This window comes from Rhineura floridana, chromosome 20 (assembly GCF_030035675.1).
Source record: "Rhineura floridana isolate rRhiFlo1 chromosome 20, rRhiFlo1.hap2, whole genome shotgun sequence".
Lineage (NCBI taxonomy): Eukaryota > Metazoa > Chordata > Lepidosauria > Squamata > Rhineuridae > Rhineura > Rhineura floridana.
Window position 1 is genome coordinate 4,152,321 of NC_084499.1, and position 557,482 is coordinate 4,709,802.

General features: G+C 46.0%; 3 protein-coding genes and 3 pseudogenes across 12 annotated transcripts in view; 2 read left to right on the forward strand and 4 right to left on the reverse strand.

The window, feature by feature from the left end:
• Positions 1-51,472: 51,472 nt before the first annotated feature.
• Positions 51,473-120,477, forward strand: CRB2 (crumbs cell polarity complex component 2). Its single transcript, XM_061603955.1, has 13 exons — positions 51,473-51,642; positions 72,097-72,789; positions 79,983-80,178; positions 82,474-82,613; positions 83,895-84,077; positions 85,463-85,576; positions 100,489-101,433; positions 101,886-102,448; positions 106,354-106,519; positions 107,597-108,464; positions 110,396-110,512; positions 111,701-111,827; positions 114,270-120,477. The coding sequence occupies exons 1-13, from the start codon at positions 51,582-51,584 to the stop codon at positions 114,495-114,497; spliced, it is 4,401 nt and encodes a 1,466-aa protein (XP_061459939.1). The 5' UTR covers positions 51,473-51,581; the 3' UTR covers positions 114,498-120,477.
• Positions 56,151-56,269, reverse strand: LOC133374063 (5S ribosomal RNA; annotated as a pseudogene).
• Positions 120,478-122,247: 1,770 nt separating the features above from the next.
• DENND1A (DENN domain containing 1A) lies at positions 122,248-465,061 on the reverse strand. 9 transcript variants are annotated; one of them, XM_061604515.1, is made up of 24 exons: positions 464,783-465,025; positions 438,816-438,880; positions 381,559-381,602; positions 356,043-356,092; positions 344,549-344,668; positions 289,131-289,200; positions 284,551-284,631; positions 279,534-279,587; positions 273,380-273,490; positions 264,843-264,943; positions 246,138-246,183; positions 232,206-232,307; positions 212,840-212,965; positions 177,673-177,774; positions 177,085-177,172; positions 175,718-175,758; positions 173,991-174,062; positions 171,818-171,874; positions 162,887-163,018; positions 145,472-145,528; positions 138,743-138,831; positions 130,466-130,594; positions 125,694-125,949; positions 122,248-125,301 (listed from the first exon to the last, which is right to left on the reverse strand). In XM_061604515.1, exons 1-24 carry the CDS (start codon positions 464,797-464,799, stop codon positions 124,012-124,014), a joined length of 3,300 nt encoding a protein of 1,099 aa, XP_061460499.1. In that variant the 5' UTR covers positions 464,800-465,025; the 3' UTR covers positions 122,248-124,011. The 9 variants fall into 9 exon arrangements, with proteins under 9 accessions (XP_061460499.1, XP_061460500.1, XP_061460501.1 ...); XM_061604516.1 differs by lacking the exon at positions 438,816-438,880 and having other exon boundaries at positions 464,783-465,061; XM_061604517.1 differs by lacking the exon at positions 145,472-145,528.
• On the reverse strand, positions 289,415-289,523 carry LOC133374032 (5S ribosomal RNA; annotated as a pseudogene).
• An 18,287-nt stretch (positions 465,062-483,348) lies between the features above and the next one.
• Positions 483,349-483,951, reverse strand: LOC133373971 (methylmalonate-semialdehyde/malonate-semialdehyde dehydrogenase [acylating], mitochondrial-like; annotated as a pseudogene).
• A 20,178-nt stretch (positions 483,952-504,129) lies between these two features.
• LHX2 (LIM homeobox 2) overlaps positions 504,130-557,482 on the forward strand; it is a 69,389-nt gene continuing 16,036 nt past the window's right edge. The window contains exons 1-4 of one of the 2 annotated variants that reach the window (XM_061603749.1): positions 504,130-504,252; positions 517,497-517,702; positions 518,800-519,176; positions 527,293-527,498. In XM_061603749.1, coding sequence (XP_061459733.1) covers positions 517,503-517,702; positions 518,800-519,176; positions 527,293-527,498 — 783 coding nt within the window. In that variant the 5' untranslated portion in view covers positions 504,130-504,252; positions 517,497-517,502. Of the gene's footprint in view, positions 504,253-514,495; positions 514,986-517,496; positions 517,703-518,799; positions 519,177-527,292; positions 527,499-557,482 lie in introns of those variants that run through there. The other variant, XM_061603750.1, reaches the window with a different exon arrangement.

Below are 557,482 nucleotides of genomic sequence, written 5' to 3' on the forward strand. Positions count from 1 at the left end.
GCACCTTGTCCACGTCCTCGAGCTGAACCAACTGAAATTCATCCAATAAAACAGGACAGGACTGTGCTCCGGACGCCTCATTAGGCTCAACTGCTACAATATTGGAGTCAAGGTCCCGGCGGATGTTTGTGATCTTATCTTGGAAGTGTCTCGCAAACTCATTACAGCGGGCTATTGATGGTATTATTGCGTTCTGAGGACCAGAGTGTAAAAGTCCCCGAACAACCTTATAAAGTTCCGCTGGGCGGTTAGAAGATGACTGAATGGAGGCAGCAAAGTACTGCTTCTTCGCTGCCCTCACCGCCTTCACATAGAGCTTGGTAGAGATCTTCACAAGTGCAAGACCACAGCCGTCGGGAGTTCGTCTCCATTTGCACTCAAGCCGTCTCCTTTCTTGCTTCATCACTCTTAGCTCCGGGGTAAACCACGGAGCCAATTGAGCTCTGCAGAGGAGAGGGCGCACCGGGGCGATTGTGTCAACTGCCCGGGTCATTTCCGTATTCCACAGATTGACTAGGGTTTCGACAGGAGCGTCAGTTTTATCAGCCGGAAAACTCCCCAGAGCCTTCTGAAAACCTTCAGGATTCATTAGTCTCCGGGGGCGGACCATCTTAATTGGTCCTCCACCCTTGCAGAGGGGAGAAAACATTGTGAGCCTACACCTCAATAGGCGATGATCTGTCCATGACAGAGGAATAGATGTAAAATCCCTCACTCCCAGATCACCATCCCCTGCTCCAGTAGCAAAAATTAAGTCTAGAGTGTGCCCCGAAATATGCGTAGGGCCAGTAACAAATTGAGACAGCCCCATGGCTGTCATGGAGGCCATGAAGTCCTGAGCCGCCCCAGACAAAGCGGTCTCGGCATGAATGTTGAGATCCCCCAATACCATAAATTTGGTAATCATTCAGGTCTGGCCTTACCAACCCTATGAAACTGTGTCATACTTATTTCTTGGTTGTTTCTCTATTGCATAAACATCAATATTTTTTTAAAAAGCAGTTTTCAAGTGGTCTGTGCGTGTGGAGTTTGGGGACCGCTATCCCAAAGTGATTAGCAGACCATTCTCCTAGGAGTCTGATCTTCTGCATGGTGGATACACCACTTAACCATGGACGTGAGGTGCCCACTACTTCTGAATGACCAGATGTGAAGTACTGTGCCCAGTTCTGGACACCACATTTTAAGAACATTATTGACAAGGGAGAGTGTGTCCAGAGGAGAGCAACCAGGATATGGAGCGATCTTAAAACCAAGCCCTGTTATAAATGGTTGAAAGAACCGGGTATATTTAGCCAGGAGAAGAGAAGATGAAGGAGAGATGTGATGCCTCCCTTCAAATATCTGAAGGCCTGTCACATAGGAAATGGAGCAGATGTGATCTCTGTTGCTCCAGAGGACAAGGCTTCTAGAAGCAAGGAGTGGAAAAAGCAAAGAAGTAGATTTGTCTAAACATTAAGGGAAACTTCCTAATGCTGTTCCTAGAGCATTTTCTAATGCTGTTCCTAATTCCTAGAGCTGTTTGCTGGTGGGACAGTCTGCCCCAGGCGATGGGTAGACTCTCCTTCACTGGAGGTATTTAAGCAGAGGCTGGACGGCCCCCTGCCAGGGACGCTAGATGCTGCAGATCCTGCATTTAGCAGAGGGTTGGACTAGATGGCCTCTAAGGTTATCTTCTACCTCTGTGACTCTACATGAGAACCCTACTGCCATATGTCTGTTATCATGCAAACACAGCCAAAAATGAAGATGGCATTGGTTCTGAATTTATTTTTGTTTTGTTTTGTTTTTAAATAGTAATTCCAAAACACCAGGCTTGTTTGCATTTCTAAGTGGCTTTCTAAGTGGCTGGTTTCTGATTAAAATGATAGTTCTCTACTTGGGCAAGGACAAGGTGGCTTCTTTGACACAATAATCTGGCCTTCCACTGTTAGAAAACAATGCCTGTTAAACAACAGGCTCTTCCTTGGAAGAGGATTTTAATGGAGGGTTTCATTGTATTTATTTGTATCCAAAGAGTATTGCAATAAACGTTTATCATTCATTAAAGCAAACTGTGGCCCTCTCCTGGAATCCTCTAGCTTTACTTTTTGCTTTAGGAACTGGAGTGAATGATTTGTTTTAACAAGCAGTGCATTCTACCCATTCTGCCAGATTGGCCTTCCTAATAACTTCATGGGAGATACCGTTAAGTGGAGTTGCAGGGGCTCCATAGCCTTTAGCTGCCTAAGAATACTCAATGGCAATGCTGTGAGGGGGAGGAGCCCTGTTTTTAGCCCATACATCTGCAGTGATAGGTGAATAGCCTTGCTCCATCAGTGAAAAGGGGAGGGCCCATTTGGATTAGGGCCAGTAGTTTGGTGACTCCGTCACATCCCCTTACGGCAAGACACCCTTTTCCACTTTCCCTTTTCTCCCTTGCTTTACACACTCCACTACAACAGACATCCGTAGCAGCCAGTCAGCATGACAGGGGAGGCTATGTGTTAGCTACTGAGAAGAGTCTTCTCAGGGGCTGACTCACCTCCTTTCATTCTGATTGGCTCTAATCAGCGCAAAAGGACAAGGACTCTTCTCAGTGGCTAACACGCTCTCTTTTCATGCTGATTGGCTCATACATAGAGACCTGGCTGGGACCCTGCTCCCCAAAAATGAAGGGGTCTATGACCTGCCGTGACTCCAGATGACTACGCTCCTGATCAGGACTAAGGATATTGGAGGATCCTGACGAAAACAGAAACAGGAGCAAAAATTGCTGATGTTTGCTTATTCATCCCATGTCTGGAACAGAAATCCATTCAGCAAATACAGTTGGTATCATTCACTGTTGCTTTCTCCTTCTTCTTGGGTTTAATGGCAAAGCGAGGCCAAAGAAAGGCATTATTGCTACCACTTACCAGCAACAGGATTATCACGCTTCACTCACAGCCTTTCATATAGCCTTGCATCTTTCACAAACTGCCATATAATCTCCAACACGGTACCCCAGATTCTTGTCCCAAGGCCCCACTGACAAGTCTGTAAGCCCCAAATCACAAAACCACATTCTGCAAAAGCAGTCCCATACAACATGATTGATTGTGTCCTCCATCCCGCAAACCTCACAACACCCAGAATCCATCCTCCCAATTCTTCAACCTTTCCTCATAGGGGAGTCGCTCCAACCCTTTGATCATGTTGGTTGCCCTTTTCTGAAACTTGTCCAGCTCTACGATAATTGTTTTTGAGGAAAGGCTCAATGATTTAACTAAGACTTGCATAGTATCCCTGGAATGGAAGTGTGGTTGCTTGCCGGTGTGGATGAGCCATTTTTACATACGCCTCTTTGTAGAAGTGGAGCTGCACACAGAGGCAAAATTCCTAGCACCTTGCGAATTATGGTTCATGTGTGTATCCCCTTTGTGACTAAAACGGCTTTCCCTTGACACATCTGCCTGTTCTTGTGGTCACCCCTTGCACATGATGGCTTTTAACCTCTGCCCCACAGACATTGCTAAAGAGACATTGCAGAGCTTCAGAGAGCAGAACACTGTCTGTTTGCCTGCGGTGGACTCTGTCCTGTGATCTTTATGCTGCTTCTACACAAATCCATTACGCTGAAAGGCAATTTGGCTTGACCAGCTACAAATCCCCAGGGTCTGTCCTGCTGCCTTTGTAGACTGAGGACCAAAGGCGGATGGGGGGGAAAGATGTTTAATGCGTGATAGCTCTGGTTCTGCTCTCCAGCTAGACTTGGCAGCCCGAGCAATTTGCTTTTAACAGATGAAAGGGTCTTGTTATGCTGCTCTTGCTGAGAAAATGCCTGGCAGGTGTGTGGTGACTTAACCTGCGGGTGAGATGGATCATGCCTGCAGAAAGCAAAACGTGTGATGTTGCCTTGAACCACAACGACAGTTACTTGATCTGATCCTGTTGATGCTACTAGATTGCAAAGTGAGTAATTGAATGAACAGGCATTTTAAGCCTGGATCTGTAACTTGCTTATAAATATGTATAGTACTTAGAAAGGAGGAAGAAGATTTCTTGAGAGTCACCTTGAGGACAGAGTAAATGTGCAGCATGTATGCATGCATCCCTTGGAAATGGAATTGCAGCAACTCACCCCTGCCCCCGCGTGGTGGTTTGCTGTCATTGCCTGTTGGCGTAGCCTCTGCTGGGTCGCTGAGCCACTGCATTAATCAGGAAACAAAATCTGTCACTCTTTCTGGGAGAGAGGGAAGGTCGCTTGCTCCCAAAGGCAGAAGAAACCTCTTTGGAAAATGAGAAATGGGCTTTCAGAGGTTTTCCTCCAACACAAAGCAATTATCTGCTGGAACAAGAGATTCAGCAGCACACAGAGTGTGAAGGCATCATATTTGGGGTCCTTATTTTTTAAAATAATGCCTTAGAATTGCTTGTGGAAGAAACAGGCATGCGGGAGAGAGGAGAAGAGTCAGGTGCCTATGCTCAGATAAAGGGTTAAGACAACTGAGTGTCAGTGTTCGGCTGGGGTCCCAGATTAACGTCCACTGAGTTGGTAACGTATCAAAACAACTGAACATCAGAAGTGGAAAAAATAATGTAAAGGGAAAAAAAAGCATGAGAGCAAAGGAAGTTGGGAAGGGTGGTGGTGGGAGGAAATAGGGCAGTGTCTTGTTTTACTGCGCTGATGTGAAAACCCTAATAAACGATACCATTTTTTTAAAAAAAAGAGTGAAGTGATGCTAGCGGTGAGACAGCTGCCTGCCTGCCCACCTCCCTCCCTGGGACCTGGCACTTCCAAGGCAGGAGAGCAAGTGTCCTTGTTCCATCCAGAGGGCTGGACTGGAGAGAAGGTTTTTCATACCCCTGTGCCCCCAGCAGCCTCCCTCAGCAATCTTGTGGCCCTGGTGTGCCACTGAGGCTGGCCCAAGGTCACCTTGGCCGCATTCACACCAGACATTTATTCCACTATTATTCTACTTTAAACAGTCATGGCTTCCCTCAAAGGATCCTGGGAAGTGTAGTTTGTGAAGGGTGCTGAAAGCTGTTAGAAGACTTCTGTTCCCCTCACAGAGCTACAACTCTCATGAATTTTCTGGAAAGAGGAAATTATTGTTAAACCACTATGGCAAATTGTAGCTCTGTGAGAAGAATAGTCTTAACAACTCTCAGCACCCTTGACAAACTACACTTACCAGGATTCTTTGGAGGAAGCCATGACTGTTTGAAGTGGAATAATAGTGGAATAAATGGCTGGTGTGAATGTGGCCATAAGAACATCAGAGGAGGCCTGCAGCGGCTGGAGCAGGCAAACAGGGGCCCATCTAGGCCAGCCTCCTGGTCTCCCAGTGGCCAAGCAGGTGCCCAAAAGGTACGCCGGCAAGCAGGACCTGAGGGCAAGAGCACTCTCCCCACCTGCTGCTTTCAGACCCTGGTATTCGGAAGCGGACTGCCTCCAAACGACTGAGGAGGCATCACCATTGGGGCAAGCAACCGCAGCCTCCTCCTCTTCCTCCATGAATTTGTCTAATCTTCTTCTACATGTCCTGTACTCGCTGCCCTGCCTGGGGAGCAAGAGGCACAAGGCCCCAGCCGTCCTGCAAGACACAGTCCCACGCTCCAACGGGTGGTGCTTCATCCACAGGACCCTGCCGCCACCCAGGCTGGCTGAACACGGTTTATAGGGGAGGCGGACTCATCAAATGGGAGGAGGGGATTTACTGCCTTTGAATACCAGCAACAGGATCCAAGGTGATCTGGTTAGGATCTGGAGAACTGGGCCAAAGCTAACAGAGATAAATGTAAAGTTCTGCATTTAGGCAGGAAAAGCCAGATGCACAAATCCCACAAGGCAAATATTTGAGTCAGCAGGGCCACGCTGTGGTGGCTGAAAATGTGGATGTAATTTAAGGTTGCATCAACCGAACGATGGCGCCACTCTACATTTTTTTAAACTATTTTTTATTCCTTTGTAGGAACCAAACAATACATCACAGGACAAAATGGGGGTGGAGGGGATGGAGAAAGTCATTCCCAATATTGTTTTACTTAAAAGGACTGGGACCAAGAGGGAGGAGTGTGATTTGAGGAGGAAAGGGACAAGGGGCCTGGTTCCCACTGCCCAAGAACCCCCAGAAACTGGAACCGGCCCTGGAAGCAAGTGTGCATTTTTGGTGCAAAAAACAGCCTGCGGAAAGGCTGAGAGTTTGTGAAGCCAGTGGTTGTATCCGCATGACCTGTGTATTGAGCATTCATCCTGGCTTGTTTGCACAAAGCTGGCAGAGAGATTATATGATGTTGGGTGTTTATTGATAATTAATTCTGAATTGTTAGCAAGGAGGTCGTGTGACGTTTCATCAATCAGTTATTCCACACTTTACAGTGCATTTCCACATCACTTTCCTTACCCCAAAAAGTGTGTGTGTGTGTGTATAGATAGATAGATAGATATAGATATAGATATATCTTGTTGCACAAGAGTGCCAAATCCACTTTACTTTGCACAACCTGAATTTGCTAGTGAGCTTTTGAATCCCACCCACAAAATAGCAAAAGTCTAGAAGTGCCCAGGATTGAGTTTAACTGTCTTTCCCTGGGACCCGAGCATTACATGGATATTGCTTCTGGAATGTTGTGGAACTGTGTACCCCTTGGAACATCCACAGCCCACCCTGAGTCAATAACACATTGTCATGCACTACTCTGGCCTCCCTCCTCTAGACTTCCCACTTGCTCCTGATCTATGTATAATTCAGGGACCATGAATGATTAAAAGCATCGTAAGGCCGCACAGGCTTTCATATATTTAAGTTATTTGGCAGGCAAGGAAGAACTTGCCCTCTAGCCTGTGCCAGCCTGTAACTTTTCCGCATGGCATGTTGTTGAAGATGTTGGGATGCCAAGTAACTTCTCCCAAGACGCTAGAAGATAGTTGATATTAGGAATATAGGAAGCTAGCTTATACAGGGTCGGGTGGGGAGATGAAAAATGGAAATGAACTGCCTTCAAGTTGATCCCTACTTATGGCGACCCATTGAATAGGGATTTCATGGTAAACGGTATTCAGAGGGGGTTGACCATTGCCTCCCTCTGAGGCTAGTCCTCCCCAGCTGGCCAGGGCCTGCTCAGCTTGCCACAGCTGCACATGCCAGCCCCTTCCTACATAAGAACATAACATAAGAACATAAGAAGAGCCTGCTGGATCAGGCCAGTGGCCCATCTAGTCCAGCATCCTGTTCTCACAGTGGCCAACCAGGTGCCTGTGGGAAGCCCGCAAGCAGGACCCGAGTGCAAGAACACTCTCCCCTCCTGAGGCTTCCAGCAACTGGTTTTCAGAAACATGCTGCCTCTGACTAGGGTGGCAGAGCACAGCCATCATGGCTAGTAGCCATTGATAGCCCTGTCCTCCATGAATTTGTCTAATCCTCTTTTAAAGCCGTCCAAGCTGGTGGCCATTACTGCATCTTGTGGGAGCAAATTCCATAGTTTAACTATGCGCTGAGTAAAGAAGTACTTCCTTTTGTCTGTCCTGAATCTTCCAACATTCAGCTTCTTTGAATGTCCATGAGTTCTAGTATTATGAGAGAGGGAGAAGAACTTTTCTCTATCCACTTTCTCAATGCCATGCATCATTTTATACACTTCTATCATGTCTCCTCTGACCCGCCTTTTCTCTAAACTAAAAAGCCCCAAATGCTGCAACCTTTCCTCATAAGGGAGTCGCTCCATCCCCTTGATCATTCTGGTTGCCCTCTTCTGAACCTTTTCCAACTCTATAATATCCTTTTTGAGATGAGGCGACCAGAACTGTACACAGTATTCCAAATGCGGCCGCACCATAGATTTATACAACGGCATTATGATATCGGCTGTTTTATTTTCAATACCTTTCCTAATTATCGCTAGCATGGAATTTGCCTTTTTCACAGCTGCCGCACACTGGGTCGACATTTTCATCGTGCTGTTTACTACAACCCCGAGGTCTCTCTCCTGGTCAGTCACCGCCAGTTCAGACCCCATGAGCGTATATGTGAAATTAAGATTTTTTGCTCCAATATGCATAATTTTACACTTGTTTATATTGAATTGCATTTGCCATTTTTCTGCCCATTCACTCAGTTTGGAGAGGTCTTTTTGAAGCTCTTTGCAATCCCTTTTTGTTTTAACAACCCTGAACAATTTAGTATCGTCAGCAAACTTGGCCACTTCACTGCTCACTCCTAATTCTAGGTCATTAATGAACAAGTTGAAAAGTACAGGTCCCAATACCGATCCTTGAGGGACTCCACTTTCTACAGCCCTCCATTGGGAGAACTGTCCGTTTATTCCTACTCTCTGCTTTCTGCTTCTTAACCAATTCCTTATCCACAAGAGGACCTCTCCTCTTATTCCATGACTGCTAAGCTTCCTCAGAAGCCTTTGGTGAGGTACCTTGTCAAACGCTTTTTGAAAGTCTAAGTACACTATGTCCACTGGATCACCTCTATCTATATGCTTGTTGACACTCTCAAAGAATTCTAATAGGTTACTGAGACAGGACTTTCCCTTGCAGAAGCCATGCTGGCTCTGCTTCAGCAAGGCTTGTTCTTCTATGTGCTTAGTTAATCTAGCTTTAATTATACTTTCTACCAGTTTTCCAGGGACAGAAGTTAAGCTAACTGGCCTGTAATTTCCGGGATCCCCTCTGGATCCCTTTTTGAAGATTGGTGTTACATTTGCCACTTTCCAGTCCTCAGGCACGGAGGAGGACCCAAGGGACAAGTTACATATTTTAGTTAGCAGATCAGCAATTTCACATTTGAGTTCTTTGAGAACTCTCGTGTGGATGCCATCCGGGCCCGGTGATTTGTCAGTTTTTATATTGTCCATTAAGCTTAGAACTTCCTCTCTCGTTACCACTATTTGTCTCAGTTCCTCAGAATCCCTTCCTGCAAATGTTAGTTCAGGTTCAGGGATCTGCCCTATCTCTTCCACTGTGAAGACAGATGCAAAGAATTCATTTAGCTTCTCTGCAATCTCCTTATCGTTCTTTAGTACACCTTTGACTCCCTTATCATCCAAGGGTCCAATTGTCTCCCTAGATGGTCTCCTGCTTTGAATGTATTTATAGAATTTTTTGTTGTTGGTTTTTATGTTCTTAGCAATGTGCTCCTCAAATTCTTTTTTAGCATCCCTTATTGTCTTCTTGCATTTCTTTTGCCAGAGTTTGTGTTCTTTTTTATTTTCTTCATTCGGACAAGACTTCCATTTTCTGAAGGAAGACTTTTTGCCTCTAAGAGCTTCCTTGACTTTGCTCGTTAACCATGCTGGCATCTTCTTGGCCCTGGCGGTACCTTTTCTGATCTGCGGTATGCACTCCAGTTGAGCTTCTAATATAGTGTTTTTAAACAACTTCCAAGCATTTTCGAGTGATGTGACCCTCTGGACTTTGTTTTTCAGCTTTCTTTTGACCAATCCCCTCATTTTTGTGAAGTTTCCTCTTTTGAAGTCGAATGTGACCGTGTTGGATTTTCTTGGCAATTGGCCAGTTACATGTATGTTTAATTTAATAGCACTGTGGTCACTGCTCCCAATCGGTTCAACAACACTTACATCTCGCACCAGGTCCCGGTCCCCACTGAGGATTAAGTCCAGGGTTGCCGTCCCTCTGGTCGGTTCCATGACCAACTGGTCTAGGGAATAGTCATTTAGAATATCTAGAAACTTTGCTTCTTTGTCATGACTGGAACACATATGCAGCCAGTCTATGTCCGGGTAGTTGTCTGCAACTCCCAGCTGAGGGCGACTGGGCTCCTTGGGACTCTGCAGCTTGCCCACGGCTGCACAGGTGGCAGGGCACGTAACCCCTGAGCCACTTGCTGTGGGGTGATCTTTAGCTGGCCCTTGACGCCCAGGAGACACGAGCAGGGATTTGAACTCACAGACTCTGGACTCCCAGCCAGGCTCTCCTCCTGACTGTGCTATACCTATACGTTAGAGGGACACAAAAGTGGCTCATTGGGTGACCTTGGCCCTGTCAGTCTAGCCTACCTGAAAGGGTTGTTGGGTGGAGGAGGAGGAGGAAGCCATGTACACCATCTACTCTCATAGAAACATAGCTGTTTATACTAAGTCAGATCATTAGTCCAGCTAAGTCAGTATTGTCTGCACTGACTGGCAGCTGCTGTCCAGGATTTCAGGCAGGAGTCTCTCCCGGCCCTGCCTGGAGATTGAATCTAGTGCTGTGCTATACCAGCTGGGTGGGGAGATATAAGGGGTTTTTTTTTAATGGCAACATGTCATTGATGCAATAACAATGCACTAGACCGTCCACACATCATTCTGCTACTTAGTTGTTCTGTGATGCTTTCCTGATGCTATGGCATTTTTTGCCGTCTGGAGGGGCACTCTTGCACAAAAGCAGGACAAAAAATAAACAGGAGAATTTGTGGTATGAAAAGTTACAGGATTTCAGCAGGAAGTTACGGGACATGCACTTCCTGGAAATAAAGCAATATGTCCACCCTGAAGCTTTCGCCAGCCGAATTGAAAGCAGGATTGTGTCTAATTGCCCCAATGCCATCATGAATGCACAATAAACAGGCTGTCTTGAAGGGCCTTGTGCCATCTTGCTCAGCATTATTGCCTGCACTGACTAGCAGTGGCTCTCCGGGCTTTGAGACATGGGTCTTTCCCAGCCCTGCCTGGAGATGTTGGGGACGGAATCTGGGATCTCCTGTATGCAAAACAGATGCTCTACCTCTGGGCCATGGCTCTTGCCCTAAGTGTGGAGTTATGGGCACTGTTTTGGTTTTTTATTTATTTATTCTGTGCCCAGAAAATCAGGGTAGCTAAGCCAGGACCAAAGAACTCTTGGGAGCATCTGAAACAGGCATAAAGCCACCAAAGGACACGTTAGCAGTACTCACAGTTCCCCAGGACCAAGAGCTTGTGTGTCTCAGATTGTGCTGAGGCCCGGCTTGTGTGCTTCCCATTGGCGCATCTCCTTGGCCACTGTGAGAACAGAACACTGGCCTGAGGTGAGCGTTTGGTCCGATGCACCAGCGCTCTACTGATGTTCTTAATGAAAGCTATCCTCAGCCTCATCTTTCTATAGCTTTGTTGGAGAGGGCTGGGCATGAACACGCTAGCAAACTTCCCTTGCAAAGACAATGATGAGTGTTTTGCTTCTTAGCCAGTTGTTGAACTGTTGTAGCAATTCATTTGTGTGCAATAATGTGGATCAGAAATGCAGGATCCCTTCATGATAGTCACGCCACACCCCCTGTTCCACTTTACCTCATCTCCCTTGCTCTCCACACTCCACAGCATCAGATGTCCCTAGGAGCCCTTCAGCGTGAAAGGGGAGGGTGCGTGTTAGCTACTGAGAAGAGTCTCTTCAGGGGCTGACTAACCTCCTTTCACTCTGATGGGCTCCAGTCAGCACAAAAAGGCAAGGACTCTTCTCAGTGGCTAACACGCTCCTTTTTCATGCTGATTGGCTCATACATATACCTCGCTGGGACCCTGCTCCCAAAAACATAATGGGTCTGTGACCCTCCATGACTAAGGACGACTACACCCCTGTTGCATCCCTTCTTGCCTGTAGACCAGCCTTCCCCAACCTGATTTGGAAGCTGCCACTCTGCGTCTCTTTGCCTGAAGTCAGTGTGCAAAGATGACTGTGCTCACACTGAAATAAGCCTTTGCAGTCTAGTTAGACTGTTGCCCAGCCTGAGCGTGACATATTTAACACTTAACTCATGAATGTGAAACTCGCTGTCTGCTTTGAGCTGTTTGCTTCTTCGCTTGTGAAGCTCATAAAACTTCAGCGTGAGTCACTCCCTCTGTGTCATGTCAGGCAAGACACTCTGAATCTCCATCATGGTGTGCATCAGTGCTCATTTTTTAAAAAAAGAATGTTCCCACACCCTGTACAAATAAGCCAGATATCCTCTTTTATTCTGCCCTGTTCTTCTGATGCATACCTCCAGGAAGAAGTTATTGCTTCCCAATTACTGTTGTAGCTTAATTGCTTCTAGCTAATCTAGCTGGATAAGCAACTTTTCCGGGCACTGCTGGGCACTGGGCGTTTCAGCTGTGACAGGCTATCCTGTGAATCTTCGCACTTCCAATGTACCTTGTGGTTTGATTATCAATATTTATGATGAAAGGTGCTAAGCCTGGACCAGGTAATGCTACTAATTAAAAAAGCCATTTGCATGATCTCTCGTTTAGAATGACACACATGGGACCAGCAACAAAATGTTACGGTGCAGAGCGCTCCTGTTCAGTGTCCCAGCCATGCCCTCTGCCAGGATACTCCATTACATTTCCCCCTGGTTTTCCATCCCCTCCCTGCAGCAGTCAGTCAGCATTCCATGGCCACTGAGCATGCTCAGTTCTCACTGGGCTGTTTTTGCTTCCCCTTTTAAGGTCCCCACTAAAACCTTTTGTTCTTCTGGAAGTTTCCCCAAGCCTGGCATTACCTCTTTCTTGTGTGTGGTTGGTGCTGTTCTGCATTGCAGAAAAGGAGAGCAAAAGAGTTGGCATTCAGTGACATTTAAAGCAATAATAAATGGCCGAGCATGAATAGAGTACATTTCCCCCAGAATTTAGTCCTCACACAGCTGCTAACACCCACAGCTGGCAAGAGGGACAATAGTTTGCAGGTCAGGCTTTGAGGCCCAGCACCAGTTTTTAAATCATCCTTCCCCAACCTTGTGTCCTCCAGATGTTGTCGACTAGAACTCGCATCGGTCCTAGGCAGCGGTACCCTAGAATTGTAGTCCAAAGCAGCTGCAGGGCATCAGGGTGGCGTAGTGGTTAGAGTGTTGGACTTGGAGCTGGAAGACCAGGGTTCAAATCACATGAAGCTCATGGGCTGACACTATCTGTCAGCCCAACCTACTTCACAGGGTTGTTGGGTGGATAAAATTGGGAAGAAGAACACCATGTTTGTACGCCCCCTTGAGCTCCTGAGAGGGAAGGAGGGATAAAAATGTAATACATACATACATACATACATACATATATACTTGTAGGGGGTATTTGCAGACCTGGCTGCCTCTCCTTCTACACTGGTGCAAAGCAAAACCCCAGAGCTGGATGCTCACTAATGTCAGCCGATGTCTGTATATTGCTTTAGAACGGGTGATGTGGGCATTGTAGGTGCCCTAAACCTCCAGGAATTTTTGGAGTCTGTGTGTGTCAGTGTCCATGTATTTTCCCCCCAAAGTACTGGAGCCTGAAGTGCTGGCGCATAAGAAGAAAACGTTTGGCAGCCATGCATGGTGGAGCAATTCCATCTTCCCTCTGACTTCCCTGAATAGACTCAGCCAGCTGTTTGCTCTTCCCCCAGAACTGCTGGGTGTTTGAACAGAATCCCTTTTGCATGGGTTCCTAGAGCAGAAACCAACCTGTGGATGGGTCCTGAGAGCTAATCTTACAAAAGGAAAATGATTTCTGCTCTCTTTCCAACCTCTGGGTAGATCCGGAATGGAAACACTCACTGGAATGATAGAGAAGACAGAACAAAGGGGCTGTTTAGTTTAGAAAAAGGGCAAGGGAAATGAGTGCCACGATAGAGCTGGACACAATCAAGGCATCGTGCGGAGAGAGGGGAGGGTTTCCCTCTAGAACCCAATGGGGTCATCTGATGAAGCTGCATGTTGGAAGATTCAGGGCAGACAAAAGAAAGGACATCTTCAGTCAGCACAGAGTTAAACTACGAAATTTGCTTCTGCAGGAGGCAGTGACTGCCACCAACTTGGATGGCGTTAAAAGAAGATCAGAGAAATTCAGGGCGGAAGAGAAGGCTTTCCGTGGCTACTAGCCATGATGGCTATGCTCTGCCTCCATTGGCGGAGGCAGGATGCCACTGAATGCCAGTTACTGGGAGCTGCAAGAGGGGAGAGTGCTCTTGTGCTCAGTTCCTGCTTGCAGAATAAAATTAATACTGGATTCTGGAGGAGCCTCCCCCCCACCTGGTGGAGAGTGGTTCTGGCTGGGGCTGATGGGAGCTGTAGTCTAAAACATCTGGAGAGCACCATGTTGGGGAAGGCTACTCTGGAGCATCTTCTCTCAGTCGTGCTTTCCATCTGATCTTCTGCTTCATTTCACTCCATCTGAGGCTATTTCTTTGTAATCGTTTCAGCCTAAAGCATCAATAAGAAATTTAAGTATTCTCCTAATTTATATGACAGGACAGTCACACCACATAGGGTGGGGTGGGGTGCCTATGCCCCCCTTATATGCAGCTATTTGATTTGCTCCAGCCAGCATGGCCAGTGGTCCAGCGTGATGGGAAGCGTAGTTTATCTGGAGGGTCAAAGGTTCCCCATCTCTAATTTTCCGTGGTGTCTGTTTGCCTGTGTACACACCATGCGCTGAAAACACATTAAAGTTGTTTGTTATTTTAAAAATTTAAAATTGAAATAGGAACTAAGTTTCGTGGTCCTATTTCTTAGCAGAGATATAAAAATGCAAGCAGCAGAGTGAGATAAAACCAGTCCACACCTTCCCTAGGCACAAATAACAACAGACACAATCTTCTTAGGTAAAAGATACAGAATATTTACTCACGACCTTTCATATGTGCAGAAACATAGGCTCTAGCTTAGATGAAAGAAAAGTAGAAGTCTTAGTTCATCTTAGTCTTTAGTAGTGATGCTCTCAGAGGAGAGCATCTGCCATGCGGCCTCCCCCAGAGGTAAAAGATCAGCAATGGAGAATATTCAAAAATCTCCAGGACAAAGGAGGAGGAAGTCAGGTAAGTAACCCCCACCCATTAGGAAGTTACATCATGGTAAACAGGTACATGGGATATTTCCCCAAATATCCTTTAAAGTGAACATGCAAGTTTGCCTATTCCAACAAAAGTCACATGATGTTGCCCCCAAGAATGTTAGAACATAAGAAGAGCCAGCTGGATCAGGCCAGTAGCCCATCTAGTCCAGCACCGGGTTCTCACAGTGGCCAACCAGTTGCCCATTATCGGAAGCCCCCAAGCAGGACCTGACTATGGTGGCAGAGCATCGCCATCGTGGCTAGTAGCCATTGATAGTTTTATCCTCCATGCATTTGTCTTATTTCCTTTTAAAGCTGTCCAAGTTGGTGGCCATCGCTGCCTCCTGTGGGAGCGAATTCCATAATTTAACTCTGCCCTGCATGAAGAAATTCTTTCTTTTGTCTGTCCTGAAACATCCAACATTCAGCTTCATTTAATGTCCATGGCTTCTAGTGTTATGAGAGAGGGAGAAAAACTTTTCTCTATCCATTTTTTCCATGTCGTGCATAATTTTGTACACTCCTATATGTTGCCTCTGCCTTGCCTTTTCTCTCACAATTCTCAGCACAACAGTTCCCAGGATTCTTGGGGAAAATGTCATGTACTTTCAATGTATATTTTGTACACAGCCAACATTTAGGAATCTCTTAAATGCCCTGGTGATGAGCTGCTGGATTTATTTCTGAGCACGAAGCTGGACCGAAGTGCTTTCTGAACCGAAATCTAAGTTTTCTGTCAGCATTTATTAATTTCCTTGTGTGTGTGTGTGTGTTTAACAGATCTCTTTTAAAAACATAATGTAATACTCCCCAGAAAACATGAATAAATTGCTTAGGATCACTTTTCTGTACACTTGCCTCTTTTCTTCAATGCTAGCTTGGTTCAACAGAGAAATATGTTGTCTGCTTCTGAGTTTTTCCCTAGAGGATGAAACATCCACCTTCATAAGCAGCCAAACAATGTGTAGTGCTGTCCAATGATTCTCAGAGCCTTTCTGCTGCAAATTATGCTGCAGTCTTTTGCCACCCTTGAAAGAAAAGATGTCTTATTAGGAGGTTACTTTCTTTATCACCAGGATCTACCTAGGCCAAGGGTGAGGAACCTGTTGCTCGAAGCTGGATGTGGCCCTTCAGATCTCTCTATTTGGCCCTTGGGACTGTCCCCCAGCCCTTCCCATTCCCAGGCCACACCCATCCCCAGTGCGACTCTGTAACCTCCACGATTGTTTCTGGCTGGCTGGGATATGCCCTTGAATTATGATAGATGGGGATATGTTTATGTGAGGGGGTGCAGAAACATCTGCATTGTGTGTGGCTGGAATGTATCCTACGGGACAAAGGTAAGAGCCCCATTCTTTGCTCTGATCACCTCTTGCTTCTAACATTGCCCACCACTGGCATCCGGCCCCCGGAACGTTGCCTATTGAGGGAATGTGGCCTTTGGGCTGGAAAAACAGCCCTTATTGGACCAAATAGGGACCTTAGATCCAAAAATCTTATCCCAGTTTTGTCCGTTGCTGCTTGGGCAGTTATTGTTAAAGAGCGGAAGGGCATTTCACTCAACAGATTGTAGATGAGCGAGCGTGGCATGTTGTTCTTCTGGAGACGGTAGCGCAAAAGCTACAACTAGCTCAAGGTCAGAGCACTTGAGACACCTTTTTTGCCATGTGGTTCGACTTTCTTGACGATGCTAAGACAAGATGTGGCCTGTCAAAGTCCCTCGTCCTTTGCAAGTCTCGCCACATTTCCATCCTGGGTATCAGAGGTGGAAAATGGAAGCATGGGGTGGCTTCGAAGGGCAGCGCTGGGAGGGAGAAGTGGATTCCATTGAATGGAGACCGCTTCCCCTTCCTTGAGCAAGGCATCCTGATGGGCAATTAGGAGCCCAGCTTGCTGCAGCAAAGGGAGCCCACTTTAAGGTCCCGACAGTTCCTTTGAAGCCCCTGTCCTAGGCCATGCTTGCTTTGGTTGTGATAGGGCAACATTTGCCATATTGAATTAAGTGCACTTATGATTTTCTTTTTCAGGGAAGTCCACTCTGAAAGATTCCTGTTCTCTTGGAGATTGCATAGTCTACAGCTTGCATTTGGTTCCCAACCCTTGCCAAAATTGAGAGATTTGGCTCCACCTTGTTTGTTTATGCGCAGTTGTAGTATTGAGTAGGGTGTGTCTGGGGTGTGTGTGCCTAATTTGTACAGCAAAAGGTTTGTGCAGCCAAGGAAAGATGGACACTCTCTTGCTTCTCCAACCCTGTGAAAGTTCGGACTGAAACCCAGAGCAAATTCACTGTCCCACTGACATTGGAGCCACCACTGTATGGGATCCAAACATATTTAAAGGGTAGATTTTAGCTAGCTAAGAGAGCCATTTTGTAGCTGATGATGAGGGTGCTTCTAGATGGGGGTTCAGTCTGCAAACGTGTCACTGAAATATCACCAGCAGGTCATTGGCAACAGTTTTTTTCATTCTTCCTAGAATTCCCTCCTGTCTGCAGTCCTGCAGAACTGCTGCCAGTGAGGGTAAACTAGGGTTAGCCAACATGGCGCCCCCCAGATGCTGTTGGACTACAACCAGTAGTGGCTCGTGGCTCCATGTCAGCTGAAGCACCTTGGACAGCTCCTTGAAATTACAGACTAAAACTCAGAGCGGATTCCAGTGCCCCACTGACATGAAACCACCAGCTGCCACTGACTTTGCATGCCATTGGCCATGCTGGCTGGGGCTGATGGGAGTTGTAGTCCAGCAACGTCTGGAAGGTGCCACTCTGGCCACCCCTGCAATAGTCAATATACCAGCTTTCTGAAGACATGAGAGATCAGAGGTTTTAGGTGCACACACATAGTTCCTCTGTATTTGTCTGAACTGTTACAAACCCCCTTTCTCCAAATTGAGCTTCCGGGGGCATTTGGTAAGCAGCTTCCCACAACAATCTCTGGGTGGATCACCTGCAGTTACCCAACTTGGCTTATGTCTTTCCTTTGTGAATGTCCTTAAGTGCCAAGATTCAGGATTTCAGTCATCATGAATTCATTTCGATAAAGGGTTTATCTGGCCGTCTTTGCTGCTGGCTCCAGTGTTAGTAACAGTACACCATGCAGGAATTTGCAAAGAGAAGATTCTGGACAGGAGAAAAGATTAACAGATGCAGAAACTGTTCTGATTTCAAGAGATAGTGTTACGAACATGAAGAAAAGCAAGGTGAAATTGTCAAGGGAAGCCGTCAGAGTTTTTGAGAGCTTATCTCTCTCTCTCTCTCTCTCTCTCTCTAGGTTGCCAATTGCGTGACCTTGTAATGGTGACATCCTTTTGGTTCTGCATCTCAGCAAGGAATGCACAACAACTACAGAGCAGCCTTATTTATACACCAGACTCCTCCCACTTACTCCACCCTTTCTTGTCTTTCCTGAACACACAGTCATACTATGATTTGGCTTGCAATGCCCCACCCTTGTAATGGTGATCCCTGTGACGCCCTTCCCTGGCTCTCCCTGTCAGGTTCCTACCTGCTCGTGGTTACTGCCTGTCTCTAGGCACCACCAGGGACTCCACCAGTCCGGACTGTCCTTTTATATGGTTTCTCTCCCTAGCACAGATCTCAACAGATCCCCCTGCTAGGCAACCACCAGTCACGTCCTAATACTAGTATTCCCAGAGACTGAATACTGGTATTGTTATTCTCTTCACCGCTGCCACCATTTGTTACAGTTTCCCTTCAGCCTTGGTCATTACCTTACCCTCCCTTCTGGTCTGTGAAACCCCAGCCAAGGATCAGGCCTTTGGTAAACCAAATTAAGTATTTATTAAAGATAACAAAGCTAACAAGATTAACAAGATTTCTTCTTAAGGCACATAAGCATATGGTTTTACTCAATACTAATCCGAACTCCACCCCCCTCCTTCTCCACTCTCTCCTGGCAAACCACTCTCTCAAACCCACCAAACAACCCACTCTTTCTCTTCTCCCCCCAGATTCCACTCTCACTCTTCCTTTTATACGTTCAGCCATTTTAAACACTCAGCCAATCATCTAGCATTCTACTGCCCATTCACTCCCCCTCCTCTTTCACTCCACTTACCATGTATCTTCTAAACAACAACACTTACCATATATACATTAATATAGGAACATCACAACCTCCCCCCGTACAGGCCCTGCCCCTGGGGAGGGGCTTAAGCCCAATATGTTGCTACACCCAATCTGATAAGGAAGCTGCTCCCCTGGGGCAGGGCCTGTACAGGGAGTGTCATCATTACAAGGGTGGGGCATTGCATGTCAAATCATTAGTATGGCTGTGTGTTCAGGAAAGATGAGATATATAGATAAGATAAGGGACATTGGTTTTTTGTAAGAATGAGAGACAAACTATTATGCTGTAAAAGCCATAGCGCGTTTATTGAAGGATTGGTTACAATTGTGGGTAAAGCGTGCGAGTAAGACTCAGTAAATGATGTGGGAGGTAATTCTGGCTTGCATGGCATCTTTGATGAAGTGTCCCTGTTTGGTGGGAGCGAAGGGCTTGTAGAGACAATCTCCCCCGGTTCAGAAGGTTTCAAGATTGAATTCATTGCGGTCCATAGGCTGGAGTTCCCATTTGATGGCATAGGTGATAATGAACTGGGCTTCCTGGTTCAAGTAAGAATCGATAGTAAAGTCGTTCTTACCCTGCTCATCTTCCATCACTTGGGTGGCTGTAGAGACAGTGGGTTCTTCTTTGATCTTGATGAAGATTTGTGGCAAAGGTCTGCTGAAGGCCATAGCTCCCATGTGAGTAATGTCACACCAGGCGTGTTCTTCCACTTTAGGTTTCATGGACCAGATAGGTCCACATAGCATGATGGGGATGTTATTCCACTGCATGCCAGGGAGAAGAGGGATAAGGCCGATCATGGGATTGCCGTGGTCTGTGTAGCCACCGTTGTCAGTGACGTGGCTGATGAAGTGGCTGTTTCCTGAGGCTTTTCCTGCTCCAATTCCCAGAGAGTTGTAAAACAGAAAGGGAGCCCCCTGATCCTCCCCTTTCACATTTTTCTTGGGGTCCATGACCACCACTTTGTTAGGCCACATCCGTGACCCCACTTTGTTGATTTCGGTATGGCCAGGGTGCACCTCGCTGTAGTCCATCTCTGTGTTCAGGTGATAGTCAGGATGGCCCGTCTCAGTGCGAGTTTGTGCCTGTCCAGTCTCATGGCTTTCATTGACAACATCGTATTCTGTGTGAAGGCGGAGGCCAGCCAGGGAAGGTCCTGCCTTGTAGGTGTGGCAGTACATTTGTTCATAGTCACGAGCAGCAATCGAGTTGTAGATGGTGCTGGTAGAGCGATGGGTACCTCTGGTGCTAGTCTTTGCTTTGTTCCAATGCAGGGTGCTCTGTCCATAGAGTAGATTGCCTTCTCGTCCTATAAAGATGGCTGGACGGGTGAGGACTCGGCCTTTGTGTGGAGGAAATACATAGCCAGCGGCGTCACTAGGGTTGGTGTCACCCAGTGCGGTAACTCATGGTGTCACCTCCATGGACCTCCTCCCGTACCAGACCATACAGAATCCTTAGTAATGTTTTTTGTACTAATGTTACTTGTAAATCATAATTCCCGTATATCACTGAATGTAATGGCAATAGTAGTGACATAAACAACTAGCAAAATTAAAATTACACCTTTAAATTACAATATCATACGCACAGCCTAAATGTATTTACATTTATACATAGTTTCATGTGGTTAAAGTGAAAATTTGGTAAGAAAACAATAGAATTCGAAGTAAAAACGTATAAGAACTACATCAAAATTATGTTCATTTTAACATTAAACTTTACCATTACATGAGATACATTAATGGATTAGGTTTGCATAATCAGTAATGGCCCAAATAATGTAGAAGTTGTAGACAAATGCATATGGAAATATACTCATAAATGAAATAATACCAAAAAAATAAACAGGAACAAATACACAAGCATTTCAGCACTTAGTGAACATCTTGACTAAATCAGAACTTTCCTTTCCTGGCCTTCAAAGCTGCAAACTTGTGAATCACTTCATTGAAATCAATGCCTTTCGCCAACTCACTTTCAATTGATAATGGGATCAGCATTCCTTTACTCCCAGAAAAGCAAGTATTGGATTAAAGCTTTCATATTGGAAAGGTTTTCAAAGCACTGCCCTCTCCAACAGCCCAGGGTCTGACTGCGTGCTACACATAAGAGAAAAAAAACTTTAACCCATATTCTTATTTACTCAAACTGAAGACCTCAAAACCACCATTTTGACGTTGTAATGAAGCCTAAGCACTGCCTGGGTCAACAAATCACAAGCCTGGCTCCCCTTATTGGCTACAATACTGAAAGGGCGGGATTAGAGGCCAGAGCTTGGAAAAGTTATTTTTTTTAACTATAACTCCCATCAGCCCAATCCAGTCGCCTTCCAAAAGTAGCTCCTTGAGGAGGGCCCCCCAAAGGGGGGTTCCTGCTCCCTGCTTTTCTACCTTTATACATATTAAGAGCATCTGCCTTGCATGCAAACGGTCCCAAATTCAGTCTACGGCATCTCCAGGATGGGCTTCAGCGCAGCGGGGCTGTTTGCCCGCATTCCCTGCCCGATCCAAGAGCGGCTCCCTGCACCAACCAGCCACACTTCAGTGAGACCAGCCAGGAAAAGGGGGGCTTTACACACAACCACAATTGCAGATCTCACCCAGAGCGGCCGCCCAGTTCTCAGGCTGGCTAAAAATAAACTTGGAATTTTGCATCTGCACAGTAATTGCAGAGCCCCCCCAACACCCCACCATTGTGATGATTGGTTCAATTTTCCTGGGCTTCCTCCTCCCCCGATATTCGCGCACATGCGCAGAAGTACAGGTATGTGATTGGCTGGAATGAGGAGAAGGGGCACAGGGAAACGCCCAAGAACCGCCCATCAGCTGTAAAGTCCGCCGTATTGCATCCTAGCTCCTGAAGGCACAGCAGATGATTCCCGATTTTAAAAGGCAAATCGCATTTTTTGCGGTATTGCCAGGAGCGGATTTAACCCGTAAAAAAGCGCAACAGTGCGCGATGTCATATGGACGACCGAAAAATAATGAAAACACAAAGCGATCGTGTATCACATTTTGCAGTCGTCTGGATGAGCCCTGTGCCCCTCTAAGGTAAAAAACTTTTGTGGAGGAGGATTTGTATCATCCACCAGCTTGCATCCTGGAGTATGCATACCTGGGAAGCGTGTTGACCACCCAGGGTCGGCTAGGGAGGTACCCCCACTGCATCTGGTCACTCACATATGGGAACTTGTAGTTGTGGTCCACTAGGAGCTGCAGATGTCCAGACATGTTGGGAGTCACAACAGTCTGGTCATTCTGAATATTGATGGTCTTCACCTGGACATCAGTGATGCGAACGGTCAGCTTTTTTGGCCAGATTCCAACAAAGTTGTTGATGAGATGTTGGAACTCACGAGGGGTGAAGTGGGAGGACCAGTTGTTAAAGTCCACATAGGACCAGGGAGTGCAATAGCCTTCAAAGTAACTGTTTTGCAGGGCAGCCCCCAATTTACTGCTTGTCTGTGAGGAAGCACCATGGGTATCATCTTGGTGCACGTACAGATAGTTCCCACCAGGTTCCCACTGTCTCACTGTATCAGCAAGCCAGTTAAGGGGGTTCTCCTCTCCCCCACCAGGGGCCATGACAGAGACTGCTGGTCCTGGAGCTGCTGGACTTGGGTCAGCCATTCCTGCCATGTCCTGGGTGGCCAGAGGTTGCTTACGGGGAGTCTCTGGAGGGGATTCTTGCCAGATCCGTTTGGAGGGGGGTCGAAGTCAAAGTCGGGATGGAATCTCTGGGCAGGGTGGCAGCTGGGCAGTCCAACTTCTTGAATTTGCCCTTGGGGACACGGTTCACAATTCCTGGTGTCTGGGTTGCGGATGGTGTTAGTGGTGCACTCCGCCCCCCCTCTGTGGTTTCGCCAAAGTCGGGAATGGGGTAGTAGTGGGTCTTTTGCCTTTTGCGATAGTTCTTCATCCACCTCGTCTCCGTCTTGAGCATAAGCGCACTCACTCAGCTGGAGCGTAGTCATTGGGAATGTAGGTTGAGGAGGCTGGCCTGGGCACCTAGTCTTCGTACGTTTAGGGCTCGGGGGTGCTGGTTCAATGTCACTTAGCGTCCCTTGGGCCCTCTCCCGGACCTGAGTCAGGGGATGACTGCTGTACGGATACTTCTTGCTCCCGTTGGTCTCCAGGTAGCTGTTCACCGTCAGGGACCTGTAGGGGAACTTCTTCAGCAACAAACACTCCAGAATCAGTTTCCCGAAGAACGACCACCTCGTCTCCAGACTCTGCCACTCCGTCCAGTGCAGGTTCCACAGGGCCGTTGTGCTCAGCTCCGCCTCCTGAAGAGCATGCAGAGGGTCTTCTCACCATATAGATCCATCAGGACTCCAGTCGAAAGGGCTCTCTAACCCAATATAAGGCCCGTGGGCGGGGTTCTGCTCTACCACATGCACCATTTTGATTGGCTGCTTCAGAGTGTCCCGGCCCCACTGTAAGAAATCACACACTTCTTGCACAGTAATCAACCCCCAGTTCACAGGCAGCCTCACATCAAACACAAATTTGAACAGGGCCTGGTGGTGGTCATACATCATGGTGTTGCCGTCAAACACCGTGGTCATGTCTGTATTGCTGGCAATCAGCACAGGAGTGCGGTTCACCTCCACAGACTGCCGATTCTTTTGGTCCACCTGGCACAGGGTTCCCCCCAGCAACACCTTAGCCGCCTCCACAAACTTGGCCTTCATCACCCCCTCTTCCCACCACACAATATGCTTACGGGCGCAGTCATTGAATGGGAAGTTGTCGTTGGTCCAGTTCATGTTGCCGTAGTTCTGGCTGGCATGAGTGATGCTCTGGCACAGGTTGGTCTTCCCAGTGGACGGAGGACTGTAAACCCAGATAGTGTTACGTTTTCCAGTCTGGTGGTCTGCCCAGGCGTAGAAGTACTGGGCGGCCAGGAGGGGGTTGTACTTCTGCAGCTTGAAGAGCTGGTAGACTTTGTTGCTCTGCATACTCACAAAGTCTGCCCTGGGCCCATCCTCAGGAACAATCAGCTTGGCTAGGGTGAAGCGGTTCAGGAGCACCTGCGAGGAGATGCCTAGGGCCCGTCTCAGCTGGGAGGTGGAGTGGGTGGACACCTGGTACTTGATGAACAGGGCCGGAAACTTTTTCTGCTCTGTCCGCTGCATTATAGCCCTTCAGATAGTTGAGGTCGCCCATCTCACCTCCTCTTAACCTTGTCTTCTGCAGGCTCTTTCATAGGACTTGGTTTCCAGACCCCTCACCATTGTAGCCACCCTCTTCTAAAACATGCTCCAGCTTGCAAAGGTCCTTCATAAAATGTGGCACCCAGAAGTGGACTCTGTTATGTGCCGTCAGAGCATTCTCTGGGTGAATGTTTGGCTAGGGCTAACACGGATATGTTGATGCAGAAGTCATTTATGTCATGTTCAGTTCAGTGGAACGTATGCCTAAGTAGGTTTATAGCCTGAAATCGCATCAATTTGAATGAGATAGCTAAGATGGCGGCGGAGTAGGAGGTTGTGGAGTTAGAGTCGTGGAGGTTGTGGAGTTGTGGAGTTAGAGCTCCTCCGCCGTTTATCAATTAACATCAATTAAAATGATTTAAAACATCCTAAACATCCTAAACATCCCTGGACTAATGTAGGAGGTGAGCTAGTAATTGTCTCTCTCCCTTTGATACCATACCGGTGTTGCGGCTGATGTTCCTTGTCATCGTTGCTGCTGTGGGTCGTCCTGATCGCGGGGTGCGTTGCTGGTTGGGACGCTGTCTACATCGCCATCGTGCTGTCGTCGCTGCCGTTATTTGCCCGCCCATGTTGGCTAGGACCTTATTGCCGTGACCCGGACCAAGTATTCTACAGACCTGTTACTGTGGCCGGCTGCGACTACCATTCTGGCCGGCTATCACAACCCGGTTTCTGTTTTAAATTGGTGTATGTATGGATGTATGGATGTATAGCTGTATGAATGTGTGAATGTGTATGAATGTGAATTGGATTGATTTGTATTGACTTAGTTAATTTAATTTAATGTAATGTAATTTAATTAGTTTAATTAATTAATTATTGGTTTAATTAATTCAATTTAAATTAGTAATACTGCTGCTACAGGGTACGGAGGCGGGTCTCCGGACTAATTTTATTAGGGTGGGTGGCCTGCTGAGAAGCAGATAGGGATAGAGGCATGTGCAAGCCGGAGGGGGAGGTGGGGGGCCAAGTCATAGGAAGTGTGGGCGGCAGGCGCTGGAAGGGTGCTGCTAGCAGACCACGCCGGAATAGGGGAACACGGGACAGATGCATTATATCTATCCCATGTTCCGGGTCTGCTCAGAACCAGACGGAAACTGGGGGACGCAAGGTTCCTACCGACCTTCGACTGCTGTTATGTAATGCCAGGTCTGTGGCTCAGAAACCCTCGCTCATCCATGATATGATCTTGGATGGGCGCGCAGACCTGGCATGTATTATGGAGACTTGGCTGGACGAAGCCTCTGCTCCAATTCTTGAGGCCATGTGTCCGCCAGGTTTCCGTTACGCACAGCAGCCGAGGGTGGGAAGGCGGGGAGGGGGTGTGGCAGTCATCTATCGAGAGTCCTTGGTTTTTGCCAGACCTCCCCTCCATAGGACTCAATTTGTTGATTGTATGTACTGGAGGTTGGGCCCGAAGGGCAGTTTAGGGATCTTGCTGGTGTACCGCCCACCCCGCTGCACGGCAGATTCCCTGGCCGAGGTGCTAGAGGTGGTCTCGGCTGTACGGGTATTGTCCCCAGAGCTGGTAGTGCTGGGTGACTTTAATGTGCATGCCGAGGCCGCTCTCATAGGAGCCCCTCGGGATTTCCTGGAAACCATGGCTACCTGGGAACTGTACCTAAGTAATACTGGGCCCACCCATGTAGCCGGTCATGCTCTCGACCTAGTATTTGTCCTGGGAGAGGAGAGAAGTGGTCTGAAGTTGGGAGTGATTCATGCCACTCCTGTGTCATGGTCAGACCACTACCTGGTAAATATGGACTTCTCGTTGCCATGCCCCCTCTGCAGGGGTGAAGGACCTATTAAAATGGTCCGCCCCATTCGCCTGATGGATCCGGATGGATTCCTGACTGCGCTTGGGGAATTGGAACCTGCTGAAGGTTGCCCGGTCGAAACCCTGGTGAAGGAGTGGAATGTGGGGATCACCAGGGCATTAGACCAGGTGGCTCCGAAACGTCCTCTCCCCCTAAATAGAACTCAGCTAGCTCCATGGTATACACCGTGGTTGCGTAGCTTGAGACAGGAGGTGAGACGACTAGAGCGCCGGTGGCGGAAATCCCGCTCCGAAGATGTCCGGACACAGGTTAGAGCAGCAGTAGCTGCCTACCAAGTGGCAATAAAGGTAGGAAAGAAGGCTTTCTTTGCTGCCTCTATTGCATCAGTGGAGTGTTGTCCCAGGAGGCTGTTCCAGGTGGTCCGAAGCCTGGTCGGTCCAGTTGCTCAGGAACCCTTGGAACAGTCAAAGGCCTCCTGTGACCTATTAGCAAAACACTTCGCTGATAAAATCGAACACTTACAGAGCTCGATCCCACGCGCCGTGGACACAGTCGATGAACCAGGGTTGGCCAGTTGCAAGCCGGTAAATTGGGATCGGTTTCGGCTTCTCCCTTCTGAGGAAGTGGACAAGGTGCTTTCATCTGTGAAGCCAACCACTTGTCTTACTGATCCTTGCCCTTCGTGGCTCCTTGTGAGCTGCAGAGAAATTGGGCGAGGGGATCAAAGCTGTGGTAAACGCATCCTTGAAAGAGGGTGTGATGCCATCAGCCTTCAAGGAGGCAATTGTAAAGCCCATCTTAAAGAAGCCCTCCTTGGATCCCCAAGTGTTCGATAACTTCCGCCCAATTTCGAATCTACCATTTCTGGGCAAGGTCATTGAGCGAGTGGTGGCCAACCAGTTGTCAGCACACTTGGATGAAACGGATTATTTGGATCCATACCAATCGGGTTTCAGGACTGGTCACGGAACTGAAACAGCCTTGGTCGCTCTGGTTGATGATTTGAGGAGGGCATTAGATAGGGGAGAATCCACCTTTCTTGTCCTCCTCGATCTCTCAGCGGCTTTTGATACTGTCGACCACAGTATCCTTCTGCTTCGCCTGGAGGGATTGGGAATTGGAGGCACTGTATTACAGTGGTTCCATTCCTTTCTCTCCGACAGGTACCAACAGGTATCGTTGGGGGAGGAGGTATCAGACCCTTGGCCTCTCAATTGTGGTGTGCCACAGGGCTCTATCCTCTCTCCCATGCTATTTAACATCTATATGAAGCCACTGGGAGCAATCATCAGGAGATTTGGGCTGCAGTGTCATCAATATGCAGATGACACTCAGCTCTATCTCTCGTTTAAATCTTCACCAGAGTTGGCTGTGGAGACCTTGTCCAACTGCCTGGAATCCGTGAGTGGATGGATGGGAAGGAACAAGCTGGAGTTGAACCCTGATAAAACCGAGGTACTACTTGTGGGGGACAAGAGAAGGTTGGGTGACATTGACCTGAAGTTCAATGGGGTGAGTTTACCCCTAAAGGACCAGGTCCGCAGCCTTGGGGTTGTGCTTGATTCCAGGCTGTCCATGGAGGCTCAGATTTCGGCAGTGAGCCGGGCAGCCTGGTACCAACTACACCTCATATGAAGGCTGCAACCCTACCTTCCTGTTCATCAGCTCCCACTGGTAGTACACGCCCTGATCACCTCTCGTTTGGACTACTGTAATGCGCTTTACGTGGGGTTACCCTTGAAAACGGTCCGGAAATTACAACTGATACAAAATGCGGCGGCTCGACTACTTACGAATAGTCGCCGCCGAGATCACATCACACCAGTGTTGTTCGACCTACACTGGCTTCCAGTTGTTTTCCGAGCCCAATTCAAGGTGTTGGTATTGACCTTTAAATCCCTACATGGTTCTGGCCCAGTTTATCTCACGGAGCGCCTTCAACGCCACCAATTATGCCGCCCGACAAGATCGGCCACACAGGGCCTTCTCTCAATCCCGCCAACAAAAACAGCCAGATTGGCGGGTACAAGAGAGAGGGCATTCTCAGTGGCGGCCCCCACTCTTTGGAACTCCCTCCCACAAGATCTCCGGCATGCCTCTTCCCTAAATGTATTTCGGAAAGCCTTAAAGACCTGGCTTTTTCAGCAGGCCTTCGGGGTATCTGGGGAGGGTTAATTGATATAATTGTAATGCCTCCTACCCAGTTTTAATATTGTTGTTGCAGATCTATTGTTTTTATTGTATTACTGTATTTTATTAATTGTATTTTTAATAATGTTGTAAGTCGCCTAGAGTGGCCATTGGCCAGATAGGCGACGAAGAAATTAAATTTATTATTATGATTATTATAACCCGCCCTTCAAAGCCACTCTCCCCATGCCATAGGGCCACCTCTTTGCCACCATTGCACTTGGCCAGGATAAGCACCCCTGCCTCCATCCCAAAATAGAAAGCTGCCTTATGCTGAGTCAGACTTTGGGTCCATCCTGCCCAGTGTTGTTGACACTGACTGGCAGTGGCTTTCTGGGGTTTCAGGCAGGAGCTTTTCCCAGCCGTACTTGGAGCCACCATGGCTTGAATCTGGGACCTTCTGCATGCAGGATAGATGCTCTGTCACTGACCTAGGGCCCTTCCCCAAAAGGCACAGATGCAAACAAGGTTTGGTGCCTCATCCAAGACAGGCTTCCTCACTCGTGTGCTGCAGCTCATATTCACAAGTGTACCGGTGTGGTAAGAAATATAGACAGATAGTAACATGTGAACTTGTACAGATGGTCATATGCTGAACAATAAAGTATAATTGTGAAGCAGGCCTTTGTGTGGCATCATAGCTGTCTTGTGCTCTTAGCTAGTTGTGCCAGGCAGGCCCGGCGCCAGTGGGTGGCCAGGTTGGGCCCTGGCTGAGGGCCCCTGCAGCCCGGAAGGGCTCCTGAGGGTCCCTCCTTAGACTGGGAGGGTGGAGCTCCCGCTCCACAATTGCACACCAGCATTGGGTTGTGGAACCCAGTGACCTGACACTGCCACAGACTGTAGAGCGGGACCTCCCAGGCAACCCCCCCCAATACAGGTGGCACTGGCCCAACCGCCCCACCTACCTCCTGCATTGCTGTGTCAGTGTGTTGGCACGCAGCACGTGTGTGCCTGGCATCACCCAAGATGCTGGCACGGGCATCCCTAAGGGGTTGATGCCCCCGCTGCCATCTTGGGTGTTGTCAGGCATGTGCAAGCAATGCACTTACTTGGGAGGTAGGTGGGTTGGGCCAGCCTATTTAAGCATGGCGCCGGCTGCATCAGTAGGGGTTGTGGGGGAATATGACACTGCAGGCCCAGGGTAGATTGGTCTTAGACCCCTTACTTTTTTGGGAGCCGGGTCCCGGCAGGGTGCCTCTGTCTCCAGTGTGCTGTGAGCCAATCAGCTTGAAAGGGGAGTGTGTTAGCCACTGAGAAGGTCTTCTAACTGGCTTCCTTGGGCTTTCCTGCTAATGGGAGCTGATTAGAGCGAAAGGAGGCAAGTCAGCCACTGAGAAGACTCTTCTCAGTAGCTAACACACTCCCCTTTCATGCCGATTAGGTCCTAGGGATATCTGTTGTTGTGGGAGAAAGCATTAACAAGGCTAGAGAAACAGAAAGCCGTATTCAATCCTGGCCAGATTATTCTATAATCTTAGAAGGTTATATAGTTTTAGAAGGGGCGTGGTTGTGACTGTCATGAAGGGACATGGCACTTCTGGATTTGCTACTGCACTAATGCCCCGGAGATTAAGAATAAGTACTTAAAATCCTATGCTGGGCTTTAGTTGGTCTTTTCCCTCACGCTGGGGTTGGAAGGTGCGCCACTGCCAGGAAACCTGGTGGCCCAGCTGGTGGTGCCTCTCTGTGGAAGCTTTGGGGACCAGAGCAACATAGTAGAGAGAGAGGGTGGAAGCTTTCCTCTGTGTTTATTGTATTTATAGTCTGCACATATATATCTAACTTTCAAACTTTGCTGGGTGCTTCTTTGCTCTCTGTGTTTAGCCAGCAGTGGAGAGATGCCATTTGTCAGTGTTGCCCGGTGTTCACTTGCCAAGGAGTTATTTATAATTTGCCACAGGAGCCGACAGCTGTGCTTCTGCTCTTTTTGCGGCATGTGAGTTTTAGCAGCTTGTCATCATCAGATGTGTGTGGCTTGGCTTGAGTCAGGTACAAAGCCAGGATCGCAGCAGATGCCAAGGGCACTGCTGGCAGTCAGGGGCTGTTAGCCGGGTCCAGTATAAGGAAAATGCAGCCAAGCTGGATAGATGGACCAAGAAGATCGAGCTGGAACAGAAGTCATAAGCGAGTCCAGAAACTCCGTGCCAGGCTGATAAATCGGAACCAGGAAAGTGTTTAACCAAAGTGATTTAGGATACTGGAGCATGTGGCAAGTGGGAGCCAAGTCCAATAAATTAGAACCAGGTTCCCTGGAGCGAGATCGGAAAGTGGAGCTAAATTGGAATCAGGCGCCTTAAAACAGGAAAGGATGAGCTGAACAGAAATGACACAGGTAACAGAGTTGGAAAGCAAATTGCCGGAGTCCAGAAAGCCAGGGCATTTACCAGTTACTGCCCCTTATAGGGGAGGCGGCAGCGAGTGTGTGATGACCAATGATCAGCTAGGTAGGGCTGCCACCATTTTATGGTGATGCGATGGTGGTTTCCAAAAGCGGGAAGGCCAGGCCCCCCATTTTGGCACACTCAGAGATCTGCCTTATCAGACCATTGGCCAATGGCGGCGGCTGGCTCTGTGCCAGTGGGGCAGTGGAATCCACTCTGAGTTTTAGTCTGAACTTTTAGGGAGCTGTCCAAGGTCCTGAAACATTCCTACAATAGGTTCAGCACCTTGGACAGCTCCTTGGGCGTTTGGACTAAAATCCAAAGCGGATTCCACTGCCCCACTGACATGAAGCCACCTGCTGCCACTGCAACACTGGCTGGCAACAGCTCTCTTCCAGGTTTCAGGCAGGGAACACTCCCAACCCTACCTGGAGATGCTAAGGATGGGGTGGGGGTTGAACCTGGGACCTTCTGTGCGCAAAGCAGATGTTCTGTTGCTGAGTTTCTATGCAAGGTAGTGCAGATAGTCCTGAGATCATTTTCTGATATAAAATATGAAATTAAAAACAAGAAGTAGAACCTGCAACAAAATGTTGCAGTGTGCAGTACTCCTGTCAGTCAGTCATGCCCTCCTCTACTATATCCCATTCCATTCCCCCCAACATTTTGTGGCCTCACAGTTCAGCCCTCATTCAACTGTTTTGGTCCCTCCCCCACAGTTAGCTTTTTAAAAAAACACTAAAGCACTTCTGCAGAGTTTTGGGACACCCCTGCCCACCCCCGGCCAGGCTGCCTCTCTCTTGTGCATGGGTGGTGCTGTTTTGGCTAAATAATAAATGGCACTCGTGGAAATATGAGGAAATATGCTGGAGGCATTCAAGAGACAGCTGGACAGCCATCTGTCGGGAATGCTTTGATTTGGATTCCTGCATTGAGCAGGGGGTTGGACTTGATGGCCTTATAGACCCCTTCCAACTCTACTATTCTACGATTCTGTGAAAGAGAAGGAATGTTTTGGAAGCAGAGAAGATTGCATGCAAGCCTGAACTGCAGGCTGATATTTATGACCAGGAAGATGGGATCATAATAATGTAATGCAATATAATGAATGTAATGTAATCTTCCAAAAGGTATTTAAGTGCACATTTTCTCTTACACGGTGTAACCGTCCAAAGTCTGAATGCCAGAGCATTAGCACTGAGCCAGTTAGGAGTTGAGTTCACTTCTTAATAAAGGGCCGGAGGGGCTGCAGTGAAGGGGTGACCAAGTTGTATTTTTGTTGTGTGTGAGTACAGGAATGTGGGCAAAATAAGAGGCAATGCTGGGACTGCAACTGAGACAGTGAGTGCGGATGCCTTTATCCTCTGTCTTAATCCTGCTGAGCTGGAGTGCTCTAGAATGAGCTTGCAGCAGGTACTTTTCTGCCTGGAGGGAAAAGGCACTTGCTGCCATCTGGTGGTGACTACTTAAGAGGCCTGAGAGCTGTAGGCGTTCTGCTAGCTTACCTGGAGAAAGGTGTGTGGGGTTCACATAGAGCACCACTTTATTTTCTGCAACAGAGCTCCAGGGATTCTGGTTCTAATTAATCGGACTTGGCTCCAGATGATCAAAACGCGATCCAGAATTCCTGGGTGCAGTGGGATTGAATGTCATGCCATGATTCATGGACAAAAGGATGAAGGAACAGCGAACAAAACAATTAGGAATTGAAGGATCAGTCCTCTCATTTCCCCAATCTTAAATCCAGCTCTCCACATTTCTGCAGGAATTTGCTTTAAAAAAAAAAATCCTCATGAAAATTTGTTAGCATTTCCACAGTCGAAGGCAGTATGCTTCTGAATAGCAGTTGCCAGAAACCGAAAGTGGAGAGTCTTCTTGCGCGCAGATCCTGCTTGCGGGCTTCCCTAGAGCATCTGGTTGGCCACTGTGAGAACAGGATGCTAGCCTAGGTAGGCCACTGGGCTGATAGCAGCTACAGGGCTCTCCTTATTTTAGCACAAATGTCTCCTAATAAACCTATTTTTGTATGCAGTTATGACTAATGTACATATTTCTGCAAGGCATTTCTCCTAATGCGGTGTATTTTTTTTACATTGCTTTCACTAATATGTTCATTTTTATGCACACTTTTACCCAATATATTCATTTTTAAAAACATTGTTTGATTGGAGAACTGCATTCCAAAATTGGGATACGTGTGAATTTTGAAGGATAGCTATGTTCTCATAATGTTTCGGAAAGTGCAGATTTGGTAGACTCAGTTTTAAATGCGAACTGAATAGAATTTCTCCCCCATCCCTGCAAACAATGGAGGAACAAGACCTGAGCTCTGAGGATCATCTGAAGACAGGACAGAGGGGGCTGGGGAATCCGCAGATGAATATAACAAGTTTCATTCCCAGCCGTACCTGGATCTTCTGGGGATTGAACTTGGGACCTTTTGCACGCACAGCAGATGCTGCACCACTGAACTATGGCCCTTCCCCTAAAAATAAAGTAAGATTCTAGTCCTCATACATCTGAATAAAGGGCTGAATTAAGGGAAGTTAGGAAGCTGCCTAATACCAAATTAGACCACTGGTCCATCTAGCTTAGTATTGTTGACACTCACTGGCAACAGCTCTCCAGGGTGTCAGGGGCTGGGAATGTCCTCGGCTGTAGCTGGAGATGACGGGGATTTAACCTGGCACTTTCTGCATGCAAAGCAGATGCTCCACCTGTGAGCTACAACACTTGGAAGACCAGCTGGTGCAAGAAATGAATGCTCAATCAGTATGAGAGCCTTTTTGGCTTAGGGCGGTATATAAATCAAATTAAATAAATAAATAAAAATGACTCTGGTTTTATCCTGCAAGGTGTCTGTTCGAACAGATAATCCAGGCTTTCTCTCTCTGCAATACATGATCAGGAACGAAGATGGGCAGATCTGCTTTGTGGAACTTTACTGTTGCCCTGATGAAGACATTACTGAAGAAGAGATCTAGCTGTCAAGTACAGAGTTTTATTTTGTTCCTCCGTCTTTAAAAGCCACCTGGGATATTCAACCATAAACCAAAGTTTTCTAAATGAAAGCTCAGACAACAAGCTCAGAACAGGCTTCAGGGAATTGTGACATTGAGATGCAAAACACTGCAGGAAAAAGGATGGATGTCTTTTTAAGACAAAGTCTTCAATTCTGAGTTTCTTTCCTGGACATTTTTTTTCTTAATAATGTTATTTGTTATTTAGTTTAATCGTTGTAAATTGTATTGCTTTCATTGATGTATTTCTATACTTGTGTTTATTTTTCTTTGTAAGCCGCCATGAGGGTCTTTGCCCAAAAGGCAGGGTATAAATAAATTTAATATAATAATAATGAGTATGACTCTGTATGCTTGTCGGTTTTGTTAATTGTGGATTATTGAAAAACGTAAGAAAAATATGATCAAACAAACAGAATAACCAATACAGAAGACAAATCTAGAAACCAGGTTCTAAAAAGAGAGAAGACAGACAGACATTCAGTAGTGGCTTTTGACCTTTCAATGAAATATTTTTTATGGGCTTATATATAGCAATGTCCTTTTGCAATCTTGTTTTAGATGTCTTCATTTGAAGAAGGGAAATAAAAAACTAACTAGAAAAACTAAGAGAACAATAAACAGCAGGAAAAGGTCAAGAGGGAGTTGAACAGAAAAAGCTGGTTTGCTTTTTATTATAAAGCACAAGAAAAAAGAGGCCACGAAAGCCCAGTTGGAAAGGATCAAAAACGAACGTTTAGAAAGATAATCAAGATGCTGAAGAAAAGTGAAAGGATCCAAACTGTATTATGCCTGGAGGAAAACTTCTTGTATGTTTTACTGTGGCCCTGTTACATCTGTTTTGTTTGGACTCACATGCCAGGAAACCTGTGAAAGTAGTGAAATGGTTGAAAATAGTACTCAATAGGATCAATTATATTTGGCTTTTCTACACAGCAGCCTTCCCCAACCTGGTGCCCCCCAGATGTTTTGGACTACAGCTCCCATCAGCCCCAGGATCATAACCTTCCACTGGCTAGGACCAATGGGAGTTGTAGTCCAAAACATCTCAAGGGCACCAGTTTGGGGAAGGCTGATTTAAAGCAAGTTAAGATGGATGGTTTTGTTAGAGCTAAGTTGGGTCTTGTCCAAAGAATCTAATTACATACAACTGTCCATATTTAGTGAGATTCAGGAGAGGAAGAAACTCTAACCCCAAAATGCTGACCCCTAGTGGTCTCAATGAGGGGTTGGAGTTTCTTCCTCTCTTGTGAATCTCACTAAATATTGATGATCCCTTTCATACTCCTTTGCCTCAGTTGTATGTAATTCCCTGTTACACCTGCAATCAGGCACCTGTGTTTGTGTATATTATATATGAGCATGCTCAGGGAATTCTTCCTTGTGGTCATTATTATCTTGAGTAGATAATAATATTCTAGAGAAGAATATTTTAGACCAGTTCATGTGAGTAAAAATTTCCCCCCACAGATATATTATGTATGTATAGTTTTATGCTGTATGAAATTCTTGTACAATAATATTGTGTGTTCCTATGATTTTGTCCACAGCCCCTGATGAAGGCCAAACTACTGAGTGGCCAAAACACGTTGGGTTTTTGTTATAATAAAAAAATATATTTTTTCAAGCATTTCGGGGTTCCCCCTTTTTTTCCTTTTGAATGCTTGCCACCTTCTCCTGTTGGCATTATAAGAACAACTAAATATTGGTGCCTGAGTTTGCTTTTTTCCTCTCCCCTCCTTGTCCATTTTTCCTTGCATGTCGTGGTTTTTAAGTTGTAAGCCTGTGGGCAGGAACTATTTTGGATTAACTGATTGTATGTAAGCCGCTCTGGGATCCTTTTCATCTGAAGATGATTTGGGTAGAAATGCTCTAAACAAACAAATAAACAAATGAGAACAGTGCAGCATGTACATAGAATCATGAGTGCCTTTAAACTACAATTGTAACATATTCACACTCCTAGTCTAAAGAAACAAGAGTATACTATAAAGGGAAACCAATAGACCATAACCAAGGGTGTAGTCATCCAGGGTCTCAGGGGGGTCTTAGACCCTTTACGTTTTTGGGAGCAGGGTCCCAGCAGGGTCCCAGCAGGGTCCCTGTGTCTCCAGCATACTGTGAGCCACTCAGCATGGAAGGGGAGGGTCTTAGCCACTGAGAAGAGTCTTCTCATGCTTCCTTGACCTTTCCTGCTGATGGGAGCCAAACTTTTCTCAGTAGCTAACACTCTCCCCTTTCATGCTGATTCGATCCTAGAGATGTCTATTGTGGGAGAAGGCATCAACAAAGATCTCATTCTCAACCCCGCAGCAAAAAAGGGGAAGGGGTGTGACTGTGACTAACGTGAAGAGACCCTGCACTTCTGAATTTGCTACTATGCTACTGACCATAACACTATGTTATGTGACTCTCAAGAAGACAGAGATGACAGAAAGGAAATAATATAGTGACAGATGTACTTTTACCCTATCCTGCCTCTGGCTACAGCAGTTCCTGCAGCTGCATGGGAACGGTGAAGCCAGGATCCGGGCTCACAATTCCTATGCCTGGAGTGATTTCAGCTCTTTAAGGTCCATTTGGGGTGCCAAGCAGTCAAGCAAGAAGACCCTTGCCAAGCTGCAGGACCCATCTCAGATGGTCCTTGAGAGCGACGTGGAGAGGTGTGCAGGTCATTGGAACTACAAAATGGCTCTCTGGGCTAGCTAAAATTAACCCTTTAAATATTTTTTTGGATCCCGTATAGTGGCGGCTGGCGGCAATGGAATCTGCTCTGGATTTGGACTAAAACCTGGAGTGGATGTCATTGCCCCACTAATATGGAGCCGCCAGCTGCCACTGGTCCCATAGGTGTGGACATGTACAAGGAGGGGTTTGGTGGTGTACAAGTTGGTGTGACATAAGGGGGGTGTATGTGGGTGTGAGGAAATGTAATCAAGAGAGATGATCCCTCAGGATGACTCTCCCGGACAGATTTCATGGATGGTCAAGAGGACATCTGGAGTGATCAGCCACTGTTTTACTCATGCAATATTGGCGTCTCAATAGTAGCTGTATCTAGTGCTTTTTTTTTTTTTTGGTAGTAACATTGAGGTAGGATACTCTTACCTTGACACAGCTGGTATAACACAATTGGGAGGAGAGCCTGGCTGGGAGCCCAGAGTCTGTGAGTTCAAATCCCCACTCGTGTCTCCTGGGTGTAAAGGGCCAACTAAAGATCACACCCACAGCGAATGGCTCAGGGGTTACGTGCCCTGCCATCTGTGCAGCCGTGGGGAAGCTGCATAGTCCCAAGGAGCCCAGTTGCCCCCCAGCTGGCAGTTGCGGACAAGGACGGGGCTGGCTTGTGCGGCTGTGGCAAGCTGAGCAGGCCCTAGCCAGCTAGGGAGGACTAGCCTCAGAGGGAGGCAATGGTCAATCCCCTCTGAATACCTCTTACCATGAAAACCCCATTCATAGGGTCGCCATAAGTTGGGATCAACTTGGAGGCAGTCCATTTTCCTTTTTTTCCCCTTTCACCCATACCTTGATCAAAGTGCCGTAGGGGCAGACTGAGACAAGGATCTCAACTTTCAAGGTGACCTTTACATTGCCAATATCTGTTACTAATGTCATCATAACAACTCAGTGGTTTTGGTGATGTGCATGAGTCGCATTTGCTAGAAAGAGGGCAAGAAAAAAGAAGCAGGCTGAGGGAGCAATTACCCAGCATCCCATGCTGGTTATGTCAACCTCTGGCTAAATTCTGAACACAAAAATGGAGACTAACCACAGCCCCTCATAACAAACCCTCTGTTTTGACCAGAAACGAACAGGGAAAGAGTCTGTTAAATCCCACACCGGTCGCCTGGGAGAAAGGACATTTTCCTCAGTTACACATCCCTCTCATATATAGTAAGGTGTTTTAATCTTTGCCTTCCAATGAATCTATGCTGTGAATAGGGTTAGAAATGACGATGTGGCTTTTGGCTAATTTTTTACGTTTTTGAGAAAAGTAAAGCTACTATTTTCTCCCAGGGAGCCTTTCTATAACTTGAAATCTTATTACACTACCTATGTATAAAATAATATTTTGGGGGGTTGTGCGTTCCAACTTCCTCCTTCCATCTTCATTGTTGCAGAGCAGACCTGGGATCCCCAACATGGTGCCCTCAGACACTCCACTTGTCATCATGCAAGGCCCCTGGACCCTCCCAATTTATGTTATTTGTAAAAAACAAATATGTTTTGTCCTTATTTGCTGCCCTGGGCTTCTTCCAGGATGAAGGGCAGGATGACAACAACAATAATAATAATGGGGGTTTTTTTTGAAGGTTGTTTGGAGGTGACTTTTGGGGGGGTTGCCTGCCTTTTTGGTTTTTTGGGGCCTGTGTTTTATTTGCTTTGGAAGGTGTGGTAGTTTCGCCTGTTGGGTGTGTACATTGAGCATCACCAGTTTTTCTTCAGTGAAATGGGTACTTTGTGGTGCCTGCTTTGACAGATTTCTACATGTGTCCCCAGGTCCCAAAATGGCTGGGGACCCCTCTTGCAGTCAATAATGTAAGCTGGCCAACACAACAGGGCTAACCCTGAAACATCTCTCTCTCTCTCTCTCTTGTCTTTTTTAGTTTCATTTCTGCAAACTTGCAACCTCCAGAAATATCTTGCACATTCCATCTCAGGCATTGTCTCACCCTCTGTGTTAAATGGTTAGAGTAATTCACTCTTGGCTTGTCTGCCCCCAAATACCACTTGCTGACGGGGGGGCTGAGGGGGGCAAGCACAGTTGCCTGTCTTGCTTGCAGGCTTCCCATAGATGAACGTCCCATAGGCCAGGGGTTCCCCAACTTTTTCACCCACGGACCACTTGAAAATTGCCGACGGTCTCGGTGGACCACTTAATGATTCTTCTGCCTGTTGGAGCAATTGTCCTGCAAAGTGCTAGATGCTGATTGATTTTTAATTGTATATTTATTGCTTCTTTCAATTCTTACAGATTGTATATTTTACCATATTATAGTTTGAACTCCAGAGACTTCAGATTGCAATACAATAATTTACTGTATAACAAATAAAGAAAGCATCTTAAATGCAATTAAAAATCAATATGAATATTTCATGTGATGGATATTCCATCTCCTGTCTTCAACCACAAATCCACAGATAGGCGGCAGATCACCTGGATGAAGCACTGGGGGTCCAAGGATGTGTCACTGGATAGGGCTTTGGCCTGTCCCAGAAGGGCTTTTCTCATATTTTCAGGACGGTAGCAACTGCAATCTGATACAATGAGTGTTTTGTGCCACAAGGTGGCATGTGATAACTGCATCTGTTTACTGCTGTAGTCTGGTAACTGGCACAGATCCTTGGAGTGTCTCCAGGGAACAGTTTCATGACAGGTGTGGTGAGTTTTACCTTCCGCCATGTGGATTAACACCATACCTGTGACAATGGAGCAGCCGGAAAGAACTCCCACCCCCACCGCCAGTGTGTGCTTTGTACTAAGAATGCAATAGCTTCATTGTCGTTGTGCACACAGTTTTATATGCCAGAGAGCTCGTGGGTGTGTGCAGCTGCTATCCACTCATGTGCAGAAGCAAAGTGTGTGTGTATATGGGTGTGTGAGGAGAGGCAGTGTGGTGTAGTGGTTAGAGTGTTGGACTAGGACCTGGGAGACCAGGGTTCGAATCCCCACACAGCCACAAAGCTCGCTGGGTGACCTTGGGCCAGGCACTGCCTCTCAGCCTCAGAGGAAGGCAATGGTCAACCACCTCTGATTACCGCTTAGCATGAAAACCCTATTCATAGGGTCACCATAGGTCAGAATTGACTTGAAGGCAATCCATTTCTCTCTCTCTCTCTCTCTCTCTCTCTCTCTGTGTGTGTGTGTGTGTGTGTGTGTGTGTGTGTGTGTGAGAGAGAGAGAGAGAGAGAGAGAGAGCCTTCAGAACCAGGAAAGTTAAAATTAATAAGGAAACGTGTGGCTTAAATCTGCCTCTGGGTGGAGCAGGCTCCTTTGTGGATCTGCCTGGGCCAATCTCAGTGGTAAAGTGACCAGCTATGAGAGGCAGGATAACAGTCTTCTTGAGAGTGGCTGATGTACTAGTTTGAAAACAGCAAGTGCCCTAAATCAGGGGCAGGGAGCCCTTTTTCATCCTGAGGGCCAAATTCCTTCATGGACCACCTTCTGGAGGCCACATGGCTGTGGTGGGTGGGTCCAGAGGCAAACGCAGGCGGAGCAATGGATGTAACTCTGTATGGCGGACCAAGCCAGCCGTTTCTCCACCCAGGCAAGCGAGAGGCAGTTTTACAGTCCAAGGACACATTCTGGCCAGGCACAGCAGTTTGGGAGGGCATGGAGCAGAGGTGGCAGTGGCAGCTGAAGCACCTTGGAAAGCTCCTGGAAAGTTTGAACTAAAACCCGGAACAGATTTCACCGCTGCACTGACATGGAGCCACCTGCTGGCGCTGAGATGTAGTCAGGCGTTTGGTCAAGGGGGAGAGACCCGAAGGCCAGATAGAGGCCTGAAGGGCCCCAGCTGGCCCCAGGATCTGAGTCTCCTCACTTCTGCTCAGTAGTGTAGTGGCAAATTCAGAGGTGCAGGGCCCATTCATGATAGTCAGAGCCACGCCCCCTCTCATGCTTTTTTTTTTGCCGCCAGGTTGAGAATGAGATCCTTGTTAACGTCTTCTCTCACAACAACAGACATCTCTAGAAGCCAATCGGGATGAAAGGGGGAGATGTTAGCTACTGAGAAGAGTCTTCTCAGTGGCTGACTCACGTCCTTTCACTCTGATTGGCACCAATCAACCGGAAAGGACAAGGAAGTCTCTTCTCAGTGGCTAACAGATTCCCCTTTTCTGCTGATTGGCTCATAGGATGCTGGAGTCATAGGGACCCTGCTGGGACCCTGCTCCCAAAAAAGTAAAGGGTCTAAGACCCTCCGAGACCCTGGATGACTACACCCCTGCTTCTGCTCTGAATCAGTGGGCAATCTTTGCATTTTTAAAAGGGGAAACGGTTCTCCCTCTGGGCACAGAAATGTATGAATTGCTGCAGAAACTGGTTTGGGATTTTAGAAGATGTTGGCATTCTTGTCATGATGCAGATTCTGCTGCGGTGCCTCAGTCAGGGCTTATTTTTGATTGTGGACGTTTATTTCAATGTTTCAGTGGAATTGCTTTATTGAATATTTTAACTGTGTGGTTTATATTTTGTAAGTTGTAGACTACTTAGAAACCACTTTGTCAATTAAGCAGTATATAAATTAAATGTTACATCTCTTAACCTCCATCCCTGTTGTCAGCATAGCCCCCAGTGATCCTTCTTGTGCCTTGGGATGAAAGCTCCGCGCCGGAAAGCACTAATCCTCCCATAACAAGGGATATGTGGCAAGCTGGCTGCATCCTCTTCCCTCTAATTTTACTCCTGTGTTAAGGAGCAGCTTAGCTTGCTGTGATGCGGAGGTGACACAAATGGTGACCGGTCCAAGGAGCTTCTAGCAAGGTTGACTCGGCTCATGGCTTATGCTGCGGAAACCTCCAAGCATGTCCAAGGGCAGCCAATTTGGGGCCTTAACATCTTGTATTAAGGTCTCTTAATTGGACTAAACCAGTTAATTCACCATATGGGGCTTGTGTGCTCTGCTGAGAGGCAGGGACACAGAGGGAGACAGAGGGAGACGACCTGCCTGGCAATGCTCTTTTCCTTCCCATTTCCATCCCAAATGCTGGAAAGTCAGCTGAGGGTTGACCAGGGGGATTAAAGAGCCTTGGCTTGTTATGGTGGAATAAAGGGAGCAGATGGCCTGACCTGCATAAGGCTAATTAGCTTCAGGCCATGAGAGGCTCAAACCAGCCAGCCATCCCAGAAGGGAAGCAGGAGGTCCAGGTGTAATTCCCCACCCCAGTGGCCCCACTTGCCTCTAGGGGGACATGGCTCCCAACCCAACTGCTCCGACTGCTGCCTCCGAGCCACACAGGGCTGTTTTGCTGGTCTCCACGGCTATGAGCAATGCGCCTCTCCTTTCTTACCTGTGCTTTGGCTGTTTTGAATTTCTAATCCTCCTTCCCTACTGAACGCCCGTCCATGTCATGAAGCAGACCGCAGCTGGCCTTGCCCCTGGGGGCTCCTGGAGTTTGCTGGTCCCAGCAAGCAGCGCATCCCTTGCTTTAATCAAGATAGCTCTTTAGTTGTGGAGTCTAGAAGGACCCTGGTGTTCAAAATGCTGTGGTTAAATGGTGTGTTTTGGCACTTGCTCTGACAGCCAATTCGTCTAGTACTGTACGCCAGAATTGCTTGCATATCTGAATGTCTTCTACAATATATGTGTATGTACTGTCCTATAGGAGAGCCAGTGTGGTATAGTGGTTAAGGTGTTGGGCTACGACCTGGGAGACCAGGGTTCGAATCCCCACACAGCCATGAAGCTCACTGGGTGACCTTGGGCCAGTCACTCCCTCTCAGCCTCAGAGGAAGGCAAAGGTAAACCCCCTCTGAAGACTGCTTTCTGGAGAAAGAGAGAGAGAGAGAATATGAATGGACAGTTGTTGTTTATTTTAAAAAGGAATCGGATAGTTCTTGGCCTTCCCCAACCTGGTCCACTCTGTATGTTTTGAACTACAGCGTCCATCAGCCCCAGTCAGGGAGCTGTTAGTCCAAAATATAAAGGTTGATTGAATGATTGTACTTACATACCGCCCCACAGCCAAAGCTCTCTGGGCGGTTTACAGTAACTAAAAACATTAAAACAAGTATACAAATTTAAAAACCCATCTTTTAAAAACAATTTAAAACACAATTTAAAATTTTTAAACAATTTAATGTTAAAATTAAGGACTAGCTGCTGCGACTGTTTCTGTCCTTGATTTTTATTTTTATGGGTGACTGTTTAGTGTATAGGTTTATTTGCTTAACTGTGTGCTGCCTTGGGAATTTATGCCAAAAGTCACAATATAAGGGTGCTTTATTGGTGGATCCCATGACATGCAAGCAGTTTTGGTTTTTGTAGCATCAACATGCCGGCCTGCATATTTTCCTCATTTCACCCAGATTGTGGAAAATCCACTGCTAATTAAACGCATTGCCTACGACCCCATTTTCCCTGCCTGGAAGCACCCTAAATCTCACAAACAAACAAATAAACAAACAAGGAATGGCAAACCTGTTCTGTGAAAGGGGACTTGCACGCCAACAGAGTGAAAGATACAAGGGGGGTGTATTTGCCTTTGTTCCCCTGGGTACAAAAGCTTCTGTTTAGCTATCAAAGGGACTGTTAACAAAGTTTATCTGCAAGACCCCCAGCTGGTTTATCTCTTCAGATTTATCTAGCTATGTAAGATCCCCCCAGACCCTTTCTTCCAATGCACCCTTGGCACCAGGTGCCAGACAGGATAATTGTATAAGAGTAAGGGGAGGGGGGAGAGTCTGGAACATCAAAATGAAGCAGATTCTTTAAATTGCCCGCCCTTAATAAGTGTGCGTTGCCCAAAGTCACATTCCACACAGAGTTCACTGACACGTTGGGTATACCTAGAGGAAGAACTGCAATTTCTCACCTGATTTAGTAATTTGGTTGCTGAGGAGCTATGATTTTGGTTGCTGAGGAGATGTGACCCTCCTCATCACACATACATAGCAAAAGCGCTTGCTGGGGAACACTGGGTTGTATTCAAACCAGGACTTATACTCACAGTAGACCCATTGAATTTAATGAACCTGTTAGTTATGTCCATTGACTTCAATGGGTCTACTCTGAGTAGGACCAGCACTGAATGCCACTCACTGTCTGGAACTTGCCCTGCAACACAGTAAGACTACTGCATGCTCCTTGTGCAAAAATGACTTCATCTGGAATGGCTCTGAACACAGTTGGCATTTGGGTATTTCAGAATCTGCCTTTGTTTGCCTTCCTAGCAATGTATGGTGGGCTAATGGCATAATACCACTGACCTACCTCACAGGGTTGTTGTAAGGATTATTGCTACGATCTGTGTCAAATGCTTGAGCGTGCTGTATAACTGCTTGTCATTTATTACTACTAAGAATTTGTTACTATCCACAGTGGAGAGCTCTGGAGAGCTGTCAGTTCAGAGCAATAAACTGGTCCCCACTTAACTGGTCTGGATGCTTTACGTGAGGATGAGCTTTGGACTGAGTAGGCTCCTGGTCTATCTAAATCTTTGTCTGGGAAATGTTTGGGAATCCTTGACTCCTAACGAGTTCTGCTATATCTCTGGGATTTTCTTTTCGCCTCCTGCATCCATCCATCTACACCCTCTCCTCTTTGCACACACCTTAAGAATCCCAGTTAGCCAAGATCTGAACACTGGAAAATATGGAATGGATTGTTGTGCCTTGTGGGGCCTGGAAGGACACACAGACACATTCTGAGATTATTGCATTTGATTCACTGATGAAGTCTTTGCATTCCTGGTTACTGCTCTGGCCGTGTACATTTCCCCGTCTGCATGGTGACTCAGCTGACCCTATCCGCTAGAAGCTTACAAACATATCTGCACCTTCTGTGAAGAGATGAGCTGCGCAAGAAACTGCACAAGAAAAGGAACTATATAGCCAGGGTTGCATTGGCAGCAGATTGCATCCAGCAACATTCTACTCAGGGTAGGCCCATTGGAATTAAGGGACCAAAGTTAGTCATGCCCACTAATTTCAGTAGGTCTACTGTGAGTATGACTGATGTTGGCTGCAACCAATTGCTTGCTGGCTTACAGAATTCTATTCCACAGTTTTGGGGATTTGAAATTTTTGCTTTTAACATTTCCCCCTCACCACCACCAATCCTTGTCCTGCTGATTTTTAACTTTTTAGCCAACAAGATGTTGGACTACGACCTTGGAGACCAGGGTTCAAATCTCCACATAGCCATGAAGCTCACTGGGTGACCTTGGGCCAGTCACTGCCTCTCAGCCTCATGAAAACCCTGTTCATAGGGTTGCCATAAGTCGGAATCAACTTCAAGGCAGTACATACTATGTCGCCACCTCCAGTACTTTTCAGTCTCTTTCCTTCATCTCAAAACCACATCCATCCAACAGCAGCTGTTGCCATGAAGAGGTTGGTGTTCAATTAAGCAAATCCTACATTTTTGTTGTTGCTTGAGATTTCTTTTATCCCCAAATGGATAGCAGTGTTGACTGCAGGCCCCAGAGGGGCAAAGCTGTTCTGATCTTCCACATATTGTGCATCTGTGTGACTACCCAGGTCGGGGCCCAGAACAGCCTTCCCCAACCTGGTGCCATCCAATTGTTTTGGTTTGCCACTGGCCCCAGCCAGCGCAGCCATATTGTCAACTCCAGCACAGCTGTGCTGGCCAGGGCTGGTGGAAACGGTAATCCAAAACAACTGGAGGTCACTAGAACATGGCCACAGAGAGGCAGGCTTACACCCCACACCACCATGGGGCGATGCTTGAGGAATCCATTTTCTGTGAATTCCGATGCAAACTGTGCTGAGCCTCATCTCTAGCACTAATTTGGAGAACCAGTGTGGTGTAGTGGTTAGGGTGCCAGGCTATGACCTGGAAATTTTGTTATGTGCCTTCAAGTCGATCACGACTTATGGCGACCCTGTGAATTGGTGACCTCCCAGAGCATCTGTCGTGAATCACCCTGTTCAGATCTTGTAAGTTCAGCTCTGTGGCTTCCTTTATGGAATCAATCCATCTTTGGCCTTCCTCTTTTTCTACTCCCTTCTGTTTTTCCCAGCATTATTGTCTTTTCTAGTGAATCACGTCTTCTCATGATGAGTCCAGAGTATGATAACCTCAGTTTCATCATTTTGGCTTCTAGTGATAGTCCTGGTTTAATTTGTTCTGACACCCAATTATTTGTCTTTTTCGCAGTCCATGGTATTTGCAAAGCTGTCCTCCATCACCACATTTTAAATGAGTTGATTTTTCTCTTTTTTCACTGTCCAGCTTTCACATCCATACATAGAGATCGGGAATACCATGGTCTGAATGATCCTGACTTTAGTGTTCAGCGATACATCTTTGCATTTGAGGACCTTTTCATAGCTGCCCTCCCCAGTCCTTGCCTCCTTCTGATTTCTTGACTATTGTCTCCATTTTGGTTAATGACTGTGCCAAGGTATTGATAATCCTTGACAAGTTTAATGTCCTTGTTGTCAACTTTAAAGTTATATAAATCTTCTGTTGTCTTTACTTTAGACCTGGAAGACCAGGGTTCAAATCCCCACTCAGCCACAAAACTCACTTGAGCAATCCCTCGGCCTAACCTACCTCACAGGCTTGTTAAGAGGATAAAATGGGGAGGGGGAAATGATGTATGCCACCTTGAGCTCCTTGGAGGAAAGGAGGAATATAAATGCAATAATAAATAAACACATATTTATTTCTAAATTTAGAAATGTGTACATTGTGATAAAATGGGTATTTGACTACAGATATTTGTGTAATTTGTTTTTTTTTTTTTTTTTTAAAAACTGATTCCAGTCCTGTTAAGTTGAACCTTCCAAAAAGGTTTTAGCCCCCTCCTTTTTCAGTCATCCCTTAAAAACTTTTTAAAAACAGGTTGGCCAGGATATGTTGCCCAACAAACAAATGCAAGATTATTTGGGTCTGCAAATTTTTTGCAGGTTGCAGAACTTAGTTTTTGTGGAACTGGCCCTGTTACAGGTGCCACATAATACTCATGTTGCACTTGTAAGAAATTGTTCTTTTAGTGTGGCAGCACCTACACTTTGGAACTCCCTGCCTATTGACATCAGGCAGGAGCCTTCACTGTATTCTTCGCAGCACCTACTTAAAACATTTCTGTTTAGGCAAGCTTATCCAGACATGTAGATGCTGATGTATTTTAATCTCTTTTTAGTTTACTGCTGATTTTAATTGTATTTTAAATGATATAACCTACTTGTTTAAAACTGTTTTTATTGATAATTTTAAATGTATCATGTAAACTGCTTACAGATTTTGCTACAATCAAGTGGTATATAAATGCTGATGAGTAAATAAGGTGGTTTGGAATAGTAACTTGTTTTTTTAAAGCTCAGATGTAGGTGTAGCCCAAGTTACTGGCTAAGAGGATGACAAATTGCTTAAATGAGGCAGGAGAAAAAAGCTCCAGCGAGCAGTTTTGGCTGAACTGCCTTCAAAGCCTCCCACCCACCCACCTGCCTCTGTCCAGATGACGGGGTGGTGGCGAGCCTTTGAGCATCAAGCCTGGTGCTCCTAATTCTTTAGCTTTATAAAGGCATCTGTGGCCATCCTGGGGCCTCAGAATGGGAATGGACAAGGTACTGTTTGTTGCACCAGTTTCCAGCTGTGCAAGTAGTGTACCCTTAAAAAAAAATCTTGTTGATTTTGGGGCCCCTAACAGCTTCTTCTTCAGTTGCTAGCTCTTTTGGATTTGAGCTGTCCAGAGCTTATAGACAATGATGACCAGATTCCTCTACATCTGGTGTGTAGGATCCCTCTCTGTGGGTAACGCAAGGCACATTGCACAAGGGATGTGCATAAATCCCATTAGAGTCAATTTAATCCCCTATTTGTTTTAAAAGGATGCTGCAATGAAGTCACCAATGGGCAGAGGTTCTCCAGTGGCTTCTGACCTCTGTCTCATGACCCAATCTCTGGGATGCAGGGAGCACCCCCTTTGCCCGTGGCAATAAGTAGCCACTCAGCTGTGAAGCCCACCTCCCCTCCCATCACTTGTGCCATGCCTATTCCCATTCTGATTAAACATTTGGACTGCTAGTGCTCAATGAGCTCCTAATAAAGTCGGTGTCTCTTTTGAGTGTTTACCGATTCCAGTGAGGAGAAGCAGGCCCAGTTGGGGGCCCTCTCCACCAGTGGCGCCACTAGGGGAGGACTTTGGGGGAGATGTCCAGGGCTCCACTTGGCAGAATGAGACAGGGGGATCAGCAAACCAAGCAGGGCTGGCTTATTACATTAAAAAATCTAAAGAGCCCCCCCCCCTCCGTAAGACCATTAAGGACCACTGGTCTCCATGGCTGTGTTTAGGGGATCAGCTGTGGTGTTAAAGTGTGCAATTCTCACAGTGTACATAGGCAGCTGGGCCATGTGGACACCTTGCTGGTTTTGGGAGTGTAGCTTGTAACAAGTAACCTGTACACCTCTGTCTGTCTGTCTGAACACAGAGTGTTTCTGTCTAAAGGCAACCTATTCTGATTACTTCTTTAGTAACTATTTGTTGACAGGTAGAGTGTTTTTCTCAGGCTTTCCTTCCTTCCTCCTAGATAGTGTTAGTGTTAATCTCATGACTCCATAATGGCCGCATGTATGTCTGTACTCAGAATAGCTTTATTTCCAGGAGTAACGAACCTCAAGTTTAGGGATATAAATTTAATAATAATCAAATAAATAAATGGATACTTTTATTATTTCAACCACCAGACTTATCAGGCTATTCGTTTCTGCACTCTGCTGCTACATATTCAAACTCCCAATAGTTGGTCCATTGAACTCATAGGGACCATCAAGGGCTGTTCAGTTTGAACCACAATGGCAGGAGTCCTGCGTAGACGGCAGGAGTCTTCTGAAGCCATGCACAAACAAAGAACGCTACCTAATGCAAGTCAGACAATTGGTTCACCTAGTTTGCCCCCTTCTGTTTTAAACTTTTAATTTCTTTTCCTGAGATACAGTAACATCCAAACGTTTAACATAAAAATAATATACTCACATAACGTACAATAGACATCAAATACAATTTAGACAACAGTAGAAGAAAGAGAAAAGAACTATTTTTCAATCAAGGTTGGGAAATTGTGAGCTACAGTCCCTTTTTAGATTTTAAAGTAAGAAATCGGGTAGATGTATAATAATAACCTGTGCTCAATGCGGGATGGAGTGTCAGTGTGGGATGGAGTGTATCAGGGACAAAGTGATTTTTAATAAGTCCTCGTTGGTAACTTTGGTGGTAGAGCTTAAGTTGTTTTGCTTGTTTTTGCAGGCATATGGACGAGAGGATTAAATGTAAATGTACTGCCTTCAAGTCGATCCCGACTTATGGCGACCCTATGAATAGGGTTTTCATGAGGCTGAGAGGCAGTGACTGGCCCAAGGTCACCCAGTGAGCTTTATGGCTATGTGGGGATTTGAACCCTGGCCTCCCAGGTCATAGTCCAACACCTTAACCACTACACTGTTCTTTGTGTGGTGACACGAGTCACAACTGGTTGTTATTCTACACCAAGATCTTGTTGGTTACCCAGATGGAGACAATAATGAACTAGGTTTATTTATCTGTGTTTACATTGATATCCAACCTTTCCTCCAAGGAGCTCAAGGTGGCATCCAAACATGGTTCTCCCCCTCCTCATTTTATCCTCACAACAACCCTGTGAGGTAGGTTAGGCTGACAGAGAGGCAGTGACTAACCCAAAGGCACCCAATGAGCTTCATGACTGAGCAGGGATTTGAACCCTGGTCTCTCAGGTCCTAGTCCAACACTACATCACCCTGGTTCTCTAGATGGACCCATAGTCTGATCCTGTATAAGGCAGCTTTTGCTGTTCCATACAAGCATTTCCAGATTCCCTGTTCACTGAGCGTTCATTCTGATTTGTTTGCAGGGAGCTTAGATGGCATTCCATCAAAGCAGTTGTCATCCCACAGTTTCTGGTGCATTTCATAACAGCAGCAAATACTGGACATTTTTTTTCTTAATAATGTTATTTGTTGTTTAGTTTAATTTTTGTGAATTGTATCGCGTTCATTGATATATTTTATACTCGTGTTTATTTTTCTTTGAAAGCTGCCTTGAGGGCCTTTGGCTAAAAGGCGGGGTATAAATAAATTTAATAATAATAATATTTCCCCCTATCTCTCCCCTTATCACAAAATGTCCAATCTGTGTGGCACGAGACCTCCCACTGAGCTCCAGCTGTGCAACCTGAATTTGCCAGCGTGTGATTAGAATCCCCCCGGAAAGAAGGATGACTGTGCCTCCGCGGTACAGCACCTGCCTTGCCATGCTCATTGCCTGGGTGTCCCTAGGTAGCACTGGGAAAGACGCCTTGCTTGAACCCTTGGAAAGCTGTTGCCAGTCATTGCAGGCAGCACCAAGAGTCTGAGGCTGTGAGCACACTGCTTGCCTACAGCAAAGCTGTACAGCTGGATGGGCAATGGGCTGATCTGCATCCTCGTCAGACATTGATTCCACTTTAAACAGAAATAGTGTCCTCTAAAGCATCCTGGGAGCGCTGAGAGTGGTTAGGAGTTCCCCTCATGGGGTTACAATTCCCAGACTTCTCTGGGAAGAGGGACAGACTGTGAAACCACTCTGAGGACTGTAACTCTCCCACTCCCTGTATATATGTGCATATGTGTGTGTGTGTGTTGTAGTTTATGTATTTTAATTGTATTTTATGTATTTTAATTTATTGTAATTTATTTTAATGTGTTTGTGATTTTATTGTTTACAATTTTATTATGTATGTGTTTGATTTTATTTTTGTAAATCGCCCTGAGTACCCTATTATAGGGTAGAAGCGCGGGATGGAAACATTTTAAATAAATAAATAAACTGTGAGGGAAAATAGGGGTCTCCGAACAACTCTCAGCACCCTTCAGAAACTACCCTTCCCAGGACTCTTTGGGGAGAGTTATGACTGTTTAAAGTGGAATTATTGTGGAATAAATGTGTGGTGTGAAGGTGGCTCAGTTTTGGATGGGGGACAAGGAATACCTTCCCAACTTCACTGCCACCCACGTCCCTCCCTGTCCTGGTGTGCTGTAGTGACTCAGCTGGACAGAGGTCAGGTGAACAGAGGAAGCTGCCTTATGCTGAGTCAGACCCATTGGGTCCATCTAGCTCAGTATTGCCTGCCCTGACTGGCAGCGGCTCTCCAGGGTTTCAGGCAGGAGTCTCTCCCAGTCCTACTTGGAGATGCCATTGGGGATTGAACCAGCGACCTTCTGCATGCCAAGCATGCAGCAAGGGCTTTTGTGTGGCTGCAGAATGGCAGAAAACCCTCATGGAGGGCAGGGGGGCTGGGAAGGAGCCAGAGCGCTCTGTAGGGCTGGGGGCCTTTCTCTGGGGCAAGAGCTTGGGGAAGGGTGCGCTCTCCCCTCCTTTCTGGCATTTTATAGTTTGGGTCTGGGTGCTCTACCAGTGAGCTATTGTCTTTCACTTGAAAGTAAAGTAAGATTCTAGTCCTCATGGTTCTGAATAAAGGGCTGAATTAAAATGGAACATAGGAAACTGTCTTATACTGAATCAGACCATTGGCCCATCTAGTTCAGCGCCGTTTATGCTGTCAGCAGTTTTCTAGGATTTCAGGCAGGGAGTCTCTTCCAGCCCTATCCAAAGGGCACTGAACCTTCGTCCTTCTGCATGCAAGGCAGACGCTCTACCACTGAGCTATGGCCCTTCAGTTCACTGCTGGAAGGAAAGTCTCTTTCCTGTGACAAGAAAGAGGAGATGATGGAGGAAATTAGAAAGTGAGATAAAAGTATAATAATAATAATAATAATAATAATAATAATCTGGCAATAGAAAGGAAGGGGATAAGAGGAAAGCTATTATGAGAGGAAGAAGTGAATGTAAAAGAATCAGGAAGGAGGGATAAAAGAAACTGGTAGTTTGGGAGGGGGATAAAGTACAAGCTGAGTGTGAAAGGAGAATGGGAGAAGAAATTATAAGAGATGAGTAACAATCCTCTCCTCTGCTTCCTCTTGGAAGTCTTCCACCCGCCCCCAGCCAGAAAAGGTCGGTGCCATGTAGTCACCCTCCGCGACAGTAGCACGCCAGGTGGGACTTTTCCTAGCAGCGAGGTGGACAGAAGTGGAAAACGTCTCCCTCTTCTTTCTTGTCCCGTAGCTATCGGGCCGCTGCTGAAAGCCCAGCGCCTCTGCCCTTGCCGCTCTCTTGCTTTCCTCGGCTGGCGGCCAGCAGCGGGGGCCTCTTTGCTGGCGCCTCTTCAGCTCAACGCGGGCGGCCGACACCTGACTCCCTCCGGCCCCTCCAGTCCGGGTGATCCAGTCCGGGTTTCCCCTCCGCTCCAGCAGGGGGGCGCGCCTGTCCAGCAGCCTGCCGAGGCCACGCGTGGAGCCGGCGAGCTTCTCCGCTGCATCCCGGCGCGTGGCCGCTTGAGCCTGGGTTGCGGGCAGAGCCAGAGTCTAAGCCAGCCTTAGCCTTGGGCCGCGCGGGTCTCTCTGCGGAGAGCCCCAGGAGCCCGCCCGCCTGCCATGGACTCCGGCGGGGCGGCGCTGCTGCTGCTGCTGCTGCCCCTCTCCCTTTGGCTTGGGGGTAAGTCGCTCTCCAACCCGCTGCTCTTCCCCGCGGAAGATGCGGGCTGCGGGGGGGGGACGGGAGAGGCCCGCGCCGCGAGTCCTGCCGGGTGCGCCACGTGCAAAGGCGAACGCTGGCCAACTCTTGGCAAGCGGCGAGGGAAGCTTCTCCCGTCTCCCTGCTCCGGCCGGGGGCCCTTCCTTCTTTTCCCGACGAGCCCGTGCCCTCCCGTGGGGGGGGTGGGGGACCCGACTCGAGAGGCAGCCCCGAAGGCGGCCACAGCCACAGGTGGCTTCCGGCGAGCGAGCCATGCGCCCGCGGTGGCCAGGCAGCTCGTGGCCGCCCTGCAGGGAGTTGCAACCCGGCGGCTCGGCCCTCGAGGCCATCTCGGGGACGGGAAAGTGGGCTTTAGTTGCCTGCCCCAGCTTTGCCAGGCCACTAGCCGGGCGCGCGGGTTCGTAGCCAGACGAAAAGTTTTGGTTTCGGGGGGGGGGGACGCCACAAACGTAGGCGTGGGGAAGAAAACAGTTTTCTGCAATAAATGTAATTATTTATTTTTTGTAAAAAAAAAACCAATTGGAGGGAGAAAAGTTTTAGGGGGTCGCCCCGCAGCCCCCCCCCGAGCCAAGAGGAGCCACTTCAGCCTGGGAAAGGTCCTGCACCGCCTCCTGCTGGTCGCCAACGTGAGGCTCGCCTGCCGGCCCGGGGGCACCCTTTTCTCGGCCCCCGAGGTGCGGAGCTGAAAGGCAAACGTTTGCCCCCCCAAAGCTCCCCCCTTTCTCCTGGACCCAGGCTTTGTCTGGCTGGAATGCCGTCGCTTCCTGGGACGCAGCGGGCTGCCTTTGTGGCCCCCTGGTCGCCATGGCGACGGAGCGCGCTGCAGCGGGGGCTTTTGTGTGGCTGCAGAACAGCAGAAAGCCCCCATGGAGGGGGGGCTGGGAAGGAGCCGGAGCGCTCCGTAGGGCTGGGGGCTGGGGGGCCTTTCTCTGGGGCGAGAGCTCGGGGGAGGGTGCGCTCTGCCCTCCTTTCTGGCGTTTTAGAGTTTGGGTCTGGGTTGGGGTGCCATTCAAAAACTGGCCTCTGGCCGAAGAAGGGCTGGCTCAGTGTACCAGTCGCTGGACCAACTGAGCCAACTTGCAGCAGGGACTCTCAGCCGCTTGTTTTACTGGGTGCAATGGTTCCCTTCTCCCTAAGGGGAAATTCCTCGCAGCCCTGTAACTACATGCGGGCATTTTACAGAGTAGGAATATTGAGGCATAGGCCAAGGGAAGGGGCTCAAAGCTGCAGTGATTCAGTAGCTGATCAGTGACCCCAAGACTGAGCTCTGAGCGATGGGCCATGTTTTCTGGAGCTGTGGACGCACCACATGGCTTCCCCCAAAGAATCCTGGGAACCGGAGTTTACCCCTTACAGTTACACTTCCCGGCACCCTTAACAAACTACAGTTCCCAGGATTCTTTGGGAGAAGCCATGTGCCTTAAATGCTCTTTAAAGGGTGCACCCAGTCTGAGTAATCAGCTGTAGGGCCACTCGAAGACTGCAGGTCTAAGATCTCTCCCCTGGTGAAAATAGCTTTTTGATTGGCTTCAGGGGCCATGTCCATAGCCTGTATGATTGGTGGCTGTCAGGTACAGGGCCTTTTCAGGAGTAGCTCTGCAACTGTGGAATTCCCACCTAGTGGGAGGGCCTTTTCTCTTCCCATCTTTAGATTTGCAATTTAAAAAAACAACAAAAACCAAACTTTTTGCCTGCCTTGTGTTGCTTCTCTTATGGGGTAAGAGCTGTGGCTCAGTGGTGGAACAGTTCCCAGGCTCAGTCCATCTCTAGGTAGTGTAGACTGTACTTAAACGGTCTGATTGTTTAAGCTTGCTGTCTTAAAGTGACTGTTTCATTATCAATTTGTTTCAAATGGTTTGCTTTTTTAATTCGTTTCCCCCCACCTTGAAGATGTGTGTGTGTGTAGAAAAGCAGTTCATAAGTGAAATGGGTAATACAACAAATGGACAGTTTGTTGCCTGCTGACGCCAGCCAGCCTTGTCCAGTTAGCATGTTCGGTCTGAAGCTGCTCTAAGCATGCCTCGGTGGGTGGGCTTGAGGAGGTGGGCAGGAATCGTGCAGGAATTGCGTGCCTGAGTCCTGTAAGCTGCAGGATGGATCCCATGTGCTGGAACTTTAGCGTCCATCTGCTGCCCTGTTGCTTGAAGGCTGTGGTTCCTAATTTTTTCCCCTTGTGGGCCACTTAAAAATTGCTGAGAGTCTCGGCGAACCACTTCATTCTTTCTTCTGTCTGTTGTAGCTTTTATCATGTGTCGCTAGACGTTGCATTTTATCTGATGCATAGAATTCAGCTGGGAAGTGTTCTTCAGGGACGCGCTGCAGATGAAGCGTGTGGACTACGGGGGGCCTGTGGATCACAGTTTGAGGAAGCTGCCAGGAAGCTTCTCAAACAGTACCAGCAGCATCACAATTGGTGTGGAAGGATGCCTTGAAGGTCTGCCCAGCAGACTTGGAGAACCATAGGGGTAGAGTTCACGTGGTGGCAGACTGAGCCGTCTAGTTGTGTTTCTGGCTGTGCGCTCAAGCACTGAACTGGGAGATATCCTTATAGCCCCTTCCAACTCGACTCTTCTGCCATTCTGTGACCATGCCTTCCTCCTCCATGTACTTGTAGTATGCACAAAAAACCCCAAAGGAGCATCCTGTTTAGTATACCTGCTGTGGGTAGGGATGGGATCCGTTGGCCGGTTCTGGTTTGAAAGCATTCCGTCGACCTAACAGGCTGGCATCGATCTGAGTTTGTTCTGTATCCACTAGTCGCTGCTTTTACTGATCAATAGGTTTGTTCCGGCTTGGGGGAAAATATTTATATCAATATATTTAAAGAAAATGTGAATATTTTGAAGGAAATATCAATATTTTAAAAGGAAACATCGATAAATTATCATTCTTACAATTGATGTTTAAGAGGTGGATTTTTTTAAAGTCCATTTTCAAAAATAGCTGCAGAAATTGCTACATTAAAATACAATCCTCAGCGACTGAGAGTAAGCAGATTAATTGAACATTCAGTACCAAATCTGAATTGGGCGGAATCCCTCCTGTAGGGAAACTGGCACAGACACCTCCACGTTCAGTCCGTCTCTCCTAAGTGGCTGATTTCCCTGCCTTAGCTGCTAATATATTTAGATTGGATTTGGAATTAAGGCTTGAGAGCCATTATGGCTCACCAGAACGCACAGGAGTGCCTTCCCTCCCTCCCATTTCCCTGTTTGATGTGTGGTAGCAGCAGGAGCAAGATCAGAAGAGGTGGGAAGCATGAAGGTCATCCTAGAGGAGTGTTGACAAAGGGGGGGGATTCAGCTGGGGGAGCTGGGCCACAATGGGAAGGGGAAGATCAAAGAGCTTCTGGGGCAGCATCAGCAAGACAACCATAAAACCAGCATGGATTTATAGGCCTTGCGTTGCCCGCTCCTCGAAACCTGATAATAGGAGCAGTTTCGTCTCCAAGGCTGTATGAGAGCGGTAGGTGGATCATTAAATGCACACCTGGCCGGCTCTCTATTCATGGAGAGTCTGCTTCATGCTGTGGTTCATGGCGCTGTGAATATTCAGTGCATATGTTTTTGGCACTGGCAGTCTCTGCAGAGACAGGAAGAGCGCCTGCAAGAGGCAGCTGTCTGCAGGTACTTCCAGGCGAGAGGATTATTTTTAGGGGGGCTGGAGTTGCCAGCTTGTCAGGTGGGCAGTTCAGGTGTACCCTTGACACCTGCAAACCACATCCGGGACAGTTCCAGTCCCCATGAGTTCCACAGATCGACAGATCGTTGCGTTCACATGTGCATTGTGTTAATTGTCTTGCAGCTCTCTTTCTTGCTTTCCCTTTTGGCCTTCTGTTTCTGGCTTATCACTGAGTCACACAACTGGAGGAGGGGGCACAGTTTTTAAAGGGAAAAACAGGCATGAAGACCAGCCACCTCCTCCACATTGCAGGGGAACATTCTGTTTGACGTGGTCTGACGCTGCTGTTTGATGTTGGTTTCACCAGTCTGATATGTGAGAGAAATTCCCAATGGATGCCTCACATCCTGGATCCGCCGTTGCTGCCTGTTTTAATATCCCTCGCACCCTCTTCCAGTGAGGTTTTCACTGCTGTTCTGTGGCTATGTGCTGTGTCTAGCTTGAAGAGCCACGGGAGCATCATGTCTCCTTGGAAGAACTGGGCGCGCTGATCTTCAAGCCCTGCCTCTCGCTCATGTAAGTATGGAGGCAGCCTGTGGTCACTCAGGAGTGACGGCCATGCTGCATTTGCCGCTTTTGTTGCAGGATTGCGCCCTGGCATTGACAATAGGGTCTTAGGATGATCCCTTGACTCAAAGGGAATCTATGATGGTGATGATGATTATGTTGTTGTTATTTGCCTTTAAGTCGATTACAACTTATGGCGACCCTATGAATCTTTTTGGATATATTCACAGGATTTCCATGGTAAGAGGTATTCAGAGGTGGTTTACCATTGCCTTCCTCTAAGCCTACGGCACCCGGTATTCCCAGGTGGTCTCCCATCCAAATACTAACCAGGCCTGATCCTGCTTAGCTTCCGAGATCAGATGAGATTGGGCGTGTTCAGGGTAGCATGGCTGTAGGTGATGATGATTATACTAATTCAGTTGCACAGGGGAGAAAGAGGAGGGGAGGGAAAACTTCCAGTTATGTATGTGTGTGTGTGTATTGTTTACCCACCTTTCACCATTAGGTTCCTAGGCAGGTTACAACAGTGCAGCACACCGTTGTAAAAACAGATGAAACGATTACAATTACAAAATAAGTGAGAGCGTTTCAAATGGAACAGAACAAAATACAGCCAAAGAGACGAGTCCCACAAAACCAATCCCCTTTACTGTCTGTCAAAGGCCAAGGGTGAAGAGGTGCATCTTCAACATATGACTGGACTCGCCTCAGTGGGGAGGGAGTTCCACGGTTTGGGGGCAAGACAAAGGTGGCAACTGCATCGCCTTCCAAAGACCATTTTGGGCAGAACTGAAGGAACGTGGGAAACACTGTCTTCCTCTCCTTCCTGACATGACTTAAGTCGTTCTCTCGCTCTGCTCTTGAGCTCTGCTCTTGAGCGAGTTCTCGAGATGACACCAGTGGAGGAAGATAGAAGGGCAAAGGGTTGCCAACTGCCTGGGGTGATCCCGAGTGAAGGAGGTCAGGAAGGCACCTTGTCCAGCGGGGGAGGAGATGAGCGCAACCCTCGCTCAGGACACAGATCCCCAATGGTGACATCTATAATCTTTTACGGAAGAGGCCATCAAACTGCTTCTTCTATTTTCCACTAAAATGCTTGCCAAGAGCTGCAGTCCTTTGCCTGAGTATATTTTTAATTAATTAATTGGTTAGCTATTAAGTTCCAAAGGCAACATAAAAATGAACAGAAATGAACAAAATGAGAGGGGTGCTTGCTTTAAGCAAGTCATTGCTTACACAGCAATGTCTAGCAATAGTCTTAAGCTCTGTATTTATTTTTCTTTCCCCCTCGCATCCCCCCTGTAAAGTTCATGCCTTCGGTGCAGATAGGCAGTTACTCTTCAAGATGGATGAGCAAGACAATGCACAAGTAAACTGTAAGCTGCACATATTATCTTCCGTTGTCATTATTACCCCTCGGTGAGACTCCCGTGCAAGAAATGAACAGCGCTGAGGTTGTTAAGCTGAAGCAATGGGCCAGTGGGCCCCCTCAGAGCCAGATATGGTGCTTGGTAGCCTCAGATGGGGGGGAGGTTCCCCTGGTCCCTTCCTTCCTGGGAGTCATCCAGAGAGAATGCCCCTCTGCTAATCCTGTCTGCTGACCAGGAGAGGAGGAGGGCAGCAGAGGTCACCCGGGATTTACTAATATAAGCACATGCCTTTCTGTTGCCATGGAAACATAACCCTTTCCACCACGCCTGCAAAGTTGCCCTCTGAGTTGTTTTGTTTCGCTCTGTGTCTTTGAGAGGCCAAGGTGTCCCCCCCACGCCTTTATGCCGTTGATGCGAAAGGGCAAGTGTTTGGCAAGTCGGCAAGGACTTGAGCCCGATTGCCTGCCAGGGGTTTGTCCTTTTGAAACTAGTGCTAAAACCAAACCAAACAACGTACAAATGTGTAATTTTGCAAGGAGTGTCATACACAGGGCCCTACCATTAGGCAGAGTGAGGCAGCTGACTTAGGCAGCAAATAGTGAGAGATATGGAGTAGCAGTGAGATGCTGAATGACAGAGTGGTGTGTGCCCTGAAGCCTGCTCTGGGCCCACTAAGCTTCCCTGCTGCCCTCAGTTTTCAGTGGAACGTAAGAAGTGCCTTGCTGGAGTGGGCCAAAGGCTCGTTTAGTCCAGCATCCTGTCCTCATAGTGGCTGACCAGGCGCCCAAGTGGGAAGCCCACAAGCAGGACCTGAGTGCAACAGCGCTGTCTCCTCCTGTGGTTTCCATCAACTGGAATTTAGAACCATACTGCCTGTGGCAGTGGAGGTAGAACGAAGCCATCACGGCTAGTGGCCACTGATAGTTTTGTTCTCCGTGAATTTGTCTAATCGTCTTTTAAAGCCATCCAAGCTGTTGGCCAACACTGCCCCTTTTGGGAGTGAATTCCATACTTTGACTATGCGCTCTGTGAAGAAGTTTATCCTTTTGTCTGTCCTGTTGCCAGCTCTGAAGTAAAATGCAAGCCTAGCCAGTCCAGCTGGCTTCTGTATGTGGAACAGAGGTGAGGGGGATGCCCTCTTGTTCTTGGATTCAGGTAGGAAAATGTCTTTGTCATGCATCCAAAAGTGTCAAATTTCGAACCCCAGATCCAGGACTTTGCTCACCCCTCCGAATGTATGAAGTAACAAGAACAATGACAGAGACTCTGAGCATGTGCAGGGTGCCTTTCCCTCTCCACCAATTAAATATAGCAAAATGTCTGGGTCTTTGGTGGAAGGCTTCTAGGTCAGTAGGAGATCCAAGACGGCACAAATGACTACCTAACAGCAAAGTTTGTTTAAGCATTTCATGACTTATTTTCACTCATATATTCATTTTTATGCACATTTGCCGTTACAATATGCATTTTTGTAAACATTGGTTGGCGAACTGCATTGCAAAATTCAAATAAGTGCAGATTTCGGAGGACGGCCATGTTTCAGTTCTCATATTGTTTCGGAAAGTGTAAATTTGATAGATTCGGCCTAAAATGTGAATTGAACCAAATTTGTCCTCCATCTCTATGTGAGTGTGTGAGAAGGAGAGACATGATACCCGAACCCCTTTCAGTGGGTTTTTTGGGGGGGGTGGCCCAGAATTGTTCACAAGGTTCAGGGGACAAAGGCAACACTGCTGAGGCCACTTAGGCTTTCTGCTCTGATCCACTTTCACGTGGCTGAACAATTTGGAGCAGAATGGGGACGGCAAAGCACATCTGAACGGGCGTCCCACTGAAAACAACGTAGCACAAATGGAGAATGTCTGGATATGCCTTGCCAAGTAGAGCTGGGTTGGGGGGAAAGCTGAAGTCACCAACACAACCTAGCAAAGCTTCAGTCCGGTTTCCTGGGCCTCTCCCCCTCCACTCCAGTTGAGTGAGGACAGTGGGCGACAGTGGGGAGAGGTAATCAATTTGGTTCAGTTCACACTTAGAAGCAAGCCTGCCTAATCCACGCTTTCTGAAGCCATATGCGACCTGAAACACAGCCATCCTTCAAAATCCGCACTTTGAATTTTGCAATGCAGTTTCAAAGCAATGGTTACAAAGTTGCATCTGCTAGGTTAGTGTGCATAAAAGGCATATATTACTGAGAACTGCAGTATGTAAGGGGAAATTGCTTTGCAAGAATGTGCATGTTGGGCAAAATTAGGCATACAAAGATGTGCGTATTAGAGGAAACTTGCACTGAAACACAGCTGAATTTTCTTTTTTGCAAACTAATGTGGAAATGTGGAGAAATGAACCTACGAGTGGAAAAACAAGAAACTGAAATTGAGAGATTTGCCCATGCCTATTTCGTAGCCGCCTCTGAATGGCTCTATGATACTGCAAGGTCATCAGGTCCACTTTTGTGGTCCTTGAGTGGCAAAAAATTCCTTTCCTTTAAAAACAGACCTGGCACTAGAGCAGTGGAGGACAGGGAAAACAATGGCTGTGAACAGGCATGAAAACATGGCAGACCCCTTCCCTGGTGAACCCTTTAGCTCCTCTGCTGTGGCTTCTTTTGCACCGAGCAGCAATCCTCCCAGAAATGAGGCGCAGAGGGAGGCAAAAGGGGTTTCTGAGTCACGCTTGGCATTCCTGAATGCTACCTAGCAACAAACACCAAAAATTGTGTCAATATATGCAAATTTCTCAAGGAAATTGCCCCCTTTCACCCCTTCTGCACCTGGGGGTAGAAGATTTTGTGCAGCCGCATGAACATTTGCAGTTTTTCATTCATTTTGCTTCTGGTTTGAGAAGTGTGTCAGAGCAGTCGTCTCTGGCTTGGTTTAGACTCTCTGGAGATGCATCTGATGAGGCTCATTTAGGAGGAACCCCCCCCCCCGGCTGCTTCATCTAACAGGGTGCACTGAAAGAAAGAGGGGGATGAGCAGGGCCAATCGAGTGGGGGGCACTAGGGCCATTTGGCCCAGGCCCTCGGGGCCTCCAGTTTAGGCACTTATTCATTTTTTGGCATTTGATAAGTTTTGCAACTTCTTTTTACGCACATTGGACCAAAATGTGACACACTCTGTCAGGTTATTTAAAACACATGAGAGATGTGATTTGGTAAAAGACACAATTACGGATAAATTTTGTCACACTGAATAGTTCCAAATGTTCATAAACCTTAATTAAAATGTATCCATGATGAGTGTGTCTTCTCAAAGCAGCTGATTCTATATATATAAAAAGCCAACTAGTGACTGGTTCTGAATTAGGTGCATGTTATATTTTAGTGTCTTTGGTGCCTTATTTAGCTTTTGTGTGTCATCATAGCTGTGAGGCTGAAGTAGCCCAGGCCTCTCTGAACCTCTGAGAGGGCCCTGGGGACCTGCTGCGAGTTGCAGAGTTAATTGCCGACCTGGGTTACCTCCTTCTCTTTGCCTGGTCTTGAAAGGGAGCACATGACACAAGACCATGAGATTACACCTTGAAAGGGCCAATGGAACGTCCGATGAAACGTGCATCTTGTCAAAGAGGAATTGCTACCTCCCTGTCTCTCCCAAGCTTGCGGAAGCATTTGCCAAGCCGGCTTTAGTGGAAGATGCAAAAACTGATAAGTGGCTTCCCCCCTGGAATTTTAAGTGGGGGTTTGGGTCAGCGAGGAGGGTGCTTATCAGTAGAGCTGTCTGGGAAAGTATGAAGAAGCAGGTATGCTGTGCATGGATAACGTTAGGGTGACATTTAAGGTGCCAATTGTATGTTGGGGGTCAGAGCCTTCTGCTCCTGGCTTGAAATGGGTAATACTATGTGGCCTTAGAGAGAGGCGCTTGGGAGAATTTAATTGGATTCTCCAAATGTTTAACTACGTGCATAGCTTGTGTTGGATTTAAAGGGTGTTTGGAGAAGAATCATATTGAAACCCAGCCAATTGTAGGTGGAGAGTGACTGAGTTATATTGTCATAAATCTCAATAGACTCTTGTCCCCATCTCCCAAATCTGTCAATTTTGGCTTTTCTCAGTTTCTCATTTTTTTAAAGTTCTCCCAAAACTGTGTCAGCATTTTAGTACGTCCTAATATACACAGTTTTGTTTGCAATCTTGCCTAATATGGACATAGTTTCCAATAGAATAGGCATTTTTATGCATATTTTTTATTTCAGGTACGATTTTATTTCAGATCTATAAATACAGCTTAATATTCAGAATTTCTGATGAGAATATAAGAAATTTCTACTTTTCAGGATTTCTAAGGATTTATTTTCTCTACTGTATACACATTTTTGTGCAAAAAGCTTTGCCTGAAGAACTGCATCTCAAAATTTGGAGACGTGCGCATTTCTAAGGATAGCCGAGTTTCAGTTTGTGTTTTGTTTTCGGACGGGCAGATTGAGCAGCTAGGCATTAAAATGCAAACTGAACTGGATTTCTCCCCCCACACTAACCTCGTCTGCCACCCCTCCCCACACAATGCGGGTTCTGCAATGCAGGATGCAGTGATAGCATCCCAGCCTCTGCTTAAATACTTCCAGCGAAGGAGAGCCCCCCTTTTCGGGGTCAGGCTGTTCCACTGTTTAACCAAAACCTCCTTCCCTGCAAAGTCTACTCTTGGGTTTTAGGTCTGCCCGCCAGAGCAACAAAGAATGACTCTGCTTCATCTCCCATGTGACAGCCCTTCAGATATTTGAAAACCACTATCATGTGCCGCAGCGAAACAGCTCTTTCATGGCAGTGGCTAGCTTTGGAGGGGGTTGCACTTCCCCTGAAGAATCAGATCCGTAGTTTGGGGGTATTCCTAGATGGGCTGCGAAAAAGACAAATAATTGGGTGTTAGAACAAATTAATCCAGAACTGTCACTGGAAGCTACAATGATGAAACTGAGATTATCATACTTTGGACACATCATGAGAAGACACGATTCACTAGAAAAGACAATGGGAAATGGAAATGGACTGCCTTCAAGTCAATTCCAACTTATGGCAACCCTATGAATAGGGTTTTCATGGTAAGCAGTATTCAGCGGGGGTTGACCATTGCCTCCCTCTGAGGCTGAGAGGCAGTGACTGGCCCAAGGTCACCCAGTGAGCTTCATGGCTGTGTGGGGATTCGAACCCTGGTCTCACAGGTCGTAGTCCAACACTCTAACCACTACACCACAGACAATAATGCTGGGAAAAACAGAAGGGAGTAGAAAAAGAGGAAGGGCAAACAAGTGATGGATTGATTCCATAAAGGAAGCCACAGACCTGAACTTAGATGATCTGAACAGGGTGGTTTATAACGGAGGTCGCTGATTCATAGGGTCGCCATAAGTCGTAATTGACTTGAAGGCATATAACAACAAAACCTTATCACTGAAAGCCTAGGTGGCCTCAGTGATGCCTCTGGCCCCAGCTGTTCTTGGATAGGGATAGGCTGGCCACAATAATTCACGCCCAAGAGACCTCCTGGTTAGACGATTGCAGTGAGCTCTACCTGGGGCCACCCTTGAAAGCTGTTCAAAGGTTACAGTTAGCGTAAACTGCAACTGCTACTGTCTTGCCGGGTTTCATATTAATATTGGTCCAGAGCCTTTGCTGTATTGCTTTCGGAACCTGCTAAAAGGGAAGATACAGGAGGCAGCTTCTTAATTTTATTAAAACATTTTCCACCCTGCTTTGCAATATCAGCCAGGCGAACTTGGCATCTGAGCCATGAGGCACACCTAGCAGACAACTTCCCTGAAGACCTCAGTGATAAAGGCTGGAATATAAGGACCGTTTCATGCCTTATCTCTGCCCAGGGACTGAGGTCTTTGGGGGAGTAGCTGTTAGTAGTCTGCCAAGGCTCAGATGCACGGCTTAGATGCACGAGGAGCTGCCGGATTAGTATAGCATTGTGAGCCCAGTGCTGATCAGCCTCTTTGCTGAACTTCGGTGCTTGGTGAAGCCTTTTTAAAAAAAAATCAGCAGGCAGTTTCAGTAAGCTTTTTTGATTTAATTGATTTTATCCTTTGTTCTCTCCTTTGTAATCAGAAACAATGGGTTTTATGGGTTTTATTTAGCTAAGTCTTCCTCAGAGAAGACCTGTTGAAATTAACGAACCTAAGTTAGTCGTGTCACCTTCAGTGGGGTCTACTCAGAGTAGGACTAGCATTGCATACCACCCTAAGGTGTTAAGCGGTATATCAATTTTTGAAATAAATAGGTAAAATATGCAAGGTGGCTTGCACGTTATCACGTAACATGCTAAAATATAGTGACAATAGAATTACTGTCACAACGCAGCACCCAGGATCCTGTTACACCGACCCCAAAAGCTGCCAGTGAACTCCCAGGGCCCAATTCAAGATGTTATTACTAGTGTACAAAGCCTAACTGGCCCTGGAACCAATTATCTGAAAGAATGCCTCCCCCGACCCGGGTTTTAAGATTGGTGGAGGAGCAACTGCTTGTGATGGCCTTGGTGACAGCGGCTGTTGGAGTTACCACATGCTTCTGTGTTGGAATTGCTTTTTAATATGTTTTTAAAACTTTTATTTTTTAAAAAAACCAATGTTTTTAACCTTTTTAAAAAAAGACTTGAAAGCTTTAAAAAAAATGTTTTTAAAGATGTTTTGTTTTTAATGTATTTTAAAGTCTATTTTTATGATGGTTAAAATGTTTTTAGTGCTTTTGTTTGCTGCCCTGGGATCCTGCTGGGAGGAAGGGCGGGATATAAATCAAATAATAAACAAATAAATAAATAAAATGAGGCATGACCTACTCAGAGGTGGCACCCCAGCTATTTTATCTACTTAATAAATGTATATCCTGCCCTTTCTCTCAAAGTTGCTCAGGGCGCAAACAACAAGTGATAAACCAATAAGATCATCTTTAAAAACATCTTAGAAACAAATTCTGGGGAAGGAAGTTGTCTACTTCAAAAGCTTGTTGGAAGCTGTATCGTTCCCTTCCTGTAGATATCTGGCTGTCCCTCACGCTGGTTTCATTCAGGCTCTAGCTGAACACTTAATTATTTTTGCAGGCTCTCACAGCAGCCGGTCAGATCACTATAGGAAGCCCACAAGGAGAACATGAACAAGCCCAGCAGCTGGCACTCAGAGACTTGCTTGGAGGTAGAATACAGCCATCAGGGCTAGTCACCATTGATAGCCTTATCCTTCGTGGATTGGCTAATCCTCTTTTAATACCATCCAAGTTGGTGGCCCTCACTGACTCTTGGGAGAGTGAATTCCATAGTTTAACTATGTACCACGTGAAAAAACTATTGCTTTTGTCTGCCCTGAATCTCCCAACATTCAGCTTCCAGTAGTGTAGTGGCAAATTTGGAAGTGCAGGGCCCCTTCGTGATAGTCATAGCCACGACCCTCCCCCCTTTTCTTGCTGCTGGGCTGAGAATGAGATCCTTGTCAATGCCTTCTCCCACAGCAACAGATGTCCCTAGGAGCCAATAAGCATGACAGAGAAGAGTATTAGCTACTGAGAAGAGTCTTCTCAGTGGCTGACTCACCTCCTTTCACTCTGATTGGCTCCAATCAGCAGGAAAGGACAAGGAAGCATGTTAGAAGATTCTTCTCAGTGGCTAACATGCTGATTGGCTCATAGGATACTGGAGACATAGGTACCGCACTGGGACCCTGCTCCCCGCAAAAATAAGAGACCCTGGGCAACAACACCACTGTCAGCTTCACTGGATGTCCCTGAGCTCTGGTGTTACGACACGGAGAAAACCTTTTCTCTATCAACTCTCTCCATGCTGTGCAGAAGTTTACAAACCTCTATCATGTATCATTGTTGGGATCATAATGGAAGCGATTTTACCTGTATATTTTATTGCTGACTCTTATATGGCATTTTAATGTGTATTTTGTAATTTTAAATTGCAGTTTTAATGTTGCTTTTGTTGTTGCATTTATGAAGGCCATTAGCCTCCCTGGGCTCTCTGTGAGGGAGGACCGTGACACAGAAAAAATTAAATTAAACGAAAAGCAGCCCAAAGTCCAGCTGCCACTGTTCAAAGCCCAGGGAAACGAAGCCATTTCCACGTGGGTCCCCTGCAGATGTCTTTTTTGCTGTGTATTCTTGATGATTTGTGGTCCTGATGGTACCAGGGCAGTTATGCGGTTGTGCTCGCTGGGGCTGATAGGAGGAGTAGTCCAAAATGTGTGGTTGGGGAGGGCTGTTCGAAAGAGACCTCTTTGTGCAGCTCAAAGGAAATTCAGTGTAGGTGCCCATGAGACAGACCTCTGCACTAATCAGGGAAAACTCTGGAACGGAGCAGCATGCCTGGAAGGAAACAGCCATGTGCTTGTCCTGAGCACAAAAGTCGATATGACACTGATTCGTAAGGTTTTTTGTTACTTAAATCTCAGCTTGGGGAAGCCTGAGCAGCCTCCGGTGATAGCTGGCGATGGCTGGGTGGTGACGGTGAGGTGAAAAATAGTACCCTCTTAAACACCCTCCCCCCTTCTCTATGGAGAAGGGCCTGCCCCTAACTGGTAGTGTAGTGACAAATTCAGAAGTGCAGGGTCCCTTGGTGATAGCCATGTCACATCTCCCCACAGCCACACACCCTCGCTCACTCACTTGCTCTCAATTGTCATCTCCACACTCCTCAGTTCTTCCCATGTGCAAATTCTCCCATAACAAGAGAAGTCAGTCCCTAGGAGCCAATCAGCATGAAAGGGGAATGTGTTAGCTACTGAGAAGAGTCTTCTCGGTAGCTGACTCGCTTCCTTTCACTCTTCCCAGTGGCCAACATGCTCCCCTTTCATGCTGATTGGCTCAGAGGATGCTGGAGATGTAGGGACCCTGCTGGGACTCTGCTCTCAAAAAAGTAAAGGGTCTAAGACCTCCTATGCTTTCCTCCTCTCCGAAGCTGCTGTTTGCATTTCAGGGGAAAGTTCTGATGCAGTTAATGTCATGCTTGGTTCTTAGTTGTGCTTCTCTGGGGCATTTGGGTCAACTGCACAGATTCTTTTTGGAATGGATTTTTGTGAGACATTCCTAACAATGAACTCCTAGGGATGCCTTGTTTTATTCAGCATCCATCCTCATTTGCTTGCATATACAGTGGTTAGACTATGGGGTCCATCCAAGCTGGTTGTTTTTGTTTGTGTCTCTGGATATATACTGCAACATGTCATAATTAGCAGTGGGTTTATGCTGGAGCATCCACACGCTATTCTGCTTTCTTACTTGTTCTGCAATGTTTCCTCATTGTTACTGTAATATTGCTGTCTGGAGGAGGCACTCTTGCACTGTAGCAAAAGAAATGCCACACACGCACCTTTCCTCCAAACATTTGTGGCATGAAAAGTTACAGGATTTCAGCAGGTAGCTATAGGACTTACACCAGTTGAAAGCAAAGCAGTATGGCTACCCTGGAACAGTACTGAACATGAGATGATGTATACAGTGGCATAGTGGCAAATTCAGAAGTGCAGGGTTCGTTCATGTTAGTCACAGCCACGCACCCTCCCCCCTTTTTTTGCTGTGGGGTTGACAATGAGATCTTTGTTAGTACCTGAGATCTGTTGCAACAACAGACATCCCTGGGAGCCAATAAGCATTAAAGGGGAGAGTATTAGTTATTGAGAAGGGTCTTCTCGGTAGCCGACTCACCTCCTTTCACTCTGATTGGCTCCAATCAGCAGGAAAGGACAAGGAAGCAGGTTAGAAGACTCTTCTCAGTGGCTAACATGCAACCCTTTCATGCTGATTGGCTCATAAGATCCTGGAGACATTGGGACTCTGCTGGGACCCTGCTCCCCAAAAAGTAAGGGGTCTTAGGCCTCCTGAGACCCTGGACGACGACACCTCTGGCTGTATAACCACCACCCCAGTACCATCATGGGCACATAGCATGACTGCACAATAAAAGGATGTCTAGAGGGGCAGTCTATCTGGTCTTTATTGAGCATTTTCTCTGATTTGTTTTACAGTCTGGTTTTATGGCAATGAGCTTGCATCCTGCATTCATCGGGATTTGTTTGCAGGATGTTTACACGTCTTCCCATTTATCAATTGTTCCCACGCTTTTCAGTGCATTTTCCCAGCACTTTCCAAACTGCAAAAGTGGATTTGTTGCGCTGGGGCAGCAGAGCGCTTTAATCCACTTTAAATGAGCAAACCTAAGATTCTGGCATGCACTTGAATCCCTTCCACAAAATACTGCAGTTCTGGAGGCCTTTGCAATTGACTGCTAGAATTCTTTTTTTCCTTTTGTGAAACGTCATATGTTGCTTTGGGGATGGACATCTCCAAATGCAATCTGGCCTACATGAACGGTAGTATTTATGACACATCTGTTCCAACGTCAGGTTGCAAGTTTGCAGTAACATTAAGGGGGGGGGGAAATGAGCACATCTTTACAGTTTTACTGAGTGTCCCACATCAGAGCAAGTTACACACCAAGTTATCTGTAAATGCAAACTCCAGACTTGTATTGGAGGTGGGAAAAGGGCGGGATGGGAGTGGGAGACAGAAGTGTCCAGCTAATGCTCTCTATCTGTAGCAGGCTTTGAAGTTGATCCTAATCTGTTCTCCATTCTGAAATGGGCCTTACCTCCTCTCTGGAAGAGGTACAGTGGTGGGACTCTACAGCATTGCGTTCACATCGAGGCACAGAGCAAGAGGTCAAGGTGTTGGTGTTTCTGTTAGTCCAATGATGGCAGCATCTGTGTGAGAATGACAGGTTTTTAACAGCTGGAAATTGTGGGATATATCCTGAAATCCGGCTTTAGCGGTTTTACAATTTTGCAGCGTTTGAATTATGGTTTTTTTAAAAAAAAAAAACGCTATGATGTTGTGGAGCCTCCCTGGGTTACTTCTGGAGGAAGGGTGGAATAAAAATCAAATAAATTATAATAGTTTAGAGAACACCGGACATTTCTGCAATGTAAATGACCCGACCCTGTGGATCCAACACATAAATATTTATTTTAAGTATTTGTTCATTGTCTTCATACAAATATATTACAGGGCATTTCACAATTGGAGACAGGATGCTGGAATAGATGGGTCACTGGCCTCATCCAGCAAGCTCTTCATATGTTCCTAAACTCATCACAAATGTTAAACCACTTCAAACAGTAGAGTGGATCATTCAAGCATTTAAAATATAGCTTTCTTTTCAATCAGCTCTAAAGAAAAAATCATTTCATTTAAAATGTAAAAGGTCAGCTCAGTGGAAAAGGTCCCAGGTTCAATCTCTGGCCTCCCCAGGCAGGACTGGGAAGGGGTCCTTCCGGAAATTCTGTAGAGCTGCCAGTCATTGTTGGCAGTACTGACGTAGATTGACCAACGGTCTGACTTGGTGCTAGGCAGCTTCCTAATGTCTTAACTTTATGCCTAAAAGTCAACGCAGGTGCCAGATGAACTTCTGGGGTGTTTGTGTGCAGATTCCATAAGCAGGGAGCCACCAATAGAAGAGGGTCTCTCTCTAGTGGCCACCCACTTAATTTCTGACGAGGGTGGCACTCTGAGGCAGTCTCAGTAGGAGAAGGAAATAACTCCTGTGCTTGTTGACGCAGGAGATGGTCACATATCACATCTTAATGCAGCAGTTTTCCTGTCTCTCAGCCCTTTAAGGAGCAAAGGCTAATTGAGGTGTTGTGCTCATTATGCATATTCATGACCTTCATCAATAAAACAACAGTTTTATTTATTCATCAATAAAACAACAGCGCCCGATGTAGATCTGATCACCGCAAAGGCTGAAAGCGGAGATTATGGGAAGGGCAAGTTCTCAGATGCAAACACGTGTAAAGGTTTGGCCACTTTCCAAGGAACAAAGCAGAGCATTGCTTTGTGTTTACGATACTCTTTGATCGTTTTTATGTTGTAGTTCTGGATTTCCCTGGTTCCTGGCAGCCCTCTGTGCTGGTTCCTATGTGTGTGTGTCAGAGAGAGAGAGATGCATGTATGTACATGAATGTGCAACCAACCTTGGATTTGCCAAGTACCGACTGGCTTCTGATGCGGAGATGAATGGCGAGGCCCATCTTACAGACCCGGAAGTGATGTCATTGCTGGTGCAGTTGTGGCTCTGCTGCTGTGCGGTTTCTGGAGGTGTCTGTCTTGTGCCACCCTGTCCCAGAAAGTACAACTTGCACCCTGTTCTGCCAAGACTAAATCCAACCCTGGGCTCAGCCTGGAACTTATTTGACAGTGCTAGAACATATAAAGGAATAGTGCAGTGTCTCTGCGCATGTGCAGAATGCAGGGTTTAATATCAACAGAGGCCTCAAACCTGTTCTCAGCACAAAAAAATCAAAATCAAAATCTGGGAAGCAGATTTTCCCCAGCCACTGAGAGAGTCATCACAACCAGGCCCCAGATAGCTGGGATTAGGGCGTTCAGCTCAGAAAATGTTAAAGGGGAGGAGCACTGAGCCAAAGCATCTTTCTGTTTTAGGAAATTAAATACAGGAGTTTTAGCTCTGAATGGTGCCAAGCAGAGATGCAGCTCGTTAACGCCACTCTCTCCTTACTGCAACATCTAGGGGTGTGTGTGTATGTGTGGAAACTTGAAAATGGAAGTGGACTGCCTCCAAGTTGATCCCAATTTACGGCAACCCTACGAATAGGGTTTTCATGGTAAGCGGTATTCAGAGAGGGTTTACCATTGTCTTCCTCTGAGGCTGAGAGGCAGTGACTGGCCCAAGGTCACCCAGTGAGCTTCATGGCTGTGTAGGGATTCAAACCCTGGTCTCCCAGGTCGTAGGAAATGCATCACCGGAAAAAGAAGCTTCAGATTTGCGTATGCTAATTTATCGGTACAGGTGCCCGTTTAGAAATACGACTGTGATTTTAAACAGAAATACAATGCATCCCACACTTGGGGGAAACTCTGGCCAGGTGAGCTGTGCCTTCCTGCTCAGTCTGCTTTCCAGGCGCTCACTGTGGATGGGCGACTGCAAGGCTCTCCCTCCTTAGTGCTTTGTACCTTTGCACTGCCCGTGGACCTTGGCCATGTGGGACGCTTGGCCACCCTCCCTCCAGAGGTCGCCCCTCTTCCCTTTGGGCTTCAGCCTTCCTCCCTCAGCAGGTGCAGCTCAGCTTCTGCCTGCCTGCAGCTGGGAGCCCTTTCCAGGCAGCACATTGTGTCCAGCTGCACTTGCAGCCACCGGCGTCTTGCGCAACGGGCTGCTTTGTGCTTCAGGCCTGCTGGAAGTGAGCTTCCCGGCTCCTCATTATGAGAGGCTTGCCGGGGATGGCAGCCTGGGCTGTCCCGCTCTTCATTGCCGCAGCGGATTCCAGGCACATTCCGTCATCCCTGTTTTTCTGCCTGAGTGGGAATCGGAGAATAAAAGGGACGAGGGCAGGATAAAGGGTGTGCTGGGGAGTGCAAAGGGCAGCACATTCCCCCGCAGCATCACATGAAAGAGGGGGTGAGGGAGGCAGGCGCAGGGATGTTGCTGAAGCCCGCAGCGCATCCTGGGCACCCTTCCCACTCCAGAGAGGTAGCTGAGGAAGGGATGTGGCATGGAGGTGGACAGGAGGAATGGAGGCCAGGGAAGGGTTCAGCATTTGGAGAGAGGCTGGCGACGGCACCTCCCAAGCGCAGCGCCTCCAGAGTGATGGACAGGGTGGCAAGGTGCTGACATGAGCAGGGCAGGAACAAGAGCCCCTGGAAGAGAAAGGGGGCAGAGAGGGGTGGCAAAGGCCCAGAGTGATAAACCCGTGAAACAATCCCCACGGCTTGCCTGAGTTTGGTCACTTTGTATTATGCTGGATTAGGGCTGTTCCTCTTGGTTTTAGTGACATTTTCAAAATACTGTTTTGAGATTTTTGAAGCATTTCTATGGGTTTAAATTGGGTCTCTTTTTGGTTTGTGGGTTGGGAGCCGCTTTTTTGGAAGAGAGGGGAATTACTGAAAAGCAGCGTATAAGTTTATTAAATAATTAAAGATGAAACTAAGCCCCTGTTTTGCGCACCGCCACCCCCAAAGCCACCCTGGGCTGTGTGACTCATCCCCATGCTGATCCTTCGTGCAGCCACTTCCCAACCTGGTGCCCTCCATCATGGAGTCTTGCAAAAGGCACCAGGCTGGGGGAGGCCAGCCTTGTCCAAGTGGAGAATCAAGAGCAGACTTACTGGGTCAGCTGCTTATTGGGTCCACCCAGCCCAAACGGGATTGACAAGGATTATTGTACAAAACACTCTGCAATTTCAAACCCTCCCCCCCTTCTGAGGCAGAGGAATGAATGTGGCCCCCAGGCCTCTTTATTTGGCCCTCAGGACTGTCCCCTGGCCCGGTCCCTCACTCTGCTTGAGGGCTTTTGCATGGCTGGAATGTGTCCTTCAGCTGTGACCATGCCCCTGGCTGGCCGGGATGGAGAGGAGAGGTATGTGTGGCAGCACGTCTGTGTGTGTTTGTGCTGCCTGCACGGCCGGAATGTCCCCCTCCTGTACAAAAGTGAAAGTCGCATCCGGTGCTCTGTCAGTGGTAAGTGTAGCGCAAGGGTCTGGCTGACTGTCCAATGCACAGATCGTCACCTGCAGGGACCTTTCTGGGATTTGCCATTTTGGTTTTAGCCCTCTTCTCTTGCCTCCTGCCACTCCTCCTCTTGGACCTCACACCCCAAACGTGCGCCCACCACCATGCCACTGCCTGCCTCAATGCCTGTCCTGTCACTGTTGTAAATTGGCAGCAGTGTTGTGATGGCGGGGGAGGGGGGAACTCTCATCCTCTCCCAGGAAAACCTCACCAGCACCAGGCATTTGCAGCTCACCCGGCACAGTGAGACCGGCTGTCCAGTTGACCCACCGGTTTGCCCTTGTGCAGCCAGCATCGGCCCCTCTAACACTGCCCTCTCCCTCTCTCTTTCTCTCTGTGCAGGGCTCGTCTCCTCCGAGGTGGTCAGCATCTGTTCCTCCTCCCCATGTAAGAACGGAGGGACCTGCCGGGACTGGGAAGGGGGCTACCGGTGCCTCTGTCCCCAGAGCCCCTTAGCCTTCGTGGGAAGAGACTGTGAGTCCCTGTATGACGCCTGTGCAGGGCACCCCTGTCCACCTGAGTGGATTTGCATCGGGAGCCTTGGAGACCCGAGTTACGCCTGCCACTGCCGGCTGGGCTCGGCTGGTCTCTCCTGCGGCCTCCGAGGCGAGGAGTGCAAAGCCCACCCTTGTCTCCAGCCGCCGTTCCAGTGCGTAGACCTGCCCGATGGATTCAGCTGCCAATGCGAGGGCATGGGCAGCTGCCTGGCAGGGCCTCCCCTGTGCTCCGGCCAGCCCTGCCACAACAACGGCACCTGCGTTGAGAGCCCCAGGGGGTACGCCTGCCACTGCCAACCCGGCCACGGTGGGGCCCGCTGCGAGGAGGATGTGGACGAATGTGCCTCCAGCCCGTGCCAGAACGGGGCCATCTGCCTCGATGGGGCCAACGAATACCGCTGCTTCTGCGTGCCAGGCTTCCAGGGCTACCGCTGCGAGATAGACATAGACGAGTGCGCCTCCCGTCCTTGCCAGCACAACAGCACCTGCCTCAACCAGATGGACCGCTACGCTTGCCAGTGCCTGGCTGGCTACACAGGTACCCTTGGTGGGCAGGGCCAGAGGCAGAAGTGGGCGGAGCACTGAGTGTACCCTTTGTACAGTGGGCGAGTTCCTGCACCCACCACTCTCTCTTCTCCATCTGGGTATGCAGGAGGCGTGCCCAGGGTTCAAGGGGGCGTTCTAGCCAAGCACAGCGCACTCCAGGAGGTTGCGAAGGAGGGCGTTGTGGGCTGTGGGCCTGGGGAAGAGTCCCAATGGCCAGGCAAAGTGGCCTGGAGGGAGGGTGCCTCGCTTTCCAGCTCCTTAACTTCCTTCAGGGTAGAGATGGGTGAGAAATTTGATTCAGTTTGGATTTAAAGCAGAATCTATCACATTTGCACTTTTTGAAACAATATGAGAACTGAAACACAGCCATCCTTCAAAATTTGCCTTCAGTGAGTCAGTGTGGTGTAGTGGTTAAGGTGTTGGACTACGACCTGGGAGACCAGGGTTCGAATCCCCACACAGCCATGAAGCTCACTGGGTGACCTTGGGCCAGTCACTGCCTCTCAGCCTCAGAGGGAGGCAATGGGAAACCCCCTCTGAATACCACTCACCATGAAAACCCTGTTCATAGGGTCGCCATAAGTCGGAATTGACTTGAAGGCAGTACATTTCCATTTTGAATTTTGCAATTCAGTTTGCCAGCCAAACTATGTTTATAGAAATGCGTATTTTGGGGGAAAGTGTGCAAAAGATTATAAAAAAATGAGTGGATATAACATGCAGAAATGCATCGTATGATGGGAAATTGCTTCCAAAAATGTGTACATTATTCAAAGCTGCCTACAAAAATGTGTTCATTAGAAGAAATTTGCCCTAAAATGCTGGAGAATTTTCTTGAGGATTTAACTTTTTAAAAATCACAAATTGCTGCAGAAATATAGAATTTAAAATCGGAAAAATGAGAAATTGAGCGGACTGAAATGGGCAGATCTTCCCATCCCTACTTCAGGGCCATGAGCTGAGGCAGACAGAAGCGTTTATTTGCTGGGCAGGGGGTGGTGACTGATGCCTTCTGGCCACCAGACACAATCTCTTATACATGGGGTGTCAGAACTGTCCAAGGAAAAGGCAGGCTGGACATAGTTTAATGTTGTCATTTTTAAACAATTAGATTAGGAAGTGCCATCATAGGTGGCATGGAGGTGTAAAACTGCCCATCTTCCCTGAAACAGCTCACAAGATGGGTTTGAGTCTGATTAGTCATCCTAGTAGAGGGCAGGACAGCATCCCCCCCCCCGGTCTTATTGGCAAATGATCCTGTCCTTGTTTGGTGGATTTGGGGTGCGTGGCTGTGGTAAATGCAGTGAATAATCTAGGTTGGTTTGGGTGTGGGGAAAGAGCCTTTGGGGGTTGGATTGCTTGGCTTAGAGCGGGTGGACCATTGACAGGCCCAAGTTCAGCACCTGGTACCATCAGGCAGATGCCGGGGTCCCTGGGGAGAGCCTGATCACTGTCTTGAGCTGCCTTTTAAATTAAATTGGTCCCAGGTTCCAGGCTATGGCCTGAAGGCACATGAGGCCAGCCCCCTGCTGAAGCTAAGCAGAGTCAGGCCTGGTCAGTGTCTGGATGGGAGACCGCCTGGGAACCATATGTAAGCCTGCTCCTGCTCGGAGGAAGGGCGGGATATAAATCAAATAATAAATAAATAAAATAAATAAAGCCCCCTTGGGTTTCTATTATGAAAAGAAAGGTGGTGTATAAATGTAATAAATAAATAATTTTGAGGAGAGGGACATGTAGCAACTTCTTGTGTATTATCTTAAAGGAGCCTGCTGGATCAGGCAAATGGCCCATTTAACTGCATACTGTTGTTATAGCAGCCAAGCAGAGAGCATGAGCGCAATAGCATTTTTTAGCTTGCGATTTCCAGCAACTGGCACCCAGAAGCATGCTGCCTACAACCGTGGAGGCACAGCATAGCCAATAGTGGCTAGTAGCCAGATAGCCTAATCCTCCATGAATTTGTCTCATCCTCTTTTAAAACTGTCCACGTTGGTGGCCATCACTGCCTCCTGTGGGGGTGAATTCCACAGCTGAACTCTGCTCTGCATGAAGAAGTCCTTCCTTTTGTCTGTCCTGAATCTTCCAACATTCAGCTTCATTGGATGTCCAGGAGTTCTAGTGGTGTTATGAGAGAGGAAGGAAACCTTTTCTCTGTCTGCTTTCTCCATGCCTAATTTTATACACTTCTGTCATGTTGTCTCTTGTCTTTTCTCTAAATTAAAAAGCCCCAAATGCTAAAAAGCTTTTTCTTGGTTTTGCCCTCCCCCGCAAAAAAAATAAGTTCAATATTCAGCCATCAGTTGAATCTTTTCAGAGCACTGTGGGGCAAAATGATGGATCCACCACAGAAAGACGCCCCCCCACCCGTGTTTTTGTGAGAGTGGCCATCTCTGGACTGACTCAGCTTCTGCAGTATTTGGAGCAAAACGAAGATGGTGGCTGAAAGTTGTTTTGTGCTGGACCACCAAAAAAACCCTCCACAACAATTTAAAGGGTAATTTAAAAAACCCTTTAGGGGGTCAGGGCAGGTGCCAGTGATGAGATCTTGCCATGCGCTCCCTCGGCCTGGTCTGTTGACCCAGTGCTTGGCTGTTGATTGGCCCCGTTGTCAAATTTGATTGGAAGGCACTTCCTGTTTCAGAGTCCCTGTGGCTTTAAAGCAAACTTATGTTGTCCATGAATGGTAGTTCTGGGGTTTTGGGACAGAGAACAGCATGGCTTGTCGGTCATTGAAGGCAGTTGTATCAGAAAGGACACTGCTGTGGGGCAGGGATAGGCAACATGGTGCCCTCCGGATGTTGTTGTTGGACTGCAACTCCAGTCCTCCCTAGCCACTGGCCATGCTGGCTGCTGGAGCTGCTGGGAGTGGCAGCCCACATCTGGAGAGCATCATGTTGGCTACCCCTAGTCTAGAGGACAAATTCCCCCCAATTTGGCACTGGTTAGACCTCATCTTGAGTACTGCATCCCGTTCTGGACACTGAATTTTAAGAAGGATGGAGACAAACTGGAACAGGTTCAGAGGAGGGCAACAAGGATGATCAGAGGACTGGAAACAAAGCCCTGTGAGGAGAGACTGAAAGAAGTGGGTATGTTGGGCCTTAAGAAGAGGAGGGGAGCTATGATTGCACTCTTCAAGTACTTGAAAGGTTGTCTCACAGAGGAGGGCCAGGATCTCTTCCTGATTATCCCAGAGTACAGGACACGGAATAATGAGCTCAAGTTGCAGGAAGCCAGATTTCGACTGGACATCAGGAAAAACTTCATAATTGTTAGAGCGGTATGACAGTGGAACCAATAACCTAGAGAGTGGTGGGCTCTCCAACCCTGGAGGCATTCAAGAGGCAGCTGGACAGCCATTTGTCAGGGATGCTATAATTTGGATTCCTGCATTTGAGCAGGGGGGTGGACTGGATGGCCTTACAGGCACCTTCCAACGCTATGATTCTAATTTTAAGCCAGCTGGTGTCTCTAGGATGGACAGTTCCGGGGCTCCCAATTTCCCTCCCCAACCTTTGCTGAGCCCAGAGATTTATCTGCATATGGCCATCTGGTTTGGCACTGATTCAGTCTCCACCTGCCAGCTCTCTGCTGAAGCAGCACCCACAAGGGTCTTTCACATGGTCCGCGTGCATGCACACACACACACACCCCGCCCTCCCTGGTATCAAGATGGAATTCAACCTCTTGTGCAGCCGCCCCCTCCTGGTACCAGCCGGCACCCAGGCGCTGGCCTTGCACTTCCCTGGGAGTGAACAACAGGCCGCACAGGAGTTACATTGCTGCAAAAGAATGTCAGGGTGACTGGCGGAAGGGGTGGGGGCGGGCGAATGAGGGGTGGGGGCTGTAACATCAGCTTGCCCCTTCGGTGGTTCTGAGTGTTGTGTGGGAGGCGAGTCTTTTCCAGGCAGCGGAATGTCTCCTCCGGAGCCCAAGCAAACGAGAGAAAGAGAGAAAATTAAAAAAATGTACTACAATTTATCTTTTTTTCACTCCCCGCTGGGAGGTTCCAGGTTTCCTTTATTCTTTCTTTCTACCCCTCCCAAATCTCAGGATGAGTCTCAGGGCCATGGCTTGAAAATGAAGGTATAGTCTGTTGGCAAACACAATGAATGCTACAAAAAAAATAGGGGAAGAAAAAACTGCCCTCTCTCAGCCAGCCACATGGGATGATCTGGAGGCAATGTGCACATGGACCTTATGCCAGTCTTTCCCAACCTGGTGCCCTGCAGATGTTTTGGGCCGCAATTCCCATCAGCTCTCAGCCAGCACAGGCGTATGATTGTGGGGCTGAAGGGATCTGTAGCCCAAAGGTTCTGGAGGGCACCCCAGGGTGGGGAAGGCTCCCTTCGACCCAAAGATGCCAAGGCTGCACTTTTTGTCAAACCTCCAAGGGCGGGGAGTATTCTACAAGAATGCTTCTCAGTGTCCTTGGACACGTAAAAGATTTTTAAACGGTTGTATCTGTCTGCTTCAAATACCTGAAGGGCTGTTATAAAGAAGGGGGCAAAGGCATGTTTTCTGGCCCCAGGAGACAGGGCTGCATCCGGGCTTATTTGCGAGGGGTTACGGTGTGTGTGTGCGTGGGCACGCAGCTCCTATTTTAGCTATTTTTAATGACTTACAATCCTGTTTTGTGGAGTTCATTGTATTTATGAATGCGATTTTTGTTCATAATGTTTGTGTTTAAGACTTTATTTTTCTGTTAATTATGCTGTGTTGAATGTGTCTTTTATATTCGACCTTTATTGGCCACATTTTCTTTTAATATTTTGTGATGTTTGGTTTGATGCTTTAATCTAGGTCGTAAACCGCTATCAGATCCCTCCCCCAGATAGAAAGCAGTATACAAATGACTTAAACAAAGAAACAAACCAAAATAGCTGCAGGAAGGCTGATTTTGCTTGAATATTAGGAGATACTTCTCATTGACAAGGCCAGTTTGGCAGGGGAACCAGTTGCCATGGGGCACGGGCCTCGCCCTCGCTGGAGGTCTCAGGCTGGAGCTGGGCAGTCGTTCACTAGGGATCTCCCAGCTCTTGATTTCTTGCATTAGACGCAGGTGCATGTATTAGATGGCCTACAAGTCACCCTTTATCTTATACGAGTCTGTGGCCAAATTTTGCACCTGTAATGAGGATGGCAAGTGTGTGTGTGTGTGAGAGAGAGAGAGAGAGCACTTGAGGGCATGTTGCCTTGGGTAGCTCTGGTGCTGCTTTTGACCATTGTGTAGTTAGGGCTGCATTGTGAGGACAAAATCTCAGATGATGCAATGTGCTGTTTGAATGGGAGGCAAATAGCATTTTGAAATAAATACATTGGAAATATCCAAGCCTGCAAGCTTAAATTTGGTTGAAATCTACCTTGATCTGGAAATGATCAGAGAATGGACCCCTTCTGAGGTTCACCTCATCCTTGGTAGCTGGAGCCTTGTGTTGCGTGTCAACTGCTGGCCCCCGCCTCCCCCTCATTCATCCAGGGTCCACATGCCACTCAGTCGTTCCTCGCCCGTCCCCACGATAAGCATGGTTGCGGTCATGGATCTGGGGTGGGCAGGGGCTGAGCATTCTTTGGCAGGATGGGATGGGATGCAAGAAAGTTTGCTGAATGCTTGACAGCTCTTGATCCACCAGATTAAAGGCCCTGCATTCCTTGTGGATTAGCACAGCCCTGACTGCCACGAAGCAGAACTCTGCCAGAAACTGGGATTAGCGGGATTGGCAGGTGCCAGTCCAGAGATGTATGCTCTGGGCTGATGCTAAAACCACAGCAGCTCAGGAGGCCAGAGAGAGAGAGAACGAGAGTGCGAAAGGCTAGCATCCAAATGGCCTTTCCCTGTCTGCAAGCAGAGCAAAGTTGCCTGTTTCTGTGCTGCCAATTCCCGTGCCAACAAGTGGTGCAGATGGTGGCCTTGGTGCTAACGTCCCCCTGCTTGAGTTGACGAGGTCTGGGGAAACATCCAGGTGGTTGCTGTCTTGCAGGGGATCACCAGAAACCCCTGTTCACCCAAGCATTTCACTGATTACCCGTATTAGTTTGGTGTACTTGTTTGGCCCACTGGGGAGATGAGAAACGGTGTTGTATTATTTTGTTGCTTTCTGGTTTTATTCTTCATTGTATAATTTCCTCTGTTGCACACCGCTTTCATATTCTTAAAGAACCAGTGGTATATAGGTGCTTTAAAGTAAACAACACATTTATTTATTTGGGTTTTATCCTGCTTTTTTCAGGAAAATGTGGCAAATTGCAAAGGGCCAAACATCAGTATATAAACTAAGTAACGCGCAGTGAGCGATATATAAAGAGTGTGAATTAAAACACCCAATAAACTTCAGATAACCAGCTCCTGAAATGAGTTGGCCTAATACCTGCGTACAACACTACTATAAGCAAAGGCATGATGCAATTCTGGAGCCCAACTAAAACTGTTCCATAAATGCAGCAAAGACTCGGTGTGTCTTCAGAGCCCCCTTTGAGATGGGGCTTGGGTCATCTCAAGTGGAATAGTCTACCCTGGGAGTTTATAGTGCGGCGCCATTCCTGCAGGCCGTACATCCCTCGTGGCACCGAAGAGAGGGGGCGAGCCGCAGATCTCTCCTCAGGCCTCCAAGATTTGTGGCCTGGGTGTGTGTCAGGCGATGTGCTGCCCTCAAAGGCCTTGGGGATGCAGCTCCCTGAATTTCACTCCTGCTACAAGCAGGGCAAGTTGCCATCTCTTAGGCTCAGCTCCCCATCTTTGAACCTGGAAATAATTATGTAATGTTGAGCTGGTTTGGTGTGGTCCAGGGAAGGGGCTGTAGGGCTCGAATCTGGGAAAAGGTCGTAGCCCAGCGGTAGAACTCAGTGGCAGATCATCTGCTTTGCATGCAGACAGATTCAGTCCCTGGCCGCATCTCAAGGAAGGGCCAGGATGGCAAAGGACTCCTGTCTGAAACCCTGGAGAGCTGGAGGGACCAGCTTCCTAGGTTTCTCAGACTTAGTGGGTGAATTTGAGTCCCACTCCTGCCATGGCCCTTGGGCATGCCCCACAATCTCAGCCTCTGTTCCCTATCTGTAAAATGGGAACAACAGTAAGCCGGACTGTTTGGAGAATGCAGGAGAGATCGGAAGCACTTTGCCATTGAAGAGTGTTGCACATAAGTACTTGCATTAGCTAATCATTCTCTCTCTCTCTTAACGAAGGAGTGAACTGTGAGGTGGAGATAGATGAATGTGAATCCGGCCCTTGCTGGAATGGCGGCACCTGCAGGGACCACGTGGGGTTCTTCGCCTGTGCCTGCATGCCAGGGTACGAGGGGATCCGGTGTGAGATAGATGTCAATGAGTGCCAGAGCCAGCCATGTCTCAATGGAGGGATGTGCCACGACCTTGTCAACAGGTGAGTGGCTCTAGGTTTACCCAACAGGATGTGAGACGACTCCCATTATTTTCCTCCCTGCCCCCGTTTATATACCATCATTTCCATGGATACATTTGTGATCGAAACGGTTCACCGCCAGTAAACAGTCTGAATTCAATGGTACAATATTGTTAACATGACGCTAACAATTCAACAATTAATTTAAAATATATGAAAAGAAAATTGAGCATAGAGCTTACCAAATGACTGGGTTCGATATAAGGCAGCTTCCTGTTTAATTCAACTCATGCAGAACCATGAGGACTGGAATCTTATTTTATTTTTCGATGGAAGACAATAGCTCAATGGTCGAGCACCTGCTTTGTGCCCAAAAGGGCCGCGGTTCAACCCCTGGCATCTCCAGGTAGGGCCGAGGAAGACTGCTGCCTCAAATCAGTATAGATCGTTCTGAGCTATGGCCCCATTCATCTGACTATGTTCCAGTTTAGCAGCACCCGCCCTTTTTTGTGTGTAGACCAAAAAGCCTCCCTCATGAAGGTTTCCACAGCTGGAGGGAGAGCCTTGTCAGGTGGAAGCCACTATCCCCTGAAGGGGAAACAATGTTTCCTTCTCCCATCCGAATTCCTGGTTTTCTTTCCAAGAGATCTCAATATTTCTGGCTTGTGCACATACTGAATTACTTGCCTTAACTACTTTTGCTGCAGAAGATGCTGGCAAGAGAGACACGCTGGGGGGCATTCTTATTTTCCACATAACAAAGCAGAAGAACTTTCTCAAGCAGAGGACCCAGATGAGGAATGCATCGATATATGCTCATTCCAATCTTTTTTGGGGAGGATGCGGGGGAGAGAGTCCCGTTGCTTTCATAATCAAAACAACACACACACAACCGAGAAGGAGGGAGGGGTCGGCAGATGCAGGGGAATCCTGAGGTTTGCAGAAGTACAGAGAATATTGGGGATATCACCTAAAGGGATGGTGATGATACTACTCTAAATAGCCCAATAGTGGCTGAGTGCATTCAGTGGTCGTGGAATATTGTGTTGTGGGGGGAGAGGGGAGAAACTGGTTAGGAGAGGACTGGAAGGGAGTGTCGGGAAAAGCAACACTCCATGCTGCAACATTTTGTTGCAAATGGGGAGGGGAGAAATTCAATTCAGCTTGCATTTAAAGGCTGATTTGCACTTCCTGACACAATATGCAAAGTGAAGAGCCATCTTTTCCAGTTTGCAGCTCTCCAGCCGGGTCGTGTGTATAGAAATGTATATACTAGAGCAAAATGTATGCATTATTATTATTATTATTATTATTATTATCCCGCTGTTCCTCCAGCAGGAGGCCAGGGCTGCAAACAAAAGCACTGAAAACACTATAAAACATCATAAAAACAGACTTTAAAAGACATTAAAACAAAACAAGATATGATAGCACTCTTCAAGTACATGAAAGGTTGCCACACAGAGGAGGATCAGGATCTCTTCTCCACCGTCCCAGAGTGCAGGACACGGAATAATGGGCTCAAGTTGCAGGAAGCCAGATTTCAACTGAACATCAGGAAAAACTTCCTGTTAGAGCCATACGACAATGGAACCAATGACCTAGAGAGGTAGTGGGCTCTCCGACACTGGAGGCATTCAAGAGGCAGCTGGACAGCCATCTGTCGGGGATGCTTTGATTTGGATTCCTGCATTGAGCAGGGGGTTGGACTGGATGGCCTTGTAGGCCCCTTCCAACTCTACTATTCTATGATCCTATGATTCTATGAAAACATTTTTAATTAAAAAAAAAAGCTTTCCAGACATCTTAAAAAAATTATAAACATTGTTTTAAAAAAGGTTTAAAAACATACTAAAAAGCAATTCTTGTACAATAGTACAATATGCATGTACTACTGAAAATAATATACAAAAATGCATTACGTAAAAATGTGCATATTAGACAAATATTGCATATAAAATGTGTAGGAGACATTTGAACTAAAATGCTGATGAATTTTCATGAAGCCTTTTTAAAAAAAACTGATGGGAAAATGTGGAGAACTGAATTTAAAATTGGAAAAAATAAAAGATGGAGACAAAAAATAAAGACAGAGAGATTTGCCCCCCTCTAGTTGCAAGTCCCACTAGCTTGGTTCTAACCACCTCTTGGACCACAAGCATTTACCCATCGTGGCTTCTTACGAAACTGAAATGTGTCATCGCAGGATGTAGATGACAATTCCTGAGGAGGGTTTCCATGGGGAAGCCGTGGGGCTGGGGGTGACGAAGGCTACCTCCCAATGAGTCATCTCTCTGTGTGGCTATTCCTCCTTAGCTACCAGTGTCACTGTCACAACACTGGCTTTGAAGGGCAGCATTGTGAGCTGGAGATCTTGGAGTGTGCCTCCCAACCTTGCCAGAACGGCGGGACCTGCCTGGAAGGCATTGGACGCTACAGCTGTGAGTGTTGGCCAGGTAGGTGACATCCTTGCAGTGCTCTCCTTTAGTCCAATAGCCACCTTTTTGCCAAAAAGGGAAGCCAGTGTAAGGTTCTGCATGGCTTTCAGCCCAGTAGCAAACTCGTATTGTGAGATTCTGATTGTCTGCCTTCAGGCTCAACTCCCTTTGCAAAAGCTTTCCCAGGCTCTGTTGCATTTATAAGTCCAGTTCATTATCCTAATCTCTTCCTAGAAGTCAGCTTGAAGCCATCACATAATAGACTTGTAGGCCTGGGCACTGAGTCCTGAATAGTGATTGCAGGGGGTGGGGTGGGCAGAATTTGGTTTTGTTTGCATTAGTGTGAACTTCTCAAAACAGAATGCTAAGCGAAACACAGCTCTCCTTTGAAAGTTGCTCTTCTCCAAAGTTAGTGATACAGTTCTCCAACCCAAAAAAATGTGTTTATTATTGTGGATAAAAATATTAGTGAAAATTAACATACAAAAATACATTGTCTTAGGATGATTGATTGCAAATATATGTATAATAGGAAAAATGCATGCTGACAAATTCTGGGAGGACTTTAACAATTTTTAAAAAAACGTTAAAAAACATTTTTAAAAAGTTGCACACTGATGCAGAAAACACTGGAAAAACGGGAAACTAACACACAGCCAGGTTCATCCATTCCGAGTGCTGCACGTGCAGCTTCTAAGCAGCAGAATTCCTTCCGCAACACAGGCAGGGCTGACCCTTCCCAGTTCATGGTGTATAATGCCACGCAGCTGCCTCCAGTGGTGTATATGTAATACAGACTTTGATCTGTTCAAGCTTTATCCAGGGATCCCTGGGCAGTGTAGTGTTGGGATGGGAAGAAACTATGGATCAGAGAGACAGAGAGGGAATTCTCGGCACACACATGAAATCACAACCCCACAACTCTTTGAGGAAAGCCGCACTGAAAGAACTGGTTATGGGGACAAATCCATAATTGGGAGATTGGAGCCAGCCGGTCGTAAGGTGAGGCTTTCCAGACATCTCTGGGTTCAGGGCCAGCTTGTGATGGAGTTTGGTTCTGCTGGTAGCCAGCCAGACCTGTCCGTCAGTCCCCCACCCCTGGCTCCAAAGCAAAAGAACCTTGAGAGGAAGAACGTGCTGGAGATGGAAGACGCCTGCCTTACCTCTCCTGAGGCATAAATGAGGCTCCTGAGAGTGGGGTGCTTGGGATAAGGGGTTCTCATCTAGCCCATTGGTTTGTGCAAAATGAGGCACATGTCCGCTCACTTAGGTCCCCTTCCTTTTGTTTTCTGCCTCCAGGATATGTGGGGGAACACTGTGCAGAAGATGTGGATGAGTGTGCCATGGCGCCCTGCCTCAATGGCGGCCAGTGCTTTGAACGGTCCAATAAGAGCTACTATGGGGAGCACATAGACTTTCCAGCGCTGTTCAGCTACCAGGAGGCTGCAGGGTTCATTTGCAGGTGCCAGCCAGGCTTTGGCGGTGAGTAATATGGTAGAGCCAAGTGGAGCACAGTCTTCTGTCTGGACCAGGGCTGTGGAGTCGGAGTCAGAAGCAATTTTGGGTGGAGTCGGAGTCGGTAGAAATGTACTGACTCCGACTCCAGCTTCAAAATAAATTTTGATTGACAAATTTTTTAAAATATAAATTCAAAATGTCAAAGAAGCTTCCCATGAGGTCAGCTGTAGTTGAGCATTTCACCATAACTCAAGATGGAAAACATTTTGTGTGTCGGTGTATGACACAGGACCCAGATGAAGACAAATGCTGTGATGCCAAGATCAGCGCATATTCAGGCAGCTATAAAAAAGCTCCTATGAGAGTTTTCAATTTAAAAAGACACTTACAGCCCTTTCCAGGGCTGCAGAGTTGGAAGCAATTTGGGGTGGAGTCGGAGTCAGAGTCAGACAGTAGAAAAATAGAGGAGTCGGAGTTGGAGTTGAAGGTTTGGCGTACCACGACTCCACAGCCCTGGTCTGTACACTCCAGAGGAGAGGCTTGATCAAAGAGAAACATGCAGGAAGGACATTGCTTATGATACAGCCTGGGGCTCTGAGTGTGCATCATTTTGCTTTGCCCTTTTAATTTAATGAAATCCAGTAATCCACAATGCTATGTCATAACTGAAACAAAAGGTTCACTAATATAGTATTTACCAAACATCCAAAAATAGACTAGTCAAAGGCCCAGTCTGCACTATACGTTTAAAGTGTTATCACACCACTCTAAACAGTCATGGCTTCCCCCAGAGAATCCTGGGAACTGTTGTTTAAGGATGCTGAGAGTTTTATTGGGTCTGTTTTCTAGGTTAATGCTTGGCTTTTATTGTAAATAAATAATGCATTGTTCTTTTTTCTCCCGATTGTATGTAGCGCTGTATGCTCTTAAAGTTTTGTAAGTCACTTGAAGACTTCCTAAGTGGCAAGCAACTCACAAATTGAATAAATTATAATAGTTAATTATAATTATTCAGTCTGCTTCTGTGTTGGAATTGCTTTTTAATACGTTTTTAACCCTTTTTAAAAAAACAATGTTTAACCCTTTTTTAAGGTATCTTCAAAGCTTTTAAAAATGTTTTTAAAGTTGTTTGTTTTAATGTATTCTAAAGTTTGTTTTTATGATGTTTTAAAGTGTTTTTAGTGCTTTTGTTTGCCACCCTGGGCTCCTCCTGGGAGGAAGGGCGGGATATAAATTAAATAATAAATGAATAAATAAATAAATAATAAAGCAAAACATATACGAGGTGACTCTAAAAATAGTTGACCAGATTCGTGATCAGTGAAGCTTAACTGAATCATCCCTAATTTGCCAAAATATCAAGAAAAGCGTGGAAGGTCTAACATGATTTATTTTTGACCCCTTTGCAGGAGAGACCTGCTCCCTTGACATTGACGAATGCGAGTCCCAACCATGCCAGAACGGAGGGAGCTGTGTGGATCTAGTGAATGGCTATCAGTGTCACTGCCTGCCGGGATACTCAGGTAAGGGTGAGAATGGAGGGCCTGTGACGATGGCAGGTAAGCAGCAGCGTAAGATCCTGAGGTACCCCATGCCTGGGATCTTTTGGGGAGGTGGGTTTGTTGTGCAAGACCTCCAAATCAGCTTTGATTGCTCATCTTGAAGTTGGCAGGATGTGACTGAATCCCGCCTCGAAACAGAGACAGTCCGGAAGCGCCCAGGGTTAGTTCCGAAGCCTGGATGCTGTTGAAACTTTGAGGTGGCCATTGTGGGATACTTTGCACAACTAAAGTTTGCATGATGTCTGTGAACTTTATCTTTGGTGGTACTAGAAGGAGGCACTGCAAAACCTTGTCTCCTCTCTGTGGTCCTCCTTTGGGACAGGAGTATGTGTGTGTGTGTGGGGGGGGCTGCTATCTCTTCCAGGCCTTTCAGTGGAATTCTTGGGGTGTCTCCAATGTGCCTAGATAAGCTACTACATAGTAAAAAAAATAAAAATAAAGCATTTTGTGTTCAAACCAGAGGGCAGCAAGTGGCATGTTTTGGCTCAAAGGCGCCAGGGGGCAGCGAAAGCTAGCTACATCCTTCCTTGCACTTTCCTCAGGCACCAAGCCTTTCTCTCCCCCCCCCCCCGGCCTCCCCTTCCATCTCTATCTACCTTTCCACACTCAACGCAGGCAAGATTTAGTTCTAAGGTGTCTCCATCCATCTCTGTCCTGGGCAAGCCATTCATCATTGGATTTCTGGATTGAGCAGGGGTTGGACTTGACACCCTTGCAGGCTCCTTCCAGTTCTACTATTCCGTGATCATCACCAACCAAAATCGCTTTCACCTAACTACTTTCATGGGATCCTCCAGCTAGTTTTGCAGCTCCTTCTGTCCTGGTGGTTTCTATAACATGTTGCGAGGCTGCCATCTTGTGGCAGGAAGAGAAATCTGAAAGTCTGAGAAGACCTGGTTGGTCGTTTTGATAAGGAAGCAGCAACTCCTTCTCTTCCAGGCACGCTTGGAGCTGAAGCCCTGCTCAGTCCTGGAATGTGCCGAGTAGCGAAAACAAAGAGAGGAGTTCTGACCACATGCAGGACACATTCCTACCCTTGACACTGAGTAATCATAGCCTCTCCTCACTCTTCAGCAAACTTGAAGTTCAGACTTACAACAGAATGTTGCAGTGTAGAGTGCTCCTACCCAGCCACCTGTGCCCTCTTCCAGGATACTCCATTCCATCCCTCTCTATCCCCCCCCCAACAACAGAGGCTCCATATTACATGCCAACTAAGCATGCTTAGTTCTCATTAGGCTGCTTTTCCCCTGGGATTCCTCCAAGTCTGCTGGAGCCCTCCCCATCCTCCCGTGCAGGGGTGGTGTTTGGCTACAGAGTGGCCGGCGCTCAGAGAATGATTTTGCTGCTTGCCTTCTCTAAAGAGTACTTTTACTGTCAGATTGGGTGCAGGTGGAGATGTGGCCGGGAGGAGAGCTTGTTTTGTGAGGTTACTCTCTGAACAGGGGAGGAAACGCTATGAAAATATGGCTCATAGTCTTGCATGTGTTTTGAAAATGTTTTTAGCAAACTCAGTCCACATCCTGTTCCACTGACGTGTGGTCACAGGAGACTAAAGGACTTGCGAGCGATGGCAGAAATAGGATTTTTCCTTCTTGCAGAGAGATGAGCGTGCGTAGACCTGGTGTGCAGAGCAGGCAATGGCCACACGTGGCCTGGAACTTATCACTGGTGGTGGTGGTGAGTGCTGTCAGTCAATATACCTCAAGTGGCAGGTTTTTTAAAGAAAGGTTTATACCATTTAGGCATTCAGTTAATTTGAACACTTTCATCCAAGAAGGGAATGGTGGATGGGCCAGGATGTGACGAATGGAGTTGGGCATAACAGTCTTTAAGAATCAGGAAGAACAAAACAGGCCATTCTTTTTAATGGCCCAAACTTTGCAAAATGGTAAGGGAGCAAAACCGTGTGCGTGTGTGTGAGTGAGTGACATACCTGTTTTTATGTGCATGCGCACACGCATATAGCAACATTGCTTCAGGTGGTGGTGGGTTCTTCACAATATATTGAGCATTGATGTAGAAAACGTACCAGCCAGCAAGGTGTTTGTGGAAAAAATGTAGCCTGGCATCAGAAATAACAGTATTGTGAAGCTGGTGGGGGGAACACTTCCGCCTCCTAGGACACTCTGTCATTGACCTGAGTGAGGTCACGTGTCCATGAACAAAGGAACTTCAAAAGGAGACTGTTAAATTACAGTACGTCGAGAGTTTCACAGCTATCACTTGTAGACTGAATCAGCACAATAGATTTTTTATTCCCACTACATGTGTCAATTGACTTCCCAATGCCAGGATGTCTGTATTATCAACAATTGTTTTTTATGAATGGTCACTAGAAAAGACAATAATGCTGGGAAAAACAGAAGGGAGTAGAAAAAGAGGAAGGCCAAACAAGAGATGGATTGATTCCATAAAGGAAGCCACAGACCTGAACTTACAAGATCTGAACAGGGTGGTGCATGACAGATGCTCTTGGTGGTCACTGATTCAGAGGGTCGCCATAAGTCATAATCGACTTGAAGGCACATAACAACAAAACACTGTTAATAAGCTGATGATCACAATCTGCATTTTATTTGCATTTCATTTCTTTCTGACCTCCCTGTTTACTTCCCTCACCCCAACCATGTATATACGCAGCTGCAGCTCAAAATGACACTTATTTATTTATTTATTTATTTATTTATTTACTTCATGCGTCTTGTGCCAGAATAACATTGTTAGTCTTTAGGGTGCCACAAGATTCTCTATAACCTTGACAAGGAGGATGGACTGATTGGTGAAGGAGACGGCTGTCAGCAGCATGATGTACTGACTCCAGGATCAGCTGTTCTGGGAAATGACAGCAGGAGAGGCCCTCAGGTTCTGCTTGTGGGCACCTGGTTGGTTACTGTGGAACACAGGATGCTGGACTATATGGGCCCCCTTTGGCTGCCTGATCCAGCTGCTGGGCTGTTCTGACGACTCGTGGGGAGCTCTGGTGCATCGTGCCTGTGACCACTGGCCACTTCCTCTCTGGCTTCTGGGATTACCCCACAACTTTGTAGTTGCAAGAGCTAGGAAGAAACAGGGAGGTGGTTTTCTAGCAGCAAGGATACTTCCAGACAGGTGTTTATTCTGGGTTCAGTGCTGCCCATGCATGCACTGGGCTTTTTTTTGGCAGCAGGTTCAGAGGAGGGCAACAAGGATGATCGGGGGACTGGAAACAAAGCCCTGTGAGGAGAGACTGAAAGAACTGAGCATGTTTAGCCCGGAGAAGAGAAGACTGAGGGGAGATGTGATAGCACTCTTCAAGTACTTGAAAGGTTGCCACAGAGAGGAGGGCCAGGATCTCTTCTCGATCGTCCCAGAGTGCAGGACACGGAATAATGGGCTCAAGACAAAGGAAGCCAGATTTCGACTGGACATCAGGAAAAAGTTTCCAACTGTTAGAGCGGTATGACAATGGGAGTATTGACCTAGGGAGGAGGTGGGCTCTCCAACACTGGAGGCCTGCAGGAGGCAGCTGGACAGCCAACTATTGGGGATGCTTTAATTTGGATTCCTGCATTGAGCAGGGGGTTGGACTTGATAGCCTTATAGACCCCTTCCAACTCTACTGTTCTATGATTCTATGAAGATCATCACCATCAAAATCCCAGCCTGTTTTTCCCCTCACCCCATATTCAATCTGGATTTGCCATTTCCATGGAAAATCCAACTAAGTTCAAACAACCTGTTGCCAATGACCGATTTGCAATATTAAGTTCCCTTCTGGAAGCACTCTGGATCAGCCTTCGCCAACTTGGTGCCCTCCAGAGGTTGTGGACTGCAGCTCCCATCATACAGCTATGCTGGCTACAGTCCAAAACCTCTAGAAGGCATTAGGGCATTAGACTGCATTCCAGCTGAATGCAAAGGTCCTCGCGGTGCCCGAGTTCCACACCTAAACGCAGCTTTTGCAATCACAAAGCAAGCCCATTCCTGGGCTGCTGGGCAAAAATACCAAATAATGGATATGGGCATTAAATAAAAAAGGTCAAAAAAAAAAAAAAGAAGAGAAGACTTGTCCAGTCTATGTTAATTGTAGGGGAAGTGAGATTGCTCCCTTGCAGTAGGTTTGCTGTCCCAGGAGTTTGCCAACTTGGACTGCTTATTCCCAGTTTATAATTTTAATCCATGGCATGATTTTGCCATTGCATGTGGGTTTTTTGGGGTGGTGGTGGTGAGGATCAGAGGCTGGTGGCTGCTCTTGTTTGAGTGATGGAGCCCGTTGCCTTGCGTGGGATGGGATAGCAGGTGTGGGTGGGGCTTGGCTGCTAGCACATTCTGGCTGCAAACACATTCTGCATCTCTGCAAGCTCAACGTGAAGCGGGAGAGTTTCTGGAGGAGCAAAGCTGACAGGGAAATAATAGCTATTAATCTCTCCTCCTTCGCCAGTTAATCCCTGTCTGGCCCTGCTGGGTAAACAGCTTATTACTTCACATTAGGATCACAGAGCAACTCTGCCAGGCTTCCTACAAGGTCCCTGTGATGCATTTCTGTGGCAGCTCTGCTCTGCCTTAAACTGTATTTCTTCTTTAAATTATTTTTTTAAAAGGAGCTCCTGTGATGACTGGCTGCTGCCAGTCTGATCTGGGCGGACCCCTTCCCTTGCGATGTCCTTGCCCTGTCCTCAGCAACTCAGGGAGGGCTGAGGTAAGGGACGGAATCAGCAGCAGCGATGGTTTGCCGGCCTGTCAACAGCTCTACCCTGCCTATATTGGGAACGGACGTCTGCCATTTGGGGGGGGGGACGCCTCTTCAGCATGAGCCTTGCCAGAATGTCAAGGGGCCAGTTCAGAGGTCTGGAAGGAGGGAGGAAGGGTGGAGACGTACCAAAACCCGCATCCTTGAGATCCCGAGTTCCTGGTTCCCTCGTTTGTCTGTTGAGAGGTCTGCACTCCTGCTGGTTCCTTGGATCCAAAATATGGCGTCTTCAGAGCATGCAGCTTGGCTCACTTGTTCGAGTCACCTGGAGCTGCTGTTCTTTTTGCCTGCGGCTTGCGGTGCTCTGGATGGCTCAGCCTGGTCTGGGAGGGACCAGATTAGTCCTCTTGTGTTAGGGCCGCAGTGGGGGTACCGTCAGCCTGTGGGGCTAATGGGGCTCACCAGGCCACTGGGACCAAGCCGTGCCTACATGTCCTATGTGCGATGTCAAATATTTATTTTATTTTATTTGTTCATTAAATTTATATCCAGTCCTTCCTCCCAGAAGGAGCCCAGGGCAGCACACAAAAATGCTAAAAACCACTCTAAAACGCCTTGAAAACAAGACTTTAAAACATATTAAAACAAAACATCTTTAAAAACACATTAAAACAAAGTATCTTTAAAAACAACTTTAAAAAAAACCCCTTTAAAAACATCTTAAAAAGCAATTCTAACCCAGGTGCAGACTGGGATAAGGTCTTTACTGAAAAGGCTTGTTGAAAGAGGGAGGTCTTCAGTAGTATATAAAGGGCAAAGGTGAAGACACAGCAGGCCTGCATGGAAAGTTGCAGGCAGCCAGGGAGGTTTAGAGCAGAGATGGATTTGGTCTTGCCTGCGGTAGAACCCCTGGCTCTGAACTGGCTGCCTTCCCCTCCAATCAGCTGATTGGCTGCAAAGCTTCCTTTACAAGCGCCAACATCCCAGTCTGCATCTGTGTTGGAATTGCTTTTAATACATTTTTAAAGCTTTTTTTTTAAAGCTTTTTAAAAAGATCTTTTTAAAGATGTTTTGTTTTATTATGTTTTTAAGGATGTTTTGTTTTAATATATTTTAAAGTCTCTTCTTCTGATGTTTTAGGGTGTTTTTAGTGCTTTTGTTTGCCACCCTGGGCTCCTACTGGGAGGAAGGGCGGGATATACATCAAATAATAAATACATAATAAATAAGCAAACATCCCGCTGTTTGGCAGGGCTTGCAAAGCCTGGGGCTCGCCCTTGCATGGCTCTGTGGTCCCTTTTCAGGCTCATGTTTCCTGACAGGGAGCTCTTAAGGTGCACCAGACTTTGCCTCAGGTATGAGGGGATGGCAACTTTGAGTGGGGGGAACTCCACAAGCATCAAGGTCCCTCCAACCCCTCTGGTTGTGCCAAGAGGCAGAAGCCACTCTGTCCCCGATCAGGGGGTGGCTGGTGTGTGCGCGTGGGGGGGCTTTTCTGACATTTGAGCCTCTTACGGATTTGGCTTTGCTGTGGCCAATATGTTGCTAGTTGACTTCTCTGTTTCTTCAAAAAAGGATCTGGTTTGAATGGGCATCTTGGCAGAAGAGGAGAACCCTTTCTTCCTCCGGGTGCTGTGAACCTTGGCACAAAACTATGGGGGGGGGGTCTTCTGCTGCTCCCTTTCTCCACTTGCTATATCTGTCTGAACAGGCTAAAGTTGGGGGGGAGAATCCCTCCCCATTATTCTCAGGTTATTGTTGTCGCTCACCCACCTGCCGCAAAGTGACTGGGCAAAAGGGAGCTAGTCAGCTCCTGAGAGGAAGGGTGCGCATCTGGGGCCAACCCACATGGCAGGCAGGCCACATGAAGCAGACTCTGTGGCAAAGCAGTTTGGGCAAGCCTCCCCCCCCCCGCCGCCAAGAATCGCTTTCCCAGTCAACCGGCTGAATTCAAGGGCATCCCAGTGTTGCCCTTGACACAAGTGAGCCCTCCCTTGCCTTTCCTGCCAAATAAGGCCTGCCTTGGTGCGGACAGGCATAGGAACTGAGTCAGACCCATGTAGCTCAGTATTGCCTACACAGACTGGCAGCAGCTTTGCAGTGTTTCAGGAAGGGGACATTCCCAGCCATTGGGGACCTTCTGCCTGCAAAGCAGATTCTCTACCACTGAACTGTGGCCCGGTCTCTGCTGCACAGCACCATCTCTCTCTCTCTCTCCTCCCCCCCCCGCCTGCCCTGCAGGGGATGTCTTCGGCAAACATTCTTGTCAGCAGTGATAGGAGCCAGCTGGGAGTTTAGAGCAGAGACGGATTAGGTCTGGCTGCAGTAGCGCCCCCAGCTCTGAGCTGGCCGGCATCCCCTCCAATCCCATTGCCTGCCTGGCACCCAGGAGAGCGCAGGCTGCCGCTCCGGCTCAGCTGAGCAGTGACTCCCCTCCTGGCTTTTCCTCCTGGGGGGACTTGTCACCCATGTCTGCAAGGGAGCGGCCATGAACCCGCCACTGCTTGGTGCCGTCATGTGTGGAATTTATCTCCTCGCAGGTAACAGACGGAGGCGACTCCTGTGAGGATGTGCAGATTCCGGGGAAGGAAAGCAGTGTGTGTGTGAGAGCTGTATGAACCCCTTGCAGACAAAAGATGGCCGGGTGCATCTTTGAAAGGGCCCAGGCTAACTGGTCTGTTGGGTGGCCTTGTTTTGGGAAAGTTTTGCAGAGAGAGACCCTGCCGTGGGGGTTTCCTGTGCTGGCCCGGCCTGGAGCCCAGTGTTGTTTAGCTTCATGATCAGATGCACTTTTGCTTTCCTTGTGTGATACTTCTCATACCAGCTCTGGGGAGTGTGTGTGTGTGTGTGTGGGGGGGAAGTGAGTGGGAACGGTTGAAAATAGTCCAGCCTTCCCCTGCTAAACCAGCAGCAAGAGTTTCATGCCAGTTAGGACCCTGCAGTTGTGGCCCCATTCTCCTGGGGCCCATCGGAAGAGGAGGGGAGGGGGTGCCCCTTGGGCGGCGGGAGGTTGCTGTTAATTCCCCGGCTTGCATCTCGCTGGTAGTTGTAAGATTTGCAATTAGCTTGAGCTGGGGGGGGGGAGGAACATGTTAATGGGAATGCAGGCAAAGCCCATCCAGAGGTTCTGTCCCCCAGCATGGGATGTTGAGGTGGATTTGAACAGAATGCAGGACCCAGGAACCTTTTCGCTCAGTGCTTGTTAGTTCAGACTCTTGTGCTCTGAATGGCTCTCAGCATGACTTGTGGCCCAGATTGCAGTTGTCGCCAATCTTTTCAGGCCCAGGAGCCAAACGTGCATTGCATTTCATTGCTTGCCACATATTTGTATGGTGGTTTTGCTGCTGCTGTCATGACCTGCCACAGGTCAGGCCACAACCCTGTAGAGCAGGTGCTGGGAACTGTTGGCCCTCCAAAGGATGCTAGACCACTACAGCTCCCATTATCTTTGACCAGGGGCCCTCCTGGTTGCTGGGAGTGGGAGTCCACTGGAGGGCTATGGATGGTCTCCACACCTGGTAAAGGAGCCTGCAGAATGTGCTGTCTTCCTTAATTAAAAGTACACCCCTGGGTAAGAGAGGGTGATTTTCCCCAAGCTGTGGCGTTGGGACCTCTCTGATAGAAAGGAGCCACCGCAAGAGGGGAGTTAAGACCTAGAATCATAGACTCATAGAGTTGGAAGGGGCCTTGTAGGCCATCGAGTCCAACCCCCTGCTCACAGCAGGAAATCCACAGCTAGAGCATCTCCCGCAGATAGCTGTCCAGCCTCTGCTTGAAGACATCCAGCGAAGGGGATCCCACCACCTCCCTAGGCAGTCGGTTCCATTGCCGAACCGCCCTTACTGTCAAGAAGTTCCTTCTAATGTCCAATCTGAATCTACGCTCCTGCAACTTAAAACCAGTAGACCTAGTCCTACCCTCTGGGGCAGCAGAGAACAAATCTGTACCCTCCTCTATGTGACAGCCCTTCAGGTACTTAAAGAGTGTAATCATGTCACCCCTCAGCCTTCTCTTCACCAGACTGAACATGCCAAGTTCCTCAAAAGACTTGTTCTCCATACCGGCTATCATCCTCGTCGCCCTCTTCTGAACCCGCTCTAACTTGTCTATATCTTTCTTAAAATGAGGCGCCCAGAACTGAACGCAGTATTCCAGATGAGGCCTGACCAATGCAGAATATAGTGGGACTATTACTTCCCTCGACCTGGAAACTATAGCTCTGTTTATGCATCCCAAAACCGCGTTTGCCTTTTTTGCCGCAGCATCACACTGCTGGGTCATGTTCAACTTGTGATCCACTACAATTCCAAGGTCCTTCTCACATGCACTACTGCTAAGCCGGGTATTTCCCATCCTGTACCCGTGCATTTTGTTTTTGTGGCCTAAATGCAGAATCCTGCATTTGTCTTTATTGAATGTCATTTTATTAATTTCAGCCCAATTTTCTAGTCTATCCAGGTCCCTTTGGATTTTATTCCTGTCTTCCATTGTGTTAGCTATCCCTCCCAGTTTCGTATCATCCGCAAACTTCATAAGGCTTCCCTCCACCCCATCATCTAAGTCATTGATAAAAATGTTGAAGAGTATCGGCCCCAGGACAGAACCCTGTGGCACTGCACTCGAGACCTCCTTCCAGCCCGAAGCAGAGCCACCGACGACCACTCGGTACCTCCCTAGGAGGAGCATGGGCTGCATGGCTAAGGGCTGACGGAGACCTTCTGCTTTACGGCACAAGGGTGGGCCTCTTTGGAATGTGTAATTCCTTGTTTAAAATATGATCATGTTGCAAGCCTGCCATGATAAATCCATAAGCCACAGCCTTTCGATCGTGCCTTCTCAATGTGGTAAGGGGCTGGCATTTCCAATGGCTCTTTCAAATTTTCCAGTGGGTCTCCCCTCCTTTTCTGGCACAGGAAGGAGGGAAGTTTGTAAGTTAATTTAGGGACCCTCCAGATGTCCTTTTCATAGTGCATTCCTGATGATATTGGGGTGGTTATGCACAATCTCACTTTCAATACTGTTTGCACCCACAAAGGTTCCAGGGCAGACATACGGCTTCCTGCTGGTTTGGCTTTTTTGTTCTTGCTTTCGTTGTGCTGTAGCGCAAGAGTGCCCCTCCAGATGGCAATAATGTGGTAATACTGGGGACGCATCGCAGAACAACTAATAAAGCGGAATGATGACTGGACAGCAGTTGGGTAGTGGCAAATTCAGAAGAGCAGCCACACACCCTTCTAAGTCAATAGAATAACCTGGCTGGACTTGAATGCTGCTTTCTGCCTCTCTGTCACTGTCACCGTTTGACTGTCTTCTAGAGATTGCTTGAATGACTGAATTCAGTGCCTACACATATATCTCCTGCTGCTATCAAACTGCTTGTTGATGATGCTCTCATCAGGATTCACTGTCCCCTTTTCTGCAGTCGGAGAATTCTCACTCTCCACAACTTGTCTTGGCTTTTTGAAGTAGGAACTAACAAAGGCTTGCTTGTAACTGACACTCACTGGGACCCTTCTCAGTGGCTAACACGCTCCCTTTTCATGGTGATTGGCTCATAGGAGGCTGGAAACATAGGGACCCTGTTGGGACCTGGCTCCCAGAAAAGTAAGGGGTCTAAGACCCCCCCTCGGACCCTGGATGACTACACCCCTGCTGGATGGTCTAGTAGAAATCCACCACTAGCACACTACAATTGCATCAGTGACACGGTGCAGAAAAATCACCTGTCTGGAAGGGTTCTTAGTTATCTGCTTCCAAAGGCACAAGGGTAGTGATAAAGTTGGGAATATGCTAATGTTTTTTGTGTGGAGCCCTTCCTCCCCACCCCATGTTTAGAGAAGTCCTAACATCTGCTTTTAAAGTTAACCCCCCCCCAAAAAAGAGGATCCCTGTTCCTTGCTTCCTTTTCTACCACAGGTGTTCCAAAGCTCTCTGCCACAGGAGGGGGTGGGGCTGTAAGGTATTTCCTGGCACATACCAGCCTCCTTCTCTCTCCCTGATTGCAATGGCCTAAAGCAAAATCTTGTCATTTCTGGAAAAGGGGTCGCCTTCCTGAGGATTTGCAGGAAATGAATATTTAAGTTCAGGCAAGTCCACAGATCTCTCCCCACCCCCAAACTGAAGTATCTAAGACATGGTGTGACCTGGGGCCTTTACAGAGAATATTTGCTCAGTGCAGTCACTAGGCAGTTGCTACTGAGGTGATGCACGGAGTCCCTCTTATCCAGTCTTTCCCTGGTCGTTTTAGCGAATCTCTGATGATTATACTACCTCAAGGTACCAACAAGTCAGTTACAGAGCAAGTGGTCGAATTTTGGAACTTGGCTATTTGTATTAGACCATTAATGATTGCTTGATAGTCTCCAAACCTGGCCTTTGTAATTTTTAAAAAAATATTATTCCACTTATTTATATATATTCTATTTACATTTTTTAAATGAGGGTGTAATAATATCTGTTTTTATTTGATGATTCAATGGACTGTTGACTGTTGATTTGATTTGGAGTCCCTGCCTCTTAGCGTTTTACCAGGACTCCAAGAGCATTATTTTATTACTGGATGCATATCAGTGCATGTACAGTTGCAGGTGGTATTGGGCGGTTTTGGGTCATGGCTGCCACTGCTCCAATTCCCTTTGTCCCAGCTGTGCTGGCTGGAGCTAATCAGAGGTATAGTCCAAAACAGCTGGAGGGCACCGGCTTCGGGAAGGCTGTTTTAAAGGCTCTCGGGTCTGAGAATGCTAATTCCTTAATCTCCTAGCAAGTTCTCCTGTGCAAACCTCATGGGAACAAAAGGCTGCCTTGCAAAAGGACTGCCCCAGTGCCTGGAGAGCCTAATCTACCGACAGGCTTGTGCATTAAAATGCAACAATGCAGGCATGGCGTCACAGGGTGTAACATGCGAGGCCTCCTGAGCATCATCTAAACGGAGAGTGAGCCGAATTTTAAAGCAGACATCAACAGCGGAAGATGTCCAAGGGAGGCCCACATTGGCAAGAAGGTGCCCTGGAGGAGGGGAGGGAGGGGACTATGACTGCACAAGGAGCTTGAACGTTGAGAAGGCAGCGAGTCAGCCTGCCCCATGGAGGTAGAACAGGGGAAGCGAACCTCTGGCTGATCTCCCCCATCTAAGCCAATTTCCCCACCCCCAACGGTGGAGGCTGCTCCATTGGGGCAAAGGGGGCCCTGCTCCACCAACCTCAGTCTGCTCTCCGCCAGCCCACACCTGCCTGCCTTCTGACTTAGCTCCAATCCGGGGTGGTGGCGGCGTTGCCGGTCAGCGTTTTCTTTCGTTGCTGCCGCCTCCCTGTTCACTTTGTAGGACTCAGCGGGGAAGAGGCTGGAGACAGAACTAGGATGAGTTGGCTCCATCTGGAACTGGCTCTGGCGCCCCCTACTGTTTGGCTCCCTGCCTCCTAGCCCGCCACTCCTGCCCCCAAGACCCCTTTGATTTTGGTGATGGCAGCAAAAAGAAAAAGGCTGGGGTGGAGTTTAAACCTTTCTGCCCGGGATGTTCCTGCCCGCTGACGAAGAGGCAAATTGCCCCTTCGCAGCAGTGGTGGCAGATACACATCAAGTAGGCAGGGAGGCCACCAGTAGGTGGCGCCAGAGCCAAATCATTCCACTTTTGTCCCTACCTCTCCTCCTCGCTACCGAGTTCTATAAGGGGCAACATTGAGTCTTAGGAGAGAGAACAGGAAGCGGGCAGATGGTGCCACCCTCTGGGCTGGATGTAGGTGCAAGGGCAGGCAGGTGGGGGGCTGGCTGAGGATGGTGGGGCAGTGCCCCCCTCACCCTCATGGAACAGCCTCCGCTGCTCCTCAGTCGTCAGAGGAAACATCTGATAAGCAACCACTCCCTTCCTCAGCTGAGGCGCACAGACGTGAGGGCATGCCTCAAATTATGGATGAGGTGCACCTGGTGCCAACACTGTTATCTTTTTGGCGCCAGGTCAAGACTTTCCTCTTCTCCCAGGCATTTTTAACAGCATTTGACTTGTTTTTAACTTGCCTGTCGGTTTTTATGGGTTTTAATTTGGTATGGTTTTAAATCTGTATACTTGTTTTTAATTGCTGTAAACCGCCCAGAGAGCTTCAGCTATGAGGCAGTATATAAATGCAATAAATAAATAAATATGCCTGCCGACGAGTGGGTGTGCATTCAAGAGCGTGTGGAGGCTACGGCACATTGTGGCCACACCTGCTGCAGCCACGTGGCCCTTACAGGGTTGGTCAAGAGTGAATGTGGCCCTCTGGTCACTAAATGATAAGCCAGTGAGTGGGGAACGGGAGGAGGTCCTGTCTTGCTCTGTTGGGTCACGGCTGACTGTACTATCCCCAATGGAAGGTGGTGTTTGTTGTTCCTGTTGCTGTGAAAAAGAAAGGAGAACCTGTTCTTCCAAAGCACCTGTCTGTGCCTCTCCCCAGAACCGTACAGGCTGCAAGGGGTGGCGGTGCACGCACTGCAAATGGCACCCAGCAGAGACCTGCCCTGATCCATGGCGGGGGCGAGGGGCTTCTCTGCTGTGCCAGACACAGAGAGCTGGAATCAAAACAACCTGCCTGCTTAATTAGCCACCGAGAGGGGGCTGCACAGACGCCAGGAGGATTAATTTACTGCGTGGTCCAATGTGCCCCCCCCCCCACGGCAACATCCAGGAAGCAAGCAGGGACAGACAGCTTGGCCTGACAAGCACATGAAGGGGGGAGGTTTTCTTATTCTCTCCCGCCCCCCTTCCTCTCCCCATCCTGGGTTGAAAGAAAATGCTCAGGTCATTCGTAGTTGTGCCTCTTCAAAGAATTGTGCATGGCTGTCTGAAGGTGCCGAAGATCAGCTGATCTTGCAGAGAGCTGTGTGTCTTTTGAAGCTCCAACAATCAGCTGAGTGAAGCCTTGATGATCAGCTGATTGTCAGAGCTTCAAAGGGCCACACATAGCTTAGAGGTTTGCAGGTGCTGCCAGTCAGCTGATTGGCAGTGCCTGCAATACCCCTTTTGGCCCAGATCTGTCCTTACCGGCCACACACCTGATCAGATGTCATATATGACATCAAGCGGAGGACAGGTGGATGTGATTTGGCCAAAACAGCCTTGGAGGCCAAACCATTGCTGCTGTAGAGAGGTTGGATGGTGTAGCGGTTAGAGTGTTGGACTAGGATCTGGAAGACCAGGGTTCAAATCCTCACTCAGCCATGAAGTTCACTGGGTGATCTTGGGCCAGTCACTGCCTATCAGCCTAACCTACCTCACAGAGTTGTTGTGAGGAAAAGATGTGAAGGGATAGAACCATGTATGGCACCGTGTGCTCCCTGGATAATAAATGCAATACTAAATACGACGAGTAGCAACTCTTGCCCTGCGCCTGGCACAGTACCCTGCGCAACTCTGGACGGCCGCAGAGTGAACTATCTCCTAAATGTTTGTTTGTTAGTGCAGAAATTTGCCAACAGCTGTTAGGTGGGAGGATGATGACTCTTTTTATAATAGCTGGGTGGTTGGCTCCAAAAGCCCGAGTGACTGAAGTTTGGATAGGTGGCAGATACGAGTGACTATGAGCTGAATGCAAAAGTTGCTCTCCTAAACATATCCCACCGTCTCTTTCCATCCCTAAGTGGGGAACACCCATTTTTGCAGGGACTGGTTGGAACAGAGCAACTGATCCCCAGCACAACTGAACCTTTGGGTGGGACTCAAATAGCATTGTGGATGTTGCCCCAAAGGGTAACCAGTGGAATTCCGCTTGTCCATCGGCTCTTCTTGGAGTGCATCCATGCCTGACCACCAGACAAAGACCGGAGCAAATTCCACATTCCTTCTGTGGTCTGGTTCCTCCCAAACCTGCAGGCCGGGCGTAATGCTGTTAAGTGGAATAATCCAGACTGTGTTTATCTCTGCAGCTGTCCTGGCGGATTAGTAGGGGGCTGTGTTAGGGGGCTGGAGGGACAATAGGCATCTTATTGGAGGGCTTGCTCTCTTTATTGGCCCCGAGCACAAGGACACCCTCTTCTCTTCAGCTGGGCTTGATTCATAGCCTCCGTACACTTCCCTGCGGGCTAGTGGAGCTCAGCCCAGCAGAGGCTTTAGCTACTTTGCAGGAAAGCATTGGGGGTTTCTATGCCTGGGGGTGGGGAGTCCCACTAAGTACAACTGAGCCATCTCTGCAAATGACTCCTGTTTCAACTTGCCTCCCTGCCGCCTTCCTAGGTGTGGACTGTGCCACTGACATTGACGAGTGCGAAGACCATCCCTGCCAAAATGGGGGTGCCTGCGAAGATGGCATCGCGGACTACATCTGCCATTGCATCCATGGTCCAGATGGCATTGCCTGGGGTGGAAAGAACTGCTCTGTGGAGTTGACTGGGTGCCAGAACCACAGCTGCCAAAACGAAGCCTTGTGCATCCCCACCTACCAGTCTGAGGCACATGGCCACCTGTGCCGTTGCCACTCTGGATTCCATGGTGCCACTTGCTCCATGCCAACCACCTTCTCCTTCACAGCCAACGTCTATCTCTTTATCAACATGACTGCAAACAGCAAGAGCACCGGGGAAGCCCCAGGGGGTCACCAAGCCAGCGTGGCCCTCCGGTTCCGGACCACCCTCCCTGACGCCATCCTCTTCTACCGAGGCCACCCAGGAGAACATCTCCTCCTGGAACTCACCGCTGGCCTCCTGCGAGTGACACTTTTAATGCAGGGTGCTCGGTCATCTTTCACCCTGGAGGCACCGCAGGTGGACGACGGCCGCTGGCACAAGGCAGAAGTCCTGTTGCAAGATTCTCTCGTGCTCAGGCTTTGGCATGAAGCATGCAATGGGGGTGTCTGTCTGCACAGCTACGCCCTTGGTGAGGCAGCCCCAGTTTCCTTCCTGCCCTCCTTTTTGCAAATATATATTGGTGGAGTCGAAGAGGACTTCATGGCTGACCCGACAAGGAGTTTCATTGGATGCTTGGAAGACTTGCAGATCGATTCTAAGGTCATCCTACCACAGGAGGTAGATGGCTTGAAAGCTGCTGGACTTGAGCTGGGCTGTGAGAGGACGGAGTGGTGTCACTCTCAGCCTTGTTCACATGGCGGCCGGTGCATCGACCTCTGGGTGGACTTTCGCTGTCACTGTCCTCGGCCCTATGAAGGTCGCACATGCTCCTATGGTGAGTCATGACCAAGAGCCCCTGCATGCCAACTCTGAGAGGGTGTTGGGTTGGGATGGAAGTGAGAACTGCCTTTTGGGGAGGCGCTTTTGACCTGTGGTGGTGCTTCACAGTTCATGCGCTAGATTGTGCGGTGCTAGAGGCAGTTCTCTTGCTTCCTCTGAGTCTCAAGCTGCCCTCTGGAGACCAGTAAAGTGTTGCTGCCATTGTTCTTGCAAGAGGTTGCATGTGCTGCAGATGATGGCCTTTAAGTTGAGATGGCCCCCAAACATTGCCAGATGCCAGGCTCCATGGTCTTTGAAGAGTCTGTCCTGCGGAATAAATGCCAGCCTTTCCCAAAGCTCCAGAGGGCTGATGGAGGGGTTGAGAGTCCAGCCTGGTGGTCCCAGAATAGCTTTGTTCTGACGATCCCTTCAGCTTGGAATTTTCATGCTTTTCTCTTTCTTCCTCAGAGTCTCCTACAGGAACTTTTGGCCAAGAGAACTCCTCAAGCTTTGCCACATTTGTAATTGGCCACAGTCCAGGGGCAAACTTCAACCTGTCCTTTTTCATCCGGACTCTGAAGCCCAGTGGCCTGGTGATACAAATCAGCAACCAGACTGGCGCTTTCCTTACCATTTACCTGAAGGATGGGCGGCTCCAAGTAGAGGCAACATCTGATGCTGCTGTTGGGCCCTCAGGTCACCTGGCGGACGGCGTCAGGCACTTTGTGGTGCTTTCCTTCCACAACGGTCTTGCTCACGCCGGCCTGTTAAACGGAGAGGAGGAGCTGGGACCCCTGGCAGTGACGCCTCTCGCCTCTGGCTCCGAGGTTCAAGTGGGGGGACTCCCAGACCAGGCTAGCGCTGGCCCTTGGGGAGGGCATTTTAAAGGCTGCCTTCAGGATATCCGACTCAATCACCACCAGATGCAGTTTTTCCCTCACCCAGTCACCAACGACAGTGCTCCGCGAGAGATGGTTGCAGGAGAAATCACCAACGTTGGTTTAGGATGCATCTCAGATGATGCCTGCAAGGTAAGGAGCCTGGCTGTACCTAGAACGATGCTGTTGTCCGGCCTTTGCCAACCCGGGGCCTTCCAGATGTTTGGGGCAACAACTCCCATCAGCACCAGCCAGCACAATTGTCATATAAAACATCTGGAGGGCCCCCGGCAAAGGCTGCTATAGTATACAGGGATGGTGCCTCTGTGAACTTGATGGATGGGAGGAGGCCAGAGGTCTACCTAGCTCAATCCGGATTTCCCCAAAGTGGCCAGCCACATTCCCTTGGGAAGCTCACAAGCAGGGCAAGATAGAAGGAGCCTTTCCCTCAGCAGCTGGTAATTGGAGATAGTCTGCCTTGGCAGCTAGTTAGGGTTACACCTCATAAGGGCCACCAAAGCACGAAACCCTGTAGGTGAATCAGCTGTTGTGTGAGTTCATGATTCCTTCGGCTAGACAGCAAAGTTACTCTGTTGGGGACTTTTTAGTTTAGAGACAAGGCAAGTAAAGGGAGATATGGTAGAGATGCATGGCTTGGAGAAAGTGGGTAGAGAAAGGTTTTCCTCTCTTTCTCCTAACCCTCAAACTTGTGGCCGTCCAACGAAGCTGAATGTTGGAAGATTTAGGACAGCCAGTGGCAAGGGCTTCTTTTCACAGTGCAGTCAGACTATGGAATTGGCTTCCACAAGTGTTAGTGATGGCTACCAGCTTGGAGGGCTTTAAAAAAAGGAAAATGAAAAAAATGAAATGGAATGCCTTCAAGTTGATCCTGACTTACAGCTACCCTATGAGTAGGGTTTTAATGGCAAGCGGTATTCAGAGGAGGTTGACCATTGCCTCCCTCTGAGGCTGGTCCCCCCAGCTGGCCAGGGCCTGCTCAGCTTGCCACAGCCGCACAAGCCAGCCCCTTCCTTGTCCGCAACTGCCAGCTGGGGGGCAACTGGGCTCCTTGGGCCTATGCAGCTTGCCCACGGCTGCACAGGTGGCAGGGCACGTAACCCCTGAGCCACTCCCTGTGGGATGATCTTTAGCTGGCCCTTGACGCCCAGGAGACACCAGCGGGGATTTGAACTCACAGACTCTGGACTCCCAGCCAGGCTCTCCTCCCCACTGTGCTATACCAGCTGTTGTTGTTACATGCCTTCAAGTCCATCCTGACTTAAGGGTGTTCATGGTAAGCGGTATTCAGAGGGGGTTGACCATTACCTCCCTCTGAGGCTAGTCCTCCCCAGCTGGCCAGGGCCTGCTCAGCTTGCCACAGCTGCACAAGCCAGCCCCTTCCTTGTCCGCAACTGCCAGCTGGGGGGCAACTGGGCTCCTTGGGACTCTGCAGCTTGCCCACGGCTGCACAGGTGGCAGGGCACGCAACCCCTGAGCCACTCCCTGTGGGATGATCTTTAGCTGGCCCTTGACACCCAGGAGGCACGAGCGGGGATTGAACTCACAGACTCTGGACTCCCAGCCAGGCTTTCCTCCCCACTGTGCTATAAGGGGGTCAGATAAATTCATGGAGGGAAAGGCTTATGGGTTCCTAGCCACGATGGCTATGTTCTACCTCCACTGTCAGAGGCAAGATGCTTCTGAGTATCAGCTGCTGGGAGACATCACAAGCAGGGAGAAGGCTGTTGTGCTCAGTTATGGGTTTCTGTGGTGGGTGGTGGTGACTGCAGTGTCTGACTGCACTGTGAAAAGAAGCCCTTGCCACTGGCTGTCCTAAACTGGGGAGCGATGGGGAGCCTGGCAGAATTTGTGGACACTTGCTCTGCCGCTGGCCTCTCCGGTAACAGAGGTAACAAAGGAAGTGGCCTTACACAGAGTCAGGCCATTGGCCCCTTTGGATCAGTATTGCCTGCACTGGCTGGCAGCAGCTCTTCAGGGTTTCAGACAGGAGCCTTCCCCAGCCATACCTGGAGATGCCATTGGGGATTGAACCTGCGGCCTTCTGCATGGAAGGCAGGTGCTCTGCCAACTGAGCTGTGTCCCTTCCCCTGTGGGAACAGAGGAAGCCACCTTCTACTGAGGCAGGCCACTGGCTCCTTTAGATCAGCGCTGCGGGCACTGGCTGGCAGCGGCTACTCTGGGTTTCTGACACGGGACGTTCCCATCGCAACCTGGAGACGCCAGCAGGGGTTGACCCTGCTGCATGGAAGGCAGGGCTCTGCCAACTGAGCTCCGGACCTTCTCCCGCCTCTTGTGGCATGGTGCGCTTGGGCGAGAGTGTGGCAGTAAGTCCCAGTCTGCCACGGCTCTTATCCAGGAGTGCCGAGTTCGGGTATCCTGGGGATGTCGAAACGCTCCACCTTTTTAATGTTCCTTCTGCCTTAGCGCTGGCTTCTGCTGTGTTAAATAGCCTTGGCCAGGCTGGGTTCCACCAGCTGTTTCGGACAGCCAGACCATCAGCCCCAGGCTGGCCTAGGAGTTGACATGTTGCTAGCATTTCCTTGCTGTCTTCTTCTTCCTCATGCTACCAACGGAGCAGGTGTCGGGCAGGCAGGACTGACGACGCTAACCCTGTGAGGTGGAGTATGGACTGTCCTCTGCCCCTATCCTCTGCCCAGCATGCGTTCATAGGCTGTCTCTTTGCTCAGCATCTGACTTCCCTGCCTTCTGCCACAGGGCCAACCCTCTGCATCCATTCCGACCTCGCTCTCTTGGCCTGGTTTGGGCCTGCAGGGGGGGGGTTAAAGGCACCTCTGGACCCAGAGAGGTCTTGAAAGAGTTTTGTGGGAGGGTGCAGGGAGGCATTTGCTGCAGCACTGAAGCCCATCACACCACCTACACCCGCATGTGCAGGGACCCCCTACACCCTGTCCCATTGGCCTTGGTTGTGGTCGGCAGCAATCCCCAAAAGGAGCAGCACCCGCTGTGAGCTCTGCATCACCAGATTTCTCGCTCGGTAGAAGACAATGATGCTGGGAAAAGCAGAAGGGAGTAGAAAAAGAGGAAGGCCAAAGAAGAGATGGATTGATTCCATCAAGGAAGCCACAGAGCTGAACGTACAAGATCTGAACAGGGTGGTTCACAACAGCTGCTCTTGGAGGTCGCTGATTCATAGGGGCACCATAAGTCACAGTCGACTTCAAAGAAAGGCGCAGAGGAGCAACGTTCCATCTTTAAGGGGGGACTTTCCCTGGCTGCTTTCTCTTTTTCTTCCCTTCTTGAAAGAAGAGAACTGGGGCATTTTTTGCAGCATCCCATTAGGCGCACAAAGAGAGCTTTCCCGAGGGTAGATCAATTTTTGCCTCCCTGCTCAGTAATCAACTGACCTCAGATCTCTCTGAAGCACCCACTCGAAAAGAGAAGTTCTACCTGTTCTACCAGGGCCCCCAGCTTTCCAGTTGCTACAGACAAGGTGTGTGTGTGTGGGAAGAGCAGAGTACCCCCCCTTCTCATGCCAGCAGAGTCTTCAGAGCCTCGCTTGCTGAAGGAAAGCACGAAGAGGGAGCCTTAGGCTGCCATCCACTACAGGTCTAACTCAGAAGTCAGCTCCGTCGGCTTTGATGGGACTTACTTCCAGGTAAGTGTGTATTGGATTGCAGCCTCAGGTAGGTGCTGGTTTGAGGACAGTGAAATGGCATAAAAAGCCAGGCAGGTGTCGCCAGAATGTAAGCGCAGGGATGTAGGGACCTGGGAGACCACTAGTCCATTGTAGCTCATTATTGCCTGCACTGACTGGCAGCGGCTGTCCAGCGTTCAGCATGCAAAGCAGAAGCTCTGTAACTGAGCTACAGGGGCAAAGAAGGTCCTCGCTTGGGTCGGGAGTTCAGTTGCCAGCTCTGCAACCCACCATTCCTCATCCAGTGGTAACTGCTCTTCCCAGGCATTCATCGTCTCGCCTTCCTCAGACACACACCCCTGCACTAATGCATGCCCCTCCGTTTCATCTCTGCAACGACAAAGTTGTTTCCTCTTCCCTGATCAGGTTTCTTGCTTTTCAGTCTCCTCCGTGCCTAAATGGTGGTCACTGTGAGGTCACCTGGAATGACTTCAACTGCAGCTGCCCGGCCAACTTCACTGGCAAGCACTGTGAAGAGAGAGTCTGGTGCACCAGTGAGCCGTGTCCTCAGTCCACAACCTGTGTGGACGTCCCATCTGGCTACGTCTGTAAGTACCACAGTAGGATCTTTGGACTGCCACCATACTGGCCTTTCACCTGCTGGGTCAAATAGACTCTGATCCTCTCTTTTTTATTCATTCATTTTGTTGTTATGTGCCTTCAAGTCGATTATGACTTATGGCGACCCTATGAATCCAGCACCTCCAAGAGCATCTGTTACAGATCTTGTAAGTTCAGGTTCCTTTATGGAATCAATCCATCTCTTGTTTGGCCTTCCTCTTTTCCTACTCCCTTCTGTTTTTCCCAGGATTATTGTCTTTTCTAGTAAATCGTGTCTTCTCATGATGTGTCCGAAGTATGATAACCTCAGTTTCATCATTTTAGCTTCCAGTGATAGTTCTGGTTTAATTTGTTTTAAGAATTTATAAGCCGCTTAAAAGGCAATACCTAGGCCGTGAACAAAAGTATGTAAAACTGCACGAGATAAAACTAATCATAAAACAAAATTAGAAAGCCGAATAACAATCTTTAATTGTAGATCTTGTCTGCTGCAAACTGAAATGAAAACTTTTTATTGCCCACCCGACATAGGCACTAATGCAGATAAAAATCCCTGTTCTGTCCACGCCCACTCGCCTTTTAAAATGCAGACTGGGAGTAGGAACCTAAACAGACCCCTGCAGCTGGATCGGGCCCAAGGATCTGGCCCATCCAGTCCAGCCTCCTGTGCTCCCAGTTGCCAACCAGTTGCCCCCATGGGAAGCCCGCAAGCAGGACCTGAGCACAAGAGCATCACCCTCCCCTCCTGTGGCTTCCAGCAACTGGTTTTCAGAAGCACGCTGCCTCTGGCCAAGTACAAACGTGGCATTTAAGTGTGCGTTGGGCGTTACTAATCTGTGTTAATGGCCTTATAGCTGGTGTCCTGCAAGTCATGGCTGTGATCAGCCCCCAGAGAGGTGGCGACAGTGTGTCTCCTCAGCATGCTTTGGGCCAGTGAGTGTTGCTCTCTCTCGGAAGACCTTTGTGGGCCTTCTGCAGTGGGGATCCTTGTTACCTTCTTTGGAGTGAGGCACGGGCATCCCCTCAGAGCTCTGACTGCTGTTTTCACATTTTCCTCCTGGCAGGTCTGGCCGCTGCCACGTTTCATGAACACAATGCAATTGAATTCACTGCCAATGTGTCCGTCACCAGAGCCCTCCACAGCCTCCGCCTGGACTTCAGAACGTGGGACGAAGATGCCATCTTGCTGCGGGCTGTAGAGGAAGTGGATTCGCTCCTGGTAGCCGTCCAGAACTCCTCTCTACTGGCAGAGATCAGGAGTGGGAATGGTATTGAGGGGGCCAACTTTCTCAGCCAGGTGCCTGTCTCTGATGGCTCCTGGCACACGCTCGCGTTGTCCATGGAAGAGCCCTTGGCCCTTTCGTCAAGATGGCACCTCTGTTTGGATGGGTCCGCCAACGCGACCCTCCAGGGCAGTGCTGGGAATCTGGACTTCCTAAAAAGCAACACGCTCATCGCCCTAGCGGAAAACTTCACCGGCTGCCTTCGACACGCAGACATAGGCGGTGTATTTCTGCCGTTGGCTGCTTCCATCACATACCCACAGCCAGAGCAGTTCCTGCAGACGAACGGCCGGGCAGCCCTTCTCGGCTGCCAAGGGGCCGACGTCTGTGCCTCCAGCCCCTGCCACCACGAGGGCTCCTGCCAGGACCTGTTCAATGCCTTCCGCTGTGCCTGTGGTCCCGGGTGGGAGGGCCTGTTGTGCGAAGCCAACGTTGATGACTGCAAATCAAGCCCCTGCGTTCACGGCGTGTGCGTGGACCAGGTGGCCGATTTCCAGTGCGAGTGCGAGAAGGGCTACATTGGGAAGCGCTGCCAGATCGACGTGGACGACTGCATTAGGCACCAGTGCCAGAACGGGGGGAGCTGCGTGGATGGGGTCTACGGCTACTCTTGCAAATGCCCCCCGCAATATACAGGCCCTCATTGCGAGTAGGTACCCCTGCCCAGAGAGGCTGTTGGAGAGAGTGGGGCTTACAGGGATGGGCTCTCTCTGGGGCTGGGAGTCTCCCTCGCAGCATCTGAGGTTGAGAGCCAGGCGACGGAGAGGAGGAGCTGTAGGGCCCTCATCTCCAAAAGGAACAAAGAAATCAGCCTTAAGCTGTTTATCTAATTTATGGCCTTTGTATGCTGCTCCGTAGCCTAAAGTTCTCCAGGCAACGCAGCAATAAATACGGTTTTAAAAAATTGAACTACGAAGTAAAGCATGAAACCATTAAAAAAGGGGGAGGGGGAGGGAATCCTACATCATTAGGAAGCTGCCTTATACGGAGTCCATCTAGCTTACTGCTGTCTACACTGGCTGGCAGTGGCTCTCTTCCAGGGTTGCCGGCAGAGGGGACTTTCCCAGCCCTGCCTGGAGACGCTGTTTGGGATTGAACCTGGAATGGACCTTCTGCATGCAAAGCAGGTGTTCTACCACTGAGCTACAGCCTTCCTCCTGCAGTAGAACTTGCCACGCCTCTGAAATGAGAAAGAGAGGCCCAGGTTGCCAGAGTTATTTAAAAGGCCTGAGCGAATGGAAAGGCCACAGAAAAGACTCACCAGATGCCGAGCCTCCCTTGGAAGGCTGTTTCACATAACCGGGGGGCCACCTCTGAACAGGCCTTGTCCCTGCTGGTTGCCTGCCTCACCCCCTTTGGCAAGGCACCCGAGCAAGGCTCTCCCAACAGGATCTTAAGGTACATATGGGAGAAGGTGGTCTTTCAGAAACCTGGATCCCAAGCCACTGAGGGCTTTAAAGCAGCGTGGGGGGGTACTCATGGAAAACCCTTTGGGGGCTGCATACGGGCATAGCCACATTTGATAAAGGACACATTTTGGGTGGATATTTGGGGATCACAAAATGCTTTTGGCATCTTAGAAGCACGGGACCTGTGGGAGTGATCAGTACTTTTGTTGTTAATAATTAAAAAAAAAAAAAAGTTGGGAGGCAGAAAAAACTTTTCACGTTGCAGGGGAGTACTTAATAGGAGCAGTCAGTAAAAATGTTAAAATTAAATTAATTAAAAAAACTTTTTAAAACTGGCAATTTTTGGCGTGGCAGTTGGGCTTGAGGAGTCACATAAAATCATTTGGCATTAAAGTATAACAGTGGAGGGCCTGTGGGAACAGTCAGTAATTTCCAAGAAGCAGCCACAGGTTTTTTACCTCCTTTGCAAGCAGAAGCCCCCAAATTCAATTCCTGACATCTACACTCAAAAAGCATCCGGTTTTAATTAATTACATTTATATCCTGCCCTTGCTTCTGAAAGAGCCCAGGGCAGAAAACGTGTTGATAATAGAAAGCTTCTAAGCAACTGTCTAAGAAGCAACATTCTAAAAACAGTTAAAGACTTATTTTTTAAAAAAAGTAAAAGCTTGCAGGCCACGGGAACGACACTTCTCTGCATGGGACTCAGGAGAGCCACTGACCATGGGAGGAAACGGCACTGAGCAAGGTGGCCAAACAGTCTGACCAGAAGCTTCTTACATTCTATTGCACCATCAGGAATTGCCACTGAACATCCTCTACGCATATCAATGACTGCTTACCTGTCCCAGCACCTACCAGCTCACCAGAGACGGAGGCAAGCGCAAGGCCTCTCCAGCAGCCTGGCTGGGGCTGGCTACCCTTTGACACCTCCCTGTCCCAGAACTGTCTTCTGCAGTGAGCACTCCACATTGTCATCACAAAAGAGCTGGCATCTGGATTTACTTAGTCACCTCTTCCCTTTTTTTATAGCAAGTCTAGCAAGACTGTAAGCCTGTGGGCCACGCCTTTGTTTTAATTGTTGTGTACAGGAGTTTAAAAATAGCTAGAAAATATTAGTTTTAAAAATAATGATTCTTATAATCTCTCTCTCTGTCTTCTTTAAAACTAGGTGGCCGTTCCCACCTGAGCAATGCGGCAAGAACTTCACCTGCCTGAACGGTGGCAATTGCACAAGTGGGCCCTGGGGAGCCAATTGCACCTGCAAGCCAGGCTACGCAGGCAGGAAGTATGACCAGAGTTCCCTCTTGCATGTTAGACCAGTGGCCCAAGGAGTCCCAGCTGGCCAATGATTCCTTCAAAAGTCTAGTTCGTGAACTGCCACAGACTTGGCTATTTTCCCAGCATGCACAGAAAACATGCTCATTTTATGAATTTTTAAGGAAACCTCTACACACCAAGAGAGCCAGTGTGGTGTAGTGGTTAGAGTGTTGGACTACGACCTGGAAGACCAGGGTTCGAATCCCCACACAGCCACGAAGCTCAGTGGGTGACCTTGGGCCAGTCACTGCCTCTCAGCCTCAGAGGAAGGCAATGGTCAACCCTCTCTGAATACCGCTTACCAAGAAATCCCTATTTGTAGGGTCGCCATAAGTCGGGATCGACTTGAAGGCAGTCCATTTCCATTTCTACACACCAAAGACCCAAATAGTATCTATATTATACGAAATACATTTACAACTACATAGCAAATGACATTGGGTACTACAAACCTCAACAACTGCGGGTCAGTGTTAAAAGACCATTTCAACGATAAGCCTCGCTCAGGTTCCTGCAGGTAAATTACAGCTTCTAATTCCTCAGGGGAAAGATCTTTGTCTGATTCTGCTTTGAATCAATGAGAAGCTCTAGCCCTCCAAAGATAGCTGTGCAGGAGGTACAATTCTTCTTTATATGGAAACATTGCTTCTGGGTACCTTCTATATGAAATCTAAGCGGTTCAAAATTCTGTCTCTTCACATGATTATGGTTGTATATCTGTATCTGTTTCACATAGATACTGTTTGGGTCTCTTTTATTTGCTGTGTGTGTGGACTATCGGTCCGAGAGTCTCGCAGTGTGTACTTTTTAAAGAATCCCCCACAACACACTGTTGAGAACTCATCCTAAGACTCATTTGAGAAGCTGGAGCGCTGCAGCCCTCAGACGGAAGCAAGGAAGCCAGCGAGCAAGGACTTGGAAATGGGCTTCACACAGGGGGACCTTTTCAACTTTTGTTGCAGTTTGCCCCCAGAGGCTGTCCTCTCCTGAATGCTCACTATCTTCCTAAGCTCACCGTTCGAAGTGGGGAAACCCCAAACTAACCCTCTTCCCCAGCCCGTGCAGGCGATCCCTACCCCCCCACACTTTTGGGTGCCTCTTGGGACACCACAGTTTCTTTAGGGCCATGGTTGATGCTTTGTCCTTTTCTTTTCAGATGCCAGATTAACATCAATGACTGCGACCCCAATCCCTGCCAGAATGGGGGGACCTGCCAGGACTCAGTAAACCGGTATCGATGCGTGTGCAGTGCCAGCTATGCAGGAGAGCGTTGTGACGTTGATGTAAGCACGCTGGTCTCCTTTCGGGGCCTAGTGGTGGGTCAGGCTTTTGACCCTAGGCTACAGGAGGGGCAGAGTTTGGCTGAGATGGAAAGGAAGTGGTTAAAAATCCCCCACGGCCTGGTTAGAGACAGGACAGGGATACTGTGTCTCCTACCCCCCCGCCCACAGCTCTTGCACAAAGGAAATTCAACTTTTGCACTCGTTATAAAGCTAAATTCTTGGCCTAAGACCAAAATTTATTTATTTATTTATAATATTTCTATCCCGTCCTTCTACCCTATAATAGGGCACTCAGGGCAGCTTACAAAAATAAAATCAAACATATACATAATAAAATTGTAAACAATAAAATCACAAAAACATTAAAATAAAATACATAAAATACTATACACACACACGGAGGGAGTGGTATTAGGGACTACAAGGATAAAATTTAACGTAGAAGGCATAAAATCAGTGTCAGGCTCTACCTTCAGTCTCCGGAAAACCATCAGGGAGGGAGCAGAGCGGACTTCTTGTGGTAGGGTGTTCCAAAGCTTGGGGGTCACAGCTGAAAAAGCTCTCTCCCACGTCAGATGCAGTCAAATGTTTTTGTTTGCTGCCCTGGGCACTTTCTTGGAGGAAGGACGGGATATAAATTCAATAAACGAACAAACAAATAACTGACCAATTTTTGGATTTTTTGGAACTCAGAAAGTTTTATGCAAGTCTTACGAGGGCAAGCGTGGCCAGGGATGATGGGAGTTATAGCCAAAGGTTTCCTACGCTGGCCTTAGGCCACACCCCCTTGAAGTTCATGCCTGTATGCATGAAGACTAGGCGCTATGCTTTTTTTTTTTAAAGGATATACAAATATAGATATAACTGGCATGTAAATGGACTCAGCTTTGCTAAGGATGCCCCAGCTGAGCATGCTACTTGCTTGCGGGTCAGGCGAAGCGCTTGTCAAGTTGCTATACTGACAAGAGAAGTTTCGTTTGGGTGGGCTTCTCTCTCCCCCCCACCCGTCTTTGCATGGAGAGTGAATGCAGGCGGGTGCCTGCCTGGAGACTGGGAATGCACTAACCTTGCCTGCAGGAACCCACCCTAACGTCAGTGCATGGCTCCGGGGGAGATGGGCTCGCTGCTGCTGCTGCAGATGCTGCTGCTGGAGGTTGCCTGCTAAACAATCCCTTTGCATGTCTGGGTCTGAGGTAGTGGCCCTCCGCCCCCAGGGTGCTTGCTGCTGGTCCCTTCCCGTGGTCTCCCTGCATGCTAGTGCTTGCTCTGCTGCCCCTTGTTTTAACTTCTCCATTTGTAGGCCACAACTAACCTGTATAGCCCCCAGGGTCTGGTTCTGACCAGTGCATCCTCCATGGGCTGGCCACAACTTCCTACTGTGAAGAATCTGCTGGGAATGTGGCAGGCAGCTCCTGTCAGAGCCTGGCGCCCTCACCCGCACGCTCCTCCCTGCTCCATGAACGAGATGGCTTTCAGCTGCAGTCTGCTTGCCCAGTGCCAGGGTGGGGCAGAGGCTTTCTTAAACTGCTCTCTAATACACACCATCTCTGATACAGCCCATTGCAAGGAGTCAGGGCTCAGAATCCACCCAATTACCTGCTTACAAACCTCTTCCTCTGCGTTTCCCTCTGGGAAGGTAGCGGTGGCTTGCTTGGCTGGTGCCTTCACTGCGGAGCCTGCACACAGCTGTTTTTAGCAAGGCTCATGCTAACCTCATGTCCCCAATACAGTTCTGTGAGTAAGCTCTGAGTTGCTTTTCCTGTACTGTACTTTTGTAAGTCGCCTTGAGTTCCATTTTGGAAAAAAGCAACTAATAAATTATTATTATTAATAATAATACTGCAGTGGAAAAGTTCTGCTGGAAAGTGCCCTGGCTCAGGGCACATGAACTCTCTCCTTGGGCGAGGACCAGCCATTCACAAAGTGCACCTATTGCGAGATTAGATTTCTTCCTGCTGGTCAGGGAGAGGCTTGTCTTGCACTGCCGTCTGTGGTTTCCTCCAATTGGGGAGTGCCCTCATACGGTGAATTGCCCTGAGGGAGCCCTCTTGCTTCTCCAGGGCAAGGAAGACACCATGCGCCTGCTCCTGGGCAGTCTGACATTTAGGGGTCTAGCCATCCACACTGGGTATAGATCGGACCAGAAGCTGCTAGCATGTTTGTATTGGCAGGGATTGCAGCTGACTAATGCCTGGCTGTGCCGTCAGCGAGGCAGGGCACAACTCGGCACTGTAGTGCTTGCTTCCTTTAGCCAGAAATCCAACCTCCCTCTCTGTATTCCTTAAATGAAGCCCCGTGGGAGATTATTGACATTTGCTCCCTTGGCTGATTTTTAACACGGACTTGGGGTCAGGATGCGCCCCTCGCCTTCTAGTACAACACAGCGGCAAGTAGCTCCCCTCCCCACAAGACTCATCCTTTCTCTGTTAATTTCTCTTGCAGAGGGGGACTCCTGGTGCGCTCTTCCCATTCCCATTAATTGAAGTAGCAGTACCAGTAGCCTGCGGGTGCTTGATGCTACTCATTATAATCCTCGTCCTTATGATTCTCACGGCCCGGAAGAGGCGCCAGTCTGAGGGGACCTACAGCCCAAGCCGACAGGAGGTGGCGGGAGCCCGCCTGGAGATGGACAGCGTGCTAAAGGTGCCGCCGGAGGAGCGTTTAATATAGGCCTTGCCCTAGAGAGGCAAAGTGGTGCCTTTGAAAGGCCTGTGCTGAGACGCTGGGCTCGCCCCAGGCCATGCGCTCCTTGCCCATCTCACCCGGCTCCTTCGGGGCCACCGAGCGCAGTGGAAACACACCCACGAGTGGCTGGGCCACAGGTGTGCCTGGGAGCGGCTGAGGCTCCCCAACCCACCTCTGCCTCAGCTGTTGGCAGCAGCTCAGCACCCCCTTCGAGCCTGCCTGCCCCATTCACCCACCTGCCCTCCCTTGTAACAGCCGGTTCTAACAGGCAGAACTGCAGGCTGCCTCTCTGCCCGATTGCACGGAGGGGTAGAGCTTGCCCAAGCCCCAGCTGCCCCCCCAACCAACCAGCAACAGCAACCCTGCCTCCTGTGTTATCGAGGTGGCTGAATGGGGGGGAGATGTTTGGAAACCACTGAAAGTATTTGCACAAACTAAATGGATTTCATAAGATAGCCCCCTCTGGGCTGGACTGTTATGACACTCCTGCTTGCTGTTTTGGATGTGAGTGTGTGTGAGTTCAGTTCTTCTAGCCCAGTGCTGTGGGAGGAAGGTCACGGGAGACAGCTTCATGGCCCCTTAAGGAGTCAGGAGTGACAGCCCGAGAGTGGTCGGAAAGCAGTAACTGGGCCTGCTTGTTGACGTGGGGTGTGCGCTCTTTCTCTCTCGCCCCATCCCACTTGAGAATGAGACCTGTTACGAGACGCTTTGCCATGCACTGCCAACCCAAGGGGTACCCACAAGACTACTCGGTTGACTTCCTGGCGGTGGATCTGCACGTGCAAACCTTGTGCAGCGATTGCAGAGTTCCCACTTGTCTGAAATGCTGCTGCGTCTTGTTCCACCGCAGCGACCAGCTTGGGCCCATGTCAGCAGCTCCACGCTGGTAGGTGCCGTGGGAGCAGCAGGGGCTGCGGCACTTGCCACTGTCTTTGGCATCTCCCTTGTGGCCGTGAAAAAGAGGAAGGCCACTCAAGGAACCTGCCGCCCAAGGCGGCAGGAGAAGGATGGGGCTCGAGTGGAGATGTGGAACGTGATCAAGCTGCCCCCACTGGAGCGGCTGATCTGAACACCAGCAACAACGGAGGGCTGTGTCCGTGAACCCAAGTGGCAAAGACTCAATTCTCTCTCTCCATGGTGCTTCCCCGATGCAGTTTCATCTGGCTGCTCCTTGCGGCGTAGCCAGCAGGCAAGAGTTGCTCCATTGGGCCTTTTCTGCTAGGATGACACACACTCAGGGACTATAGCAAGGCAGCAGCCGAGGGACACAGAGGGAACGTTTCAGGAGTCGAAGGCCTGCTGTCTGCCTGTCCAAAAGCATGTTCTGGTGCCTGCACTTTTTGTCTGTTTACAGGGGGAAACTGAGCCCAACCCGAGGCGGGGAAACTCAGCACAAACTTTGCGTTGGCCATTAGTCAGACAGTGGCTGGGAGACAAAACAGAGTTGGACAGCGGCATAAGCGTCGTTGTGCTTGATTGACTCGGACAGCCTGCATGGCTCCAAACTCCACGGATCAACAGAGCCTTCCCCTTGCAAGGATAGAACACCGCACATCCCTCCCAGTCGACCGCAACTGGTTGCCAAGGATGAACCACAATGCGGTGACCTAAAGTGCCTAGTGAAAAAGTTACCTGAGGCAGTATTAGATGAATGAGAAGCCCACTCGGGGCCCCTCACTGCCCCCTTCTAGAGACAGCTGCAATTTTGTGTGCACAAAGAGTCCCTAACCAAGAACATTCTCTCGCCTCAGGATCACAATGCGGCTACTTTGCAAAGCTCCTTCTTCAAAAGTGGTTTCAGGCTGTCTGCACCAAAATGTGACTCCTGTCGGCTTGGCTGATTTCCAGCTTATCCTAGTCATGGCCTTGTTCCTACACGCAGCATATTTCCTAGCTTGAGGTTTATTGGTTGTGTCCGAGAACAGTTACAAGCTAAAGGGTAATAAAAACAGCTATAGGTATGTGCAATAATCAGCCACAGATACTGTTAAAAATTGACTGTGTGACATCTTGCTTGCAGGATAGTAAAGCAGTTAAGGCGGGGCTGCTCTTGGACTGCAGCGCCCATCCTCTCTGACTTTTGGCTATGGGGCTAACGGGAGCTAGAAACCCGGCAACAGCGAGGGCCACAGGATCCCCATCAATGGCATCCTAAATGAGGGTGCTGTTGCTTGCATGGACAGAGGCACTGGGCAAGAGTTGGGGAGTCCTCACAGTGGAGGAGGAGGGGCAGACAGTGGCCAGGCTGAGCGGCACAACCATCTCTCCTAGGAAAGAGGCGGCTGGCCGGCCAATGTGCCATCAAGGCAGGGATCCTTCCTGGCCCTACATTGGAAGTGCCAGGGATTGGATGGGAGGCCTTCTCCAAGGAAAGCATGTGCTGTACCAGTGAGCTACAGCCTTTTCCTCTCCACCTTCTGTACCTGTGGAATGTGGGGAAGAACACAGCCTGCAGCATTAGCCATTTGCTGTATGTTTAGGGACACTCAGAGAGGGGGTAGAGCCATGCTCTAACTCGGCACCCCCTAGCAGCTGGGGGGAGACTGAATGAGGCAGCCTTCCCGGATTAGACTAACCAGTTGCCCAGAGCAGAGAAATGACTCGGTATTCGCTTCTGATGTCTGTTGGGTACAGAAGATGTAGGCGCACCGCTCCCCTTCTTGTCGTTACCACCAGTTGGCCCAAAGAACCAGTGGTTAGAGCTGGCGGTCAACGGACTCCCCCCCACCCTCTTGTTATGTGCTGGCTCCTCTTCCTGCACCATGTGCTGGAGACAACATGAACACCTGCATGAGTATGGCCAACTGTGGCCTAAAATCATTAGCGTTTTCAGTGCAATTATTACCAACAGGAGTGAGAAATATTTTAGCAAACACTATCTGCTCCCAGCACCAAAGCCCGGCTTAATAAGGGGAGGTGTGAATTCCCACAGACTGTTGCAGGGAGGGAGTCCCCAGCTGCCTCACTGCTGCTCACAAGTATATAATTTGTACTTCCCTTTTGTAAATATTTTGGAAATAACTAACTGTGCAAAAGGGAATGGATTCGACAACAAGAGGCTGGTCCTGTGCACCACCCTCTTGGTGGAGTGAGCCACGACATCCCTCCCACAACATTTTGGAAGGGCCATAGAGCATTCCCTGCAGGTGAAGGCTTATTGTGGCAGGGCTAGATCCCCAGAGAGCGAAAGGGCCAGGCCCAGGGAGAGGGAAGCCAGCCAGATTGGGATGGGATGGAGCCAGAAAAGTCATGCCTGCCAGAGGGGAGTTCCACGCCCAGCACTAGCAGGATCCCAGTGCTCCTGCTAATTAGGAGTTTGCTTCTGTTGGACTCAGACGGACGTTCCCACCCCACCCCCTCTCCTCAATGGGTCTGCTGCTACAATCACAAAGCATTACGAAGCAGAGGGAATCTAGCCCCCTCTGTGAGCCTTAGGGGAGGAGCAGCACCTCATCGTGTCAGGCCTCGTCCAATGGGCCTGGTCCAAGCAATCTCCACTGGGACTGTGGGAGTCCATCCATTAAAACAAAGGCAGGTAAGGTCAAGTGTGCCACACGCGCACGGCCCAGTGGCTGCTCCATGCAAGGAGGCTGATGGGGAATGGTCAGGCCCGACGTTTGCTGGCCCAGCTCCCCTCCCAGAGGGCCCTTCATGTACTGGCTGGCAGATAGGCAGTAGCCCGCACCGTTCGGCATCTGCCAATGCCACGATAAACGCAGGTGGAAGGGAACAGGGCCTTGCTAGAGGCTGCCTGCAAAGGAGAGCTGTGGCAAGCAAGCCAAGCTGCAATGCGGTAAGGGGATGCAGAGTATTTCCTCTCCTAAAAGATCTAGTCTTGGAGGGAAAAGTCCCAACCCTTCCCCTTGAGCATAATGCAGCATCCACACAGCCAGTGCCTCTGGAACGGCATTGTCTTGTCCATGCGACTCAAGAGTCCCCGAGGCCTCACAAGGGGAGGAAGCAAGTTGCTGGGTCAGGCGGCAGAAACTCATAGATTCTAGTGGGTCACAACCAGGGCTGTGGCGTCGGTATGTCAAACCTTCGGCTCCGACTCCTCTATTTTTCTACTATCCGACTCCTTCATAAATGGCAAATGTATATTAATTTTTCTACTGACTCTGACTCCTTCATAAATGGCAAATGTATATTAATGTATTAATATTAATAAATTAATATTAAAATATTAATTTTATTTTGATGTTGGAGTCAGTACATTTCTACCGACTCCGACTCCACCCAAAATTGCTTCCGACTCCACAGCCCTGGCACAACTGAGGAAGCAGATTAAGAATCATAACCTCCATCCTGTAGATCCCAAATTCTGGTAGCCAACAGGGAGTGTGGTGCTTTTGGCCAACAATTGAGACACTTGCTGTGAGGGGATCATGGGAGAGCCACGTGTCTCCCCTGGCTCCTGTGTCCACCTCCCAAGGGAGGCATGCCTCATAGCTGGGTGATCATGGCTTTAACGACCCCCCACCCACCCACCCGTCTTATTGCTGTCTTTGGTACAGCAACAAGCCTTGTGTTTACCAACACTTGGCAAGTCTCCAGGAGGTGGCAATGAGACACATTCCCCAAACTAATCATGCCAGAGAAGCCCAGTTTTACTGATCATACCGCATGCCAAAACGGGTTTGTGAACCAGCCTTTGAAGAAATAGCTCTTATGGATCCTTGCCTGGGGTCCCTCAGCTTTTAAAGATTACAGTTTTAAAGATTTGCATCTTACAGTTCTGAGTGCCACAAAGGCACACCCTTGCCACAGATACCAACCAGTGTTTTTAGCCTCTGCTGTTTAATTTATGGATGTTTTTGTTTCCCGCTGTGAACTTAACTTACTTTTGGTATTTAATTTTGGATATATTTTTTCACAAAAATTATTTGCTACAGATTATGACATTCCTTTTTAAAAAAAACAGGCTGGTGATTGTTGTAATTAAAATTTGCATCTATTTCTACAGCTTAAACTATTCCACAAAGAAATGTATTTACAATAAAAAAAGTAATGGAAGTATGTAGAGGCTCTTGAAACCCACCTAGGGTAAACACTGGCTCCTTCGCTACTTAGGGATGTGTTCAGTTACAACAATGCAAATGCTTCTAGGAGAAGGGGTGAGGGCAAAGGCAACCTCTGCTGCTCAGTTGAGTAGGTTACACTGTTTTCTAAGCAAAGTATTGCTGAAAGTTTCTCCTTAACCAATTGAAATGTTTATGAACATACTATGGCATCAAATCAGCTCAGCCAATGGCTGGAGGTGAACTACATCCAACTTTTATCTTGTTCTGATATACTCTGCAGACAAGATGCCGAGCAGTGAATTCAGAATTTCTATCTTAGTCAGTAATTAAGGACATAAATTCCAGATGTCTTTCCTATATACAGCATCTCTTGAGGTCACATCGCACGTGATGATGCTACATTTTACAGGTCACAAATATGGCCAGGTCACCGGAAGACTGGTGATGAAATACATATTTCTGACAGTATGGAGGGAGAAGCTACTATTTCTAATGTGACAATGATGTCAATATTCCCTCCTGAATGATTCTGAAGTATTTTTATACACCTCAATGGTTCTGTTACAGGGTTGAGGAATCTTTTTCAGTAATCGGAGAACCGCATTCACTTGTTGGTCACCTTCCAGAGCCAAAAGTGGGCAGAGCAACACATGTCACCCCTACCCTTTGTACAGTAAGCTACATTCAAACCATGCAAGAAACTGCTTCTTGCAGAGAGCTCTCCATTCTCCATCCAAGCAACCAAGAGGCATTCTCTGAGTTCAAGGACACATCTCAGCCATGCAAAAGCATTCAAGGAAGGGGTGGGGCAGGAATGGGGTGGAGCGTTGTCTGGGGAGAGTCTGAAGGACTCAACAGAGGGGCCTGAAAGGCCGCATTTGGTATGAGGGTTGGAAGTCCCCCGGTCCAGGTTCTGTCACCTACAAATATTGCTCTCTCTTACTGCTAGTGATAAGGTTTTGGCCTGATTGTATTGCTAGTGTACGTTCAGTTCAAATACTTGATTGTTGTTGGAAAGTAATATTTACAAAGAAAAGTGTATCCTGGTTTTTTTTAAAGTTTTGAGTTTGTTTTATGTAACACATTTATAAACTGCTTAATCATTCACATTTCTAATGCAAATATCATATATGGACAAAAATAGCATTTGTGGGTTACCTGCACAGTATGCAACATCCAGTGGCCAGGAGATAGCTCCATGTCATCGGGGAGAGATGGGGTCTGCTACAGGGCCCAGGCTGGGCCTCTAAAGTGCCTCATTGAATTCATTCAACTTATCAGTTTGGGGAAGGGCCACAGTTCAGTGGCAGAGCATCTGTCTTGCAAGCAGACGGTCCCAGGTTCAATCCGCAGGTGGCATCTCCAGGTAGGGCTAGGAGAGAATCCTGCCTGAAATCCTGAAGAGGTGCTGCCAGTCAGTGTAGACGATACTGAGCTAGATGGACCAATGGTCTGACTCAAAGCCGCTTCCTGCATTCCTTTATCCTTCCTCTTGTGGTCAGAGAATTTATGCCAAGTGCTGAACCCTCCCCTTCCCAAACAACACCCTGTTTGCTGCTTTACAACACTGAGGTCACTGGGAAGTTCCCTCCTTTGCTTTTGTTAGTATCTCAAAACTGGGTTTCCTCTGGTATTTCAGCCCCAGGAAAAAACCCTGACAATAGGAGGTGAATGCCTGTGGTTAAATTTCAGGTAACAGGTAAAATATCACGCATGGGATGCAAAACAGGCAAAGCAACCCCTCCCTTTCCTCTCTTGACAGGTGGGGAACAGGAATGCAGAAACTGCGGTGTGTCATAAAAGACTGAGCTGCACATGCATTGGCAGATTGGGCAATGGGTGTCTTTGGACTTCCAAAGGGGAAAATTGTACTTGCTGTTCATTCCTTAGGAAGGATGGCGGGGGAGTCAGGGTGTGACAAGGACTTTCCAAAAGGAGAACCCTCTCTTGTGTCCATACGGCATCCGGTGGACAAAGCTCCTTTTTCGGCCTCCTCTCGTGCAACAGCAGAGCATCTGCCATCTGGATTTCCTGAGCTGAAGTATTGGATTCTGTTTACAAGTCCAATGGTAAAAAAGGCAAACGGACAGAATTTGTATAACTGAGATCATATACAGCAGGTGTGGGAAAACGTTTCCAGCCCGAGGGCTGCATTCCCTCATGGCCAGTGCTGGGAGGGTCCGGAGGCAAAGGTGAGCAGGGCAACCAATGTGCATTTTGCTTTACAGCAAGGCTAGCTTCAACATACACTCACACACACCTCTCTCCCCCCCATCCAGGCAAACCAAGGAACTCTATCAGAGCTCAAGGACATTCTAGCTAGGCAAAAACACTCGATGATATGCAATAGGACTGCCGCCTGGGGAGAATCCCAAGGGCCAAATAAAGAGGCCTGGAAGGTCACATTTGGCCCCAAGGCCTGAGGATTCCCCATCTCTGATATACAGGGATAAAAGTGACTGCAAATGGGATATGCACATGATGAACAGCGGACAGTCCTATACCCTGCTCCGCACCCATAACTAGCAAAGCTAGTCTGGGATGAAGCATGGGTCCAGCTGCTGTCTGAAGAACATCAAACGCTACTTTCCAGAGGTCCAACTTGGCCAGCATCCTAACCGTGGCCAGCCAGAGGTGCCTCTGGGCATTCACAAGTAAGAACGGAAGACCAATGTCAGCCCCTGATGGTATGAAGCAGACCAACACATTCCCCATTTGGTGGACTTTAAATATTTTACTATTCAGAACTAGGCAATATCAAAAACATCTTTTTTCCCCCAGCAAAAAAAAAGAGAGAGTACAAAGAGAATGCCTTGTAAAAGCAACAGTACTTGACAGAAGTGTGGTGACACGGTGCCAAGAGATGTCCCCTGACAGTCAGCGTCTGAAGGAATCAAAGAAGTTCTCGCAGTGGTACAAGCTCAAGCGTGGAGACAGAAGCCAAAATAACACTTCAGCAGCAGGAAGAAAACTGCAAGAAACAAGAACACACTGGAAAGAAAATGAGGTGGCAAGGACTAGCCTCTCACGAGTGTGCAGGGTGGTTTCTTGCGCCTACGGATTGATGGTAAGGCCAATTACTGCCCCCAAAAGATTTTTAATTAAATTTAGCCAAACATTTTTAAAACTCCAAAACTTAAGTGACCAAATGAATCAGATTGCTATACTAACTGTCAACATCTCCAGGGAGGCCACATAATTGTTTGTGGCTTTCTTGTGATGATCCAACTGACTTCAGCGGTGCATTCTTTGTCCCAAACGGAGTCTGGCCGGGGAGGCAGGATTCAGACTAGCTTCTTCAGTCTCTTACACAGCTTCCCCAACTGGGTGCACTCCAGATGTTTTGGACTATGACTTCCATCAGCCCCAGCATTACATGGCTGTGCTGGCTGGGGCATGGTGTGCTCCAGGTTGGGGAAGGATGCCCTTTTACTTAAGAACAGTTCACATCCAGATCTAAAACATGCTCTGAAGAACCCGCACTTGTCACCCTGCGGTTTACAGTTCTGTCCTTGGGGCACGATGATGCCACTTCACCACATACAAGAACCCTTTATACCTTGGGTCTGCCTCTGTGGTAATAAAATAAAGTACTATTACATCTACTCGCAGTACTGCCACCTAGTAACACTTTTTAGTATATATGTATATATTATATATAATAATATTCACACACAGTTATATAAGAGTTTGGGGACCCATGATAGGGACATCATGTGTCTTGCTCTAAAAAAGGTCCACTGCTGGTGACTGGCCCTCTCCCCATCAAGCAGTGTGGTGCCCTCTGCAATGAATACTGAACCTGGGATGTGAACAGGGGTCCTTTGCGAGGTGTGGCCCTCTGTTGTGTGCAAAGTTTGGAGGGCGGGACTGGACAAGGAGTTCAAAGAGCCACACATTCACTAAATGAAAAATGCACCTGGAATGAGAAAGAAGCTATTAAGAAAAAGACTTGGTACAAAAGCCCAGTGGCTCAGTCAGCCCAAGTGCAGGGCCTGTGCATTGTGCGCTTACATGTGAAAGCAAAATGTGACTTGTGGTCTGTGAAAACACAAGAGAAACTCCAAGTTCAATATTGATCGGGTTGGGAAGGAAGTGAATCCTCATGATTAGGGGGTGTGCGGGGGGGAAAGAGTAGGTCTGGGTTGCAGGAATGCAAAGGCCTGGGAGAACAAACTGAGGACTCTCCAGTTCAGTAGTTACTTGAGTCAATTTGGAAGAGTAGGAAGATGCCTCACATTCCCGCAAATGGTCTTTCTGGCTAATTGGAAGGCCAAAAGCTGATGGGCAACTATAGGAAGGGAGCCAGTGACGGTTCCATGGGAATATCAACCCCCACCCCGGTCTTGTAACAGTGTTTGCTCAGGACATCCTGCCCGCAACACAGGCGCTCAGGCCGGCTCACCTTTCTCTTTGTGTTATGCCCTGGCTCAACACACAACCTAGAAAGGAATGGAGACCACCGCCCACCAGGAGAGTCACTCAAATGTTTCCCACTGCTTCCTCAGCTGTTCTACCTTACCTGGCATGGTGGAAACCTCTTGCTTGGTCTTATTTAACAAGTCTTCAAAGGGGTCTTTAGTTGCCTGAGGTTTGGAAGGGTGTAACGCTGACTCTACAACTTTGGCCTTGGGGGGAACCAGTGGGAGGTCCATGGGTCTTGCAGCCCGCCTCGCCTTGGCCTCTGCCTTCGAGGCAGAATGAGCCAGGGGCAATGTCCGGATTTTAGAAGGGCCACAAAGCGGTGCCGGCTGTGGGGCATTGCTCTGGGAAGGGAGCTGGCTTTGCCGTGGGGTCGCTGGAGCCTGGGCAAAGAGGTTGGGCATAGAGAGGGTCAGGGGGTTTGGGGGAGGCCTCTGGGGCTGGTAGAGGCTGGAATTAGAGGCGATGATGCTGGAGCTGTAAGCGTGGCCTAGGGAAGGAGGGAAAGGGCCGCCAGGAGGCCTGGCCAGGGACAGTGGCAGGGGTGCTGGCGCTGCCGGCACAAAGGGGTTCAGAGAGGCCTGCACAAACGGTGCCACGGAGGGAGGATAGCCCAGGGGCCGACCAAACGGTGCCGACATGGGTGGCATGAGGTCACGTGCCGTTGAGGGGAAGCCAGCTGCGGAGCTGGGAGATGCAGACCGTAGCAAGCTGCTGGTGCTCGACTGAAAGCCAGCCTCTCGAGAGCTCCCTGCTTTCAAAGGGTCTAGGAGGGCAAGGAGGAAGTCGCTGTCACTGCTTGCCCCCTCCAGGCTGACTTTGACTGGCTGGAGCAGTTCAGATGCGTTGCCTGTGCTGGACAAGAGCTGGTGCTGGTGAGCGGCAAAACCAGGAGGCTTCCCGAATTCTGGGTCCAGAGAGATGTTTCTGCCTGCAAAAGCATCCTGCAGGAGCTCTGAGGCCAGGTCGCTATGTCCTGCAAGGCAGGCGGCGGGTTCAGGTGGCGCCTGTTGCTTGGCAAGTCTGGGTGCAGGCGGTGGGGGAACAATGCCCAGCTCTGGCGTCTTCCTGCCCTGCGGTCGCGGGATGGTAATGCTCCCTTGAGTGACAAGGGAGCTCCCAACCTCCTTCTCAGGGAGATCCAGGATGCTGTCTCTGCTCCGGGGCCTCCAGGGGACTGCGGGCATGTTCTCAAGAGGAGTCAAGGGCCTCTCCGGGGAGCTCTGGGAATATTTGGTGGGAATAGCCATGTCGTCATGGCCCAGGCCCCATAGCTGCTTGTAGGGGTGAGGAAACTTCGTCCCTGGGGCAACCCAGCTCTTTTCAGAAAAACCAGGGTCCATCCGCTGTCAGAAAGCACACAGCAAGTCAATGCATTACCCCCCCATGAGGCCTCCAGTGCTTCCCACCCGTCCCACGGAGCCTCCTGCTGTGATGCACCTTTGCCTGGAATGGAAACCCTCTCTACCGAACAAGCTCTGTCTCCTTCCTCCTCAAGACCCACTTAGGCAAAGTTTTTCTTGGACCACCCTTCACATTACGTTCTACCTGGTGAACCACCAACCACCTCTCCCAATCTGCTGTTCATCTGACTTATACGGGAAGCTTCCCTTCGCCATTAGGTGGCCTTTGGGCCCCATTCAGTTTCTGAGTCAGTGCCCCTATTCCTCTTCTCATCTCTGCCTCTCTCAGTCCCATATATTGTCCTTTTTTGTTCCCACTGAGCCAAGCACTATACCTGGTAGTCAAAGGTACCCTGCGGGTCCTCTTCATCCTTGGAAATCCTCAAGTCTTCCAAGCTCTTGGCTTGGCTGAGCAGTTGAGGCTGCGGCTGTATCTCCAGGCCTGTGAAAATGCCCTCCAGAAGGCTGATTTCTGCAGGGCTGTCTGGCATGGAGAGGTCAACATGTCCACCATCCCGAGGCCTCCCTGGGTGGATGCCTTCCTCTCCATCTGCACTGTCGGACTCCTTCAGGGCACGGTAAGGCTGAGGCCTGGAGGTCAGAAAAATGTAATAAATTTAATGTGCTACTTCGTAGTAGGAAAAAGCCAGCAGGAATTTGTGGACGCTTTGGTGGGTCCACATGTCCTAAGCATCTCCCAGGCAGGAGTTTGTGCTCTTGCTTTCAAATACAAGAAGACCTGAAAGCACGGCTAGGTTGCCTAGGCTTGCTCCGCTCACAAGTTCCAAAACTGTGGTTGGAAAAACGAACAAAGAATAAGATTTATGCCAGCCAGCAATGGCTGAACACTGATGCCACATGAACTGACACAACTTCACTGTAATTGGTCCAGGCTTGCAGAGTAAAAAAAGACAGCGGCTATGGCAGCTTGGCTCCAGCTGACAAACTACTTTACGAACGGAGACACATACATATTGGAATCAAACCAGTGGAGACTGGAACAGGTCAAGGGCAGTGGGGAGGTGGGGGCACGGAGAGATGGAAAGAATCCAGGTGGCTGCTGCTCTGAATGTAGAGGGGGAAAGGGGGAGATGCAAATCAGTACTGGCCCCCCAAATGGGGGAGACTCAATGAACATCAGGTTTCTGAAGACACGCCTAGACAAATGGAAATCATCCTGGCACCGTTGCTTACATGGCAAATCAACCTGAAAGTGCATATTCAAAGGAAACAGTGAATTGATTGAACTAGGAACTAGGAAACAGTCTCTCTAGATGTGGAGAGGTTCCCAATGACTACTAGCCATGATGGCTCTGCTCTGCCACCTTGATGCAGTATGCTGAAAACCAGTTGCCAGAAGCAGCAGGAGGGGAGAGGGCTCTTGCGCTCAGGTCCTGCTTGCGGGTTTCCCATCAGGGCAACTGGTCGGTCACTGTGAGAACGGGACGCTGGACTGGATGGGCCACTGGCCTGATCCAGAAGGCTCTTATGTTTATTATGCTGAGCAGGGATGATCGCACGGGGACATTGGAACGAGCTACACAGCCCATGACATCAGGAACTCCGTTACTGAACCCACTTGTCTTTATACAGGAAACTGACTGCTCATCACCCATCCTGGCATGGCGCGGCCACTGACTCTGCTCTCCCTGAGACTCAGTGCATCCGCTCTCTTATTTATTTATTACATTTATATACTGCCCCATAGCTGAAGCTCTCTGGGCAGTTTACAGCAATTAAAACAATAAAAACAAATATACAAATTGTAAAACACAAAAAACTTTAAAAACAATTTTAAAACACATGCTAAAAATGCCTGGAAGAAGAGTCGCTCCAGCTGACTGAAGGCAAGCCACTCCTGGTGCCTTCCCTGAAGTCAGTATAAATGATTAAACTAGTGTCATCTTATCAAGAAGTACCACGGCCCATTATGGGGGGATGGGGGGCAGAGAGAGAATCTATTCTAGGCTTATTGAGGCACGAGCACCAAACGGCACTGCTCCCTTGGACCTTGGCAAATGGGCCTTGAACACCCTGTGATTTGCATGTCGGCTCCACATGTGAGGGAACGGCAGCACAATGCGCATCCAATTAACACCACAAACTGACATGCATTTCCACGGTGATTGGCGTTTGACTGGCAGCCAGTCTCTCCGTGCCCTTTAAAGAAGGCTTTAGATTGAGGAAAACACTGGTGAGGCACCAGGAAACAGCAGCAATGCGAGGGAGTCCTCGTCTCTCTCTCTCTGGCACCTTGATAAACTGCACCCTGCAAACTTATTAGCACAGGGTGGCTTGTTCCATCGCCCATTAGAGAAGGAAACACTGGTTGCTCAGATGCAGTGGCTCCCTCATTACCATGGGGCGCAATGGAGCTGTTTGGGGGTGGGGGACTGAAGGCTTTGGCCAGCAGCTAAAAACCTGGCCGTAAGGGTATGGCCGGCCCAAGCCTGGCTGGCTACATTGACCAGATCCCTCCTATAACAAACTGACTGGCTCACTTTCCCTCACCTTCTCCCACTACGTGTTTCTTTGTTTTGTCCCCTCAGTTCCCTTCCTCCAGCCCCCTTGATCCCCGGGCCTATCTGCTCTTGCCTCCCCTCCTCCTGCCTCATGCCATTTCCACCTAGAAGACCTCTCGCCCCAAGTGAGCTTGACACAAACACTGTCCAACCCGCTTAGTTATAGGCTCCAAAACACACTGGGTCCACAGGTCTGACTTTTGGCCTTAAAGCGGTAATAGTCCTTGCACAGCACGGTATCCAGGCTGGAGGCAGCAGAATAAGAGCACAGGTCTCTTCAGACAGGTGTGACACAATAACCTATGTTGGGAGTTATGTCCCTGTTGAGTCGCCTTGATCTCTCAGCTGGTTTCAATACCATCTGTCATGCTATCATTCTGGGGAGACTGCCCAAGTTAGGGAGCACTGTTTTTGCAGTGTTCCCATTTCTACTGGGATGGTCACCTCTAGAAGGTGGTGCTTGGAGGATAGTGGGCAGCCCCGTGGAGCCTCCAGCGTGGGATTCCACAGGCGTGATCTTTTCTCCTGTGCTGCTTAACATGTACATGAAACAACTGAGTGGGGTTCATCTGGAGTTTTGGAGAGCGACATCATGAACACGCTGGTGGCACACAACTCTGCTTCTCAAGCAGATACAGTATGGCAGTGGATGGGCTGGACTGGTGCCTGGCCTCAGTAATGGACTGGATGAGAGCCAACATGAAAAATGAAATGGGCTGCTTTCAAGTTGATTCCGACTTATGGCAACCCTCTGAATAGGATTTTCACGGTAAGCAGTATTCAGAGGTGGTTTACCAAGCCCTCCTCTGAGGCTGAGAGGCAGTGACTGGCCCAAGGTCACCCAGTGAGCTTCATGGCTGTGTGGAGATTCGAACCCTGGTCTCCCAGGTCCTAGTCCAATACTCTAACCACTATGCCACACTGGCTCTCAGAGAGCCAACATACTGAAACTCAACCCAGGTAAGACTGAGACACTGTTAGCGGGCGGTTCTTTCTGGATGAGTGGAATCCATCCTGCTTTGGATGGAATCATAGAACCACTGAATAGCAGAGTTGGAAGGAGCCTATAAGGCCATTGGGTCCAACCCCTCCTCAAGTCAGGAATCCAACTTAAAGCATAATGGGCAGGGGTATAGTTACCCAGGGTCTGGGTGTGTGTGTGTTCTCAGACCCCTTACTTTTTTGGGAGCAGGATCCCAATTTCTCCAGCATCCTGTGAGCCAATCACCATGAAAGGGGAGTGTGTCAGCCACTGAGAAGAGTCTTCTAGCATGCTTCCTTCTTACCCGCTGATTGGAGCCAATCAGAGTGAAAGGAGGTGAGTCAGCCACTGAGAAGACTCTTTTTAGCAGCTAAAACTCTCTCCGTTTATGCTAATTAGCTCCTAGGGACTTCTGCTGTTGTGGGAGAAGGCATTCACAAGGACCTCATTCTCAACCTAGCAGCAAAAAAGGGGAGAGTGGCTGTGACGATCATGAAGGGACCCTGCACTTCTGAATTTGCCACTGCACTACTGATAATGGGGTTACACGCCAATTGAAGGAGCAGGTGTGCAGCTTGGGAGGGGACTCTTGGATCCAGCACGCTCATTGGAGGAACGGGTAGCCTCAGTGGCATGGGGTACCTTCTACCAGCCTTGGCTGACAGACCAGCTGTGACCCTATCAGGACATGGATAGCCAGTTGCCTCTGCTCTGGTGGCTTCCAGGACAGACTACAGCAAGGTGTTGTACGAGGAGGTGCCTTTGAAGACAGTTTGGAAACCACCGCTGGTGCAGACAGCAGATGCCAGGTTGCTAACTGGAACAAGAAGATGTGAATTCATAACACCCGCTCTGGCGAGACTGCACTGTCTGCCAGCTAGTTTCTCAGCCCAATTCAAAGGGCTGGTTTTGACCTTTAAAGCTTCATATGCCTTGGGGCCAATATACCTGAAGGACCACTCTTCCGCCTGGGAACCTGCCTGGACCCCGAGATTGTCCGAGGCCCTTCCCTGCATGCCGTCTATGACGGAGGGCCAGGTGGGGTGATGAGAGAAGCAGTCCTCTCTGTGGCTGCTCCCCAGTTATGGAACGTGCCTCTTGGACATCATCTCACTGATAGGCAAAGACGTTTTTCTTTCCCCCCATATGTTAAAACCTGTTTTTAATAATTTTGGGGGGTAATTTTATTATCGTATTTTGTACCGTATATGGCTTCGGAATTTTCTACGCAATATACAAGTTTAATAAATCCAAACCAAGAATGCACAGCAATGAGCAGGTAGCAGCTACCTGGAAGCTCACAAGACACACCAACAAGCACAGCTTAGCACGGCGACAGGCAGGGTTGGAAAGAGGACAGCGAAGCGTGGCAGCCCCTAGCAAAGAGGCGAGAGAGCCTGTGCCCACTCCCACCCCCAAGCACTGTGGGTAAGACAGCCTGGCATGGAGATATGCAGGAGACATGCCCACGCACACGCAAACACACGCGTGACACGTGCTGCAGGAACACCCAAGCGAGGGAAAGACGAATAGGCCAGCAGGGTGTCCCAAGCCTGGAAGGGGAGCGGCTCTGGCTAGTGCAGCAAAGAGCGGAGATATAGACCATTCAAAGGGAGCAGAGAAGAGGAAGCTGTCAGAGAAGGCAGAGCCGGGGTCATCTTCCTGCGGAAACTCATCGCCGGAAGAGTCCTCCGAGAGAAAGACCGTATAGTGGCGGGTAGGCTTTACCAGGCTGAAGGAAACAAGGAGGAGAGAGAGAGAGAGAGGGAGTTACTGAGCCGAACCTGCAGAGGGAAAGGAGAATGAAACAAAAAATGCCAAACGTTTCCAGGTTTCCGAACTGGGCAGCTACATTCAAGGAAGAACACAGCTTATAATATAAGGAGAGGAGAAACTGAGCAAGGAAGATTGCCTTCTAGAACCTCTCTTGGGGAGCTAGCTCCAGGTCAAAGATGGAGGGCCATCAAGGAGCTCTAATGCATGCCGGCTTCCACGCCACCTCCAGGCCCACCCCTGAATGCTGCCCCCGGGGTCAGCTCTGCTTTGATTCCAAGAGGCAAGAGGGCCCAATAATCAACCTAAAAACACAAAGACAGACTTCCAGCAGCAGCCAAGGGAAGACCTCTTTCTCTCCAAGAGACACAGACCCCTGTGGCAGACCCCACCTCTACCAAAACGGGGAAAGGCTAGAGCCTCCGGCATGCAGGGACTGTCAGAGCGCAGGATATACCTTGGGCCCTTCTCCAGAAACATCAGCTGCCCTAGCAGAATTTCCTTGGAAGGAACTCAGTCGGGGGACCACCTACGATTCAGACAACGCCATTTAGAATGGGCAGCGCTTGAGGAGGAGGAGGCGGCTATCAAAAAGAGATGAGCAAAGCCTGCACGTGCCTCAGTTCAGAAATGTACGCTGTTTCTTTTCTTCAAGTATTCTCTATGTAAGGCTGTGAGGAAAGCTAAATGCAGAAACTGCCAGCTTCCATTTCTAACACTGTGGACCCCACCTTAACCACGGAGGTGGCTGCAGGTCACATCTGTGTACAATTTGATTCCTTATGACATTCCTCTACACCAGGAGTTCCCAAACTGCGGCCTGTGGACCACTGGCGGTCTGCAGGCTTCATTCAGGTGGTCTGCAGCATATCTGCATTAAATATCTATATTGATTTAAGTTGTATTTTGAAATAAGTTCATTTGAAAGCCATTTGAAAGAAGCAATGGAAATACAGATAAAAACCACCCAGCACCCAGCACGTGACAATTGCCACAGCAGGCAGAAAAGTCAGGAAGGGGTCCACCAAGACCGTCAGCAATTTTCAAGTGGTCCATAGCGGGAGACGTTTGGGAACCTCTGCTCTACATGATCCCATGAGGAACATCGGAACAAACCAGAGGTGGTTTGCATGTCTGAATCGGGCCCATGAAATCGGGTCGGTGTCAGTCTGTTGGAGATGGTGGCTCAAAGTTTTCTTCTGAAAGACAAGTTGGGTTGTCTTTTCAGCTGTGATGCATTGCTAAAATATTTATTATTATAAAAAATACATTTGCCTTGTCCGTGGATGCTCTGAGCTCTACTTACACACAGACAAGTTTTAGAAAACCACATGCCTGGATGTTTCTGGAGAACGGTTGGAGTGTTCTCACACACAAGAATGTGTAAAGCCCGTGCCATTTCTGAAGTCCGGGGTTGGATTCTCTAGCCACAGACAATAATCCCACTGCAGCGGATCTGAACAGGACAGACAACAGCTAAAGGTATGCTCCACAAGGCTTTTTTTTTTAAAAAGGGGGGCTGGATGTGCATACCACAAAGCTCCCATTCATTGCAATCGGACTTGTGCAAGACATGTTCCTAGGGGAACTGAAACCTCTTTTGAATTTGTTACTCCTCCGTAATGCAACTTTTTTGTTGTAAAAAGCTGTTAACAGCCAACATTTAAAAATATATATATATTTTTTTAAAAAATCCACTTATTTTAGATTCATATCCATTAAAGTTGCACCTGCCTCACCCCACAATTGAAAAAATTTGTGAAATCTGTTGGAAAAAATATATTGTGAATTTGCAACCCAGGGGTCAGGGATGGACAATATTTGTCCTGCTGAGATGAAGGGCTGTATCCACTGCTAGAGTAGCCCCATTAATGGCAGTGGGTCTACTCTGAGTAGAATTTAGTTAGCTACAACCCTAAACAGTCTGAGACTTCCCTCCATCATCAGAACAAAGTGAAGTATATAACTGTGTACGGTTTCCTCTCTTGGCTTATTATTTATATGATGGAACCCAAGAAGCTACATTAACATCAAGGCAACAGTTCTCCAGGGTTGCAGGCAGGGGTCCTTCCAGTCCTATCTGGGGATTTAACTTGGGACCTTCTGCATGCTCTGCCATCAAGCTCCAGTCAGTCCTCTGGTGCCCCCTTTGCAGGGGACTAGACTAAGCTGAGGCAAGTCACATATATCTGCCCCCCAAAAAGCACCACCACGTTGATGCCTAAAAGGCAACCCTGTACAGGTCCGTGGGCGAGTCAAATTCTGTGAAATGCCAACACATGCTAAGCAACAGACTAGTCCACATTTTTCTGAGAAAGCGTATAAACATTTATAAGTTGGGGAAGGAGCTGTACCTCAGCGGTATAGCCTTGCAGGCAGAAGGTCCCAAGCTCAACCCCTGGCATCTCCAGGTAGAGCTGGGAGAGACTCCTGCCTGAAACGCCGGGGAGCTGCTGTCGGTCAGCGTAGAGAACAGTGAGCCAGATGGACCCATGGTCTGACTTCGCTATAAAGCAGCTTCCTCTGCTGCCAGGTGGAGCAGAACTGAATGTCTGCAAACACGGCGCAAGGCTTGGGGGAGCACCTTTTCTGATGCAATGTAAGCCGGTGAGCAGCCCTTGGGAGAACTCCCCCTCTGGATTTGATGAGACTGTAGTTCAAGAAGGGTAGCTTCTCTCACTTTGTTGGGTAACCAAGGGCTGAAGGAGTAAGGCCTGGATAAGTGCTGGATTTCTGAGTGGAGAGGTGCTGGAGCACGTTGGCTGCCCTAGAAAACCTTTTTCCTTATTCAGGACTGTATAGCTAAGACATGCCTAGAGTTAATTCCTCCCTCTGAAGGAGGTATGAAGAAAGGGAATTCTCAACGGCCTCACAAGGCTACTGTTCCCAGGGTGTATTTTGGCTTGGACACACCCACAGCTGGCTATGCCCCTCTATGAAAGAGAGCCCACCTGTGATGAGGTTGAAATGATACTTGAAGACAAGGGAGGAATCAGATGGATGATTTGGAAGCCCTACAAATTAACAAAGGCATGAACGAATCCCCTAAAAGCTACTGCACCAAAACAGTTTGATTTCCCTTCAACAAAGAGCAATCCAAGCCACTGTCGCTGCTGCCGTGCAGCCACCTATCATGGCAACCTGTTTGAAATTTCAGCACCAGAATGGGATTTTGGTTAAAAGCGGAAGGGACGAGCCCTTGAAAATGCCCAAACGTAAATTTTTTATTAGCTTGAGGCAGCCGAATCCGGCGCCAGCCTCTTCCCTCATTAACCCAATTCGGCTCCTCTCTCCTGCCGGCTGCCACCCACCGCTTGCGTGCATTTCACACACAAAGAGCTCTCTGGAAAGGTGGGTCGCAGCAAGCCAGCTATGAGGCGAGCAGCGGTGGAAACCTTGTGTGGGTGTGTGGGGAGGGAAGGCGCCTGCCCATCACAGCAGCCGTCCTCAGCATCTCTACATGACTGCTTGAGCTCCCGCTTCCCTAATCTTTTCGCCGAGTTCCCATGCAGATGGCTTGCTGATCTACTTCTAATGTTTAGTTTAACATGTCTCCGGTTAGCGCCAGCGTATGACAGTGCTGACAGCCGTGGCTGTTCCTTTTTAAATATCATGTCAGAAACACGGCGCAATACAGCCCAGGGATGCGCTCCACAGCTCTGCCTACCATTACGAGAGTTGCCGCTTCGGTTTTAATGAGGACAATCTGCATTTCGGGGGCTTTCCCTCCCCCTGCCCGTGTGTCAGGATGCCTGGGACAAATCAGCAGCACATCACGCTGGCCAAAAACCAAGTGCTGACAAATGTAGATATTTCAAATTTAATTGACACCTAAATGTACTTAAGGCAGATAAAGGCAAGGAAACCAAAAGAGAGAGGAAGAAGCCGAGGGGGAAGTGGCTGAATGGTGGGCACGAGCGCGAAAGGGCAGGAATTCGGTCGTCAGGGCGAGAAAGGAGATTGGCTTTATTCTGAGCATGAGGCTCTGGCAGGTCTGGGTACCACCTCGGTAGCCCTCATTCATTCTGTTTTGAAAGTCTCTGTTTTACAGAGATTGGCACAAGCCAGGACAAAGTTACTTCTGGAAAGATTAGGCTCCTATTCTGAGGACCATGGTGCTGTGCAGGAGCAGAATACCACCCCAATGTCCCAAGGCAAGATCATCCATACCAAAGTCCTACACCAGCCTCTCCCAACATGGTGCCCTCCAGATATTGTTGGACTAACTCCCATCACCCCTGACCACTGTGGGTTGCCCCACATGAACACAATCCAGGCTAAAGTGAGAGAACAGGTCCAATGCCCACAAAGAGGTAGCTCTTGAGCATATGGCTCAAGCAAGTGAGCCAAGCCACACACTACATGGAAAGGCACTCTTTCCCCCACAAGAAGTCAGCAGGTAATTCCACCTGGGAGAAAACCTTCTGATCCCCCAAATATGCAAGTGGGAATTTGAAGTCATGCATTTCCTCACATGACTTTAAACTCCCACTTGCATATTTGGGGGATGAGGGTTCTTCCAAGGAAATGCAACAGAGTGCAGTTTTAGCTCATACAACATCATGCCCCTTGTGCAAAAAGCGCGTTGTGACTCCCATGTAAAATTCTTGTCTATCCCCAGTAGGACTAGTGTTATGGCCTCCCTTGGTAATGAGAAATTCTTCTTCTTTATTATTATTAATTGCTTGTCATGAAAAGTGTCTACGCGACTTGCAAAACTTTAAACATGTAAAGCGTAACATAAAACTGGGTGATGGGGGAGAGAGAAAATTGGGGAAACCGCTGGAAGGGCAGCCTTTGGGAGGAGATGTGGGGAGTATCCGCTGGAGATGAAAAGGTGTGCCGTGGTGCTGACGTGAGGACTACAAAGCCACCTTCAGACAGAAACCCAGACCCCCCTCTCCAGTGGGCTTCCTCCAGCCCCTGAAAGTGTGTGCATATGCGTGTTGGGGGGGGGAGTCAGTTGTTGCCTCTACGACAGCAGAGGGAGTGGCCAAGGGTGGCATCAGATCTGTAATGCTGAGCGCACCTTTGATGCGAGTTGAGGCAGCGATTCCTGAAGGTCTATGGGGCTCAAGTAACTCTGGGGCAATGTGGGACCCTCTGCTGATTATGCTGTTAGCGGTCCTATCCTGTGATGTGGGCAAGGCTGAGCTCCATCACGTTATCTGCGCCTGCCATTTGTTGGGCAGCTGGGCGCCTTCGCTGTGGTCCTCTAGACTCGTCAGTTCCCGGAGGCCACAGCGCAGCTGAGCGCCACCGTTTGGTTGAGCCTCTTCTGCTGCCTTGTGCCAGTGCCCACAACGTTCTTCCTGGGTGCTGGAAGAGGGCCTCTGAACAGGGGCGGTCTGTGCCTCTGCTCTTGGACCCCTCCGGCATGCCAGGGATTAGTCTCTAGAAACCTTACCTGGGCCAATGCCCAGTGCCCCCCCCCCCAACAGGATTTAAAGGGAAACCACGGCAGCCGGAGCAGCCAACAGCACTGACCTAGCCCCTGGGGTGCTTTGCCACTTTTGAGAAAGGGGCTGCCTCACAGCTCAGCAGAGGAGAATGGGAAGACCCCACTTTCACTAGGGCTACTTCCTCCCACCTTTCTTTTAAAAAACGGGGGCAGGAGGGGCACTGCCTTTAGAAAGGAGAGGGGAAGAGAAATGCAGGTTCGGGAGTTGCCGCTTACATACCTATCCAAGCCATTCCCTTTGTGATCTGGCCTTAACTAGGTGGCATGCCTCTAACACTAAAAACTGTTGATGCGGCTCAGAGATCTGGCAGGCGTGCAGCTTTTGAATGCTTTTCACAATTATTTTATTTCTGAGGTGCACTAAGTGTGTTTCACTAAGATGGTTTTGGGTTGTGTTTTTTTTTAATGAACTGTCCTGAGTGGTTTTTAAGAGGCAACAACTGTAAGTGAAATAGATCTTAAATGGCGAAACACGGGAGATTCCCACAGCCCGAGGGAACAGAGCGTCTTCTCAGGGCACTGTCTGCCTTCCTGGGAAGGTCTCTGTCACCCGGGAAGGGACCGTGGAGAGCACGCTTCATTTGTCATGCAACTCCCTCTGGACTCGGCTTGTTTGCTTTCAGATGAAGTGGCTGGTGGCAGCTTTCTGCCTTTCACAGGCAGAGACACGGAGGAAGGGAGAAGGTGGCAGTGAATGGGCGCCCAGCCTTTTAAGGGTGCCCTCCGCTCCTCAGACTCTGTGCTTGTCACCCATCCCAGGGCTGTTTGCTCTTTCGCTCACCTTTGCCCATTTCCTCTGCTCTGTATTCCTGGAATTGTCTCCCGGAGCACTTGCAGACAGCTCCCTCAATTCCAGTTTTTACGTCTTATTTTGCAAACCTCCTTTTTCCAAAGCTTTTGGAATTTCGGCTTAGGTTTTTTATTTTTTTTTACCTAGAATATGCGTATCTGAAGTCATCGCTTTGTCCCCTGTTTGTTTCCTTTCCCTCCCTTCCTTTGTTCTCATTTTATTTTATTTAGATTGTATGCCTTTTGGGGCAGGGGCTTTTATTGTTTTATTTTATGTACAGTGCCATGTGCATCCGATGGCATTAAATAAATAAATAAATAAATAAATAAATAAATAATGCCCAGAAAGCCCAAAGGGCACTTGTGACACCTGCCTGGCATTTATGATAAGAAAATCACCAGCATATTCAGCGTCACTCCCACAAAGTAAATGTCACTTGAACTAGATTTACAAACAGCAAATGGACAGGAGACAATTTATAATGGTGGAATTTTGGGAACTGCTCATACCATTACAGTTATAGCTTCAGTTTGGACACAACCAGTTAACATAGTTACAAACTCCCAGTGAGAACTCCTCTCCCGTTTCTTGTGACACTTTTAAAAATCTGATACTAAATGCATTTAACAGCGACAGGCAATTGGATAACATTAAAATTTTGAGTATTATATGATTACCCGGCAGGATGCTCAGTCAAGATAAATGGACCCCTTTCTAGAGACAATTTTCTGACAAGCGATGGTGAGAGGGTCAGCCCCCCAATCTTTCTTGCTCCTCTATTTATTTTGAAAAACATAACATTCCTCCATGCTTTCACATGACTCCAAAAAGGCAAAAAAGGTTAAGTAACCAAATATGACAGAAAAAAATTAGAGAAAAACAAGACATTTGGGGGATGCATAAATTTGACATGCATGTCCAGGAATATGGTGCATGTTAATTTTTTTACACTTAAAAACTGTTCATCCGTTTCCTGATCTGTTTCTACGACACAATTAGTTCTTCCATTGGCTTCTGTCTGTACATGGCGATGATGATGATGAATTGAACTTATACCCCGCCCTTCCTCCTGAAGGAGTCCAGTGAGTGATGGTAGTGAGAGGAAGCTGCAAGGATTTGTGGGTTTTACTCCATGTTTGCAAAACACACTTTTGAACAACAATTCCCAAGCAAAGCTGTTTTACCTTGATCAAGTTCAGCCATCAGAATGACCGGTTGCAGCGATGGTCTCCAACCCTCTTCCCACAAGAGGGCGATCATGTTCCACTAACAGAAGGCTCCTGTCTAGGTTCAGATGCAGGTGACTGTTTTCTGCTGAACAAGCCAAAATACCACGCGGGCGCGCGCGTGTGTGTGTATACACACACACACACGCACGCGCGCGCACGCAATCCTCAGCACACTGTGTCTGTGTTGGCATTGCTTTTAAATGTTTTTAAAGCTTTCTTTTTAAAAAAAGATGTTTTTAAAGATGCTTTGTTTTAATATGTTTTTCAGTCTTTTGTTTTTAAGATGTTTTAGAGTGTTTTTAGTGTTTTGATTGCCGCCCCAGGCTCCTTCTGGGAGGAAGGGTGGGCTATAAATTTAATAAAATAAATAATAAAAAACACAAGAGGAGGCACCTATTCACCTCATCACGGAAATCAAATATATATTTTTAGAATTCAAGCGCTTCCTTGTTCTTTCAGAGCACTATACATTGCTCTGGCACTGGGCTGACATTTTCAAAATGTTCTCAACTTTATTTCATTTAGGGGCAGAATATGAGGAATCACCCTCATGTCCCGTCCCGTCCCCGTCCCCCCCCCGGCAAGAGCACTCTTTTAAAAGAGAAATGAAGAGGCACAGATACTCACTGCTCTGGACTGGAGACAGAAGCCCTACGGCCGTCAATGGCAACGTTGCTCTTGGGCCTCCTGGCAATGTGGGGCCTGGGGGGACGGACCTATTTGACAGGAAGTGGAGATATTTTTAGTGGTTCTGTTAATAAGCTGGACAATCCATACGAACCTTGCAAAAATCAATACCTTGCCAGCTTTTGACAAAGATCCCATTTCAACATTCCACTAAATTACACACAGCCCTTTGCTAATTTCTTTATATGATTTCTTCAGCAAGATGCTCAAACCTAGAGATCAACACAGCACCAAAAGATGGTGGCACGGACAGGCAGAATAATCAAACAAAGGAGCTTTTTATTTTCCAAGTGACGCTACAAGCCAGCACATCTGTTTTTGGGAATGTTCTGGAGGAAGATATGGGTCAAGGAAGGGACGGCTGGTTTGCCATGTGCACGAGGCGGGGGGAGTAACAGCAGCAGGTGGCTTTGGTGGATTGTGAAATTTGGGGCAGTAACTCCCACAGTGAAACTGCAGGGAACTTGGGGCTGGAAAGAGGCATTTCAAATTCCTAAATGCCAGAATCAATTTGTAGAAGCCACTTTTGAAATGGTTAGGTGCTAGCCCAGTGCAAGAATAGGAGACCAGGCCAACACTCTTCACCATAGCAGTGTCCAAGGACTTCTCCAGCCTCGAGGGTATTTGTGCACTTATAATGGAGAATGCCAGGGTCTAGCACCAAACAGTCTTCATAGTGTACCTCTGTCTGTAATAAATCCACACTCCAAATCTAAGCAATAAATAAACCTGGTTTACTTACATTCAAGGAAATAGGCTTGGGACCACAGCCTCAGTTTTACCAGCAATTATTTTTGAAAGCATCAACACAACAATGACTTCTGAGGGAGGTGCCTCACAGAACAAAACACTGAATGGAATGGAGAACACAGAAAGTCTTATCAATGGACGAGGTGCCAAAAGGGCTCTTGGTGCCTTCCCTCGGTTTAATGGAGCGCGTTGCAAGGGGCATGTTTCTCTTAACGGACTGGGGGAGACTTGTGCGTATATTCCATTCACCTGAGTAAAATATTACATTTTCCAGAAGATACCACAAGAAGAGCCTGCTGGATCAGGCCAAAGGGGGGCCCATCTAGTCCTGCATCCCGTTCTCACTGTGGCCCCCCAGATGTTCATGGGAAGCTGCAAAGAGGACCTGAGAGCAAAAGCACTCTCCCTTCTTGTGATTCCCAGCAACTGGCATTCAGAAGTGGAAGCAAAACACCGTTAACATATTTCAAACTTCTTTTCCATTCAGGCTGTCAGAAATCAAAGCACCAAGCTTCAGTTAATATGTCACAAACAGGGAGGCCAAAAAAAGAAAAAGGGTTTCACACTAAGGGGTGGAATGGACGGAGGCTCATCATGTATATAACTTAATGCAGGCTACGCTCTTATGCAAGTAGGGAACAGACTGTACTCTGCATTCCAGTGGCTACAACTATGGGTCTTGCCCATCTCCAAGAGGCATCAAGAGAAGCCCCTTGTCCGCTTTACCTCACTTTAGGCAGCCAGCCCAAACGATAAACAGAGCTGAAATTGTCTGGGAGCTCCCCTGCTGGCTACGTCCTCTTCTGCGCTTTCCCCACTGTGGGGAGCCCCAGCCTAGCCTGTGATGCCCACTCCCAAGAGCTGTCTCTTGACTGCACGTCTCCCCTTCCCTGCACTGAAGTGTGTATTTTGGCAGTTCATTAAAACAAAGGCAATTCTGGTGGAAGCGTGGCCACCCTGCTCATCCACAAAATCTACTGCATGTAGCTGGGCTATCATGCTTTTGATACACTGGCTTGGGGGCCTGCAGGGATATCAAGCATGGCTAAGGCACGGGTGGGCTGATGAGATGGAAAAGCCTGGAGAAAAGTTATGGGAATTTCTCACAGTGTGGCAAGCCTTCCATATGGAAATGACCCCGTGGATGGACCTTGAGAGAAAGGACCTTCCAGGGCCAAGATTGGCTAAGCCAATAATGAGGCTTGCCGTAAAAGAAACAGCAATTTCATGCTTTCCAAGGGTCTTTGCCCCCAGAATAAACCGTGCTGTGTCTGTGTCTTGAATTTCTCCATTCCTGCCGGACAAAATGCTGATTTGTGGAAGGCAAAAAGTCGATTCTCGCCATGAATCCTGCCCTCTGGGCTGGGGCAAGGGACTCAGCGTCAGTTGCCAGAGGCCTTTGAGCAAAGGAGTCTTAGCCTTGCTCACACTTCCTGAAGCCCTGGGCCTCCACTGCCCGTGGCTTATCATGAAATCATCATTTTGCTTTTGAAATTCCCTATCAGAAGCAATGGCATGAGTACAGCAGTAACGTGTGTGTCTGTGCGTGTGTTGGGGGGGGGGAGAGAGAGGAGAGAGAGCATCCTGGGTCCCCTGAAAGACTGAATGCCACTGCCCCATGGGAAGAAGGGAGGTCAGATGCCAGAGGCCTCAGAGACCGGCCTGCACACAAGGCTGATTCTCGCTCTGCAATCAAGACGGCTTAAGGCGGCGAATTTATGGCAGCAATAGAAGGATTAAGTTTGCAGCAACTTCGAGTGAACTTGCAAGGCGGAGAAATGTGGGGGAAAAGAACAACAGAGCTAATTAGAGGAGCTGAGCTGTCAGAGCGCGGCTGCATGGCTCAGCGCCAGCAAACAAAAGGAATGGCTTGGCAATCAGCAGGATCGATGGAGGAGACCGCTTCATTAGGGATGATAAAACACAGAGAGAGGGAAAGGCAAGAGGGAGAGAGGGAAAGGCAAGAGGGAGAGAGGGAGAGAAAACTGTTTAATTAAGCCTAAAGCTGGCTTGTCACTGTGCTGGGAACACTTTCACCTTAGGGGCAGCCCTCTCGGGGCGGGGAACGTAGCCTGGTCCTGCCAGTGATGGCAACTCCACAGCACCAGGGGAGGGATGCTAAAGAGGATTGTGTCGGATCCTGAGAGGACCATTATGGGGGAGAGGGGTTGGGAAAAGGGCCAAATCACAGTGGGATTTCAAACACTGTGCAAGAAACAGGGTTAAACGCACACTGAATGCAAAAGCGCCATGTGTTTCTGCAACAATGCAGAGGGCAAATGCCAAACACATAAGGCTTGAATGGGCAGTTAGCAGGAATCTCTACCTACCTGGGAACATCAGTTGACCTTAATGATATAGGTGGAATCTGCCATCCTTCAGCAACTGGTATAAACGTGTGTGTGTGTGTGTGTTTAAAAAAAAAAAATCACAGGTGATTGTTCTTACATGTCAAGGGGAACAGTACTGGAGGTATGAAATGGATTAGGGTCCTGCAGTCAAGGTTTGGATCCTAAGACCTGTCAGGAAAAACTTGGTAGCTGCTGGGAAGAAAAGGGAGAGAAGGGCTGTTGGCCAGCTGTTAGCATCTGGAGAATGGGGCATCCTGATTCATCCCATAGCAGCCTTCCGTGCTGACTGAGGCTGATGGGAGTAATTGTCCAAAATAAAAGTTGTAGGCTGTCCCACAGGGACCTGGTGCAAATGTCACTTCCTGAATCCAGCTGCTGTTACTACTGCAAGACACAAAGAATATGAAACAAAGGTGTTGCAGGATGGGGGTAGAAGAAGCACCCAGTGCTAGATTTATCCTCTCCAAGTGGGATCTGGCCACTGTCACGTCTAGATTAGATTTCTGCAATATGCTCCAGGTTTTTGGAAATTTCAGTTGGTCCAGAATGGCCCCAGCCTGATTGGCTGCCGGTCCATTTCTGAGCCCAATTCAAAGCATTGGTATTGACTTTTAAAGCTTTAAACCAGGGAAGGGGGAACCTGTCACCCTCCAGGTGGTCCTGGACTGCAACTCCCATCAAGCTCCAGCCACCATGGCCAGTAATCTGGGATGATGGGAGCTGAGGTCCAGCAACGTCTGAAGGACCACCGCTGATATAGACACATGGGTTTTATTCAAAGACAGGGAACCCAAATGTATTTCTAACAAATGATCTTCACTGGGAAGAATTTGATTTTAAACAACACACAGATGGACAGATGACGCATCTCTGAAAACAGGTGCCGTTTTTCAAAGCAGGTGCCTGAGATGAGCTTGGGCCCGAGAACCTAAATGCTTTTTAAATGCTTTCAGTTTTTGCAGAGGAGTCATTGAAGCGTCATGACTCCTGTGGGCGATAATGTGATCAGAGAGGCTTTGACTGCGTAAGGCCACCTGTGAGGCTCCCAAGAGACACCCGGCGGTATCAGTGTCTGTCTCCCAAGTTGCTTCTGGTGTAACCAAACTCTCTCATCTTGTTTTTTGAGAAACTGGAATACTATGCGGAGACGTCCCTTGATAAAGCCATCTTTCCAGAAGCCCTTGGAAACCAGCTATGACAACACCTTCTGCTGTCCAGTCCTAACCTTTTTATCTATCACATGTTGGGCACAAGGACAGGTGACAATACATCAGGGGACAAGCCAGGCATTGCAGCTGAGAGATTAAACACACTTGGCAAAATGGCCTTTGATGCCAAGAACCAGAAAGACTTGCAGCTAGGCTGCTCAGCAGCATTTTGTCTGCAAAACTCTTGCTATGGCGGCCTGCTGGGAGGAGAACAAGGGGAATGTGACCCTAAGCTTTTGGCTATAGGGTGATAAAACACACAGAGAAAGTGTATTTCCTGGGTAATGAATCTCAACAAATCCTCAAGGGTCTCCAGCGTCAAGGGCTCCGAACAACAGAGACACAGGCAATCAGCACCACCTTTGACACATATAGGAAAGGAAATTATCAACGCATAAATCCATAACAATGACTCGCTGAGCTAAACACCCGCTGTTAAGACATGCGCTCTCAATCTAAACTCAGAAAACATGCAGTGGAAGTTAAGAGCAAACTGCTCACCCGACCCAGCTGCCAAAAACAGGAGGAGTCTGAAGCTGCAGCAAAACTCCCCTAGTTAGTTTTAGCAAGACTCTTTGGAAACTTGCCCTTGGTATCTTCCGATTTCACTTCCAGGGAAGGAGTCGGATTAAAGAAAGCAGTCTCTTCTGGTAAAATTAGGGTTTCCAAGGCCAAAACCTGAAGCCTGCAAGAAGAGCCATCAGGCCCTGACCTGACAACCTGCAGTGGTACAGGACTGGGGGAGCGGAGCTGTGGGATGTTTTTCACAGCAGAAGCGACGGCGGCAGCATCAGCTGGAGGGGTATTTGCCAAGGCTGGGGGAAAGGGAGGACAGGTCTTGCCTGGCACAGGATCCCTATTTGCCCATTAAACTTCATGGCTGATCAGGGAGGTGGACCCAGGTCTCCCCAAACTAAAGTCCAGTAGGCAAACCACTACACCACTCTTTGCCAGCTCACTATTTCTGTGACTGTTCGGTTGATCACATATAATAAAACTGGATCAAGTGCCTGCATTTTTGACTCTCTTTGGGGTGCATCATGATGAGCTCCTGCACTTTAGCCACTGGACACCAACCTCCTTCTTTGGGCAAGAAGGAAGGCGTCCCAGAGCTAATGCCACCTCTTCACCAGTACATGGCAAAAAGACAAGCAAAGAACAAAATGCTGTCAAGACGGGACCAGTGTTTGCTCAATGTAGATCCTGCACTGAATGAGAAGATGCTGCAAGGTCCTTTATCTGAAGATGTGTTTGCTTTCAGTTATATGCCGATTGTTGAAAGGAAAAATTAATCCAGTCTTCAGTTAGCAGTTTCATTGCTGCTTTCAACATCCAATATGTTCAAATTTCACATTGCACGGGTCTGGAGCTAAGCAGGTGGTATAAATGAGAAGCCTTAAATGAGCCTTATGTGGCTCCCACTTGCCATTTTTCTGGCTGCTGTTCATGTTATTGAAGCTCCACCCATATATGGGCAACCTTTGGGCCAAAGAAAAAAGAGCCAAAGGACAAAACCCTGCCAAGGACTTTTGCACTACCCAAAGGTGGCCCTGCAACGAAGCAAGGCAACCAGGCCTGGTAGCATCAGATTTTGGGTGCCAGTAACGGCAGCAGAATGGGAAACAAGTAGATCTGAGCCTTGGGGCAGGACCACCTGGAAAGTACTCTTGCAAAAGCCAGAGTGAAACAAATAGGGACACAAATAAGTGAAACAAATAGCGTCACAAACGCTAGCCAACTGATCCCTCTGTGGTAGTGCTCTTGTGCAGCTGCAGATCAATTCAAAGGGGCTTTTGCAGCAGAATTCAAAATTTGCTAGTGGATTGTGCCCTATGTTAATTTGCATGAGAGGAACAGAGGCGGCTACCTGACATGGAGTCAGATCATTGGTCCAGCTTGGGGTGCCAGGCTTCAGGATCTGATGCTTGGCTAAAACGTTTGATAAAAAATGGCCAGTTTTGGCAACAACCTAGCCAAGGCAAGAACTCTTTTATCCAGGCTGCTAGTCCTCTTGCAGAATGCATGGAGGGCACAAATCCAGACTGCTGAGGAAGTTTTCAAAGCCAGTGTCCATATTTGGAGGCTGGTGCAAGTCTTCAAGAGCTCACTAGCTAAAACTGCATGTGGAGCCTAGAGGAACTCCACCTGAAAGAGATCACCCAGAGAGTAAGGGAAAGCAGCGGTAGCGGAAGACCCTGCTTGAAGCCAAGTGGAGCAAAGGGGAGACTTCAGCTTCACCAAAGAAAAGGGCAATGGTTCCTGCTGGGCTTAGCAAGGCCCAATTGGCAGGGATTTAGTAAGACTAGGGAGCACGCAGGGTTAAAGGTAAGAGCAGAGAGGAAGAATGGCCGGCTACTCACGGGCCTGGAGGAGCGGTAGATCTTGGGAGGTGGCGGTCTGGCCGGTCGGGCGCTTGGCTGCAGCATCAAAGTGGAAACTTCAGTCATCAGCTTTATTAAACAACCTTCACCCAAATACAATGCACACTTGACATTCCATCATGGCCAACACTCAGTGCCTTAAACCCACCACGAGAGGCATTCACAAGCTTCTTGCCACAGACAGGCTTAGCGGCACTACAGGGCAGGTGGGAGGAACTGGAGGGCAGGGACTCATCCCTAACCTTCTATGAACTCCATTTCAGGAGCTCTTTGGGGGGATTAGGTGGCAGCCTATCAATGGCTATTAAGCATGGCACCTAAATGGAGCATCCTTCTTCAGAGACAGTATCCCCCTGCATACCAGCTGCTGGGTGAGGTTGGGGAGACAGCAGGGGAAGGCAGCTGCCTCCGTGCCCTGCTTGTGGGCTTCTTAGAGGAGCTGGGCTCCTTCGGGAGAAAGCACAGGATGTTCGTTCAATAAGCAAATACATAATCTGGCTGGCTACGATGGGAAACAGCAAGCTGGACCAGAGTAGATTGGTCTCATCCATCAGGAACATTTTATCATATGCGGTGGTCTTGCGTGCCAATTGTTCCCTTTTGGGCGGAAGCATTTAATGAAATCAACAAAATTACCAATCAATCCCTTCATTTAGACCCATCTCTGGCTCTGCTACTTATAGCAGATGAAGCCAAGAATAAAATCATACACAAAACCTTGACAAACTTTCTTCTTATAGCAGCACGACTGGTGATAGCTGCTTCCTGGAAAACACTTGACCCACATATGATTCATAAATGGTATCAGGAAATATGGAAATTAGCACTTATGGAAAAATTAACACATAGTTCAAAAGCAATGAGACAAGGAACAGATGCAGACAAGTTCTATGAACAATGGTGCAGCTTTATTGTTTTTGTCAGTCAAAGTGATGGGGCTTGCAAGCCTCCAGCCTTGCATGGTCAGATTTGGGGGGCCACATTGGGATACTTATCTGAAAAACAATTCAGGACAATAACCATTTAATATATGCTTATCTCCCTAGAGCATTATAGGTACCATAACGCCTATTGTCAACTGCACTATCTTCTCTCGTTGTTGTATAAGTTATACTTGTTTTGTATTCTGTTCTACCCAAAACCAATGAAAACATAATTTTAAAAAAAACCTGTTCTTAGGTGGAATGCTAACATCCATGTTCACTGCCAGCAGGCATCTGAATGCTTGCTGGAGAATAACGGTGGAAGAGGGCCATTGCCTTTCTCCCCTGTTTGTTTCCCAGTTGGACACTGCAGGAAGTGGGATGTGCTAGTCCAGACTGGCGTTGGGCCCAATTCAGTACAGCTGCTCTTATGAAATTATATATTTTAAAATTAATGATATATGCGCAGGCCAAAATGGAGGACTGCAGCCATCCTTAATGTCCTTTCAAGTGTGGTGCTTTTGCAACCCTAGGAATTGGGAGAAACCTGCTTATGTTTCTTTTTAACAACCTTCCCCAACTTGGTGCCCTCCAGCTATCTTGGGCTACACCTTCCATCAACCCCAGCTGTAGCCCAAGAGAGCTAGAGGGCACCAGGATGGAGAAGGCAGCTTTGTAAAGAAGCAGAAAACCTTCATTGGACTTCTGTGTTCTGCTCTATGCAAGGACATGCACAATCCTTAGCAAAATAAATAAATTTAAAACCTACAAATTCTGCATTGATATCCAAAAGGCTGCACGCAAGAAGAAAAAGAGACTGCATTTCCCCCACCGCCACTCTCCTCAGCTTCCTTTTGTTGTGAAGAAATGTAAAGAGCTACACATGATGACCTGGGGAAATCCTGCAGTGCCCATCTACTCCCAAGTCTTTCTGTGAAGTTTTAAGGGCTAGAAGCTTGCTTTTGGAACAAAAATAATAATTAAAAAAAGCTTCAGGATCCTCTGGGTACTGAATGCTATAGTCAGTTCCAAACTCCCATTTGTGTGGTGGGATTGTGTAACACATTCACCCTCTTGCCTACAATTAAACTGCGACCTGGGAGGCAAGGGTTCAAATCCCCACACAGCCATGAAGCACTGGGTGACCTTGGGCCAGTCACTGCCTCTCAGCCTCATGAAAACCCTATTCATAGGGTCGCCATAAGTCGGAATCGACTTGAAAGCAGTACATTTACATTTTTTAAGTGGTATATACAACTGATGAAGATGGTGATGGTTTGGGTGCAGACTGGCCACAGGGGATGCATCTGAAGATCCCCAAATCTGCACATTCTGGGCAGTCACTGCTGGGACATGGATGGGAATTTAACTCAACAACCTGTGCGACAGGCTCCTTTTTATTTGACAAGATGGGTGACGAGCGAGAGCGGAAGGCAAGAGAGTGAGGCAGACACCCACCCAACCACCACTGCGTTTCCCCCTTCTCAAGTTCCGGAGCCACTCTCTCAAGCCACACTGCAAAGGCATATTCAGAGACATGAACACTGTATTTATTAAAACCAGCATCTGATTTGCAGTTAATTTGTTGATGCAGCAAAACATATTGTTTCCAAAAGGTCAGAAGTGGAAGCTGTGGTGGAACATCAGCTTAATTACCTGTGCTACATAGATGAGGCAGTGGATGTCCAAGCTGGCGCTGCTGAAGGCAGCTAAATTACTGTCACAGGCCTGTTGTCAAAGGAACAGGCAGCAGGGCCTCAGGAGGGGAGGCGGTGGGGAAATGCTCAAACAAGTGCATTCCGACCCACAGCTCCCCGAAGGGACAACCATTCATTGCTTCCAGGCTAAGCTGCTGCAATGTCCTCTACACGGGCCTGCCCTTGGAGGGTATTTGGCTGGAGGCATCAGCTTGGACAGACAATGGTGATGGCATGAACAGGGGCATTTCACACCAAATGGGATATTGAGCCATAGAGATTGCTCCCCACCCTCTTTTCTTGTAACAGGATTGGCTAACAGGCGGTCCTTGAGAGGATGTTGGATTGCAACCCCCATCATCCCCAGACAACATGGCCAACAGGAGCTGGAGACCAACAATGTATGGAGGGCCCTAAGTTGTTCATCTCTGCCCAGAACAAAGGACAACCTCTCTCTCCCCCCTCACCTGCAACAATACAGCAAATGCAGCAAATTATCATTATCAACAACAAAGGCAGGCAGAACTAGATTTTGGGTTGCAGTGGCTCTCCCCGGTTGCAGAACTGCCCCCCCTTAGAAAGTCAAAGGCCAGACCTCACTATCTACCAGAATCATTGCAAGAAAATTGTGACCCCGATTTGGACTGGCTCCTGGAGGTCAGGGCAGCGGCAGACAGATTTTTTTTTAAAAAAATAGTGTTTTTATTCTATAACTTTGTAAAAAAAAAGGGGGCTTAAGTCTGCAGCTGGCCACATGTTTGGGTTGGAGCACAATATAAAAACACATACAGTAGTGCTCTGAGCTATTGCCTCTGGCAGCTGTTGTTTCACTCACTGCTGCAAGTGGAGGGCATCCACCACTCCGTCTATCAGAACACTGAAGACGACAGTTGGAGCTTTCCAGCGTGGAAGAAGAGTGACTAATTGAGGTCTATAAAATAATGCATATTGTGGAGGGAATGGAAAGAGCAGTTGTTTTTCCCTCTCTCAAAACACCAGAACTTGGGATCATCTAACAAAGCGGATTGGTCTATCTTAAATTTCCCATCAAGGAAAACAGTCTTCACACAATGCAAAACTAGATTCAAACAAGTATTCAAAAAAATATTTGGGTATCTGGTTCTATGAAGCTGCCAACTGGACAGCCCGGCAGAAATATGCCAAGGTTAAAGCTGGGGGGGAAATGGTATAGTCCATTTTTTCTTCACTAAGGACGGAAAATTTCTTCCAGTGGCCATCCGTGTTTTTAAAGCTAAAATGGTCTCCCAGATGCTCTATGGGACACCTATCTGGTTCTCATGTTTTAATAATTATAACTTAATCCAAACTTGTGGGGTAAAAACCTACCCCGAAAGCATTTTCATTGTGCAATTTACATATAAGTAGACACACAGGGTAGTCTTTCTATGATATTGTCATCTGTACAACATCCCCAAATTTCAGCCAGTTACCTCTTACCACTTTCCAAACAAACAAAAACCCAGGGTATAAAACATCCCAGAAATTTTGCAATTGGGGTGTATTTATACCCCAGCCGATGTCAGCGGATTGGGGTAGTAAAACACTCCAATGTTTTTCTCATACAAAAATGGTCACGGACAGGTCAATCGAGAGCACTGGAGTCAGATTTCCCCTCCCAAGCAAAGATGCTTGCAAAGGAGTAAACAAAATTGCAATCACATCTCCAAGGACCAACTGCTGCAGAAGAACACACCTTTGGCTCCTGGAAGAAAAAAACACAATGCTTCTACAAGCAAAGTAAGTTTTATTTTACAGATGGTGGGAATTATAAATGCCAGGGAAGTATTATGAAGACTCCATCCCCCTCTTTTATGGCATTCAGAGGAGGGAAACCTAGCAAACCCTGTTTTCTTGGAGAAGTTGGGAAGAGAAGTAACTAATCTGCACCCACCCAGACCCAATTCTAAACTTCCCTCATGGATTATTATTGTTGTTTATTAAATTTCTGTCCTGCCCTTGCTCCCAGAAGGAGCCCAGGGTGGCAAGCTAGAGACAAAACACTAAAAAAATCTTAAAAATAAAACATCTTAGAAACATCTTTTAAAAAAAATCTTAAAAAGCAATTCCAACACAGATGCAGACTGGGATAAGGTCTTTGCTTAAAAGGTTTGTTGAAAGCGGAAGGTCTTCAGTAGGCACCAAAAAGATAACGGAGACAGCTCCTCTCTAATATTTATGGGGAGGGAATTCCAAATGGTCGGTGCCACAATACTAAAGGCCCACTTCCTATGTTGTGCAGAACGGACCTTCTCATAAGATGGCATCTGCAGGAGGCCCTCACTGGCAGGGCATAGTGATTGACTGGGTATATAAGGTTTCAAGCTGTATAGGGCTTTATACAATCAAACTGGCACCTTGAACTTGGCCCTGCAGGGTTGGGTGGGTGTACTTTGAAATGCCCAGGGCATCCCCTTTGAAGCGTGACATCTACCCTGGCAAGGACACAGGAAACTCAGCTTACAGGTTACAATGTTGTTACCAAGCTGGTAAACCAAGGTACAACAGCAGCAGAAGTGTGGTTGGGGACAACTCTTTCGCCAGCAGTCAGCTGGCTGGACATTTGCTTTGGAAAGATCTTACTCTTCTGGAACAACTGGATGCTGCCACCTTTGCAACAGGGTACAGAATAAGAAAAGCAGCAGACACTGCAACAGCTGTGGGAGGTTCTGTTGCAGGATCCACAGCATGGTGGAAATTAAGTGTGGGGGGCATGAATAGATTGGCACAAACCATATGATGTTGCTTGGCTTGTTTCTTTAAGGACAGTTTTCTCTTAATAGGGTTAAAAAACACTCCACCAACCCATTAATGTTAGTTTTTGGTTGTAATAATGCTTTTTCTAGACAGTTTACAATATTTTCATAACATTTTTACTTTAAAAGAAGATGTTTTTGATGTTTGTAATTGAAAATAAAAACCACAGCTTATTAAAGAAACAGAAATGGTGTTGTTTACTCAATATGTAAGGGGAGGTGCAAACACTTACTGCACAATAAATTCTATAAGTATTTTTTTGCTTTGGGGGTTGGATATTGTCAAGTACAGATACACATTTTATCTGGAGTCAAGTCATCAGCCCACCATAGATTGGAAATCCCACTGGGGTAGCAAAACACCCCGAAAAACAGTTCATGTGATTTCCCCCCCCCCTCAACATTGGATGAATTTTAAGAGCTCTCTGGGAGAGTCCGATCGTTTTTTTCTAAGATCTATATTTGCGTGTGTCTACGTGTGTTGCAGAACTACTCTCAATTTGGAAGCTGGCCTGAACTCCCTGAAATTCTACCCATTTTTTGCTTCGCTGTTGTCTTTTGCTTGCTTCCACTTCTCTTGCATTCCAGGTGATAATGGATTCTCGTGTGTCAACTTGGAAGAAGGAAGTGGTGCAAAAAATTATTTCAATTGAGCTCTCACCTTCCTATGTGTTATCTTGGAACTGGGAAAGAGCCAAACTTACTGTTAAATAAAGGCTAATGGATATTGATTGTTAAAGGTCCAACTGAGCGGCACAGGGACTGTGCTCTCCTCGGTCGGTGGGTTTGCTTGGTTCATTTCTAAAAGATGGTATGCCTTACCTAAGCTGGCTATCTGTCCCCAAATACTGTCTATGAAAACATTTTCTCTGGCTTGGTTCAATGTTCTACCTTCTAAACTTCTACATGGAAGATATTGCAAAATTCCAGTTAACAGCAGGTGCTGCCCATGAGGAGGTGAAATCAATTCTGCATGTTCTTTTTAACTGTAGTTTCTACTACGGGACAGGCTAGAGAAGCTCTAATATACCCTGTCACTCCATCTTTTCCAGGCCGATACTTGAAGACTCTTCCAGCTATTCTGCTTGAGGGTTCAGAAAGGTCAATTACTGAAGAAGTTGCAAAATTTTTGAACGCGGCTATTTTGACAAGACCATCTTTGACTATCTGTTAAAACTATTTACAGTATCCTGTATGGATTTTGTTTATATTTTTATTGTACTACCTTCAAGTCGATTCCAACTTATGGTGACCCTATGACTAGGGTTTTCATGAGGCTGAGAGGCAGTGACTGGCCCAAGGTTGCCCAGTGAGCTTCATGGCTATGTGGGGATTCGAACCCTGGTCTCCCAGGTCATAGTCCAACACCTTAACCACTACACCACACTGGCTCTCTTAATATGTATATTTTTCCTATTTCTAATATATTCCATTTTTATATTTTTGTATCTGTGGTCAGCTGATTGTAACTAAACTAAACTAAACTAAACTAAACTTGTAGAACTCTCTGGTAAAAGACGTGGTGATGGCCTTTGGCTTAAATCAGACGTGGGGAACCTTTGGCCCTCCAGATTTTGCTGAACTACAAACTCCCATCATCCTTGGCCATGCTTGGTGGGGCTGATGGCAGCTGTAGTTCAGCAACATCTGGAGGGCCAGAGGTCTCCCACCTCTGGCTTAGAGGAGGAAAATGTAGGTCTACCAATGGCAATTAACCAAGATAGCTAATGTAACCTCCATGTTCAGAGGCAGTCTATCTCTGAACACCAGTTGCTGGAGGCAAAGGGCAGGGGAGGGCTGTTGCCTTCATGCCCTGCCTTGTGGGTTTTCCCAGAGGCATCTGCTTGACCACGTGGGAAACAGGATGTTGGACTAGATAGGCCAGGAGGACTCTTCTTATGTTCTTAAGGGCAAATACCGGAAGACAAGATAAAGCAATGCATATCAATGATGCTTTAAGATGTCCACAGAATTCTCATGCAGATGTTTCTCTTCCCACAAGTGGGAACATTGCTTTTGACCCAGTAGTTGGCCCAGCAGCTGGTGAACAGGAATGACCTCATGCGGCTTCTGGTCTGAAATTAAAAAGAGTTTGGTGCTAAGATTGGAAGCCACAGACCTGAACTTTACAGGATCTGTACAGGGTGGTTTATAACAGATGCTACTGGAGGTCGCTAATTCACAGGGTCACCATAAGTCGTAATCGACTTGAAGGCATATAACATCATCCTGTTTGAAGCAATGTAAATGGCACCAAAAATTGTCAGAACCCTATAGTCAAGTAATAATGAGAACACATGTGTGAATGGCCCCAAATGTACTGTTTATATTAAACAGCAAACACCTCCAAAGTAGATCTACTCAACAGAACCACAACCTTGTATCAAAAAGAGAAGCCTGGATTTGTGATATAGGTTGAATTCTGAACTATGAAAGTCAGGGGCAAACTGGCTGGATCTCATATCGTGGCCAGTTTAATGTTGATGTCATGGCCAAGGGCTCCCCAGTATGAATGCAGTGCACAGACTTACACCTCCCGCTAACACCATCGGCTCCTTGCACCAAGTCCAGCGTGGATCCTAACCTCTTTACTTACTGAGACGCAACTCGTTCCAAAGGGTCTTGCTGTTGTGGTTAGAATGGAGATGCCTTTCAGGCAGTGTTACCAAATTGCAATGACACCTCCTGAAAGGCCAGCCTTTCAGTGGTGGCATATCTGGTTGCAGATGCTCTCCCTAGACAGGCTTGCCTGGCATCTTCATTGCACTCTTTTTAGCACCTTTTCATTTCCCCAGGTATTTTAGATTCATGTACTTTTAGCAGCGTTGCAAATACAGTTTTATTTGCTGCTGCTGAAATGTTGTATCTTGCTTTTTACTGTTTTACTGATTGTTGATCTATTCCTGTGTTTTAACGCTTTATTGCTCTAAGCCACCCAGAGAACACTGTTAATGAGCAGCATGCAAATAATGAAAAACAGTAAATACTGATCAATTAATAAAAAGGATTTCTGAGCCTTCTGCTCCATAAGGCTGGGAGAAATAGAACTGGTTTCTACTCGCTTGCCTAGATCATGAGCTCAATTCATTTGGAGGGGGCAAAAAACAGAGAGTGGAAGATTGCTCAGAAAGTCTTCCAAAGTTCCCAAAGTTCCCAAAGTGTGACGGCTGAAATGTAACCGAGAACCAACAGGAGTTCACGAAAATATCTTTGTGGGCTCCCAAAAGACAAACACGTGGAGGTCAGCTTCTCAAAATGGGGAATACATTCAGCCCTGCATGGGCAGAAAACCCGTCCATCTCTGGCTTCAGCAGAGTTTAAAATCACAGCTAATAGGTTAACAACTGTTTTTCTTCTGCTTCAAATGAAGAATATCAGAAAGCCGGGGGAATATTCGGCTTTCCAATTTGTACCGACTGCTCAGTGCTCCCTGCAATGTGTGTTTGACAGGGCTGACATTTTGTACTGCTGTGAGACGGGGGGGAGTGCGTGTGACATTTTTATTCATGGTGGCGTACGCCCTTGTAATGATCAGCCCCGGTCGATGTGCTTACTGTAGCAGCCTCCAAGCCCTCGGAGAACAAACAGGAGTCGAAGGTACCGGCAGTTCGGCTGCCTTGTTAGACACCACCAGGATCCTAACGAAGAGCAACTGCTGGAAAATTTCACTGTCAAATCCTCAAGGACATTGTCAGCAGAGAACTGACTGCATATATTTCTCATTTAAAACAAGGAAAATTCACCAATCCTGTATTAAGGAAAAGACAAAAAGCCATGCCAGGTTTTTAAACTTCCTCACCTTTTTTGTCTTCTTGTTTAAAAAAAAAAAAAAAAAAACCTGGTCATTCGCACAGCTTCTCATGGGGCTGGTGGCTGGGCTAGATGCTGGAATTCACAAAATCCAAGTAGACCTGCTGATTTAAGATGAATACCAATAGACATGTACTTGGTTATCTGGGGGGAAAGAATAGTCTTTTCTGCAGCTGGAGCCATGTATTTTAAAAATCATTCTGGAAATACACCAGTATGCTGAGCTCTTGGCGGCGTTAAGCACAAGACCCTGAAGCCTGCAAGGTGATTGGATCAGGGAGAGAATGGACTGGAGGAAGGTCACTCTTGGGCAGCAGGGGTGAGCCTCTCGTGGTGTTCAGGGAGCAGAAGAAGATTCAAGCTTCAGGGAAGCAAAGCAAAAGGCATTTGAAACTTCCAAGAACACTGAGGGAGGATTCCACGTATCACCATCCTGAACCAAGGAGAAAGGGACTCATACTCTGGCTGCCCTGAGAAACCATTACATGCAGGGAAACTAAACTGACTGGCCCTGGAAAGTGATAGCTTGCCATTCAGCTACTAGGTCTCCAAAAGAGCCAGGCTCTGGAGGGAACAGAAAGAATCCTGAAGCTGAGCTGGCAACTGCTTATAGCTCCTTAGTGAGAACTGCAGCTTCAGAACCACATCGAATGACTGAGTGATCGAACACCCACGCAGGCCCAGCACGGCAGTGGCAGTAGCAGCAGCAGCTTCTCCAAGGCCTCTCAGGCAGCTTTCCAGTCCTTCTACTGAAGATCCAAGTCTCATGAGGCATGCTGGGAAATGATCTGGAGGCCTGATGTCAGCAAACTGCTGCCTTACCAGCTGAACGCATTAAGAGCCTCATCAAGGAGACGGGGGACACTTTGGGTCAAGAGTATTGAGAGATTGTGGGCTAGTGGGGAGTTGTAAAGCACAGGGTTTGCACACAGAAGATTTGTGGTTCGATACATGCACCTCCAGTTAGCAGGTGATTTGAAAGACCCCTACCAAGACTATGGAAAGTTGCTGCCTGTCAGTGTATATGGGCTAGACGGGTGGGGAACCCCTGGTCCTCCAGATGTTGCTCAACTCCAACACCCATCAGCTCCAGCCAACATGGTCAATGGTCAGGGCTGACCACCAACAGAGGTGCCCCATCCCAAGCTGGATGGGGGAAAAACCTGACCCTGTACGAGGCAACTCCCAGGGTTCAAGGGCAGGCAGGGGGTGGGAGGAGGGAAGAAAGGAAGGAATGGCACAGGTCCAGGTTGAGGGTAGAGCCCCACGCTCTCTTCAAAGGGCGGCTCACCACATTCAAGAAGCTACAGTCTGCCTTATTAGAATATGGAATCCGCTTTCCCTTTGATGCCTTCTTTGCTGTGGTGCAATTCCTGACAAGATTACCAGGGAAACTGCCATTATTCCACTGTGCCATGCATATGTCACTTGGCAAGACCAAGTGGGCCCCGCTCCACCACTAACTGGCTCTCTTTTGCTCCAAGATAATCTTACCTCTGACCTCAATGATCTAATTTTGCAGTTTGGGGATGTAGCTGGCTGTCTCCCCCCCCCCCGCTCCCTCTACCCCCTCACCGCATTTCCCCTGATCTCCTAATCTTCTTAAAAGCAGCAGACTGCCAGCTGAGAGCTGCAGGGCACCCTTCCTACAAAGAGGCCACATATGCAGTGGGGTAGAGTGGGGTGAACACACAACAAGCCTGCAGAGCTCTGCCCCTCCTCAGGTCTACTTTCCTCAAGCAAACCGTCTGCTCAGGAGAAGAGCTATAAGCATCCCTTCCTGCGCCCTCTGGGAGAGCAAGGATTCCAGTAAGAATCCTGAGAGCCCTTCCTACCGGATGCCCACCAGACAGATGCAGCTCAAGGCTATAGCAAGAGAGTGACTGATGGCAAGACTCACAAGAAGAGCTTCAGCAGACTGGCCTACTACGACAGCTTCCCCCCCCAAAATTTCTGGGGCAGAGTCTTCATGGTGCTTCATGGGCTTCCACCAAACGTGTCCTGACGACCCCCTCTTTAGCACATTGGTGTTCTACAGAAACATCTGCAGCAGGACTCCAGATTTCACTGTCAGACACATTTTTGCCATATCACTGGAGGACACCTTGTGGGGCCTACATCCTTCCCACCCACCCCACGCTGGAGGATAAAGTCTGAGCAACACGCTGTAGTATCACACTGGAGAGGGGAATTTCCTTGGGAAGAAGCTCCAAAAGCAGAAAAATCTTTCAAAATGGAAACAGGTGATTTCCCCCTTCCCATCAGTCACTTATGAACAAACTGTCTAGAGAGTCAGAACCGCAAAGCCATTTCATGCTGCATTATGTCTGGCATTCCTTTTGGGGGCAGCTCCTGCAATGGTCAAGAAACCAGGGCATGGCAAGTCAAGAACCTCTAGTTAATGGTTGCAACTCGAGCGTTAATGGAAGTTGAGAACTGGTTTAGACACAAACAGGTTTCCCAGCTCCTCAGACTCAAACAAAAAGAACGAGGCCCATAAACGGGAAAGAGAATGTTACTGTTGCGCTGTGTGTGTTTGTGAGCTTCATTTCGTTTAAAGCAACACCACAGCAGCAGAGTAACAGCAGATGTTGAAATGCGAGTGAGCCAGCGTGTGCGTGCGTTTGCCTAAGAAAGCAGGCTTTTACCCTGCATCAGCATCACTGAGACTGGAGACTTAGTAAAATAAGAAAAGCTACTTTGTTTATAGAAATACATAGTAGATAGAAAAACAAACCTAGTTCTATCTAACTAACTAAGTTGGAGGCATAATGCCCAGGTGTAGGGGTTAGCCTCATGGCTTGGAGAGAACAGAGACAAAGGGATGTCTCCTCTCTCCCGGACAGTCAGATGACAAAGGAATGGAAAGGGCGGAAGGAGGGGCAGGTGAGCTTCCCTAAAGACAAAACAGTCTAGTGACAGAAGGAAGTCAGTCAGAGCCTCACAGGTAAAGGTAAACAAGCCTGTCCATCTGGAGGACCCTCGCTCTATCTTCCCTCTGGAGCTCAAACAAAAGAACAAAACAGGAGTTGCTCTTGCCCCACTTCCAACAGTTACAAGGTTGGCTGCTTCAGATTTAACACACTGGATGGTCTCAGCACAGAGATTTTAGATATCATTCATTCCCTGTATTTCCAATTATCCTCATGGCCTCTGTTTCAGCTTCCCATAGCCGGGCCATCCATGGCTTGCATGTTCAGAAGCACAAGCAGCACCCATTGCATGACGTAACAGAGACATGTGCAAGTACATTCCCTGGTGTAATAAGCTCGACGATGTTAAGACACAGCATGAAACCCTGCAGTCCTTGGAAAGCACCACAGTACAACAACAGGAGCGACAAAGGGCCCCCAGATTACCCTCCCCCTCCGCAGCCAGGGTTCAAGCCCCAGAGCTGAGCAAAGGCAGAAAGTGAGGTCATCTCCATACTGCCCGATTACTGCAATAAAATGCTACAGTTCTCAAAACTTTTTTTTTGTGGGGAAAGGGGTGCTAGGACATTAATTTGCCAGGTTGCTTGCGAATCCCAGCAGAACAGCTGTAGGACCTGGGAATGTTCCCACAGCACAGAGAAGAAAATCTCCCACTGGATGGAGCAAGAAGCCAGCCAGGTTGCCGTAAAACTGCCTGGTCATTTAGCTGCATTCGGTCTTTTTGCCAGCAGAATGACGGTGACTACCAGCGGCGCACAAGACACATACCACCAACTGCCAACTACAGTCAGGCGAGCCCTAACGAGTTAAAATTAAACGTTGCAGTTGGCTCGCGAGCCCATCCCTTCTCCCCTTCAGCTAATCTGTCACTTAATGAAGAAAAGCGCTCGGCCGGCGCAGGACAGCAAGAGCGAGCTGCCGGCTCACTTTCAGCAAGCTGATTAAGGATGTTCAACCAACAGCAGCCAGCAGACCTCTCCAACAAAAATAAATAGATGGTATGCAAATGTGTTTGTCACTCTGACAGCACATCTCAATTAAGGCGTCTTGCTGGGGCTGGTGGGCTGCAGAGCTGCCGCAGCCACAGCAAGCCAGCCTGCATTACTGATACGGGGGCTTGACCCTCATCGGCACGCATGCAGTGTTTGAAAAAAGGAAGCCGCTTCCCTTCATGCTACGCCTTGCTAGGATGTGAGCAGACATGGAGAGCGGGTAATAGCCGAGGATTTGAGGGGGGCGGGATGGGAAGGAAAGACGCACCTCTCTTTCACATCTTCCTCTCATTCTGGGAACGTGGAAACAGTTCTTACCTCACTTGGATTTTCATTCCATTGTAATTATCTATATGAAGAAGTTAAAAGGCAACACGATGCCCCCCTTTAATCTTTATTATTAGCGATTTAAATACTGGGGTTTCTAATGTCTCCACATTTTTTAAAAAACCACCCTCTATCAGAGAGCCTTTAGCTTGAATATCTTCAAGCTAAAGACGAAGACTGTCACAAATAGGGGCAAAAGTTTGCTGGAATGTAAGATTTACACCATAAAGGAGAGATTGTCACCGCAAGTCAATCAAAAACAAAGCAATACAGACGCAAAGGAGGTGGGAGCGGAGTGTGACCATAAGAACAACATAATTTTGGAACAATCCCCTTCTGCCTTATTAACCCAGCAGCAGGACACAGATTTTCTGTACGTCATGTAAGTCTACTGTGGGGAAAGTCCCAAGCACAAAATGGTTTTGCTTGGTGTTCTTTTTTCTTCTTTTTTTTAATTCAAGGTAATTGTCTTCTGCTAATGAATGGAGAAGAGGAGCGTTACTGGTATAGCACAGTGGGGAGGAGAGCCTGGCTGGGAGGCCAGAGTCTGTGAGTTCAAATCCCTGCTCGTGTCTCCTGGGCGTCAAGGGCCAGCTAAAGATCACCCCACAGTGAGTGGCTCAGGGGTTACGTGCCCTGCCACCTGTGCAGCCGTGGGCAAGCTGCATAGGCCCAAGGAGCCCAGTTGCCCCCCAGTGGGCACTTGCGGACAAGGAAGGGGCTGGCTTGTGCAGCTGTGGCAAGCTGAGCAGGCCCTGGCCAGCTGGGGAGGACTAGCCTCAGAGGGAGGCGATGGTCAACATGAAATCCTTATTCATAGGGTCGCCATAAGTCGGGATCAACTTGAAGGCATTTCAATGATACATCACCCCTAAATCTCCCACGATATGGAAGACACGTGAGGCCATCACCTTGATGAAGCTAAGCGGGTCTGGGTCTGGTCAGTGCTTGGAAACAACCCGTAGGCTGCTTTAGGTTCCATGACAGAAGGCAGAAAGGCAGGATACAAGTGCAAGAAAACAAACAAGTTTATAATTATAAATAAAGTTGTATCAATGGCTGGACAAAGTCAGAAATTCCATTAGGAAGAAATGAACCACTGTTCTAAAAATATATGAGAGAGAGAGAGAGAGAGGGAGGGAGGGAGGGAGGGAGGAGGGAGGGAGGGAGGGAGAGATGTTTACAGAACAGCAACCATTATGAAGATACACCAGTGAGTGATTGCATCTTGTTTGCATGGAGACAGGAGTTTTCAAACCTGCATGTGCATTTGAATGAATAACATGTGGTGCCTTAACATGGCACCAAACTATTACTACTGTTAAAATTTTCTTAAAACATTTACAGATATTAAGAATAGGGCTCTTTCAGTGTTATCATGGCCTACGTCACATGGGCACTTGAAGAGTGTCAAACTAATCTCATCTCTTTTTTTGATCGGGTCACTAGCTTAGTAGATGGTGGAAATGCTGTAGATGTCATCTATCTAGATTTCAGCAAAGCGTTTGACAAAGTCCCCCACGACCTTTTGATTAGCAAACTGGTCAAATGCGGACTAGATGGAAATGCTGTCAGGTGGATTCACAACTGGTTGGAAAACCGTACTCAAAGAGTGGTCGTTGGTGGCTCTGCTTCGGACTGGAAGTAGGTCTCGAGTGGAGCGCCACAGGGTTCTGTCCTGGGGCCGATACTCTTCAACATTTTTATCAATGACTTAGATGATGGGGTGGAGGGAAGCCTTATGAAGTTTGCTGATGATACGAAACTGGGAGGGATAGCTAACACAATGGAAGACAGGAATAAAATCCAAAGGGACCTGGATAGACTAGAAAATTGGGCTGAAATTAATACAATGACATTCAATAAAGACAAATGCAGGATTCTGCATTTAGGCCACAAAAACAAAATGCACGAGTACAGGATGGGAAATACCCGGCTTAGCAGTAGTGCATGTGAGAAGGACCTTGGAATTGTAGTGGATCGCAAGTTGAACATGACCCAGCAGTGTGATGCTGCGGCAAAAAAGGCAAACGCGGTTTTGGAATGCATAAACAGAGCTATAGTTTCCAGGTCGAGGGAAGTAATAGTCCCACTATATTCTGCATTAGTCAGGCCTCATCTGGAATACTGCGTTCAGTTCTGGGCGCCCTCATTTTAAGAAAGATATAGACAAGTTAGAGCGGGTTCAGAAGAGGGCGACAAGGATGATAGCTGGTATGGAGAACAAGTCTTATGAGGAAAGGTTGAAGGAACTTGGCATGTTCAGTCTGGTGAAGAGAAGGCTGAGGGGTGACATGATTACACTCTTTAAGTACCTGAAGGGCTGTCACATAGAGGAGGGTACAGATTTGTTCTCTGCTGCGCCAGAGGGGAGGACTAGGTCTAATGGTTTTAAGTTGCAGGAGTGTAGATTCAGATTGGACATTAGAAGGAACTTCTTGACAGTAAGGGCGGTTCGGCAATGGAACCGACTGCCTAGGGAGGTGGTGGGATCCCCTTCGCTGGATGTCTTCAAGCAGAGGCTGGACAGCTATCTGCGGGAGATGCTCTAGCTGTGGATTTCCTGCTGCGAGCAGGGGGTTGGACTCGATGGCCTACAAGGCCCCTTCCAGCTCTATGATTCTATTCTATTCTATGATTCTAAGAAATCAGGGGTTAATTCACATCTGCCCTTTAATATTCAAAACTTCAGACTAACAGATAAAATTAGATTATGGTTACAACTAGGGCTGACAAAAAGCAAATCCATCACACTACACACACAAGGCTGAAACAGCAGCTGGAACGTTGATCTCAGTAGTTTAACAGGACATTTTTTTTTAATCATCAGCCCAATCCTGACCGGTTTTCACAAATGTATTGCCAGAACCATAATAAAAATAACCAGACTACAGAGAGCCAAAGTCAATACAGAAATATGGAACATGCTATTAGAGAGCCATTAATTGATTTTCCAACCTCAGTTCATTGCTTTTTCTGTTCAAAGTGTGCTGAGGTGCTTATTATAATAAGGCACTCACTGCTGACACTAATGATTGGACTAGATAACAGAAGACACCTTAAACAGAGTCACGGGGGAAGGAAAAGCTGTCGCCCCCATAATGGAACCAGCAGGGTGATTCCCCTTTTCGGGATCATATACGGCACTTGGGGAGGCGAAATGATCCTCAAAAATACCTTATGAGCAAGAGAAACGCAGGCAGACGCAAGCCTCACATGACACATAAAGGAGGCTTCAGATGTGAGCCAGATGCAGCTCCCAACTTTGGAGCAAGCAGGCAGCATGCTTCTGAATGCCTGTTGTTGGAAACCGCAGGAGGAGAGAGTACTGTTACGATTTGAGGCATTTTAATTCCTGTTAATTCTAAATTATTATATTTTGATTTTAGACTGTACAGTTTTTGTACAGTTTTGTATTGTGATATACTGTATTGTGTTATTTTTATTGTATTTTTAATGTTCACTGCCCAGAGAGCTGTTGCTAGTCGGGCGGTATATAAGCTTAATAAAATAAAATAAATAATAAATAATTCCACAGCCATCTGATTGGCCATTGTGAGAACAGGATGCTGGACTAGATGGGCTACTGGCCAGATCCAGCAAGCTCTTCTTATTTTATGTTAGGTAACTTTACAAAAAGCCATACTTGTGTGAAGCAGCAGGTGGTATGCACGACTCCAAATTCAGGTGCGCCTGCGGTGGTGCATGAAGAGTCTGAGTTTGTGCACATACAGCAACCTCTTCACGCAACACAGATTGCCCATGATCTATCCCCTTGGCACCAAAGGAATTCCAGCTTGCGCATGATCCACAACTACTTGTCTTTTCAGGGACCAACGTGAGACTGGCGTTTGCATATTCACATATACTGAAAGCAGAAAGCAGGCCAAAATCCTTAAACAATGCACTTCAAGCAATACCTTGGAGCAGCTACATACCTGTCCAAAATGCACAGTGATTGGCCGCCTGTCCTCTCGAAGTTTAGGATCTCTCTTTTCAGCCAGTGGGGAAGGAGCTGTCCGTGGTAGTGAGTCTTCTGGCACTGTGGAGCAGCCATTCTCAGCAATGTCCTGTATGGTAGGAAAAGGTGAATCACACGGCCAGGAACACTCTCGACTAAGGGTGAGGGGCAAAAAGGAGGTACTTGGGGGTAAAACTGACGGAACCGTTTTGATGTTAGGAATGGCAACAACAAGAAAGCACAGATAAAAGAAACAATAAGCATAAAAACAGCTGCCACATTTTCTTCTATCACAGATTAAATACAAAACTCAACGCAAATGCCACAGAATAACTGAAATGCTACAAAATCCCATCTTTGTCTGAAGCGGTCCATAGTAAATATGTAAGATTAATCAGACCCACAAAGCCTGTCAAGCAATGCTAACTCCACAAAAGATCAACTAGGCCAGCGCCAAAGCCATTCATTTGCCTTGTGGAATTTATTATTATTATTATTATTATTATTATTATTATTATTATTATTATTATTATTATTATTATTATTATTATTATTGTTATTATTTATACCCCACCTTAAGGCCAAAAGGCCCTCAAGGTGGTTTACAAGAAAAATACAAATACAGAAATACATCAATAAAACAATACAATTTACAAAAATTAAATAACAAATAATGTTATTCAAATGATGAGGCCAGAGCAGAGCCACTAGAGAGCCTTTGTGGTCAGGGTGCTTGACTAAGGCCAGGGAGATCCAGGCGCAAATCCCCACTTAGCCAGGAAGATCACCGGGTCGCCTTGGGCCAGTCATGTCCTCTCAGCCTAACCTAACCTACTGGGCGGTTGTGAGACCAAAACGGACCAGGAGAAGAACCACGTGTGCCACCTTGAGCTCCCTGGACATCAGGCAGGAACAACACCTCATTATTTTTAGTTTAATGGCCCATGCAGAAATGGATTGCCGCCTGGCCAGTGATGACATAGGTGTGGAAAGCAGGAGCCATCATGGAGGGCCGCTTTGAAGTATCTGCTGGCAATTGACTAGACAACTCAAGAACAGATGCGGAAGGGAGAGGGAGGCTAGTGAGGCCCCTTAAGCCTGCAAGCAACACATTACGGGAGCCTGAGAATGATCCAGTCAAGAACTTCAGGCCCTGTGGTAGAAGTATGCCCTGAGAGAGTCAGAGCTGGAAATGAATCTAACCCTACTTAATCTCCCCTGCTTGATATTTTAAATCCTCACTGGCCAGAAACAGATATCTGCTGGCTATAGAAAGGCTCCTAACAGGATGGACGCATCTACTTGGCTTCCGTCTCACAGCGGTGCACTTTGTTGATTGCATAACCTAACTTCCTCACGATAATGCAATTTGTTATAGTGAACTGCTGTAGGTCACATAGATGCTCTGGCTCCCCACCCTCAAGTTTGATTAAAAAAACCCCCCAAACTTAAAGATGACTCTTTGTTCCCAGTTGTATCCAAATCTAGTTACATCCAGTATTCTACCACACTGATGGGTGACCTGAAGAAGAGGAAGTCGCATTTCACCAAGTCTGGCTATTTGTATGCTCTTGACTGGCCGTGGCTCTCCAGGGTCTGAAGCAAGCAGTGTCTTTCCTGTCATCTGCTACCTGGTCCTTTGTTCTGGAGATGCCAAGCATCAAACCCAAGATCTTCTGCATGCAAAGCGAGTGGCCCACCACCGAACTATGGTCCCTGCTTTGTTGATTTTGGGAGTCATTTTGGACCTGATACATAACCATGACAGGAAACATCCACACCCCCAAATTTGATTCAGCATTCGGGAAGGTCATTACAACTTTTGTCACACACACCCCTTTTTCAGGATTGACACCCACACCCAACCTATTTCATTGAAGTTTTGCAATGTGCAAATATATTTAAATGCAACTGATCAATCAGTTAGCTAAAAGCCAGGTGGTTGCCAGATTTTTAAAGGGTTCTTTAACTGGTTGCTAGTAAGGAACTGTGGGACCTGACAAACTATCAGCTCTTGGCCTTTAAGAAAACTGAACTAAGCCAGTGGCTTGAGTAGATGGTTAAGTGAGTGTGTGTGTGTGCGCGCCATGTAATGAAAACGTGTTGGGATGAAGCAAGATCAGGGGGCAGACATTGCAGAGACAGGCAGGCAGGATCTCCTAGAAGATCAGAGAAGATGCAAAGACTTGGACAATCAGCTGAGGAACAAAGAGTGCAGCCTGGTGAGCCTCAACCTTAAATCTCTTTGCAACAGTGTCAAGGAAATTATGCTTGGTAAATAGAGAGAGAGCACTGCAAGCACATGTGACCCCGAAGCCAGCTGCTTTGATGGACTGACCTTTGACATGCCCTCTCAAGTTCTACTCTTGGTCAAACACTATAATGAGACATGTAAGCTGATAGCCAATTAGAAACAATTCTTTTGGACACAGGATGACCTAACACACTCAGGTCAAACGGAACAAAGGATAGATGTACCTTATGAAGAGTTTGTCTGCTCCAGAGGGAAAAACAAGAGGACTTTTCAGATTCAGCTCATGGAACCACAGCCCACCAAGACAGGCAGGGTGGCAGAGGAAATTAAAAAGTTGCTAAAGAGAAGCCCCAAGACAGAAACTTTGCATGAATGGCACAACACCATCCTGTCTCTGTAGAACACAATTGAGCAGGACATTAAGGGACAACACCTGTGGATGTAAGAGATACAACTTTGTCCAAGGGGTGGAGGCCACATCTGGCAGAAGTGGGGAAACAAGTTAGAAAAAGGGGGTCGATACCAGTGTTGAAACACCTTGGCAGGTGGAGGAAGCAGCCCTTGTAATTGTGCAGATTCTCAGGTGGGTCTCAAAAACACTCAAACACAGAACACAAAACAAAGGGCAGCACTGGCCTGTTGAGAGAAGATGAAGACTTCTGTGAGTTCCTTTTGCAAATCTCTGGGCTGTTTTTACCCAGACTGGCACTGCATGAGAAGGACCAAGGTTAAGGAGTAGCACTTCACCAACTTTCATGACCCCTCTCATTTTAACTTCAGAAATCCTAGTGGTTTCTCCTTCTTTGGGCAACACACCTGAATGTCTCCTTCAGCGATTCCATGGCTCAGATAACTTACAAGAGATGTCCTGCATCAGCAGCGGAGCTATAAGGACTAAAGCCATTGGAGATCCTAAGAACGCTTTGAAAAAGACACATCACAAGATGGTAAGATAGATGGTGGGTGTTCCCCCCTATAAAAATGGATTAAAAAGAACAAAACAACTTCCAGGATCTGGGATTGTAGCAAAGAAGCATCCAACATCCAACCGTGGGTCCTGCAGATCCTAAGGGCAAAAATCTACTGAGATGTGTGCACGACAAACACAAGAGTTTGGAGAGTTAAGCGGCTGTTCAGAAGAGGAGAAAGAAAAGGCACCGCTGAAACAAAAAAGAGGACACAGCAGCAGTTGCATTCATCTGTAGGAGCAGCAAAAAAAGACCTGTGCTGTGCAACAGTTTTTTTCAGCCAGCACCGGAGAAGCATCTGCTTGGCAATGATTCACTCTCTTAAAACACACAAAGAAAGCTGGGCTGATGGGAACGGCTCAGTTCCCTTTAGGGTGAGCCTCTTGTTCCTCAGCCTGACACCACACTGACCACAGCAAGCTACAGCTTTAAAACTGAGAACATTTGTGGAAAGACCTCACATTGGGGGGGGGGGATCCCCTGGTGAAAATATACACACACACAGACACACATTTAAAATGTAGATTTCAATTGAAGATCAAGAACCACTTCCTAACTATCAGGGCAATATAGCAATAGCACTGGCTGCCTACAAAGATTGTAGCATTGTCCTCTGTGGAAAAATATCTCTCTGGAACGCGGAAGGAGATGGATATTGATCGGCACCAACATTTGCGATTATCAGAAAACACACAAAAGCATAGATAGCCAGGCTTTGGGAACGTACAGTGATTGTTTTACTTATTTATTTAAATATTTCTATACCACCCTCTCATAAAATATCAGGGTGTTGTACTGCAATATAAAAACATTAAAAAATATATTTAAAGCAACGCAAAACTATCATTAAATGACCCTTAACACAAGTTCTAAAAATTGTTTACTTTCCGCTTTATGATTTTATTGGTTGGTTGGTAATTGTAATTGTCTATTGTATTTTACGAGGTTGTAACCTACCTTGGGACCTTTGGTTAAGACTGGGTAATAAACATGGCAAATAAATATTCCCAGCTCTCTGGGGTAGTGTGAGCACAAGAAGAGGAGGCCCAGTGGGGCCACTCCAGCGAGATTTCTATGGGTCTCTGCCAGAAGATTTTGGAGTATGGAGTCTCTCTTCCCCTGGTATACCAGGACAGTGGCAGGTTTTGAAGTAAACATTGAGATGGGACTTCTTTTTTTCCCTGGGGAATATCACACATCATTGTTGAGCCCCAACTCCCCCAGGAGCAGCACGGAGAAGAGTCGGTCGAGCCCCAGCCTCCCCAGATAGATCAGGGAGAGGAGCCAAAGATGGATGAGGTTTTCAAGGGCATTGAGGGAGGGGTGAAGTCAACAGCCTGCCAGTTCCCACAGAGAGTCCTCCTGTCAACGCAGAGCTCGCTCCACCTACAAGCACCCCAACAGAGCCACTGGGGAACGACCTTGCACGTGCGCCAACTCAACCCCCTCGCCTGGCACTTCAAATGCTTCCCCACCAGTGGGTTCTCCACCCCCTGAAGTTGAGCAGGCGGAGGCTCGGCCCCCCTTGCCCCGTGCGAGACGCCGCAAGAAGCGGGTCGGTCAGAAGATGAAACTTCGAAGGAGTCAGAGATTACGGGCGAAGACCTTTCCCATTTAAGGCGGCGCCCCCATGATTGGGGTGCTGAGTCAGTTTACTCCACACATTGCAGAGCATGCTTAGGTAGCCTAGTTAGGGTCAGTAGTGAGTCAGCATAGGGAGGTCTATGAAGCGCACTGCTTTCAATGTAACCGTTACTCTAATAAAACAAGAATTAATTCCACCCTCGTCTCAGTCTCGCCTGTCGGACCCTGGGCAGGACAATCATGCCCACAGGTCAAGAAAAGAAGCTTCTCTCTCTGAAAGAATATCCATTTTGTGACCCAAGCTTTCTCATCAACACATTGCTTTAACATCGAACAAGCCCCCCTCCCTTGTACTGTGGCATTATAGCTCCCCTTCCCAAATGGTGTGTTCTGGGCACTGCACAAGAACTGTGGCAAATCAACCAGTATCTCCATCTGCAGCCGGCCACTGGTGCCTTCCTTCCACAGCTCAACCTTTTGAAAGGCAGAAGAGAGCACACTCTCCCTCTCCTCCTTTGGCCTCTTCCCTTGTGCTACCCAATTCTATGGAGCTGGGTTTCAAAGGAGACAGAGTAAGATGACAGCTTGATATGGGCCACCTTCTTCCATTTGCAAAATGGGGCAAAAAGGCTGCCGTTTCTTTTCTTAAAAAAATGTCATCAGGCATAAAACGAAGCTGCCACATTTTTCTCTTGTTAACAACCATTTGCTCTCATTCACAAGGAGGCAGCGCAAATGATTGCAGACACTTTCAAAACGCCAGACCACAAACGAAAGTGGTAAGGGAAGGGAGCCCCATTCAATCTCTGCGACCGTATTAGAGGAGGACCTTACATACACCAGCCTGACCTCTCCGGAGGTCAACCCAGCATTACCCATTTGCAATTCAAACCCAGAGCTGGGGCAGACCAAGGGCAAAATCGGGCTCTTGATTATATTTGAGAGGTCATCATTGCTATACACAGTCAGAGAAAGCCGCTTTCTGGTCTTCAGCGCATTTTAAAAAAAATTCTCATTGTCGTACAAAAAAGCCACTCCTTATTCGGCAACCGAGACTGCAAAGGTGAGGCTTAAGGGTTTGTCTCTTCCTTGCCAAAAGCTGGGGCACTTTTCATGTTAATGTTGGAAAATATGCAGAGAGTAGCGAGGTCAGATTCAGCGCAGCCTCAAATTAAATCGGCCAGAAGATGGAGGAACACCACCTCAGTCTTGGGAGTTGGAGAAAGAGGCTCCCTTCCTCATGTACACAGGCAGCATTTCACTGACAAAAGTAAAAGCTGTCATTAGCAAATGAAACCAAAAGCATTATGGGAAAAAGCCAAATGGAGAAACGGCTCAGGCTGGGTTTATGGATCTGTCAACAAGCCCAGCTCAAAGGTGTGTCCTAGGAAATAGAGGGATGTTACTGGAGGAGTTCTTGCTATTTGTCTCACCTGAAATCTCGTGAAACCTCTTGCTCCAACATTACCTCTTCACTATATTGTGTTTGACAGGATGAGTGGGGGGGGGGACAGAAGAGAATCAAAGAGGAGCAAATATTCTGCCCCGGAGTACTTGAGAGATGTTGAGGCACTCTTCCTCCCTTTCAATAAAAAGCACCTGGGCCGAGAATTCGTTTTAACTGTTGTTGAAGAGGCTGAGAAAAATATCAGGCTAGGCGAGGGAGGGCAAGTGGGGGGGCATTTTAGATATCCTTGAATGGACCGGAATTCTCAGCAGAGGTTCAGAATATTGAAACAATGGGAATCCAATTATAAGGGAAAGGGAAAGGGAGAGAGAGAGAGACTGAAAAAGTATCTCAGATGCTGGATATTATTGGTCTGCTTACACCAATACTGTAATGGTGAGGCCAGAAAGGAAGTGGGCGACGATGTTTCAGTATCTTTGGTGTATGTGGTGTCTACACACTGAATGGGTTGGTGGGCTATCCGTCCCAGCTGTTGACCCTGAAGGAAGGGTGAACAGTTGGCAGCTGGCGATGCAAGGGATACTGAGCGATGATGGCCCTTCCGTTGGTCGGAGGCAGCAATGGCCTGGATGTGGACCAAAAAACTGAAGCTGAATCCTGAAAAGACAGAGGTGTTGTTCTCGAGTCCAGAAGGTGGGAAGGCAGCCTGTTCTGAACAGGGTTACACTCCCCTGGAAGGAGCAGGTTCATAGCTTGGGGGTGCTTCTGGATCCAACATTGTCATTTTAGGCTCAGGTAGCCTCAGTGGCTAGGATTGCCTATTTTCAGCTTAGGCTGGTTTGCCAGCTACAACCTCTTTTGGACAGAGATGACTTGGCCACAATGCTCCATGCTCTGGCAACTTCCAGACTGGATTGTCACAATGGGCTCTACGTGGGGCTGCCCTTGAAGATGACTTGGAAACTCCAACTGGTCCAAAATGCAGCAGCCAGATTACTTTGCTGGGGTTCGCTTTAAAACTCATATAACCCGTTTTAAAACCATTGCCAGTTTGTTTCCAGGCTCAATTCAAGGTGCCCACATTAGCATTTAAAGCCCTAAAACACTTAGGTCCCAAATATCTGAAGGACCACCTCCTTCCCTACAGACCCTCTCGGGTGATAAGATTGGCAGAGAGGCCCTCTTGGTAGTTCCGCCACCCGCAAAGGTTCGAGAAGTGGTGGTTAGGAGAGGGCATTTTCTGTGGTGGACCCTAGTTTGTGGAATTCCCTCCGCAGAGAGATGCACCTGGCACCTTAATCATTTGGTTTCCACCTTATGCTGAAGATGCTTTTCTTTACCTTGGCCGTTGATACCTGGGATATGTGTTTTCAGGACCCACCTTATTCCACTGACTGTTCTGATTATTTTTAATATTGGGTTTTGAATTGTAATTGGCCCTGGGACCTGCTGGTGTGTGTGTGTGTGTGTGTGTGTGTGTGTGTGGGTAATAAATAAGTAAGTAAATAAAGAGGGTCCGGTTGGGGGTGGCGAGGTTTATAAGCAATCGCCATTCTTGATTGGATATGAATAACTCTATGAGTGTTCCCCAAGCAAGTAGGGGTAGTTTCTCCCCCACCCCCAAACAGTTCACTTGGGATGCTTTTGGAGATTCAGACATGAGTTCACACCTTCAATATATACTTTTGTCTGTTTCCAGACAAACTCCCTGTTTTCTCCCTAACATCCAACGACACACACAACCTGAGTTAGCAAGAGACAGGATGGAAGTTTGTTACCTTTCACTAGAACAATACGGTGGTAATTTATGTTTCTCACTACCTCTCATGCAAAAGGCAGGTGAGCTAGCTAGAAACAGAAAAGGTAGACTTTGTAACATGGCCAGAGATGTGGAATCCAAGCCACACAGGCCTTGCTTAGAGCCTTTGGAAACTTTTCTGCCAGACATTATTCCATTGTTACGGTGTGATCAACCTCTCATTTTTTAAGTCCCATTCTCTCTCTCTCCATCACGGTAATCTGTGCAACTCCAAAACTTGCTTCCAAAATGCTGAAAACAGTGTGGGTTAATATGAGATACAATCACCCTTGCCGTGTATGACCAGCATGGCTTCTAAGGGGCTGCTTCACCCATTGCCAATTTTCTACCTGGAAACTGTTTTCACATAGAAAAAGGCATGGCAGGCTTAAATGGACCTGCAAGTTGACCATCAAATGTGTGAGTATGTTGCTGCATGGACATACGCCTAAACAGATACACGTGTAATCTTCACACCAGCCAATCCGCATGACAGCTGCATGCTTTCTTGCCACACAGAGCTGTTTTTGTGCACTAATTTGTAACAACTGAAGCGACCCCAGAGACTCTTGACTTTTCTCACAGGAAAGAAAGCAAATAACAATAATAATAATTTCTGTGACTCCCCCGTGAGCAAGAGGCAGGCCACCTCCATCGACTTGCCTTATCCCGATTTTTTTGGTACAAGGGGCACAAATCCCACATCAGACCTTAATGTATTTGGGTTTTTTGTCTGTGAATATTTATAACAGTGGGAAAAATCCAGGACCGCTGGTAATGCATTTTGAAGTGTGTTAACAACACAGCACCAAACAGCTCTCTATTGATCACATAATGCTTTTTCTGGCCAACTATTTCTTGTACTCTTTTTTAAAAAAAACACAAACTTCAAGTACCTTTTGCTTCAAGCGGTTTTTCACCTCCTTTATCCCCATTTTTGCATGATCTTTTGCCTGCATGAAAAAAGGGAGGGGGGGGAGAGAGAGAATTAGTTTAAGTCAGAAATCCCCTTCTGGCTCTAGAGGCCACTGGGCTTCATTTCAGCCCATCAAGACCCACCGTCTTTGATTCCCAAGAATAGGAAGGGGGAAAATTGGGCCATCAAGCTGAAGACATAATGGGTATAGAAACAAGATACAAGAGGTTAAAAAAACAATCTTTAATGAGGGGAAAAGAGATTTTGTTTGCTGAGAATACACTCCCTCCTCAAGCCTACGTTTCTTGTCTATTCCTCTAATTATTTTTTATCTGTGCTGTGCAGTTGTAAGGATGAGCAGCCCAGTTGTTTCACACCAGGGTAGGACCCAAAGCCAGCATCTAAGGAAGGCTCGTATGCATACTTCCTAGCTTCTCACATATCAACTCTCAGAGCTCGATTCTGGAGGGTGGGAGAATACCAGTTTTGGGATCTCTTTTAATTCATCCTGGGTTTCTACAAGGATTCTCAGTAGAATAAAGGTTAAAGATGGATGTGAAGTGTGAGTTAGTCCCACCTAGGCTCCCAACAACAATTCCTTGCCTGTGGCGCTCTGTCCCATTCAGGGCAAAACAGGAGCAGAGGGAAGGTAGGAAACACTGAAGGTAGAGCCTGACACTGATTTACCTTTATAGTCCCTTTACAGCCAGTGTGGCAAAGTGGTTAAGGTGTCGGACTATGACCAGAGAGACCAAGGTTCGAATCCCCACACAGCCATGAAGCTCACTGGGTGACCTTGGGCCAGTCACTGCCTCTCAGCCTCAGAGGAAGGCAATGGTAAACCCCCTCTGAATACCGCTTACCATGAAAACCCTCTTCATAGGGTCACCCATAAGTTGGAATCAACTTGAAGGCAGTCCATTATTTATTATTATAGTACCAATCCCTGTGTGTGTGTGTGTGTGTGTGTGTGTGTGTGTGTGTGTGTGTGTGTGTAAATATATATATATAGTATTTTATATATTTTAATTTATTTTAATGTTTTTGTGATTTTACTGCTTACAATTTTATTATGTACATGTCTGATTTTATTTTTGTAAGCCGCCCTGAGTGCCCTATTATAGGGACAGGATAGAAATATTTTAAATAAATAAATAAACCCATCTCCAGGTCAGGTCTCTGCCCTCTTTAGGACTCACCTTCTGCAAACGGACAGAAGGGGGTTGAACTCCCGTTCGGCTGGAGGCCTTTCTCCTACCTGCGCCACAGTTTCCTTCAGAACATCTTTGCTTTTGGTTGTAATTTAAAGTCTAAGTATCTGTTTGTGATTTATCCTCAAAAATGTCATTGCTAAATTTCTGTTAGAACAACATTTTATCCATGCACATTTTCCTAAATTCCTCCTTTTACTTCTTAGGCTAGAGACACACTGACTGCTCTGCCAGTTCCAGTGCATCTCCACTTCTCTTTTCTGCAAATGGGGTCACATGGTGCTAGTCAAACCCTGCCCCTTTTTATAACATGGTCAGATCAGTTCGAGTGCTGCTTTTTTTTTTTTTTAATTCAGCTTCGGACAGATTTCACAGCTGATTGGTAGATCAGCTCATTGCCCTTCCAAGTGTGGCCAGTGGAAATGCTTTGCTGTGGGTGACTCGTGGGCCCATAGCCTGATTTTACTGAAGATCTAACAGGAAGAGGTGGGGTTTGCAACATGAAGTGAGAGGGCAAAAGAACAGTCACATTCCACCAGTTTCTCCTTTTCACAGACATAATTTTTTCCCTTCCATATCTGAAGATTTCTCTCATCCAAATGCTTTTATGCTAGCATCTTGAGGACTATTTCAGTGTCTGATTGACAGAGAGCTAACAAGGACTATCACTACATTATGTAGCCTTTATGCAGTCCACTGAAAATAGGTTAAAATCCAGGGGGAAAGTCTTTTAACTGCTTTTTATTTAGTAATGAAAAAATTAAAAAAAATATGTGTGCCTCCTACCTTCCCCTGCTGTTCCATGTGCCCATGGGCTTGGTCAAGTTGCTTGTTGAACACAAAGGGCATGCTGTGTAGTGTGCTGACCATCTGAGGGCTTTAAAACATCCCCACCCCCTTCCCACATACATTGAACAGGCTATGCCACTCTGCAACACTTACAAACTTGTAGACTGTCTTCATGGCAGGGTTTGCCTTGGTCTTGACTGTATTCAAGATAGCACCACTTCCTTTCTACATAGGGACAAAGGAACAATAGAGTAAACTGTTACTGGGGCAGAAGAGCCATCATAACTCCTGTTTCAGAATGCAAAGGAGCAGATCTCAGATTTTTGTGAGAAAAAAAGCAACAACATTATGCAAACATGATTTCCACCCCACCCCCACCCCACGCACAATGCTAAGGCCAGGGGCACTAGGGACATCCTCTGAGCGATGCAAAAGGCTTCAGGCATCTTGCTTTTAATATCTGATCATAGCATCATAGAATAGTAGAGTTGGAAGGGGCCTATAAGGCCATCAAGTCCAACCCCCTTTTTATTTTTTAAGGAAGAAGCAGGGTGAACATTTTTGGATAGTGACATCCAAATTTTTCAAATAGAAAGACAGGTTTGTTCAGTTCATACCTCACTGCTACCACTGAGGTGGCTACATCTTTAGCACCAAACAAATAATGGGGTTAAGCACAGAAGAATGCCTGAGTTTTCAAAGCTGATGGTTGGGGGGCTGGGGGGGGCTGGGGAAGGGGATCAATCTCCATTTGAATTAGATTTACAAACAGAATTTTACTACATGACAAGATTTGGTATCTTGAGTGTGCCTAAGTCCCCTCCTCCCTCATCAGTCTGAAACTGCTGATGCCCACCCTCCTCTTCCTGCCAGCTCTGAGGCTAAGAGAAAAGTGAAGGCAGAACGGGGGACAGGAGACATCCATCTATTTCCGGAAGGGCTGGACTGCACATACTGGAGACACAACCAGAAAGGTGCACAAGGCTCTGATATGTCAGACAGAATAATCAAGTAGCCCAGTTAGTGTTTTATTTATTTTGCAGCTCATGCTGACTTTTGCTGCATAATGCATTATTTTGATAAACAAAATCTGGCCTGCACAGAAGATGGATTGCCCCCCCACACTCTATAAAAGACATACTCAGACACAGCTTTTCTTTTTAAACCAATAATTAACTTTGCCCTATACTAGTTGTTAATTAACTATTCGTGAGCTATACACCAACAAACCTTCTTGCAAACGGCTGTGAGCTTGAGAACTGGCTTATTATTATTTTTTATTAATTCATAGCATTTCTATTCCTGCAGCTCTTGGGACATTATTTGGCATTCTATGAGACTGTCAGAGAAGCCAGCCTGATATTTTCAGGACTTCTTTTATTTGTCTCGGAACCCTTAGTGATCAAGGATGCCTGATCATCTTTCTCTACCCTACAGAAACTCTGCTTGGAGTAAATTGGGACTCGGAACATAGTGAGTTAGCTTCTGCAAATTATTTCCATTGCCATTACTATCTTAAGCATGTGCAATATGGAGAGGGAGGGATGATTTAACCACAGCTCCTGGAATCTATTTTGGGTCTGTTATTCATAAATATTTATTGTACAGCAGTTAATCTGTATCAATTAAATTAACAGCAGTATGCCAAATACCAAAAAGGGAGCCCTCCCTTTCTGCTCCACATCTTGCAGCAACAACAACAGAGTTTGGCAACCAATCATTCATGTGTGTTGGAGCACCAGTTCCAAATGCAACAGCATCTTTAAGCAAACCTAGTTTTGGAGACAGCCTGGGGCTCAAATCTCACCACAGTTGCCAAAGGACACTGAAACTCGTGAAAGGCCAGAACAAGGCGTATCCAGGCTGCGAGGGACACTTACCCTAACCGTTGACAGCCACTGGTGATACAGCTTGTCACTACCTGACACAAAGAGACAACATACAGGTGAGAAATGGCAGCACTTGTTCTATCAGCAGACACACACCCTTCAAGGACAATGAATCTAGGCTAGCCTCCCTCCTCCTCCCCCCACCAACAGCAACAGAAAAAGAACTAGGACAATTAGTGAGGTAACAGCTCCTTCTGAACGTGTCTTTAAAGAAAAGGGCAGGAGGATGCTTTTTAGTCTTGTCTAAATATAGCAAGCAGTTGTGTTTTAAATAACAAAAGCTGCTCTGAGGGTTGTTTGTGTCCCCCCCCCCCCCGCCCCGATAAACACTAAGGCTGCATCCTCCCCAAGTCACTGGACTGGTCTAGAATTCCTGGTTTGATTCCAGATGCAAGATGATACGGAAAAAACCCACCTGGCATCCCAACTTCAAAGAGCCACCTGTCAACACACACAGCCAGCCTTGAAGAGGTACCAAACCTACCACACGAGGCAGCCCGTGAGCCACACAATGAAATCCACGAGGAGACAAAACAATAAATTCTCCAAGTACTTGGCAACACCTCGAATTATGACTTCTGCTGAATCCATAACCAGCGTGCTTTCAAAATTTGTTTCCAGCTTTGCTGGAACAAGTGGCTATTACGTTTTACTTCCCCTCTGCCTTTGGCCTCCCAGAAGGCATCAAAAACATCGAGATGGGGAAAAATATGTCTAATCCTTGGTGTGTTTTTCCCCCTAGGCCTTTAGGTAACTTAAAACCTCACCAGCATGGCCAGGCTGTCACCTAATTAATTGTCTACTCCAGGGGGTTGCAAACTGTGGTCCATCCACAAGGTTCATTCAGGTGGCATGTTTGCATTAAATATTCACTTTGCTTTTCACTGTATTTCTATTGCTGCTTTTATTTCTTTCATTGCATCACAGTTTGAATTCGACAGAATGCAAACTGAAACACAACAAAATACAGTATATAAGAAATAAAGGCATCAGAAAACTGGTCCGCCAAGTCCGTCAGCAATTTTTAAATGGCCCGTGGGGGAAAAGGTTTGGAAACCACTGTCCTGCTCCATCATGGGGTTTCAAAATTTATTTATTTATTTATTACATTTGTATACCGCCCCATAGCCAAAGCTCTCTGGGTTTACAACAATACAAAAGAATGCAGTCACAAACCATCCCTGCAGCTCATCACGTTCTTGGGCAAAAACGTCTACAGTTTCCCTTATTAACCTTACTGAAAATCTAAGAAAGTTACCCTGCGCTTTGAAGATAAACTGGTCCAAGGAGAAGTGCCACCTACTTTGCTCTGTTTTTCTAAATGAGATCCAGAAGCTCAAGCAAGGTTTTCTTCTTACCTGCATATTCGCCCATGTTGATCTCTTCCTCAAAGACATCGCTGAAGCCTTCACCGGAGTTGAGAAGATCGAGGCGGCCGTCAATGAACTTCAGGAGAGGAAAGGAAAGCACACCAGGAAGGGGGTCACCCAGGCCACCCTAGAGCACTGAAAAGCACCTCCCTGCCAAGCTGCTAACGCTCGCTTTCTTTTTCAGTTGAACGGGAGGCCCCAAAACAGCCAACACTTTATATTATTAGCAGGCTCAAGGTCCACTGCTCAAGAGCCATGCTTTCTTACTTAGTGGGGTCTCCAATATAAATCTGAGGGGACTTACAATGGGGGAGCCAGAGGGAAAGGAAGAGGATGTCAAGTTTTACTATGATAGAATAGAGAAGGGAGAAGAAAACCAACACTCCTGAAAATGGATCGTCAACTAGCCTGGGAAAAAAATTAATGTAGAGCACATCCCGTTTTGACCCATAAATTAAGCTAATTAGGAAACAAAGCGGCCAGCTGTATTCACGGCACACAGCCCAGTATAGATCATACTCCACACAGGCAAGGCGGGGGCTGGGGCTGGTTCTTTTATACAGCAACCTGCAATACCTGCTTGAAAAGCTGCAGCTGGATGGCATTCTGCAGGAACGGACGCATGGCGGCCGACCGGTGGGAGACAAACGTTTCTTCACAGAACGTGATGGGTTCCCCCTGAAACAGCAAAGTTTGGAGAGGGGAGGGGGGGAAGGAAGGTGAATGTCTAAGTTGCCAAATGCTCCCCGAAAGAGCGTGAGCACAATTGGTGAGAGGAGCTGGGCTGGATGAACCGCCATGCCAAGTGGAGTAAGGCTCGCAGAGTGAGGAGCAGGCCTCCACAAACAACTTCCCCACCTCCAGAACAGCATGCCCTTGAACAGGCCAAGAGTCAAGGAGAAGCCAACCAAGCAATTCTGAAGTTAATGCCTTGTGTTTAGTTTCTAAACAAGAGAGATGCTTTGAGCTCTTAGGCCCACCTGCACTATACATTTAAAGTAGTCCCATGCCACTTTAAAGAGTTATGGTCCCCCCCCCCTCCAAGAATCCTGGGAGCTGTAGACTGTTAAGGGTGCTGAGAGCCGTTACGAGGCTCCTATTCCCCTTCACAGAGATACAATTATTACTTAGTTTTTATGGTACGGTATATTTACTTTTGTTTTTATTAGTGTTGTAAGTCGCTTGGAGACCTTTGGGTAAGAAGCAATGAATAAATCTAGTAAATAGCAATAACAACAAAGTAATTGCGCAGGTGGAGCCTTAGCTAGAAGTCATTCCACCAACCTCAGCTGTGTGGGGACTGTGGGTGGTTGTTCAAAGGCAAAGGAACCACCCTCATCTCATTCTCAGAAGCACTCTTTGTTAATTCACGTGCTCCAGAGTTCAGGCATAACGCCCCCCCATCACAGATTTCTAAACTAAGTCATGGGTGGCACAAATGAAGCCTCGATAACATAGCATGTATTCTACAAATGTTCTTGACTTAACACAGTGCCATTTGCTTTGAATAGGCTGAAAGAAATCAGAAACCTTGTTTTGGTCTTTCCAAACAGACTGGAGTTTCATCTCTAAAATGCATCTTTGGGGAGGTGGCTGGGTGGAAGAAAGCATTTTATCTATTGTTAATGAGTTACGTTAACAGTGAAGTTGGTTATGAGAGAACTAGAAAAGGTCCTCAAATGCAAAGATGCATCACTGAACACTAAAGTCAGGATCATTTAGATCAAGGTATTCCCGATCTCTATGTATGGATGTGAAAGTTGGACAGTGAAAAAAGTGGGTAAGAGAAAAATCAACTCATGCGAAATGTGGTGTTGGAGGAGAGCTTTGAGCATACCATAGAGTGCAAAAAAGACAAATAATTGGGTGTTAGAACAAATTAAACCACAACTGTCACTAGAAGCTAAAATGATGAAACTGAGGTTATCATCCTTTGGACACATCATGGGAAGACACGATTCACTAGAAAAGACAATAATGCTGGGAAAAACAGAAGGGAGCAGAAAAAGAGGAAGGCCAAACAAGAGATGGATTGATTCCATCAAGGAAGCCACAAACCTGAACTTACAAGATCTGAACAGGGTGGTTCATGATGACAGATGCTCTTGGAGGTTGCTGATTCATAGGGTCACCGTAAGTCATAATCAACTTGAAGGCATACAACAACAACAACATTAATGCAGGGGTCTTTTCAAGCTCTAATTAAAAAATGCATCCAGTGCTTTTCATCCAAAGGTGTATGTGTGTGTGAGAGCAGACATCACGCCAGGCAAGCGGGCAAGGCATCTAGCCTGCTGCTACCACAGCTCCTCCTCACCTTGGTTCCATGAGTTGACTCTAAAGCTGTATTGTTATCCCTGCAACCCTCTGATCCCTTCTTGGCCCCCCCACTCCACCCCTCTCCTCCATATGAATGGCAGAGGAAAGCCCTACATAATTTTATTTCTTTCACAAACAAATTCTGTCCGTTCTTGATTGCTTATTCTGCCTGTTTTTCTCTGTCTCCTGGATTATACTACAGCCACTGGGATTGAGCTGAGAGTCACCTGGTCTATATCCGGGGCTGGATGAAGACATGCTGGGCCCCTAAGCCATGTCAGGATTCAGACGCCCCACACCATAAAAACCAAAGAGGAAAGAAGTGGCGTGGAAGGGGACTTCAGAACGTGTGGGTAGGCTAGCCCCCATGGCCTCCTCTTGAGGCTTGGGGTGAGGCTGGGCAACCTGTGGGCAATGCGAGTAGTCCGGCAGCCCTGGAAGGGAAGTTGTGGGACTGGGTGTGGATGAGGAAGGGGAGGTAAGGTTCCGAATTTTGGTGGTGGATTTTATATGAAAGGTTATTTAAGCCAAAGCAATTTCAATCATAATGTCTTAGATCTCTGCAACATATTAGGAGGCCCCTCACAACGTGAGGCCCTAAGCCATGGCTTACTTGGCTTGTTCCTAAATCCGTGCACCGCCTATATCACCTGGGTAGCCTCACTGATCCTCCCTTGGCCAGAGGCCACATGGTGTCCTTCTGCTAAATGCAAGTAGGAACTCTGGGAGTGGATCACCAGCAGGCACACACTGGAGGAGATTTCAACCTCTGGGGGCAGATGACGCCACGCCCAGGATGGAAAACAAGAGATATAGTGTTGGAAAACAAGAGATATGATGTCTTAGGAAGCAAGGGCTGGCCTCACAACTGTGGCTAAGCCTACAATTATTCAACTTGTACCATCTATGGGTCTAAACATAGGTTATTTAAGCCCTGGGCTGCTACTGGGAGGAAGGGCGGGATATAAATCTAATAAATAAAAATTAATAATAAACAAACAAACATGAAAGAGCCTTCATTAATTGCTCCTGAAAACAGCTGCAGGTGTACTGCTGTGGAGGCCAAAGACTAGCACCAGCATAAAATGCTCAAGCGGCTGGCCCGACAGGCTCCAGTGTCTGGTCTGGCCCTCTTTATTGATTAATTACATTTATACCCCACCTTTCTTTCACTAAGAAATGCGAGGCAGCACACCTGTGGTTCCCAGGTGGTCTCGCATCCAGGCACTGACCAGACCCAGAACTGCTTAGTGTCAGCAAGGGGATGGTCAGACCATAGCCTGGGACAGAGCTTGGAAAAGTTACTTTTTTTAAACTACAGCTCCCATCAGCCCCAGCCAGCATGGCCACTTGATTGGGCTGATGGGAGTTGTAGTTTAGAAGAAATAACTTTTCCAAGCTCTGGCCTGGGACCTAAATAAATAAAAAAAACCTGCATAGACAAAATAAAAGAGAATGTGGCACCTGCCGTCTGGGTTGAGAAGACTGACCGGCTCCAGGACTTCCGGGAAGGGTGACTTAGCCTGTGCCTGCTTTTGAGACGGGCTCCTGCCTCAAAAGAAGCTTATTCAGATATATCAGTCAGTTTTTTCTTTTTTTTTTGACTGATTAAACTTCTCCCGGGTAGGGAGAAACGAAGAGATTAACCTCAAAGCCTATTTTTGTTGGGACGACCAGATCTCATTAATTTATGGGACGAGGTCCAGCCGACGAAGGTGGGACGGATTTTCAACAGCAAGCTCTATCTGTTAAAGCGAACGTTCATCTTATCTTCTAAGAGAGAACGCACTAACAGGCAAGCACCCTTCTTTCTATATTTTTCTTTTACTTGACTTAAATTGTTGCTGTTTAAAAGAGATTTGCCAGATTGATCGGTTTTTGACATCTCACTGGGGAGCCGTAACTTCTCTCTGCTACGCACTAATTAATAGCTTATCTCTGTTTTTGTTGCAAAAAGCTGTCCTGGATTTGCATTCTAAAGATACACACAGAAGAGGGATTTCTATTCCAGATTTTTATTTTGAAAAATATTATACTGTTTTGAGACTATTCTCTTTTTGGTCTATTTTATTTTGACGAATCTGTTTCTTGACGATTGCCATTAATTGCTTCGATCCTGGGAACTGCATTTTGTTTACTTAACTATTGGAGAGATAAGGCTGTCTGCTCTGTTTATACTGTGATGTCACCAAGTTTGGAGTATTAACCCAATTGTTGCTGAAATAAGAAGTGGTTTTCCTATATTTTTCTTTTAAAATGGCAATTAAGAAAGTGGCTGAGAATCTGGAAATAACTATGTTTCAGAGAATAATGAATGAGATTGAGATAACGAAAATTGAATTGAGTAAAATGAAGCAGGAGATTAAAGATATAAGGGTCCCTGTGAGAGAGGTGACCCTGGAAGGGGTCCCTGTGAGAGAGGAGACCCCGGAGATTGGAATAGGGGTCCCTGTGACAGAGGAGACCCTGGAGACTGGAATAGGGGTCCCTGTGAGAGAGGAGATCCCGGAGATTGGAACAAACGTGGAACAGGAACAAGATTTGGAGTCTATGGACTTTAGAAATAAAATATATTGTTTGGAACTCAATGTTATCTCTGAAGAAATTAATGAAGACTCTAGAGATAAAGTTATCAATGGCATGGATTATCTTCTGGACTGGAATGATGTGATGGAGCCCAATATAGAGAAAATCTATGGAATTAACTGCAGCCATGTGACAATGGAAAAACTTTTAAGAGATGACCCAGTGTATTTTGAAAAAAAGAACAGAGATATGATTTTACAGCAGTATTTCAGCAACTTATTCAGAATGGATGGCAAGAAAATATTTGGGATAGAGGTAATTCCCATCAGACTCTTATTATATGACTATGGCTTTGACAGCAAGATTATTATGGAATACTGATAATGGAAGATTGGATATTGAAATTACTGGACTTAACAAGACTACTGAAGATGGAAGATGGAAAATGGAACTAATAGAGATAATAGAACAATGGCTACTGAAATTACTGAACCTAACAGATTCTGATGTGATGGATTAATTGAAATGTTTATTTTGACTATGGTTATGACAATAAGATTATCATAATTAGTAATGAGATGGATTAATCGATATGCTTATCTGGAAAAAAAAAATTGATAGATATATTTCTTAAAGAATTGAAACCTCTCTTTGACTTTTTGTGGAAAGAATAAAGTAATGTTTATGAGATTTGATGATTAAGTAAGATAACTACTGGAGGAAAGTGATTTTATAATATGACTTAAGAGACAGGATTGCTATATATTATAGACTTATAACTGATTTGATCTTTGACAAATGGGAAGTCAATATTTTACTCTTTATTTTTTATTTTTGTTTTTTTTTTTTTCTTTCTTCTTTTCTTTTTTTCTTTTTGTTTAACTATTTTTGATTTTGTTTTTTGTCTTTGAATGTTTTATGATTTTGTCTTGTATGTTTTATGAAAATCTGAATAAAAATTATTGAAAAAAAAAAAAAGAGAAGACTGACCGGCTCCTGAGGAGGCAGGAACTGGATGGTGGTTCCATTTAGGAATAGAATAGGATTAAACTGTTCCTCGGCTTCATCCTTCAAGTAGAATCCAAGAGAAAAAAGGGATCCCACTGTTAATGTGCACCCCCCCCCATGCAGCAGGTCTGGCCTGAACACCTGAGCAATCCCCCCAGCACCCCACAACAAGTCAGCACGGGGAGAGATCCTTTCCTCTGGACTTGACAACGACAGCACATAAATTAAGTGGTTGTTGGACTAAGAGCAAATGTAAAAGCAGCATCCGCTGACTTTGGAAAATAAACAGAAAGCTGGGAAAGAATAGATTTCACTCTGGCTGCCGGGTTCCATGTTTCCAGTTAAGCCAATAAAGGAATAGCAGAGCAAGCCACTTACTCCTTCATATCTGGTGAAAAATAACCAGATTTGCAGTGCAATTTGCATAGGCGGCCACTTTCTGTGTCACTTTTTGCGACAACACAGGAGCTGCCACCGTTTATATTCCCCCTGCCACCTATTCCGGGGCTGAGTTCTACAAACATTTCTAAATGTTCTGTGCTCATAAAGCACCTTGAGGTATACTAAAGCCACAATGGAACTTTTACGCCTGTGCAGGAAAAGTATCTGTGACAGTTAAGGACACTACAGGGTATAAACAGCAAGTATGGCCATTGCAGAGATTTATGGCTTTGTGTCTGCTTAACTCACACTGGATTATAAAATTTTGCATATAAACTCTATTAAGAGGAAGAAAATGAATCTGCAGAGGAGTTTTGACTGGAAGGATTTCTGTTACGCGAAGAGCTACGAGTACCAAAGGCTACAAGAGCAGCCCATCAAGAATAACGGTCCACACACTTAATTAGACCCAACAGACTTCACATTCCTCTATGTCTTGACTTTTTTAAAAAGTGAATATTTTATTTAATGTTTCAGATCCTAAATTATGGCTGAGTTTTGAAATCTAGGCTAAGACCCTTTTCTATTTACAACAAACAGACACACTGGAGGAGGCACCAAGGGACATCTAGACCAGCCACACTCTGCTGGGGGAATGTATCCTGTTGGGCCTACAGCAGCATCTGATTGATGAAGTGTGGCCAATTAAGATGCCCTAATAAAGGAGATTCTATGCTCTTTATTGGTACATTCTTTCACTGCTTAACAGCTCTTAGGTTTATAATTTCTTGCCCTAAAAATTTCTCAGAGTCAGCCCAATCAGCTGTTGAGGGGGAACAGAGTCCTTCTCTCACAAGAAGCTGTGTAATAACCACATCAGACTATTTGCCCATGTAGCACAGTGTTATCCTCTGACTGGCAGCGGCTGTCTATGATCTCCAGCAATGAGAGGTCTTTCTTATCACCTGCTACCTAATCTTTTCAACTGGAGATGCCAGCAATTCAACCTGGGACCTTTCGCATGCATAGCAAGCGTTCTACCACCACTGAGCTAGTTCCCCCCCCCCCCAGACACATTGATGCTCCTTCTCCACACGGAAAATGTAATACACACTGGCAGGTGGACAACTGTCCCTTCGGCCCTGGTAGCTGGGTGCAGCAACTATGTTCAGACATGAAAATTCGACCCGCTAATTGACTATGCAACAGGATCTGCAGCCACGCCAGAGTAGATGGGTTGGGGGAGATGGCAGGCTTAGAAACTGGAAAACCAGGAAGGTTAATCAAAGGTGGTGATGGAAGGCAGCCGGGAAAAGGTCAGATTTCTCTGCTGTTGCTGTGTGATGGTCTCCAAGGAAACCTAATTATCCAATGAAATGCAACATATTTACGATGGGTATCTTATCCGTAAGAGATCAGCTGAGGTCACCGGACTAGTGTCAAAAGTACAGCATGCTTCTACAGCAGGAAGTCTCACTTTGTTGCAAAAAAATCTCCCTGAGCATGGCGGTGGGGGGTGGTGCTAGAGGAAGATGAAGAGGGAGAGAATAAAAGGTTCAGCAAGCCAAACCATAGAAGCTTAAACAAAAGTAAGATCAGTGGGCAGAGAAAACAAGAAAGATCAGTGGGAAACTGTGACAGGCAGGGCTGTGGAGTCAGAGTCAGAGTCGTGGAGTCAGAAGCAAGTTTGGGTGGAGTCGGAAGAGATGTACTGACTCCAACTTCAAAATAAAATTAATATTTTAATATTAATATTAATACATTAATATACATTTGCCATTTATGAAGGAGTCGGTGTCGGAGTCGGACAGTAGAAAAATAGAGTCAGAGTCGAAGGTTTGACATACCGACTCCACAGCCCTGATGACAGGGAACAGTAATGGCCACCAGCTTGGACGGCTTTAAAAGAAGATTAGACAAATTCATGGAGGACAGGGCTATCAATGGCTACTAGCCATGATGGCTGTGCTCTGCCACCCTAGTCAAAGGCAGCATGCTTCTGAAAACCAGTTGCCGGAAGCCTCAGGAGGGGAGAGTGTTCTTGCACTCGGGTCCTGCTTGCGGGCTTCCCCCAGGCACCTGGTTGGCCACTGTGAGAACAGGATGCTGGACTAGATGGGCCACTGGCCTGATCCAGCAGGCTCTTCTTATGTTCTTATGAACCACGAGACTGACTTTTTTAAAAACCTCCACGCGTTTCCGCCACCGCCACCAAGCAAGGAAGGTCAGGAGAAGCAAAATTTCTACAAGAACAGAGCACAAAAAGAGAAAAGTGGCTCTGGTTTGTACCCCAACTCGTGCCCCTGGAGTGAATCACAGCTTCTAGCATCTTGCCAAGTTATCAAGGGATCCGCCACCCCCACCCCGCCTTTAAGCAAATGTTGCAGTACATTTATTTGAAAAGAACAATGCAGATGTTTTATCGATGGCAAACTGTCCCCCCCTTCCACAAATGAGGCACAGAGCACCAACTTAATCCCATACTCTGCTTCTTGGATGCCTCTGACCTATCTCCACCCCCATAATTTTGCGCTGTGGGCTTTTTTAGCGTTTGCAAAAGGGACTGGCACCCGCACGCAAGGGAAGGGGTGCTTTTCTGCCAGGGTGTTAATATAGAGCCTGGCCACGTGATCTCTGCCATCCCCGTTACAGCTTCCTTTCACACCTCAGCCACGGAAACAGGGCAACATCAATGAGCTTCATCATGACAGGGAGGGGGGAAGGAGGTGGGGGGAAAGCTACCATCTAATTAGATCACATGAACAGAGAAGCATCTGGCTCAGAGCATGGCAGTTTACACATCTCCTTGAGTTGTCGTGGAGACAAGCACATGACCAGCTCAGTGCTGAAACTATGGGGCATGAGTCCAAGCACACTCCTAACGCATTCTGACGGAGAGTAGATGGGCAGCTAGTCAGGAGGGCCAAAAGGCACAGAGGCGGCTCCCTCCAAACCCGGTTGTGCTGCAAAGTCAAACTTCCCAGGAATTACACACCCCTTTGGTGTCAGTACCCATGCTAAAGCTGCCATTACAAAGCAGCCACAGAACCGGTGACATTTCCAGAGTGGAAAAGAAACTAAAACCCCAAAGCACAGCTCTGCCCGGGTTCCTCTAATCTGGCTGCTTTGCATAGCTTTTGCTCATGTCTGCAAGAGCGCCTTTCCTCACCACACCATCCATGTGCCAAGTTTGTAGAAGAAATACACACAAAAAATTATCTCGTCAATAATCCACTGCAGTGGAATTCCCTTTTCCTGGAGATGTGCCAAAAAACCCAGCATCTTTCAGAAAGGAGGCTGTAAAAACATTTTTTTAAAAAATTGGCTTGGATTTCACTGAGAAAAGTGGGAATGGTTTTACAGGTATCCAGTGTTCAGACTCCGATATATGCAAAATATTGTCACCCACCTATGAGACCAGGTAAGTTAGACATTTGCACAAACAACAAATTGAAGGCACCTTGGTCATATACTCCAACAGCAGGAGGAGATTAAGCAGGAGGAGATCCTATCCAAACAGAACTTGTTCTGTCTTGGACTGTATAGCTTTCAATTATCACTTAGAATATTTTTTAAAACAGCAATTAACTGAGTTTGATCATTAGTATTTTCTTCCAACAACCCAGCAAGTCTCTGCAGGATGATTTAGCTTTCAGCTTGAGTCCTTTTTGATGGGTAAGTCACTTTGATGCATTACAGACTGAATGTTTTGTCTGAACACCATATCATCCAGGCTCATCTTTTTTTTTTTTAACAGACTGAAACCTAAAGGACATTTTAGCGTTACAAATGCCAGTCACAACTTTTCCAAAATAAATAAATCAAAGCTTGCCAGGAAATGTGTAGCAAGCAATCCAATACAGTGTGGTGACAAGTAGTCAATTAAATGCATTTTTTAAAATATTTACACGTGCTTCCAAGTAGGTCACAAACTCTCCCTCCCTCCCCACCATGTTTTTTAAAAGGAGCATAATCTCTCTGAGGGTCTGATCTTGTTTTGTGGGTTAACACCACACTTCATTTAAAAGCATTCTGAGGCATTTTAAGAGTTAACCGTCTCCCGTAACAGCCATTGTAAACAAGCACAATTCCGGTTAAAACACCCTCACTCATCCATCTCCTCATTGAGAGTCAGATGCAGACCATAATTAAGGGGTTTGGAACATCTACCTGGGAGAAGTATTTTTGCCTGCTATTCCAGGGAGAACACCCTCTCTGCGGAGAGCAGAAGAGCTCATTAATGAGGCTAATTAGGTGTAAAGGGGGAAGGGTCTGGCATCAGCTGCGGCTTAGAGCAGCTCATCATTAAGCTCTGTAATCTCTACCCCAGAACAGCAGCTGATCTGGCTCCTCTGACGGATATGTCCGAGAAGGCTTGCAAGTTAACACCTGAGTACCTGACAGTCCAACCTTCTGGGAGACTGATGAGAGGCTTAACCCTACAAATTCCTGTCACAGGAGGACCTTGACTCTTCAGTAGGATGATCACTCATGCAGGCCAGGCTCTGGAAGCTAGGCCTAGACTCATCAAGCTTCGTGATATGAAAAGGTGCAATCTTGGAAACGTAACAAACACACCTCTCTCAAACAGGTGATACATGCAGGGTTGGTGTCAAGCAGCAGCTCTCCAAAATGGAAAAAAACAACATCATGCCCAAGTCTCCAAGTTAAGGTCTGCTTCATAAGCATGCACAGGTGGCCACTTCCAACACACTGACGGTCGACAAAGCTTTAGGTGATTAAGTGATATGGTTCAATTACATTTTAACAAGGGGTTGTACTGAGTGGTTAAAATCCACCCTTGCCTCCAAATGACAGTCTTTGACTGACACTTGGACAAAACAAGGGGTTCTTGGAGAGGGGGTGGCTCTTGGTATGCCCTATGCAGTTTCAGCTTTCTGAATATTTTGATCTTACTCCTCTGAATGTACACATTTGTCCTTTACATATTGTATTTCTGTGTTCAGAATCTTTGTACTGTTACGCTGCTCATTTATTGTTTTTAGGAATTAACTGGAAGCATTTACATTATGTATTGATTTTGTAATTATTTTTGAATAATGTTTTGGTACTCAACTGTATTTGAACTGCTTATTGCTTTTGCATTATTGATCTGTTATGATGCTATTGCTATTTATATTAGGTGGATGTTCATCATTGACTGAAATGTTATACATACATATATACTAAAGTAATGACAGCAGAAGATTTATGTTACTTTAAAGTTGACAATGAGGACATTAAACTTGTCAAGGATTATCAATACCTCGCCACAGTCATTAACCAAAATGGAGACAATAGTCAAGAAATCAGAATGAGGCTAAGACTGGGCAGGGCAGCTATGAGAGACCTAGAAAAGGTCCTCAAATGCAAAGATGGATCACTGAACACTAAAGTCAGGATCATTCAGACCATGGTATTCCCGATCTCTATGTATGGATGGGAAGTTGGACAGTGAAAAAAATAGATAAGAGAAAAATCAACTCATTTGCAGTGCGATGTTGGAGCACAGCTTTGCGCATACCATGGAGTGCAAAAAAGACAAATAATTGGGTGTGAGAACAAATTAAACAGGAACTGTCAGTAGAAGCTAAAAGGATGAAACTGAGGTTATCATCCTTTGGACACTAGAAAAGACAATAATGCTGGGAAAAACAGCAGGGAGTAGAAAAAGAGGAAGGCCAAACAAGAGATGGATTTATTCCATAAAGGAAGCCACAGACCTGAACTTACAAGATCTGAACAACAAATGCTCTTGGAGGTTGCTGATTCAGAGGGTAGCCATAAGTTGTAGTCGACTTGAAGGCACATAACAACAACAACAACACATACACATATATACATAGACAGTGCCTTGCAAAAGTAATCAGATCCCTGACCAATGCTCTCACATTACTGAATTACAAATGGTACATTGTAATTTCATTCTGTATGATATTTTATTTTGAAACACTGATGCTCAAAATCAATTATTGTAAGGTGACATTTCCCAACATAAAACCAATGTTACCTTACAATAATTGATTTTGAGTTTCAATGTTTCAAAATAAAATACCATACAGAACAAAGTTACAATGTACCATTTGTATTTCAGTAATATGAGAGCACTGGTCAGGGGCCTGATTACTTTTGCAAGGCACTATATATACTTTATAAATTTTAAATTTAAAGTTGTGCCGTGTGTGGCCACCTGCAGGTGAAGACACATTTTTAGAGCAATGGGCCAATCGTGAAGCATTTCCACTGCATGTACTCTCCTACACTGAGCTCTAGGGGAGGGCAGGGTAAGGGGTAAGCCAAGCTCCCATTGCAGTCTGAAAATCAGATATGAGTTTCTGTTCATATTACATCCTCCTACCTGGAGGACTACAGGTGTGAATCATGCTTTACGAAAGGTCAAATGATTTGGCTGGGCAAACTCACTATTGTCTTGAATTTGTCAATGGCAACTTTAATTTGTCCTGACTTAATCCCCCAAGTGTCATAAAAAACATGGGTAATAACTACTATGAGATTCTGGCCTATCACACAGTCGTTTCTTTTAGATCAAGGAGGGGCATTTTTCCAGTGGCTAAAGCTGCACTAAGATCCTCCGTGGCGCAGAGTGGTAAGCGGCGGTAACGCAGCCGAAGCTCTGCTCACGGCCGGAGTTCGATTCCGACGGAAGGAGGAAGTCGAATCGCCGGTAAAAGGGGTCGAGGTCCACTCAGCCTTCCATCCATCCGTGGTCGGTAAAATGAGTACCCGGCATATGCTGGGGGGTAAAGAAAGGCCAGGGAAGGAACTGGCAATCCCACCCCATATATACGGTCTGCCTAGTAAACGTCGCAAGACGTCACCCTAAGAGTCGGAAACGACTCGCACTACAAGTGCGGGGACACCTTTACCTTTACTTTTTAAAGCTGCACTGTTTTTTTCTTTTTTGGGGGTGGGGGAGGACAATAGCAACATAATCATGGGACACAGATTTGATTTTTTTTGTGACCTCGTCAAGTCAGTCTCACCAAGCTCACTGACTAATGTTCATCATTACCATTATTCAGCTGTTTTCACGGGCCACTCCAAAAGTGACCTGTCTGTCCAGCATTCTCTCACAGTTTAACATCATGTGATCCATCAAATGTCTCACATGACCCATTTTGCACACATAACCATCAAGCTGTGTTGACTTCAACCCGTAAGAGCAGCCTCGTTTTAGGTTTTGGGAACAGAAAGCAAACTTCAACTTCCTCCCGGGGCTTCAAAAGTCCAGGGAGGAAAGAGTAATTTGCGACCACAAGGTTGGCTCCAGCGCCTCTTTTCTTCCAACACCTCTGCACAAAGCAACAGAAATAGTTACAGCGCTACAGGGAGCTGAACCTTGTTAACACTAATGCAAGAATATAGGCTATACTGTATTCATCTAATTCAGATTGAGAGAGGGAGGACATCAGCTCCATGGAGACCAGAATACTTGATGGAAAAACTCATTCTATAGCTAATCTTTGAAAAAGAACTACAAAGAGTGCTGGTGATTCGAGAAACAGATCAAGAATTAAGCTTTCAGAAAGGTCAGTCTCTTTGCAGGCATGATGTGGGCATGTGCTTGGATTTTCATCTCCATCCAGACACTCTACAAAGGCTACAGCAGTTTGACAACTGTGAAATCTGAATCCTTACTTGCACCGTCACATTAGCATCAAAAGCCTCGTGAAATGTCTAACTTTTGTTATTGTTGCCGATTCCATGAGATAACATTACTCTGATTGGATGAAACTTCTGACCCCCCAAAGTGGTTTCCCAAATCAAGCCCACATTAAAAATACTGCAGATGAGGTTCACTAAAATTGGTGACTGCATAAATAAATAAGCAGCTTCATTACATTTATTAGTGCTTCCTGAAAGCAACATTTGATAAAGCAAGCGATGTTTTCAACATTAATACTGTGCAGTGTCTAAGGAAACTTGGGAATGAGATGGGACCTGGACAGCTATGTTGACAATCAAGAACATTTGAGATTAACTTTAACTGAGCTCACTGGGGCCCACTATTAAAACAAAAATAAAACTATCCCATCTTCAAAATGTCAACTGATAGGTGTTATTCTCTTCAATGTATATTTGGTCTTGATATCATTTATGCCCTTGTCAGTGCAAAGACTGTCTATGCAGAAGCCATTAAAACAGGTTGCTGTAATGCCCTGCCTTTTGAAATATTCCCAGGAACTACAATTGGCAGCCATCAGATTGTGAAGTGAGATGAGAAGATGTGGCCCCAATTCTGAAACAACTCCGTGAGCTCCCAGTTGGCTTCCCAGGCTCGGTACAAAGTCCTCGTGCTGACCCTTAAAGTTCTAAATGGCTTCAGTCCAGGGTGTCTGAAGGACTGCTTCCTTGCATATGTTCCAAGCCTATATGTTAAATTCTTCCTCAGAGACCCTGATTTAAGTCTCCTGCTGCCTGAAGTAAGGAGAAGAATTATCTAAGAGAAACCCTGTTTTACAGTGGTGCCTGGAGCTCCTTATGTTCCTATCCTTCTGGTAAATGCAATATTGTTCCAGGTGCTGAGCATATATTACACCTATTCTGTATCAGGTACACTGCCTGTCTACTTGTTTTCAGGTCTAGTTCAAGGTACTGGTTTTGGCCTTTAAAGCCCTAAGTGGTTTGGGACCAATGTTATCTGAAGGCCTGAAAGCCTCCTCAAGAATTAAGACCAGTGTCTGAGATCTTGCTCTCTGGCACGCCAGTAAAAGCCATTAGGCTAGCAGGTACTAGGGTTACGGGCTCTCTCAGCGATGGCCCCACACCTTTGGAACTCCCTCCCCAGGGGGATACATACAAATTGAGTGCTAGCCTTTTAAAAAACTTCTGAAGGTACATTTATCCAAGTCTGCATTTGGCTGAATTGTGCTGTCCTTCAAAAAGACTGAGTCTCTGCTGGTTTTTGTATGTATTCTGTGGTTGTATTTTCATATATTTTACCACCTTATAAGAGCTGTGTCCTCAAAGGGGGGTTAATATATTTTAAACAAGTAAATGTTGGAGTTCCCACTCTTAGTGTGGAGGGGATTCTTCCCCCTTAGATGATGAGCTGACCTTCTATTCTCTCTGCTGATAATTTGATTTCTGGTTATTTTATAACTTTATTTTTCTTAATATTAATATTGTAAGATGCTTTGAACAGTCTTTAGTACAAAAGGTGAGATATAGATTATCGTTATGGTCAATCACCAGCATACACTTTCCTCTTTCAACAAGCCTTTTAAGTTGAGACCTATCCCAGTCTGCTTCTCTGTTAGAATTGCTTGGTAATATGTTTTTTTTAAAATTAATGTTTTAAACCCTTTTTTAAAAAGATGTTTCTAAAGCTCTTTTTAAAAAAAATGTTTTTAATGTTGTTTTGTTTTAATGTATTTTAAGGTCTGTTTTTATGATGTTTTTAAGTGTTTTTAGCACTTCTGTTTGCTGCCCTGGGCTCCTCCTGGGAGGAAGGGCGGGATATAAATCAAATAATACATACATACATACATACATGATGGGATATAAATATCATCATAAATAGAAACAAAGAAGGCCTAACGGAGTGGTCTTCACCCATGATCAAAAGGGGGGCGGATGAATTTGCTTCTTCTAGCACATCCCCACAATGAATTTCAAATGCAGGGGTGAAAAAAAAATCCTCCTTGACAGCAGAAAACATTTTTCCATATATTTTCTATATATCTATATATTTCAAAAATGATAAGCCTCCCAATGTGGCTTAAAACAATTTAAACAATATAAGCAACAAAGAAATGTTCATTAATTCATTTGCTTATATACCGCTTCATATTTCAACAGAAACCTCCAAGTGGTTTACAAATCCCAAGGAAAAGGAATTAATGCACGTGCGCAGCTTCAAAAACTACCCACCACCGCCACGACTACTCCTTCGTAGCCTGTTCCCTCGAGTTCAGAATAGATGCCATCGTGTTTTCAAAGCAGGGCCCGCTTACTTTTATCTTAACATGAGTTCTTAGGCGTTTCCATCAAACTTTGCCTCGCTCGCTCGTGAAGGAGTCAACAAACCACCATAAGGAACCAGTAATGGGGATGTGCTAAACAAACAATATGTTAAACAAACAATAGAGAACTGAAAGAAACAGTTAAAGCTAAACAAACCACAACAGCAGAAGAATAATTCAAACAAAAACACGTTGCGAAACACAAATTCCTCACCTCAGAAAGGATATTGTAGAAGGGAAAAGGGTCACCAAGGGAATCAGAGCCTGGAGTGCCTCCCCTTGTCCTTTTTAGTTTTCTGGGGGGAAGGCAACTAAAGAAGGCACATGACAAATTCCTAAAATTGTGCACGTTAGGGAGGAAGTGGATAAGGAGACATTTCTCCCCTCCTCTCATGATAATGGTACTCAAGGCCATCCACTGAAATTGACTAGCAGCAGATCCAGGCAGCTGGAGGGGGAAAGGGCACTTCTTCACACAGTACAGTATTTATGGAATTTGCTGCCATAAGATAGGGGGATGGACACTGACTTAGATTAGACAAATTCTTGGAGGAGGAGGAGGAGGAGAAGCCTATCCATTGCTATACACCATGATGACTATATGGAGTCTTGCTCTGCATATTAGAAGCTTGAGAGCAGCAACACAAGAAGGCTCTTGCTTTTATGTCCCAATTATGAGATTCTCAAAGGCATCTGGCCGGCCACTGTGGCAAAGCAGGATGCTAGACTAGATGGACATTTGGGTTTTTGTCCAGCTGGGCTGCTTTTATGAAAAAGGGAGATTTAAGGAAGGAATAGGTTACCGAGTCACACAGCTCAGGTTGGACTCAGAAATGCCTTTCCAGATTCCCAAACAGGTGTGCAAACAACTTGCACAGGGTATACCACACTTCAGCCAACGTACCAACAACACCACGGAGGCACTTTTCCACCTGAACTCAACAGATGCTTCCAAAGATTCTCCAGCAGGAAAACTGGCATCAGGAACATCAGTGGGAGGTAGAAGCTGCTTGTTTCTGCTCAGATGACACATGAAATGAGTTGAACCTGACTCGTAGTACCAACCCACAACATGGATTGCTCTGTTCAAATACAGGGAGCTTTAAGTAAAGGTGCACATCATACCATATGAACAGGAGATCAAGAGGTCTATTTGCTCTAGATAAGGATGAGGAAGTCTGCTTTGGCCTCCTAGGAAATAGTTTCTTGCAGAGCTGCATATAGTAACTGTTTCAGCCTCCAGGTGATTCTTTGGTTCTCAAGACAGCCATTTAGTTATATCCGAGATGCGCACCAAAAGCAAGGACTACCCACTGCTTCAAGGATTATTTAGTCTGAGCTGGACCACAACAGGAGTACAGAAATATGGAGCATCAGCGCAGCCCAAAATACTGGGGGATGAGCATACAGCTCATGCAGGTCAGATGTGCTGGAAGGTGCATGAATGCATGCAAGCACAGAAAGTACGTCAAGGAACCATGCTTTTTGGAAGAACTGACTTCTCAGAGCCAACGTTTTGAGTGTTGTCATTTGTGGCCCTCCAGCAATTTCAGCTTTGTGACAATAGTGTGACAAGGCTGTTTAGCCTGAGGGAAGGATCACGTTGTTCGCTTACATTAGGAAAAAACTAGCCACAACTTTGCTCCTGTCTGTGCTTTGCAGGGATTTCTTAAGAGAGTCAACCAGATTAATGAATCATAAGTATACGGAGAAGACAGCAATTCAGTGATACTTTTGAGTACCAAGGCCATGGATGACACAAGAGACATTGCTAAAAGTATCACAACAGCAATTTTAGATTCAATACAGAGCTGCTTCCACAGCCCTCTCAAGCACATATATCTGCCTCTTGATCTCAAAAGTATGACATTTCAAGACAAAGAAGGCTATTTGCATCTTGAAACCATGGAAGGGCATGGAGTGGATGATAATGTAGCTTGGGTTGCACAACAATAGCTACAAAAAACAAGAGCAACAGTAATTGTTGCAACATATCCTGCAAATGAAAGGGCAACGAAATAAAATTTGGAACCTGAGCACAAACAGCCATTGCAAAAGATGGCACAGGGTGAGAGGGTGACAGAAGTTGCTGAACAAAAACAATTAGAGGGATGTCTGTGTATGGAGTTGGTGGCCTGCATATGGAAAAATAGGGAAAGGACAGGACACACACACACACAAATTCTCCAGAACCCATCATGGCATCAAGAACAAAATATGACACAGTGCTTAACACGTCCCTACTACAAGCCACAGGATCCCAGATTTTGTTCAACAAGGAATGATGTAATATGGGGTGTCTGTGTGTATGTGGGGAAAATAATGAAATAAGAGCTAGCCATTAACAAAATAGAACTCCCTTAAAGGCAACAATATGATCCTCTTCTGCCAGGACAGAGAGTAAGGAAATGTTATTTTAATTGGGTTAGCTCAGAGGCTTCTGTAATTTCAGTCCCCTAGCAGCTAAACCTATGCTTGAAACATATTGCTGAAGAAGTACGCCATTTAAGCCTCTGCTTTGCTGAATCTTTTGAGTGTGGACCTCTTATAAATGTGGACTCTCTGCAACCAAATATATGGAGAAGTAGCCAGCCTGTGATTCTGCAATCCTGTCCTTCTATCCACTATTCTGCAAGGGCCTTATTGGCTCTGTACAGCCAACAGCAGAGCCAGTGGTCATGTATGGCCTAGCAGAAAGAAAAATGGACTCTGTTTGAAGAGTCCAGGGTTCAAATCATGTCCACCAGAGTGCTCTCTTTCAAACTCCCTTGCTAATCTATAAGGCAAGGAATTTATGACGACTAATGTTACAGGACTGCTGCAAGGACAAAGACCACGGCTCAGCAGTGCATGAAAGAAAGTGTTTAAGGATACATGTCTGTTGTCCACACTATACATGTTTGTTTCAGGACACACAATTGCCATGTTATGTGTCCTGAATCAGAGTGCCTCTGATTCCCCTTAGTTTTATTCCTGCCACTCCCACCCCCTCCACCCCTCCACGGCCAAAATGTCAACATGGCTGTACCAGTCAGACTAGAAAGCTTAAACACCTTGTTTGCATCTTACGTTCCTGCTGCCTTACAGAAAACAAAATCACTGCAAATTACATACATAATTTATGCATTTTTAGAGATGCCATCCTTTTACACAAGGTTTCTTTTCATATCAAATAAATAAATAAATAAATAATATCACGCTTGCATTGTTTTCTCCCAAGAATTGCTTTTCATTGGATAGTGACTCCAAAATCCTTACCCGATTCTTCTTGTGATTTTCTGAAGAAATCAGTGAAAGACTTACTCACTTCAGAATGTATATACTTTTTCTAACAATGCACATTAATTGCATCTCTTTAATAGGAAATATGTTTTAAAAAACACCACTCATCTTTATTACTAATGATGGGAGTTCAAAGCAGAGAAACAAACAAGCATCTAAACATCAAAGGGATGTCAGAGGTATACGAAGGGAGACCAGGTGAAGCTTGCATGTTGCGCTAATTGTATTCCAAAAAAATAGTATTAATGGGGGAGAAGACAGAAATGGAGCTTCCAATTATCATAAAAGTGTCTACTTTATAATGCACTTTCAGTGACTTGAGAAAGACATTTTTGCACCCATTGGAATTTGAAGGGTGTTTTCCAGCTGTTACGTGCATAAATCTCTCTTGCTGTACATACAGAACATTTAAATAGCAAGGAAAAGCTACAATTTACAAAATGCATATTTCAGTCATAGGAAAAAATAAAAAATAAAAATCTGTCGGTTCATGACAGAAAGTGCAGAAGAGAAAGCCACGCATTCAATTAGGACTTTCCCCTATCCACCTTACTAGATTAAAGCAGCTCCTTCAAGGAGCATGATTCAGCCAATCTGTCAAGAACAGAGCGCACACTCCCAGCCCGTCACTAAAACTCAGGGACATGGCAGGTCTTGAAGACTTCATCCATCATTAAGCATCCAGGAAGACCGAATTTTTTTTGTCTGGTGAGGGAATGCCCTTCTGTTATACTAGGGCTACAAGGTGCTCGCTGCTTCATCTGTTCTGTTTAGAGGAATTTACTAAAAGGCTTCATGTAAAATACAATGCAAATGTTATTATACAGTCACAGACCCAATAACATCAACAAATTTCCCTTTTTACTGGCCGTATGAATTCAACCCTTTTTTATTTCAGACAACATTGCTAATTTTCACATATTCTGTTGATTTGATTTGGCAAATTGCTACTATGAACAGCTGCAACTGACTTAACTGATGCAGAATCAAAATGATGTGGTGTCTGAGTATTTGTCAATCCTGTGGAGTTGAACCCTGCCAGCAACAAGTTCCCTGTGATCACTCTAGAGCTGGTGTAATATAGTGGCTAAAAGCGTGATCTGGAAGTCCCTAGTTTAAATTTCATGTCTCTTGTCAATTAACTAGATAAGAATATAAGAAGAGCCTGCTGGATCAGGTCAATGGCCCACCTAGTCCAGCATCCTGTGCTCACAGTGGCCGGCCAGGCGTCTACGGCAATCCCACACGCAGGACCTGAGTGCAACGGTATTCTCCCTGCTTGTGATTCCCAGAAACAAATTCAGAGGCATCACTGCCTCTGACAGTGAAGCTAAAACAGACACTGCGACTTGTAGCCTTTGATAGCCTTATCCTTTTGACAGCCTAAGGCAAAACACTGCCTCTCAGTTTCGCCTTTTCCATCTGCAGCATGGAGATAAATTACTGACTGTACTGCAGTCAGGACTGTGAGAAGCAGAACGTTTAGAGTCCATGGACTTTGCTACCCCAAGATGCGGTGATGGTCATAAACTTAAGGCTTAAAAGGAGATCAGACAAATTCATGGATGCTAAGGCTAAGAACAGCTATTCTTAGCTTTATACCACACCCAGGACCAGATGCACGCTGCCTTCCGAATACCAGTCACTGAGGCTCAGCAGAGACAGAAGGCTCTCCCCCTTGTGACTTTCTACAGGCTTCTGGTTGGGCACTGTGGGAAACAGGATGCTCGACTTGACAGGCCAGGAGTCGCCAAACTTTCTGGATCAGAGGGCCCGTTTCAAATTTTGAGAGTGTGCTGTGGGCACCTGTCACAAAATGACTGCCATGGGGGTGTGGCATAGCACAACATGGCTGCAGGAGGGGCAAGGCATAACTCAACATTAGAGAGAGTACAATCATTGTTGCTTCTCTCCCCCCCCCCGACTACCTCATGTTTACTACTGGAAGTCAGCTAGGCCCTGCTGGTCCTCATTGCGGAAATACAGCTCTTAAAGCACAAGGCCCCTGTTTTTCCCTAACTGCCAATCCTAAAAAGAAGCCAAGTGGGTGCCATCCCACTTGCCTGGAAGTAAGCCCCATTAAACACAAAGAGACTTACCTCTGAGTAGACCTGTGTACCATTGTACTATACAGTAATTCTCAATGAACGCCTGCCTTTCCGGCATGTACAGTAGGAGACATGCCTAAGCTCTTTTGCAAAGTTTTCAGTTTGCATTTGCCATTTGGGGCGGGGATTCTTTAACACCCACCCGCACTTATTATGTAGCAGTATTTGCAGAAAGTAAGTCCTAGGGAGTACCTGATCTCAGATCAACCCACCAGAGGAAAGATGCATCCTGTTTGCTGGGGGCGGGGAGGTAAAACTCCAGAAATTCCAAAGACTAATAGAAGCTAAGACAGAAAAAGAAAAAGTGCACTGAAAAGGAGGAGTACTCATTCATCAATCACAGCTCTGACTTCACTCACTGGCTATCAACACTGACAGGGGCAGCCAGGCTGGTTCATTTCACAGAGATCACTTAAGAGGGTGGCTGCACATTTGTCTTCACAACTTTATTTCTAGGAGGGATAGAGCCTTACTTTTTTGTTTTTAATTGAAAGCTCAGGATCTGGGGCTCCTACCCAGAGGCACCAGTGAAGGCCTTTGTGGGTGCCATGGTGCTGGGTTAGCGACCCTTGGCTTTTCATCTGATCCAACAGGGCTCATCTTATGTTCTTAAGGCTTGAAATTCCATATAAATGATGATGCTTATGATTAGGTTACCCCAAGCCTCCTTACCTACATCAAATGAATCCACCTTATCAAATACTACCCTGTTGTTGTGCATTTGCTCATTTCAACAAATGGTCCTCCCAAGAGAAAATCCAACTCTCCCTTTTCTTAATCAAATTAAAGGTGTGTGGATCTATTTATTTGTAGGAGTGCATCACTGCCGGCACGTCCTTTCAGGGAAAGCCCGTTCAGCTCCTTGTGTTATTATCACACGGAATGCGCGTTCTCTACTTTAGCACGTCCCTTGCGGGCTATTAGTTGAGCAAACGTCTCAAACTTCTGCTGCAAAGCAGCTTCCAGAGGGTGACCCGCTGCTTGCTGGGGGTGCACGCAGTCTCTGTTGCAAGGAAAATGCAAGAGGGTGGAGCAGAGGGAGAAAGGCAGGCTACAAGCATGTCAAAATGCAGAGAGATAAAATAAAAGCTTAAGAGACAGAGCAGCAAACAAAAGCAGAGTGTAAAATAAAAGGCAGAGACAGAAAAGTGAGGGAGTTGCATCAGAATAATTTAATCAGCCACGCACTTAAACTCCCTCTTCTCCCATGCTAAAATATTACACTGCCACTACCCACTTTCCACATCCTTCTCTAGTAACGTAGAGATTTAAAGAGGCTTTTGAATGGTTGTTACTTCACTTCCCCATCACCTTCCCAGAAGGCAAACATGATCACCCCCCAAGAGCCTGGGGATTTTTTTTTAAGTGCCCTCAAATAAAATTAAGAAGATGGCAGGAAGCTTCTTCAATGCCATTCGAAGGTCAGATGTAGGGCTGTGCTCAGCTTAATGCTGGGTCAACTGATTCAGAGTTAATATCGCAACCTACTTCTAAATTCAGAGTCGCCACCACAAAGCTCCACCCACCAAGGGAACAGCCAAAAGGAACCACCCAGTCAAGGATGGATTAATATGATCACAAACAAAACCTCACAGGGCTGAAAATGGGGGGCTGTGATTGCGTTGAGACATATGGAAAGTTCAACTTCAACTGAACATCTCAATGACAGTTGACACTCCACCATGCCCAAGTCTTTGCAGGAATCTTTCCTCAGCATTAGAAGATGCTTCTTCATAGGAAGAGGGAATGAACAGGGAGAGGTATTTTATTTCTTCTTTTCCCAGTAGTTAAAACAAGGCTGGATAATCCACTAATGAGATGCAGGAGGACTCAGCAAATTCTGTCCAATGGAATAAGTATTATTCCGATTTTGAGTTGATCCAACCTGAACGCTTGGAGAGAGTAACAATAAAGACATGTTCTACCTTTAAAAATAACGATGCCATTTAGTCAAGCAGCTACATATACAGTACTAAAATTCCTCCCTCTTTCGACCTAATTCCAGAACCCGAAAGGCTGCCCTCAAATGGGTAACTCATTTCTAAAAGATGCTCCAAGTCCGGCCTATGTCTCACATAGCAATTACTTCCATCATTGTGGGGCACTTGTTAAAACGGCTTCTAAACACAAAAAAATGCCTTCAACCAAGTCAGGTCACTGGCTCACCTTGCCTAGTACTGTCTACTTTGTCCGACAGAGTACAATTCAGGCAGAGATCTCTTTCAGTTCTGCCATCCATAATTATTTTACAGGAGATGCCAGGAATTGTACCAATACAAGTAGAACACGTGCCTACCACTGAGCTGTCTGCTGGTTGTTAAGAGGGAACTCCTGGGATCGAAAGGGTTGAGATAGGACAACACAGTCAAAGGCCCACAGTCACTGACATCACTACAGACCACAGTAAACAATACCTCAGTGCCCCTTGAAGCTAATTCCAGGTATGATTTATTGAAACAAATCCATGCCCTAACTTTGCTAAGGCAGCTAACAAAATCACAATGGTAAAAATGCTTAAAATGCGAAAACAAAAACAAGCCATTGTAAAAATAAAATTGCTGTTGTTGTTATGTGCCTCCAAGTCGATTACGACTTAGGGCGACCCTATGAATCAGCGGCCTCCAAGAGCATCTGTCGGGAACCACCCTGTTCAGATCTTGTAAGTTCAGGTCTGTGGCTTCCTTTGTGGAATCAATCCATCTCATGTTTGGCCTTCCTCTTTTTCTACTCCCCTCTGTTTTTCCAACCATTATTGTCTTTTCTAATGAATCATGTCTTCCCATTATGTGTCCAAAGTATGATAACCTCAGTTTCATCATTTTAGCTTCTAATAATAGTTCTGGTTTAACTTGTTCTAACACCCAATTATTTGTCTTTTTCGCAGTCCATTGTATCCGCAAAGCTCTCCTCCAACACCACATTTCAAATGAGTTGATTTTTCTCTTATCCACTTTTTTCACTGTCCAACTTTCACATCCACACATTTATTTTTATACATTAAAATAAAATAAAGACTCATAAAAAGCCCCCCCCCAAAAAAAACCAGGAAACATGAACAATAAAACAAGTTGCTGAACAAAAGTGAGAAAAAACCCCACAGCAGAATCAGTCACAGAATAAAACCTAACAGATGATCAAAACCCAGAGACTTTCCCAAAAGGGAACTTTTTCAATTCAGGGACAAAGCACAACTCTCTTGGGAGGGAGTTCCATAGCTTAGAGGTGGTGACACAGAAGGCCCTTTCCCCGGTCTAAGACACACAGACAGTAAAAGTAGATGGGACACATCAGAGGCTCCCTGCTGATGACCTTAGTTTGACCTGATTTCTTCACAACCAGCCATATTCTACCTTTATGAGACCACATTTTTAAAAAGCATAGCCTATGACAGGTGTGGGGAACCTTTGGCTCTCCAGTCATTGCCAAACTACAACTCCCATCATTATCCTGGGCCACTGGCCATGCTTGGCTAGGGCTGATGGGAGTTCTAGTTCAGCAACACTTGGAGCCCTGCTGACTTTGGTCTCCACTGGCATCTCTCCTGGTCAACCAGGGATTGTGGGTGCTATGAGCTGTCTAGCAGAGCGTTAAGAATGCTAGGAGTGAATAGTTCCTGCTTCTATTTGCAGAAAGGAGAAGCTGGAAGGCTGGAGTCAATATATTCAATGTGAGCAGTACACTTCAGATGTGTGTGTTTCTGAAGCAAAGCCATCAATATGATGCCTGCAAGTAGGCAAGCATTGGCTGCAGGAGCAATTAGGAGGAATATGAAGTGACTCTGCTGCTCTATTCAACCGCTTCAAGAAATTTCACCACAGCAACCCCAACGGGACAGTGACCAGCGGATGAAGACAAGAGACCACAACAAAATAAAAAAACTCCTCTTCAGAAAGCATTTGGCAGTGACACAGCTTGCACACCCAGCTCTCTCCAACATTCACCCACGTTCAGCCCGCTTTCATGCATCTTAGTCTTTCCAATCCACTGTTTGTGGCTTTTTGAAATCTGCTTGGACTTGACTGACAGCAAAGAAAACAAGAGACCACACCGGCGGTAAAGACCGGTGATGGGCTCAGCAACAGGTTCACCTCTCTGACTAGCCATTCCCCTTCCCAACACTACTCTACATCCCCTCACCTGCCACCAATGGCCCCCTGACACCTCAGGCTTTGATGTCCCATTTGTTTATGCAACACAGCAAGAAGTTTAAAAGGGGTGCGTGTTTATTTTGTGGTAGCAACAGGAATCAAATATTTCAGGCCATCAACGGAAGCAGCCTTGATAGTATCCATAGTTAATGTTCAGGTACCTGGAGAGGTGAGTGGGGGTGGGAAAGACGACTTATTGGGAAGATCCTACCTCTCCCATGGTTCCTGAAACAGAAGAATGCATAATGGCACTGAATGTTTTCTACAATTAAAGTCAAGAAATGTTCAGAAAAGGCAGAGGATTTGAGAATGGCTCTGGCTCTGGGGTTGAGGCTACTGCATAGGACTAATCGTATCTCAGTGGCTTAGATCTCTAGAGGACTTAAAACCACAAAGAGCCGTTGTAGAGAAATGGACATCCAGAAAATCCAGACGGATGTTTCTAGGCACAAATTGTTTTTCCACACCCATTTCTTTCTCCTTGCTCCTCAAGAACCAAACACAGTACAGAGCAACTGACTGAAGTAGCCTGAAAAGGACCATCTAGACGGTCACCTGGAAGTAGTTGTGTTGAATTGTGCATCTATTTGTGCATTACTGTGCGTCTAACCTTTAACTGAGCAAATTTTGAAGTAGTTGGGAGATGCAACCAACATTTTCATTGCACCTGGAGAATAATATTGGTGCGATATCTTGAAGCAATGTTGTAGGATGACTAAAAATAAGCATGCAATCCTGTTCTTGGGCCTTAGCAAATCATGACAATGGGGTGACATCCACCAACCCCTCCAGACCACCCCTTCCTCCATCTGGAGCAAAAACCAAGTTGAGGGTGTGCCCTGCCCTATGTGTTGGGCCAGTGACAACTTGAGACAGCCCCATGGCCATCACGGAGGCCATGAAGTCCCGTGCTGGAACACTAAAGGCAGCCTCAGCTTGGACATTGAAATCACCCAGCACGATTGTTCTGGTTCCCCCAATACCACAGCTGAGATGGCCTCCACCAGCTCCATCAGAGAAGCTGCTGGGCAGCAGGGTGGACGGTACACCAGCAGCAACCCTAGTTTATTGTCTCCTTGGCCCGACACCAGGTGCAGGCCCTCACAGCCAGCTCCAAGACAGAGTGGTTTCCTGATGACAGAGATGGAAGTTCTGTTGACCACAACTCTTCCCCCCATCCCTGTAGCCTGTGCTGGTGTAGTATCTAGGTGGGCAAAGCTGGGTCAGATCAACTCCTCCCAGCAAACCCACTCAGGTTTCAGTAATGCACACCAAATTGGCACCTTCATCCACGATTAAATCACGAATGAATGTGGTCTTATTGTGTATCAATCTAGCATTAAACAACAACACATACAGGCCAGTGGACATAGCAGATTAGCAACGAGGAACCCATCCATGAGAAGAGTGGGATCGAGGAACAAGATGTAGACAGCTTGCCCCCATCTTCTATGGTAGTTCACTACCTTCCCATAGCTATACCTCCCTCTACCCATGGTCACTGAAATTGGGGTGGCATCAACCATGTTCTTCCTTACTAAGACTCCTCCTAAACACCTGATATGGACCCAACAAAAGCCCACCAACAAAGCCTACCTGAACTAGTTATCCCAGTAGGTCTGTGAGGGAATTGGGAACAGTCAGGCCCACTCAATATCTTTCAAACGGGGCACATCTACTCCCCCCTCATCTCACACCCAGGGAGGCCAGCCTTCTGCCAGTTACAGACTCTCACTCTGAAGGCATCTGGTGATTTTCTTCTATCATTCAGTTCACTGCACAGGCTCTCACCCTGTGCAGGAACTACACATATGCCATATGCCCTCCCCACTACCAATCTCTTCTGGATTGGTTAAAAAAAATAGCAGGGGGTAGGCCCGCGCCCTCGGGACTCCCTAAGGTCCCCCCCAAGGGACAACCCCCTTTGGTGTTGCCCCTTCAGTTTTTGTGATTTTATTATTGCCATATATGTATTTTACCCTATGCTGTTTACCGCCCTGAGAGCTATTTGCTAAGGGCGGTATATAAATGCAACCAAATAAATAAATAAACCCCACTAGCGGCAGACCCGTCGCCCAAGGGCAGCTGGGCTTTTATGCCCCCTGAGCCAGCCAGGAGCGATGCAAGAGGCCGCAGGATTCACTGCGGCCTCTCTCTGGAGTCAGGGTCAGGCAGGGGGTCCCAGTCTGGCAGGGGGTTGCAGTCCTTGCAGCACTTACCAGGGACTTCAGCTGTCTCAAGAGACAGCAACCCAGAGGAGCGGGCAGCAAGCACCGGATGCTCAGATACTCACTCCCAGGGCAGGTCTTCTCCAGTCCCCCTAGTGCTGCAGCTGTTCCCCCAGATTTGTTTATACTTTCATTCATCCCAACATTTCTTTGTCTAAACTGTCAAAACCATTTTTTTAAATGTTTTAAAGAATATTAAAGCACCCAGTAGTGTAGTGGCAAATTCAGAAGTGCAGGGGCCCTTCATATTAGTCACAGCCACACACTCCCCTGCCCTTTTGTTTGCTGCTAGGTTAAGAATGAGATCCTTGTTAATGCCTTCTCCCACTACAACAAACATCCCTAGGAGCCAATAAGTGTGAGAGAGTGTTTGCTACTGAGAAGAGTCTTCTCAGTGGCTGACTCACCTCCTTTCACTCTGATTGGCTCCAATCAGCAGGAAATGCAAAGCTGTATAGTAGTTAAGATGCTGGACTACGAACTGGGAGACCAGGGTTCAATTCCCCACACAGCCATGAAGCTCACTGGGTGACCTTGGGCCAGTCACTGCCTCTCAGCCTCAGAGGAAGGCAATGGTAAACCCCCTCTGAATACTGCTTACCATGAAAACCCTATTCATAGGGTCGCCATAAGTCGGAATCGACTTGAAGGCAGTACATTTACATTTTTACACCTAGGAAAAAGAAACCAAATACACAGTTATAAGATGGGGGATACTTGGTTCAGCAATACGACATGTGAGAAGGATCTTGGAATTGTCGTTGATCACAAGCTGAATATGAGCTAACAGGGTGATGTGGCTGCAAAAAAGGCTAATGCTATATTACGTTGCATTAACAGAAGTATAGTTTCCAAATTGCGTGAAGTATTATTTCCCCTCTATTCAGCACTGGTTAGGCCTCATCTTGAGTACTGCGTTCAGTTTTGATCTCCACATTTCAAGAAGGATGCAGACAAACTGGAACAGGTTCAGAGGAGGGCAACAAGGATGATCAGAGGACTGGAAACAACGCCCTATGAGGAGAGACTGGAAGAACTGGGCATGTTTAGCCTGGAGAAGAGAAGACTAAGGGGGAGAGATAATAGCACTCTTCAAGTACTTGAAAGGTTGTCACACACAGGAGGGCCAGGATCTCTTCTCGATCGTCCCAGAGTGCAGGACACTGAATAATGGGCTCAAGTTGCAGGAAGCCAGATTTCGACTGGACATCAGGAAAAATTTCCTAACTGTTAGAGCCATATGACAATGGAACCAATGACCTAGAGAGGTAGTGGGTTCTCCGACATTGGAGGCATTCAAGAGGCAGCTGGACAGCCATCTGTTGGGAATACTTTGATTTGGATTCCTGCATTGAGCAGGGGGTTGGACTTGATGGCCTTATAGGCCCCTTCCAGCTCTACTATTCTATGATTCTATGGAAGGACAAGGAAGCATGTTAGAAGACTCTTCCTTTCATGCTGACTGGCTTGCAGGAAACTGGAGACATAGGGATCCTGCTCCCAAAAAAGTAAAGGGGCTAATACACCCTGAGACCCTGGATGACTACACCCCTAATGGCACCAGTTAGAAGGATGAGTCAGTATTTCTTGTTGCATGAGCTCCTTTGGCACCACTGCAACACTTCTTCAGAAATGGGGTTTAAACAGATTATGTAAACCAAAAAGAAAATATGGGAATTAAGGACCCTTCCTTCTCACCACCCCTACCTTGAAACCCCCCTACTTTATTGATAAAATCTAGCTGCTGCCTGCCTGTGAAGTCACAAAACTTTTCCAAAAGTGCCATTTCCTCTTAGGGAAAAAAATATTAACAAGCAGAGAAAATCCTAGGAGCAGAATGAAAGGCCCATTTGGCTAGTTATTAAAATATTTAATGTACTGCTTTTCTGGTGTTCAAAGCAGTTAAAACCAACAACTAAAAATAAAGACAAAACTAAAGCACCAACAGCATCAAGCAGTCAGAACTAAGATAGCCACAGAAAAACTTCTACCAAAAGTTTGTTTTTTGAAAGAAAGAAAGAAAGAAAGAAAGAAAGAAAGAAAGAAAGAAAAAGAAAGAAAGAAAGAAAGAAAGAAAGAAAGAAAGAAAGAAAGAAAGAAAGCAAGAACGAAAGAAAGAAAGAAGGAAAGAAAGAAAGAAAGAAAGAAAGAAGGAAAGAAAGAAAGAAAGCAAGAACGAAAGAAAGAAAGAAAGAACAAAAGAAAGAAAGAAAGAAAGAAAGAAAGAAAGAAAGAAAGAAAGAAAGAAAGAAAGAAAGAAAGAAAGCAAGAAGGAAAGAAAGAAGGAAAGAAAGAAAGAAAGCAAGAACGAACGAAAGAAAGAAAGAAAGAAAGAAAGAAGGAAAGAAAGAAAGAAAGCAAGAACGAAAGCAAGAACGAAAGAAAGAAAGAAAGAAAGAAAGAAAGAAAGAAAGAAAGAAAGAAAGAAAGAAAGAAAGAAAGAAAGAAAGAAAGAAAGAACGAAAGAAAGAAGGAAAGAAAGAAGGAAAGAAAGAAAGAAAGCAAGAACGAAAGAAAGAAGGAAAGAAAGAAAGAAAGAACGAACGAAAGCAAGAACGAAAGCAAGAAGGAAAGAAAGAAGGAAAGAAAGAAAGAAAGAAAGAACGAAAGAAAGAACGAAAGAAAGAAAGAAAGAACGAAAGAAAGAAAGAAAGAAAGAAAGAAAGAAAGAAAGAAAGAAAGAAAGAAAGAAAGAAAGAAAGAAAGAAAGAAAGAAGGAAAGAAAGAAGGAAAGAAAGAAAGAAAGCAAGAACGAACGAACGAACGAAAGAAAGAAAGAAAGAACGAAAGAAAGAAGGAAAGAAAGAAAGAAAGAAAGAAAGAACGAAAGAAAGAAGGAAAGAAAGAAAGAAAGCAAGAACGAAAGAAAGGTCTTGCAGCCTTTATGAAAGGAAAGTCAAGAGGTAGCAGCGCTAGCTTCTGTTGGTGGGAGGTTCTCTGGCTTTGGAGCAACGACAGCAAAATACCTTCTCTGAAATGTCAGTGTCCACAGTTCAAGTCTAATGTAAAGACAGCACCAATGCAGACAATTAAGCTTGCCGATAGGCAAGTGGGCTTCTATGGGGACAGACAGTCTTTGAGGTATGAGGATGGCTTGCAGAGTAAAAACCTGAGCCTTAAATTGGGCCCACAAGCAAATTGGTAACTGGCCGGGAACGGCCTGAAAACACAGTGGCATTTGACCCCAGTTGAAGCTTCTGGGTCATCTTCAAGGGCATCCCAACATCAAACACCAAAATTATGGAGCCAGGGATCAGGGTGGCAAGTTTTGACCTGTCCATAAAATGGGGAGGCCTCCCAGTGAGCCAAACGCCAACACTGTTTCTCAGCAGTGGGACCAACTCCAAATGACTTCTCTAAAGCAACACCAGATCCAGAAAGGCCCTTATGCTTTCAACTGATCAGAGAACCCCCGTCAGTCCTAGTCAGGCAAATTCCCTCTAAACTATGCCCATCCCCCACCAGTATCACCTGCTTCTTGTCTGCGTCCAATTTTAACCTCTTTACCACCTGACTAAGGAAAGCCTCATGTGGGGCTTACGGACAGGAAAGGCTGTGTGGAAGGCAGGCAGGCTGACTGGCTGAAGAAGGAACATAGGAAGTGGCCTTCCTATGAGTAAACGAGACCATTAATTCATCTAGCTTGCGATTGTCTACACTGACTGGAATAAATGATCCAGGGTTTCAGAGGAGGGTCTTTCCAAGTCCTACCAAGAGATATGTGCAATTGGACCTAGTGGATTCCAGACTGTCCACATTTTGCAGGAGGGACTCAGGTGCTTTCCAGAAGTTTAGGTTTGCACAATTAAATTGGATTAAAGCACTCTGTTACCCAAACGAATCCACTTAAACACACACACACATATTTTACCAGTAGGAAAGCGATGTGGAGGTGCAATGAAAAGTGTGGGATGAATGAATGGTTAATATAAAGATGCATAAACACCACACAATCAAATCAGGATGAATGCTCATGTAATCTTCCTGCAAACAAATCAGAACAAATGTCAATAACTTGACACAGTTTGAACTCCACATAAGCTTTGTGCAAACAAATCTGGATGAATGCTCATATAATCTTCCTGCAAACAAATGACTTGACATAGCCTAAACTCCACATAAGCTTTGTGCAAGCAAATCAGGATGAATGCTCAATATACAGGTCATCTCGAGGTGCCCCCAGATCCATGGGGGGAGGGACCTAATAAAGGTTGAGGCAGTGATTTGAGGGTCAAGAAGAAAGTGAGGCGGGGGGAAATCTTCACACAGAGTGTAGGAATATTTGTAAGCCGCCCTGAGTTCCAGTTTGGAAAAAGGGAGCGGTAAAAATAAAGTCTCATTCATTCATTCATTCAATATATATAGCTGGCAGGAAGGAAATGGGTGGGCAGACTGGCATGGCAGCTTGTAGAATACTTGGGCAGGCTGGGATCCCAAAACCTCAAATGGGGTCCAAATTTAACTTGCTTGCATTAGTTAGCTAAACTTCTAGCTGCAGCTCTCCAGCTGTATTTACTTAATGACATTCTCCCAAATCACACAGACTGGCTCGTTTTTACAAAGGTTATGCTTGGCTTAGAACACCCACAGGAGTCACTTCCCTTGGAGACAGACCGGGACGCAGTGCTGCTGCCTCTGGCCACTAGGTGTCACTCTAGGAGAGAGCATCACACACACTTTCGGCAAGGGAGAACTTTCAAGCTGGCCAACGTCTTGCTCTACTGCCAGCACGCAATACGGCTATAAATATTTTAAACGCCACAATATTAAGCAATTAAAACAACTATTTACTAGGAAGAATGCTTGAGAGAACTTTTTAACCTTTAGCATTTCACAGTTTAAAAAGCAAAATGCGCAAAGTTGTATTTACAGAGTGGCATTCGTTTAACATGCCTGCAACAGCAAGGCATAAGGAACAATTTCCGCTTTATTTTAGGAGAGCACAATTCAGATTTCCGGCTCTGATGATCGAGAGAGGCACTCTACTTCCTCCAAATCCCACTGAAAGGGACACAAGTTACCATGCAAACTAAGGGCATGGTTCACCAGGTAGTTTTCTTGTGCCTTTGTGCACAACCCACCTATCTCACAGAGGTCACATTGATTGATTGATTGATTGATTGATTTATATCCCACCCTTCCTCCCAGCAGGAGCCCAGGGGAGCAAACAAAAGCGCTAAAAACACATCAAAATCATAAAAACAAGCCTTAAAATACATTAAAACAAAACAACTTTAAAAACATTTTTTAAAAAGCTTTAAAAACATCTTTTAAAAAGGGTTAAAAACACATTGTTTTTTAAAAAAAATATTAAAAGCAATTCCAACACAGACTGGGATAGGTCTCAGCTTAAAAGGCTTGTTGAAAGAGGAAAGTCTTCAAAAGGCGTCGAAAAGATAACAGAGATGGCGCCTGCCTAATATTCAAGGGGAGAGAATTCCACAGGGCAGGTGCCGCCACACATCTTGCCATGACCATTCCAGCACACCCAAAACAGATCCCTTGAGCAAGACAAGAGTGCCCTCCCTTCATCACGTGAGATGTCACAGATTCAGGGATAAGGATTTGAAACAGAGGTTCTGCCATCTCCTCTGCCGCAAACTGAACACTGGCAAAGAGAAAACTCACAGAAGGTGAAGGATCACAGGTAGTCTGTTCCAATCCAGCCTATAGGACATTCTTCTGGGGAGAGTGTTCTTGCACTTGGGTCCTGCTTGCGGGCTTCCCCCAGGCACCTGGTTGGCCATTGTGAGAACAGGATGCTGGACTAGATGGGCCACTGGCCTGATCCAGCAGGCTCTACTTATGTTCTTATGCCTGCTCTGAATCCTGCCCAACGAGGAGTCCTCCACAATGCTGTTATCTTTATTTAACATAAATTGCTCTGGCTGGCTAATCCCTACTTACCCCCAAACAATATGGGCACCCACACACCCCAAATTGCCAGGCAACCAGCAGGAGAGCTCAAAACGGCCCCCAGAAAGGAAACAGGGGCTGGTTGCTGTCTGCCATGGATGAGGGAGGCTTAAGAGTTGGGCAGCCTCGGTGAGCCTTCAGCTCTTATTTACATGGCTGGGAATTAAGCTACAGCTGGGACTTCAGAAGCAGAATGCTTACACCTGACATTTTAATGAGCCGTATAGAAACACACGTGCACACGCGCGCACAAATACATCTGCTCTTATATTCAGTGTCAGAGGTACACTCCACACTATTCAGGAAGAAAATAAACCCAGAACGTCCTGCTGATTCAACAGCATTTTATTCAAGCAATTAAGAGAGACGGCGAGAGCGACATGTGCTCCCAGGAAGAGTTAAGGCAAACCATTTCCTCCTCTTTGGTTTCAGAAGCACAAATCATTTGTTATGTGCCGACGGAGAATCACAGGTGGACCCCAGTTCTTTCTCTATTCCCTTAAATACAAGATGGGTGACAGAGACTAAGAGATCCATGTGGGCTGGCTTGCCTTGAATGCACACCACACGGGTCTTTAGATTGACTGCACTGAAGCCCATGGGGTTGAAAATACTTCCTACTATCACCCTTGCAAGAGTGCACTCCCTCTCGCCCCCTCCCTCTCATGGAAGGTTCTTCTCTCAGTGGTTCCTCCATCCTGGTGTCCCCCCGGGCTTGCTTGTTTGTGTACACTAAGTGCAGTCTGGGGATGTTTGTCCTCCCTTCCCCTAGCAGCTATTTTGGAGATTTATGTTTGCTTACTGGATTTCTCTCTCTCCTTCCTTCTCTCTGAAGAGGTCTGATACTTGCACCCTGTACTGCTCGGATGCGCCCTCAAGAAAATACTGAAGCTTCACCACAGGGGCACCAAGTGACCAACACAAACGTTACAGCATAACATAATCAGAAATTAGGCATGCACGAACTATATGATCTTCCTGGGGTGAATTAAAAGCTTATTTTAATGATGATGATTTTATGGGTGCATGCTTGCTTTTGAATGGTTTATGGATTTCGGCCATGTCTCAGCTATAATTTTATCTGTGCACTGCTTGAAATTCTTTTCATCAAGCAGTTTATACATTTTCTAAACAATAAATAAATATTTGTTCACCCAGGCATTCCCTATCAATACTGATTTAGCACATATTGCCACCATCAGTGGATTTGCTGTTGTTGTTATGTGCCTCCAAGTCGACTATGACTTATGAATGAATGAATGAATGAGTCTTCCGCCCTTTTTCCAAAACTGGAACTCAGGGCGGCTTACAAATAAAAACTACACATAGGTAAAAAACATACAAAAAGATACAATTAAAATAGAATTAATCTATTCGTAACATTAAAATCATGAAACATTCACTTAAGATACTAAAACAATTTAAAACATTAAGAATAGGACCACAGAACAATACAACAGACCTTATGAGGCCCTATCTTATGGCGACCCTATGAATCAGTGACCTCCAAGAGCATCTGTCATGAACCACCCTGTTCAGGTCTTGTAAGTTCAGGTCTGTGGCTTCCTTTATGGAATCAATCCATCTCTTGTTTGGCCTTCCTCTTTTTCTACTCCCTTCTGTTTTTCCCTGCATTATTGTCTTTTTATTGTACTCAGTTTCGGTCCTTTGGCTATATATTGTTTGATTATGCATTTTCCTATTTTTGTACACCACCCTGGGTAAGATTACGCAATATAAAGTGGCATGTATGTGTGTTTTAAATAAAAACAGATAAATAAACCAAACACATGCAACCTGTGAAGAACAGAGCTGTGCTGAAACAGCAGCAGACTACTCACAGGCTCAATCTTCAGTGCGCTTCTGTAGCTCCCAAAGAAAGCAGCTTGGGCCTTCAGGAATGCTCGTGCCACTCCATCTCCTGTAGTCATGGAGACTTTCTTCAACCTGCTTTTCAGTGCAGACACCTGGAAGAACGTGACAACAAGGAGAGTCTATCTTCAAGAAGCACAAGCCGGGAGATTTCATACAGTAGAAAGGTGGTTAAAGGGATGCTAGCAAGAGGAATTGAGATAGTCAAAGAGTGTGGGAGGAGGGCAGGAGTACACACCCTGCTCGAAGGGAACTTTACTCCTAGAACTACTTCACATGGGCTTTGCTCTGACTTTTGAAGGAAAGATAATGGCTTGTGTCAGATGACATTAATGACAGCAGCAGCAATCATTATTTATAAATAGTAACAGGTATTTAGAATTGCCTTACAAGTCTGACTGTGGCTCAGGGCTGGAAAGATGCCTCTACTGTTTCACTGGACACTTGGTTTTGATAGACACTTTTTCTCTCTCGCTGTTTTTGAAAAACTGCCCCACTGTCTCAAGGAGATGAAGGGCGTGGCAGACCCATTGGACTATGTCGCCACCTGGTGGCCCTTTGTGACTTAAGTGTCCAGGCAGACACATGGGCGGACAGTTCTGGCAAAATATGCTTTTATTTGGTTTTCTTGATGGTTGGTTTTACACCCGCTCCCTCTGAATATGTCCCATTTTCTTTCCTTCCCTTTCCCAACCATGTTTTGTGTCTTTTGTCCATGACCCCCTTTGCCCCTTAGTCATGTTACCTGTTTAGATATTTCCTCACTCCCTGTCCTATTATGATCCATGTTATTTTATGTCTTGCATTTGGTTCATCTGGTCTGCATTGTGTGATTTTCTTAATAAAGCTTAAAGACTAAGCCTGCTCCTCTGTTCCTTTAATTTTAGGAGATCAGGGCTGGAGAAGAATCAGGGCTGGCAGCGCAGCACAGCTGAGGCAAGATTGGGATCCGTCTGCAGACACAAGCCCCCCTCACCTATTGAGATCACCACCAAGGGCTCTGCTTCACAACCCTTTGCCAGGTAAGGTATGGCCAGCTAGAAGCAGGTCCTCTACTGCGGTAGCCCAAATCCTGTGGAATGATATCCCAGAAAAGGAGCCACTGTGTCCATCTCTTTTGGTCTTTAAGGAAGGGATGAGTGCAGTGTGTCTCTATTTGGGACGGCATTTGGCTGCAATCCTAAATGCACTATGCAGTAAGTCCTACTGAATTCAGGGCGATTTACCTCAAAGTAAACATGCTTAGGATTGCATTATTAGCCAGTCAGTAAAAGCCTTTGACCTTTTAGGAATCCATATTATTATTTTTTTAATCTCATCATTGCTAATTTTATCCTGTGGGTGTTTAGGGCTTTGTTTTTCAATAGCTGTAAACCACATCAAGAAGTGGGACAACACAATTTTAAATGAATAAATGAACACATTTAAGAAATAAATAAGAAGCAATCCATTTCAGCACAGGAAGTGCTTTACAATTCCTATGTTACTGATCTTCACAACAACCCTGCCAAGTAGGTGAAGCAGAGGCAAGAGCAATTTGTCTAACACAAACAGTGCAGGGGAGGAAAAAAATAACTTGCCACGACAAATTAATTCTAAAGAAAAATGTTTCATTAAAAGGGAGGATCTCTTCCACGAGAGAAAAAGCATTGTGCCCACTGACAATGACAACATCTTCATCTTTGGAACCTGCTCTTCCTTCTCTTGCTTCTCAGAGGCTCTCAGAGGCTCTCACCACCTGTGCATCAGATTATTCCTCACTTAACCTTCACTGCCCTTTCTCTTTCATCCTGTAGGTGTTTAATTGCCTCCGATTCACTGAGCTGCACTTCAGGTGAACACAGACCTCACGGTCTCATTACCATTTACACAAAGAAGTTCTCCATGATGGTAACTAAGCAAATTTCAACTTGCACACCTTCATACGCCGACAAATTCTCAAAACTAACACAAGTGTTCAAGGTTACCTGAACCATGCGCCTTTGGTCTTCCAGGCACATACCAGGGGCTCCTGTTCACTCATTACCATGTTCCCTGCTCTAGATAAAATAGTCTGCCTGGCTGATTTTTACACCTTTTTTTGGTATCTTCACCAGAAATGTACGCAGCATAGCTGAGAAAGAGCATTTATCTCTTTTCTAACGTTATCAAGGAGAGCCTTTTGTACATTAATGGACACCTTTGCAATGGCCTCATTGGGGCTCGGCCTCTTCACTCATTCCCCCACCTGACCCCCATGCACTCCATTCGCTACAGCTCTGTCTGTGCCTTTTTTCACTAAGCACTCTTTTAAAAAAAAAAAAAACCACATAAAACGCACAGTGCCTGCCCAATACTATACTTTAAGGAACCCAGGGTGGCTGGGATTGCAACACCGGCAGGTCCCAATAAAAAACAGAGGCAAAGCACAAGTGATTCCCCCTAGGAAGAGCTGCTGCTTTAAAACCAAAGGCCACTACAGAAGGCAACGAACACTGAGCCCCAAGTCTACACACACACGCGCACTTTTGAATGTCTGCAATGTTACCACATTTTGGGTCTTACATCTTAACGCAGGAAGTGTTTCCCCCAATGGAAAATGTCGCTCTTCTTCCTGTTGCCCGGGTGCAACTGAGTTCCGCTGCTCAGGCACAAGCAGCAGGTGAAAGGAAGGATGGACTAGGAGACGCAGTACAGAGACAAAAAGCTCTGAAGACTTTGCTGAAAGAATTTCCGCATCTTAGCATTCGAGTTTATCAAAATATGCAAGACTGCAGAAAGGATCAGATACACTGCCCGTTTACAAATAAGAAAAGGCAAGGAAGCCAAGGATCTTCAGAGTGCTGGGATCAATGGTACAGGCTGTGTCCCCTTCTTTGGCTACACAGTGAGTGGCTAAGAAGATAAGAAGAGCCTTCTGGATCAGGCCAACTGTTCTCACAGTGGCCAACCAGTTGCCCATTATGGAAACCCCAAAAGCAGGACCTGAGTGGAAACAGCACTGTCCTCTCCTGCAGTTTCCAGCAAATGCTATTCAGAAGCACCTGGCCTGCAACTATGGAGGTAGAACATAGCCATGACAGCTTGTAGCCACTGATAGCCTTACCCTCCATGAACGTCTAATCCTCTTTTAAAGTCGTCCAAGTTGGTGGCCATCACTGCATCTTACGGTAGGAATTTCCACAGTTTAACTATGCACTATTTGAAGAAGTCCTTCCTTTTGTCTGTCCTGAATCTTCCAACATTCATCTTAAATGGATGTCCACGAGTTCTAGTGTTATGAGAGATGGAAAAAAGCTTTTTTGGTCCACTTTCTCCATGCCATGCATAATTTAGTACACTTCTATCATGTCGCCTCTTACTTGCCTTTTCTCTAAACTAAAAAGTCCCAAATGCTGCAACTTTTCCTCAGAGGGGCATCACTCCACCCCCTTGATCATTCTGGTTGCCCTTTTCTGAACCTTTTCCAGCTCTACAATATCCTTTTTGAGCAGAGGCGACTAGAACTGTACACAGTATTCCAAATGCAGCCGCACCACAGATTTGTATCACAGCATTATATCTGCAGTTTTATTTTCAATCCCTTTCCTAATGCTCCCTAGCATGGAATTTGCCTATTTCGCATTTGCTGCACACTGGGTCGACATCTTCATTGAGCTATCCACTATGATCCCAAGGTCTCATTCCTAGTCATTCACTGCCAGTTCAGACCCCATGAGCATATAGGTGAAATTAAGAGGTTTTGCTCCAATATACATAACTTTACATTTGTTGGGGGTGTGTGGAACTGCAGCTGGCCTCAGGAGTTTACCAGAAGAGCCAGTGTGGTGTAGTGGTTAGAGCAGCCTTTCCCAACCAGTGTGCCTGCAGATGTTGTTGGACCACAAATCCCATCAGCCTCAGCCATTGGCAATGCTGGCTGAGGCTGATGGGAGTTGTGGTCCAACAACATCTGCAGGCACACTGGATGGGAAAGGCTGGGTTAGAGTGTTGGACTACGACCTGGGAGACCAGGGTTCAAATCCCCACACAGCCATGAAGCTCACTGGGTGACCTTGGGCCAGTCACTGCCTCTCAGCCTCAGAGGGAGGCAATGGCAAAGCCCCTCTGACTAACGCTTACCATGAAAACCATATTTATTTATTTATTTTATTTTATTTACTGAATTTATCAGTCGCCCATCTGGCTGGCTGTCCAGCCATTCTGGGCGACGTACAAAACAGGCATACAATACCTAGACATTAAAAATCTAAAAACAACGAAGATAAAATCTAGCCAACCCCAAAAGCCTGCCTGAAGAGCCAGGTCTTTAAGGCCTGGCAGAAACTCATTCATAGGGTCGCCATAAGTCGGGATCGACTTGAAGGCAGTCCATTTCCATTCTTCATCATGCAGAAGCTGGCATTTCCTATTACTCTTCCTTTTCTTAAAGAACAGCAAGTCTCTCTCTCTCTCTCCCTCTCAAAAGGTGCTAAGTTGCAGTTACAATGAATGCCAACCACTGGACATCTTAACTGGCAGGATCTTCTCCCGGTCCAGCTGGAGCAGAGGACTCTCACAATAGCGTTGAAGGGTGGTAGCTGTAGCTGGCACTTTACATTGCCAGGTGGGAGGATAAGCCCAATCCTGTGGCTTCAAATCAACTCACAAAGGTGTCTTTGAGGTACAAGGCAACATCTCTAAGAGAAGCAGTGACCTGTCTTGATTAGCCACAAGGCTTATTAGGGACAGGTGCAATAAAGCTTTGTACCCTTTAAGTTGGTACAAAGGAATTGGAGGGAAGGAACACAACGATGTTGCAAAGGCCTCTTTCTCTTACATACAAACCTGAGTGCCAGGCTGTGATCTAAGTGACTGGCCAGTAGCTGGTGGTGCTGTGAGATTAGCCTGGTTGACTTGCTCAAACTGAGGGAGTTTGGCAGATCTTTATAGCAGGTGGTGGCACAAAGCAGGTCCACTGATGTCATGTTACCCAAATGGACAGTAGTCTGGCTTGAACTGTCTGCACCTTCCTCTTCTGACCAGCAAGCCCAGTGGCAAAGGAAGTAGGGAAAACAATGCTGATCAACATAACTCCTGGTTAGCAGTTCTGTGGCATCCAACATACTGTCATAAATCCTGTGGAGAACTCTTCGCAGGACTGGACCAAGGAGGAAGAGGTCTGGGAACCAGAAAAGGGGCCCAGGGGAGTGATGAATGAGAATGCTGGGGACAGGGAGGGGACACCCCAGGTGGTCTGCCTTCTGACAGTCCCTCACTCAGGTGTTGGCCCATGCAGATGAAGGGGTTGACCTGTCAGTCTCCAGCGGCCGTTCCACCTTCGGGCCAGCCTCCTGTTGTTGACCAGGAGAGGACGCTGGAGCTGGGGGGTGATCTGGCCGAATCGTCCCCACCTCTCTTGCCATGGACACACCATCAGCTGGGGAGGCACGAACAGATTGAGCCAGTTAAGCAGCCTACCCGCAGGAGCGTCTTGCTTGCTTCCCCAATCCCAAGAGACAAATCCCACGCAGAGTCATGCCTGCCCTGTCTTTTACGAGGGAGACTCAGGGGTTGCAACAGGGGTTGTGTCAATAGTTGCGACAACATCTTGTGTAGCCGTGCCGAGCTGCGCCTTGCAGTGATCTTAACCCTGTGTGAACTGTAATCCGAACCATGTTCCAGTTGGGGGCTAGACAGTGGAATAAAGCCACTGGCCACAAACAAGCCGAGAGTCCAGAGTCTGAATCTGTTGGCGGGAGCAGGACACGTGTGTTCAGATGAACTGTCTATATACCTTGCAGAGAGATGATACCAAGGAGCAGAGGGCAACCCCCAAGGCAGCTTTGCCCCACTGGAGAGATTGCTCCAAGAGATACCCCATGGATATGTTTCAAAGTGTTTAAAGTGTTTTTAGTGCTTTTGTTTGCCACCCTGGGCTCCTGCTGGGAGGAAGGGCGGGACATAAATCAAATAATAAATAAATAAATAAAAACATGCCAGGGCAGGTGCTGGAGCTATCTCCAGCCCTTTGCACTTTTTAAAGACAGTAGCTAAAGATAGAGAGCCAATAATTTGTTTCTTGCAAACACATTTTTTGAACAACCGAAAAGACAACTATACACGTGGACATCACCAAACAATCAATATAGGAATCAAATTGATTATATAATTGGTAGCAGAAGGTGGAGAAGTTCCATACTTTCTGCAAAAACAAGACCAGGAGCAGACTGCGGTACAGATCATGAACTGGTCATATTGAAAATCAGAGTAAAGCTAAAGAAGACCAACAAAGCAATCATAACACCAAAATACAATTTAAATAACATCCCAGAAGCAGATAAAGATCAAATATGGAACAGGTTTGAGGCTTTAAACTTAGTTGACAGAGAACCAGAAGAACTATGGAATGAAGTCAGAGACGTTATCAGAGAAGATTGCAAAAAGACAATACCTCTAGTTAAAAAGAGAGAAAGACCCCAATGGATGACTGAAGAAACTCTTAGAATTGTTAAAGAGAGAAGGAAAGCAAAACCGAAAGGAGATAGAAACACAGTCAGAACCCTAAATGCAACAGTACAACAACTAGTATGTAGGGACAAAGAGAACTATTACAATAGTTACTGTATAGAAATAGAAGAGGACAACAAAAAGGGTAGAACAAAAGCCCTGTTCCAAAAGATTAGAGAAATGAAAGGGAAATTTAAACCAAGAGTAGGGATGTTAAGAGTGGTAAGCGGCGGTAATGCAGCCGAAGCTCTGCTCATGGCCGGAGTTCGATTCCAACGGAAGAAGGAAGTCGAATCTCCAGTAAAAGGGGTTGAGATCCACTCAGCCTTCCATCCATCCGTGGTCGGTAAAATGAGTACCCAGCATATGCTGGGGGGTAAAGAAAGGCTGGGGAAGGAACTGGCAATCCCACCCCATATATACGGTCTGCCTAGTAAATGTCGCAAGATGTCACCCTAAGAGTCGGAAACGACTCGCACTATAAGTGCGGGGAGATGAAATAAAAGGAAGATGGAAGGAATACACTGAAGAACTCTATAAAAGAGATGCAAGGATGACAGATTCATTCACGGAGGAACCATATGATGAAGAACCAGAAAGTTTAGAATGTGAGGTGGAAGCTGCTCTTAAAATACTTGGAAGAAACAAATCACCAGGAATAGATGGCATACCAATAGAGTTGCTACAAGCTACTGATACTGAATCTGTCCAAATTTTGACTAAAATCTGTCAAGAAATATGGAAAACTAAACAATGGCCCACAGACTGGAAGCGTTCCATATACATCCCAATTCCAAAGAAAGGGGATCCCAGAGAATGCAGTAATTATCGAACTATTGCCTTAACATCCTGTTGTAAAAATCCAATCACACCGCAATCCAATCACACCACAATCCAATCACGTAGCAGGAAATTGAGGTTGAAACAAAAGAAACAAAAATTAACCTCAAATGACTGGTATGCAAAAGGAATGTGGCGGTTTAGCCAGTGGGCGGTTCACGGCTAGTGGCATTTTTTTTATATACTCTTGTCGTTTTGCATTTTAAACTGTATAAAAAGCCTTTGTTCTTTCTCCCCGGGGCCCCGACTGAACTCAGCCCTTTGTTGCTGATGTATCTGATCGTGCCGCTATTGCTATAGCTTAGATAAATAAAATCTTTTGAACTTGTTACTGTATCAGGTCATTCTTTCTTGCATTCATTCCCGCCTGGAAAGAACCCCCTTGGTTCGAAGTATTTTTGCAACAATCCCACCATGCAAGTAAAGTAATGCTCAAGATTCTACAACAAAGGCCATATATGGAGCGAGAAATGCCAGACGTCCAAACTGGATTTAGAAAGGGAAGAGGTACCAGAGATCATATCGCAAACATACGTTGGATAATGGAACGGACCAAGGAATTTCAGAAGAAAATCACCCTGTACTTTATAGGTTACAGCAAAGCCTTTGACTGTGTAGATTATGAAAAACTATGGAATGCTTTAAAAGAAATGGGGGTGCCACAGCATCTGATTGTCCTGATGCGCAACCTATACTCTGCACAAGAGGCTACTGTAAGGACAGAATATGGAGAAACTGACTGGTTCCCCATCGGAAAGGGCGTGAGACTGGGGTGCATTTTATCACCCTATTTATTTAATCTATACGCAGAACATATCATACGGAACGCAGAATTGGACCAAGAAGAAGGAGGTGTGAAAATTGGAGGTAGAAATATCAATAATTTAAGATATGCAGACGATACCATACTACTAGCAGAAACCAGTAATGATTTGAAACGAATGCTGAAGAAAGTTAAAGAGGAAAGCACAAAAGCAGGACTACAGCTGAACGTCTAGAAGACTAAAGTAATGACAACAGAAGATTTATGTAACTTTACAGCTGACAATGAGGACATTGAACTTGTCAAGGGTTATCAATATCTCGGCACAGTCATTAACCAAAATGGAGACAATAGTGAAGAAATCAGCAGAAGGCTAGGACTGGGGAGGGCAGCTGTGAGAGAACTAGAAAAGGTCCTCAAATGTAAAGATGTATCACTAAACACCAAAGTCAGGATCATTGAGACCATGGTATTCCCGATCTCTATGTATGGATGTGAAAGTTGCACAGTGAAAAAGGCAGATAAGGGAAAAATAAACTCATTTGAAATGTGGTGTTGGAGAAGATCTTTGCGGATACCATGGACTGCAAAAAAGACAAATAATTGGGTGTTAGAACAAATTAAACCAGAACTATCCCTAGAAGCTAAAATGATGAAACTAAGGTGATCATACTTTGGACACATAATGAGAAGACATGATTCATTAGAAAAGATAATAATCAGAGCTTGGAAAAGTTACTTTTTTGAACTACAGCTCCCATCAGCCTAATCCAGTGGCCATGTTGCCTAGGGCTGATGGGAGTTGTAGTTCAAAAAAGTAACTTTTCCAAGCTCTGATAATAATGCTTGGAAAAACAGAAGGAAGTAGAAAAAGAGGAAGGCCAAAGAAGAGATGGATTGATTCCATCAAGGAAGCCACAGACCTGAACGTACAAGACCTGAACAGGGTGGTTCATGACAGATGCTCTTGGAGGTCGCTGATTCATAGGGTCGCCATAAGTCGTAGTCGACTTGGAGGCACATAAAGAGAACTTGAATATACTGATCATCTTCTTATGTAGACCAGGGATTTCCATCTGAATAGAAAGCAACCTCGGTGAATGTCATGTCTGATGCAACTTTTGCTTGTGTTAGGACAACTGCACTGGACATGTGGGGGGATGCACCAAGATTACTCCAGATGTGTAAAGTAAAATAGAAGCTCCTTTCCCGATATTTGCTCAGCAAAAAGGCAGTTCGGCACCCGCGGAGGAAGACAATAATAAAGTTGCATCTTCCGCTTTGTAAATGAAAAACGAGGCGGTAAAATGCACTTTCCATGTCATGTTAAAAGGAAGATAAGCAGCAGCCTTGGGCTGAGTACAAGCCCAACATTGTCCCTCCTGCAAGAACCTTAAAAGTTGATGCCTTGCACTCTGTACCCTGAAATATACATTTCCCCCCTCAGCACGACACAGGTCTGAACAGCCTCAATTAACACTGCCAGCTATTGTCCACATATGCAAATGGCACGACTTGGAAGCAGCTCGGAGGAAAGGCTGTTTTCAGCCCCAAGCACCAAAATCTCACCTCGCAGGCTACACCACCTCTAGGCCAAAACGGGAGCGCCAACTTTCTTTGCAAGGCCTTGTGTCTTTAGATTTGTTCCAGTCTGGGCTCAGGCTCTGCCACGGGTCTGAGTCGGCCACGGCCACAGTAATGGGTGACCTTTACAGAGAACGGGAAAAGGGGAGGGCAATCTTGCTCCTGCTTTTTTTATCTCTCTGACGCTTTCCGTGATCAGTAGCCTCCTGCAGCGGCTTCGTGGAATGGGAATTGGGGGCACTGTGTTGCAGTGGTTCTGGTCAGAGAGCAGCACTGGCAGACTGCTTTTCGGGGCGCTGGCTGCTATGCCATGGGATGCTGCAGGGCATTGTTTTATTGCCAATGCTATTCAATATCTACATGAAGGCACCAGGAGCAGTCGTTAAGGAGTTTTGGGGTGGCAAGGTGTCGCCACTACGCTGATGACGCTCAACTCTACTTCTGCAAAACATCTGAATCAGGAGAGTCTGTGCAGGCCCTGGACCTGTGCCTGGATGCCATGCTGGGACGGATGAGGGAAAATAAGCAGAGCACGAATCCTGTGCCTGTAAATATCAGATACTGGGGTACCCCTGCAGAAGATGTGACCCGCCAAGCCGAACAGAGCCCCAAAGGCACACATGCTTTCTGCAGCCCCCAGACGGGCAGCAGAGATGGAAGGGGTCTACCAAGCCTCTTGTGAACCGTCACACATAGCTGACACCAGCACATAGCTGAATGACTACATTCTGCCCAGTACGTTCCGAGTTTTGTAACCCTATCCTGGGGACTGCTAAAAGTATATGAAGGTGTCACCTTGCTGAAGCCAAGCAGGTGTGGATCTAGTCAGTGCTTGGATGGTGACTACCTGGAAACCACATGTAAACTAAGAAGCAGAGGGTGGTAAGACAGGCACTGTGGGTAAGTGGTTCCGTGTCTGAGAAACTGGCCAATTGCCTGCCCTGGATGGGGTTGCACTCCCCCTGAAGGAGCAGGTACGCAGTCTGGGGGTGCTTCTGGATCCAGATTTGTCACTGGAGGCCAAGGGAGCCTCATTGGCTACAGCATTCTACCGAAGTTAGAGATAATGTAATACAAATGCATAGATTAGGAAAAGGGTACAAAATAACATCAAAGTGTTTGGATATCCCAAGGAGCACAGTTGGATCAATAATCAGGAAGTGGAAGCTGCATCACACCACCCAGGCACTGCCAAGAAAAGACCTTCCCTCAAACTCAGTGCTTGAACAAGGAGGAGACTTGTGAGAGAAGCCACAGAGAGGCCAACAATCACTCTGAAGGAGCTACAGAGTTCAGTGGCTGGGAGTGGAGCAATGGTGCACCAGTCAACCATATCAAGAGCTCTGCATAACACTGGCCTGTATGGGAGGGTGGTAAGAAAGAAGCCGTTACTCAAAAAGTACCATCTGAAAGCATGTCTGGAGTTTGCCAGGAAGCATGAGAGTGCCCTAGCAGCAACGTGGGAAAAGGTTTTGTGGTCAGATGAGAGCAAGAAAGAGCTTTTTGGCCAAAACTCAAAGCGCTGTGTGGTACAAACCTAACACTGCCCATGCCTCAAGACACACCATCCCTACAGGGAAGTATGGTGGTGGCAGCATCATGCTGTGGGGATGCTTCTCATCAGCAGGGACTGGGCATCTTGTTAAAATTGAAGGAAGAATGGATGGAGCAAAATACAGGGAAATACTGCAAGAGAACCTGCTTCAGTCCACTAAAAAACTGAAGCTTGGGAGGAAATTCCATTTTCAGCAGGACAATGATCCCAAGCATAAGGCAAAAGCAACATTAGAATGGTGAATGTCCTACAGTGGCCCAGTCAAAGTCCTGATCTCAATCCCATTAAGAAAATTGCGGTTCATAAATGACGTCCAACTAACCTGGACAACCTGGAGCGAATCCCAAGAAGAATGGCCTCAAATCCCTCCAACACTTTGTGCAAAGCTGGTACATACCTACCCCAAAAGACTTAAAGGTGTTATTGCAGCGAAAGGTGACTCTACCAAATATTAATGTGGGGGGGGTTGAATACTTAGGCAAGCAACATGTTTCAGTTTTATGTTTTTTACAAACATTTCCCAACATAAAACCAATGTCACCTTACAGTAATTGATTCTGAGTTTCAGTGTTTCAAAATCAAATATCATACAGAAAGAAATTACAATGCTTGTAACTCAGTAATATGAGAACATTGGTCAGGGGTCTGATTACTTTTGCAAGGCACTGTGTGTGTGTGTGTGTGTAATAGGCAGTCTTTTAGGGTGCTTACAGAATATTTTTTTTAAAAAAAGTTTATTCAAAACAATAAAGGGTTCTGCAGTTCATTCATCTCTAGGGAGAAATTAAGCCTCCTTGCTTGGAAGCGAGAGTGTCCCAGTCAGCGAACAGGGCAGCAGCCAAAAGTAACCCCCCCCCCAACATGCAAACATTCAGGAGGCAAGCTACAGATGAGCTGAGAGAGGCACACACTGCTCAGCTGCTCTGCTTAAGAGGGCAGCGTATTTTTCCAACTCGGACAGTAGCCACTCCGCACAGAGACTGTTTCTTAGCAAGGCAGGCACAGAAACGCACAGCCAATCCTGGAAGTGTTTTTAGAGAAGATTTTCATACTCTTGGCAGCTCAGGATTAAAGGTCAGATTTAAGCTATCACCATGTTTCGAAATGCAATCTGTGCAGTGCAGCATAATGAAATGGTTCAGCAGAGGTGCGAGTGGAAATTCTTTTAATTAGATCCAAGGCTTTCTAGTTGTCAACATGAATAAAGCAAGAAAAACACATTTTCTTGCAAAACACAGTATCAGAAAGGGGAAAAAATGTAAGTTACCTTGGAAAAAACCAAGAAAACACAAGCTTTGCGCTCATGTAACCCACTCAGCAAGTTTAAATGCCCACGACGTGCAAAAGCAAATATTAATGTGTATATGATTTCCTCCTCCTAAGGACATGCTAACAAATGAGAAGAGAGAGGATACCTCACTGACAGAATAAAATAATCACAAGCCAATTAGCCTGTTCACAAGGTATGATCTCTGAACAACAGTTTGATGTGCTGAAACAATGCTGATTAAAGGGTCTGGTGCTTTGTGGTGCGTTTCTTCTGAGAAATCTCCAACTTTGTTCAGCTCCCATCTAAAATTCACTTTCCGGAAAAAAAGAGCATCTCTGGCATACCCAATATGGCCACTTCTAACTGCAACCTGGGAGGTGTGCCCAAGTAAGAAGCCTGAATTCCTCTTAGCCGCTGATGCAAACTTTTATAAAATGCACAAAGAACGCCAGCGAGCATTAATATTTCCAACAGAGGCCCTCCCTCAGAAGTTTGCTGGGTACCAAATGGGGATACGGCCTTTCCAGTGGCGGCACCCCAACTGTACGATTAGGGACACTCGCCTGTTTCCTATTTTATTTACTTTTAGATACTATGTTAAGACTATTCTATTCTCCTGAGTTTTTAATGGGAAACATTTTAATAACGCTGTTGCTGTTCACCGCTGAATTTATTGTTGAGGTTTTTCCCCCCCAAGGATGCTTTTTACTGATGTATGTGGTTTAATTTTGTATTAATGTATATGGATGTAAATTTCATAAAAAATAATAACTGCTGGTTTTAATTTTTGTGAACTGTCTTTGAAATTGGTTACCGTAAGGTGGGATATAAATTAATAATAATAATAATAATAATAAAAATAAAATAATAAATGTTTTAATTACATATGTTTCATAAGCCACCCTTCACTCCCGAGTTGGTGGCTTAAGGAAACATTAATGGTACCCCAAACTGCTCTTCACCTAACAAAACTAAACTAGAAAAAAGGAGAAATGGCAGCAGTTAGTGCCCCTCCTGGGAGCAGCAGGCAGCTTGTACGCTTAGCCACAAGTAGCAATAGTACTTACTAACTGATGGTAGTGTCACCCCACTGGCTAAGCACATACACCAAATGTCTGAACCTGTAGTTCCTCTCATACTGAACAGGATTACTATTTTATTCATTATTAATAATAATTAATAATTAGTTATTACAAAAACAGATTTCTTTTTGAGCTTTACATTTCCATATCTTACAATCTTTCAACAATATTAACGCATTTTGTTTTTTAGATGTTTTAAAGTGCTTTTGAGAGCCAGCGTGGTGTAGTGGTTTAGACAGCCGGTGTAGTGGTTAAAAGTGCTGCACTACAAACTGGAAGACTAGGGTTCGAATCCCCACACAGCCATGAAGCTCCCAGGGTGACCTTGGGCCAGTCACTGTCTCTCAGCCTCAGAGGGAGGCAATGGTAAACCCCCTCTGAACACTGCTTACCATGAAAACCCTATTCATAGGGTCACCGTAAGTCGGAATTGACTTGAAGGCAGTACATTTAAGTTTTTAAAGTGCTTTTAGTGTTTTTATTTGCTACCCTGGGCTCCTTCTGGGAGGTAGGGCAGAATATCAATCAATCAATCAATCAATCGTATTTTGCAATCTTCATTCTCTCCTTTGAATCAACTAAGTTAATTTATTCATCTCAGCCAATTCAAGACACTTTACGAACCATTCCTAATCAGAAGGGGCTTGGGAACATTCCCATTTTCTCGTCCACGCTATCTTAGCTGCTACCAACAACACCCATTCCAATGGTTTCAAATTCACAGCCATGCCATCTTCAAGCACACTGAACAGGATCAACACTGGGGTAAGTCTTAATATAACCTCAATCAAGTCTGAAATGAGCCGTCTCCAGTAACGAGTTGCAACTGCACATTCCCACCGCATGTGTATTTTTTTAAGTACAAAAATCTTTTGAACACTGGGCATGGAGAGAACCAGCCTGACTTTGCAGGGAACAGTACTGAGTTTTGGTTGGAGCACAGCATGGCTCCTTGGGCAACAAAGAGGGCATATGATCCTGCCAATGGGTTACTGCAAGGTATCAATTCAGAGATGCAGAGCAACGCAGGAAAAGCCAAGCAGGTCTTGGCCCAAAGGTTACAGAAGCAGCACAAGGAAAAGGGTGGTGGAAGAGAAGAGCCAACTGAGAGGAAGAAACATACCCCATTCCAGCAAAACATGAGAATGTGAGGTGATGAAGCAGGCTTAAAGGACACCACGCATGGTGCAGAGTCCAACAACAGGTGGCAGATGAGCTGCCCTGGGCTCTTTCTTGGAGGAAGGGCAGGATATAAATTTAACTACTACTACTACTACTATAAAGATCCTCCGTGGCGCAGAGTGGTAAGCAGCGGTAACGCAGTTGAAACTCTGCTCACGGCCGGAGTTCGATTCCAACGGAAGGAGGAAGTCGAATCTCCGCTAAAAGGGGTCGAGGTCCGCTCAGCCTTCCATCCATCCGTGGTCAGTAAAATGAGTACCCGGCATACGCTGGAGGGTAAAGAAAGGCCGAGGATGGAACTGGCAATCCCACCCCATATATACGGTCTGCCTTGTAAACGTCGCAAGACATCACCCTAAGAGTCGGAAACGACTCGCACTATAAGTGCGGGGACACCTTTACCTTTTACTACTACTACTACTACTACTACTACTACTACTACTACTACTACTACTACGGGGCTCAATAGGCTGGGAAGGCAAGACCTGGGACAGCTCCCAGTGTAAACCCTAGGAGGGATGGAAGTTGCTTTTATAAAGCCCCAACTGAACACCAACAATGGAGCAACCCTTCTGAGTGACAAAGCCCACCCATAAGTGAAAGTTCAGTAGGAAATTAAACACTGCTGGGTGGGTGCCAACTCCATCCTTTGGCAGGAGCCAGGGACCCTGGGCAACTGGAGAGATGATGGAAGTGGATTCTTGTTCCTCACTTGAATGAGCTTTGCTCCCCAGAGGCTGGGGGTGGGTGCATGGAGTGCAGATATTATCCAAAGCCCCTAGACTCTGGGACATGATATGCCACTATATCACAAGATGCCACCAGGTTCCCTTCTCACTCTCTCACCCCACAGCAAACAACAGCTCACCACTGCTGAAAACAGCATGGTTGGGAATTTTACAAAATATGCAGTATTTCTGTAAGCTGATGGCATGTTTAGTCTTAAAGAAGATTTGCACCTATAGAATTGCTGCATGGATGGGAAATTCCTTTCATGTGCTTCAATACATCCAACATCAACTTCGCTGGACCAGCCATGTTGTTCAAATGCCTGATCACCGTCTTCCAAAGCAGCTACTTTACTCCCAACTTAAGGATGGAAAACGAAATATCGGTGGACAGCAAAAGAGATTTAAAGATGTTCTCTAAAAAAATGTAACATGAGCATCGAGAACTGGGAAGCCTTGGCCCATGAGCATCCCAATTGGACGTCGGCCATTATCAAAGGTGCTATGGACTATGAAGAAGCATGAGTACAGGGCAAAAGAGACAAACGAGCTAAGCGGAAGGAACGTCAAGCAAATCCTCATCGCGACCCATCTTCCATCTGGAAACCTATGTCCTCACTGTGGGAGCCTGTGTGGATCCAGAATTTGCCTCCACAGTCACTTACAGACCCACCGTTAAAGACCTTACCCTGGAGGACAATCTTACTTGGCCACGAGTGATCGTCAATGATGAATGAATGAGTGGTTTTCATGAGGGATGAGCCTAGATGGTGCAGGTTGACACCTTGCTCCCCAAGGAAAAAAGTAGTGCGCGAAAGATCAGATTTAAACATATCCTAGCAGCCAGGACCCATGTGATCCATGCTGAGTTCCCAACACACGAAGCATGGAAAGACTTGACAGAAATCCCATTACAAGCAGAAGCTCTTCAGTGGTCAAGGCCATCATGGAGAACAGTCTTAAAACAGGGGAGAAAGTTTTCCTATCCGGGTACCTAATATAAGAGTGGCTTTGTCGGAAGACACTAATTACTCAAAGTAAACTAGTAAATGCTTTGTTACAGGTGCTATTAAATCCAACTGTATTTATGTAACACCTTGGTGGGAAGAGGAATGCCCCAGGCTGTATATTTTTCTTGCAAGCTGGTTAATGGAAATGGCTAGCAGCGCTTTCTCTGTGATGCTCCAAACGACCGTCCAAAACAACCATAAAAATAGCAATACTAGATGATGATGATGATGATGATAACGCATTGCCTTTAAACAGACCCACAGAAAACTGAATCAGGACGTAGCAAAATTCAGTTCTCTTGTGTTACAAATGAATGAAGGAAGTCTCTTAAAATTTATGACATCCCACAGCTTTTCAGTTTTGGGTTCATTTGGCAACGTCCCTTCTGATGTTCCACGGCACTCTCACAATGGCTTCTTTCATGAGGGCCTGTATCACAGAATACTACCCTTGCCTGTTGACAAATCCCTGTGTGTGAGGGCTGAGACTCCCCGGATCCAGCCTCTCCTCTCATAATTCCATGAATTTTTCAAGGCTGCCAAGAACGGGAGGGGTGAGATAGAAGAAGGGGGGGACATCAGAAGGAGGCTGGAAAAACAGTTTATTGTGCTTAGAAGACGGAGAGTCATGACCTCTCGGCCACTGGCTGCAGCTTCCTCCGCTGGCTGCATTGCTAACACACACAGTGTGGTGCAGCAGCTAGAACTCTGGGCTTAGGTGAGGGAGATGCAGGTTCAAACACGAGCTCAGTCAGGGAGCTCACTGGGTGGCCCTTGTGGCATGATAACTTCTCTCATCCTAACTTATTCCACAGTGCTGCTAAACACAATAAAAGGGGCAAATATCGCACAGGGATAAAACAGGATAAGCGGCAACTAGAACCGGGGGGGGGCAGCATAGCATGAGCTAGAAGCCCCTAGTTTAAAACCTCAATTCAGATGGAAGCTGACCCACCTTAGGAAAGCCTCAGGTACTCCCCAAATGGGAATGCATCATAACGGCCTACGTTACAAGGATTATGCTTAGTTCATTCACACTAGGGAAAAAGGCTGTGTTGATTGTCAGCTGCACCAAAACCCACAGTCAGATTTCTATTCTGGGAGCCTGCTTAGAAGTGGGTAACTCCCTATTCTATATACTAAACGGCCTAAACGGCATCGGACCGCAATACCTGGTGGAACGCCTCTCTCGCTATGTACCTACCCGTTCACTACGCTCGACGTCGAAGGCCCTTCTCCGGGTCCCAACTCATAAAGAGGCCCGGAGATCAACAACTAGATCTAGGGCCTTCTCGGTGGTGGCCCCCGAACTATGGAATGCCCTCCCAGACGAGATACGCCTGGCGCCTTCTTTGTTATCTTTTCGGCGCCAGGTAAAAACCTACCTTTTCGCCCAGGCTTTTTAAACATTTTAAATTTAATTTTAAACCTAATATGGATTTTAATTTATAAACTCAATGGCAATTCTATTTTGGATTTTTATCATGTTTAATGTTTTTATAATTGTATTATATTTTTCACACTTGCTCATATTTTAATTGTGATTTTATTTGTTGTACACCGCCCTGAGAGCTTTCTGCTATAGGGCGGTCTAGAAATGTAATTAAATAAATAAAAATAAATAAATAAATAAATATACTCTATAGGATGACTGGGTAACCTGTGGACACTCAGATGCTGCTGGACTACAACTGCCATCATCCCTATTCACTGGATATGCAGGTTCAGGCTGATGGGAGATGGAGTCAAATAACATTTAGAGGGCCATGGGTTCCCCCATGAAGGGAAGTACAGGTGCATTCTTATAAACAGTAGTGTAGTGGCAAATTCAGAAGTGCAGGGTCCCTTCGTAACAGTCGCAGCCACACCCCCACACAGCCACACACCCTTCTAAGATTACAGAATGATCTGGCCAGGCTTGAATACTGCTTTCTGCTTTTCTATTACTATCATCATTTGACAGCCCTTTCTCGCTATCAAGAGATATTGCTTGAGTGGCTGAAAGCAGCATCTACACATTTCTCTCCTGCAGCTACCCAAGCGCTTGATGATGTAGATGGGATGCTATCATCAGGATTCACTGTCTCTTTTTCTGCAATTACAGAATTCTCACTCTCCGCAGCTTCACTTTTTGAAGTAGGAACTAAGAGGAACTCCTTTCACTCTGATTGGCTTAGGGAAGTTAGAAGACTCTTCTCAGTGGCTGACACTCTCCCCTTTCACGCTGATCAGCTCATAGGAGACATAGGGACCCTGCTGGGACCCTGTTCTCCAAAAAGTAAGGGTCTAAGACCCCATGAGACACTGGACAATTACACCCCTACTTATAAATGCACACCATCCAGTTTTGAGAAATGAGAAAGTGCAGATTTACAGGTAAGAAATGAAGGGCAGTTGGCTTAGTTTAGAGCCCTTTCCATGTTCTTTGGCCAAGCCTTGATCCAGCTACGGCCAAGTCTGAACAATTTCTAGGCTCCTGCATCACATTTTAGGGCTAAGTATCAAACCATGGGGTATCTGCTCTGCATGGGATTAAACAATTATTTTAATTCCCTCAACACCCAAGATTGTTCCAGATATAGCTAAGGCAAGACCCTCCTGGCCTCAGAGCTATAAAACCAGCCTTCCCCAACCTGATGCCCTCCAGAGGTTTTGGACTACAACTCCCACCCAGCCGCAGCTAGTTTGTTCAAGGGCTATGGGAACTGTAGTCCAGCAACAATCTGCAGGGCACCAGGTTGTATTAAACTATTACAAGAATCTTGGAGGACAAGAGGAAAGAGAGATGGTTCAGTGAGAAGACATACAAGCTTTTGGGCACAGCCAGCAAGACACCATGACAATGACACTCACCACATCATTTGGAAGGCTCTGAAGATCATCAAAAGGAGTTTCCAGTGTGTTAGTGTCAACGTTGAGGATAACTACATCTTCCAGGGCCATATTTCTGACTTTCTGAAAATGATGAAGTTAAAAGAAGAGGAAAATATCATCACTTAAGCCTAACATCTATTGGCACCTACATAGCATCTAGTCAGTTATTTCCAACAGTTACGACAAAACCTCCTCTCCTTCCATAGCCTTAAACTTTCACATCACGCCTTCTGACCCCCAAATACACAAAGGATGCTGTCAGCCTCCTTACATTAGCAATGTCTTGGCTTAATGTTCATCTAGTTATCTCTAGACAGTGTGGTGTAGTGGTTAAGGTGTTGGACTATGACCTGGGAGACCAGGGTTTGAATCCCCACAGAGCCATGAAGCTCACTGGGTGACCTTGGGCCAGTCACTGCCTCTCAGCCTCAGAGGAAGGCAATGGTCAACCACCTCTGAATACTGCTTATTCATAGGGTCGCCATAAGTCGGGATTGACTTGAAGGTAGTCCATTTCCAGTTAACTCTATTCCCTAGACCAGTTGGTCATGGAACCGACCAGAGGAACGGCAACCCTGGACTTAATCCTCAGTGGGGACCGGGACCTGGTGCAAGATGTAAGTGTTGTTGAACCGATTGGGAGCAGTGACCACAGTGCTATTAAATTAAACATACATGTAACTGGCCAATTGCCAAGAAAATCCAACACGGTCACATTTGACTTCAAAAGAGGAAACTTCACAAAAATGAGGGGATTGGTCAAAAGAAAGCTGAAAAACAAAGTCCAGAGGGTCACATCACTCGAAAATGCTTGGAAGTTGTTTAAAAACACTATAATAGAAGCTCAACTGGAGTGCATACCGCAGTTCAGAAAAGGTACCGCCAGGGCCAAGAAGATGCCAGCATGGTTAACGAGCAAAGTCAAGGAAGCTCTTAGAGGCAAAAAGTCTTCCTTCAGAAAATGGAAGTCTTGTCCGAATGAAGAAAATAAAAAAGAACACAAACTCTGGCAAAAGAAATGCAAGAAGACAATAAGGGATGCTAAAAAAGAATTTGAGGAGCACATTGCTAAGAACATAAAAACCAACAACAAAAAATTCTATAAATACATTCAAAGCAGGAGACCATCTAGGGAGACAATTGGACCCTTGGATGATAAGGGAGTCAAAGGTGTACTAAAGAACCATAAGGAGATTGCAGAGAAGCTAAATGAATTCTTTGCATCTGTCTTCACAGTGGAAGATATAGGGCAGATCCCTGAACCTGAACTAACATTTGCAGGAAGGGATTCTGAGGAACTGAGACAAATAGTGGTAACGAGAGAGGAAGTTCTAAGCTTAATGGACAATATAAAAACTGACAAATCACCGGGCCCGGATGGCATCCACCCGAGAGTTCTCAAAGAACTCAAAGGTGAAATTGCTGATCTGCTAACTAAAATATGTAACTTGTCCCTTGGGTCCTCCTCCGTGCCTGAGGACTGGAAAGTGGCAAATGTAACGCCAATCTTCAAAAAGGGATCCAGAGGGGATCCCGGAAATTACAGGCCAGTTAGCTTAACTTCTGTCCCTGGAAAACTGGTAGAAAGTATGATTAAAGCTCGATTAACTAAGCACATAGAAGAACAAGCCTTGCTGAAGCAGAGCCAGCATGGCTTCTGCAAGGGAAAGTCCTGTCTCAGTAACCTATTAGAATTCTTTGAGAGTGTCAACAAGCATATAGATAGAGGTGATCCAGTGGACATAGTGTACTTAGACTTTCAAAAAGCGTTTGACAAGGTACCTCACCAAAGGCTTCTGAGGAAGCTTAGCAGTCATGGAATAAGAGGAGAGGTCCTCTTGTGGATAAGGAATTGGTTAAGAAGCAGAAAGCAGAGAGTAGGAATAAACGGACAGTTCTCCCAATGGAGGGCTGTAGAAAGTGGAGTCCCTCAAGGATCGGTATTGGGACCTGTACTTTTCAACTTGTTCATTAATGACCTAGAATTAGGAGTGAGCAGTGAAGTGGCCAAGTTTGCTGATGACACTAAATTGTTCAGGGTTGTTAAAACAAAAAGGGATTGCGAAGAGCTCCAAAAAGACCTCTCCAAACTGAGTGAATGGGCAGAAAAATGGCAAATGCAATTCAATATAAACAAGTGTAAAATTATGCATATTGGAGCAAAAAATCTTAATTTCACATATACGCTCATGGGGTCTGAACTGGCGGTGACCGACCAGGAGAGAGACCTCGGGGTTGTAGTGGACAGCACGATGAAAATGTCGACCCAGTGTGCGGCAGCTGTGAAAAAGGCAAATTCCATGCTAGCGATAATTAGGAAAGGTATTGAAAATAAAACAGCCGATATCATAATGCCATTGTATAAATCTATGGTGCGGCCACATTTGGAATACTGTGTACAGTTCTGGTCGCCTCATCTCAAAAAGGATATTATAGAGTTGGAAAAGGTTCAGAAGAGGGCAACCAGAATGATCAAGGGGATGGAGCGACTCCCTTACGAGGAAAGGTTGCAGCATTTGGGGCTTTTTAGTTTAGAGAAAAGGCGGGTCAGAGGAGACATGATAGAAGTGTATAAAATTATGCATGGCATTGAGAAAGTGGATAGAGAAAAGTTCTTCTCCCTCTCTCATAATACTAGAACTCGTAGACATTCAAAGAAGCTGAACGTTGGAAGATTCAGGACAGACAAAAGGAAGTACTTCTTTACTCAGCGCATAGTTAAACTATGGAATTTGCTCCCACAAGATGCAATAGTGGCCACCAGCTTGGATGGCTTTAAAAGAAGATTAGACAAATTCATGGAGGACAGGGCTATGAATGGCTACTAGCCATGATGGCTGTGCTCTGCCACCCTAGTCAGAGGCAGCATGCTTCTGAAAACCAGTTGCCGGAAGCCTCAGGAGGGGAGAGTGTCCTTGCACTCGGGTCCTGCTTGCGGGCTTCCCCCAGGCACCTGGTTGGCCACTGTGAGAACAGGATGCTGGACTAGATGGGCCACTGGCCTGATCCAGCAGGCTCTTCTTATGTTCTTATGTTCTTATGAACGAGGGACCAGCCCAGACTCCTCCTCTCTCTCTGACCTAATGGTCTTCAGATGCAGAGCTGGCAACCCAAGGCCATGCATCCCTTCCCTTTCTCTTAGTTATGACCAGTGAGCAGGAGAGCAGACATACAGCAACAGCTAAGGCCATGTGAGCTGGACTGGAGGCCTTGAGGCAGGCTGCACCCATCCAGAAGGCTGCGTTACCTCTCTTTGCTAGATTACAAATTGAAGGTGACACCTCAACATGCCACAAAAATGTTAACCCTCGCCATTTTCTTTAAATCTTAATAAAGATCTTCAGAAGTCAAATTTATTTATTTATTATTTATTATTTAATTTGTATCCCGCCCTTCCTACCAGCAGGAGCCCAAGGTGGCAAAGCACTAAAAACACTTTAAAACATCAAAGAAACAGATCTTAAAATACATAAAAACAAAACAGCGTTAAAAACATTAAAAAAACAACTTTAAAAAAGGGTTAAAAACATTATTAAAAAACATATTAAGCAATTCTAACACAGACATAGACTGGGACAGGTCTCAACCTAAAAGGCTTGTTGAAAGAGGAAAGTCTTCAAAAGGCACCGAAAAGATAGCAGAGATGGCGCCTGCCTAATATTCAGAGGGAGGGAATTCCACAGGGTAGGTGCTGCCACACTAAAAGTCCATTTCCTATATTGTGCAGAACGAACCTCCTGATAAGATGGTATCTGCAGGAGGCCCTCACCTGCACAGCACAGTGATCGACTGGGTATGTAAGGCCTTCCTATCTTCATTTGTGTAAAAATGTCCAGGGTTTCGTTGTCATAAACAATGAGCTCCGCTATCAAATCATCACACGAAGGGATGGAGAGAACTTGCACTTCGATAAGTTTCTCTTTTCCAAAACTAGAGAGGGAACAATACTACCTGGATCCTATACTCCAATTTTCCTCAGTTTTGCAAACCCAGCCTTTTAAATAAGATCTACAATGCCCAGGATTTAAGAGGCGGCAATTTTCAGCCAATCTTTTGCAACAGAGCCGCAACACACTTGGTCACTGTAGGTGGGGTGGCTTTACGATTTGAAAGATGATTGTTTCCTTATGAATAAAGCAATTGCCCTTTGAAAAAAATGGAAAAGGGCCTTCTGCCGCCCTTCCCTCCCTCAGCTTCCAAGAACCAAAAGGTCATTTGCTTAGCACGTATCAGATAAACCCAAAGAGAGCTCAGGAGACTAGCTTCTTTGGAGAGCCAGGAAGCAGCACAGCAATGGACTGGCTCCTTCCTGCTTTGGAAAATTAAAGAACAAAAAATAATCTCAGTTGCAAGCACAGGACTCTTGACAGGTCCAACAAAATAGAAAAAGTCTTCAGGTAAAGGCTTAACTGAAGCCAGAAGTTTCCGCCAGAACGGCTGGACAAGGGAGCCTTCTGCTGCATTCTGACAGCAGAAGCAGATCTGGCTGTCACAGAAACAGGTAAGGAGGTAGTCACAGAATTTCAGCTGCAATGTCCCAGGCTATGGTCTGAAGGCACATGAGGCCAGCACCCTGCTGAAGCTAAGCAAGGTCAGGTCTGGTCAGTGCCTGGATGGGAGACCACCTGTGAACCATATGTAAGCCGCCTTGGGTGTCTATCATGAAGAGAAAGGCAGGGTATAAATGTAATAAATAAATAAAAATAAATATTTTTAAATTGTTTTTAAAATATGTGTTTTAAATTGTATATTTGTTGTAATGTTTTTGATTGCTGTAAACCGCCCAGAGAGCTTCGGCTATGGGGCGGTATACAAGTGCAAGTGCAAGTACAATCAATCAATCAATCAATCAATCAATCAAAGCAAAGCAAAGCTAAGCAAAGCAAAGCAAAGCAATTCTGGGAATCCACAGTGGCTGAAATACCCTTCAGACTGCACACAACATGACATCCAGGTTTAGGAGCAGCCCAAGGTATTTTATAAAAAGAAAAATGGTGTGCATGCGTGCGTGGACGCATACATACATGCAACCATGCGCATGTGCTTGCACGCACCCCAATCCACATACAGAAACATCCACTGCGAAGCTCTCCTGTGCAAGCCTTATTAAAATGAATGGAAGCTACACAAGAGCACTACTGTGAGCTCTTGGGGAGCTCCTGTTTTGGCAGGACTACCGCAGGAGAACTTCCCAGTGGGGCATGGACCAGACCCATCTACCACCTGCCCTTCATGGCACCCCAAATCCCACCCCCATGGTTGCTTATGCTCAATTCCCCTTTCTCTTCTGTGGCTTATTAACGAGTTTGCCAACTTCAACGGCATCTCCTGAAGGGAGAGAAAGAAATACGAGAGGGGATTTAAAGAATTTAGAAATGGCCTTGACTCATGAAAATCTCAAACAAACAAATCCCAGTAGGGGGTCTGAAATGCTGTGCTGTGAACCATCAGGAGGTGCTCTTTGCACTTGGTTCCTGCTTGCAGGCTTCCCATAAGGGGCATCTGGTCGGCCTCAGTGATGCTGGATTAGATGGGCCCCTTTTGGCCTGATCCAGCTGTAGGGCTCTTCTTATGTTCTGTACAGGACTTGACTTCTCAAGCAAAACTTTGCGAGATTTCACCCATGTGTCACCTTTGCAAAAACTCAAAGGGATTGCTTCATGTTGCTGAGCACAAGGAACAGCGTTCTTGCCTCCTTCCTATAGCTAAGAATCCCACACACCATCGTGATCAAATGTAGCTGTGGAAATATTATTTATTTATTTATTTATCTGGGCGGTTTACAATATAGGACCGGTTACATAGAAAACACAGAGGAAGCTGCCTTATACTGAGTCAGACCATCAGACCATCTAGCTCAGTACAGCCTACACTGACTGGCAGCAGCTCTCCGGGGTTTCAGGTAGGGAATGCCTCCCAGCCCTAGCTAGAGATGCTGCTGGGGATTCAACCTGGGACCTGCTATGAAGAGAGACTGGAAGAACTGGGCATGTTTAGCCTGGAGAAGAGAAGACTGAGGGGAGATATGATAGCACTCTTCAAGTACATGAAAGGTTGTCACACACAGGAGGGCCGGGATCTCTTCTTGGTCATCCCAGAGTGCAGGACCCGGAATAAATGGCTCAAGTTGCAGGAGGCCAGATTTCGACTGGACATCAGGAAAAACTTCCTAACTGTTAGAGCCATACGACAATGGAACCGATTACCTAGAGAGGTAGTGGGCTCTCCGACACTGGAGGCCTTCAAGAGGCAGCTGGACAGCCATCTGTCGGGAATGCTTTGATTTGGATTCCTGCATTGAGCAGGGGGTTGGACTTGATAGCCTTATAGGCCCCTTCCAACTCTACTATTCTATGATTCTGCATGCAAAGGAGATGCTGTGCCACTGAGTTACGGTCCTACTTACTTTGGCCTTCACATGAAGTGTACGATTTGGGGCTTACTTAAAGTGAACTTCTGATGTCCACAAATCGCTGCAGACAATGTGATTGCCAGGGGGTGGAGCAGCGGATATCACGTTTTATTACTCCAGAGCCTAACAGAGCGCCAAAGAGGCCTTAATGAAAAATCGCCCTCAGGTTCGCAATCGGAAACAGCGACTCCACAGACCGATATGGTTAAGCTCCAAGTGCTCTTTGACCTCTGAACCCTTTGATCCATGCCCAGCAGGTGGCCTCTGACCCCCTCCTGTGCTTCTTCCACCCTCCTCCGCCAGTCAGCTAACCTTGATGTGCAGATACCCCCTCCTCATCCTGCGCAGGTGATGCCCAAAATACTTATCGCTGACAGCTACAGCTTGCTGACAGGGACAAACCCCTCTGTAGGGCTCTGAGGCAAGAGCAAAAAGGCAGCAGCCGGCAGAGGGGCTGCTGTTCGAGTCTGCTTCCGCCACTGAACTGCCGGACAATGACAAGACACGGAAACCCTCCTAAAAGGAAGCGTCTGCTCTCGTCCCCTGGCTCTTCTACATCACAAGAAGCAAGGCTGTGTTACCACTGGTGCATGGTATACATGGCACTGGTGAAGATATATGAACCTGCCTTATATAGGACCAACGCTTTGGTCCATATAGTTCAGTGCTTTCTGCTCCATTGGCAGCAGCTCTCCAAGTAAAGCTCTTCGGTAAAGAGGGGGGGAGATGCTGGGGGCTTTCTGCACCCAAAGTGTGAGCTATGGCCACTTTCTGCGACACTACTTTAGGACCCTGTAAGAATAGCTGATGCTACTCTCTAAAGACCATGGCTAGGATACATGTCACTGTCAAAGTGTTGGTTTATAACCCCAAATAGCTTGGGCCTCACGTACTTTCATTACCTTTGAAAGGAAAGAGCATGAAGAAGATCTGTGCAGCCTGCCTCTCAACGGCTGAACACCCTTCCTTGCCAAAAGTCTGAGCCTAAACACCTTCTGAAGTCCAGGCTGGCAGTGGTCACAAGCATGACAAATGATGTGTCACATGACACCCAAGCAGAGCCATTTGTGCTTAATTCTGGCCATTCTTAAAAACACCGCTGTTGGGCCAGGCTCTCAATTTGGTCCAGAGAAAGTCTGAAAGGCACCTGAAATAGTTCCATCTCTCATACTCAACAGGAGTGGTCTTGGGAGACCACATGAGAACCATATGGGTGCTGGTGCAAGCTCCTTCAAGGAATGGCAAGATAAATATTTCATTAAAAATGACTGCTGAATAAGCATCTTACTTGTGGTCAAGTAAGGATACTCTGGCCAGCTACGTTAAGCTGTTAATGTAAATAGGTTCAATTTTGGCCAACAACAATCACAGAGAGGCAATTCAGTGTGAGATGTTCTGATTCTCTTATCTACTGGCTATTTATCAATGCTAAACACTTATTCTTTCTTAATATGAATTCAATTAGTGTTCTGTTACTCGTGCAACGGGACACAACCTCGCTTACGCAGCGGCTTATAAACTTTCCTTCTCCTTTGAAGTTACTTTACGGATGGCTAAATGGCAGTCATATAGAATGACTGACTAGGTGATGATAGAAACCCTAGAAAATAAGGAGTTGTGCAAAGCTCCATTTATTCTACTCTGGGGGAAGGGGGGCTGTAAATCAGAAACAGGCCCTTGGATCAAAAACAGAGATTACTTTATCTCACTGGAGAACCTTCCAGTCACAGCAAATTAAATGTAACAACCTATGGATATGTTTGATATTTTAACCCTCAAATATACTCTTGTCTGCTTGCATTAGCAGGTGAACCACTCTCCTACAGCGGTCCCAAGTGATTCTAAACACTAAACTGAAGTCTACCTATTTCCAACAGAGATGGAAAATACAGACAGGGATTCACAGCACAGAGCCTACATAAAAACGAGCCGAGGAACTCTCTACATGGCCCATTTAAGAGGAAATGGGGGAAGACTGGAGCAAGAGTTCTCAAAATTCTGAGCAGTGCGACTGATAACACAGAAAGCAGAATTTAATCCAGTGAGCAAAACAGCTCAGTTATGGGTGAGACAGAGCACCAGGCTCCACGTTATGGGTGAGACAGAGCACCAGGCTCCACGTTATGGGTGAGACAGAGCACCAGGCTCCACGTTATGGGTGAGACAGAGCACCAGGCTCCACGTTATGGGTGAGACAGAGCACCAGGCTCCACGTTATGGGTGAGACAGAGCACCAGGCTCCACGTTATGGGTGAGACAGAGCACCAGGCTCCACGTTATGGGTGAGACAGAGCACCAGGCTCCACGTTATGGGTGAGACAGAGCACCAGGCTCCACGTTATGGGTGAGACAGAGCACCAGGCTCCACGTTATGGGTGAGACAGAGCACCAGGCTCCACGTTATGGGTGAGACAGAGCACCAGGCTCCACGTTATGGGTGAGACAGAGCACCAGGCTCCACGTTATGGGTGAGACAGAGCACCAAGCTTGAGAAACAGAGTAAGGCTGTAAGTGGTGTATAAAATTATCCGCTGTGAGGAGTGGAGAGAGACAGGAATTGTGTCACTCTGTGAAAGTATTAGGAATCTTTGGAAACAGACTGGGAGACTGGACAAAATGGAAGCACTTCACCCAACTCATCACTGACCTACACTGCCACTGGATTTGAGACGTCCACTGAGTATAGGAAACTGCCTTATGTCAGCAGGTCAAACTATTTGTTGGTCTAGCCTAGCCTAGCCCAATACTGTCAGGTCTGGCTGGCAGAAGCTCTCCAGGATCTCAAGCACTCACATGTCTTCTCTTGCTGTCACTTGCCACCTAGTCCTTTTTAACCTGGAGATGCTAGGGTCTTCTGCCCAAAGAGCATGTGTTCTACTCTGAGCTATGGCCTGTCCCTTAACAATGCCATCCCATGTTGCTTTAAAAAAGATTAGCCGAATATACAGGGAATATACATCCATGCTATGGCAACTAGACATGGAGCCGCCCCGTTCAGAAGCATTCTCCTCTCTTTGATTACTGGACAACAGGACCTTGTCTTGATATTGAGCTTCAAAGGGGAAATCTAGCTGGTTACTGTTGGTGCCAGAAGAGTGAAGTAGATGGATCTTGCTCACCCTATGTGGCAATTGTTTTAATAAAACTTCAGCGCTCATGTGAGGGTGAAATGCCACATGCTCAGAGTTTTCCTTTTCATGAAATAGCAGCCAAGAAGCAGGGCTGTCACCACTCAATGTAATTCTGTGTTTAAAGCACAACAACAGAGAGCTTGGGACATATGCTCAATTTGCATATAATGCTAAGCCAAACCACATCTTAGTGTGAATGCATGGGCTCCTAGAGAAGAGCCTGTGGCCGCTTTGCTCCTCTCTCAGTCCTGTTGCCGCTGTGCTGCTGTGAACTAAGCCATGTGTTGTTTGAACCAGAGCTCATGGTTTGTCTCACTCCTGACAAACAGTAAGCGGTAGAACAAACATTAGCTACAACTCGTGGTTTGCATGGAGCAAGAAAAAACACCAGTCTAGGTCCAGATGACATGCTAAGCAAAACCATGGCTTAGCTCACAGTGGCAGAGTAGCAACAGGACTGGAGGAGCAAAGCAGCAACAATCTTCTCTCCAGGAGCCTATGCATTCACGCTAAACCATGGTTTGGCTTATTATATGTGAACTGGGTATACAAAAGCCTCTCTGAACTCAGCAGAGGGAGGGCAAGATACAAAACAAGCAAGTCAAAATGGAGAGCCATTAGGGATAACCTACAGCGAAGCAGCAAACGGGTTACTTTGAAGTTCAACACTTGGGCAATGCAACATTTTGATGCCACTGTAAGCTAACTGAAGAGCACAGCACACATGTAGAAATCGACACACACACACTGAACATGGGAGATTGCAGCTCCCGCTCTAGATCGACTACCGCAATACCGTGTGCTCATCCCTGTACACCAGAGCTGAAAAACCACACAGCAAAGTGCTCTTATCTAAAACATGGAGGTGGGTGAGGGGGCTACATGCTATTTACAAGTATTTGTAAAGACTCACAAATATGGCTTGGGAGAGGCGATTCCCATCACTGAAAGCAGGGAAGGCAACAACCATAAATGAATACTGTGAATGGCAAGAGGAACTGGGGAGGAGGGGTGAATGCTATAGAGCAGCCTTTCCCATCCAGTGTGCCTCCATATGTTGTTGGACCACAATTCCCATCTTTCCTGACCATTGGCAATGCTGGCTGAGGCTGATGGGAGTTGTGGTCCAACAGCATATGGAGGCACACTGGTTGGGAAAGGCTGCTATAGAGCTTGCATGGCATTCCCTACTTTTAATTTGCACTGGCTACCTATATGTTTCCGGGCCAGATTCAAAGTGTTGGTTTTGACCTATAAAGCCTTACACGGCGCGGGCCCGCAATACCTGATGGAACGCCTCTCCCGATATGAAACTACCCGTACACTGCGTGCAACATCAAAGGCCCTCCTCCGGGTACCGACTCATAAAGAGGCCCGGAGGATGACGACAAGATCTAGGGCCTTCTCAGTGGTGGCCCCCGAACTGTGGAATAGTCTCCCTGACAAGGTGCACCTGGCGCCAACTTTGCTCTCTTTTCGGCGCCAGGTTAAAACATACCTCTTTTCCCAGGCATTTTAATATTTTAATATTTTTAGTATATTTATTACATCTTAGTATACAAGAACAATTATGTAATATGTTTTTAGTCTTTGGAATTTTGTTATGTGTGTGGTATTGATATGTGATTGTATTGATATGTGATTTTATTATATTGTATTTTAAATTTATGCTGTTCACCGCCCAGAGAGCCGTTGGCTGTGGGCGGCATAGAAATTGAATAATTAATAATAACAACAACAATAATAATAATAATAATAATAATAATAATTTGTCTCTGTGGAAGAGAGCAAGAGCGAGAGCATTTAAGCAACACTCTATACCAGCCCTTCCCAACTGTTGGGTCCCCAGAGGTTGCTGGACTACAACTCCCATCAGCCCCAGCCAGCATGGCCAATGCTCAGGAATGATGGGAATTGTAATCCAGCAACTTCTGGGGACCCAGATTGGGAAAGGCTACCAGTCTACATCCTTAAAGCTAGGACCAGAAAATAATTATGTTGGTTCCCCATTTTCCAAGCTCCTTGCCCTTCTATTGTTTTTGCTGCATCTCAAGTAATATCTGAAATTGTTAATGGTTTAAAGGACAGCTTTTAAGCAGGAATGAAAAGCTTTTATTTCAGCATGCATTTCTTTTGGCTTTTTAAAAATTCTTATATTTTTGCTGCTGTTCGTTATTGTATGAATATAATTTATCTTGCTTTATTTTAAGATACTCTAAGCTGTCTTGTATGGGCATTTTGCTTAGCAAGGCAGGATGCAAATTTTAATATAAGCAAATAAACAAACACAAAGGAAGCGAGTCTCAGGTGTGGTCTATGAACAGATCACGACAATGTGGAAACATGGTAGGAGAATTCTGATACGGTATAATGGAGTTTGCCACTTGTAATGCAGAAGTTTTGGAGGATCTTACACATTCCTTATTGGAGTGTGAGATGTAAAAAGGTATTTTCCCATTATTGCCAAAATTCGTAAGGAAATCTAACCATTGAATCATAGAATCATAGAGTTGGAAGGGGCCTTGTAGGCCGTCGAGTTGAACCCCCTGCTCACAGCAGGAAATCCACAGCTAGAGCATCTCCCGCACATAGCTGTCCAGCCTCTGCTTGAAGACATCCAGCGAAGGGGATCCCACCACCTCCCTAGGCAGTCGGTTCCATTGCCGAACCGCCCTTACTGTCAAGAAGTTCCTTCTAATGTCCAATCTGAATCTACGCTCCTGCAACTTAAAACCAGTAGACCTAGTCCTACCCTCAGGGGCAGCAGAGAACAAATCTGTACCCTCCTCTATGTGACAGCCCTTCAGGTACTTAAAGAGTGCAATCATGTCGCCCCTCAGCCTTCTCTTCGCCAGACTGAACATGCCAAGTTCCTCCAACCTTTCCTCATTGTGTACTTGCTGTTCAATAAGAGCAGGTATGCCATGAAAACGAACAGCAAAATTCATTGTAGCAGCTTTGGAAAAGCATCTGAAATGTAATGCATCTAGAAAAGGATGTACTTGTGCAATTTCTAGCTTTTGGCTAACTAACTTTTGTGTAAGTGTAAACCAGTTCCATCCGTTATGTTTATTTGTATTTTACCTCTTTCCATAATGCTGTACCTTTCAGTGTGTGTCTGCGCTTTTGTTTTCTTGTTTTGAATAAGGAAGTAAATGGCTAAAAGACTTTCTTTTGCTGAAATTCTGTCATGGTGGTGTTCATTAAAAATAGAATAAAATCTGCTTGCTTGCAAGTGGAGAAACATTTTTTAATGTTATCATTTATATTGTGCCACACATGCACGTGACACTTTTCAAATTATAAAATGACAGATCCCTGCCCAGAAGGGCTTACAATCTAGAACAGGGGTAGGGAACTGATTCTTGCCATTGGGAAAGATCCTTATCTCTCCCACCCGCCCCCCACAGGCAACTGTGACAGATAGGCAGAACCACCCTTCTGTCACCTGACATCATAAACACTTCAGGTGACTGATACCTGTCAAAGTTGAAAGGAGGTCGCTGTAACTACTGATCAGTGGTTATAGCAACCTCCTTTGGAAGGCACGCTTTCATCACCAAACAGCTGATTGGCACTTGAAGCATACCTTCAAAGAGACTCCTGGTAACCGCCAGTCAGCTGATTGTTGGTTACAGGGAGCCACCTTGAATTCTATGCAGAGGGAAAAATGGTCCTAAAAGTGGAGCATTTTCCCCTCTGCAAAGAAAACAGTTTATATTCAAAGCGCTTCCTTCAGCACTTTAAATACAAACTGATTCCTCTGGAAATTTTTTTTAAAATGCTGTGTTTAAAAACGGAGCATATTTTTCTTTCTACAGAATGCAGTTTTGTATACAAAATGCTGCAGGACACACTTTGAATACAAAAGACTTGCTCCAGACCCCTCAGCTGCACTAGGTATTTCCCAGAGGGGACTCTCTTCAAGTAGCAACCATCAGCTGATTCTCAGTGCCTGCAGAGACCCTTGTGCTGCTGTGCTTTGAAACTCCAACGATCAGCTGATAATCAGGTCTTCAAAATGCCTAGTAAAGGCACTTTGATCAGTGGTGCCTGCAAACCCCTTTGTGGGCCAGTTGCAACTTCACCTGCCCCACAGCTGGCATCAGATGTGTTATAAGGTGTAGGGAGGTGGCCATGGCTTGGTCAAAATGGTCTGGCAAGCCAGATGAGAAGGCCGGCAGACTTTATTGGCCCCATGGGCCAGAGGTTCTCCACCCCTGCTCTAGGAGACTTTTCAGCTGAAGAGCAAGCTAAAAGTGCTTGAAATAAAATGAACAAACCAATGAAACCAGGCCAGTCAAAACAGAAGTCCTAAGAACCCATCCCATTCTGGGCGAAAATCAAGGACACAGAGAAGGAACTTACTTCCATCAGGCTTGAATGTATTCCTATGAGGTAGGGCATCGGAGCGCTGCAAGAAAATAGAAAGAGGTGGTTTAGTCTGATGGAGAGAAAATCGGAAGCCACTTTGCGCTGTCCACATGATGTCATCATAGAAATGTGACCCTGTCTTCTTCTCTTTCTACATTTTATCTTATTTCTTCTTACCATGGAGAATCCAGTTAGTAAAAATAACTCATTATACATCTGCAGTCACTGCTGGTATGGACACTCATCAGCACATTTTGGGGGGGGGTTGGCAACAGATCATGTGTATGCTGACATTCAGTGACATTTCATGCTACTTCTGCTTTCACCTCACCTGAGCACAATCCTGGCACTTTGTTTCTGCCAGCCCAAATGATACGAGCACACTCATTATTATTATTTTATTTATTATTTAATTTAATTTATATACCGCCCTAAGCCCGAAGGCTCTCTGGGCTGTGTACATAAAATAAAAACAAGTACAATATATAAATACAATAAGTACAATGAATCAAAAACCAAAAACAGACAAACAATACAAGAACCAAACAACGTCAAAAATACAAAATAATGCTAAAATACTGTAAAATACACTTTAAAATGCCTGGGAGTATAAAAAGGTTTTCACCTGGCGCCGAAAAGATAGCAGCGTCGGCGCCAGGCGCACCTCATCAGGGAGACCATTCCATAGTTCGGGAGCCACAACTGAAAAGGCCCTATTTCTAGTCACCACCCTCCGAGCTTCTCGATGAGATGGAACTCGGAGGAGGGCCTTAGATGTTGAGCGCAGTGTACGGGTAGTTTCATATTGGGAGAGGCGCTCCACCAGGTATTGCGGTCCCATGCCGTGTAAGGCTTTATAGGTCAAAACCAGCACTTTGAATTTAGCCCGGAAACAAATAGGAAGCCAGTGCAGAAGGGCCAGAACAGGTGTTATATGAGCGGACCTTCTGGTCCGCGTCAACAATCTGGCCGCTGCATTCTGGACTAACTGTAGTTTCAGAACTATCTTCAAGGGCAGCCCAACGTAGTGCGCATTGCAGTAGTCCAATCTAGAAGTTACCAGAGCATGAACGACTGAGGTGAGGTCGTCACTGTCCAGATAGGGACGTAGCTGGGTTACCAATCGAAGATGGTAAAAAGCATTCCGTGCCACTGAGGCTACCTGAGCCTCAAGAGACAGGGAAGAGTTGAGGAGAACTCCCAAGCTACGAACCTGTTCTTTCAAGGGGAGTGTAACCCCATCCAGAACAGGGTGAACATCCACCATCTGGGCAGAGAAGGCACTCACTAACAGCGTCTCGGTCTTGTCTGGATTAAGCTTCAGTCTGTTAGCTCCCATCCAATCCATTATCACGGCCAGGCAACGGTTTAGTATGTTAACAGCCTCACCTGAGGAAGATGAAAAGGAGAAATAGAGTTGCGTGTCATCAGCGTACTGGTGACAACGCACTCCAAAACTCCTGATGACCGCACCCAGCGGCTTCATATAGATGTTGAAAAGCATGGGGGACAGTACCGATCCCTGTGGGACTCCACAATGGAGAGTCCAGGGTGTCGAGCAGTGTTCCCCAAGCACTACCTTCTGTTGACGACCCACCAAGTAGGAGCGGAGCCACTGCCAAGCAATACCCCCAACTCCCAACTCCGTGAGCCTTCCCAGAAGGATACCATGGTCGATGGTATCAAAAGCAGCTGAGAGATCAAGGAGAATCAACAGGGTCACACTCCCCCTGTCCCTCTCCCGACAAAGGTCATCATACAGGGCGACCAAGGCTGTTTCGGTACCAAACCCAGGCCTAAAACCGGATTGAAACAGATCGAGATAATCAGTGTCATCCAAGAGTCCCTGGAGCTGGCCGGCCACCACCCGTTCCAGAACCTTGCCCAGGAACGGAACATTCGCCACAGGTCTATAATTGTTCAAGTTACCTGGGTCCAAGGAGGGTTTTTTCAGGAGCGGTCTCACCACCGCCGCTTTTAGGCAGTCAGGGACCACTCCCTCTCGCAAAGAGGCATTGATTACCTCCTTGGCCCAGCCGGCGGTTCCAGTCCTGCCAGCTTTCACCAGCCAAGAGGGGCAAGGATCCAGTACAGACGTGGTCGCACGCACCAGTCCAAGAATCTTGTCAACATCCTCAAGCTGCACCAACTGAAACTCATCCAATAAAAGAGGACAAGACCGTGATCTGGATGCTTCATTGGATCCAACTGCTATAATATTGGAATCTAAGTCCCGACGAATGCAAGCGATCTTATTTTGGAAGTGTCCAGCGAACTCATCACAGCGGGCTACAGATGAGTCTATAGTATCCCGAGGGCCAAGATGTAAAAGCCCTCGTACAGTTTTGAAAAGCTCCACTGGGCGGGAGAGTGATGCCTTAATACTGACAGCAAAATATCTCTTTTTTGCTGCCCTCACCGCTGCTGTATATCGCTTAGAGCAGGCACTTACCAAGGCATAATTGCATTCGTCAGGAGTGCGCCTCCATCTGCACTCAAGCCTCCTCCTCTCTTGCTTCATCGCTCTCAGCTCCACGGTATACCATGGAGCTATATGAGCTCTACATAGGAGAGGGCGCATGGGAGCGATCGTGTCAACCGCCCGGGTCATCTCCGTATTCCACAGTTCAACCAGGGCTTCAACAGGAGCGCCAGTCTTCTCAGTCGGAAAATCCCCCAGAGCCCTTTGGAAACCCTCAGGATCCATTAGTCTCCGGGGGCGGACCAATTTAATAGGTCCCCCACCCTTGCAGAGGGAAAGGGTCGCCGTAAGCCTAAACCTCAGCAAGCGATGATCTGTCCATGACAATGGGGTAGATGAAAAACCCCCAACCTCCAGATCACCATCTCCCTGTCCAGCGGCGAAGATCAAATCAAGGGTATGTCCCGACACATGCGTCGGGCCAGTAACAAACTGAGACAGCCCCATGGTTGTCATGGACGCCATGAAGTCCTGAGCCGCCCCAGATAAAGCAGTCTCCGCATGGATGTTGAAGTCCCCCAGTACCAACAGTCTAGAGGACTGCAACAGTATCTCCGAGACTACCTCTGTCAGCTCAGTTAGGGAATTTGTTGAGCAGCAGGGCGGGCGGTACACCAACAAAATTCCCAACCTGTCTCTCTGGCCCAGCGCAAGGTGGAGACACTCCAAACCAGTCGTCACCTGTACAGGGTGCTTGGTGAGTGAGAAAGAACTCCTATAGACCACAGCAACCCCACCTCCCCGACCTTCGGCTCTACCATAATGCTGAACCGTATACCCAGGTGGGCAAAGCTGGGAAAGGGCGACTCCTCCTATATCACCCACCCAGGTCTCGGTTATGCACGCCATAACTTATTTCCACTGGTTGTCTCATGCTGAAGGCTCAATGGAATTTTGACCTCCCAGGTTGGAGGAGCTACTTTCTCAAGATCTCGACACGTGGGAAATTACCTTTCAGACTATAATTGCAGTACATACATGGGGACTTTAAAAAAAAGTATTTTTAATATACAGGTCTTGTGCAGGAGCTCTTATCAGAATTTCAGTATCGCTAAGTATCAGAAGAAGGCTAGGACTGGGGTGGGCAGCTGTGAGAGAACTAGAAAAGGTCCTCAAATGCAAAGATGTATCACTGAACACTAAAGTCAGGATCATTCAGACCATGGTATTCCCAATCTCTATGTATGGATGTGAAAGTTGGACAGTGAAAAAAGCAGGTAAGAGAAAAATCAACTCATTCGAAATGTGGTGTTGGAGGAGAGCTTTGCACATACCATGGACCGTGAAAAAGACAAATAATTGGGTGTTAGAACAAATTAAACCAGAACTATCACTAGAAGCTAAAATGAAGAAACTGAGGTTATTGTACTTTGGACATAATGAGAAGATGATTCACTAGAAAAGTCAATAATGCTGGGAAAAACAGAAGAGAGTAGAAAAAGAGGAAGGCCAAACAAGAGATGAATTGATTCCAAAAAGCAGCCTTTCCCAATCAGTGTGCCTCCAGATGTTGTTGGACCACAATTCCCATCTTTCCTGACCATTGGCAATGCAGGCTGAGGCTGATGGGAGTTGTGGTCCAACAACGTCTGGAGGCATACTGGTTGGGAAAGGCTGCCATAAAGGAAGCCACAGACCTGAACTTACAAGATCTGAACAGGTTGGTTTATGACAGATGCTATTAGAGGTTGCTGATTCATAGGGTCGCCATAAGTCAAAATCAACTTGAAGGCACATAACAACAACAAAAGTATCAGACTTGCAAAATATCTCTGTATTGTTGGGGTTTTTTTTAAGCATCAAATGAACATGGATGTTTTCTCCCAACCTCCCCAAAAGCACAAGCCTTCATTATGTCTGTCATGCAACATGATGACTAATGACGGGTAACTCTTTAAAAAAATTTGTGCGCACAGGTTTAGAAATACCTGCATGCACCACCAGAACGGTTAAAGGTAGTTGAGGGTGGCGAAACTGTTACTGAGGGGCCATCACAGAAACATTCCATCAAGAGCCACCCACTGGTGTGTGGGAACAAGAAGATACTGCCCCCATCTAGAAGCATCCTAAATAACAGAGGAATCTCTTACCAGGTGAAAAAAGCTCAGCATCATACTTATTTCTGTGCGCAAGTCACCTGATGCTCAGGCCTCAGGGGAGTCACCAGCATTTGCATACAAAACAAGACAGCCCCACAGGTCTTAAAGGTCCCAGGAACCAGAGAAGAATAGGCTTAACGGAGTTTGGGGAAGTGGTGCTGGCAAGACATCAACCAAAGCTGGTGATCCTGAGCGCTTGGTCACCTCTAAGAAATCAGATGCTTGCACCTGGGAACTCAAGATATTATTCCAAGATTATTATTATTATTTTTTACATTTATACCCCGCTTTTCTTTTCCTGAAACTCAAGGTGGCTTACATATGGTTCCCAGGCAGTCTCCTATCCAAGCACTGACCAGACTTGATCCTGCTTAGCTTCAGCAGAGAGCTGGCCTTATGTGCCTTCAGACCATAGCCTGGTTGATTAGCAACATGTAAAAGTACAAAATGGTCAAGTTACACCACTGATTCATCAAAACCAGGATGGTCTACTCCAGCCTTTCCTGACCATTTGGGTCCTCAGATGTTGCTGAACTCCCATCAGCCCTAGCCAGCATGGCCAAGTTTAGGAATGACGGGAAATGTAGTCCAGCAACAACAGGGTATCCTATGGATGGGAAAGGCTGATCAACTCTGATGGGCTGTGGCAGATCTTTCCCAGCTAAGTCCTCTTTGAAAACAGAGAGGAAACCACCACTTCACATATTAAACATTTGACTAAAACACAGGCAATAACATAATGCTAAACACTTAAGTAATAACATACGGTGCTACAAGGCAAATGGGAGGCAGATAAAATCCAGGTGCAGGATTTCATTCTATTGCTGGAAACGTTTTCTTAAAAAAAAAAAAAAACACCTTTGCAATTATTTGAGTCTTTGCACAAGTGTGGCTTCCCATTTGTGCCCCCTGCACCAAGAGTGTGCAGTAGGTGTGACTACTGCAAAGGCAGCTATGAACACAAGACCGTGACAGCAGAACCCAGGCAGGACGATCTTTGGCCCAAGTCTTGCAGCAATGGAACCCTCCTGTGCTGGCTCCCATCCGGGGCCCTGATGCAGACGTTTCCGTTACAAGTAACAGGCAGCGATCACGATCCAGCTGAACAGCCACACAAACGCGAGAATGAGATTATATTTCCGAAAGAGCAGATGCAGGAGTTGCACCTTCAGAAAGAGGCCATTTAGACAGGGTTGCCAATCTAGTGGGGCAGCTTGGCATTATGCGATGGAACCTCAGCCTGGTCATCTTTTGGCCTAGGGATTTTTAGTTTGTTAGCAAAATGTTTTGAGAAGCCCTCTCTGAAAGAAAGCTGCTGTCTCCGGAGCGTCTGTCCCCAAATTCCTCTGCAATGTCCTAAAGTGCATGCTGAGTCACTAAATGTGCAGGCTGAAGAAAATAAACATGCAGCCAACAAGCATCAAGAACTAGGTAGAATCTCTTTCACACCCTAGGATATTTTTCGGTGCCTTTTCCTAATAAGGATCAAAGGTAGATAGCGCCTTTAAAACGCAGTATGCCAGGCCATTCTCAACTCAAAGCTATAAGCCATTTTTGTAGCTGCACAAAACCTCTGGGCTTCCCCGGGCCAGTGGCTGGCTGGGCTGCCAGCCCTGCTTCAGAAGCAGACACTGAGCTGAAATGTGTTTCTAATTAAGTAGACTCGGCAACACGACAGCTTCAATGTCAAGAATACAAAATCTAAACCTCGGCAGGAAGTCTTACGACTGCAAATGTCTCATCTTGTGAACCTCGGCAAGCATAATGAAAAAGAGCAGGAAGAGTTCACAATTCCATAAAAACTGGGCCTCTGCTATGGGCATCCTGTCACAAGGAGGACCAGGGGTTCCATGGAGTGGGCAGTCAGATCTGTAAAACTTAATTAACTGCTTTGCGTTGATCTGTCAGTCTTCTTCAATTAATCAAGAAATGCAATAGGGACCATGAAATCTTTAATAGGAATGTCAAAATCAAAAGACTCATAAGATACTGTGAAACACAAAGAACCTTAGAGAGACAAGGAAAGAACTTAAGTGCAAAAGAAAGCATGACTCCATCCCAGCAACCTGAGGCTTCCAAACTTGGGACTACCTGTCCATTCACATGCATGTCCTAACCAAATACTGATGACTGCAGGTGACTTACAGAAAGGACTGAACCATCAAAGATCACGAAGCAGGCTTTTCTACCATTTCATGCACAATGGTTTCCAGTGGAGGTTATTCAAACACCCAATGAGGTGAATAATCAAATCCTGAGAATTTAAGTGGTGAAGGGGGGGGGGACAGCTCTGTATTTGGGGTGGGTTCTTGGAATAAGCAGACATTCCTTAGAATGCTCTACTAGGAGAGTGTGCAAGGCTGACATCATCATTTACAAAAACAAAAACACCCAAGACAGCTGCTGCCGTTTCTGGACCGGGATAGCCTGACCACTGTTGTCCACGCACTGGTAACCTCCAGGCTGGATTACTGTAATGCGCTCTATGTGGGGCTGCCCTTGAGGTTGGTCTGGAAGTTGCAGCTGGTGCAAAATGTGGTGGCGAGACTGCTCACTGGAGCAGAGTATCGCCAACATGTCACCCCACTGCTGAAAGAATTGCACTGGCTGCCCATTTGCTACCGGGCCAAGTTCAAGGTTCTAGTTTTGGTGTACAAAGCCCTATACAGCTTGGGACAAAGATACCTGAAAGACCGTCTTACCCCTTATATACCCAGTTGACCACTTCGCTCTGCAGGTGAGGGGCTCCTGCAGATACCATCTTATCAGGTTCGTTCTGCGCAATATAGGAAATGGACCTTTAGTGTGGCGGCACCTACCCTGTGGAATTCCCTCCCTTTGAATATTAAGCAGGCGCTATCTCTGCTAACTTTTTGGGCCCTTTTGAAGACTTTCCTCTTTCAACAAGCCTTTTAAGATGAGACCTATCCCAGTCTGCATCTGTGTTAGAATTGCTTGTTAATATGTTTTTTTATGTTTTTAACCCTTTTTAAAAAGATGTTTTTAAAGCTTTTTTGTCTTTAACGTTGTTTTGTTTTAATGTATTTTAAAGTCTGTTTTTATGATGTTTTAAAGTGTTTTTAGTGCTTCTGTTTGTCGCCCTGAGCTCCTGCTGGGAGGAAGGGCGGGATATAAATCAAATAATAAATACATAAATAAGGTCCCCCTCTGTCTGCCCTGCAGCTCCTAAGCTAGCCCGCTGACTTTGCATGCAGTGGGTGAACCGGCTCTCTTTGCCAGGGTTGAAGAAAGATTCAATTGCCAGTACAAATGATTTCTCTATGTGGAGCAGGGCGTCATCTTGTCCTTTTTCTCAGGCAACAAAATGCATTAGGCCAGTCCTGACAAAGAGTCTTGTGACAACCTTATAAGATTTTTTCCCAGTTTATTATGGCATAAGTTATCATGAAATCCAGTCCACGGAAACTTGTATGATAAAAAATTTGTTTGGTTTTTAAGGTGTGACACTTCTCTGTGGTGTTCTTGAAACAACAGAGTATCACAGCTGCTTTACAAAGGAGTGGTCTCCCAGAAGCACTTGGGACTCCCAGACTTCACTACGGTCAAAACTGCAAGTCATTTGCATTTATTGCAATTATTGGCTCTATGGTCTGCTAGAAAAAGCTGCCATACATTATCCCCATCATCCTTTTTTTAAAATTTAATGGGCCATCTTAGGCACCTTGTGACAAAAAGATAGGATATAAACCTTCTTTAATAATAGTATCTACACAAGCCTGATTGTTGTGCAACTTCTTAGGGAAAGTACAAAGTCTAGAATGGCTCATCATTTCTTGCCCCAACAGAAGGCAATGCTAATCTAGGCAGAATCAGTGAGAGGAGCATTTCAATCCTACTTTCCCTCCTCCTCATCCCTCTTGACAGGACACGAACAAGTGCTTCTCATGCACCACATCGTTAACCTATGAAATGTTTCACTGGCGCAGGATGTTTGGGTGGCTGCAGGCCTAAATGACTTTAAAGCAGGGCAATGGAAAAGTGCAGGAGGGTAGATCTATAGTCACATAGGAGCCATGAAAGGTTCGACTTCTCTTTCTTTCGAATGAGTGGATGGGGGATGACATTGCTATCACTTTCCTGGGGCACATGGCAGGTCACTGTCACAGCTTAACAACATGAGGGTTACCTTTTCTGGATCACCCAAGAACCCACCCAAGCCCATCCCTGTCCCTGGCTGCTGCCAGCAGATGCCTCTGAGAAGCTCAGTTAACGCCCTTCCCTGTTCGTCCCCAGCCACCTTGAGCTCAGAGACAGCGCACATTTTTTTCCTTTTTCTTTAAATCAAAAAGCCAGTGGTCAGCAACATAGTTCTGACACTCCATCCCTGGAGAGATCCGTTAGGCTCCCTTTTCCTGACTATATAAATAAATAAATATAGGGCAGGTAGTAAAATGCAAAAAAAAATAAATCAGACAGACATTTGATGTATAAAACTTTTCTCTTCTGTTTTTTTAAAAAGTGTTATGCCATTCACTGTTTGAGCGTAGTTTTACATAATTTTTAGTGCTTATTCTAATAATTTGGTATGTATATAATTTGGTATATCAAGCCTTTCCTTTTCTTCCAGGCATTTTAACAGCATGTGCTGAGCTTTGACCCCAAGTCTTTTACCTTGTTATCTGTACTTCATGGCTTTAAACTTTGTATGGTTTTTAAAACTGCATATTTGTTTTTAATGTTCAATGCTTTTAATTTTTGTAAACCACCCAGAGAGCTTTGGCTATGGGGAGGTATATAAATGTAATAAATAAATAAAGTATGTTGCTTTGAGTACAGTTTATGTAGAAAAAAGAGCAATATATATGAAGTGAAATAAAATGTGGCATTAAATTCAACACTTTATAGAGACGACAGAGCACTGAATGATGACAAGGGTCTGCTGCAGAAGCTAACCAGAAGAGGCCTTTTTGTGAAACAGTGAGCTCCATTCTGCTCTGGCACTGAAAGCACATTCCCAGGCCCAGAATATGCTCAGGAGCACCCTGCTCTTATGATTCTTTGTACCTGGCTCCCATTGGTAGATCTTGGGCTGAATAAAAACAAAGCAGATCCAAAAAGCCTAAAGTCTGCCCACCCCGATCTGGAAGGTCACAGGTTCCCCAACCAGCAGTTAAAGGACCAAGTAGCAGTGCTGCCCCAAACTCCAAAAAGCTGTGCTGATCAGTTTGTATTGCCACCAGATGGCCCAACAGTTTAGTGCAGGGGTGACTATCCTACGACCCTGCAGGTGATGCTGGAATGCAGCTCTCATCACTGCTGACCAATGGCCATGCTAGCTGGAGCTGATGAGAGTTATAGTCTGAAAACATCTGTTGTGCCACACATTACCTTTCCAATGGAAACGGACTGCCTTCAAGTCGATCCCGACTTACGGGTGACCCTATGAATAGGCTTTTCATGGTAAGCAGTATTCAGAGGGGGTTTGCCATTGCCTTCCTCTGAGGCTAAGAGGCAGTGACTGGCCCAAGGTCACCCAGTGAGCTTCATGGCTGTGTGGGGATTCGAACCCTGGTCTCCCAGGTCATAGTCCAACACCTTAACCACTACACCGTACTGGCTCTCACGAGTCTCATGACTCTCTCTTTTCATAGATATATGAATGAAATGGACTGCCTTCAAGTCGATCCCGACTTATGGGTGACCCTATGAATAGGCTTTTCATGGTAAGCGGTATTCAGAGGGGGTTTGCCATTGCCTTCCTCTGAGGCTAAGAGGCAGTGACTGGCCCAAGGTCACCCAGTGAGCTTCATGGCTGGGTGGGGATTCGAACCCTGGTCTCCCATGTCATAGTCCATCACCTTAACCACTACACCATACTGGCTCTCACGAGTCTCATGACTCTCTCTTTTCATAGATATATGAATGAAATGGACTGCCTTCAAGTCGATCCCGACTTACGGGTGACCCTATGAATAGGCTTTTCATGGTAAGCAGTATTCAGAGGGGGTTTGCCATTGCCTTCCTCTGAGGCTAAGAGGCAGTGACTGGCCCAAGGTCACCCAGTGAGCTTCATGGCTGGGTGGGGATTCGAACCCTGGTCTCCCAGGTCATAGTCCATCACCTTAACCACTACACCATACTGGCTCTCACGAGTCTCATGACTCTCTCTTTTCATAGATATATGAATGAAATGGACTGCCTTCAAGTCGATCCCGACTCATGGCGACCCTATGAATAGGCTTTTCATGGTAAGCAGTATTCAGAGGTGGTTTACCACTGCCTTCCTCTAATGGCATCCTCTTTGTGACACAGTGAGATGGTGGAGAGGAAACCCACTCAATGTGGCTGTTGCTGGAGCATTAAAAATTTGGGCTTGATGTGGCTTTAGAACCTCAGCCACTAGTCCCACAATGCAAGCATGTGCCATCCACTTCTACCACTCATCAGCTGTAGAGCTCCTCATAGGCGATGACTGCAAAAAATTAAATTTCAGGCTGTTTGTCAGCAGCCAAAACCCATCCAGGGCCAAGTGTAAAAACCACTATTTCTGTAATACACATAGCATGTAAGCAAAAACACAGCTTGGGCCTTTGGAATTGAAGAAACGGGCCATTAATATCCTGCATTCTGCCACTTCTCAATGAGAATGTAGTAATGGGAGAATGATGATTAAATGCTGAAGAACCCAAGGAGCCAGTAAGCATGAATATGGATATTGTGGACTTAATGGCAACATATTGCCCCATTCATTACAGCCACATTTTTACAATTAGTTTAATTCTTTTCCTCTGGCTGACTAGAGACCTCTTTAACTACTCTCCCTAGAGGTGGGCAGCCACTAATTGGAAAACTGGCAGGTGAAATTAAAGAGAGATTTTAAGCTCAAGTGCAACAAAGGAAAATACTGCTGTTCAGGACAAAAAAGTATTTTTAAAAACTGACTTAAAGGGAATCTGCAGCCACTCAGGAAAAGACAAGTGCAGATCCAGACATTAAAAAGAAACAGCATCACCAAAACCCACCAGGTGTGGATTCCACAGGGTACTTCCTCATCTCCTGAACACCCCTGCAAATTGACACGTACCTAGTGGCAACAAATCTTTATATGTATATATGATTCACCAGAGTGGGCGGTGGAGAGATGCTCTAGGGAAAATACTGAAACAGCCCCCCACCGCCCAAGATTTCCTGAGCTATACTTGGGCCATAAATTAAGAGATTGCTGTGTGTGTGATAGCTATCCCCTTACATGCCTGTGCAAACTTTCATCTGCATGCGCTGAGTCACTCCAAAGTAGTTCTGCGGATGACACTGGCTCTGGTCATGTTAGTATTGCTCATAAGCGTCCTTAATTTTCAGAAGAATGCAGGAACCTTGTACGCTCTTGAACAGTTTCCTTTACAGACAGAAATAGGGATATTGAGGTGGGTGGGTGGTTTAGACATAATGTCAAACCATAGTTTGATGTCATTTATTCAGTTATGACATTTATATACTACTTAATCATTTGCATATAAGTGGTGTATATAAAAACAAGCCATACATAAAATAAAACAATACAATCATCACAAAACCAGACACTACCTTAAAATGCCTGCTGGAAGACGAAATTTTTAGTCACGGGCCTGAAGTTCAACAAGGAGGGTTGCCTGTTGAGGATCAGTTGGGAGGGAGCTCCAACAGGCTTGGGCCCGCAACACTGAATCCGCGGCTTCTACTCGTCGTGAGCTGTGCGTCTGAGCCATGGGGGACCACCAACAGAGACTCCCCCAAAGACCTCCGTGATTGGGCTGGGGTGTAAGGCATCAGGCGGTTATGTGGGCGAGCCTGGCTGGATCCTCAGCCATGTTCCCCATTCCTTTCATGGCTTGCTTCAAACCAGGAAATGGGAACGAGAATGACGGAGAGCTTCAGCCCGAGGTCAGGGCACATAAGAGCAAGCCAATAGCTTGGCACTATCTCTTAAGCACCCTGAGGAGCTGGGGGGGGGCAGCACAAAAGAAGTAAAGCACCCAAACACACACCTCAGATGGGTAACTTGTTGGCCAAAATTCAGAGAGCTGGGAAAAGAGGGAGTGGACTGGTCCTCTTTTGGTGATCTAATGCCTCAGTTCCCAAAGCATCAAGTGACCATCAACTGATGCCATCTGTATATATAAAAGCTGATGAGGTGAAAGCGGCACAAATCTAGCTGGAAAACTCTCAGTCACTTAAATTTTATCTCCACCATCTGCTTTTGTTTTTGCTCTTTTCTTTCTCGTGTCACAGCTGCAAAGAAAACAACCAAACAGCAACTAGAGGTTAAAAATCCCAACCCAACCCAAAGACAAAGAAAGAAATAATAAAGATCCAATTTGTGGAACGCAGCCCCCTCCCTCCCTCCGAAAGCCCCAGACCGAGAGAGGAGAGCAGCGAGGATAAGGCACACGGATCGCCATTTCGTGGCCAAAAGCACCTTCTCTACATTCCCACCGCTTCAAAAAATAGATGAAGCTATTTTGGGGGGAAACGTATTTATGGCACACAAATTGATTTATTCAGACAAGTATAGTGTGCTATTATCGCTCTAATTAAAGTTCACATCAGCCTACGGTAATCAGTTGTTGTGCTTGCAAAAGTGCAATTAGACTCTTCCTGGTAATTATAGGGTTTTTCTAGCTATGTTTCTAGTTTGCTTGTTTGGCTCATTCACTTCTGTGCTCCCTCCCCCCGCCCCCACCCTCTCCGCTTCAGCCATTCAGCTCTCCTAGAAGCTTTCCTGGGACAGAGGAGACTTGCAACAGGCCAGCTCCAGCCCTTGGGCCCTGCTTGCACACACCTGCATTCTCCAAATGCTAGGCCTGTGCTTGGCCCCTTTTAGTGCGCCTTTGTTGGGAAGTCAACGGGCCCTCATCTTCTGACCCCGCATCATAGCCCTGGGGCCACACACCGCTGCTCTGACAATTCCTAGCAGCGAGCACCTGAAGGCAAAGCTGGCAGTGGCAGCCTCCCTCCGTGTGTTAATTACAGAGGCGCAGGCCATTATGCAGAGAAAGGGCACCCGCTGGCCGTGCAAATGACTGGGAACTGGCCCTTCCTGCGCAAGGAGTGGGATGGAAGGTTCATTTCTCCAGGAGATAATAGTTTTTAGATTCCTTTCCGTGTCTCTTCAACACGGGGATGTACTTAACATTTAAATCATCCACAAAGGAACAAACCTCCTTGAAATTTACACGTTTCAGGCTCCTGACACTTCACTTAGAATGCTAGTTATCCTTACACAGAAGACACCGGAGAGCTTTTCTATACACACACAGACTTGTGCACAGACACACACAAGCACTTCGCTTTTTTAAAATGCATGAACCAGATAATAAAATTACCAGCCAGACACCAATTTCATGGCATTTGTGGATAATGACAGGAGCCACAGAAGCTTATTTAAGGTGACAAAGTTAAAATCTGTTTAGATTGTGGTATCCCCTTCAAGTGTGGATTTTCTGTTTGAAACTCCATTGGGTACCCAACCAATCCCTCTAAAAGACAACAATGGGTTGAATATGAAACGGAAAAATGAAAATGGACTGCCTTCAAATCGATCCCGACTTATGGCTACCCCACGAATAGGGTTTTCATATACAACCCTGGAATTGTTCCTCCTAGTGGTTAAATATTTTTTAAAAATTAGTCTCAAAAACAAAATGAAAATATCTGACAGAGAAGCCAAATCATCACACATCATGATGCCTGCTTAGATATGTAAGCACAAGGCGCGTTAGAAAAATGGCTCACCTGATACAAACTTTAGAGCACATGAAGCAACAACAGGGGAAGGGGAACAGATGCACCCTTGTTTGTGTCCTGGAGCTACTCAGAGGGGAGCAGAGTGCAAAGAGCCCTCTCTCCTACAGTGCTGAGAGTCCGCGACAGGACAAGGTATGCAGTTTTTCAAGCGGCTTGCCTCATCTGCTGTGGGAGTTGCCACTGCAGCAGAATCTACACACACACCGTGGCTAGCCATGCAGTTCCTTTAGCATGTGTTTTTAAAATGTGTTTTTAAATTTGTATATTTGTTTTAAATTTTTTTAATTGTTGTAAACCGCTTAGAGAGCTTCGGCTATGGGGCGGTATACAAATGCAATAAATAATAACAATAATAATAAACAAATACCTGCACCTGCCATTCAAATGCAGTCAGTCCGCCCTTTCTGTTTGAATACTTGTCTGTTAACATGGAAGGGTAGAGTATAAAATGATTTTTTTCAAGTAAAAATCGCACCTTAGTGCCGTTATTACATACTGCATGTTGTTTCAAGGGAGAACTCTTTAGGAATGTCAAACCCAATCATCATAAGAATGTTCCAGAGATTCCAATTTCCACATGGTGTAGGAGCACACACACACAGATCACCATATAGGATGTGAACATTCTGATCTGTGCCATCTCTCCCCCTACCCTAGACGCTGGACAGAACTGGGCATCTGTAGTTACTTCATTAAAAACATTTATACCCTGTCTTTCCAAAGCTCAAGGCAACTTCCAACAGAATTCCACAATAAAATAAGGGCAGGTCACATTGTGTATGTGTGATGCCATCTGCCTGGCGGAGGCGACAGGGTCATGCAATTCCTCCGACATATGCAGCCTGGCACCACCAGGTAAGTATCTGGACTGGCCAATACTAGGAAGGCCTCTCATGTACTTCTCCCGGACTGTAAGGTGCCCCAGGTCACCATTCTTCTCAATTTATATAAGCTAACAAATCTCCTTCAGCAAACTCATCTAACAAGGAAACAAGGCGTCTTCCCCTTTGGCTCACCAATCCTGAGGTCTGCGCACAGCCTCAGCTGAATGCCAGCCTCCAGGTCAATCAGGTGTTCTTCAGAACCTGTATGTCTTCTCTTTGCAAAGCCTTCTATGCCTTCCCCTGTTGTTCAGTTCCTTAAGAGTGAAATTAACAAGCAACAGAACAAAGCTAACTAGAATGGAGAGAAATGGGAGCAGTATGAGCCTAGCTGGCAAATTGTAGGGATGTTGCCAATGGAACGGGAGGAGCTGAACTTCAAAAGCTATTCTTACAAATGTGGCAGGTGTTTATTGGTAAATTTTAGTTGCTGCCAAAGCAAGAAGCTTTATATGTTGAATAATGCAGGCAAGGAGAGGGGAGTGAGAAACCGTTATTCATTCTCTGCTGAGTAAATGTATGTAACTAACCAATATTTTTGCCAACAGGATACTGTAATCAAGGGCGAGAAATAGCTGGGTCCCCCACCATAATTATATTTTGCTGCAAGTCGTTTTCTCTTGGAGGCCTGAAGCAGCAAACAGCAACTTCCCCCGAGCGCTTGCAGTGGCTGTCCCCAAACACACCACAATACTAATGATCAGGGCAGCCAAGTTCAGTTAGTTTTAAGTTTATTAAATTTATTTGTCATTTCCCACAGGCAAGGAAATCTCAAAGTGACTTACAAAATAATAAAAAATATAATCTGCAACAAAGCCATTCTCTAAATGCGAATTTTCATCCACAATCATAGCTTCAATACAAGAGGTGTCCTTCTCCTCCCACGGGAACGAACACCAAAAATGCCACTAAAAAGTCAGGCTGCTATTGTTATTCAAATGTACGGGGAAAATAAATACATCATCATCTGGTGCGGAAAAGAGGACAACGGTGGCAGCAGGTGAGCTTCCCAGGGTCATAAGTACAGGGGCTGCCACAGAAATGGACCGTTCCCTTGTGGTCACTCTCCAAACATCTCTTGGAAGGGGCTCATGGAGAAAACCCTGGATGCTAATCTTAGGATAATGGTAGGTTCATATGGGGAAAGGGTCCCCTGAGGTACTGGAGTCCTAAGCTGTGTAAGGCTTTATAGGTCAAAACTAGCACTTTGAATTGGGATTGGAAACAAACTGCCAGTCAGCACACTCAGGCCGAAGCTGGCATTATATGTTCACTCTCTGCCTGGTTCCAATCAATAGACCAGCTGCTGATTTCTATAGTGGCTGCAGTTTCCAAACAGTCTTCAAAGGCAGCCCAACATACATATTGTAGGACTCTAGAGGTTTTCAGGATGTAAACCATTGAAGCTTGGCTGTCCATACCCACTCTCGGTTAGAGCTGGGCCACCAGCGAAAGCTGGTAATGGCATTCCATGCTATGAAGATCACTTGTGCTTCCAATGATAGTGATGGATCCAGGAGTAAGTCTGAGCTGTGTACCTGCTCCTTCCAAAAGAGGCTGCACCTCTCCTAACTCAGCTTGAGGAATCTCCTACTAACAGTGTCTGCCCTATCTGAACTGAGCTTCGATTTGTTGGCCCTTGTCCAGTTCATTACTGAGGCCAGGCATGTCTGCTTGACTTGAAAAAGAGTAATAGAGCTATGTGTCACAAGCATACTAACGACAACGCACTCCCAAGCTCTGGATGAACCCACTCAGCAGTTAACATGACTGACCTGCTAAAACAGAAGAGTCAAGGTCCCAACAAATGTAAGTGATTTTATCTTCAAAATGCATCGCAGACAAGTCACAGTGGGCCACGGAGGGTTCCACAACTTCCTTTCGGCTAGCATGAAAAAGGACTCAACCCACCTAGAAAGTTCCTCTGGACAGCATATAGAAGATGCAATGGAGACAGCAAAGTGTCTTTTCTTCTCTGCCTTCACTGCCACTGAATAGTTTCAAATAATGAGCCTATTCACCTGGAGCTTTTCTCCGATTGCTTTGTAGCTGTCTCCTGGCTTGCTTCATTGCCCTCACCTCCAAGGTGTACCATGGAACTTTCCAGGCTTTACCAAGCGAAAGAGGGTACTTAGGATCAATTGTGTCAACCATCTGGCTTGTTTCTCCATTTCAGAGATCAAGAAGGGCTTTGAAAGGAGTGCCAGCCCAATCAGCCAGAAAACAACCAAGACCCATTTCAAAATCAATTTGATCTACCTAACCCTAACCCTACAACTTACCCTACTCTCATGGCAGTTGGCATGATATCCGAGGTAAAGAGGGAAGGCAATATATGCAGCGAAGAAATGAGTGAGAAACTGGTTCCTAAAAGTTTACTGAAACCCAAATAAGGCAGACACAGATGTAGCATTTTTGGAACACTCAAAGTGGGTTCTTCACCTGGATGAACCCTAGTGACAGAAATTCACATCCCAGCTACACAGCAGACTAGTCAATCACTGGCTGAATCAACCCTGCCCTACCCTCTTCCTGTGCACTGGACAGGCTATTTTAAATTCTAATATTATTTTAAGAGGAAGCTGTGTTTACTGTTCACACGCACACACACACACAGCCTTCCCCTTACAATTTCTTTTTAAATGCTCCAAAGTGTGAATTCGTGATGTTACAGATGCTGGCCAATAGGCATGCACACATCACAGCCACAAAGCAATCAGACTCAGAAAAAAAATTCACTATTCCTCAGAGGTCAACCTGAAACCACACAAAAAACTTGTGTTTTGTGTGTATCAAAGGTGCTGTAAAACTCTGATTCTTAAAAAGGTATTTCTGTCTTCATACAAGGAACTCCGAGAGGTGTGAAGTGGACCAGTCTTAGTCATTAGCCCAGTCAGCAAGTGAAAAACTGGAGAAAGCTGCGAGAATCATCCAAGAGTTACAGCAGAGGTATCTAAGGGGGTGGCAGCAGCGACAGCCAACACCCAGAATTTGAGCAAATTGCCACTTTGGAGAAAGGAAACCAAGGTGCAGCAAGGAAGGAAAAAGGCTTCAACCACCCACTCTGCAAACATCCGATTTTTATTTATTACAACACTATCTTGCAAGTCAACATAATGAAAGTCGTAACCGGAACAGGTGGAAAACTGCAAAGCCAAGCATCTTCTCAGTTTGAGAGAAACTCAAAATAAAGAAAACCCCGAATTGCTGATCTCCTCTCAACTCTGTTGCAGACAGCGAGAGTTATTCTATATGATTAAATTTCTTTATGAAAATATTGCATAGGAACATATGTTAGAGCAACTTACAAGGCTTGTACTATTAAATTAGGCCATGAAAAATCTGTATCTCTGGATCAACCACTTAATATTCATACACACACACACGCTTTTGACAGAGCTTTGAACAGCTGCATTGTTAAAAAAACACCACTGAAATCTTTAAACATTCAGACTTGTAAGACAGATTTAAAGAAAAAGTCATCTAGCCTTACCAGCAGTAGTCCAAGAGGTGTGGGGGAAGAACAGGGATGTAAACATGTTGCCAAAACATTGGATAAAGCATAGCTGCAGAGCCATGGATACAGGCAGTTAACTGAAAGGCACAAAAATGACATCATCAGCATAGGCGTGCATAAGAGATGACACTATCCCCAACACCCCACCATAACCTCCGTGGAGATGGTGCATCCTCTTGCTGCGTCCTCCACCACCTACTACGAGGACCTTTTGTGGATGATGAAGGAAGTTAGGGACTTTTGAACCACTTTAAACTGCAGGATGTAAGTTAAATAAATAAACAAATAGCAAGTCAGCTTCTGAAGACGTTACGATGACACACGTGTTCAGAAACTTCATCTAGGTTAGAATATTCACCACAAAATACCCAGGTATCTTTAGCAAATAGCAGGACGACAGCTTACTGAAGTAAGTGACCCTATGGAAAATGCCCAGGCAGAAGTGTCAAAGAGGTGGCATGTCCATTTCCATGAATTGCTTCAACCCAATTTGTTTATTAATCCAATTCTGTTTGTACTTAAAGAGTCAGCGAATGCTGGCTGCGGGTGGCATCATGCTGCTGGATCGTGACCAATCTGGATAAGCTATAAGGGGTAAGCCAGAGATTCTGGGGCGCTCTCAAGAAGCAGAGCATTTCAGAACCTTGATGCAGGAAAGCAGCCATAAAAAAATGAATAAAAATAGATTTCACCATTTGCTGCTTGAAAAACAGATGGATTTTTTTAAATCCTTTTTTCTTTTCTTCCCCCACAATCAAATCCAGGGAAAGGCTATATGTGCCAAGTGTAATCCCTAAGTGAGTTTTATGACTGAGATACAAACTTCTTAATGTGAAAACCAGAACTTGATGCTGTGCTGTGGCCAAAGAAACATTATACTAAGTTAAGAGTGGCTATACTACAACACAATGCAGATTTATACGGTAGTGGTGCCATACTCCTCTACAACCCAGTTTCAACAGATAAAATCATTAAGGAACTCCTCAGTTCTCCCTTTCCTTTCCTGACCCACCCTCCAAATGAATAAAGCCTTACAAAAACAGCTAATATTATTTTTTCTATACTGATCCAACTTTTGCTCTTTCATCGTTCGCAAATGGCACCGATCAAGGGTTATTTTACAGCACTGTACACAGAAAGAAGCCTGTTAACAACAGTTCACAACAAGGGGTGTGGCCTTCACCTTCACACAAGAGACTTTGGCAATGCAAATCTCCTGCTAAGACAAACAGGGCAGGGGGTGCGGGCACAGAATAAGAAAGAGGGATCAAGCAGCTAATAGCCTGTGCACTGAATACACTCCTTAATTCACCACTTTCCCCTACACTCCCTTTGTGTCTATAAATACCGGCTTTCCTAGTATAGTGGAAAATTAATCCATTTGAATAATAAAAGCTTATTGTTGATTTATTCGTCATCTCATTCAGTGGCTTGGTAAATTCAGCAGAAGGCTATATTGGAATTTAACTCAAAACTAGCAGATGTCATAAATCCCCATTTCAGAAAATAAAAAGGACACATATTACTTCAGTTAAGACAGTGATGCTCCCACAAAACCTCTATACACAATGAGAACTGGGGAGCGGCCAAGTTACTCTCACAGAATTTGAGCTTATGAAATGGCACATTGTCAGCAGTCATTAAATTTGGAGGCACATGACGTCAATTCCTTAGGGCTGGATAGGGGATGTCATGAAAACTCCACTACCACAATCATACTCCCCAAGTTTCACCATTTTTCTATGGGAGGGCTGCAAATAGGGGCAAAGATGGTTGCAAAGCAGTGCCTTTCCCAACACTATTCCAGGTGAAAGCAGGAAGTGCTGGTCTCACTCCAAATCGTTTTGTGATTAGTTTACATTTGGCTGTATGACAACATGATGATGCCAATTCAAAGTGAGGGGAATGCTTTCAGCCCTCCTTCTGAATTGGATCAATGACATAATAATGTTTGTCGTGATTGGCCCAGGGAAGGACCACAGCCAGGGGTGTGTATGGCACAAAAATAGCAGCAGGAGAGAGGGGAAACAACTGGGACAAGAGGGATCTCTCAAATTCCTCTTCCTAAAAATGTCTGCATGCACATATTCAGGACAAGTCTAGTTTCCACCCAGTCAGTCTAAACGGAGGTGGAAATCACCCAGATATACAGTGAGTACACAGGTTTCAAGCTGAAGGCAACTTCTCAAGCTACTAAATGAAAATTCTGGTTCAAGAACAGGTGTAGAAATGAGGATGCTATGGAATAAGGGTGAATCCCTTTACTCGGTCAGTCTGCTGCATTGCATCCATTCCAGTTTCCATTTCTAGAAGAGATGGATGAGCTGTCACAGCTACTATGAAAAACCATCCTTTGATTTATCATTGTTTTCCTTTTGGCTTAGGTGAGTGAACTTCCTAGCTCACAGGTACCCAACGTGGAACCCTCCAGATGTTTTTAGCTTGCAAGTCCCATCAGCCTCAGTCAGCATGGCCAATGGTCAGGGATGATGGGAGCTGTAGTCTGGACTGTTTTAGGCAATGCTGAAAATACACACCTCTTTACCCTGGCCTTTGACACCTATTTTTAGGAACAACCCTATTTTGGGATTTTAGGTTGTTTTTAATGTCAAATTTTAAAATTGTTTAACCTACCCTGGGACCTTTGGGTGAAGGGCAGCTAACAGAATCATAGAACAGGAAAGCTGAGGGTCCTATAAAGCCATCGAGTCCAACATCCTGCTCAGTGCAGGAATCAAAGTTAAGGCATACCTACTGCTTCTTGAATAAATTATAATGATTATGATAATCAAATCAAATTTTTAAATAATCCAGAAATAAAAGAACCTGCAACGTGCAGATTTACCAGATTTGAGAAATTAATACTAGCATATTCAGAGGATTCAAAGGGCCTGACATCTAAAACATATAAAATCTTGGTTGATGACATAGGAGATACACCACAATTAAAAATGTAGTTGGAAAAGGAACTTGGATTTGAAATAGATAGGGAAGAGTGGGTAACTCAATGGAATAAGCCGCCACACCAAACAATAGTGGCTAAACAGAGAATTGTCTCTGAAAATCATATATCAGTGGTATCTGACACCTAGAAAACTGATGATCCCAGGAACATCTTCAATGTGCTGGAGAGAGTGTCAAAGAAGAGGTATACATATATGTATGTGGTGGGAGTGTCAAAGATTTGTGGTATCTGTGGTTAAGAAGATTGAACAGATAACCCAACAAAAAATCACATTGACACCACAATTAGTAATACTGAATTTATTTCTGAATGAAATTGATATTAAAAATAAGAAGTTGGTAAGTTTTTTGTTGGTAGCAGCAAGGATTACTATTGCATGATCTTGGAAAGACCTTAAAGGAGGAAATATAGATTCTTGGTATAAAACAGTTTGGGATATAGCTCTAGTTGAAAAACTAACAGATAATTTAAAGAGAGCAAGAGGACAAAGTAAAGGGACTAATTCCTTTTCAGTATGGTATGATTTTATCAATTATTTAAATCTACAAGATACAAGGATCCCCCTGCCAATGGCATACACGTGGATATGGCATTATTATTAAATGGTCCAACAAATGAAAGGATAGGAATGATATTCAACAATCCTACAGGAAAGAAAAAGGGGACAAAATTAATTATGAATTAAAATTGTGTTAATAATTTACTATGGATAAAAATGTAATTTTTACAATCTATATGATTATGGTCTACATAGTGTATTATATTGTGTTTATTTTGTTGGTTATGTTTCTATTTTGTTTATTTTGAAAATAAAATGAAAAATCAAAAAATCATCATAATCACACATGAATATCTGGAGGACACCATGCCAGTTATCCCTGCCCTAGCTGATAAAAGAATAACCAGATTTAGGCTGAAATCGAGTATGTGTCTACTCAGAAGTAAGCTCCATTGGGTTTAATGGGACTTACTCCCAGGTAAGTGTGTACTCAATTGCAGCCTTAGTTGAGGATGTCTCCTGACTGTATGCCTTGAAATGTTAAGAATAAAGATCTCTCTGTGTCTCTCTCTGTCTCCCTTGAGTTTAACATTTTCATTTAAAGCTCTGCTTTGAGGTGAACTTGCAAGAGCTACACCTAGTTGACCAAATCTTAAATGTGTCTTAAGAAATGTAAAATAAACAACCTGTTGGGAAACTTGCTGATACCGAATGGAAGCCACAGAGGGGTTACCTCCTTTCTCTCCCACAAGCACTGTGTATATTGAGAATCTGATCAAGACCAGCAGAAGAATCACCAGAGTTAACGTCAGGCCTCTGCCATGTTTTCACATCTTATTCTCTACTAACTAGCAACTTCAGAGCTGCCAAACCAGCATTCAAAATTTATGTTAGGGAAGAGTAAGAAACCAGATCACTTAGCTCAATGAATGAGCTTGGTTTCCTTCAAGCAAGAGGCAGCTACAGCTTCACATAACCCATACAGTAAAAATGCTGTTGTGGAGGATACATTAATTTTACTAACTTGACGGGTCAAAGAATTTAAGTGGCATGTACAAAAGCAAACATGTTAACAATCCCGGGCTGTTTCCAAACCGGCCCATGTCTCTTAACATGGAGCATAGGCTATCATCTCTTTGCAAAGGCCTCTGACAAAAGAGGAAAGTGGCATTTAGAGAGACCTGCTTATCGAGAATTCTTGCTTCTCCCTCCAGCCCAATGGACAATGATTTAACTGCTTCCAGTTATTTGGCAAAATGGGATTCTTAATAAAAGCAGTAACCACTATAACAAGGAATCCCCAGGGCAGAAGAGCAATGATGCCATTTATTGGGGAAAACGTAGATGCAACACTTCACTTTGGCATGCACATGAAGGGTGGTTTCCCCACCTTGCTACTCATGAGAAGAGGCCTTCTGTTCTTGCACCATAATAATGGTTACCCACCAACGGCGCAAAAAGAAAAAAAAGTACTACTCATGAAGCACATTTACAACAGTCCTTCACTGATTAGTGGCTGTTGCACAGAAAACACGCTGATAATAAGAAGATAACTTGAGAAATGACAAAATGTCAAAGCTGGAGGATTTCAGCAGGTTGAAAATGAGATTGGTTCCATGGTGCTGCCTCCTGGGGTTTCTGAGGTAGGGGTGGGGGTGAACTGCCAGCAAGCCCCTGCATTTGACAAGTTAGCTTTCACTGGTATCTATTTTTTCAGAATCACTCCAACCCTACCCTATCCCATCCCATTCTGGACATGTGCACAGGATTTTTTAAAAAAATGTTTTTAACGTTGTTTCGGTTTAATGTATTTTAAGGTCTCTTTTTATGATGATTTAAAGTGTTTTTAGCATTTCTGTTTGCCACCCTGGGCTCCTGCTGGGAGGAAGGGAGGGATATAAATCAAATAATAAATAAATAAATATTTCTGTATTTGTGTGCGCATGTGCACCTTTAAAAAAAAATCCCCAGGAAATGCACAACAGAAAACATTACCAGTCTTACCAGCTGGTGATTGCAGAAGCTTATGCTTGGTGTTTTTTTTGGGGGGGGGGGATATCCCTTTCCATTTGGTTTTTTGTAAAAAAACAACAACACAGCAGGTCTTGCACAACAATGATAAACAGGTCTTGCACAAGATTTCTGTATTCATTTTTAAAAACAAAAATCTGATATATGTGCTGATTGGAGATCTTGGAAGAATACCTCCTCCAAACCTGGCACGTAGCAATCAGTGGAAAGAGCTTTCTTTCCTTCTTTCCTTTCGTACTTGGGGCTGCTAGAAACAAAACTGGGCGAAAGAGAATTTGGCGGGTATGGTGATAGCGGCCACCCACTGAAACGTTGCCACACACATGACAAACCTATCTCACACACAAGAATGTGCTAACAAGCTTCCCCACCAGCAATGACTGTGTATGTATATGGGGTTATTTTGACTTTTCTGCTGTTAAGGGAAAATCCAGATTAAATGTAAATAAAGTATGGGCTGGCATTCTGATGATGATGATGAATGGCCGTTCATGGGGACATGAGCAGCACTGATTCTACAATAAACTCCTACCTGGAAGCACCCTGAGTTTCAGGAGTCTTTCACCAAATTCACTGGGTTATATTTGCAGGGAGCACCTGAAGTTAAAGTCTAGTTGGTGAATACTCAGCACAGCTCCTGACAGCTGGGTTCTATGTGCCTGTTTTAAGCAAACAATGCAACTCACAGACAAAATGAAGGGAAAAACCAATAGCAGCCGCCTTCTAGGGGTTTGGCTCATTAATTACTTATTAAGTGTTAATTGGTCACTGTCTGTTCTCAGCAACCCCAAACCTTGTTTAACTTTCCCACATTGACAGGGCTTTGTAAATCAGACGACTTCAGGGCAGTCCAAAGAACGCAGCTTCACATTAAATTGAGGCTTTCCCCCTCTCATTTCCTAGAAACGTTTCCCCCACCAGCAACCTCAATATAGGGCAGGTGAATATTTGTGTGAATGAAGAACCTATTGCAGGTCACAGCCAGGATCCCTGGCATATTTATCTGAGAATTCTTTGGGCTCATTGACTTTCTGGTTAAAGGATCTTGGCTTCCGCAGAGTACATAGCTGGGTGCCTATAGGGGTGACTTGTAGGAAGGTCGCAGCATGTCCAAGTCTGTCTTAGAGAGCCATCCCTCCTGTCTTTCCTGGTGCATATAAGTAGAGGAAGAACAGATTCCCTCTCTCAAAAACTGCCCCACAAACTGGAACGTTTACAAATATCTTGAAAGGAGAAATAAGAGAAGGAAAAGATATAAAAAAAAGCCAACCTATGAAAAGGCTTCGAGAGAGAAAAAAGTAAAGACAAGCCTAGAGTATCATCTACTTTTACTTACAAAAGGGCTAGACAACATCAAACAAGCCTCTGAAAATCCTTTCTCCATCCCTATTTTATAATAATGTGTTTTCAGTTCAGTCACATGTATGAAATGCTTAAAATTTTAAGTGGAAAAGCTACAGAGCATAGAACCATACCTGAAGTTTCTGCAAAGGTCAAATCCTCCAACTAATTTGCCTGTCACAAGAACATGGTGGAATTTAGGCACAGGGTGCATATTACTTGGAAATGAGTCTTGACAATTGCTTGTTCCCTCCATCTTTTATATCAACAGGGCTTGGGTTTTCTTCTTTAGTAACACAGTTTGTTTCTCTTTCACCCAACACCTGTTTTTCAGGACATCTATTGCAATATTATACAAAGACCAGACTCTGGGACTACAGAGTCACTTAACAGCAGCAGTGGCAACAAGGAAACAGGAGTTTCAGAAAACACCTTTTCACAATTTAAATCCGTAGCATTAGAGAGAAAATATTTCATTCAGCATTTATCATGGATTTAAACACACACACACACACACACAGAAAGAGAGAGAAACACCCCCAATCAATATCAATTTACACAGCAAACAGCAAGAAAAACTTTCTTATTTTTTTAAAAAAGCATAGACTTATTGACTGCTAAAACCTTGAAATACACAGATCTAAACTTTGAAATAAATCAAACTGGGGTGTTTTGTGTTGTTGTGTTTTTTTCAAGTAATGATGTGGGGCCATTTTTAGAGCGGATGGTCCTTTGAGTGCACTGCAGCTTTCATCTCTCAGGTACTTGATGGACCCTAAGTAGCATTAAGCCTGCATCCTTATCAAACGAAATTGCGAAAAATGTGGTTCTTATCATTCGCCATCAGAGTTCATCAAGAGAAGGTCACAAATAAAGCCATGTGAAAGCCAATGTTTATCAATTATCTTTTTAAAAAAATATGTTTCTATATAGATATATATACACACAGAAAGTGACAGAGTCAGACAGCACAAAACAGGCCACTGCTAACGCCACATAAATGTTGTTGTAAAGCACCTGCATCAAGAGGAAAAAGTTTGTACTTCGAAGGCGAAGAAACCTCAGTAAAGCCCCCTAAGAATTTTTGTCAACTCCTGCAGGCTGCCAAGGTTACCATTAAGATACACACCAAACTAGGCACATTTCCAAGTGGTCCCAGCAGCAAGTAGATCTGGAGCATTCAGCCCTAAGGCAGAGAAGATGCTGTGAGCAGCACAAAAGCTGGAAGGGACAACAATCCTGGCCCCACACCTCAGTTCTAAGACAAAGATAACTACTGTTTCTAAACTAAAAAGTTTTTAAAAAATGTTTCACGTTTATATTATTATTTATTTTCGTTATTATTTGATTTATCTCCCGCCCTTCTTCCCAGCAGGAGTCCAGGGCGGCACCTTCCTTTCCTTTATATCCCACCTTCCCTTCCAGGGGGTGTGCATCAGGGGTCATTCCATTTTATCCTGTAAGGATACAGTGAGACAGGCCCCTAGAGCGAGGCTGGCCCAAGGGCAGGTGAAATAAGCTTCGGCCCACAATTCATCTGCTGCACTACAAGCCTCTCCAGTAAATGGCTCTATACAGACTGGCCTATCAGACTGCTAATGGCTCCTCCAGAGTGCCCCAAGAGAGACTTCCCCTGCAGACTGAAAGGGAGGAAGCAACTCCTCCTCATGGACTTACAGTGCTCAGCTTACTGCAGCCAATGAGGATGCGGCGTTCATACACCATACTGGCGTAGAGGTGCAGCATGTTGTTCACATCCACCGCTACAAAATACTCAGTCAGATTTCTCTAGGAAGGAAGGAAAGAAGAACAAAAATTATGCTTTTTTTTTTTTTTTTTAAGAGAAAGTGTTAAATAAATGGCCCTCAGAATAGCTATTATATTTGCGGATACCGGGTGCTGCAGGCTTCGAGGAAGGCAATGGTAAACCACCTCTGAATACCACTTACCATGAAAACCCTATGAATACATCCAAAAAAGATTCCTAGGGTCACCATAAGTCGTAATCGACATGAAGGCATTAACAACAACAAAGGTGGCACCGGAACAGCTGCTGACAGCAGCACAGGCTTTGCAGCTGGAGATTAAGAGGTTACTTAGAGTTACCCAAGACAACCCCAAAACTTGGAGATGGGAATGTCTTAACCTACCCATCAGGTCTGCCCATTGCCTGCAAGCACAAAAGGGCTCAGGATTGGCCTGAAGCTGGTTCTAACGCTCCTCTAACTCTTCTCGCTGTGGACTTTCACACCCAAATGTGGAGCACAGGTATCGCTCCACTGACTCCATTGTCAGCGCATCCCAGACAAGGACTGGGTTGCTGGGTTTCAAAGCAGCAGCTTCCTAATATAGCGATCAGGAATGACAGCTGTATGGATGGCCACCAAGCCAAGATGAATGACAGGCTCAAGAACTCAGCAAGCAGAACTTTAAAATATATACACACTTAGGATTTTCCAAACGAAAAGCATACATTGCATACTTTGGATTCCACATTACATTTTTGACAAGAAGCAAGCAGATATTTTATATGTATTAATATATTGCAGTAAAGGTAAAGAGCAATCACAAGCAAGTGCATTAACAAAAGCACATTTAGCCTCATTATGAATTCAAGTGGGACCTTAACCCTTAACAAAATGGAGTAAACAAGGGAACACACACACATGAAACCCCCCAGGGGGAAAAAAAGACAACAAAGAGCAAACAGGATGTAGAATCAAGGAGAAGCTCACAGAGCCCATTAGCACTTTTGACAGATCCAAAGATAACTCTAAAATCCCCCAATACTTGGCCTGAGAAGTTTGCCAAGAAGCTTCATACTGTGCAGAAATATGTTCCACAGCTTGCTATTCAGATACAAAGGAAAAGCTACAGACAAAAAAAAATTAAGCACGGGCTTTGCAGAGATCTGTTGTGCTTTGTGCTTTTTTTTAAAAAAAATTACATGCAACAACAAACACACATTGGTTCATAAAGGCCATGGCAGTATACTGGCATCGCTCAGGCCTTATTAGACAGTTTGAGGTGGGAAGGGATCTTTCACAACCAGGTAGAGGGGGAGGGGAGGGGAGAGAGAACAGATTTTGTCAAAAACCCTGTTCAACTGGCATGTTCCCCCCCCCCCTTTCCGGTAGTTCTTGTCCCATCTGTGCTGATTAGCAAGATGTTTGTGTCTAAACAGAAGCCGTTTGGAAGCTGTAGCTGCTTTGGGGCGTGGTGATAGCAGGAAAAAAAACCCTGAGCATGTGGATGTCACTACAGACCTGCCCAAGACACTGTGGTATTGGGGGTGGAAAATCCAAGCTCGGCACCTCCCTCCAAGTAACATTTATTTATTTTACTTAATTTATATCCCACCCTTCCTCCCAGAAGATGAGACACAATCCACTGGGAAACTGTCACGCGCAAGCTACAACTGAAAGCTGAAAGGGATAGGTCAGGCATGAAAGTGCTTATTTCAATGGGGCTTGCACAAGAAGATCTCCCAGTGGACTGTGCCCCAGATCTGTCGGACCAGCCTGTGATGCCCCAGTATTTATAATACTGTAAATATGGTAAGTGCAGGTTTATTAGAGTATATATGGTAAGTAGACTGAGTGAGAGGGGGGAGTATATGGGCTGGAATGCTGGAGAATGTTGTATTATGATTGGCTGAGCGTTTAAGTGTCTGAAGGTATAAATGAGAGGATGACAGTTGGTTGAGAGTTCTGAGGGAGGCTGTTGGTTGGTGTTGTGGGTTAGATTGGATTAGGCTGGTAGTGAGGCAGGTTATTGACGACTAGAAACATAAAGAGTAACGCAACTTATGAAACCACACGCTTGTTGACTATACCTTTAAGTAATATTGTGTATATAAATAAATATTTCTTGGTTTACTTAAACACCTGATCCTTGGCTGGGTTTACACAGACCAGAAGGGTGGGCAGAGCATATACCAAGGTTGGGAAACAGTATCAATGGCGGCAGCGGTGAAGAGATAGTGTAACATCATCAGGTATCCAGAGCAACCCAGGGCTGTATTCTTTATAGGCACAAAGATACAGGGGGGTTGTGGCCTGCAAGTGAACCCAGACACAAAGTACAGTAGGGCCCCGCTTGCCGGCGCCTCGCATTCCAGCGTTCCGCTAATGCGGGGGTGGGAAATTCCCCTTTTTAAAGCCGATTTTGCGGCATTTTGTGACATTTTCGCGTCATTTTCACGCGACGGCCCCATTATAGTCTATGGGTTCCACTTTACGGCGATTTCCACTTTACGGCGGGGGCCTAGTCCCTAACCCGCCGTATAAGCGGGGCCCTACTGCAGCAATAAGCCAGGAGAAGAATAAGGCACAGTCTCAAGGCAATATTGAATTACTGGGAGTGACTGGTGGTGCTGCCTGGCAGTGGGATCTTGAGAGATCTTTGCTAGAGCCTGTGAGAGAACCATTTAAAAACCAGGACCGTGACAAGGCAGTAGCCACAGGCGGGATCCTAGCAGGTGGTGGCCTGAGGTGGGATCCTGACAGGAAGGGTCCTGACACAGCCCCCCTCCTTCTCACTCAGTATCTACAACCTGAGGTGACCACCCCACCTTGCGCTCTGTAACTACACATGGCCCCTAAAGCAAAGTAGTTCCGTATGTGATGGCAGGCTGATTTGGAGGTATGTGTCAGGCCAGGCCCCACCCATGGCAGCAGGAATTGAGGGTGCCAGCAAAAAAAAAGGATTGCTGAGCACTTTTATGTTTGCTATGCTGAACAAGCTTCACCATGCCACTTGGTCAAAAAAAGACATTGACAGAAGGAAATAAAAGGAAAAGAAGGTTGACAGTTTAATGGGGATTTGATGAGCTTTTGGGGCTTTGTAAAAATTGTCTGAGCATGACAGCAGTTCTTTGAGACACTGATATAGTAACATATAGGGGGTTTTATATATGAGTGTTTTTCCTCTAGATAAAAGGCTGCCACTCCTGAGAGACTGGGGATTAGCCAGAGAGGGAAACCAACTGACTCATGCACTGTTCTCCAAAAAGCTTCCACTGCTTATACCTTAGCAGCAGCAATGGGGTTGCACAACTGGGCACAACCCCAAGGAAGGTTGCCCAAAGTGTCTGTGCCAATTTGTGATACATAGAGGGTATCGCGTCCCTCATAAGAGAGTGACAAAGTGCAGCATGGAAGGGCCCTGAAAAAGAAGAGTGTGCCACGATGCTAGGAGGGAAGAGTACATGAAAGCAAAGGAAAGGGCCACGCTAGTTGGGCACAGAAGCGTAGAGGTTCCCGTGAAAAGGAACGCCCAGAGATGGAGGATTTCAAGAGGACAAACCGAAAGTTCAACTGCTGTGAGAGAAGGTATGCACCTTCTATTCCTAAAGCTAAACCAAGGGCATAATGCTTGGATCAGTTGCCATAGACTTTTCCTGTTACTGAGGTTTACTCAGCAGGAATTAAGTCTGATTAACTGACTTTGAACCTAGCTAAAACTGTAGATTTAGTTCCTAGTTTAGAATGAAGTTTAAAATGCACTGTAGATTTTATCTGTAACCAAGCTTGAAAGGTTAACAAGTCAGAAGTAAGTCCTTCCAGTATTACTCTACTCTTTGGCTTCATGCCTTGCCCACATTTCAAATTTGAGTGACTGCTGAGGGCACCAGTCACAAAATGGCCATGGGAGGCGTGGCATAACACAAAATTAGAGAGTTGTCATGGTGAAGCTTTTCCCATAATAGTATTTCCATATTAGAAAAGGATTGACCTGTTGAATTTCTGCCTACCATACAGCTGTTAAAAGCACAAGTAGCCTGTTTTTTCTCAGTGCCAAGCCTAAACCAAAGCCTAGACTGCTATCATGTACTCACTTACCTGGAAGCCCCATTAAACACAAAGAGACTTACATCTTAGTAGACATGTATACCGCTGTACTGTAAGTTAACTATACAGTGAATGCTTAATAAGTTTCTGGTCTTTAGCTCCTGCAAAGCAGGAGACATTCCTAACACTCTTTGTAAAGTTTTCACATTTGCTTTTAGGAGGGGAAGGGGATTCTTTAACATTCACCAACCACATATTAGTTAGTAGTATTTGCAGAAAATAATTTCTAGGCACTACCAGATCTCAGGTGAACCCAGGGCAGGAAAGATGCATCCTAGTTGCTAGAGAAAAAGGAAGAGCAAGCTATGGAGATTCCAAGGGGGGAAAAGACAGAAGCAGGAAAAGTGCCTAAAAGAGAGGGCAAAACAGGAATTCTTTAGGACCTCGGGGATTCCTATTGCCTGGTGTCCAAACAACTGGCTTTATCAATCACAGCTCTGACTTAACTCATTAGCTAATAAAAATGACAGGCAGGAGCAACAAGGTTGGCTAATTTCACATAAATTGCTTAGAAGGGTACCTGCACATTTTGTTCCATAACATTCTTTCTAGGAGGGCTAGAGACTTTTTTTTTTTAAATGAAAGCTGAGATCCTGGGTTACCAGCTGGGGGCACGACTAAAGGCCTTCAAAGGTGCAATGGTGCCTACAGGCGACAGGTTGGTGACATAATTTAGTTTTCTTGGTCTTAAAGCTGTTGGCACAGTCTTCTGGATTTATTGTGCAAGATTTACTAATGCAGGATACTACTGAATGTCTTTGTATCTCAATTGTGTGCAAGGTGCTGTACAAGCTGGAGCATGCTTAACATCAGGAGAACAAGACCAGAGAAAGCTAGGGAGCATTCAGAGTAGGAAACTGATGAACATGGAGGACGCAGCAGCACAGCAAGGACATAGCAGCCAACCTCTGCATTTGTTTTGCATTTGCTTCTCTTCGCTCCAAGACCCACATGTGCAAAGCCAAATAAAAGTTTATAGGGCTATGTTTTCATCATTGTTCTGTTGGTTTTCCGTAGCAGGGCTTCAGCATTTTTAAGGCAACTTCTTTCACACTCCTCAATGACAACATCATGGACAGCACCCTGATCTGTAGAATTCATTCTCCAACTCTCTTCCCGACCCGTCTGCCACAAATGCACACTTTAAACGAACAGATCTTCAAGTACCAAAGTTGCACCCTCCCCACAAGCTGAACATACATTTTTAAAGTCCTTTCCAAGTCTTCCTGTCCCAAAGCCAGTCAGTTTTTATAGTGTCCTTTAATTCACAAGCATTCAGAACATCTACTGCTGAAATGTAATGGGAAGTTGATGCATACACTGGAATTCCTGCCAGCAGAAAAGGGCCTATATTTGTGAAACCAACACACACATGTGTGTTTGTCTGTGTGTATGCATGTATGCACAAGCATGCAGCCCCCCAATCACCATCCTCACTGAATTATGACTGTTGCAAGAAATGTCTCTCTAGGGACATTCAGGTACAGAATCTGCTCTTCCTTATTGCATTCAACGTCCAGTCCGTACAGACCAAATGTAGGCTGGATTATGTGGCTGCCTTATAGAGTTCAGGAAAATTAATGCCCCTGAAAAAGGGAGAAGGGTAGCACTCATGACACTGATGGGTGACCCCTTCAACAAGGCACAGGAGAACTTGCCCTGCCAATGGTAGCAGAAGTGGATTGTTGACCCAACTGAATGAGACAGAAGAAAAAGAATAGTCTCTCTTAGGATCACCAAAGCAAGGAAAAGGTTTTTGTCTTTGCTGTCCAAACAGACAGCTCGAACTCTCCGTACCGAGTGTGTTTAGTGAATACAAACGTATTCACAATTTATGAGCAGCACAGAAAACATAACCAAGTTGACACTTCCATGTGTCTTTTGTTCACCTGACACCCCCACCCCCGCCATAAATGTGTGATTTCCAAAATCCCATTGGGATCTGTGTTACATGATCATCTGAGCAGAGTATTACTCACATTTTCAGGTATGCTGGGAAGTTCTCTGGTGTCAGGCACAGTAAAATAAGAGTGCTAAGAAAGGGGAGGGAGCAGGAAAAAAAAACACATTTTTAAAAAATACTGCACAAAACATTTTACATTTATTTAAAACATTTCTATCCTACCTCTTGGAACTTGCATCACTTAAAACAAAACGCTAAACCCATCCATATAAAACAAAGCAGCACCCCAAAGCCCTTCTGTTACAACAGCCAGCAGCTGTCCAAGAAACCAATTTGTTGCTAGCCAAAATCCTTGCAAGACAAGCAGGCTCGATGCTTAGTTTATTTCAAAACATTTCTTCCCAACATTTGCATCACAGGTACATCTGTGGCGGCGGCTGCAAAGTTGGTGAAGAAAAATCAAGGTGGTTTTGTCTCTAGAACAGAACTCAGCTTCAGTCTGGCGTAGCAGGTCAAGCTCTGGAGTGTCACAGTAATCCTTCTGCAGGCAGAAGGAAGCCATGCCAAGTATATGAAAAAACCAGCTGTTCTGCTCACGGTGAAAGCTAAGCAACATGCAAGAACACTTTGTGGTTCTTAAGGTGAATGTAACAGCTGGTATAGCCCAGTGGGGAGGAGAGCCTGGCTGGGAGTCCAGAGACTGAGTTCAAATCCCCGTTTGTGTCTCCTGGGTGTCAAGGGCCAGCTAAAGATCACCCCACAGCGAGTGGCTCAGGGGTTACGTGCCCTGCCACCTGTGCAGCCGTAGGCAAGCTGCAGAGTCCCAAGGAGCCCAGTTGCCCCCCAGCTGGCAATTTGGACAAGGAAGGGGCTGTGGCAAGCTGAGCAGACCCTGTCCAGCTGGGGAGGGCTAGCCTCAGATGGAGGCAATGGTAAACCCCCTCTGAATACCGCTTACCATGAAATCCCTACTCATAAGGTCGCCGTAAGTCGGAATTGACTTGAATGCAGTCCATTTCCATTTCAAGGTGAATGTGGGCAAAATTGAAACTGCACTAGCAGCATCTAGTGAATCTGCGGAACGTGGGTGTAGGAATGATTCCCACTGCCAGCGTTTCAGAGCCTTCCACTGCTTTTTAAAGTTATGCATAAGGAACAGGACAAGTGGACACCTGCACAACTGGCATTTTTATTTATTAACTCTTTTTCAAACATCTACACCATTTCCCCAGAATCGACAACAATAAGATTAGCACAATCGTGCTCTTCCTAAGTATACATTCTGTCAAATCAGGTTTCATCCTCAGTCGGATGCTGATGAAAAGAACAGCATCATGTTCATAATTATGCAAAATAATATAAAGTGATAGAACAGTTTCACAGTTGTCAGATACTAATGGTTCGTATCCTCCTTGCTTCCTTTTGGGGTATTGTGTTTTTATGAGGATTCTCAGAATCTGTCCTATATTTGTTGTTTATCTGACATTTCAGCACCTTGCAAATAGCATATGGACTGAAACACTCAGTGGCCAAGGAAGCTTTTGCTTATGAGAGGTGAAGAAACAGGTACAAATGCAGCTGTCGCTCTCCAAACCTGTCACTATATTAATTTGGTTGACAAGAGGGAGAATGCCAGGAAGAGAGAGTGAGTGTACTGGGAAAGGCATATGTATTGCTCAGAACATGGTGGGAAGCTAGATTCATAATATGGTTTGGAAACAGGGAGCCAGAGCCAGAAACAAGCCCAGCCTCTGAGCCCTGTTTTGATATCCTCTCCCTGCTCCACTGCCCGTGAAAAGTCCGTGACAAAAGGAGGTCAAGAGCATTCTGTCAGTGTGCTGGAACACAATGGCCAAAACATCCCAACCGATCACCCTGCCTGCAAGGTGGCCAGTCCTCTGCATCCAGACAGCAGCTTTCCTCGATGCCTCCTACACCAGCTTGAACAGCTCCCTACCTGTCGACTGACATTACGGAGCAAAGCAATAGGAGGAAACCCTTTGGAGCCAGCGCTTGGTGTGGAAACTGTGGGGCAGGCAGGGGGAGGGGGTTGGGAAGAGAGGAGAACAAAGGTAGCTCCAAGCTGAGCGGTGGACTTTTCCAACTCTTTCTAATTTAACCATCAGCGTGGAGAGGCCTGACATGCTCTACTCAAAAAGCTCTAGTAAAGTCACCTGACAACCCACCAAATTTGTCCTCACCAAGATGGGCTCCAGAGTGCTTCAATGCTCTGCAATTTAATGGACTATCTTGTAAAACAGCAAGGTCTCAGTACAAAACCTCTGAAAGACCCTTGAAGTAAGACCGCTGTAAGTGTTACACGTGAAATTCTATTCTGGACTGCAGGTGCAGAATTGGAGAACCCAGTCCCTAACTTTTTTGGGATGTGTGGAGGGAGAACACAACACCAGGAAGATGCTGTAGCTTATGTTCCAGCATACACTCTGGATCCCCATAGTCTTCTGGCATATTTCATATGCCTATTCTCACCTACAAACCTTCAATAAGGCCAACCAATCCTCAGAAGCCAGCTCTTCTCTATGTGCCAACTCTGATCCAGCTTGCACGTAACACTAAGCCAAACCATGGCTTAGTGTGAATGCACGGGCTTTCAGAGAGAAGATCTCTGCCACTTTGCTCCTCTTCCAGTCCTGCCACTTCTGTAAAATAAGCCACAGTTTCACTTAGTATGCCATCCAAAGCCAGAACTAAGCCACAAAACAAACCTACAGGTTACAACTTGTGGTTTGTCTGGAACGAGAGAAACTACAAGATCAGGTTCTGACAGCACACTAAGATAAACCGTGGCTTAGCTCACAGCAGGACCTCAAAAGCGGCTGCAGCCTCCTCTCCGAAATCCCATGCTCTGGCTTAGCATTACGTGCAAATCAGGTCACTATCTCAGCAGCAAGTCAAGAGTGCCCTCGCTGAGCTATGCTATCCATGTACCCCATTTTAAACAGCAGGGAAACTGGGGGGACAATTCTGGAGGAGTCTTTGAAAACCCGGGGTGGGGAACTGTTTCGGCTCCATGGGCCAGATCCTTACCAGGATCAGATGATACCATTATGACATCATATGGGTCACAGTCGGGTTGTCAAAAGCCCACAGAACAAGGGGTGTTTCCGGCCCTATGTTTGAGCGCTTTGGGATGCTCCGAACATAATGGCTGGCAAAGCACTTTTTCCCCTCTCACTGCCTCATCATCTGTGAGGTGGGGTTGGGGGAGAAAGAAGCCTGCATTGCTGTGGGAGAGAGGAGTCCTCCTCAGAGCAGACATATGCACAAAGGAGGTTTATAACTGCTTAAAACCTGCTTTTTGCAGACACTGGCTCTGAGAGTGACTTCTCCCTTGCTGATGCCAGGAAAAAAAACCTGTGTCTGCTTCCTTGGTATGGGCTGAAGTGGGGACTTTTCGTGCTCAGTCTGGCTGGGAACAGACCCAAGCAGGCCTAGGAAACAGCCTCATTTGCCCAAAATAAGTGGCTGGGGGAGGGAGAAGGCCCCCTTCCCTCGCTCAGCTGAAGCTTGCTTAGTCCTCAGCAGGGAACATGCGCCCGCAGCCAAACTGAGGATTAAAACCCACTCGTCAACTGTGGAGCAGGGATTCAATCCTGCTGGGAACAGGCACCCACAGCCAACACAGAACTGAATCCTGCCCTCTCACCCGTTAACTGACATCACAAGTGATGTCAGTTGACTGAAAGGCCAGTGTGGACTGGAGAAAATGGCCTCATGGGCCAAACTGGAGTCGCTTGGTGGGCCAAGATTGGCCCACAGGCCAGAGTTTTCCCACACCTCTGCATTAAAGGGTAAAGAAGTTTTCAAACACATTGAGACACTTGTCTCTTTTGACACGCACCTGCAGGTTGAGGTTTAAGGAAATGGAGGAGGTCTGAGAGCTTCAATGTCTATGACTATTTTTTAGACTTTCCACAAGATTTGGCTTTTATTCTGATACCATTGCTGCTTCTTGCTGCTCCTTGAAGACGGGTGGGCTATTTATTAGACCTGGGGTCCCCATGTGCATCATGCTGCTCTCAGAAAACCCCACTTGGCACCACTTGGCACCCAATTTTTATTTCTCCGTTGAGGGGGGTTGTCTTTTTGTTGTTGGGGTCTCCTTGTTTTTCAGGGAAGAGTGTCTGCTTTTTTAATATACATATTGTGTTTAACTTTTTTGGGAAGGTGAAAGTGTATTGGCCATTTTGGGGGTTCTGAGCAGTGTCAATATTTCTTCTACGAAATGGGTATTTTGTGGTGCCCCCAACAGTTTCTTAGACTTCCAAATGTTACACCAGAACAGACTCCTGTATTAGAAGGGGGGGCGGAGAAGCAGCTTTGGGTGTTCTGCCCCGTTGGACTTACAGCGCATCTGCGCAGAAGAGTCTCACAAAGTTCAATGGGGCTTGCTCTCAGGTATGTGGGTGCAGTAAGTGGCTTCACAGTTTCCCTATATTATTTGTTTAGAAAACTGATACGCTGCTGTTCAAAAAAAATATTGCCCTAGTGGTGTACGAGTCCAATTATACATAAAGGGAGGAGTGGAGGGTGGCGAGATGAGAACAGGGCCTTCTTAGTGGTAACTCCCCATTTGTGGAATGCTCTCCCCAGGGAGGCACTTCAGATGCCACCACTATCTGTTTTTAGGCACCAGATAAAAAGCCAGCAGGCTTTTGGAGCTTAATTCTCTGCAATTTTTTAGTCAGGTGAGGATGGGTTGGACTTTGCTTTTTATGCATTTTGTGAGTATTTTAGGTTGTTTTTATTCTTTTTGTAAGTTGCTTTGAGCTCATTTCTTTAAAAAAAAGCCATTATATACAACAACAACAACACATGGTTACAATCCACAAATTTAAATCATTTACAAAAAACATCATTAAAAACAAAGATATATTCAGTGAAACATTTAAAACAAATATAACTAAATCATGTGTCTGCATAGGCTTGCTGAAACAGAAAAGTTTTCAGCAGGTGTCTAAAACAGCACAGTGAAGGCACCTGCCAAATGTGAACAAGCAGGAAGTTCCAGAATTGAGGTGCTGCTGCGTTAAGGAATGATTCCTTGCAAATATATTAGGTGGGCTACTTACCACACTGAGATGAATAGATGTGGCTGGCTCAGGGATGGGTAGTTTGTAAAGTGTTTCTAGGAGTTCATACCACTGGCTGTCCTAGAACAAAAAAAAAGTTAGAAGGTAACTTCTAAAGCATGGTGGTTACAGCAGCACCACTTTGATCTGCAGGCACAGAGAGAGTGTCTGTCTATGTCATACACACCCACCCAGCCACAGAGAGAAACGGAATCCAGGGCAGACTCATGCAGAGACAGGCTTGGAGTCTAACTTGTTGAAGCCACCACTGTTGGGGGGGGGAAATCCAACGTCCACCTCAACTGCATGTCCCCCAAGCATAATTTTCCTGATTGGTGCAATGGCAACTTTTCACTCACATAGGAGAAAAATATATTATGAATTTGGAGGCACAGCGATGATAAACAGAGACTGCATGAAAAGGTTGCTGAAATGTGTCTCAACACACATCCCCCCACTCTCTGCCTGGGATTTTTGCAATATTCAACCCCCACTCCACACACTACGCCCATCATGATAGCACAAAATATACTTTACAGTATTGGTATCCAACATATAGGCACATAGTGATGTGCTGGGCAGAGAGGAGGAAGGGCTAAAGGCTTCTAGATGCAAGGAACCTACTTGAAGAATGGTTTGACACTATAATTTTTTGGGGGGGAAATCCACTTCAATTCAAAAGCAGCAGAATAAAAGAAGATAAACTTCTGAAGCATCCTGCAAAGAGAGGCTTCACAAGCTGTGAGAAGCTCTGAGGCACCGACAAGGGTTTCCTGGTATTTTAACGTGATGGGAAGCTCCTATGAGAAAATCCCCATGCCTGTATTTAAGCTGGGAAAGGTTGAGAGGATATTGGTGAACTGGATGAGCTGCTAGCCTGCACTGCTTGGGGAGCGGGAAGTGTGATTTTCTTACCACCCTGATGGTGAGCCAGAAGTCAACACAAAGCACACAATTTTTCTTCCTCTCTATGAACTGCACACTCCTGGTTTCTCAAGTCTGATTCTGGAGGACACTGTTGAAGCAGACTTTGTCCTTTATGTGTTAAGGCAGTTTCTACAGAGCTACCCAAATTACCATCTTGTCTGGTTTGGTGGGATCCATTTCAGTCACTGCGGCCTCAGGATGTGGACAAGATGCTCACAGGCGTTTGGTCAACTATCCTCTATACTCAATTCTTACCCGTCGTTGATCACATCTAACCAGAGGTAACTGATGGGGTCAGCACAAGTGATGATAGTTGCATCCAAGTGAGAAGGAGCAGCACCAGCAGCCTTGAAGAGGCAGCTGTGTGATCTCTCAAGAAATCTTGTTGAGACCCAGAATTTATTTATTTGTTTTATTTTATTAAATTTCTATACCGCCCCATAGCCGAAGATTGCAACAATCATCATCCAGTTGCTTCTCTCTATCTATCCACTTTCTCCACAACATGAATAATTTTATGGACTTCTATCATGTCACTTCTTACTGTCCCCAAATGTAGCAACCTTTCCTCACAGTCGAGTAGCTCCATCCCCTCAGCCATCTTGGTTGCCCTTTTTTGAACCTTCTCCAACTCTACAATATCGTTTTTGAGGTGAGGCAATCAGAACCACACACAGTATTCCAAATGTGGCCGCACCATAGATTTGTATAACAGCATTATATCGGCAAATTTATATTCAATACCTTTCCTAATGATCCCTAGAACAGAATTTGCCTGTTTTACAGTGGCTGCACACAGGTTCGACATCTTCATTGAGCTATCACTACAACCCCAAGGTCTCATTCCTGGTCAGCCACTGCCAGTTCAGACCCCGTGTGTGTATATGTGAAATTAAGATTTTTGTCCCCTCACGTGCATTACTTTACACTTGTTCACATTAAATTGCATTTGCCATTTTACCACCTATTCACTCAGTTTTTGTTGTTATGTGCCTCTAAGTCGACTGTGACTTATGGCGACCCTATGAATCAGCGACCTCCAAGAGCATCTGTCATGAACCACCCTGTTCAGATCTTGTAAGTTCTGTGGTCTGTGGCTTCCTTTATGGAATCAATCCATCTCTTGTTTGGCCTTCCTCTTTTTCTACTTCCTTCTGTTTTCCCCAGCATTATTGTCTTTTCTAGTGAATCATGATGCGTCTAAAGTATGATAACCTCAGTTTCATCACTTTAGCTTCTAGCGATAGTTCTGGTTTCATTTGTTCTAACACCTAATTATTTGTCTTTTTCGCAGTCCATGGTATGCGCAAAGCTCTCCTCCAACACCACATTTCAAATGAGTGGATTTTTCTCTTATCTGCTTTTTCACTCAGTTTAGAGAGGTCATTTTGGAGCTCTCCACAATCTTTTTTTGTTTTAACGACCCTGAACCATTTAGTATCATCAGCTACTTTGGCTCATCACTCACCCCGACTCCAGATTGTTTATGATCAAGTTAAAAAGCACAGGTCCCAATACTGATCCTTTGGGGACTCCACTTTCTACAGCCCTCCTTTGGGAGAACTGTCCATTTATTCCTGCATTCTGTTTCCTGCTTCTTAATTCCTGATCTACAAGAGGACCTCTCCTCTTTTTCCATGACTGCTAAGCTTACTCAGGAGGCTTCAGGGAAGTACCTTGTTGAAAACTTTTTGAAATCCAAGTACGCTACGCCAACTGGATCACCTCTATCTATATGCTTGTTGAACTTTCAAAGAACTCTAATAGGTTGGTGAGACAAGATTTTACCCTTGCAGAAGCCATGTTGGTTCTGCTTCAGCAAGGCTTGTTCTTCTATATGCTAGGTTATATTATCTTTAATAATACTTTCCATCAGTTTTCCCTGGACAGATGTTAAACTAATCGACTTGTAATTTCCAGGATCCCGTGTCACTTTTTAAAAATTGGTGTTACATTGGACACTTTCCAATCTTCAGGTATGGAGGCTGAGCTGAGGGACAAGTTGCATATTTTTGTTAGGAGATTAACAATTTCACATTTGAGTTCTTTGAGAACTCTCGGGTGGATGCATGTGGACCCAGCAATTTGTCAGTTTTCATTTTGTCTGACAGGCTCAGAACTTCACCTCTCATCACACCACTATCTGCCTTAGTTCCTCAAACTCCCTTCCTGCAAAAGTTAGTTCAGGCACAGGGATCTGCCCTATATCTTCTGCTGTGAGGACAGATGCAAAAAAATCACTCAGCTTCTCTGCAATCTCCTTATCTGTCTTCCTTTAGCACACATTCGACTCTCTTGTCGTCCAAGGGTCCAACTATCTTTCCTGACTGCGGTATACACTCCACGTGAACTTCTAATATTGTGTTTTTAAACAATTCCCAAGCATTTTGGAGTGATTTGACCTTCCTGACTTTGCTTTTCAACTTCCTTTTTACCAATCTCCTCATTTTGGGGGAATTTCCTCTTTTGAAGAAGAAAGTGACCATGTTGGATCTTCTTAGCAACTGGCCATTTACATGTATGTTTACTTTAATAGCACTATGGTGGCTGTTCCTAAGTGGTTCAACAACACTTACATTTTGCACCAGGTCCTGGGCGCCACTCAAGATTAAGTCTATGTCATCTGAGTCAAGTGAAACAGCAAAGATGCTGAAAGAGGGCCTGGATGTGGTGATGGGCTACACAAGGCCCAATAAATGGAAACCTGACAAGACGGGAGGAACTGTAGATAGATAGTTCTCAGCTCTAGGACACTGGTATTCCTCCTGTTCTGGATGGGTTGTAGGTATTTCTAGATCTAGATTTACCACTAGAGGGTCAGACGACCTCTGTAGCAGTGCACTTTTGCCAGCTTCAGCTAGTTGTCCAGCTGCAGCCATTTCTGGACAGGTATAGTCCAGCTATGGTGATCCTCCAAACTGGATTATTACAATGTGTTATATGTGGAGATGCCCTTGAACATAACTTGAAAGCTTCAATTAGTGCTGAATATGACCACCAAAAGTTTGACTGGTGCGGCCAGGGTTGTGCATATTATGCCAGTGTTAAGAGAACTTAATTTGCTACCTATTCACTTATGGGCCCAATTCAAGATGCTGGCACTTAACCTTTAAAGCTCTAAATGGCTTCGGACAAAATACTTTAAGGAGCACCTCTTCCCATATCAATCTGTCCTTGTCTTATGCTGAGACCTTCTTCCATGTGCCTCCATTATCAGAGGCTCATTATTTAACAACAAAGGAAAGCACTTTCTTGACAGTGGCATCCCAGCTATGGAATGCCCTCCCTAAAGAGGTCCGCCTGGCACCTACATTGCAAGCCTTTCAGTACCAAGCAAAAACTTTCATATTTACCTGGGCATTTTCATCTATTGAATATTAAAATTAATGGTTTTTTAAATCTGTTTTATTATTGTTTTTGTGTTGTGATATAATTGGTTGTAAATACCCCTGAAATCCTAAAGAGAATGATTTGCAGTATAGGCAAATTTTTTAAATACAATAAAATGTGGTCATACTTATGGGTTTCAAAATTTGGGCATTTCCTGTGAGCCCAAGTTCACATCACAACTGAACAGAGCCGCAGGGTTGCCCTTTGACAACAGGTTCTCTTGTTCTCTTACTCAATACACTCACACAGTTCTCGACACTTACCTGTCCCTTCGCTGTATAGTCTGCCAAGATGTTGAGCAGTTTATAAAAGACTTCAAACCATGGGAGATAACTAAAAAGAAAAGAAAAAAACAAAAATACAGGGTTAAGTTTTAAAAAGGACCTAAAGGAAAACACTGTTTCACTTTGCAGTATGGCCTCTGTAGTTGTTATATGCCTTCAAGTCGATTACGACTTATGGTGACCCTATGAATCTTTTTTGGATGTATTCATAGAGTTTCCATGGTAAGAGGTATTCAGAGGTGGTTTACCATTGCCCTCCTTGAAGCCTGCAGCACCCGGTATTCCCAGGCGGTCTCCCATCCAAGTATTAACCAGGCCTGACCCTGCTGAGCTTCCGAGATCAGGCATGTTCAGGGTAGTATGGCTGTAGGTGCAGAATGACCTCAACAAGTATAAAACTGTTGCCGTGCTCGTCAAACACAGCAGCAACTTCGTTGCTAGCTCTCTGTCCCATCACCGCTGTCTATATTCCATTGCATGTTAACTGCTAATAAAAGATCAATTGTGACAGAGAGAGATGAAAAAGAGAAAGTTATGGCCAGCAGTGATGTGTCTTCCAAGGAAAGGTCAACCCTAAAAAAAGATACTTCCACTGGTGTGTGCTGCAAGATCACGTTAATGGGATTTTGTACAGGGCTTCCATAGCATGGTTTTTGGGTCAGCTGGATTATTTTTAAAACTTTGCCAAGAATCCCATTAAAACTATAATGGTGGACAAGGAAGCTACATGGATGCCTTTCCTTCTTCCGACCAGAGAAAAGAGAGCACTGAACTGCACCCAAGTAATGCGGGTGAAAGCTCCTCCGCAGCACAGCTGCCTCTGTCAGTGGCAAGGGAGTCAGTGCTCTGACCGTCAGGCCACAGTAATGAATGAAGTGAGAAGCAGAAGACGTGACAGATAACGGGAACAGAGCACCACAGTCAAAGTCCGCCTGCAGCTTGCGAAAGCTACCGTAAAACTTAAGTACCTTATCAACCCCACACTGATAAAGAACTTAAAACTTTTCACATTCTACGACAGAATTATCAAGTCTGTTAATACATTCCAAGCAACTCCAGGAGCCATTGGCTACTGGGGGGCAGAGAGACAATTACCACTTTAGAACAGAATTTCTGAGTTTGGCATCAGAATGTAAACATTCCAGGGGGATTAGAGACGACGATAAAGTTCCGCTTCCTATTTCTAAGTCTCATAAACCTCAATGGAGTTAAGAGCCACCGTAAGAGCACCATGAGAAAGAGAGAGGCCTCTTTGGACCAGGAGCCTTGCTCAGAGATTAAGAAGAAATCTGGTAAACACACTCAAGCAAGAAAGAAAGAGGCGCTGGAGGAGTGAGGGCTTGGGTCCGACTGTTCAGCAAGAGAGATTTATTTTCTTTGCTTTAAGCGCCCCAAGGGATTACTGAATTATGCTAGAGACGGTCCTTTTCCATAGATGTTATTTCAAAAACTAGTTTGCATTTATTATTTATTTGTTTTAAACCATTATATACTGCCCTTCATCCTTTTTTTTAAAAAAAAAGGAATTCAGGGAAGCACACAAGCACTTGTATTGCCATTTAAATGCAATACAACCACAAATAAAATCCTTAAACCAATTTAAATTACAAGTTACAAGGCCTTTCAGAGGTCAAACCTTGGGTTTGCAGGCTTTGAACTACTGAAAGATTTCTGATTTCCTTACATGCTGTTTGAGGCATCTGTAGTATTTCTGACTTGATGCATGGTCATGTGCAAAGTGCATTTTCCTGCAAGGCTGCAGAGCCAGAACCAAGCTGTCCAAGCGCTGGCAACTCTTTGAAATCAAAGTATGTTCTCAAAGAGTTACAGGTGAGCTCGTTCAGAGCATTTCTCCTGTTCCTCTTCATGTAATACCCGATGAATTTCTAGCAATGGCAGAATGACAGATTTAAAGCCAAAGTCCAGTTTTATGCTACTTGTTCCTATGTTAGGGCAAAGGCCTGCAGAGTTTCCTGGACAGCTTCAATAGTCCTGTTGTTGAAGATGTGCATCCATCTGCCTGCAAAGATCGTTTAGCCATTTTAATGCTGTCGGCCAAGAGCCTAAAAAAGAGTTTACTGGGAAAAGCAACACAGAGCAAGAGAGAAATTCCCCGTTACACAGTCAAGTAGTTTCCAATATACTATTTAAACTGCTTCCAGTATTTTACAGGAGACTAGCTGGCCCAATAAAAGGTTATCATCTCACTAGGGTTGTATTTCCTGTGCACAAGTGAAATGTTTATTTTTACACACACTTAATTGCAAAAACTGCTGGCAACATTGTTCACATGATGGAAAAATAGGGGGGAATAGGCTGTTCACACTAGACCAACTTCTATCGCTAGAGGAATATGCAGTCTTTACAGTTAACACAAAACTCTTGGGCAGGCAGGAGGGAGTAGCTAATCACCAGGTTTGTGGAGAAAGACGGCTATAAACGAAATCTCCCTGCCCCATCTAGTCACTTCCAATGAATCCCTGGCATCTCAATCTCTTGTATCATGTAATCAATTAGGTGATATCAGGGAAGATAAAAAATGAGGGCCAAATAAAAAAAGTCTGCCTAAATAAACCTGGCACCGTGTTATTTCTGATTATATGTACACATCTGTTTTTTTAATGTGACTATATTCCAGAAACCTTTTATAAGCTGCTTTGAGAGTCTATAAAGTGTGATATAAGTATATGAAAAAAATTAATGAAAGGCTTCTGCAAACCATTGGGAACTATAGCCCGGATGCGTCCAAATTACTCTAGAGAGGAAGAGGTCCTGTGATGGCAACTTCATTTTTAAATCCTGTATTCATCTATCTTTAAATCAGACCTTCCTTCATGGAGCTATAGGTGACATACATGGGGTTATCCCATTTCTGACCACAACCCTGTGAGGTAGGGTTCAATTGAGACAGGGTAACTGGCCCAAAGTCATCTTCATGAGAATTTGAAGCCAGGCCTTCACAAGCCACATTCCCACACTGTCCCCATGCAAACGGGCTTCTTTTTCAACTAGGAGGGAGGGAGGATATCCCAACGGATTTGCCACATGTGGCTACATTGCCACCATGTTCTAAGATGCTTCCGTCGTGATGCAGCGCCCACCATATTGTGCATGGTTGAGGCAATGCGCTTGTGCACCTATAGCCCTATAGCTGCCACAGAAGGAGAAACGGTGGCCAGCAGGCTTTCCTACTTCAAGAGAAATGTAATTGTGAGCAGCCTGGGAACAGAGATGTGTGTTTCCTAGCACAAAGAATCCAACGAGAAAGGTTAAGGGAAAGATGATGGGAACTGCAGGTTGTGTGTTGAGCACTTATAAAGACAGAAGTAAGGAAACCATGTGCTAAACCAGTGGCGACAGAACTTGATACTTTGGGATGCTGCCCTTTCCCACAGTCCCATGGTCCAGGGAGCTTGGAGATCTCGCAGAGTCGTTGCTTCAGCAGTGAAGCAGCTCAGACTGGGAGTTTATGTAGGACCTGGAGGCTTCACCCTTCCTGGCTCTCAGCCAGGCCCCAATCAGAGCAGGTGCTTCCCTGCACTTTTCAAATAGCCTCATATGCAGCTAGATGGGTACTTCCATGGAAGCCCTGCAGCTCCTGCCACACTCATAGACTTCCTCTGCTTCTGTGGCCCTAGGGAAGATGGAGGGTGGGGGAGGAGTCTGAGAGCAAGAGGGTAGTCATCCAGGATCATGGGGGAGTCTCAGACCTGACTTTTTTGGCAGCAGGGTCCCTATGTCTCCGGCATCTTTTCCTGTCATTGGAGCCAATCAGCCATCGAGAAGACTCTTCACAGTAGCTAACACTCTCCATTTTCATGTGACTGGCTCCTAGGGGCATCTGTTGTTGTGGGAGAAAGCACATGCTGGAAAGACTGAGGAGTGGGGAAACAACAAAGAGCAAGCAAGGGAAAGTGGAAAAGGAGGTATGGGAGGGGAGAATTTGGGCTGAAGGGGAGGTTCTCTCTCCCGCTTGCATAGCTTCCAGTTTGTTTGTGTGTTTGTTAACAAGGATCTTATTCTCAACCCAGCAGCAAAAATGGGGAGGGGAAGATGTGTGGTTTTGTTCCATCCCAAAGCCGGTAGTAGGAGGTGAGGAGGAGGGAAAAAGAAAAAAATACAACTGTGAGGAGAGCATGTGTGTGTGAGAGAGAGGGGCGGGGAGGGAGCTTTTTAATGACATTCTGTATGGGTGTGCCATGCATGGTAAGGTGAACTGGTGCAGCCCACACCAGAGGTTAAGGTCAGGAATTTCCATTCTTAAGTTTCCTCCTAAAACTCAAACTCTGCTCAGATACACTGAGTCTTAGTGTGACAACCAAGGAGGAAAATTCAGCAAATGAAGTTTCTTACCTTACAGCAACTTAGTACATTTACCCATGCATCATTAACTGAAAGTACTCCAACCAACATAAGAGACTGAAAGCACATTTTATTATATAATCTTAGAAAGTGGGGGTGGCTGTGAGGGGCGTGGCATTAAGTTACCCTTCACTCCTGAATTTGCCACTACACTACTGCCTGAGAGCCAGCTGGTGTGTTGATCCTCCAGACTTGGGGAAGGGATGCCAGGATCCACTGGCTCTTCAAGATCACTAGTTTTGTGGATATCTGCTGAGAGTTCCTGCTCCCCATCCAAGGAGACCTCAGGTATCAGGACTGGGCAGGATCGAAGCCTGAGAAAAGCTAAGCAGGGACTTCCACTGGCAGTTACTTCCCCCACTCCTGAAAACCAAGTAAAGTTTTATCACAACCTTAGTAGCAGTACTACTGCAGAGATCCAAAGGCCCAAGATAGGAAAGTGAGTGTGTAGTTTTCCACAGTTTGGCCCACTGGTACATTCCTCCTGCTTCAGGTTACTAACTGTATCCACTACCTTTCAGGCTCACCACGTTCCCTGTGTCATTCCTTGTCCAACACGATAATCAAAATAACTTCGCAACTATACCAGGATTTCTGGTTGTACTGGAAAAAACTGTGTGCTTTATTCCCTGGGAAATCCATGTGCTTTATAGACTGAAAAGTGGCATCAATGCAACGCAGCCCCTTCAGGCACTTTTGCTATCCAGGGAATAGAACTGGATCTTGCACAGACAAGGGACACAAAATTTCCAGAAAAATTGGAACTTTACAATTTCAAACAGGCGGTTTATTAACAAAACAGCCAACAGAAATACTAGCAAGCGCAGAAAGACTAAAGCCAGTATATCTGATAAAAGGTTTAGATGCACAGCGTATGGTTTCCTCTAAGGCATAAGTATCAAACGTACCCGAGTGTGTCTTTGGGGAGCTGGGCTCAGTTTGCTAAGCAACCATGTACCAGCTCCCTTTCCTCTAAATAGGCTCTTGCAACCTCCGGAGAGTTCCCAGGGGGCCTGTCCTGCCCTTTCATCTGGGGAGAGAAGACAGCAGACGTTCTGCCTTGAGCAGTTATCTGGAGACAAGGGCCAATTTCAATGCATCAGGAAGCCCCACGGGGGGGGGGTAATCTTTCTGCCAGCTTCTTCGTGCCCAGCCAGAATTCAGGGTCAAAACCAACTTCCAAATTGGCTCAAATTGTGATCGGACAATATAGATGCCCCTTAATAAATGTGGCGAGGGAAATCAACCCTACAGGATGCACACAACTAGCCATCTAATTCTGGAAGAGGCAAAGAAAGGCTTGAAAGGGGCAGGAAGGAGAGACAGGAAAAGGCTTCAAAAAGCAGCAACGACATTGACAAGACACACAAACTATGTCCTCCTGCTCAGCAACTGATGCTCTATTCCATAAGCATGCTTTGGATAGTGAGCAAAGCACCTTGTCCAGCAATCTGTGAAGACTGAAGCGTGCTCTAAATATTTTTGCAGAGAAAAACACTGGTCGCCTTTGCATCCCATTCTGCCTCTCATGAGCCGTCCAATTTTATCCTGCAGTTTTGTTTAGTTTGAGAAAGTTTCATGTGCAAGCATCTGAGCCCATGCCTATCCTTGATCCTGTTCACCAGACCAGCTCCCAGAAACAATTATGAAATTATTTCTCGCTTTTGTCCAGTAATAAAGTCTCTCTCTGCTCAAGCAAAACTCTATTTGCCCCACAGAAGCATAGCCAAAGTGCAGAAAGTAGAAGGGACTGCAGAAGTCAATTCGCCATATAACTTGGATTTCTTTCTTTAAATAGGTTTCTAGCCCTTGTGGCTGCAAATATATGTTTGAGAGAATAAAGTCAATGCCTGCTGAAGTCTCAGTCAGAAGGCGTAGCAGAAGATTTCAAGCAACGTGGGGATACATGGCTATATCTTGCCTTTCCTCATAAACAGCAAAGTCCAAACTACACAGAAAAGTAAAAAATTGCTGAGTAAGTCATGCCAAGCAAAAGGTATCTTGCAAATCTGCTTCATGTGCATAGGTTTATGCAGGTCACAGAATCTAGCTCTTCTTGATGGAGAATTTGGAGAGCCTAGGAGTGGAATTCAACCATTTCTTTGCAAAGGGCTGAACAGTCGCGGGCTTAGAGCACAGAGGTCAGCTGGCTTTACAAATGGAGGCGCACAGAGAAAGTGGAGAGAGAATGTCCCCATCCTGACCATCAGGGCTGTGGAGTCGGTACGTCAAACCTTCAACTCCGACTCTGACTCCTTCATAAATGGCAAATGTATATTATTTTATTTATTTATTTATTCATTTATTATTTGATTTATATCCCGCCATTCCTCCCAACAGGAGCCCAGGGCAGCAAACGGAAACGCTAAAAACACTTTAAGACATCATAAAAAGACCTTAACATACATTAAAACAAAAAAATTATTAGTTTTATTTTGAAGCTGGAGTCAGTACATTTCTACCTACTCCGACTCCACCCAAAATAGCTTCCGTCTCCACGACTCCGACTCCACAGCCCTGCTGACCACCCGGGTACTTGACAGGGGAAGACAGGGCTGCTTTCAGAGCTGGAGCAACACCCACACACAGAGCATAACATCAGCGCTTCAGCATTTCCAGGCGTGCCACAGTACCCTTGTCTGCCAGGGCAACTAAGCCCTACAAAACACACCTACTTGCCCTCTGTTACAATGGAAGCCAAAGTGCATCATCCAACAAATACCATTAATATATACATATTTTAAATTACCATCTGGACATCTTTAATTAAATGAGCACAGTATTTTTGTTTGTTAATTCTGGTGGTTTTTTTAATCTTCAGGCTAAAAGACTTGAGGGATCTTCCGTGCAAAACTATTAAGAACCCCTACATGAGGGTACGATAAAATGCTGCTAGTCTTTCCTGTTGCAAACGGCTAGAGGCACCTTTCAGTTCAAGAGGAGTGCTGTCCCCCCTCGCCCCACTTCCACATGCTGTGCGCCACTGTCTTCTTATGGACCATGAAGCCATGGCACAAAGGTGCATGCCAGGCTGTTTTGGCTTGGTGACCTTCATTGCATCCACCATGTCAAACCACAACCACTGACTGCCAGACTTCCTTTCTTTGCTGCCTAACTTTTCAAAGTCCACTTTACTCCTGCCAGCTGACCAGAAGAGACAGAAAGAATTTATCTTGGGAAAGGCAGCCTGTCAGACTTACTTTGCATTTCCCCTTTTCAGAACACAGAGGCTGGATTTATAACCTCAACAGCCCACACCGCATGGAACTGAAGTCCCAAAAAACTCGTAGCGTGATCAGGAATTTATGGCGCATGGCTTGCTCATATTTAATTTGTAACCAAACACTTCCTCTTCCTCTTGGCTAGCTCAGAACTTTTGATTAACTCTTCTTTTCACAGGTCAGAGGTTAAACAAAGGAAGGGCAGCGCTCCATGCTGAAATTGCCCAGAGCTCTGTCACAAATATGGGGGTTGGAAGAACAATCTGATTCAAGAAACATTAAAAGAAGTGATAGGCTAGAGATTGTTCCAGACAGTTGAAGTTCAAAGACTCCAGTGGTCATAAATCAGAGAGCTACTAGAGCCCAAGCAACCTACCTACCAAGGAATGCCTCTGTTTCTCCTGCGCTGTAGTCGGTTCTTTTGGCTAAGATGGGACAAAATAGCCCAGAACTTGCAAGAAACCAACACAGCTTCAGCCGCCTCCTGTTGTTCCATCAGAAAGCTCATTTTGGGTTTGCTTCTCTCTCAGCAAGCAAACCAGGTACACAGCTGGAGCCAGTCCTGTCTGGAGGAAGCGTACTTGTTTGTCTTTAAAAGGCGCGGGCGCCAGAAGCCCCACATTTTTTTTGACCTAGTTAGGTCTGCTTTCACTCTGCCATGTGGGTGTCACACTACTTCATTCAGTAGTGCATGCATTGCTAAGGGATTTTATGACTTCCAGAGAGTAGCCATGTACCGGGCCAAGTTCAAGGTTCTAGTTTTGGTGTACAAAGCCCTATGCAGCTTGGGACCAGGATACATGAAAGACCGTCTTACCCCTTACATACCCAGTCGATCACTGCGCTCTGCAGGTGAGGGCCTCCTGCAGATACCATCTTATCAGGAGGGCCCTTCCACACAACATAAGAAAAGGACCTTTAATGTGGCGGCACCTACCCTGTAGAATTCCCTCCCCTTAAATATTAGGCAGGTGTCATCTCTGTTATCTTTTCGGCACCTTTTGAGGACTTTCCTCTTTCAACAAGCCTTTTAAGTTGAGACCTATCCCAGTCTGCGTCTGTTAAAATTGCTTAATATGTTTTTTAATAATGTTTTTAACCCCTTTTTAAAGATGTTTTAAAAGCTTTTTTTTAATGTTTTTAAAGTTGTTTTGTTCTGGTGTATTTTAGGGTCTGTTTTTACGATGTTTTGATGTGTTTTTAGCGCTTCTGTTGGCCGCCCTGGGCTCCTGCTGGGAGGAAGGGCGGGATATAAACCAAATAAATAAATAAATAAATAAATGTTTGTTGGGTTGGGTTGGTGTGTGCTTGTTGTTTTGCTACAACAGACTAAGAATCCTACGACTCCATAAAAGCAAGCAAACCTATGGAGGGCACGAGCTTTTGTGGGCAAAAAACATGCTTTATCAGATGCATGAAACAGACAGCGCATCTGGAGAAGTACAGTTTTGCCAATAAAAATTCCACCACCATGATAATTTTTCCAGTCTAAACTGCCAGAGGGCTCGTTGTTTCATCTTCTTCTAGCATGCTGTATAGAAAAACAAGGCGTTGTGGGTTAGATCATATTGCTGTTCATATGGTGGAAGCGGAGGTTAAACCTCCCTCAACGAGTTTGTTTGCTGCTGCTTCTCAGATGAAATGCAGGACTGTGCCCAAGGGAGTTTCCTACTGTTCTCCACCCCCACGCTTCACACTCCACTGGCCATGCTTACCGCATGGGAAGGAAGGATCCCCACGTCATCAAGGCCACATTTTTTCCCCAACTACCAGAAGGGAGAGGGGTAAATAAAAGGATCCAGGTAAAGAAGTTATTGAAACAGTTCAGATAAGTGTTTCGTCTCTAGCCAAGTAGAAAAGAAAAACAAAGGCGGCGAGTTGGCAACGGAGCCGGTCATCAGGAGAAACCAAAAACACGGCAAGTAGGCTCTGAGAAGTCTTTTCCACTGATCTGGAATCTTTCAGTTCACGGAGGTGAAGAGACTAAAGGCTAAAGGAGTGCATTAAAAAGGCGCCCTGCCACTCTCAACACCCATCCGCCATGCCTAAGTAAAATCACGTTCACAGATAATCTTGCTCCCAGAGGAACGAATTAGCTGGCCTCCTTCGGGAAGGGCTGTCGTTCACTGGTAGAGCACCTGTTTGGCATGCAGAAGGTCCCAGGCCCAATTCCTGCCATCTCTAGGTAGGGTTAGGAAAGCCCTGCAGAGCCACTGCCAGTCAGTGTAGGCAGCACTGAGCTAGATAGAGCAATAGCCCGGCTGGGTGTAAGGGAGCATCCCAGAACCAGAGCTTGGAAAAGTTACTTTTTGGAACTATAGCTCCCATCAGCCCAATCCAGTGGCCTTGGTGGCTGGGGCTGATGGGAGTTGTAGTTCAAAAAAGTAACTTTTCCAAGCTCTGCCTAGAACTTACCTCAAAGGCAAAAAAGAGGGCTAAAAGAGAAAAATCCACACCCATGCTTTTTCTAGTGTGTTCTTTCAGGGGCACAGGCAGTTCTCATGACAAACCTCACATCACTCTCCACATATTGCAAGCCTGTGCAAGTGACAAAGAAAGAAGCTGATGCCCCTGGGTGGGGATTGATGCCGACAGCATTGTGGTGGAGGAAAAAATCAGCCTGAGACCTTGCGGTCCTCAGCGCACCAAAGTTGGCCAAGGCAAGAAGGGCTTGACTTAACTGACCAGAAAACTTTCAAAGCTTGGGGAAATGTATGCTTTCCTACTGCAAAAGGTGTAAACTTAACAATTACCTTTAGAATTATTCCAGCCACATACAATGGCCCTAGGGGGTTAATAGAAATGTCCTTTATAATCACCCTTACTGACTTTATCAGGGCGCTTTGGGGGGATGGGACTCTATTTCAAAGAGTAAACTGAAAGCAAAAACCAAACCAAAACATGTGGATCATAAATGTGTCAGCAGCATTTAAAGCTGTTCTTCCATGAATGACTCTTTCAAGCTCAAAACGGCAAATAATTCCACATGCTTTGCTGGGGGAAGGTATGTGATCCATTGTTCTTCATTAACTAATTGGACCAGACTTAATCCACCAAGATTTAGTACACACTAATAGTAATTTAAAAAAAGATAGCCACAGTAATAAGAACCTAAAAATCTGTCATTAGGAAAACACACTGGAGCTAAGACTTTATCTGTTACAAATGTCTGAGCTTAGGTTTTATTGGAATAAAGTGCAATGGCTCCCACCAGCCACAAACGAAAAAGCTTTAAGTGCTTCTAATGCAAACAAGGAACCTTGCAAGCCCCATGGATCAGTTGCTGAACACAGCGCGCCCAGAGACAGGAGGCTACTGGGCGAGGAAGCTCCAGGGATCACCCCCTCCTTGGGTTCAACAAACTGTACAACCATCTTGAAGGAGTTAAGCCAAGAGCTACCAGACGTATTTCTCCTGGCTAAAATATGGTGTGGGGCTGACAGGGCACATAGCCAATGGGCAACCTGGCCGGTTGCATGTGCAGCCTGGAATTACTACCGGCCGACACAAGACATCGTTTGGAGGATTTTACCCTTATGACTTCTTCGGACACTCGTTTGTCTGCCAAACGCTCCAAGGCTTAATGTCATCAGGCATGAGATCTAAATGGAACTCCTTTCTCTGAATATCAGATGCTGGGCACAAGCAATAAAAGGAAGAGAAGCCCACCAGGGGCTGGAGCATGTGACAGACCACAGCTATACACCTAACTACATGGGCTTCTGGTCTGATCCAGCAACAGGTCGCTACACCCAGGCTTTAATCGGAGTCAGAGTTCATGGGAAGAATGCTTCCATATTAAATTAAACAGCTGCTTTGGGTTTGGGGGAGGGAGAGAAAGAGAAAAATGCCTCCCTTCTTCTTTCCTTCCTTTTCTCCAAAGGTAACAGAGAAATCAGCTCACATTTAAATTTGGTTTTGCATTGGAGTGAAGAGGAAGACTTCAAGGTGTTTGGCGCTTACACCATTCAACAGACTCTCTTGCTGAAAGAGCCACGTTTCTGTAAAGGACTCGGGATCACCCAAACAGCCAGGGCTGTGGAGTCAGTACGCCGAACCTCCAACTCCGACTCCTCTATTTTTCTACTGTCCGACTCAGACTCCTTCATAAATGGCAAATGTATATTAACTAGCAATAACAAATTTACTGTAGTAAAAAGGTAGCACAAGGCATTTCATCACCACCACGTGAATCATCAGGCTAAATTGATAGAGCATAAAATATATTTATCTGATTAAAAATTCTGAACAAGAAAACTTTCCTAAATTCCTATGAAAGTTTTTATTTTGAAGCCGGAGTCGGAACATTTCTACCGACTCCGACTCCACCCAAAATTGCTTCCGACTGACTCCACAGCCCTGCTAACAGCACAACACGCATCTTGCAATACATTATGCATCAAGATTGTTACAGTTATGTATTACTCTGGCATCTAAAATCTGCTCATGAAGCCAGAGTCAGCAGCAACTTTGGTATATACGTGAGCATCGATAGCATCCCAAGGGAACGTGGCAGCTGAAGCTAGAGGGAGCAGCAAAGAGGGGCCAGGCAGAGACCATCACTGTCAGGAACCTCCTGAGACCTACCTGGATAAGCTGTGGGGCTGGATACTGAAGCCTCAGAGCCCCCTTCAGCCACCAAGTCCAGAGGTGGATGTAGAGGTGTATTAAGCATCGCCCCTTGTAACTGGCAAACAATGTACAGTGGCCTCTGGATTGGCCAAGCCTAGTATACTACCAGGAGCCTGATGTCCCCATGTTCCTAACTCAGCAGGGTGGGAAAGATATTAGAGAGCCACTGTCAGTCAGAGTTGGCAATACTGGGATGAGTGGATCATGGTCTGACTCAGAAGGAGGGAGCCTTGTCCCTCATGTAGGCAGGCAACATGCATCACAAGACAAGCATTGCATGACAGCACATCCTTAGAAGGGACACAAGTATTTCAGCATGTTGGTTTTTTAATGAATACGTCACAGCAGAGCCTAAGAAATCACTGCTATACGGTTCAATGAGAAACAAAATCTAAATATTAGTTGATCTCTGCCAGTCTTTGAAGGAAGGTGGGAAACCAAAAAAGAGAGAAAACGTCTCCCCGCACACCCCAAAGCCGAAGCAGCTGTTTCTTCTCACATCGAGACATTCCTAATGAGTCAGAGGTTTGTATAATAAATATCCTTCCCTTTGAAATGTGAAGATTCCACCATTAACATCCCTTTGATTTTTTCTTTTTCTTTTTCAAGAACTCATTAGAATGGCAGAGAGGTAGGCACGGGATCTTCTAAATCACAGAGGCTATCTCCCAGTACCAAGCGCTCCCAAGGTCAGGTGTAACGAAGAGCTTGGTGCAAAATGCCTGTTTTGCGGGAGGCAGCTGTTGTCTCAAAAGGGGGGGAGAAGATTAACCATTCTGATCACCTGGGGAATCACAGGCCCAATCCTCAATACCGGGCAACTTTGTGTCCAAGGCAGAACCACATGACCCTGGAGTATCCCATTTCGTAAGAAGTAGAAAACCAAACCTGCTCGTTTATCGGAAACAGGACAGTGACTTGGAAGAATGACAGTGAGTGATCACTAAAACACTCAATGCAGTACGAGGGTGAAGCTGCCTTTCTATTCATTACAAAAGTACCAGGCATGAATGACACACCACCATAGGCAAATGCCCTCCCCCAATACACCAGATGCCTCACGCAGGACAGAAAACGACACTTTTGCAAAGGGGAAGGGAAGGAAAGGGTGAAAAGAGGCAGAGCTATTTTGATGTCATTGCTTTAGTAAGAAATTTGGAGCTTTTCAGGATAGCACAACATTCTGCGTCACATCCACAAAGTAGCCAGGAGGCCAAGTGAAATACAGTGGAGCCAAATCTACTCACCATTTTGGGGGGGAAATAGTCTGCAGTGCTGAACAATACCTTCCCCCACCACATCCCACCTACCAACCCACTCAGTGAAGAGTTTTCCTGCTCTATTTGCCAGGGTGCTTTCCCCCCCCCACACACCTGTTTATTTTCACTGTCATCTTTTGCTCCATTTCTCTCATTTTCATTCAGTGGCATAATTAGTGAAAGCTACGTTCTTGGAGAATCACTGCCAGTCAGAGTAGGCAATACTGGGTTTAATGGACAAATAGTCTGTCCAATGTGAGACAAGTTTCCATGTTCTGAATGCTGAAGGGTGTTGTAGCATCAACCTGTTCCCTGCATGGTCTCCAATTGTGCAGAGCCACCCATCCAGCCACGTCACAGGAAGGAGAAATCAGCTGTAAAAGAGGGGGGAGGGAGGGTGTCCAAGGAGCAATAGCAGCTTGAGAAAACAATGGTACCAAAGAGTATTTAAATGTATAAAAATTGAAACTTTTTTTTTTGCAAAATAGCCCCAGCCTTCTGAAATCACTGCTTTCATTCTCTTCCTTCCCCCCCCCCGCAAAAAATCAAAACTGGAGAATTTTTGGTGCATTCCTTCACCCAAACACAATCAGCCAGTTTAGAAGGGAGTAGGCAGATTTATAACTCTCTCTCCACCTGCCATTCCCACTCACTCCTCGTTTTGGCCTAGGCATGCCACCTCTGTCCTTGAATGAAGCCGGTAAGCACTTATTTGTCCTCACAAACCTAACCATACAGCTCTAAGAGGCAGTGGTGAATTCTCCAAAAATGGTGGTTCAAACGACACCTTTAACTGTTCCCACACTCTCATTTACAAATATAAACTTGGTGTTGGGGTGGGTGGGGAGAGATGATCTCTACCATCTTTCTTGGCTCTTGCATACTAATTTCCCAGTCAGTCACTTCCAATGAGCACTCCCCCATTTCCTTACCAATTCTGCTGCCTACCACAAACGTGTGCGCACACACCCCTTGCAACTCAACCCATTGTTAATCCTCTGTTCTATCCTTATAGACTCTCAGTCCATTATAGCGGCATATTCTCACACTTGCAAGCTTAAATAACACACTCACGCACACACACATCACCATAGCAACAACTGTGCATGTTGATGAGATGCCAGCTCGCCTAGTACAGAACAAGCCAACAAGGTTCCTCGAGACATAGCCATTATTGTTCCATTTCTACGATGCAGGGAATCCAGCCTCGGTCACTACAATCGGAACCAGATTCGTTAAAGGGGGGGGGCAGCCTTGTGCACAGCCCGTCTGTCATCCTTTGAAGAAAGAGGCCCCCTGAAGCCTTTGCCTCTTAGCTTTCATGGCCTCCGCCGATTCTCTTCACCAAGGTCCTTTTCAGGAATGCCCAGTTGATCTTTCCATGCAGCTGAGTTTGTTTAGTTGCGGTGCCCCCTCCCCAAGAGATTTCCCTTAAACTTCTGTAGGCAGAGCATTCAGCCCCAAAGGCTGCATCAAAGACAAAGACATGACCCCAGATTTGAAAAGAACGCAGCCTGGAACAAGTACTTTCGCACCTCATTTTAAGTGCCCCAGTTGCATTTCTTAGCACACACATCCACACATACATACTGACTGTACCTATCGAGCATTCCAGTGACCATTGTGGGCAAGCCATGACTAACGTTTGTAGCACACAAGGCAACATTAACAGAATAAAAGTTCCTCTGCAGAACAGAACCATTTAAGCAAATCTCTTTCCAGCTCGATCCAGTGGCTCTTGCAGACAAAAATCACCATTACTGGACTCAGCTGAGGTGAAAGAGCTTGATTCCTCATCTGGCCTTGAAAACCATCCCTTCACCTGTGAACCTAGTGGTCATGGAACCTCCTAATGCCCCATTTTTCAAATGCCATGCTTCCTTATGATGCTAGGTATATTAGGGACATGTCTAGTATCATTAATGCGTAACCCACTTGGATCTATGTGCTAGACTCTTCTGCTAGAGAAATGTGAGTTGTTGTTATTTTTAAGGGCTGAGTGAAAATAACCCCCTCCCCATTTCATGGCTCCATCTGTGGGAAGTGGTAATTTCCAAGAAGGCAAGACAGCAGAGAAATGCAGTAAGCTGCAAGGGGGTTGGGAAGTGGCTCTACCCCCAGATCCCTCTCCTGAAATTCAATCCATAGAAACAGAGGAGGTAGCCTTACTCCAAGTCAGACCATTGGCCCATCTAGCCCTGTACTGGTACACCAGGGGTAGGCAAAATGGCACCTTCCAGATTTTGTTGGACCACAATTTCCATCAGCTCCAGCCAGCTCAAGGAGTAGCAGTGCAACTAGGGATGGTATTCATTGGCTGGTGCCACTTTGAACATATTCTGTCGACCTAATAGTCTGTATCGATCTGCTGTTTGTCTGTTATCCATTGCTTTTACTGGTCTGATTTCCCCCCACCCCCATATCAATATTAATATAGATTTACTGAAAGGAAATATCGACACATTCAGACACATTCTCCCTCCCTTCTACTAGTCAATTTCAGTTAGCAAGCAAAGCAGGCTGATCCTTTAACTTATTTATTTATTTGTTGTATTTGTGTACCGCCCCATAGCCGAAGCTCTCTGGGCGGTATACAGTAACTAAAACATTAAAAACAAATATACAAGTTTAAAACACATCTTTTAAAAACAATTTAAAACACACTTTAAATTTTTTAAAACAATTTAAAAAAAACACATGCTAAAATGCCTGGGAGAAGAGGAAAGTGTTGACCTGGCGCTGAAAAGATAACAGTGATGGCGCCAGGCGCACCTCGTCAGGAAAGTCATTCCATAATAATCAAATAACTTATATTTGATGTGGTAAAAATACGGTGTCGGGAAAAGCAGCGGAGATTCACACGTTTCAGGACTGGGCTGCAAAGACAGCAGACCTGCGAATTATCGGGAAGTCTGATGCTCATTCCAATTTCATCAAAATCCTTGCCCCTTCCTAAATTCAACAACTTCTGAAGGATGCTATGCTGGCTACCTCCGGTGCAGGCAGTACTGAGCTAGATGGACCAGTGGTCTGATTCGGTGGTATAAAGCCGTTTTCTCTGCTCGTATGAGAACTTTTAAATTGAATTTTGGGAGAGGGAGTTGGAGGGCACCAGGAGTGAGTGACTAGCCTGAGGTTCTTTAGATCTTGCTGAATGGTAACTCCCATCATTCCTGATCACTGGGCATGCTGGTTGGGGCTGATGGGAGTTGAAATCCCACAAAATCTGGAGGGCTGCCTGGTCTACACCAATTGGTAGCCAGTCTCTCCTAGTCCTACTTGGACATATCAGAGACTGGGACTTTTTCAATGCAAAGCTACAGTCCTTCTCCAGGGCTACCATGGAGCTACCATGAAGAACATTAGGTTCAACCTTAATTATTAATCTTATAATTGAAACTGAGGGATCAACAACAACCACACACAGCAGAGAAGAGCGGAGGGAAAATCATAAGGAACAGGGAGATCAAAGGGAGAGAGATTCAGCAGACCTGACGTGGTCCACTGGCCCCTTTTGAGAAAGACAACCTGTCACAAAAGAGGTATGAGAAGAGTTCTCTCTACCACTGCAGAAATAGCACCAGAAGATTGACAATGGGGGCAGTAAGATTACTCCACTCGGTTAGACCAAAACCCCAAATAACGGCATGAAACAGCAGCAACAGGTCTGGGAGCCTTTGTTACCAGTAATCTAATTGAGGGGACCCAATATAGAAACAGCGTCTACAAAGCAACCCTGAAAAGTGGGACAATTTTGAACCCAACTGATCCCTTGGGTAAAAAAAGAGCCATGTGCAGATAACATGCAAATTCATCTGAATATGTGTAACTGGCTTTTGGGGGTGGGGGAGAAGAGAGAGAACAAAGGCGATGCATCACTGACCAAGCCCTTACATACATACAAGTATGAAAAACAGCCATCACACTGTCCTCAGATGCTGAAAGGCATCTAAATAACTTTTCCACTGCAGAAAGAGTGTGCCTTTTTCAACAGCAATACCTGTTCAGGAAGAACACTTGAAAGAGTTGCTTTTTTGGGAGGGGCATGGTTAGAGAAGGCCTCATAGTTCGGTACAGAGTGCATGCTTTGAATGCAGAAGATGCCAGGTTCAACCCCTGGCACCTCCCCCCATTAAAAAGGATCTCAGGAAGCAGACCTGGGGAAAGACTTTGCTGTGCCACCGCCGGTCAGAGTAAAGGCAGTACTGGCCAAGATGGATGGATGGCCTGGCCCCCTGTAAGGCAGCCCAGCCCAAGGCATGGGGCACATTACAATGCAGAATGCCTGAGCATTGCCCCTTCCCATTCCTTCCCCGCCCTCTTCCATTCTTCTTCATAGAGACTAATTATAATTCAGAACCAATCTAAAACATTTCTTTTCCCGGGCTTAAAAAAAACAACGGGTGTTTTTCTCCCCACTTCTTTAATTTCAAATAACAGTTCAAAGTCCTGATTTGGAATGCCCATCCGTCCTGACAGCTGGACTATCATTCGACACGCCCTCAGTGCAGTTCTGCAAGCAGATGAAGGGAGGACGGGCAGGACGAGCACAGAGATGCCCTCCTGTACTCTGGATCTTCTGCTTAAGGCCCTGCTGGAACCTCGCCATGCCGGCCCTGGTGGGGTTGGGGGGCAGGGGGGGCCAACGCAGTCTCAGGAGGGGCTTCCACAGCAGCCTGATGTTGCTTGGAAGCCTGTAGCTCCCTACACAACCAACAGATCCCACATGATTGCAAGAGACTGTTGGAGTCCAGACTGCTCCACTCCAGGCTGCGACACAGCAGGTACGAATGTTCCTTTCTGTGTACATCGGAGCAACACTTGGAGCAAAAGTAGCTCTGAACAAGTTTATCCATTACCCCGCGATGCATTTGGGTTAGCGGGGTTTCAGGGGAGGAGGAGTGCGGTTTTTACAGTTCCTCCAAGCTCTGTTAATGCCCATGAAAATAGGTGGGAGCCCCAATAAACTCCAGAGCACGGTGGCGCTGCCTCCCTACCCTCCTCCTTGGGCAAAGTTGTAAAAACTCTTTCAGTTTTCTTGCCGAAAGTAAAAAGAGGCTGTTCTAAGGCAAACACAGTGGAGAATAAAGATTTGGGGGGGGAGGGTTGTGACACCTAATAAAGGTAGAGACAGAGGACTCGAAATGAAAGTCTGTCTGCATTTACCAAGCAAACACTGACTATTAAGAGTACAAAGACATCTCTAATAAAAGCAGCAAAGGGCAGCCCTCTGGCAAGGGGGAGCACATTGGGCAAGAGGATGGAGACTGCCGACAGATGACGAGCGATTCATCAAGGGCCACTGGACTGTCTTGCACTTGGGAAGGTGACAGTGACTGTATTCTGCTGTACGCTGGCAGGAACACTTCAAATTTGTTTTACGGCCCAGTCAGGGAGCAGGGGAGAGCTAGGTGTGCATGCAGAGGCTCCTAGAAGCCCCCTGGCTCCATTCCTCAATAGGCAGCCCACCTCATGGGGCTTGCTCACCCGCCACTCCAGGCTTCTTCCCGTTGCCCCCTCCCACTCCTTCCAATTTTTCCCCTCAATTGCAGCCATCACAATTTATTATCATTCTGTACATAAATAATACACAGGAAGTGGAGCAAATCAGGGGAGGGGATGCTCGCTCTGAAATTCAAATTCACAAGCTTCCTCATGCCCTCATCAATCCAATAAAAAGATGCTGTCCAGCTTGGCACCTCCTTTACTTCCAAAGGCATCTGTGCAAAAGCAAGGAAGAGTCCTCCACGCCCATAACTGCTCAAAAGCACACGACTGGACACAACCTTGACCTGGTCATCTCCTGCCTCTAATGTACTGAAACTGCTGTTTTAGCTTCCTCTTTTTGAATAGCAAAGACTTGACAACCAGGGAGATTATAGGAGGAAAGCATGAGAAACCCAGAAGCAGTGAGAAACCCATGACATTAAAGACACATGCACACTCAAGGAGAGCCAAGACTGAACTTTAATAACTCCAGAGGTCAAGCAGTTGTGTCTTCCACAATGCCTCAAGCTGCATTGCTTTTTGTTGACGCAAACACCATGGCTAACCTCTAAGTGAAGGTCTGAGGCACGGTCGCAACCCCAGAAAGATGACTGGATATCCTCTTCCTGACCAAACTCCAGCTGATGTTTTTCTCTGAATGCACAAATAAGGCTGCAGCTATCACAGGTGCTCTTCAGTTCCCACTGCACGGCACTGTAACCAGAGTTGGGCACTTCTCAAAAGCACCGGAGTACAAAGAGTTACACCGTTCCTTCAGAAAGAACGAGACTGATCAGCCCCAAAGTCACTGGCAGGATGAAAGGTTCTAGACCTGTTTGTGCAGCTGCATGGGTGGAGCTCACGTGCCCTTCTTTGGCCTGTAATCAGTTCAACATTTCTATCACTAGGACTTCGCAGGATTAAGGTTTAAATGAGACGGAAGCAGACAAGCAAGTGGTGAGGAAATGGCCCAGGGATGGAAGGACGCCTCAACATATCAAATTGATGATTGGTTTGGGAAAGCACTATTCATAGCTATCTATGAGAAGTTGACTTACCAGTTGCAGGCGGCTAGCAGTGATGTTGATTCAGTGGCCTTCGCTGCGACCTGGTGGCCCTTTGTGTCTTATATAGCCCGTATGATTTTATTTGGCACTCTTGATGGTTTGTGAGGATGTTTACTAATATGATAAACAACGTCCCCTGTCCCTCACTCCCCTCAATGTACCCTAAGTTGGAACTGTTTTAAGTTGTGATTATATATTTTCCCAACTTCCTCTCTTGTATTGTATTCAACTGTGTAAGTTTTTTCTTCTCTTTATTATGTGTCTTGTATATGTTGTAACGTGTGGCATTCCCTAATAAAAGATATATTAAAAAAAAGAAAAGAAAAAAAGAACTGGAGATATGATTCTTAACCACAGCAAGCAGCAACACAGAGCATGCAGAAGCGGCCATTTTAAGGACAAGGCATATTTGAAGCCTGTAGTGAGACCTTCCATTCTCGGAGGCCCAAGAAGGCAGCAACTCCCAGAATTAGTGACAAGCAGTTTATACTTCCTCTGCTGAATATTTTATGCCAGTCCATCAAGCAGTTAGGAAACCTGCTTGCTGTCAGTTCCACTGTGATGGGCAGGTGTTCACAACGAGACACCATGTTGCTGCCTTCACTCTTAGGGACAACAAGCGTCACATGGTAAAACTCTTATTAATTTTAAGAGAATAGGGAGGGAGAGGAAGAGAGAGAGGCAAACACTGGTTATGGGAGATTAATTATGCATTGCTACAATTGAGACCCAATTGGTGAACTTCTTCCAGCCATGTCAGTAACAGATCACAAGATGGAGGACTGCAGGGCTGTTGTCAAAAAAAGCCAACACTTAAGCTTAGAGTTCAGGAGGTGGAAGGAATCATCACTGCAGTCACACTGAGCTCCAGAAGATTTCCACCCCACTTCTCCAGCTTCCCACTAATGAGGGCTAAGGCTGGTTGTTTGAGCATACCTACATCCCCCAGCAACAACACAAGAACTACGCTTTGCAGCTGGAGGAGGACGCAGGGGATTGTCCCTGACCCACAGATGCTCATTGCAAGGTGAGGAACTAACAACATTTCTAAGGAGTTCCCTTTTAATGGGGCTTACTCCCAGAGAAGGGAGCCTAAGGCTGCAATCCTACGCCCTCAGCAATGGGCAGCTCACACTTAGGGATGTAGGATAAATGCATTCAGTCCACATTTTAAAGCAAACTGGCCTATAATTCACCCATTCTAGGCTTATATGTGGATTAGAATGCAACTATCTCTTATTAGGCACTTCTTCAAATTTTGTGATGTAGTTTTCAAAAAGATTTGTACTTTGTATTTTTCTGTAAACAGAGCATTTTAGAGGGAAATACCTTGAAAAAGCAAACAAAAATGTGTATTTTACAGGACACATCTAGTCAAGATGTGTGTAAAATTAATACAATTTAAATGCTGGGTTTTTTTGTTTGAACCCGCAGAACACAGAATGGAACAGATCTATGATTGAGCACATACAAAACTTACAGAAAACAGATATGTGCTAATCCTTCCGTTCCTAGCCCCACTGAACACAATGGGACTTACCTCCAAGTAAATATTTTACAGTGTTCTTATTTAGAAACAACTGCCACACTCCAAATGAAACCACAGTCTTTAAGAACAAGCATGAGTACCCAGGCTTAAAAATCACAGTTGTGTTGAAGATGAAATCACATTTTCCCCCCACTATGCTTTCCCTCCTCTAATCCAAAACCTTGCAGGTCTCAAAATGTGACAGTTCATGAAATGATCACTCCCACCCACCCCCAGCCTCGAGTCACACCTGCACCTTCTCCTACCCTTCACCAGGTGCAACAAGTAGGGGATGTGACAGGATGCTTGGCAAGAACAATATACTGGCGTGGTTCCCCAAGGCATTTTTAAGTATAGTTGTGTGTCCAAATGGACACCCAGTGGACACAAATGGACATATAACATTTAATCAATGAATCAAGAACACAGATTCAGATTGGAAGCCGCTGAAACACTGACCAGAGATGTGAAATTTTAGTGAAATTGAATTGAAACAGGAGAATAATTGCACGTTACACTATAGTTCTTAGGGTGCTTACAAACCAACAGTCTTTCTGAAAAAATTCTTAACAAAATTTCTCTCCCTGTACACTGTGATGTCTGGCTCTCTGTATCTTCATTCTTTTCTTTTTTGGGGTAAGAATTCTGCTACAGCAGGGCATGAATCATAAGCAGCAGTTTTTAATAGAAGTGTATAAAATTATGCATGGCATTGAGAAAGTGGATAGAGAAAAGTTCTTCTCCCTCTCTCATAATACTAGAACTCGTGGACATTCAAAGAAGCTGAATGTTGGAAGATTCAGGACAGACAAAAGGAAGGACTTCTTTACTCAGCGCATAGTTAAACTATGGAATTTGCTCCCACAAGATGCAGTAATGGCCACCAGCTTGGATGGCTTTAAAAGAAGATTAGACAAATTCATGGAGGACAGGGCTATCAATGGCTACTAGCCATGATGGCTGTGCTCTGCCACCCTAGTCAGAGGCAGCATGCTTCTGAAGACCAGTTGCCGGAAGCTTCAGGAGGGGAGAGTGTTCTTGCACTCGGGTCCTGCTTGCGGGCTTCCCCCAGGCACCTGGTTGGCCACTGTGAGAACAGGATGCTAGACTAGATGGACCACTGGCGTGATCCAGCAGGCTCTTCTTATGTTCTTATGTTCTTAATTTTAAGCTGCTTTTTAATTCATGCATTTACTGGTGGATGGGCAGGCTAGTAAGAATTTAGCTAGGCTACTAATTTGTGTAAATGCATTTGCAAGGCTGTATTGAACTCTCTTTTTTGTTTTTAGTTTGAACCACTTTCGCCTCAATCCAAATGTCAGCGCTTGTACGTGGTAAGAGAGGTTTCCACTTAGAAGCCATTTCAATGGGAGGGGGAAGGTCACCCAGGAATAATTCCTTTAAAAATGCCGTGCAATTCCCACATCACACCAAAGTGAGATATTGCTTAGCAGGAACACCGGGACAGAGGAGCTCACAGCCACTTTGCTCCGCCCTGGTCCATTTTGCTGCCATGCCACGCCGAGCTAAGCTAAGCTTTTGACTTAGCACGTTGTCTGAGCCGGGGTTTGCAGTTAAGCTCACTCCGCACTAACCATGAGCTGGAACCAAGGCTTGTTGGTCACACAAATCCCACCTCAAACACTGCGCTAAACCAAACCAGTAGCCAAAAGGGCAGGAGGCAGAGCAGAGCAGCTGCAAGTTTCTCTCTGGAAGGCTGTGCAGTCCCACTATGCCACAGTTTGGCTCAGCATGACGAGTGAAGCAGGCCGATAAGCGACCTTCTGCAGAATCAGATCACCGGCCCATCTAGCTCAGTGCTGTCTGCTCCAAACAGCGGCTCCCCAAGGTTTCAAGCAGGGGCCAAAGCACGTGTTCCACCACTGAGCCCCAGCGCCTCCGACACTGGATTCCAGCCTCTGTAAGAATCCTGCTAGGGCGATGCGTTTTCAGGAGGTATCTCTGGAAGCAAGCCGCGAACCACAGTGGCTGCCAGTGAAGTTGGGTGCCTTGTTCATTTTAAAAGCCTCATTTTAGCCCTCACTGTGCTGCGTCTCCTCATTCATACAGATCCCACCTAGGTGTAGCGGTGCTGTGGGGTTTTTGTTTTGTTTCCTATCATGTAATTAGTGTACCAAGCGCCTTCATCTGCTTTCAACTCAAAGCAATGCTCAACACCAAGAGTGCTGCATGCTATTCAGGGGGGTTGGTTATGTGAAGGTGGAGGAGGAGGAAGCTCTTATCAAAAGGTAACACAGTGATATGAACGGGGGGGGGGGGACGACATGTGCACCCAGCTGAGTTTCAACGCTAACGCAGAAGGGATTCAGGGAAGAGAATGTGGGGGGCTCTCTTATTTTAACTGTATTATTTCTGGCATACATTGCATGCGTTTTGTTTTTTCTGTCCACCAGTCTGATACTTTATAGTGCGAGTGGCTTACATAATACAAGAAATATGACAAATGTCACCCCTAGTTTGAACCTGAGATTATAATGGACAAGTTTAGCCTCTATCTCTGTGACAGCCTCAAGAGTATCTCTTTACTGACTCCCATTTGAGTTTATAAATCTTTTGTAAAAAACCCAAATACAATTTCTAGTAAAACAGACGCTAATTAGAATTTAGGAGTCTTTGGGGGTCAGCTAGTCCAACCCCCTGCTCTAAGCATCTGGGGTGGTGTTGAGTTTGCTACGATTGTTGTTTCTACAGTGCATAAATATTTGCACTGCTTTATAGAGTTCTGTATGCAACAACCACAACAACAAAAGGTAGGTCCTTGTCCCCAAGGAGCTTCCAGTCCAAATTCTGACAGCAGGGAAGGAAGTGTTAAAGAATAAGGAAGAGAAGGGCTCGATATGAGCAAATGCAGTTACATGTCCTTGGGGTTGGTTACACTTACAACTGAGAATCCAGTGGTTAGGCTCTGCAGAGAAAGCGGGATATGAAGAGGAATCGGAAGGAACAGTGAGAAGACTGGTCTGGGGTGGAAGCTCTTTAGAGAAGCAGCAACCCAAAACTTCGGGCTTCATTTCCTTTGTTTTGTTTTATTTTGAAAGGAGCCAACCCTACAGTAGCACTGCTGTACATGAGAATGTATGCGGGGCTGTGCCACATGCTCTCCGTAGCTGCACAGGAAGATTTTGTCCTCCCACATACGGATCGGCTGAGCTGGTGTTTTTCATTTGTTTGTATAAGGATTTATAACCCCACCCTTCTAGTTTTTACCCACCACTCAGGGCAGCTAATGATAATTAAAACCAAATTATAAAGTACACTAACACTCCATAAAAAATATGGTAAAATGGAAAGAGGTTCAGCAGATGACCACGGATGGGTAAAGAGCAGGGCACAATGGTCTGCTGGAGAGGGAAGGTGAGGTGCAGAGAGCAAAGGTGTTTTCCTTGAACACGGAACAGGCGAGCTTAGAATGGCATTGCAGGAACTCGGTAAATGACATAAAAAATGAAATGGACTGCCTACAAGTTATTTCCGACTTATGGCGACCCTATGAATAGAGGTTTCATGGTAAGCAGTATTCAGAGGGGGTTTGCCATTGCCTCCCTCTGAGGCTGAGAGGCAGTGACTGGCCCAAGGTCACCCAGCGAGCTTCATGGCTGGGTGGGGATTCGAACCCTGGTCTCCCAGGTCCTAGTCCAACACTCTAACCACTATGCCACACTGGCTCTCAAAATGGAAATGGACTGCCTTCAAGTTAATTCCGACTTAAGACGACCCTACGAATAGGGTTTTCATGGTAAGCGGTATTCAGAGGGGGTTTACCATTGCCCTTCTCTGAGGCTGAGAGGCAGTGACTGGCCCAAGGTCACCCAGGTTGTAGTCCAACACCTTAACCACTACACACACATAAAGGTGTGATTAATAACAGAGTGAGGGGAGGAACAATTCTCAAAAGCTCAATAATCTATACCTAAGAAGCTGAAATAATCCTTGTGCCTGTCTAGAGCTGGTGAGTCTGCACGCTGCTGTCAGCTCTTCACTGAGACAGCAGTGTCGGTGGGGGTGCAGGCAGGGCTGGAGATTCCTTAGTAATTGCCAGGCCGTAAGTCCTCAGCCGGCAGCTTGGCTATAAATCTGACAGGCTAGCAAGGAGGAAGCAAGCTAAGGGCAGAGGCTGTTCAAAGCTTACGTGCCAAGCCAGGAATCCAGAAGAGACGTCAGTGAAGGTCCGGGTCTAGTTTGCCGAGAGATCAGTCCAAGTCAAGGTTCAGGGGATAGGAAGGCACACAGTGGTCACGCCTGACATTGTTGTCAGCAACAAGCTGAAGCCAAGGTTTGACTTTTAAGGAGCAGGTTTGTCAGCAGGTGTGAGCCATCAGCGTTTTGGCCTTAAGTGGACAGGCCTGCCCCTCTTCTGCCTGACCTTCTGCTGTCTACGTTCTGCAGGTGAGGGGGGAGTATCCTGTTCACTGCCTGCGTCTGGCTGAAGGGCTTCATCTGTGTCTGGGGTGCTCTGCAGCTGAGGGGGAGAAGGAGCTGGGTTCTCAGGAGTTTCCTCAGTTTCTCCTTCTGGGTCTGCTGCTTCTGGGTCTGCTGCTGTTACTCCCGAATCATCCTCGTCTGATGAGTCCTCTGACGGGGCCATGACATCTGCCCTCCAGAAGTTGCTGGACTGTAGCTTCCATCAAACCCACCCAGCATGGCCAAAGGCCAGGGACGACTGCAGCCCAGCAACACCGGGAGGGCCGCGGCTCTCCCAGTCCTGGTTCACAGCACTGCTTTTCACCCTACGACACTCATGCTGCCAAACATAACATGAACCGCCGGTTGAAAAATGCTTTTCTAGAGACAGTCCGAGCCAGCCCAGTCCCTGGCCCAAGGCAAGGGTCAGCGCTAAGCTCCCAATCTCATGGCTCCTGACAGGCCTGCCTGAAAGGAAGATCCCCTTTCCAAGATGCTTAAGGCGCTCCAATGCAGCAGGCTCTGATCCCCACAGCGAGAGGGGCCCTGGCTGCTTTCACATGTGGTTCTCCTCCTCTCACACCTCCTCTTCCCCCCCCCCCTAATTATCAGTGTAGCTCCCAAGGGGCTCTCACAAGCTCTTGTTTTCGGAAGGAGGAAGTTGCCTTCTAATCTCCCTGCCTGGATGTTGTGTGCATCTGTCAGCAGCCAAGAGAGGCTTTACCCCTGACAGCTGCCTTCTGGACCCGTTAAGCAAGCTCAAACCAAAGAAGTGACCAACTCCTGAAAGAAAAAAAGAAATCTTCCTGGCTGCCTCTTCAGCAGCATCTCTCTTTCCCCTCTTTGATGTTGGGGATTTGGGTTTCCCCCAAGGTGATGTGCTAATGCATTTTGCATTAGTGCTAAAAGAGGAGCTCCCAACCCACCCGGGGCCAAAGGGTTAATAAAAAGTGGCAGGATTTTAACGACTACTGTTATGGTTGCTTGGCAACTAGAGAAGGTGCCTTAGGAAGGCCTAATTAATGAATGGGAGGAGAAGGAGTTTCTGGTAAATAAAGCATGGTTCCCTGCTCACAAGTGCTTTTGTTTGCGAAGCTCCTGAAACTTTGGTTTTCTAATTCCATCCTGAGGCAAAATAAAATAAAATATTAGCTCTTGGGTAATATTGCAGGAATAGTTCCCAAGATCCTTCTTAAGTCACTTTTTGCTGATTTTTAAAGAAAAACTTCCTTTCATAGTATAAAATTCAGGAAACGCACAGTAGAATTTAGAGACTAAACGCACTGAAATTCATACCAAGGATATGGCTGGGAAGATTCACCTGGGGAAAGGCTGCCTAATTTCTAGCCAGAGGTCGTTTTGCCTGTCCTGTAGATTGAGCTAGGACAAGCTGGCAGAGCCGAAAAGGGAGTCTCAGGCAACACAGGGCAGGGGGCGTCACAGTTCTGAGAGTCTTGTATTGGGGGAGGCCTAGAATATTTTGCAATGGTCAGTTGTGAGGCATTTCTACCATTTGGACCCATTTCCTATTTATAGAGGGCTGGATTGTCCCAGCTTCACTTTTTCTTGGAAATGGAAATGGACTGCCTTCAAGTCAATTCTGACTTATGGGCGACCCTATAATAATAATAATAATAAATAATAATAATTATAATTATAATTTAATTTTTGTGTCGCCTATCTGGCCAAGGCCACTCTAGGCGACGTACACAATTAAATTCCAGTAAAATACAATTTAAAATACGATTTAAAATACACAGCAATACAATACAGTCGACAATAAAGGATTAAATTACAGCATAAAACAGTATGTAAACAACGGGCATTCAGTAATAGTGATAAAAGCTTAGCCCACCCCGGAGGTCCCGAAGGCCTGTCCAAAGAGCCAGGTTTTTAATGCTCGGCGGAATGCATCCAGGGAAGGGCCATGTCGAAGATCGAACGGGAGGGAGTTCCAGAGAGTGGGGGCCGCCACTGAAAATGCCCTCTCCCTAGTTCCCACCAACCTAGCTGTTTTCGTTGGTGGTACTGAGAGAAGGCCCTGCGTGGCTGATCTAGTCAGGCGGCTAAGTTGGTGGTACTGGAGGTGCTCCTTCAGGTAAACTGGGCCGAGACCGTATAGGGCTTTAAAGGTTAATACCAACACCTTGAATTGGGCCCGGAAAGCAACTGGAAGCCAGTGTAGATGAACTAACACCGGCGTAATGTGATCACGGCGGCGGCTATTTGTAAGTAAACGGGCCGCCGCATTTTGTACCAGCTGTAGTTTCCGGGTCGTTTTCAAGGGTAGCCCCACGTAGAGCGCATTGCAGTAGTCCAGTCGAGAGGTGACCAGTGCACGCACTACCAGTGGGAGCTGATGAGCAGGGAGGTAGGGTTGCAGCCTCCGTATCAGGTGTAACTGATACCAAGCTGCCCGGCTCACTGCCGAAATCTGAGCCTCCATGGACAGCTTGGAGTCCAGAATAACCCCGAGGCTGCGGACCTGATCCTTCAGGGGCAATCTTACCCCATTGAGTTCCAGGTCAACAATACCCAGCTTTCCCCTGTCACCCACAAGCAGTACCTCGGTTTTATCAGGATTGAGCTTCAGCCTGTTTCTTCCCATCCATCCACTCACGGATTCCAGGCACTTGGACAAGGTCTCTACAGCCAACTCCGGTGAAGATTTAAACGAGAGATAGAGCTGCGTGTCATCAGCATATTGGTGACACCGCAGCACAAATCTCCTGATGATAGCACCCAGCGGTTTTAAATAGATGTTAAATAGCATGGGAGAGAGAATAGAACCCTGTGGCACTCCACAAGTGAGAGGCCAAGGGTCTGAAATCTCATCCCCCAATGTTGATGCCTGTCAGAGAGAAAGGAACGGAACCACTGTAAAACAGTGCCTCCTATTCCCAACCCTCCCAGGCGATCTAACAGGATACCGTGGTCAACGGTATCAAAAGCCGCTGAGAGATCCAGGAGGACAAGGAAGGTGAATTCTCCCCTATCCATAGCCCTCCTTATATCATCAACCAAAGCGACCAAGGCTGTTTCAGTACCATGTCCAGTCCTGAAACCCGATTGGTATGGATCCAAATAATCCGTTTCCTCCAAGTGTGCTGACAGCTGATTTGCCACCACTCGCTCAATGATCTTGCCCAAGAATGGTAAATTCGAAATAGGGCGAAAGTTGTTCAAAACTTGGGGATCCAAGGAGGACTTTTTCAAGATAGGTCTTACAATTGCCTCCTTGAGGGCCGGTGGCATTACACCCTCCTTCAGGGATGCATTTACCACCGCCCTAATTCCTTCGCCCAATCTTTCTTTACCGTTCACAAGGAACCATGATGGGCCAGGATCAGTCAGAGAGGTGGTAGGCTTTACAGTTGAAAGTACCTTGTCCACATCCTCAGAAGGAAGAGGCCGAAACAGATCCCATGAAACCGGATTGCAGCTGGCCAACTCAGGATCATCTACCGCATCCACGGCATACGGAATCGAGTTCTTTAGATGTTCGACTTTATCCGCAAAGTGCTTTGCCAATTTGTCACAGGAAGCCTTAGAATGTTCCAGGGGTTCCTGAGCGACTGGACCGACCAGGCTTCGGACCACCTGGAACAGCTTCCTGGGACAGCACTCTGCGGATGCAATAGAGGCAGCAAAGAAATCCTTCTTTGTTGCCTTTATTGCCACCTGGTAGGCAGCTATTGCTGCTCTAACCTGTGTTCGGACATCTTCAGAATGGGATTTCCGCCACTGGCGTTCTAGTCGTCTGACCTCCTGTCCCAGACTACGCAACCGGGGTGTGTACCACGGTGCTGTCTGAGTTCTATTCAGGGGGAGAGGACGTTTCGGAGCCACCTGGTCTAATGCACTGGTGATTCCCTCATTCCATTCCGTCACCAGTGTTTCGACCAGGCGACCTTCAGCAGGTTCCCATTCCCCAAGGGCAGTCAGGAATCCATCAGGATCCATCAGGCGCCTGGGGCGGACCATTTTAATAGGTCCTTTGCCCCTGCGGAGGGTGTGTGGCATTGAGAGAACAAAGTTCACCAGATAGTGGTCTGACCATGACATGGGAGTTGAAGAAATAGCCCCCAACTTCAGACCACTTCCCTCCACTCCCAGGACAAATACAAGGTCGAGAGCATGACCGGCTACATGTGTGGGCTCAGTATTACTAAGGCACAGTTCCCAAGAAGCCATGGTTTCTAGGAAATCCTAGAAATCAAGGGGCTCCAATGAGAGTGGTCTCGGCATGCACGTTGAAGTCTCCCAATACTAACAATTCTGGGGACAGCGTTCGTACATCCGAGACCACCTCAAGCACCTCGGTCAGGGAGTCTGCCGTGCAGCGGGGCGGGCGGTACACAAGCAGGATCCCTAAACTGCCCTTCGGGCCCAACCTCCAGTACATGCAGTCAACAAACTTGGTCCTTGGGAGCAGAGGCCTGGTGAAGACCAGAGACTCCCGGTAGATGACCGCCACACCCCCTCCCCGCCTTCCGACCCTCGGTTGCTGCGCATAATGGAAACCTGGCGGACACATGGCCCCAAGAATGGGTGCTGAGGCCTCGTCCAACCAGGTTTCCGTAATACACACCAGGTCTGCACACTCATCCAGAATCATATCATGGATGATAGATGTTTTTTGCGTTACAGACCTGGCATTACACAGCAGCAGTCGAAGGTCGGTAGGAATCCTGCGTCTCCCAGTTGACTTCTGGGTTTGGGCAGACCCAAAGACCCAAAGAGGGTTTTCATGGTAAGCGGTATTCAGAGGAGATTTACCATTGCCTTCCTCTGAGGCTGAGAAGCAGTGACTGGCCCAAGGTCAGCCAGTGAGCTTCATGGCTGTGTGGGGATTCGAACCCTGGTCTCCCAGGTCGTAGTCCAACATCTTAACCACTACACCACACTGACTCTTTTTCTTAGAGGGATAAAAACACCAGTGAGGAACATTGTGGGGAGTGTAAGAAGTTGTGTTGCTTTCACCGGAGGAGAAAAGCTGGGCTGAGGATGGTCTGGAAGTGTCAGGTGACCTCATGTGTCCTCTCTCCCAGGCCTGAACAACCTCCTTTCCCTTCACAGTGAAGGTCCTCCATGTCAGCAAAGCCATTTTTCACCACTCCAAGAGCTAGTCTACACAAATGGCAGATCTCACAAGGAGATACTTTCCTTGGCTGTTCCACTGCAGGGCCACAAACAGGAGAAACTGCATGTCTGAAACATATATCCTGCATATAGCTATCTGGGCGAAAGTTTCTAGCTTAACCTCCTGCCTGATATGCTTATTTTCTATGTGCAGGATTATTTCCTCTTCCCTAGCCACCGCCACGCAGCTGCAATTTTCAGCAGGCTTATTCATACACACAACCCTCTCACTTCACCTGTAGCTGGAAGTGGTACAGTCCAAGAACGGTTTTACCAGGTGATCTGTGGTTGGCATCTACAGAACCACACTTGGCTCCTTCATTCTCACACCCCACTTCTTTCTTCTCCCATGCAGCACTGAATGCAAGCCCTCAGAGGCAGCCTCTGCATCACCTCTATGTTCTGCACAGCACTGAGGAGGACATTTGCACCCTGTGTGAGCTGAGAGTAGTACTAGCCCAGGCTTGTAAGCGGCAATTCCGAATTCCGAGCCCAACAGGGACATGCTCCGGCTCAGCGTCCCTGAGGTCAGCAGCCTGAGCTGGAGTCCAAACTACAACAAGCAGAATGTGCTCCCTCGGGGACCAGACCAAGGCAGAAAACAAGGCATCTTAAGTATTTTCTACCAGTCACTGCCTCTCAGCCTCAGAGGGAGGCAATGGTAAGCCACCTCTGAATACCACTTACCATGCAACCCCCATTCATAGGGTCGCCATAAGTTGGGATCGACTTGAAGGCAGCCCATTTCCATTTACCAAGTCAGTCCAGTTCGGTGGCTTCATTCTTCCGCCAATGAGAGGCCCACCAGTGTGGCCCACGCCGTGTTCATTTCTGACCTGAGGTTCAGAGCCCATCCCAGCAACAGCCACTCCCAAGGCTCAGCCCTTGAGTTTCCCAGCTCATGCCCCTTGAGTCCCTGACAAGCCATTTCCTAAGAAAGCAACGGCCCTTTCAGTTTTATTTGAACAAGAAAAAAAAATCTCCCTCCTCTCTCCAGTGCCTCATGGCAACTGTCCATCCCTGCAGGTTCTAGAGTGAGACTCGGAAGCATTTTTCCCATCATGGTCCTCATAATTCAAACCCTGTTTTGTGCTTGCTTTTAGAGGCCATTGCTGGCCAGATGGAAAAGATTAAGGACAACGGGTTGCAACTCAATCGATCGGCTGCAGAGTGCTGCCAAGAAGCCCCCCAGGCTAACTACAAGCAGATTTGCAGGCAGGCCTGCTCTGTTACAGTTGGAGATCTGGCACATCCTTTGCCCTGCCTAACAGCGGGAGGGCAAAGGGCCAGCTGAGAGTGGCTACTGTGCCAAACAGACTCTGCAGGTCTTGTTGCTTGAATGCTCCAGCAGAAAGCGGGAGAATCGATGGGCTCGTTCTGTAAACAACTCCCTGTCGTTTTGGCTGCAGGAGACTTGGGGGGGAAAAAGTAATCGCATAACTTAATCCCAAGGGGAAAAGTGTGACTGCCTCAAACAAGCCCCCCCTACTCTCTGTGAAGACTGAAGCATAAGATAAATGCTTGCTAGTGACCAGTTTAAAACTCCAAACCAGGAAAGAAAGAAGCAGGGAGAAGGTGCAGCCGCTCAACAAGCAAAGACCAAAATGAAGCCAACGTAACGCAGCTTGATTGCCAAAGGGGTTGGCTGGAAGCCACAGGAGAGCGGGCTACCGCTAACCCGACAGCAAGCTTACAGTTGATTGCTTTCATAAATGCAAAATCCTACCATGGGAAGCTTCCAATAAAAAGTCTCCCTGTATACACACACACACAGCACGCATCTAACTGAGGGGCTGGAGGGCGAAGTGGGGAGAGAGAGGAAAGAGGTCTGCATGTTCAGGGAGCTTCCAGCAGCACAATTAACATGGTGTCCTTTCCAAAGTTCGGCTGAGCATGTGCTGGGTTACCATGGCATCTTCCTGGTGTGCCATGTGTCTCCGTTTCCATGCCAGCTCACAGTGCATTCAAGCCCCACTGCGTAAGGAAGGGCTGATGGGGAGTCCGGGCAGCCTCCCGCGAGCGGTTGAGCAATGCTCCAGCTGAGGCTGGCAGGCCAGAGCCTCGTCGGCATGACAGGAAAGATGTTAGCTAGGAACTGCCTCCAAAAGTAACTCCGGGAGCTTTGGCAAGCAAACAGATACAGCGCTTTCCTCACCTTCCCCTGGAAGCAAGCCAGGAAAAAAGAAATGCTTCTTTCTTGCACCAAAAGTTGCCCTTTGCTGTCATCACCACCGGGCAAGTGCCTCACCCGATTCATATGCCCTGCAAAGCAGCCACAGAGGAAGGAATCTGGCCAAGGAAGAAGGCAGGCTTCATTTTTCAGCAAGAAGCACCTTCAATCCCACAGGATAGGGAAAAGAGAAACCTTTCCACATGAAACCAGAGCTTTATCTTGATCCAAGTCACCTTAAGTCTTGCTTCCTCAACAGGCTGCCCAGCCCTCTCTTTCAGAGCACTGAGCCTGCCTCAATGATCATACAATCTAAAATTTGATGCAGGAGAAACAACAAAGGTGGTATGTCATAGTGGTCAGACAAGCATTGAGGGGAGACACAGGTTCAAGTCCTCACCAAGCCACAAAGCTCCATGAGTGACCTTGGGACAGTCATAACCTCTCTACCACACAGGGTTGTTGTGCGAATTTAAAACTGGAGACGCCATATACTGCATACTGCCAGAATTTCTTGGAAGAAGGAAGAACATAAGAAGAGCCTGGCTCCTGGAACAGGCCAAAGGCACAACTAGTCCAGTATTCTGTTCCCACAGTGGCCAACTAGATGCTTCCCCCCCCCTCTCTCTCTCTCTCTCTCTCTGTGTGTGTGTGTGTGTGTGTGTGTGTGTGTGTGTGTGTGTGTGTGTGAGAGAGAGAGAGAGAGAGAGAGAGAGAGAGAGAGAGAGAGAGAGAGAGAGAGAGAGAGAGAGAAACATGCACACAAGCAAAGGTACTCTACAGCCATTATGCCTGGTGGGCATTGACAGACAAATACATGGAGGACAAAAGTGCTCTACTAGAAGGAGAAGTAACCTGTAATAAAGAGGGAAAAAACAGAGACCAGCGTGAACTGGGGCTACAAACTGTCCTCACAAAGGGCGCTCCTTCAAGAGAAGCCAAGGACAGACTCTTAGGGGCATTGTATCTGCTGCTGTATTTCAACTGTAATGTATACAATTCTGATTTTCATTAGTTATCTTTTAGCTATTGTGTTTTAGAACAAGCATGGGGAACCTGTGGCCCTCTAGATATTGCTGGACTACAATTCCCATCATCCCTGACCTTTGGACACACTGACTGAGTCTGATGGGAGTTCCAGAGAGATCTGAAGGGCCACAAGTTCCCTGTCCCTATTTTAGATTATAATTAGGTGCCCTTACTTGGGGCAAAGTTTGGGCAGGATGCAAATCCAAAACGAACAAGCAAACAAAACACACACACAAAAACCCTAGTCATAGATTGGCCTGTTAAAATATGCATCTAATGTCAGAAAGAGGTCTACAACCTGTTGAGCTCTCTCCTTTTCCAAGCTTAATCGCTTTTCTTTTGCCCATTTGCTAACCCGATAAACATTAGCAGCTCTCACTTGGCTGCTCACCCCTCATTTGATCTGCAGCAAACAACTGAGAAACCCAGGAGAGAGGGAGGGCGCGATCAGCGCACTCAACTGGACACACAATCAAACATAACCCTCCTTGGTGGACAAGGCTCATTCTGGCACAGGGGCACACCACAAAGAGATGTTTCGTGGAGTTTATGCTGAGTGTATTGCAGGACATGGAAGACGGGGGAATTTCACCGTAAAAAAAAACCCAAACAGCTGTTTTAGCAGACGCCATTCATCTTGTTCCCCGAACACAAATACTTTAATTCTCTAGCTCTTAGCTGGATCTGCATCGAAGCCTCAACACATTCGTACTTCCCAACAGGCACATCAACAATATTTGTTTTGCTTATTTCCATACATTTATACCCCCACTTTTCTATACAAATAGAAATATTGATTCCATATTGATCCCATAAAGGAAGCCACAGACCTGAACTTACAAGATCTGAACAGGGTGGTTCATGACAGATGCTCTTGGAGGTCACTGATTCATAGGGTCACCATAAGTTGTAATCGACTTGAAGGCGCATAACAACAACAATTTCTATACAAATATCCAAAGTGACTAATACATTTAAAATAAAACAAAAAAAATCAGTAATGCTTTGATGATCATATCTGACCCACTTCATAAGGTTGTTCCAATGATTATTAAACATTTGAGACTGAGAGAATAGCAAACATCTTGGTTTAAGGCCACTTGGTGGTGTTCACAGCAGAAATCAGATTTGAATGGGGGAGGGGGCTTCCCAATTTACAGCTCAGTCTTTTCTCTGCAACGTTCTCAAAATCCCACTCCGGACCCAGCAGAAAACACTACTCTGGCTAGGCATATGATAGTCTGAACACGGACAGAACAAAAGAGTTGTGGGGGGAAATGTTTAGAAAGGTAAACGGGGTAATTTGCTCTATTAACACAGGAAGTGTCGCTCTGCATTAAATGCCAGGTGGTAAACTAACCATCCTGTGTACCAGAGTAATGAAGGGTTTTTTATATGAAATGCCAAGCTCATCTTTAAACTTCTTTTTGGTTGAAAGAGGAAGTGATAATGCACTATCCAGAATTTGTCACTGATGGTTTAGGAGGCTGGATTAACAAGAATCAACTGTATTTAAGACAAAAACAATTGCTTAAGCAATTATTTTTTAAAAATAAGGCACTGCAATGCCAGCTGATATCCTCTTGTTACTTGCCAAATGCATCTGGCTGAAAACGGGATTTTATTAGCAAGGAATGCTGCTTGTTCTCAAAGTCAGCACTAGCTGGTGCGGAAGGGACGGTGAGGAGGCTGGCGAGAGCCCACTGCTGCTTCAAGGGGAGAGTGACAGACAGCAAGCATCAAGATCTTCAGCAATAGCTGTCACAAAAATATAGCTATTAAACATGAGGAAAGGAATTCTTCACAGCCTGCTCCAACGTGCGCTTTATTTCTGCTGTATGTGTGACTGAGCCGACTGCTTCCTCCACAGGACAGAACCTGGAATTGCTCTGGTGAAATCTTGCACCCAGGTCCAGGTAACATCACTGATGTTACTCCTAGGAAGCAAATGCCTTCTTAAGAGAGATACTCAGTGGACACTTATAAATACTGCAGTTGTATAAATACTTAGTACCTAAGTGTCTCACCTTGGTTCAGAAGGGGTCCCTGCTGTCACAATTTCTAGTGTGCAACATCTCTCATCAACTCTGAACAGAGTCCAGTGAAAGCCTGTAGCTTACTTTTGCTGACCGAAAGTAAGGCAAGGAGAAGGGGGAAGTAAAATAAGATGCCCAAAGTGGGAAAGCCATTGGAAACATCTTATGAAGCAGCATTCTCTCTTTAGGAGTCCAGTGGCCTGGAATATTCAATTCTACTATTTTATGATCCTATTATGCTTTAACTTGGATTCCTGTGCTGAGCAGGGGGTTGGGCTCGATGGCCTTATAGGCCCCTTCCAACTCTACCTATTCTATGGCTCTACATTTTTCCAGCCCTTTTTTAGTGCTTGTCAGCCATATTGGCAGGCTCCATCCAATGGCAGTATCTCTAAATATCAGCCCTACATCTCTACCCCAGCAGCATTATTAAAATGAATGCAACTGCGCATGTCTAACTTACAACACAAAAACTGGCAGCTTCCAGGAGTTCTAACTTCTTTTAAAAAAACTTTCTTCCGGGGGTGGGGGTGGAGAAAACAAATGAACAAGTTGGGAGGGGCACTGAGGGTGAAGGTGTGGTAGGACGCCAGCAGTCTGCAGCCCCCTCAACAATTAAAAACATCTGTGATACAATTCAAGACTGTCCTTTTGAGGAGGCTCACAAAGTTTGAACAAAGTCCCCTCTGGCCTCCCCAATCTCAGGGCAAAGAGAAATATAGCAGTACTGGTAAGTTGTGTTTCATCTGTTTGTGTGTGTGTGTGTGTGTACACACACTATGGGCCCCCAAAGCAGTTTGTTCCCCTATGCGTCGGTGCCCAGCCAGTTGGCAAACCTGAGCCAGGAAGCTGTCAATTCTGATCGTGTTTGGGCCGCAGAGTCCTATTAAAAGAGCTCTGCCAATGAAGGGCCGTCCGCTGTTTCCAAAGCATGGGAAAAAAGGGGGCTCTGCTTCCCTTGCCTTTGAGCTGGCAACTTGCACTGACTGGGAGTTTTCAAGGAGCCGTGAATGAGCTGAACAAAGGAGTTCTGTGGCTAGTTGCTGGCTGAAGTCCATGTCAACAGTTCCGAAGGTCACAGGTCATGCTAACTAACATTTATTCTCAGAAGAACCTGCCCCAACTACACGCTGTAAGAAGTACAAATTTGGATCCCCCCCCCTCGTAATCCTTAAGATATTCCTGATCCTTCCACGTTTCTGCTCAATTAAAAAAAGAACTCCCCATTGCCCACAGGACAGAGAGAGCGCACGCGCACCCCATACCTATTATTTCCCCAACATAATGGACAAAAGGCAGTGATCGAGAGGAGAAATGGAACTGCAACATATTACCGGGGGGAGGGGAGGCTTCAGATAACTCCACAAAGAACCAAGGCAGTCAGTTAAATTGTCTACTATCTGTAAGGCACTATTGCAGATCAGATCCAGGTCTTTTTAACGCCAGAATTATGAAATTCAGAGACTTTGCAGACCCATGCATTTCATTTACAACAGGTATGTGTTCTCCATTTCAGGTTCAGGGGCCAGATCACTATTTAAATTTAAAAAATGGTTCTCAAGAAGTGCCAAAGCTAGGAATGATTTCTTCATTTTTTTTCCCGTTGGCACCAGGCTCCTTAACACTTTCAGCTGCCTCCGGGAAAACCAGTGGTTCCATTTTAGACCTCCACCAGGTTTAACTGGAATCAGAACTCACCAAGTCTCAGACCTGAAGCACAGGAAGTAACAATAAAGAGTGCATCTGACCATGTACTGAGAGCACTTTTCACTAGTAACTGCAGCCTCTCCTCACACATCTAAGGTAAAGAGGTAGAGGTCCTAGGTCACAGCACAAGCTTGAACCTCGGTACTTCTCATTTTGCAATGTAAGCATGCTCCCCGTTTGACCCAAAATGTGTGTACGTGAATTCATTCTAATTAAGCAGGTTCTGTGTAAAATATGGAAGTAAAAGTCAGTTGTTGCTAAATTGAAGATCAAAATTGGGGAAAAGTAAAGAACTGCTGTCCACAAGGCTGAAGCAACACAACCCATATTTACCACGTCTAATACAGATAATCTTCAGACATTATGGAGTGCATGCAGGGATGGGCATGGAATGCTTCCAGTCCCTACAACTCTGTGTGATCCAGAATGGAACTTCTGGATCTCTCCCACAGGAGCTCTGGTTCTAACCTCTAAAGCCTACAACAGGGATGGAGAATGTATGCCCCCTCCCCAGATATTACCGGACTACAGCTCCCATAATCCTGGCTATCGGCCATGCTTGCTGGGGCTGATGAGAGTTATCGTTCAGCAACATCTAGGAGGCAAATGATTCCCCACACCTGCCCTAAAAGGTTTGGAGCCGGGTCTTCTTCCATATATAGAAAAAAGAAAAAAAGGGGGGGGAGGGAACCCCAAGATGATAGAAAAATGTGGTGGTTGTAATTATAGCAATTTTGTGCACAGAAAGATATTATACACCAGCTATTCCCCGATGAAGGCCTATATATAGTGATTGAAACACGTTGGGCTCTCGAATAAAACATTTTTCTAGCATCTTGGGGTTCCCCCCTTTTTTCCTTTTTTCTGGTTTTGGATGCTATAGTATCCACTTTCATCTGCTGCTTCCATATACACCTGTCCAGACCCCGGGAAAAGTATCTTCAGAAGCTCTCTTCCATGTACTCCTGCTAAATGAAGTGAGGTGAGTCGCCCACTAAGGAGAGAGTCATTTCAGGGGAGGTACCCTGGATGAGGTCGTCCTGTGTGGTCCTTTTTCATGCCAGGTGAAGCCCTTTGTATTTTCAGATTAAAAACATGTTTTAATGCTTTCTAGACTGTGGGAACTACCGTCTTATTGCTGGTTTTTCCTAGTTTTACTCTGATGCTCTTTTAAGCATTTTGATTTTTTATTCATGTCATACATTATTTTATGGAGATTTTTTACACACAAAAAAAAAGGAAAAAGAAAAGTATCTACCCCAATCAGAAAACTTTTTACTAATGAGAGGTACAAAAAGTCTGTTAAATAAATATAATACAAAAGTTATTTGAAAAATATAGGAAAGGCTCAGGAATAGAAAGTGTGTGACACTGGAGTTCCCTATTTGTTTTGCACCATTTAACATCCAATGCTCCTCCCAGCCTGCCCTTCACTTTCCATAAATCTTCCATCCACAGCATGCATATATATATATATATATATGTGCACGTAATTGTGATTAACAAAACAGAGGTTTTTATTGTATTAACAAAACGTTTCAGCTTCCACCTTCATCAGCTGCTAACATACAAATGCTGTTACCAAGGTGGCAGTTATAGAGCTTTCAGGATGGAATGCTCAGAGGGGCTTCATTTGCAGAAGCTAAGTAGTGGCGGTACTGTCCTCCAGGTTCAGGCCATGTGGTGCCAATAATTTATTAAATTTACACGCTGCCCTTCCTTCCAGAAAGAGCCCAGGGCAGCAAACAAGAGACAAAACATTATAAACATCTTAAAACATCTCACAAACAAAACACCTTTTAAAAAAAACTTAAAAATAAAACATCTTAAAAACATATTTAAAAAAATCTTTAAAACCATCTGAAACATATACACATGTATCTGTAACACTTAACAAATCAAAATTCAGATCTAGAAAATCACATCTTTCCAATCTTTCACAGTCATTAAGTGTTATTCCAACAGTAAACAAACTGAGCCCACTTTTCAGCTAAGGAAGTTTCAATGGATTACCCATTTCTTTGATATTTGTCTGTTTGTCCATTTCGGCTATTTTTGAATGTTGATCAGCTATTCTTTTGTTATGGATTTAGAAACAACTTTGCAGCAGCAAGCACATGCAATTCTTCCTGGAACCAATAAAGTCTGCAGTAATAAAGGAGTGGTCTGGGTGATCAATCATAACAACATACATAATAAAACATTTCTAGTTCAGGTACTCATCTTGCCTTAGTGACATGGGAGACAATCTTGGCTCCTGAGCCCTGGCACTTTTGAACACTGGGGCAACTCCACCAAACATGAACGAAATCTGCCACGTAGAGTGCACTGTCAGTGCCTTGTAAAACTATTGCTGTTTGATTTGGGTGTGGGAGACCTGCGTTCAGCTCCCCATCCCACCTGCTGGCCATGAACGCCCCAAAATTGCGCATTTGGATTGTATTTTATGGTTTTATGTTAACTGTTGGTTTTAAATACCTTAATCGTCCATTGAACGTACGTTATAAGGAGACTCAAATGAATTTAAATTAAAAAACAAAACAAAAGTGAAATAAAGGAGCTAGAGGCTAACAGCAACTGCAAAGGTTATTTGGAAGCACAAAAAAGAGACCTTGTTCCATTTGTGCAGTTCCTCACTTCAGCCCCAAACCACCTGGGGATTTTTACTTCGCCTCTTTGGTAATTGGGGTGGGTGGGTGGGAGAAATCAGTGCTGAAGACATTGTACAAAATTACATGAAGCAAGAAATACAGATGTGTTAGTTGTTTGAGAAACTTGGTTTATAATTCTATGTGCTCCACTTAGCGGGGAAGAGAGACACAAAAACCTCAAAAGGGCCTGGAATGAATAGGAAATCTAGCTTTCAAACACACACACACACACACACACACACACACACACACACACATACTCACTCTTAATGGTCTGGGGAACACCTTGTCATAAAGACGGAGAAAAGGAAGTATCAAATGCTACATCAGATGCTGTACTCTTAATCTAATCTTATACCATCTCCCCAGCCCCCAGCCAAATGTGAGTGTGTATTATTAAAGTAAGCTTTAGAGTCCTGCATTAGGAAACATTAAAGCTACACGTATTACACAGAAAATAAAGCCTTGCCACCTTCTGAGAAAGAAAGATGTAAAGATTTCTTATTTATACATAAAAGTCAAAGAAAACGTGGCTTGTTTTAAGCAAAAAAATGTAACTGGCTATAGTTTAAGATTTTTCCTCCACCCTCGCCCTAAGACAAACCAGGCCTATGGGGGCATATTCTGCCATATTTTCTAGCTAGTTATTGGAAACAAATAAGGGACTCCATTAAAAATGCTAGGTTGAATAAATGGGCTGCAGAATAATTCAGTGCACACACAGAACATTGAGAAGTCAACTTCGGAGGCGCTCACGCGGAAACAGCATGGATTAAAACCCATAAATATTCCTTTTGCATCAAGAATAGCAACGGAATTTGAATCAAACGATGGCTCAGAGTGCATTTTCTGCAAATGGTGAATGAAACTAAGAAATGTCCTCTCCCCCCCTGCAAAAAAATAAAATAAAATTCAGCTTTGCTCATTCCTCCCACTTTTTAAAAAAAGACTGCCTTTGATTTCCCTGCACAGATCAAGTAAACAAAAATCCCAGGCCATATTTATAATACCATATTTATAACCTCAAACACCTATTTTGGAAAGTTTATTTCCTTTTAAATTTACATTATACATCTTATCTTTTCAAAGTCTGCATTTACATTTAAATGTAGCACCCAGATGCCCTTTTTGGATTTCACACTTCAAACATTTCAGAGCTGCATATTTCGCAAACACATCCCTTCAAGGAGGAATAATCAAAACAAAACAGCCATAGATTGTAGATCACTTGTTAGGCTCTTCTATTTAAGAAAGGATTCTCCTTGTTGCTTTCAATGGCTGATCAGTTTCTTGCAGCAAACAATGGAAATATTTCCAAAGATAAAATCTGGCTTTTCTTCTGGCAGGAGGGGAGATCCTAGGTGCATTATACGGATGGCAAGGGGCATTTAAGAAAGTCTCAGACCAAGGAAAACATTGTTTATGTCCTTAACCCAGAGACGGCTTCTCCAGCATGAATTACAATGATCCACGCTGGCTTTGGAAATGAGGAAAAGACAAATTAATTCAACCCAAAGCGAGGGGGGGGGGAGACAACATTACGTGTGTGTGTAATGGCAAAACAAAGTTTGTTATGGTGTATGGCCAGTACAAAGCAAAGTATCCATCCATCTAGTCATACCAAGTTTCCTCTGAAGCCGACTGCAACTTCACAGTTTCCACTTGCATTTTCAGTAAGTCAGTCTCAACATCAGCATACATGAAGGGGCCAGCCCTTTTTTTTGTCTGCCAGGTGTATGCAAGTGTGTCAAAATCCAATGGTAGGGCCCCACTCAGCCCTATTTTTCAGGGCTGGAAATGCGGTCAATGGTTCCACAACCCAAAATGTCAGGCACCTGCAATCTTTTCCACCTCTTCGGCAGACCTAGGCAACTTTCCCCCTCATTCCTCATGCAGACATGCGCACCCACAGCAAGATTCCACAGCGCTCTGTCTTACCCAGCATCCCCAACTCCTATTGTGAGGGGGCAGGATTGATCCACCCTCTGCCAGAGCCAAGCTGAATGGGCATCACCTGCTGCAAACCAGCAAGGCTATAAGACACCTATTCTTATCACTGGGAAAGGAAAGCAAGGTTCCCATACAAGAGTTAGCAGGGCAAAGGTTTCATTATTATTATTAGCTTTCACAGGGTACAGGAGGGCATCCGACACTTGCCACATTTATGAGGCTTCTAGCTCACCTCACAGGTCAGAAGCACAACTATCCTGTGGGGGTATTTTATTCCCATCCTAAGCCCCTCCAGGAAGGGGGCTGCTTGTGTCTGGAATTTATTCAAAAATCTGGTGCACTACTGAAGCCATTATTAACCCCCTTTCTACCAGTCCTCAAATAATCTGCTATTAAGAACATAAGAAGAAGAGTCCTGTGGCTGGATCAGGCCAGTGGCCTATCCAGGCCAGCGTCCCATTCTCACAGTGGCCAACCAGATGCCCCAATGGGAAGCCCACAAGCACACCTGAGTGCAAAAGTGCTCTCTCCTCCTGGGCTTCCAGTATTCAGAAGCACACTGCCTCCAACAGTTATTCTCTCTGGCCCAGTTTACACATCACAATAAAACATAGTTAATGGTTTACTGTAAACATGTCTACATTAGCTATTTATTCCTCCCCCCCCCACTTGCCAGCTCACAGAGGAAACAAAATGGAACCCTAGTTTAGCATTACGTCTGAACAGGGCACTGTGGCTTATTTCACTCCAGCAAGCCACAATCAATAAGAGCAAACCTTGGATACAAGGTGAATGAAGGCTGCAGCAGATAAAAGACTTCCAATCGTCGTGGTATCCATGTCATTGGATCAAAACCTTTTCCTGTCAAGACTGCGTGTTTATCGTCGTGCACCGATCTCCCCCCATAAAACAAATTCACGCACAGGTGTCTTCCAAGCAAAGACCTTACCTCGGAAGACAATCTTACTCAGCCACGAGTGATCGCCAATGAATGAATGACAGGTTGTTGCTTTGGGGAGGGGGGGGGAACGAAACAAACCATGATGCCCCATTCAGTCATGCTACTAAGCCAGGGATTCTGGTTCCTTTCCTCCCGGTATGAGCAGGGAGGGGCAGAGAGGGTGCAATTTGCTCATCCATGGTAAGCATGAAACTGTGACATGAGAACCCAGCCTCTCCATAGATAGACAGACGGACATACACCACACGTAGTCTATTCCAGATCAGGGTACATCAAATATCAAACCAAACCATCAATATTTTTATTTTCTAATAAAAAATTAAGTAAAAATCAGTATGACTTTGGCCCCTTTCGCACCATACATCTATTCCAGTATTATTTCACTGTAAACAGTCATGGCTTCCCCCAAAGGATCCTGGGACGTGTAGATTGTGAAGGGTGCTGGGAGATGTTAGGAGACCCTTTATTCCCCTCACAGAGCTACAATTCTCAAGAGTTCCCTGTGAAGAGGAAGTGACTGCTAAACCACTTTAGAAATTGTAGCTCTGTGAGGGGAATAGGAGTCTCCTAACAACTCTCAGCACCCTTCACCAACTACGCTTCCCAGGATTCTTTGGGGGAAGCCAAGGCTTTGAAAGTGGAATGAAAGTGGAATAAATGTATAGTGTGGATGTGGCCTCTTCTCCTCATTACAAAAGTCATTGGCCTCATGCATCAAGAACCCACATCACTAAACGCCTGACTAAAGAGGTTTATTTTTAACTGGCATAGAAAATCAACCAATGTTAGCGTGTGACACAGGCATGCAAACCTCCATACAACACACTCCGTTAAATAAAATCTGGTCATCACCACAACATAAACCTTTAAACAAACTCTTGGTTCAAGGTATTTGTTTGTTTTAAAATTTATACCCCACCCTTCAACACTATAATGGCACTCCTAAGGTAGCGTATTTGGGGAAGGCAAGGGAGGATACAGGGTTTAAAAAACCGAGGTACTGTTTGTGGGAGACAAGGGAAGGTTGGGGGATGTTGACCTGGTGCTCAATGGGGTACAATTGCCCCTGAAAGACCAGGTCCGCAGCCTGGGGGTCATTCTTGACTCCCAGCTGTCCATGGAGGCTCAGGTCTCGGCTGTGAGCCAGGCGGCGCTGTATCAACTCCTGTCGGAAGGCAGAGCTGGGGTCCCAATCCCGGGGAGCTGGATCCCGGAGAGTTGGGAGAAGAGTATTCGGATGGATGGCAGAGGGAAGGGGGAGGAACTTCCCCCCTTTGGAGCGAAGACGAAACAGAGGAACTGCCAGTGATAAGGTCGCTTAGCAACGGGGAGCCTGAGCCCTCCCTGGACATTCTCACGCCTCCCCCTCTTTCAGGCTCAGAGCAAGAGGGGAAAGAGGGAGGGCTGCTCACAGCCGAAAAGCGGGGAGGCAGTTTACCATCAGCCCCTCCCCTATCCCCCATCCTGGAATCGGAAACTTCAGAAGAGGAGGGGGTGATGCTTCCCCCCTCACCGCGCACACGCAGACAGCTGAAAAGACAGGAGAGAAGGGGGGGAAGGCGGGCAGTACCTGAGGGGCAGTTAAGGAGGAGCGAAAGATTGCGCGCCCGTTTGGCCCCTTCTTAAAGAACAGGCGGGAAGAAGTCCCTTGCTCTGTCAACTTTCTCCCAATGCCGCAGGACCTGTATCCCTGTATTGCTTCATGAGAAAACGCAGTCTTTGTTTGGACATTACCCTAATAAAACACGAATTAACTACAGCCGTTGGTCTGGTTCCTGAGTCACATCCTGGGCCTGACAGCTTGACAGAGCCACCTAAATCACCCTCAACGCTCTCTTCACTTGACTGGGACAAGATGTCAAAGGGAGCAGCGGGGGGGACGAACCCCACTTCTGAGACGGAAGAAGTGGAACTCTTGAGGACTAAGGTAGCTGATTTGCAGACGGATGTTCAAGCCCTGCTAGCAGCAGTCAAGGCGCTGAAGACGGATAATCAAACCTTGAAGGCCACGATAGACCAGATGCGAACAGCCCCTCCAGCTGCCGTAGTAAAGGTTCCCATTGGATTGCCCCCAAAATACGCGGGACAAAGTGATCAGTTGGCAACCTTCGTGGCTCAATGTGAGTTGTTATATCTGGATATCAGGCACACGGAATTTCCAGACGATGGGGCTAAAGTAGCTTTCGTGATTAGCCTCCTGGAGGGAGAAGCTGCAAAATGGGTGACTCCATATCTCGTGAGAAAGGATACTGTCTTAGGAAGGTACAGAGGATTTATAAAGGAGATGACCGAGATGTTTCAAGACCCGCAAAGGGCTGAAACAGTAGCGCGGCAACTAGGCGCTCTGAAGCAAGCTAAAGGGACTGTTTCCGAGTACACTAACGCTTTTAAAATTCTGTCCCAGGAAACTGGTTACAATGACGCCGCCCTGATGTTTATGTACCGGAGTGGATTAAATGCTGAAATCCTGGATGAGTTGGCCAGGACCTCCCCCCTCGCTGACCTACCAGGGCTCATCCGGCTATGCCTACAGATAGATCACCGGATGGAAGGAAGGCGCCTGGAAAGGAAGCAGGAGGTCCCGAGATACTCAGCCTCGGCATCCCGCAACAAGACCCTTCCCACTGCAGGGATGGCAGGTAATGCAACTGAGGGACAGGGAGGGGCTAGGCCAAGACTGTCGGAAGAAGAAAAGGAAAGACGACGCCGGGAACGTTTATGCTTTTATTGTTCAAAGCCGGGCCATGTGGCCAGAGACTGTGGACTGAAAGGGGGGAAAGCCGAGCCGTTGGGAAACTAGAACACCCAGTCCACGTGCAGGCCGGTGGACTGGGGGCAGCGTTGTATAAAGGCCCCCCAACGATCCAACCTCCCTCAAAGGGGGTGTTGGTCTTGCCTATTCGGATTACAACTTCCAGAGGAGTGGTGTTTAATTCCACTGCCTTAATTGACAGTGGAGCCTCCACAAATTTTATTGATGCAAAGTTAGTCAAGCGTCATGGAATTTCCCGGTGGAAACTGGACGCTCCCCTAGCTGTGGAGACTATCGATGGGAGACCCCTGAAGTCAGGAGGGGTGACACAAGCCACGGAGGAAGTGAAACTTCAAATCCCTGGGCACGAAGAGTTCATTTCGCTATACGTGTCAGATCTCTCGAACTTTGAGGTGATTCTGGGAATGCCCTGGCTAGCAAAGCATGAACCCAAAATAAGTTGGAAGGAGGCGGTGGTGTGGTTCACCTCACAGTATTGCCAGGAGAACTGTCAACCTGAAGGAATCAAGAACACCTTAGCGGGGGCAGTGCAAGAGATCGAGCAAGTGACCCTGCCGCCAAAGTATGAAGAATTCAAAGATGTGTTTGATGAAAAAGAGGCAGAGACTTTACCCCCCCACCACCCTTACGACTGTGCGATTGACCTAGTGCCAGGAGCCAGCATCCCATCAGGGAGAATCTACTCTCTCACAGAGAATGAGAGGGAGGCCCTGAAGGAATTCCTGGATAAAAACCTGAGGCGAGGATTCATATGCCCCTCACAATCCCCTGCTGGAGCGCCACTATTGTTTGTGAAAAAGAAGGGGGGGAACTCAGACCCTGTAACGACTATCGCGCATTGAACCAGATCACCATCCCCAACAGCTACCCGCTGCCCCTGATCTCAGAGTTGCTGGACCGACTGCGCTCTGCAAAAATCTTCACGAAGTTGGATTTGAGAGGAGCGTACAATCTGATCAGAATGAAGGAGGGAGATGAATGGAAAACAGGATTCTTGACCGCTTACGGACAGTATGAATACCTGGTCATGCCGTTCGGGCTTTGTGGAAGTCCAGGAATTTTCCAAAATTCATGAACGACGTGTTTAGAGACTTGTTGGACACGTATGTAATCTGTTACTTTGATGATATCCTGGTGTTCTCAAAGAACCAGGAAGACCACGACCAGCATGTGAAGATGGTGTTGAAGAGACTGAGAGAAAATCACCTGTATGCTAAATTAGAGAAATGTGGATTTGACCTCAAGTCTCTAGACTTCCTTGGATATCGAATCTCAGCGGAAGGCGTGGAGATGGACCCAGGGAAAGTAAGCTGCATATTGGACTGGGGCCAACCTGTCACCAAAAAGGATGTACAACGGTTTTTGGGGTTTGCCAATTATTACAGAAAGTTCATTCCAGGGTTTTCCAAATTAACAGCTCCTCTGACTGACTGTTTAAGGGGGAAGAAGAAGTTTCAATGGACAGAGAACGCCACCGAGGCCTTTGAGGAGCTGAAGAGAACGTTTGCTACTGAGCCCATTCTGCGCTTTGCTGATCCGAACCGCCCTTTCGTAGTGGAAGCAGATGCTTCAGATTTTGCCATCGGGGGGGTCCTGCTACAATTAGACCAAGAAGGGAAGGAGCTGCACCCCTGTGCGTACTTCTCTCGGAAGTTAAAGCCTGCAGAGAAGAACTACACAGTTTGGGAGAAGGAGCTGCTGGCCATCAAGGACTCTTTTGAAAACTGGAGACAATACCTAGAGGGGACCTCTCATCGAATTGAAGTGCGCTCCGACCACAAGAATCTTGAGAGCCTCCAAACCGCCAGAAAGCTGAACCAGAGACAGATAAGATGGTCCCAGTTCTTCACTAGGTTTAACTTCCAGATTACTTACCATGCCCAAGCCAAAAACCAGAGAGCGGATGCCTTATCCAGACAGCCACAATACAAAGAAAGTGAATCCGAGGACCAGCCTCAGTACGTAATCCCGCCAGAGAAATTAACATTGGGAGTATGCCAGCCTTCATGGGAAGAGGAACTCAAAAAGGCACAACAAGAAGATGCAGACATGCTAAAATATCAGCAGAAGACGGGACAAGGTCAAGACTCAGAAGTAACCTTTCACTGGAGAAATGGACTGTTATGGTTCAAAACCACCAGATATGTGCCAGAAGGGGAATTAAGGCTCAGAATCCTATGCCAGTGTCATGATTCCATCACAGCGGGACACTTTGGGATTTACAAGACCATTCAGAACGTGGCCAAGGACTTCTGGTGGCCTAAAATGCGTCAGGATATTGAGAGTTATGTAAAGTCCTGCTCTGTCTGTCTGCGGACAAAAACACAAACAGGGACACCAGCAGGACTGTTACAACCATTGCCTGTCCCACACGAACCCTGGAAGGACCTCTCCATGGATTTTATAACTGATCTACCCAAGTCCCAAGGAATGATAGCCATCTTAGTAGTGGTGGATCTACTTACCAAAATGGCACACTTTCTTCCTTGTGCAGGGGCCTTAGAGGCTAAAGAAACGGCCAAGTTATTCATAAAAGAAGTCTACCGGCTGCATGGATTGCCAAACAGCGTAGTCTCAGACCGAGGAACTCAGTTCACAGCCAAATTTTGGAGAGCAATGTGGAAACAGTTGCAGACGGAATTAAAACTCTCCTCCGCCCATCACCCCCAGACAGATGGGCAGACGGAACGCTTGAACGCCGTTTTGGAAAGATATTTACGAAGTTATGTGTCCTATCAACAGACTGACTGGGTATCATATTTGCATTTTGCAGAGTTCGCCTACAACAATTCTCTGCACTCCAGCACTCAACAAACCCCGTTCTTCGCTAATTATGGATTCCATCCTAAAGTCTTTCCAAGCAGCTCAGAAGGAATGCTGGTACCGGCAGCTGAGAACTTCCTTAAGGAATTGCAAGCGGCGCAACAGACACTGAAACAGCAGTTAAACGAAGCCAAAACGGAGTACAAGCGAGTTGCTGACCTGCACAGGAAGGAGGGCCCCCCCCTTCAACCGAGAGACCAGGTATGGCTGTCCACCCGCTTCCTCCAGATGCCGGGCAAATGTAGAAAATTACAAGACAAGAGGGTGGGTCCTTTCGAAATAGAAACTCAAATCAATCCCGTGGCGTACCGACTGAAGCTGCCTGACACGTTTAAAATACATCCTGTGTTCCATCGATCCCTCTTAACGAAAGCCGCCCCTCCCAGTGAGTTATGGCCGGAGGAACCTCCCGGAGCTCCACTCCTGGTAAATGAGCAGCTTGAGTTTGAAGTTGAGGAGATCTTAGATTCCAGGATCAGACGCCACAAGCTGCAGTACTTGATTCACTGGAAAGGCTATGGGGTGGCTGACAGATCATGGGAAGATGCAGCTGATGTGCATGCTCCAGAATTGGTAAAACTTTTCCATCAACGTTTTCCCCACCGTCCCAAGCCAGACAAGGGGAGGGGGGCACAGCCTGGGAGGGGGGATGGTGTCAGAAGGCAGAGCTGGGGTCCTAATCCCGGGGAGCTGGATCCCGGAGAGTTGGGAGAAGAGTATTCGGATGGATGGCAGAGGGAAGGGGGAGTAACTTCCCCCCTTTGGAGCGAAGACGAAACAGAGGAACTGCCAGTGATAAGGTCGCTTAGCAACGGGGAGCCTGAGCCCTCCCCGGACATTCTCACGCCTCCCCCTCTTTCAGGCTCAGAGCAAGAGGGGGAAGAGGGAGGGCTGCTCACAGCCGAAAAGCGGGGAGGCAGTTTACCATCAGCCCCTCCCCTATCCCCCATCCTGGAATCGGAAACTTCAGAAGAGGAGGGGGTGATGCTTCCCCCCTCACCGCGCACACGCAGATAGCTGAAAAGACAGGAGAGAAGGGGGGGAAGGCGGGCAGTACCTGAGGGGCAGTTAAGGAGGAGCGAAAGATTGCGCGCCCGTTTGGCCCCTTCTTAAAGAACAGGCGGGAAGAAGTCCCTTGCTCTGTCAACTTTCTCCCAATGCCGCAGGACCTGTATCCCTGTATTGCTTCATGAGAAAACGCAGTCTTTGTTTGGACATTACCCTAATAAAACACGAATTAACTACAGCCGTTGGTCTGGTTCCTGAGTCACATCCTGGGCCTGACAACTCCATCTGATACGGAGGCTGCGCCCCTACCTTCCCAACCATCTGCTCCCATCTGTGGTACATGCCCTGGTCTCCTCTCGCCTAGACTACTGTAATGTGCTGTACGTGGGGTTACCCTTGAAAACGGTCCGGAAGCTGCAACTGGTACAGAATGCGGCTCCTTGCCTGATTAAAGGCAGCCGCCGGTGAGATCACATCACTCCAGTGCTGAAGGAGTTGCACTGGTTACCGGTCGTTTTCCAGGCCCAATTCAAGGTGTTGGTTCTGACCTTTAAAACCCTACACGGTTTCGGCCCAGTCTATCTGAAGGAGCACCTCCAACATCATCAGGGATGTAGCTCAACAAGATCAGCCTCAAAAGGCCTTCTCTCTTTCCCACCAGTTAAAACAGCTAGCCTGTTGAGGACTAGGGAGAGGGCTTTTTCAATTGTGGCCCCCACTTTGTGGAATTCCCTCCCAAATGATCTCCGCCATGCCCCCTCTATGATGAGCTTCCGCCGGACCTTGAAGACCTGGCTCTTCAGGCAGGCTTTTGGGGTGGGTTAGGTTTTATTATTGTTGTTGAGATTTTTAATGTTTTAATGTATTTGTATGTTTTTATTTTGTAAGTCGCCCAGAGTGGCTGGACAGCCAGTCAGATGGGCGACTAATAAATTTAATAAATAATAAATAGTAAATAAATAATAAATAAAAACAAAACATCTAAAAATGATAGCATAAAGCAGGGGTGGGGAGCTCCCCATCACCCCTGACCACTACCCATGCTGGTTGCAGCTGATGGGAGTTTTAGTCTGAAAACATCTGGAGGGCCACCCAGAGGCAGAGAGGGCAAGTCTTCAGTGGCTATTTATTTACCCATAATTGTGAAACATGGAACCTTGTAATTCAGAGGCAGCCAACTTCCAAACTGCCAGATGTTGGGGCTAGCAAAAAGTGGTGTGTATTTCCCAGTGTGTCCTCCTAAGCAAGTTACCAGAGATGCTTGCCAGGTCACTGTTGGGAGACAGAATGATGGGCAACATGCACTTTCAGTCTGAACCAGCAAAACAGGCAATAATGCCGGAGGGGAAACGTTTCCCCAAATTTTTCCAAAAGATCAGAAGGGAGCAAGCTGGCGTAAGAGGCCACAGAGATGCAAGAGGCAGGAATATAACTTCTTGTACACGTTTTTAAAAAATAGCACCAACGTTTCAGAATAAATAATGGTATTTTGGATACTTTTTACAAAACTGGCTTACAATGTAAGTGCCAAAATGAAAAATGAGGCAGAGAAGGAAGGATGGAAAAGGAGTTGCGTATCCATCCATTTTAAAAAAGGTAAACATATCTGTGTCTGTGCTGGAATTGCTTTTTAATAGGTTTTTAAACCTTTTCTTTTTTTTAAAAAAAGATGACTTTAAAGCTTTTAAAAAAATGTTTTTAAAGATGTTATGTTTTAATATATTTTAAAGTCTGTTTTTATGATGCTTTATAGTATTTTTAGTGCTTTTGTTTGCCGCCCTGGCCTCCTACTGGGAGGAAGGGCGGGATATAAATCAAATAATAAATAAACAAATAAAATATTTTCCATACAGCTGTGGTTTTTAGATGTTTTGTTTTTATTTATTTTTTAAATTCTGTATCCTCCTGCGCCTTCTCCAAATATGCTATCTTAGGAATGCCATTATAGAATTGAAAGGGAGGGTATAAATTTTAAAGGAGACAAACAATACCTTGAAGCAAAATGTGAGGAGCTTCCTTTGAAAAATATCCTGTACCAGGAAGTGAGAAAGGACAGTGGAATTTCTATTTGAACCCTCATAGAGAGCCAGTGTGTTGTAGTGGTTAAGGTGTTGGACTACAACCTGGGAGACCAGGGTTCGAATCCCCACACAGCCATGAAGCTCACTGGGTGACCTTGGGCCAGTCACTGCCTCTCAGCCTCATGAAAACCCTCTTCATAGGGTCGCCATAAGTCAGAATCGACTTGAAGGCAGTACATTTACATTATTAAGATTACTAGTTCAGTTTTTGGTGAATTTAACAGAACCAAGCTGCTTTTAAATTTAGGAGAGCATGCTTACTGAAATTTCTCTTTCTTTAAATTATCACAAAAGTTTTTTTTTAATCTGGCAGCAGGTAAATTACAGAATTTTAGGAAGAAATATTTAATAAAGCTCGAAGCTTCAAAAATCACAGAAGACAAGGCGACCATGAAGAACGTGTAACATGTTTTGTGCTCTGTTGCGCCCTCTGCTGATAGAAAAGAAGTTCAAACATCCTTCACAAACCTACAAGGAACATGTCAGTAATCCACGCACCACATTTAACACAAGTCACAGAATGACTTTCAAGACTCATTAGAAGTAACCCTTGAGAAAAAGATGAATTGTGGTTTGAGAATGAGTGCTTTGCCACAGTTGCAAATGATCTAATTTGATCTCCAGGATCAGCTGAGAGAAGCTTTCCACCAATTCCTTCTGAATGTGACAACAAATGTGAAAAACGAGCATTCCTAAAGGCACACAGGGGATCTCAGAATTTTATGGAATTCCAATCCCTTGGAATCTCAGCAGAGCCCTGCTCATTTGGAGGACAGCAAATTTTGGAAACATTCACATGTTAGCCATGCAGAAATGTGGTCCTCTCGCCAAAGACACGCCTTCTAAGCCTGCAAGCTCCTTCTGAGCAGCCAGGAGACCAATCCCACCAGATGGGAAGCTCATCAAGGAGTCCTCCCCTGCTGTAGCGATGTTGCCAGCGTAATACAGCTACGGCAGCTGAGCGCTATCGGAACAGCAGCCGAGTGCTTTCATCAACTCCCTCTTCAAAACAAACTGCAAAACTGACAAACCTGCGAAAGGCTAGGAGGGGACTAACATTCCCCTTTAAGGATCTGCTACATGCCAGTGTGGTGTAGTGGTTAGAGTGTTGGACTACGACCTGGGAGACCAGGTTTCGAATCCCCACACAGCCATGAAGCTCACTGGGTGACCTTGGGCCAGTCACTGCCTCTCAGCCTCAGAGGAAGGCAATGGTAAACCACCTCTGAATATTGCTTACCATGAAAACCCTATTCATAGGGTCGCCCATAAGTTGGAATCAACTTGAAGGCAGTCCATTTCATTTTTCACATGCACTTTATCCAAAATAATTTTAAAAACCACTCAGGGATTACACAATGGAACAAGCTGCCCCTTTGAAAAAGTAGCTCTTTTCCAGTCCAGTAGGAAGGAGCCTGGTCTTATACCCAAACTGCCAGTCCTGGAAGGATGGGGCTCAGCACCTTTTATCATGCGTCTCCTGCTGCCTCCCCAGAGTCATTACTATTTTGTAACAATGATCATGAAGGAAATATGTTTGCCGAGATGAAACTTATCAGAAAAGCACTAGACAAAGTGTGAACCTGCCACCAGGCCCCACTGGGACATGCCAGCCCTGTTCTGACTTCCCAGAGTTCCAGGTAAGGAAAGCCTAAATTGGGTTAGAAGTCTTCTGTTGGCCAGAGATATATGCTGGATGGAGAAACCGTTGTCAAAACCAGGGTTAATCCAGGGGCACAAGTAATAACAAATTAGGTGACCACACCACTGAACATGCGCACAATATGCCTTTTCAGTCACTGCAAGGGATGGGCAAGAAATTCGATTCCATTCGCATTTCAAGCCGAATCTATCAAATTTGCACTTTCCGAAACAATACGAGAACTGAAATAGTCATCCTTTGAAATTCACACTGATTTGAGTATTGCAATGCAGTTCACCAACCAAACAATGTTTACAAAAGTGCATATGTTAGGGGCAAGCGTGCATAAAAATGAATGTAGGAATTATATAAAATGCATTATATGACAAGAAATGGCTCGCCAAAAAGTGTACGTTAGTAAAAAAAAATGGAAATGGACTGCCTTCAAGTCGATCCCGATTTATGATGACCCTACGAATAGGGTTTTCATGGTAAGTGGTGTTCAGAGGAGGTTGACCATTGCCTCTCTCTGACGCTGAGAGGCAGTGACTGGCCCAGGGTCACCCATTGAGCTTCATGGCTGTGTGGGGATTCGAACCCTGGTCTCCCAGGTCGTAGTCCAACACCTTAACCATTTTAAGCATGAATTTCTCCTAATAAACACATTTTTGTAGGCAGTTTTCATACTGCTGAGATGAGTTGCACTCACTTGCTCACTTGTGGCCCGCACATGTGCATGTACACACACTCCTGGACTCCTTATTTGCATGAATGTAATGAGGACAGAGCCTGTCCCAGAGTTTCCCAGGGTACCTCGGTCCTCTCTGGGATACTCTCACATGACTTCATTAAACACGAAGCTCCTCGTGGCAAAAAAAAGATGAGCCAGGAATTGTCTTTCTGTAAAATGAAGCAAGTGCAAACGCTACAGAAGGCAGGCAAACACCCTCCTGATTAATGCCAACATGAGGGGCTAATGCAGATTGCCTTTGTTCACAGAGCAGCCGCCTTGTGACACTCTTGAGAGTGACGTGATGTGCACTGACTCCCAAGGACTAACTCTCATTCCAAACAAAACTCTTTTATGGAAAACTTACCTATACTGAGGTGGCCAATTTGTGGCAGGTTACAACAGCAGCAACTGTCATCCCTTGTGCCCAGTTCATCACAGGGACAAGGCGATGACTCTCCCATCAGCTTAAAAACCACTGAGCCAACATTTAAAAAAAACACTGATAGCAAGAGGGAAAGAACCCCAGAGCACAAGAAGATTTCTGGCACGCACAAAAAATCTCCAGAAGTGCAGTGACTTCCCGAGGAACAGATAGGAAAGCGATTCTCTCAACAGCTGGAAAGTGTTAATTAAAAGCAACAGAAGCAGCATGTCAACATTGCTTCCCAGAGCAAGGCGGCGGTGGCAGAAGGAGGGGCCGCGTTCAGACTTACCTTAAGATACAGAAGCAGGTCTTGGCCCCCGAAGATAAGCGGCAGAACCCAAACCTCTGCTTGCTGTCAATGTCTGTGAGCACAAAAGTGAAATTCTGGCCAACTTGGCCAACTGTGAGGCTGGAAGCGAGGAGAACAAAGGAATCTATTAATGGGCTGTGCACTTCAACCACGCCAAGTATCTAAACAGACTTAAGTCACTAAACCACCAGAGTTTCCTCTCTCAGCACAGCTTCTCCTAACTCTGCACATACAAGAAACAGAAGACAAAGCACTGATTCCTACACCTTGAAAAGGTCCATTTCAGCCAAGGGCTGGGCCCACCATGATAAGTACACCACCACCTAAAACCAAATTCAACCCCACATTTTTAAATGTAAGGTTCCCTTCTAAGGCAGACTTGACGACACTGAGGCAGAGCTGCCACTAACTACGGCAGAGTGTTTGTTGAATCACCTCTACCCACTGAAGGCTTCTTTCAGGCTTATAATTTTACTGCGCTTCCCTGGTGGCATGTCTATTAATATATAGTAATAACCACAACAACACCAGTAATAATACTAATTCTATAGTGTCATCAAAGTGCCCAGCACTTTCCAGCCAGGGTGGGGAACTGGTAGCCCTTGCCCTCCAGTTGCTGTCGGACTCCCATAAATCCCAGCCGGCATGGCCAATGGTCAGGGATGATGGGAGTAGGAGTCCAGCAACATCTGGAGGGCCATAGGTCTGCTTTACAGAGTACATGAGGATAGGCCCTTGCCCCAAGGGGCTTGCAGTGTAAAATTCAACACCAGGGAGAAAACAGAGGAAAGAGAAGCAATAGAGGAAGAATATGCTGTTTCTTCATTCACATGGATTTAGGCTTCGTTAAAAGATGGAACGAACCTTCCCCCTTTGTCTAATATTTCACTGGGCAATGGTTAGAGCTTCAGTAAAGGACACAAATATGCCAAAAGCTAGGTGAGAGCAATGAGTCATATCTGGCCAAATGAGTTTTGAAGATGGCAGGCTGATCTGAGCATGTGCAGAGTGTCTTTCCCTCAGCCCATCCAGAACTGCTAGAGATGGGCTTCCATGACATCTCCTCTTTACCCTTGGAAATTAACCACTGAGAAATAGCACAAGTGCTCAAGATACCTTTTAGGGAGCCAAATAGCCTTTTGATATGTTACAAGCTACCTGGAGACTTTTAAAAGATAGACAGATAAACACACACACATACTCTTACAAAAACTGTGGATGGTGGGTACAATTTTCAAAAAGGCATTTCTAAGACAATGCCTCCTTTGATAACATAAATGCACTATCAAACAATGCTTTTTGCTTTATTCAACTAAAATTCTTATGACTCACTAAGATTTCTATGAACAGGTGACAACCAAAGTTTTTAATAGATTGATCTATCACAGCCTTCCCCAATCTGTTGCCCTGCACATGTTCTGGACTACAACTCCCATCAGCCCCAGCCAGTACAGCCTGATCTAACCAATCAATCAACTAAACATTGCAGTCTTACTAAATATGATTTTATGCCTTCTACGTTAAATTTTACCCTTGTAGTCCCGTTTAGTACCACTCCCTATTTATATGTGTGTGTGTATACAGTATATTGTATTTTATGTATTTTTATTTTATTTTAATGTTTTTGTGATTTTACTGTTTACAATTTTATTATGTACGTGTTTGATTTTACTTTTGTAAGCCGCCCGGAGTGCCCTATTATAGGGTAGAAGGGAGGAATAGAAATGTTTCAAATAAATAAATAAAATATAGGTGGGTTTCTGCAAAAGAATTGTTAGATGGCATTTATCACCAAACACCTTCACTCAGACAGCAAGACCAGTGTTGCGGGTTCAAAGGGCAGTTTCTTTTCCAGGTGGCAGGTGCGCATAACAACTCATTCTTGCAAATCTCCTCTACGGAAGACCCCATTCCCGAGATTTTCTGGCCTCTCCTGGTAAGGTTTTATTGAATTGTGTTAAGGATTTCATCTCTAGAAAGATTCAGAATCAGTTTTACATTTATTAAAAGCAGCTAAAATGGTAGTAGCTAAATTAGTGGCAAAGTAGGAAAATCCCAAGTACAGCAGAAGGACTGCAGAAGCCTTAAATTATGACTGCTGGGATCAAAATCACAAGTTTGATCCAAGTACATGAAGACACTACTGAAAGAAAAAAATGGCTACCATCTAAGCAGGCCTTTCTATTAATTAACAGAATGGGAATATGTCTTACTTGAGAGAGATTTTAACTTTCCTTTTATGTAACCATGTGTTTGATATATCACCAATTACCACCAACTAAAGACAGGGAGATTTAAGTTGTGCAATATGAGTTGGTTTGTCTTAGGCCTTTCCCATGCTTTATGAAATAATGGTGTGGGTTTGGTATGGTGTTACACATGGATAGCGTAAGAAAACCACCTTTAGCTTTCAAACAATATTACACATTCAACACAGAACATTCTATCATCATCATCACCACCATCACTCTGTGGGTTATCTCAATTAACAGGGACAGAAATCCTTTTGGTTGTGGTTTTAACTAAAATATTCATTTGGGAGGGAAAGCTGCCACAAAAGGGATGCTGTGCTTTAAGATTAAGCTAATATTTTATACTTTTAATAATACTTCCATTCAAAAACATTCAGCCCCATTTCCCCGAGTTGACTACAGGTCAATTAAACTACTTTGCGTTCCAGTGACAAAGGGGGAGGAAATTCAACAGCAGCACAGAAAATGCTCCTATCAAAAAGATGCAGCTTTTCCTTTGAATTGTGCCTAAATGGAAAACTCTCCAGAATATACCTGTAAGAGGTGCTGTAGCAGCAAAACAGCTCACTGGTGCTCTCCTGTCAGTACAATTACTCCAAAGCACTCCCCCCACCCTAGAGAACAATCTTGATAACAAGGTTCATATCTGGGCCTTTTCTGAAAGTTATGATCATCTTGCACTCTGCGCTGAGGTGCTCATTTGCCTCTCCTGCAAGAGCACAAACAATACAACAATATTGTTTGGCAATGCTGGGCTCCCTCCCACCTTGCAAAGGAGCTCACCTCTATAGGAGCAACTCCTCAAATTCTGGAAAGATACAGCTTTGGTTCAGAAACGAAGCAAAGCAGGGGGAAGAAAGGCACCAGAAGCTAAAAGCAGGGTATAAAGCCTCTTTTCCCAACGCTATAATTAGTAAAGGATATTACTGCTAGCAGCTTGATACCTCTCTCATAAATAACAGCTTGCTTTATACCATGTGTGAAACCCATTACTTAAAGCATGAATTTCCAGAATGGGGTGCAGGGGGGAAAACGTGTAACGTGCATTCTAATTTCTTTATGCTTTGCCAGGTTTTTGTGAATGCCATATCACACACAGGCAAATTGTAGGCTTGAGATCCTTATTCCTACAGAACAATCAGGTATGGCTCAGAGACAAAGCAGCTGACCAGATCATTCTTTTAAAAGGCTAAAGGCTGAACATGCTTAGCGTGTATAGAGCACTTTCAGCATCCCAAGTGCTATGCGTTTGTTTTCATGTAACCCTTAGTGCAACCCCATTAACGTTAGGCCAGAAGTATTCTCCCTATCTGGGAAGCAGAGAGCTGAGAGTGGCTGGCTGGCCTAGGTGGTTTGTGGCATAGGTGAGTTTTGAAGAGGCACCTCTTCTGCACCACAGCTCACCCTCTTAGCCACTGTACTGCAGCTGCTTTTCTGAAGGAGGAGTCCATTCACACAGCTGTCTTGCTCCAATTGCTCAACCTCTTTCTGAAGGGTTGCAAGTGGGATTGTGTCAGGACTTCCATGCGTCAAAATGTAATGTGGATTAAAAAACCACGAATTAAGCTATACTGAAGGCTGAGACTGAGGAATCTGGTGCAAGACTCTCCCCCCCCCCTTCATTTAAGAACCCATAAGAGGATCCTGTGCTAGTCTCTCTGCCTGCCTTGGTACCCCATATGTAGAAACAGCAGAGGCATGGCCAACATCTGTAAGGAGATGTTGTAAGAGTGGATAAGTACTGCAAGTCCCTCTACCAGTTGTCTAGAGCAGTTCGGGTCTGTGGACATCTTTCTGCAGAGCCATCTCTGCTATCTGTTCGGCTCCCTTTGAAGACTTTCCTCTTTCAACAAGCCTTTTAGGTTGAGACCTATCCCAGTCTGCGTCTGTGTTAGAATTGCTTAATATGTTTTTTTAATAATGTTTTTAACCTTTTTTTAAAGTTTTTTTAAAAAATGTTTTTAACGCTGTTTTGTTTTAATGTATTTTAAGATCTGTTTTTATGTTTTAGTGTTTTTAGCACTTTGTTTGCCGCCCTGGGCTCCTGCTGGGAGGAAGGGCGGGATACAAATTAAACAATAAATAAATAAATAAATAAATAAAAACTTCTCTCTGCTTGCGTCTGGGCTCTGAAGGTTTATTCATAGGAGAGCGAGACTGGCTGGCAGACAGGATTGTGGGTCAGGTAACAATATTCTGAATTCAATCCCTTAATTCCTTCTCATTCTCCCAATGCAAAAATCCACTAGGAAATCTGAATTCACCATTATGAAAATGAGGGTGGACATCCCTTGCAAATCTATATGTGCGGCTGCCCTTGAAGACAACTCGGAAACTTCAGTTGGTCCAAAGTGCTGCAGCTGGCTAGGGTTCCTCTTCAAACTCATATAACCCCTGTTCTAAAACAGTTGCATTGGTTGCAGTTCGTTTCCAGGCCCAATTCAAGGTGTTCATGTTGATGTTTAAAGTCCTAACGACTCGGGCCACAAGTATCTAAGAGACTATCTCCTTCCCTACAGTTACTCTTGGGTGTTAAGGGTAGTTCCACCACCCTCAGAAGTTCAGGAGATGGTGGCCCAGGAGAGGGCATTCTCTATGGTGACCCTTAAGTTCCCTCCCTATAGAGGTGCATCTGGTACCTTTGCTATAGAGTTTTTGGCAAATGCTAAAGATGTACCTCTTTACCCTGGTTTTTGGCTCCCGAGATGGATGGTCTCAGAACCCACCCTGTTTTTGTGATTGGAATGTGTGTTAAAAACCTGCCCTGGGGCCCGCTAATGTAAGGCAGGCAATCAATTTAAATAATAATAATAATTACTGCAATCAGGAACTCACCAAAGCAGGAATAAAGCTGAATCATCAAGGCAAAAAGCCACATTTTCTCCAGATGAGGAAAGAGGAGCAAAAAGAAAAGAACTCTGAAGCAATGCTACAGCCAAAGAACTAGAAGCAAAGAAGGTCCCTGCAATGTAGACCAAGAGAGCAAACCAGCAACGCTGTCAATGGTAGGCCTCAGTCTAGGAAACTCTGAAAGACCCTCTCTAGTGGCTATTCTAGTTTTTCCACAGATACAAGGTTACTATGGTGATTCAGTGCTTAATTTTAACAAGACGAACTTTAGAGGATGCGAGACAAATACCATGCTGGTTCACAATCAACACCATAGCAATTATAAGGCACATCTTTCCTGAAAAAGAGAGGAGCCTGGCTTTTATTAAATTACTGAGGCAATAAGATAAACAGGGGCCAGAGTTAAAATTCCATGGTTTTGCAAATGGAAAATGGAAATGGACTGCCTTCAAGGCAATCCTGACTTATGGCAACCCTGTGAATGGGTTTTCCTGGTGAGTGGTATTCAGAGGGGGTTTACCATTGCCTTCCTCTGAGGCTGAGAGGCAGTGACTGGCCCAAGGTCACCCAGTGAGCTTCGTGGCTGTGTGGGGATTCGAACCTTGGTCTCCCAGGTCGTAGTCCAACACTCTAACCACTACGCCACACTGGCTCTCCATGGTTTTGCAACAGCATCGTAGAAACCAACCATGGATTGGGAGGCTCCCATTGCTGCTCTTTCACTGAGCTCACCCAGAAGTTGGAGTGGCTAGAGCTGCAGTACCAGAACTGACAGTTCCCTAAGAAGGAAAGCAGGTTTCGTACAGGCCCACGACATATTCTGCTGGCCAGGCAGTCAGGCCCCAAACACACAGACTGAGGGGAGATATGACAGCGCTCTTCAGGTACATGAAAGGTTGTCACATAGAGGAGGGACGGGATCTCTTCTCGATCGTCCTAGACTGCAGGACACGGAATAATGGGCTCAAGTTGCAGGAAAACAGATTTCGACTGGACATCAGGAAAAACTTCCTAACTGTTAGAGCGGTACGACAGTGGAACCAATGACTTAGAGAGGTAGTGGGCTCTCCGACACTGGAGGCATTCAAGAGGCAGCTGGACAGCCATCTGTTAGGAATGCTTTGATTTGGATTCCTGCATTGTGCAGGGGGTTGGATTTGATGACCTTATAGGCCCCTTCGAACTCTACTATTCTATGATTCTCATTAACTGTTTTTCGGTCTGTCAAGCTGTAGTTGACTGCTCCCCAGAAACCTCTCCCGGCTCTCCTTTCTAGGGACAGAATCTCAGACTCCAACTCACAACTTGGCTCTCCCCACCATGGCCGGCACCCCACTGAACACCCCATATTTGCACACTGACTGCGGAACCCCTTGCTCTGGGCTGCCACAGACACCATGCCAGCCATGAGAAGTTGGAGGGACACTCCAAAGCAGCAAAGCCAAGACTTCAAAAGCCTCAAGACAGCCCTCACTCCCCACTGCCTCTCTACATAAGAGATCCTGAACATGGGCGTTCTGTGGCAGCCCCCTTGTCTGGCCACCATGGTCAGAAACCGTATCTGGTGAAAAGGAAAAGACCTAGTAAACACACACACACACACACACCAAGGTCCTTGCCTGGTTAACAAAAGTAGCATCTTGCAGCATTCCGCCTTTCCGTTTTGTGAATGATGGGACAGCTGCAAGATAGCAAGGACTCCAGCTGGGCCACCCCGAAAGAGGAGGGCAGCATGAACATAGCAAAACTACCAGCCAACGGGAACTGCAGGAAGCCCTCAAAGTGAGACAAGAGAAGGCCCCTTAGGAAGGTGTGGGAGAAAGGGAAAGGGCTTCTTTTTCCTCCCCAGCACACAGACAATGCTTATGAATCCAAAACTATTTCTGGATAATGCTTGCCAGGCTCACGGCATTATCTCCGGTTAATGTTAAAAAATAAAACCTACAAGTTCAAAAATGATGAAACTGATGGGGAGGGAAGGGGAGGTGGCAGGAGGTGGGGGAAGGCCAGCAATGCTAGGCCGAGGCCAAAGACAGGACTACCCTCCACCAACACCAAATGCCTCCCAGTCTTCCCCCGTAACCCCAGGATCCACCTCAGCGTACGCCAAAAACAGAGAGCAGCTTACCTGAGGAAAGGCACCTGCTTGGAAACGATTATCTGAAACGTGGGGCTATCAGAGACTGTTTTTTCAGTGTTGCGGGCTCACGCCAGCGGAACTCCCTCCCAAATGAGATTCGACAGGCACCCTCCTTGTTGAACTTCAGGTGCATGACTAAGACTTTCTTACTCCAGCAGGCATCTCAAGGTAGTGTCTGGTTTTATGGTAAGTGTACTGTTTATTTTATGCATGGCTCATTTTTAAGGTACACCGCTTAGAAACAAAAATGATTAAGCGGTATCCAGTGTGGTATGGTGGTTAAGGTGTTGGACTACGACCTGGGAGACCAGGGTTCGAATCCCCACACAGCCACAAAGTTCACTGGGTGACCTTGGGCCGGTCACTGCCTCTCAGCCTCAAAGGAAGGCAATGGTCAACCCCCTCTGAATACCCATAAGTCGGAATCGACTTGAAGGCAGTCCATTTCCATTTTCCAAATGTTTTAAATAAATAAATAAATAATGCATATGCCACAGAAAAAAGATCTGCATAGGAAGGGACAGTGAAGGTTGATGATAAAGTCCACTCCTGCCCTCCAGTGTGTGAGGATTTTTAAGTGGCAACTGCAACAAAGTGCTGGCTAAAAGGTGCGATCAGACTTCCTACCCCTAGCACTGCCACAAGCATCTATGCAGCTTTGGCACATTCTACTTCCATTACTATTTGAAGAAGATGTAAAGATACACAGGCAATACAGCAGACGATTTGTGTATCTAAAAAGCAAGGAAGGAATCCAGTGGTTAATTTCTGAGAGAGGGGTGGGTCCTGGAACTGAAGCTTACCTGACATGAAAGTCTTGTAGGAGTGGGCTGAGGATCCCAACATAAGGGACTCTGCACACCATCAGAGGCACTCTTCTCTTCATTGTTTTACTTATTCCAACAATTGCATCCAGCATTAAAAACATAAATTAAGCCCTACAGAAGTCTAACAAATCTGATTTTTTAAAAAACATAAACACACCCACAAAGACGTAAATACAAAAACGTCTACTTGAGTTATGCAAAGCAGGGGGAGAAATAAGATTAATAGTATTAAATTACCCAACTCTTGCCAGCACAATTTCACTTTGTTTTTTAAGTTGTTGGGTTTTTAAAATATATAAAGGACATGTTGATTTATCCCTTGCATACATATTCAGTCTGGCCTGTGGGGTAAAAACGATAGGTGAACAAATGCTCAGAGGAAAATGCAGGTTATGAATTGCAAATAAACATGATTTATTCGGGGGCGGGGGGGGGGGGAGAAATCTTCCTTACTGCAGATGCCATGCAAATTCCACAGAAATGAGGAAAGCATTTTCCTGGAATGATTGTGATTAAGATCAGATTTAGCTTACAGTCAAAAATAGTTCCTGACGTTAGTTTCTGCAAGTCTTAAGGAGTTGACACAAATAGGCGCCTTGGAACAGCAGGGTATCGCTTCACACAATATGAATATTTACTATGGAGTTAGAGAGGAAATATTGCCGTGAAAAAGCCAGTGGTAAGGGGATCGGCTCCTTTTTAATGTCTCATAATTAGATATTTGTACTAGAAGGCCGGTTGTGTGGTTTAAGATCAAGCACGTGCACCCTCTTGATCATGCGGTCCATGTACCGGAGAGCACAGGAGGAAGACGTTCTTAGCAACTCGCACTGTGAGATCTGCTTCCTTACCCTGACGGCTTGGCACAGTGGAGCATCTTCTTCTTCATGTTCGTTTGGGCACTTCCAGGGTTAAGCAGTTGGGGGGAAGTATTAATTTACTTGGGCAAAAGGACATTTTTATATTGTAGTAGATATTTGCTATTTGTTTCTTTTACCGGTCTAGAGATTTGAAAGTGCTTACATGATCCAGGCCCTCAGGATGGGGTGGTTTACAAAGCAAAATAAATGGCTATACTATATTATCATCTCTGAATTCCTTGCTCCAGTAAAAGATTTCCCAAAGGTGAACCATTCCGCTAGTACTAATAGAGCTGCTCCTATCCAAAATTAGGCCTTCACCAAATATTCACTGTGAATGCATGAAGCCATCTTTTACTGACTGAGACGAGTCTGAGTCACACAGAGCATGGGCCAGGATCTCTTCTCGATCGTCCCACAGTGCAGGACATGGAATAACGGGCTCAAGTTATAGGAAGCCAGATTTCGGCTGAACAACAGGAAAAACTTCTTAACTGTTAGAGCAGAACAACAATGGTGCCAATGACCTAGGGAGGTGGTGGGCTCTAGAATCATAGAATCATAGAGTTGGAAGGGGCCTTGTAGGCCATCGAGTCCAACCCCCTGCTCACAGCAGGAAATCTACAGCTAGAGCATCTCCCGCAGATAGCTGTCCAGCCTCTGCTTGAAGACATCCAGCGAAGGGGATCCCACCACCTCCCTAGGCAGTCGGTTCCATTGCCGAACTGCCCTTACTGTCAAGAAGTTCCTTCTAATGTCCAGTCTGAATCTACGCTCCTGCAACTTAAAACCATTAGACCTAGTCCTACCCTCTGGGGCAGCAGAGAACAAATCTGTACCCTCCTCTGTGTGACAGCCCTTCAGGTACTTAAAGAGTGTAATCATGTCGCCCCTCAGCCTTCTCTTCACCAGACTGAACATGCCAAGTTCCTTCAACCTTTCCTCATAAGACTTGTTCTCCGTGAGGAAAGGTTGAAGGAACTCTCCAACACTGGAGGCCCTCAAGAGGCAGCTGGGCAGCCACCGGTCGGGGATGCTTTAGGTTGGATTCCTGCACTGAGCAGGGGGGTGGACTGGATGGCCTTATAGGCCCCTCCCAACTCTACTATTCTATGACCACCAGTCGATTTAAGCCCAGTACAGCCTCCTCTGACTGGAAGGAGCTTTCCAGGGTCTCAGGCACAGAAGAGTCTCCCCCATCACCTGCTACCTGGTCACCTGGCTGGGGACCACGCCTGGGGCCTCCTGCATGCAAAGCTATAGCCCCTTTCCCAGGTGAATCACTTCTTGACACTCACCTCCAAAATTAGCACACTGAATAAGTGACTTCAAGAAAAGAATTACTCACCTTGCGCCAAGCATCGTTTCAATGCCATTCAGAGCCTTTTTGTCCCAGCGGTGTCTGCTGCTCTCGGGGATTTTTTTCCCATCCTCCTTCATGCCCTCCCTGCCATTTGCCAGTGCTGCCAGTTAAGCCTAGGGGCTGCGGCAACCCACATTGATTTGGCTTACAGGTGCTCATGACGTCATCACATAAAAGACAGCATCACTGCACCAACTAAGTTCTATGCAGGGGTATAGCTGTCCAGGGTCTTCAGGGGATGTCTTAGACCCCTTACTTTTTTGGGAACAGAGTCCCATCAGGGTTCCTAAGTCTCCAGCATCCTTTGAGCCAATCAGCGTGAAAGGAGAGTGTGTTAGCCACTGTGAAGAGTCTTCTAACATGCTTCCTTGCCCTTTTCTGCTGATTGGAGCCAATCACAGTGAAAGGAGGTAAGTCTGCCACTGAGAAGACTCCTCTCAGTGGCCAACACTCTCCCCTTTCGTGCTGATTGGTTCCTAAGGACATCTGTTGTTGTGGGAGATGGCATTAACAAGGATCTCATTCTCAACCCCGCCAGTGTGGGGGTGTTGCTGTGACTAGCGTGACTTCTGAATTTGCCACTACACTACTGGTTATATGGTCGTGAGGATAAACAAGAAGGGAAGGGACAGCATCAGAACAATCTAATGAGGGCTAAAAACCACCAAATATGGAGGGAAGCCCAGTTCAAAATCCAGATATGTAGCTAACGGGCAGCATCACACGCACATACATTTTTACTACCCCTAATCAAAACTTTTGAAACTCTAGAAGGTGTAATTCCAATATTAAATAATCACAGCAACTCACACTTCCAGAATACCTATAAAGAACTTTGGCTGTAAATACTTGCATACTGTCAACAGTAGGAGTGTAACTATTAAATCACCAAAAGTTTAACTTTGGCATTAAAAGCTTCATTAGAAGCAAGAAGAAAACTGATTTGACTGTTGGCTGATGCATGGTAAAATTAAAACTTTTTTTTTTATGGTGCCTATAAAAATCCTTAGGAAAAAGGATACTGCCACTATAATTTACACTTGGGTGCTTTAAATCAGGTTCAGGTAGACAGAGCATTAAGCATGGTATGGCTTTTATTTTCTGTAACTGTTTTATTGACAGAGGGCTGTTTGTTTTTGTTTTTTCCCCCTTTCTTGTAAAGTTCAGAAATCTAACACTACCTGTCCACATAGAAGGGGAAGCAGAACTTGGTCAGAGTTTGTAGAATTTCCTGTGGAGAGAAAGGGAGGGGGGGGGAGAGATAGAGAGAGATAATTTATACATCTAATGGGACCAATAAATCTAACATTAACCACAGAACACAATCTTGTAACTTTGCCCTGAAGAAACAGGGACAGATGAAGAGAAATGTGCTTTATCAATTACATGGAAAGAGTACCAGGCAGTCAATCATGTGAAATAATAAACATGATCAAACTTCATTAAAAATGAAAAATTAATCAAGATTCACACATGGGCAAGCAGCAGGAGCCCTCCAGCAGACCTCCAAAGGGAAGGAGGTGGCTGGGCCAGCATGCGTTAACTCGCCTCTGGGGAGATGCCCCGACCTGACCATATGGACACCAGCGAACACCACCAAGCCGAGCCGGCTCTTTGGCCTGGTAGCGTTTCCAATCCTGGCACGGCGCTTGCTTGTATCCTAGGAACGGGGGTTGCTGGGAGTGGGGAAGGCTTCCCAACAACCATAACAGAAAATAAAGCCCAGAAGGGCTCTTGAGAGCTGCTCTAACCACATTGTCCCTCTCGCCATCACACTGCAGAAGGAGCACAAATAAGCATGATAGGTTCAAGAGAGAGTTTACTTGGGAAAAAAAGTTTACATGTGGAAGACAATTACCAGTCAAAGCAAACTAGACAGTGTGCTGAAGAATACAATGGAATAGCTTGCAGCAGGGGAGTTAAGAATACATCGATATTTATTTTACTTAACAAAACACTTTAAGACCATCTAAATAGCATCTGCTCTCCTCTGAATATCACAGAAATGTTCTTTCATATTCTCAAAAGATGATTGAGTTCTTCTTTTTTGAACATAGCGCAGTAAGTGAGGTACACAAAGATATACAACAGTTAACACATCGGAGGGAAAAAACTATCCAGAACAGTAGTAGATCTGGGGAAGTTTTATGTTTAGAAGTCAAAAACTTTCAATATTGTCCTTTTCATAGAAACGTCATTACGTTGCCCATTTTCTATATATTTACATATCCAAGAATGAGGAATAAGTCTAGTGGTTTGGTGGTTTGTGTTTTTTAAGTGGAACTACATTAAACAAACACTTGATAAAATTAATGATCGATTTAAAACAGAGCACTTTCCAGGCCAGTAATAATAAATTATCTGGACTAGCAGAACTGATGCTTCGTGCTTCATTTATTTTTAAAACCACTTCCATCATTTAACAAATAAACCACATTAATCTAATCACCCATTCAATGGAGCAGAAAACATATTGACTCTGCTGGCAAGAACATGGCCCTCCTACACAATTCAATTGAGCATGTCCCATTCCTTCATATGCTTCCAAGCTCAATTGCTCAACACTATGCCACTTCTTTAAAAGGGGGGGAGAACGGGAGGGAGGACTGCCAAATTAAAGGTTATGGGCTGCAAAGAAAAAGCCAAGAAAGAAAGGGCCAGGGGGAAAGGAAGAGGTGCATTTCCTAATGGCCACAGTCTAGGGCTGGGATGTTTTATAATTTCTCTCTAAAACGCACAGAACAATTTGTTTGGACAACAGCATGGTTAAGTATTTGGTTCACCCCAGGTCTACAGGGCTTGTGGCTACCAGCAAGCCACACACAATTCAAAATCTATACATGGAGTCCTGTCAAGTACTTCACAACCATCCTGTCTCTACAGTCCCAGGAAGGAAGGCACCAAAAAAAAAAAAAGGAGCTCTTGCTGGGTTTCTGGGTATGTGTGCTGACCTGGGTTTCACTTAGTGAGGAACAACTGTGCAGATCTGCTTTAATCCCATCTGTGCCAAGTCAGGAAATGATACTGGAAGCCATGGACAAAATTTAAGGAGACCCTCTGGCTTGAAAGCAGGAACATGTGGAAAACACGAAGAAACCACTTCAGGCAGGCAGCCTGGATATTCCCATCTACATGCTTGTGAGCAAAGATGGCAGAGATTTGGACTATATCCCAAATGGATCCCTAACTGTCCATGCAGTTCCAAGATCAATGGTTTGGATTGGCCAAACAACAATTCCAAAGAACTGTTTTATTCCATTATGATTTTAGATCAAACCAAAAGCACAAAGTGCATGTCAAGGTGGTGCAACATCAGTGGCTGCTCCACAACTCTGGAGCTCCCTGCAAGCCTTTGTTGTTAATTTGGGCTGGTGATGGTGGAGGTTATGCTGGTGAGTAACATTTATCATCTATTTTACTCATTATTAAGTATGCCTGCTTTCACTTTATGACACATTCAACAATTTTTTAAAAAAAATATGTTTTTAAAGATGTTTTAATATAGTTTAATGTCTGTTTTTATGATGTTTTAGAGTGTTTTTGTTTGCTGCCCTGGGCTCCTACTGGGAGGAAGAGTGGTATATAGATTTAATAAATAATAACAATAAATAGTAATAAAAGAAAGCTCTAGCCAGAAGAGCAAGCGACCTTCCTTCCTTCCTTCCTTGCTTGAAAGAGCCTAGGGCAGCATAAACATATTTAAACATACTATAGAATCATAGAGTTGGAAGGGGCCTATAAGGCCATCAAGTCCAACCCCTTGCTCAATGCAGGAATCCATATTAAAACAAAGCATCTTTAAAAACATCTTTTTTAAAAAAAGCTTTAAAAACATCTAAAAAGAGCAATTCCAGCAGAGATGCAGACTGGGACAGGCTCTCTACTTAAAAGGCTTGTTGAAATAGGAAGGTTTTCAGAAGGTGCCAAAAAGACAGCAGAGTTAGCACCTGTCTAATATTTAAGGGGAGGGAATTCCAAAGGGTAGGTGCCGCTACACTAAAGGTCCACTTTCTATGTTGTGCACAACGGACTTCCTGATAAGATGGTATCTGCCGGAGGCCCTCACCTGTAAAGCACACTGATCAACTGGGTATATAAGCAGTAAGACGATCTTTCAGGTATCCTGGTCCCAAGCTGTACAGGGCTTTGTACACCAAAACCAGAACCTTGAACTTGGCCTGGTAGCTAAAGGACAGCCAGTGCAATTGTTTCAGCAGGAGAATAACCTGCCCCAGTGAGCTGTTGAGCTGCCACATTTTGCACCAGCTGCAGTTTCCAGACCAACCTCAAGGACAGCCCCACATAGAGCGCATTACAGTAATCCAACTTGGAGGTTACCAGTGCATGGACTACAGTGGTCAGGCTATCCAGGTCCAGAAATGGCTACAGCTGTCTTACCAGCCAGAGCTGATAAAAGGCACATCTAGCCACTGAGGTTACCTGGGCCTATTGTGACAAAGATGGATCTAGGAGCACCCCGATTATGAACCTGTTCTTTCTGAGGGAATATGACCCCATCCAAAGCAGGCAATTCACTTGGGAACCACCAATCCACAGTGCCTCCGTCTTGCTAGGATTCAGACTCAGTTTATTGGCCTTCATCCAGCCCACCACCGAGTCCAGGCAGCAGTCCAGGGCTGACATGGCCTCTGCCGATTCAGATGTTACAGAGAAATAAAGCTGGGTATCATCAGTTTACTGCTGACACCTCACCCCAAATCTCCTGATGACCGCTCCCAAGGGCTTCATATAGATGTTAAACAGCATTGGGGACAAGATGATATCCCTGCAGCACCCCACAGCCCAACTACCAGGGGGCCGAAAAACAATCATCCAGTGCTATTCTCGGAAAACGTTCCTGGAGGTAGGATCAGAAACACTGTAAAAAAAGTGCCTCTGATACCCATCTCACCAAGTCAGCTCAGAAGGATACCATGGTCAATGGTATGAAAAGCCACCGACAGATCAAGTAAGAACAACAGGGTCGCACTCCCCCTATTCTTCTCCCAATAAAGGTCATCCATCAGGCTAAAACGCGTTGGGTTTTTACAAACAATAAATTTCTACTTTTCTTGCATCTTGGTTTCTGCCCCCCTTTTTTCCTGGTTTGGATGCTAGCCACTTTCTGTTGTCACATCCATCAGGGAGACCAGAAATGATTCAGTCCCATAACCGGGCCTGAACCCAGACTGGAATGGGTCAAGATAATCTGTTTCATCCAAGAGTACTTGCAATTGCTGCGCCACAACCTTCTCGATCCCTTTCCCTAAAAAGGGGGTATTTGTGACAGGGCGATAGTTGTCACAAACCAATGGGTCCAGGGTGGGCTTTTTCAGGGGCGGCCTATAAAGTACCACTTCTTTGCTGCAAGAGAGTAAACACAGCCACCTTTCTGTCCAGTGAGGCAGGAAGTGTTATTCGGTCACAACTCTTGTGACTGGGTGAGATACAAAGTTTAAATTGCTTAGGATGAGCCAAACCAAGCATTGTGCCAAGAGGACATGAGAAACCATCATAACTGGGAAGCGCAGTAGCCCAACACCTTCCCAGTCTGTGATGCCAAGTCTACATTCACCTTTAGCAATGGCCTCAGCCCATTCCACACAAGGCAGCTGAGCAGATTTCTATGGCCCAGCACAATGGACAGCTGCACCAGGCAAGGTGTGCTGTTAATGCCTGGCTACATGAGCCATGCCCTACCAGAGCTGGAGCCTTCCCCACATCATACCTTAATTGCCCCCCTCCAAAAAAATTGCATCCAACCCCTTCAACTCCACAGCTGTGAGCTTCATAAAACTCATGCTCTCCCCCCATACCTTGCTGTTTTGGGGCTGAGGGCCCTCTTTTGTACATACAGATACAAGCGTCTCTTTTGAAGCAGAGGCTCACACTAATACTCACACCTTTCTTACCAGTAACTGTGCTTTATTACAATAACCTGAGGGAGATGGAGAGAGGCAGTGTGGTGCAGTGGTTAAGATGTTGGACTATGACCTGGGAGACCAGGGTTCAAATCCCCACCCAGCCATGAAGCTCACTGGGTGACCTTGGGCCAGTCACTGCCTCTCAGCCTCAGAGGCAGGCAATGGTAAACCCCCTCTGAATATCGCTTACCATGAAAACCCTATTCATAGGGTCACCATAAGTCAGAAGCGACTTGAAGGCAGTACATTTACATTTTGAGGGAGACGGAAACAAGAAATCAAATTCATTTTTGCCTTGATTACCTTGCGCCTGCATGTGACAAAAAACTACATGGTTTCCCTCACCCCCCTCCTTCTCTCCAGTAACACAATAAAAGGGGGGGGGGGAGAGAAACGCACACACATGCGCACACAAAGCCTAGGAACGAAAGCAGAGGGAGGACGCAGCTGAGAAGATGCAAATCACCTCAGTAGCTGCCACCAAAGGTCCCAAAGGCAGCATGTGCCTGCTTTCTAGATCAATCCCCAAGTTTATATTTTCACAAATCTTTTTGTATGCAGTTTGATTTTTAACATTTTAATGAGCATTAAAGGAGAAGGAGAGTGAATCCATATCAGCCAGTCACCGTACTTAAAGTGCAGGGCATGAACTGCGTCCCACGAGGGCTCCAAGAGAGCCGTCTCACCGCCGGTTCTAGGACATTTGCCACCTGGCTCCGACACGCCCCCACCCGCCCACCCCCAGCTCACATTCTTCTCATAATCAAAACACTGCTGACATTATAAACCCCATGGGGGCTTTCTGAAATCCCTCCTCATCGATCCAGCAAAACATGGAACTTATTGGAGACAACACAGCACACATTGATTAAGTTTGGTTTCAGCGCTAAAATTTTCAAAATAAATGAGCCGCGAGGACAGCGAGGCAGCAGCCAAGGAAGAAAGCGGCCTTGCAGAGGGACTGCGCACCCTGGCCACCAGAGACGGAGGCTTCAACAAAGAGGTGAAGGAACATTTCGTCACGTACTCCCGTTTGTAGGCCAAGGAATTTCAGGCAGGCAATATATTTTATTTTATTTTATTCAGAGGGGAGGCTTAGAATCATCCATATCCCCAGTGGTATAGATTAGACTGAGAGAGAGCAACTTTAGCAACAGGGGCCACCCATTGTCCTTCAGAAGTGAAGAGGGAATTGAACCCAAATTTTCCACATCCTGACCAAACCCTCTACCCAAGATATGAATGAATGAATGAATCTTTATTTTTACCCCGCCCTTTTCCCAAAACTGGAACTCAGGGCGGCTTACAAATAAAAACTACACATAGGTAAAAAACATACAAAAATATACAATTAAAATAGAATTAAACTATTCGTAACATTAAAACCATAAAACATTCACTTAAGATACTAAGACAATTTAAAACATTAAGAATAGGACCATAGAACAATACAACAGACCTTATGAGGCCCTGTCTTAAACATCTTCTAATCCAAAAGCCTGTCGGAATAAAAAAGTCTTTGCCTGCCAACAGAAGGATAGCAAGGAAGGGGCCATTCGTGCTTCCCTAGGAAGAGAGTTCCAGAACCTGGGGGCAGCCACCGAGAAGGCCCTATCTCGTGTCCCCACCAATCGCGCTTACGAAGGTGTTGGGACTGAGAGAAAGGCCTCTCCTGAAGATCTCAGGGCCCGGGCAGGCTCATATGGGGAGATACGGTCTGATATCACAATGGCTCTCTTTGTATTGTGTGTAGTATGCAAGAATATACCACACAGAGACTTACTGTAGAGGAGACACAGGTGTAGATTACATTTTTGCATCAGAGGCTCAGAATTTAACATTACAATCAAGTTTTATAGTTAAAGAAACAACACAGATGATGGGTATCAGGGAAGCCTACGGCAAGCTCAAGCATAACCCTTCCACAACACATACCCTTCTTCTGTCCCTGCCCCATATCCATCCCCTTCTTTGGTTGTCTCCCTTGTGTTATTTTCTAGCGAAAGAGGGCCTGTTCCGGAGACTTTTGAAAACCATCTTGTTCTGGAGAGCTTTGCGAGAGACTGAAGGCTGAGCCTGAAACTGATTTTTAAAATGGACATGGACTGCCTTCAAGTCGATCACGACTTATGGCTACCCTCTCTGAGTAGGGTTTTCATGGTAAGCGGTATTCAGACAGAGTTTCCCATTGCCTCCCTCTGAGGCTAGTCCTCCCCAGCTGGCTAGGGCCTGCTCAGCTTGCCACAGCTGCACAAGCCAGTCTCTTCCTTGCCAGCAACCGCCGGCTGGGGGGCAACTGGGCTCCTTGGGATTATGCAGCTTGCCCACGGCTGCCCAGGTGGCAGGGCATGTAACCCCTGAGCCACTCACTGTGTGGGGGGGATGATCTTTAGTTGGCCCTTGACGCCCGGGAGACACAAGCGGAGATTTGAACTCACAGACTCTGGACTCCTAGCCAGGCTTTCCTACCCACTCTCCTGGCTCTCCCCTTTTTTTAGTTTTACCTCTGTTGTCCCCTTTTAATATCGGTCCCCTTGAATTGTTAACTACTGTTATCTATTTTTTTAAAAAATGTATTTTTATTTACTGTGCATGATGGCATTGTGAGCCACCCTGAGTACCCCACTGTCGGGTAGAAGGGCAGGGCAGAAATACTTTAAATAAATAAATAGCTTGTAAGCCTCTTGGAGCAGGGACCAGTCCTCACATTATTTGAGAAGTGCCATGTATATGGATGGCACTCTGCCCCCCCCTCCCAAAAAAACCCATTTCTGTTGCAGTTTACCATTTGCTCTCAGTTACTCACACATTCTCCTCCTGAGAGTTCCTCCTTCAAAAACTCTCTTCTACTGATCTAAAGAAATCACTTGTCCCATTTTATGGTCCCCGTAGGATGCAGCAGATGAAAGTTAAAGAGGAAAGCACAAAAGCAGGACTACAGCTAAACGTCAAGAAGACTAAAATAATGACAACAGAAGATTTATGTAACTTTACAGCTGACAATGAGGACATTGAATTTGTCAAGGATTATCAATACTTTGGCACAGTCATTAACCAAAATGGAGACAATAGTGAAGAAATCAGAAGAAGGCTAGGACTGGGGAGGGCAGCTATGAGAGAACTAGAAAAGGTCCTCAAATGCAAAGATGTATCACTGAACACCAAAGTCAGGTTCATTCAGACCATGGTATTCCTGATCTCTATGTATGGATGTGAAAGTTGCACAGTGAAAAAAGCGATAAGAGAAAAATCAACTCATTTGAAATGTGGTGTTGGAGAACTTCGCAGGTAACATGGACCACGGAAAAGGCAAATAATTGGGTGTTAGAACAAATTAAACCAGAACTATCACTAAAAGCTAAAATGATGAAACTGAGGTTATCATAGTTTGGATGCATAATGAGAAGACATGATTCACTAGCAAGGACCAATAATGCTGGGAAAAACAGAAGGGAGTAGAAAAAGAGGAAGGCCAAACAAGAGATGGATTGATTCCATAAAGGAAGCCACAGACCTGAACTTACAAGATCTGAACAGGGTGGTTCACGACAGATGCTCTTGGAGGTCGCTGATTCATAGGGTCGCCATAAGTCGTAATTGACCTGAAGGCATATAACAACAACATGCATATTTCTCCTCATTGTGTAACTAAGAAAAGCATGATACTATTTTGCAGAAAGGCTTGGACCACTTTCACACCAGACATTTATTCTACTTTTATTCCACTTTAAACAGTTCGAAAATCCTGGGAAGTGTAGTTTTTGAAGGGTGCTGAGAGGAGACCCCCTCTTGCCCTCACAGCGCTACAATTGTCACAGAGGCTTAATAGTCAAACCCTCTTCCCAGGGAATTCTGGGAACTAGAGCTTGTGGATGAAATAGAGGTCCCCTAACACCTCTCAGCACCCTTAACTAACTACATTTCCCAGGATTCTTTGGGGGAAGCCATGACCGTTTAAAGTGGAATAATAGTGGGATAAATGTATGGTGTGAATGTAGGCCTTAGTATGGGAAACTGGCCAGGCACTGTCCTCACGGTGGTTGCCATTACCACACAATAGTTGCCTGGCCTTCTCAAGCGTTTCTCACACAACTTGCTCAAAAAATACTTCTATGCAGAAATTGTCCATGGGAAGGAAGCCCCATAAACGGACCATGTGAATCTAGCTTAGGAGGAAGCTGAAAGTGCTTGAAGATGCAACAGGATTGGTAAAGACAAAGAGTGGCACTCCAAAAGAGGGTGAAGAGAGAGTTCTGCCAGAGCACCCTCTTTCGGTAGCCAATCGGCTCTGGGGTGGAACCAGACACTCTCTCAGCCTTTGCTGAAAAGTCACCAGCCAAAGGGCAAATCCCTCGATCATGAGCAAGATTGTAGAAAAGGAAGGTGTGGTTGTGTGACAAAGCAGACATACAAGAAGCAGATTAAGAAACTAGAGCGAGTTATTTGGGCAGCCCCATTATATTAACTTTTATGAAATTAATTCATTTTTATGAAATTAATTAACTTTTATGAAAGCAGGCAGGAGTTCTTCCCTACATCATATTAATAACTTTTATGAAATTAATTCATTTTTATGAAATTAATTAACTTTTATGAAAGCAGGCAGGAGTTCTTCCTGGTCACCTGTAACTGAAACAAGGCTATTTAAATTAATGTTTCAGAAACACGGCAAAACAATATTCTAACACATACTCCTAAGTTGCCAGACGGTTCCCCCCCCCAATTTTTTTTTAATCAATGAGTTTTTAACTCTGTGCAATTATTGAAGGACAGTTGGAGAACATTTGCACACACTTCTCATCTCGCTTGCAGTAGGAGTGAGAAGCTAAGAAAAGGATAGCCACCATGGGGAAAAAATCCTTTTAGTGGAAAGGGCAACTTGCTGCACATGGTGGGGGGCGGCGGGGGGAGAGTCTCAAGATCTTGGGGGGAAATTCTGTAACCAAAGCAAGAAATGCATGGATTTAAAATTTAAAATTCACAAGTAGCACACAGATGGGCAACTTTTTACTACGTGGCAAGGAGGGGGGAAAGAATCCCATTCATTATCAATTTTGATAACCCTTGAATTTTTTGAAACTTGATTGTGTCTATTTCTTCAAATCCACCCCACCCACCTACCCCGCAAGGCCACCAGTCCTTCAACTCTGGCTTGGACATTACACAAGAGGAATCTCCCAGCCTCCCTGAGGTCCCACTCTATATACAACATACGCAAAAGCAGGAGATAATGGGCCTGTGTTGAATTCACTGCTTTATGCAGCTCCTCCTGGGACACAGAGCTAGCAGATGTGATAGAAAAATTTTGTGCTGGAGAAAAGTAGCTCTGGTTTGCTCCTTAATGGCATTCACATGCAAAAAAGGGAAAAGGGAACCCCTCTGTCAGCAATGCAAAATTTAGACACAGACATAAAACATTAAGCCTATTTAACCCTAGCAACTAATTATACCTTTTTCAATTTAAAAAATCAGACCCTCTCTGAGACACTGAATAAAAATTAAGTTCTAATAAAAAATAAAGAATTCATGCTGTACTGAAAATGCATATATACATTCAATGGGAGATTAACAACTGAGATCTCTCTGACCCCAGATTATATACCAAATTAAAGGGAATGAACAGCTGAAAGCATATTTAAATAGAATTATTTCCTACCCTAATCCAAGGGTAATTTGGGTCTGCGTTTTTTTCTCATAGCACCCAAACATCTGTCTTTAACGCTTTATTATATCTCGTATCATTCATCTTATGTACATTGCTTTGTGAGGACTTGGTCCTGAAAAGCAACTTATAAATACTTTGAATATATAAACAACATATGAACTGCACACTCACAAGATATGGAAGACTGCTACATAAGCTGAGACAATTCAAGTTCATTTTCACAGGGTGATATCCAACATCCTACAGACCCACTGAAATCAATGCTTTAACTTTAATTTCCATGGGTCTACTCTGTGTGAAATAGTTGGATATCATCTTCAGTATGTGCAACAAATTGAGAGCCAGTGTGGTGTAGTGGTTAAGGTGTTGGACTAGGACCTGGGAGACCAGGGTTCGAATCCCCACACAGCCATGAAGCTCCCAGGGTGACCTTGGGCCAGTCACTGCCTCTCAGCCTCAGTGGGAGGCAATGGTAAACCCCCTCTGAATACCGCTTACCATGAAAACCCTATTCGTAGGGTCGCCATAAGTCGGGATCGACTTGAAGGCTGTCCATCATCATCAAAGATGATAACAAAGAAGTTATGAAGTAGGTAAAAAAATGCATGTACTGGGTACCTTTGCATTTCAAAACCCAAACTTCTCTCATGCTGTAGTCTTCTAACTCTGCATTGAGAGAGTTTGGGGATACAGCCTGTGGGTATTCAGATCCTCCTAGAAACTAGTGTCTTCAGAAGTCTCCAGTTAAAGCAAGTAATTTGGAATAATGTTTCCCAAACGCCACCATTTGGCCTTTCAAGGGCGGGCTTGGCAAATATCACAACCAATACACACTCATAACCAGCAATCCTATTTTCCTCAGGTGGGACTTGACCAATAAGAACAAACATTTAAAACAATGTTGTCGTCCCCCCTCCAGGAAAAAAAATGAAGGAAAAAAGTGACCTGTCAAATAAAGCCAAATTTATGCCAATCTTTTTATAAACATCTATAAACAGTTATTTAAGCTTTTGAAAAGTTGGCCTCATTTGAAAGCATGAAAATGGGAGGAGGAGGGAGAGGGGGGGAAGATGTAAAGGACAGCTTAGAGGCTGGCTCTCTGCATAAATATTCAGAAGGAAGATTATAGGATCCGTGTTCGGCTGTCTTAGGTTCCTCCGAAGTCCACATAGAATAGCAAAGAACAAAACTAACGAGAAGGAGAGCAGATGTTAGACAATGCCGCAGCCCCCCCTTTCCTCTCTTACCAAGCCCCCCCGCCTGCCTCCCTTGGCTGTGCTAAGGCGCTTTCATTCCCCCTCCCTCCCCCTTCCAATATGGTCAGGTCATTCAAGGATTCTCCTATAGACTCCACATTGTGGCTGAGAGCTATAAGCTGGACCTCTGTCAGCCTTCCAAAAGTTCCCAATAAAAAGGCATTATGCAAATTCTACCTCTCTCAGAAAAAGCAGAAAAGGCCTCCAATAGGCAGCCGTTGGAGTATTGGAAGTCCCAGCCTTCATTTCGGTATGGCTGTGTTTGCCTTAGGGCCATGCTGCTTGTTTTGACAGTGGGTCCCCCCAGATAGTTGGGATTAGTCGAGCTTGTTTAGATAAACTGGAAAATCAAGGCCTTCTCGAGGTAGACAGCTAGATGTAGATATGGAGTTTCCAGCTGCTGCCCTTCTACAGATCCACAGTAGATGTCACAGCCACGGGCTATCTCCCATACGTAAGTACAAAATTAAAGGCTGCTTTAAAAAGCCTTTGTAAGTCTCAGTGCTAAAATAAGGAATCTGTACAGTATAGTTTAGACACGTTATTCAAATGAAACACCGGCGAGGCTTTGCAAAGGACGGAGAGGAAGGCCGCCATCCTTTTTCACAGAAACAGGAGATGCAGCTTGTATGCATCAGCTCAAAAACGGATAGCCTTTTGTTGCCGCTGCTTGCAAATCTAAGAGACTAGTTTACCAAGCACTTCAAAGCATGTGCATCCCACATATCCAATGAGGTCTTATTAGGAGGGCTGTGATAGAACGTATGAAGCAGACTAGCCTAGCACTGTCTACTCTGACTGGCAGTGGCTCTCCAGAGTTTAAGGCAGAGAAAGGTCTTTTCCAATACCTGCCACGCCACCGGCAAAACCTGGGGCCCGCTGCATGAAAACATGTGCATTGCTGCAATCTGATTTGCGTTTTAAGACACTTTTTTATAGTGACTAGTTTAAAACAGGAAGATGTCAGCGTATACTACTTTCTGAATTCGCCACACACACACACACAGCCCAACCGCCACGATAAGAAGAAATGCTTAAAGTACTGAACGCTCCACTCTCCTCACAAGAACCGAGGCAACCATTCTATGTATTTATTTACTTTACCATTTTTTTTCTTTCTTCCACAATAAAAGAACCCCAAGAAAACACTCCCAAGGATGCATGTAGTACACACAAAACCCAGCCCAAAGAAGAGACTCTCGTGGGCTCCAGGAATTACTGAAATGTAAACACTAAGTAATTGCTACAGCAGGAAAGGCAGGGGCACATAGAAAAGGGGTGCCCAGCACAGGGTCAAGGGAGAGTAAATATCTTAATTCTTCCTTTGCTCAGGGTAGTTGATTCAATTAGTGAGGAGGATTGAAAGGAGGAAGAGCAGAAAAATCCACTGTGCAAACGGTGAAAGGTGGTTGGAGAGAGCCGTCCCGCTATTGAAGTCAAAGAGAAAACATCAGGCACGGAGTATGGAGCTCCAGTACCTCTACTGGATTAGTAGCCGGGCACTAGGTAAAAATCAAGATTTGGGCAGGAAAGATAAATTCTCCAGCCTAAATTCTGCAGCACTTCAGGTCTGAGAGAAGAAAGCTATTTAGCACAAGCTGAATGATCAGGGGACTCCTTATTTGGGCTCAGTTGGTACAGAGGAGTGCCGTTGGCTTTTATATGAGCTCCCCAAGTCTCATCGCCAGAAATGTGACCAACATAAGCGCGACAAATAGCCAAGCTTTACCAACATCAGAAGAAAAAGAGACTAACCACCTTGGAAGTTATTGATGGTGGTGGTGGTGTGTGTTCATCAACCTATAACAGCAGAACAATTTCTGCGTAATAGCAATATGGAATGCAACTAGCACCCTTCTGGAATTTAAGGACTGGTAGGTGAACTTTTTTTTTTAAGGGTAACACGGAACAGTGCCAACAGGTATACCTTGTAAGTACTACTTGTCAAATTGCTTCTAATGCCACCAGCCGCTTTAATGAGCTATAGTGAACATCAAGACCTCTCTTGCACAGAAATATTGTATTCTCTCATCTCTACTGGTAGCTTAGCACTTTTGCTCATATATGGAAAACCCTCTTGTGCACCACAGTTATTACAGCTTCTTCTAAACTGCAGCCTGGAGTTGGGCTGTGTAACCGTTTCACTGGATTATAGCAACTGTTGTTTAAGTATTGCGTTATTCTTTTGGATTTTGGGATTTTAAACTGCCATGGATATTTTACAGAAAGACAGAATCATTGTTCGTCATTAACCATGGTAAACCAGAAAGCCTGACTTATCATTGCCTCTGCACGTGGCATATCCCAGCCACAATTGCACAGAAGGTCACCAACGTTAATTTGCACTAAAATGCTGGTAGTGTCAAAGGCAGATGTTTCATCATGTTTGAGAAGTGATTTTTAAAAAAAAAAGTTGGGCAAGTTAACAGTGGTGACCTGTCCAGCCTGGGCTTGCCATTCTTGGCTAGCTCTGATGTGAAGTAGGCATCAAGGCACCCCTATAATTTAAGTGCATTTTGTGGGTATAGTTTATTATTTATTTATTTATGAATGAGCAACATACTGGTACACGGTGGGTTAAACCAACCAGGACGCCTTAGCTTCTTGTTGTGTCCAAATCAAGGATTAGCCAACAATGAACCATGGGATCAATCCCAGAAAGCCACATAAGAATCACATGGAGTGAATACCACACATTTATTTTTATTCATCCTCTCCTCTTGCTAAGACACACACATTTTTATTATATCAATAATGTGAATGCAGAAAAGAGGATGGCACAATTCTGTGGCTCACATTATGTTCCCATCATGGAAATGCAGGCCAATGATTAGGTACATACTGTAGTTTCTCCCATACGGAGCATATAAAAAAGTATCATAGCAGTAAATTGTTCACATAAAACATCAGTCTTAAAGCTGCTTGGAACCTAAGCACAATGCATAGCAAAGCCAAGGACAATGAAACACTGTTCTAGGATACAGCTGTTTTTGCCCAAACACCACAAATGTCTCAGCAGACAGAAACTCACACAAACACACTTTACTGATGTTTTATAAATTTTGTAATTTGACTAAAGGAGATCCAGCCAATTTAACTCAGTGCCACCCAAGCAATCCAATAACCTTCAGACATCCCAATTTAATTCTTATTTCCTTTTTTAGGGAGAATGGAATAAGCAGCCCTCCAAAAACTTGTAAGGTATTATAGGGGAAGGAACTAAGCTTGCAAGATTTCAAGGATGGTTCTCTTTGGCCGTCTCCTGTAAGGTAGTCAGAGATTACCCCAACCAGAATGTTGGGCAAAATGGACTTGCACTGTCAAGAGGAGCAATCCATGGGCAGGATCTCTCTCACACACAATCGGATGGAAGGAGTACCACGTTTGGATGTCAAGAGGTGATCGATAAGCCGAAAGCTGGGAAAGGATTTCCTACATTTAGCACAGGCTGAGAAAGTTCCTTCTTCCCCAGCCTACCCCAATATGGGGAAATTGTTATACACCACTGTTACATACCAATTAAATATTTATTTAATTAATCATTAGGCTTTTAATGGCCTAAATTTAAATACGTCTGGTGAGGAGGAGGGGCTATGCTCGAAGGATGACTGCCTCCACCCACCTTACAGGTACCCGGTGGCCTGGTTGCTGAGTCATTTCTCTGACTTGAAAGATGTTTTAAACTGCGCTGTTATGTTTTTGCTTTACTGGGATTTTATTGTTTCATAAATATATGAAATATATAAACAACAAAATGCTGATTCTAAAGAGGCAGTTTCTCTTAAGAGTGAGAACTTCCAATTTAATAAACCAAATCTGCTGGAAGAAAATGCCTTCTCTAAAAACATTTTTGTCCATCAGGAATCTATAATATTTCCTTCTTCGGTAATAAAGTCAAAATAGCTTCTAAAAAAGAACAAATTCATATCCCAACAGCATTACAGAAGATCAAGCTTAGAAGATGTAGCACTGATTTCAACCAAGCACTGGTAATTCTACTTACCTGTGTTTTCTGTAATTCTGCAATTGTATTTCTGCATGAAAAGCAAGCTACCCGCTGACTTTAGACACAGAGTGGAAAGAAGAGTTGTATAAAGTTTCTCATTTATCAAATCTGAACCAGTAAGGAGGGATCTGACATTTTGGAGCAACCTGCACAGCAACTGGCCTTTCCATTTTCACTCCACCATTATTAGACGGGAATTTTAAAAACAAAAAATCAGCAAGTAAAGCTGTAGTAGATTAATCCACTACTACAAAATAAATAAATAAATGCCACACTACTATAAACTACATGTTGTAGAAGGAAATCTGGGAAATCTCCATTTCGCCTTAAATCTCACAAGCTGTAAAAAAAAAAATTACTGGAGAATTGCCAGAAGTGGCCTTTTTTTGGCAGCCTTATGGTGATGGAATTATACAGCACTTATTCACCACCTATTTAAAATTCCTTAATTGTGCCAATTACAACTTTTAACCGGATTTTATTTCTGAATAATTCAATTAGCCTTTTGAGATGCAAAGCACCTTTTCCTATGTACATCTGAAATGCAACCGCTTGACTGTGTGTACGCATTTTAGCAGGTCCCACACAATAGCCTCGAGGCTCTTAAAATACACGCAGAGAGACACTATCCCACATGCTCCTCTTACAAGGAAATGTCTCAATGAAAGCACCGTGTAAGCTGTAGCCTCAGCCATTGCTGTCAGGGGTCACCAGTATTTGCCTGCTATATGCGGATGTGTGTGAGGGGGTCCTCATTCTAAACAGCATGGAGGGAATTGAGCAGAGAGAAGTTATCCCCTTTCCAAACAGAACTTGAATAATCAACAGAAGATGACTGGCAAGAGTTCTGGAGACATTCTAAGAAGTTGAGCTTCACACACCACTCATAATCAACGTACAGATTGTACGGAAGCAGCATGTGACAGCCAGAGGCATATGTAGCTTATTGAGAGAGAGAATTAGGAAAGTAACACGGCTGCTCACTGGATCTATTTGCAAGAGCAATAAGCCTTAAAAGGGGATCCCAGAAACTGAAGTGGCAAAGCAAATACCAACAACGTTCACAAGAGGGAACCACACTTTTGGAAGGCTAAATACACAGTCTTAAGGGAACACTCATATTTATGTAAACCTATGAAAAGAAAGGTACTTTAGAACATAAGAACATAAGAACATAAGAAGAGCCTGCTGGATCAGGCCAGTGGCCCATCTAGTCCAGCATCCTGTTCTCACAGTGGCCAACCTGGTGCCTGGGGGAAGCCCACAAGCAGGACCTGAGTGCAAGAACACTCTCCCCTTCTGAGGCTTCCGGCAACTGGTTTTCAGAAGCATGCTGCCTCTGACTAGAGTGGCAGAGCACAGCCATCATGGCTAGTAGCCATTGATAGCCCTGTTCTCCATGAATTTGTCTAATCTTCTTTTAAAGCCATCCAAGCTGGTGGCCATTACTACATCTTGTGGGAGCAAATTCCATAGTTTAACTATGTGCTGAGTAAAGAAGTACTTCCTTTTGTCTGTCTTGAATCTTCCAACATTCAGCTTCTTTGAATATCCATGAGTTCTAGTATTATGAGAGAGGGAGAAGAACTTTTCTCTATCCACTTTCTCAATGCCATGCATAATTTTGTACACTTCTATCATGTCTCCTCTGACCCGCACAGCAAGCAGCAGAATCACAATGACAGAATTAACATTTTGAAAGCAAAATATTTTTTTAATGCAAAAGCACATAATCAGACAAAAAGCAACGGGATTGTTGGTATTTTCAGAGCTTGGAAAAGTTACTTTTTTGAACTACAACTCCCATCAGCCCAATCCAGTGGCCATGTTGGCTGGGGCTGAAGGGAGTTGTAGTTTAAAAAAGTAACTTTTCCAAGCTCTGGGTATTTTCATTCTCTTGTCACCATCAATGAGCAATTGGAAGATAATTTTTAAAAACCCAATTCCTCGCCTCCTTTTTGGTGGGAATGAGGATATTGCAGTGTAGGTGATGGTCCGTTGGCAAGAAGAGAAGATGATCTGCCTCTGCCTGACATTTTAGGAGATGGTTTGGCACAGAGAGGATGAACAACAGATCAATTTGTCAACAGAGAGATGAAGGAAGGCAGACACACAATCTTGACAGATGTTCCTCCAGAAGTTAGCAAAAGTAACCAAGCAGGACTTTGGGGTCCTTTTATAATCAGACAAGCTTTAAAAAATAAATAAAAGTAAAAGCTTATGTTTTTCCTACGTTTCCCTCATGCACAGTGATGACAATAGTTAGACCTTTCAGGGCCAAGATTCAGGATTTATGCACAATTACCATCACCTGTTTTGAGCCATTGGGATAGAATGAGGGAGAGGGATAAAATGAAAAATTAGCTACATACAAGACGTTGTGCTGAGATTTAATTAGCTCTGGCTCTAAGTATTGCACTCCAGAGCATCTATTTTGGGTTGTGAACTACTTAACGAACCATACCAGCTTCACCCTTGTGGTAACTTCAATGAAATACCCACTGTATGTGCCAACAATGGCCAGCTGTTGGATAACTTGGAGCTTTCAGAGTCAACCATCTATATGCACCCAGGAGGGGAAGAGAAAAGAGGCCTTGGCCCTTCGTTGCTGTACTCTGCTTTATGTTATTCCACTAGACATCCACTGATAAACCCTCTAACACCAAAGGAGTTACCTAATTCCATCCATTCATGAAGTTGCTTTGCTCATCTCCTTCCAACGTAGGTTTTGGAGGAGCAGGTAGGATCACCATCGATAAGCCAGTTACTGGCCAACAATTCAATTCTTAGAGGTTCATGCTCCCTGCTCCCCACCCTGACTCTCACTTTTACTATAATGCTGGTGAAGAACAAGGAATTTTATGACCAAACAAGATTCCAAAATTAATTAAACACACAGCAATGGACAATTTGTTTGACTTCTTGCCTCTTACATAAACAGGCACAGATGTTCCCAGCCCAAAGATTACTGGATTATACATACTGAATGCGGCTTACCCTTGAACCAATTCAAAACACTTTCTTTAAACAAATTCTGGGTCTACCCAAGGGCACCCCGGCTGCTCTCCTGAGACCTGAACTCAATCTTCCCTCTTTAACGGCTAGGATAGACCTAGCCTTTTTTCGATTATGGAAGAAACTCTCGGATACTGATTCATCCTCACTGGCCAAACTATGCTGGCAGGAGCAGTTGGATAAGGAGGGCTGGGCAGGGAATTTCCCTGTTCTTGGTATTCAGTATTTGCTAACCCCTACCCACCTACTTAATCTTAATTCGAAGTCTCTCCGAAATCAGATCTTTGAGTTTGATGCACACCAAGATAGGGCAATGATTGCCAACTCACAATTTTCCAAATGGTATTCCCACATTAACTCCACCCGAATGTGTCCTCACTATTTGGATATCTTGACAAGGGCTCCCCTTCGGAGAGCCTACACCGAGTTGCGATTCCAGGTGATGCCATCGGTGTTCCTACAAGGTAGATACCTTGGCATCCCCTACACTAAAAGGCTATGTATAGCCGGCTGTAATGTACCAGAAGATTTGACACATTACATACTTGATTGTCCTCTGTTTTCTCTACCAAGATCTAAATTCCTACTTCCAATAATTCATGCAAATCAAGACAATAACAGGTTTCAGATTGTGATTTTTTTATTGTCCTCCATCCAACCTCACATAATAATTGCCACTGCTAATTTTGCTTTGGCAGCAAAAAAGCTTAGAGCTATATATGTCATGAATAGTGGTTGTAAATGACATTTCACAGTTCGTGTTTTTATTTTAAATATAATTGTATCTTTGTGTTTGTAATCCTGTTGTAATAGCCAATGGCTGTATACAATTATTATTAATAAAAGAAAGAAAGAAAAGAATGATTAATTGTTTTTGTGCTAAGCAGTACACACCACAGTCTATGTATAAGCAGGTAAGATACAGACACAGTTACTGGAGTAACTTTTTATGAAATCAGCAAATGCAGATTTAGAATTCCAATCAGGGCCGGCCCAAGACATTCTTGTGCTGGGAGCTAGGAGGAATCCAAATGGCCTGTCCTGCTATTTACAAAAGCATACAATCCAACCAGACTCTCTCATGGATAAGCTCCACTGAACTTAACTGTGTGCACATAGGTCCCATTCGTTCTGAAGGAGACCGTGCAGGAGAATGCCAAGTGGATTGTCCTCTCTGGGTCAGATCCATCTTCACACTTTGCTGGCTGTAATGGCACCCAACAATCTGCCAACTCACCTTCTCCCATAGTAAGGCTGTGTCCAGCCCTCTCAATTTAAAGGCAGCATTCCAGAACACATAGCTGTGCAGAAACAAATTTTACACCATAGGCATATGACCAACACAGCATAAATGCTCTCCAAATCAGTTTGTAATGTGGTGACCCTTACGGACCCACTGTTAAAGACCTTACCCTGGAAGACAATCTTACTCGGTCACGAGTGATCGCCAATTAAAATGATCAGTGGCTAACACACTCCCCTTTTGTAATGATTGGCTCATAGGATGGTGAAGACATTGGGACCCTGCTCCCAAAAAAGTAAGGGGTATAAGACCTCGAAAGACCCTGGACGACTACACCCCTGCACAAAGAAATCCTATTGCAAGGACTTTGCAAAAGAACAAGGCACACTATCAAGGCAGTCTACATATGTATGTATCTGAACATGCCAACTTCACAAGGGCAGTAGTGTAGTGGCAAATTCAGAAGTGCCGGGTCCCTTCATGATGTTCACAGCCACCAGCACCCTTTTCTGCTGCTGGGTTGAGAATGAGATCCTTGTTAATGCCTCCTCCCACAACAACAGACGTCCCTAGCAGCCTATAAGCATAAAAGAGGGGAGAGTTAGCTATATGTTAGAAGCCTTTCTCAGATAGGCGGACTAATGTTAGCGTATTAGAAGAAGCAAAGACTACCAGTGTTGAAACACTGATCCTCCATCAACTTCGCTGGACCGGCCATGTTGTTCGAATGCCTGATCACCGTCTTCCAAAACAGCTACTTTACTCCCAACTTAAGGATGGAAAACGGAATATCGGTGGACAGCAAAAGAGGTTTAAAGATGTTCTCAAAGCTAATCTAAAAAAATGTAACATGAGCATCGAGAACTGGGAAGCCTTGGCCCATGAGCGTCCCAATTGGAGGTCGGCCATTATCAAAGGTGCTATGGACTCTGAAGAAGCACAAGTACAGGGCGAAAGGGACAAACGAGCTAAGCGGAAGGCACGTCAAGCAAATCCTCATTGCGACCATCTTCCATCTCGAAACCTATGTCCTCACTGTAGGAGGCTGTGTGGGTCCAGAATTAGCCTCCACAGTCACTTACGGACCAACTGTTAAAGACCTTACCATGGAAGACAATCTTACTCGGCCACAAGGGATCGCCAATGATGCCCATAAAATGTTTACAGTTTCTATATAAAGCACAAATATGGTAGGATTCGTTACAGCCTATTTCTGTGCCTGTGGAAAAGGAGGAGGGGAATATACACAGACAGCACAAAAGTACCAATTTTGAAGGAATTCATCAGCCGTCATATAACAGTTGATCAAATTATACATAGGAAGGATGTCCTCCCAGCTACTAAGCAGATGAAGCACATAAATCAACACTCTGCAAAAGGGGAAAAAAGGATTTCCAATAAAGTAACTGCAGGAAGAAGAAATGCAAAGCAATGCTAGAGGTTATGCCAGAAACTTATCTAATACAGCAGAATACCCAGGTAATTTCAGTTCTGTTCCATATTCATTATGCCATTAACACCAGAATACTAACATACTACCTTTGCTTCCATTTACAACTTTTTTTTAAAAAAAGTAATTTTTAAAGTTGTTTTTTAAGTGGCCTTGTAAGTTTTCACATCGCTACTATCAATCACAGTGTGTCCACACTGAGTTGAAAGCACAAGGCCCAAAGATGCAGCTGACCATAAGTACTTTTAAGTGTCATTGATTTCAACAGGGAGTGGTGTAAGCACATTTGCCTGGACTGTGTCAATGGAACTGGAACAGAGAACCCAAGACTAAAGTTTTGCTGATATTTATCTTCATGAACAGATATGATCAACATGAAGTATTTAAAGCCTCCAATTAAAGTTACAGGGGGAAAACTGAGTCAAAGACTCAAGTTGGTTCTTTAAATGCAATTAACCATCCACATTTGTGGTTTAGTTGCTTTTCCTTAAAGTGGCATTTTTTCCCTAGCTATGAAGATTACTTTTAGAATTTTCCTTATGACTGGAGGGGTTGAAAATTATTTTCAACCTTTCACCTGCTTGAGATTCTGAAAGTAGCAATGCAGAATGGACTTGCAGAGTCACAAAACTGTCACTAAAACTATTTCAGCAATTTTAACTCATGTCTTCTATACAGAAGATATATTAAATGCAGATAACAGACCACACCCCTGGTAATAATTATGCATGACTTTCACAGAAACCAGTATACACATACCAGTATACACCAGAAGGTACACATACTCACCACACATCTTTCTTTAAAGGTGGAAGGGACAGAACTAGCAGAACTTGTTCCTATAGACAAGTTCTTAATTTTAGATATGCTACAAAAATGGCCAATGTTAAGGCAGAGCCCCCCAATATGATTGTTCCTATTCCAAAAAATTAGGAGAAACCATCAATACTGTCCTTAATGCCCTTCCAATATCTTGCATATGACTTTTTAAAATAAAATCCCAAAGACTAAAATATTGTGTGTGTGTGTGTGTGTGTGTGTGTGTGTGTTCTGCTATTATGGTCTGACCGATCCAAACACGGGGGGGGGGGGGAGAATGGGGACACGGGGGTGTCCACCTTGGTGAGTAATTACAATCAAGATTCCAGCAATGTGGCTAGCTGGCTCATTACTTCCTGACTTTGTATGAAACCCCTTATTTACATTTCAGATTACATTTTTCATGAAACAGCGAGATCTATCGGAGCTGAGAGGTCTGAAATAATGAGGGAGAAATATTTTAAATAAAAACGTGTTGGGGTCCTGCATTTCCGCCCGTGTCGGAAAAGAAAGGAGTTCTTTCTGTAGTGGCGGATCATTTATTCTGCCTCTAAATGAGAAGCAAAAAAGGGGGAGACAGAGACAGAGAGAGACAGAGAGAGAGAGAGAGAGAGAGAGAGAGACGAAACTGATGAACTTTTACTGCCCATTTGTCTTTAGCAGACAATTAAGACAGGAGATCAAAACGGATTATCGTGCCACGTAGACAACTGGCCCAACAGTCATACATCTCCGGGACCGCAGATTTGTAACTCTCCTTTCATCCCTCACCCCCCCTTTCTCCTTACTTCTTTTTCCTCTCTAAAGGCAATGCTAGCTTTGTGGCTCAAGGGGGCCAAAAGGGTGCCCATCATTATTCAGCCACAGATGTCATTCTAACCTCCCTTTTTTCTCAGGTTTCTAAAGCTGGGAGCCACAATAATTTGTGACAGATTCTTTTACTGTAAGGTACAAAGAACACACAGAATAAAACATCCAGCGGCAGCGAGGGCTCTGATCAGATGCGCTGCCTACATGGGAAACACACTGTATGTAAAAACAAGTGCCAAGAATTTAGACGGAGGGAGAGGGGAGGGGGGTGTATGGGGGAGGGGGGAACTTAGGGGCTTTTGTACTAATGAGTGAATTGCCTTGTGTTGACTTAACTCACAATATTCCTCATGGGTTGGGTTTGTCAGCAAGAAACATTTGCCAAGATGCCCATACTAGCCTTGTATGCAACCTCACATGCATTGTATAAAAACAAAAGGAACCCTTTTGTTTCTAAGGCATGCTGCAATTAAAAAAAATTCATTTTTTTTAGGTGATCACACCTAAAAGCTAAGAAACCAGCCTCACTCCCACCTTTGCTCCAGACCCAGCCTAAATAATAAAAAGGAACCTTGCAAGGTGCTTGCCATTCAACTTCCCACCATCTGCTAATTTGTTATACATTCTTGAGATCTTCAACAAACACGGCATTTAGGTTTGTTGCATTTGCAAACTGAATGAATCCACATTTTTGTTGTAAAATGGCCACCTTCCGCTTCCATATTGCATTCACAATGTTCAGAAATATTATGCTGATTACTGGCCATCTTTAGTTTTGCTCACACGACTGCCTGATGTCTCTTCATGTTTTAAATGCACAGCTTATATACATGCATCTGGAATTTGTGTGTGCCTTGTTTGATAAGTTTGCTTCGTTCCGCACCGATTGGATAATCCACCTTTTTGACAAAAAGTCTTTAAAAAGCGTATTTTGTGAATATACAAATCACGAAAGTTCTAGAACCACATCAGCTTTGCATCTTTGACTTCTCTAGGTTAGATTCATTCTGAGGTGGTTTACAGCGTGCTAAGATTTCTCTCTTTTTGTTGTTTTATAAAAGGGGAAATATTTTATGTATGAGACAGTCCTATAATCCATAGATCACAGGCACAAGAGACAGCAACAGCTCGGAGGGACCCTTAATCCGACTACAGTTCACATGATAGACTAGCGGCTCTTTCAGCACACATTGTGGCCCAACGCTGCCGAGTGTACTTAGGGAGCTATTTATTAACAGATTATTGGCACGAGATGGCAATGAGGACTCGTGCGTTTACAAAAGAATGCTTTGTTGCACAGCCTCAACTCTGTGGTGCAAGAACTGAAAAAAAAGGACCACTGGAAAACTGTAGCAAAATCCACTCAAGCAACACACTGTTTTAAAAAAATTATATTAATACTACACAAGCTTTGCAGGAGTGCAGGCATCAGGGCAACCATTGTCCCAGCCAGTGTATCCACCCCTACAAGACAAGGTCTGTGCACCCCAAGGGGCCCACATTGAGACATGCTCAGCAGCAGGCAGGAGACACTGCTGTGCCTTCTGCAGAACAGAAACATTTCTACCAGGGGTGGCGGGGAGGGAGAGAGGTAAAAGCATCAGAATCAAAATCTTCTGCAAGAAAACGTAATTAAAATCTGGCAAAATTGGTTAGGGGAGTTCTTCTGTCCTAACAGTACTGTACAAGGGTCCTCCAGCTAAGATTTTCAGAGATTTTCAGGGATGTATCAATTAAAAGGATTTGCTCCAGAGATCGAGTTTCAACTCAGATTTTTCTAGTTGTAACAGTTGACACAAAACCGCTTCCAAAAGCTAGAGATTCCAGAGCAAAACAGCAAGAGTATACTAAGTACCTACAGCGACAGAGCAAAAACAAAACTTCCCTCCCAACACTACTCTATAATGAGATACATTCAAAGGAGGAAGCAGCCATCACATCAGCAGCAGCTTTCGGTTATCACAATCATCCCCATGAACTATTGCGATGCAGGATGTGTTCCCTTTCCCCTCTGCTCTGAGCACTAATTGCAAAATCCCACGGCATTCTATATGCACAGTCACTCCCTTCCCTTTATTTACTCCATCATTCTGCCAGATTTGATGTGCCCCTGACATATTTTTTTTTTACAAATGTTGTGATGCCAAGTAAACTCATAAACCTTCAGACGACGAGATGAAGATTCTGTACCTAACAGCAGCCTGCAGCACCTCCAAGGCAAAATAAGTTTGTTTAAGGAGTGAAATTCATGAATTTGCTTCCTCAAAATAGATTTTTTAATTGGGGAAGTCTTACTCAGAGACAGAAACCATCTATTCTAGTTTATCCACGGAAGTTTACAATTTTGTACATACCATTCTTTTTTAAACATCTTAAGTTTCTAGTATTTTTTATTCTACTATTTTATATTTTGTTTTTGCATTAAGAAAAGGAAAAAGAACAGCAGTAATATGTTGAACAACCCTGAAATGAATTTTGTCATGTAAAAAATTAATTACGCATTCCAAACCTGGTCACTGTAGTCCTCTGGGAATTGCCTCCGCACCTCAGGATCTGTAAATAATTGACAGATAATATTAATTGGCTTTGGATTAGTGAGCAAGCAGAGAATCAGACATTAATATTTGATCAGAAGATGATAGCAACCCTGGCAGGGGATCCAAGAAGGGCAGCTGAGGCTGAGGCGCTGATAAGAGGAAGTAAGGACTCCTCAAGGCTCCCCTTTTACCCTCTTTCCAGAAAGACAAAAAAGAAATTAAAGAGACCTGATGCTACTGTTAACTTTAGGCTGTTATCTAATGCAAAAACCTAACCAGGTGCAAATTGCCAGCTACATGCGTTGCAAGGGAACAGTGTCCCAATCGTGCCTGGATTCCTTATTTTTAATCAGACACCTCACTTAGTCAACTACAGGAATGAACATTAAGGAAGAAAAGGCAATCCATCAGCAGTCCTAATCGCAGCATTTTCAAACCTGATTCAAGTTTATAAGTGGAAGTGAAAGTGGAGTACTTAAAAATGGGGGGCACACACACACCATTCGTAAAGACCTAATTAAACCAACACTGAGCTGTTTTAACATTAGAAAGCCTTAGTTTTAAGTCTTCTGTACACCAACAAAACCCACCCCCTCAAAAAAAAACCCCAACTCTTTCATCATTGTTTCTGAGGATAAACAACATCGTATTTCAACATAAGTAGTAGTTCTGAACAAGTCTAATTGTATGACACAGAACAGAAGCAGCAAAAAACAAAACCCAGACAGAAATAATTTCTATGACAAACCATCTCAAAACAACTCTGTTGTGACCATCTGCTTTTCCTAACAGTGTTTCCAGGATTGCCAGGTTCCGTAGTATCAGTGTAATTTTTAATTACAACAATAATAGATTACAAACTAGATGCCTTGAATTTTGTAAAGAAGTTGTCATTTAGTCAAGGAGCCCGTTGTCAGACCAACATTTGGGCACAATTGTGAGAACATTTTGGATTCTATGGGCTTGCTACGCAGAATGCATTGTTCAGCAGATGCTTTCCATTTTAGCAAAGAGAAATGTTTCCACAAGTTTGGATCATGATGGAGGGAGTGGGGATTTGTAAACAATCTTTACTGTGCAATTACTGCTCTCCTCTGCCAGAGTTAAGGCTTGTGGGGCAGATAATAATTTTATGATGTATACATCATATACTTATTTATTTACTATTTATTTTATTATACTTGCATACCGCCCCATAGCCGAAGCTCTCTGGGCGGTTTACAGTAACTAAAAACATTAAAACAAATACAATTTAAAATTTGATTTTTTTTTTTAAATGTCCCACCCTCGCTCCTCACAGGCAAAGTTTGTTTTGCTAATAAATTGGTTAAACTATACTTGCTTTCAACAAAGTATTTATAATGTACAGTCAGAGCACTTTTAAAAAAAAAGCTAACTGAGGGAAGTTGCTATGAAATTTTCCACATGGATGCAAGTTTGATCACAATCCTTCAACTGTGCATTTGGAGTTATCCAGAAGATGGCAGAATATTAGATTCCATAATCATCAGCTGTGAAGTTGTTTAGCCTCCAGGATATTTTTACCCAAATCTTCAACTCTACTCCTATGGCTGTTAAAGAAAAACGTGAAGAGTTACTAAAGCTCTCTGCTGTAGAGTACTCTCTGTAGAAGCCTGCGGAGAGCAACATGGACTATCAATAGTCCGGTCCTATGAGAATGAAGTATACTCTATTGAAATCAATGGGTTCAGGCACACTCAACTTTGCACGTGCATCCCTTTGTGAGTCCTGACAGTCCCTATCACTGAAATGAATCCAGAAGGCTACTTTGTACATATTCATTATGAACATAAGAAGAGCCTGCTGGATCAGGCCAAAGGGTGTCCAGCATCCTGTTCTCACAGCAGCCAATCAGATGCCCATTATGGGAAGCCAGCAAACAGGACCTGAACACATGAGCACTCTCCCCTCCTGCAGTTTCCAGCAACTGGCATTCAGAACTGGTATGGCCACATGGGAACCAGCACAGACTCCAGAACAGGGATCTCTGCAACACCTCTACTTTTATGATAATGGACTTCCTTATATTCCAAAGCCCTCTTACATCATAAAATGAATGTTACATATTGTTGTTGTTAAATTAATCATGATGATGATCATTTATATGCTGCTTATATGTCAAACTTCCAGATGAACAAATAGTATTCTTCCCACAATTCAGATAGAGGCTTCCTTTTTTAAGGCATTTAAAGCTGCCTTAAATGGACAGCCAAAAGGACATAAGAAGAGCCCTTGCATATCAGACAAAAGATTTGTCTGGTCCAGCATTCTAGTATCACAGCAGCCTTCAAGATGCCTCTGTGAAGCTGCAGCTCTGCTATCCAATATTTTTTCTGGTGGAGAAGTCATGGAATGAACCTGGACTTTGTAAATGAAAAGCAGATGTTCTATTGCTAAGCTATGGTCATTTCCTTTCCATGCCTCTCCTCATGCATCTGGAGCAACCAAGTGTACAAAAGCATCTTGTTCCTCCTCTTCTGTTAGGCACCAAATTTGCCATTAGTCCAATGCACACTGAAGAGGCAATTCTGTACCCACATTGCCCCCCCCCAAAATTGGATGTTCTCTGTCAAACACCTTGCCTGTACAGATCAAGCCGCATGGCAACCTTCACACCATGCAAGCCATGCAGGACAGGAGTTCCCAAACTGTGGTCTGTGGACCACTAGTGGTCTGTGAACTTCATTAAGCCAGTCCATAGCATGTCTGTTGATTTGTGGTTGAGTATGGGAGGTGGCACACCCATTACACTGAATATTCACACTGATTTTAAATTGTCATTTGTATTGCTTATTTTATTTCTTATACTGCATATTTTATTCTATTGCAGTTTTAATTCTATGGAATTACAATTTCTAGAACAGGCAGAGAAATCACTACATGGTCTGCCAAGAACCCAGCAGTTTTGAAGCATGTGTAGTGGTTAGAGTGTCAGACTAGGCCCTGGGAGATGGCCAGGGTTCAAATCCCCACTCAGCCATGAAGCTCACTGGGTGCCTTTGGGCCAGTCACTGTCCCTCAGCCTAACCTACCTCACAGAGTTGTTGTGAGGATAAAATCGGGAGGGGGAGAACCATGCTTGAGCTCCTTGGAGGAAAGGTGGGTTATAAATGTAATTGTTGTTATGTGCCTTCAAGTCAATTATGACTTATGGCGACCCTATGAATCAGCGACCTCCAAGAGCAACTGTCATGAACCACCCTGTTCAGATCTTGTAAGTTCAGGTCTGCGGCTTCCCTTATGGAATCAATCCATCTCTTGTTTGGCCTTTCTCTTTTTCTACTCCCTTCTGTTTTCCCCAGCATTATGGTCTTTTCTAGTGAATCATGTCTTCTCATTATGTGTCCAAAGTATGATAACCTCAGTTTCATCATTTTAGCTTCTAGTGATAGTTCTGGTTTAATGTAATAATAAAATGTAAGAGTAATAAGTGGTACATCTAAGGCCCTGTCCCAGTACTTTCAGCGAACTCAGGATCCTCATTAAAACGCTCCTGCCCAAAATGAGATGGTGAACATCACTTGCAAAACTTAGGGGGGGAAATCAATAACAAAGGTTTGTTAGGGTTTTTCTTTTGTTTTTACTACTACTAGTAGCCATCCTCTTTTGGAAAGCAATTCATTCTTTTCTTTAATGTGGTTCTGCTCCAAAGTCTACTTTTCCTGAGTTCGAAGGCCCTTTCATCAGAATTTCCACAGATGTCTATCAAGCATAACAATCTATATCATGTTTTCATATGTTCCATAGAAAAAGTGCAATTAAATATTTGAATCTGTCTTCAGTCCTACAGCATTGCAGATACTTCTTCCCCTCCCAAAAATCCTAGCTATGAAGGATAAAATAAAAGCCCTCCCCCTCCCGACTAGGAAATTGTTACATCAACCTTGCAAGTTATGCTCCCAAATACAGTCTATACATTTTTCCTGCATTTGGCACTGATGCAAGAGTGAAACAACAGACAAAAACAAAGCAAAAAACCACCTCAAAACTAAAATGATGCCCATAAAGGAACAGACCAAATGTCTTTTACATTCCTGACAGTTATCAGCACTGCATATTGCATACAAAAAAGTCAGATCACTCCCTTGCAAGTTTCTCCATTTTCAAAATCAGTCCCCAGATTTGAGAGAGTGTCTATCCTCCTCTTCACACCCCATCCACACTGTCTCTACTGGCCAAATCATGTCATCTCAGCGTGTGGAATTGGTTCCATGGCCATGAGACTGGTTAGCACTCTGCTGGGCAAAACTGGGCAGTCCAAGACGCCCAGTGGAAACTAGTCCCCTCTGTCACCTACAAATATTTCTTTGCTTTACTAGATATATAGCGGCCCTAGAGGTATTTTGGGGGGATGTGGGACAAGGGGCTGTCCACCTTGAGGATTAAACAGGGAAAAGATCAAGTATCAAACAATGTGGTGCTACTGACTAAGCATCTTGCAATCCTTTGAGCACCACAACACAGAGTAGGAGCAATGACATTCTAAGCATGTTGCAATTCTGGGATGCAGTTTGGGGCAAACACAGCCAGACATTCATTCAAATAACTGTAGCCATTTTGATTTAAGCTATTTCTGATTAAAAACCAAGTTACACTTTGCTCCAGCTCAAACACTGGCTCAGTGGCTACGATCCGATCCCACAAGTGTTACAACCTCACTGTCATCAGACATCTTAGTAAGGGGATACTTAAAGCCAATTGACATATTGTTCCCAGCACCCCCGTGGTTTATGTTAGCACACTAACAAAATTCTAGCTGACTGCACAGCCTTGTTCCACAACAAGCTGACTGCAGATCAGATCCATCCAGGCTTTTCCCAAAGGATCTGGTGGCACCAGGAAATAGAAAAAGTCTGGGGGACAGAAAATGGCCCCTTGGGAAGTGGACCAGGAGATGGACCAGCCCAATTCACAACTTCATTGTGTTATGCTGTTGTTTGTCTTTCATGTTTCCAAGTGCCCTAATCTCTATCAGCAGCATGGCATACGGACACATCCTGGCACCCTGCAGTTCACAAAATGCCTTTAAATTCTCCATCTGGCAGCAATCCACTTGCATGCTTGTACATTTTATCCACTATTCTACCAGCTGCATTGCATCAGTGCCACTGTTTCAAGCGGTCTTGGGACATTAAAAAAAATATTAAATACATCTTTATTTGGTACAAAAGTGTAGCATATTCATATAGTGAAAGAATGGGCATAATGCACTATTTATACACAACTTATTATTTATTAAAATGACTTTGATTCCATCTTTTCCACTATAAAACTGCGTCCATGTCAGTTAACATAAAAAATTCAGTAACATAAACGAAGCAATTCGCTTTTCATTCACTCTTATTCCAATTGCACTCCAGTTTCTCGGACACGAGAACCACACATCCTGAGAGGATCCAAGCTCAGCTTACTTTCGCTCATCCAGCCCACCACTGCATCCAAACACTGGTCCAGGTCTTGCATGACTGCTCCCGACTGAGATGCTATGGAGAAAGAGCTGGGTGTCATCAGCATATTGACGGCACCTTACCCCAAATCTCCCAATGCTATTCTCTGGACTCTGCCCCACAGGTAGGGCCGGAACTACTGTAAGACAGAGCTGATCCAGGCGGACACCATGGTCAAGAGTTGCAGAAAGATCAAGATGGAGGAGCAAAGTTGCACTCTCCTTTTTCCGCCCCTGCACTGCCCACAAATGTTTTAAGCCTATCTGTGCAGTGATAAGAGTCCAGAAACATGCTTTGCCTTTTCCAAAAGAGTTTTAATTTCTCAGCATGCTGAATTCTGCCCCCAACATAATTTTATTTAATTAATTTATATCCCCTCCCAAAGGAGCCCAGGGCAGCAAACATAACATAACAGTTTAACAACAACAAGAAGAAAAACATTCTATAAACAGTTTAAAAACATTCTGTTTCTAGCTACCGTTTGAAAACATAAGAGCAAGCGATGCCACCTATCAGTCATCTATTTCAATCTGAAATCTACTTATCTTTCCAGTGTTTGAGACAGGTTAACAATGAGAAACAATTTGCTTGTTTTCCTCTTCCCTTCCCATCCCCTTTTTTCCCCTTTCATGACATGCCTTTTTAGATTGTAAACCTGAGGGCAAGGACTGTGTTATTTTTATTGACTGTGAGCCACTCTGGAACTTTTCTGACCAAGATAAGGATATAAATGTTTTGAATGAACAAACAACAGACACACACCACACTAACAATGTGCTTCAAGGAAAAGGGAGCTCACTGTGTTCTCCCCCCTGCACCCCCCATTTCACTTTGATTTATTGGATTTATATCATGGTAGCAGAGATGGTTCCCTCACTCCCATTTTATCCTCACAAAAACTCTTGTGGAGTAGCTGGGCCTGAAAGAAAGCGACTGAAAGAAAGTAACGGCAACTCATGCAGTGAGCTTTGTGGTTAAGTGGGGATTTGAACCTGGGTGTCCCCAGTCCTAGTACAATTTTCTGACCATTACATTATGCTTGCTATAACTTCTTGAGCCAGCTCCAAAACCCCTCACGCTTGGGTTGTAACAGACCTCTGAAGGGAGTGGGGAAACTACAGCTGAGCTTCCAAATATGGGAAGCAAAAAAACCTTTCCCCCCCAAAAAACAGGCTGGTTTGTTGCCTCTGACCAGGCATACCTGTTTAAGCGCAGTTAATTCTCAGGTTAGCCTGCACACAGCAGCACTCAAAAACATGACCACATCAGAGGTGCAAGGCAACATGATATTGGGAACAAGCAAGCAAGCCAAAATTGGAAGAGAGTCTGCTGTAAGACTCTGAGCATTCCACAAGTGTTCCTGCATGCAAAAACTCAAGAGTTAAGTGAAAAGGGGGCTCAAATAAAGGTTTGTCTTTAAAACGGTTGCATTTATTCTGGATATTAGGTAACTTCAATGTTGCATGGCTATAAACAGAAGATAAACAGAGCCCAAAAGCCCATCTAGTCCAGTATCCTGTTCTCACAGTGGCCAACCAGACACCCAAAAGGGAAGTCTACAAGCACGACCATGAATATAAATATATTTTAAGTATACTTAATATTCAGAGGGTATTTAAAAAAAACCTACACAACGGTATGAGCTTGGATGTCAACCTCATCAAATCAATACCCAAGTTTTTAATTAGGACCCTTTTCCAAATCTGCTTCCCCTAACCTGGTGCCCTCATGACTAAATAGATTTCCCTGAACATCTGAGATATGGTCAAAATTGGAACAGACCAGTTTGTGTATGGCATTTCACCACAATCTGGGCTTTTATTCTGTCACATGGTGCATAGAGACAGGACTGCTGCAAACCACACTAAACTGTTTATATAATCCCGTTTTGGAGTAATAGATTTGGTATATGCATGACCTAGTGCTTTCTACTATTTATCATATATCCAACAGAGCTTTAATTTGTCAAGTGAAATTAATATATTTGTTAATGCAGACCATTGTTAATGCCCAGTGGCAGGGAAACATCCTTAACAAAGACCTGAAAGCAGAACTTTATACAAAAAAAAAAAATCTCATTCTGCGATTTCATGCCACTTAAGACACTACCTGCCCTTCCCTGCAAGCCTCAATGTTAATCCCATACTGGAACCTGATTTAATTTTCCAGCTGACAGGGTGGGAATCTGCTGCATGTTTATGGCTGCTCTTTTCTTTGACCATTTCCATGTCACTGGCATACCAAAACAAAGCAAATCAAAAGCCAAGTTTTGGCGTACCCATCATTCATAGAGCCATGGTTTCAGTAAGTGGTTTATATTTAAAGACCATCCAAATCAAGAAACGTACATTCTCTCTAGTATGGAATTTGGAGTCCATGTGCTGTTGCTTGCCTTTTAAGTAGGGACAACAAGCACTCCCTCCCCACATCAAGATACAACACTCTAATAAACTCACATGGAAGGCTGAATTTCAGAAGCTTTTAGAAAAACAAACCTCCATCTGAATTTGCTGAGAATTATAACAGCAGTGACCACTTGGCTGTTTATAGCTGTTCCTAGTTGGATTTTTACAACGCATATGTATTTCTTAAAACGTATTGTCACCCGCCCTGTGCCTTTGGGATAGATCTGGTTACATAAAAAGGAGGCTTGCTTCAGTATGCAACAGAACGTCATCTTCCAAGCCATTCTGGCTTCCTCCATATCTTTATAGGATAAGCCTACTCTCAGTATCACTTCCCCTTCCGAAATACAGAACTGAGCAGGGAAACTTACCAGTACAATATTATGCAAAATTCTGGAGGTGAGCTACAAATTCTAGTACTTACTGAAACAAAATGAAAGCCCGCTCTCTTCCCAACTGCTTAATACAGTTGCAAGCTCCAAGCCAAGCCAAGCCAACTTAGGGGCCAAAAGGGGATGGGGGATTCCTCATACAAGTGAGAGAAAGTAAAAGATTTCAGCTGAACTGAAGGGGTTAATTCTTGGCTTTCCTTACCTTCTAATTTGGCATTTTAAGAACTAGAACTTCAAAAACAAACCCTACAATACACATACTTCAAGCATATTTTAAGGAATCATTGTACTGTATTGTGAAAGGGAGTGCTAGCCCTGTTCCTTGCACATGTCCTTAATTGATGCAAACACAAGCCTCTGAATCAGCAAAATACAGGATAAGGAAAAGCACAACCCACCTTTAACCGGCTGGCCAAGTCTCCATTCATAGGAAAGATGACAACTATTTATGCATGAAGACTAGACACTGACCTATTGTCTTCACTTGCTGGAGCTGCTCTGAAAGTAGTTCAGTCACCCATTAAAGGAATCCACAAGTACTAAATGCATCAGCTGTTGTATAATAAGCTATTGTCATGAAAAGCTGTGGTCTGTAGTGCACTGCAATGACTGTAGACCGTTATCTGGGTGTCAACTATGGTTCAGTGCAGTCCTGAAGCTGGAGAACACGCAGGACATAACACTAGGAACGTCTGAGGAGTTGGCACAGGCAAAAATAGCTAGAGGTTGTGAAGCTAGAGACAGGAGCCAAACTTTCTTCTGCTTGCATGATCCTTCACTCAAGACCATGCATGCCAAAGCTCTCCAGAAACTTCTCCACTGTTGTAGCCTCTATCTTATCAGTTCCACAACTTGCCAAGCACACGGAAAAGATACATTACTATACACAGAGGAGAGATGGGATCTCTTCTCAATCATTGCAGAGTGCAGGACACAGAATAACGGGCTCAAGTTATAGGAAGCCAGATTTTGATACCAATGAACTAGAGACGTGGTGGGCTCTCCAACCCCGGAGGCGTTCAAGAGGCAGCTGGACAGCCACCTGTCAGGTGGTCTTTAAGTTGGATTCCTGCATTGAGCAGGGGGTTGGACTTGATGGCCTTATAGGCCCCTTCCAACTCTACTATTCTATGATTGTTGTTGTTGCTATTGTTATTATTGTTATTATTATTTAAATTTATATCCCACTGTTCCTCCCAAAAGGAGCAAATAAAGAGATAAAACAATAAACATATCTTTAAAATATCTTAAAAACAATTCTAACACAGAAGCAGACTGAAATAAAGGTATCTACTTAAAAGGCTTAAGTGCCTAATTAAATGCCACCACACTAAAGGTCTGCTTTCCTATGTTGTACAGAACAGACCTCCTGATGAGATCGTATCTGTAGGAGGCCCTCACCTGTGGAATGCAGTGATCCACTGGGTATATAAGGGGTGAGACAATTTTTCAGGTCTCATGCTCCGAAGCTATATAGGGCTTTATAACCAAAACCAGCACCTTGGAGTTAGCCTAGTAGCTAATGGACAGCCTGTGCAATTCTTTCAGCAGCGGAGTAACATGTTGGCAATATCTTGTTCCAGTGAGCAGTCAAAGCTGCCGCATTTTGCACCAGCTGACCAACCTCAAGGGCAGCCCACACATTGCAGTAATCCAGCCTGGAGGTTACCAGCACATGGATGATAGTTTGTCAAGCTATGACTACAATCAGCATTTTTAGGCCACAATTCATGACTTCCCTAATACAAAAAAAAGACTGTAACGTTGTTGTTGTTGTTGTTGTTATGGCCATTTCTATACTGCTTAATATGTATTAAAACATTTCTAAGCAGTATACAATAAAACCATAATATAAATATATGCATAACACTAATTAACAAATAAATACAAAACCTTCACACTTCCCCACGCTACGTCTCTCAGTCTCCTGCTTCTCACCCAGGGCTCCACCCATTCACCCTGGCTCTCACCAAGGGCCCAACAAACACAAATCACACCCCAAAACTGTACCTCGGGGATCAGTGGCCTTTCAGATGCTGTTGGACTTCACCAGCCACAGACAACACATCCAAGCGCCACAGATGATGACAGCTGGAGTTTAACTACCTCGGAAGGCCACAGGTTTCCCGTCCCTGCGCTGCATAATCACCAGCTTTACCAATTCCAAAAACAATGACCTAAACAAAACACTTGGATTTATGATGAGCAGTGGCAAAGCAACCCTACCTAATGTTCTACACTGTGATGTCTCCCACTTGACCGGGATATCAATAGCAAAATTGTTCTCTTTGCGGAAAGGTCAAGTGTTGTAGCTCAGTGGAAGAGCATCTCCTCTGCATGCAGAACGTCCCAGGTTCAATCTCTGGCATTTCCAGGCAAGGCTGAGAACGTTCCCTGTCGGACACCCTGGAGCCTCGCTACCAGTTAGTGTGGCCAATCCTGAGCTAGATCAGCCAATGGACTACATATAAGGCAGCTTCCTATGTGGCTGACATTAACGTTTTCTTATGACTGTCCTATCAGGTTCATCTCGTCTTCAGCTCCCAGGGAGAAATGACATTTCAAAAGTATATCAACTTTGCACAGGGTGCAAGGTCTCAATCTTCACAAAGCTCACTTTGCCAGATATGGCACCCCAGAGCTTGAGCTTCGAAGTCTAAAATGCCAAGCCTTGCAATCAAGATCCGGAAGATGCCAAGAGTTGTCATCATGAGTAAGCCAGCCTTACATTTAAACAATTCACCTAGTAGCCACAGGTGAATTCTATGCCAGTGAATGAAGGAGCTAGTGGAAGCGGGATGGCTTGCTCCATTCCTCTTCCACTGGCCAGCTTTGTTTCAAGACTGAGGGGAGATATGATAGCACTCTGCAAGTACATGAAAGGTTGTCACACAGAGGAGGGATGGGATCTCTTCTCGATCGTCCCAGAGTGCAGGACACGGAATAAAGGGCTCAAGTTGCAGGAAGCCAGATTTCAACTGGACATCAGGAAAAACTTCCTGTTAGAGCCGTACGATAATGGAACCGATTACCTAGAGAGGTAGTGGGTTCTCCGACACTGGAGGCATTCAAGAGGCAGCTGGACAGCCATCTGTCGGGAATGTTTTGATTTGGATTCCTGCATTGAGCAGGGGGTTGGACTCGATGGCCTTATAGGCCCCTTCCAACTCTACTATTCTATGATTCTATGATTCAATACTAGCCACAACATCTGCTCCTCCACAGAAACACAGCAGCCTGGAGGAGGAAGCGATCAATGCCTTCTCCTGCATTGCAGTTGGTAGAATTCTTTGTTAAAAAAAGCCTAAGAAACTAATCATTTGTGCTTCCATGCTCTACATGTTCCCAAACTGTGGTCCACAGACCGCCAGCAGTCCATGAGCTTCGTTCAGGTGGTCCCATAGCGTATCTGTGGATTTGTTGTTGAAGCTGGGCGACGGCACGTCCATCACATTAAATATCAGTATTTTTATTGCATCTTTTGCAATTCAAACTGTAATACAATAAAATGCAATACGTAAGAAATAAAAGAAGCAATAAAATACAATTAAAAATCATACAGCATGTGGCAGAGCACGTTGTAATTGCTACAACAGGCAGAGAAATCATTCAGTGGTCTACCAAGACCTTTGGCAATTTTCAAGTGGTCCATTGGGGGGAAAAGTCAACAGCCAACATGGAAATAAAAGCAACTATCCCCTTAGCAGACTAGAAATTTTGTGGGCTTGTTAGCAGGGCTGATGCAAGCAGGGTCAAACAAAGCTACCACGTGAAATTTAAGGTGAACACGTTAGAGTGATATTACAAGTGGACCTTGAGCTTGTTTGGAGGCTCTAGCAGGGGAGTACAGCTATCATATACCCTTGACCAAAGAAGAGCACACTCCTATCTGGGATGGTCATCCTCTTCCACCGAGCACACAGAGCTTCAGGAGGGATGCATGTGGAGCGGTGAGGGAGGAAGGGTTTTTTTAGTTTTAGTTTATAGTTTATTTATATACCACTTTTTGGCCAAAAGGCCCCCAAAGTGGCGAACAACATATTAAAACAAATGACCAAAAAAAATTACATAAGAAATAACCAGTAAAAAATATACAGTAAAAATACAATGCAACAAGAACAATGCAACAAGAACAAAGTAAAACAACTGCAACAAATAACTGTTTTATTTGTTTTCAAATGATGCACACACTGGGGCATTTGCTTTACTGACGATACAGCCCCAGGTTTTTTATGCGCTTAACATAAATTATTTTTGTAAACTCATAAAGGGACACATTAGCAAATCACACAGGCCTGCAGTAATGGGATGAAATCCTCTTGTTCCAAATAGTTACAGTTTGGTTTTGCTAAAAGGCAAATGGGTTTTGATGCATCATCATGGCAGGTGTGTAATATCTTTCTCCACATGGCTACAAACGAATGTACAGACACAAATCCTGTCTCCTCTCCTCCTGATGCATTGAACATGGGCGTTTTCCAGTACAGAGGGCAACAGCATATCTTTGTAATTTTCCCCATTTCATTAAGCGAGACCCTCTCATCTTCAAACTCTAAAAAGGCTGCCTCAGCCTTGATAATTGTCTCCTCAAGACTACTGCAGACATTAGGAAGTCCGCTGGGGAAGTAGAAACGTGGAATATGTTTATGGACAAAGGGGCACCAACAATTACTTTATTCACAGGCAGAAGCGTCTGTGGACTGACTGTCGAATTTGCAGGAGCAGGTTTCTTCTCTCGCTTATTTTGGACCTTTATAACCTCTGGTATCTGCTGAATAAGTGATGGGACAGGTTCTTTGGCAACTGTGCCTATGTAGCTTTGCTGGACAGCTGTGATGGAGGGAGTGGCCAAAGTTTCCTGAAGGATGTACATAACTTCCTTCTCTTTGGATAAGCTTCCTTTGCCCATTCGGAATTCTACAAGTTCCTGGGCAAAGTCTTCAATACTCTCCAGGATTCGCAATAAAAGGGTTTTGTCTTCATCCTCAATTTTATGACAGCCAGCCAGCCAGCCAGATCAGCTGAATCAACCCTGGCAATCAATGTGGTGACAAATGTCACATTCAAGTGATGTTAGTAATTTTACAAAGAGAATATCCTTCTCAACTATCACCAGAAGCCACGCAAGCCAGCTCATAACAGTTATGGTTTTTCAAAATCTGGCTGTAAGCTCCTCAGAAAACAAGACTATGAAGGACACACCCCTCCCTGTTCATTACCAGCACATGGTATTCAGAGGCATCTGCCTTGGTATGTATAGCGTGAAGAAAGTGGATAAATGTTTCCTCCCTCTCTCATGGACCCACGGACATCCAATGAAGCTGAATGATGGGAGATTTGGAACAGGCAAAAGGAGGTACACCTTCACACAGCGCATATTTAAACTATGGAATTTGCTCCCACAAGAGGCAGTGAAGGCCACCAACTTGGATGGCTTTAAAAGAGGATTATATAAATTCATGGAGGAGAAGGCTATCAATGGATGCTAGCCATGATGGCTAAGTTCTGCCTCCACTTTCAGAGGCCTATGCCTCTGAATACCAGTTGCTGGGAATCAGAAGTGGAAAGTCAGCAGTTGTGCTCAGGTTCTGCTTGCGGGTTACCGATGGGCAACTGGCTGGCCACTATGAGAACAGGATGCTGGTCTAGATGGGCCACTGCCCTGACCCAGCAGGCTCTCTTTACGTTCTTATGGCTTGAGCATATTCCATGGCCTCTCCTCCTCCTTGAATGTGAAGTCATGGAAATCAATGGCGGTTGCCACGTTGCACTGAATTCCATAAAATGTAGTTATGCATTGTGTGACAAGCGCTTTTTTATCATCTTCCAAGATAGGCCAATCAATTTCTTTTTCATCAGGTAACCCCAACTTCTACTATGCAGCATTGTTAGTCTTTCATCCTTAACGAACCTCCTGCCATCAGCTTCATTGGCTGATCCCATGTTCATAACGCTAGAGTATAATGGAAAGGAAGAAAAACTTCCCTCTACCCACTTTCTCCACACCACAAAATAATGCCTTCAGCTCACAAAAGCAAAGAGGAAGTATGAAAGGCTATGGAAATATATGAAAAAGGTGTCTTGGCACAGTCAACATCCTATGCATACTGTTGCCAACACCTAAATAAATTCTCTGCAGAAGCTAGCAGGCACAGGGTCACCTAAGCACCTCCGAAAGAGCCACAGCTCAGTGGTAGAGCACATGCTTTGCATGGAGAAAGCCCCAGGTTCAATCCTCAGCATTGCAGGCAGGGCTAGTAAGCCACCTGTCAGAGACCCACTGCCAGTCCGTGCAGACCAGGGATGAGGAACCTGTAGCCCTCCAGATGCTGCTGGATTCCAACTCTCATCAGCCCCAGCCAGCATGAGCAATGGTCAAGGACCAAGGAGTGTATTGCAACAACATGCACCATGAAGTGTAGATGGCCCCCTCTCTGGTTGTTTTTTTTGCCAGCTGGTAAAACACAATTTTTATTCTGGCAGACTTTTGACTGCTAAGGGCATTTTTACCTGAAATGTTTGCCCTTGTTGCTTTTAAAGTATGTAAGGGGGGGAGGGCAAAGGTCCCCCACCCCTGGTGCAGCCAATACTGAGCTAGATGGAACAACAGTCCGAGTCAATGTAAGGCAGCTTCCTAATTCATTTATTTCTTTATGGCCTGCCCTATGACTCTCTGGGTCGTTCATAAGATAAAAATAAATTTATAATACTATGCAATAAAACACTAAGATAAAAAAACCCACTGCATTAAAACTCCAAATAAAATCAAACACATATCAAAGACAAGGGAGAATGGTGAATGTAAAAAATACCGTATATTCCGGCGTATAAGACGACTTTTTAACCCAAAAAAATCCTCTCAAAAGTTGGGGGTCGTCTTATACGCCCAGTCGTCTTATACGCCGGAATATTCTCCTGCTCGCAGCCTGGCCCGGCGTCCCCTCCCCTGAGGGGAATCCCCATTGCTCCTCCGTCCCCACCATCTCCGTCTCCTCCACCGCGGGAAGGCGGCGCCCTGCACGGCCTCCTCTGCCTCCTCCTCCGTTGCAAAATGGTGGCCGGGGTGGGGAGCAGCAGCAGCAGCAGCCTCCCCGCGTCCTTCTCCGTGGCGGCCTTGCCTGTGCCGCCTCCCGCCGCTGCTGCTGCTCCTCTGCCCGCGGCTGCTCAGGCGAGCGACGGGGCCGCGGTGGCGGCGGCTGCTCCTCCTCGGGCGGCCAACGGCGGGCCGCTTTTGGCGCTCTCGCTGCTGCAGGCCGCGCAGGTGCCTCCGCTGATGCACAACCACCGGGCGGCGGCAGCAGCAGCAGCAGCGAGAGGCGGCAGAGGTGGGAACCTGCTGCCGACAGCTGCCCCTACGGCCTCCTCCTCGGCGCCCTCCGCCGCCGCCTCTGGCCCGCTGGCGCCGCGGGAGCCGGCCTACAACTGGCAGGCGACGAAGCCGACCGTGCAGGAGCGCTTCGCCTTCCTCTTCAACAACGAGGTGCTCAGCGACGTCCACTTCTTGGTGGGCAAAGGCCGCGCCGGGGCGCAGCACATCCCCGCCCACAGGTCGGTGCGGGCTATGGGGTGAGGGGGCGCTGGCCACGCAGGGAAGAAAGGGGAGAGGGACGCTGGCTTTTTAAATGGGGATCAGGGTCAAAAGTTGGGGGTCGTCTTATACGCCCAGTCGTCTTATATGCCGGAATATACGGTAGCTAAAACATTAAAAGCTACAACAGTATTTAAAAGGCTTGGTAAAATAAAAACATCTTTGCCTAGCACAGATAAGACAGTAAATCAGGTGTCTGGCGGCCCTCTCTGGGAAAGGCATTCTACAACCGGGATACATCACTGTTAAGGCCACCCCCAAACCTCACACTTGGCAGGGGCATTCAACAAAACCTCGGATGACGATCCCAAGGCCTGAATGGATTATTCTATCATATCATTCTATCAGGGGGTTGGACATGATGGCCTTACAGGCCCCTTCCAACACTACTATTCTATGATTCTATGAAGTGATCCTTCAAGTACTAAGGGCCCAAGCTGGGCAGGGTTTTAAAGGTCAAAACCAGCATTTTGAATTTGGGCCCAGAAACTGACTGGGAGCCTCTGAAGATGACAAAAATCCTGGCTAATATGTTTGTATCACCCAGTCAGTAACATTGCAGCCGTATTCTATACCAGCTGAAGTTTCCACAAGGCACATGCAACACATTGTAGAAATGCAAATGGAATTCCTTCTTGGTTGCCTTTTGAATTTCAAACTCTCACCATAATACGTCATCTTAGTACTATTCCTGCACAATTACAAACATGAAACGAAGCTGAAGAGGCAAGGTACATGACAAATCCAACACAGAAGCCTCCTTCCTCAAAAGCATTTAATTGTTTCCATGAATATATACATGAATAAAAAGATACTTGTATGAAAGCAAGGCAATTACTTCGAGAAAACAACTTCACCCTGCCTGACTCTGCAAGGATGGGTGATTAACGCAGCCGAGGCACCAAGTTCCTGAAAAGCATTTCAGTTGGGACTTTCTCAAGAGTTTTGGAAGCTGAAGCATATAATGGTCTCCAGGACCACCCTTGCTCATGTTGGTCCTGTTCTCTGTGCTGCAATGGTAGCTGGTACTACTGGGATTGATACTGCAGAAGGCAGGGAGGCCAACAGTAGGTGGCGCCAGAGCCAATGACAAACAAAGCCAACTGATGCTGTTCCCATCCTCCTCCCCACTGCTGAGTTCTACAACACTAAGGCTGGAGACACACTTGAGGTTGTACTGGCTTCAGCACATCTCCGCCTCTGTTTTCTGAAACAGGGGGACACGACGTTAGTCAAACTCCACCCCTTTTAATTCCAAAACCTGGGAAACTGGAGATCGAGTGTGTTTTACCTTGGAGTCAGCATCACACAAACTTCATAACTGATTGGCCATCAACACCATTGCCGCTCCAAGGGAAACGCTTTGCTGTAGGCTCAGGCAGAGACAGTAATTGGCCAAAGCTTAGCTGTGGATGGTCCTAAAAGGTCATCAGCAGTGGAGAAGGGAGATGTGTCCAGCCATGGGTAAATGCATTTCAAGCCCCAGCCAGACAAAACAGTCTCATTGCTTTTGATGCAACTCGTGTGCACATAGCCTCTGACTAAGGAGAAGGAAGTTTAACAGGCAATGCCAGCCCCTGGACTGGTTTAAATAGGAAGGAAGGAAGGAAGGAAGGAAGGAAGGAAGGAAGGAAGGAAGGAAGGAAGGAAGGAAGGAAGGAAGGAAGGAAGGAAGGAAGGAAGGGCAAACTGAGGTTGATGGGGCCACAATCATGGGAAGGCCTTGCTGATCTTCCTCTTTCCATCTGCTGGTGGATGTCACCAGGTTAAGTCATTAAGTTGCATCCAACATTAACGCTGTTTTGTTGTAATGTATTTTAAGATCTGTTTTTATGATGTTTTAAAGTGCTTTTGGCGCTCTGTTTGCCGCCCTGGGCTCCTGCTGGAAGGAAGGGCGGGATACAAATTAAATAATAAATAAAATAAATAAATAACAAGTCATTCTCAAGAGAAATTCTCTCTGAAATTAATAGGCATGACTAATTTAGGTACATTAATTTCAGTGGGTGTACTATAAGTAGAACTGAATGGGATGTAGCCCTTTTTAAATTTAAGCTAGGTTTTAATTAGCAACCGACTTATGGTGACCCTATGAATAGGGTGTTCATGGTAAGCGGTATTTAGAGGGGGTTCACCATTGCCTCCCTCTGAGGCTAGTCCTCCCTAGCTGGCTAGGGCCTGCTCAGCTTGCCACGGCTGCACTTGGTTGCAGGGCACATAACCCCTGAGCCACTCGCTGTGGGGGTGATCTTTAGCTGGCCCTTGACACCCAGGAGACACGAGCGGGGATTTTAACTCACAGACTCTGGACTCCCAGCCAGGCTCTCCTACCCACTGTGCTATACCAGCTGTGCTCCTTAAGGACTTTTGAGTATACGCTGTCCAGAACTGCTGAGTTGTTAATTTGTGATGCATCCATTAGCCCTAGAACTTCAAATCTTATCATCACCTCTTATTCACTTAGTTCTTCAGAAACCCCCCATGCCCAAGTAGCACAGACATGGCTTCTGTTCAACATCGCCTGCAGTAAAGAGATTAAAAAAAATGGTTTGTCTGCTATCTTCCTACTCTCCATTCACAATCACTTCGCTCCTTTATCATTTAGTAACTCAGCCACCGCCACCATCTCAGCTAGGTTTGAAGTCCTTTTCACTGTTGTTTTTATTGCTGAATATGCTCTTCAAATTCTATCTCACATTTTCCCAGAATTTGCTCTCCTTTTTATTCTTCTCGTTTTACACTTACACTTTTTACAGTTTCCTTGAGTCTGCTAGGTGACATTCTCTTGGACTTGTTCTCTGATATATTGTTATTTTATTTCCTGTTGTAGTAATGTCCACCTGTTTTACAAGCAAAGCTCTATTTAATAAGGCATATAGTTTATTTATTTATTATAATTGTGATTATTGACATTGTATGAAAGTCTTTTAATGTCTTCATGTTTTGTATTCATTTCTGTTCTGCAATGGTCTTTGGACTAAGCAAGAAACACATTGATTAGACTTGTTTGTACTGCTCCAAATTTATGGTACACATTTCTATTATTACTGTAGTTTTTAGAAATCTCCAAGCATCCTCAGAATATTTGACACATGTCTCAGTTCCCCCTTTCAACTTAATAGTAACTAATCCCCAATTTATTTTAGAGGTTTACTCCACCAAAATTAGATGCAAATATGTTGGACTTTCTGTGCTGCAGTTCTCTTGCCTGTACGTTGAATTTGATCGCTGTGGAGGTCATTGTTCCTAAATATTTCATCAACATTTATACCTCACAAAAAATTCCAGGTACCATCCAGGATTAAGTCCATCACTCCCTCCCTTCTAGTTGGCTCCACTGTTAGCTTTCCAATAGAAAAGTCAGTTTATTCAAATTTATTTTAAAAGGTGTGCAATTCTTGTAAAAGTTGGAGAGAACTGCAAGTCTATGTTTACACACACTATCCACTGAGTATGTTTGGTTCCCCCCCCCGGTTCCTATCACCTATAATAGCAGAAGGGTTTTCTTGGGGAGGGGGGTGGACTTAGCAGCCCATACTCAAGGGCATCACAAGCAGATTTCCAGCATATATTCCTAAACCAAATTCCTGGAACAGGGAATACATCTGAAGTGCAGCAGACAGAAAGTGCAGCCAAAGAGGAATTCCTGTTACATGTATGTTAACCACTGCATTAAAAAAACACACACAAGACTCAGAAAAATCTACAAAAAATCCCTGAACATAAAATATTCCATACCAGGGTTGTAAAAAAAAACAGGGGGTATGAGAAAATACAGTGAGACACACAAAAAAATGAATTTTATTTCCAATGTAAAACACGTTTAAGTATTAGAATTTCTAAAAAGGAATCAAAGTGGGGAAAAGACACAAAACAAATGCCACAAAGTTACTAGGTTGGCCAAAGTTGGAATTTTAACTGTTTTAAAAGCTCAAGCAGCTCCCTTTACACTTAATCCCTGATCCCAGAATACCTTTTAAAATGTCACTTCAAATAAATCTAACATTTACAACATTTGTTTTGCGTTGTGGTTTATTTTTTTAAATCCTGAAGCAAAAGAAACATTATAAACCAACATAAGGATGGCCGAGAGACTCATTACTGAAAATCATATATAAGCAGTTATTTCTTAGACATGATTATTGAGAATGATATGCCCCCAAATATTTAACTATTTTGTCAAATTCAGTTTTGTAAATTGCCAAACTAACTGATCTGTGACAAATGTGCAGATCAGACCTTAAGTTACCCGCTGGGGTTTCGCACCTCCCAAATACTCCAGTAGAGTTTTCAGCTCAAAAAAAGGAGTATCAACATTCATAAAAAATGCATTTCATTTCATTCCATTCCAAAAATGCATATTTAAAGAGAAAATAAGTTTTAAAATGCCTATTTAAATGCAAATTTTCTTACAGATTTTTTCAAATCGCAGATTAATCTAGAAATGGATTCATGGAAGAACTGACTTATGGATGAACACATGCAAACATCACACACACACACAAAATAAAAGACTGATTCATCCAGGCCTATCTTCCACATCTACCAGATCGATAAACTTGGCATAACTAAAGTTTATCTACACTCAGGAAAAATCTGAGAGCCCAGAATAATCAGTTTGGACAACGAGCCTTCCAAGTTCCAGAAGGTTATTCAACATATATTCACTGTACTTCACAAAGCAAGGATAAGAGAAGTAAATGTTCCATATGACAGAATGCAGGCCTGAAAGACACCTTTCAGTTTTTGACTACTTCACCCTCAAAAGTGTCAAAATGATTTCTTAAAAGCAACAGATACGTTTAGAAAAACATCTACCTGAAGGAGGGGAATGGAAAATTACCAGTGCAACAAAAACTGAACATCTCAAAATATCAAAAATGGCTTATTAAAACTGGTCTACAATCAGAGGCCAGGAAAAGACAGCCTGATCCAGCTCCTACACACTGTGAAACATTGTGCTAAAACAAAAAGTACCATCACCCCCACCTCAAGGTTTATCACCATGCAATTTTTACTGTACTATAATCACCATATAATTTGTAGTTTTGAACACAGTCCTTGCCAGTGACTTCAGGTTTGGAATCTAGCAGGAGAGTGAGACTCTGCATTGCGGTTGAGCTACACCAGCCTTTGGCAACCTGGTGCCCTCCGAATGTTTTTGACTGGCTGGGGCTGCTGGGAGTTGTAGTCCAAAACATCTGCAGCACCAGGTTGGCAAAGACTGAGCTACAGTCTAAGCATCCCATGTAAAGATGGTTTTCAAAGGCCCCCATTCTTACACACCAAGAGCCTAGCACTCACAGCAAATAAGTGAACTGCAGCCACACAAAGGTCATGTGCAAGAAAACTGAGCTCGAAGACCTCTGATCTCTTACATACCAAACCAGTGGCTATATTGCAACTTTTAAAGAAAGACGGGTAATACATTTGAATCTTATATCCTGCTTTTCCAATGTTCAATAAATGGTTTCTTCTCATAATACAATAATATATCATCTATTTCAGCAGCCACTGCAAAAGTTGCAAACACCAGAAAAGTGGCACCTATAAAAATGAATGGCTGTGCTGGTAAGGTGAGCAGAAATGTGAAGAATAAAAAAACTTATCAGCATTTCTGTACTTCAAAGAGCCAATTTATATAAGGGATAAAGTCAAGGTCACTAGCAGCCCAGGGTTAGCAAATCTTTGAGATGACCATACCTTCACCATACCTTTCCTCTAATTTACTGATTTATTTAAAATATATCTATCCCACCCTCCCACCCTAAAATGGGGCACTCAGAGCGGCTCACAGTAAAACCATACACAATAAAAACACAAAAAACATAAAATAGATAAAAATACATAAAATACAGTTAAGAAATCTAGGGGAGTTATATTAATAGGGTAGAAAAGAGGTAAAACTAAAAAAGGGGGAGAAATAAAATCCGTTTCAGGCTCAGGCTTCAGTCCCTCCCAAAGGTTCTCTGGAACAAGATGGTTTTCAGAAGTCTCCAGAACACCATGAGAGAGGGAGCAGAGCGGGCTTCTTGGGGTAAGGTATTCCAGAGCATGGGGGTCACAGCTGAAAAGGCTCTCTCCTGCATGCCTGCCAGTCTAACATCTTTCATTCCAGGCATGCAAAGGAGACCAGAGGCAGCTGATCTTAAATCACCAACAGGTACATATGGGCATAACTGGTCCCTCAGGCACATTGCTCCCAGGCCATGCAGGGCTTTAAAGGTCAAAACCAGCACTTTGAATTGGGCCCAGAACAAATGGGGAACCACGGGAGTCAATAAAGCACAGGGGTGATATGATCCTCATGCTGCGATCCTGTTAACATTCTGACTGCCACATTCTGAACCAACTGCAATTTCTGAACATTTTTCAAAGGCGACCCCATGTAGAGTGCACTACAGTAATCAAGCCTTGACGTCACCTTTTTTAAAAAGTGGTATTTGTTGATATTAGAAATTGGATGGGCACCTGAATCTACCTACAGGGACTTGCATCATTGTAGTAAGTCTGATCTTCAGAAGCATTAATATTTCCATTCTGTCCAGCTCTCAGTGTAGGCTTTGTGTCTGTTGGCAGTGGTGGCGGTTGCTTTATACTGTATTGGCTATCAATGTATCCCAAATAACTGATCCAGAAGAACTGGAAAAGGTACCCCTCAAAAAGGAACACACTTGGCAAGGGAAAAGAATGGAAGCTTTTGAGAATATTTGCATCCTTCCAGTATGCCAACAAGCATATGGTTAAGGGCGGTTCGTGGGCTGCTTGGATGTGCAGAAGGACCCTGGAAAAATCCTTTGGCAAAGGCTCTCAGGAAGCTAAGTAGTAGACACAGCATAAGAAAGGAGAGCCTTTTCATGCATCAGCAACTGGTGAAAAGATATGGAAACAAAGGAGAGGAATAAATGCCCAATTTTCTCAATGGAAAGAGGAAAGCAGCAGGGCGCCCCAAGGATCTGCACTGGACCCTGTGTGTCCTTTTAGAGACTCATTAACGATCTTGGAAAGGGGGTGAGCTCTGAAGTGGCCAAATTGGCAGAAACACAACAAAGTTTAAAACACAAAGCAGACTGTTGGATGTTATGGAAAGATATTCCCAAACCCGGCAGCTGGGAAAACAGATACAGAGAAATTTTATTTTATTTTTTAAAAACACCTCAACATGGGGGAGAGAGAATGTTTCCTTTGGGATCCAAGATATCAGGGTCTCCATCCAAAGCAAGTCTCAAAGTTGTTGTAACTCCACACAATAGAGCTCAGTGGGTTGCAACACTCAACCAAGCAACAGAAGCTTAATCGTAAAAACACAGAAAAATAACAGAAAGTATCCTGAAGTCTCTGTAGAAATCCATTTTGACATACAATTTGTAGACTTTGCCTTTCTCACTAAATCTCAGATGAAAAAACTACACAAAAGGCAGGGAATTGCAATTGCATGTCCAAGCTCAGCATTTATCTCTTCTCCATCCTCTTCACCATGTCTAAACCTTTCTGCTCCTCCCCACAACACCTTTCATGACTGCCTTGCCTTCTATTGCTCCCTGCTCCTAATTCTTTGAACCAGTCTCCCATGTATCAAGCTACCACTTGTTCCTGGCCAGCAAACCCAACATCTTGGCCCTTGCAATGCCGCCTGTATTGGCTCCTAATTCTCCTGCTCTGAGTCCGGTTGGTCTAGTCTGAACCTTCACAGACCCTCCCTCAGAATAGAAGTACACCATAAGGAAAAATTGACTTATCAAACTGAGACTAGCAAGGGGAAAGGAGAAGAAGAGGCATTTGAGGAGGTTTGGTGGCCATTTATACTCTGCAATGGATGAAAGAACTGATCAAGCCCCAACACTTTTCCAATCTCTATGGTTGTCTTAATGTAACCTTGGTCTTCTAAGATAAGCTACTGTTTGGCTTGTGAAAAAGTATGAGATCTGTGGTGAGGTGGAAGGGGCAGGCGGGCTGCAGGCTGAGTTGGTTGTAGAGGGGATCATTTGTTGTTGTATTATATGAGAACTTTATATATCTCTATCTATCTATCTATCTATCTATCTATCTATCTATCTATCTATCTATCTATCTATCTATCTATCTATCTATCTATCTATCTATCTATCTCTATCTCTCTATCTCTCTATATATAAAAGACAGTTTAGAAAGCAGCAAACAGAACTTCACTCAAGCTTGCTCTGGATCCCTATAAGGATTCCATTAATCACCTAATATGTATATATAAACATAATTGTGATTAACCAAACAGAAGTTTTTATTATATTAACAAAACGTTTCAGCTTCCGCCTTCATCAGCTGCCAACATACAAATGCTGTTACCAAGGTGGCAGTTATAGAGCTTTGAGGATGGAATGCTCAGAGGGGCTTCATTTGCAGAAGCTAAGTAGTGGTGGTATATATATAAATATGCCACGAGAGCCCAGATTTGTCTTCCTACATTACTGCTATACACACTGATAGCATCTGAAGGTCTGACATGAGCTCACAGAAACTGAAACCTTTTTTTTTAGGATAGCCCTGGGGTCCCCAACCTTGTTCCTGATCTCCCTGGTGCTTCTTCATATGAAGACTGATCACCTCAAATACAAGTTTGCCACTGTAGTATTCCTACCCAATTTCTCTCTCAATTCCCTCGCTACTGATCTGCTTTCTCCTTTTTCTGAGTTTGGAAGTCCTGTGCTATTAGTAGCATTGAAGTTTAAAAACAAAATCAAGACACAGGCTTGGATTCTAAGATAAGTAATGTTAAGCAAGGATCATGGAAGGACCATTTTCCCCTCCGCTGACCCCGAAAAATCCCCTGGAAGGTTAGGGGCCCCCTCCAGCACATTGTGAGGTGGGCACAGGGGGCTGCTGGGGGAGGGGGAGATCACTCAAAACTGGGCTTGGACTTCCCAACTTAAGATAAGATTCTCTAAAACAAGAATTAGGCAAATTATCACACAAATTATCTGTTTGGTATTTCTTGGCCTTTGCCGTATGTGTAATACTATCGTTGAGCAAAACCACTTAGCCAAGAAGGAGCTTCTCCGAAACAGAGCTCAACACAGACAGCATCTGTACCATTAACCCAGAAGGGCGGAAACTGGCAGCTATTAAGGCCTTGTTGTGTTTTCTTTTTTAAAAGAAAGCATCTTGATAACATTCAACTCAAGCAAGAAGTAGCTTTAGTAGCATGGACTGCCTTCAAGTAGATCCCAACTTATGGCGACCCTACAAATAGGGTTTTCATGGTAAGCAGTATTCAGAGGGGGTTTACCATTGCCTCCCTCTGAGGCTAGTCCTCCCCACCTGGCTAGGACCTGCTCAGCTTGCCACAGCTGCACAAACCAACCCCTTCCTTGTCCGCAACTGCCAGCTGGGGGGCAACTGGGCTCCTTGGGACTCTGCAGCTTGCCCACGGCTGCACAGGTGGCAGGACACGTAACCCCTGAGCCACTCCCTGTGGGGGTGATCTTTAGCTGGCCCTTGACACCCAGGAGACACGAGCGGGGATTTGAACTCACAGACTCTGGACTCCCAGCCAGGCTCTCCTCCCCACTGTGCTATACCAGCTGTATAGTAGCATAGAGGTAGCTTTTCACAGCAACAGCTAGGCCAGGGAAAGCCAACACGGTACACTCCAACAAAATCTGGATGCAATGACACTGGCTACCCCGAAGCCATACTTTACCAAACACCGGAGTGGCTGCTTTGAGATCTTGGCCATGACGTTTCTCTCCAGCGATTTTATGAGGTCCAAGGAGGCAGGATATCCAACAACCTGCTACATGCTTTAAGGAAAGTCTTCATTTTCCTTCTATCAAGGATTTATGGTGCCTAGAGGCAAACACAACAAGCCCACCCCCACACCATCTAATCAGGTTTTTCAAGTGCACAGTAATGTTTGCAGCACATGGCCTGGGTCAGGTTTGGCCTTGTCCCTGTTGCAAAGCATTCCCTTCAGACCTTGGTTCAACAGTCACACTTGTGGCAAGATCTGAAACTCATCTACAGCATTTCTGTTTATTTTATTAATTACATTCATATCCCACTTTTCACCCATCATCCACCAGCATATGTGGATATGTGGAGCCACGACAAGGATGCACGTCCGGGAGAGGCTGAGGTTGGACTTCTCCTGCCATCACCACCACCTCCTTCTCCTCCTCCTCTTGCTGGTGCTGCTGCTGCTGGACACCCAACTAGATGGTGCAGACGGAGAAGCCAGCAAGGAAGATTCGGAGGGAGCCCCCTCAGAGTCGGTCCTCCTGGCCACAGGACCAGTCACTGGAGCTATGCAGACAAGGCCGAGTGGGCCTCTGATTTTCCCTATTGTGGGGTCACATGCAGTCCCCCATCAACATCAACACAACGGCCACCCTTTTTAGCCCCCAGGTGAAGCCCGTCTTGCTCTCTGATCACAACCTGTCTCCCGGAAAGATGCTCCACCTTCAGAACAATGGACACTCAGGCCCACTGAGGCTTGAGTCCTGGATCTTCGCAGCCAGCGGGCGCTCCCACCCGCCCCCCTGGGAGGAAGGAGCGGCAAGAGAGACGGCAGCAAGCCGCACCAGAGGAGCAATAACCTTTTACCTGCTTGTCGCCCTCCTCCATGGTCAACATAATTTCAGTTTTCTGACATTTTCATAGAGTGGGAAGGGTGGCTGACGGGCTTCCCTTGGTGAATTCTGACTTTTGTATTGTGTTTATGTATATTTTTGTGGATATGGATATTGTTTATGTATTTTGCTTTGTAAATTAATTTGATCTGTTTTTTACTGTACCTTGTGTAGTCTATTGCAAACCACTTTGAGATCTTTTAGATAGTAAGCGGTCTATAAATGGAAATAAATAGACAGACAGACAGACAGACAGACAGACAACAACAACGTGTGATTCCCTAGGAGGTCTTCCATCCAAGCACTGATCAGACCAAGAGCTGTTTCACTTCAACAAGGTGGTTGCATCATTTGCCATCAAATCCAGGATGACTGGATGGTAGCTGCTGCCGCCTCCCTGTTTCTGCAACAAGTGAACTCCTGGGCCAGTCCTTATCCAAGGACAAATGGGGCTGTGATCCTCCAGTCATAGAATCCCAAAGTCTGAGACCAGTAGGGAGCCTTGCGGCAATCGTGTTCTTTTAATGGCACCTGGTGTTGGCCACATGATGCCCCTGTGTACTGTCTTCTGACTATTGTATCCTTATGCAAATACCCCTTTGTGTTACAGATACAGACACCACAGTTCTGGAATCAAGGTGAAGGCCTCAAAACACATGTAATCCCATTTTAAATGCAAACAGAAAAAGTCTATATTTAAAAACTACTAAGAGTTTTAGATTCTTGCAGGAAGAACAGCATGCATCCTACCAGCCAGCTATTTCCTCCACTTTGTAGAGCTCCTTCTCTGAAGGTAAGCTGAGCAAAAGTTACAAAGATCCCTCCAACTCCACAGGATCCACTGAACACCTGCTTGGATGCGTTCCTCCTTCGCAATCAATATTTAATGACATTGATCACATTCAAGAGATGTCACTCATCTCTGAGAAATGAACAAGTGAAAAAAAAGTTGCAGAAGCTCAAAGAAAGACAATGAAGAGGAGGCAGATCTGTTCATAACGGGCTTTTGCAATTGAATCCGACAGCTCCATTCAGGGCACATTTATACTGCTAGTTCTGTGCAGCCAACATAACCATCCAACACACGCTGGATATTTTTGCCATCTTGCACATAGCCAATAGAATTTGACAGATTTTGAGAGGGAGGAAAAAAAGAGAGGGAGCAGCTTGAACGGGGCAATTTTGAAGTAGTACCAGCCAAGAAAGATCATGAACAGAATGCAGATTAGGGAGATGATATTCAAATTTGAGTCCCACCCATAATGAATCATAGACCATTTATGCTATGTGTAAAAAAGAGACCTCATTTTGACTTCTCCTTTGTTTAATTTCAGGAAGTCCCAACGCAGACAGCACATAATTTAGGGGATGTGCATCTTGGGACCAGTGGGAACGCATCTTCAGGACTTTTTCAGAACAGGAGTGATGATATCATCTGCCCGAATTCCCAGGGTAACTGGTAGGCCCTCCTTGTTCTGGCAACTGAATGAGGTGATAATGAAGCTTTCAAGTTTGTATGGAAAAGATTAGCTTAGAGGAAGTCAAAGAGTGAGGAAGAGAAGACAAAATAAAAGCAGAAGCACAATATTTCTCTTTTGATATGGTTCTTCATGCTAACAGTTCCAATGGTAATACTTCTCAGCAAGATATAAAATGAATAAACAGAGCAGGATAAATAAATCATAAATATTTCTAATTAAAAGCTAATGAAGGTTGCATTTCAGTTGCCTGAAGGTATTTTAAGGATTAATGTGCTTTACAAGCTGCAGCTATGCAGTCAAAGGGAAGCACCCCTGAGTACATCAACAGTTTACATAAAGGAAACTCTGAATAAGCATTTACAACACTGTACACATAAAGAGGATAGTTACTATATGACTAGCCACATCCCTCATAATCATGGACTCTAATTAAGTTAAGAATCCTGTATGGAACTTTTCATCTGTAGAAAACTTAGACCCCAATGCCCTTATTAAAGACTCAGTCTATAAAACAATCCAAACTAACCCCTCACCATTTCCTTTGTTTTTTACTCAGGATACCTTTTCATCCCAAGTGTCCTTGTTTTACACAACATTCTGATTTAAGTTTACTTAACATGACGCTTGGCAAAATATTACCGAGGGGAGCCACCACAGCAAAATGGCGGAGAATGGAGAAGGTCCCAGAATCATTCTTCTCTTTGTTTATTTAAAAACAGGATAATGTAGAAGGTGATGGAAAAGATGCCTGCCAAAGACTCAGAAAGCCACTACCAGTAATTCTGCAGACAACAAATTTTACTAGCCCAAGTTTCCATACTGGCTGCAGAAGAACGAAAGCCTCGCCCTCTGTAGCCTGCATGGAATCATAGGCTTATAGTCTAACAGGCTAATTTCTTTAAAAGCCTCTGCCAAGTAAACCAGCAGAGAAGGAGCAATCCGCTCTTCCTTCCCCAACCCTCTCACTCACCTACATGGAATTCCTGGTCACCTACGGCTACCAGGCAAAGTATTAAATACAGCACTGCAATGCAGGTTAGATGTATCTGTCGTCCACCATGGTATGTGGCAGCTTCCCAAGCACTGCTAAAATGACAAGCATACCAACGTCTCAGAAACCCAAATTTTTAAAAAGGCAGCACTCCCAAATTGGCTCTGTTTCCTCTTATTTTGTGGTACCAAGTAATATTTAAAATGCAGGATCCATGATTTCAAGTTCACCACCAAAAGCCCCCGTGGTAGGTCTGGCTCCTGCTGAAGAGGGCATTAATAGGAAAACTACTTCCACATGTTTCTCCATTGATTCAGTCCCTTTAAATCTGCAACATGCAGGCTATAAAATTTAAAAACGGCATGCATGCACGCATGCACACACACACACAGAGCACTTTATGAAAGATGAAAAAATTGCATTCACATCTGTTAGCACTCATTTCACTACAACCAGCTTCCTAAGAGGCAAGGTATACCCAAGTTTGCTCAGAACACAAAGCGGGGCTCTCAAATGATAGAAGCTTAGGCAAGGAGGCTCAGGCCTACAAGTTAACCTACCAAGAATTAACTGGATTAATTAGCCATGGATTTAAGGAGCAGTGTGGAGCTAGGAAACCAAAACACTAAATTGTTTAAATATTTTGGCATGAGATCAAGGTTTCCAGGCAGCCCCGATGTTGCATTCGGCTCTTTCTGCTCAATGTTTTAACACATTTAACCTGACAGAGGTACTTTATCATGAGATCTGAATGACACTGTCAAAATACAAAAAAGATAAGGATTTTTTTTTTACGCCACAAGCTGTTAGCAATTTTGCCAATATGCATGAGCCCAGGCAACATAATTAAAAATCAATAGGACATAAATAGCTCTTTTCTCTGGTAGCTATTTCTCTATAGCAACTTCCTTGAACAATTTTTGGGGTAGGGAGAAATAGACAACACAAATGTTGTTGCTACTATGCTGAGAAAATTGACCAAAACAAAGCTTTAGAAATAAAGCAAAAAAGAGTGCAAAGCTGTGAATAGTAGAAAGGAAACCGAGGCGCATGAATGCATGGAATGTTCCTTCCATTCCCTACCATTAACCCATAACTGAGTGGAAATAGCCAGACCAGGAGCACTTGGCAAATGAGTCTCCAGGAAGTACATTCCTTATTTTCATTACTAATTGGGTGCCAAGGAAGGCAGAAAACAAAGAATTTCTCAATACGTCTTTTTCCTTTCTAGTGGACCTCACCATTACTTTCAGTAGGAATGGCTTTGCAAAGTGGAATGTAAACCACATGTCTTCTATAATAAGTTCACAATACAGAATAAAATGCATAAGATGCCCCCCCTCAAAAAAAAAAGAGAGCGGGGAGAATCACTAGCATAAGACCACAGACAGAAATGTTTTGCATGCAGGAGGTTCGGCGTTCAATCCCCAACGGCATCTCCAAGTAGGTCTGGGAGAAACTCCCCGAATGAAGCCCTGGAGAGCTGCTGCCAGCCAGTGCAGACAATACTGAGCTAGAGGGACCAACGGTCTGGCTCACAGGAACACAGGAAGCAGCTGCCCTATGCTGGGTCAGGCCATTGGTCCATCTGGCTCAGAACTGCCTGCACTGGCTGGCAGCAGCTCTCCAAGGTTTCAGTCAGAGTTTGTCCCAGCCCTACGTGGAGATGCTGTTGGGGACTGAACCTGGCTGGGAACTTCTGCATGCAAAGCAGATGTCCTGCCACTGAGCTATAGTCCTTCAGTATAAGGCAGCTTCCTATGTCAGTTGCTTTGAATTTCTTTTTGGGGGAAAGCAACAAATAAACATAAATAATAATAATATGTTCCTATGTACCTAGAGAGGTGGTGGACTCTGCCTATGCTTCTCAAGTGGGTAGAACCTAGGGAAGGAAGGTTCAATTTTTTGCCTTTCTAGTGGGATGGCAAGGCTGGTATAGCACAGTGGAGAGGAGAGCCTGGCTGGGAGTCCAGAGCCTGAGAGTTCAAATCCCTACTCGTGTCTCCTGGGTGTCAAGGGCCAGCTAAAGATCACCCCCACAACGAGTGGCCCAGGGATGACGTGCCCTGCCACCTGTGCAGCCGTGGGAAAGCTGCAGAGTCCCAAGGAGCCCAGTTGCCCCCCAGCTGGCAGTTGTGGACAAGGAAGGGGCTGGCTTGTGCAGCTGTGGCAAGCTGAGCAGGCCCTAGGCAGCTGGGGAGGACTAGCCTCAGAGGGAGGCAATGGTAAACCCCCTTTGAATACCGCTTACCATAAAAACCCTATTCATAGGGTCGCCATAAGTCAAGATCAACTTGAAGGCAGTCCATTTCCATTCAGTGGGATGGCAATGCCCCTCTCACAAATCATGACAGCTCCATCTTGCCAAGCATCCAAGTCAGGATTACAGCCTGAACCACTTCTCCACGCTGGCTGTGCCTGGAGGCGGAAGCCTGGGCCACAGCCGGACAGAAGCTAAATTTCCCTCCACCCTCCGACAGAGTCCCTGGGCAAACACAGAAGTGGGCATTTTCCTCTGCTCTCAAATCACAGGTGCGATGACACCAGGACACACTGGAATCCCATACACAACCATTCATCACCACAAGAAAACCTTTCATTTTTAACGAAGGGAAAATGGAGAGAAAGCAGAGGTGTTGCTGCTTTATTTATTTATTTAATTAATTTGTATCCCGCCCTTCCTCCCAGCAGGAGCCCAGGGCGGCAAACAAAGCCCTAAAACACTCTAAAACATCATAAAAACAGATCTGAAAATACATTAAAACAAAACAGCATTAAAACAATTAAAAACCCAACATTAAAAAAGGGTTAAAAACATTATTAAAAAACATATTAAACAATTCTGACACAGATGCAGACTGGGATAGGTCTCAACTTAAAAGCCTTGTTGAAAGAGGAAAGAGGAAAGCTTTGGGCCTCTGAGCTAAACCTACCTAATCTGGTCAGCATGTGATGAAAGCTAGGGATGGGGGAGGAATTTGTTTGGCAAGCTTTTTGTAGTGGACTGGCCCAATTTGACAATTCCAAACTTGCTTGTAGATCAGAACACAACTCCTGGTCAGATTACAGACTTCTCCGGGTCTTGCAATGCAGCTTGAGTGCACAAAAAGTGCGCACAAAAACACGTATTTTATTATTAACATGAGCAGAAAATGCTTATTTTACAGCAGGTGTGGGGAACCTTTGGCCTTCCACATATACTAAATTATAACTCCCATCATCCCTGGCCATTGGCCAGGCTTGCTGGGGCTGATGAGAGTTGTAGTTCAGTAACATCTGGAGGTCCAAAAGTTCCCCAACCCTGTTTTACAGCGAAACGCATTAAAAATATGCATCTTGGGAGAATGCGCATAGCTGAAATGCGAACCTTTCATGCATTCTTTCAAAAAATGCACACAGAACTGGAAAGTACAGACCTATGGCGGAGAACCAGTGGCAATGACACAGACTAGACTTAGGCAGACTCTACATCCCTAGTGAAGACACTTGGAATACAAGGGCACTCTCTCACTCCCTCCTGGTTTTGCAACTGGACTGAGACATGAATACTGAACTGTCCACAGGTCCTGCCCTGCCTTCATGCTCTGTGCACATCAGCGGGCCAGCACCACTATCTCCAATGCCATAGCAAAGTGCGCAAGTACACACAGCTACAGAAACCAGAGGATCACCCTCCGCACTCTGCAACAGTGCCTTAGATCGTCCTCTGAGGCCCTTCTCCAGGTCCCCCCTGGTGACAAGGGAGAGGGCCTTTTCAGTTGTGGTTCCCCATCTGCGGAATATGCTCCCCAGTGAGGTCTGCCTGGTGCCGTTATTGACATCTTTTTAATGCTAGGTAAAGAAACATCTTTTCTCCCAGGCATTTGATAGTTTGAGATGATGTTTTGTTTTTAATATGCTGCCAAACCTTCCTGTGGCTGTGTGGGGGCATTATTGCTATTGTTTTGTTGTTGTTTATTGTTATGTTTTTATAGTCTGTTTTATTTGTTTTGTTTTAATATTGTGTTAAGGAGCTTGGGGACCTTCGGGTATCAAGCGACTAATAAATCTAATTATTATCATCATCATCACACTGCATACTGTAAAAGGGAGGGAAGGGGGTGCGGTGAGCCTGATCCCCCTGCTTTCTATCAAATTACAAGAGTGAGAGGCTTCTCCTGTCTCGGATTGTTCCTGTGGTTGCAGAGTGCTTTAACTTTCCCCAGCGTGGGAGGCAGGGACAGCAGATGAGCTGGCAGATCTGTGATCAGGAGTCCCCTGAAACCACAGTGACAAGACTGGCAAACGAACCAGAATGGACACGTGTCAGCAGCCCTCCCTCTCCAAGCACTCTGTCCATGTGGCACTTGACTTTGCCCACCGTTTGCTCCAGCCTGTCCTCTCCTTTCTCTAAAGAGCAACCCAACAAACTCAAGTATGAACAATTAAGAGGTCTGTCTAAACTTGGACCTGGTGTGCAGCCTAAAAAAGCAAAAAGTAACAAAAACATCTACTTTGGCTCTGACTGCTGCACCTGCACAAGGATATGCAGTTTGAAAACTATTTTGCTTTTTTTTTTTTTACTATTTTGTCAATTCTTCTTTTCACGGTTTCTCATTCAGCAGGTCTACATAGCTCCTAATGAATTCAATTATTCTGGGTCAACCACATGTGAAGAAGAAGAAGAAAAATAAGATGTGGGGAGAACGAAGCAAATGGGATATCATGTCAATTCACTTTCAAAGCATAGGTGGAGTTATCAGAAGCCCATCGTTCCAGCAGCATATTATCTAATAGCTAAACATTCAAATTTGTTCCATTTGTGTGCCGCTTTCGGCTAAACAATGCTCAAGGCAGCTAACAGCAACAATACAAATGCAATAAAATATATCACGATACAATGGAACATCAATAAAATACAAATCAAAACACATACAAATAAGATTTTTAAAAAATCAACAAAAATCAAAACAACCAATTAAAACCAATTCGTGTACGTATGCCAGCTTGAGGGCCAAAGACATATCTAAATGAAAATATATTTGTGTGCCAACAGAAAGTCAGCCAGGTCTTCTTTGGCGATGAGTTCCAGAACCTGGGAGTAGCCACCAAGAAGGCCCCCCTCTTGTGTTCCTGACCAATGTGCTTCAGATGTTAGCAGGGGAGAGGGAAGAACCCCTCCCGAGGAATGCTCGCAGGGGGCAATGTGGCCTTTCAGGGTGGCTTCATGGGTCATAATCAGCACATTAAGGTGTTTATACATCATGGCTGCATTCAAGTAGGTTACTATATCAGGTCCTTGGCGCCACTACCACCCCAATGGTTGAGCCTCCAGCACTGACACAACACCCACCCATTCCTCTCCAGTGCACAATGGCTGTCCGCTCCTCCAATCACCATGCTGTGAGAGGAGACCTGTGGTCTTCCATATATTCTTCAACTCCATACCAGCCTCAGCCAGCTTGACCAATGGTCAGGGATGATGGGAGGTTGGAGTCCAATAATGTGTGGAAGGCCTCAGAGGTTTCCCATACTTGCCATAAAGAAAACCCACTGGCCAAAATCAAGGCATCAACACACGATCAACAAGTACGAGAAGGCCCAGCTCGCTATTTACACCTGCGGTATATTTCTAAGCTGCACAGAAAGCAAACTCAGCACAAAAAGTGATCAATACCCAGTATTTCAGCAATACTAAAATCATTTATTTATTTATTAAAATATTTGTATACTGCAATTTCATTTTTAAAAAATCAAAGCACTTTACGACAATGAAAATACAATGCAGAAATTAAAACAGATCACCAGCTGACTACTGCGGAATATGTTTTTCTTAATCTGCATAAGCCTGATGATTACAGAGAATAACATTTAAGCAGAGAGAGTTTCTTATTTAATCTTTTGTCACTTTATGTTGCAACCAATGGGGGCAGGGAGTAGAAGAGATTTCATCTGTAAACAGCCTCATAGAATATTGTTCCAGTAGCTACATCTGCAAAAAGGAAACATTAGATCCACAAACTATTACAATTGTGTTAAAATTAGGATAAAGACTAGAGAATTAAAATAAATGGCAGTAAAAATATTTCTACAAGATGCCAGCCGGGTTTTTTTTAAAAAAAAAAAATCCTAGTCTGTCACAATTTCTAATATTGGAACAAAGTCAACATTCCAATAAAGCAACGAACACTAAAAAGGTGTTCTTTAAGCCTTCCTTTAAGCCATCTACCATAACGGCATGATTTGCTCTGGACATCATTAAAATGTAAAGTTAATGAGGATTCAACTGCAAACAGAAGAAATGTAACCTATTTTCAGGCAGGAGTTCTAACACGGCAATCAGAGGGAAAAGCCTCTTTGATGTCTCTTTGTCTTTTCTCATTAATTCTCTTTTGGTTTTTAAAAAAGCAAAGTCTGTTTAAACTAAAAAAAAATGCACAGAAGTTTAAACGTGGTGATTACAGTGAAGCTGCAATGAGGTCATTAGGTTTTGTAAAAAGTTTGAAATAAACAAGAACAAGATATAGGACTGTTTTTTAAAAGACGTTCAGCTCCCCTGCTTCTCCATGGGAAGCTTGCTGCATTCTCAGCTATTAACTCCAGGTACCAAACTTTCTGCTCACTTAAACCAAAGAAATCATATCCCAATTGCAATGATATTGCAAATTTTGTTTACAATATACATGGCCACCACCAAAGCCAAGAGCAAACAAAACACAAACTGCACTAAGTTGGACCCTTCTTTCAAAATCTTATGGGTCTCCTCCCCTCAACCACCAGAGCTCCATATTTATTCCAGTGCCACATAGCTTCAGAGGAGGGCAACAGGGATGATCAGGGGACTGGAAACAAAGCCCTATCAGGAGAGACTGAAAGAACTGGGCATACTTTGCTTTGAGAAGAGAAGACTGGGGCGGGAAGTATGATAGCACTCTCCAAGTACTTGAAAGGTTGCTACGCAGAGGAGGGCCAGCATCTCTTCTCGATCATCCCAGAGTGCAGGACACGGAATAAGGGGCTCAAGTTGCAGGAAGCCAGATTTCGACTGGACATCAGGAAATACCTCTTAACTGTTAGAGCGATAAGACAATGGAACCAGTTACCTAGGTGTTGGAGAGGTGGTGGGCTCTCCAACACTGGAGGCCTTCAAGAGGCAGCTGGACAGCCATCTATCGGGTATGATTTAAGTTGAATACCTGCTCTGAGCAGGGAGTTGGACTGGATGGCTTTTCTATTCTATGCTTCTGCTCTCGGCCCAAAGCCACTCGCACTTCCCTTGGCCATATTTATTTATTTGTTTGTTTGATTTATATCCTGCCCTTCCTCCCAGCAGGAGCCCAGGGCGGCATTCAGGCTCCATTTTTTAGGAATTCTGCTAGAGCCTAGCCAAAGGAGACAGGTGCCTAGAAAGACCCCTTCTTAAGGGGAAGGCCTTGACTTGCTGGAGGCAGGACCAGCCCTAGTGCAGGCTGCACCTCAACCGCTAAGGAGGCCTTTCAGGGGCAATCAGCACACAAGATGGAGAAAGTGGCTGCAGTTAGGATTAGAATGCCACACTGGAGCGACAGAGAAGGCTGCTGGCTTCTCATGACAGTCTTACATTCTTCAGTAGGAAACATACACCCCTTAATTCTGGCGAAGATATTCACTACTTGATGCTCAGGAGTAGCTTGCACAACTGAAGTATGCGCACATGCAGTCACTTGGTACTGGAATGAAGGAATACTGGTATACAAACCAGAGGGCCACATTCCCTCAGAGAAAACCAGCTGAGGGCCAATTAGCAGTAGTGAGTTGAGGCCAAAGCACACACAAACTCCACTCATTCCACTCTCTCACAGGCTCACTTTACTTCCATGATGTGTGGTGAGAAAGGCAGCATGGAACAATTGCCCATTGGGCTGGTGAAGCAGAAACAGAACTGCCCAGTCCTGACCACTGAGGAAGTATCTTCACCACGCTTCAATGGGGTATTGAGCTCCCCTGTGTACATACAGACCAATGCACAAGTTTTTACTCCAATCCAGATTTTAAACAATGAACTAAAGCTATCCAACCACAAGCTGGAAATGCCAAAGACAACAAGGAGGTGCCTTTCACATGTGGTGGAATTGTAATAAGACAAAGCGGTATTGGGGGGAGGGGAAATAAATGTCAAAAAAGATCTTAGATTCAGCTACGTTCTGGAAAATTGTCTCTAGAGGATGGCAGCGTGCACCAGCCACTATGGACTATCGTATATCTGCTAGCCACTGGGAATCTTATTTCAGGGGCATTTTTGCCTTGAGACAAAGCAGTGTGTGTACTGCATGGGTTAACATAGGGTATGAAATTCCCCTCCACCCATTGTTCTTTTTGTTAAATTATGTGGAAGGGCCAGTACATAAAGTAACCAGAACATAAAGAAATGGTCTCTTATAAATTCGCCACCGCCAGAATACTTTTCGCAAAAATGTGGATTATGACTAGTACACCCATCTATGAAAGAATGGATAGGAAAACTTTGGGAATTTGCTGCAATGGCCAAACTGACTCACTATATTAGATTTCGGGAACAAAAAGAGGCCATAGTTTGCCATAAGATGGAACGATTTGACTGAGAACAGTGAAAGACTAGGGCATGCACCCAAAGAAGCAAACTATTGGTTCATGATGTTTTAAACATAAGTGAAGGCAAACTTTAAATTTGCTACATAATAGCGAACTTTATTGTTTAATAATCAGTATGTTCCCCACTGGGCAATGTAAAATACCTTCCATTTACCCAAGAGAGCATTACAAATGCCAACGTAACCACACTTGTGGATTGCTGCCCTGTGCTTTTGGTCCCAGAGAACACCCAAAGTTAGTTTAAAATAAAGGCAATGAAAGAACAATACAAAATCAACAAAAAGGTAATACAACAAAACATTGAAACCCAGTGAAATCACATAAAATACAGAAAAACCAAAGAAAAATACAACATAACTTTATTTTAATGCATAGTGTTATTTCTTAAAAGGAACAGGCTTTCACTGCTCACTAAAAGGTAAGCAGTGACTGCATCAATGGGGTCTCCTTTGAAAGCCATCTTCTAAAAGATGGGGTAGCAGATACTTTTAAAATTTCTTATTTATTAGAACTTTCTATCCCACCCTTCTGGTGAGAAAGCAATTAAAACCAAAGCTTAAAACATTATCTATCTGCTGCATGCAGCTTAAACCTCCTCCGATAAAACAGTCTTCAACAACCAGCAAAAACAGCAAGGGAGGGAGCTAACTGTACTTCAAGGGGCAAGACATTATTTTATCTGGTGCACCCACCAATAAGGCCCTTTTTAATCCCACTCAAAGGTGTTGCTGCCTTAGATGGGACATAAAGAAGGGCCTCTCCTCCTGATCTCAAGGAGCAGGCAGGCAGGAGGCTGTCCCTTAAATGCAGATATACTTCAAGTATTTATGAACAAGGTAAGGTAAGGAGGCTCTATGCCATTTTTGTACCTTTAGGGGAAGGGGTCATAGCTGACTAGTAGAATACATACTTAATATGTCCCTGGTTGAATTCCTGACATCTCCAGGTAGGGCTGGGACACACTCCTCTCTTAAATGCAGACTTGTGCATGTGCACTTTGCATTGTGTATTTACACGTAAGTTGATCTGCCATCACAAATGTTAATCTGTACAATGTCCTCACATTTCAGCCAGTTACCACTTACTGTTTTTCCTTCTGGACACACACAAAACCCACTGGGAGCCAAAAATACCAAGCAAGAAGTCCTAGGGGAAAATTTCTGCCTCTTATGGTATAATAATTGCTCTTGGAGGTCACCAATTCATAAGGTCACCATAAGTCGTAACCGACTTGAAGGCACATAACAACATGGTATAATTTACACATGCATAGACCTACAGGTTGTCCTCCTACGACATTGTCACAAACTGTCACCCATAGAATGTCCCCAAATGTCAGTCAGTTACCACTTACTGTTTTCCTTCTGGAAACAAAAAACCCCCCGCTGGGGTCCACAAATATCCCAGACATTGTGTGGTTTCCTCAATATGCATGGAGAAGGGCCCAACGTATACTGCTCAGAAAAATCTTATTCAGAGGAGGTTTTTTGTTCAAGATGCTCAAGCACACTTGTGGTGACCAAAAAAAAAAAGATATCTGAGCTACAAGGTGACCCCATCCTTCAACTGGAAATCCGATTGGGGTCCAAAGTCATTCAGTGCGGTTTTTTTGGCCAGGTCTGCATGAGCGTTAAATTCTGGGGAGCCAGTCACTGTAGATAAGATGGATCCTTGGTCTAACTCAGTAAAGGAAACTTCCTATGCTCCTAGGCTAGTGGTTTACCCATGAGGCATGCTCTCTTACTGCTTTGATCACAGCAGGTTTACCACATTCGTTCCTCTGCAAAACTATGTGCATAACTCTTCCCTTAAGCATACACATGCTTTTGCACATGCAAGGAGCTTTTCTCGATTCCAGTTACTATTTGGTAAGCATCCATAAGCCTTGACAAAACGGAAGAAAAAAACTAAGCTATCAACTGCAATGTGTCAAACCGCACGGTGAAATTCACAGTAGCGCATTACTGCATGCAGTGGATCTCAACAGCTCCCAGCTTTTGACAAGGTCCCTAACTCACAAGAGCCCAGCACGTGAGACCGAAACAGCTCTTTTGAATAACTAGATCAATTTCCTCCAAGCCGCTGAATTAAATTATATGCCAAAGCTTGCATTTTTAAAAGGAAAGAATGGAACACAGATGATAAAACATGAATTAATACTCTAATTTCACTTAATTCCTACCTGTAGAGTTAACGGTACGCAAATAGCCCACTCAATGCATTGACCTATGCAGTCTCTCAGTATAAATGGGTATTCACGCTGTCAGTTACAACTCTTCACGGCTGGACCTCAAACAGGTATTAATTGGTTCTACTTAAGTAATTGTGTGTGTGTTTAACAGAATCCTCTTCAGGCTTAACAGGAAGAAGTGAATATTCCAGTGCTAGCAGAATAAAAGGAACACCAAACACACACACACACACAAAGCAATATCAAATATATGTATATCTCAATGTTTCAGTTCATTATTTACCCAAAAAGCTGGAGTGTTCAAACATCTTAAAGCTTTCAGCAATGGAGCGGCAAGCCCAGGCAATGGGTAGACTACAGGATCCAGTCTACAGAACCTTTGTAAGGCAAGTGCCTAGAGCTGAGATGGGGAACCTGTGGACCTCCAAATGCTCCTGAACTATAACTCCAATCATCCCTGACCATTGGCCATGCAGGCTGGGACTGATGAGAGCTGGAGTCCAACAACAACTGGAAGGCCACGGGTTCCCCACCACCATCCTAGAGAAAGGTGAAACCATACCTGTCCAAGTTCTCCTGTCTGCAAGTCTATTTAAAGGCACAGAGTGTTGGAATATGTGGTTCAACTCCAGCTTGTGGGTTGAGGCTGCATGGGGTTAAAAAGGGTAGCTAGAGAGGAGACCTCCTGATTGCTAGGCTATACCTGTCCTTTGATCTCCTGCTGTCTCTCCCTTCCTGCTAGACTGATATGCATAGGATGTTGACCACATCTCCTTCTTCCTTCCTTCCTTCTTCTTTCTCTTGAGAGGGAGAGCAGACATATTCTCTTTGCCCTCGTGCTTGGAGGAGAGGGAGAGACAAACACTAGGCTTAGTGTTTGCATCTCCAACTTAGCTAGATGTAGAACTCTCTCCTATCAAGTATGTACTTCCAGAATAAAATAGTTATTTCTTATTTTAAAGCTTAAAGTCTCAGTCTGACTAATTTACAGGGAAGGTGTAATCTTTAGCAAAGATTCAAACACATAAAGGCTCACTCAAGTCTCTCCATTCCCAATTTCGTCACTCTGCAACACAGAGGACCTACCCTGTACTGAATCATAAACTGTGCAAAATTACACAGTTTGCTATCAGTCTTGCTCCGATTTTGCTGTTGAGGTACCATCAAGTCACCCACAATCTCCACAGTAAAGGAAACCTCATTGGACAGATTGCTTTGTGTGGTGAACCCAAAGCTACAGAACTTTCATCTAGCAAAAGTAAAGGTCAAAGGGTGCTCCTAAACCCAACAGGAAAGCCTCTGTACTCTGAGATTTTTAAAGCCCCATTTACGGTAAGTTAAGCTAAATGGCTAGAAGCCAGCCCTCTGAATTAGGCAATCAGCAAATCCTAGCTTTCAGTAACAGCATCTCTCTCCCTGTAACATTTCTCTAAACCATCCCATAAACTGCTTGGTTAATGCTTCAGTTATGAAGGGGAGATCACTTTGTGGGAGGCAGGAGAGATTTTTCCAACCTATTTTCAGATGTTATCGCAAATACCCAGTTAAAGACTACCCACAGGGCACTCCACAGAGCTCACAGCCCTCTCCATTAAGCATGAAAGAAAGATGTTTCATTTCAAACAATACTTTAGGGTAAGATTCCCTAATTGGCAGCAGCTGAATGATATAGGCTTCTAAGTTGCTGCACATGCCAAGCTGGGTTTCAGGATAGTCCTCTGGCAAGTTATCAAACCAGGGAGGGAGGCAGAAAGAGAAGAGGCATAGTACAGTTCATGGGCAAATCTTGAACTACTGACATTTTGACATTTCCAATTCTAGAAAAGATTTAACAATTGAGATGGGCACCTTAGGTTTAGCATCTGAAAAGCAAACAAGTTTAATGTCCATGCCACTTCCTCCAGTACACTCCTAGCTAGGTACTTGCATCTCTAAGAAAGAGGCAGACAGACACACACTTCTACCTCCTCCGTGACATAGCCTGTGTAATACCCATGCATCAGCCATCATTAACATGGTGCCCTCCAGATGTTTTGGAATACAACTCCCATCTGGCCCAACCAGCACAGCCAAGCTGTAGTCCAAATCATCTACAGGGTACTAGGTGAAGGAAGGCTGCTCTAGAGACTTTAGGAAGGTGATCTTAAACAATTCACTTTAAAAGTGTTCCATGTTCCCAGTTCCATCACATCATCATTGGACTTTGCCACAAACAGCCAGCGCATGTATAAAAAAGGTTTTGCAACCCTTCCAAAAAGATGGTCAAAGAAACTGGAGCTCCAGAGCTGTGGGGAACCATCAAGAACGCCTCTCACCATATGCATGTAACTTGGCACACTGTGACAACATTCCTGGAAATGATTCACTGTCCAACTCAGAGGTGAAACTAGGACACAGAAGGCACAGAAGGATAACACAGGTTACCTTGGGGGCATCAGGCTCAAACCATTTAGGGTCAAACCTATACCCCTTAACTACATCCAAAAGACAGCAGGAAACCACTGGAGGTCTTGGAGTAAAACACCCCTGCAGTGGATCCCTGCATTCCGCATTATAGCAGTCAATCATCTAGGGCTGCACCACATGGCACATGTTACAGTAGCTTAGCTTTGAAGTTAAGATAGGCTAAATAAAGCCTGAAGCAGTATGTGAACCTACCGCTACCAAGTATTACAACGGTACAAAATGTTATTTCTGTTTCCAATTAATGTTTCCATAACCAAAGGAAACTCCAATTTGTGCATTTTGCCCAAATTGTATTCACTGTTGTTTTTTAAAAACAACTTTTTATAGACCTCAGTAGTGGTATTTTTATGAAATAACTCAAGTTGGCTAGCATGTTTCCTGCAGCACCCCAGCAAATTCCACACGGACTTGGTTTGCTGAGCTCCAGAAACATCCATAATGAAATGTCCCCGAGCAGCTGCGCTCTAAGTAGCGGATGGTCATAAAGACATGAGTTGAAAATAGAATATGGTTGTACAACATTAAGTTAAACATCTTAATCATTGTCCTTATTAATCTATGGGGAGCCTGCTTTAAAGTCATTAGTTCATTGTTTCTTTTTAATCTCAATGACTCTCTAATTAAAGTTCTTCCCTCGTCACAGTATTCTCCATAGTGAGATATAACAGCTAAGTTCAGATGCATTAAGCTTAAAGCAAAAATTAACACTCATTAACAAGATTACCTGTTGTGATTAAATAAGCACAAACAAGGACAACTGTTTGCAAATTTTGTGAATGAACAGGAGACAAGAATTTAAAACCATACCTTCAAATTAAACCTTTTTTTAATCAAAGCCACACAACCCATCAACTCTATTCACAAGGAAAAAGACCTGTTTGTGTCGAGTTATTTCAATGCAACTCCTGAAAATCTTAAAGGACCCCATTCACAAGCACTTAATTACAAAAGGTGCTTCAACAGCAGATCCTTAATGTTTCAGCCTCCCCAAATGCTCAACAAGATCTGAAGTGGAATCTCTTCATTCCACTTGGTGAGGCAAACTCATGGGAAATCATGTAAAAAACTAAAAACACATCCAAAGGGAGTGAGGGAACATGAATAACTTTTTTCTTTAAAAAAAAAGATTAAAAAGTAAATTTCAACCTGCTAAGATGTTTCAAGCTTAGCAGAGACATTTTCAACTTGCCGCTAAGGAGGCACTAGCTGTCAGATTTCTCGCCAGTCTCCATCGTGAAAAGAAAAACTGACAGATCACAGGAGTTTGCCTTTGTAAACCAATTCAGGAACTTTCATGCTTCTTATTTGTTAGGTCAAAGGTTAAATTGCTGACCCCTGACCTCCTGTTTGGCCGCCTTTCCCTTTTTCTGTAAAGCTTTATTTCTGGCCTGTATTTACATGGATTAGTCTCTTTTCACGCTAAGAAGGAATCTGTTCAAAGCCAAAGCCTTCGTTCAGCTTGTACAAAAAGCAGCCACAATTATTCAGCACCAGACAATGACCATATTGTGGGTTTACCAAAAAAAAAACCCACCTCAGCCATGGCGAGGAGGCCCGTTCTTACTCCATGAAACAATGGATGGGGAAAAAAAGTCTTATCCTGCATTCAGCAGAAAGCAAACAAAGCCAGCCCACTGTGAACTTGATGAAGATGTCAAGCTCTCTTAAAAAATATAAAAATCAACAAAAGAATTTTCTCCCTTGCACTAAAAAAAAAAAAGTATTGTGCCCAAGACCAGTTCTACACAGAGGTAAGCAGTCATCATCAGTGCAGCAATCAAAGCTGCTCCGAATTCTAAACCGAAGTCGAAGAAAATCACTGCAATGTAAAATGACATCCAATAACTTGTTGCTACTGTTACAAGAGAAAATGTGCAAACAACATGCAGCTGCATATTCTCCCCAAACCTACCCTAGCTTATATTACCATGCACCTCCAATTTTTTAACAGGTATGGGGAGGGGCATCTGACAGTGTTCTACTTGTTTGTTGCACAGCCAGATGCGAAGAGCCATCACCTCTCCCAATGTGGATGGAACCACTGCATGCAAAACTTCTAAAACAGCCATCAGGCTTAATTAGAATTAAAATTAAAACACTGAGCCTTTCTAGAGACACTTTGGAGCCTCCAAAGCACTTCACATGTTCTGTCAGTAAACTCAACAACAATCTTGAAAGATAGATCAATATTATCCCTGTGTTGCAGATGAAGAGTGAGAGCAAGAAGCTTGCCACAAGGTCAACAAAATGAGTGAATTCATGGCACATACAAGATCTGAACATGAGGCTAACATAAGAACAACCCAAGAGACCCATAGTACACCTACTCTACCATGGGGTTTCCCACATTGCCAGCCAGATGCCTCTGGGAAGTCCAATGGAACCAATGTCATTGCATGAGGGTAATAGCCCTATAGCACAGATGCTCCTAGCAGCTGGTGTTCAGTGGCGCCCTGCCTCTGAACCTAGGTCATATAGAGTAGCCATTGGTCTGCTTCACATATAATGCTAAGCCATGATTTGTTTAGCCAAACCATGTCTTCTGTGGTTTGTTTGAATATCCAAAACCTGCCCAGCAGCAGACTAATCATGAAGCCATGGTTTGCTGCTGGCTTATGAACTATGACTTGCTTTAACTATGGTTTGGCATTATATCTAAATCCAACAGCTTTGCTTAATTATGGTTGGTTTGACCACCCTACCCCACATTCATGCCAAGCTACAGAGGCAAAAGACAAGAGCTGCTGGAAAACAAACCAGCATTTGGAAAAACAAGTTGCGGTGTGTGCTGTGAGACAATCCATGGCTTGTTGTTGCATTATGTGCAAAGGCAGCCATTTTTATAGATCCATGAATTTATCTAATCCCCTTTGAAAGTCACCATCTTAGCTAGAGGCCATCATCACATCTGGTGGCAGCAAGTTCCATCAAGTAATTATACCATACACTATCCTAACTCTCGATTATCTGCCCTCTGGGACCATTTGAACATCCTGTTAAAATGGCTGGGCTGTTTGTCCATCTTCAGAACTACCTTTAGTTTCAATGGCGTAAATGGCTGTCTGGCAGAAAGGAAAGCTAAGAGGAAGATCAGCCTTCTTCCACTGTAGAGTTGTTGCTGCCGGACAGGAGAACTGGCAGGATGGGCGTCTGGGGCACTGGGAGCCTTCCATGATCTCTTTCAGAGCCAAAAGCCTTAACATTTCATAATTTATGAAGTTTGCTGCCACAAGAGGTGGTGATGACCACACAGTATGATATCTTTAAAAGGAGTGGCTATTAAAAATGGAGATTAGGACAGCAGGAGAGCGGCTATAGCTCAGCAGACAAACAGCTGGTTTGCATGCAGAAAGTCTAGGATTCAATCCTGGGCATCTCAAAGTATCTTATCTCAGGTGGGAGGGCTGCAAAAAAACCACTACCCTCCACATGGGAGTTTGGAGAGTTGCTGCCACTCACAGTGGACTAGATGGACCAATGCTCCAGTGCAGGATAAAGCTTGTCTACATGTTCACAGACAACTTAACGGAGGACAGATCTACCAGCTGTTAGTGGCTGTGTTAGATAAATAGTACATTTATGTACAGAAGTAGTATACCTCTGAATCCTAGTTGCTGGGGAGTAATGGTGCCAGGAACTGCTGATTCATTTGTAAGCCACATTAATTTCAGCCTCCCATGGAAGAACCTTCCAGATCTAGCTTGGCTCCACCCAGCCACCCAGGCTGGCCAAGTGGCTCCTCTTGTGCAGGAAGCACTATAAAGGATTTTCTTTTTCAGCTGAGCCTTACTTGAGCAACAGGGTCTGCTTGAGCTCTTGTATATCCTGCATTGTTGGCCTTGCTTTTCATCCTGATTCCTGGCTTCTTCTGCTTTCAGGTTTACCCTCTGATCCTATTCATTCTATAGTCCTAGCTCCCAGTTCCCAGCTCCTCTCTCCAGACCACTGGCCACAACCTAGCCCTGACAAATGGGTGCAGAGAGGGCTATTGCCTTCATGTCCAGTTTGCAGGATTCTCGGAGCCATCTATCCATTGAATCCAACACCCTGCTCAGTGCAGGAATCCTTCTTAAAGCCTACCCGACAGGTGGCTGTCCAGCCGCCTCATGCATGCCTCCAGGGTTGGAGAGCCCACCACCTCCCTAGGTCATTGGTTGCATTGTCGTACCACTCTAACAGTTCAGTCAGAATCTGTCTTCCTGTAACTTGAACCCATTATTCCGTGTCCTGCACTCTGGGATAATCGAGAAGAGATCCTGGCCCTCCTCTGCATGATAATCTTTCAAGTACTTGAAGAGTGCTATCATATCTCCACTCCTCTTCTCAAGGTTAAACATGCCCATTTCTTTCCATCTCTTCTCATAGAGTCTTGTTTCCAGTTCCCTAATCATCCTTTTTGCCCTCCTCTGAACCTGTTCCAGTGTGTCTGCATCCTTCTTAAAGTGCAGTGTGCAGTAATCCAGTTGAGGCCTAACCAGCACTGCATAGAGTTGGACTCCTGGTATCTGATCCAGCAGAGTTCTCATAAGCTCAGAATCCAAGCAGTGTTCGTGCCCAATTTTTCAGCACCAACAAACTGCCAACTTCTCTGTTCACTGTCACCTAGGGAAGTCCTACCATAGAAGAAGTGGCAGCTGCAAAGACGTACCAGGCAATATCTCCCAGTTGAGCTTGGGACTTTGATTATTTTAAGGCCTTGCTCTTGTGATCCAGCAAGCAAAATAAAGATGCTGCTACGTGGAGGTCAGAAATCAAAGACAGAAAGCTCTTAGTTCCACCAACTACTCCGCTAGCTTCCAGCAGGCATCAGATTATGGATACGCACTGCATTCTGAGCCAGTTCAAATGCAAATGTACCCATTCTCTCAAGCAACGGTAAAACTCCCTCAGAGTTAATAATTTCCCCAGGAAGATTCATCTCCCTTTTCAACCTAGTAGTGTGTTTTGGAGAACAGAAAAGAAACACACAGAGAGACTTAGCAGCCAGGCCTTTTAAATCCCTTTGTTGTAAAAGGAAGCAACCGAGATTGCCATTTCCTTTACTAATCCTGCCGAACATTGGTCAAAAACTGTAATGTGTTCATCACTTCAGCCCTGTGCCAGGCACCATATTTAGGTTTCCAATTTAAAACCATGCAGAGTGTGTATGTGTGTGTGTGGGTATGTGTGTGTGTGTGTGTGTTTTTAAAGGGTGGAGGGAAATGAAAGGAATACTTTAGGTGTACTAAACCATTTTAAGCTTTTCCATGAACACACAGCAAGATTTTTGTGTGGCTCTCAGAAAAGATGAAAGAGAAGGTCCTTGGAGAGAAGGGGCTTTCTGGCTCACTGTGTGGCAAGGCAGAAGATCCAACACTCTTTTCTGATGTCTTCTTTGGCAAGCACACACACACACAAAAAAAACCTAGACAAAAGCCTCCTACACAAGGGGGGGGGAATGTCTTTTGCGAGCCTTTTACTTTCAAATGTTCCAGCTTTGGTGACTTATTTTGATCAGTTACTTTAGACTAGCAAATACACTTCCCCCCCCCATGCTATTAATCACAGAGCTGTATCCAAATTCTCTTCACTCCTCCTTCTAACAAGGAAGGCCCTTTGGCAGAGGTCTCAAAAGATCACGGGATTCCGATAACAGCTCATTTCTGGTGCATGACACGTGGTAGCTCCCTTTAAGAAAACAATATAGACAATTTGAAGACGGGGAAAATAAAAGGGGAAACAGACAGTCGCTCTGGTTTTTCATTCTTACTGCAGTATGCAACTTTTTATGAGCTACTTTCAGTTCATCTGTACAAGAATGATTCTATTTATTATGAGGATGTAGGTGATAACATGTTCAGCAGTATCATATCAAAGCTTCCAAGGGCAAAGCTGGCGGGTTTTAAAAAATCTTACAGGAAGTTTAAAATTAAAAGGAACAGGTTCCAGTACCTGAGAACTGATATAGACACTGGCCACCAAAGCTGCTTTCATTAATAGCCTATTTTCTCAAACTGATTGGCCAATTCCTCTGCTTTTTGCAAGGAGTTCAGCATCACTAAAAGATAGGCTTAAAAAGCTCTGCATCTATAAAGGCAGCATTCCCTGTTCAAAAACCAAACACATGTATGTCTATGTGTGCACGCACGCATTCGTGCATGTGTGCAAAATATCCAGAAAACCATAGAATAGTAGAGTTGGAAGGGACCTGTAAGGTCATCAAGTCCACCCCCCTGCTCAATGCAGGAATCCAAATCAAAACATTCCCGACAGATGGCTGTCCAGCTGCCTCTTGAATGCCTCCAGTGTCGGAGAGCCCACCACCTCCCTAGGTCATTGGTTCCATTGTCATATGGCTCTAACAGTCTCAAGTTGCCACTGCTCCGACACACAGAGCAGGGCACACCCTTGACTTGGTTTTTGCTCCAGATGGAGGAAGGCGTGGTCTGGAGATGGGTGTGTGTGGATGTCACCCCATTGTCATGGTCAGACCACTTCCTGGTGAAGTTTAGACCTACGGCTCTAATCCTCCCCTGCAGGGGTTGTGGACAGATTAAGATGGTCTTCCATGGGAGCCTAAAGGAACCCACTGGATTCCTGAATGCCCCAGGGGAGTCCCCAGTAGATAGAGCAGGTGACTCTGTTGAAGCTTCTGTCACGCTGTGGAACAATGAGATGATGTTTGTGATGGCATTGACCTTCACAGCCTGAAGAAGCCAACAGGACAACACTAGCAGGGGCAAGTTTCATATTCAAACAGGTCTGTTAATAAAAGGTAATGCACAAGAATCTGTTAATGCACCTGTCTGTAGTGGCTCATACGGAAATAGCACATTTCTGGAAATCTAAAGAGGATCAGTTCAGTGATGGGACTACAGGATATGGCAAATGGCATTAGTGGAGAAGTTGACAGGCAGTTGTAAAATGGCCTGGGGAGAGGGGGATAGAGCAAGATAAATTTCATGACATATGGCTTCTTTTGACATTTCTGTAAGTCGCAATGAAGAAGAAATGCATCCCGACTCCCCAATACACTTTTTTGAGGGATACACAAGAAAAATTCAATAATATTTTTGGTGTGGCTGTGTTAAACTGACGCAGACATTGATTGCACGTACCACATACAGATTGACTCAAATAACTTATTTCTGTTTTTAAAAAATCAATAAAATTGATGTTTTTTAAAAACAGGGCTCTTAATTCTTTCCAATGATGAATGATGGGGGCGGGAGGTGTAAGCCACACACTCCCCTTCAGGGTGGGAAAATTCTTCACACTGCTAGGAGCACTTGGAATTTTCCTATGTCATTATATGACCACAAGAGTGGCTATAGAGCTATATAGTCTAGCCAGCATGGATTTTTTGCATTCTGCAATGTTAAATTGAAAATACCCCCATGCCATTCTGCTGCTTCCCATAAGCTCATTTCAAAACAAACCTTTAAAAACTTATAGTCCTGAGCTCAGAAAGGCTTGCTTAACAACCTTCTACGTTTTCATGGTGATACACAAAACACTCAGAGAGAATCGAGAGTTCAAAGTGTAAAACAAGAGAAAAAAATCCAGCCCCCTGTTGGACTTTTTTCTGTCAGTGTTCATAATTTGTTGAAATTAATTAAAAATCAGCCATGTTCAGAGTACCTGTAATCCTATTACTAACCTTGCCCCACACTCTGACCTTCACCTTCTGCAGTTTAAAGGTTTAAAAAATGCCTGGCTGTTTTTTAATTAATTTAAGAAATTTAGCATTAAACTCAATGATAAGGCCAGGCATGCTCAGTAATAACCAACTGTCAGTGTTCTAAAGGCCAGACTCACAGCTGTTTGGCTTGGCTAATCAGGGGGCCACACCCACACCAGACATTGATTCCACTTTCAACAGTGATGGCTTCTCCCAAAGAATCCTGGGAAGTGTAGTTTGTGAAGGGTGCTGAGAGTTGTTAAGAGACACCATTCCCCCGATAGAGCTCCAGTGGCCTGAGGGGTCTGTCAGCCCCTCTTGTGGGGATTGTAGCTCCATGAGGCGAATAGGGCCTCTCCTAGCAACTCTCAGCACCCTTCACAAACTACACTTCCCAGGATTCTTTGAGGGAAGACATGACTGTCTAAAGTGAAATAAAGATCTGGTGTGGATGTGGCCAGAGACAGCTTTGGTTTAAATTTGGGTGGGAGATGGCATGTGCCTGCTGTAGAATAAAAAGGTGGGATAAACCCTGAAAAACAATGATACTGTTCACAATGTTTACCTTTTGGAAAGGAAAGGATCTTTCCGTCTGCCCAGTGCCCACCCACCCAATCTCCTCCCCTCCCCCTCCCCCTTCCCCTTCCTCCCTACCCCCACCCTTCCTTCCCTTCTCTCCTCCTTCCTCAAATTCTTCCAAGCTACACAGGAAGCAGACTGGACTGTGAAAGACCAACCCAAATTGTGTTTGCATTTTTACAAATTTGTAGGGCAGTACAATATCTCAGAGAGGAGGTCAGGTCTCCTGCTCCACTTAAAAGAAGATTAGACAAATTCATGGAGGACAGGGCTATCAGTGGCTACTAGCCATGATGACAGTGCTCTGCCACGCTAGTGAGAGGCAGCATGCTTCTGAAAACCAGTTGCTGGAAGCCTCAGGAGGGGAGAGTGTTCTTGCACTCGGGTCCTGCTTGCGGGCTTCCCCCAGGCACCTGGTTGGCCACTGTGAGAACAGGATGCTGGACTAGATGGGCCACTGGCGTGATCCAGCAGGCTCTTCTTATGTTCTTATGGTGCATTCGCTATAGCTGCCCAATTTCCCTGCTTTTTAAAGTTTGATAGAAATATCTGTTGGCTATAGGTACTTTCTTAGATCACAAGGGTTTTTTTTGCCTATTAGTGATATTTAGTAGTAGTAGTTTTTTAAAAAAATCTAAAACCTAAAATACAAATGCTATTAGTGCCGCTCTCCTCTCGTGTGGGCAGTTTTATCTTCTGCACGAGCCCAGAAAGAGAAATGTATATACACACACACATACACACTGAACTGCAGCACTACCCAACCGGCAACAGCAGCCTGGCCTTTCTTTCAGTGCTAGAGAGCAAAGGAAGAAGGCCTTCCACTTCCCTCCCTGCCCATCTGTAACCAAAGCGAGCACCAGACATCTTCATTCAGCAGTAGCCTCCCTAACTAAAGAAATTTATCCGCAGACATGGCTGCAGTTCTGATTTGCAACACGCTTCTTGCCCTCTCCACGGACTCCCTCTAAACAACGAGAAAGATGCCTGCCATGTGTACAGACTGAGGAGCTGGTAGCCTCAGCCTCTCCTGCCAACTGTCAGCACCCTCTTTTCATGTCAGTTTCAGCACAGCTTTGAAATACATCCTCTTCAGTAAGGGGTTTGTGTGGCTTCTTTCCTCCTGCAGTAACGCTCTACGTAAGCCAAGAGTGGGGAATCTCAGGCCGAAGAAGCCCAATGCAGCCCTTCAGGCCTCTCTGCCTGGTGCTCTGGACTCTCCCACCACTCACTAGCCCTGATCTACATCCTCTCAGAGTAAGTTCATCTGGCTGGAATGTGTCCTGGAGCTCCAATAATGCCTCTTGCCTAGGTGGAGAACAGAGAGGGAGGTCTGTGTGCACATACAGATATAGACAGAAACCTTTTACGTGGGTGGAATGTGGCCTCTACTGTACAAAAATTAAGCATCACATCCATTGCTCCACCCAATTTTTTCCTTGTTCTTCCCTGTCCCTTTTCCTTCATGTGTCGTGCATTTTACATCGTTAGCCTAAGAGCAGTTATTTAACTTTTGTAAATTGTATTTTGTAAATTGTATTGTTTTATTGATGTATTTTATATTGCACTTTTATATTTGTGTTTTTTGTAAGCCGCCTTGAGGGCCTTTGCCAAAAGGCGGGGTATAAATAAATAATAATAATAATTTGGTATCTGGCTCCACCATTCACTAGCAGCGAGCTGAAGATTTAAGTCTCATCATCTAGCAAAAGGGCAACAGGGTTGGTGAGTAAATTCCCAATGGACAACCTAGACGAAAGGCCCATGTGGCCCATGACCACATCAAGACCACACACCCCACCCCAAATCCACCAAACCTCTCCCTCCATTTTCCCTCTTTGTCCTGCCACCCTTCTCTGCTGCTTGCAGTGACTGCTGCTGGCCTACCACTCCTGACTGTCAACTGTGAGAATCAGGGATGCACACTGTCAGCATCCATCTTCTTCAGCCAAGCAGGAACATCCTATCTGAATTTCGGTTGACAAAGCCCACGAAGGCAGAGGTTGTCAAACTGTAGCCTGTGGACCACTGGTGGTCTGCTGGCTCCATTCAGGTGGTTCTCACAGAAAGGTGGTGGAACAGTTGAGAATATCTAATACTTGGCCAGGCACTTGAGTTTTTCCAATGATGGAGATCAACTTCACAGTTCCTGCTTTCAAAAATAGGCACATCCATAGCATTTGAAAGGCAAGATTAAGGTTATTATAGTATGAGTTACGTACACCCTTTGATTTGTAGGACTAAAAGAAGGTTGAATGGTCTACTAAGACCCTCAGAAATTTTCAACTGTCTGCAGGGGGGAAGTTTGAGAACCACTGAGTATGGAAAACCATATGAAGGGCTGTTCTCTCCACCTTTTTGAGCTTGCTCAGTCCCACTGTGAACAAATCTCAAGGCAGTATTCATTAGCATGACATAAAACCAGTTACTAAGCTTTGCTCACATTTTTCAATTTATATTTGCAGGCTAGTTAAAAATGGATTATTTCATTGGAAAACATTTTAGCATCAATCAGTAAATTAAAAAAAACAATGTGTGAAACTCCCAAAGAATCACTTTTGAGTTTATGGAACAAAATATTTACTAAATTCTCCAATTAAAAATCTGTAAAGAAGTTTCAGGCCTTCTTAACCCCTCTTCTCCCAGTGGGAAATTAATCCCTCTAGGGATCAGCAAACAAACTTCAGAATCGAAGATTACAGCCAGACACTAATACTGTACAGTAGGGCCCCGCTTTACAGCGCTACACTAATGTGGCGGTCTCGATTAGACGCAGTTAGACTAAAGCCCCACTCATACGGCACTTGTTTCGCTTTTACAGCGGTTTTCGGGCATCGCACACCATTCTATTCAATGAGTTCGCTTTTCAGCAGTTTTCGCTTTTCAGCAGGGGCTGGAACATAGCCCGCCGTATGAGTGGGGCTCTCTGTACAAGGTAACATTTAAGCTTACATTTCTTCCACTTTTTCAAGCATTGAGGGAGTGGGAGAGAGTTCAGATGAGCAGATGAAATCTGCAATTTCTTCAAATGGCTGGGAGGGGGGAACATACCTGAACAAGCACTTACTCCCAAACCAACCTGCCTGCAGTCTGAGAAGAGCCCCAGCAGGCAATCTTAAGAATACCTTTTCCTTTGGAGATGAAGCAGACATCAGCTTTTATAGCTACAGCATTCTGGTTATTTATCATCATTATTTACTGTTATTAAAAGTGTTTATTCATTGCCTTTCTGCCGACAAGGGCCCACAAGGCGATATACCATATAAAAATACACAATGTGCAAACAAAACGGATAAACCTACCAGTTAAAACAGAACAAACCCATTATCAAAACAAAGCCGGATATAAAACTGGTTTTATCTGTTTGTATTTTATCTTGTTAGCTCGCTTTGAGGCTTTTTTTGTGTAAAGCGGTCAACAAATGTAATAAATAACCACCACCAAAAGCCAGGAAAAACAAAACAGTTTTTACATCTCACCAAAGCCTAGGCAAGATAGGGCCAACCTCACCTCCCTAAAGAGGAGGATCCACAGGCAGGACATTGCTACAGAAAAGCTCCTGTCCCAGATGCCTGCCACCCTAGTTCTCTTGGTGCTAGGACATACATCAGGGCCTCCAATATGAGGATCATAAATTTCAGGCAGACTCCTATGGGAGAAGGTTGTCTTTCAGATATCCTGGCCCCAAACAGTTTAGGGTTTAATAGTCAAGAACTAGCTCAGAAACAAATTGGAAGCCAGTGCATTTGATACATAATTATAGTTTAGTTTATTTGTTTAATGCTTAGTCCAAAGCCCACTGCAAGAAGACACTGAATACAAAACATTAAAATATTTAGGACTTCCATGTAATTTCAAAAATCACAATTAAAATTAAATAAATAAAATCTATAACTAGTCTTAAGGTAAATGAAGCTTATTATAGGGTAATATATGGTCCATAGAGCCTGTGCATTTTGCACCAGCTGCAGTTTCTGAACATTCTTCAAGGGTAGTCCCACATAAAGAACATCACAGTAATCTAAAAAGGAAGTGATTACGGCATGGATCAACATTTACAAAACACCCTTCCCAGGGAGGCTTGCCTGTTCCCAGAGTTATTATCTTTTAAGGTGCAGGCAAAACTCTTCTTAATCCCCCAGACCTTAAGTATAATACATCTATAAGCTTTGTCTGCTGTTTTTAATCTGTTTTATGGTTTCATCAGGGTTGTATTTTAATTGTATATTTATTCATTCATTTCTACCCTGCCTTTTGTCCAAGGTGGCTTGCAGTAACAATCATCAAATCCATCTCCTAAATACAACTTACGAAACAACAACAACATCTAAAACTAGAGTCAAAACATAATATATCCCAACAACATAAACACCTTCACGGTATTCTGATGTCATTACTGGTCATACAAAACCTGAATAAATAAAAATGCTTTCAAACTGGCAACAAAGAGCCAAAGTGACTGAGTTCCACAATCAGGGTGTCGCAGTGGAGAAGGCCCTCCCCCTATGCTGCTGCCAAGAATGCTTCTCCTCCGGACAAGATCACCAACAGGGCCTTCCCTGCTGATTGCAAGGCTCAGACCAGTACATATTGGGAGATACATTTCATCCGGTATTTAGGTCTTGAACTGTTTAGGGCTTTTGATATGAATGGCAAAATGTTTGTCTGTTTATTTATTAACTTTATGAGAGCCAGTGTGGCACGGTGGTTAGAGTGTTGGACTACGACCTGGGAGACCAGGGTTTGAATCCCCACACAGCCATGAAGCTCACTGGGTGACCATAGGCCAATCACTGCCTCTCAGCCTCAGAGGAAGGCAATGGTAAACCCCTTCTGAATACCGCTTACCGTGAAAACCCTGTTCATAGGGTCGCCATAAGTCAAGATTGACTTGAAGGCAGTCCATTTTAACTTTATATCCCTCCCATTCTCCCAGATGTTAAATCAGGCCCGGTAGTATACAGAAAACTGTTGATTACTGTGAATAGGCATCAGTTGTTGATGAAAGGCAGTATAGAATTAAAAGTGAGATCTGCAATGAAGTCTTGCAGTGTAGAAGAGTACTGCTGTTCAGAATTACAGACAACCCAACTCCATCTCCCCGCAGGGCCAGCGCCAGAAGGCGGCCAGGTCGAGCCCCTCCTTAGGGTGGGTGGGTAGTGCACCCTTTCACAATCCACAAAGGAGAGGTAGGTGGGGCAGGCATGCATGTGTGCATGCGTGCACCAGGGCAGGCTGGTGCCCAAGGGCCCTGGCATGCCTGGTGCCGGCCTTGCCTCCCCGCCTCCCACATTTTCCATTTTTCCCCCTAATCAGCATTCCATGCTCAGAGCATGCTCGTCCCTCACTGGGGGGGATGGGACTGAAACCTCCCCCCCCCAGTATCTTTTCTCTTTAAGAATTTCATACTTACGCAGAGACTGGCATTGTCCCCAAGCCCGATGACACCTCCTTGTTATGTGTGGGAGGTTCTGCTTGAGGTACATAAGAATGGCACTGAGAGATTGCTATTATTTATTTATTTTAAAGCAGTTACATACTACTTTTTCCTGCTCTAGGTGAAAATTAAAAAGTGCAGCAACACCTTGTATTAGGCTGCTGAAGAATATGGGATTTGGGAGACGGATAAACAAACATGCAATAAGGGTCTTATTTATTTATTTATTTTATAAATATACTGGTATACCACTATTTTTTAAAAAAATAACGGTTAAAACAGAAGGTGCCTGCTGAATCTCTGTTGGCAGAGCATTCCAGAGAACTGGGCCAATGACACTGAAAGCACAATTTCGTGTTGAAGTTAAATGAGCCTCCCAACTTGTGGGTTGACCAACGCCACTCCTGCAGATGATCTCAGTGGGATATAAGGTTTCAGGCGGTCCCTAAGATACTCTGGACCTAAGTTGTTCAGGGCTTTGTAAATTAATACATGGACCTTGAACCTGGTTCAGTAGTGGATGGGCAGCCAGTGCAGATGTTTTAAGAGTGTTGCCACATGTTGTCAGCCATCAGCAGTCTGGCTGCCCCATTTTGCACCAGCTGAAGCTTCTGAACCAAGGCCAAGGGCAGCCCCACATACAGTGCATCACAATAATCCAGCCTTGAGTTTACCAACACATGGACTACAGTGGTCAGGCTATCCCAGTCCAGGAACGGCCATAGTTGACCAACTGGACAAAGCTGGTAAAAGGCACTCACAGCCACAGAGGATACTTGGTCTCTAGTGACAAAGATGAATCCAGGAGTACCCCTAGCTATGGACCTTCAGAGGCAGCACAACCTCATCCAGGACAGGTAATTTGCCTATCACCTGGACATGGGAATCACCTACCCAAAGTGGCCATCTTCTGCTGGGCAATACTACAGAGAACTGAAACTACTCAAGACCTGATCTGATATGATTGTCTAAACATTCCCAATGGCGATACAATTTTTTTAAATGCAATAAAAATATTTTAAGTCATTAACAGGACGATAAAAAAGAACACCAGACAACCAATATCAGCCACATTAAAACATATTAAGATGAGCTGTAAATAAAAAGTCAAGTCAGCTCAAGAGACCAATATTTTGAGCTGTCCATGATGATAACTGGCTGTGAGTGCAATTTACAGGCTTCAAAGGAGGGTTGCCAGTTTTGGCTGGTGGCAACACCTCGTCAAAAGCTTTCCTCTCTACCATCGCTGAATACTGGATGTCAGGCAGCTTTGGACCATTTCCCCTTCATTTGCTCCCAAACAGCATAACCCCGATGGAAACCCTCAGAAGTGCTTTAGCCAAAAGACATTAATAGAATCTGCATGCATTTACGATACCTGTGCCCGCTGCCACTGGATATGTCACTTCAACATAGACTTCAAATGTTGTTTCCGGGTTTTGCCTGGGGAAAAAAGCCAATAATAAATCTGAGCAACACTTTTCAGAATGGTTCAATGAATAAAGAAGAAGAGAGAACATAGATGAAATGAAAGACTGTAATGCTGTCTGCCATAAGATCATCCCAGCAGACCAACGCCAGTCTCAAGATTGTATTATTGTATTATTTTATTGATGTATTATGTTCTATTGATGGATTGCTATATTCGTGCTTTTTGTAAGCCACCTTCAGGGCCTTTTGGCCATAAAGCGGGGTATAAATTAAATAAATAAATAAATAAGCTAGGGCTGGCCCAAGGCACCAGAAGAAGAAACTCCAACTGACCTCTTGTAATATGAGGTTGCCCTCCTTACTCTACAAGCCCCCACTCAGGTCATGAGGCTCAGATACATGGCTTGCCCTTTCAGACAGCTCACTGATGACACAGGTCAGCACAACATTCCCCCCCACACTTGTAAGCTTAGCCCCAAGTCCAGGGCTCTGTCTCCGCCACCATCTGCACAATCCATTTAAAGCAGTATAATAAAACTTTAAACAGCTATGGCTTGCCCCAAAGAACCCTGGGAACTGTAGTTTGTTACGGGTGCTGAAAGTTGTTTCCCTGAGTGGTTTAACAGTCAATCCCTCTTCCCAGAGATTTGGGACTTGTAGCTGTGAGGAGAATAGGGGGTCTCCTGACAACTCTCAGCGCCCTCAACAAACGACAGTTCCCAGGATTCTTTGTGGGGAAGCCATGGCTGTTTAAAGTGGTATGATAGTGCTTTAAATGGATAGTGCAGATGGGGCCTCTCTCTCCTTTCCCCTCCATGGCAGGAATCTCATCTCTGCCCCACAACCCCAGTTCTATCCTAAAAGGGCCCTCTCCCTGAAAGGCTCAGCCATGATTGTCCACTACTCCTCACTTCCAGCTAGCGCCATCCTGCACCCAAGGCAACCTGCCCCTTTTATCGCCAGCGCTCCCACCCTCAGCGCTAACCCCCACGGCTCAGCCTTGCCCCTGAAGCTTCCAGACTGTCTCCTTGCTTCCAGGTCCGCCTCCAGTGGCCGTTTGGTAAACACAGGAAGCCACCTCATACTGAATCAGACCATTGGTCCATCTAGGCCAATACTGTCTATGCTCACTGCCAGCAACTCTCCAGGGTTCCAAACACGGGATATTCCTACTCCTACCCACAGATGCCAGGGACTGAACCTGGAATCTTGTGCATACAAAGGAGGGGCTCAGCCACTAAGCTGCAGCAGTTGCTGCTGTCCTTGCACACAGGGCCAGCTGAAGACATTTTTTGCCTAAGGCAGAACAGCAAAAGGTGCCCTCCCCCCCCCACCAGCCACCAAGATGAATACTGCAAGAAGCTGACCGAGTTATTTTTGGCACCAGAGGCAGGACATCCAAAAGCAGGATAAAACATTATGGTGAACAAAGTAACTATTTGCTGCCTTTTCGTGATACTCATCATTAGCTTCATGAGGTAGCCATCGCACTCTTCCTAATGGCAGGGCTGGCCCTACTTCAAGGCGCCACACAGTGTCACAGCACAGCCAGAGGGCAAGAGAGCAGCCCTCCCGCTCTTGTACTAAACATGGGGCAAATTCCATGGGGAAGCTCCCCAGCACAAGCCCCAATGAAGGGAAACATTCGTTTCAGTGGTGACTGCACACCCTGTGGATCATATCTGTTGAGCTCCCACACACATCTTTTAATTAATTTGCATTTTTATACCCTATCTCTGAATATCAGTTGCAGAGGATCACGAACAGGATAGTGCTAGTGCTCTCATATCCTGCTTCCAGGGGCATCCGGATGACCACTGTGAGAATACGATGCTGGACTAGATGGGCCTTTGATCTGATCTTGCAGAGCTCTGCTTATGTTGTTCCTTGTTGTTGTTGTTATGTGCCTTCAAGTCGATTACGAATTATGGCAACCCTATGAATCAGCGACCTCCAAGAGCATCTGTCATGAACCACCCTGTTCAGGTCTTGTAAGTTCAGGTCTGTGGCTTCCTGTATGGAATCAATCCATCTCTTGTTTGGCCTTCCTCTTTTTCTACTCTCTTCCGTTTTTCCCAGCATTATGGTCTTTTCTAGTGAATCATGTCTTCTCATTGTGTGTCCAAAGTATGATAATCTCAGTTTCATCATTTTAGCTTCTAGTGACAGTTCTGGTTAAATTACGTGTTCATTTCCCAAAAGGTCCATCATGCAGGCAGTGGCCAGAGAGACTTGATTCCCTTTGTCAAGTTTACTACTTTAAGATCATTCTCTGGGACCAGGGCAAAGTCAGTCCAAGTCTCCTGAAGCATCACCTCACCTTGCCTCACTGCAGGGCCACTCTCGCCCACAATTCAGGAAAGACATTTGAGAACACTCAGTCTGAATAGAACCCATGCTTGCCTTAACAACTGCCAGCACAATCTTCTCAAGATGTCCCCCTTGAGAATGTGCCATCACAACAGTTCAAACAGGAACGTGTCAGTAAAACTACTTGCTGATCAGACTTGCAGCAGAGTGCTTTGCTTAACAGTTAATCCAGACCTGCCAACTAGGTTATAGCAGCACATAGGGCATGCACAGGGCAGCAATCTGCTCCACTGGATGTATCATGACCAACTGGTGTCACCGGAAGCCACACTAGGAGATATAAGCTAACTTGACTTAAAAAGAAAAAAGAGTATGTCATCAAAGTGAATGCCAAATTACTTTGGGCAAAACAGAATTGAGACAGAAAGAAGGATCCACAGAGAGGGCTGTGGCTTTTATTTATATATGTTCATATAAAACAGCAGAGGCATTTGTGATTTTCTGAAAGCAAAAAGGGTCACATCAGCAACACGTCCAGCAAAAACAATTGCAGGCATCAAGAAAAACCAAAGCACTGAGACCATCAGCTGCGGCTGGCAGCGTGCTCGCCCGCTCCCCTTTCCCCATAAGCAGAGTTGATGATTAATTGTTGCAACACATTATTTAACAGTAGCTATAATTAGACCAAGGCAGCCTTTCAACACCTCCTGGAGTAGTTTTAAAAATGGGCCCACAGTTTGCTAGTCCTGTTTTCATTTTAGCTAAATGTGTGCTTTAATATTTCAAACGTGTTGCCAAAGATGGCTGGAGAACACTCTCGAATGCACAAAATAAAGCCAGGCAAGGGGGCAGCCCAGCCTTTCAAGTGACACCAGTGGCTCAGCTGGTGGCAGTCTAATTTTGGCCAGTCCTCTGCCAAAGACCCCCTCGTGTGTGTGTGTGTTCTCCATTGTCAAATAACAGTAATTCTGCAAGACAGAAGAAGCTTAAAAGATTGACTGCACAGGTAACATCAGCAGGTAGCTTCATACTTTGAATCCCTAAAGACATGGCTGGTTTGCCATTTTCCTTACGTGACAAGGAAGGCTGCTCACTTTCCAGCATCACTTGGTCCAGATTTCCAGTTTCCATGGCAGAGGACTTGATCATTGCTTTTTACGCAGAGAGAGCCACCAGGATGAGGCACGTAAGCCTTAGCAATGGAAGCAGAGCCCCATATCGGTAAGTCAGTTAGTTACCTGGTCAGGACTGGAGGCTCAAACACACATGCGCGCACTCCTTATTGGTACGCCCTTATGTCTGCTTCCTTCAACGCTCTTCTAAGGAGTTTTTTTTTTTAAAAAAAGGATAAACTCCATAGGGCTGCCTACACTACAGGCTAGGCTGAAATCAAGTCACAAACACCAAACGTGATACCAATACACAAATAACAAACGGTTCGCTACACTCAGCAAGGTTCCATTTGTTTGTTAAGTGCCAGAATAAAAAGTTTCAAAAACTAGATCATTGGTAACAAAGAACATATTATTATCCTTGATAAGCTAACACCTCAGCAGAGAATTTGTTAAGTCCTGCTCAACAGGCATCCTGAAACTTTAGCCTCAGAGTTTACTTACACAGATAGAGGGAGCGTGCTCAGTGCTTGCTCTGTCCTTGGGCATCTCCGGCTGAAGGAGCCAGGATAGCTGAGCTGGAGGGCAATATCCTACAAGCGCAGGAAGCACTAGGCTTAGAGATGTGAAGGCCCAGAAAAAAACCAGAAAAATTCGGGGGGGGGGGAACTGTTTTTTTTTTTTCATTTTTTCCAAAGCCTTTTTGGTTTTTTTCTGAAAAATTGGAAAAATTGAAAAAAAATGAAGAAAAAATTAATTATGGAATATTTTATTTTAGCATGAATAAAATGTTTCATTGAATCTTGGTCCCCCCCCTTTTTCTCAGTTCTTTTTATGAGAATGGATGCTTTATGTCTGGTTGACACTGTGGAGGCCTAGCGGAAACATAAATAATTTTTTTTGTTATTAATGTTGAAGGTTTCTTCTGTTGTTGTTTCTATTGTTTTTTTGCCTGCTCCTCATAAACTGGCAAAATGAAAGAGGCTCCTTACAGTTCAGGAGCTTGTAGCTCCATTTATTACAAAAAAAAGTAAACATTTTAAAAAATAAACTCAATTTGTAATAATTGTTTGAATAAAATGTACTTTTAATATGCCAAATGTGGTAATTTTATGCCAAACCAACATGTACATAATTATATTTTATGTTCCTGAAGTAACAAAGTGACTTTCAATTTGTAAAAAGTGCTAATATTGCATTTTTCCAATTTTTCTGAAAATTTCCATTTTTTCCCCAAAAAACCCCCCAGGAAAAAAACCAGTTTTTTCCATGGCTTCAAAATTTCCAGAAATTTTACATCTCTAACTAGGCTAGGAGGATTGTGGGTCTGAAAGATTGCCAGGCTGTTCCTTACATTTTAGTATGTATTTCAAAATCAGTTTCATTTCCACAGGGGTTGAGGAAGTATTTCAAATTCCTAGTAGCCTAAGATGCTTTTCCCAGGTCTGCTAACATGTAAGTGTTCTGGAGCATGTAAGGAAGAACAAAATACACCAGTCCAAAGCCTCATCAGATCCCCAAGGATCCTAGCTTTAATGTTTAAAGTTGGTTTCTATCTCTCATGACAGAAAAGGAGAACTGGAAAATAAGAGCACAGCTTCAAATGGCCACTGAGTTTTCCCACAAACATGTTGCTATTTCTTTGTAGAATATTTGTAGAATACAAAAGACCTGCAACAGAATATATCAGGGCCGGCTCCAAAGGGTGGCCAGGTTAGGCCCTGGCCGAGGACCCCTGCAGCCTAGAAGGGACCCTCCTTAGGGTGGGAGGGTAGCACTCCCATTCAGTGATCCACAGCAGCGTCAGCTTCCAACCCTGCTGTGAGTCACGGAGAGGGAACTCCCAGGCACCCCTCCATACAGTCAGGGAGGGATTCAATAAGCCAGCCAGCGTGTCCCACCTACCTCTTCCATCCCTGTGAATGACATGCAAGCTGCGCACACATTCCTGCCATCGACCAAGATGGTGGTGGAGGCTTCCCTAAGGGGCTGACGGCCCGCCACCATCTTGTGATGGTAGGTATGTGTGCATAGCGCACATGTCATTTATAGTGACGGAAGAGGTAGGTGAGATATCTGGTTGGGCTTATTAGCCCCGCTCCACCTGTATGAGGGGGGCTGGGCTACGGCACCATGGACCCAGGGCAGGCTGGTGCCCAAGGGCCCAGTCATGCCTGGTGTCAGCCCTGAAATATATGACTGGTGGCCTCTCCTACATCCCCTCAGCTTACTGATCCACGAAGCTACTGCCCCACTGTGCCTTTTCCCTTGTCCCTCCTGCTCTTAGGCATGTCTTGGGAGAGATTCACCTCCCTCCACTAACAAACTTTCTGCTTCTCTTGCACCAGTTGTCAACATTATGAGGTAGACCTTCCCTCTCAACAATCAGAATGTTCTGCTACATCACAGCCCTGCCAAGGCATGCAGAAGGCTGAAAGGCAACCAGTTATTCTCCTCCAAATGAATAATAAACAGACCGTGTGGTACTCCCCACATTCACGACACTGTCAGGCAAGATATATCAATCACATGGAATCCTAGCACATACAGTTCAGCTATTATCTTTTTTTTTTTTTTACATATAACATTCTGGTCTAGTTATCCACACTGATCACAATGTTCACCTAGGCTAAAGCAGACACTCAACAGGGCAAGATCCAAGACCACTTTGCATGTGGCTTTTGCAATTCAACCTCCCAGCAGAGCAAACAATCAGGTGCTGGGCATTTCTGTGAAACAAAAAAAAAACACCCCACACTGTAGGCTGAAACAAGCAAGGGTGGGGGAGTGAGATTGTTCTTTACTGCAAAGAGAGAGCTACGTTCAAGACAGCCCACACAAAGAAGGAAATAGCTAAGATCATCCTTAGGATGGTCTTTCAAAGCCAACTTTCTTTGCTAAGCAAAATCGTGCACAAATAAAAGCAGATGAAATTCTTCCCACTGAAGTTATGATATGGAATGCACACCTCTTCCTTTTGCATGAAACATTTAAAGCCCTGACTGGAAATTGCAGAAGAGCATGTTTTAAGTACAGATTTCTCTGAAAAGGGACACACTTGAAGCAGGTAATAGTTAACTGCCTCTGGCAAAATGATACCATAAAATGGAAGGTTTGCTTTGCATTACTCATAGCAGTTATTAGCTTAGGACAGGAATGGGGGATCTGTGGCCCTCCAGTTGTTGCCAGGCTACAACTCCCAACACACATCACCCCTGATTATTTACCGTGGTTGCTGGCGCTGATGGACATTGGGAATCCAACAACACATGTTGCACGCATGTGATATATTACACAAATCCCTGCCTGAGAGAGGAAATACTTCATAAGAGAGTGTATTAGTATTTTTTAAAAATCTGCCATCCTTTTAGGTAACTTTTTACCTAATTTCTTTTTACATGTAAGCTGTTTACCTAACCTTACCACTGCAGCCTTAGGCTCATGTGGCAATATCATCTGGGAAGAGTCACTGCTCAGCGTCCAAGCACATGTTTTGCCTGCACAAAGTCCCAGGTCCAATCCCTGGTTTTCTCCCGCTGCAGCTACAGAAGGACTTCTGTCTGAAACTGAGGAGCGCCACTGCCAGTCAGTATGGGCCAGGGTTGGAAACCTGCAGCTCCAAGCCTACTTTCATGCAGCCCTCTCAACTCTGCAGTCCCACTCTTGGTCTCTGGTCCACTCCTTCGGGAATCACTTCCTCTTCCATGTGCGTACGTACATGTGTGTACACATGTGCGAAAGAGCTTGGAGATATAGATGCAACACATTGAGTCATGACGAAGAGCCTTGCAGTGAGGGTGGAGAGAAACTAGAAGAGGATGGAGCCACGGAAGGACCAAAACCCTCAGCAAGCAATCAGTTCCAAGCAGTATTAATGCAAACAGAGGGCAAGTAACAACAACAAAAGATGGGGAACTGGAGAGAGAGAGAAAGCAGTGCTGTGGACTCCCTTCAAAGGAAACAAAGCCCTATGAGGAGAGACTGAAAGAACTGGGCATGTTTAGCCTGGAGAAGAGAAGACTGAGGGGAGATATGATAGCACTCTTCAAGTACATGAAAGGTTGTCACACAGAGGAGGGCCGGGATCTCTTCTCGATCGTTCCAGAGTGCAGGACACAGAATAATGGGCTCAAGTTGCAGGAAGTCAGATTTCAACCGGACATCAGGAAAAACTTCCTAACTGTTACAGCCATACGACAATGGAACCAATGACCTAGAGAGGCAGTGGGCTCTCCGACACTGGATTCCTGCATTGAGCAGGAGGTTGGACTCAATGGCCTTATAGGCCCCTTCCAACTCTACTATTCTATGATTCTATGATTCACTTTTGGATCTGCCCCACTACCACCTGCATGCAGGCCCCTCCCCAACAATTTACCACTGAGGGAATGCAGCCCTGACCAGGGATGTGTGGGTGCTCTCCATCCCTGATGAAGAAAATACTGAGCTAGATTATATGGTCTGACTCATATAAGGCACCTTCCAACATTTCTACAAGAGCACCCCAAGAACAGAATCATAGAATAGTAGAGTTGGGAGGGGTCTATAAGGCCACCAAGTCCAACCCCCGCTCAGTGCAGAAATCCAAATTAAGCCATACCCAGAAGGTGACTGTCCAGCTGCCTCTTGAAGGCCTCCAGTGTCGGAGAACCCACCACCTCCCCAGATCATTGGTTCCATTGCTTACTCCCCTAACAGTTAGAACCTTTTTCCTGATGTTCAGCAGAAATCTGGCTTCCTGTAACTTGAGCCCATTATTCCATGTCCTGCACTCTGGGACGATCGAGAAGAGATCCTGGCCCTCCTGTGTCTGGCAACATTTCAAGTACTGAACTGGAAGAATGCTATCCTATCTACCCTTAGTCTTCTCTTCACAAGGACATCCAGGCAAAGCCCTTCCGGCTCTGATGAGTAGAGAATGAGCAATAACAAGAGGCCAAGCCAACTTGCGCTCCTAATCATCCAAATTCTAAACGGTATGGAGATATAGGAAGCTGATAAGTCACTCTGAGAGGCGGCAGCATGTGGGGGCAGGAGCTCGCTATCTTTGTTAATCAGAGGTAGCATGGATTCCAGGCTAAAACCAAAAAGTGAGGCAAGGCTTGTTTTCCCTGCAAGGCATGGGGACAACTGCAGCAAAACCTTCTAATTTCAATTCAAAACCATTAGGTTGAACTGTAAGAGGATAAATATCAAATATAAAAATGAGGAAACAATCATGCTGGGATTTCTCTCCCTCTCTTTGATGGAGTTGCTAGCACAAGGCTAGCAATTTAATCAAAGGAGGTCAAGTTTTGAAATGGTGAACAAGTCCTTGAAAGACCAAATGAGAACCTTTAAGTACACACAACAAATAGCCTTTTTGCACCTTAAAGACTAACTTTATTGGGGCATAAACCTTCACAGAACACTTCATCAGACACTTCATCAATGTGCCTTACAACGTGGTCCGGTCACCCCACCACCACCACCCCAAGTTAAATGCCACTGACTATCATCTTAGAAAAATGTGGTGAGAAGGCAAATTCTGTAGCCAGGGTAATCAAATCAGAAACTTCTGGGACCATTTTAAGAGTCCTGTAAGGAGCTTACATACAAAAAAATTGTTTCATCATGAATCCTGAATAAAAAAAGGTCCAGAATATTATAATAGAGTTGATTACCTTTACCTGTGATGCTCTGACTTACTTACTTCCTTGTAAACTGATATGCTCAGGGAAGCTTATCTGCCCCTCCTTCTTCCGCCCTTTTCTCTCTTCTCTAATTCGACTGTCTGGGAGACAGGAGACACCTCTTTGTCTCTGCTCTCTCTCTCCTAGCCATGAGGGCAACTCCCACGCCTGGGCGTTTTGCCTCCAACTTAGTTAGAACTAGGTATGCCTTTCTATCTACTATGTATTTCTATAAATAAAGTAGCTTTTCTTATTTTACGAAGTCTCAAGTCTTAGGTAAACGCACACACTGGCGCACACACATTTCAGACCGCTGTTACTCTCTGCTTAACAAATATACAAATTTATACCACAACACCTTTTAGGTACCTGGAACAATCAGGCTGCTGGGATTTATGCAGGCCTAATTTGGGAGGTGGGAAGAGACATGGCTTTGATTTCAGTCTTGCTGGGCTATCTCTAGTGTTTATGCAATATTGTGAAATCTGGGCAAGAGAGGAAGCCAAATAAGGCAGATTCCCCAGCAACAGCAAACGCAGGCAAGTGTTGTTCTAGTGCTTGCATACTGCTTTTTGATGAGATGAGAAGCTATTTAGAACTCTCCTGGGTGACAGTTGGAGTGAAAAAATTAGGTCAGTATCACTCAGCTTCTACCACCATGGCCTGAAAAACAGACTACAGTTACTCAGCATGACAGAGATGGCAAATGTTTCAGGGAGGAGATGAAGAAGGGAATGCTGGGAGAGGGAACAACCTCTCCCTGCAATCCACTGGGGGAAAAGGGAAAAGCCACATTTTTATTCTATCAATATGATCCAAAGGGTGCATCAGCAGAAAACCCTTGTTCAAAATGCAAAGGGCAGGCCATCTCCAAGCAGTAGTTCAGGGCAGGACCCCTTGAGGTAGACACAGAGGAAAATGTTTTAAATTCCTAAGCACCTGGCTCCATTTTTATTATTACAGTAGGGCCCCACGCACGCATATGGCAGGTTACGTTCCAGGCCCCCGCCAAAAAGTGAAAACTGCCAGAAAGTGGGGCCCTACTGTATTCCAGTCACCACGCTCCAGCTGACAGCTGTAGCGTGCGATCAGCGGGAGTGCAGGGAGCTCCAGCTGACAGCGATCAGCTGGAGCGCACGAGCTCCCCATGCTACAGCTGATTGCACACTACAGCTGACAGCGATCAGCTATGGCAAGCGAGCTCCTCACACTCCAGCTGATTGCGCACTACAGCTGATCGCTGTCAGCTGGAGCGCGGCAGCTAGAGCTCCCCACGCTCCAGCTGATCGCCCCACTGGCACCGCCGTATTAGAGGGGTGCCAAAAAGCTGGGCCCTACTGTATTCTTCTAAAGTTCAGGACCCCTGCACATGATGCTGTGAACTCCTTACATCTGTAGGCACCCACTGCCAGGGATTTCAGTAGCTCTGCCTACTGGGAACTCAGCCTATTCCCACAAGTCAGCTTGAATTCCTTCTTGTGTGTTGACCTCAATCAGTCCAATGGCCCTGTCTGTCATCCAGACCTAGCAAAACCTGTGCCTTGCAATCCTACCTAAGTTGACTCCCGAATATGTCTGCACCATTCACTCTTCCCTGCCTCCGAAAAATAGTGAGAATGGTACTTTTGTCTTCTGACTTTCCATCACCAGACCACCACTGAAATGACATCCCATTAACCACATTGTGGGAACGTGGCTACAAAGGCTCCAGCTGTTTCCAACCTTACTGCCATACTTTTGGAAAGACAAGGCAGAGGAGCTCTTATCGCCAAGCCTTCGTCCCAACACTTCAACTTCACTAACTGTTCTGCCAGCTCAAGCGTGGAAGGAAAAGCCATGGTGCACCAAAGGAATTTGGATTCCTGCATTGAGCAGGGGGTTGGACTTGATGGCCTTATTTATTTATTTATTTTATTTATTTTCATTTCTAGACCGCCCATAGCTAATAGCTCTCTGGGCGGTGTACAAAACGAGATTAAAATACAATATAGAATAAAATCAGTAACAGAAAGGAACACATTAAACTAAAACATTAAACATAAAACATTGAACATTAAAATGCCTGGGAGTACAGCCAGGTCTTAACCTGGCGCCTAAAAGAAAGAACCGTAGGCGCCAGGCGTATTTCCTCCGGTAAGCTGTTCCATAATTCGGGGGCCACCACAGAAAAGGCCCTAGTTCTAGTAACAGTCCTCCGGGCCTCCTGGTGAGTTGGTACCCGGAGGAGGGCCTTAGATACTGAACGAAGTGAGCGGGTAGGTTCATAGCGGGAGAGGCGTTCCACAAGGTATTGCGGTCCCACACCGCGTAAGGCTTTATAGGTCAACACCAGCACCTTGAATCTAGCTCGGAAACAAATGGGTAGCCAGTGCAAGCGAGCCAGGACAGGTGTTATATGCGCAGACCGATTGGTCCTCGTCAACAGCCTGGCTGCCGCATTTTGCACTAGCTGAAGTTTCCGAACAGTCTTCAAGGGCAGCCCTACGTAGAGCGCATTACAGTAATCCAATCTAGAAGTTACCAGAGCGTGGACAACAGAGGCGAGATCATCACTGTCCAGATAGGGGCGTAGTTGGGCGACTAAGCGAAGGTTGTAAAACGCATTCCGTGCCACCAAGGCCACTTGAGCCTCGAGCGACAAGGAAGGGTCAAAAAGGACCACCAAACTACGAACCTGTTCCTTCAAGGGGAGTGTAACCCCATCTAGAACAGGATAAACATCCACCATCTGAGCAGGGAAAGAGCTCACCAACAGTGTCTCAGTCTTGTCTGGATTGAGTTTCAGTTTATTAGCTCTCATCCAGTCCATTATCGCGGTCAGGCAACGGTTCAGCACATCAACAGCCTCACCTGAAGAAGGTGAAAAGGAGAAGTAGAGCTGCGTGTCATCAGCGTACTGATGGCAACGCACTCCAAAACTCCTGATGACCGCACCCGGAGGCTGCATGTAGATGTTAAAGAGCATGGGGGACAAAACCGACCCCTGAGGGACTCCACAATGGAGAGTCCAGGGTGTTGAGCAATGTTCCCCAAGCACTACCGTCTGGCAACGATCCCCTAAGTAGGAGCAGAGCCACTGCCAAGCAGTCCCCCCAACTCCCAACTCCGCGAGCCTCCCCAGAAGGATACCATGGTCGATGGTATCAAATGCCGCTGAGAGATCAAGGAGAATCAACAGAGTCACACTCCCCCTGTCCCTCTCCCGACAAAGGTCATCATACAGGGCAACCAAGGCTGTTTCAGTGCCAAAACCGGACCTAAAACCGGATTGAAACGGATCCAGATAATTGGTTTCATCCAAGAGCGCCTGGAGCTGGCCATCAACCACCCGCTCCAAAACCTTGCCCCAAAAAGGGACATTCGCCACCGGTCTATAGTTGTTCAAAACATCTGGGTCCAAAGAAGGTTTCTTTAAAAGGGGTCTTATTACTGCCTCCTTGAGACTGCCAGGGACTATTCCCTCTCTCAAGGAGGCATTTATTACCTCCTTGGCCCAGCCGGCGGTTACAGTCCTGCCAGTCTTCACCAGCCAAGATGGGCAAGGGTCCAGAGCAGAGGTGGTCGCCCACACCATTCCAAGCACCTTGTCTACTTCCTCGAGCTGCACCAACTGAAATTCATCCAATAATAAAGGACAAGGCCGCGCTCTAGACACTTCAATGGATTCATCTGTCATAACATCAGAGTCTAAGTCCCGGCGGATGCATGCAATCTTATCCTGGAAGTGCTCCGCAAATTCGTTGCAGCAAGCTTCCGATGTTTCCTTAGTATCATGAGGGCCAGAATGTAAGAGCCCTCGTACCACCCTAAAAAGCTCCGCTGGGCGGCAAAGGGATGATCTAATGGTGGTAGCAAAATAAGACTTTTTCGCCGCCCTAACCGCTTTTATGTACAACTCAGTGGAAGCACTTACCAGGGAATGATTACATCCGTCAGGAGTTCGCCTCCACCTGCACTCTAGCCTCCTTCTCTCTTGCTTCATCACTCTCAGCTCCGGGGTATACCACGGTGCTGTATGAGTTCGGCAGCGAAGGGGGCGCGTGGGAGCGATCATGTCGATGGCCCGGGTCATCTCCGTATTCCACAGGTCAACCATGGCCTCGACAGGAGCACCAGTACTATCAGCCGGAAAAACTCCCAGAGCCCTCTGGAAAGCTACAGGATCCATAAGCCTCCAGGAGCGGACCAACTTAATAGGTCCTCCACCTCTGCAGAGGGAAAGGGCTGTCGTGAGTCTAAAACTCAGCAAGCAATGATCTGTCCATGACAATGGAGTAGATGAAAAATACCCCACCCTCAGATCACCATCTCCATGACCAGTGGTGAAGATCAGATCAAGAGTATGTCCCAATACATGTGTCGGGCCAGTAACAATTTGAGACAGCCCCATGGTTGTCATGGAGGCCATGAAGTCCTGAGCCGCCCCAAGCAAGACAGGCTCGGCATGGATGTTGAAATCCCCCAGTACCACGAGTCTGGGGGACCTCAACAATACCTCCGAGACTATCTCTGTCAGCTCAGTTAGGGAAGCTGTTGGGCAGCAAGGTGGGCGGTACACCAACAGTATTCCCAGTCTGTCTCCTTGGCCCAGCACAAGATGAAGACATTCCAAACCAGTCGCCGTCTGGACAGGGTGCTTGGTGAGAGAGAAAGAACTCCTATAGACCACAGCAACCCCACCTCCCCGGCCCTCAGATCTACCACAGTGCTGCACCGAGTACACAGGTGGGCAGAGCTGGGAGAGAGCAACTCCTCCCTGCTCTCCCACCCAGGTCTCGGTAATACACGCAAGATTGGTACCTTTCTCCACGATCAGATCGTGGATAAGGGGGGTTTTATTAGCAACCGATCTAGCATTTAAAAGCTAGGCCCCTTCCAACTCTACTATTCTATGATTCTATGAGTTGCAGGAAACAAGCACACTGCTCCTGGCGCACTGCAGGCTCCACCAAAGCAAAGGCACTTGCTAGTGTTTCCAACAAAAATGCAACCCATCAAGTGGCTCTATGGAAAATGTAATAAATGGCCATATCCCTGCAACAAGTGGACAAATAGATGGAAGCAACCTTTAGTTTGGAAACCTTACATCCACTTCAGTTTTCCTGCTGGTTTTGTGCCATCTCTGCAGTCATAAATCAGGGAAAGACTCAGTCACCATTTTGCAATGAATGAAAACCTTCAAGGTTGCCAACCTGGGCTCCTACTGGGAGGAAACGCGGGTATAACTCTAATAAATGATAAATAAGGTTTCCTTCCTGCCAACATCTGCATTACACCCCTTATCGGACAACCTCATCACAGGGCCAAACAGATTGCTGCTCCCACATCCGCTCCAGAAGCCTTAAAGGATCCACTTTCTCTCTTACACAACCGTTCTATTTATGTGGGGGCAGGGGAATCTGGGGCCCTCCAGGCATTGCTGGGACTCCAGTTCCCACCATCCTTGACCACTGGCATGGCTGGTTGGGGCTGATGGCAGCTGCAGCCCAAAAACCCCTGGAGGGCCACAGGCTGCCCATCCCTGATGTACGCAGAGGGAACAATTCAGCTGTAGCACACTGTCTGCCAAGACAGAGTTCAAGTGCTTTTTACTTTTTATATACTTTGGCGCTCTAAGGCATGCTATCAGAGATGCATGAGAGCTGCTGAATTTGCTATCTATTTTTAAGCACCAGCTCAAGCACCAGATTCTGGATTTTAACACCATCCCGTTGTTTGTTGGCTTAAGGCATAGGTGGGGAAGCCTACGGCCTCCTAATTAGGCCTGGCACTGGTTCCAATTTAGCCCATGACTCCTTTTCTCCCAAATCACATCCTTCCCCCAACCCTGATGTCATCTACTGGTGTCAGGGGTGGGGCAGGTAAGGACATGGTGACAAAGGAACATCTGGGGGCTTAAAGTGAGCTCCTGATTATCACTTTGCATGTAGCGCTCACTGACAGCACCAACTGGCCAACAACGAGCCCCACTGAGATCTACTACATTGGGAACTTCCTAGTGCAGCCAGAGCAGATCACTGTCAGCACCAATCAGCTGACAACCTCAGGCCTCTGCAGGTGTGGTTTGGATTCAAACCGCACCTGCAGCCTGACTTTAAAGGGGCGTGCTAACCTACAGCGAGCCCCTTTGAACACTGACAGGTGGGCAGCCCACAGGGGCTGGAGTAATAAGGATGCAGACTACCAGGCAGATCCAATTCCCATCCCTGGTTTGAAGTACTAATATGCTGTTTTTTAGGCCCTCCTCACAATGTAGCTTCGTTAAAATTATTATATGCATCAATAACAATTATACCAAGAAGCAAATGCAGGGGAATAATCTCTTTTTTAAAAGCCTGCTTCTGCTCCTGCTTCTCCCTTCTGCTCAGAGCAAGTCCCTGTGGCTGCAAGATGGGGAAAGAAGGGAAACATGAAACAATTTCACATTTCAATTCTGAGCATGCAGGATTGTTCAGGAATGAAGCACAAGATGCTGCTAACAGCTGACTCACATTATGAGCCATCTCAAGCAGCACCTGTTAATTTAAAGTTGCTATATAGCAACTTTACACAAGCCTGGTCGGCTCTCCTCATTGTCTTTAAAGCAGGGCTGTGGAGTGGGAGTCGTGGAGTCGGAGTCAGAAGCAATTTTGGGTGGAGTCGGAGATGGTAGAAATGTACCAACTCCGACTCTGGCTCCAAAATAAAAACTTATAATATCATAACAATATCAGGGCTGTGGAGTTGGAGTCGGAGTCGTGGAGTTGGACTCGGAAGCAATTTTGGGTGGAGTTGGAGAGTAGAAAAATAGAGGAGTCGGAGTCGAAGGTTTGGCGTACCGACTCCACAGCCCTGCTTTAAAGGCACCACTAGCCAGCCCCACAATCCCCAGCACTGAATTCAGGCTTACTAAAGAATTAATTGGCAACAGTGTTCCTAGCTCAATTCCAGCTTCTCTTTTACACAAGACCAATAGTTTAAGCTGGAAACACAGAAATAACTACAGACCTGCAGCAAAAGATGCCTTCAGGTTTTATTTTTCAAGTGAACATGTGAAACCGTAAGTTTTAGGCGAATGCTGAAGATGTACCTCTTTACCCTGGCCTGTGGCACCCGAGATGTATATTTTTAGGACCCACCCTATTTTGTGATTTTAGGTTGTTTTTAATTGTTTTTGATGCCATTTTAAAACTGCTGCAACCCACCCTAGGACCTCTGGGTGAAGGGCAGATAATAAATGTTAATTGTCATCATTGTTATAAGTCAGTTCCCTGCCGCCTTACTCAGTCTCCTCTGCCATCCCAGCCTCCCTACTCCCATTCAAAGAGGTTCCAAACCCTCAGGTCCCTAGTCTATTTATTTCTATACCATTACATCATAAAAATATCAAGACTGTGTGCAAATGAACACAAGACACCATTAAAAACCATACAAATAATCATTAAATCATTAAATGGCTGCACAGGCCTGTTGGCATTAAAAGGTCTTCAAGAGACATGCGAAATTCAAACGCGAGGATGCCTGCCGATGCTCTGCTGGAAGAGTGTTCCACAGCATGGGATCGGCAACACGAAATGCCTGAGGCCAGTCGGACATCTGTATGATGGGCACTACCCAACTCCTCTTGCCTCTTCTTCTCTCTGTCCTTCTTTCCAGAGCTGCCCGCACCTTCTCAGCACATTGTCTGCTTCCCTCAAAGCCCTTCTCGAAACACAGCTATTCCATAAAACCTTTGACACAACCCCTACACCCAAGACCGTACCATAACTATAACGGAAACAAAAACCTTTTCCCTTTGTTTGCCCCTAGGTTCATGTCTCTCCACTTCCTACCTGGCCCCTCTGTATTGAATTATAGAGTAAGTTCCTCGGGGCAGGGACTTGTCCCTTGCACTTTGCGAAGTCCATACACAAAGCAACAGCACTGTATAAATAAGTCCTCTTTACTTCAACCACCCTGCCTCCCAAAACCTGTCATTTGGCTCATCCATCTTTTTAAACTCCTATCCCTCTTTTGCCTACAGGCCCTACGGAACAGGTTCAGAGGAGGGAAACAAGGATGATCAGGGGACTGGAAACAAAGCCCTATGAGGAGAGACTGAAAGAACTGGGCATGTTTAGCCTGGAGAAGAGAAGACTGAGGGGAGATATGATAGCACTCTTCAAGTACATGAAAGGTTGTCACACAGAGGAGGGCCGGGATCTCTTCTCAATCGTCCCAGAGTGCAGGACACTGAATAATGGGCTCAAGTTGCAGGAAATCAGATTTCAACTGGACATCAGGAAAAACTTCCTGTTAGAGCCACACGACAATGGAACCAATGACCTAGAGAGGTAGTGGGCTCTCCGACACTGGAGGCATTCAAGAGGCAGCTGGAATGCTTTGATTTGGATTCCTGCATTGAGCAGGGGGTTGGACTTGATGGCCTTATAGGCTCCTTCCAACTCAACTATTCTATGATTTTATGAAATTTCTCCTTCCCCAACCACCCCACACACACACCAGTTTCCTCACACAATACTTGCACTGTGTTAATATTCATGAGGGATTCCTCCTACTGAGCAGAGTGAATACATCCTGTGACATCACAGTCACTCTGGACTCTCCATATTCATTTCTTCAGCCTAAACATCCCTCAGTTTATTGCAAGCATCGCCTATCTGAAGCAGATCAATTTTCAGGGGAGCTGGTGAGTGCACTGTCCTGCCTTTGGATCAAATTGTTTTAAACTGTCTTTTAAATTGTGTTTTAAATTGTTTTTAAAAATGTGTTTTAAATTTGTATATTTGTTTTTAATGTTTTCAGTTATTGTAAACTGCCAAGACAGCTTCGGCTATGGGGCGGTATATAAATACAATAAATAAATAAATGGCTCAGATCCCTTATGATCAGTATTCCATGAATGGCAGAAAGGGGCAGCCAAATTTATTTACGTATGCTTGAAGAAGAAAAAAGATAAGAGATGAAGTACCAGAAGCTCCTGTGCCACAGAAAGTGAAATTAAATTAAATTATTTATTTAATTTGTATCCCGCCCTTCCTCCCAGCAGGAGCCCAGGGTGGCAAACAAAGCACTAAAACACTTTAAAACATCATAAAAACAGATCTTAAAATACTACTTCATTAATGCTACTTCATTAACACTGGCAGTAAAATGAGTTGGTGCTAGAAGGCGACATTAAGATGGAGAGGGACTGGAAGTATCCGTCAACTAACTTGGTGATTGTGCAGTTTTTTATCCTGAATAAGCTCAACGAACTCCCTTTGCTAATGTCTTCTGAGGCAGTATGGGGGAAATCCAAGAGGGTGTGACTTGTGTTGATCCCTGACTTCTGTAACCCACCCCCTTCAGCAAAAATGCCTCCTTTTGGGGCTCAAGCCGAAAAGAATCTATTTGGGAATTAAATCAAAGTAGAAGTAACTCACACCGATTTTCTGAGTAAACGTGCTTTAGCTATGCTATTGTTTATGATCTAACATTCCTCTTATAGGCTTCCCATCTCTGGCAATTTATATATTTATTCAGTAGTTATATCCTGCTGTCTGACCACAGTCTTCAAAGTATTTCGTAACATTTATAAATGTACAATGGATGCATCAAGAACCACACTTAAAAACAAGAAACAAAGCAAAAACACCACCTCCGCTTGAATGATATCTTTCCCAGAGGGCAGCTGATGTCAGATGGTCCTGTGGAAGGAGGACAGAAGCTAGTGCCCGGTGCCCCTCTTAATCTCTCTCTCTCTCCTGGAATCCTTCTCACAGGACAGCTGGCATTAGATGGCCCTGTGGCAGGAAATGGGGCAGTTTCCTACTAATTTCACATCCTGAAGATACCTTCCATAACAGTTTACACAGGCATCTCCTTGATTGCTTGACCCAAGTATCCAGTTTTAATCGGATTTTTTCTTGCATTTTTGAATTATGGATGTTTACATTTTAATGTTTGCTGTAACTGATGTTGATACTTTATAATCCACCTAGAAGTCTATTTTGGCATTAAGTGGTATATAAATTAATAAATAACAAAAACAACGGTATCATATTTCCAAACTACCCTTATTTCTAGAGGTGAACAGTTCACTCTGTCAGTTGCTAAACAGTCTGTTCTCACTACCCAGGCAGTATTTTACTGCCCTGGTATGGCTTCCTCTTCCTCCCCAACACAGTTGAAAATAAATTGTGCAATATCCAGGAAAACAGATGACCCATCCCTGCGTTTTTCAGACACAAGAAAAATCATTCAGCCCTCCCTGAATGTGTCCTTGCTTAGCCACAGATCCTGCACTTCCTATTTATTTATTTTTAACATAAACCCCATTAGCACCACAAGCTTTGAGGGCATTTCTACAAATTATGAAAACAATCCCCTTATCAGTTCACTACGTCAATCCACATAAACACCTCCTATGCTGTGGTAGCAGCCCCCAATGCACACAGAGGGCCTGGGGATGAAGCCAGACTTTTGATGCCAAAGCTGCTCTAGCCACAGCAGAGGGGTGGCACGGTTCAAGAAGAGCAAGCAGGTTCACAAATAACCACAGGAGCACTGCAGACATGCAATATGAATTTGAATCTGCAAGCTTGCCACTCCACACGTCAAATTTAAGGTTCGGCTCAAGGTGACATGTGACCCATTATGCCTTCCACAAGCAGGTGCCCTCCAGATCTTTTGGACTACATTTTCCAGCAGCACCAGCCAGTGTGGCCTTGCTCCTATCAGCACTAGCATCATACAACGGTGCTAGCTGGAGCTGATGGGACTTATAGTCCAAAAGATCTGGAGGGCACCCGGTTAGGGAAGGTTGCTCTATGTTATGGTAGCTCAAAAGTGTGTATGGTGACAGCTGTGCCCAACTGTGCACACAAGAAAGGCTGAAAGGCATTGTCAATTCTGAAAGTGGCATTAACACATAGGTTCGTCTCCCATTGAACATTTGGGGTAGGGACAGCGAGCATGGTGCCCTCCAGACAGTGGCTAGTAGTCAGGATAGCTATATTGCCTCCAGTGTCAAAGGCACTACACCTCCAAATACCACTTGCTGAGGATGACAAATGGGAGAGGACTATCGTGCTCATGTCTAGCCGGCTGGCTTCCCAAAGGCATTTGGTTGGCCACTGCAAGACCAGAATGCTGGACCAAATGGGCCTTTGGTCTGATCCACAAGGGCTGATCTTGTGTTCTAATACTGTCGGGACTCCAATGCCTGTAAACCCCAGTCAGCATGGACAATGGTCAGGAATGACGGGAGCTGTAGTCCAGCAACAACTGGAGGGCACCATGTTGGGTACCCCTGGTCTGGGGACTCACATCCTTCCCTTTGTGATGCAGCATCCAGAAAAACAAGATCTTGAAATGTGGCAATTCTCTTAATTCAAATCTCTCAATTAAACCTTTTCTCAAATTTATGTTTGCCTTGGTATGACGGGTTAGCACCCCACCAAATAATCCCATCTTTGATTACCTCTTGAGATAAGAAAGCACTCTCAGGTGGCAACTCTGGGGAACTTGCTGGGACTCTGAAGTCATAGAGGATTTTTTTGTATGGCAGTTCAAGTTAAGGGGCCTCTGGAAAGCCACCTCCAGAGAGCAAGAGTGAAAGCCTATCAAACGAGCCAAATGAACTGCTTGGGGCATTTCAAAACCCTACCGGGGAGTAGCTCACTGGGCAGAGCATCTGCCTTGCAGAAGGTCCCCAGTTCAATCCCCAGCACTTCCATGTAGGGCTGGGATTCCTTGCCTGAAACCATAGAGAGCCCCTGCCAGTCTGTGTGGACAATACTGAGCTAGATGGACCAATGGTCTGATTCAATAGATGGACTGCCTTCAAGTAGATTCTGACTTATGGAGACCCTATGAATAGGGTTTTCATGGTAAGCGGTATTCAGAGGTGGTTTACCGTTGCCTCCTCTGAGGCTGAGAGGCAGTGACTGGCCCAAGGTCACCCAGTGAGCTTCATGGCTGTGTGGGGACTCGAACCCTGGTCTCCCAGGGAGTACTCCAACGCCTGAACCACTGCGCAACACAGTAGAAGGCAGCTTAATATGTGCCTAACTCTTTGATACATGGCACACACACAGATGAACACTTGCCAGTCAATTCCATTCCTGGCACTAAGTAACACAAGCTAGTCAACACACAAAATGTAGTTAAGCCATTTATAATCTCAGTATCCCGACACAGTGAAAATTAATATGGGTCTCATGTCTTATTCAGGCCCAGAGTTCTCACAGCACTTGCTTATAAAGCAGCGGGGTCTGAACACATGTGGAGGGGAATAAGTTAGTCTGTGAGCATGGGCAGATATGCAAGCTCCCAGTTGCCTTAACACTTTTTATTTTCCCTTGCTATCTAAAAAACAAGTGTACCTGGGATAATTTACAGGAAGATTTTGGGTCCCTCACAGAGCACAAGTGCCAATTCTTATCATTTGTGGATCTTTTGCATTCTACATTCATTCTCAGCAAGAGCATCTCCTTGCTTCAGGCCTCTGGACTCCTAGTATCTCATTAACTCCCCAACCAGAGGCAACCTCAGTTTTTGCCTAAAGATACCCAGTAGAAAGTGGCAGGGATGTTTTTCTCAAAAGACAGGAGAGACAAAGAAGGGTTGGGAAAGGCTGTAAATCTAGGAGAAGTGAGTTCTAAAGCATTATAATGGATTATAATCAGTCACTTCCCCACTATACCAAGAGGCATATTTTTCGATCCCTGTCATATTTGTTTAGTCTCCAAGAATGTAGGCTCCAAGAATGTTTAGTCTCCAAGAATGCACTAGCAGCTTTCCTGACTTGTTCAGTATGCGAGTGGAGAGAACTGTATGTTTGAATGAATGAATGAATCTTTATTTTTACCCCGCCCTTTTTCCAAAACTGGAACTCAGGGCGGCTTACAAATAAAAACTACTCATAGGTAAAATATACAAAAATATACAATTAAAATAGAATTAAACTATTTGTAACATTAAAATCATGAAACATAAACTTAAGATACTAAAACAATTTAAAACATTAAGAATAGGACCACAGAACAATACAACAGACCTTATGAGGCCCTATCTTAAACATCGTCTAGTCCAAAAGCCTGTCGGAATAAAAAAGTCTTTCCCTGCCGACGGAAGGATAGCAAGGAAGGGGCCATTCGTGCTTCCCTAGGAAGAGAGTTCCAGAACCTGGGGGCAGCCACCGAGAAGGCCCTATCTCGTGTCCCCACCAATCGTGCTTGCGAAGGTGTTGGGACTGAGAGAAAGGCCTCTCCTGAAGATCTCAGGGCCCAGGCAGGCTCATATGGGGAGATACGGTCTGACAAATAGCCTGGACCGTATAGAGCTTTATAGGTCAAAACCAGCACTTTGAATTGTGACCAGAAACAAACTGGCAGCCAGTGGAGCTGTCGTAACAAGGGGGTTGTATGGTCCCTGTAACCAGCTCCAGTTAGCACTCTGGCTGCAGCTCTTTGTACCAGTTTAAGTTTCCGAACAGTCTTTAAAGGCAGCCCCACGTAGAGCGCGTTACAGTAATCTAAATGGGATGTAACTAAGGCATGCATCACTGTAATCAAATCAGGCATCTCCAGGAATGGGCGCAGCTGGCGCACCAGTCTTAGCTGGGCAAAAGCACTCCTGGCCACTGCAGAGATCTGGGCCTCCAAGTTCAAAGCTGAGTCCAGGAGCACACCCAAACTGCAAACCTGTGTCTTCAGGGGGAGTGTAACCCCATCCAGCACAGGCTGAATGCCTATTCCGATTTGCCTTTCGACTAACCAGGAGCACCTCTGTCTTGTTTGGATGTCACAGAAGTGATGCAACACACACTAGCCAATGGAAGACAGTCCCAAAAGATGTTACTTTTCCCCCTTTTGTGCTTTTCATTCCATTGCTAACACAGGGAGGATACTATCTGTGCCAAGCAAATCTTGAGAGGACAAGAGACCGCTATAAAATTTTACATCTAAAATAAATGGCACAACCCTCAGAACCAGCCTTCCCCAAGCCAGTGCTCTCCAGTGGCAAGGACTAATGAATGTTGCAGTTTGAAACAGCTGGAGGGCACCTGGTTGCAGAAGGCTGCTCAAGACCACAGTAGATCAATTCAGGCTAACTCAGCAGCAACAGCTACGAACACATTTAGGCTACAATCCAACACATGTCTACTCAGAAGTAAGCTCCACTGGATTCAACAGGACTTACTCCCAGGTAAGTGTGTGTTGGATTGCAGCCTTAGTTCCTAAAATTAGTTAGGCTATTATCCTTAGTTAGGTTTCCTAACATAAACCTTGGGAACTGCTTGGCAGAAGACAAATCCAACCCTGCTCTTTGAAGGTAACATCCACAAGCCCCCCCCATTTCTGTTCCTACAAACAGCCATAGCTACTTCCAGACCAATTTAATCTCATCACTCTGAGGCTGGCTAATCCATTTTATTTGTTTGTTTATATCCTGCCCTTCCTCCCTCCCCAGGGAGGCAAAGAGCCAACTCAAGTTTGGCTGCTACAGCCAACTCAGGGCAAGCCAGAGAAGTAAAGCTGTAGGCTGTTGCTAGAATTTTCTCCCTACCCCACCCCACCCCACCCCACTTTCCCAAAAGCAATTTATCAAAGCCAGCAGGATCAAACGTCTGGGTGGTGGCCCCACACACAGCCAAGGAAAGTACTGCAAGATGCTAGGTGCCTGGACAGCAAGCATTTTCTCTCTCTACATTTTATAGAGGCTAAGAGCAAGAAGATATCCCAGAAGAGACTCTGGATAGGAACAAGAAGCCGAGGAAACAGGCCAAATTCTGCAAAAGTGGCCCCTCCCTCCACTTTTTTGCCTGCTGAGGAAGCTGATGTCACCTGAAAGCTAGCAGCAGAGCCCACTTCTGACATGCTCAAATGCCACTTGTTCTCTTCTTGCCAAACCATCCACTTGGGCAAATGCAGAGAATGTGACAAGAGCCTTGCCTCGGCCAGTAAAGCTCCTTGACCAGCTAAGTTGCCCTGCTCCTGTGCCTGCAGGGCTCGTTTGGCATGAAATAAGAAGTGGGGGAAGAGAAATACAAAAAACGTATATCCATGAGAGGATTTTGCTCGGGGAAAGTTGTGCAGCATCTCATGGACACCACACACTTCTCTTGAGCCACTTTATGCATTTTGTCAAGGGGAGGGGAAGAAAGCAGTGTACATTTTTTTAGAGTCCCCCACACACTCCAAAAAAATTAATATTAAAATAGCAGGCATAATCTCTTCACATAGCCAACAGCTTGGAACACACCCTCTCCTAATTCTGCCCCGCCTACCAAGCATGCCACAGACTGTCTCCCCAACACACAGCCTGGGCCTGCTGCTTCCAGGCACTCCACCACTTCTGCACAGACCCCACTCACCCCAAAAAACAGAGATAGTAGAATCTTCTGCTCCCTCTTCCCCAACACCTTCCAATAGCACTGGCTCTCTTACAGGAGAGCAGGTGTGGGCCCACATTAAAACTACCCTGTGGGGGGGTGTAAGAGCCTGCTTGGGGGGGGGGCGTAAGAGCCTAGAACATGAGCCTGCTGGATGAGGCCAATGGCCCATCTTCAGCAACCTGCCCACTCAGCGCCCTGCCACAGGTGCCTGTGGGACGCCCACAAGCAGGACCAGAGTGCAAGAGCACTCTTCCCTCCTGTAGTTTCCAGCAACTGGAATTCAGAATCATGCTGTCTGAACCTTCTATCTCTCTCTACCAATAAACAAAACAAACATATAGTATCATTCTCTCTCTCTCCCTCTGCACACATACATATACAAGCAGAGAGTACTCTATAAAAATGAAATACTGTTCTTTCTCACCATGTAGGCATTCACATCAGGACACTCAAAACTACGTTCACTCAGTCTTCTCTACATACACACACACACACACACACATTTACATGGAAAAGGACTACCATATGTGCCCACTCTGTTTTACATACAGTGCAATCCTACACTCTCAAGTACTATTGAATTCAATGAGACTTACTCAGAGGTAAGTGGGGTTAGAATAGCAGCTTTAGGGGGGGAAATATGGGTGGGTGGAAGACAGCAAAGAGAGACATCTACCTACATAGAGAGGATATTCTTGTGTATATAAGGAAACATGGATGTAGGATTTCACACACACATACTCAAAACACACTCTCTCCCTCTCTCTCTGTAAACAGACACTTTCTCACAGGGAAAGAGAATCATGAGTGTCTCTTCGCCCTTTCTACATACAGTATAGAGTAGACGCTTCTCTCTTTGCCTGTGCCCAAACACACACGCACACAAAAAACATTAGCGAGAATCATTCCTTGCAGGAAAGCCAGGTGACAGAGAAAACAATCTATCAGTAAACGGATATTTGTACAGTGCCTTAGAGGGTTTGTTTTGCGAGGAGTCTCACAAACACGACACCTAGATAGGACCGAAATCTTTAAAACAAAACAGGACAAACACACAAAGGGCTAGCTCTCTTGAGTTTTTCTTCAAGAGGATAGCCTGAGCCACACATCTTCCCTCTGCTGTTTTGGGGGGCAGGCAGGCACCCCTCTCCCATAAAGGACCCCTACTGGGAGGAAGGACAGGACATAAATCTAGTTAATAATAATATAATAATAATAATGATACGGCATTCCCAGGGAAGAAGGGAAACGTGAGACTCCCTCTCCCCGACGCCACCGTTATACAGTATCTATATCATGCACGTGCGCACGCGCGACCGCACGCACGCGCTGGCCCTCCCCCACAGGGGCACATTCCCGCGGGGGGGGAGGAAAAGGCAGATCCCCGTCCTGAGGGGGGGGGCTGCTGCTGCTGCTGCTCCTCCTCCTCCTCCTCCTCCTCCTCCTTCTCCTCACTCACTTAATGCGGGACCCCATGGTCTCTGAGGGGGCCGCATGGGCCCCAGGCAGGCAGGCGACGGCGAGGAGGACTTCCGGGCTCCTGGTTGGCCGGCCGGTCGGTCACTCCATCCCGTCCAGGCACCAGGCAGAGTCAGGAGCGCGACCGACGGACGGACGGACGGATAGACGAGGAGGGCTGGGAGCGCACAGCGGCGGGCCGGAAGTGATTGCGCGGAGGGAGCCGGGAAATGTAGTCCCGCCGCCTGCCCGACTGGCCGGAAGCCCCCTCTCCTCGGGGTTGTCGTCATAGCAACGCAGAGCCCCGCGGCCGCTTAGTTAGTAAACGAGGCGGGCCTCCCCCACCGAGCACGGTTCATTCCCAGTAAAGACCTTCAGAAGCCCAGCGTTTTCCTGAGCATGTGCAAAGTGTGCTTTACACCTCTTTACCCTGGGGCATGTATTTTTAGGACCCCACCCTATTTGGGGATTTTACATTGTTTTTAAATTGTTTTTAATGTTATGTTTTAAATTGTTGTAACCCGCCCTGGGACCTTTAGGTGAAGGGTGGGTAATAAATTATGATGATGCTTTATTGTTGTTGTTATTTCTGAAAAACCTTTCTACTGCTGAATAACCTACACACACACACACACACACACACGGTTTTGTTGCTCCACCCCATAATAAAGCATTTAACCCCATTATGGCCAGAGGAAAATCCTAGTCAAGGATACACCTCACAGCCCATAGGAGTAGGGTGGACAAAAATGGGTCTTTGTCCAGGGCAGGTAATACCCCTGGAAAGCTAATCTGGAAGAAGAGTCGGTGACTCAGAGCATGTGCAGATAAATATAGGAGGGAGTGGGAACGTTGCACTGAAGCATCATGGTGCCACAAGTTCTTCTCCTTTAAGCATGTGCAAAGTGCCTGTTAGAGTGAAGGAAGCAGGGCTTTCATTTTTAATTTTAGAAAGCATAAAGGTATTTTATTTTTGCTTTTAAATGGAAAAGACTAACAGTGCATAAGGCTGCAATCCCATAGTTTCCTGGGAGTAAGACCCCTTGAACAGATGTAGATACGTATAGAACTCTGCTGTAAAGTAATGTATGTATATTTGTTTGTTTATACATTCTGTTTGTTTCAATCTAGAGGAAAGGTATCTCTGGGCACATTCGGAGTGCATTTTGTTTGAAGGGTGAGATGACTTCTATCTTAAAACTGGATCTGTTGTTGTGTTCCATGCATGTGCAGAGTGCTTTTACCCTCTGACAAGAGCAGCTTTTAAAACAAATTAGTGTTAAGAGGACTTCCGCCAGACCTGTTGCAAAGTAAGGACTGCCAGTTCTTTACTCTGCCGTAACAAAATGTCCACTTCATTTTTGTGGGAACATCAACACCTCAAGCCACTGCAAGAGGTGAATACAGTGCCCTGTAGATCAGACATGGGTTCCTTGTGCTGTTGGAGCTGCAGGTAATTCTGGCTGGGAGGTTCACACCGTGGCTCATGTATTTATTTACTTAGGATCTTTCTACACTGCCCTTCCCCAAAATTAGTTCCAGAGCAGTTTCCACAGTTGAAATGGCATTTAGTACCCAGTTTTCCCTCCAACAGGGCTGGCCCAAGACTTTTTGCTGCCTGAGGTGAAGGACAAGATAGTGCCTTCCCATCATGTGTATAGAATCCAATTGGACTGGCAGCTGAATTTCACTTCAGCACTGATGATGGAACAGCATCCTCCACCACATTTGAGAGCAGTAGGCTCTCTTATGTGGCAGATCAGAGAAGCAGGTGTGGGAAACCTCTGGCCCTCCAGATGTTGCTGAACTACAACTCCCATCAGCACCAACAAGCATGGCCAATGACCAGGGATGATGGGAGTTGTAGTTCAGCAAGGTTCCCCACACCTGAACTAAAGTAAGTCGGGGAATAGTGGGGATTGCCCCCTGTCCCAGCATCTGCTGTCTGAGGTGGCTGCCTCACTCTGCTTAATGGTATGGCCAGGTCTGCTTTCCAAGTTTTAGACAGCAAAGAGGATCTGCGACAGGGATAGCCAACATGGCTTCCTCCAGATGTTGTGGACTACAGCCCCCAGCATCCCTGACCACTGACCATGCTGGCTGGGACTGATGGGAATTGTCATCTACAACATCTGTAGGGCACCATGTTGACTACCTCTTTGAGTAAAACTTAGATACAAACCTTGTGCTGTGCCTGAAACGCTCCACATGCATAAAACAGGCTAATCAAAGATATGTTTAGTCCTAGGGCCTTCTCTCAGAGGCCACATTCACACCAGACGTTTATTCCACTATTATTCCACTTTCAACAGTCATGGCTTCCCCCAAAGAATCCTGAGAAGTGTAGTTTGTGAAGGGTGCTGAGAGTTGTTAGGAGACCCCTATTCTCCTCACAGAGCTACAATTTGCCATAGTGATTTAACAATAATTTCCTCTTTCCAGAAAATTCATGAGAGTTGTAGCTCTGTGAGGGGAACAGAAGTCTTCTAACAGCTTTCAGCACCCTTCACAAACTACACTTCCCAGGATTATTTGAGGGAAGCCATGACTGTTTAAAGTGGAATAATAGTGGAATAAATGTCTGGTCACTAGAATGTCACTAGAAAAATGTCACTTTTGACAATAATGCAGGGAAAAACAGAAGGGAGTAGAAAAAGAGGAAGACCAAACGAGATGGATTGATTCCATAAAGGAAGCCACAGACCTGAACTTACAAGATCTGAACAGGGTGCTTCATGACAGATGCTATTGGAGGTCGTTGATTCATATGGTCGCCATAAGTTGTAATCAACTTGAAGGCACATAACAACAACAACAAATGTCTGGTGTGAATGTGACCTGAGACAAGGGCTGAAGAAGCCCACCCTGGACCCTGCGGTTTACAATAACTACCACCTGGTCACAAATGCCCCTTTCTTGGACAAGACGGTGGAGAGAGCAGTGGTGAAGCAATTGCAGGAGTTCCTGGAGGATGCGAACTGTCTAGATCCATTTCAGTCTGAATTCAGGTGCAGTTTGGGGACTGAACCAGCCTTGGTGACCCTGGTTTGGTGACCTGTATGGAGAGCGGGGCAGGGGGAATGCATCTCTGCTCCCGCTTCTCTGTGGCTTTTGTTACCCTTGACCACATTATCCCCCTGGACCGGCTCTGTGGGATGTGTATCGGGGGCACTCTTTGACAGCGGTTCCATTCCTACCTGCAGAGCCATATCCAAATTAATAGCTTTGGGAGGCTGTGTCTTGGCCCCATGGTCCTTGAGCTATGGTGTGCCACAGGCCACAATCTTGTTCCGTTGCTGTTTGACATCCATATGAAGCTGTTGGGAGCAGTCATTAGGCATTCTGGGGGAAAGTGTCTTCAGTATGCTGATGATACAGACCTCTAATTCTGTATAACATCTATTGAGAAAGGTTGCATATAGTCTGGCATGTTGCCTGGATGCAGTTGTGGAATGGGTGAGGGAGAATAAACTGAGCTTGAACCCTGGGAAGACAAAGGCACTGTGGGTACATGGTTGGCCATTTACCTGTACTGGATGGAGTTACTCTCCCTTTACAGGTGCGTAGTTTGAGGGTGTTCCTGAATCCATCTTTGTCATGCTAGTCTCAGCCTCGGTGTCTGGGAGTGCCTTTTACCAACTATGGCTGGTGCACCAACTACGGCCATTCTTGCGTAGGCATAGACTAGCTGCAGATTCATGCACTGATGACCTCCAGTCTTGACTATTGCAGTGCGCTCTGTATGGAGCTAATCTTGCGCCTGATCCAATAGCTCCAGCTGGTGCAAAATGTCCAAGTTTAAGGTTCTTGTATTAATGTACAAGACCCTAAACAACTTGGGTCCAGGATATTTTAAGGACTACCTCATCTCTTATATCCCGGCCCAAGATCTTTGTGGTATCTCTGTTGGCGTGGCTCAGATGCACGAGTCATAATGACTAGAAGCCATGCATTCAGCATTGTGGGCCCAAACCTGTGGAACTCCATAGTTGGGAGGCAGTGTGCTTCTGAATACCAGTTGCTGGAAACTGCAGGAAGGGAGAGTGCCCTTCCACTCACGTGCTGCTTGCAGACTTCCTAAGGGCATCTGGTCGGCCACTGTGAGAACATGATGCTGGACTAGATGGGCCACTAGCCTGATCCAGCAGGCTCTTCTTATGTTGTTAACTCCCTCCCAAGCGAGATCAGACAGACACTGTGCGCTTCAGGCACATGCCTAAGACTTTATTGTTTTATGATAAATTGCCATTGCTTATATTTTTACTTTCTGTATTGTTTATTTTTATGTATATCACTTAGAAATGCAAATGATTAGCAGCCACACGGGTGGCCAGCACATCCTGGGCAGAGGCAGTTGAGCTGGTGGAGGAAACTGGTGGCTTGGAGAGAATGGGAAGCCCTGAGAGGTCAGGAGGTGCCACAGGGCCACCTACAGCCCCAGTAACTGATTTAACAACTGTATTCCTTCAGTCTGGGCAGCATAGTAAGGCCAGCAGCTTCCCTGCCGCCAAATTGACTTGACCACTGTTGCCTAGTGGGCTTGTGTGCCAGAAGCAACTTTTAGAAAAGTCCAGTTTTGGCTATCACTATGGTGATTTGATTCCTATTATTTATTCATGCATTTTAATACTACTAATTAAAAGTCCAACAAGATGAGCAGAGAAGAGAGAAACGAAGATGAGTCAGAGGTGTGAACAGCTCCCTGAGACATGTCAGTTTACATGCAAGGAAGACAGATAGAAAAGTTGAGCACTGGTCAGCGGCAGAGCCCCGCCAGCTAAGAGGACTATCTCTCTTTTTCTCCCCACAATATCAAACCCACAAGGAGGACTGAATGGGAGTTGCTCTTGTCACAGTCCTAACACCCATCAACTGGTAATCCGAGACATACTGCCCCAGACACTGAAGATAACGCACAGTCATCAGACCTAGTAGCCATTGGTAGTCTTACCCTCCATGAATCAGTCTAACCTCCCTTCAAAGTCATCCAAACTAGTAGATATCACTACATTATAGTTGATAAAGAAGATGCTGTGTGAAGTCTTGCAACATTCAGGTTAATTGGATGTCCCAAAATTCTAGTATTATGAGAGAGAGGAAGAAAATCTCTCCTTGTCAACTTCCTCCAAACAGCAGAGCAGGCAAAATAAAATAGACATAGGTAGTTTCATGTCAGGTTAAAATCATAAACCTAAAAGAGAAGATATGAAGGCCCTGGACACATTAAAAAGTCTTCATCTGTCACCAAAAAGACAGGCAGGTTGGTGTTAGGTGTGCCTCCTAAAAGGGCCTTACAAGAAGCTCTTAACCGTGCCAGCAGGTTCATGTGGGAGAAAGCAGTCCTTAGGGTGATTGATTTAACTCTGCAATCCTATACATGTTTACTAAAAAGCCCCACTGAATGCAAGGACCTTCAAGGTCAGTCTATAGAACTGCAACAAAAAGGTTAAAAACAGCGTTTTAAATTGGTCTTTTAAAATAACATTTCTGTTGTTTTCTGAAGGCAATGAATGAATCAATAAAAATGCATGCGGCACTTAAAAATTGTAAAATAGCAGATGGCCTGCCTGGAGGATTAGGGAAAGGGAAAGACTGATAGGTGAACCCGGTGCTCAATTTGCTGATTTGTATGTCTGTCATTCAAATTACGAAACCAGGGGAAAGCCAAGCTCACACCATTGCTGAAGTCTCTGCTGCTAGTCCTTATTAAATAGTGTGTTTTTCTTCATGCTCTGTTTTTGCTACTGACACCTTGAAATAACGGTTGTATTATTCAATCTTGAACATTTTTATTTCCTGTGCTAGAAGTACCATCTGCCTCTTTGGAAGAAAGGATTGCTCCTTGAAGTATGGGAAGTACCTTGGCATCTTGTCTACTCTGAATGACAGACACTACGCAGAGTTGTATTCTAGATGGGGTTATATTTTTTTTGTTTCTTAAAACATGAAAATATTGGGTTTGACAGTTTGGTAGTAACAGCTGGTGATTTTGAGAGATCCAGTATGCACAGTCACTTTTGGGTGAGTTCACATGGAACAGAGGCAGGACTGGAATAGTTTCCACACAGAGCACTAAAGCTGTATACAGTTAGGAATTTTGAAATCTGTTTTCCATTTGTTGTTTTGTCTTTGCTTATTGCAAGCTGGATGAATAAAGTTAACTCACAGTACAGATTATTTACAACAAAGCACTGCACTGCTGGTGATGGGTAGACCAGCACCTCCTATGTCCAATTCATAATTTGTGCATGAAAAATAGATTGATTGGGAGAATGTCCATCAGATGCCTGCAGTAGTGTAGTAGCAAATTCAGAAGTGCAGGGTCCCTTCATGACAGCCTCAGCCACGCCCCTCTTTTTTTGCTGCTAGCAAAATCATTGTTAATGCCACAGCAACAGACATCCCTAGGAGCAGACATCCCTAGGAGCCAATAAGCACAAAAGAGGAGAGTGTTAGCTACTGAAAAGAGTCATCTCAGTGGCTGACTCACCTCCTTTCACTCTGATTGGCTCCAATCAGCAGGAAAGGACAAGGAAGCATGTTAGAAGAGTCTTCTCAATGGCTAACACACTTGTGTTTATTGGCTCATAGGATGCTGAAGACATAGGGACCCTGCTCCCAAAAAGGTAAAGGGTCTAAGACACCCTGAGACCCTGTACAACTACAACACTGCATGCCTGAATTAATTTTTGAGTTGTAGTTATCTCATCTCCAAAGGTCACTCTCAGATGAACCTCACATGCTCAGGAATGCCACGGACCTCTCTGCAGCCTGTGCCCCATCTATCCTGATGCCCACCTGTGCAATGTGCTGTTGTATCTAGTGCTTCTTGATATAACATATCAAACCCACATTTTACTCTCTGTGCATAAACACTGCTATACTTCCAACTTGGGTTGAGTCCAGAGAGAAGCACTAGGAGACTGCTCCTCAAGCCCAAGGCAGTTGTATTATGTGATCCACAGGGCACTATTTCATCCCCAGTGCTATTCAACATCTGTATGAAGCCATCAAGTATGGTCATTAGGAGTTTGGAAGCATGCTGATGATACTCAGCTTTATTTCTCTGTTACATCTGATTCAGGAGAGGCTGTGAAAGACCGAGACTGGTGTCTGGATGCAGTGGTGGACTGGATAAGGGCCAATAAGTTGAGTATGAACCTTGGGAAGTCAGAGGTTTTGTTGGTCAGTGGTTCTCAGATCTGGGGGACAGGCCAGTTATCTTCCCTGGATGGGGTTGCACTCCTTCTGAAGGAGCAGGTATGTCATTTGGAGATACTGCTTGGACCATCATTGCCACTTGAGAAGTGCTCTTTATCAGCTTCAGCTGGTACGTCAGCTGTGGCCATTCCTGGACAGGAATAATGTGACCACTATAGTTCATGCATTGGTAACCTCAAGACTAGATTACTGCAACATGTTCTTTGTGGGGCTGCCGTTGGGTATGTTCCAGAAGCTTCAGGTAGTGCAGAATGCTGCGGCTAGACTGGTGACAGAAACAGACTACTGCCAACACATGACAGTGATTTTGTAAGACCTGCACTAGCTTCCCATCTACTACTGGGCCAGGTTGTTGTACTAGTGTACACAGCCCTAAATAACTTAGGCCCAGGATACCCTAAGGACTGCCTTACCCTGTACATCCCAAGTCAATCACTGAAATCATCTGGGCCAATTGCACACCTCATGTCAGTGAGGAGTCATGCCTTCAGTGTTGTGGGCCCAACTGTGTGGAACTCCCTCCCGCTAGAAATCAGACAGGCATTGTTCCTGCTGAGTTTCAAGTACCTGGTTAAACCATTTTATGTTACGAGGCCTTTAAATCATGAATGCTTCACTGATGTTTTTGTTTAATTTTTTGAGATTTTAAATTTCTGAGGTTTAAAATTTTTGAGATTTTTTTAAAATTTTTGTATATTGTGTATTGTTATCATTCTAGCTGCTTTGAGACCTAGGCCACATTCACACCATACATGGGTTCTACTATTATTCCACTTTATGTTGGAAGTGGGGCAAGAGCAACTCCTGTTTTGTTCTTTTGTTTGAGCTCCAGAGGGAAGATAGAGCGAGGGTCCTCCAGATGGACAGGCTTGTTTACCTTTACCTGTGATGCTCTGACTGACTTCCTTCTGTCACTAGACTGTTACGTCTTTAGGGAAGCTTACCTGCTCCTCCTCCTTCTGCCCTTTCCACTCCTTCCTTCTCTGACTGTCCGGAAGAGAAGAGACATCCCTTTTGTCTCTGCTCTCTCCAAGCCATGAGGCTAACTCCCGCACCTGGGCGTTAAGCCTCCAACTTAGTTAGTTAGTTAGAACTAGGTTTGCTTTTCTATCTACTATGTATTTCTATAAATAAAGTAGCTTTTCTTATTTTACTAAGTCTCAAGTCTCAGTGATGCTGATGCAGGGTAAAACCCTGCTTTCTTAGGTAAATGCACACACACGCTGGCACACTCGCATTTCAACATCTGCTGTTACTCTGCTGCTGTTGTGTTGCTTTAAACAAAATTAAGCACACAAATTACACACAGCGCAACACTTTAAACAGTCATGGTTTCCCCCAAAGAATCCTGGGTAGTGTAGTTTGTGAAGCATGCTGAGAGTTCTTAGGAGACCCCTTATTCTCCTCACAGTGCTACAGTTGCCAGAATTGTTTGACAGTCAACTCTTCTTCACAGAGAACGCTGGGAACTGAAGTTCTGGGAGGAGAACTGTGGTGTCACAGCGCAGTGCAAATGCACCAGCCGAATTAATTCACTGCCCCTGCCAGCTTATTTGCACTGTGCCACCTTGTCCCTCCCCCTCTCCCTCCTGGTAAGCAACAACAACTCACCTGCCAAGAGGTCAGGTAAGCGTCTCCACCTCACCACTCCATCTGCTGGTGGTGGCTTGACTACACCTAGAGGCATGACAATCTTCATTGAGTTCCACGGAAGTGGGGTTTGGGGTTTGGGGTTTGGGCCTGAAGTGGCTGTTAATGTGGACCCTGTTAGGCCTGCAGAGCCGACAACCAGTGTCGGCTCCATGTCGGCAAAGGGGTGGAATCCACTGCAAGTTTTAGTCCGGACTTTTGTGGAGCTGTCCAAGGTGCTGAAGCAGCCACCATCTGCAGCAAACCTCAGCAAACAGTAGAGCAGCCATGTTGGGCTAAAATGGACAAGAATGGAAATGTTCAACTCTGTGCCACTTTTGTGTAAGCTGTGTGAAACGTCTTAGTGATTCTCTGTGATAGTCAGGTGAAACTTTAGCATCTTGTGGATGATCCTAAGATTAGAAACAACATCATACCATTAGCACGCATAGCATGGCATTTGTCTTTTTAAAGAGTGCTGCAAAACCTGAAAAGATCAATAGTATCATAATGGAAATGGAATTATAAACATTGTTAGAATGCTTCAAAGGAATGTAAGGGGTCCCAATTATATTCTCCCCCAGTAAGATTATGGTAATCCATAATCTGCATTTTACATGGGTTTGCCTATGTAAGTAAATGAAATCTTCCTTTTCCGGTTCCTGATCTAACATAAAAGGTGTTCAAAGAATAATTTCATCTCTTTTTCTTTCTGCGCCTGCTGTCTATTCACCTCTGCTTCATATGCTTCCACCCCCCTGAGGTCCATAGGATCCTGCCCTGCAGCCCCCAAAATGGATACTATGAACTTTATTCCAAAATGCTAAAGAAATTTGTTTATTTATTTATTACATTTATATAGTGCCACATAGCCGAAGCTCTCTGGGTGGTTTACAGCAATTAAAAACAATAAAAACAAATATACAAATTTTAAAAACACAGAAAACAATTTAAAAACACATTTTTTAAAAAATAAATAAAAACAATTTAAAAACACATGCTAAAATCTGTTTCACAATTTGATGGGCTGGAGGAAGTTAACTGGAGGACAAAATCTTCAACCAGAGTTTGAAATAATATTTGATTTGAGTGCTTTGTCAATACCACAATACTATTATTATGCCATTTTAAAATTAGATTTTGTAACAGTGCTATATTGTTATACTACATTGCTTTAAGTTGGTTTCTTTCATAATATTATCTTCCATATGAAGAAAATATGTCTCAGATGAAGTACTGTACACTTATAAACTGAGTAATTAATTTCAGTTATAATCCTGAGTGTGTGATTTTTATAGCTGATTATTTATTTATTTATTATTTGATTTATCTCCCGCCCTTCCTCCCAGCAGGAGCCCAGGGTGGCAAACAAAAGCACTAAAAACTTTAAAACATCATAAAAACAAACTTTAAAACACATTAAAACAAAACATCTTTAAAAACATTTCTTAAAAAAAGCTTTCAAAACATCATCTAAGATTTAAAACATTTTTAAAAATGGTTATGCTTTACTGCCATGTGTCCCTGGAGTGCTAATGAGCAAATTCAAACCTTGATTAGAGGACCCAATTGGTGCAGTGGTCAGGTAAGCACTAACATTGATTGGATCCCCCCACCCCAAAGAAAGCAATGGCCAGCAGTCTGAAAATGTTACCTATTCAACCTAGGCCACCTACTGCATCACCAAAAAAGAAGACAAAAGACTCATGTTTGCATAAAATTTACATTTGCTAGTAACCTGAGGGAGACGGAGAGAGCCAGTGTGGTGTAGCAGTTAAGGTGTTGGCCTACGACCTGGGAGACCAGGGTTCAAATCCCCACACAGCCATGAAGCTCACTGGGTGACCTTGGGCCAGTCACTGCCTCTCAGCCTCAAAGGAAGGCAATGGTAAACCACCTCTGATTACCACTTACCATGACAACCCTATTCATAGGGTCGCCATAAGTCGGGATTGACTTGAAGGCAGTACATTTACATTTAGTTTATATGCTTAGATACAGATTTGGAAATAATTACTTTGATTTAAACATAAATAGAATACTGCTCACTGTGGTGGGGAAGGCTTTGACCAGCTGACCTCAGGGGCATCACAACTGGGGTGCGGAGGGTGCGGACCGCACCCGGGTGACACCCTGAGGGGGGTGACACCCAGAGCTGCCCTGCCCCGTGCTGTTGGCCGGCAAAGGAGCCGAGAAGCACTCCGGGTTGGCGTAGCCAACTCCTCCTCGGAGGCGGGCGGGCAAGACCGACAGCAGGCGCCCGCTCACTGGCGGTGAAGCCAGGATGGGCCTTCCACCACCAGCCTGGAGTGAGTGGTGAGCGAGTGTGTGCGCACGTGCGCACAACACCAGCCACCCCCATCCATGCCCTGGGAGGGAGCGCGCCAGAGGTCCGCACCACCCCCCGCACTCCCGCTAGTGACGCCGCTGGCTGACCTGCATGGGGACTTCCCATAGGACTCTAGGCTGGCCACTGTGAGAATAGGATGCTGGACTTAGAGTCTGATCTAGCAGGGGTCTTCATTTGGTCTCTTACATGTGCTGCTCAGTCCAGATGTTAACCAATAATCAGCAACTAAAAGGCGTTTTCTTTCCCTCCTTACTATTTTTTATAAACCAGACATGAAATACACAGCCCTTCAGACAGAGGACAGTCGCTAGATAGTCTTTCAGACAGAGAAGTGTCCTCTGTAAAATGGGACTTGTGGCTACTACTTTTGCAGCTCAGTGATCTGCAACCCATCTTAGCAGCGGGGTGGAGGTAAGTGTAGTATTTTTCAAAGGCTGTGTCCACATCATACAATTAAAACCCACATTGTCCCCCAAAGAATCCTGGGAACTGTAGTTTGTTAAGGGTGCTGGGAACTGTAACTCTGTGAGGAGCAAAATACAGTTCCTAGGATTCTTTGAGAGAAACCATGTGCTTTAAATGTGTGGTGTGTACACAGCCAGCTGAGACTGTGGAGCCCCTTGGCATAGGGCAATGAACAGCTTTGGCCACACAATTGCCCTGTCCTCTGGGCAACTGAGCTTAAGGGCATCTAGAATAGACAGGCCGATTAGCTAGGGATCTCTCAACTGAGCTGCAAACAAAAGGAGGCACTCAGGGACCTTCCAAGCAGAAAAGAATAACGGAGGGATTAAGCATGAGCAAGGGGCCTTGGGATACCATCCAGAGAGGCCTCACTGCCAAACAGAGAGGCAAGGAGTATGGCTGACTCAGTGGCGGGTGGATTTGGGGGTCCTGGACAGGCTTCATGACTGAGCGCCCAAGGTATGATCCTTGGCACAAGAAAGAAAGTTAAAAGACATACGTGCAAATTTATCTCCACTGTGCTAGCCTCTCTGGAGCACATTTTTATCCAGAGTTGGAGGCAAGAGAATATCTGGAAGAGAGGAGACAAAGCAAATATTGACATCTTTCATGCTTGCTTTTCACGTGCCGGCTGCCTTCCTTCCACATACTGGTCAATGGAGCTGGAAAGAACCAGTAAAGGCCATATAATTCACCCTCCTGCTGGCAAAGGAGGCCCCTCCCTCAGGCAGGATTCCAGCTATTTATTTATTTATTTATTGTTTAATTTGTATCCCGCCCTTCCTCCCAGCAGGAGCTCAGGGCAGCAAACAAGGCACTAAAAACACTTTAAAACATCATAAAAACAGATCTTAAAATACATTAAAACAAAACAGCATTACAAATTTTAAAAACAATTTTAAAAAAGGGTTTAAAACATTATTAAAAAACATATTAAGCAATTCTAACACAGACCCAGACGCAGCTATGTCAGCCTAAGCTATGCAAACCCCGCTGAGTCACGTAAATGAGACAAGCTACGTCAGGGATCACCAACCTTTTTGGACCAGAGAGCACATGCCAAATTTTGAGAGAGTGCTCAGGGCATCAGTCACAAAATGGCTGCCATGGGGGTGGGGCATAACACAAAATTAGAGAGTAGTCATAATGAAGCTTTTCCCATAATTGTATTTCCATACTAGAAAAGGCTTGACCTGTTGAATTTCTGCCTGTCAGAAAGGCAGAAGAACCCTGTTTTTCCCCAATGCCAATCCTAAACAAAAGCCTATGCTGCCAGCCTCTACCCAGGTACCTAGAAGTAAGCCCCATTTAACACAGATAGACTTACTTCTGAGCAGACATGTATACCATTGTACTGTAAATTAACTATACAGTGAATACTTAATAAATTTCTGGTCCTTAACTCCTGCAAAGGAGGAGACATGCGTAAGCCTTTTGAGGGGAGGGGGATTCTTTAACATTCCCCAATACTTACTGTGTTCGCAGAAAATAATTTTATTTCAGGTGAACCCAGGACAGGAAAGATGCATCCTGATTGCTAGGGGAAAAGGAAGGGCAAACTATGGGGATTCCAAGGACTAGAAAAAAGACAGAAGCAGAAAAGTGCACTAAAAGAGAGAGTAAAACAGCAGTGCTTTGGGACCCCAGGGATTCCTATTACCCAGTGTCCAAACAACTCACTTATCAGTCACAGCTCTGACATCACTCATTAGCTAATAACACTGACATGCAGGAGCAGCCAGACTGGCTCATTTCACAGAAATTGCTTCGAAGAGGACCTGCACATTTTGCTCCACAGCTTTCTTTCTAGGAGGTCTAGAGACTTACTTTGTTTTTTTAAATGAAAACTCCGATTCTGGGCTGTCTGCTGGAGGCACCACTGATGGCCTTTGTGGGAGCCATGATGGTGACCCCTGAGCTCCATATTGAAAGGGACATCATTCAAGAAACCTCTAGGAACACAATTGGTGGGGCTTTGGGAGAGAACTGGCTGAACTGGCTGCTGTAACTCTTTCCTTAAAGAGTAAGATTTTTAAAAAAATATAGGCCAGGAGATTTTAACTAAATGTATTTAATTAGAATGTACCAATAATTATGGGCAGAACTTGAACGGTTACTTTTAAAAAGGAATAAATTACAATTACTGTTACATGGCCCCAAAAAGGAATAAATTACCATTACAATTGTTCTGAAAGGAATTAATTACTTTACCGTTACTCAAAAGTAATCACTACAATTACACTTCAGTTACTTTAAAAAACAACAGAGTGCCTACAAGGTGCTGACCTTAGTTGTTGCACACCTACTTTGCCTAAAACAACATTAAAAACAAACGTACATACATAGGGGGTAGTAGAATAATTCTTTTTATCCATAAGATAGCACTGGTGGTCTCTACGCTGGTAAGGGAGGTGGGAAGGGAGGCAGAGGCCACCGCTCAGATCTTTGCACATCAAAACAAATGCAACCACACACACTCTCTCTCTCTCAGCCAGCATCATCTCTCTCACTCAACCACCTCCCAGACCTTGTCCTGTCACCACCTAACAGACACCCACCCAAGCAAACATTTCCCCTTGAGATGCAAAAAAGTTAAAACACTGCAAATGCAGCACAGTAGCCAGGGAGGGTGGTGGAGGCCACTTTGTGTGCCAAGTGCAAACACAGTATTCACACACACATACACACTGGTTGTCATCTTTCACCTCCATAGTCCTTTATCTCCATTCTGCTGCTGCCACCTTCTCCTCCTTTATCCATGTCCTTGCCCTCTGGCTACTTTTTCCCTCCACTCCATTCTTCTCCATAACCGTCCATTTTTTTAAACAATTGTTTTCTCCACTCCACCCGTCTCACTCTCCATGTCCTCCCTCATCGCCTCGTACCCACCCACAGAGCACGAGGGAAGAGCGATGCTGCACAGAAGCCCAGTTTGAGGCACATGATTTTTATCCACAGATCAGAGGAGCAGAAGACTTCCCCTGCTCCCCCCCCAAGTAATGTCCAAAAGTAATTCTGGAAACATTACAATTACTCCTCAAATGTAATAAAATTGCTCCCCATTCTGTTACAATCAAAATGTAAAGGAATTACCCACTCATTCCTCAAAAAAGTAATGAATTACAAGTAATTCATTTTTTGTAACTAGTTACTTCCAAGCTCTGGTTATGGGATGGTAACATTTTGCTTTTTATGGGATACATATTGCAAGATCATTCTCTGCTTGATTATATGTATTTAGGTTATAGTGACATATGTATTTGCAAGCTCTTGCATTGCTTGGCTCTCCCTGGCCTTATTCCATACCTTCACTGAGCATTTTTGCCCGGCTAGAATGATCTCAGGCTCTTATTCTGCTCCTTGCTTGCCTGGTGGGGGAGAGAGAAGGAAGCATGAGCGTCTGTAAAAACTAGCCTCCTGTACAGAGGTACAGAGGCACCTGGTCGGCCACTGTGAGAACAGGATGCTGGACTAGATGGGCCACTGGCCTGATCCAACAGGCTCTTCTTATGTTCTTATGTTCTTACAAGTTACAACTGTTGCTTCGCCCACTTTTGCCTCTGGCCCTGCCCTCTCAGGACCTTGCACCAATTTATGTACCCCATCATGCTTGCCCAGCCATGAAAATTCTTGGTACTCCACTCTGAACAGTAACCATCTCTTGACCGTTGAAAAGGCTCCTATAGTTAAAATGGGCACCTTGTTTTGACCTGGTTTGCACAGCCTTCATTGACAAGCCACTCTGGCTCAGGGTTGGTCCAAATGCTGGAGAGTGGCTGCCAGTCAGTGTAGACAGTACTGAGCTAGATAGACCAGTGGTTTAGCTCAGCATAAGGCAGCTTCCCAAACAAAACACCTCTTCCTGGAGTCCCATGCAGGGCTACAGCTCCCCACTGCCACTGCTTAACTTGTCATTCTCACAAAGAGGAAATGGCCTGTTCACATGTGTCCCAAAGTGCCTCTCCTGCCCCGCCGCCCCCTCCCCCATCCTGCCTGCCAATAGGGGTAACATTATGCATGCTTTCTCCTCCCGTCGCTAACAAGACATCTGCGTTAACTGGCATAATATATTTCCCTCTAAGCATCTGAAGCACCATCCACCGGGTGACCTTTCTGTGCTCCGTTCACAAAGGAATAAGAAATAACCATTCTTATTTCTTAGGCCGGTGATTACCCCAATAGCTATAACTCAGGCCCATAAAAACCCCTTTGCCAGGCTGGAGACTCTTCCCCCGAAAGAGAAGAGCACATGATGATTGACCCGAAATGAACCCGCCTCTTTATAGTGGAAGAAGATTTAAATATGGGAGAACATATCCAAGGGTTACTGCCTCTCAACAGGCCACTTCTGCCTGTCTACAGAGCCCTTCATGATTAACAGCAGCCTGTGATTTATAAGCACATGGAGACCATGAACAGCCTCCTCTTGGCTATCTTTCCCGCGCTCTAAATGTTTACTAACTTTCCAGTGATGGAATATATATCCCTCTTTCCCCAGCTATATTTCTTTTCTTTTTGTAGCTTGCATCATCATTTGCTTAACAATATTATGGCAATGCTCAGCTTCCCTAAATCAGCTTGGGGAGGTGATCCCCAATAAATCAGCGTAGAACAGACCTCCTAGAACTGCCGTCAGATAGCTTTAACACAACCAGGCACACGCACACAGAAACTGCAAGCACAATCGCGGGTACATAAATCAGTCTTGAATTAATTAATTCTGAATTAATTCAAAATCTCTGGATTACGCCTGAAAGTAGTTCCTATAATTTCCAAGTGAACTCAGTTGGAAAAGTTATTTTTGCAATGGAACTTTGGGTGATTTTAAATTCAAATCAATTTTAATTTTAATTCACTTATGTGATATACATATATGTATTTTATATATAATATTATATAATATATTATATGGTTTTCATCACACTTTACTCTGAGTTTGATTTTGGCCATTGCATTTGTCAGTGTTTACCTATCTGAAAAGTGCTGCTGCTGTTTAAGCTTAACGATCATAATCGTTGGGAAAAATAAATAAAACAATTGTTCACATTGTACTGTGCATTTGTTTCAGTGTTTTCTTAAGTATATTTTATACTTTAGCAGAGCAGTTTGTAAACTTCTAAAGGCTGGAAGAAAAATGCCAAGGACCACATAAAAGAACTGTGAATTGAATTGGAACAGAATTAGTTCCTTTTTGGAGGAGATGAACTTGAACTGGAATAAATTCCTTTGTAAAATGAACTTGGCAAGTGCTAGAACATAGGAAGCAGCCTTATACTGAGTCAAACTTTCGGCCCATCTACCTCAGTATTGTCTACACTGGCTGGCAGAGGCTGTCCTGGGTTTCAGGCAGGAGTCTGCTGGGGATTCAACCTGGGACCTTCTGCATGCAAAGCGGATGCTCTACCACTGAGCTCTTCCCCAAGAGCTATCATCTACGGACAGCCTAGGCTCAACTGACAACACTGGGGCTTACTTGGATGTTCTGCTGCAGACACCTAGGGGACGGCCTTGCCCTGGGGCAGGCAGGTGCCCAAAGGCCCAGTTATGCCTGGCGTCGGCCCTGGCTGGGGATTGAACCTGGAACCTTCTGCTCTGCCACTGAGCTGCGGCCCTTCCCCTTCATTGCCCAGTCAATCACTTCTTGCTGGGATGTTCTGCTTTTGCCCTTCCCAGCCTTACATCTCCAGCACGCTGCCATGCCACTGTTTCCGTATCCAAAAGAGCCTCCCAGTTACAACTTCTGATAAGTTTTTTTCCCCTCTAATGGGTTTGCCCTCAAGCCCAGAATCAGCCGCTTGTCTTTGGGTCCCAGTGTTGCTTTCCCAACCTCAGCACAGGATTGCCTAGCAACCTCACGCATCCCCCCCCAACAAACCTCCTAATGAGAATGTTTCCTACCAGAGCACAATTAAGTGAGACCTTTACGCTGCAACACCCCAGCGCTGTTGCATTTCTCCACCGAAGGCATTTCCTCGTTTGATGTCTCCAAAGTTTAGAGTTGGCTATTTTCCTCCTCTCTGAGAGATGCATTTTGATTCCTATTTTCTGAGTCTTTTGCTCACAGTCAAGCAATGCCACAGGCCAGAAATTGCTTTTCTCCATCAGAATCAGTGACTGTTCCTCTCTGCATGGTGGTACCCATATTACGTTCAGATGATAATATCAATGTGTCTCCGAGACCCAAGTAGTGTCTCCTGCTTGGGATGTTGAGAAACAACCATTGGCTGCTTATGATTCTCCTGCCAAAGCAAGCATGGGGACTGGCGGGCGGAGAGTCAACCTGTCCTATTTTACAGAGGAGGGACTTCGATTTGAAGAGCTGCCCAGTGCAAGTGCAGCCTAAAGATAAAGATTATCAGAAAGGAGACTAGCCCAAGGGCTTTGGAAATGACCATTAGCATTGAGCAAACAGACCTGCAGACAGAGGAGGTGTGCTGCAGGTCACCTGGTCACAGTCTGCCCTACAGGGCTGGCCCCATTGGTAGGCAGAATGTCTCAGGCAGCAGCTGCTGAGGAGGTAGAGCATTGTTGGTGTTATTATTATTATTTGTTATTATTATTATTTCCATTTATGGACTGCTTACTGTATAAAAGATCTCAAAGCGGTTTACAACAGAATACACAAGGAACAATAAAAAACGACTCAAATTAATTTATAAAGCAAAATGCATAAACAATATCCATATACATAAACAAGAATGAAACCTTAATCCTTAAAGCCAGGACTAAAGGGAGTCACAAGAAGCTTTTTACATACTTGAAATTTTCTGTTAGAGAATTAAGAGTTGCTGAATATATATTTAAAGGTTTTGGGTTAATCGTATTTAAAATGTACTGTATGCCAATAACGATTTCAAAGTTTGCCATTTTCAAATGAAATACTAAAACATCAGAATTACAACTCAAGGCATTAAAATTTTCACTATTTTAAAAGGGTTTTCAGGATCATCAACAGCTTTCCTATGAACAGAGACATCAACAGAGATGCATAGTTTTACCGTAGTGGCCTGCGCTCTCTTGCCATTCCTGAAACCCCTTTCATAGACATATTCTCCAGCTTGATTAGATCCCACAAAGCTGATGGCTTTGATATCAGGATGGTCACAAATAAAACTCACAGCTGCATGTTGTCCGTGGATGATGTTCAATGTTCCATCAGGGGCTCCAGCACCCTGTAGCAGCTTGGCAAGGAACATAAGGGCTCCCGGCACATGCTCTGAAGGCTTCATCAAGAAAGTGTTCCCACACACCATGGCCATGGGGAACATCCAAAGAGGAATCATGGCTGGAAAATTGAAAGGTGCAATGCCTGCACACGCTCCCAAAGGCAAACGATAGGTGTAAGTGTCCATATCTTTACTGATGGAGGGAAGGGTCTCACCCAACATAAGGGATGTCACGCTACAAGCATGTTCAACAACCTGGAGCCCTTGGAACACTTTGCCCTCAGCATCAGCCAGGGTCTTCCCTTGCTCCAAGGTGATCAGTTTGGAAATTCATTTCATTGTTGAGGTGTGCATGCCAAGTGGCCTGCCCCACAGTTCCTAAGCTACCCTGCTCCCCTCAGGCATAAAGGAGGACTGCTGTCCCATTACCAGTGTTGGACCAATGGTCTGCTGCCAGACTGTTGGCAGCAGAATCACACATACATAGAATCATAGACTTGTAGAGTTTGAAGGGTCCTAGAAAGCCATCCAGTCCAACCCCCTGCTCAATGCAGGAATCCAAATTAAAGCATACCACATACCTCATCAGTGGTGGCTGGTGGCTCCATGTCAGCAGGGCAGTGGAATCCGCTCTAGGTTTTAGTCTGACATTCCAAGGAGCTATCCAAGGTGCTTTGTGATGGGGAGGGGAGGATACCATCATGTCTTTTGTCTCAGGCAGCAAAATGTCCATGGCAAGCCCCACTCTCCCACTAAAGTGAGAAGTATTATAATTCTCCTTAAACCACTGTCATTCTTTCTAAATGTACACCTATGGGGGCTTCCTGGGGAAGGGACACATGAAAGGCTTCAGAGTCTATGATCGGGGGAGGATTATATTCAGATCAAGGCCACAAATGAGGACCAAACAAGCCAAGTGCAGCTATGCACAATTTACTGAGTTTTCAAGCAGCTACAGGCTCAGGCCCCCAACTCCACCTGACCTTTCCCAACCATTTCCCAACTGGTGTGACCCAGAGCCCCTTCTCCACCACTTCAGTGCTTGGGGAGTGAAAGGGCCAGGGGCTCTGCTGTTGCCCCTTTCTCAAGGTGCCCTGGGGCCCTCGCCAAAGGCCAGGCCCTCCCAAATCCTAGTCCTGTAGAGCTGCGGAAACCAGACAGGTCTTCTCTCAGAGCTCCTTCTGCCTCCTTGCAAATAGGAGACAGGCCTCCAGCCACCCCGATTCTGCGGGTACTAGCTGAGTAGCAGCAGCCTTGGCTCCTGGATAGGTGGATTGGGGCCACCTTAAAGGGAAAGGCACAGCAAAAGCTGCTCTATCGGAAGTGATCTCTGAGGGTCCTCACATCATCTGTATATACCAATAAATCAGCACATGCACATTTTATGCAAATCTGTGTCCTCTTTTTGGCCATGCATTTCCCCCTTGTTTTTGGCAATATGTGAGTGCTCACCCTAACAGAAGAGATTTTTGCTCGTTAACGCGTCATGCAAAAGCGCACTTTCTATTGGACTCAGATCCTGTTTGATGGGGTTCCCATTAGGGCATCTGTGGGTGGCCTCTGGGAGAACAGGATGCAGGACTATATGGCCCTTTGGCCTGATCCAGCAGCCAGGCTCTTCTAATCTACATATGTTAAACATTTGAAGGTCCCTTATACAAAGTCAGATCATTGCTCCGTCTACGCAGTACAACCTACTCTGACTGGCAGCAGCTCTCCAAGATTTGAAACAGAGAAAGGTCTTTCCCAGCCCTATGACCTTAAACCTGGGATCTTGTCCTTGCTCTGTCTCTCAGCTAGGGCCCTCGTGTACACCTGGAATCAATGGTCCCACAAAAACAACCCAGTGTAGAAGGTTATGCTTCTTAATCTGTGATTCATTCATTTATTAAAAGGTAGATGTGACACTGCTGTACTTTTAAACATTTTTTGTTTAATTTGTTGGGGTTTGCTCTTATGGTGATTGCTAGCCACCTTGGAGGCTCCATTTGGTGGGGTCTACAAATTTTAAATATTAAACAACCAAGTAAGACCTGCAAAAAAATATTGTGGAGTGCACTGCTCCTGGTCAGAGTTCCTGCCAACCAGCCAGCAACGCTCTCTTCCAGGGTATATTGTTCTATTCCTCATCCCTGCTCCCTATCCCACTCTGCTTTTCCATCTGTCCATGTACCCCTGCAAAAACAAGCAACAAAAACTGAGTCAGCATTGCATGAACACTGAGGATGCTAATTGAGCTGTTTGGGGAGATTTCTTCATCCAAGGTTTTCTCTCTCTCTCTCTCTGTTTACTTCTACAAACACTGAGGTTCCCCCAAGAGTGTTGATACCTCTTTTTGTGTGTGGATGGTACCATGCTGGCTACTTAAGGGTACACTCTCAGATAATGATTTTACTATTAGTATATAGGAGGAGGGTCTCAGAAAGAAAGAAAAAACACCACAGGCTGATGTCCGTGTTGTAATACATTGATCCATTCTGGATACTGGGCTCCTTGCAATCACTACTGCAGAGCGCCAGTTTGAAGATATTTCCTTGCAGGAGTTTGCCAAAGCCTGCATGAAATCCAAGCAGGATCAGGCTTGGCTAGCAGCTATCAGTGAAAACAAGCATAACTGCAAAGTCACACAGAGCCAAAGGACCAGATGGGGGCAGAGGTGACTCACCAAATAAACCAAGGGCTGCCTCTGGAGCTGGAGCTCAGTACTGAGCACATGCTTTGCATGCAAAAGATCCCAGATATAATCACTAGCATCTTCACTTTAAAAAAAAGGACCAGGGAGGAGGTGATGAGAGAGCAGTCACCCTGCCAAACACCTTGGAGTGCTACTCTGAGTAGACACTTCTGGGCTCGGAGGATGAACAGTCTGACCTGGTATAACTTAAGCCAGCTTCTGATATTCCCAAGAGGAAAAGGCTCAATAGAGGTGATGAATTCAGTGACTTTCCTCCACTGAAGCAAAATGGCAATATCCTGGATGAAATGCAAGCAACTGAGATTTCAAGACAGGATAACGGAGCCCACTTCAGAACATAATCCCCTAAAGCAGTTGATTCACGATACAGCCAGCCTTGGAGAAATTTATGTAGCGTAATGGCAAATTCAGAAGGGAAGGGTCCCTTCATGATAGCCACAGCAAAAAACCCTCCCCCTTTTTTGCTGCTGGGTTGGGAATGAGATCCTTGTTAATACCTTCTCCCATAACAACAGATGCCCCTAGGAGCCAATCAGCATGAAAGGGAAGTGTGTTAGCTACTGAGAATAGTCTTTGCAGTGGCTGACTTACCTCCTTTCACTCTGATTGGCTCCAAACAGCAGGAAAGGACATGGAAGCATGTTAGAAGACTCTTCTCAGTAGCTAAGACACTCCTCTTCCATGCTGATTGTCTCACTGGATGCTATAGGCATAGGGATGCTGCTGGCACCTGGATCCCCAAAAAGTAAGGGGTCTAAGATCCCTCAAGACCCCAGACAACTACATCCCTGGCAACATACACAGGCCACAAAGATGAGTTGTGCTTCACCCCTCCACCTACCCCCACTTTAACACCTTACAGATAAGAAGGGGAGTTACTGGGCCTGAGCTGGGTCACCCTGGGCCCAATTGATGGAAGGATCTTAACTTGCTATCAACTACAAAATAAAACTATGGACTGAAATGTCACTGCTTGGTTTTAAGCCAACTAAAAGGTGTTTAAACATTATATTTCACCTATGTGCTGGAGGGGCTGTTCAGTACAGGGCACATTATCCCATTTATGGTGGTAATATGATGAAGCTGAACCTTTTCAGAATATGGTCTTTTTCACCATTAATGATATTAGAATGCAGCATGTGCAGCAGGATCCAGCCTTGGCCTCACTCACCATGTTGGCCTGTTCTCACTGGGCTCCTGAATAGGCTGGGGACTTGGTAGCAGTAACACCAACATGGGCAACAATCAAAGCAGCATCCAGGGGCGGTCCAAGGACAGGGTCCAAGCAAGCAGAGTCCACAACAAGGGGCCAGGTGACATGCAAAGTCAGAGCAGCCCATGGGCCAAGCAGGGCACATGCAGGAAGCAGATCTGGGACAGTCTATGGTCAGGTGTGGAGTCAGCAGGAGATCAGCTAGCCAACAGAGCACAATACTAACAAAGGGACTTTGTTCCAGCAGTTCTTCCAGCCTAGACTGGGTTTTTTGAGGTGGAGCTGCTGGAACCATACCCCAGCCTCAGATGACTCCTATTAATCCCCCTCATCCAGAGGTCTCCTTGAGAGGAGGGTCTTATTCCTTTTGAGGTGTCCTTGCCTGCAGTCGGACACTTCTCTGGATGGGCCGGGGTTCCATCTGGCATTTGAAGCGCCACCTATCTCTTGGTCTTGGGACCTCTTCAGCCTTGATGTCAGAGGCCAAACTCATCCAGGGTGTGGATGGTGCCTCCTTGGCATCTCTGGATACTGGATCCTCGCCTCCAGATAGAGTTGGACCCAGGGCTTGGTGTAAGGCCAGAGCTTCCTGGTCATCCTCCAATTAGGACTGCCCAGGCTGAGATATGACACATATTTAAAGAATATAACACAAAGGTAGAGCATAAAGATCTATTAATGCACCTGTTTGTGGCGGCTCATATGGAAATAACACATTTCTGGAAATCTAAAGAGGATATTTCAGTGGTGGTACCACCAGATAGCCAACAACATTAGTGGAGAAGTTGACAGGAGTTGCAGAATGGCCTGGAGAGGGTGGGGGATACAGCAGGACAAATTTCATGACGTATGATTCCCTTTTTGTGTGTCTGTAAATCATTATAAAGAAGAAATACTTCCCAGTACACTTTTTGGAGGGATCACGATCGACGGACTGCCTTCAAGTCGATCCCGACTTATGGCGACCTTACGAATAGGGTTTTCATGATAAGCGGTATTCAAAGAATCATAGAATCATAGAGTTGGAAGGGGCCTTGTAGGCCATCGAGTCCAACCCCCTGCTCACAGCAGGAAATCCACAGCTACAGCATATCCCGCAGAATAGAATCATAGAATCAAAGGGGGATTCCCATTGCCTTTCTCTGAGGCTGAGAGGCAGTGACTGCCCCAAGGTCACCCAGTGAGCTTCATGGCTGGGTGGGGATTCGAATCCTGGTCTCCCAGGTCGTAGTCCAAACACTACACCACACTGGCTCTCCTTTGGAGGGATACACATGTATAATTCAATAATATTGGCTGGTTTTTGATGTGGCTGTGTTAAACTGATGCAGACATTGATTGTATTTACTACTTGCAGACATGACTAAAAAAAAAAGAATTCATAAAAATTATACACACACACACACATAGATATATGTACATACATACATTAAAAAAGAGGTTTTTAAAAATTCACCAAAAAGACTGGGTGTAATGTAGTGGCTGTGTGAATGAGCAGTCTGCAGGAAGTCCTAGGTTCAAATCCTGTCTCAGACATACTCACAAGGTTGACCTTCTCCCTTAGCTTCAGTTCTGTATCTATTACATGGGAGTAATATACCAGCCAGTCTTGCAGCACTGTTGTAAGGATTGTTGACATCACGTATTGGAAAACACTTGGACTGTGCTATGTAAATACCTCTTGCTGTTATTAAATGAGATTTTGCACAGATTGCTAGAAGGCAGGGTTAGCATTTTCTAGGAATGTAGAGGAAGTTGCATCACTGCAGGATTGTTGTTTTTAAAGACCAGAGTGGTTGAATGTTGGTTGGAAGAGCTTAGCGGGGACTCAGTCCATATGGCAACAGGAGCAACTGGGCAAACGTTGAAGGTCATGTCTGTCCTTTAATCCAAGGATGACCATCACCAGACTTGTCTCTCCATCAGGAGTGCTTTGTGCATTGGTGCTTTACGAAGAATAAGAGCAAAGCTCCCTGCCCCAATTGGCTTTCAATCTAAACTTCAGCACAGGGGGAGGCAAATTTATTTATTTATTTCGTAACATTTATATGCTGCCTTTCTTCCATCTGGGAACCCAAGATGATAGACACGTGTTGCCCAGCTGACTGCCTGAGGTCACCTATCTAGGCTCTAACCAGACCCAGACCTGCTTAGCATCGACAAAATTGCAACCTCGTGTACCCTGGGAACTGGCTTTATAGGATTCCTGCTGCTGGCAGAGTGATGACTCATGAGGCCACATATAAAATGTATTACCCTCCAGTTATCTGATCATTTTAAGTAAGTGTTTCAAAGCATCTTTGGCAAGGCTTTCAACCAGTCCCTAAAAGGAGTGCCTGACATTGAACATCTTTCTTCCTGGACCATGCACGGACCTCTTCAGACCAGGCTATTGATTTACATTCCTGGGAACTGCAAACACCTGATTTACTGAACAGCTTAAAATGGTTGCCTTTTTAAAGTGCGTCTTGTTCCAGAGCACTGAGGCAAGGGTCTCTGTTTCAATGTAGGTTTCAGGAAATGCCCAGGAGTTGGTTTGTGTCATCACTAGGCATGGGTGAGAATTTCGATTGTTTACTTTTCAAGCAGTATTTATCAAATATGCAATTTCCAAAACAATATGAGAAGCAAAACACAGCCATCCTTTCAAATCTGAATGTATTAGAATCTGGGGATGCAGTTCGTCAACTAAACATTTACAAACATGCATATATTAGGAGAAAGTGTGCATAAAAATGAACACATGAGTGAAAATAACATGCAAAAAAGGCACGATTTGATGAGCAATGGCTTGCAAAAATGTGTCCCTTTGTCAAAACTGCCTACAAAAATGTGTTTATTTGGAGAAATTCGCACTAAAATGGTGGAGAATTTTCATGAGGATTTTTTTTAAAGAATTTGCAGATCGCTGCAGAAATGTAGAGAACTGAATTTAACATTGGAAAAATGAGAAACTGAGAGAACTGAAACAGACAGATCTTTCCATCCCTAGCCATAACTCAAGCGGACCTGCTAAGTAAAACTGGCCACAATATAATTACGTTCAACATCCCCAGGGGAGGAATGGGAGGGGGGGACATGACTCAAGGAAGCTAGTTAAAAAGGCTCTAGCATTAAAAGTGAGGAAATTAAAAACCTTCAGTTCAGCATGGAAGCTGCATACAAGCAGAATCACAGGAGGCAACTTGGAGGACCCTTAAATGAAAGGAAGCGCAATGTCCTCCAGCAAGCAGCCTGGCACAGAGGGCAAGGGGGGAGCTTCTGGAATCCAGTGGGGGGGCATTCAGAATATCAACAGGAACATATCATGGGAGGTAAATGGAAGTTGTGGTCCATGCATGACAGGCCCATTGCTCTTTCCCAAGCTTGGCCTGGCCTGATCATTCATGGAGGAGAACAGACAGTAATAGGCAATTTAGATGCTCTTGTGTTTAAGCTACCTTGGAATATAACATGGATCGCATGCCGACCTGCTAGGGTGGAGGACTAGAAACAATTCTTGCCCATTCCGAAAAGTTGCTAGGTAAGAGGGAATATCTATAGGTGCCAAGATCACTTTGCATGTAGCACCTGTGTGCTTGCATCTGTACCTTTGCGCTATGTAAAGCTGTGGTCCACAAACGTCATTCTGGTGTCTCTGGGAAGAAAAGTAGGAGCAGCACCTATGAAGGGTGGGTAGAGTGCATCAGATGTTCATATTGATTTCCAGTTGTATTTTATTGACTCTTTTATCTTATTTTTTATTATTTATTATTGTGTTTTATACCGTACACTGGACATTCAAATTGCAATATAATGAAATAAGAGAAGCAATAGAAATAACAATAATAATAATAATAAACTTTATTTCTACCCCGCCCTTTTTCCAATAGGACTCAGAGCGGCTTACAGCTAAAAGATAACACACCATTAAAACATAGAAATGTATACAACTAAAAATAGAATTAAACTATGAGAAAAATTAAAAACTATAAAACGTATGTTTAAGAACAGCAGATAATTTAAAATAATAAGATCATAATGTAGTCACCCATCCTATGATACTTAATCCTGGCCATTCTCTATCCCAAATGCCCGTTGAAATAAAACAGTCTTTACTTGTTGCCGGAAAGACGGCAAAGAGGGAGCTAATCGCACCTCACTCGGAAGGGAGTTCCATAGCCTAGGGGCAGCCACCGAAAAGGCCCTATTTTGTGTCCCCGTCATATGTACTTGCAAAGGTGTGGGGTGCACAAGAAGGGTCTCACCTGAAGATCTCAAATCCTGGGCAGATTCATGTAGATTCAGTCGTACATCATCTAGCACAACACGTAACACAATGGATACAACACAGAGAAAAATCATTAAGAGGTTCGCCAAGACCCTCAGCGATTTTCAAGTGGTCTGTGAGGAAAAAAAAGATTATTACAAAGGTACCATAAATCTCAAGTGCTCTAGGAAAAACTTGGGAAAGAGTGCCCTAAAAATACTGCTCTAGGGATATTGGGGGGGAGGCCTGTTTAGCTCACATTTTAACGCAAGCAAACCCTGTCTAATTTGCACTGCCCAAGCCAATATGCAAACTGACAGGCAGCTATCCTTTGAAATTCTCACATCTCTGAATGTCACAATATAGTTCTCCAAACAAAAGCCATTATATTATAGAAAAGTGTGAACAAGGATGTGTATATTTGTTAAAATAACATATACAAATGCACTATATTAAGAGAAATTGCTTGCAAACAGGTTGCAAAAATAAAAACAAAGATGCATTATATTAGGGGAAAGCCCACAAAAATGTGTATGAATTTATGTGCTGCCTTCGAAAAACACGACTGACACAGAAATGGGCCGATCGAACTTAAGACTGGGAAAATGAGAAACTTAATACTTAGCACTAACATAGCACTTCCAGTGTGTAAAGGATTCCACAAACTTTGCCCTCCCAGCTGCCCAGTGAAAGTCAGCATTAAATGCATCATTTTACAGATGAAGAACACAGACAAAACTTTGGGGGAAAGGGTGGTGTTTTTTTAGGTACCCCCCTCAAAACAAAACCCAACCACAGAGGTACAAGTATAGAATGGGGAGATTTTGACGGCAATGCATGTGGAAACGGAATTAGGTGTCCTAGTGCAGTGGTTCCTAAACATGTTTTTCCTACTGACCACTTGGAAATTGCTGAGGGTCTTGGCAGACCGCTTCATGATTTTCCTGCCTGTTGCAGCAATTGTAATTCCATAGAATCCCAATTATAATACTATAAAATATAATAAAAGAAGCAATTAAAGTCAATGTAAATATTCAATGCAATGGATGTGCCATCTCCTGTCTTCAACCAAAAATCCACGGACTTGGTGCAGGGTACCTGAATAAAGCCTCAGACCACACCTGTCCTAGCAGTCCACAAGAGGAACATGAGCTGGATTTTGTGCTCTGCTCCGATGTGGGAGCCAGCTGAGAACTGTTTTGCATATCCAGAGTCATTCGACATTCTGAGCTGTGTGTACCAGTGTGTGTATTTACCTAAGAAGCAGGCTTTATCTGCATTTAAATCTGTGAGACTTAGGACTTAGTAAAATAAGGAAAAGCTACTTTATTTATAGAAAGACATAGTACATAGGAAGGCATACCTAAGACATACTTCTTAATTAAGGCCATAATCCAACACACACTTACCTGGGAGTAAGTCCCATTGAACCCAATGAAGCTGAGTACACACATATTGGCTTGCAGCCGAAGTTGGAGGTGTTAGAAGTGTGACAAGAACAACTCACATTTGGTCCTCTTTGCTAGGGTAGAGAGTAGGGTTGCCAGGTTCATGGCCTGAGACTGATCCTGTATCTTTAGGAGAAGAGAAAGTCAGCCAAGTGCAGGTATTCTTGCAACACTGTAATGGAAAAAAACACAAGGTGGAATTCTCCCTTCCCCCTGCACAACTTTTAAAGATACAGAAGACCTCTTGGAGGCCGGGCCTGGCATGTTGGGAACATGGCCTGCTATATTTTCTATCAAGCTGCATCCATTGTCTTGCCTGTTTTGTTTATTTGTTGTTGTCTCTGGCTGTCCCCACTCTCCACTGGTCTGTGGCCACTGGAAGGTTACCCGTGAGGAAATTTGGCCCTCATGCAAACAAATGTTCCCCACCCCCGACACCTTGCTAGAGAGGGTGGCTGCTGTGTTGATCCCCAAGCGCCAGAGACACAAAAGAGGAGAAATGGTATCTCTGACTGAGCAAACCTTTGTTTAGTGTTGGATCAGGCAAGCCTTTGAGCTTCATAGAGATCTTCCTCAGGCATATTTAAAAGAGGGAGGCCAATGTTGGAAGTGGGGCAAGAGCAACTCCTGTTTTGTTCTTTTGTTTAAGCTCCAGAGGGAAGATAGAGCTAGGGTTCTCCAGAGGGAAGATAGAGCTAGGGTTCTCCAGATGGATAGACTTGTTTACCTTTACCTGTGATGCTCTGACTGACTTCCTTCTGTCACTAGACTGTTACATCTTTAGGGAAGCTTACCTGCCCCTCCTCCTTCCGCCTTTTCTGTTCCTTTGTCCTCCGACTGTCCGGGAGAGAGGAGAGATCCCTTTGTCTCTGCTCTCTCCAGGCACGAGGCTAACTTTTCTTATTTTACTAAGTCTCAAGTCTCAGTGATGCTGATGCAGGGTAAAAGCCTGCTTTCTTAGGCAAACGCACGCACACGCTGGCACACTCGCATTTCAACATCTGCTGTTACTCTGCTGCTGTGGTGTTGCTTTAAACGAAATTAAGCACACAATTACACACAGCACAACAGCCAATCTGTGGCATGCAATGGGAAACATTTTGCCCTGCTGGGAAATGGATTCTTTGCAAAACATTTTTAAAATATACATTTTTATTTAATTCGTAAAGTAAGACATAACAGAATTCAAAAAAATAACAATACAGTTTAATTGTCTTTGTATTGACAGTGGTGGCTGGTCCATTAAGGCAAATGGGGCCTTGCCCTAGCAACCTCAGTCAGCCCCCATCTGCTTGCCTTCTTACTTATATCCAGCCCAGGGAGATCCTTTCCTCTTTGTTAATCTCAGGGAGAAGGTTTGGGGCCAAATTAGCATTGGTTGGGTCGGTCTGTCATTGTCTCCACCTACTGTTGGGCTCCCTCCTTTCCACCCCGCCAGTCCCAAAGGCCACCATCCGCCACAGTGTATAACTTCAACAATAATTCACAAATTACAAGGCAAATATTCATTCATTCATTCATTAAAGAAGGATTCTTCATAGAGTATTTGTGAGAGTTCACAAGTATAACTTTGTCTTTGTACTTGTGTATTCAGAGATTTTCTTTGGAGGAACAAACTGACCACCAAAATGGGGGCGGGGGGGCGGAGCTGACACAGGCCCCTTGTTTTTTGCTCTCTTTTTTTTGGTGGGTGTATTCTGCAATGTGTCATTGATGCAATAATGGTGCATTAGTGGTGGATTTTGTTGGAAATGTGGCAAGAACGACTCCTATTTAGTTCTCTTGGCCTGCCTAAGGGGAGAGAGAGATGGTCCTCCTGCTGGCTAGGCTGCCTATCCTTACCTTTGTTCCTCTACCTGTCTTCAGTAGTGTAGCAGCAAATTCAGAAGTGCAGGTCCCCTTCATGATAGTCATGCCACAGCCCCTCACAGCCATGCCCTCTCACTCATTTGCTTGCTCTCCATCGTCATATCCACACTCCCCAGTCCTTCCTATGCATGTCCTCTCCCACAACAGACATCCCTGGGAGCCAATCAGCATGAAAGGGGAGTGTGTTAGCTACCGAGAAGAGTCTTCTCCGTGGCTGACTTACCTCCTTTCACTCTGATTGGCTCCTATCAGCAGGAAAGGACAAGGATGTGTGTTAGAAGACTCTTCTCGGGGGCTAACACACTCCCCTTTCATGCTGATTGGCTCATTGGACGCTGGAGACATAGGGACCTCCTGAGACCCCAGACAACTACACCCCTGCCTGTCTCCCTTACACTGTAAACTAACACACTCAGAGAGCAGACCTCATTTCCATTCTCTTCTTTCTCCTTGGACCAGCTGAGGGAGAGCGGACATCTTCCTTTGGTCTCTCTCCCCTGAAGCATGGGGCAAGGTCCAAGCCTGGCCATCGCACCTGCAACCTAGTTAGTCAGCTCTAGCTAGGGCCTTTCCTATCAACCGTGTATTTCTTTTAATAAAGTAATATTTTCTTATTTTGAAACAATTCAGTCATTTAAAGCAAGGTAAAAGCTTGCTTTCTCTCAGGTAAACCACACACACTCACTCTGCACAGAAACGCTGAGCAAGCCACACTCAGCTAAACTCATATAATTTTACCAGTACTCCCAACAGATTTATTCTGGACTGTCCACACATCATTTCATTTTATTAGTACTTCTGCGATGCTTCCCCAATTTTACTAGATTATTGCCAGGGGTATAGTCGTCCATGGACTCAGGGGTTCTTAGACCCCTTACTTTTTTGGGAGCAGGGTCCCAGCAGGGTTCCCATGTCTCCAGTATCCTATGAGCCAATCATCATGACAGGGGAGTGTTTTAGACACTGAGAAGAGTCTTCTTATGGGCTTCCTTGTCCTTTCCTGCTGATTGGAGCCAATCAGAGTGAAAGGAAGTGAGTCAGCCACTGAGAAGACTCTTCTTAGTAGCTAACACTCTTCCCTTTCATGATGATTAGCTCCCAGGGATGTTTGTTGTTGTGGGAAAAGAATTCACAAGGATCTACTTCTCAATCCAGCAGCAAAAAAGAGGGGGAGGGGAGGGGACGTGGCTGTAACTATCATGAAGGGACCCTGTACTTCTGAATTTGCCAGTATGCTACTGATTATTGCCAAGGGTTACTCTTGCACTAGAGTACAACAACAGTGGGACCAAGAAACAACAACACTGCAACATTTGTGGCATGAAAAGTTAGAGGATTCCAGCAGGAAGCGATGGGACATGCACCAATTAGAAGCAAAGCAGTGTGACCACCCCAAAACTTTTGCAGGCACACATTTTGAGCTGTCTGTCTGTCTTTCTGTTTAAATGTACCTGGGTCTCATCACTTAACATTTTGTTGTTGATTGTTCTCTGTTGTATTTTTTTAATCGTATGAGATGGCTTTGCCCCTTAAAGGAGGCCTAAAAGTATTTGAAATAAATAAATTAGAAGCTGAACTCTGCTGAAGTGATTGGTTCAGATCTCACCTTTGCCACTAAACTCACTAGGTGGCCCCAGGCAAGCCATAATCTTTCAGCCTCAGCATTTTTATTTAGTTAATTTGTATCCTGCCTTTCTCCCATCATGGAATTCAGATATGTGCACTTAGGCTTCCTGATGGTCTCCCATCCAGGCACTGACCAGACCCAGACCTGCTTAGGTTCAGGAAGGTGGCAGACGCAAGTGCCCTTGAATTGTACCTTGTTGTCACCTACAAGGATAATACCAGCCTAATTAACTAGGTGGTTGCAAGGATAGCTAGCTAAGCAATGTGTGCAATGTTGTGAGTACCCCTACATGACAACAGAAATGCTTTATATCAATTTCCAGAGGGGTGACTGTGCTAGTCTGTTGCAGCAAAAACAGTACAGAGTCTTGTGACAGCTTAAAGACTAACAAATTCTATTACTGTTAATTCTATTATGGCAAATGCTTTGCTTATCTTACGCATTGCATAGAATGCTTCAGCTGGCTTTCAGTTGCACTGTGGACTTTTTGCATTTAATTGTCATTTGGCCCCACAGTCTACAACCCCTGCACACACCACCCTCTCTATACCCCTGTATATCTTTATGCCTGCCAACTGCGGATCACTCTTCTTCATGCATCCGATGAAGCAGATTCTAATTCACAGATGCTTCTGACATAAATAAATCTTTTTAGTCTTTAAGGAGCCAGAAGCCTCATTACTGTGTTTAGTAATGCTAAGGATTATAATATACGAGAAGCATGTGCAGTGCCTGAAATGTGCTGCATTTTATCTTTGCCTTCGCTGTCATTCCCCGTGCAGTCCTCGGCACCACAAGGCCAAAGATGATCCATGTCTGTGGCTTGAACATCTTCCGTAAGTCGCTGTCTGTCTTTGAGAGAAATATATAGATTGCAATGCTGGCAGCGGTGCCCCGCTTCCCTGGCAGCGTGTGTGCATTCAGGGCGGAGGGTGGTCGCAGGGGGCTGCGTGGTGCAGGCGGTCTCCAGGACCCCAGTGAACGTGGCTTTATTTAATGAGTGCATCTTTGCTGACAGATTCATTATTTGTGTTCGGTTGCTTCAAGTCAAAACTGATTAGTTACACTTACTGCTGCAAAGATTTAATGATTTTATTGTTTATCTTCAATTTATTTTGATTAACATCTCCGTTTGTTTCATTGCCAGTGCAATTAGGTGTAGTATAACAGCGACGACTTTAATTTTCTTGAAATTAAGATGAATAAGTGACGGATTATGGCACTTTGTTTAACAAATAAATCACAGTTAGGAGGATTGTATTAGTAATAAATGGGGGGGAGAGAAAGAGAGACAGTCTAATTTTAGTGCATGGATCTGTTCATTTCAAGCTTGCCAAAAAGGATGAGGGGGAGGAGTTCCCTTTTTAAAGAGCACTCACTTTAGGGACTGTGGTTTGGGCAAGGATACGAAGAGCCAAATTTGTTTATAAAGTGATCCACAATTTGTGCAGAAAATGAGCTGTAAGGGAAGAATAAATGATAAACTTTAGGAATTTTGATGGCTGCATTTCTCAGAAAGAGAAGTAATAAAAATGGAAATATCTGATAACGTGAGAAGTGAACAGCACACTTGGGCCAAATTCACACGCAACACATGAAGAATGATTGCGGCTCCCTTGTGATCTGTTCAGGTACATGTGAATGTTAGTAATGCAGGACAAAAATGAGAGCCATCGCGGAATGGAACAGACTCAGTAGCTATTGCATTCAAAATTACAGACACATGAATTGAAAATAACGACACCTCAGAGACAGAATTGCAAAAGCAAAGCAAAACAACCCAGTAATTTCAGGTTCACTCTAGAAAACTGCTTTTGTTAACGCCCACCTCCAAATTCCATATGTATTTTCTGTTTAGGGCAGTACTATTATTATGGGATGGGTGCTCCTTATGCATGCTTTTATTTTTTTGCAGCATCTACATGATGTCATTGGCTTCAATATGCCAGACTGTATTCCCTTCCCCCATTTAATCTGGAATTACCCTTTTTTGCTTAAAAAATGTCCAGTAGATTTTTTTAAAAAAACACCTTTGCCAATGACCTGCTTACAATCACCTACCCTTTTACACTATAAATGCCCTGCCTGAAAGTCTTCTCAGGGCTTTCCCTGATGCAAAAAGAAAAGAAAGAAAATGGGGGGAAAGTAGACAAGAGACTGGGGGGAGGCACCAGGTTGGGAAAGGCTGAGCTAGATCCATTGTTATATTTTGCTAAATCAGGATGTTTAGCCTGCAGAAGAGATGATTAAGACAAGAGATCATTGCTGCTACACAGATGACGGTGCAAATTTATTTTCAGTTGCTCTGCTTCTTCTATTCAACCAACAGCTCCAAATTTACAGGAAAGGTGATTTTGATTCAAAGTTATGAAGAACTTCCTGACAACACACGCTGTTGACACTGGGATTCGACATCTATCAGGGATACTGTAAGAGCGGGTTTCCTGCATTTGCAGGGAGCTGGACTATATGACCTTTGAAGTCCCTTCCAACGTTATGGCTTGTATTGAAATCAGAGTAGACCCACTGAAATAAATGGAATTAAACAAGTCACATCCATTTATTTCAATAAGTCTACTCTGAGTAATGACTTAGTTGGCATCGAGCCTATGGTTCTATGAACGTTGCTTTCATTTGTATGCATATGCCTGAGCACACACATTACTTATTTTAATTTGTTTAAAATAAACATCTACCCCCATCCTAATGTTGGCTATTGAAACTGATGGGATTAAGAGTTAGGGGCCTATGGGGCTTGCTTTTGAAATATATTTTGATTTTGGAGCATTACTATAATAGGGCATGAAAAGGAAAATGTGGAAATGCCCTTTCCTTGTAACAAGAACTGTCATGTTCTCTGTGCTTCTGTCTCCTACACTGCCTCCAGCATCTTTCAAAGGCTTTGGCAATCGGTATATGCATTAAAATTGAATTGGTTATGACAAAAATAATAAGTCAACTAAAAAATGGCAGGTTTTGCTTATCAAACTGCAAGTTCTCAGATACTTTTGTTCCTCTGGAGTTTCAAAATGACTCCAAGAATGAGATTTCAGTGGGCTTGATTGGTGCTTGGTGATCTATCTAGATGGGATCCGGGGGCAGCCCTGAATGGTGACCTATTTGAAGGCAGGTGCAAAAGAGAAGAAACTGGGTGATATTGGCCCTGGCCACAAAGCAAAAGCTTTGAAATCTAATCAGCATGCATACACACAGCACACGCAACACACAACTCCTTCCTTGTACATTTGGAACCTGCAGGAAGGAAGAGGGCAGCCCCTTGGCATCCAGGCTCAAATGCGACCAGTCAACCAGAGCAAAGGTGAAGCAAGGTAGCAGGTGCTACTGAGGCATCTTAGGTCCAGGGTGACAACTTGGAATGCAAAGCTCTTCCACTCATTCCCAGAAAGACCCCATTTCAAGTTTCCACCTGGGACAGATGGTGATTCTGGAAGAGCGTACTACACCTTGGCTTCATTAGAGTTTATATGAAGATCAAACCCAGCTCAGCCTGAACTAATATGTCTACATATGGTCCAAAATTATTTTGACCTAGAAACCTCCTTTTGGGGCATGGGAACTGTCCTTGCTGGTTACAAAGCCTAGCAGATACCAAGCATGAAAATAACCTGGTGGCAGCGACAGGGCAGACAATCAGATCTAAGGGTGTTTCCTCGCAGCAGCTTATGGTGGACTCGGTGCTGCTGAAGTATGCAGACTTGGCTCAGTGCCCTCATGAATGGCATCCTCATCAAAATGCTCTCATAATTTTTCTCCCTATCTGGATTTATGCTTTATGCAGAGTATTTTTGCAGCACAGATTTTCTGTAGAAACAGTGCATCCAGATTAAATGGGGAAAATAACATGGACTGGCATTTTGTTGTCATGTGGCTGCTATGCAAAACTTGCATGTGTCACCAGAAGGACATGGTCAGTTTCCGTTCTCAGTTTCTAATTTTTCTGATCTTAAATTCAGTTCTCCAAGTTTCCACAGCAATTAAAAAAAAAATCCTTATGAAAATTCTTCAGGAATTTAGTGCAGGTTTCTCCTAATAAACACATTTTTGTCTGCAGTTTTGACTAACAAACATGTTTTTGCAAGGAACCTCTCCTAATATAACATGCTTCTGTATGTTATTTTCACTAATATATTCATTTTTATACACATTCCCCTCTAATATGTGAATGCTTGTAAATGTTGTCTGGTTGGAGAACTATGTTGCAAAATTTGGATCAGTGCAAATTTCCAAGGATGGCTATTGTTTCAGTTCTCATATTGGTTTGGAAAAGTGTGAATTTGATACATTTGTCTTTAAATTAGAACAAAACTGAATTTCTCCCCCATTCCTATCAGTGGCACCGAGTCCACAATAAACTTGTGTGTGGAAGTGGCCCATGTTTGTCTAAGACACAAGTTTTTGAATGATGTGGTCTGTGGAAGGTTTGCCTACTCATAAATCAACATGAGTTGCCCTCACAGAAAATATCTAGTTCCTAACTTGTTTGATCCACCCAAATGCGTGGCCATCTTTTGAATAAACTCTGAGCTAATACGTGCCATCAAACCCTGGTCCTATCTATTTTTTTTCTTGTCTGAGATTAGCAAGGCTGGCCCTGCCATTAGGCAGAGGCAGCTGCCTCAGGCAGCAAATGCTGGGGACAGGGAGCACCAGTATGGTGTTGGAAGACACAGCTAGATGTGCCTGCCTGGGCCATCTAAGCTACTCTGTCGCTGTAGAGGACACTGTCCTGTTGCCAAAATTGCTGAGGTCATCTGCCAGCCCAGTCAACTTCTGTCTGTAGAATGGCAGTGTGGGGTGAGGGATGGGGGGGGGGAGGAACAACAACTTGTCCTTCACTTCATGCAGCAAAATGTCTTGGGGTGGCCCTGGAGCAGACTTTTGCTTCTTAAATATACTGAATGTCTGAAATACCTTTTTAAAAATGGCTTCCTGAATCCCAGATGTGGACTCAGTCCAGACTATTCACAATAACAAAATCCAAGGGTGTTTCTGCCGTGCTGTGTCAAGAGTGTTGGCTTTGCTGTGTCCCAAGCATCTAACAGGGGACACGCAATAACTCTCAGGGAGGCATGGCGGGCCAGAGTCTGAAGGAGCAAGCCAAATGTTGATGAGCATCTGTCTCAGAACATGGAAAGGATGCTTGTGGATCCAGAGGTCAGGTTGTAGAAGGTGCCTCTTTCCACACCCCCTTACAATTAAGAACCACCAGCATGGATCAGCCCAAGGGTCCGGTGTCCCTGGGATGCTCACAGGCTGGACATAAAGCAGTTGGTCCTTCCTCTTGTGCAGAGTTGAGGAGCCTGTGGCCCTCTGGATGTCATCTGGCTACGATTCCTGTCATCCCTGGCCAATGGTCATGCTGGCCAGGGGATAGTGGGAAGTAAGGTCCCTCAGTAATGTGTGGCCACAGGTTCCCCATCCCTGCACTCTTGTCTCACTCAAGCATCTGATCATCAGAGCTCTACTGCTTCTGCACATGGAGGCTCCATTGCCTCCTTGTGGCTAATAGCGCTGACTAATCTCAATGAATTGACTTAACAATTTTTATTTTTCATTTTTATAAAAGCCCTTTATGTCATTGATGGGGACTCAATGGGGACCCTCCAGATGTTGTTAAACTCTGACTCCCAACAAGCCTTTTAAGTAGAGACCTTATCCCAATCTACCTCTGTGTTGGAACTGCTTTTTAAGATGTTTTTAAAGCTTTTTTTAAAATGATGTTTTTAAAGATGTTTTGTTTTAATATATTTTAAGATCTGTTTTTAAGATGCTTTAGAGTGTTTTTAGTGTTTTTGTTTGCTGCCCTGGGCGCCTTCTGGGAGGAAGGGCAGGATATATATTTAATCAATAACAACAACAACAACAACAATAATAATACAGCATGGCCAATGGTTGTTGGAAGCAGAGCAAGAGCAACTCCTGTTTAGTTCTTTTGTTTATGTTCCAGAAGGGAGATAGAGTGAGGGTCCTCCAGATGGCTAGGCTTGACTACCTTTACCTGTGATGCTCTGACTGACTTCCTTCCGTCCAAACTGATATTCTTAGGGAAGCTTATCTGCCCCTCCTCCTTCCGCCCTTCTTCTCTTCTTCGACTGTCGGAGAGGAGACATCTCTGTCTTTGCTCTCCCTCCTGAGCCATGAGGGCGACTCCCAAACCTGGGCGTTTTGCCTCCAACTTAGCTAGGTAGTTAGAACTAGGTATGCCTTTCCTATCTGCTATGTATTTCTACAATTCAAGTAGCTTTTCTTATTTTACTAAGTCTTAAATTCTCAGTGCTCTCAATGCAGGGTAAAAGCCTGCCACTTAGGTAAGCGCACACACTGGCACTAACGCAGCTCAGACCGTTGCCGATCTCTGCTCATTTATACAAATTTACATAACAATGGCCAGACCTTTTCAGTTGTGGCTCCCCATTTGTGGAAGAGACTCTCCAGTTAGGTCCGCCTGGAAACTTCACTGACGTTTTCTATGCCAGGTAACGCTTTAAGTTTCCCCCAGGCATTTGATAGACTGCAATGATGTTGTCTGTTATTAGTGGGCTGCCATAGCTTCCTGTGGCTGCAGGGGGGGTAGGTGGGAATGTTGTACTATTGCTTGGTTTTTATAGTAATATATATATATCCGTTTTCGTTTATAACCTTGTTGCAAGTCGTTTGGAGACCTTTGATGATCAAGCGAGGAATAAATCTAATATATAAACGGACAAATACATAAATAAATATACAATGATGGGAGTTGGAGTCCAGCAGTATTCGCCCACCCCTGCTTTGGGCCACCCTAGCATCCAGTGGCAATGAGTTCTGAGGGATACTGACCTTTTTCGCCCCGTGGTGACGGTGGGATGTCTGCGTCGCAGTCTGAACCTATTGGCCGGCAGGCCGTTTCGCTGGATGACTTCTTGAAAGACTGGGGCGGGGAAATCTTCTTGTTCACGGTCCCCCCCATCCCCGGTTCCCGATCTTTAGAAACCTCCTTCCCCGCCAGCCCTCCCCTCTTTCCCCAAAGCTCCATCAGTGCTGGGCACACGGGTGGGAGATGAGCGGGGCGGCAGGAGGGCACTCCGGACCCTAACCCTCGCCTCTTCCGGACCGCCTGCCTCCAGCTTCGCGCCCCCGCCTCGCCCGCCGGCTCTTCCGCTCTGCCCCCGCTTGCCCTGCGGCTCCCTCGCTGCCCGCTGCCGTCGGGGCTGGCGCCCCCCCCCCCGCGCTGGATTGCCAGGCGGCGGCAGGTAAGGCGGCGCCCAGGTGCGCAGGGAGGGGAGGGGGAGAGGGCCAGGAGGTGCCCCCTCCCGCCTTGCGCTCCTCGTCTGCGGGGCTTGACGGCGACGGGGCGGGAGCGGCGAGGAGGAGCAGGAGGCGGGCGGCGGCGGCGCCTCCCGCTGGCGAGGGCGCTGCCGCCGCCGGCGGGATAGCTTCGACCGGCCCGCGGGCCGCTCCGTAGGCACGTCCGGAGGCAGGCCAAGGGGCAGAGAGGAGGGATCGGCCGGCTACTCGCTGGGGCTCGGCGCCTCTGTCCTGGTAGGTCCGCTCCTCCGCGCCCCGCTGCTCTCCCCTCGCGCTCCAGGCTCCTTTGCCTTCCTCCTCCCATTTCCCCTGCTTCGATTTCCCCCCTTTATTTCCCCCTCCCCGGTGATCCTCTCTTCCTCCCTGCCCAATTGGTTCTTTTCCTTCCGTCCATGGGGGGGGGGGGTTAGGGCTCGGATCCGCTTTCCCTCGAATAAATCCCTGTGGTTTTGTCCTAAAACGATTATTATTATTATTATTGGCTGCTGGGTGTGTTTGGGGGGGGGTAGGGACAATCAGGTACTCCCCAGGGCAGAGGCCTGCCTGGGCCTCCTCCTCCGGTGCGAGCACCTTCCCATCCGCTTCCTTTGCGCCGGTTCCCTTCCAGCTCTCCCACCGCCCGCCCCGTCTCTCTTGTCGGGTGTCCCTCCCTGGCCGGGCGACCGCGGGGAGGGAGCCGCGCTGGGTGCTATGGGGCGGTGTGGGGCTCCGCCGCCTCTGACTCTCTCTAGCCCACCTCCCCGCCTCGGGAAACAAAGTGCTGGCCACGGCGGCCGCGGACAGTCGCCCCTCTGCGCTGGCTTTCCTGCCCAAGCTTCGGCGTCAGCTTGGGCCCGACTCGCTCTCCTCTCCCCTCCCCCCGGCCCCAAGCCTTGTGGGTGTCCTTCAACCACTAGAGAAGGCTTTAAACTGGGGTCCCTTTAGGGGCCTCCTTGTGCTTCTCTTTTGGGGGGAGCCCCGCTTGGCTTCTGGAGCGACGAAAGCGCCGAGCGGTCTCTGAAGCCGCTAATCCGTCCCCCCATCTCTCTTTTGTCTTTCGGCTCGCAACTCCCCCCGCCCACTTGATCGACTGCATGGAAATTCTCCACGTGGCCCCTTCCGCCTTGACTTCGGAGGCGCCCGGCCAACTCCGGGGCGGTCCGTTATGGAGGAGCGCCGCCGGGGAGGTAAAGACGGACCCCCTGCCCCGGAAAGCCAGCCCGCCTCCCGCCTCGACTGCGCTGCTTCTCAGGGTAGCTGGGTGGCCGCGGCTGGCGGCAGGAAGAGGGGCAACGGGGAAACGCACCGGCCAAGGCCAGCGCACCCTGGGCCATCCTGCCCCGGAGCAGCGCGCCGCCCTTGCGGTGGTGGTGTGAGGGACTTAGGCCGAGGGTCAGGGCAAGGGCGCCACGGTCCCGCCTCCCTTAGACGGCACGGCTGGATCCTGGCTGCCCCGGCTGGCTCTCCTGCCGCCTGAGAGCTGAGCTCCTGGAGCTCAGGTCAGCCAGTGGTGAAAGGAAAAGAGAGGGAGGGAGGGAGAAACAGCTCTTCCGCCCCTTCCTTTCTTCAGGGCGCCCAGCCCGCCTACCTGTCGGGTTTGCCTGGGGGCCACTTTTGGTGTCTGCGCACGTGCGCCCTACGAAGTCCTGGCGTCGATCGCTGGCCCTGAACCCTGAGCTCCTCGCCATCCAGGGCCTGAGGGCCCCTGCATGGATGCGGCTGGGCATTTGGAGCAGCCAAGGGATCCAACCGCCCATTGGCTCCAGCCCCGTGTGGGAATTCCGCTGGGCACTCGGTGGGGGTTGCGCCCCTTGGCCTGGGTTCTGCTCCTTGGGTTCCTCCCCTCACGATCTGGACGGCGAGGAAGATGAAGGGGAGGGCCCTGCCTGCTGGAGCCCCCTTCGAGGTGTCACAGATGGAAGAGGCTCTGGCATTCGTTGCAAGTGCTGGGGGGGGGCGAGGAACAGAGAAATAAGGCAATAGGGACTCCCGGCGAGGGCCGCCTTCTTAGACCGTTAGAGACGCGGTTAGGAAAGGACTGGGGGGGGCTAGGAGACAAGGGCCCCTTGTCCTCTTTGCCAAATTGTCGCTCCTGTAATGTGGGCATCCCCCACGGCTTTGCCTCCCGAGAGCGGAGAAGAGCAAAGGGCTCGCTTGCCTGGTCGAATCAGCCTTTTGAAATATCCCTCGGGTGTGCCCCCCAGGTGTGGGGAGAGTGGCGAGCGGCTTGGGGCGTCCCGAGGAATTCTGCCTCCTCTTAAGAGATGGGGTCTCGGAAAGGTCCCCAAGAATCATTCCTCCGAGAATGTTGCCTCATGTTCGGGGGGGGGGGTTCGGGGGAGGAATTCCTTCCGAGCGATGGGTTGCCCCCGACACGTCGGAAGGCGGTCGGGAGAGGCGCTGTGAGGTCCGGAGCAGCGTTTGATGTCTCCTTCACTGGAAAGAGGTCTCCACCGGCGTCTCCTCGCCGCATTTCATTAAAACAACAGCAACAAACCTCGCGGGGGGGGGAGCTGGCAGTGGAGGGAGCCGGGGGACTGGATCCATCCGGGCTCCCCTCCCCTCCATAAAACCCACGCTCGGCGTTGTTCTTGTGGATCCCCAAAAGCAAACGAAGCACCAAAGAGGTTGTGGAGGAGGACCCCAAAACGCAGCACGCACAGCAGGGCCCCGATGGGGAGGTTGCTCCAGAAGGTCACCGTCTGACGGGCTTCTCGGTGGCAAACCAGGCCACGGCCCAGCCGGCCTGCGGTATTTGGCACCGCCTCTTGGCCCGGGCCGCATCAGAACGCACCGTGGTGGGCGTCTCCCTTGTCCTCTCCCGCCTCGCCAGGCCCTCTCTCCTTTGGAGGTATCCCTTTGGAGGTATCCCGTTGGGTCTACGCCGTGGGCCCCGCGCTCGCCCGCGGCCACCCGCTACCTTCCTCTCGCTTCGCTTTCCCCGCCTGCTTCTCGTTCCATCCGAGGCCGTGTAAACGGCTTTCTGTCTTTCTCGCGATTGACCGGCTTTTTGCCTCCATTTATGAGGAAGGAGCGGGCTGAGGCCCGGTTCAGAGGATGGCTCATTAATTAAAAGAGCCGCTAATTGCTCCTCGCGAGACAGGAGGGAGTGCGCTGGGTCAGCGCAGAGGCGGGGGGCAGGAGGGATGGGCCCCCCTGCAAAGATCTCTGGCAAGGAGGTCCTGCTAGTCTCTGGAACATTTTTATGTGCCCCCCCAGCCCCCGCCGCTGTTTCCCCCCTCCCAATCCTCAGATGCAGGTGGGGGGGGCTGATCTTGTCCTGCCATCGAAAGTTCCTGGGCTGGGGCTGCGGATATGGTCGCCCGCGCAGGTGTTTCGCGAGGAGGAAACAGAGCAGTTGTGCGCGGCGGGGTAGGAATCAATGGCGGGTTCGTAAAGAGAGGGAGGGCTCCAATTAGGGAGTATGGGGAATAAATGCGCCATGGCCAGGTAGTCTTGGGAAAGGGGGTGGGAGAGAAAGGGAGGATTAGATTCCATGGGTCAGCAATCGCGCCTTGAACCGGAATTTCAATTAACTGAATCGAGACAGAGAGTGCAGAGTTGGCTAGTAAAGTGGGGGATGAGGCGAGCAGGCGACCGAAGCCTAGGCTGCCTCACCCGCTGCGGTTTACTCCCAAGTATTTCCGGAGCCTTCCCTCGCGACCCAAAGGGCCCGCTCCTCTCCTTTGAACTCTGCGCGGGCTGCTAGGCTACTGGGCTGAGCGCCGCATCCCAGGACCGTCCTTTGAATACCGTCTCTTTGTCGGGAAACTGCGCTTAGAAATTATCTGTTGAGGGGGCAGGAAAAAAGGAAGGGAGGGAGGCAAAAATAAAACGAAACGCCGTTGCTCGCGGGAAACTCCAAGGCAACTGCCTCGCTGCGCGCGTGGAGAGTGCGTGCATTGTTTTGAACCGAAACCTGAGGATTCCGTAACAAAATGAAAACGCAGAAAAATAAATAGACAAATGGATTTCAGCTAGACAGAAGGGCCTGCATTGAGGACGGAAATAGCAGGTTACAGGCGCACAAGGCAAATTCCATCCCGGCCACCCTCCAAAGGTGGTCCCGAGAGCACTCATATGCGAGAGAGGTGTTGTGTGCGGGTGCGCACGAAGCCATTGGTGTGCCCCCCCTTTCTTGCCACCGGGGCTTGCGCAGGAGACTTTGCCGGCAGCCGGCTTCTATCGGGAGAGGTTGCGGAGGAGACGATCCACCCCATCCCCTCTACCGCATCCCGCAATGTTGGCCAGGCGCAGGCCCCCGCGCTGCGCAATCGCCCCCTGGAAGAAGGGCTTCCTGGAGAGCGATTGGCCTTCCATGGGCGGCCCTTCTCGGGGAGAGCGTCCGGAGGGAGCTGCAGGGCCTCGCTCCCCGGCCTAACCTTCTGCAGAAGGGCCGCTTCCCGCCCCCTCTCGTCTACCTCTGCTTCTCCTTCTTCTTCCTTCTGCCACAATATTTACCCAGCCCACAAGCCACCCCACACAGCCGCAGCCCCCCGAACCTCACCGATTGGCTCCCACGGAGGCTCGTAAACTTGTTTATTCGGAGGCTGGGGGGCTGGAGGCAGCCGCGGGGCGCCCCTCGCCAGGATGAAGCAGCGACTGAGAAGGTTGCAAGGCGAGGCTGGGGGGGGCAGGAGTCTGGCGGGGGGAGGGGGAAGGGAATTCCCCCTTTTCAGCTCTTGATGTTCCTGTCGGGCTGGGGAGGAGCGCACAACCCAATCCCGAGCGCTTTCCGCCGGGATCCCAGCGGAGTTTACTGGCGAGGAAAGGCCCTCAAGCCCACACTCTTGCGGCAGCCCGATCATGGGCAGCTTTGCTCGAGAAGTCCTCCTCGGTATGTGCAGAGAGCGAGATGGATGTCAAATCCTCAAGAAACCAAGCCCAAGCCGGCCCAGCTCTCCTTTCCATCCCGCTGGCGAGCCTTCAGGGCTGGGCTAGGCACGGAGAATACCAGTCTCCTTCTGTCTGATGAGATAGGGTGGGGCTTGTTTAGGGTTGCTTTTGAGTTCTTCCTTAGAAAGAAGGACATGTACTGCTAAGGCTGGGGAAAGCACAACCCCGGAGAGGCGCTTCCTGAAGCCGCTGTGCCTTTGCGGACCCAGGACTCCAAATCTGGTATTTACGTAAAAATACAAGGGTGGAGTGGACCTTCCCTCCTTCACTATTGCCTCCGCTAGTCCCCTGCAATAAGTTTTTTAAATAAACATTTTTGTCAACGCTTTGGCAAAACTGTGTCCAGAAACAGGCTCCACTCTGCTCGCCTCTGGAGAGGCATTGATAGACCTGGAGTAGAAGCAGACGGACAGAGAGAGCGAGAGCGAGAGAGCGCAACTTTGACAAGCCCGCAACAAGAGACCAGCCCTCACTCCCTGGCAGTCATTCATTCATTCATTTATTCATCATTTTATTTGTATGCCGCCTTTCCACAAAAATTGTGCTCAAAGCGGCTTACAACAGGGTGAACAGAAATACATCTCAAAAGCAACCATCGAAAAAATAATTTCCTAATAACTAAAAAATTATAAAACAATAACAGAACAGCAGATATTACAGCAAACAAAAGCCACTTTTCAATATTTTGAACACAGCAGGCCACGTTACACTCCCTGGCTTCCTCCAGTTGTGTTTTATACATTATTAATCCTCGTGGCTTAAACGAGAAGAAAGGCGCCTTCCAACCTTTGTGGCGCTTCTGCCACTGCGCGCTCTATCTCGCGTGTCTTGTTTTGTTTTAAATTGCGTGCCTTTAACAGGCCCCAGGACAGGGTCGCGCGGGGAAGATTGCTCGTCTCTCTCGGATACTTGGAGAGAAAGGGGGGAGGGAGAGGCTTTTAGGACAGCCCTTTAAAACCCCGCGCCCCCTGGAGCAGATCTAGCCAAAGTCCTGGAGGAACATCCCCCCTTTCTCTCTTGGGGGGGCAGCCTGTCTTGGTGGCCCCTCCTTTGCCCTACAATTGGGCCCAGCCCTCCGGCCTGCCGACATCTAGATGCCTAATTCCTCGACGCAGGGCGGAGGAGGCTCGGAGCCGACTTAGTGCTGACAGGCAGCTTTTCCGAGCGCCCTACAGTGGCTTTCTTTGCCGGCTTGCCTTCCGCAGGGCCCGGACAGCCAAAGCAGCGCCTCCCCCAGAGGGGCTCCAGGAAAGAAAGGCGGCGGCGGCTGGGGATGGGAAGGCGATCCCAGCCCTGCCCCGCCCCGCCGTCCCGGACACGGTGGGAAGAGCCGGCCGGCTGCAGCCAGGATGCGGCCACGGGCCCTCGCCTCCTCGGCCTGACTTGCCCACCTTGGTTATTTCAGAGCCTCTTGGAAAGATCCCCGCCGTGGCTCAGTCCAAGGAGAGGTCGCCGGGTCACCCAACTCCAGGCGCCGTCGAGAATCTGGCAGTGGGAGGAGGGGGCGGCTCCAGGCCTTGGCTCGTCATCTTCCCGGGAGTGAAGAGATGGCGACAGGTGGGGAAGCCCCTCCCCTCCCCTCCGCAGGAGACAGCAATTTTGCGCAGCGCTGGGGGATGGTGGTGGGGAGGAAAGGAAGGAGAGGCTGGGGGGCCCTTCCTCTCATCCAGATAAGCCTCTTTCCAAAAATGCTGGAACTGTCTGCTGTCCATTCGTGTAAATGCTATTACTACTACGACTAATAATAATAATAATTTTTAATGGAAACATTTAAAAACACAACCCTGGAGAAACTGGCGAGAGGGAGGCAAGAACTCAGCGCGCACCGGCCCGGCGTCTGTTGGGGCTGGGCTGGAGAGGCAAGGGCTGGGAGCCCCACACCCAGGCCTTTGGGCGCCTCCCGCGCCCCGGCTCTCTTGGCCGTGGATGCGATCTCGGCGCCCAAAATTCCCAGCGGCCTAGCGAGGAGAAGGCCCCCATTTGCGCGCGAGGGCCAGGGCCCCTTCTCTGCCTTGCCGGGTCTGGGTGCCCCCAGGCCCAGCTCCGCAGCAGGCAGCCGGGCCCCGTTGCAATCCGGTGCTAATCTGGAGTCGGGCTTTGTCCTGGGAAGTGCCGGGCCCCGCGCGCGCCTTCCCAACTGCTGCCTGGGCCAGGCGGGGGGCGGTGCGTGTCCCCCCCATTCCCTTTGGCATCCCTGCAGACAGATGGAGACCACCTGAAACCCCGCAATTAGCGCGGCTGCCGCCTCCCTCGGTAAAGCGCTCCCTTTGTTCGGCTTCTGTCGCGGGAGCGGGCCCGGCCTTTGGGGGCTGTCGGGCGGCAGATGGCCCTGGCTGGGCCGGTAGCCGCTCACCTGTCGCCTCCCACCCGGGACAGGTGAAGGGGTGGCTTGCTGGGGGGGGTTTCCCCCTCCCCTGAAGAAGGAGAGGAGCTTCCTTCTGAGAAAGACACCGATTAAAAATATATTATTATTATTATTATTATTATGTATCCCTCAGATGTCAGCAGCAGACACTGCCAGGAACGGGGGTCTATTCTATCCCTCTTTGGGTGCCGCCTTGCCTTTGCACTTCACTTAAGCAGATGATGAGTGGAGAGGGCGCGGAAAGGGGAGCTGGTGAGCTGCCGGTGGGAGGGCGGGGGATTTCGCCCCCATGCCTCTGAAATTACAGCCCTCGCCTCGCTGTTTCCAGGCATTCAATCAACCTAATTACATAAAATAGGGACTCCAGCCCCTTCGAGCTAATTAGCCGGTCCTGGGGCCGGGACCCTTCTCTGCTGGCGGGGCTGAGATTTCGCCGCTCCGCCATACGTTGAGGGGGGGCAGCCTGCCGAAGCGTCTCGGGGTGCGCCACGCGAGGCAGACCCCCCCTCCTCCTCAGACACACCCACACACACCTAGCAAGCCGCACAGCCCCGCAGGAAGCGGCCTTGCATCAGGTCAGACTCGTCGGTCCGCTCAGCCTAGTTGTACCTGCACTGACTGGCAGCGGCTTCAGGCGGGAGTCTTTCCCGTCCTGCCTGGAAATGCTGCCCCTGAACCGTGCCCCCCTCCCCTACAGGGCAGCTGCCTTTCCCCGAGTCAGACCGCCAGTCCCTGTAGCTCCCTGCTGCCTGCACTGGCTGGCAGAGGCTCCCCCGGATGTCCCAGCCCTGCCCGCAGCCAAGGGGGTGCTCTACTCGCACACCAGAGTTCGGCCGACGCCTGGCGCCTCGTTCGGAGCAGGAGGAACCTCTTCTCTGCCTCCTCTCCGAGGGCCGTCGCGCAGGGACGGGGCATCTGCCTTGCAGGCCTCAGGCCCGAGGTTCAGTCCTGGAAGTCGCCTGGCAGAGCTGGGCATGCCCCCTGCCTGGAAGCCCGGAGAGCCACCGCCACTTCCTGTAGGCAATATTGGTCTGGCGTGATGTAAGGCCGCTTCCTGTGACGTCATTGCCATGGGAAAATGGAAACGTCCAAGGGACCAGGGTGACGTCATCGCCGCCTCACCTCCCTGCTCCCCACATCCACGGCTCCTCCATCCTAAGATCTTCCCCGTCGGTGCCCCTGGGGGTCTCATTAGCACCCACGCAAAAGACGCACCCAGATACCAGTTGGACGCTTTTAAGCCCATTGGTTTCACCGTGGAGGAAGAGGCCGCCAGAGCTATCCTGGCTCTCTCCGAAGGGAGGCGCACGGCGTCCAATGGGACTTGATCCTGGGCGTCAAGTGTGCCAGGGTTGTTGGAGCAGCCTTTCCGTGCCTGCTTAACCCACCGGGGGCGGGTCTCCTTTGCAGTTCCGTGCCTGGATCTTGTCCCTGGAGGACGGAGGATGTACGGTCGACCTCGGGACCTCCAAGGGATGCGTCAGCACCCGAAATGTGTGCGGGGTCGGAGAGGAGGGCGGGATCCCGTTGGGAACGGGTCTGAGCAATCGAGGAAAGCTAAAAAGAGGGGAAGGCCCATAACGAGCGCCTTCTTTCCTTTCTCCCCATCTTTCTCTTTCCTCCCCCCTCCCCTTCATTTCCTCCCACAATCTGTTTCTTTTTCTTCCCTCCCTTCCCGATTTAAGAAGAGGCTTTTCCAGACAGCTTGTGGTGGAAGCTCCTCCCCGTCCAAAGGGGGAGGACGCGGAGTGGAAGGCCCAAGCCGGGCCCGCTCCTTGTCCTCCTGGGCGGGCCGGGCGCCTTCTTTGAACCCGCCTGAGCCCCGCCTGTATTTGGGGGTGCCGGTTTTGGGGGCCGGAGATTAATGGGCGCCTCCCGGGGACGCGCAAAGGGGCGTTTCCATGTGGAAGATCCCGCCGGGAGGGAGGCAGGCGCGGAATTACCCGAGGGCGAGCTTGCAAGCCCGAAAAAGATAACGGAACCAGCCAAGGAAACCGAATGTTCCAAGGGAGCCTTGGTCCAACCCCGGGGAGCAGAATAGCCTGCAAGCGGTCCCTTGGTCCCTCTTGGGATCAGACGGTCGCCAACCTGCTGCCTTCCAGATGCTTTTGGCCATGTTGGCGAGGGCTGATGGGAGGTGTAGACCAAACACCTGGAGGGCACCAGGTTGGCAAAGGCTGCCTTAAGAACTGGGGGAAACAAGGAGGACAGGAGGGCTTACGGGATCTTTGCCTCCCACTTCGTGTGACAAGTTCTGGGGCTGAGGAAACGGTAGTTGCACTCATGCTCGCGGCATTGAACTGCAAGGCCACCTTGGTGTCGTCGGGTGCCTCCATCAGGCCCCTCTGCGCAGGAGCTCTTCCTTCTAATCCCTTTGCCGGTCTGGCTCTCCGTTCTCCCCATTCCCCACCCACTTCTCTCCGCCCGGTGGGACGATGGCCTGCCACCCCGGGGTGTTCTGCTTGAGCCCTTTAGAGTGGCACGGCCGAGGGAGTATTCTCCGGCCGGACAGGCCCGGCTTCCGCGGGGCTGCAAAGGCGGCGCAAGTACTCACTGGCTCGGCGTCTGTCCGTCTCGCGGGCCTCGGGCCGCCTTGCTTTCCTGGGGGGGGGCAAGAGGGAAGCCCTCCTCTCCCACCCCGGCGGGGAGGGCTTGGGGTGGCCCCCGAACCAGGCTCCTTCCTCGAAGACCTCGGTCCGGGGTGGGGGGGCTGCATCCTCTCAATCCAGGCCTTCCCTTGCAGGAGGCAGCCAGACTGGGCCTGGCCTCGACAGGGCGGCCGGGAAGGGCCCTCAAGGTCTCCGGGTGCTTGCCGGGGGCGGGCCACCGGCGGGCCTCCGTCCTGCCCGGGCCGCGCGAGCACATGGTGGCCGGGCCTGGCCCGGAGCTGAGCAGCCAATGGGCGCCGCGCCCGACGTGATGTCAGAGCGGCGCTAGAAAAGGCGCGGAGCCATGCGCTGGGCTGGGACTACAGCGGCTCCTGCCCGGATCGCGGCTCCTCCCCCTCCTTCTCCTCCCGGTCGCCCGGCCCTCCCCTCCTCCAGCGCTCTCGCTCGCTGGCTCGCGCTCCCGCCCCCGTTCCTCGGTCCCCGGAGCAGCCGCCGCCGCCGCGCCTGCTGCCTGGAGAGGAGCACTCAGGCCGGCCCTGCCGCGCACCCGGCCCGTCCAGCTGCCCCCAGAACTCCGAGAGCGGGGCCGCTGGGCCAGCCTCGCTTAGGCCTCCTGTCTGCGGCCGCCCGCCTGTCCGTCGGGCCCCAGCACCAGCGGGAGCTCAGCGCAACCAGAGTGCTCGCTGTGGTCGCCGTCCATCCGTGCCACCCGGCGCTGCAGTGGGGCCAGGCGGGCTGGCAGACGCCCTGATGCTTTGACGCCGCCCATCCCTCCCTCCATCCGCCAACTGGCCCGGCCTGACCGATCTCGCCAAACCGACCAGGCAACCGGGAAGAAAGGAAAGAAGGCGAGGCGACGTGGGACGGGACGGCCCCGCCGGAGGAATGGCCTCGCATCGCGAGTAACGGGAGCGGCGAGACCGCCGGGGGCTGCAGGCGGAGCACCAGAACCGCGGGGCCTCCCGACCGGCTCCCGCCGGCCCCAGCCCGGCCCGGCCATGCTCTTCCACAGTCTGGCCGGCTCGGAGATGCAGGGCGTCATCGACGAGATGGACCGGCGAGCCAAAGGCGAGGCGCCCGCCATCAGCTCGGCCATAGACCGCGGCGAGACGGAAACGGTAGGACCCGCCGAGGGGGAGGAAGAGGAGGAGGAGCCCCCGGGAGGGGCAGGCGCCGCTGCTCCCCCCCGGCCGGCCGAGGAAGGCCTAGACCCCAAAGTTTGGGGAAAGGGAGGGGGAGGGGAACCCGCGGCTGGATGTTGATTGAGGGATAGACAGAGAGATGCCTGGGTTTATTTTAAAAAAAATCCCCCGCAATGAAGAAATAAAACCCGAGGAAGAAATCGGGGGAGCCCGAAGGCTGAGGAAAGGCGCAGCCTGTTTGGATAGACGATGATAATAATAATAATAATAATAATAATAATAATAATAATAATAATATATGCATCCATGTAAGAAAAATGGAGGGGAGGGGCTGACCCGAAGAGGCTCCGGATCCAAGAGAAACTTAAATGAGGAGAGTGGAAAGAATGGCCAAATATTCACACAGGCGGTTTTCGGGTATTTTGGCTGATAACTAAATTTATTTTTCTTTCCTTCTGTCCTTCTTATTTCCCCTTTAAAATAAAAAAACACACAGGTAAAGTCGGTCTTAATTTAATTTTTTTTTAAAACGAAAAGATTAAAGTCAGGCTCAGCACCGGCAAGATATTTACAGTGACACTTCAAAGGCTTTCTGGTGATATTTTTGGTAGGGAAAAATCCGGCTCCTCTTGTTTAATTTAAAACCAAGCAAGACTTCAGATGCCTTCTGAGCGGGGGTTCGCCTCGGAGGGTGGTTCCTGGCTCTCTGCTCGTCTCTCTTCCTCCTTGCCCCTGGCGCGGCCCGCCGATCGGCACGGAACCTTTTCCCTTTTCTCTGTGGCTGTAAGTCCCCCTCCGCGGGTGGCGCTTCCACCCCCAGCCTTGAAAAAAAGAATAATGCTTCCGCCACTTCGTAAAATAAACTTTTTATTTCACCTGTTTTGGTTTGTTTTGGGATGTAACTGAAAATTGCGACGAACCAATTCACATTAATAAAAGCCTGGCGCTTACCACTGCCTTTTCAATTTTTATATTTTCGTTTTTACTTCGAATATTTCTGGCATTTGCGAGGCAGAAAAGAAAAGATTTTTTTTGTTAAGGTTTTTATTTTTCGTTTGCTTTCTGTTTTGCTCCTTCACCTGACTTTCGTTCTTAAAACGGTGTTGTTCAGAGGCGCAAAAAACGCAACGCAGAAAATGGATAAATGAGCCGTCGGGTGTCCTGATGCCCGAAAATTTGGGGATGGCTGACCGAGGCCTGAGGCACCCGGCAGGATGAAACGGATTTTCCTACCTTCCCTCTTTTTCCGTCTCTTCTGGTTTTTATGCACCGGTGTAGGGAATTAAAGGACTCCACAAAGACGACCAGCCGGGCTCAATTTGCTACGTTTTTTTTTAAAGTGCTTTGCTCCATTTGCAACTCAGACATGTGCGTATTTTGTCACAAACGTTAAGAAGACGTCTTCCTTCAAATAGTGCTGGGCATTCGAACACATATTTCGGTCATGCTCATCTCCCTCTTTTTTTTTTTTTAAGCGGGAGAGGGAAGGGGCAGCCCCACTATCCGGCCTCCCAGGGAGGAAGCCCCCTTCGGCGCCACTGGACTGAGCGAGCTTAGGATCGCGCCATGTGCCCGTAGACCCGCGACCTGCCTCGGTCAGAGCCATGCAAGGACTAAACGCCGAAGCCAGGCGCGGTCGGCTCGCCGGGGCTTTCTCCCGCGTGAGCGGGGCCGAGACCGCAGCCTGAAGCGGCGGAGACTCGGAAGGAGCCGGGCGCCAAAATGGCTTTCAAGACCCCTCCCGCCTTCTCCTCTCCTTTCTGCTCTTTTTCTTCGTCCCTTTCTTTAAAACAGAAAGTCAGAGACTTGTCAATAACGGGATGCATTTAAAAATCACGTTTCCCCCCCCCAAAATAAATAAATCTGCAAGGAGTTTCTATCGGGCCGTGAAATCCGTCAATCGGCTTCTGTTCTCAAGCCGCAGTTTTTTTCCCCCTTCTACCTTGTCGACTAGATCTCTTCCCTCCCCCCCCCCGCTTCGGCGTCGCTTTCCCTGGCGTCGCCCCCCCTTTCCGTGTGGCACAATCTAGACTGAGGGCGAGAGAAAGGCAGGCTTGAGGGGCGCCTCCTTCTCCCTTATGCCCCCTTTCCCCGGCTGCTTGGGGGGGGGTGGATGTTGGTACGGCTTCTTAGGGGGGATTGGAGAGGGGAACAGCGGGGGGGGGAGAGGGGCCTTTTCTCGGGACTGCTTGGCCTGGCCACCAGGGCTCCCGGTTCGGAGCGCTTTTCCTTTCGCTTCCGCGGGCCAGGCCTCCCAGCGCGCTCCAGGGCGGAATCCGCCTTTCGCTGCTTCTACGGCCTGGCAAGAGCCTCCTCCCGCGCTATCCCGGGCCTGGAGCCCCCCCCCCCGGCCCTTGCACCAAGGAAGGGGAGGCGCCCCGGGGCCCCCTGTGCGCCCTGCTGGCGGCTGGCTCCGGGGTGCGCGCCTGGGCCTCGGCTGCCGGCTCTCTAACCGACGCCCGCCTCGTCTGTCTGCTCCCTCCGCAGCACGCCATGCCCTCCATCAGCAGCGAGCGGGCCGCCCTGTGCGCCGGCTGCGGGGGCAAGATTTCGGACCGCTACTACCTCCTGGCGGTGGACAAGCAGTGGCACATGCGCTGCCTCAAGTGCTGCGAGTGCAAGCTTAACCTGGAGTCCGAGCTCACCTGCTTCAGCAAAGACGGCAGCATCTACTGCAAGGAGGACTACTACAGGTAAGGGCGCGCGACGGCCGGGCCAGGGACCCCCGAGGGGGAGGGCGAGCCGGGCCAGGCTAAGGGCCGCTGTGCGGCTCCGAAAAACCAGTGATGACCAACCCCACCCCCCTCCTGCCCCAAACGCGGCCGGGTGACCTATGGAGAGGAGACAGTGGGGCCCTGCTGGGGGGGGGAGGTTCAACAGAAGGAGCAGGACGCCACCCCCAACTCATCCGGGCTCGCTCCCTGCATTTTGCCGGAGGAGCCCACCGTCCTCTAGGAGTGACTCCCTCTCTGCAAGGCCGGTGTCTAGCCTGGCACCCTAACTGCACAAGGGGTGTGTGGAGGGGGCATCCAAGGAGCCGCTTCGCCGGCCAAAGCGTGTTTAGAATCGAGGCCCTCGTTTTGGTGCTGCGGCGGGCCCTGCGCGCGATCTTCAGCCTGGAGCTGCAGAGCCCTATCCAGAGCGCAGAGGGATGCCGCTCCAGGGATGAGCCGCATCCGGCTGGCTGAGGGCCGCGGTGGAGGCGGGAGTTTTCGCTAGGCCGCCATAATATTTATTTTGAGATCTCAACGACAACAATAACAAAACAAACCACAAAGGGGGAGTTTCCTTGGGAGATTTCTCTCCTGCCTCCCCGCTCCCTTTCCTTCAAAATTGCGCACCCCAGTTGGATGCCGTTCAGAAGACGCTGGAAATGGAAGTCCAGGACTTCATTGCCTTCCCTTCCACCCCTCCCCGGGTCCTCTGGCTTTGGGGTGCGCCTAACTTTCCACGTAGGGCGCCGCCCAAATTCTTCATGTAGGAAAGGGAGGGATTTTTTTGGGGGGGGGAGGTGCGTGACGGCCGAAGCTCCTGCCAAGGTTGGGGTTGGCCCAAGATCTGCCGTAGCATCTGCAAGTTGCCTCTTTTCCTCTGTAGGAGCGGGGGAAGCTCTCTGCACATGCTTAGTGCAGTTCGAGACTGTAAGTTCCTCGCGGGAAGGGACCTCCCCTCTTACAGGGCACGTGAATGGAGCTATGTGTGTGTGATTAATAAAGCGGGGTAGGTCCCAGCGGGGCTGCTCTCCCTCCCGCCCTCCTGAGTCTTTGCTCCTTTCTGAACACCCTCGCAGGAGATTCTCCGTCCAGCGCTGTGCCCGCTGCCACCTGGGCATCTCGGCCTCGGAGATGGTGATGCGCGCCCGAGACTCGGTTTACCACTTGAACTGTTTCACCTGCTCGACGTGCGCCAAGATGCTGACCACGGGCGACCACTTCGGCATGAAAGACAACCTGGTTTACTGCCGGCTGCACTTCGAGGCGCTGCTCCAGGGGGAGTACCAGCTGCACTTCAACCACGGCGAGGGGGCCCCCGGCAAAGGGCCCGCGCTGGGCTCCGCCGCTCCGCTAGGACTACCCTACTACAACGGCGTGGGCACCGTGCAGAAGGGCCGGCCCAGGAAGAGGAAGAGCCCCGGGCCCGGCACCGACTTGGCTGCCTACAACGCAGGTAAAGAGGGCGGCAGCGGCGGCGCGGACTCGTCGGGGCGGACGGAGTTTAGGAGCGGAGAAGCGGTGGGAAGGGGCCGCGTGGGCGGCAGCGGCGGGGCAGTGCGGTGCCCAGTGCGGACGGCCGTCGCTGCTTTTCCAGAATTTGTGTGGTTGGAGGGAACCAGTTTTGGAAAAGCCGGGCCTGTGGGAGCCTCTGCCGTCGAGCTTTGGAGGGAGTTGAATCGGGGCGCCAGCGGCCGCGGGCTGGAGCAGACGCGCTGCCCGCCTTTCCTCGTGGTTGAATGAAGCCGGGTTGAGCCGTTTTTGCACCCAGAGGAAAAGCTGGGCGGGGGAAGACCCCAACCCCTAGGCGCCGGAAAGGCCTAAGACTGGGAAGAGGCGCGAGTGTGCGGTGGGGGGGACGCGGCGGCAGGACCTCTTGGGACCGCTGGCCGAGGCCAGGAAAAAGCGCGGCGCGACGGAGATGGGCGCGGAGCCCTGGAGGAGCTTTTTGGGGTGGGGGTGGGGGATGAGGGGGTGGCGGGTGGCCTGTAAAGTAGAGGAGGATGCTCATTAAGCGCCGGTGCGGCAGAAGAGCTCTTCGGTCTCTGGAGCAATTTGAACCCGCGCCGCTGCCGCTGCTGAACGTCTCTTGTATCTGGTGAAGCAAATACGAGGTTGTGGATGTTTGTGCGTGTTTGGAAGGCCCCTAAAATGAGTCGTCCGCATTACGGGGGAGGAAGGCCCGGCTTCTCTTCCTCCGGAAAAACGGGGCCCGAAGACTCGGTTTGTCTGGGCAGCGGCCTTCCCGTTTTCCCAGCCGTCGAACTTCGAAAAGTTTTCTGAGGGCTTATTAAGAGGCGGGATCAGGAATAGAACGGGGAGGGGGATGGAGACGGGGTGAAGTGCAATCCATAATATCGGGAATCAAAAGTGGTAGGAAGGGGAATTCAGTCAGCTTCTTCGTTTTCATTTAAACCCCCTTATAATGTGTACAGAAATATCAACCTTTTCTGCAAAGGCGCCGAACGAAAGGGGGGGGCTCCTCTGAGAAATTACTTGCATTCCCGCCGTTGACTAAAAAAAAATAAATCCTGGTTTATTTTAATTTTTTCTCCCTCCCTTCACAATTACCGCCATGGCTATTGTTCTCCAAACCCTAAGGCAGGAACGCTTCCTCTCCCCTCCAGATGCGCCACATCCGACGCTCATCTCTTCAGCAAATGCGGAGCTGCTTCTGAAGGCGGTCCCGCGGCAGGGTCCGGGTGGGCCCCCTGGCTGCTGGCCTGAAGAGGTGATGGGCTCTGACAAGTGGGAAGCCGCTTAGAAAGAGGAAAAGGGGGTTCATAAAGATTTTCCCTTAACCCTTTTACCGGCGCCCCCCCAACTGTTAAATGACAGAAATTTGTGGTCCCACCCCGCCCTTGTTAGGGAAGGGAATTTGATGGAGAGAGGGGGGGCGGGTTATGGGGTTGGGGCCCCATCAACAGCTGGGCCCATCTAGGGGCAAGAATTTGAATCAAATAGAGCCTCTTCTTCACCATCCCTATCCAAAAATGTATATTAAAAAATATTTTTAAAAATCACTTTTCCATCCCTCCCTCCTCAGAGATTGTCAGGAAAGGAGCCGAGGTGAGACGATAAAATCCCCCCCCCAAACCACAACCCCACACCACCTTCCAAGCTGAGTGCCCTGTGGGGTGGAAAGAGTTTCCTCTACAATATTCTCCCTTCTGGGGTGAAAAGTGTGCCCGGGGTTTGAGAAGTCTGTCCATATTCAGAGGGGGCTTCTTTACTTTAACAATGTAGTAAATGGGTCCTGTTGTGATTTATCCCTCCCCTCCATCTGCTGAGTGTTGATCACGGTGGCACCATTGTAGCGAGATCTCTCTCAGGGAGGTTTAGCTGAGGGCAGGAGTGTGTTAGGGAATGACTTGGGGTTTGAGTCCCAGTCATTTGCACCCAGCTCCACATCTCATCCTCTCTCACCGTCAATTTTAAAACAATTTAAAAAAAACTTTGCTTACAGGGTGGCTGGATGTGCTTTGGATCCCAGCCACCCCTGCCTCCACTGTGGGCCTGTGCCACCCTGGGCTCCTACTGGGAGGAAGGGCAGGATATAAATCAAATCAAATAGTAAATAAATAATAAGTCCCTTGAAATGGAGGTCCTTCCTCTGCCTCCGGTGTTTAGGGAGCCGCTGGCTCTAGCCTCCGTGAACTTGCCAGATCTTTGTTTCAGGCCACGGAAGTGAATCGCTCTGCACCCCTGGGTTGCCAAGGGTGAACAAGGAAAGGGCTGAAGCAATGCCACACAGGTGCACCCCCCTCTGGGCTAAACCAGGGCTAGGGAACCTGTGGCCCCCCAGATGGCTGTTGGACTCCGATCCCCACTGGCCATGGTCTCTGGGGCTGATGAGAGTTGGAGTCCAAGAATGCGGCCTGGGAGCAAATGTGGCCAAATCCTATCTAAGCCTCTTTTTTTGAAGGGGGAGAGCTTGGCTTGTGGCAAATGAGGGCATGGCCACAAGCAAGGGGCCTCTCTGGGTAGACGGAAGGCCACACTGCTGAGCAGAGTGGCTGTGTGTGAGCCCCTGGTGGCCAGAGGGGCAATTGGTGTGACTCTCTGAAGAGCTGCCTTTTCTACAGAGGCCAAGCCAAGTTCTGGCAACTCAGTTTTCCCAGGCAATTCCAGATGCCGCAGTGGCCTCATCAGGGCATGTGTTTGTGGGTTGCCTGAGTGCGTTTCTAGACTCCAGCTAAGTCTCGAGCAACAAATGGTCAAATCTAAAGATGACGCAAGGCTTAGGAGGAGGGATGGGGGGAGAAATTTTATTCATTTTGCGTATAAAGGCAGACTTACCTAATTCACACTTTCCGAAACAACATGCAAGATGCAACACAGCTGTCCCTCGGATTTTGCTGTGCAGTGCTCCAGGCAAGCCATGTACAAAAATGCATATACTAGGGTAAAAGGTGCATTCTCAATGCGCGTATTAATGAATACAACATCCAAAATGCATTCCATTAGGGAAAAATGGCTTTGCAAAAAGGTGTGCGTTTGTTAAAATTTCATACAAAAATGTGTGTACGAGAGGGAATTTGCACTAATATGGTGATGAATTTTCATGAGGCCTTTTTAAAAAAATTGCAAACTGATATAGAAATGCGTGAACTTAAGACTGGAAAAAATGAGGAGTGGGGACAAACTGAGAAGGAGAGATTTGCCCATCCCTGCCTGTCAGCCCCCCCCTCCGAGCCTTTTCTGTTTCATGCCCGGTATTGTCTTTACAAGCCCCAGCAGCACCCCTACAACCCTCTGGCCCAGATGCTGCAAGCAAGCTCCCCAGTATGGGCTTTACTGGCTCTGGAAAAGCCCAGGTCATCCGAGGCAGAGAGGCAACCCCACCCCCCACGTTGACCACAGTTCCCCTCCCCACCCCTTCACTGTGCAACACGGCACTGTGTTAATGAGGACCTTTACTATAACAGGGGAGAACAGCTGGGAGCCCTGTTGCTGCACTCATCCAACACAATTGCTTTGCAAGCTTCCAGGCTACACTGGACTGCTTCATCTAAAGCACAGTGATGGAGGTTTGTGTGCGGGTGTGTTCTTTTTTGCGATCTGCAGTGCTCACCCAGAATCCAGCTCAAGAGGGGGGAGAAATTATCCCACCACAAGAATTTCTTCTTCAGCCCATACCCTTCTGGGTTTGGCAGTGGAGGGGTGGGTGTCCTCTCACTTTCCCCCTGGGAAATTCCCCTCCCCCAACCTGACTCCTTTTCCCCCTCCCCCTCTCCCCCTGGGTAAACACCCATTTGGACCCATTTGCAGGGCATGGGGTTAGATGGCATTCATGGTTTGTCTCTACAGGATGGGGGAGGTTTCAGATAGGAAGGAGAGCAGTTCTTGGCCTCTCTGAATTTTTTAGGGGATGGAAGGGATGCCTAGGGGGAATTGCAGGGAGCAAGATGGGGGCCATCTGGGCAGATTAGGGGCCTTGGCTCTTTGGCCATTAGGCTGCTATGCTCAGCCCTTGCCGGGTGGCTTTCTGTGGTGCGGCCAGCTGTGTGTGTGTGTATTTGCGGCAAGACCTTTACCCATTTGGCTGCTCTTTGTGGGTCCCAATCCCATTGGGCCATTCTGAAAGGGGTTCACCTGAGGACCTGCTGATGTGGGATAACTGGGGTGTGTGTCTGTGTGCTTGTTCTCTGTCCGTGATGGCTTGTGTTTTGTCGACAATTAAACACTGAGTGAATGATTGATTGAATGGATTCAGTGAGGATGTGGCAATCCTTAGATACATCACCTATGCAGACTTTGATGAAAGGAGCTGGTTTAACATGGGCCTTTCTCTTCCGCCAGCATTTAACATCCACAGAAGGAGGGGAACTGCCTCCGTCCCCAATCCTAGGGAGCCCTAGGTTGCTTCATAAGTTGACGCTTCCATCCAAAGCTTGTTTGAATTGCTGGGTCATTCCACCCAACCTCTTTGGCTTTGTTGACCTCCCCCCTCCCATCTCTGTTCCTGTCTACTCTCTTCTTGCCAAGAGCACACAACTCCTGCTGCTTCTGGGCTTGTCTGAGATTTGACTCCTGTTTTCACGTCCTCCAGAGAAGACCAGCTGCTGCTCCTCTATGGCTGACAGCACAATCCCCAAGGAATGCTTGTGAACATTCTGTGACACCACACCAACTCAATCCAATGGTGGAAGAAGGGTTGCAGACAGGAATGTAGACTCCAGCCGTGGCTCCTGCCTGCCCGACACTCCCCCCCAAATTATAATCCTAGCTTAGTGGCTCCCAAACTTTTCAAGTGGACCACTTGAAAAGTGCTGAGAGTCTGGGCAGACCGCTTAATTTTCTGCCTGTTGTAGCCTTTGTAATACGCTGCTAGGTGCTGTATGGCTTTTCATTGTGTTTTAATTGCTGCTTTTATTTCTTACGTATTGTATTTTGTGTGTTCCAGAGAATTCAAACTGCAATACAATAAAATATAAGAAATAAAAGAACCAATTGAAATACAATTGAAAATAAATGTGAATATTTAATGAAATGGATGTGCTGTGTCCTCTCTCCAACCGCTAATCCACAGACAAGGTGTGGACCACGTAAATGAAGCCTGTGGACCACTGGTGGTTTGCGGACCATGGTTTGGGAGCCCCTGTCCTAGCCAGTTAAGCCTTTGGGATCAAAATATTTGGAAGAGTAGCAAGAGCTCAAGGAAGACACTGTGTGTGAGAGAGAGACAGAGACAGAAAGAGTTGTTACCCCAGGATTTTACTGCCTGGTTCCTTCCAGTTAATATCAAACACAACACCCCCCATCTCCTTCAGCCCCATTGTTGTGTGGCTGAGCAAACTCCCCAAATGAAGGGGGAATGTTTGCCTTCTTAGCTGGGAGTGCTCTATTGTGTCATCATCAGCAACTGGGCTGAACTCAAAATGTCTCTCTTCCACCCCCCACGACAATTCGCTCCCTTGCATTTCCTTAACTGAAGGCAATGATCAGTAATGAATGCCTCACTTTGCCTTTCACATCCCGTGTGCTTGCTTGAGCACTGCAAGTTGAAAGCAAAATTCAGCTTTCTGCTACCAGGATCTAAAAATCCGTAGGTGACTTGGGAGGTGAGGTTTTTTTGGGGGGGAAGAGGCTCCCAGCCTCAGGAAGAGATAGGTCTGAGGGTGTAAATTCATTCTGACCTGTATCTCCCTTGTTTTAATTTTTATTTATTTTTGGTTTAGTAAAGAGCTCTCATGCAAAATTATGTTTTGCATACACCTTTATGTGCAGTTTTTAAAAACATCTATTGATATGGTCTGTGGACTAACCCAGGAAATTCTATTGATTGAAAACTCCTTCTCTTTGTCTGCTGCAAAATAAGGAAGGCACTCTCAATGTTATGATTATTTCTAAGCATTTATTCAGGGCCAACAGGGTGCTGGATGCTATATAGAACATACAAGAGAATTGCAAAGGACATAACAATTATTTACACGAAACAGACAAAGCTGGGATGTTGATGTGGAGATGAGATGGGGTGGGTAAGCAGGAATGGTTCAAGTTATGTCATTGACACACACACACACACACACACAGCCAACAGTTGCAGCTCATAACCACAAGATTCTCTGCAATGTTGCAGATAGGACACTTGAGTGGCACTTTGGGAGCTCAATGAATGGAATCCAGGACTTTGCCTCTCGGTTCATGCAAAATTTCATCTCTCCCTCCCAACAATATTTCTGTGCCAGTCTTGGCCTTGCCTGCTAGGGGATGGGTAGGAAGAAGAAAACCAAGTGTTACTGTGCAAGCCTTTGAACTATGCAAGAATGTTCAGCAAGCAGGCCAAGAAGTCTGTGTGACTCTAACCTTTGTTGGCAAAGCCTATTTTCCTGCCATCTTCCATTATTTGTATCTTTTCTTCTTTGAGACCACATACACTGAGCTTGTGGGACAGTACAGATGATTCATCTGCCTGTACCTTTTCGGGGGTGAGAGCTGGGAATAGAACCTCCAAGTCCAGAGGCAGTGTACCTTTTGATTACCAGCAGGCAATCACTAGTCAAGAGTAGCTGTGGGTCATAGTCAAAGACTGAGTGCTACCTGGAAGGATCTGTGATCTGATCCAGTATTGTGGCAGATTATATGCCTGCAGTAGTACATAGTGAATGCCAGCCCTTAAAACCCATTCCATATTGCCATTCCTTGCAAACCAGCTGCAGTATGTGAATTCTGGTGCCTTTATATGGTGTTAATGAGCATTTGGCCACTTAAGGCAGAGCAAGCAACAACTGAAATTAGTGCATTCGTTGCAGCATTTCACCTTCTGGGAATCCTGATTTACTCAGTAGATTTTCAGCAGGATAAACAATCGGCATTTGCAATAAGGCCCTGCGTCCGCTCAGATCTATATCGGAAGCACACTGGATCTGTGATGAGGGACAGTTTTAAAAGGCTGTGCAGATGCATTTTGACAGCTGGATCAATAATTCACATTTTAATACTCTTGTGACAGATACTTGTCTGATTCCCCCTCCCCTTTTTAGTCATTTTGGTAGAGATGATAAATAATGATAAAGGGAAGGTATAAAATGAAGCTTAGTGGAATTCCTTCTCTTTTCAACATATTTGAAAATTAGAGTTTGTGGGAAATTGATAATCGTTGATAAGGGACATTAATGACAGAATATCCAAACAGCCAGATGTATTGCTAAGTTTTCCCTGAGGGTCTGTTATTTTAAAAGATAAACTTTACCTGCTTAGTGTTAAGAGTATTCGTAAATTAGCAGAGTTTAGCTTAGTGTAATTTGGTTCATGCAAGGTGTATGCACTTAAAATAAAATCAGACTGTTTAATATGCATGGATATTTTGCTTGGTGTGCAAATTGTAGCGCTGTTTGTTAATTATTGTAAAGCTCCATTGCCTCTTTGTCTAAGCTTCATTAGTGAATTTTTGGAGCCATATGAGGGAGTCTTGATCTAAATTGTTTCTAGTAAACATATGGAAAAATGAGTTCTCCAAACAGATTCCTTCAAGGGAATTTTATTTTTAATGGGGTGCAAATGCACAGAGTTACTTTCAGCTTCTGTTTTGATCTTTGGTGCAACTCGGACCTCCTTCGAACGATTCCCCTGCCCTCCCCTTTCAGTCAAATTATAGCTGGGATTTGCTGTCAGGTGTACACCGTCTCTTTCCATCTGCCCTCCCCTCTTTAAACAGTGTTGTATTTAATGGCCTCTTTTGTATTCTTGTGTAGCTGAGTTTGGTAGGAAAGAAAACCAAGGGTTTGAATGAGTTCCCCCCCCCCCATTGAGGGTTGAGTGGACTTAGTGGCTATGGGTTTCTAGCTGCACAATGCAGATTGACAGCGCTTTAAAACATGTTTGCAAAGTTGTTCTTATGCTGTCTGGAAATGCAGAGGGGGGCAGAGATGCCTTTTCTGCCTTTGCAGGATGAGACAAGGGAGCCACCTGTCCTTGTAAAGGTGCAGGTGAGGCTTCTCGCAGGCCTGTTATTGTCAGGGGAGAAATAAGGGCGAAGGCGAGCGTGAAAGGGGCAGACGGTCCTTGCCCCGGCAGTGCTTTCCCAGCAGCTGGGTGGACTCACTCTCTTCCTCCTTGTTTCCTCCCAGCTTTGAGCTGCAATGAGAACGACGGGGACCACCTGGACAGAGACCAGCAATACCCCAGCAATCAGAAAACAAAGCGCATGAGGACCTCTTTCAAACACCACCAGTTGCGGACAATGAAGTCTTATTTTGCTATTAACCACAATCCAGATGCCAAGGACTTGAAACAGCTTGCTCAGAAAACGGGCCTGACCAAGCGGGTGCTCCAGGTAAGAGAGAGGGGGGGCTTGGCTCTCCAAGCGTAGAACAGCTTGGCAGCTCCTTGGCTGGAAGGCCAGAGGGACAACCTCTGGCACCTCCAGTCACTTGGGCTGGGGTAGGTAACTCTTTGCCCTCCAGGCTGGCCATGGCGCAGGGGAGCTTTGAAGGTGTCGGTTACCTTTTCTTTGACACCTCGGAAGAGTTTTGCAAAAAATTCTGCGATCTGGCTGAAACTTCTGGCAGCACCCTTCTCAGATTGGTTGAGCCATTGTGATGTTCCCTGTTCTATGGGGAGCAAGCTACCATTTGTGGGTTCATGAACATGTGAAGGTCCCACAACCCATAAGAGTTCTGTGCCCTAGGGAATGCCGTTTGTTGTTGCTGAGCATTGAAGGACATGGCCATTGTTTGTCTAATGTGTGGACAGCAGTGCTTGGAAAGTGTTACAGGAGGACGAGAAAAGTTTGGGTGGAAACCACAGCAGTGGAAACAGTGCCCTGTTGGTTCTAGCAGTACTTAACCCCTCTGTGTACACTGCAAATGTACGCAAACAAACCGATGCTTTTCTGCACACTGCGCACTGCTGCTCAGAGATGTTGCTGTGGTGCTCGATCAGGCAAACATTCCCAAAGCAAGTTGGACAATGTCTGCAGTGTGGATGGGCTGGCTTGTGTTTGGGGGTCCTGATGATGGCTTGGGGCAGGAGGGCTTTTAGTGAGAGTGGTGCCACCTGAGCATTTTGGATGCTGTGTCAAGGTCTTTTGCATGCTGTGGCTTCTGGCTGTCACCAGCCAACCCTATTGTTCCAAAGCTTCCAGCAACCTCCCTCCCCAGCGATCTTGTTCTGGGGCATTGCTAGGCCTTTGCGAGGCTTGTGGTGCAGGCCCATGGCACAAATTTGCATATTTATTTATGTAGATATACATTCTGCCCTTTTGTGATCCCAGAGTGGGTAGCAACAATTAAAAAAGCTACAACAAGGTTAAAGCAATCTACAATAAGACATAGCATCAAACATCTGTGTTTGTGTGCATGTGTGGGTCAGCCTCATTTCCACTGTTGCTTGGGAACTATAAGAAACCAACAAAATCAGTGCAGTTTTGAAATCATTGGTTGAAATCAGTGCAGTTTTGAAAGGTTCAGTCCACAATCTTGATTCAAAATGGCAACCAATTGGATCCAAACATAGACAAATCTACTCCTATATATATCTCAGGAACTATCATGCACAATTTGGTGAAAATAAGGTGCCCAAATGCACAGCAAACAAACTACTTTCCAAAATATATAGTTGATGAGACTAAATGTACATTTATTCATGATCTCAGAGAGAATGTCACCCTGTGAGCAAAGTAAAAAAAAAGGGGGGGGAGAGGGTAGGAGATCCAGACCCCAGTGTGAAATACCTGGGGCTCATACCCCCCTTAGCCACCTCCTAACAACACTCCTGCTGACTGATAGTTTGTGTGCCAATCAGAATGAATTGTGAGAGACCACAATTCACCTGCAGCTTCCTAGCTCACCAACCCTACAAAGGCCTATACGGCTTGGGTCCAGGTTATTTGTCAAACCGAATCTCCCTATATGAACCTGCCCGGGCCCTAAGATCCTCAAGAGAGACCCTTCTGTCTATCCCAACACCTTCACAAGCACGACCGGTGGGGACGAGAGGCAGGGCATTTTCAGTGGCGGCCCCTAAGCTCTGGAACTCCCTTCCCAGGGAGGTAAGAATGGTTTCCTCCTTGCAGTCCTACCGTCAGCAGGTGAAGACCTTTTTATTCCGACAGGCTTTTAGAACTGATGGTTCTTAAGGACGAAGCTTGCAGAGGGTGCTGTGTTGTTTTTACGGTTTAATTGAGTTTGATTCATTTTAACTGTATGTTTAAATGGTTTTAATATTGCAAATAGTCTGATTTTAAGGTAGTTTTGTAGGTTTGTAACTATATGTATTTATCTTATCTGGAAGCCGCCTTGAGTTCCAGTTTTGGAAAAAGGGTGGGATAAAAATGATGGTGACGATGATAATAATAAACAACCCACTTGGAAAATTATACGTACTGCTGGGCAAGATCTTTAACCTGAGAAAGATCTCAGTGAACTAGAATGCTATTTTTGTTCTTTTGTAATGCTGAGTGGAGGAGTGTATTTCTTTTTCAAAGCTTTTTCTGTAACTGCTGTGTTTAATAGAATTGTTTATTTTCTATTATAATTATGGATGTTTCTATTTTAATGGAATTTGTTTCTTGTGTATTTTAATTATGGGTCTTTTTATTCTTATCATTGTGTAACTGGTTTTATGCTTTGTAAACCACTTAGAAGCCTATTTTGGCATTAAGCGGTATATAAATGAATAAATAATAATGTTAAATGAAACAAGGGCCTGTAGCAGCAGGCAGTGCAACCAAGCCTGCTGCTGCTGCCGCTTGGTAGGCTATCAGCGGTGACTCTGCTTTCCCTCTGCCTTTTTGTGTGTGGAGATGTAGGCTGGACACAAGAGCTTCTGTACAGACTAGAACTCGTGCCGGCTTAGATTGCACCCCTGTGGCTGGTGCTCCCTGAGTAACACATTGCAGGGCTTTTGGCAATGAGGCTACAGCCATTGCTATGCACTAGGTCTTGCCCTTATTCTGGATTGAGCCTCACCTTTGCTGACTTTTCAGGACTAAGCCGTTGGAAAATGGGCCATGCAACCTGGGAGTGGCTTTTGCAAGGAAAGGGGGTGTCCCCATCTTGGAGTCTACACAGAGCTAGTTGTCAGCTCGGTGACTTTGTGGCCAGGAGGTGGCCTTCACGTAAACATCAACCACTTCTGAAGGAAGGGCCCCGTTATCACTGTGTTCTAAGGGACCCATCTCACTGTGGTGGCGGCTTGGAGTTTTCCTGCGTGTTGTCATCTAGGCTGGAGATTTGTGGAGTCTTCCCTGATGCGTCAGCAGGAATGTGCAGTGCATGTTTGGGACTTGTATTTGCACATTTTGGAAAGGTAGAACTTTGTGATTGGTGTGTGCTGTCCTACACTGAAAGGTATAGTCAGCTTTCGTCAGCTGGTACCCTGTTTGGGGCTGCAACTTCCATCGTAGGAACATAGAAAGCTGCCTTATCCTGAGTCAGACCATTGGTCCATCTAGCTCAGTACTGTCTACACTGACTGGCAGTGGCTCTCCACAGCTTCAGGCAGGAGTCTTTTTTCCACTTTTACCTAAAGAAGCCAGGGATTGAACCTGGGACCTTTTGCCTGCAAAACAGATGCTTCTCTGCCCAGAGAGCTATGGCGCTTCTCATTGTTGGAAGTGGGGCAAGAGCAACTCCTGTTTAGTTTTTTTGTTTATGTTCCAGAAGGGAGATAGAGTTGCGGTCCTCCAGATGGATAGGCTTGCCTACCTTTACCTGTGATGCTCTAACTGACTTCCTTCTGTCATTAGACTGATATGCTTAGGGAAGCTTATCTGCCCCTCCTGCTTCCGCCCTTTCCTTCTTCTCTTTTTCGACTGTCTGAGAGAGAGGAGACACCTTTGTCTCTGCTCTCTCTCTCTTAAGCCCTGAGGGCAACTCCCAAGCCTGGGCGTTTTGCCTCCAACTTAGTTAGAACTAGGTATGCCTTTCTATCTGCTATGTATTTCTATAAATAAAGTAGATTTTCGTATTTTACGAAGTCTTAAGTCTCAGTGACCTCAATGTAGGGTAAAAGCCTGCTTTCTTAGGTAAACGCACACACTGGCACACACACATCTCAGATCGCTGACAATCTCTGCTAATATCTATACAAATTTACACAACACTCATCAGCCCCAGCTAGGATGGCCAATGAACAAGGGTGATGGGAGTTGTAGTCTACCAACAACTAGAGGGCCCCAGGATGGTAAAAATGGGCATAGACTTAGCAGTATAATGGAGGGGAGCACAGTTCGGGGACTTTTTCCCCCCAGAGTAGTAGGGATGAGGGCATTTGCCAGAGTAGCTGACTGACTAAACCTTCCTTGCACTGGCAAGTGAATGAGGTGATAACAAGGCTTTCAAGTTTTGTGATTGCATGACATATTAGCATAGAGGGGGCCAGAATGAAGCTAGCTTACTATTCTGTGCCTGTCAGCTGATCCTGATTGTTTGGGTATAATGCTTTGTATCACTGCTATTTGGTGTTCAGCACAGTTGCCTGCATTTTTGGACTCTCCTTGGAGGCATGACTATGGGGGCTGCTATGATGAGCACTTGCACCTGGAAATATATTGCTACACCACTGCATAGGCTGAATAGCCCCTGGCTGTCATACTGAAACACACAAACAGATGTGGTCTCCTTATGTGCGCCTTCTGCTTTGAACATGAGTTTTGTGTTCCTCCTAATATCTTGTTTACAGGCTTGTTGTTAGAACCAAAGGTAGATTACGAACTTCTGGTATCTCTCTGGGTGATTTGTGGTAGGTCAGCAAGGGTCTCTGATTCCCAACTGTCTATCAATAGTAACAGTTAAGAAGTGTTCACTCTCCCTAAAGTGGGTTGCTGAAAAATAACACTTTGGGGGGAGGCATAGTGGATTTTTGTGTGAAGGGCCTTGCAGGCTCAGTTTTGGTACTGATCAGATTCCTGGGCTAAGCATGTGCTCAAGGGCACCCTGTTCCCTTAATTCTTGGTGTATGTCCAGCTGGGCAAGTATTATATCTCTGGCTCCACTTGGCGGACTGCAGGGTTCCAGTGTAAAAAATAAATAACAGAGTAGATCCCACAAACCTGAAATCTTCTCACTCCTGTTGTACTACGTGCTGATCTAGTGCTAATCTAGCTCTCTGCTTATAGTGCTGACCAGCTGTGCTGTTTTCCTCCCTGTGAGGTTAAAGGCAGGATTTGACGTTTCGGATTTAAGTTTCAAAATTTTAGCCAAAAACAGCAACAATCCTTTCTCCCAACATTTTATTGATATTCAGCTACAAAATAAGCAAGAGAAACACACTTAAGCTAGATAACATTTTCATGTACAAAGTATTGCCCAGAGTAACGAACCAACTGGAGATAAGTTAATACAGGTATGCTTACTCAGAGTAGACACACTGAAATTAATGAACGTACGCTAGTCATGACTATTAAGTTCAATGGATATACTAGGACTACCATTGAATACCATCCCGTTTCCAACCAGATCATCAAGATATCACAAATGGCTTGTTGGCAACAAGTTGTTGTTTTTAAAACTTACTGTATCTTCCCCAGAAAGGGTAAATTTGGATTAAAACTGGGATTTTGGATTAAAACAGGCTGGCATTTTGATGTCAACAGTGTTCTGGCATGCTGCAAAAAACTTGCATGTGTGAGTATGCCAGAGTAGTGTTTATTATTGGAATTAACCAGACAGTCATTTCACCAACTAAGGCTGTATACATATCATACATTTAAAGTGCATCAGAAGCCTGTTTCCCACACCAAAAGAATCCTGGGGAGTGTAATTTGTTAAGGGTGCTGGGAATTGTGTCTCTGTGATGGGTAAACTACAGGTCCCAGAACTCTTGGGGTGGGGGATGTGCTTTTGATGTGCTTTAAATGTATATTATGTCCACAGCCCAAGGATGGAAGGATCTCATCATGTTTCTCATTTTTCCAATCTTAAATTCAGTTTTGCACATTTCTGCCACAATTTGTGATTTTTTAAAAAAAATTAATCCTCATGAAAATTCTTCAGCATTTAGTGCAAATTCCTCTGTATAAACACATTTTTGCAAGCAACTTATCCTAATATAATCCATTTTGTGTTTTCACTAATATATTCATTTTTATACACATTTCCCCCTAATATATGAATGCTCATAAACATTGTTTGTTTTGGAGACCTGCACTGCAAAACTCAGATAAGTGTGAATTCCGAAGGATGGCTGTGTTTTGGTTCTTAAACTGTTTTGGAGAGTGAGAATTGGACAGATTCAGCTTTAAATGCAAAATGAATCAAGTTTCTCTCAGATCCTTGGAGACCAAAGGCTGAACTGGTTAGTTAGAAGAGGTTTTTCCAGTGTCTGGCCACTTCCAACTTTGCTGCTGCTACCGGAAATTTAAAAAAAGAGGTCCTTGTGGATAAACTGAGTCTCCCTTTCTCTAAATATTGCCAATAGCACTAGATCCAGGTCTAGCTGTACAGCCTGTTGTACTAATGTCCAAGATAGTCCCACCAATGTTCTTACAGCCCCACAGATCCTCCACATGTGAAACAGGAACTCCGTATTTATTTACTGCAGTCTCTGCAGCACATAGGAGACATGTTTTGGCTGACATTATGAAATCTTACAGGAGTGAGGTGTCATCTGTTATGGTGGGGATCACTCGTTGCACCTGAGGATGGTCCTCTGGGAGTTGCTTGGTCCATGTAAACTTCCAGCTCATCTCCAAAATAGAGATGACTATTTCCTGTACAGACAGGCTGTTCAGAAGGAAGCTTTTCTTGGGAGAAAGATGCACAGTCAAAGGGAGAGGAATTTTGCCAAGCGCTTGCCTACGCTTGTGAATGCTGCTGATTCACACCTTGCATTTTGCAGGATCCTGCTGTGAATGGCCCCTGTGAAAATGAAGTGTGTGAAGGTGTGTACACACACGCACACTCTTACTGTAAACGGTGCTGTCAGAGCAGGATTGTGGGGCAGAAATCTAGGGGGCCCACTCAGCAGAATTAGCAGGGGTGTGTGTGTGTGTGTAAAAGCTGCAACATTTTGAGGTAAGTGATGTATTACAGATTGCCAGCAAAAGAGGAGGGCCCCCATAAGTCGAGAGTCTAAAATTACCTAACTGCACCAGTGCTTTCCTGGCCAACCACAAGATGCCTGTAGTTGGATCTAAGAACATAAGCAACTGTCTTCTACCAAGTCAGGCCCACTGGTCTATTTAGCTCAGTACAGGCCACACTGATTGGCAAGGTTTCATACAGGAGAACATTCCCAGCCCTACCCTGGAGATTCCTGGTATTGAACCTGGGATCTTCTACATGCAAAGTAGATGCTCTGCCACTGAGCTGTGGCCCTTCTGTAGATATCCAGCCCATACATTAGTTGAGAAGCATATAGAAGCTATGGAACACCTTCAGACTGCATTGCCATGGGGACTATAAGCAGGAACGGATAGCACAGAAAACCAGCGGTCTGTTTGTACGAAGGAGATCAGCTGTTAAGTATGGGAATTTAGACATAGGAATGTCTTGAGGAGGGAGTCTGAGTCATAAAAATGTAGGAACACTGGAATACCATATGCAGGTCCACCTAGGGCAGAGTTCAGTCTACAACAGTTACCAAACCCTCCTCAAGTTCTTAAATAGGGGTGATCCAAAGGAGACGCATCCCAGCAACTGGAAGTCATAGATACTTTGCCTATGAATATCATAATAAAATAATAATGATAAATTTAATTTTTGTGTCGCCTATCTGGCCGAAGCCACTCTAGGCGACATACACATTAAAATTCAACAGTACAATGTAAATACGTAATAAAATACAGTGCAGTCAACAATAACCATTTTAAAAAGCAGCAGTACAGAACAGTTTAGGGCCATCAATAGACAATTTTAAAACAATATAGAGAAATTAGCCCATCCCGGGGATCCCAAAGGCCTGTCCAAAGAGCCATGTTTTTAAGGCTCGGCGAAATGTATCCAGGGAAGGGGCATGGCGAAGATCGAACGGGAGGGAGTTCCAGAGAGTGGGGGCCGCCACTGAGAATAGTAGAGTTGGAAGGGGCCTATAAGGCCATCAAGTCTAACCCCCTGCTCAATGCAGGAATACAAATCAAAACATTCCCGACAGATGGCTGTCCAGCTGCCCCTTGAATACCTCCAGTGTCGGAGAGCCCACTACCTCTCCAGGTCATTGGTTCCATTGTCATATGGCTCTAACAGTTAGGAAGTTTTGCCTGATGTCCAGTCGAATTCTGGCTTCCTGCAACTTGAGCCCATTATTCCGTGTCCTGCACTCTGGGACGATGGAGAAGAGATCCCGTCCCTCCTCTATGTGACAACCTTTCATGTACTTGAAGAGTGCTCTCATATCTCCCCTCAGTCTTCTCTTCTCCAGGCTAAACATGCCCAGTTCTTTCAGTCTCTCCTCATAGGGCTTTGTTTCCTATGGATGGGATATTCTATGCTTCTAATAACTAGTTGTTCATAAGGCCATCCAATAGGAATTTAGACAATTGTGTTAAAGCACAGTCCCGCTAGTGACCGTTTATTTATTTATTATTTGATTTATATCCCGCCCTTCCTCCCAGCAGGAGCCCAGGGCTGCAAACAAAAGCACTAAAAACACACCAAAACATCATAAAAACAGACCTTAAAATACACCAAAACAAAACAACTTTAAAAACATTTTTTTAAAAGCTTTAAAAAATCTTTTAAAAAGGGTTAAAAATATATTTTTTTAAAAAAGCAGGATACCTGAAAGACCGTCTTATTTTTGTATATTTTTGCACTTTGTTGTACACCGCCCAGAGAGCTATGCTAGTCGGGCGGTATAAAAATCTAATAAATAAATAAAATAAATAAATAAATTATCTCTTATATACCCAGTCGATCACTGCGTAGGGCCTCCTGCAGATACCATCTTATCAGGAGGTCCATTCTACACCACATACAAAACGTACCTTTTGTGTGGCAGCACCTATCCTTTGGAATTCCCTCCCCTTAAATATTAGGCAGGCGCCACCTCTGTTGTCTTTTTGGCACCTCCTGAAGACCTTCTTCTTTCAACAAGCCTTTTAAGTAGAGACCTTATCCCAGTCTGCTTCTGTGTTTTTAAACCTTCTTTTTTAAAATAAAAAAGATGTTTTTAAACCTTTTTTTAAAGATGTTTAAAGTTTTTTTAAATGTTTAAAAATATGTTTTAATATATTTTAAAGTCTGTTTTTATGATGATTTAAAGGGTTTTTAGTGCTTTTGCTTGCTGCCCCGGACTCCTACTGGGAGGAAGGGTGAGATATAAATCAAATAAATAAATAAATAAAATTAACATTATGAGCATAGTGGTTTTTGGGGGGGCTTTTTGTCTTTTTATTTTTTTGCAGAAATTTGTGGGCTTAAATTTGAGTATCTTTTCATTACCTAAGATGGCCGCCTCATATGACTTACCAGTCGAGTGATCCTGCATGTTGTAAGAAATAACTTCTTCCTCTATTGTTAAGTGTCTCCCAGCTGGTCCTTGACAGATTATTTACTTAGCTATTTGGGCTGGTTGTCCTCCAAGTTTCAGCCCCAGAGATTTGTTTGGTTTCTCGTTTCTCGTGACGGACCTCGTTAGCTGCAGTGAACAATCTACTCACCTTATCTCGGCTGCTTATTTCAAGGTCTGCTTCTCCTGTTCCAGGTTGTGTTTGGATATAATTCCTGCTTACTTGCTTACTTGCCAGTGGTGGGGGACCAGCAGACTATTTTTAGATTTGCCCTGGTTGCTTTTTGGCAAATGTTTGTTTTTCCAACGAATGCTGGCTGGTGAAGGAATCTGCCGGCCAGGTCCAACAGCCTTAAAGGGGCAGGATCGAGTTTTACATAAATCAAGACGTGGATGAAAAGTAAGCAGCTGTTCCTTAGGAAATCTAAGTTCGGGCACAATGGTTCTCACCAGAGTAGGATACAAACAGCGTGGTCTGGTCCCCATGACGGACGATATTGCAGCAGTCATTAAAAAACATAATCAATGTAAAATCAGGGATTTCTTTGGCCCAAATTTAAATGTCTCGTCTGCTATGGGACCTCTGGACCTAACGGTACCGGATGGCACCGAATGCTTAGACTGGTCTTTGGGGCCACAGTGCCTAATGAAATTATCACCTGGGGACACTATGAGGGCTGGTGAGTGCTCTCTGGCTGTGGAACTAGAGCATGCTGATCCCTCAATTGTAAACTTTCAGCAGGCTGGCAGCCCTGCTCAGCCCCAAGTCTGTGGAGGCTCTGTGAGCGTTACTCCACCTTGCCCTGCTGAGATCCTGTGTGCCACTTGTTCATCTTCTTCACCTCAGCCTTCCCTATCCGCTACACATCAGACGCCGATTTATAAGGGTCCTCATCATGAAGAAATGGATTCTAATACGGTAGTCAAACTACTTAATTCCCAGTTGGACCTAATTAAAAGCTTATTTATAAAATGGACGGAAGACCTGTCGCTGATTAAGAACCTCCTTGCCGAATGTATGGGTCAGTTGTTATTATTAACGGCCCCAATGTCGCCTTGTTCAAAGGATGCCACCTTAATTCAACCTCTCTGCACTACTTTGTTGACGGACGTACTGGAGCCTAAGTTTCGGGCGGACAGGGATCCTAGTCCCATACATGAACTTAGTTTTACAACTGAATTGCCTACGTGTGTAACCCATCAGCCGGGTGAGCGAACTTTTAATACAATTAACCCGGCTAGCCTAGGCCATGCTCACAGTAAGTGTGGCATTAATGCTGGGGTTTCAACAAAAAAAGGCTCAAAACGTAAAAACATCAAGGCTCAACCAAGTTTAAAGAGGAAATCGAAAAACGTAAAAGCGGCCAGTAGCTCCGGAAAGGGTTCCAAAATGAATTTTAATAAACTTTTCAAATTATTGGAACGTGAGGAGACTGGTCAATGAGAGCAGGTGAACACTAGAAACAACAAAGCCAAAATTATTAAGACTGCTCAAGACCGAACCCCCTTGCACCCTAGCCCTGAAGCTTTGCCTATAGGTGGTATTGCAACACCTTCCCTTGGACACCAGTTAACCCGGCAACTGATTATAAGGGGCGATGGCTCTCTAAGTAAAGCGGAAGATTGTGAGTATAAAGAGGACTTGCAGCCACCAACTCTGGAAAGTAAAAGGTGGTGCCTCCAGCTAGAAGATAGGGTTTTGGTTTTTACCAACTACCCCAAACCATATGGTTGGCTGTCACAGAGGGATCGCAAAATACACCTATTGAAGTTACTGTCCTCTATGGTCAAGTCTTCCTTGAAACTTGACGCATTCTCGAAGATTGAATATCTTTTTTACAATTCAAACACGGCCCGTGCCCTGGTAACGTTTGCCTCAGCCTCTATTGTGGACTTTGTTTACTCGTGTAAGGAGGTGTTTCTAGGCAAAGGAATAGAGGTTAAAAGACACTTTAGAGACGTTTCTCCTCCCGTGCCTTTGGTCACACGTAGCATGAGGGAACGCTCTGCCTCTTCAATTTTAAGATCGGAGAAGTCCAATATAGGAGTCTCCGTGCCTCATTTTAACTTACCCCTGAAATCAACAGCAGTAAACTCTGGCCCAGATAATATAGGATCTCTGAACTTCAGGGCCGAGCAAGGCAGAGAGAGCCATCTTGAGAGTGTGTCGATCCTCGGCTCCGGGAATTTTTATCCCAAAGAACTTCTGCTCATTGACAGCTTTGGTGCGCTTCCCAAACAGGAACAACGTGAGATCCTGTCACGGCTGTCATCCTTGAAAACTACCCTTACGAACTTGACTAATCCTTTTTCATCTGAGAACTATATTGAGACTGCTCATTCCACCCCTACCCTGTCTAGTGTCTGTTCTCATAGGGCATCTTTGAACACCAGTTTCGACTCATCTTGGTCTGACTTGGAGAATACAGAACAGGGGTCGTCAGCTAGTTGTCAAGGACCGGTTCCGTTAATTTCGCTAGCTCCTCTGAAGTGTTCTCCCCCTAATGTCTGTAGGCTGACACATACCTTTCCTTCTCCCTGACTGCCTCTGACACACTCCCCTGGTTTAAAACGGTCATTTAAGTTTGTGGATAAGTGGGCAAAGGAGGGGATCCATGGGGTGAAGGAGGGAATCCAAGGGGCTGCCATTAATGTTGTTGAAGGCAGAGGGAGATACGAAGTAGGGAGACAGCCATGCTATCACGGGAGGGTAGAGTGTAACCGACTGTTGATAACCCCCAAGCTGTCTTCCCGCTCAAACAACCTGGATGGCCTCGGTGACAGTGCCCCTGGGTTAAAACTGCTGCTGGCGAATGCCAGGTCGGTGAATGGAAAATCGATGCTCATTCAGGATTTGGTTCTCGATGAGCATGCTGACCTGGCCTGTATTACGGAAACCTGGTTGGATGAACCTGGGGGGGGGGTTAATCTCTCCCAGCTTTGTCCACCTGGTTTTTCAGTACAACAGCAGCCGAGACCTGGGGGACAGGGAGGTGGGGTCACAGTGGTCTATCGTGATACTATTCCCCTGACCAGGTGCCCTCTCCCACGGTTCTCAGGGTTCGAGTGTGTGTACTTGAAGTTAGGTGGCCAGGACAGAATAGGGATTCTGTTGGTGTACTGCCCACCCCGCTGCTCCACAGTCTCCCTACCTGAGCTAGCCGGGGTAGTTGGAGTCCCCTCAGCTTGTGGTACTGGGTTACTTCAACATCCATGCTGAGACTGCTCTGTTGGGAGTGGCTCAGGACTTCATGGCCTCCATGACAACCATGGGTCTGTCCCAAGTAGTATCTGGCCCCACTCATGTTGCTGGTCACACCCTCAACCTTGTTTTCTGTGTTGGTTGGGATGATGGTGATCTTGGTGTGGAAGAACTTGCAGTGGTTCCGTTGTCATGGACAGATCACTACCTGGTCAGGTTTAGACTCACTGGGACTCAGAACCTCTGCAGGGGTGGGGGACTGATTAGAATGGTCCGTCCCAAGAGGCTGATGGATCCAGATGGTTTCCTGACGGCTCTTGGAGATTTTCCTGTCACCTTGGCAGGCGATCCTGTCAAAACCCTGGTTGACCACTGGAATAGAGAAATGGCCAGGGCGGTCGACACGATCGCTCCTGAGCGTCCCCTCTTTTGGAGTGGAGCCAAACCGGCCCCATGGTTTTCCAAGGAGCTGGTGGTGATGAAATGTGTCAGACGGGGACTAGAGTGACGTTGGCGGAAGACTCGGAGCGAAGCTGATCGATCTCGGGCTAGAGCCTATTTGAAGGCCTACTCCGAGGCAGTACGGGCTAAGAAGAAATCTTTCTTCTCAGCCTCCATTGCATCTGCTGGGACCCGTCCAGCGGAACTGTTTTTTAAGTTCCAGCCCCCGTGAGGGTAATTCTGACCACTCAGCAGACCACTGTCAAGAATTTGCACGGCACTCAGCAGACAAAGTCGCTCAGATTCGCTCTGACTTGGATGCTAAAATTGATACAGTCTCTGAGGATGTAACTTTGGTGCCTGTTTATCCAATTAAAATGGATTATTTTCAACTTGTTTTGCCTGAGGATGTGGACAAGATCCTTGGAGCGGCGCGTGCCACCACTTGTGTACTGGACCCTTGCCCTTCCTGGCTCATTAGAAGTACCAGAGGGGGACTGGTCGATTGGGTCAGGGGAGTAGTTAATGCCTCTCTACAGCAAGGCAGAATTCCATCATGCTTAAAGGAGGCAGTTATAAGACCACTGCTGAAAAAGCCCTCCCTGGATCCCTGTTTACTAGGTAACTACTGGCCAGTCTCCAATATTCCATTTTTAAGCAAGATAATAGAGCGTGTGGTGGTCGCCCAACTCCAGAGATTCCTGGATGATACGGATTATCTGGATCCATTTCAATCTGGTTTCAGGCCTGGCTATGGGACAGAGATGGCTTTGGTCGCCTTGGTGGATGACCTACGCAGAGAACTGGACAGGGGGAGTGTGTCTCTGTTGGTTCTACTGGACCTCTCAGCGGCTTTCGATACCATCGATCATGGTATCCTTCTGGGCCGCCTTCCTGAGATGGGACTTGGGGGCACTGTGTTACAGTGGCTCCAGTCCTTCCTGGAGGACCGAACCCAGAAGGTGGTACTGGGGGACTCCTGCTTGACCCCCTGGCCATTGACCTATGGGGTCCCTCAGGGTTCAGTTTTGTTGTCTTATTCAACATCTACATCTACATGAAACTGCTGGGAGAGGTTGTCCGGGGTTTTGGGGTTTGGTGCCATCAGTATGCCGATGACACTCAACTCTATTTCTCTTTTCCACCTGAAGCCGAGGAAGCCGTACAGGCCCTAAACCAGTGTCTGGCATCAGTGATGGACTGGATGAGGGCAAACAAGTTGAGATTAAATCCTGACAAAACAGAGGTACTCCTGGTCAGTCGGAGGGCAGATCAGGGAATAGGGATTCAACCGGTGCTGGATGGGGTCGCACTCCCCCTGAAGCCTCATGTTCGCAGTTGGATGTACTCCTGGACGCAGCTTTGAATTTGGAGGCCCAGATTGCTGCTGTATCCAGGAGCGCATTTGCCCAATTAAAACTGGTGCGCCAGCTGCGCCTGTTCCTGGAGCTACCTGATCTGACTAGGGTGATGCATGCCTTGGTTACATCCCGCTTAGACTACTGTAACGCGCTCTACGTGGGGCTGCCTTTGAAGACTGTTCGGAAACTTAAATTGGTACAAAGAGCTGCAGCCAGAGTGCTAACCGGGGCTGGTTACAGGGACCATACAACTCCCCTGTTACAACAGCTCCACTGGCTGCCAATTTGTTTCCGGTCACAATTCAAAGTGCTGGTTTTGACCTACAAAGCCCTATACGGCTCAGGTCCAGACTATTTGACAGATCGTATCTCCCTACATGAACCTGTCCGGGATTTGAGATCTTCAGGTGAGGCCCTTCTTGTGTTCCCCACACCTTCGCAAGCACATATGATGCGGACACGAGATAGGGCCTTTTCGATGGCCGCCTCTAGGCTGTGGAACTTCCTTCCGAGTGAGGTGTGATCAGCTCCCTCCTTGCCGTCTTTCCGGCGACAAGTAAAGACTGTTTTATTTCAACGGGCATTTGGGATAGAGAACGACCAGGATTAAGTGTCATAGGTTTGGTGATTACATTATATGATTTTATTATTTTAAATTGTCCGCTGTTTTTAACCTATATTTTATGGTTTTAATTTTTCTCATAGTTTAATTCTTTTTTAATAATATACTCTGTATGTTTTAATGGTGTTGTTTTTAGTTGTAAGCCGCTCTGAGTCCTATTGGAAAAAGGGTGGGGTAGAAATAAAGTTTATTATATTATTATTATATTATATTATTAAATTAAAAAGGAAACTCAGTTAGGATTCCAGGCTCTCATTATTTGCTGCTGTGATGCCTGCTGGCCTGCGTTGTTATTCAGAAGGACCCAGTGCTCAAGTCTGAGATGGACCTGAGAGGGGAAGGGCTGTAGCTCTATGGGAGAACATCTGCTTTGCATGCAGAAGGTTCCAGGTTAAATTCCTAGCAGCTCCAGGTAGATTTGGGCGAAGACACCTGTCTGAAATCCTGGGGAGCCACTGCCACCCATTGTAGAGTCTACACAGACTTTGGCCCTGTGTAAAATCCTGGAGAGCCATTGACAGACAGTGTTGACAACAATAAGCGACATGTTCCAATTATCAGACTTGGGAAAAGGCCGCTTCCTGTGTTTCCAAACCTGTTTTCAGGCACCACCAACTTTGGGGTATGGAAAGAAATAAAGGGAGGTGAGTTTTTGAACATGTGCAGACAGAGTGCCTTTCCTTCACCACTGACAGCACAGTTAGGGGGCTACTGGGCCAAAGGGTGTTGTGTTCTCCAGGCCCAGCATCATCTTAAAAAAATCAGGTTGGCTTAGGAAAGCTGCCTTGTACCAGTCAGACCGGTGGCGCAGTGGAGCCGGGACAGCAAGGACCAAGTGCCGCTATTTATTTCATGGCAGGAATGATGATGTCATCTTCTGGGGTGCCATCTGCCAATTCTCTGCATGCCAAATAAGAGAGAAAGCTACTGAATTAGCTAAACGGAGGAAGAGGTTATACATTGGCATCCATGGTTAAGAAGGGTTAAAACTACCTTGTTCATATTGGAAAAGGCCAAAGTCCCTTGATTATGATAAACCAAAATGTCTCAAAATAGCGAGCAAGCTCCTGAGTCTGCTAGAACTCTTCATCAGGTTGGATGTTAAGCAAAACGGGGTGTGTGTGTGTGTGAGAGAGAGAGAGAGAATGGGTGTGGTATTGAACAATGCATGTATCGGTGAAAAATATTTTTGTTGTATACTCTTAGAAGGGACATGGCTTTGGGGGTGTGACTTGGAGGGTTGCCATGAAGAGCACCTGCGCTTGAGAATTTACTCCTCCTCCACTGGGTGTGTGCATCTAGACCACCGCTGCCTACTCTGACGGGCAGGGCCTCTTGTGGAGGAGGCTTTTCCCCTGATCCTTTTAAACTGGAGGTCCTGCAGAATTGAATGCAGGGTCCATGTGCATGCAAAGTGAGTGCTCTGTCACTGACCTGCATCCAGGGAACATTCTCTTCATTTCTTACTAGACGAGAACTGAGGAACTGTTTCATCTCCTAGAGACTGCATTTCCACCTCATCCAGTAAAATATGCCTAAAACAGACTTCAGTAAAGCAGAGAGAGAGAGAGAGAGAGAGAGAGAAGGATGAATAGAGCTGCACAAGATTTTGTTCCAGGAGCATGTTCTGAAGGAACAAGGTGCAACTGCCTAGCTGAAGCTAAGTAGGGTTGGGGCTGGTCATTGCCTGGACGGGAGACCACATGTGAGCCTTTGTGGATGCTGCCTTGAGTTCCACTAAGGAGGATAAATAACAGAGGCTTGTGTCACCTTAACTACCAGGTTCATTTTGGCATACGCATTCGTGGACTAGTGGTCTCCTCTGCAGATGCATGAAGTGTTATCCTGAGTTGCTAGGTGTTCGTAGGGGTGTAGGGAGAGGGAAATGTTGGCTGTGAGGTCAGAGGGAAATGAAATGCAGGAAATACAGTTAGTGATAACTGTGTTAAATGCATGTGAAATATTTCAAGTGGTCATTCACAAAGCAGTGCTGGTGAAAACCCAAACATACTGGCATTTGTAAACTAATTCCCCTCTGTAGTAGGATTAAAACCTGTTAGCTCAATTCAAGCCATAGATCAGTTCATAGAGTCACAGAATCGTAGAGTTGGAAGGGGCCTATAAGGCCACCCAGTCCAACCCACTGCTCAATGCAGGAATCCAAATTAAAGCATACCTAACAGGTGCCTGTCCAGCTGCCTCCTGAATGCCTCCGGTGTTGGAGAGCCCACAACCTCCCTAGGTCATTGGTTCCACTGTCGTACCGTTCTAACAGTTGGGAATTTTTCCCTGAGGGTCAGCCGAGATCTGGATTCCTGTAACTTGAGCCTATTGTTCCATGTCCTGCACTCTGGGATGATTGAGAAGAGATCCTGGCCCTCCTCTGTGTGGCAACCTTTCAAGGACTTGAAGAGTGCTTTTTGATAAGTGTTAATTCATCAGTTTTGCGCCGAGCTTCCTTTTGAAGTTTCTTTGTTCAGGAATGACTACCTTAAGGTCCCGTGAGATTGAAATGTTCTACTGGTTTCTGAATATTGCCCTTTCTGATGTGTCTGTTTATTTTGTATGTGTGTGTGGAGAGTAAGACTGACTAGCTTGTACTCTTGTAGCATTTAGAAGAGAATTGCTGGCAGACTCTGGCTTATAGTACATTGGAAGATCTCATATAGAGAAAAGGTGGGATACATGGTTAATAAATGCTCTGAGTCTGTTACACAGTTTAGGAGGTCAGGGGTGTAAATGTGCTGCAATCAGTTCTCTAGGACTGGATACAGAAGCCAGCTTCCTAAGGATCTCAGATTTCAGCTTTATTTTATAAAAAAGGTCAAGGTTCTAGTCCTTATCTCTATGCTTCAAAGTATGAAGGCAATATCTGCTGAAATCCGAGGAGGTGGGGAAGGTGGCTGGATGAGACTTTCAGTGGTCTGAGCCATTAGCATTGCTTCTCTCCTGAAAACCTAGCAAATCCAGGATAAACTAAGAATTCACAATATTAAAAACAGCATAATTAATAACGCAAAACTGGATAAATTATACATATTTGCAGAATAATGTGTATATGGCACAGTATTCAGAACTTAAAGTGCCTCAGCACAGAATTATATTTTATTTTGTAACTCAAAGGAGACACACTGTTGGTTTCAGGTGGCCAAATTCCCTGCTGAACTGTTGCCCCTTTACAAATTATGTAGATGGCGGTGATTTCCAGGAGGGCAGCTTTGCTTGCCCTTCCATGGCAAGCTGGGCTAGCTGAAATTCTATGCAACTACAACAAAATGTTGCAGTGTGGAATGTTCCCATTAAGGGATCCAGATGCTCCATTCGATTCCATTCCATTCCCCTCCCCAACAGTCGGTCACCATTCCGTGGTCACTGACCACGCACACTCTCAGTACAACTGGAATCAGCCACAACATGTTGCACTGGGGAGTGAGTGCTCATCTTCAGGCTTTGTGTCAGCCGCCATGCCCTTTTTGTGGAGACTCTCTTCCATTCCCTCAGGGCTGGCACCAGACTGCAGTCAGCCCTTGGGCACGGTGGTGGTGTAGCAGTGGCGCTACCCCTGTCACCAGGAGCTTAAGTAAGCCCAGCCGTGTCATCAGGTTAGTGTGTTGCACATACAAACCTGCCATCACCCAAGATGGGGGGGGCATATTGATGGCCCCACCCCCTTCTTGGGTGATGGCAAGCATGCTACATGCGCGCATTGCTGCCATCAACCAAGATGGCGGCAGAGGCTTCAGCCCCTTAAGGAAACCTTGGCCGCCATCTTGATTGATGGCAAACCTGTGTGCGCAGTGCATGCAGCCGCAAAGAAAGCGGAAAGGTAGGGAGAAGGGCCCCCCAAACACCAATCAGCCTAGGGGCCCTCCTCAGCTTAATCTGGCCCTGCTGATGCAGTGCTGTGGCCCCATGGAAAGTTGCGTGGCCAGCCTGCGCTGGCAGGGGAGGTTTGCTTGGGAGAGTGGCTCCCACGCCGTGATCCGTGCCAGCATCAGGTCATGGGTCAGACACTCCACAACCCAATTCTAGGGCGGATCACAGTGCAGGACCTATACCCACCCAGCCTCAGCAGGAGGGGCACCTCTCAGGGCCAGGGGCCCTCAGCCAGTGCCCAACCTGGCCACCCGTTAGCGCTGCAGCTGCATTCCCTCTTTCCTATCCCCTATTTTATTTTCCTATTGACATTCAATATTCTTATTGGGCTATTTGGGGGGGGTTGTTCCCTCCTTCTTTTAAAACATTTTTAATATACTTCTGCAAGCCACAGGATTCCTAGAGCTTGCTGATCCTTCCCTCTTGTCTGTTGGTCCTTCTGTTTGGGGCTACATCAGGATCCATACCCGGAGAAAGAGTTTACTACTGGTATATTTGATTAAGGATGTAAGAGCTCTGCAGTCAGCTTAGGTTTATTACCTGAAGATAAAAGCCCCTGAATTCACTCTGATTTGTTTACAACATCAGATTACCTCCCGGCTTTCAATATTTTGCAGGAGGGACTCAAGCACATATCAGAAATTCAGTTTGTGCAATTAAAGTGGATTAAAGCACTCTGTCACCCTAGCACAACAAATTTCCTTAAAAAAAAAGAAAGAACTTTTTGTAGTTAGGAAAATGATGGGGAAATGCACTAAAAATATGGCATGAACAAATGCTTAACTGAAAGATGTATAAGCCTCCACCCGAACAAATTAGGATGAGTGCTCATTGCTGTATAACCAACGGCAAACAAATCTGAACGAATGCTCAATAAAGGGTGGACCTCGTCTAACCTCCATGTAAGCTTTGTGCGAGCAAATAAGGATGAATGCTCAATACACCGGTCACCAGGATGAGCCCAAATAATGGATCAAAGCGTTCTCAGATATATTCTACAAATCCTAGCCATGGTTATTTATCTCATGCCATGTTAGACATGTGAAACTGTCTTATCCTGAATGAGACCATTGGCTCATCTTGGCCAGTATTCTCAATTCTGACTGGCAGCAGCTCCTCAGGCTTTCTGGCGAGGCCTTTTCCATCGCCTGCTACCTTAGATGTCTTTCAGCTGGAGGTAGCAGGGATTGAGCCTGTGACTTTCTGTGTGCAAAGCAGATCCTCTGCCGCTGAATTACAGCCACTGTGAGGAGACCATTCAGATGATAAGCATGTTGTTATCTCTGGGTGAGCTCCCACAGATTGATGAAAGGCATTTCTATCCTGCCTTTCCACTTCCTGACGAAGAAGCTCAAGGCGGCTGACACACAGGATCATAAAAAGAGAACATAAATCAATTAGCTAAGAGACAACAAACAGAGAGCCACAAGGACTTGTGAAGAACCCAAGACAAGTGGCCAGTGTGCATGGCAGCTGAAATTAGGCCTGCAATTCCCCTTTTAAAAAATGGAGGCAAGGGTTGTTAGCACATGAGAATACTTAGAGGCAACAGCCACTGTGTCTTCACAATGCAAGTCCTCATTGATAACATAAGAAGTCAGACTCTCGGCCTGTGTATTTCATTGCTGTCTATTATATTTATTTATTTATTGCATTTATTTATTACATTTATATGCCGCCCCATAGCCAAAGCTCTCTGGGCAGTATACCGCAATTAAAAACATTAAAAACAAATATACAAATTTCAAAACACAAAAAACAATTTAAAAACACAATTTAAAAACGTTTTAAAAACAATTTAAAAACACATGCTAAAATGCCTGGGAGAAGAGGAAAGTCTTGACCTGGCGGCAAAAAGATAACAGTGTTGGCGCCAGGCGCACCTCGTCTAGAAAATAATTCCGTAATTTGGGGGCCACCAGTGTTCTTCAGCCTTGGGTCCCCAGATGTTGTTGGGCTATAACTCCCATTATCCCTAGACAGCATGGTCAACATCTGGAGATTCAAGGTTGAAGAGGAGTGGTCTACACTGACTGGTGCATCTAGGAGTGGTGGGCGGTGCCTAAGCAGGCTAGTTTTGGGGTCTCAGAGGGATGGGGAGGAGTGCTGTTACCCTCTTGCCAAGGATCTACTGCCAGAGGCAGCTGTCTCCCTCTGCCTAATGGAAGGGCCGGCCCTGAGTACATTTCTTCCTGCTCAAAATAATGCACTGTGAAGACAGGAAGGTAATTAGGTATGGGATAATGTCTCTCCACTGGCCCTGGACTGTGACCAGCAAAGCAGTAAGAAGACATGTTTGTTTCTTAGCTTTCTGTAGCCTGAACAGATGGCAAAGTCTTAGAATCATAGAATGGTAGAGATGGAAGGGGCCTGCCATTGAGTCCAACCCCCGCTCAGTGCAGGAATCCAACTTAAAGCATCCCTGACAGATGGCTTTCCAGCTCCCTCTTGAATGCCTCCAGTGTTGGAGAGCCCACCTCCTCCCTAGGTCATTGCTTCCACTGTTGTTCTGCTCTAACAGGACTGTTTTTTCCTGATGTTCAGCTGAAATCTGGCTTCCTCTAATTTGAGCCCATTATTCCGTGTCCTGCACTCTGGGATGATTGAGAAGAGACTTTCCTCTGTGTTTTTTCCAGTACCTTTCAAGTACTTGAAGAATCCTCTCATATCTCCCCTCCTTCTTCTCTTCTCCAGGCTAAACATGCCCAGTTCTTTCAGTCTCTCCTCATAGGGCTTTGTTTCCAGTCCCCTGATCATCCTTCTCTCTATCCCACCAGTTAAAACAGCTAGACTGATGAGGACTAGGGAGAGGGCTTTTTCAATTGTGGCCCCCACTTTGTGGAATTCCCTCCCAAATGATCTCTGCCATGCCCCCTCTATGATGAGCTTCCGCCGGGCCTTGAAGACCTGGCTCTTCAGGCAGGTTTTTGGGGTGGGTTAGGTTTTATTATTATTGTTGAGATTTTTAATGTTTTAATGTATTTGTATGTTTTTGTTTTGTACGTCGCCCAGAGTGGCTGGGCAGCCAGCCAGATGGGCGACTAATAAATTTAATAAATAAAAAAATAAAAATAAATAAATAAATCCTTGTTGCCCTCCTCTGAACCTACTCCAGTATGTCTGCATCCTTCTTAAGGTGCGGTGTCCAGAACTGGATGCAGTACTCAAGATGAGGCCTAACCAGTGTTGAATAGAGAGGAACTAGTACTTCATGCAGTTTGGAAACTATAGTTCTGTTAATGTAACCTAAAATGACATTTGCCTTTTTTGCAGCCACATCACACTGTTGGCTCATGTTTAGTTTGTGATCAACAACAATTCCAAGATCCTTCTTACTTGTAGTGTTGCTGAGCTAATTATCTCTCATCTTATAACTGTGCATTTGGTTTCTTTTATAAGGAGATCACCTCTTCCAAGGTGAACATGGGCCATTGTTTTCCTAGTGCGCATGGGCCTTACATACAGCATCGGCTGTTCGAGCAGTGACCATTGTGCATGTTCATATATGTTCAGTGTGGGTCACTCTAGAGCAGCCTTTGCCAACCTTGTTGTTGCTGTTGTTATGTACCTTCAAGTCGATTATGTGCCTTCAAGTTGATTATGTGCGATCCTATGAATCAGTGACCTCCAAGAGCATCTGTCATGAACCACCCTGTTCAGATCTTGTAAGTTCTGCTCTGTGGCTTCCTTTATGGAATCAATCCATCTCTTGTTTGGCCTTCCCCTTTTTCTACTCCCTTCTGTTTTTCCCAGCATTATTGTCTTTTCTAGTGAATCATGTCTTCTCATTACGTGTCCAAATTATGATAACCTCAGTTTCATCATTTTAGCTTCTAGTGATAGTTCTGGTTTAATTCGTTCTAACACCCAGTTATTTGTCTTTTTCACAGTCCATGGTATGCGCAAAGCTCTCCTCCAACATCACATTTCAAATGAGTTTATTTTTCTCTAATCCGCTTTTTCACTGTCCAACTTTCACATCCATACATAGAGATCGGGAATACCATGGTCTGAATGATCCTGACTTTAGTGTTCAGTGATACATCTTTGCATTTGAGGACCTTTTCTAGTTCTCTCATAGCTGCCCTCCCCAGTCCTAGCCTTCTTCTACATTTTTGACTATTGTCTCTATTTTGGTTAATGACTGTGCCAAGATATTGATAATCCTTGACAAGTTCAATGTCCTCATTGTCAGCTTTAAAGTTACATCGATCTTCTGTTGTCATTACTTGAGTCTTTTTGACGTTCAGCTGTCATCCTGCTTTTGTGCTTTCCTCTTTAACTTTCTTCAGCATTCGTTTCAAATCATGACTGGTTTCTGCTAGTAGTATGGTATCGTCTTCATATCTTAAATTATTGATATTTCTACCTCCAATTTTCACACCTTCTTCATCTTGGTCCAATCCCGCTTTCTGTATGATATGTTCTGCGTACAGATTAAATAAGTAGGGTGATAAAATACACCCCAGTCTCACGCCCTTTCCGATGGGGAACCAATCAGTTTCTCCAAATTATATCCTTACAGTAGCCTCTTGTAAAGAGTATAGGTTGCGCATCGGGACAATCAGATGCTGTGGCACCCCCATTTCTTTTAAGGCATTCCATAGTTTTTCATAATCTACACAGTCAAAGGTTTTGCTGTAATCTAGAAAGCACAGGGTGATTTCCTTCTGAAATTCCTTGGTCTGTTCCATTATCCAATGTATGTTTGTGATATGATCTCTGGTACCTCTTCCGTTTCTAAATCCAGCTTGGATGTCTGGCATTTCTCGCTCCATATATGGCAAGAGCCTTTGTTGTAGAATCTTGAGCATTACTTTCCTTTCATGGGATATTAAGGCAATAGTTCGAATTATTGCATTCCCTGGGATCCCCTTCCTTTGGAATTGGGATCTATATGGAACGCTTCCAGTCTGTGGGCCATTGTTTAGTTTTCCATATTGGTTGACAAATTTTAGTCAAAATTTGGACAGATTCAGTCTCAGTAGCTTGTAGCAACTCTATTGGTATGCCATCTATTCCTGGTGATTTGTTTCTTCCAAGTATTTTAAGAGCAGCTTTCAACTCACATCCTAAAATTTCTGGTTCTTCATCATATGGTTTCTCCATGAATGAATCTGTCATCCTGGCATCTCTTTTATAGAGTTCTTCAGTGTATTGCTTCCATCTTCTTTGTATTTCATCTCTGTCTGTCAGTGTGTTCCCCTGTTGATTATTCAACATCCCTACTTGTGGTTTAAATTTCCCTTTCATTTCTCTAATCTTTTGGAATAGGGCTCTTGTTCTACTCTTTTTGTTCTCTTCTATTTGAATAACTATTGTAATAGTTCTCTTTGTTCCCACATACTAGTTGCTGTATTGTTGCATTTAGGGTTCTAACCATGTTTCTATCTCCTTTTGCTTTTGCTTTCCTTCTCTGTTTATCCATTTTAAGAGTTTCTTCAGTCATCCATTGAGGTCTTTCTCTCTTTTTAACGAGAGGTATTGTCTTTTTGCATTCTTCCCTGATAATGTGCCTGACTTCACTCCATAGTTCTTCTGGTTCTCTGTCAACTAGTTTAAAGCCTCAAATCTGTTCTTTATTTGATCTTTATTCTTCTTCTGGGATGTTATTTAAATTGTATTTTGGTGTTATGATTGCTTTGTTGGTCTTCTTTAGCTTTACTCTGATTTTCAATATGACCAGTTAATGATCTGTACCGCAGTCTGCTCTTGGTCTTGTTTTCGCAGAAACATCTTCTGCTTTCAATTATATAATCAATTTGATTGCTATATTGCCAACCTAATTCCCTCTATATGGCCTTGATCTGTAGTCCAAAACATCTGGAGGGCACTAAGGTAGCTCTAGACTAATTCTGCATAAGATTGGAACCAAGGAAGACAGAGAGAGCATTTTGTATTGTGATTATTTTAAACAAAAATGTATTGTATAACCCCTTGAAAAACATCAGGTTGGGAGGTTTCAAAGTTACGTAGAAGGGGTGCTTTCCAGGGGGGCAGCTTTTCTTGCCCTTCCATGGTAAGTGGGGCTGGCTGAAATTCTATGCGACTGCAAGTGGGACCTGCAACAAAATGGCGCAGCGTGGAATGTTCCTGTTCAGGGACCCAGCTGCTTCATTCAATCCCCCATCCCCAACAGTCAGTTAACATTCTGTGGTCGCTGAGCATGCCCAGTCCTCCGTTCAAGCGGGATCCGCCACAAAATGTTGCCCTGAGGAATGCTCCTCCTCAGGGTATGTGCCAGCCAGCCATGCTCTTGTTTTGGGAAACTTGCATTGTGCTTTCTACTGTTGCATCTTGCCTCCCATTGACCATGACAAAGACTGTTTGAGGCAGAACTCAAATGGTTTGGGTTTTTTCATCAATAAAGGGGCTGGTAGCCCCAGGACATTTTGCCTAGAAGTGCTGTGGCGTCTCCAGCCTTTAAGGCCAGACTCGGGGTACCTTTGATTGGTTCAGTTTAAAGCAGCCCCAGGCTGAGAGATGGTGAGTAGCCCATGGTCACCCACTACAGTTTATAGCTCATTTCCATTTTGAAAAATTAATTAAAACAATTTACATGCAGGCAAAAATTATTAAGTGGATTCACACAATACGTTTAAAGCACATCCAACTCGCATTGAAAGCGCACGACGTCCCCTGGGAAGTGTCGTTTCCCCCTCACAGTTATAGTTCTCACCACTCTTAACAAACTGCACTTCCCATGATTCTGTGATAGGATTCATGTGCTTCAAATGGGTGTTGAATGTGCTTTAAATGAATGGTGTGGATTTGCCCTAGGTATGATGTGCATTCAAGAGTGAATTGAAAAGAACAATGTTAAAAGATACTTCTTACTCTTACTCATTTCTCAGACCTCTTTCTGAAGTGAACGGTCAAATCTGTAAACATGTTTGGAGCAGCCACGTTAAAAGATAAGGGCAGGGCATTCCAGGTAGGGGGTTGCCAACCCTGCTTGGAGATGGATGTCTTTGCAGAGGATCCCTAGTCAAGGTTTACCAACAGCACAATCCAAACTATATCTACTCAGAAGTCAGTCCTGTTGAGTTCTATGGGGCTTAATCCCTTAGTAAGTGTGTTTAGCCTTCAGGAGCATCCATCTTTACTCTCCAATGCTCCTGTCTAACATCTCCACAACACTTGGCTCCTTTGTCCCTACAGTGGCCTTCTGGTGACTGGCCTGGCCTGAAGGCACTTAAACCCTTCTTGCTGAAAGCAAGTAGGCTAGATTAAATGTTCCCTACCGAGGCTCCATCTTTTAGCTAAGATTTCTATTTTAATTTCCAATCAGATTTTTTTTAATTGTATGCTCCAAGCAACTGTGATGTGATTGACGCTTAATGTATCATGCCTAATGACATCACTCGGGCCCACCCTGTGACATCACTCGGGCCCGCCTCCATGACATCACTAGGGTCCGCCCCTCAAATCTCAGGTTTGGGGATGCTTCTGACCTGGCAACCCTAATTTACACCCAAGATGGCCACCAAGAGGGCTGTAAGGAAACAGCCCCCCCATTGCCCATAGCAACTGGTATTCAGAAGAAGGTTGCCCACAGCTGTCACGATGACCAAAAGGCACGGACAGACTCTCCTCCTCTGTTAATTTGCCTAACCTCATTTTAAAGCCATCCAAACCAGCAGCCATCTTGTTGCAGAGGATGCCCTAATACTGCATGGAGTCTTTTGGTCTGCCCTGAATCTCCTGCCAGTCAGTTGCACTGGCCGACTCCCGAGCTCCAGTGTCCCCCATGACAACTATGTTCTACCTCCAGTGTCGGAAGCAGCATACCTCTGAATACCAGTTGCTGGGAATCACACTTGGGGGGAGCACTGCTGTTGCGCTCGTGTCCGGCTTGTGGGTGTCCCATCTGTTGGCCGCTGTGAGAACAGGCACTGGACGGGATGGGCCCCCTTTGGCCTGATCCAGCTGTAGGGTTCTTCTTATGTTCTTATTATGAGAGGGGAAGCCAAACCTATCTCCACCCCTTTATTATGCCTTCAGTTGCCTTTTATTATGCCTTCAGTTGCCTTTTATTATGCCTTCAGTTGCCTGTCCCTCCCTCTAAACTAAAAATCCCCCAGTGCTGAGCCTCCCGCATCAGTGAAGGTGCTCCGGTTCCTGATATGTTTGCTTCTCCTTTCCTCTACCTTTGCAGCTCTCTGATGCCCTTTTTGAGTAAAGGCCCACACAATAGATTTGTATAAGGGTATTACGATCCTGGCAGTTTTATTGCCTTATTGATCAGGGAGGCTCATGAAACCAGCCTTGGCCAACCTGCTGTCCTCTGCTGCATCTGGCTACCCCAGGAAGTGCATCACACCCAGACACACACATATGCATACTCCGTTACTCAGAGTCTGAGTCGCCCACTTGGAGATCTCACACCAGCCGTTCCCCCAACCTGGTGCCCTCTAGTTGTTTTGGACTACAGCTTCCATCAGCCTTTGGTGGCTGGGGTTGATGGGAGTTGTAGTCTAAAAAAGCTGGAGGGCACCAAGCTGGGGCTTACTCAACCAGGGAAAACTGTACCCTCAAGTGATAAGGAACTTGTTCTTTTATCAAGCCTTATGCCAGTCTGTGTCTGTGTTGGAATTGCTTTTTGTTTTTAAACCTTTTCTTTTTTTAAAAAAAATGTTTTTAAAGCTTTTAAAAATGTTTTTAAAGATGTTTTAATATATTTTAAAGTCTGTTTTTATGATTTTTAAAGTGTTTTTAGTGCTTTTGTTTGCCGCCCTGGGCTCCTACTGGGAGGAAGGGCAGGATATAAATCAAATAATAAATAAATGAAAATAAATAAATAAACTTCATTCACCCAACCCAAAATTTGGAATCATGCCACTTTAAGCTGTTTTGCAACTGTTTATACTTGTTTTATGGTTATTGGTTTTTAAAGGGATTTATTTCTTATTGTGAGCTGCCTTGGTTTCCAATCATTAACCCTAACTCACAGGGCTGTTGGAAAGGTTCCTCTCTCTCTCTCTCTCTCTCTCTCTCACTCACTCACTCACTCACTCACACTCACACTCACTCACTCACGTAGGTGTAAAAATATACCCCATATAATAGTGTATTTTTAAGCCAGTTGGTCGTTGAGGAACATTTTTTTAAAAAATCAGTATTAGTTTCCTACATAATAAAAACTGTGATACCTAGGTAAACCCTGCCTAATTGCTCTAAAAATAGGCTTGGAGAGGGAGAGAAAGATTTACAATGCAAACATAAGGTCTGTGCTATGTTTACTCAAAAGTCCGATTAATTTACAGCACAATCCTAACCATGTCTACTGAAAAATAAATCCTAATGGAGTTCAATGGGGTTTACTCCAGGTACATGGGATTAGTATTGGTTTACTCCCAGAAAAGCAAGTATTGGATTAAATACTTTCATATTTCATAGCCCAGGGTTTGACTCTTGCACACAAGAGAAAAAAAACTTTAAGCCATATTATTTACGCAAACTGCAAAATCTCAAAGCCACCATTTTCTGATGTTGAAATTAAGCCTAGGCATGCCTGGATCAACAAGTCACAACCCTGGCTTTATTTATTGGCTACAATCCTGAAAGGGCAGGGTTAGAGCCAGAGCTTTGAAAAGTTACTTTTTTAAACTACAACTCCCATCAGCCCCAGGCAGCATAGCCACTGGATTGGGCTGATGGGAGTTGTAGTTAGAGCTAGGAGCTGTTATAAAGATCTGTAAAACAGATTTAACAGTCGTGCAGGGGGGTTGACGTTTTGGTGTATATCTTGGGAACCAGACCACCTAGAAACTTTTTTTTTTTAATTGAAGCTGAGAGTCTGGAGATTAAGGGGTGCTAGCCGGAGAACTGGAGGGGGACCCCCCAAAACCAGAGACTCTGGCCAAAAACTGGAGACCTGGTAACCCTAGTCTAGAGGCCTGGGTTGCCATAGATAGATTTGCTCCAATCCAAAAGAGAAATTGCAAAAGGGAGTGGGCAGGCTGTGCATGTAATTCTGAAGTGAGTGTGCATAGGATTGCAGCCTTGAAATATACTGCCCTGTCTCCATTGTAAGAGACTGCATCAGCAAAGGACACCACCAGATTCTGAACCAGGAACAACTTCTCAGCTAAAACAATTGACAGATACACTCAAGTTACCCAAATAATGTTATTTTCCTGTCTGGTGCTCTAGTTTATTTTATTTTATTGTTAAAGTGGATTTGTTGCACTAGGGCAGCAATGCACTTTAAATGTCCAGCAACCCTAAATTTCTGTGCACTTGAATCCCTCCTGCGAAATATTGACAGTCTGGAGGCACCCACAGTAAACCTGGATTTAATGGTAAAAGTAAATGGCATTTTGAGAAGGATGTCGTCATGTGGGCGCAGTACAGAACCTGTGTGCAGGAGCAGCACTGAGTCCACGATAAACTGCCATGTGGAAGTGCCCAAGATCCAAACAGACTTCAGCTTGCATTGTTTTTGTTTTGTCTAATCTTTAACAAGTTGGAGGTGGAATTGCTTCCTTCTTCCTTCTGCGGACCTTGCCCTTCTTCTCAGGCAAGAACCAAAGGCAGGAAGATGAAACAAAAAAACCAAAGTAGAAAGGAAAGAAAAAGCAAATCTGCAATTCTGCATTCGTAAACACATTCTGCAGAATTTGGCTCAGCATCTAAAGAGTATCAAACTCTAGAACCCAGCAGCTGCCGACAACTGAGACAACATCTCACCCCACAAGCCGTCCATCATTGTACAGAAAACTTTCCAGGTAAAGCAAGGCCAAGTGCACAGACCCAGGCAACACTGCTCATCAAGCCACCCAGAGGGATGGTCTGAAGACACCTGAGAGGCCATCACCTGGCGGAAGCTAAGCAGGGTCTGAGTCTGGTCGGTGCCTGGATGGAGGGTCACCGGGAAACCACACCTGTAAACTGCCTTGGGTTCTGCAGTGGAAGAAATGCAGGATAGAAAAGTACATATGAAATTCAATGGATATCCTCTTTCTTGTTCAGTGCTGCAGAGTGGCATCCCCAGGGTCTTTATTAGGGGGTGGCCCACAGGACGTGAGCCATGGGAGGGTTTTGCACTGGGGCCCAGATCTGCCCCTTCCCCTCTCTTTTTTTTAATGTTGCTTACAAAGTTGCTGAACACATTCAGAGTGCCACCTGCCACCTTAATTGATCCAGAGGGAAATTTGTTTTATGGGCCTGTACTTTGAGTCTTTCAAGTACCTACAGTGCCCCGGTCTCAAACCTGGTGTTGTGTTGTGCTGCCTGTGTAATAAGTCATCAAGCTGCAACTGTCTGTTGCAACAAATCCTAATTATGGGTGATATTCAATGCTAGTCGTACTCAAAGGAGACCCATTGAAGTTAATAGACATTAATAACTTAGGTTCATTAATA

Coding starts and splice junctions, on each gene's coding strand:
- CRB2 (XM_061603955.1), top strand. CDS start 51,582: ATGGACTCCGGCGGGGCGGCGCTGCTGCTGCTGCTGCTGCCCCTCTCC. Junction 72,790..79,982: donor GTGCCTGGCTGGCTACACAG/GTACCCTTGGTG, acceptor CTCTTAACGAAG/GAGTGAACTGTGAGGTGGAG. Junction 110,513..111,700: donor CCAGGCTACGCAGGCAGGAA/GTATGACCAGAG, acceptor TTTTCTTTTCAG/ATGCCAGATTAACATCAATG.
- DENND1A (XM_061604515.1), bottom strand. Junction 381,603..438,815: donor TCCAGTGGCAGCGGGCACAG/GTATCGTAAATG, acceptor AATTATTTACAG/ATCCTGAGGTGCGGAGGCAA. Junction 356,093..381,558: donor CAGAGGACTACAGTGACCAG/GTTTGGAATGCG, acceptor TTCTCTCCACAG/GAAATTCTACAAACTCTGAC.